Source organism: Tenebrio molitor, chromosome 7 (assembly GCF_963966145.1).
Source record: "Tenebrio molitor chromosome 7, icTenMoli1.1, whole genome shotgun sequence".
NCBI lineage: Eukaryota > Metazoa > Arthropoda > Insecta > Coleoptera > Tenebrionidae > Tenebrio > Tenebrio molitor.
The window spans coordinates 5,216,719-5,755,810 of record NC_091052.1 but is presented as its reverse complement, the minus strand read 5'-3'; the positions used below and the strand labels follow the sequence as shown (position 1 = coordinate 5,755,810).

At 35.4% G+C, this 539,092-nt stretch overlaps 38 protein-coding genes, 4 long non-coding RNA genes and 1 other non-coding gene across 77 annotated transcripts; 23 read left to right on the top strand and 20 right to left on the bottom strand.

The window, feature by feature from the left end:
- The first annotated feature begins 1,028 nt into the window (after nt 1-1,028).
- Nucleotides 1,029-95,366, top strand: LOC138135045 (protein stum-like). Of its 4 annotated transcripts, none has more exons than XM_069053681.1 (8): nt 1,029-1,453; nt 35,538-35,592; nt 83,338-84,334; nt 86,045-86,074; nt 86,140-86,270; nt 88,267-88,468; nt 89,527-89,586; nt 91,134-95,366. In XM_069053681.1, the coding sequence occupies exons 3-8, from the start codon at nt 83,338-83,340 to the stop codon at nt 91,559-91,561; spliced, it is 1,848 nt and encodes a 615-aa protein (XP_068909782.1). In that variant the 5' UTR covers nt 1,029-1,453; nt 35,538-35,592; the 3' UTR covers nt 91,562-95,366. The 4 variants fall into 4 exon arrangements, with proteins under 4 accessions (XP_068909782.1, XP_068909781.1, XP_068909783.1 ...); XM_069053680.1 differs by having other exon boundaries at nt 1,031-1,453; nt 83,335-84,334; XM_069053682.1 differs by having other exon boundaries at nt 1,037-1,453; nt 83,335-84,334; nt 88,282-88,468.
- Nucleotides 95,367-127,139: 31,773 nt separating this feature from the next.
- On the top strand, nt 127,140-128,116 carry LOC138135637 (homeobox protein Hox-B3-like). The gene has a single exon (XM_069054425.1). The coding sequence runs from the start codon at nt 127,391-127,393 to the stop codon at nt 128,111-128,113; it is 723 nt and encodes a 240-aa protein (XP_068910526.1). The 5' UTR covers nt 127,140-127,390; the 3' UTR covers nt 128,114-128,116.
- Nucleotides 128,117-144,071: 15,955 nt separating this feature from the next.
- gogo (golden goal) lies at nt 144,072-207,864 on the bottom strand. Of its 4 annotated transcripts, XM_069053343.1 has the most exons (13): nt 207,610-207,864; nt 168,611-168,822; nt 159,204-159,748; nt 159,006-159,149; nt 156,662-157,016; nt 153,028-153,158; nt 150,164-150,397; nt 149,652-149,904; nt 147,371-147,589; nt 147,142-147,316; nt 146,693-146,999; nt 144,847-145,378; nt 144,072-144,774 (listed from the first exon to the last, which is right to left on the bottom strand). In XM_069053343.1, the coding sequence occupies exons 2-13, from the start codon at nt 168,711-168,713 to the stop codon at nt 144,668-144,670; spliced, it is 3,105 nt and encodes a 1,034-aa protein (XP_068909444.1). In that variant the 5' UTR covers nt 168,714-168,822; nt 207,610-207,864; the 3' UTR covers nt 144,072-144,667. The 4 variants fall into 4 exon arrangements, with proteins under 4 accessions (XP_068909444.1, XP_068909441.1, XP_068909442.1 ...); XM_069053340.1 differs by having other exon boundaries at nt 144,072-145,378; XM_069053341.1 differs by having other exon boundaries at nt 144,072-145,378; nt 146,732-146,999.
- On the bottom strand, nt 150,832-152,792 carry LOC138135345 (cilia- and flagella-associated protein 157). Its single transcript, XM_069054048.1, has one exon. It carries the CDS (start codon nt 152,680-152,682, stop codon nt 150,868-150,870), a length of 1,815 nt encoding a protein of 604 aa, XP_068910149.1. The 5' UTR covers nt 152,683-152,792; the 3' UTR covers nt 150,832-150,867.
- LOC138134815 (uncharacterized) lies at nt 179,797-180,529 on the top strand. Its single transcript, XM_069053344.1, has one exon. The coding sequence runs from the start codon at nt 179,847-179,849 to the stop codon at nt 180,417-180,419; it is 573 nt and encodes a 190-aa protein (XP_068909445.1). The 5' UTR covers nt 179,797-179,846; the 3' UTR covers nt 180,420-180,529.
- Nucleotides 201,595-201,674, bottom strand: TRNAL-UAG (transfer RNA leucine (anticodon UAG)). Its single transcript has one exon. It is a non-coding gene; the product is annotated as a tRNA-Leu (tRNA).
- A 1,391-nt stretch (nt 207,865-209,255) lies between the features above and the next one.
- Ctr9 (RNA polymerase-associated protein Ctr9) lies at nt 209,256-213,865 on the top strand. The gene is made up of 10 exons (XM_069054522.1): nt 209,256-209,440; nt 209,487-209,585; nt 209,642-209,881; nt 209,934-210,156; nt 210,341-210,582; nt 210,631-210,858; nt 210,914-211,615; nt 211,666-211,995; nt 212,047-212,309; nt 212,365-213,865. The coding sequence occupies exons 1-10, from the start codon at nt 209,399-209,401 to the stop codon at nt 213,776-213,778; spliced, it is 3,783 nt and encodes a 1,260-aa protein (XP_068910623.1). The 5' UTR covers nt 209,256-209,398; the 3' UTR covers nt 213,779-213,865.
- LOC138135700 (solute carrier family 35 member F2-like) lies at nt 213,831-216,949 on the bottom strand. 3 transcript variants are annotated; one of them, XM_069054527.1, is made up of 7 exons: nt 216,810-216,949; nt 216,459-216,762; nt 216,247-216,400; nt 215,147-215,303; nt 214,894-215,098; nt 214,713-214,846; nt 213,831-214,664 (listed from the first exon to the last, which is right to left on the bottom strand). In XM_069054527.1, exons 1-7 carry the CDS (start codon nt 216,869-216,871, stop codon nt 214,481-214,483), a joined length of 1,200 nt encoding a protein of 399 aa, XP_068910628.1. In that variant the 5' UTR covers nt 216,872-216,949; the 3' UTR covers nt 213,831-214,480. The 3 variants fall into 3 exon arrangements, with proteins under 3 accessions (XP_068910628.1, XP_068910627.1, XP_068910629.1); XM_069054526.1 differs by having other exon boundaries at nt 214,894-215,303; XM_069054528.1 differs by lacking the exon at nt 216,247-216,400 and having other exon boundaries at nt 214,894-215,303; nt 216,578-216,762.
- Nucleotides 216,950-216,956: 7 nt separating this feature from the next.
- On the top strand, nt 216,957-218,575 carry Rab39 (RAS oncogene family member Rab39). Its single transcript, XM_069054530.1, has 2 exons — nt 216,957-217,212; nt 217,272-218,575. Exons 1-2 carry the CDS (start codon nt 217,105-217,107, stop codon nt 217,818-217,820), a joined length of 657 nt encoding a protein of 218 aa, XP_068910631.1. The 5' UTR covers nt 216,957-217,104; the 3' UTR covers nt 217,821-218,575.
- A 542-nt stretch (nt 218,576-219,117) lies between these two features.
- Nucleotides 219,118-228,248, bottom strand: Men (Malic enzyme). The gene is made up of 9 exons (XM_069054523.1): nt 227,985-228,248; nt 226,738-226,909; nt 221,880-222,038; nt 221,642-221,823; nt 221,243-221,592; nt 220,678-221,189; nt 220,450-220,620; nt 219,410-219,533; nt 219,118-219,347 (listed from the first exon to the last, which is right to left on the bottom strand). The coding sequence occupies exons 1-9, from the start codon at nt 228,122-228,124 to the stop codon at nt 219,232-219,234; spliced, it is 1,926 nt and encodes a 641-aa protein (XP_068910624.1). The 5' UTR covers nt 228,125-228,248; the 3' UTR covers nt 219,118-219,231.
- Nucleotides 228,249-228,327: 79 nt separating this feature from the next.
- LOC138135703 (uncharacterized) lies at nt 228,328-229,744 on the top strand. The gene is made up of 2 exons (XR_011161059.1): nt 228,328-228,431; nt 228,493-229,744. It is a non-coding gene; the product is annotated as an uncharacterized lncRNA (long non-coding RNA).
- A 241-nt stretch (nt 229,745-229,985) lies between these two features.
- Men-b (Malic enzyme b) lies at nt 229,986-238,350 on the bottom strand. Its single transcript, XM_069054525.1, has 6 exons — nt 238,191-238,350; nt 232,167-232,688; nt 231,796-231,976; nt 231,052-231,732; nt 230,699-230,993; nt 229,986-230,645 (listed from the first exon to the last, which is right to left on the bottom strand). Exons 1-6 carry the CDS (start codon nt 238,217-238,219, stop codon nt 230,485-230,487), a joined length of 1,869 nt encoding a protein of 622 aa, XP_068910626.1. The 5' UTR covers nt 238,220-238,350; the 3' UTR covers nt 229,986-230,484.
- A 1,307-nt stretch (nt 238,351-239,657) lies between these two features.
- Nucleotides 239,658-241,176, bottom strand: LOC138135701 (venom protease-like). Its single transcript, XM_069054529.1, has 6 exons — nt 240,977-241,176; nt 240,744-240,929; nt 240,611-240,696; nt 240,449-240,558; nt 239,972-240,392; nt 239,658-239,913 (listed from the first exon to the last, which is right to left on the bottom strand). The coding sequence occupies exons 1-6, from the start codon at nt 241,041-241,043 to the stop codon at nt 239,740-239,742; spliced, it is 1,044 nt and encodes a 347-aa protein (XP_068910630.1). The 5' UTR covers nt 241,044-241,176; the 3' UTR covers nt 239,658-239,739.
- Nucleotides 241,177-252,795: 11,619 nt separating this feature from the next.
- On the bottom strand, nt 252,796-254,624 carry LOC138135583 (ionotropic receptor 75a-like). The gene is made up of 3 exons (XM_069054345.1): nt 254,015-254,624; nt 253,689-253,963; nt 252,796-253,641 (listed from the first exon to the last, which is right to left on the bottom strand). The coding sequence occupies exons 1-3, from the start codon at nt 254,576-254,578 to the stop codon at nt 253,386-253,388; spliced, it is 1,095 nt and encodes a 364-aa protein (XP_068910446.1). The 5' UTR covers nt 254,579-254,624; the 3' UTR covers nt 252,796-253,385.
- Nucleotides 254,625-261,473: 6,849 nt separating this feature from the next.
- LOC138135680 (uncharacterized) lies at nt 261,474-265,415 on the top strand. The gene is made up of 3 exons (XR_011161055.1): nt 261,474-265,112; nt 265,170-265,259; nt 265,308-265,415. It is a non-coding gene; the product is annotated as an uncharacterized lncRNA (long non-coding RNA).
- Nucleotides 265,401-266,069, bottom strand: LOC138135679 (uncharacterized). The gene is made up of 3 exons (XR_011161054.1): nt 265,757-266,069; nt 265,615-265,704; nt 265,401-265,564 (listed from the first exon to the last, which is right to left on the bottom strand). It is a non-coding gene; the product is annotated as an uncharacterized lncRNA (long non-coding RNA).
- A 4,715-nt stretch (nt 266,070-270,784) lies between these two features.
- LOC138135677 (solute carrier family 22 member 3-like) lies at nt 270,785-273,222 on the top strand. Its single transcript, XM_069054484.1, has 8 exons — nt 270,785-271,165; nt 271,393-271,615; nt 271,675-271,781; nt 271,840-271,994; nt 272,048-272,162; nt 272,215-272,702; nt 272,753-272,934; nt 272,987-273,222. The coding sequence occupies exons 1-8, from the start codon at nt 271,008-271,010 to the stop codon at nt 273,146-273,148; spliced, it is 1,590 nt and encodes a 529-aa protein (XP_068910585.1). The 5' UTR covers nt 270,785-271,007; the 3' UTR covers nt 273,149-273,222.
- Nucleotides 273,223-274,092: 870 nt separating this feature from the next.
- On the top strand, nt 274,093-277,140 carry LOC138135678 (solute carrier family 22 member 1-like). Its single transcript, XM_069054485.1, has 8 exons — nt 274,093-275,068; nt 275,317-275,539; nt 275,595-275,701; nt 275,759-275,913; nt 275,972-276,086; nt 276,139-276,623; nt 276,674-276,855; nt 276,908-277,140. The coding sequence occupies exons 1-8, from the start codon at nt 274,911-274,913 to the stop codon at nt 277,067-277,069; spliced, it is 1,587 nt and encodes a 528-aa protein (XP_068910586.1). The 5' UTR covers nt 274,093-274,910; the 3' UTR covers nt 277,070-277,140.
- A 4,696-nt stretch (nt 277,141-281,836) lies between these two features.
- LOC138135671 (solute carrier family 22 member 3-like) lies at nt 281,837-295,415 on the top strand. 4 transcript variants are annotated; one of them, XR_011161052.1, is made up of 9 exons: nt 281,837-284,764; nt 286,839-287,064; nt 287,134-287,240; nt 287,295-287,449; nt 287,503-287,617; nt 287,748-288,235; nt 288,285-288,466; nt 288,517-291,097; nt 292,400-295,415. XR_011161052.1 is itself a non-coding variant. In XM_069054477.1 (8 exons), the coding sequence occupies exons 1-8, from the start codon at nt 284,607-284,609 to the stop codon at nt 288,679-288,681; spliced, it is 1,596 nt and encodes a 531-aa protein (XP_068910578.1). In that variant the 5' UTR covers nt 281,837-284,606; the 3' UTR covers nt 288,682-295,415. The 4 variants fall into 4 exon arrangements, 1 of the variants encoding a protein (XP_068910578.1); XR_011161053.1 differs by having other exon boundaries at nt 292,385-295,415; XR_011161051.1 differs by having other exon boundaries at nt 288,517-292,539; nt 292,606-295,415.
- On the bottom strand, nt 288,754-292,249 carry Cln7 (CLN7/MFS domain-containing 8). The gene is made up of 5 exons (XM_069054475.1): nt 292,106-292,249; nt 290,809-291,011; nt 290,514-290,757; nt 289,476-290,461; nt 288,754-289,425 (listed from the first exon to the last, which is right to left on the bottom strand). The coding sequence occupies exons 1-5, from the start codon at nt 292,122-292,124 to the stop codon at nt 289,159-289,161; spliced, it is 1,719 nt and encodes a 572-aa protein (XP_068910576.1). The 5' UTR covers nt 292,125-292,249; the 3' UTR covers nt 288,754-289,158.
- On the bottom strand, nt 293,061-294,179 carry LOC138135674 (uncharacterized MFS-type transporter C09D4.1-like). Of its 2 annotated transcripts, none has more exons than XM_069054480.1 (4): nt 293,907-294,179; nt 293,665-293,850; nt 293,433-293,613; nt 293,061-293,386 (listed from the first exon to the last, which is right to left on the bottom strand). In XM_069054480.1, the coding sequence occupies exons 1-4, from the start codon at nt 294,177-294,179 to the stop codon at nt 293,061-293,063; spliced, it is 966 nt and encodes a 321-aa protein (XP_068910581.1). The 2 variants fall into 2 exon arrangements, with proteins under 2 accessions (XP_068910581.1, XP_068910582.1); XM_069054481.1 differs by having other exon boundaries at nt 293,291-293,428; nt 293,493-293,613.
- On the bottom strand, nt 294,371-296,506 carry LOC138135673 (uncharacterized MFS-type transporter C09D4.1-like). Its single transcript, XM_069054479.1, has 6 exons — nt 295,881-296,506; nt 295,467-295,833; nt 295,192-295,415; nt 295,035-295,138; nt 294,869-294,979; nt 294,371-294,810 (listed from the first exon to the last, which is right to left on the bottom strand). Exons 1-6 carry the CDS (start codon nt 296,169-296,171, stop codon nt 294,507-294,509), a joined length of 1,401 nt encoding a protein of 466 aa, XP_068910580.1. The 5' UTR covers nt 296,172-296,506; the 3' UTR covers nt 294,371-294,506.
- Nucleotides 296,507-296,879: 373 nt separating this feature from the next.
- Adck1 (aarF domain containing kinase 1) lies at nt 296,880-299,031 on the top strand. Its single transcript, XM_069054478.1, has 4 exons — nt 296,880-297,663; nt 297,712-298,293; nt 298,352-298,530; nt 298,583-299,031. The coding sequence occupies exons 1-4, from the start codon at nt 297,229-297,231 to the stop codon at nt 298,935-298,937; spliced, it is 1,551 nt and encodes a 516-aa protein (XP_068910579.1). The 5' UTR covers nt 296,880-297,228; the 3' UTR covers nt 298,938-299,031.
- A 76-nt stretch (nt 299,032-299,107) lies between these two features.
- LOC138135675 (oligoribonuclease) lies at nt 299,108-300,308 on the bottom strand. 2 transcript variants are annotated; one of them, XM_069054483.1, is made up of 4 exons: nt 300,269-300,308; nt 299,779-299,861; nt 299,558-299,719; nt 299,108-299,507 (listed from the first exon to the last, which is right to left on the bottom strand). In XM_069054483.1, exons 1-4 carry the CDS (start codon nt 300,291-300,293, stop codon nt 299,160-299,162), a joined length of 618 nt encoding a protein of 205 aa, XP_068910584.1. In that variant the 5' UTR covers nt 300,294-300,308; the 3' UTR covers nt 299,108-299,159. The 2 variants fall into 2 exon arrangements, with proteins under 2 accessions (XP_068910584.1, XP_068910583.1); XM_069054482.1 differs by lacking the exon at nt 300,269-300,308 and adding an exon at nt 299,917-300,148.
- A 614-nt stretch (nt 300,309-300,922) lies between these two features.
- unc80 (unc80, NALCN channel complex subunit) lies at nt 300,923-347,736 on the top strand. 12 transcript variants are annotated; one of them, XM_069054467.1, is made up of 55 exons: nt 300,925-301,252; nt 301,309-301,357; nt 301,409-301,438; nt 301,493-301,659; nt 301,711-301,879; nt 301,929-302,145; nt 333,561-333,712; nt 333,760-333,909; nt 333,961-334,091; nt 334,152-334,367; nt 334,416-334,591; nt 334,640-334,851; nt 335,013-335,134; nt 335,981-336,010; nt 336,265-336,397; nt 336,451-336,648; nt 336,692-336,972; nt 337,023-337,261; nt 337,776-337,963; nt 338,020-338,168; nt 338,220-338,343; nt 338,396-338,558; nt 338,610-338,742; nt 338,793-338,908; nt 338,958-339,148; nt 339,195-339,546; nt 339,593-339,859; nt 339,908-339,993; nt 340,082-340,238; nt 340,289-340,503; nt 340,555-340,841; nt 340,894-341,301; nt 341,348-341,555; nt 341,610-341,796; nt 341,850-342,019; nt 342,070-342,451; nt 342,499-342,639; nt 342,692-342,885; nt 342,937-343,277; nt 343,329-343,524; nt 343,585-343,803; nt 343,860-344,005; nt 344,057-344,384; nt 344,436-344,639; nt 344,691-344,807; nt 344,857-344,991; nt 345,038-345,161; nt 345,207-345,425; nt 345,473-345,657; nt 345,709-345,865; nt 345,916-346,086; nt 346,132-346,242; nt 346,405-346,533; nt 346,607-346,758; nt 346,812-347,736. In XM_069054467.1, the coding sequence occupies exons 1-55, from the start codon at nt 301,152-301,154 to the stop codon at nt 347,370-347,372; spliced, it is 10,386 nt and encodes a 3,461-aa protein (XP_068910568.1). In that variant the 5' UTR covers nt 300,925-301,151; the 3' UTR covers nt 347,373-347,736. The 12 variants fall into 12 exon arrangements, with proteins under 12 accessions (XP_068910574.1, XP_068910568.1, XP_068910571.1 ...); XM_069054470.1 differs by having other exon boundaries at nt 334,134-334,367; nt 334,670-334,851; XM_069054468.1 differs by having other exon boundaries at nt 334,134-334,367; nt 334,640-334,827.
- On the top strand, nt 302,972-304,831 carry LOC138134942 (uncharacterized). The gene is made up of 2 exons (XM_069053547.1): nt 302,972-304,143; nt 304,766-304,831. The coding sequence occupies exons 1-2, from the start codon at nt 302,974-302,976 to the stop codon at nt 304,829-304,831; spliced, it is 1,236 nt and encodes a 411-aa protein (XP_068909648.1). The 5' UTR covers nt 302,972-302,973.
- Nucleotides 310,910-313,187, top strand: LOC138135669 (uncharacterized). Its single transcript, XM_069054474.1, has one exon. It carries the CDS (start codon nt 311,335-311,337, stop codon nt 313,174-313,176), a length of 1,842 nt encoding a protein of 613 aa, XP_068910575.1. The 5' UTR covers nt 310,910-311,334; the 3' UTR covers nt 313,177-313,187.
- LOC138134941 (ionotropic receptor 93a-like) lies at nt 315,009-316,587 on the top strand. The gene has a single exon (XM_069053546.1). It carries the CDS (start codon nt 315,409-315,411, stop codon nt 316,585-316,587), a length of 1,179 nt encoding a protein of 392 aa, XP_068909647.1. The 5' UTR covers nt 315,009-315,408.
- LOC138134385 (ionotropic receptor 93a-like) lies at nt 325,616-326,452 on the top strand. Its single transcript, XM_069052607.1, has one exon. It carries the CDS (start codon nt 325,616-325,618, stop codon nt 326,450-326,452), a length of 837 nt encoding a protein of 278 aa, XP_068908708.1.
- Nucleotides 347,486-348,719, bottom strand: LOC138135006 (carboxypeptidase Q-like; the record flags this gene model as incomplete). The annotated part of the gene is made up of 3 exons (XM_069053635.1): nt 347,486-347,974; nt 348,026-348,208; nt 348,256-348,719. Coding segments are annotated over 3 exons (879 nt in total), but the record flags the coding sequence as incomplete, so codon positions are not given.
- Nucleotides 348,720-349,409: 690 nt separating this feature from the next.
- On the bottom strand, nt 349,410-351,641 carry LOC138134969 (carboxypeptidase Q-like). Its single transcript, XM_069053580.1, has 6 exons — nt 351,484-351,641; nt 350,739-351,275; nt 350,538-350,688; nt 349,996-350,486; nt 349,767-349,949; nt 349,410-349,714 (listed from the first exon to the last, which is right to left on the bottom strand). Exons 2-6 carry the CDS (start codon nt 351,074-351,076, stop codon nt 349,444-349,446), a joined length of 1,434 nt encoding a protein of 477 aa, XP_068909681.1. The 5' UTR covers nt 351,077-351,275; nt 351,484-351,641; the 3' UTR covers nt 349,410-349,443.
- A 1,982-nt stretch (nt 351,642-353,623) lies between these two features.
- Eip74EF (Ecdysone-induced protein E74) lies at nt 353,624-488,991 on the bottom strand. 4 transcript variants are annotated; one of them, XM_069054587.1, is made up of 9 exons: nt 459,780-460,180; nt 459,646-459,699; nt 443,307-443,368; nt 442,192-442,437; nt 441,936-442,136; nt 440,488-440,719; nt 372,343-372,462; nt 368,438-368,662; nt 353,624-356,311 (listed from the first exon to the last, which is right to left on the bottom strand). In XM_069054587.1, exons 4-9 carry the CDS (start codon nt 442,279-442,281, stop codon nt 355,734-355,736), a joined length of 1,446 nt encoding a protein of 481 aa, XP_068910688.1. In that variant the 5' UTR covers nt 442,282-442,437; nt 443,307-443,368; nt 459,646-459,699; nt 459,780-460,180; the 3' UTR covers nt 353,624-355,733. The 4 variants fall into 4 exon arrangements, with proteins under 4 accessions (XP_068910688.1, XP_068910689.1, XP_068910687.1 ...); XM_069054588.1 differs by lacking the exons at nt 459,646-459,699; nt 459,780-460,180 and adding an exon at nt 488,775-488,991; XM_069054586.1 differs by having other exon boundaries at nt 459,646-460,180.
- Nucleotides 385,092-435,900, top strand: LOC138135738 (uncharacterized). Of its 3 annotated transcripts, XR_011161066.1 has the most exons (5): nt 385,092-385,408; nt 423,151-423,318; nt 423,378-423,495; nt 423,585-423,929; nt 435,715-435,900. It is a non-coding gene; the product is annotated as an uncharacterized lncRNA (long non-coding RNA). The 3 variants fall into 3 exon arrangements; XR_011161065.1 differs by having other exon boundaries at nt 423,378-423,929; XR_011161067.1 differs by having other exon boundaries at nt 423,142-423,318; nt 423,378-423,929.
- On the top strand, nt 445,726-469,099 carry Lsm11 (U6 snRNA-associated Sm-like protein LSm11). Of its 3 annotated transcripts, none has more exons than XM_069054590.1 (4): nt 445,726-446,052; nt 449,856-449,971; nt 460,499-460,639; nt 465,659-467,259. In XM_069054590.1, the coding sequence occupies exons 1-4, from the start codon at nt 445,782-445,784 to the stop codon at nt 465,845-465,847; spliced, it is 717 nt and encodes a 238-aa protein (XP_068910691.1). In that variant the 5' UTR covers nt 445,726-445,781; the 3' UTR covers nt 465,848-467,259. The 3 variants fall into 3 exon arrangements, with proteins under 3 accessions (XP_068910691.1, XP_068910693.1, XP_068910692.1); XM_069054592.1 differs by lacking the exon at nt 465,659-467,259 and adding an exon at nt 469,020-469,099 and having other exon boundaries at nt 445,738-446,052; XM_069054591.1 differs by lacking the exons at nt 460,499-460,639; nt 465,659-467,259 and adding exons at nt 453,341-453,479; nt 453,558-453,791 and having other exon boundaries at nt 445,759-446,052.
- Nucleotides 488,992-489,177: 186 nt separating the features above from the next.
- On the top strand, nt 489,178-496,329 carry LOC138135734 (organic cation transporter protein-like). Its single transcript, XM_069054585.1, has 8 exons — nt 489,178-494,015; nt 494,292-494,539; nt 494,588-494,777; nt 494,833-495,187; nt 495,240-495,464; nt 495,520-495,796; nt 495,847-496,115; nt 496,176-496,329. The coding sequence occupies exons 1-8, from the start codon at nt 494,003-494,005 to the stop codon at nt 496,255-496,257; spliced, it is 1,659 nt and encodes a 552-aa protein (XP_068910686.1). The 5' UTR covers nt 489,178-494,002; the 3' UTR covers nt 496,258-496,329.
- A 1,488-nt stretch (nt 496,330-497,817) lies between these two features.
- Nucleotides 497,818-499,511, top strand: Fdh (alcohol dehydrogenase class-3 Fdh). Its single transcript, XM_069053083.1, has 7 exons — nt 497,818-497,968; nt 498,016-498,259; nt 498,315-498,535; nt 498,626-498,842; nt 498,898-499,164; nt 499,215-499,359; nt 499,409-499,511. The coding sequence occupies exons 1-7, from the start codon at nt 497,951-497,953 to the stop codon at nt 499,443-499,445; spliced, it is 1,149 nt and encodes a 382-aa protein (XP_068909184.1). The 5' UTR covers nt 497,818-497,950; the 3' UTR covers nt 499,446-499,511.
- On the bottom strand, nt 499,278-502,508 carry LOC138134680 (uncharacterized). Its single transcript, XM_069053080.1, has 8 exons — nt 502,230-502,508; nt 501,762-502,174; nt 501,446-501,709; nt 500,517-501,395; nt 500,283-500,466; nt 500,064-500,206; nt 499,795-500,004; nt 499,278-499,743 (listed from the first exon to the last, which is right to left on the bottom strand). The coding sequence occupies exons 1-8, from the start codon at nt 502,321-502,323 to the stop codon at nt 499,501-499,503; spliced, it is 2,430 nt and encodes an 809-aa protein (XP_068909181.1). The 5' UTR covers nt 502,324-502,508; the 3' UTR covers nt 499,278-499,500.
- A 151-nt stretch (nt 502,509-502,659) lies between these two features.
- LOC138134683 (non-homologous end-joining factor 1-like) lies at nt 502,660-504,160 on the top strand. The gene is made up of 5 exons (XM_069053084.1): nt 502,660-502,892; nt 502,973-503,167; nt 503,216-503,354; nt 503,407-503,545; nt 503,595-504,160. The coding sequence occupies exons 1-5, from the start codon at nt 502,752-502,754 to the stop codon at nt 503,698-503,700; spliced, it is 720 nt and encodes a 239-aa protein (XP_068909185.1). The 5' UTR covers nt 502,660-502,751; the 3' UTR covers nt 503,701-504,160.
- On the bottom strand, nt 503,866-506,767 carry niki (nimA-like kinase). Its single transcript, XM_069053081.1, has 13 exons — nt 506,680-506,767; nt 506,475-506,631; nt 506,217-506,408; nt 506,030-506,168; nt 505,853-505,981; nt 505,613-505,803; nt 505,429-505,565; nt 505,256-505,373; nt 505,080-505,207; nt 504,894-505,029; nt 504,503-504,848; nt 504,199-504,452; nt 503,866-504,150 (listed from the first exon to the last, which is right to left on the bottom strand). The coding sequence occupies exons 1-13, from the start codon at nt 506,732-506,734 to the stop codon at nt 503,985-503,987; spliced, it is 2,148 nt and encodes a 715-aa protein (XP_068909182.1). The 5' UTR covers nt 506,735-506,767; the 3' UTR covers nt 503,866-503,984.
- A 105-nt stretch (nt 506,768-506,872) lies between these two features.
- LOC138134415 (ras-related protein Rab-13-like) lies at nt 506,873-509,205 on the bottom strand. Its single transcript, XM_069052674.1, has 5 exons — nt 508,819-509,205; nt 508,548-508,747; nt 508,409-508,495; nt 508,244-508,357; nt 506,873-508,196 (listed from the first exon to the last, which is right to left on the bottom strand). Exons 1-5 carry the CDS (start codon nt 508,940-508,942, stop codon nt 508,104-508,106), a joined length of 618 nt encoding a protein of 205 aa, XP_068908775.1. The 5' UTR covers nt 508,943-509,205; the 3' UTR covers nt 506,873-508,103.
- Nucleotides 509,206-509,719: 514 nt separating this feature from the next.
- Nucleotides 509,720-511,224, top strand: spn-F (Protein spindle-F). Of its 2 annotated transcripts, XM_069052673.1 has the most exons (3): nt 509,720-509,857; nt 509,938-510,728; nt 510,788-511,224. In XM_069052673.1, exons 2-3 carry the CDS (start codon nt 510,008-510,010, stop codon nt 511,060-511,062), a joined length of 996 nt encoding a protein of 331 aa, XP_068908774.1. In that variant the 5' UTR covers nt 509,720-509,857; nt 509,938-510,007; the 3' UTR covers nt 511,063-511,224. The 2 variants fall into 2 exon arrangements, with proteins under 2 accessions (XP_068908774.1, XP_068908772.1); XM_069052671.1 differs by having other exon boundaries at nt 509,772-510,728.
- Nucleotides 511,103-512,734, bottom strand: mRpL32 (mitochondrial ribosomal protein L32). The gene is made up of 3 exons (XM_069052675.1): nt 512,592-512,734; nt 512,267-512,512; nt 511,103-511,484 (listed from the first exon to the last, which is right to left on the bottom strand). Exons 1-3 carry the CDS (start codon nt 512,680-512,682, stop codon nt 511,222-511,224), a joined length of 600 nt encoding a protein of 199 aa, XP_068908776.1. The 5' UTR covers nt 512,683-512,734; the 3' UTR covers nt 511,103-511,221.
- A 13-nt stretch (nt 512,735-512,747) lies between these two features.
- qless (decaprenyl diphosphate synthase subunit 1 qless) lies at nt 512,748-537,236 on the top strand. 3 transcript variants are annotated; one of them, XM_069052668.1, is made up of 8 exons: nt 512,748-512,954; nt 525,159-525,368; nt 525,620-525,759; nt 528,811-528,952; nt 535,629-535,718; nt 535,771-535,902; nt 535,951-536,145; nt 536,199-537,236. In XM_069052668.1, the coding sequence occupies exons 1-8, from the start codon at nt 512,748-512,750 to the stop codon at nt 536,418-536,420; spliced, it is 1,338 nt and encodes a 445-aa protein (XP_068908769.1). In that variant the 3' UTR covers nt 536,421-537,236. The 3 variants fall into 3 exon arrangements, with proteins under 3 accessions (XP_068908769.1, XP_068908771.1, XP_068908770.1); XM_069052670.1 differs by lacking the exon at nt 512,748-512,954 and adding an exon at nt 520,317-520,442; XM_069052669.1 differs by lacking the exon at nt 512,748-512,954 and adding an exon at nt 523,747-524,283.
- The last annotated feature ends 1,856 nt before the right edge of the window (nt 537,237-539,092 follow it).

Below are 539,092 nucleotides of genomic sequence, written 5' to 3'. Positions count from 1 at the left end.
AAAACATATCCAGTTACAGTGTTATAAATAAAAATTTTCTTAATTGTATTGCCAACTTAAACAGTCCTTCTTGATCACCCGGTAGAATTGAAACATAACCAAATTAAGAGAAGAAATACTTATTTATTGAAATGTCAAACTTGTCAGTGTCTAAGGTGCAACGGAAAACAAAGAATGATCCTTAGCCAACTCTAAGTGAAAATTTTAATAGTCACCCGTTATAAAGGGTGTTTTTTTAAATTTGGCGTCGAAGTAGGCGTTGGAGAGTCGATTGAGATCGCACCACTCCTGTAAAAGCGTAAGATTGAAACAGCTGATCCGTGATCCGTAATCTGTATAGTGCGTTCACAATCGACACTTCAACGCCTACTTCGACGCCAAATTTAAAAAAACACCCGTTATATAATGTTGTTCAGATCGCTAATCTGGGCCACCAAAGACATTTCCTGATTTAGCAGATCGTACTATTTTGAAGCAGACCAACACCGAACAAGTTCACGTATCATTGTCGAATATTCCATTTGAATAATAAGATATTACAATCAATTGTATCATGTTTTAGGGAATAAATCAGTTTCATTTTTGCCAAACTATGAAAGTGTTTAATGTTTACACAAATGGTTTACTGCTCACTAAGGTAACTAATGTCCTGCACTTTCTCTGCGTTGACAAACTCAGAGTATCTTAATTAACACTTTCAAAAATAATGAACAATGAAACCTGAAAGTGACAAATTGAGTTGTGAAACGTCAAATTCATAAATCTAGAAGAGGCGGTAAATTTATACGTACGCCATAAATCACAGCTAACTGTAATATTTTTGCAAATACCGGATGAGCAACAATTACTGTTTGAGTTGGCAATAAAACTGGTGACTTTTATGTCATGTTCCAATGCGAAAACCATTTAATCAATAAAAGATTACAAAAAAACAAGGCATATAAATTTTAAATTTATGTCAACTGTCAATAATGAATGCCAATAAAATAAAACAAACGGAAATAGGTACAATTCACAGTTTTGCCAGTTTCAAGTAAAATTTTTTATTGCCAACTGAAACAAATATTGTTGGTTAGGTGGTAGTAGGTATTGTTAAATATTAAGGTCGGTTAAAATTGGTTAAAATTATCAATTTGTGAACGGTCGAAGGTGTTGCCTTCTCGAACGTTCGGTCCTAAGACACGGTCCTCGAAGTTGTCAGCGCAAGGTGACCGTCCGTCGCTTCGTCCTGGAGGACTGCGCGATTCTCTTTGAGGGCGTCGCGACGACGTCGACCAGGTGACGGTTTTGACGCTCAGTACAGCCCCGACGTCCTCCGGCAACGCACCGCACCGGCGTCGGATATTATGCGTCTCGTTTGTGAACAGACAGATACGTATTAAAACGTGCGCCGCTCCATGCATGCCTTTGTTTCGCATCTAGATCTATCGTCAAAATTCTCAATACGGACACGGTGAGTTTTGATGTACCATAGTTCGTCTCTGTTCCTATCGAATATCGATAGTTTCCCGATATGTCCGGACGCTTTGACGGATTATTGCCGGACATCGCAACGCGCATAACAATTATCCAATAGGCGAAGATCGATCCAGAACGCAAATATAAATAAAAGAAAACAATGTTGCTGCCGTTAACCCAAATCCACTTGTCGGCCCACATCCTCTCATAAATTATTTCTTTTTACACAAAACACCCGATCACGTCACGCATTGCCAAGTCGATTGTGGCGGCTCTTCAAACTTATTGACTTTTGACGTTTCATTTGATTAGGAAGGATACAGACGGTCACGACTCGCACAGTTTAATATTAATCGAGACGAAGTCGCTTCGCTATTGTTGCGATGATAAAAATATTCAATTTTCACCATTTCGGCCCTGTAAATATGTAATGTCGCGCTTTTCAAGTGGTATGAAGTTATGCACTGGGCCGCGCTCGGAGGAATAATAAAAACGAATATTTACCGAAGCGCGCCGTTCTCATATTTTTCAATTCCATAAGTCCCGAGCTTTTTTTAAATTTGTTCACATTCAACTTATTCAGAGTTAGGGGGTCCAATGAAATTGGAGGTGTCTGGTTTGGTGTTCTCGTAAGATATCGTTTTATGAAAATTCCGTATTTACCCGCGTCAAGGCGGGGTTGTATGTGGGGTGACAGGCGGAACCAGTTCACGTGTATGATTTAGACATAAATCATCTAATTTTAGCGGAATTAGCACCTTCGAAACTGGTTAAAATTGCAGTGCCAACCTCTGATATTTTTGTTCTGACCTTTTGCGCTGTCATTAATGATATTAAAAAATAAGCAGCAGATTTCTGTGCGGTGTATAATTGTCCCAAACAGGAAAAGTAAATATTAAAAACAATTTGTCAATTTTTTGTCACTTATTTACGTTTCATTTTTATTGTTGTTGATACGTGGATAAATAAAATTTTGATAAAGTGGTTTTATTGAAATAAGACAACCCAATTGAAACTTATTCATGTTTAAATGAAAGATATATCAAAATGTAAATACGTATAATATTTAATTTACTAGCCTTTTTTTTTCAGTAAATCAATTTAATCTAAAACTAGATTAATATTCTATTAAAGGTCATTGTAAAGTTAAATAAATTGCGTGAGTTGTTGCCAGTTGGTAGTACTCGTAATTCAGTGAGAATTTGATTCTTACGATTGTGTAAAAATTACAAATTATGATTTTTAACTGTTGGACCTGTACTTTTTTTCAAGGACGTTTCTATGTGTAACCATTCACATACTTTAATATGCAGCATAAATATGTAAGGAATTTTAACGTGGCAGAAAATTATTTTTTTTTTGAGGTTAATAAATTAATAATTTTCAGGTAATTTTTTAGTATGTTCAGAACATAGATGACCTTAACTGATTGTAAAACACATGTATTATAAAGGGAAAATTTATTTGCATGCATGTATCACTTGTCTTCTTATAACTAAAGAATTACTGATTTTTTTTTTTCTGGAATCTTCACGAATTTTCGTACTTAGCGGTGGCTTAAAAATGGCGCTTTACAGGATATGCTAAAGTAGAGTTATACAGAAAATACATTTAGATGCTTTAATTACGAACAGTTGCGTTTTGCACAAATATGTAGTATATTATTTAACGAGTTCGTATGTAAATTGGGCTGTTTATAGCATGAGTGAGACAGTTTCAAACGCGAGTGAAATGAGCGTTTTAAAGGCCCAGAGTACCATAAAGAACCCAATTTACACACGAACGGGTTAAATACGACGTCTACATTAAGAGTAGAAGTGAGTCTTTTTGTTCAGAGATTGAAGACCGAAGCGAAGTCGAGGTCGCAACTGGGCGAAGCATAACAAGACCTTTTAGTCTGCATGATATATACCTACTATGTATTTTATCTTCAAGCGGATTATAAAAAAAAAATAGCGGACATGAGCTCATTGATTTTCTTTTGCTACAGTTACAGTAAAATGACAATTTTCAAACTTACAATTTTCAAATTTTAAGGCACCAGTAATTCCTAGTTCTCTTGTTGCAATATTATTAGTACTTGAGGGTTCAATAATATTAGTAAAGTCTACTAAAGTCTAAAGTTAACTTTTTAACATTGAACGGCATCTTACTATTTTTGATTTTGACATCTGTCATCCGTGCACATGGGCGACTCGTGTTACACCACACTGCCACCGGTTAAATATTGGGTAACAATTTTCTTATTTCGCTTTTTTAGTGGCTTTTTTTAAAGGGATAAATTAATTATTACATATTTCATGTAATTATTGATAAATAAACCGTGAGAAATGCTTCAAATAACCTTACATTGACTCGGCAGAGCCGCCTGTGGGCATTTCAACTCCGGTTACAAAAAAAATGCCACTTCAGCGGTTTCTATAGAGATGCACAAAGATGCGATTTTCGATCGCTTGAAGAATACTATCCCTCCGCCATAAACATATTTTTTTCTTAACAATAATAAAATAAAAGAAGTTGATTTTCGATAAATGTTTACGCTGATATGAGAATAAAATGAATCGGTTGTGCGTAGAAAAACGGGTCTTTTCATCATACTTTTATATTTTATCAATATCAAATACCGTTAGATGATTTAATTAAAAATTTTGTAAAATAGTAAAAAGATGTAAGCAAACTCACATTCTGATCCCTGATCTGAAAACATTGCATCAATTCCTTTAAAGTAATATTTTCTTGCCTCGTGAGATGGATCTTTTTTGATTTGAATAGAAAAAAAAATTTTTTTAGCAAACTGTTATAAAGATATCCACTTACAATTTTCAGCATTAATTTTTACGTTGAAAATATACATTACGGGCGCAAGTAACAAGCTTAGCTTGTATCGAACGTTAAGGAATCCCTGAAAATGTGAAAATTAAGTTTGTTTTAATTAAAAAGTAAACCGAGTGAAAACGAAAGTGAAAGATAAATATTTTATAAATTAAAAGTTTATGATTCTAAACCGACACTTCCGGCATCAGGTGATGAATAATTCTCGCGAGCTGACTTTTTTTGCGAAATATCACCTCGTTACGAAAATGAGATGAAAGATATGTCAGAAATAACAGTGCTCGGTGAGTTTTATATTCGCAGCCTTATTAAAATTTTAATTAAAGTAGTTTCGAAAATTATTCTAATTAGATAGCCTAACGAGTAAGTGCACATTTTTCGTGCTTGTTATTAATATCCGTCACGTAAATGATACAGACAGTCAGATTTCCACATTTTTCTTAATAAAGTCGAGAAATTTGAAACGCTCTAAGATGGCGGATAGTCCCGTTCTCTCACATGATGCGTGTGTAAAATGTCGTTTCATTAATCTTATCCGCTATTTCTTCGGCACTCCAGATAATTTTCCGCAGAGTGAGGATCAATGTGGGTTTAGGAAAGTCCGTGTTTAAAGTGCGAGGTGAATTACAACTGATTAAAGCCCACAGATGGCTTTACTAGTGTTCATTAAGCCTGTCATTCGGTTTATATGGTGCAAGTAATTCTTCGATTAGTCGTCAAGCGAAGTTTAATCAGTTCTTGGCTTGTCATCGACGACAAGATAACAGGAATGTTACTTGAACCGAGAGCAATATTGACAGTTCCACACAATATCCTCGAGATTGAAGCACAATGTGTTTTGTTATGGTTGAGAAAAAAGCCATGTATCTATTACAAATTATCGAGTTGCAGGACTTCAAAAAAGAAAAATGTTCTGACGTTAAGAAAATTACTGAAACCGGAAGATTCGGGGGGAATGGTGGCATGCGTGTCTTTTTATTGGTCTTCCAGCTGAAGTTTCCTTTCACAGGACCTAAATTGGATTTTCCATCTGCTCTCGGTCTAAATTATTCCATAATTGGGGTAGAACCTCTCTTAACTCATTAACTGTTATTGAAGCGGACAATGAATTTCCAAGGATTCCCTAACATGTGTATAATTCCGACAGACAAGAAAAGTGGAGCAGTTCTGTTAACACCCAATCTCCACATCGATTTTCGTTGATTCGTAAATGTGTTGTACCTATTTATTAGGTGGGTGATTTTGGGAAAGTCCAAACGAAACTTTCTGGTTCTATTTGATTGAAAGACATGTCTTGAGTGGTCTTGACCTTTTGAGCATGCTTGTGTTTCATAATTAAACGTTTTGATCTCGTGTTACTGAAACCAAACCGGGCCTAATAAACTGTATTTGCACGAAATTGTGTCAGTTTAATCAAAGTTGTTTAAAGGAAAATTCGGTCTTTCACCTTGCAGACGTAGTAATTTCCGAAACCGTAAATAACGAATTTTTTGGTGGTAGGCAACCAGAAATACAACTGTGAATATATACGTGAGACGACGAGCCTGACCAAACTACATTTTACAAAGCATTCATTGTGTTTTGGTATTTAAAAATTAAATCACGAATCCAAGAAGGTATTCTATTAGTTTGAAAGGTATATCCGTCATTACATCTTTCGTTCATATAACGAAATTTATGATTATTTTATTAGACAACGTCAAGATGTAGGATGTATGTGTAATAATAAGCAATTTTTTCGTGTGTATTCTTCAGTACTATTAATAGAACCATTTTTAACCCACGCAACATATTATTAGGAATACAATGTGATCAATGAACGGATAAAGTTTATAAAAAAAATTGAGGATCTTGTTGTGGCATGTCCGTCAGTAAATTAATTTTTACTTTTCACTTGATTAATAGCTAATAATAATTCTTGTTCCTTTTCAACGTCTCAATTCATTCAGCAATAGTCAGGAATTTTATGTAGGAAGAGGCGAAAATCTTGATTATTTTTGTAGCCACAGTCGGTTTGGATTCATCAAAAGCGTGTACAATTTTATGCGCATTTTAATATCCCCCAATTCGTACAAAAGAAGGGAGAACTTCCAACTTAAGCTTTTTTAAATAATAACTTCGTTATTTATCGTCATAACAAACCGGAAGGTAAAACCTGCGTTGTAATTCACCAGCAAAAAGATTACATTTTAAGTCGTTTAATTTCAATATGCGGCACATATTACCACCTGGCGATAAATCAGAAACGGAATTATGTTTTAATGATTCCTTAAGTAAATAGAGCGAGCGTCGGCAAAACACACCGTTTTGTTATTGATTGAACCCAACCTTCCAGGTTTGGATCCATATCATTTATTTCCCTTCATTGACCGCTGGTATCCATTAAAGTTATTTATTGTATCTAACATTCATTAGATTTAATTGCACCAACGTGTTTCCTTTCCTTTTTATCACTTCTCCACCGCTCGAATGTAATTGTATGGTAAAGTGGTGTGAGATTTAAAATTCAAATAACACTCCGGGGTGTTCACACGTTTTCAATCGCTGCCGAAAATACATCATTTTAGGAAACAGTTTATAATTGGGCCTTTTGGAATTTATTTTATCAACGGATCAGAAAATGGATGTAATCATTCAGTGAAGATACTAAAGCAATTGATTGTGGGCCATTAGTTAAATTGCGCCATGGAAAGTGACTCCGAAATGGGTTTAAGAAAATATTGGGGCTAGCACGAACCTATCTAACGAATTACGTCTTTAACACCTTATCTAAGTTCACCTAATTTTTTGTGTGTTAGAGGGAATTCAAAGCGCTTTGATTGGGATATTTACGACAACCCCAGAAAGTTAAAAAAACCTGATACAGGGCTTGTGCAACGATATTTAGACATTCTTTACGTAGGTTTAAATTAATTCTGCAAGTCTGGATGACACCGTGTAAGATGAATCACTTTACATTGTGATATTGACTTGTTTTACAAATAATGGAAACGGAATAAATAAATCACTCCAATGGCGCAATATTTCTTGTTTCGTTCGATTTTCAAGCCCAACCCTAGCTAGACCTCCCTTTGCCAAAACAAAGTTGTTTAATGTGATCTAGTGCAATATCGAAGCAATTAAAACATCCCCTTTGCCTTTCACAAACACCGATTTCCACCCTAAAATAAGCAAAGTATTAATTTGTTTTCATTGTTATTTATGTTTCGACTGGAAGCGCTTGTTTTTCCGTGAAAACTGCACAAATGGAAAATCTGTGGCGGGGTTTTAAGATACGTCGTGGAAAAACTACAAATTGAATGGTAAAATTCCAACAAGCCGTCGAGAGTATAGCATTACCATATGAATGAATACAAGATTTTCTTGTTGTTTTTGATGTTGTAAACAATATTCCCTGAATAAAAATGAAAAACCCCAAGTTGATCTAATTAAGGGGTTCAACGGCGCGGAAATGCACTTGGATTTTTTGCGACGCTTGAGGCCAACACTTGTTCATATAAATGTAAATTCGAGCAACCTACACAGCTGCAACTCTTCAGTAAAAATATGATTGTGATTGCCACACGAATTTGGATTGTTGTTTGTTTACTGATAGTGTGATCTGTCATGCACAGCTTTACAATAATTATTTCTACAATATACAGGGTGTAATCAAAATATGCGGAAATATTTTAAACCGTAAACCAGCAAGACATTTGAAGACGATTTGCGATGGCGGAAATTGCGTATTTAAATATGTATTCAAATTGTACCTCATTCCGGCCTGTGGTCGACGGTAGTATAGACCAAACGAAAGTGATATGGTAAAAAAAGCCACAATGAAAACGATTACCACGCAAGAAATTTGACACTGACATTGAATTGTGTCGAAAATACGGACAAAACACTTTTACTTTTAGCGTAGTAAATGCTGAAGATATTGTCCTTGACGCCTGTGGCCTCGCACGGACCCTTGAAAAAACTTCAGGATCTTCCCGAATTTGGGCACTAGCCAGTTACTTCTGCTACCGAATTTACTGGCTATACTATGGATATATTTTTTCCTGGTAGGCGGTTGCGCGCTCCATTTATGAAATCTTGCAACGAATTGCGACCTCACTATTGGTTAGTCGAATAAAGTAACCAATAGGGAGTTCGCATTTCGTTGCAGGATTTCATAAATTGCGCGCGCAACTGCCTACCGGGAAAAAAATACTATAGCTGTTTTAAATGCCTCGATTAAAAAAATCACAAGCAATTAAATCCGGGGATCTTGGCGCATTTTCCCAGCAGTTGTTCACAAAACTGTCGCCGTAAATCATCTTCTGGTTACAAGGGTTGTACTTTTTGTACGTGGTACGGATGAAGGCCTTGTTCTTTTAAAGTGCGCCACACTACAACAATGACTGAGTCTGTTGGCAATGAAACAATTGAAAAGTACCGGTGTTTTTTGTCTCGTAATTGGCACTGACCGGATTTTTTAACTCGAGACGACATTAAAAACATTTTTGGTTATGCCACTTATGTTACCAACAGATTCAGTCATTCTTGACCACACCGTATATGGTGTGAAACTCCTACCTGGATTCGCTGGGAACGATCTCTGCTACGATCTTCCGTTCCTGGATGGAACCTTCCTGTTTCTCTCAACCGTTGCACCGTGGAAGTAAACAACCCTCTCTGGAAACTGTTTCCGATAGCACTTGAGCCGCACCATATCCGTTAATTCCGCGTTTGTAAAATTTGGCGTTTTAACCGATTTAATAACAAATACGCGATTATTAATACACTGCTACACTGCACCGTTTGCCGAACTGCAACTAATAACTGACTTACGCCAACCCAACCTCCGATAAGAAGATCATTTTTTGTCATACAAAAAGTGTATGAAGCGTGTAAAAAGCGACAGTTCGCCTTTTCTTTACTATTGCTTTTATGATTGCTATTATGAAACCAAGACAGTGACGCGTCCACAATTTATTGTCTAAATTGCCATGCCATTTGTTCACGCATCCTTACGTTTTTCAAAAAACGCATATTTTTCGATTGACGTGGGCGTCTTCAGTACTTACGTGTTTAAATATTTCCGCGTATTTTGATTGCAGTCTGTTCGGTTTCTGACCTATAATAAAGTGACCCAATATTGCGGGTAGTTACCAGAAATCCTGGTCCACGAGTTAATATGTACATCAATAATTAATTATTGTCACGCCTTTTATCTAATTTATGAGAAAATTTCGTTCAGAGTTTGATTAATCAATTATTCAAAAGCACAAGGTCTAGTGATGGCCATTGTGCTCATATTTGCTTCATTATTAAAGCAAATAAAAAAGAATGAACGCTGAACTAACATTGTTAGTGTCGGAACCGGAAATGCCAAACGTAATTAATTTTACATTTTCTCGAACAAGTTCAGGACATACGGTTACGTACTTTTTACATAACAACCTTTAATTTTTAAAGTTTTTGCGTGGGACGGGACAAAGCGTATGTGGCACGTGGATCAATGCTCGACTGAAAGTTGAAGGGCACTTTTTTTAGAAAAAAAAACATGATTTAGAGATTTTAGAAAATCCTGAAATGAGATTTTAATATTAATAATAACAGCCTGGGTGAGCATCTTGAGGCAATTTTGAATTGAATACCAAAGCATTGAAAGTAGATAATTTGGACCTGGATGTGAAACTACAACTCGGTCTCTGGTCCTCTATATCCGCTTAACTTCATCAAAAGTTGAAGAACAAATTTGATAGCAACAACAAATTAAGAAATGAAACTATTTAGGAGGGCAACTAAAATTAAGTCGAAATTTAAAATCCCAAAGTTAACTCCGTTCCATTTTAACAGTTAAATATTTATTGAAGCCGTTGTTGCATCACTTCGAGGCTCCCCGGACGTTCGCGGATCACAGATTAAGATTAGATTACAAAGAAAAAAAAACAAATTAAAAAAAAGAGTGTGTGCTTATGTACAGGACCGACCTGTACCGTTAGTTTAGGTACCTGACCAGGGAGGACCGCACCCCACCACCCTCTCTTAAAAAGCGAGACGCATCCAACAGATACGACAGATACATCAGATCAGTCAAACAAATTCAAACAGACATAACCATTTTTATACAATCATTTACTTATACTTTGTTAATGTTATTGTTTGGAAGTTATTAAATATTTAAAAATCAACAATTCTTTTCCTGCGGTACAACGCCGCAACATTTTGGTCCAATCGAGCCGGATCCGTGATCCAGTGTCAACAAATTGAAGAAAGTCGGATCCGTGATCCAGACAATCAAAAAAGTGCGATCCGTGATCAGCCAACGAGGAAGTCGAATCCGTGATTCATCTTCAGAAGCATCAACATTCAGCATCAACTTCAACAATAAACATTACATTACATTCAAGAATCCAAGCACCACTGTCGTCAATCATCAGCATCACAGAGCATCAAAACGTGAGTCTGTCAATTCCATCAAACCTTCCTACATTTTCCGTGCATGCTAAATTTGTATCACTACAACGGTGCATTTCTTCGCGTAATTTGTACCTAATCAATCAAATTCAAAATGACCATCGATCTCCCGGGTTGGAAAAGGAAACGAACCACTGTTAAATCAAAAATTACGAGAATTGAAAGTTTTGTCAAATCCTTTAAAGACGGTGACGATTTATGTCAATTAGAAAGTCGAATACCACATTTAGAAAACGCGTTTAAGGAATTTGAACAGTATCAGGATGAAATTGAACAGTTCGAGTTCGAGGAGGACGATAACACTCGGGAAGAAGTAGAGATTCAGTATCACAATACAGTAGCTAAAATTAAAAACTTGACCAGCAAAGTTAAATCTCCCAGTGCGTCTAATTCTCATAATAACAGCGGTGGTAACAATCAATCGTCACCAGAATTAGCCGTCAAATTACCAGCCCTAAATTTACCACAATTTTCTGGGTCTTACACTGAATGGTTGCCGTTTTATGACACGTTTAATTCATTAATTAATAACAATGCAAATTTAAATAACTGCCAGAAGTTTCACTATTTAAAATCGTGTTTAAAAGGGGAAGCTTCAGCGACAATTGAATCTCTCACAATTTCGACAGATAATTATAATGCAGCATACGAGTTATTAATAAAACGGTATAATAACATACGATTAATTGCGCAAGAGCACGTTCTAGCAATCATCAATAGTCCAGTTATTTCCAAAGCAAATCATGTATCGCTTAGAAAACTGTTAAATGACATCACAACTAACATAGAAGCATTAAGGGTACAAAAACAAGCGGTAGATCATTGGGATTGCCTAATTGTCCCTCTAATTTGCGAAAAATTAGACTACACTTCGAGAAAAGAATGGCAAACCAAATTAAACACAGACATTCCAAAATTAAAGGATTTACTTGAGTTTTTGGGAAAACGGTGCGAACTTTTAGAGTGTATGTCCAAAAACGACAAATCAAGTCAACACAATGAGAAACAAAAAACAAACTACAACAAGCAAACTAATCAGTCAAAACATCAAATTGTTCAAACAGTCATCAATAAATCATGCATACATTGCAAATCAGAGTCACATATGGTCTTTAAATGTCCAGAATTTCTCAACTTATCCACATCAGACAGAATCAAAACCATAAACAATTTAAAAGCATGCAGAAATTGCTTCAAATTAAATCACACTGCATCTGCTTGTAAGTCAGTCAATACCTGTCGAGAATGTCAACAAAAACACAACACTCTACTTCATCTTTCAGAATCCACGTCAGCTAACGACAATTTAACCTTATCAATTTCGAACAAAACAACTGTCTTGCTGGCCACAGCAATTGTTAAAATAGCAGATTCCGCCGGTAACTATCATAATTGTAGAGCAGTTTTAGACTGCGGGTCTCAAAGTAACATATTAACGAGCAATATGTGTAAAAAACTTTCGCTTAAAACCAATCATATCAATCTTCCTATATCAGGTGTAGGTGAAATAGAAACTCGCGTGAAATATTCAGCAAATGTTTCCATAAAGTCATGTTACAACTCGTTTGCGTTAAAAATGCACTGCCTAATATTACCAAAAATTACAGAACAATTTCCAAATCAAACATACTCGCGAGCCAATTTGAACATTCCCGATAACATTGATCTCGCAGATCCTTATTTTAATGAATGCGATAAAATCGATTTGTTAATTGGTGCAGAATTTTTCTGGAGGATAATAGGTTTTTCCCAAGCAATCGACATTCTCAACAAACAGATTTATTTACGACGCACCCTTTTAGGATGGGTCGTCACAGGCAAAATCATAAATGGTCAAAATAACAGCGGCAAACACTTTGTCGGCTTTACCTCCAATAAAAACCCAGACGTCGAACTTTCTAATCAATTGACAAAATTTTGGCAACTCGAAGAGCAAACCGACAATCAACCACCGTTATCAGCAGACGAATTTGCCTGCGAAAAACACTTCGCAGAAACGGTCAGGAGAGGTAGCGATGGTCGTTTTGTTGTTCGATTACCATTCAAGGGTGACGTGTTACTCATGGGACCATCAAATAAAATGGCCCTCAAGCGGTTTTATTCAGTTGAAAAACGGCTTCATCAAAATCCAACGTTAAAACGCGATTACACAACTTTCATGAATGAATATTTGCATTTAGAACACATGATGTTAGTTTCACCATATGTGCCAGAGGACAACAGTCATGCCAATCAATATTTTCTTCCGCATCATGCGGTAATTAAAGAATCAAGCTCCACCACAAGGGTCAGAGTAGTTTTTGACGGATCCGCCAAAACTACCACCGGAATCAGTCTTAATGATATGTTGATGGTTGGACCCACAGTCCAACAGGATCTGTTTTCAATTATTACCAGATTTCGAACTCATCAAGTTGCTTTTTCGTGCGATATTGTCAAGATGTATCGCCAGATCTGGGTTGATCCACGCGACACCGCATTTCAACGCATTTTGTGGCGTGATGATGTAAGGAAATCTGTCAACATTTATGAACTGAAAACTGTTACTTATGGAACGGCATCAGCGCCGTATCTAGCAACTAAGTGTCTGCAACAATTAGCCATAGACGAACAACACAATTTTCCGTTAGCCAGTCCAGTAATTCTAAAAGATTTTTACGTAGATGATTTGTTGACAGGAACTAACACAATTTCAAATTCAATCGAACTACGAAATCAGCTAATCGGCGCATTAAGTAAAGGAGGATTCCAACTACAAAAGTGGGCCTCGAATTATTCAGAAATTTTACCTGCTCATGAAACAGGTGCAAATTCTACAGTTAAGCTTGATCATAAACATGAAGTTAAAACCTTAGGATTAGTCTGGAACTGTAAAAACGATACTCTGAAATATACCGTAAATGCAAATTTCAAAGAATGTCCGACAAAAAGGTCCGTACTTTCAACCATTGCTCAAATTTATGACATCTTAGGATTACTTTCACCTGTCATTGTAAAAGCAAAAATTCTCATTCAAGAAATGTGGGCACTTAAGCTTGATTGGGATGATCCTCTCCCAATTCATATACGTGAAAAATGGATGAAGTTGTCAGATCAGCTGCACATGCTAAATACATTGCAAATACCCCGAAAAATAATATCAAATGCACAAAATCAAGTTGAATTGCATGGGTTTTGTGATTCTTCAATGGCCGCCTATGGTGCATGCATATACATAAGAACATGCGATGAAACAAACAATACATACAATACCGAACTTTTATGTTCTCGATCACGAGTGGCCCCGCTGAAAATCATAACTTTACCGCGGCTAGAACTGTGCGCGGCAGTACTCCTAGCGCGAATGGTTAACAAAATTTTGTCAACATTAAATCTAGAATTTAAATCAGTTTTTCTTTGGACCGATTCATCTATCGTTTTATCATGGCTTAACTCATCGCCAAATACTTGGAAAATATTCGTAGCAAATCGGGTAGCGGAAATTCAACGCCTAACTGAAGTCGACAATTGGCATCATATTGGTTCGAAAAACAATCCCGCAGACCTAGTTTCGAGAGGTGTGCTTCCAGAAAATTTAATCGACAATCACTTTTGGTTTCATGGCCCATCCTTTCTGTCAAATCACAAAACCGAGTGGCCGAACTCACTACCTGATGAAACGAAAACAAATGATTCAGAGAAACGTACCAACAACAAAGTTCTAGCGGTATCGGTTAAATTAGAACTTCCATTCCTAACAAAATACTCTTCTTTTGCAAAAACACAAAGAATTCTTGCATATTGCCTGAGATTTATACAAAATTGTTCATCCAAAAATGACTTAAAACAAACTGATAAAACACTAACCGTCGCTGAATTAAATAATGCTGCTAACATGATAATCAAACTTGTACAAAAACAAGAATTTGAATCAGAACTGAAAGAATTAACGAAAAACCAGCCAGTAAAAAGGTCCAGCAAACTGTTAAATCTAAATCCATTTTTAGACAATAACGGCATAATTCGTGTTGGTGGTCGATTAATTAATGCACACATAAATTATGACCAAAAATTCCCAATCGTTTTACCATCTAAACATCATATAACAAAATTAATAATTTTAGATCAACATGAAAAAGAACTACACGCAGGGCCATCAGCCACAATTACGGCAATTCGCGAAAAATATTGGCCATTATCAGCCAGGTCAGTTGTGCGAAACTTAATATACAAGTGCCATACCTGTTTTAAAGTAAACCCTCAAACAACAGATCAGTTAATGGGAAATTTACCTTCAATACGGGTAACACCGTCGATGCCATTTTCACACTGCGGCGTGGACTATGCAGGTCCCATTTTAATAAAAGAGGGTAACCGCAGAAGCAAAAAAACAATAAAATCTTATATTGCTCTTTTCAAATGTTTTGCAACAAAAGCCGTTCATATTGAGATAGTTACAGATGCCACATGTGAGGCATTTTTAGCTGCTTTAAAACGCTTCATGGCTAGACGAGGAAAGGTCTCCTCAATTCATTCAGATAACGCAACATATTTTACCGCAGCAAACCGGGAATTAACAAAATTATTTACATCAGCAAACTTTCAAAACGAAATCATCCAGTCTTTAAAGCAACAGAATATACAATGGCACTTTATACCTGCTCGTTCTCCACACCGCGGAGGTTTTTGGGAAGCCGGCATTAAGGCAATTAAATTTCATTTAAAAAGGGTTGTAGGCAATGCACTGTTTACATATGAAGAAATGCTAACAGTATTGGTACAAATCGAAGCGTGTATAAACTCCAGACCTATAACCCCATTATCCAGTGACCCAAACGACTTTTCCCCGTTAACCCCTGGACACTTCCTAATAGGACGCAGACTCACATCAAACAGTGAACCAGATTTAACATTAATTAAGGAAAATCTCCTCTCACGATGGCAAAGAGTTCAACAGGTGACTCAACATTTTTGGAAACGGTGGAGCAAGGAACATCTGAACACACTCCAACAACGAAACAAGTGGCGTCAACGATCACAAGAAGTTCTACAAGCAGGAACTCCCATCCTCCTAAAGGAAGAAAATCTTCATCCCCTGTGCTGGCGTATGGGTGTCATTCTCGAGGTACACCCTGGACCAGATGGACTGATACGAACAGCAACCATCAAAACATCCACAGGAATTGTGACGAGAGCCACGAACAGGATATGTCCCTTTCCGACCGAAGATTTTGAACAGGACCGTTCAAAGGGGGGCAGGAATGTACAGGACCGACCTGTACCGTTAGTTTAGGTACCTGACCAGGGAGGACCGCACCCCACCACCCTCTCTTAAAAAGCGAGACGCATCCAACAGATACGACAGATACATCAGATCAGTCAAACAAATTCAAACAGACATAACCATTTTTATACAATCATTTACTTATACTTTGTTAATGTTATTGTTTGGAAGTTATTAAATATTTAAAAATCAACAATTCTTTTCCTGCGGTACAACGCCGCAACAGCTTAAGACCGCACGACAGAAATGAAAATTTCTATGATGCTCGTTACTGATTTTAAGTAATTTATGTACCTATTCTATAAAAAATATATCATTATGGATGATAGTACTTGGAGGAATAAGGAGCAAGGCATAAATAATTAATATTATATAAATCCAATGCTGTTTTTAAATAAACATCAAAAATCTATATTTTTCAATAGAAACTGCAAATACGTCCGCGTTTAGAGGTACACTGTGGCATAATTTGTGAGGTTAGGTTTGGATGTTTAAGTTTTATTTTCTTGACGATGATATTGAGCACAACACAAGTTTTCATAGCAATACTCTGTATTATGATAATTTGTCCATTTTCCTATTCACATTTTGCTACACAAATTTTTCCAATAGATGAATTGTTGAAGCCATATAATTGAGAATTACGTATTAAATCCTACATTCATCTGTAAACTTACAATATTTGTCTTGTCTTTATCGTTTGTATTATATAAAACTATACAGGGTATTTCACGAGTGATAATGCGCCTGACGGAATAATAAATTCAATCCACAATACATTTTCAAAAAAAGCCGGACATTTTAATGACAGTAGCCAGCTTTTTTCGGAAACATAGTGTGGGTTGCATTTTAAATTACGTCAGGCTTGTTATCACTCGTTAAATATCCTCTATATATATACAGTTACTCATGTCCTTAAAACCGAGGAAACAGAATATGGAAAGGACAGATTTATTTATTTCCAAAGTGCAATCCTTCGTAGCGGTTATCACTTAATTTGGGACCCAACCTGAATTAATTTCGATCGTATTTTGGCAAAGGATAATCGATAAACTATCCATTTTACCCTGATTATTTCAAGGCAAATATTCCGGACCAAACCATAGTGGGGAATATTGTTCGAAGACAAATATGTACACAACACCCTCCCAGGTCGAACAATTATGCCTACACTTAATTCACGTAGTGATCTCGACAATCACGAATCACTCACTTTCCCGTCTCGCATATACACCATTCAAAGCAAGTTCGAATTAAATGGTGTAAGGGCTGTCACAACAAAGCCTCTCCAACTAAAAACCATCAATAGCCTGCCAACTATGTGGGAGCATTTATAGTTTTCGGTGTACATGTCATGTTAAAACGTCCCCCATTACTAAATTAATCGCATTGCGTGGCGATAACTTCCTCTCCTAAGAGGAGTATTCCCGACTGAAATTCCGCAAATTAAACGTCAACATATCAAATTTAAACTTGGGTTTTATTTAGGTAGTCCTAATAAACAGGAATTCGACTGGCTACCTTATGCAAATCGGTCGGTTCGGTCGGGACGCGATAGGAAATTAAATCGGGAGGACCGTACAAGTCGCTCCTGACCGGGACTTGTAAAAAAGGAGTTCCTCGATTAGGGCAGCAGGAATAAACAGGACAATGGGATTGTTGTTCTCCGGCGATAAAATCTTTGTGGTGTTAAATTCATGCGAACAGAGGCGATTGTGGCCTCCGACATTTATCATTCGCCTTAAATTAGCTGTCGCGTGGTAAGCGCTCTCTGATGGGAATCCCCCGGTGGAGCTTGTTTTTGTTAAAGCAATGGCTAATTTGGTGACTGATGTTTCGTCGAGGAATATCACCAATTTCACCAATAACATTGTTTGTTAATTTAGAAAAGGACCACGCGACGCTGTTACTGATAACGAAAAATCATTTCGTTCGTTGCTTGCTCGAAAGCATTGTTCGCTTTGTGTAAATATGTTATTTGTGATTTATTGGGGCGTCGAAGAAGTCGATTTATAATTCATCGATGTCAACGCGCCGGTCACGCAATTAAAAATTTCTTTATTTCAGAATAATAAAGTGATTAGGAGTACCTTATTGATTCCGCCAATCAATACAGACCTTCTCCTCAATCATTCTGTCACGTTTGATGGAAATTTTCAATTCAGCGTGCTTACCCCTTGTCAAATTTTATCTGAATGCTATTTTGTTTTTTTATATTTTGTTTTTTTTTTGGCTCTCAATACATATTATTAATTTGCCTCGACGTCTTAAGAAAATGTGCCGTTTCATTATTGCCAAGCAATGTTTAATTCGAAGTCCACTGCTGTTGTCGAGTGGTAAGAAATGGTCGTTCATGAATATCTAGATTACATCTGGTGAACTTTGTTCCAAGTTGCAAATTCCAAATGCGAAAGTTTATTTCTGCATACAACCCAAGGGAAATGTAGATTTGAGCGTAGATATATGAGGACAAAAATTGATTTTGAGATACAAATTTGCAAATGGGGCCATATAATTTAGCGAGTTCGGTGTGGCTTCCGCTTTGAAGGCGAGCGATAGTTCCACTTCAAATTTCACATAAAAATATCTCCCGTATCTAAAACACAGTACTGTTATTTATTTCAGCGAATATATTACCAGTCGCAGCGTTAAGCTTTTATGCTTTTAAGCAATTGCCTCTTCAACAATGTGTTAGTTGAGTTAACGTTTACTGCAAAATATAGCTCACTTATTGCTGCACACAACTTGGTTCATAATCGCCTTAAGTTTATTCCATTCTCGATATACGACTTACAGTTGAACAATAGTCTTGGCAGAATTTAAATTATAAGTGAGTACAATGAAATCTAAAGTGCAAGCAATCTCTTAATCTTTTAAGTAACACAGCTCAGTTTGAAAGTTGCAAGTTAACTGCGAAAAAAGAAAAGTAATAATTAACAATTAAATAAACTATGCAGGGGTATTCACGAGTAATAATGGGCCTAACAATGTCCCGACGCAACCAAATAAATAAATGAATGAAATCAATAAAAAAATCGCAATCAAGATATGCCCGATGTCTGGAAGTGAGGTATCGTTATTGCCTGCAAAATCATGCTTGTGTTAGTCTTAAAATTGTGAAGCATCATCTTCGATATTGTCTCCATTTGCTGCTGTTTGTCAGATTTGTTCAACACTTAACTTTCCGTTGAAAATAAACGACTGAAATCAATAAAAAATCGCGATGAAGATATTCCCGATGTCCGGAGAGCAAGTGAGGTCATCATTATTCCCTGCAAAATCGCGCTTGTGTTGGTGTTAAAAGTCTGAAGCATCATCTACGATCTCGTCTACATCTGCTAGTGGCATACGGATTTCGATTAATTCAAGGTGTGTCCCATAACATTAAACATTAATTATTGTGCCAATTGTAAAAAAGTTGAAAAATAAAGTTTAGATCTACGTTGCTATAGTTATTTAGTCATTCATAACGGCCGCTCCCGCTCATAACGGACACCCTTAACGGACTCCGGCCGTTATGAGGTTGTTTACATGGTGACAAACAGTCCGGAAGGCCACCTTTAACAACTAGATATTACAAAAACATATTTCTCAAACGAGTGGATACCAATTGATCTTTTTATTTTTTAATGAATCCAAGACTGCTTTTATTAAGACAATTTAGTTGTCGTTACGTGACTAAATCTAAATTGTATTTGTGTTTAAATAAAAATAACATAAAAAATTTACATTAATTTAGATGTCAACTTCATGTCAAATTAAAAAAAAAATAAAATAAAATTGACTATTTATGTTTTAAATAATAATATAAATGATACACGAAGGCGATGAAAATGTATAACTGGTTGCGTTTCAATGTTTGTAAGGCCCACTATTACTCGTGAATAACCCTGTATAATCATAATTAAGACAGTTATTAATCTTCATTATTGCCTCTCTTTTATTTTTTTATTAGATGTAACGATAAGTACTCCTGAACTTCTTCACCATTAGAAACAAATCTTGTAGGTTTTTTTATCATTTCCATCTTCTTTGCATTAATGGCCACTTCGTTCTGAATGTGTCATTTTTGAAAGCAACGTTACACTATTGCCACAAATCAGCGATAGGAAAGTATCCTTTTCAAGGCCATCTATGGTGGTTGTGCAGATATAGTCTATTTTTAAATCAAAGAACCACGACCTGTTGATTTAGGTTTGTAAAGATAAAATTTTACTAAATTTGGGGAATTTAATGATATCTATTGGCTATACCAGCCAACGTCTGTCATTTTTAATGTCCTTGAAAGTACGCAAATTCGCAGCTAAAATTTGAACGCGTTATTAAAAATGCCTCGGAAAGATAAGACATTTATTAAACTCTCAAATTAGTTGCTATTAGTTGTTATTAACTTTATTAACATGCTGCGCTACTAATATCTCTAATAACCTCAATTTTTATATGATGAGATTTTTCACCCTATGTCAAAAATGTACAATGTTGTCAGATTTATTTTGGGTGTAAATTGCGGTGTTGTGGTTCTTTGATTAAAAAATAAACTATACCTACTATACCTTTCCACAGATTAGTATTAAAACAAAAATATCTTTTAAAGTTTCTGTTTGTTCGAATAAGAATCTACTACCATTACTCAATTTAGGTGTTATAATTTCTATAAAAATGCCTTGTTTCTGAAATCAACGATTCAATTGAACTACGCGTAACAATACGGAGGAATGAACGATTTTATTCCACCGTTTTTGTGTTACATTTCGTAAGCAATCAATAAAAACCACCTTGAGAGAAGGAAGTAAACCCTCGTAATGAAATGAAAATCGAACTAAGTAAGGCGAGTCTTATGCCCTCAATTATTCAGAATCAAAACGTAATAAAAACATTGTGATCATTACTCATCGTTGATTTCTCTTACTTATTGTCTTATTTCAATAAGCGGCAATTTTGCTTTGCGAATGGGAATGGTAAAGAGATTGTTAGAGAAAGAATATAATAGGGCTTGTGATCTTCTTTGAAAGAAAGTGGAGATGAAAGAATGAGAAAATGGTGGAGCGGGACAAATGAGATATTGCAGAGAGATATTTAGGGAGATTAGTATAAGTGTCATTGTGACAAACACTAAATGTATAGACCGAGTGGAGAAGAGAAAAAATAGAAAAGAAAAATATGTGACATTCAAAAATGTAAAGCAAGAAGAAATCGAGTCGCGTTGTATTATCAGTAAATATGTAGATGGTGCGTCTCCGGATCCATCGAGGCAAGAAACAGATGCCGTCATCTTCTGTTTGTTGATTTTGCATTATTCAAAATTATTCCGTGTTCATTTTCAGGTGCGCCTATCTCCCCTCCGCCCTATCCTCCCCATCCGATGCATTTCACTTGAAGGAGGAATTCGATTAACCACCTCGGGCCGTTCACCGACTCGTCTGTACCTAAGTACGTGTCATTCCATCCCGTCCGTTGCTCAATTCCATCGCTTTGACCACGTCGTCGCTTTGCACAAGCTTAAGTAGTCCCAGCAATAGCCGTAACAAGCGGGGGAATTGCACCGGCCAATACTGATGAGGGCTTAATATTGCTTGCTTAAATGAATTAATTAAAGGTGGTCTCTAACGGTAATTTGCTGGATTGATAGCAGCTCTCGGTGGGATTTTGTATCACGCCGAATCCCAAAAACAATTAGTGAAACACTCCGCAGAATTGATCCCAACATGCGAATATAAATAAGCCTTCGGTGATGATTTTAATAAAACATCTCCGAGAGGACAGTTCCGATATTAAATTTTATGTCTGCGAATTTTTATTTGAGTTTTATTATGTATACGGGACTCTCCAAAAGGGCGTACACAGGAAGTGCATTACTATTTGAATATGAAATGACGCCCCCATTTGTCCGGTTTATAAATATTTTTATTTAAACAACTGAGTTTAATTAAATTGGACTGTCTATTGTTGACGAAAAATCGATACGGGAGCAAAGGTTCATAGATCTGACTGAAATTCCGTTAACACAATTAACCTTCAACATCTCGATAAACAGTTTATCATCACTACCGGTGGTGTCGGCTTCGTTTGGTGCGGCCTTCGAAGCACCTGTCAACTCCTGATTAACGCCATATTGTTTTAGAGAAAGGACGTCGCCGTCAGATTGACTAATTTCGTTTGAAACGCGAAATATCAACGCAACTTTAGAATATTATCTTCGGAAAATGTTAAGTCTCAGTAGAATCATGTTTTGACTCAGTAAACTAAAGCTTTGGGAATTCGTGCGTATGACAACGTCATCTTCTATTTTTAAATGTTTGCATTTGAGGTATAAAAATTGAGCTTTTGCTTACCGGAAAAATGTATCCCTAAATCGACATCATATTAATGCAGATTATTATTTATTACGTTCTATCAAATTACGTACTTTTTTCGATGATTATGATTTATTGTCAGACAATTTATTTTTGAAATAATATTTATATGTACCACATTCAATAAATAACATTATTATCACTTTTAAACCAGGATTTATTACTGAAGCTATTGGACTAAATATTGTAAAATCCATCATTCAAAGAGCGGCGAAAAATTAATAATTCTATCGAATTGATAAATTGGATTATTTCACGGTTAGATAAATATTAATAATACTAGAAATTAGAGAAATTTTACAACTGGCTACATTTCATGAATGTAATCAATTCCACGCGAATTGTTAAACACATGACATTAAATTCATCAATTATAACTTCGTTTTTAAATTTGCAGATGCACCGTATAACAAGGTTTCAGTAACATTTTAGTTAACATTGCGAAATCTACATTAAATTTTAAAACAGCAGTAAACTTTACGAGGTCCTAACGAAAATTTTATTATCTCGATTTTGGCGCTCATGAAATGTAGCAATGTTAATTTTGTATCGCATCTAAAATGAAGTTGTAATGGATAACACTTTGTTGCTTTTACATGCATTGTTTCTCGTTTTTACTCGCACTTACAACCCTTATCTCTTCTGTATTGCAGATGAACACAGTAAAATTGTTATCTCGCTCCCTCACGCTTATTTCATCGATCACAAAATAAAATATCTTCTCTTGTTAATTAACGCATTACTGGAAAACACTGAAGTACCAATTCATTTAAATAAGTTGCGAAAACAAAGTGCTGTGACGCATTTGCTTTTGAACTCAGATTCTTGTCTTTCTGACGTTGATCAACATTTGAGGGAAAGAACCTTTACTTAATGGAAAATTAATCCTTTCGGGACAAAAATAATTAGGTATGCAGGTGAAGATCCTTTGCACATTTAATGTAGTCATTTGGCCACAACCGGCTTCTGAGGGTTAAGTAATTAATGCTCCTTGAGAATGAATGTCTTCCTATGTGCACGACCATGACAAACTTCATGCTACGTTAAAATTTAGTTGGCAATGCTCAAAACAAACGATTTATATTTCCTCAGGCTAAACTTGAAAACATCAAAAAGTTTTTAACTACTTCTTGAATATTTATACAAATTTGTGCCACCTCAAATATTTCTACTAGCAATAGGTATTTCATATAGGTATCAGATTTGTGCTTGGGTGTGAGCTATATATTATCGGTCAGATTCTGTAACGATTATCCTAATTCCTGACACCTCAGAGTAACTTAGAACGAATGTGAAGCATGTTTGGAATAATTTACTGAAGGAAGGCAATCATGTTATTTCATTCAAAACATGCCTGGCTGAATGGGAGTTGTCATTTATAACTTCTCTGGATCAACTTTTATTAACTTACTATAAACAAGTCTTTGTATTATATATTTTTCTGATACACGAATAATAATGAGCCTAACAAATTTTGTGATGCAACCAACAATACATGTTCCCCATACAAATTCCAATGTAATGTTGGTTGCATCACAAATTTCTTTAGGCTCATTATTACTCGTGAATCACTCTGTATAGCAAAATTTCAAGACGATTAACAAATTCAATTATATTATTTTTACAAGTGCTTGGATTTTGTTGATACAGTGAATTGAGTTGTCGAGATTAGAATGTGAATAAGAAATGTAGGTGTTATTGAGTGGATTGAATTTTGCGCAAGCAATGTGGAATATAAAAAAGTCCAATATCCTTTATTAGACCATTTTATGATCCAGAGGATTCCAAAACAAGGTTTTAATTTTGACGAACGTTGAAGGCTCGTCAGATAAAACGACCATTTACGGAACTAGTCAAAAACGATTGAACATGACGCATGGTCGCGTTATTTATACGGATTAAAACAGGAGCGACCTATTTGTATATCATTAAGTTGTCGAACAATGTTTGGACACTCGCAAACACACTGCCGGCAAACATCAGAATAATTGCTCGGTGAAGCGTAATTAGATGACGTGGGGGATGGAACAAACAAAAACAAAACAACACCTACGAGATCATCAATATGAAAAGGGAACAATTTCGTGCAAACAGTCGAAAATGTTCGAGTCGACAATTTGCGTGCAACAGGAACTGGGCCGAAACAATAAAGCCGCGCAAAATTATTATTTCCTGCGTTTCAGAAATATCAGATCAAAGGAATCAACATTATATATGTATAGAGTTGAACCGGAGTGACGGATTTTAATGAAACGGAAAGCGTACGATTACGCGACGACGGGTGACGACATGGCATTAAAATTATAGGGATGCGGTGCAATAATGGTGGATGCGCCAGGACAGTCTAATTCCAAAGTTCAGTCTTATGGACCGTAAATTATTCACTAATAACGAGATATTATCTGCTACGGTCTAATCAAGTAAATGGTTGAAATTATTACATTGCCGAAAGAGAATGTGATATACTGAAACGAGAAAAAGAGCTTTCAAATTTAATCAGCTTTTTTGTGGTCGCTTTCTAAATCCTCGTTTATTGGAGCGCGGCAACTTTAGTAATTAATTAAAATTTGCAATTGCAGATCACGAAAATAAATTTTGACGTGTTCACGGTTTCTGGGAGAACTAATTTTTATTATTACTTTTTTGCAAGTAGAATAACAATTTATTAAAGCTCTCAGAGTATTGAATGTACGGTTCTACTCTCTAAGCGCTGTTATTACGAGTATGTTAATTCCGCTATTACTGTAAACCTTCAAAACATTCGAACACCTTTGTAAAATAACAGCCGGCCAAACCTCGCTGTAAACAACAGTACAGAGCTAGCTCACGCGTATCGCATTAGCAATATTAACAATTAGCTGTTTAATGTGTTCAAAATTACAACGCGAACATTTTTTTTATTTGTCCGTATAATACATATATTTGAAAGAAAAAAGGACCTAATGCAGCAATCATAAAACGTTAACATTTCTTGTTAAAAAATCTTAATTTAGAAATCATTATGAAGTTTTATAGGAGACTTGTAGCAAATATGTCATATTCTTACAGGTACACGTGTGTGTGCCAAATTTCCAAATAACCAATGTGGCTATATGCTTTTTATAAATAATTTTTTCCTCTTTAATAAACAAGCAAGAAAAATACTTTCAGGTCGATAAAAACACACTTTGCTTTTTGAGACAGATAAATACCGGGTATTTCACGAGTGATAATGAGCTCGACGAAATTAAAAATTCAACCCACAATACATTTTCAAAAAAGCCGGATATTTTAATTTCAGTAGTCAACTTTTTTCGGAAATGTATTGTGGGTTGCATTTCAGTTCCGTCGGGCTCATTATCACTCGTGAAATACCCTGTATTGATTATGTATTTGCTAGAGCGACAAAATTCGAGTATGTTTCAACTAGTGATAAAATAAATATAATCTATTCCATCTTTAAAAAAACGATAGGTTGCCATGCTTTAATTTTGTTAAATTGGCAGTACTGAGGAAAGCAGTAGTTATATTTCATTTCATTTTGGTTGTAAATCTTTTGTAACTAAATTTGAAGTGCTATGTTGCAAGATGATTCTAAAACAAAAAGTAAATAAAGTTGTCAATAAATGTCATTTTGACGTTTTTCCAATTTATTTTAAATTAGACAACATAAAGTAATAATTTAAAGGGTTTATTACAAGTGCATAATGCCAAAAGTTGTGTTTGTCAAGACAAAACGTGGTGTGTTGATGGGCTAGACACATTTTAAACGAGATAAGCCCGATCTAAGTAATGATGCGATTATTAACTGATTGATGGATATCTTCAATGTGAGAACAATGAATTTGTACTCGATGAAATCCTGAACTGTATAACTAATTTATAGGTGGGATCTGTTATATATTGCATAATTACAAAAAAGGGTCTGGAGGATACTAGAACTACAAAAAGAGGAAAATCAGAAAAGGGAACCATTTTTTAAAAGAGATCTGAACGAAATTATTCGTGGGCTAAACATTAGAAGATGATTCGGAATCTAATGATGAAGATAATTCTGAAGATGAAATAATGGAGGAGGTTAAAGTGTAGATGTCTTTTAAAAAAAGGGATTACATTTTGGAGAACTTATCCGTTTTCTGCTTGTTAAACTAAAGCAAGCGTTCTTGAAACTCATTCAACGACTAAAGCCGCCACCAGATGTTTATATTTTGATTTGTCTTTTTTTTTCAATTGCTATTTTTAATAAAAAATGCTAGGTTCTCTATTAATCTCTTGTAATACAGTTTCAATCGATTCGCAAAAAAGCGGAACCTAAGTATGGCAACACTGTGCCTTCAAAATTTTCAAAATTCCTAACCAAACTTTTATTCAGATATACAGGATGAAATCTGTCAGATTGTCATGGCCAAGCATCGTTTTTTTAAAGTTGGAATACATTATATTGTATAGTAATATTTCGTGTTTTTAAATTACGACATATCTCGTCGAATAACACTAAATTTTTTTTTCTGGGTACAAAAAATCTCTTGTCTAATTACAGTCCATTATTGTACACCCCAGTTAGATAATTGATGTGAACCAATAATATTTAAGCATTTTTTAAATGACAACCAATCAGTTTCTAATTAGTCGATAATCATGCCCCGTTCTTTCATAATTTCCCTTTCTTTTATTACGACATATCTCGTCGCATAACACTAACATTTTTTTCTGGGTACAAAAAAATCTCTTGTCTAATTACAGTCCATTATTGTACACCCCAGTTAGATAATTGATGTGAACCAATAATATTTAAGCATTTTTTAAATGACAACCAATCAGCTTCTAATTAGTCGATAATCGTGCCCCGTTCTCCCATAATTTTCTTTTCCTTTATTACGACATATCTCGTTGCATAACACTAAAACTTTTTTTCTGGGTACAAAAAATCTCTTGTCTAATTACAGTCCATTATTGTAAACCCCAGTTAGATAATTGATGTGAACCAATAATATTTACGCATTTTTTAAATGACAACCAATCAGCTTCTAATTAGTTGATAATCATGCCCCGTTCTCCCATAATTTTTCTTTCCTTTACATGAAACGATAAACATTGTAAAAATTGTTTGACCGTCAACTTTAGGTGTTTTAGAGAAATGTTTCCAATAATTTTTGACCCCTGTTGAGCACAACTATACTACCAAGTATGTATATGAAAAGTGCACGAAAACTCTTACATTAGAAGTTTACTTTTATGGAACTACTCTCGTTACCTTTGAAGACAACTTTGTCAGGTCTAGTAATCCTACTACAGGTTTTAAGTTACTTAAGACGTGATTTTAATTCCATTTCTACTGAAGAATCTCCTAGAAACTTTGCAAACTGTTTCATCAGACTCTACATTTTAACTTGTTTACAATTTAACAGTTGGACATAGATGTATTCAAATTAACGGCCGACTCATTTCTAACTTCGTGTTAATTACTTGAATTTCCATACTGCAGTTTTACAAAGCAGTCGTGCTATAGTGCACAACCAGTTCAGCGTATTTTAATAAATTTACTGAACCTCATTACCGTCTGAAAAATGCAGTGCAGTCGAGTCAAATTCCACGTTAGCTAAAATCATTTGTGACATACCAGACATGCATGGTATTAAGCCAATTTGAGCACGCTATATCAGATTCCTCATGAACTTCTTTATTGGCATTCCTGTAATTTAATTTACTATCAAACTTCTATATTGACGTCTCCTTTTTTGAGAGTCTGCTCGAAACCCCGTGGTGAGAAAAATTAGATTAAAGCAACTACCTGAAGCCAGCACTACATTCATTCAATTATATAGAATTGCTGTATCTGTTAATGTAGCTGAGGTCTAGACGGCCAATTTAATTAAGGTAAAGACCTGCATAATCGTAGGTATTCATTTGCTAATTACGGCTCTGTTATAGATGTAGCTCAAATCCAGATTACTACAGTGTGCAGGACTTTGCACGAAATTGCTCGATGGTAATCACAGATAATAACTTTGAGACTTTAATTGATTTCCTTCGCGCAAAAAATCCATAAATCACACCAGGCGAGACTGCCATAATTAAAACAAAACCTGAATTTATGCGAGTCGGTATTTTACTTTCTGCTTTTAATGACTCCTCCATCAATAACACAGTTTGAGTGTTAATGTTTTGACGTGTTGCGTTACGTTATTCCCTTTCGGAGGCAATAACGCACGGTCTGGTGGACTGACCAAATTGGCTCAAACTTGAGTCTCGCATGTATAAGTTTTATATTGATGGGGCAGTAATCGATAGGACAGGTGATGAGCACCTGCTGCTACCACCGCCTCGAATATTTCGCTGGAAATAGACGCGTCCACTCTTCGACCTACTTTATGCGACTTTGTTATCTGCACCCTTCGCTGCTTTATCGGAGAACTTTATGTCGGTCTTAAATTAAACCGACGCTTTAATCGACTTTGAGCCGCTAATAATAAGGCTGTCTTGTTTGGTGCGTGCACGGTGGAGAGGGCGTGGATCATATCTGATCTTGTACCGACATTTGAACACTCGAATGTGCTATTTCTTCCAAATTTGATGGCCCGATCCAAACTGATAAAAACGAAAGGCAAGCGACAACACGCTTCCATATTTACTCAAATTTACTACCAGTTGTTCTTCTTCTTCAACAGAAACAAGACAAACTGTCATTAGCAAAAAGGAAATTTGGAAACTCGATTTAAATTCAATAGAATTTCTCCCAATTCTTTCGCTTTTTACAACTGATTTATCTCCAAATCGGAGTTTACTTCCACTTCCTTGATGTAAATTCAACCTTATCAATATCAACTAAATTAGTTTTTTTTTTTTTTTTTGGTGGAGTACCTAAGCTTTTAATCTGGACCCAATTTATTAATTTAATCAATTTTGCCTATGTTTGTTTGTTTATTTACTTTTTAAATAAAATTACAGGTCAGGTACATTGAACCTTTCATTTTTCTTTATTGTAAATTATTCAGTCGTTGCAATCGTCGGTGTTAATAGTTATTCACTTATTTACTCTAGTACGGTAGGGATATTTTACAGCACGAAAACTCGGCTCCGCCTCGTGCTTGATTAGTTGGAGCGCTGTACCGTATGACATTTGTATTAGATTTTTCGGCCGACCAAATGTTTTATTTTGCACTTTTGTAGATTTTTATGAAATAACAAATGTCAAACTTTTTGGCATACAGAGCTGCCAACCCTATATTGTATTTTCCCTATTTGATTTTCTAGTTGTCTTTTGATAGAATATTGTCTATGCATTAGATACACAACGGTAGCAAATTGTACACGATCGAGCATTTCTAGAATTCCTGGAAACTATTGATGTGGAGGCTCTTATTGGCTTTGCTGTTTGCTAAATTATTTCGTGCTGAACATGTGTAAACCGGTTTCGGTAAAATTCTACACGTGTACGCTCCATAGACTTTGGGATAGAAATATACGTATTCAGTATTCACCAACTTGGAATGAGGAGTATTGAAGTGTAAAAAATTTAAATCAAGATGAAATTAATTGTATAAACTGTCTTTCAATGCGAATAAACTTGTGGGCTTCGAATAATTATTAAGAAAATATTAGAAATATAAAACTGCGGAATTAAGAAAGAGTGTGAATTGCTCTAACTCGAGAAAGTTGCCAAATGCAATTCTGTTGAAAAAGAAAAAAACACCAGAACAAAAGTTCTCAAAGTGTATTTACGAGTTTCGTTCTTTTTCAGGATTAGACTCTTTCGTCTCCCCTTAATTGATCCCTCATAATCCATTAACACTTAATTTCCGTTTAAGTATGCATTAAACTCGAGTTTTCGTAATACCACAATTATGTCGTTTATACCGTGCAGTCGTTTCCCCACATTACTTTTATAACTACCAAAGTTGAGACAGTAAAATGTAAATGCAAGTTGCCGCATCAGAGACGATTTAAGTGTCTGACGTGAGCACTTTAAAAGGACATGTTTCTACATGAAATAGGGGACAAGTTGTAAAATCAGTGTAGTTAATCTCGCGTCAAGCACACCTAACCACCGGAACATTCCCAACTGGAAGAAGGATTCGTTAGTGCCGTTGAGTTGTGTCGTTCCCAGACCATAATGTCGCCTTTCTTCGAACAAGTTTTAACATGAACTTCGATAGTTTATTAAGCTCGGGGCTCAATATCGCACCCAGGTCAATTCCGTATTCAGGTGGACACGTGAACTTCGTTGTGTAATTCCCAGTAGCTTAAAAAGCCATTTCAAAAAGATAAAAGGATTTGTGTGTGTCGAGATGTTTTCTTTGGTGTGGTCTAGCTAACACTAAGCTGACACTTTCATAATAATTAAAGATCTAAATAAATAAAATAGGAAAAAGAAGTTCTTGTACGATTATATAAAGCGTTATTTTAGTCTTTCAAACGAGGAAGTAAAAAAGTAATTTTAGTCTCTAGGAAGCAATAGCACAACCGACTAAGTTAATTTATTGATAATAGAATTATTACGTTGACCTAATGAAATGACACTCGTGAAAAACTGGCACTTTTCTACACTTGTTACACAATATGCTATTTTATACGACCACTATAGAAGCAGCAGAAGCAAATAAAATCACTCATATGATTGCGGCAATAGATTTTGTCTCGTGCCACAACTTCTTCACTCTCGTGAGAAATTCGCACTTTTCGTCACTAGTTGTACAATATTCTATATCTCTTGTTTCTCTTATTTTCAAAAATCTACAGTTATTATTTACTGATTATTTAGTTTGAATGAAGTTATTGGGAGCACGGTGAGAAGTGGAGCGATTTCGCTTTATCGACCTCTTTTACCATTTAGGCAAGAAATAGATTGATAATGGACGAAGTTTTGACGATAATCGGATAAGAGTCACGCGACGCGTTATTCTAAAATTGGACGACATCCTGAGCTGTAAGCGAACATTTCTATATCGTGTCGTAATTTAATTAAAACATTTACTTGGTACAAAATGTTCGAACAAAAAAATTCTTTCCATGCGAGTGAACTACAAGAGAAATTGTGTCATTTACCTCTGTCAGGAGCCACCGCAAATGTTCTTTTTGTGAGTTCTGAAAATTTTAGTAATGGTTATAGACCAAAAAGCTCTGTGACGGGCTTTAGGGCTGGATAACAAAAAACTTTATAACTATAATACCTGTGGCACAAAAGGTAACAAAAGACTCGTGGTCGCAGATATCCATATGCTTCTTCTTTTGTTGAATATTTAATCTGCGTATCTACTTCGCCGTGTGAATAGTATTGGCAAGTTCAGACCGGCCTTGCCAATTTTGTTTTATTGAAAAGGATCAAAGACAAAGCTCGCAATTATTTTTGAGTAATGTTCGTGTCTTTGCAAGAAACCTTTTCCACGAATAACAAAATAATGTCGAAACGAGACAGGAAAGGATTTAAGCGAGTCCTGGAGAATTTACCAGGACAACAAAAGCTTAATATTTCCATTTCCTTGGAGTTTACTGTACTAAACTTTAATTTGGCCCTAAACAATATTGAACTTTTGAACAACTTTCGATATTTTCCTTCGGACCATTCTGCATTGATTTTGTGTCACTATTGAAACGTTTCAGGTGTTTTGAAGTTTTTGCTAACGCACTTAATTATTCAGAGCGACGACGCTAAGTGAGTTTTTATAGCGGGATAAAAAAATATAGTTTTATTCCTCTTGAACGTCCTCGTTAAAGCAGAGAGGTGAAGAAAATTGTATCAGCAGCGATGTGTTTGTATAGAAAATGTATTTTGTCCAGACGACAGTATTCGATTGGTTGTATTGCACTTTGACGGGAAGTTGACATTTTCGATCTAGTTTTGTTTTTCTGTTTTCATGAAAGATTCGTGAGCTGTATCGAATGGCGTCGACCAACAGACATATCGCAGCCGCTTCCGTGATTTTATTTTAATTAACTAAACCAGACCGGAACATTTAAGCTTCACTTTCCGAACTTGCGGCTTAAACGTTTTTCTTTTAAACTGTGTGTTAGTTGCGACAATAACTTTGAGTTAGGGTCGTTTCAAAGTCTACAAAGAAACGAGCGTAAATAAAATGATAAAAACACAATTCCCACAAGGTGCATCTGTTGTCGATGGCCGTAAAATTTCGCGATGTCGCAATTTCCGGAGAACCTCAAAGGACTGGCCGGTAATCACTCAATTTTTCCACGAGAACTTGTCGGAGGTGACGAGACATGACGCTTTGTCTGACCCAAGATCGTCAATATAAAGTTCAGATAGATCAGATCAAAGGGAAAGCCGGACTAAAAATATTTCACCCCAGACGCTGTGTCCCGTTGGAAAAATCCAAGCTCGACTTTCGCATCCACCCTCCCAATTAACAGATCGAGATCGTGTTTGTGATGGAAAAGAAAGGAACAAATCTGGATCCCGCTGATCTAAAAAATAATTGTGACAAATCTGCGCTTAAAATATCATAGGCGTGTGTCATGTCTTCCGTAGGTAAGATAAAGCGATTTAGCGAGAGGTGGAGCAGCAAATGTAATAAAGCACAGCCGCCACGCATCGCAGAGCCCCCGAGCTTGTTATACGTGAGAGTTCTGTTGTTTTTCAGACGCGTTCTAATCTGTTTAGAGACACAGCTGCCACCAAAATGAGATATTCCACCAGGGCAAATACTCCCAGGATTCGAATTAATTCCGTTTGATTATGGACAAACTTTGTCTCGGTTTAAATGCAACGGCTAATCGCTTTTACAACCCTTTAGGCTCAGGGCATCTCTGTTATGATTTATCTGCACCACTGATAACATCATTTTGGTGTAATTTTCCTTTATTAATATCAATACAGGGGATTTCACGAGTGATAATGAGCCCGGCGGAGTAGAAAATGCAACCCACAATACATCAGGAGGAAAAGCCGGATATTTATCGCCTCCATGTCCAGATTTACGTTCCAATGTATTGTGGGTTGCCGGGCTCATTATCACTCGTGAAATACCCTGCCTATTATCAATAGAAATTTTGGGAAGTCGTAAAGTTAGTCTTAGTGGTTTAATAATCAAAGAAAAAATATCAGAGAAGAGCTTCAGTTAGTACTAAAGTGTGATAAATAAAATTCGTAGTTAAGTGTTCAGATGTTTGCTTTTATTTCCATTAATGTATAGTGTAGCTTCCTGAGCTGTCAAATGTGAAACATGAAGTGCAGGGCGAAAGAGTGGAAGTAGACGACCATCAATACGTATTTCAGAAACCGTTGACAGAGTTAGGGAAAAAATATAAAATGAATCGTATACTGCAATTCCATATTTATGTCAACAGACGAAGAGATGATCAAAGTGAAATTGTGCATCTGAAGGAATTGTCTAAAGATTTCGACTAAAGAGAGAGAATATCAGGGACTGCTTAAGAACAAATTCATTTGAACGCTCGTTAACACACTGATTTGCTTCCACGTTCTAAGGAACAGTAACATATATAAAAAAAAATAATGAAGAAAGCTAAACATCAGGCTGATAATAATCGTGTTTCTAAATAAATAATCATTCGACATTTTTGTCTTTAGCTAAGTTACCTTTAACTGAATCTAGAAAAAATATGTATACAAATTTTGAAGAGTAATTTCAATATTTGAAAAAGGGGACAAGGATATTCCAAACAACTATCGACCTATTTCTATTGTTTCTGTTTTGCATAGAATTCTTGAAACCTGTCACTTTGATACAAATAACATAAATATTTCATCAGTCACATATTGACTGCTTTTTTTATAACATGACAAAGTTGTTCGATTATTTGTCAGTTTAATTGCTTCAACACAAATTGTTAACCTAAAATATTATAATCAATTAATGTTTACCTGCTTATTATGATGTCCGGTAGGTTTTGATCTAGCACCCGCCTTATTTCTTATTTTGTTATTTATATTACTGGTAAAATCCTCATTATACGCTGTTGACATTTTACCTAACTTTGTTTTCCCCTAGGTTCAGTGTTGTAGCATATATTTTTAATATAAATTGTGGTGTTGTTGAATCTTTGATAATGAATAATGTGAATATACAATAACGTTATTATATTTGTCAAATTTCCAAGTTTTATATTTGGTATAAATATCGGATGTTAAAAAAATGTGATCAGGCAGGCCGTGGTTTTTTCTCTTTTATAAACATAGGCCGCCTTTGTAGTTGGAATGCTTTGACATTTCCTTCAGATTCATAATTTCATAACCTCACTTTGATTATCATCATCATGGAGACTAGAGGGAAGGAGTCCAAACTCCATAGGGAATTATGAACCAAATTTTTTAAAACAAATGTCGCTATATGCAAAGAAGACGTATCTAAAGTTGATGAATCAGCTGAAGCTCCCAACCAATGAAACTAAAGTCCTTAAGGCTACCATAGATGTTCAGTTTTGTCTTTACATCAATAGATCGGATTTATTTGTCCACAGATTTATCTGTTCGGATGTGTCGCGACATCGATATTTCATCTGATCAGACAAATATGACCGTATATGGGTACCCTTTAGCTCACAATTTTTCGTTTTACCCTCACTATTTTAGGTATTCTGTGATAGTCACGCTATTTTTATTCTTATGAATGATTATTTTCACTGAAACCAACATCACCAAATTATTTGTAAATATCTAAGTATCTCAATTTGTATTTTCGTGTTGTCTGAAATTTTGATCATTTTTTTATGGAAGGTATGATAATAAAGTTAAAGAAACTTGATTCTGTGGCCACAATTGAGTATATTTACTCTTTATTTTCATTAAACCAAGTTGAGATGAAAACCTCTACAAAGCAATATCAGAGCGGAGAATTCAAGGAGCTTAAAAATGAGTAAATACGATATAAAGCGTCCACTCTTGGTGCGTCGGTCGCAGAAAATAAACCAGTGCGATGGAAAAACACCAAGATTAGTGCTTCAAGTTTTCAGGTTACGCAATTCCCTTGTTAATCTTAATAGACTTGTCGAGCCACGAAATAAAATCATGTAAATCGAGATGCGCCCCGGAAAACCAATACACCCAAGATTTGGTAGTTTATTTTTGGTGGAAAGTCACTCAACAAAATTGCTTGTTTTGACTTGGTATTATTTACCTTGGAAGCAAGCTTCGCAATCTGCTCACAAATTTCTCAGATGGTACTAGTATATTAAACTAATTGGAGTCGTCGCGTTTATTTGCACACTAAATTCTCTTTTTGTTGTTTTAGGTTTGATTCCATCCGAACATGGCAGCGTAAGAATATTTTCGTCGATTCCTAAACGGTAAGGCAATCAAGTGATTTTTGTTTATTTAAAGGGCGCGTCCGGAAAATATTGCCGACGTAGGTTCCGGTTCATTGTTTTGTCGACGCACTTTCAGCGTTTTAAGCTTTACCACAACTGTTGCAAAGTTTTAATGATCACGGTTCATAACTGTAACTAGGTAGCCCTACGAAAGCGGATTCAACATAACTCGACTTGTTTTTTCATTTAATTACGGTTAATACCGAAATGTAAAAAAAATGGGGACTACAAACTCGTATAAAGCACATTTTCAAGCGAAAACTTTTCAAATAAATAGTAAATCACCTTATTACCCAATGAAAAGGTATAACACGATGAAAATTTGTTGTAAACGTGATTTTCTGACTCTTATATCGCTGATAAATTCGCATATATGTCAAACTACACCTTGGGGATCGTGGAAGTTGGCGCAGAAAATGTCTTCTTGTACGAAATCGCTGGAAGTTTTTAAAGTTGAAATATATTTCATTGTAAATCTTGGTGCGTAGACGATATACCGAAATACTTTTTTTCAATTCCGATATTTCAAAACTTTTTATTGATAAGAATGTTAAGGTTCAACTGTATTTTTGTGATTTTATCGACGAATTTCCAAAGCCGAGAAACTTCCACGAGATTACAGATTTTTTTGCTTGGTGTCTTGTTAAACTTTAATGCAACCACAAAAGCCGCAGAAAACGCAGATAGTAAAAGCAGATGTTAACTTCTTAACCGTCACTAAACCGTGCCCTTGAATACTAGAAATGAAACAACGGAGAATAGCTAATGCAGTCTACTACAAAACATGAATAAGTCAATTGGAGGAAATTTTACTAAGTATTTAAATTTGCGTCTAAGGATCATTAAAACGTTCATCAAATTTATCTTCATTAACCTAACATTACTTGTAGGAAACTTGATGCTACTAAAGCAATTTTATTTTACATTCTCTAAACGCGCTGTATAAAAACCGTGAAAATAAAATTTCCAGACTATAAGACGTCTGGCACGGGCCTTAATTTTTTTAATTTTAAACTCGCAATTATTTTTTCCTTTGGAAGCCAGAAAACTTTTAAATTTGCATAAAATTCCATAAAAACTGTTTGTTACTTGTGAAATGTAAATTGATACCGAGGCAAAATGAAACATATTTCGGCTCATGAATATGCTGTGGTACCTGCCGTAGTGGAAATTCCCCTGTTGATTGTTGGTTATTGCTCGAGGTGAAGGTCAAGATTAAAGGCAGATTTCCACTGTTGCACTTAGTTAAAATTCATGACGCCAGTCGCGGAAATAATTGCAAAAGCTGGTAAATTTCGATTGCGAAGACGAGAATCAGTTGGAAGCGTCTAGTCGCGGCATGTGTAATTGTGAGTAATCGAGTTTCGTAGCTCTAAAACTACGTGATTCTCTTACAGATGGTTCTCAATTCCGACCTAATCCGCCCCCTATATATATAAAACATATCTCACTGTCTTACAAGCTATTACATCTTCCAAATCTCAATTAAACAAGCGCTTCGACCTTGCACGATTGCCATCGGGAATTTCACAAGGGGTGACTTTTTCACCCTCACTTTAAAACAGTATCAGACCGGACGCATAATTTAACGGCATTATCTAACATAGTAATGAACTCCATTACGACATTATTATGCTAATTCCGCTCTGGCGAGGAAACTCAGGCACTGTCGCCAATCATAAAATATAAGAAAAACACGTTCTTTCTGGAACGCTGCGGAATTGTTGTTTTGACCTTAAGGACATTCTTTTTATGGTGAGGCGGTGAAAAGTTTTTATTGTCCCGACGCCGTGATTATGTTTACAGGGCGTCTACGTGTCTGTACATACGTAAAAAAATCCGATCGTCGATGGCAGCCATAGTGAAATGGGTTGTTTGCTTGTCGTTAAGATACTCCGGGAGACGCAGTTGCTGCACTGCACGAATATTTATCTAAAGCAATTAATCTAAACTAAACAGTTTCGGAACACCATCAAGAGCCGGCCAAAATCAAAATTCTCCGCTTTAGATACAGGTGTACTGAAATGAATTAACGATCAAAATTTATGTATTCTGAATCTATGTGAACGAACTAGTCTAGCGATGAGATTCTGGTAACTGATGTCTGGGAACAAAATGCTGATTTTACAGTTGGTGAAGGAATATACTCAAAATGAAAGAAATACCTATAAAAATGGTAGCTGCTAGTTTAGACAGAAAAATTGGACATAAAATCTAATAAGCAGTAAGAATTTTAAAGCGATCTGACATATTCAAGGAAAGACGACAATAACTGCCAGTGTGCAGAAAGTTCAAGGAAAATTTTTAAAAGAATAAGCAAAAGATGGAGATAAATTATATTAGAATAAAATTACTTTAATTAAGCAGAACAAAGAAATAATATCGGGTGTTCATTTAAATTTCCGGTCAAAGTTGACGTTGAAGAGTCGATTGTGAACGCACTACGGACTACGGATCAGGGAACTTTCGTTCAAGAAGGGTTTCGGTAATGATCAAGGGTCATAAAATTTCTCTTTGTAAATTATTAAGATTTACGAATTTTTTTTGCCTAAAAATTTTCTTCCTCACAAAGACTGTCTTCACAAAGACAAAAGGGGTGTTCCGGAGTTCAAAGCCGCCACATTTAACTGAAAACCAAATTAATTTACTGACGTGATCATCATTATTTAAAAATAAAGAACACAATGAAGATAAAACGTTTCAAATTTCTCTTATTATTAGATCTTCGTCGGCAGAGATCTTGTATCGCGCGATCAAATGAAATTCTGGCCTGAGTATGGAAAAATTAAACCGTTTAGAACAGTGTAAAGTTTAAATTTCCCGCCGTTTGACACGAATGACATTTATTTATGTTTAATCGGGACTTAATTGAACATGTTTCATGTTTGTTTTCAGCAAGAGCAAAGGGTGACCTTAGATATTTGCTTCGAGAATAGGAATCGTTAAGTTATTCTATTTTTAATGTAAAACATTGGAAAAAAAGAAAAAAAGAAAGATTTTTTTGGCTCTAAATTTTAGGTTAACTGTCAACATGCTCCAATTAATCTACGCTTTAAAAAAGCACAACAATTGACGCCTCCCCATCCCGGGATTTCATTTAAACGCGCGATAGAAGGTTTGAACAAAAGTGTCAGGCAACGAATTCGTTAGAGAAACATTAACAAAATGTGAAAAAAAGTTGAATGTAGCGGTGAGGTAGTTTATATCTGCTGTTTATTTAAATTTATCCTCGAAGTAGGCTTTGAAGAGTCGATTGTGAACGGACCACGGATCAGCTATTTAAATCTAACCTCATTTTTTGCGTTGTTTGTGTTTTTACTTTGCAGACTAACGAGTGGTGCGTTCACAATCGGCTCTTCAACGTCAATTGCAATTTTTTAGATAAACACTTAAAGCCAGTAAAGGCAGCACATGTTAATGGATTCTTTTAAAAAGTGTTCATGATAAAGATAGGTTATTTAAATTTTACATCAGTCGTTTTAGTGAGCAGCCCAAAAGTTTATTCGGATAAGTGACAATTCAGGATTGTAAAAGCTGGGGAGCCTTGGTTAAATTTTAAACGAGTCCATATTATATATGTAGGAAATGGATAGTGGGCGAGGAGAAGTTTATTATTGTTTGACGTTGTATTTTCGAGAGACATTACAATTTATCATTAAAAGTTGTTACAAATCTTGTTTGCTTAAACTATATCCCACAAATTTTGGGGGCTCGTGTGGGATAGAAACAAGATAAACAGAGAATTGTAGAAAGAAGAACGGTGATAAATTAGAGGAATTCTAATTATTTTACGGAAAAGTGAAAAACAAGTGACAGTTACGAGGAAATTAAAACAAAAAATGACATCATTGGGTGAAATTGCTTTTATCAGAGACAATATCAAAAATGCTCCTGTGAAGTCGATTAAAGCCCTTCATATGTTTATTTTCGAATCAGAAGGTGATCGAAAAAACAGATCAAGGCTGCGCGCATTCAAAGGATTTGATTTCGACGAAGATACTAAGGAATTTGAGACTAAACTTGAATACGTGGTTGAGACTTTGCAAGTAAGAGAGTTGATTTCTATTACTAATCTTCTCTGTCTCGACAATGATGGTGACGAAGACGAGCTATCAAGAAAAATTTGCTGCCACTTAATGAACCTTAGCATGTTGGAGAAAAATGAAGTAAATGACGACGATGAAGACGATAAAGATGACGAAGATGATAAAGACGATGAAGACGATGCAGAGCAATACGACGTGGTAACAGCTTCAAAGAAGAAAAATAGTAACAAAGAAAGAAGAGTCACAACCTCTAAGAAAAAAGAAGATAATACCAAAGACGACCAAGATGAAGAGAGAAATCAAAGAAGATTAAGAAGGGTAAATAACCTCAAAAGCAGCAGACCCAACGACGAAGAAGAAGATGACAATTATGCAAAATGCAATTCATGTTTTCCGTTAAGTTTTAGAGATGTGGAAGATTCAATTCGTCCTTTTAGTGGTAATGACGAGTATCCTGTCGAAAAATGGATTCAAGACTTTGAAGATACTTCCGTTTTGTTAAGATGGAGTCGATTACAGAAATTCATTTTCGGCAAGAAATAGAATACAACAGAGGAAAATAATGCATTACCAGAAGGTGAAGTTTCGAAGAAAATTTCAGATGAAGACAAAATTGAAGATACTGAAGAGAATCTAAATGATGCACTGAAAATTACAAGCTCTGAAGATGACGTTGGTGTGGAGAGCGAAGAAAATCAAAATTTGGACGAAACATTTGGGTCCGGTGAAGAAAAAAGAAACACGAATGAAGATATAGAAAGTTTAGGAAGAAAACTAGAAGCAGCTGTGGATAAAATAGCAAAAGAAATTAATTCCAATATACCTAAAAATGAAGATGATGTTAGTCAGGTCAACCTTGAAGATAAGGAAGTGGAGGAGGCTTGCGAAGAAGGAAGCACCGAAAAAGTTGAAGAAAATTTTGACAACTTGGGAAGAAGACTGGTTGAAGCTGTCGACAAAATGGCAAACGAGTTGAATTGCAAAAATGAAGAAAAAGATGTTTGTTCTGTTGATGTTTCTGAAGATAAGATTGAACATTCTGAAGGAGAAGTTGTTACTCTAATTGAAGAAAGATATGAACTGCGCAAAGAAGCGAAACAACAGATTAAGAAGATCCACGAGGAAAACATCAAGAATTACAATAGGAAACGTAAAATGGCAAGAGAATATAAACCTGGAGACCAAGTTGCCATCAAAAGAAAAAGAACCCAATTTAAGACTAATGCCAAAATACTGCCCAAATATTTAGGTCGGTATGAAGTAATCAAGAAAATTGGAAATGACCGCTATGATGTTAAGAAGATCGGCACACATGACGGTCCGAGAACAACCAAATCATGCGCTGAGATGATGAAGCCCTGGTGTCAAGAAGATCTTGACTCGTTCGAGGCGAACGAATTTCAGGATGGCCGAGTTGTAGGAAATGGATAGTGGGCGAGGAGAAGTTTATTATTGTTTGACGTTGTATTTTCGAGAGACATTACAATTTATCATTAAAAGTTGTTACAAATCTTGTTTGCTTAAACTATATCCCACATATATGATATAAATTCACATGGCGTAGGACAAGTCAATTTAGATATTTTAGCTCGGATATTCGGCACTTACATTTCTCTTTTCCCATCGCAACCCTGGAGGCGTCCCGCAGGATTTTCAGCCGTCAATTATTGAAATCCTGTGCGACAGTGATAATGCAATAACATGTTCACTATATTAGTGTTCATATGGCGAAAATGGCAGAACTCTTGATAACTCTAAATAGAATTCATCAATGTTGAGTGGTCTACGAGAGACGATTCCTGCACTTGTGTGCAGAAATAAACCGAAAGACCGGGAATGCTCAGATTGAAAGCTTTTATCTGTCGGTTCGGAAAAGCAAAGTTAATCTTAATAAAAAATAATCGAGCCAGGTTCCAATTTAGACTTGAAAATCCACCGAATCCGATCCACTGAATCTGCGTACCTCGGCAAATTAAAACGGATGACAAACACATCAAGATGAGCGATCACGGCTAAAAAACTTTCACAGTTTAATTTAATTAACTTGATATAAAACGATTCCGATTGGGTCGTCATCGATCGGAACGTGTTTATAAATTCTTAATTAAGCGATTACGGTTGGTGTTTATTTTTCAAATTAACGTTCCAGATGTAATTAGTGCTAAGGCAAACACCACATCCAATTCCGGCGGAACGACGCAACTTCGACGTTTTCACAAGCGAGATCCTTATCAAAGTTGTGGCGAGAAGCGATATCAAAAATGCGGTGAAGCATTACCCTTCTTAATGGCAGCTGATGATGACAAGACGTCAGCGACGTCGGAGGGCAGATAAGAGCTCCTTTAAGAGCTCGACCGCTTAGAAGCTCAACTGGGCTAATGCCGGGTTGATAGAGTGGAGTGATTAGAATTAATCAAAGAATCCGACGTTAGAGACGCGGTTTTCATTTTTCAACCCTCATCGGCTACTCAAAATCCGATAGGTTTTTGTTGAGCATGAAGCCGAAGAAAAACGATCGACCCTTGTTCGATACACTTGTGACAAATCACTTGCAGGTCTGGAGGGCATCAGCTTTTAATAAGGGATTTGCCGGAGGTTTAAACGTCCGACCCGAGGGAAAAGAGTTTAGGATAAGCGACAATTTCCAAACTTTTGAAATGGGATGCCGGAATTATTAAAGCTGATGTGTGGAACGGTTCGGATTTCGGAAATGGGGTGTTTCCCGGTAATGCTTATTTACCCCCTGTCTTTGCGCTAAATTAATACCTATGCCAATTTAGATAGACACGCTTATAATGTAATAATAACGTATGGCAATTGCTTTAACACTCTAGTGTGATGTAAAGCAACACATTATATAGAGACTAATTGTGATTGTTGAGTTTCAACAAGCTAAATTATTTGGTACGGTTCTGGAAAATCGATAGGTAACAATTTGCATGTCGCAGTCTGCTTCATCGTTATATGCAAGCTGCTGCATAACATTCTCTTGAATTACTCTGTTCTGGTAACAATTAAGTCCTCTCGACGGCGTTCACACAAAAACTTTTACATCCTACTTCTGGCTACTTACCAAGATTTTAGCGCAGTTCTAGAGGACGGAAGCAAATGGACCCTACAATAAATCGAACGATTTTATGAATATTGTAATTTTTATGTTGATATTTTATGTCTTAATAAAATTATTGTGGCAGTTATTTGTAATAGGACGATTCTGGCGTAACAGCCGCGTTAAATTCTTTACGGGTCCTTTTTTAACAGAGGGGTCGTAAAAATAATGATTGCGTTCACAAAATGGATTAAAAGCCCAGTTTCGATTCAAACCGTAATAATCCTATCAAAAATTCGTTATAAATTCCATCTTTTATAAACATCGTTGGCGGCGCGAATGAAATAGCTTTGATCGTCCTAATAAAGGACCCTCATCAAACGAATAATGAAGTTGTATCAAATATTCTTCATGTTTTTGAATCGTTGCATCACACGATACTGTCACTGGAAATGTGGTTTTAGGGTGGGTCGATTTGAAAATCGTCAATTTCAGATATTTCATTAACAGAATCGAGATTGTTTGATTTGTTTTTTCGCGTTTAAGACATGGCCAAACAGATTATTTCCGTTGATTATATTATGAGTTCTCTTTGATGATTTTACGCCGTGAAATCTTGAATAATGTCTTACCCCGATGAAATTCCGAAAACATTTTGCAATATTGCACTTAATTGTTTTAGTGGATTTCTCCGAAGATCAAAAGATATTTTTATCCCAAAACTATCTTTGTAAAAATAGCTAATTTGAACATGTGAAGAATAAATACAAAATATTTATGTGAATAGTCAATTATTTTTGTTGAACAAAAGGGTTTGAGCTTGAGAACCACTGGATTGTATCGGTGAACAATAATAAATTAGTAAATGGCATCTTATTGCGATAGTTGTTTCAACCTAGTTAAAGCAATCTTCTTCAGATTCGCTGTTTGCACGGTGTGAAAATAAGACTTTACATAAATACAAGTAGGAGTTAATATTGAATAATTAAAACAGTGTAAATAATACAAACAGAAAACTTTATGATTAATATTAAGACATGTAAATGGAGTGACTTCTAAAAAAACACACTTTTAATTAAACGTTTGAAGATGTACAGTAATGTACACATCGAAAAGAAAAAAAAAACTGTTTGAGTGTAAACTTTGTCTGTTATGCAAAATTATAATAATGTCTGATTTTGTACCTTAAAATTTTACTATTACCTTCATAAGTTTTAACGGGTAAACGTCGTTTAATACAATTACGAATATTACACAATTACATGACGCGACGATGTTCCTAGTTTAAATATATTTTTCAGCGCTGTAATAATGGGTTTATAAATAATGAAGGTTACAACTTAGAATTAAGAAGAGTTTAGAAAATGAAACTTTGTATAGTTGACGGTTTGTATAGTTGATTTCATACAATGTTCATCAAGTGAGCTGTGGATGTGTAAAAGCATCTTTAGTTTAGTTACATTACAAAAGGCACATAATGACAGATCCGTTATAGGTTATATGCAATAAATCTTTACTTGGTACAAATACAAAGACAAAAAGAGTCTTACGTACTTACTTTAATTTAAGCAGTAGAAAAAGTAACAGTGCTTTTGAAAACAGCAATGCTTAAAACGCACCAAAAAACTAACAAATTATAATCAAGGTACTCGCAGGGCAAGCAACTTTGAAAATCAAAGTTACTTTAATATTTGCTGGTGTGGGAGCCAAAAATATGATTTTTTTTGTTTTTTTGCGAATTTCTCTAAAATGGAAAAAATCAACGCTCAGAAGAAGCGCGTTGACAAGGGGCATCCAACGGCCAACGGTGCAGAATAATTCATTACCATATGTTGTTTAATAAGGGAGCTATGGCCGTTTAAATTATTTCCGAAGTGAAAATTTGGATAGAAGGTTCATGGTTTTTTCCAGGAGTTTTTTTTCGCGAATTCGAACCAAATTGCGGTTAGTTATTATCAATGTCCCGACGAAATAGTACCGGACAAGTCGACCAGTACAACTTTGCGTAATACCCCACTCACATACAGGGTGTCCCAGAACTCGCGGATCAAACTTACAGGGCGTTTTCCTTGGTGATAACTGAAAGCAATAGCGTTTAAAAAAAAGGGCAGGGTATAATCGATTTTTTGTAATGAATAATTAAAGTTGACCAATCAGAAGGACGCTGTTAATTTGAATTTCACGTAAATTTAACCAAAGGTTTGAATTGCCTAGCAACATAATTCTAGTAAGAATGGTATGGAATTTCAAGTAAATGTTTGGGCAACTGTAAAGATTTTGACAACGTCAAGTTATAATTTGATTCGAAATTGTCAAACTTCGTATTGTATTCAGCTGCAGAGTATGCCGAAATGCTCATACTTTATGGAGAGTGCGGGCGCAATGCACGTGAGGATGCAAGGGAATAAGCAAACGTTTTCCACGACGTTTGCCACATCCAAATTATAACGTATTTCTACGGTTGGTGTACCGTGCTCGAGACACTGGATCCTTGGTGCCTACCTGACAAGAAATTGGTGGTCCCCTGCGAGAAGTTAGAACGCCAGTGACTGAAGATGCTGTTCTTCAGTCCTTTGATGACGACGGTAGAAGAAGTATATTTGAAGAACTATATTTACCGCGAACCTATCAATATTTTAGAAGAACTAAATGACCAAATTTACGAAACACTGGCTACTGTTATTCCTAATATGCTTAGACTGGCAAGGGGAATATTTAATAAAACGAGTTCGCCTGTTCCTTCAGATGAACACTTGTTATAAATGATTCTTTTTATTTTGCATGTTTCTTATTTCATTTGTTGCATTCTACATCGTTTAATTATAAAATTTGATCTTAATTTTTTACTAATAATGATGCTAAAATAAATAGGTTAGTTCAACCCAGTTCTGTCTTCTTTCTTTCAGAACTGCCACTATGCTTGATCTGTTGTTCAAAACCTACGTGTAACTCCAGCTTTTTTTGCAATGTCAAGAATGTTCCTAAAAGTCTTTTCTTTCATTTCGACGATGACGAGTCCCGCTCGTGTAGCTGCGCTAATACGTTGCAGATGCAGAGTGTATGCACAGGAGTTAGGATACATTTCTTGTGATTTCGATTCACTTCACAGGCCCTGAATATTTCACATTTTCACATTATACTAAGATTTTTAAAGTAGTAATATTACTCACTTGACGCTACGTCGCCATTTTACCTTCCATCAACAAAGAACAAAGGTTCAATTCATCATATTCCTCCCGTCAATTTCCCATACCCCTCAAGGTTACAATTGCTCTGGAAATTTTCACTCATAACAAACCATATTTCATTCATTGCCGGAAGAACAAACTTCTTGCATTCCCTGATTTAGATTCTATACATTTGTTCACCTGCCTTTGGCGAAATTATCCCATTTTTGGTTATTTCAAAAGTAGCGGTCACTTTTGACGTCTGTTTCGACAAGTTGACCAGATAAATATTGAAAATAATTTTATTATTCATAGAATTATACGTTGCTTGGCAATTGAGGGAAGGTACTCAATTTTCTCATAAAGGGAAAATTAGGTCGAGCTCTATTGGTCAATTTGATTAATTCATAACTAAAAAGCTGTTGCACCCTGAACATTTTTCTAAACGTTTTTTACCTTTATTACCATCAAGGAATATACAGTTTCAATTTGATCCGCGAGTTCTGGGACACCTGTATAAACCCGATTCAGCTGGTCCGTTTTCAATAACAGGGAATTTTTTCGGCTCAGAAGAATCGCCTTAACAAGAGCAATCCAACGGCGCAAAATTCATTGCCATATGTGGCTTAATAAGGGAGCTATGGGTGTTTAAATGATTTTCCGAAGTGAAAATTAGATAGAAGGGGGAGTACATGATTTTCTTCCAAAAATTTTTTGTCGCCGATTCGAACCAAATTGCTGTCAGTTATTGAATAGGATGAGTTGAATTCAGGTGTAGTAAAAGTTCCGGCCATTGAACTCATTTTTTGCTGTGGGAGCCAAAAATATGGATTTTTTGTTTTTTTGCGAATTTCTCGAAAACGGAAAAATCCAGGTAAATTTTTTTCGGCTCAGAAGAAGCGCCTTGACAAGAGCAATCCAACGGTGCAAAATTCATGGCCATATGTGGCTTAACAAGGGAGCTATGGGCGTTTAAATGATTTTCCGAAGTGAAAATTAGATAGAAGGGGGGAGTACGTGGTTTTCTTCCAAAAATTTTTTGTCGCCGATTCGAACCAAATTGCTGTCAGTTATTGAATAGGATGAGTTGAATTCAGGTTTAGTAAAAGTTCCGGCCATTGAACTCATTTTTTGCTGTGGGAGCCAAAAATATGTATTTTTTGTTTTTTTTGCGAATTTCACCAAAACGGAAAAATCCCGGTAAATTTTTTTCGGTTCAGAAGAAGCGCCTTGACAAGAGCAATCCAACGGTGCAAAATTCATTGCCATATGTGGCTTAATAAGGGAGCTATGGGCGTTTAAATGATTTTCCGAAGGGAAAATTAAATAGAAGGGGGGAGTACATGGTTTTCTTCCAAAGATTTTTTGTCGCCGATTCGAACCAAATTGCTGTCAGTTATTGAATAGAATGAGTTGAATTCAGGTATAGTAAAAGTTCCGGCCATTGAACTCATTTTTTGCTGTGGGAGCCAAAAATATGGATTTTTTGGTTTTTTGCGAATTTCTTTAAAACGGAAAAATCCCGGTAAATTTTTTTCGGCTCAGAAGAAGCGCCTTGACAAGAGCAATCCAACGGTACAAAATTCATGGCCATATGTGGCTTAATAAGGGAGCTATGGGCGTTTAAATGATTTTCCGAAGTGAAAATTAGATAGAAGGGGGGAGTACGTGGTTTTCTTCCAAAAATTTTTTGTCGCCGATTCGAACCAAATTGCTGTCAGTTATTGAATAGAATGAGTTGAATTCAGGCATAGTAAAAGTTCCGACCATTGAACCCATTCTTTGCTGTGGGAGCCAAAAATATGGATTTTTTGTTTTTTTGCGAATTTCTTTAAAACGGAAAAATCCCGGTAAATTTTTTTCGGCTCAGAAGAAGCGCCTTGACAAGAGCAATCCAACGGTACAAAATTCATGGCCATATGTGGCTTAATAAGGGAGCTATGGGCGTTTAAATGATTTTCCGAAGTGAAAATTAGATAGAAGGGGGGAGTACGTGGTTTTCTTCAAAAAATTTTTTGTCGCCGATTCGAACCAAATTGCTGTCAGTTATTGAATAGGATGAGTTGAATTCAGGTTTAGTAAAAGTTCCGGCCATTGAACTCATTTTTTGCTGTGGGAGCCAAAAATATGTATTTTTTGTTTTTTTTCGAATTTCTCCAAAACGGAAAAATCCCGGTAAATTTTTTTCGGTTCAGAAGAAGCGCCTTGACAAGAGCAATCTAACGGTGCAAAATTCATTGCCATATGTGGCTTAATAAGGGAGCTATGGGCGTTTAAATGATTTTCCGAAGTGAAAATTAGATAGAAGGGGGGAGTACGTGGTTTTCTTCCAAAAATTTTTTGTCGCCGATTCGAACCAAATTGCTGTCAGTTATTGAATAGGATGAGTTGAATTCACATAGTAAAAGTTCCGACCATTGAACCCATTTTTTGCTGTGGGAGCCAAAAATATGGATTTTTTGTTTTTTTGCGAATTTCTTTAAAACGGAAAAATCCCGGTAAATTTTTTTCGGCTCAGAAGAAGCGCCTTGACAAGAGCAATCCAACGGTACAAAATTCATGGCCATATGTGGCTTAATAAGGGAGCTATGGGCGTTTAAATGATTTTCCGAAGTGAAAATTAGATAGAAGGGGGGAGTACGTGGTTTTCTTCCAAAAATTTTTTGTCGCCGATTCGAACCAAATTGCTGTCAGTTATTGAATAGGATGAGTTGAATTCAGGTATAGTAAAAGTTCCGGCCATTGAACTCATTTTTTGCTGTGGGAGCCAAAAATATGTATTTTTTGTTTTTTTTGCGAATTTCTCCAAAACGGAAAAATCCCGGTAAATTTTTTCGGTTCAGAAGAAGCGCCTTGACAAGAGCAATCCAACGGTGCAAAATTCATTGCCATATGTGGCTTAATAAGGGAGTTATGGGCGTTTAAATGATTTTCCGAAGGGAAAATTAAATAGAAGGGGGGAGTACATGGTTTTCTTCCAAAGATTTTTTGTCGCCGATTCGAACCAAATTGCTGTCAGTTATTGAATAGAATGAGTTGAATTCAGGTATAGTAAAAGTTCCGGCCATTGAACTCATTTTTTGCTGTGGGAGCCAAAAATATGGATTTTTTGGTTTTTTGCGAATTTTTTTAAAACGGAAAAATCCCGGTAAATTTTTTTCGGCTCAGAAGAAGCGCCTTGACAAGAGCAATCCAACGGTGCAAAATTCATGGCCATATGTGGCTTAACAAGGGAGCTATGGGCGTTTAAATGATTTTCCGAAGTGAAAATTAGATAGAAGGGGGGAGTACGTGGTTTTCTTCCAAAAATTTTTTGTCGCCGATTCGAACCAAATTGCTGTCAGTTATTGAATAGGATGAGTTGAATTCAGGTTTAGTAAAAGTTCCGGCCATTGAACTCATTTTTTGCTGTGGGAGCCAAAAATATGTATTTTTTGTTTTTTTTGCGAATTTCACCAAAACGGAAAAATCCCGGTAAATTTTTTTCGGTTCAGAAGAAGCGCCTTGACAAGAGCAATCCAACGGTGCAAAATTCATTGCCATATGTGGCTTAATAAGGGAGCTATGGGCGTTTAAATGATTTTCCGAAGGGAAAATTAAATAGAAGGGGGGAGTACATGGTTTTCTTCCAAAGATTTTTTGTCGCCGATTCGAACCAAATTGCTGTCAGTTATTGAATAGAATGAGTTGAATTCAGGTATAGTAAAAGTTCCGGCCATTGAACTCATTTTTTGCTGTGGGAGCCAAAAATATGGATTTTTTGGTTTTTTGCGAATTTCTTTAAAACGGAAAAATCCCGGTAAATTTTTTTCGGCTCAGAAGAAGCGCCTTGACAAGAGCAATCCAACGGTACAAAATTCATGGCCATATGTGGCTTAATAAGGGAGCTATGGGCGTTTAAATGATTTTCCGAAGTGAAAATTAGATAGAAGGGGGGAGTACGTGGTTTTCTTCCAAAAATTTTTTGTCGCCGATTCGAACCAAATTGCTGTCAGTTATTGAATAGAATGAGTTGAATTCAGGCATAGTAAAAGTTCCGACCATTGAACCCATTCTTTGCTGTGGGAGCCAAAAATATGGATTTTTTGTTTTTTTGCGAATTTCTTTAAAACGGAAAAATCCCGGTAAATTTTTTTCGGCTCAGAAGAAGCGCCTTGACAAGAGCAATCCAACGGTACAAAATTCATGGCCATATGTGGCTTAATAAGGGAGCTATGGGCGTTTAAATGATTTTCCGAAGTGAAAATTAGATAGAAGGGGGGAGTACGTGGTTTTCTTCCAAAAATTTTTTGTCGCCGATTCGAACCAAATTGCTGTCAGTTATTGAATAGGATGAGTTGAATTCACATAGTAAAAGTTCCGACCATTGAACCCATTTTTTGCTGTGGGAGCCAAAAATATGGATTTTTTGTTTTTTTGCGAATTTCTTTAAAACGGAAAAATCCCGGTAAATTTTTTTCGGCTCAGAAGAAGCGCCTTGACAAGAGCAATCCAACGGTACAAAATTCATGGCCATATGTGGCTTAATAAGGGAGCTATGGGCGTTTAAATTATTTTCCGAAGTGAAAATTAGATAGAAGGGGGGAGTACGTGGTTTTCTTCCAAAAATTTTTTGTCGCCGATTCGAACCAAATTGCTGTCAGTTATTGAATAGGATGAGTTGAATTCAGGTATAGTAAAAGTTCCGGCCATTGAACTCATTTTTTGCTGTGGGAGCCAAAAATATGTATTTTTTGTTTTTTTTGCGAATTTCTCCAAAACGGAAAAATCCCGGTAAATTTTTTCGGTTCAGAAGAAGCGCCTTGACAAGAGCAATCCAACGGTGCAAAATTCATTGCCATATGTGGCTTAATAAGGGAGTTATGGGCGTTTAAATGATTTTCCGAAGGGAAAATTAAATAGAAGGGGGGAGTACATGGTTTTCTTCCAAAGATTTTTTGTCGCCGATTCGAACCAAATTGCTGTCAGTTATTGAATAGAATGAGTTGAATTCAGGTATAGTAAAAGTTCCGGCCATTGAACTCATTTTTTGCTGTGGGAGCCAAAAATATGGATTTTTTGGTTTTTTGCGAATTTTTTTAAAACGGAAAAATCCCGGTAAATTTTTTTCGGCTCAGAAGAAGCGCCTTGACAAGAGCAATCCAACGGTACAAAATTCATGGCCATATGTGGCTTAATAAGGGAGCTATGGGCGTTTAAATGATTTTCCGAAGTCAAAATTAGATAGAAGGGGGGAGTACGTGGTTTTCTTCCAAAAATTTTTTGTCGCCGATTCGAACCAAATTGCTGTCAGTTATTGAATAGGATGAGTTGAATTCAGGTATAGTAAAAGTTCCGGCCATTGAACTCATTTTTTGCTGTGGGAGCCAAAAATATGTATTTTTTGTTTTTTTTGCGAATTTCTCCAAAACGGAAAAATCCCGGTAAATTTTTTTCGGTTCAGAAGAAGCGCCTTGACAAGAGCAATCCAACGGTGCAAAATTCATTGCCATATGTGGCTTAATAAGGGAGCTATGGGCGTTTAAATGATTTTCCGAAGGGAAAATTAAATAGAAGGGGGGAGTACATGGTTTTCTTCCAAAAATTTTTTGTCGCCGATTCGAACCAAATTGCTGTCAGTTATTGAATAGGATGAGCTGAATTCAGGCATTGTAAAAGTTCCGACCATTGAACCCATTTTTTGCTGTGGGAGCCAAAAATATGGATTTTTTGTTTTTTTGCGAATTTCTTTAAAACGGAAAAATCCCGGTAAATTTTTTTCGGCTCAGAAGAAGCGCCTTGACAAGAGCAATCCAACGGTACAAAATTCATGGCCATATGTGGCTTAATAAGGGAGCTATGGGCGTTTAAATGATTTTCCGAAGTGAAAATTAGATAGAAGGGGGGAGTACGTGGTTTTCTTCCAAAAATTTTTTGTCGCCGATTCGAACCAAAAAGCTGTCAGTTTTTGAATAGAATGAGTTGAATTCAGGTATAGTAAAAGTTCCGGCCATTGAACTCATTTTTTGCTGTGGGAGCCAAAAATTTGGATTTTTTGTTTTTTTGCGAATTTCTCGAAAACGGAAAAATCCCGGTAAATTTTTTTCGGCTCAGAAGAAGCGCCTTGACAAGAGCAATCCAACGGTACAAAATTCATGGCCATATGTGGCTTAATAAGGGAGCTATGGGCGTTTAAATGATTTTCCGAAGTGAAAATTAGATAGAAGGGGGGAGTACGTGGTTTTCTTCCAAAAATTTTTTGTCGCCGATTCGAACCAAATTGCTGTCAGTTATTAAATAGGATGAGTTGAATTCAGGTATAGTAAAAGTTCCGGCCATTGAACTCATTTTTTGCTGTGGGAGCCAAAAATATGGATTTTTTGGTTTTTTGCGAATTTCTTTAAAACGGAAAAATCCCGGTAAATTTTTTTCGGCTCAGAAGAAGCGCCTTGACAAGAGCAATCCAACGGTACAAAATTCATGGCCATATGTGGCTTAATAAGGGAGCTATGGGCGTTTAAATGATTTTCCGAAGTGAAAATTAGATAGAAGGGGGGAGTACGTGGTTTTCTTCCAAAAATTTTTTGTCGCCGATTCGAACCAAATTGCTGTCAGTTATTGAATAGAATGAGTTGAATTCAGGCATAGTAAAAGTTCCGACCATTGAACCCATTCTTTGCTGTGGGAGCCAAAAATATGGATTTTTTGTTTTTTTGCGAATTTCTTTAAAACGGAAAAATCCCGGTAAATTTTTTTCGGCTCAGAAGAAGCGCCTTGACAAGAGCAATCCAACGGTACAAAATTCATGGCCATATGTGGCTTAATAAGGGAGCTATGGGCGTTTAAATGATTTTCCGAAGTGAAAATTAGATAGAAGGGGGGAGTACGTGGTTTTCTTCCAAAAATTTTTTGTCGCCGATCCGAACCAAATTGCTGTCAGTTATTGAATAGGATGAGTTGAATTCAGGTATAGTAAAAGTTCCGACCATTGAACCCATTTTTTGCTGTGGGAGCCAAAAATATGTATTTTTTGTTTTTTTTCGAATTTCTCCAAAACGGAAAAATCCCGGTAAATTTTTTTCGGTTCAGAAGAAGCGCCTTGACAAGAGCAATCTAACGGTGCAAAATTCATTGCCATATGTGGCTTAATAAGGGAGCTATGGGCGTTTAAATGATTTTCCGAAGTGAAAATTAGATAGAAGGGGGGAGTACGTGGTTTTCTTCCAAAAATTTTTTGTCGCCGATTCGAACCAAATTGCTGTCAGTTATTGAATAGGATGAGTTGAATTCACATAGTAAAAGTTCCGACCATTGAACCCATTTTTTGCTGTGGGAGCCAAAAATATGGATTTTTTGTTTTTTTGCGAATTTCTTTAAAACGGAAAAATCCCGGTAAATTTTTTTCGGCTCAGAAGAAGCGCCTTGACAAGAGCAATCCAACGGTACAAAATTCATGGCCATATGTGGCTTAATAAGGGAGCTATGGGCGTTTAAATGATTTTCCGAAGTGAAAATTAGATAGAAGGGGGGAGTACGTGGTTTTCTTCCAAAAATTTTTTGTCGCCGATTCGAACCAAAAAGCTGTCAGTTTTTGAATAGAATGAGTTGAATTCAGGTATAGTAAAAGTTCCGGCCATTGAACTCATTTTTTGCTGTGGGAGCCAAAAATTTGGATTTTTTGTTTTTTTGCGAATTTCTCGAAAACGGAAAAATCCCGGTAAATTTTTTTCGGCTCAGAAGAAGCGCCTTGACAAGAGCAATCCAACGGTACAAAATTCATGGCCATATGTGGCTTAATAAGGGAGCTATGGGCGTTTAAATGATTTTCCGAAGTGAAAATTAGATAGAAGGGGGGAGTACGTGGTTTTCTTCCAAAAATTTTTTGTCGCCGATTCGAACCAAATTGCTGTCAGTTATTGAATAGAATGAGTTGAATTCAGGCATAGTAAAAGTTCCGACCATTGAACCCATTCTTTGCTGTGGGAGCCAAAAATATGGATTTTTTGTTTTTTTGCGAATTTCTTTAAAACGGAAAAATCCCGGTAAATTTTTTTCGGCTCAGAAGAAGCGCCTTGACAAGAGCAATCCAACGGTACAAAATTCATGGCCATATGTGGCTTAATAAGGGAGCTATGGGCGTTTAAATGATTTTCCGAAGTGAAAATTAGATAGAAGGGGGGAGTACGTGGTTTTCTTCCAAAAATTTTTTGTCGCCGATTCGAACCAAATTGCTGTCAGTTATTGAATAGGATGAGTTGAATTCAGGTATAGTAAAAGTTCCGACCATTGAACCCATTTTTTGCTGTGGGAGCCAAAAATATGTATTTTTTGTTTTTTTTCGAATTTCTCGAAAACGGAAAAATCCCGGTAAATTTTTTTCGGCTCAGAAGAAGCGCCTTGACAAGAGCAATCCAACGGTACAAAATTCATGGCCATATGTGGCTTAATAAGGGAGCTATGGGCGTTTAAATGATTTTCCGAAGTGAAAATTAGATAGAAGGGGGGAGTACGTGGTTTTCTTCCAAAAATTTTTTGTCGCCGATTCGAACCAAATTGCTGTCAGTTATTAAATAGGATGAGTTGAATTCAGGTATAGTAAAAGTTCCGGCCATTGAACTCATTTTTTGCTGTGGGAGCCAAAAATATGGATTTTTTGGTTTTTTGCGAATTTCTTTAAAACGGAAAAATCCCGGTAAATTTTTTTCGGCTCAGAAGAAGCGCCTTGACAAGAGCAATCCAACGGTACAAAATTCATGGCCATATGTGGCTTAATAAGGGAGCTATGGGCGTTTAAATGATTTTCCGAAGTGAAAATTAGATAGAAGGGGGGAGTACGTGGTTTTCTTCCAAAAATTTTTTGTCGCCGATTCGAACCAAATTGCTGTCAGTTATTGAATAGAATGAGTTGAATTCAGGCATAGTAAAAGTTCCGACCATTGAACCCATTCTTTGCTGTGGGAGCCAAAAATATGGATTTTTTGTTTTTTTGCGAATTTCTTTAAAACGGAAAAATCCCGGTAAATTTTTTTCGGCTCAGAAGAAGCGCCTTGACAAGAGCAATCCAACGGTACAAAATTCATGGCCATATGTGGCTTAATAAGGGAGCTATGGGCGTTTAAATGATTTTCCGAAGTGAAAATTAGATAGAAGGGGGGAGTACGTGGTTTTCTTCCAAAAATTTTTTGTCGCCGATTCGAACCAAATTGCTGTCAGTTATTGAATAGGATGAGTTGAATTCAGGTATAGTAAAAGTTCCGACCATTGAACCCATTTTTTGCTGTGGGAGCCAAAAATATGTATTTTTTGTTTTTTTTCGAATTTCTCCAAAACGGAAAAATCCCGGTAAATTTTTTTCGGTTCAGAAGAAGCGCCTTGACAAGAGCAATCTAACGGTGCAAAATTCATTGCCATATGTGGCTTAATAAGGGAGCTATGGGCGTTTAAATGATTTTCCGAAGTGAAAATTAGATAGAAGGGGGGAGTACGTGGTTTTCTTCCAAAAATTTTTTGTCGCCGATTCGAACCAAATTGCTGTCAGTTATTGAATAGGATGAGTTGAATTCACATAGTAAAAGTTCCGACCATTGAACCCATTTTTTGCTGTGGGAGCCAAAAATATGGATTTTTTGTTTTTTTGCGAATTTCTTTAAAACGGAAAAATCCCGGTAAATTTTTTTCGGCTCAGAAGAAGCGCCTTGACAAGAGCAATCCAACGGTACAAAATTCATGGCCATATGTGGCTTAATAAGGGAGCTATGGGCGTTTAAATGATTTTCCGAAGTGAAAATTAGATAGAAGGGGGGAGTACGTGGTTTTCTTCCAAAAATTTTTTGTCGCCGATTCGAACCAAATTGCTGTCAGTTATTGAATAGGATGAGTTGAATTCAGGTATAGTAAAAGTTCCGACCATTGAACCCATTTTTTGCTGTGGGAGCCAAAAATATGTATTTTTTGTTTTTTTTCGAATTTCTCCAAAACGGAAAAATCCCGGTAAATTTTTTTCGGTTCAGAAGAAGCGCCTTGACAAGAGCAATCTAACGGTGCAAAATTCATTGCCATATGTGGCTTAATAAGGGAGCTATGGGCGTTTAAATGATTTTCCGAAGGGAAAATTAAATAGAAGGGGGGAGTACATGGTTTTCTTCCAAAGATTTTTTGTCGCCGATTCGAACCAAATTGCTGTCAGTTATTGAATAGAATGAGTTGAATTCAGGTATAGTAAAAGTTCCGGCCATTGAACTCATTTTTTGCTGTGGGAGCCAAAAATATGGATTTTTTGTTTTTTTGCGAATTTCTTTAAAACGGAAAAATCCCGGTAAATTTTTTTCGGCTCAGAAGAAGCGCCTTGACAAGAGCAATCCAACGGTACAAAATTCATGGCCATATGTGGCTTAATAAGGGAGCTATGGGCGTTTAAATGATTTTCCGAAGTGAAAATTAGATAGAAGGGGGGAGTACGTGGTTTTCTTCCAAAAATTTTTTGTCGCCGATTCGAACCAAATTGCTGTCAGTTATTGAATAGGATGAGTTGAATTCAGGTATAGTAAAAGTTCCGGCCATTGAACTCATTTTTTGCTGTAGGAGCCAAAAATATGTATTTTTTGTTTTTTTTGCGAATTTCTCCAAAACGGAAAAATCCCGGTAAATTTTTTCGGTTCAGAAGAAGCGCCTTGACAAGAGCAATCCAACGGTGCAAAATTCATTGCCATATGTGGCTTAATAAGGGAGCTATGGGCGTTTAAATGATTTTCCGAAGGGAAAATTAAATAGAAGGGGGGAGTACATGGTTTTCTTCCAAAGATTTTTTGTCGCCGATTCGAACCAAATTGCTGTCAGTTATTGAATAGAATGAGTTGAATTCAGGTATAGTAAAAGTTCCGGCCATTGAACTCATTTTTTGCTGTGGGAGCCAAAAATATGGATTTTTTGGTTTTTTGCGAATTTCTTTAAAACGGAAAAATCCCGGTAAATTTTTTTCGGCTCAGAAGAAGCGCCTTGACAAGAGCAATCCAACGGTACAAAATTCATGGCCATATGTGGCTTAATAAGGGAGCTATGGGCGTTTAAATGATTTTCCGAAGTGAAAATTAGATAGAAGGGGGGAGTACGTGGTTTTCTTCCAAAAATTTTTTGTCGCCGATTCGAACCAAATTGCTGTCAGTTATTGAATAGGATGAGTTGAATTCAGGTATAGTAAAAGTTCCGGCCATTGAACTCATTTTTTGCTGTGGGAGCCAAAAATATGGATTTTTTGTTTTTTTGCGAATTTCTTTAAAACGGAAAAATCCCGGTAAATTTTTTTCGGTTCAGAAGAAGCGCCTTGACAAGAGCAATCCAACGGTACAAAATTCATGGCCATATGTGGCTTAATAAGGGAGCTATGGGCGTTTAAATGATTTTCCGTAGTGAAAATTAGATAGAAGGGGGGTGTACGTGGTTTTCTTCCAAAAATTTTTTGTCGCCGATTCGAACCAAATTGCTGTCAGTTATTGAATAGGATGAGTTGAATTCAAGTATAGTAAAAGTTCCGACCATTGAACTCATTTTTTGCTGTGGGAGCCAAAAATATGTATTTTTTGTTTTTTTGCGAATTTCACCAAAACGGAAAAATCCCGGTAAATTTTTTTTCGGTTCAGAAGAAGCGCCTTGACAAGAGCAATCCAACGGTGCAAAATTCATTGCCATATGTGGCTTAATAAGGGAGCTATGGGCGTTTAAATGATTTTCCGAAGTGAAAATTAGATAGAAGGGGGGTGTACGTGGTTTTCTTCCAAAAATTTTTTGTCGCCGATTCGAACCAAATTGCTGTCAGTTATTGAATAGGATGAGTTGAATTTAGGTTTAGTAAAAGTTCCGGCCATTGAACTCATTTTTTGCTGTGGGAGCCAAAAATATGTATTTTTTGTTTTTTTTGCGAATTTCACCAAAACGGAAAAATCCCGGTAAATTTTTTTTCGGTTCAGAAGAAGCGCCTTGACAAGAGCAATCCAACGGTGCAAAATTCATTGCCATATGTGGCTTAATAAGGGAGCTATGGGCGTTTAAATGATTTTCCGAAGGGAAAATTAAATAGAAGGGGGGAGTACATGGTTTTCTTCCAAAGATTTTTTGTCGCCGATTCGAACCAAATTGCTGTCAGTTATTGAATAGAATGAGTTGAATTCAGGTATAGTAAAAGTTCCGGCCATTGAACTCATTTTTTGCTGTGGGAGCCAAAAATATGGATTTTTTGGTTTTTTGCGAATTTCTTTAAAACGGAAAAATCCCGGTAAATTTTTTTCGGCTCAGAAGAAGCGCCTTGACAAGAGCAATCCAACGGTACAAAATTCATGGCCATATGTGGCTTAATAAGGGAGCTATGGGCGATTAAATGATTTTCCGAAGTGAAAATTAGATAGAAGGGGGGAGTACGTGGTTTTCTTCCAAAAATTTTTTGTCGCCGATTCGAACCAAATTGCTGTCAGTTATTGAATAGGATGAGTTGAATTCAGGTATAGTAAAAGTTCCGACCATTGAACCCATTTTTTGCTGTGGGAGCCAAAAATATGGATGTTTTGTTTTTTTGCGAATTTCTTTAAAACGGAAAAATCCCGGTAAATTTTTTTCGGCTCAGAAGAAGCGCCTTGACAAGAGCAATCCAACGGTACAAAATTCATGGCCATATGTGGCTTAATAAGGGAGCTATGGGCGTTTAAATGATTTTCCGAAGTGAAAATTAGATAGAAGGGGGGAGTACGTGGTTTTCTTCCAAAAATTTTTTGTCGCCGATTCGAACCAAATTGCTGTCAGTTATTGAATTGGATGAGTTGAATTCAGGTATAGTAAAAGTTCCGACCATTGAACCCATTTTTTGCTGTGGGAGCCAAAAATATGGATTTTTTGTTTTTTTGCGAATTTCTTTAAAACGGAAAAATCCCGGTAAATTTTTTTCGGCTCAGAAGAAGCGCCTTGACAAGAGCAATCCAACGGTACAAAATTCATGGCCATATGTGGCTTAATAAGGGAGCTATGGGCGTTTAAATGATTTTCCGAAGTGAAAATTAGATAGAAGGGGGGAGTACGTGGTTTTCTCCCAAAAATTTTTTGTCGCCGATTCGAACCAAATTGCTGTCAGTTATTGAATAGGATGAGTTGAATTCAGGTTTAGTAAAAGTTCCGGCCATTGAACTCATTTTTTGCTGTGGGAGCCAAAAATATGTATTTTTTGTTTTTTTTGCGAATTTCTCCAAAACGGAAAAATCCCGGTAAATTTTTTTCGGTTCAGAAGAAGCGCCTTGACAAGAGCAATCCAACGGTACAAAATTCATGGCCATATGTGGCTTAATAAGGGAGCTATGGGCGTTTAAATGATTTTCCGAAGTGAAAATTAGATAGAAGGGGGGTGTACGTGGTTTTCTTCCAAAAATTTTTTGTCGCCGATTCGAACCAAATTGCTGTCAGTTATTGAATAGGATGAGTTGAATTCAGGTATAGTAAAAATTCCGACCATTGAACCCATTTTTTGCTGTGGGAGCCAAAAATATGGATTTTTTGGTTTTTTGCGAATTTCTTTAAAACGGAAAAATCCCAGTAAATTTTTTTCGGCTCAGAAGAAGCGCCTTGACAAGAGCAATCCAACGGTACAAAATTCATGGCCATATGTGGCTTAATAAGGGAGCTATGGGCGTTTAAATGATTTTCCGAAGTGAAAATTAGATAGAAGGGGGGAGTACGTGGTTTTCTTCCAAAAATTTTTTGTCGCCGATTCGAACCAAATTGCTGTCAGTTATTGAATAGGATGAGTTGAATTTAGGTTTAGTAAAAGTTCCGGCCATTGAACTCATTTTTTGCTGTGGGAGCCAAAAATATGTATTTTTTGTTTTTTTTGCGAATTTCACCAAAACGGAAAAATCCCGGTAAATTTTTTTTCGGTTCAGAAGAAGCGCCTTGACAAGAGCAATCCAACGGTGCAAAATTCATTGCCATATGTGGCTTAATAAGGGAGCTATGGGCGTTTAAATGATTTTCCGAAGGGAAAATTAAATAGAAGGGGGGAGTACATGGTTTTCTTCCAAAGATTTTTTGTCGCCGATTCGAACCAAATTGCTGTCAGTTATTGAATAGAATGAGTTGAATTCAGGTATAGTAAAAGTTCCGGCCATTGAACTCATTTTTTGCTGTGGGAGCCAAAAATATGGATTTTTTGGTTTTTTGCGAATTTCTTTAAAACGGAAAAATCCCGGTAAATTTTTTTCGGCTCAGAAGAAGCGCCTTGACAAGAGCAATCCAACGGTACAAAATTCATGGCCATATGTGGCTTAATAAGGGAGCTATGGGCGATTAAATGATTTTCCGAAGTGAAAATTAGATAGAAGGGGGGAGTACGTGGTTTTCTTCCAAAAATTTTTTGTCGCCGATTCGAACCAAATTGCTGTCAGTTATTGAATAGGATGAGTTGAATTCAGGTATAGTAAAAGTTCCGACCATTGAACCCATTTTTTGCTGTGGGAGCCAAAAATATGGATGTTTTGTTTTTTTGCGAATTTCTTTAAAACGGAAAAATCCCGGTAAATTTTTTTCCGCTCAGAAGAAGCGCCTTGACAAGAGCAATCCAACGGGGCCAAATTCATTGCCATATGTGGCTTAATAAGGGAGCTATGGGCGTTTAAATGATTTTCCGAAGGGAAAATTAAATAGAAGGGGGGAGTACATGGTTTTCTTCCAAAGATTTTTTGTCGCCGATTCGAACCAAATTGCAGTCAGTTATTGAATAGAATGAGTTGAATTCAGGTATAGTAAAAGTTCCGGCCATTGAACTCATTTTTTGCTGTGGGAGCCAAAAATATGGATTTTTTGGTTTTTTGCGAATTTCTTTAAAACGGAAAAATCCCGGTAAATTTTTTTCGGCTCAGAAGAAGCGCCTTGACAAGAGCAATCCAACGGTACAAAATTCATGGCCATATGTGGCTTAATAAGGGAGCTATGGGCGATTAAATGATTTTCCGAAGTGAAAATTAGATAGAAGGGGGGAGTACGTGGTTTTCTTCCAAAAATTTTTTGTCGCCGATTCGAACCAAATTGCTGTCAGTTATTGAATAGGATGAGTTGAATTCAGGTATAGTAAAAGTTCCGACCATTGAACCCATTTTTTGCTGTGGGAGCCAAAAATATGGATGTTTTGTTTTTTTGCGAATTTCTTTAAAACGGAAAAATCCCGGTAAATTTTTTTCCGCTCAGAAGAAGCGCCTTGACAAGAGCAATCCAACGGGGCCAAATTCATTGCCATATGTGGCTTAATAAGGGAGCTATGGGCGTTTAAATGATTTTCCGAAGTGAAAATTAGATAGAAGGGGGGAGTACGTGGTTTTCTTCCAAAAATTTTTTGTCGCCGATTCGAAACAAATTGCTGTCAGTTATTGAATAGGATGAGTTGAATTCAGGTATAGTAAAAGTTCCGGCCATTGAACTCATTTTTTGCTGTGGGAGCCAAAAATTTGGATTTTTTGTTTTTTTGCGAATTTCTCGAAAACGGAAAAATCCAGGTAAATTTTTTTCGGCTCAGAAGAAGCGCCTTGACAAGAGCAATCCAACGGTGCAAAATTCATGGCCATATGTGGCTTAACAAGGGAGCTATGGGGGTTTAAATGATTTTCCGAAGTGAAAATTAGATAGAAGGGGGGAGTACGTGGTTTTCTTCCAAAAATTTTTTGTCGCCGATTCGAACCAAATTGCTGTCAGTTATTGAATAGGATGAGTTGAATTCAGGTATAGTAAAAGTTCCGGCCATTGAACTCATTTTTTGCTGTGGAAGCCAAAAATTTGGATTTTTTGTTTTTTTGCGAATTTCTCCAAAACGGAAAAATTCAGGTAAATTTTTTTCGGCTCAGAAGAAGCGCCTTGACAGGAGCAATCCAACGGTGCAAAATTCATTGCCATATGTGGCTTAATAAGGGAGCTATGGGCGTTTAAATGATTTTCCGAAGTGAAAATTAGATAGAAGGGGGGAGTACATGGTTTTCTTCCAAAAATTTTTTGTCGCCGATTCGAACCAAATTGCTGTCAGTTATTGAATAGAATAAGTTGAATTCAGGTATAGTAAAAGTTCCGGCCATTGAACCCATTTTTTGCTGTGGGAGCCAAAAATATGGATTTTTTGTTTTTTTGCGAATTTCTCTAAAGCGGAAAAATCCCGGCAAATTTTTTTCGGCTCAGAAGAAGCGCCTTGACAAGAGCAATCCAACGGTGCAAAATTCATGGCCATATGTGGCTTAATAAGCGAGCTATGGGCGTTTAAATGATTTTCCGAAGTGAAAATTAGATAGAAGGGGGGAGTACGTGGTTTTCTTCCAAAAATTTTTTTGTCGCCGATTCGAACCAAATTGCTGTCAGTTATTGAATAGGATGAGTTGAATTCAGGTATAGTAAAAGTTCCGGCCATTGAACTCATTTTTTGCCGTGGAAGCCAAAAACTTGGATTTTTTGTTTTTTTGCGAATTTCTCCAAAACGGAAAAATTCAGGTAAATTTTTTTCGGCTCAGAAGAAGCGCCTTGACAAGAGCAATCCAACGGTGCAAAATGCATTGCCATATGTGGCTTAATAAGGAAGCTATGGGCGTTTAAATGATTTTCCGAAGTGAAAATTGGTTTTCTTCCAAAAATTTTTTGTCGCCGATTCGAACCAAATTGCTGTCAGTTATTGAATAGGATGAGTTGAACTCAGATATAGTAAAAGTTTCCGCCATTGAACCCATTTTTTGCTGTGGGAGCCAAAAATATGGATTTTTTAGTTTTTTTGCGAATTTCTCGAAAACGGAAAAATCCAGGTAAATTTTTTTCGGCTCAGAAGAAGCGCCTTGACAAGAGCAATCCAACGGTACAAAATTCATGGCCATATGTGGCTTATTAAGGCAGCTATGGGCGTTTAAATGATTTTCCGAAGTGAAAATTAGATAGAAGGGGGGAGTACGTGGTTTTCTTCCAAAAATTTTTTGTCGCCGATTCCAACCAAATTGCGGTCAGTTATTGAATAGGATGAGTTGAATTCAGGTATAGTAAAAGTTCCGGCCATTGAACTCATTTTTTGCTGTGGGAGCCAAAAATATGGATTTTTTGGTTTTTTGCGAATTTCTTTAAAACGGAAAAATCCCGGTAAATTTTTTTCGGCTCAGAAGAAGCGCCTTGACAAGAGCAATCCAACGGTACAAAATTCATGGCCATATGTGGCTTAATAAGGGAGCTATAGGCGTTTAAATGATTTTCCGAAGTGAAAATTAGATAGAAGGGGGGAGTACGTGGTTTTCTTCCAAAAATTTTTTGTCGCCGATTCGAACCAAATTGCTGTCAGTTATTGAATAGGATGAGTTGAACTCAGATATAGTAAAAGTTTCCGCCATTGAACCCATTTTTTGCTGTGGGAGCCAAAAATATGGATTTTTTAGTTTTTTTGCGAATTTCTCGAAAACGGAAAAATCCAGGTAAATTTTTTTCGGCTCAGAAGAAGCGCCTTGACAAGAGCAATCCAACGGTAAAAAATTCATGGCCATATGTGGCTTAATAAGGGAGCTATGGGCGTTTAAATGATTTTCCGAAGTGAAAATTAGATAGAAGGGGGGAGTACGTGGTTTTCTTCCAAAAATTTTTTGTCGCCGATTCGAACCAAATTGCTGTCAGTTATTGAATAGGATGAGTTGAATTCAGGTATAGTAAAAGTTCCGGCCATTGAACTCATTTTTTGCTGTGGAAGCCAAAAATTTGGATTTTTTGTTTTTTTGCGAATTTCTCCAAAACGGAAAAATTCAGGTAAATTTTTTTCGGCTCAGAAGAAGCGCCTTGACAAGAGCAATCCAACGGTGCAAAATTCATTGCCATATGTGGCTTAATAAGGGAGCTATGGGCGTTTAAATGATTTTCCGAAGTGAAAATTAGATAGAAGGGGGGAGTACATGGTTTTCTTCCAAAAATTTTTTGTCGCCGATTCGAACCAAATTGCTGTCAGTTATTGAATAGAATAAGTTGAATTCAGGTATAGTAAAAGTTCCGGCCATTGAACCCATTTTTTGCTGTGGGAGCCAAAAATATGGATTTTTTGTTTTTTTGCGAATTTCTCTAAAGCGGAAAAATCCCGGCTAATTTTTTTCGGCTCAGAAGAAGCGCCTTGACAAGAGCAATCCAACGGTGCAAAATTCATTGCCATATGTGGCTTAATAAGGAAGCTATGGGCGTTTAAATGATTTTCCGAAGTGAAAATTAGATAGAAGGGGGGAGTACATGGTTTTCTTCCAAAAATTTTTTGTCGCCGATTCGAACCAAATTGCTGTCAGTTATTGAATAGGATGAGTTGAATTCAGGTATAGTAAAAGTTCCGGCCATTGAACTCATTTTTTGCTGTGGAAGCCAAAAATTTGGATTTTTTTTTTTTTGCGAATTTCTCCAAAACGGAAAAATTCAGGTAAATTTTTTTCGGCTCAGAAGAAGCGCCTTGACAAGAGCAATCCAACGGTGCAAAATTCATTGCCATATGTGGCTTAATAAGGGAGCTATGGGCGTTTAAATGATTTTCCGAAGTGAAAATTAGATAGAAGGGGGGAGTACATGGTTTTCTTCCAAAAATTTTTTGTCGCCGATTCGAACCAAATTGCTGTCAGTTATTGAATAGGATGAGTTGAATTCAGGTATAGTAAAAGTTCCGGCCATTGAACTCATTTTTTGCTGTGGGAGCCAAAAATTTGGATTTTTTGTTTTTTTGCGAATTTCTCCAAAACGGAAAAATTCAGGTAAATTTTTTTCGGCTCAGAAGAAGCGCCTTGACAAGAGCAATCCAACGGTGCAAAATTCATTGCCATATGTGGCTTAATAAGGGAGCTATGGGCGTTTAAATGATTTTCCGAAGTGAAAATTAGATAGAAGGGGGGAGTACGTGGTTTTCTTCCAAAAATTTTTTGTCGCCGATTCGAACCAAATTGCTGTCAGTTATTGAATAGAATAAGTTGAATTCAGGTATAGTAAAAGTTCCGGCCATTGAACCCATTTTTTGCTGTGGGAGCCAAAAATATGGATTTTTTGGTTTTTTGCGAATTTCTTTAAAACGGAAATATCCCGGTAAATTTTTTTCCGCTCAGAAGAAGCGCCTTGACAAGAGCAATCCAACGGTGCAAAATTCATTGCCATATGTGGCTTAATAAGGAAGCTATGGGCGTTTAAATGATTTTCCGAAGTGAAAATTAGATAGAAGGGGGGAGTACATGGTTTTCTTCCAAAAATTTTTTGTCGCCGATTCGAACCAAATTGCTGTCAGTTATTGAATAGGATGAGTTGAATTCAGGTATAGTAAAAGTTCCGGCCATTGAACCAATTTTTTGCTGTGGGAGCCAAAAATATGGATTTTTTGTTTTTTTGCGAATTTCTCTAAAGCGGAAATATCCCGGCAAATTTTTTTCGGCTCAGAAGAAGCGCCTTGACAAGAGCAATCCAACGGTGCAAAATTAATTGCCATATGTGGCTTAATAAGGGAGCTATGGGCGTTTAAATGATTTTCCGAAGTGAAAATTAGATAGAAGGGGGGAGTACATGGTTTTCTTCCAAAAATTTTTTGTCGCCAATTCGAACCAAATTGCTGTCAGTTATTGAATAGGATGAGTTGAATTCAGGTATAGTAAAAGTTCCGGCCATTGAACTCATTTTTTGCTGTGGGAGCCAAAAATATGGATTTTTTGTTTTTTTGCGAATTTCTCGAAAACGGAAAAATCCCGGTAAATTTTTTTCGGCTCAGAAGAAGCGCCTTGACAAGAGCAATCCAACGGTGCAAAATTCATTGCCATATGTGGCTTAATAAGGGAGCTATGGGCGTTTAAATGATTTTCCGAAGTGAAAATTAGATAGAAGGGGGGAGTACATGGTTTTCTTCCAAAAATTTTTTGTCGCCAATTCGAACCAAATTGCTGTCAGTTATTGAATAGGATGAGTTGAATTCAGGTATAGTAAAAGTTCCGGCCATTGAACTCATTTTTTGCTGTGGAAGCCAAAAATTTGGATTTTTTGTTTTTTTGCGAATTTCTCCAAAACGGAAAAATTCAGGTAAATTTTTTTCGGCTCAGAAGAAGCGCCTTGACAAGAGCAATCCAACGGTGCAAAATTCATTGCCATATGTGGCTTAATAAGGAAGCTATGGGCGTTTAAATGATTTTCCGAAGTGAAAATTAGATAGAAGGGGGGAAGTACATGGTTTTCTTCCAAAAATTTTTTGTCGCCGATTCGAACCAAATTGCTGTCAGTTATTGAATAGAATGAGTTGAATTCAGGTATAGTAAAAGTTCCGGCCATTGAACTCATTTTTTGCTGTGGGAGCCAAAAATATGGATTTTTTGGTTTTTTGCGAATTTCTTTAAAACGGAAATATCCCGGTAAATTTTTTTCGGCTCAGAAGAAGCGCCTTGACAAGAGCAATCCAACGGTGCAAAATTCATGGCAATATGTGGCTTAGTAAGGGAGCCATGGGCGTTTAAATGATTTTCCGAAGTGAAAATTAGATAGGAGGGGGGAGTACATGGTTTTCTTCCAAAATTTTTTTGTCGCCGATTCGAACCAAATTGCTGTCAGTTATTGAATAGAATGAGTTGAATTCAGGTATAGTAAAAGTTCCGGTCATTGAACCCATTTTTTGCTGTGGGAGCCAAAAATATGGATTTTTTGGTTTTTTGCGAATTTCTTTAAAACGGAAAAATCCCGGTAAATTTTTTTCCGCTCAGAAGAAGCGCCTTGACAAGAGCAATCCAACGGGGCCAAATTCATTGCCATATGTGGCTTAATAAGGGAGCTATGGGCGTTTAAATGATTTTCCGAAGTGAAAATTAGATAGAAGGGGGGAGTACATGGTTTTCTTCCAAACATTTTTTGTCGCCGATTCGAACCAAATTGCTGTCAGTTATTGAATAGGATGAGTTGAATTCAGGTATAGTAAAAGTTCCGGCCATTGAACTCATTTTTTGCTGTGGGAGCCAAAAATATGGATTTTTTGTTTTTTTGCGAATTACTCGAAAACGGAAAAATCCCGGTAAATTTTTTTCGGCTCAGAAGAAGCGCCTTGACAAGAGCAATCCAACGGTGCAAAATTCATTGCCATATGTGGCTTAATAAGGGAGCTATGGGCGTTTAAATGATTTTCCGAAGTGAAAATTAGATAGAAGGGGGGAGTACATGGTTTTCTTCCAAAAATTTTTTGTCGCCAATTCGAACCAAATTGCTGTCAGTTATTGAATAGGATGAGTTGAATTCAGGTATAGTAAAAGTTCCGGCCATTGAACTCATTTTTTGCTGTGGGAGCCAAAAATTTGGATTTTTTGTTTTTTTGCGAATTTCTCAAAAACGGAAAAATTCAGGTAAATTTTTTTCGGCTCAGAAGAAGCGCCTTGACAAGAGCAATCCAACGGTGCAAAATTCATTGCCATATGTGGCTTAATAAGGGAGCTATGGGCGTTTAAATGATTTTCCGAAGTGAAAATTAGATAGAAGGGGGGAGTACATGGTTTTCTTCCAAAAATTTTTTGTCGCCGATTCGAACCAAATTGCTGTCAGTTATTGAATAGGATAAGTTGAATTCAGGTATAGTAAAAGTTCCGGCCATTGAACCCATTTTTTGCAGTGGGAGCCAAAAATATGGAGTTTTTGTTTTTTTGCGAATTTCTCGAAAACGGAAAAATCCCGGTAAATTTTTTTCGGCTCAGAAGAAGCGCCTTGACAAGAGCAATCCAACGGTGCAAAATTCATTGCCATATGTGGCTTAATAAGGGAGCTATGGGCGTTTAAATGATTTTCCGAAGTGAAAATTAGATAGAAGGGGGGGAGTACATGGTTTTCTTCCAAAAATTTTTTGTCGCCAATTCGAACCAAATTGCTGTCAGTTATTGAATAGGATGAGTTGAATTCAGGTATAGTAAAAGTTCCGGCCATTGAACCAATTTTTTGCTGTGGGAGCCAAAAATATGTATTTTTTGTTTTTTTTGCCAATTTCTCCAAAACGGAAAAATCTAGGTACATTTTTTTCGGCTCAGAAGAAGCGCCTTGACAAGCGCAATCCAACGGTGCAAAATTCATTGCCATATGTGGCTTAATAAGGGAGCCATGGGCGTTTAAATGATTTTCCGAAGTGAAAATTAGATAGAAGGGGGGAGTACATGTTTTCTTCCAAAATTTTTTTGTCGCCGATTCGAACCAAATTACTGTCAGTAATTGAATAGAATGAGTTGAATTCAGGTATAGTAAAAGTTCCGGCCATTGAACCAATTTTTTGCTGTGGGAGCCAAAAATATGGATTTTTTGGTTTTTTGCGAATTTCTCTAAAGCGGAAAAATCCAGGTACATTTTTTTCGGCTCAGAAGAAGCGCCTTGACAAGCGCAATCCAACGGTGCAAAATTCATTGCCATATGTGGCTTAATAAGGGAGCTATGGGCGTTTAAATGATTTTCCGAAGTGAAAATTAGATAGAAGGGGGGAGTACATGGTTTTCTTCCAAAAATTTTTTGTCGCCGATTCGAACCAAATTGCTGTCAGTTATTGAATAGAATAAGTTGAATTCAGGTATAGTAAAAGTTCCGGCCATTGAACCCATTTTTTGCTGTGGGAGCCAAAAATATGGATTTTTTGTTTTTTTGCGAATTTCTCTAAAGCGGAAAAATCCCGGCAATTTTTTTTCGGCTCAGAAGAAGCGCCTTGACAAGAGCAATCCAACGGTGCAAAATTCATGGCCATATGTGGCTTAATAAGCGAGCTATGGGCGTTTAAATGATTTTCCGAAGTGAAAATTAGATAGAAGGGGGGAGTACATGGTTTTCTTCCAAAAATTTTTTGGCGCCGATTCGAACCAAATTGCTGTCAGTTATTGAATAGAATGAGTTGAATTCAGGTATAGTAAAAGTTCCGGCCATTGAACTCATTTTTTGCTGTGGGAGCCAAAAATATGGATTTTTTGGTTTTTTGCGAATTTCTTTAAAACGGAAAAATCCCGGTAAATTTTTTTCCGCTCAGAAGAAGCGCCTTGACAAGAACAATCCAACGGTGCAAAATTCATTGCCATATGTGGCTTAATAAGGAAGCTATGGGCGTTTAAATGATTTTCCGAAGTGAAAATTAGATAGAAGGGGGGAGTACATGGTTTTCTTTCAAAAATTTTTTGTCACCGATTCGAACCAAATTACTGTCAGTAATTGAATAGAATGAGTTGAATTCAGGTATAGTAAAAGTTCCGGCCATTGAACCAATTTTTTGCTGTGGGAGCCAAAAATAAGTATTTTTTGTTTTTTTTGCGAATTTCTCCAAAACGGAAAAATCCAGGTACATTTTTTTCGGCTCAGAAGAAGCGCCTTGACAAGCGCAATCCAACGGTGCAAAATTCATTGCCATATGTGGCTTAATAAGGGAGCTATGGGCGTTTAAATGATTTTCCGAAGTGAAAATTAGATAGAAGGGGGGAGTACATGTTTTCTTCCAAAAATTTTTTGTCGCCGATTCGAACCAAATTACTGTCAGTAATTGAATAGAATGAGTTGAATTCAGGTATAGTAAAAGTTCCGGCCATTGAACCAATTGTTTGCTGTGGGAGCCAAAAATATGGATTTTTTGTTTTTTTGCGAATTTCTCTAAAGCGGAAAAATCCCGGCAAATTTTTTTCGGCTCAGAAGAAGCGCCTTGACAAGAGCAATCCAACGGTGCAAAATTAATTGCCATATGTGGCTTAATAAGGGAGCTATGGGCGTTTAAATGATTTTCCGAAGTGAAAATTAGATAGAAGGGGGGAGTACATGGTTTTCTTCCAAAAATTTTTTGTCGCCGATTCGAACCAAATTGCTGTCAGTTATTGAATAGAATGAGTTGAATTCAGGTATAGTAAAAGTTCCGGCCATTGAACTCATTTTTTGCTGTGGGAGCCAAAAATATGGATTTTTTGTTTTTTTTGCGAATTTCTCCAAAACGGAAAAATCCAGGTACATTTTTTTCGGCTCAGAAGAAGCGCCTTGACAAGCGCAATCCAACGGTGCAAAATTCATTGCCATATGTGGCTTAATAAGGGAGCTATGGGCGTTTAAATGATTTTCCGAAGTGAAAATTAGATAGAAGGGGGGAGTACATGTTTTCTTCCAAAAATTTTTTGTCGCCGATTCGAACCAAATTACTGTCAGTAATTGAATAGAATGAGTTGAATTCAGGTATAGTAAAAGTTCCGGCCATTGAACTCATTTTTTGCTGTGGGAGCCAAAAATATGTATTTTTTGTTTTTTTGCGAATTTCTCCAAAACGGAAAAATCCCGGTAAATTTTTTTCGGCTCAGAAGAAGCGCCTTGACAAGAGCAATCCAACGGTGCAAAATTCATGGCAATATGTGGCTTAGTAAGGGAGCCATGGGCGTTTAAATGATTTTCCGAAGTGAAAATTAAATAGGAGGGGGGAGTACATGGTTTTCTTCCAAAATTTTTTTGTCGCCGATTCGAACCAAATTGCTGTCAGTTATTGAATAGAATGAGTTGAATTCAGGTATAGTAAAAGTTCCGGCCATTGAACCCATTTTTTGCTGTGGGAGCCAAAAATATGGATTTTTTGTTTTTTTGCGAATTTCTCGAAAACGGAAAAATCCCGGTAAATTTTTTTCGGCTCAGAAGAAGCGCCTTGACAAGAGCAATCCAACGGTGCAAAATTCATTGCCATATGTGGCTTAATAAGGGAGCTATGGGCGTTTAAATGATTTTCCGAAGTGAAAATTAGATAGAAGGGGGGAGTACATGGTTTTCTTCCAAAAATTTTTTGTCGCCAATTCGAACCAAATTGCTGTCAGTTATTGAATAGGATGAGTTGAATTCAGGTATAGTAAAAGTTCCGGCCATTGAACCAATTTTTTGCTGTGGGAGCCAAAAATATGTATTTTTTGTTTTTTTTGCCAATTTCTCCAAAACGGAAAAATCTAGGTACATTTTTTTCGGCTCAGAAGAAGCGCCTTGACAAGCGCAATCCAACGGTGCAAAATTCATTGCCATATGTGGCTTAATAAGGGAGCTATGGGCGTTTAAATGATTTTCCGAAGTGAAAATTAGATAGAAGGGGGGAGTACATGTTTTCTTCCAAAATTTTTTTGTCGCCGATTCGAACCAAATTACTGTCAGTAATTGAATAGAATGAGTTGAATTCAGGTATAGTAAAAGTTCCGGCCATTGAACCAATTTTTTGCTGTGGGAGCCAAAAATATGGATTTTTTGGTTTTTTGCGAATTTCTCTAAAGCGGAAAAATCCAGGTACATTTTTTTCGGCTCAGAAGAAGCGCCTTGACAAGCGCAATCCAACGGTGCAAAATTCATTGCCATATGTGGCTTAATAAGGGAGCTATGGGCGTTTAAATGATTTTCCGAAGTGAAAATTAGATAGAAGGGGGGAGTACATGGTTTTCTTCCAAAAATTTTTTGTCGCCGATTCGAACCAAATTGCTGTCAGTTATTGAATAGAATAAGTTGAATTCAGGTATAGTAAAAGTTCCGGCCATTGAACTCATTTTTTGCTGTGGGAGCCAAAAATATGGATTTTTTGGTTTTTTGCGAATTTCTTTAAAACGGAAAAATCCCGGTAAATTTTTTTCCGCTCAGAAGAAGCGCCTTGACAAGAACAATCCAACGGTGCAAAATTCATTGCCATATGTGGCTTAATAAGGAAGCTATGGGCGTTTAAATGATTTTCCGAAGTGAAAATTAGATAGAAGGGGGGAGTACATGTTTTCTTCCAAAAATTTTTTGTCGCCGATTCGAACCAAATTACTGTCAGTAATTGAATAGAATGAGTTGAATTCAGGTATAGTAAAAAGTTCCGGCCATTGAACCAATTTTTTGCTGTGGGAGCCAAAAATATGGATTTTTTGTTTTTTTGCGAATTTCTCTAAAGCGGAAATATCCCGGCAAATTTTTTTCGGCTCAGAAGAAGCGCCTTGACAAGAGCAATCCAACGGTGCAAAATTAATTGCCATATGTGGCTTAATAAGAAAGCTATGGGCGTTTAAATGATTTTCCGAAGTGAACATTAGATAGAAGGGGGGAGTACATGGTTTTCTTTCAAAATTTTTTTGTCGCCGATTCGAACCAAATTGCTGTCAGTTATTGAATAGAATGAGTTGAATTCAGGTATAGTAAAAGTTCCGGCCATTGAACTCATTTTTTGCTGTGGGAGCCAAAAATATGTATTTTTTGTTTTTTTGCGAATTTCTCCAAAACGGAAAAATCCCGGTAAATTTTTTTCGGCTCAGAAGAAGCGCCTTGACAAGAGCAATCCAACGGTGCAAAATTCATGGCAATATGTGGCTTAGTAAGGGAGCCATGGGCGTTTAAATGATTTTCCGAAGTGAAAATTAAATAGGAGGGGGGAGTACATGGTTTTCTTCCAAAATTTTTTTGTCGCCGATTCGAACCAAATTGCTGTCAGTTATTGAATAGAATGAGTTGAATTCAGGTATAGTAAAAGTTCCGCCATTGAACCCATTTTTTGCTGTGGGAGCCAAAAATATGGATTTTTTGTTTTTTTGCGAATTTCTCTAAAGCGGAAAAATCCCGGCAAAATTTTTTCGGCTCAGAAGAAACGCCTTGACAAGAGCAATCCAACGGTGTAAAATCCATGGCCATATGTGGCTTAATAAGGGAGCTATGGGCGTTTAAATGATTTTCCGAAGTGAAAATTAGATAGAAGGGGGGAGTACGTGGTTTTCTTCCAAAAATTTTTTGTCGCCGATTCGAACCAAATTGCTGTCAGTTATTGAATAGAATGTGTGAATTCAGGTATAGTAAAAGTTCCGGCCATTGAACTCATTTTTTGCTGTGGGAGCCAAAAATATGGATTTTTTGGTTTTTTGCGAATTTCTCTAAAGCGGAAAAATCCCGGCAAAATTTTTTCGGCTCAGAAGAAACGCCTTGACAAGAGCAATCCAACGGTGTAAAATCCATGGCCATATGTGGCTTAATAAGGGAGCTATGGGCGTTTAAATGATTTTCCGAAGTGAAAATTAGATACGTGGTTTTCTTCCAAAAATTTTTTGTCGCCGATTCGAACCAAATTGCTGTCAGTTATTGAATAGAATGAGTTGAATTCAGGTATAGTAAAAGTTCCGGCCATTGAACCCATTTTTTGCTGTGGGAGCCAAAAATATGGATTTTTTGGTTTTTTGCGAATTTCTCTAAAGCGGAAAAATCCCGGCAAAATTTTTTCGGCTCAGAAGAAACGCCTTGACAAGAGCAATCCAACGGTGTAAAATCCATGGCCATATGTGGCTTAATAAGGGAGCTATGGGCGTTTAAATGATTTTCCGAAGTGAAAATTAGATAGAAGGGGGGAGTACGTGGTTTTCTTCCAAAAATTTTTTGTCGCCGATTCGAACCAAATTGCTGTCAGTTATTGAATAGAATGTGTGAATTCAGGTATAGTAAAAGTTCCGGCCATTGAACTCATTTTTTGCTGTGGGAGCCAAAAATATGGATTTTTTGGTTTTTTGCGAATTTCTCTAAAACGGAAAAATCCCGGTAAATTTTTTTCGGCTCAGAAGAAACGCCTTGACAAGAGCAATCCAACGGTGTAAAATCCATGGCCATATGTGGCTTAATAAGGGAGCTATGGGCGTTTAAATGATTTTCCGAAGTGAAAATTAGATACGTGGTTTTCTTCCAAAAATTTTTTGTCGCCGATTCGAACCAAATTGCTGTCAGTTATTGAATAGAATGAGTTGAATTCAGGTATAGTAAAAGTTCCGGCCATTGAACCCATTTTTTGCTGTGGGAGCCAAAAATATGGATTTTTTGGTTTTTTGCGAATTTCTCTAAAACGGAAAAATCCAGGTAGATTTTTTTTCCGCTCAGAAGAAGCGCCTTGACAAGAGCAATCCAACGGTGCAAAATTCATTGCCATATGTGGCTTAGTAAGGGAGCTATGGGCGTTTAAATGATTTTCCGAAGTGAAAATTAGATAGAAGGGGGGAGTACGTGGTTTTCTTCCAAAAATTTTTTGTCGCCGATTTGAACCAAATTGCTGTCAGTTATTGAATAGGATGAGTTGAATTCAGGAATAGTAAAAGTTTCGGCCATTGAACTCATTTTTTGCTGTGGGAGCCAAAAATATGGATTTTTTGGTTTTTTGCGAATTTCTCTAAAACGGAAAAATCCCGGTAAATTTTTTTCGGCTCAGAAGAAGCGCCTTGACAAGGGCAATCCAACGATGCAAAATTCATTGACATATATGTGGGATATAGTTTAAGCAAACAAGATTTGTAACAACTTTTAATGATAAATTGTAATGTCTCTCCAAAATACAACGTCAAACATAATAAACTTCTCCTCGCCCACTATCCATTTCCTACAACTCGGCCATCCTGAAATTCGTTCGCCTCGAACGAGTCAAGATCTTCTTGACACCAGGGCTTCATCATCTCAGCGCATGATTTGGTTGTTCTCGGACCGTCATGTGTGCCGATCTTCTTAACATCATAGCGGTCATTTCCAATTTTCTTGATTACTTCATACCGACCTAAATATTTGGGCAGTATTTTGGCATTAGTCTTAAATTGGGTTCTTTTTCTTTTGATGGCAACTTGGTCTCCAGGTTTATATTCTCTTGCCATTTTACGTTTCCTATTGTAATTCTTGATGTTTTCCTCGTGGATCTTCTTAATCTGTTGTTTCGCTTCTTTGCGCAGTTCATATCTTTCTTCAATTAGAGTAACAACTTCTCCTTCAGAATGTTCAATCTTATCTTCAGAAACATCAACAGAACAAACATCTTTTTCTTCATTTTTGCAATTCAACTCGTTTGCCATTTTGTCGACAGCTTCAACCAGTCTTCTTCCCAAGTTGTCAAAATTTTCTTCAACTTTTTCGGTGCTTCCTTCTTCGCAAGCCTCCTCCACTTCCTTATCTTCAAGGTTGACCTGACTAACATCATCTTCATTTTTAGGTATATTGGAATTAATTTCTTTTGCTATTTTATCCACAGCTGCTTCTAGTTTTCTTCCTAAACTTTCTATATCTTCATTCGTGTTTCTTTTTTCTTCACCGGACCCAAATGTTTCGTCCAAATTTTGATTTTCTTCGCTCTCCACACCAACGTCATCTTCAGAGCTTGTAATTTTCAGTGCATCATTTAGATTCTCTTCAGTATCTTCAATTTTGTCTTCATCTGAAATTTTCTTCGAAACTTCACCTTCTGGTAATGCATTATTTTCCTCTGTTGTATTCTCATCTTCTGCTGCGATTCTCTTTTGTACTTTCTTTTCATCATTCAGTAAGTTTGTTTCTTTCATTTCGGTTACATTTTCAGTTACCATCACTCCTTCGGAATTCATGATTAACGTTACTTTATTCAAGATTGGTCTTCCAATTATGAGATTTATGTCATTTATGGAGATTGCTTCATCCGATACAATGTGAATTTCGGTCACAAGTTCGCAATTATCAATGTTTATTTTTGTCGAAAATTTTCCAAGTGTCTTTACCTTTCCATTTCCTAAACCAGTGAGTGTAAGTGGAGTTTCTTCAAAGCGTGGAGCACCTATTTTCAAAAAAGCACTTGCCTTAATTAAATTAACGTCACTTCCAGTATCGATTAGAGCTTCAAAATCTGTACCACAAAGTTTTACATTTTTGAAATTTCTTGAATTTACTCGATCTGTTACTTCTCTGTTGCAGATTTCATGATTTTCAGGTGGTTCTTCGTCTTGCAATGAATTTGACAAATACACTGTTGGGGATAATTTCTTTTCAATTTCGCTTTGTTTCTTCTGGTTATTATCTTCGTTACATTCTTTTGCACGATGTCCATAATTATTACATTTAAAGCACTTTGTTCCCTTCTCTTTGAACTTGCAATCTATTGATCTATGGCCTTTTAAACCACAATTGAAACAACGAATTTGCTTGCCTTCTTCTTTTTTATATTTCATATCTTGCTTCTTCATTACTTCTTCTTTAATCTCCGGTTCTTTCTTAGTTTTAAACATCTTCATTGAATTTTCTCTCAACGATTCGAAAATTTGAAGTTTTCTTTTAAACTCTTTTAAGTTATTAGCTCCGTAGAGAATAATTTTGTTACTCGTGTCGTCGGTGATGCCATCAATAGTATATTGGATAAGTGCATTATCTTCTACATTACCTCTTGAGGCCAGTTCTTTCATAATCAAAAAATATTCCTGAACAGTTTCTTTCTTCTGAATTTTTCTTGACGATAACATCTGATGTAAATGTGCGCTATTGAGTCGAGTTGAGAATTCAGACAACAAAGCTTCTCGCAGTTGACTCCAAGTAGAGATACCACATTCACTCTGTATATAAAGTTTAGCAAGACCTTTCAAAGATTTCTTGGCGAAAATGAATTTCTGTAATCGACTCCATCTTAACAAAACGGAAGTATCTTCAAAGTCTTGAATCCATTTTTCGACAGGATACTCGTCATTACCACTAAAAGGACGAATTGAATCTTCCACATCTCTAAAACTTAACGGAAAACATGAATTGCATTTTGCATAATCGTCATCTTCATCATCGTTGTGTCTGCTGCTTTCGAGGTTATTTACCCTTCTTAATCTTCTTTGATTTCTCTCTTCGTCTTGGTCATCTTTGGTATTATTTTCTTTTTTCTTAGAGGTTGTGACTCTTCTTTCTTTGTTACTATTTTTCTTCTTTGAAGCTGTTACCACGTCGTATTGCTCTGCATCGTCTTCATCGTCTTTATCATCTTCGTCATCTTTATCGTCTTCATCGTCGTCATTTACTTCATTTTTCTCCAACATGCTAAGGTTCATTAAGTGGCAGCAAATTTTTCTTGATAGCTCGTCTTCGTCACCATCATTGTCGAGACAGAGAAGATTAGTAATAGAAATCAACTCTCTTACTTGCAAAGTCTCAACCACGTATTCTAGTTTGGTCTCAAATTCTTTAGAATTTTCGTCGAAATCGAATCCTTTAAATGTGCGCAGCCTTGATCTGTTTTTTCGATCACCTTCTGATTCGAAAATAAACATATGAAGGGCTTTAATCGACTTCACAGGAGCATTTTTAATATTGTCTCTGATAAAAGCAATTTCACCCAATGATGTCATTTTTTGTTTTAATTTCCTCGTAACTGTCACTTGTTTTTCACTTTTCCGTAAAATAATTAGAATTCCTCTAATTTATCACCGTTCTTCTTTCTACAATTCTCTGTTTATCTTGTTTCTATCCCGGTTGAGCCCCCAAAATTTGTGGGATATAGTTTAAGCAAACAAGATTTGTAACAACTTTTAATGATAAATTGTAATGTCTCTCCAAAATACAACGTCAAACATAATAAACTTCTCCTCGCCCACTATCCATTTCCTACATATATTTTGTGAAAAATGGAATAAACCTTTCTCCGTATTGAATTGAAAATTTTCTTAGCTAGAATGATGAAGTTATTGCGGTTGCTGACGAATATTTTGTCGACATAGAATAAATCTCATTTAATGTAATTTAATTTTTCTTTTTTGGAGGTCATGTCATAAAGTTTCAAACAACCCTCGTATAAAAAAAAATCTATATTACAACAATAGGCGGAGTTTGAGAGTAAAATAAAAACTTTTTGTTTAAAACCTGTTGAAAATAATGTAACAAGAAAATAATCACGACAGTTATTTAGATAAAGCCTTAAACAACGTAATGTAACATTTGATTTATTAACTAAATTTTAACATATTTGTTATTTTAATTTTTAGCGGAGAAGTGAAAAACTGAATAAATTCCGTTTCAATTATTCGTTTTTTGAATATTTAATGAAACTTGCTGAACATTAAGCGCACCTGAAACTCCACCGAAACAACGCAATTTTGCGAACACTTTCTGATTTATCGACTTAATACCAAAAAAGTTTTTTTAATGAAAGTGTATAATTTGGCAGTTGTTAGGTGTAGGAAACAAAAGGAGCAAATTGGCCTCCAACTACTGAAACTTGAAATAACCGATAATTATCCATAACGAGCTGTGAGTAATAAAGGATGTGTTCGAAGCTTCTTTAGAAACATAATGAAATATTTCCAGAATACGAGTAACTTACGCAATAAAATTCTTAACAAGAAGATACAATGACAGCATGCTTTTGATCGAACGCCGGAGTTTATTTTACACCAGATCTAACATTCTCGGACAAATTGTGCAACTTGAGCGTGTTAGTTACAAAACTTGGGTTTCTTACTTCGCGGTAGCATCTCGCTTTTCAAAATGGCGTTGATGGCGTTAATCGATAGTAACTTCACATTTAAGTCGATACAAGCGCTTATTAAATCCACCCATCCCTTCTAGAAACACATCCTGAATAATTAATGAACCGCCTAAACCTCCAGATCTAGAACTAATAGCAACTCAGATTTTCAGTAATATCCAATCGAAAACTATTCGCAACACAATTCCCCTTTCGTCCGCAATCTAATTGATATTAGTTGTGTAAAACGTGTCTTCGCGCGTGTAACAGTAGACGTAATTCACTAAGTTGGTGCTTTCACGTGAGCTTAATGGATTATTTATCATTACAAGCTCCAATTTCGAGATCCAAATCAAGCTGGTACATGACCGGCGAGCTAAACTGGCACCACATGCATGTATAATTGGCCCGATTTACGGTTGCGTTGCTTGCCTTGGAACGCATTCATTTTGCACAAGTTCTGTCTTGATGGTAATTTATTTTTCGGTGATAGACGACTTCTTCCACCTTTGGAAATCTCCAGCTCGTCTCGGAAAATTGGCTCCTATTAAGCTCGCCTCTCGCACAACTTCAAAACCAGACGCGATTGTCACTCACTTCAAAAACTCCGGATTTGCATGCCCACGCCATTATATCCTTGTTAGCATTATGTAACTATCGCGTTCCGTCGAGTGAAAATGGCGATAAAGTAGTCTTGTAACAAAATAATGATGACTGTTGGAGGGAGACCGTAGTCTAGAAACGAACACAAAAATCGCTCCTGTCGAGGTAGGTTTGCTGAGGTATTGGAGTTTTAAGCTCTGGAGAGTTAATGGCCGCTCTAGCGGTTTGGACGTTGATGGAGGTGGACCGAGATGTACCAAATAAATCAAGCTTGCTGGTCATATTTATGCAAACGTAGAAGATTCGAATAAATATAATAACGCTCGAAGTTTTGTGGAACTTTCCAACAAACTATTACAAATATTCTTGAAAACATTTCCACTTTATAAACTTCGGGAGTAGTGGTACTCGGGAAATTTGCAGAAAATTGTTTTATGGCGCCATGTACGTTTTATCTTCTTGTGTAAAACACGAACTTGTCAAATAAAATAAAGTTGACCTAACTTTATTAATGTTGTATTTTGGGTAAACTGTAAGTCGAGTTTAATTAAGTGGAGCACATTTCAGGCAACGAGAAAATTACACTGGGTAATGTCAACAATATTTTATTATAATATTAGAAGTTTTTACAAGCAGTGTGGTCCATCATTTAATTAGATAAGTTACAAAGGAAAGTTTTTGAGATATTTGACTTTGAAATTTAACAAAATTAATTTTTATCAATGTGAAAAGTAGATCTGGCTCAATTTAATAGTAGACAATTATCAAAATGTCTCAATGTTGAAAAAAAAATCACATTAAAAAAGCACTTGTGTAATTAGTCTGCATTTTTTTAAGTATATTATCTTAAAGCCCCTGGTTGTTAGGCAACCAAGTAATCACATCAATGTATCTATAGTATTCTATAGTAGGTGGCAAATTTCATAGCCAAATACGACGTAACGAACATTTCTAGTAACTTTGTGCTTATCTAATGACTTTTCATTTTAGCAAACCGCGTTCCTTTTGTCCCAATTGTTCGTTCTTGAATCCGGGCTTTTTGCCTTTTTGATAGGCCCCTCCGCGGCCGTGAAAAGAAGCGCTTTCGTTCTACAAAGAACATGATCTTAACTCCTCTCATTAATTCGAAGATGCTCGCACTGTCATTACATGCTCGCTTGACCTCAACGCTATCCTAGAAATTGCTTTGAGAAAAATAAAAGGAAACGTTTTATTCCCAGTAGTCGACATCGAAACCTTCCAGGCGAAGTACACTCAACTGCGTTCGTCTAAAGTAGGCAGTCTTGGATACTGAAAAAGTGGTGGGTCGAATTCGAACAATACACCCTCGCGGCCGTAAGGGATTTGTCAAAGCTTTAAAAGGTAAAGCAAATTTTGCAGTTTGTTTAGGATATGTATGAAAACCCAATCTATACAGTCCGATTTGATTGTTTTAAAAGAAAAGACAGATTTCTTCAATAACACCACACTGGGTCCCAACTGGGACGCGCCATCTCGTAAGCGTAATTCGAACGATAACAATTCTAATCTCGGTTAAAAGTTGATATCTTGACCGGCGAAACTAAATTAAATTTAGTACAACTGGGATACCGCGTGGCTCTTTATGAGGGTATATCAAGCCATAAACTGGAACAACCTTGTAAGTTTGTCATGAAGAGCCGAGTCAAAGATATGACTTCTGCCAGGATGTCTGGTGGGGGCATTATTAATAACATTGCAGCAGGTGTGCTTGAAGTTCGGGAATTATTTCTTTGCTCTGGGCTCACGTTGCCCATCGATATTTCCTCTAATTAGTTACCGCGGTTGCGATTTACCTTCTGATTCCGAACTCGGTAAAGATTGCAGGGTCTTAGCACGCAACTTCTCCTGATTTATGGCAGACTCTGCACTTTAATTAAATGTCTGCTAAGGTCAACTAAATTGGAATACACTTATTGGATTTTCTGACGCAAACGGACGTCGGACTGAATAAATCCACATTATTGCCAACAAAAGGCAAGTTCTGTTTTGGAACGACCAAATGGAATTTACGCCAAAAACGTAACTCAATAATGCACAATGGCTCCTTGTAAATTGCGAATAAAACTTGTAGTTTAAGTATATCGATTTGCTTTTTGAAATTGCTCTCCGGAATTGATGACGAGCCGTTCTATTATTCCGTCGCAAGATTAGGACCCTAAATGTTGTCACAAGCGTGTTCACTCGAGATATTTCAAAATTTTAAAAGACACTAAATTAACTATTAAAGAAAGCACTTAGCTTAGTCATCTCCCTTTTCACGTTCGACACACTCAATTTAACTTATTTAGCTCCATATTGTCTGAATTTCAACCATTAACTTCTCTCGTCGAGATTCCCATTGGCGTTCGTATAAAAGAAATTGGCCATGAAATTGGCATATTTTCCCTGAACACGTCACTTGCCACCACCTCGCTTCCAAATCAAAGTATTTAAAAGGCCTCAATTTAGATAACATTTTAATTATCCACTTTAAAAGTCGACATTTAGCTCGTTTGCACGAATGACATTTTTAAGGTCTTCCGTTTAATTTCCTTAGGTGTTTTTCGGCGCAAATATTTTAACTAAATTCTGCTATAAATACGAACAATATCTTCATGAGGCTTATGGCTTCCTGAAACAAATTGCCATGGCGTGACCAACTTTCAAATCTGGGTTTCACGAGATTAAATTTCAAACATACAGTTTATATTCGTTTTTATTTCAGGGATATGTGGAGTTTATTGCGCGTTTAATATTGTTGGAAAAGGTAGATGTCTAGTTGCTCGTTTGAACATTTGCACGAGGGATGAATACATAATCGCTAGTAACAATAATATCCCAAGAAGAATTGGTCCATTTTATCAAATCCTTTTGCAACTTACAAACTTCAACCGTTATGAACCTACAAACTGACTTAAGTCGATTAGCAGAAATTTTCCAAGAGAGGAAAACTACGTCTAATTGTTTCTTTTAATACCAGAGGAATTTGCATCTAACGTACCTAATATGACAGTTCTTGGCGGGAGGCTTTGAAATTAGATACCTGAATTGCTTTAATTAAAGTCGACTTCTCAACTCGTAAACTTTGGGGAATTTGGACATTTAAAGGGGTCATTACATCAAAAGGCAAATAGATAATTTAATTTTCATAATAAAGTTATGTGTTGGAACTTTGAGTGCTTTCTAATGGATTTGTTATGATTTTTTTATGAAGTAAAGGACTACGAGGTAAAAACGACAATTACCTAACAACTAAATCAAACTCAGGTTTATAATTCAATTACTCACCTGTTAAACTATAAATGATTTCTGTTTTGCTCCATCTAAATTTGGAGGAACAGTCTTAATTAGATATTTGAGGTTGTTTTGAAGTATTCGCGTTCCGTGTAAATTTGATACTTGCTTCAAGAAAATATCTCGTATCACCTGTTTTGTGCGTAAAGTCGTTTTATCAACAACGTAATAAGGTCAAAGAGCAAATTCCATTGTAAAACACAGAAATAGCCATGTTCGATATTTGATGAAGGGTCCAATAAAACGAAACAGCGTCATCTCCTTGGATCCAATTTACCTTTTAAACTTGCATAAACTAACAAATCTTTACTTTACTTAAATAGTTGGAGTTGCGCTGAAAGAAATGTAATAACTTTAAAACTAGTTTCCCTTCATTAAATGAGTTCCTAAGAAATCGATCTATTTGATGGTTTCGTAATTGAGTTGGCATAAGAAAACCGACCGACTCCACCATATTAACAAGAAAATCAGCAGTCAGAAAGCTCGATAATTGGGTCTCGAATCTCGCAGGAGTCACACGATATTAGCTTGCAGAGACACCCACACTGCCGTCATTTTTCAAGCAGTAGAAGCATCATCTTTTCCTACAATAATTAATTAGTCCCTTCTCGAATGAATTTAATAAATAGCCTGTTTGCTGTCAAGGGATCAAGAATAAACAGCTCTTAATCACAGTAATCCCGCGAGCAAACTCCGTTTTCAAATAAAAAAAAATTTGATTTCCAAATGGAAACTTTCTCCTTACATTCATTTTAATTAGCGAACAATTTTTAAACTTAACTACATAATACTCAACCTGGTTTTAATTAATTTTATTGGTCAAAACATTAAAGACGAAGGAGTTGAATTTAAATACTTACATTAATAATTAAGAAATGCGAAAGAAGACGCGGTAAAAATCTATAGAAAAGTTATTAGAAAATATTAATAGCTCGCACCATTGCACAAACTTTATGAAAAATGTATGACTTTTTTTTTTGAAAATTCTTGTAAATGAGACAAAAACAAAAACTGGGTGATAAACAGTTACCACAATTTATGTTATAAACATGTTTATACACATAAGAAAAAGAAAAATATGGTGGACTATGGTCAATTTAATTTCTGTTAGTCCCAAGAGTTCTAGAAAATGCTTTCCAGTTTGTTTAGGAATAAAGTTAAAGTCTCAACAAAACACACGTTTAAATTACTTCCTGAGTGTATAAATAATAATACATAGGTACAAATAAAGCTGTATAGTAGTTTCTCTCAAATTGTTTTGTGTAGACGTAGATTTATTATTAGATAAAGACTTTTAGAATCGTCGTTTTAAGAGACCAAAAAAATTAGAAATGCTAGCAGAAGCACCTTTTGAAACTATGAATCAATTTTTGAGTTTAATTTCTTTTTCAGAAGATGCTGCATCGAAGCACTTCTTCACGCCGCCGCCGGGCGTCCCGCAGCGCGGCATCGTCCCCACAAACCCGGCCTTCTCGCTCGGCGGGGACGAGTCCCGGCCGCAGGGCTAGCATTGCCGTGTCCCCCGTGGACAGCGAAAGGGCCTCCAGAAATACGCTAGCTCCTGAAAAGAATCGCAGTCCCAGACACAGCATCATTCCTGATATATCCCTGGAGGCCCAACCGCTCGAACAAGACAGCCTCCGGAGTCCAAGACACAGCCTAGCACCGGAACTACTGAGTCCCAGAAACAGTCTGGTACCTGACGCAGCGGGTTTCAGAAGTCCCAGACATAGTTTAGTGCCAAATGACACTTACTCGCGAAGTCCTCGTAATAGTTTAGTGCCGGATTCGGCGTTAAGTCCACGAAATAGTTTAGTGCCGGATAGTTTCAATCGGAGTCCTAGAAACAGTCTAGTCCCTGAAGTTAGTAAGAGCGGTAGGAACAGTTTAGTACCGGACACGAGTCGCAGTCCTAGACATAGTTTGGTACCTGACAATAATGCCTACGGTTCCAGAGCCAATTTGGCACCGGAGTACAACAGAAGTCCGAGAAACAGTCTCATTCCGGAGACTGGGAGGACTCCTAGGGCTAGTCTGACGCCGTCTGAATCCACAATTTGGGCTAAAGACGAAGATACATTGCTAAACAGGAGTCCGAGGCACAGTATAGTACCGGACAGTAATCGCAGTCCTAGAGGAAGCATAGCTCCGGAAAGTTTTTGTGTGAGGACGAGTCCGAGAGGGAGCATAGCGGGGGACTACATGGGCGATCGGAGTCCCAGAGGTAGCATCGGACCGGAAAATAGCGGCGAGAATAGAAGTCCTAGAGGAAGCATAGCCAGGAGCACTCTGAATGCAGACGAGTGCGGACGCAGTCCCAGAGGAAGTCTAACGTTGACTTTTCAGGAGCCGCCTGCTAATGAACGACGCTCAAGTGCAGATAATCCTTCCGGTGAGTTGTCACTGACACAAGGAATTGTTAAAGAGGTGAAGGGATTTGTCTCGTGTTTTCTGTCAAGTGGCGACGCTTTGATGTAAAGGGGGGCGCGAAGACAATAGTTTTATTGGCTCTACATTGCCGGCTTAATGAATGACAAACACAACACTGAAGGGAAAATTGCATAGTAAGGGGACGATGTTATCGAACATGCTATACAAGTATACAACTTCAGGTTGTCGCTTTAAATTAATAACTTGGAACATAAAAGAAAGTGCAAACACGTTGTAAAACAGTTTAGATCAATAACTAATTAAATAGATAATGTCTGTTAACGGGAGTAAATAATGATTTCTTTCTAGATAAGTCTTCGATTACGCATAAAACTTGATAACTGATTAAAATGAAACCCGTCTGTATTACTGGTTGCATACTAAAACCGTTATTTGCCGGAAATAAAGTGGCCTAATGGAGCCCATAAAAATTCATGGTGTAATAATAAAAAACCGAATTAAACGAAACTATAACCTTGCATGGACATCATTTAGATCAAACTTTTTACGAGCACTTACTTTCAGAATACAAAGCTCACTTTATGTCACGTTAGACGTTCCGTCGCCATTATTACACGCAGAATGACGAGCTTTTTAAACTGTAAAGTAACAGCCGATCGTGCCGTAAAATATTAGAGCAAATCGCGACTCCTGTAATAAATAAAGGCTTCCCGTTTTATTAACATAAAAGACAAGAACGATATGGTTAGGATCTCGTAAAAACAAGACTTTTAGCCCTTTAGGAATCTCCCAGGAATAAGCACGCTTATATCGGTAAAGATGCGCCATTTCCACCCTTACCGTATAAAATTTATGGATCCCCGAGGATAGAACAAAATTGATAAAAGTATAGATTATGAAAACGGTGAACTTAGAGGTGGTAGACACTTACTTAGGTGACGTGAAAGCACATTTTTCTACTACGCCATCGTAAATTTTCCGAAGGAAATGAAAGGCATGGGGCTTATAAAGTTTCACCAAATGAAAAATGGCGCCATGGTTGGAGGATGTCGACGTTTTATTGTAGTTAAGGATTACAGTAAAGATCGTTTTGAAAAGAAATGTACGGATACAAAATTACAAATCACATAAAAAGGTTATAAGCATTTTACTATACATATCCACGTAAACGTGCGTGTGGTGTTCACCTATTGTATCTTTGTATTCAACCACCCAGACTGATTAATGTTGTGATAGCTTTAGTTTTGCATTGCGTGTAAAACTTTTTGCCTTGTTTAGTTCAAATAATTATTATAATAAAAAATAATTTGTGTAATATAAATATAACAGGCGTTCACCCTGCTTCTGTCGAATTGAATTTATTAAATTTATTAAGCATTATTGCAAGCAGTCACAAAATTCACCACAAAAAAGAAATAATATTTACTTTTCCCTGTATTCTTCATTCACTCTTGACCTTTAGTTATCCTCGTTGGTGCTGCGTGATCATCAATTGTGTCGTTCGTGGCAGTAAGACAGCAATTTGTCCCTAGACAGTAAACCTAACAAAATTAATTCCCTTGAAGGTATTTTTAAACGGCGAATTAAACAAAATGTCGCTCTATAATTAAGAGGTAAAAAAAAATAATGCTATTACTTCGCGTGACATTTCGAGTATCATTGATCCCGAATTCTTGTTTTTATGTGAACCAACAAACAATGAATAATGCAGATCGTCCTGAGAAACGTTCCAATAGAAATGGTAATGCATCCGACACCCAAATCCGCACCCATTAAAATCGCTATCAGTGTCGGTTTTATTTGCAGGAGTCAGGAGCGGAGGTCGCAGCACATCCCCTTACAGGTCTTCGTCGAGGGGCGCAGTCAATGTGGCGTACAGCGGCAATTCGGGATTCTCGGAGAGTGGATCCAGACGAGCCAGCAGCTCCGTCAGCCAGGTGAAGTATATACGAGCAATTCTGCGAGCTTGACTGCTTTCTTTCTACTATTTTCCATGAGTGCTGGCATAATGAGGCTTGCTTAAAAACTGTTGATAGTGCGGAATTCTAAAGCCAAGGAAATGATTTACTACGTTCTTCTCATTTATCAACAATTTGACAGTTTTAAATTTAAGTCTAAGATTATGTATTTCGATTGCAAAAAATAATTTATATAAGATGTGAAAAAAATTCCACCCTGTTGATTTGACAGTTCTTGGACCGTTTTTGCAACACCTGGCTCGTTTTCTAAGCTACGTTTAATGCAAAAATGCAATTTTTAATTTGGTTGCTGAGAGGTAGAAACCGAGATGGATAAAATCCATTTATCGACAGGAGCTTCCGAGTGTGAAGCTATAAATTATTCAGGACGAGTAACCGTGGGTGGAAACATTTAAAAATACGCACTGGGATGACATAAGGGTCTATTTTTGTCAGTAAATTTTATATGAAATGAAATTCTGTCTCCGCACACTTTACCAACACTGAACTTAGTCAAATGTGATGGGTACAAATGATTTTAGTTGCGACAGCAAACACTACAGAACTTTCTGTTCGTGGCTTGGGAAATTCGAATTACGTTCAAGTTTCAGATGTTACTTAAATATTTTAAAAGAAGAAGCATCGAGACATATTTTCTGTGGGAAGTAAAAACAATTTTCCAAACAATTTCACTCTTCGTACGTTTTTGCACAACTTATTGTGTAGGTTTTACAATCTCTTATTTGCATCTCGTGAGCTGTTGTTGTTAAGAAATATGTATCGTCGAATCGCTAAAAAATTACAAAACCAACAAAAGAAAAAATACACAGTAACATTAAATGTAGGCACGTAAATTAATTATAAAAAAATAAAAGTACTATTTTTAAAGGTTTGATATACAGGGTTATTCACGGGAGACTTCCGATGAAAATTTCGTTATATGCAACCCAAAATACAAGAAACCCCTAGAACTTGATATTATGTTTAATTCGAAATAAGTTAGTAATTCAAGAAGCTTGGCGAATAAGACTGATCATGACACTTTCCCTTTATTGAGGTTATGAGCAAAAGTTAATATAAATGTGAAAACTGACATGACAGATAATACTGACATGACAGACAATAAGGGTCAGCAATCGTTGATTTAAGTATTACTTTTTATCAATTTAGGAAATTAGAAACCATTGGAAATTGTAGTTTCGGTTGCATATAACGAAATTTTCATCGGAAGTCTCTCGTGAATAACCCTGTATACGAAATTATGTTTCGTCATCATTCCACAAAGTAACTTTTATTTGAGGATGTCTAAAAAATAGTAACATCTGAGCTGAACACTCCAATGTTTTGAAATGCTTTCCATTTTGACAGAATAAATTCCAAAAAATATACAGTCGCGGACAAAAAAAAGTAGGACAAGTCTTATTAAGAAATTTAGCCAAAATTGAGTTGAGTAAACCGGGGTTACTATAATAAATAAATCAATATGTTCATAGTAACCATAGAAAGGGCAAGCAAATTTACATTAGCGAAAAAACATTATCCTACTTTTTTTTGTCCGCGACTGTATGTTCATAAAAAGTAAACTATTTAAATTAATTGACACGAATTCTAATAAAATGAAAAAAGAATCTTGAAGTCAATTAGCTAATTAACCGAATTTTAATTACATTTTTTTAATCAAAGTTTCAAGTTGCAAGCGGAGTGCCTATAAAGCAGAATGTAAAAACTTTTTTTAATGAGGATACTGCACGCTGGGAAACGTACTGGGGGCGGCTCAACTACTTTGTGTGTTGCATCTGAAATCACTTGTATCGAAGGGATTAGCTCTGCCACAATAGTCATTAATCTCTCTCCTCTGAAACTTTCTCTTCTCTATCTGAAACCCTGTTGGCTGCTTCTGCTTTAACAGCTTTGGCTTATAGTGTTAGGTGAAGTGGAGGCGGCGGTATGACTTTGTCTAACCCCTGACTGACAGGTCGGCCTGCCGCAGGTGTCCGGGGACGAACAACGCCGCCTCTGTTCCGACCAAAAATACGGCGGCGTCGAACAGGGCATCGGTATTGGCATCTCCTTGACCACGTACGGCTCCGTCGCTTATCAGCTCAAAGACGCCAACTTGGAAGCGTCTGGAACATGCGACTTCGTCTGCAAAGCTCTGAGCATCGTCAATAAGACAGGTGGGTCGGTTAACATTTAGATTCTGTTTGGAACTCGTCGACACTCTGGTGCTAATTAAAAGAGTCGTATGCAAATAACTCCTCGGGAGGAATCTGCTCTTGCGGCGAAGTGTCTGCTTTGTCGTAGAGAAAAGGGACAGGATAGAAATATTTCAGTGGCGGACTGAGATTTTATGAAAGAATAGTTCGGATGCTTCTTGGGTCCTTTTATTGTTGACATCTGTGACAGGTTTGCTTTCAAATTAGAAATTGATATAAATTGCTTCCGGAAACTCAGGAAATTCTACTCTTGGTTGGACCCGCGCCAACTCGAGACACTTCAATAAATTACCTCATCAGTGCCGATTTTTGATGGAAAAAAATTCCTATAAGTCAATCTCGAGTTATCTGACCTTAAAATACATCTGTTTCCATGACGGTTCTTAAATTTTCACGCAATAGACACCCGTTACCTTATTCCATCGTGGAATTAACCCGACCATACGACATTCAATTATTATTAACCATCCAATTTCACTCAAGCGAACGACGAATTTTTCATATTTAATTAAATTGGCCAATTTGTAAATGAAATTAGGAACGTTATTTCTGAAATTAGTACATTTGAGAATGAAATTAATTGATTTAACGGTCCGGTTCAGCCAGTTCGAGAAGTGTTTGTCTTCAGTTGATTGCAGTTGGAAAAACTTGAAGCGCAAGAGATTGTTAATTTAGAAGTCTATTATTGAAGGTAAGAGCTTTCGCCCGAGTTAGTTTTACCATTAATATTAATAACCCTAATTCGACGCAATAACGGCACATTAACATGTACGGTGACCTTCATGAAATAATTACGTCGCCTGGCGTGCAAATTTTGCGAATTCTCGACACGTTTTGGATTATTCCTTAGTAGCTACGGCTCATTACACCGAGAAGACTAACAGTCGAGCAAAGGGGGTTTTGTACTCTTTTAACAATTTATTGGAACCCTTTCCAGGACACGCACGACATCCACTTAACTCCACTTATCCAAGTCAACTCCTCTGAATCGAAAAACTTCTAATTTTCCTCTTTTTCAGTGGTGGTTACGGTCGTTCTGGTCTGCTTATCCACTCTACCTCTGCTAATGCTCATCATGGGTAAGTATCGTGTATGCGTGCAGCATGCAACCCTCACATCTCTCGCGCATCAAGGGTAGTTTCCTCGTGCACAATTAAAAGATTTGAGTTTAAAAATGTGCATCACGCCTCTCAAACAGGAAAAACTTGGGTGGATGAAGCTGCGGCCGTTCGTAACAACTTTTAAATTGTTTGGAGAGATCCAGGTCTCGGGATAATACAGGGAGGGTCATCGGAAACCCACGAGTATAGCTCGAGTCGAAGGTTAAACGTCATAAATAATACATACGTTAGAAGATTTCCTTTTTCGTTTACATTTTAAATTTATTTGCCGCTACTCGACGAATTCCGATTCGATGGAAAATTAGTGTTTGGCAATGGAAGAAGATTTTTCACGAGTTGAGACTATTCAAACGTTGGCATAAATCTAGTTAGTTTATCTTTTTGAATCGCAGACGTGTCGAGTACAAGTTTTGTTGCTCTTGCATCGTTTCCTTCTTGCGGAAAGTATTATACACTTCAAGAGCCATGTTGATTTATGAAACACTGTTCGTCGAAGATTTAGAGAGATATCCAGCAAACGCAGAGGTAATTACTTGAATTTACTCGCTACTCACATGGAAAATTGAAATTGTCTGAATTTGCATTTTTGTATTTAAAATTGTGGTTGCTGAGTGAAACTTCAATTCGCACAATGAGAAAAAATTTTACACAGTTATTTTAGGGGAAAACATGAGCTACGTAATTTTTTGTCGACCAAAACAAAATTTATGTGCAACCCATTTTACTTTTTCTGTTGAACTATCATATGTTGAGGTTAACACTGAACCTTTTTACGTGTGAAAGTCGTTTTCCTATTTTTTTAATTAATTCTTTGTTCACTTTGTTGGAATACAATTTTAGGAGCTGCAAAAATGATAAATTATGAAAACAATATTGAATAACTTATTTTTTGAAAGAAGCATTATGTTGAATGCATAACTTGGGATAAGAAGGAGCACATCAATCATTTAATCTCTGTGTGCTGGGCATGTTGGTGGGTAATAACTTTATTTTATGAAAACTAGATCATTTCCACCTTTCGTGCGGAGTTCAATTTTATGTAAATTTCAGCAACATGTTTTATTTCTGGGGAAAGGTCCAATTTCATTTGAACTAAGTAGTTCCTGTGTTGTATATATAAGACGATAAATTAAGCAAACTCTAGGTGACATGTTTTATGAAATTTTATATTATCAGTTTCCTGTTGTTGAAAAATTATTTGATGAAAGCAAATTAGATGCAGACCGGAAAGAGAATTTCGTTGGGAATTCCATAATTCAGTCTCTGCTCTGGAACAAATGTTGCAAAGAGTAAATAAAATGTAAATATTATCGACGGCACTTCATTAAAACAACATGTCTGCCTTTAACCCCATTTTTCCGCGTTCGTTCGAGTCGAAGTACTTTTGTTGAAAATTCCGTGAAACGTAATGCCGTCGTAACTTGCACCCAGACACGTCTGCAATAAAAATGCACGCCTCGCCACCCCCGTCCGCTCCAGGCCATTAACTCGACGTCGCTTCGCAGGTATTCAATTCCTGAAAGACTGTCCCAGAGAGCCGAACATTCCCATCTACATGGTGGTGGGAGGAAGCGTGGGTTGCGTGAAAATGGGTTTGACCCTTTACAACCAGCTCCACACGCGTCGCATGGACGCCTCCACCGCCGCCAATTCCACATCCATCGGTTCTCGAGTCGCCTCGATCGCTCTCACCGTCATCCTCATAACCTGGTTCGGTTTGGGAAATTACTGGATCTTGAGGATCAAGTGGCCCGATTACGCGCCTACGCTCTTCGAACCCAACCATTGGTGCCACCGCACTCTCTACGTTTTCGCATTGGTCCATTTGTGCATCGTCTATTCGGTGATTGGTTGTGTCGTGGTCCTCATGGTGGTGCTCGCCGGCTGCCAAATGTTTGGATGCCCATGGCTGGGACCGGCGAGGTACAAATAGCACAACCCGCCGGATTACTTTGAACTGTGGGACGTGCCCAGGACTTATCATTGACTTGCTCAAAGTTGGCGTGAGTACAACTGTGAGGATTAGAGTTGTGCCGCTTCCATTCTATTGTAATCTCAATTTTAATAACCAATCTAGTTTCTTCGAGTCGCGGTTTTGCCGCGTTTGAAAGTCTGAAGGTGTGTTGTACAGACCGAATGGCATTCATCTCGACAGCACAAGGTAGGAAACGTGGCAAAAACCAAGACTGTTGACTGTTAGAATGCTTCAACGACTATATTCGAAACTGTCTTAGCAACTGTCATTTAGGAATTAAGTAAAGACGTCAATTAGCTTTACAAGTGTAGGTAATACTCCCCAATATGATATATTTTTAACTACTTTGTAACTACTATACCTATATGAATCTTATGAAACATGTGTTGGAGATATATTCGATGTAATTTGATTGAATGTTGTCGATGTTCGTCTAGCACGCGCTGCTCCAAGATCAAAAATTTTTGCTTCAGTTCCAACAAATTTGTGTTCATTTTCGTCATCCTGTTTAGCACTTTGAGATAATTTACTTTATCAAGTGAAACAACCGTGAAGTTGGTAACACGATTTACAAGCAAAACTCGGATTTAGTTTTGTCCCATGTTGATTATCTTTAGCAAATTTAAATTCGTAGCAGAAGTGCGAAGAATTATCTTAAATTGCTACGCTTTATTAAATAAACATTTCAGTCCAAACGAGCTGAAACTTGTACAGTTAGATAAGTAAAAACTTGGCTGCGTTTTCAGACACTCGTGCGATGTGCGTTTTTGCTCTATAATTAACACCAAATTAAAGAGTACACTTCACAAAGTATTTGCTTTGTTATTAATAAGCATAATTAATTGCCATTAATTAAAGTTTGCGTAGTTCGTTTTGTTTCGACGGCGTAATTAACGCTTAATTGGAATTATTATAGTTGCACATTGAACACTAAAATGGAGGACAGGGTAGGTAGTTTTGAATTAACAACAGGTTCTAATTTATAGCTGTAACGAACATTGCCGCTTATAGATTCAAAATATAATTACTGGACAATTTCTCTTAAAACTATAAACTGTCTTTTAATTTTCTTTTTAAGCCTAGGACTTTATTTATTAATACATTACGAAAACATAAATTAAGCTTGGTTGTGTTATGCTGCACTAGACAAATTCAGAACTATTGTGAACTGTGCTTTCAATAGCAGAAAACATATACTTCATCTTGAAAGATCTCATGCGGAGATTGGAGATCCTGTACTATAGTTAGAGCGGCGAACTAGTGGAGTAGTCACGAGGTGTTCACGTGATAGTTTCTAGCAAGGTCATGAAAAGCCTGATTTACACTGCCTCGCCAAATTTGAGTTTTGTGCGGGAAATTTAAATCTTATTACTTTAAGAATGGATGGAAATTTTTGCTGCGTGCATTGAGCTGCACCGAACTTCTTAACGCGCGCCCTTTAACCAATAGGAAAACATCTCCCGAATCACGTGAAGATCACGCCAATTTATTGCTCCACTGAGTCCCCGCGCCAACTATAGTTATTAAAAAATGAAATCTGTTTCACTTGAAAAGGAGTACTTTGTCAAATGTTATCACTTATCTTATTCCAGAGACAATATATTGCGCAACACTATCCAAAGACAAATAATTTCACCTTTGATTTTACTTTGTAACTGTTAATTTTTATTTTTTATTTTTTCCAGTCATTAGCAAACAAGTGAAAAATTTGTTACATTTATATAATCAGTTAAAAATAAAATGTGAAACGGATTATTTCGACACTGGTAAAAGAAGTTTTGATTATGCAGTGTTAACGCAGATGAATTCCAAAAAAAAATATATTTTAGGGAGAATGAGGTGCAAAATTGTTTAAAGTTTCAAGTATGAATAGAATTAGGAGTTTTTGATTAAAAATCTATTTGCCTGACAGACTGAATGGCTCTACATTTTTGCGGAAATTCAGTAATAAAAACTTGGCGAAAGTTTTAATAAAACTTTTATATTCTCTCACTTGGTACGAGAGTCTGAAGCAGCGGCTTCTTCGTAGATAAAAAATTCCTCCTCGCTCACGATGATTTCCTTATTAACACACAAATTTCGTATGACGCAAGGGTTCGCAACACGGGTTCATGTTTACGTTATGTTGACACCTCTACGGTCCAATGTCAGCTTTTTCCGCGTATGTGTACTTCTTCGGGAACAATTTAATAAGAATTCCTCACATGTTCGTTAAACTTTAACAAATACGCTTTCTTACATCGCTTGCTGCGCCTGTAACACACCTTTTCACGTATTTTTTATACGTCGTTTTTAAGGAATTGAATGAGGTAGGGGCCTTCGAAAAATGTGTAAATTTAATCGGACAGCAGCACATGTTTTTCTAAAATTGCGTCGCGAGATTGCAATCAACAGGGTTGGGTTGGGAACACCAAGAACATAACCGTAGACTCATTTCCGTTGTGCAGCTTTGCATTCTGTAAAAATAGGCAACTCTTTATAGCGCTACTTGTAACGTAATATTACTTGGATGTTGAGTGTGTATGCTGTGCAAGACTATTAAAATTTCATTTTGTATTTTACATAAAGCCGTCGTTGTAGACGACGGAATCGCGCGGTCCAGGCTTTAAAATAACGAGATGTAAACTAGAGATATTAAACGCAGTTTCCTTTACAACTGATGAAGATGGATTTCGAAAGTGATGTTATGCACCAAGCGCAATATTTGCTCTCGTCTCGTTTTATCTCGTGGCGTCTCCGGACATAACTGAAAAGTACAAAAATTCACGCTTGACTAGTTGTAAAGGAATTGTTCGGCTTCTGTACATAATTCTTTTATGTTAAAATCGATTATATTTTATTTTTGTGTCACTTAATGTAAAATATCATGTATAATTCTGGATATGTAGCTGTTAAGGGGCACGACACATCGAAAACAATTATGTATCTAATCTTGCATTAGAATTTTGACACTTCGGAAAGTTGCCAGATTGGTCCTGTTGCAATCACAATTGCGCATTCTGCTAACTAGAGAGCAACATCAAACAGGACTGATCCATTACTCCTCCTATCACACCTAATTTAAGTTTTATAACTTGTCGATCGAAGAGGAGGGATGATTAATAGACTTGTCCCAAAGGAGACTGTAATGATGCTTCACACAAACTTATCGCTGCTAATCGAATTTGGGGAGACGAACAGTTTTTTATTTTCAGCACAATTTGACAACATTATCTGCACTTCACTTTCATTTTGGTCACATCAAAATCATAATACTCATTATCTGCCGCAACGGCATTCAGGGATTTTTCCGTTCAGGTCACGTGGGACCAATTAACGCGCGTTGAAGAAGTATTGGGAGGTGACGGTTTTAGCAGTTTTGTTTGATGTGAGCTCGTACGTGGGGTACAAGGATTGATCTGACAAGTTTTCGATTGTACTTCTAGTCCGGTGCAAACATTGTTAACAAGTTCTGACCGGACTTTCGTATAAAATATACCATAGCGCAGTGCGTAATCTGTAATCTAGAGGATTTATATACTACGTTCATGAAGTGTATAGTTTGTAGCGTGTTAGGCATATATTATATAACAGTATATATTTTATAATGACTGTCACAACAATCAAAAACTGTTCCGTGTTTTCAATGTTTATTGTATATGTTGATGCTGTGATAATTGCCATACAAGTTCATAACACATCAAATGAAACTTTTTCATTTGCCTGAGATGAAAACATTTTATTTGTATGTTTTATTTATGAAAATAAAAATATATCGCTCTAATTCCTGTCGTTCGTACCCATTGACCCAATTAGACAAAAACGGCGAGTGAACGCTGCTCGTTAGAGGTGAGCTTTGAATAACCGTGCTGACGATGCAACGAGAAAAGCACGGCTTTTATATCCTCCTCTATGAAGTCATAAAAAGAAGTATGGAGGCGATTCCGGTAGGTGTATTTCCGTAGGTTTCAGTTTCGCTGGCGTTGCTTTTATGGAGGTTTTTGTTGCAACTCGAGCGGAATTACAGAGACGTAAGTATAGATAAACCATAAAAATATGTATCGATGAAGATAGTGCCCGGAATAAACGCCGCCCTTTCTAGGTCATTGCGGAAAGCAATGGTGTTATCGTTGGTAGTTTATCTTCATATAAACCCCAGGCCTTAGATAATAATTTGATATAAAGTAAAAAAAGAATGTCTGAAGATGTCCCTCGGATGGTAAAGATTGCAATCTCACCCAATAAGGATCGGATTGGCGGAGCCGTTATGTTCAGGAGTGGAGGAAAAATACCGTTCTCTGGAAGATCGGAGATATGTACAATTTTTAAATTAACCGCTCCGGATCCAAAATATATTGGAAGGATTTGCGCGATTAAAAGTTCTTACGGTATCGGTGGACTCTGTTAAGAACTTTAAAGAATATTTTATTTTATAATTATTTCACGATAATCAAAAGGGAGTATCGAAGATGCCATCTAAACTTTATTAATTAGAAAAGTTGACTTAAGAGTTTTTCACGCAAAAAGACTTTCTTTGTAATTTTCTTAATTATGGAAACTATAACACAAAGTTTTACAATACCTTTTATATGAAAGTACCTAAATCAACTTTCGAAACTTTAACGTGAGCTTAATATACTTACTCTACTTTAGTTTGTTGTCGTTGCACTTGGTAGAAGAGTAATGCAAATTGTTTATAAATGATAGAATGTAGTGAGGATATGAAAATGAATTTGAAAAGGAATAAGAAGGTGGTAAAGGTCTGATAACTTCGGTTTAGAAAAAGCGAAGTAATAAATGGGTCAACTGGGATTATTTGAAAGTTTTCCAAGAGAACCTCTATAAAACAATTAGACTCGCACACTAAAAAAAACATAATCGCAACTCGACACGTACTTAATCAGCCAAAGTTGGCCGTTTGTCAACAAACTTTGTGTTTAACTGAGCAGCAATAACAGTTTCTTTACTTTGCCCCTTTTCAGCAACAAATTCGGAACTCTCTTCCAGTTGAGAGGCTCCACATGAAAATTGCACAGCACGCTTTTCACGAATCATATCTAAATCTCTTCGTTTTTACGAGGAACCCTTCAATTTTGCCTAAAACAAGGATTCCCGTTTTCGCTTGTGGAAAGCCTCCAACCTTGGTCCATTAGAGCTTATTTACTTAGAGCAGCTTGCAAGTAAGTAATTGAAGTGCCACCAGCAGCGCTCTCCACTTCTTCAGATCCGCTTCTTGCACAATAAACCGTCCAGAACCCCGAGAACGTCAAAAGTGGTGCAAATAATGTGTGAAATAAGTCGGATATAAGCGGGCCCTCGACTTGGACCGAAAGGAAATCTTCCCACCGTGAAAATGGCTGTTGCTGTGTGCAAGGCGGAGTTTTTTAGAACGTCGTTCGCCCCTCTAAGCGAATTAGCTATGGTGCCGTTTCTTCCTGCCAGGGGGGTGGCAAACTTCCTCGATGTTCGTTACTCGATCGAAGATCTTTTTTCTGGTGTTGCGGTACGCCGAAAGCGACAATTTCCTTCGCGAAACTCCCCCGAGTTCCAATCGGAACCGAACTTATTTCGCTCGTTGTGTCGTCAACATTTCAAACAAAGACGGCCCGGATCAAAACTTTATTTTAATATAATTTGGGAACAGATGGTGGTGTCGCGTGGGATGCGTCATCTCATATCTTATCAAGTTTTTAATATTTGGAAGGTTCTCCGAGTTCATATTGGACTTCTTGGTACCGCTGAAAATTCTAAATACGTAATACTTTGACTCGTTCTTCTATTCTCTTTGCATACGAGACACAGTACTCTCCACTTAATTTCTTTCGATCTACAAATCACGACTGATCTTTGAAATAAATTACGTCTATTCTCCTAGAGCCGAGCAGCTCTGGTGGAATGTCGGAATCAGATTTTAAATTAGGTATTACTCGGGTCGTCTTTTTATTTATTTCATTCCACTTAAATAAATTCGCATTTATTTGCGTTTGAAATTGGAAGAGAGCGCAATACAATTTATAACCTCTCATGTGTACCTGTTTAAACCTGTAGTTTGCAAATGACGCAGATTCGTCAAGTGTTTCCGCCTCATTCGTTCTTCGATTTTTAAATGACAATAAACTCTTCATTGTTTACTTATCTCACGCACTGTACTGAAAGTTCCATCGCCGGAGGTGTTCGTATACGAAAATGGGGTAGTTTGTTTAGACGTTTGTTTTGTGGTGAGCCATCGCCTAATCCACCTAATCCCATCTATGGCACAATAGTGGACCAAAAATCCGGCACTGATATTGTATTCTGGTTTTATCCCGGAGACATTCTGCATCGATTCCACCCGGACCTTTATCTGGAGGTATCAAATATTGGATATATGGAAGACCCGCTCTAAGAAAAGGCTTTCACGAGATTGTTTTGTAATAAAAGAGTCTTGGAGGACACTTTCGTAAAATAATTATAGGGAGGCTGCTTTTACAGCGAAATGTGAGCGGAAAAGTTAAGGAAGAGCTCGCGAACAGCTGCCATTATTCAATAAGAATATTGCAATTTGTCGAAATGGCGCATCTTGAAGCTACCTAAAGTCACTTCCTTGATTATTCTGAGGCGTACGTGATGATACGTCAAATTAAATTCGGCTTATACAAATTACGCGGCTTTATAAATCCAGTGTTAATAATTTCCACCGCAATTTTCCCGAGACGATATATTTTAGAAATAAGTTTCACGGAGTAGCACTTTGTCCCCGAGCATCACGACAGGTCGACGGTTTTCCTTTTTAATTTCTTTATTTATGGAAGCATCCCCGGATTAAGTCAAGCTCGAATAAAGCTACAAAAGAAAGGCGACTACGCTGCTGGGGTCACAGCAGTTTTTTCAATGATTTAACCTCCCCCGCGATTTAACTCGAGCAGTTTAATAACTTAATGTTAAAAATGCTGACTCTCTTGACACTTTTTCGCAATGATTCACTAGCAAATTGGGCTAACCGAATTAGGGTTGATGACGAAGTATGCTGCTTTAAAAAATATCAAATTCTGTGGCACTAATTTTTCGGTGACTTCTTAAACTAAAAATCGATTTTATCTGCTGCAAAATAAACTCCTAAGTTTTTATGCTCTGTTTGTGGGATAATCCGGTTTAATTCTGGAATCGTAAGGTAATGTGAAGCGGTGTCGCTGCCACAACCGCCAACCCAATCCACTTTAAAAAACATAAAAGTATTTCAAATCGGAAGAAGTTTGTCTCATTCTTACGACTAAGCCAGTCATTTAAAAAACGACTGGATTTGCAGGATAAAAATTACTTGGGCGGCGGTTAACCTTTTCCAATGCATCTCGAGAAACGGTCTCATTTCGCTGCTGAAAAGAGCGACGACAACAAGCGCTTCTCGGATAATTAAAATTCATTCGCTCGAGTCAGGATTTCAAAAGGATAATGTTTTATTTTTTTCATTAAATTGTTTCGTAATTAATTTTCTGATGAAATGCCACTTTCAGCAGGTCACGTTTTATGTGTGTCGAGTGACAACGAAGTAAAAATCTCGCAAAATTAACGAAAAAAATCCTTAGCAAGCGAAGAATGCTATTAACACGTAATTGATAAACTTTATGAATTAAAGTGTTCTGATTGGTTGAATAACGTTCCAGTAAATTTCATTAATCTATACAATTGAGAAAATATCTAGAAGATTTTTCAATCGAATAAGTAAAATTCTTAAAGCAGATTGTTAATGATAAAGTGGCTTTAAGCATACTAAACAACAGCGACTTTAGTACTTGGTGAGCATTATCAGATTCTTAAAAAAGCTTAAAAGCTTTGTTTTAGTAGTTTCGTTTCAGTCTGCCCAACAAGCATCCATATTGCAGAAGTAAACTACGAGTAGAATTAACTTTTAGGAAACCACCTTAATATTGAAATACAATTTTACAGAGATTTTTAATACATAATTTAAAATTATTTAAATTTAATCTCTTTGGTTTGTTGTTTCTTCATAGACGTTTTTGCTTTTACATAAAAATTTATGAAAGATGCATGTCAAGGATCACCGGACTTTTCGTAAGAAGATTTGACTTCCCTCGATGCTCAGACTAACGAAAGAAGTGTACAATTTAAGTAAAAAAGAATCAACTTTGTTATGAAGGAGACTTCGCTACAAAATTGCTTTGTGTTTGCGAAACATCCCCCATTTCAACTTTCGTCGGTACTCCATGGATTGGTGAAAAAATGTAATTGAACCGTTTAAACAGAGTTTGTGGTATATATCCTATGTACATTTGGCAGTTTGAGACCAATAAATGTACAGACTGCAACATTGTCAAGGCAGTTCAAACAAACTAGTTGTAACCACTATAAAAGGCGAACACTCCATTAAGCGTTCGAAAACGGTACACATACGAGATAATAAAGCAATCCTTTGAAGAGCCAAGTAAATAAACGTGTGTATAGTGTCTCCCACAACATCTAACAATAAAGAAGGGCGAACATCGCCATGTAACCAGTTAGATAACCGATCTGAATGATGGCGGCTTTTTAAAGACAGAACGAATGCAGTTTAGCAAGGCAATAATAGTTGGCAAACATCAACCTTGATCGGGAATGACGTTGATGGGTGTACGTGCGGGGTTCATCCCTATTTCTATTCTGTCTGTTCTGGGGCTTCGCAAACACTAACAAATAAATTTCACCATCAGATAATTAGGTATAATAAGGGTGAACGGTTGAAACGTAACTCGCGACAGACTATAGGTAGATAAAAGTCGGCTAAATCAACGTCGAATTTGTCTGTTTACCTATTAAATCACCGTGGTATCGTTGCTGAGTATCGATCTGTGAAGCTCGTTCTGCTACATAATAACATGATTTGCATACAACAGATAATTGGTACTGATTTATGTAGAAAATTGATATTTAATCTAGCGTTGTTAATCATTTGAGTGCTATCTATACACGGAGCATTCCGGAATTTGTCGCTTCATATCTTGACTTAGAACTTCATTTTGAAGGAAAACATTGAATATAGCAGCATTATCAAATTCAACGCGGATATACAGAGTGTATCTGAAACACGTGTGTTAATTTTAACCAGTAGAAAAACTCGTTAATTGATGAAACTTTTCTCAACATTTTGCAAAATTCGCAAGTTTTCCAAGATTTTTTGCTCCCCAAATTTTACCAAACGAGTAGTTTTGTGTGTAACCGTGAGAATTTTAATTTTAATTATTTATTTTCTTCTATAACGATGTAAATTTTTTGACAAGGCTCCGTTTCTATCACTACAGAAAAATTTCGCCTTTACCCATAGGCGGGTATACACTTTGATGGCTAATTTATTCCAAATTTTAAATCAATTTGTAATGCTTTTTCGTAAAAAAATCAAATAGAAAAAACGTGTCATTTAACAAGCTTTGCTACATCTTAAAATTAACACGCGTATTTCAGATACACCCTGTACATCGGGTGTTCATTTAAATTTATCCTCAAAGTAGGCGTCGAAGTGTAATCATAATCAATAAATGTGTAGTACCTATAAATAAATGTTACTTTTCATTAGTGTGTTGTTTTTTTCGGATTATGGAAACGAAAATATGCAAATTTGTTCATTTTCTTATTAAATAATAGTAAATTTTACATTATCACTGTCATGGTCATATGACACTTCCTAGACTTAGGTACACAGTTAGTTAGTAACATTTATTATTTATGTTAGTTGTTATTTCAAGGTATTCGCAATTAATAAATTAAACGACAATTTAAAAAACATAACGTACATGTGTATGAAAAATTATTCTTGTTGAGGGTAGACAAAATGTTGATTCTCGACGGAAAGGAAGTGAATGAAAATATACCTCTACAAAGCTTTTACAAATGCTAGGATACAAACCACTTTAGTTTAGTTTTTGCCAATCCCATTACCATACTTTTGTCATGCTATTGAAACATTTTATACGTATCCTGCGAAAGCTCTCCAGAGTCACTTGAAAGCTTCATAAATTAAAAAACTCGAAAACATGTAGATAATGCATCGCACGTTCAAATGAAACCCTGGGCTGAGTAGGCGTTGGAAAAATTAAACCGTTTAGAACAGTGTAAAGTTTGAATTTCCCGCCGTTTGACACGAATGACATTTGTTTCAGTGAAAACGTAGGTATAGTTTTCCCATTTATAATTTGGTTTTACTACCAGCCCTGTTGTCAGGGAGTTAAATACCCCGACAATAGGCAACTACCGCCATAAATCCTAGGACTGTAAAAGAAGGTCCGTTGTCTGTTGTCTGACTAGGCTACAATATCTTCACGTCTATTGCCAAAACCACAACCCCAGCCCCTAATAATTACAATTGTACTGCCATAAAACCAAATTATAAATGGGAAAACTATATATTTTATTTGATTTTGCCATTCAACAGACATGGTATTTCTGTTATTGCCTAAATATTTTTTACTTAGCTACGTAGGTACTAGTTTGTTTATAAAAATTATATATTTTTTTAACACAACGTTATCTGCTTCAGCTTTTAAATAAATTAATTGAGAACAAAGTAATAAAATAATTACGTTTTCATGTATTTTACTTTCAAATCCTATTAGTCTTCCTTGAACAACAATGTTTTTGTTTTCCAAATCCACAAAATTATTAACTTTGTTATTTTAGGACAAAAAGAACGCATTCTCTTTGAACTAAAGGAATTAATTCGCATTTTCATAATTTATGTGCGTTTTATCGACTCAGATTGATGGTATTGAACACCATGACTTACGGTACGATTATGTTCTTCTGCAGTTATAGAAGACGATAAATTCACCCCTTTTTGAGATTTACTCCGACCCGTCGTTGGATAGTGGGTCACTTATCTCCGAATCCTTCTCCATGTACGTGGCAACGCCATCAAACAACCTTCTTACATTTCACCGTCCTTCATATTAGACACACAAAAAATCCCCTTGAACCTCGCAAGGGTCTCCCGAATTAAACAGGAACAAATACACCACCATATAAATTTATTTCCAAAGCAATTACAAAGAACTAGCTAAGACTTTCTGTAAACACATAAAACTAGATTCCACATAAGTTAACAATGTAACTCATATTTGCCCCCGAGCCGATATATTTATGACGTTTGCGGAGCGGCCGTTTCGCCCTTGCTCCTCTCATTGTGTTGCAGATCGGCCGTGAAATATTGGCAAACAAGGGCCCCAAGCCGCAGACCGTTTACTTATCAACGATGGAGGACGTCATAACGCGGAAATTACATACCTACCGGTGAAGGGCTTTTGTAGCCGCCGACGTCACCGCAAACCGATAATTTGTTAATTATATTGCGAAATGCCAGAGAATTTGATGCACTCACCGCAACCAAATGCAATGAGGGATAATAGTGCAAATGCGCATTATGCAGTTTCACGTCAAACTACGAACTTGCCGAAACTTGTTAATGTGCAGTTTATGCAGGATGTGGTGCAGTTTGGCCCGAAGGGCATCTCAAAAGCTCATTTCAATTTAATGTTGACGGAAACTGTATGTGACCAAATCGTGGGGCTCAATTATGTGCATTCTAGCTTGAAACTAACTTTCAAGTGAATGGAATATCAAGATTTGTAGATTATCTTTGCGGTTTGAGATCTAACACGGCAGGAAATAAAAGCTCAATCTTTATTTTGTGCAGATATAGAAGGCACGGTTGACGTCTTTATATCATCTGAATTTGTTGATTTAATTTTTAATGAATACAGATATACTCGTATATTTACATCCTTACAGAAAAATCATTATGCAAAGCCTTCAACAGATCACATTTGTTCTATTTTAAAAAAGGTAGCAATACGTTGCTTAAGATTTATAGAAACAGAAAGAGACAAAGACAACAATAAATAAACCAGAACATGGAATAAATTTAGTGACATGAGTTAAATTTAAGAAGAAAACCTCACGGAGTTCAAGGAAAGCTCATCTTGCACTCGAGCACCTCATAAAAGGCCGACGTATGGCAATTTTTAGCGAACACATCTTCAACCTTATTTTATGATAAAAATTTAAATTCTAAAATACATCGTATTTCCATATACAGAGTGATTCAGGTTAAATGACCCACTTGACCCCTCGTGGCAGGCAGTCCATAATACATTGAGCGATTATTCCTTGATTCAAAATTAAATTTTCAAAATATTATGAATCAAAAAATTTGTCGTTCAATCATTGTCAATATTGCCATTGATTGAAATGTCTTGTTGGATGTGCCACGATGTGCCATTTAAGCTGAATCACTCTGTATTAGGTAGTTTTGTACAGTTGGTTCCAAAAAAATGGGGGAATTGTCAGAATAAAATTGTTACATTTTCACAATTTTTTCATAGTGTGAAAACTTCTTACGAGAAATAGGTTAGAATTTCTTTTGCAAACAACTGTATGCTCTATGTTTTTGCTTAATTGTTTAATGATTATGAATTTCCTGATTGGAGAATTAAACGGTCGACCACCAGATTTGACATCCCTTCCTTTTATACTTACAATTTTATTAAAAAAAATATATAAATTACCAAACATTATGATTAATATTTTTTGAAGTATAATTTTTATAGTTTGAAGCATAATTGAATAATTTTCTTGTCATTAGTGTCTTGGTCTGTATGAGATATCTAATTGAATATGACTGACTTGTACTTGAAACGTGGTTTCTTAATTTGCTTCAACCGTCGGACAACACAAATATTAATTTTCCCCTACAAAATTGGAAAATTTGGGTTTACGATGATTTATTATGAAGTTTAACCGTTGCGAATATTATAAACTAGCACGTGTGTTAACAAATGGTTTATAAATTTTACAACGATATGATGATAAATTGTCCCCAAACATGTTTGAATATTTTTATATAAAAATGTTCCTATCATATTTTTGCTTCAAAAATTATTATATTATGAATTTTTTAGAGATATAATAATTTTCTTCTCGTATGTGTATAATTAGTAGTTTTTTTTGTTTTAACTTGAAAGTGGTCCTACCATTTACTTCCTTTTTGAATCTGTAGATAGATTTTTAGCTTCTGGAATGAGCAAAAATCGCAATTCGGTAAAAGAAGTCGAAAACAGAAAAATAACAGAAAAAATGTTACATTTTAAATGTAGACAGCATTTCTAATATAAAAAAAATATATATAGAATTGATTTTAATTGAACACGATTTTATCTACGACATGGTGCGGTAATTCACTTCACCCTTCGGCCAATACAGCTACGAAATTGGGAAATATTTGTATTTGCTAATTTATTATACATTGACATTGGAAACATTATGTAAATTAGTGCGCATTTTGACAAACATAAATAAACAAACCAAACATATTTGGTACGTTGGTAATAAAGCATTTAAATCATATTTAGAATTGCTGAAAATCCTCTTAGCCGGAATGAATATGAACATTTTTTTTTTACCGAAAACACAAAATGTCTAACAATATTTATTAATTTGAACTGAAAATATTGTTGAAAGTTTTTTTATTGTTTCTTTAAACGTAGATGTGTTTCGTGTTTTAATGTATTACATTTAAAAAAATACAACAATTGTTTTGGCATCCGTGATGTTATTTGAAAATATTTATTTTAATTTAAATTTAGCTGAGATTTAAATTTGTGTAAAGTGAAAACGTAGTATTCGCGTGACGGGCTTCGCTAGGACAATAGCAGGCTAAATGAGATTGTCCGCCAGGATAACAGGCCAATATTCATTAAACATCGGAAATGCGTTGCGAATCGTTGAAGGGCTGCATCGTGCTCACAAATAGCAGATAAAGCCTCCTCTAAAACATATTAAAACAGGTCGGGGGACAATGTTTTTAAGATTAAAATTCCGAACGCGTTAGTTATGCAAGTTGTCGCATGTAGGTATACAGGAGCGTATAGAATTGTCGCTAAAGGGGGTGAATTTTATATTAAACTTCGCCCTCCTAACCTGTTTCGGAGCAATGCGAAATACGAGCGTGATGCGTAATGCCCGGGCATGACGAAATAAGCCGTCACAGAGTTTTCAATTGAAAAAAAAATCGGAACGGAACACATCTGTCTGCAACTTCACGCCTCCACCTCATCAACTCGTAAAAGAAATATTTATTGGTTGTTATTAATTTCAAGGGGCACATGTTCGAGTTTAATCCTTTTTGCGCGAGGATTTCAAATGGAAACTTCGCCAAAAATGACTTGCCATTTGCATACATGAATGGGATAACCGATGCAGGATGACGAGCCAGTTTTTGCCCACACGAATGAAATAATTTCTTGATGATTAATTGATCGTCGTAATTTGCATAAAATCTTAAAATTGACGACCTTCTGATGCAGATTTGATGTGGATTGAAAAATTGATTTTTTTCATTTCGATTTCTTTGCCAGCGCAGCTAATATTCGGTATTGGACAAACATCATAATTCGATTATTAAACTGTTCCACATGGGTTGGTCCTATTTTCAATTCGGCTGCCTCGAGAGGGTTTCACTTTAAACACAATTATAAAATCACAATGCATTGTTCGATTGAATGAAGCCTTCAAATGCAGCTACCGCTCATTGTGTCGGACAAAACTTTATAATAAGAGAGAGTCAGTGGGTATTTTTTATTTTCACTGTGTGCTTTATTGTGGGTAATCGATATTGCTTGGCACGGGTGACATTCGTGATCAAGAAGTGGCAGGAACAATGCGATAAATAAAATTAAGAAACTTTGTGTTTCGACCTCAGAGACACGATATACATATGTATATGTACAGGGAAAATACAACCTATCGGGTATGTCAAAAAGTTTGACATTTGCTATTTCATAAAAATCTGCAAAACTCCAAAATAAAACATTTGGTTAGCTAATAAGTCTAATGCAATTGTCGTACGGTAGGTATTTTACAGTGCTCAAACTAATCAGGCCCTCGGCTTCGCCTCGAGCCTGAAACCTAGTTTTCTCGCTGTAAAATACCCCTACCGTACTCTAATGTAAATAACTATTCCACTACCTAAAATATAGTTAAAACTTTGAGCATTAAGATAATAATCTATATTGGACCAATTTAGGACAGAAAAAAGTTGTGTTATACTGAATTTAATTAAGAAAATATATAATTTATTCAATGGATTTCGCTTATAGATTATCATCCGAACAGTTGAATTTTTCATTTATATTCAAATTACCTACTGCGCTATAAAATCCATACTCCAGCCTATACTAATTAAAGAGTTGAAAGGAACGTGTATTGGAACAAAGTTGATTAAAAACTTATATCACTGAGAGATGTTTTAATTTTATTTTCAACTCTCTTAATTTGATGAGGTATCTTCTACTAGTAATTTCATTCTTTAAGTTGAATTAAGTTAGAATTAAGTGCTATTGCAGGTCACGATTGCAGGATATGTTGTTATATGTTCTCTAACATTTCCTTGTAGATTCGACAGAGTCTACACGGATATGCTTTTTATAGTTTTTTTTAATTTAAAGTAAAGGATGCAAAATGGTAAAGCTCATCCATTATAGACCTGAATTGTGAAAGCGCCATTAGCTTGGCATCAGTGATAAAGTTAGTAACCACCTCATATGCTTTTATTACTTTAAAAAAGTTTAAAAAGTTAATGTATGAGCAAACAAATTATTATTTAAGGTTTCATAAGCTCAATTTTACCTTTTGACACAAACGATATTTTTGTTACTAGATTATGTACAGTACAGTAGCAACATTTTGACTGACCTTGAATTTCACGACTCAGATCTATAATGAATGAGCTGTACGAAGATGTGAAAAAGATTTTAAGCTAAATTCATAATTGTAATATTTAGGAAATTGATTATCGATCACTGGCTCAAAATTGAATAAAATTCCCTGACTACCAGTCGCGTGCCCAAAGTACACATTTGAAAACAAATAAAGAAGAATTCGTTGATGCCGTTGGGCAAGCAGAACAAATCCCCCGAGAGATAATTTATGTAATTAATGATGTAATAAAGTGGTGTAATATTGGCAATATTGGGGTAGATTAATCTATTAGCAGAGGGTGGCGATAATAAAAGGGAAAGCATATGTAAAACCCGGGGGTATCAGACCCACAGAAAAATCAGTATTGGTGAGCTTGTCTCCCCGTCGATTACCAAAACGTCATAAAAAATCTAAATTCATCAATATTCATTAGATGAAAAACGTTAATTCTGCATGCAAATTGCAAATGACACTTTCAGCAAAGCGATGAATCTTATCCGAGACAATCCACTATTAAGAGTGATTGAAGCGGAACCAAGAATCCGTCTGAGACAAAATTCAAGACAACTATTCCCGGATTTTCTCCAGATATGCGTTCTGTTAATCTCTCCTTTAAGTCGGCGATGTTGTGATCGACGAATTAAAAGTAATTAAGTGCTCTCGAACGGGGACAGAATCCGAACGGTGGATTTGCGACTGATTACCCTTCTGTCAGACGTAATATCGAATTAGGTTGACTGAAATGACCTGGCCTCAATTACTCCGGAGTTATCTCAATCCTTTGGTGATGTGCCGCCGGAATATTTGCCTTGATGGTTATCTGTACGCTGTTTGATTCGATTCGGAGCATACACGGCATCGCATTCACAGCGCAGTATTGATTCAAGTTAGCTGATGCAGAAATTCGCTTTTGCTTGCCCTTTACACCAAATGAATCGGATGCATTGAAACTTCTTTCTACATTTGCACACAACGGGTCTTTTGTCGGGACGACAAAAAAATTTTTAATTTCCTAAATACTGAGCAACGGTACAATGGAAGACGCACAATTTTGACAAGAATCAACTTATTTTAACACGGTAACCATTTTCAAAATTAGTAAAGTAAAAAATATATTCATTATTAATCAGTGTGACCTGACAGTAAATTTATCTCATGTGCTTTTATTACTTAAAAAAGTTTAAAAACTTGATATAGTAATCCATTTCTACATTTAAGCAGACTTAATGAAAACGGTAATTTTCACGTACTCAAAAGCGGACGGAAAGTAACTCTTTTTTGGACGCACTCTTACGGACGCTGACCGTGGCGCCATCTGTCGGTCTGTTTAGTAAGTTAAAGATAAGACCGATAATTGTCCTGTCACCATAAATTATGTAAATAAGTATTATAATAAGCACAATTATAGATTGCATCAGAAAATTTAGCGTGAAACATATGCGTGTTAATTTTTGTTTTCTGGACATTGAATGAATTTGACGCCTCGAACCTTATTTCAAGATTTGTACACTTTTGCAGGAATATAAAAAAACCTGTTAATTTCGTGCTCTTTTCCCAGATATTGTCGGGAATGATGAAACGGAAATGAAGACAATTTAAGAGAACATGTGCTTCTTCTATAAATCATCGAGGAAAACAACGATGCCGAGAGGCAATTCGTGTTCGTGGCTGTTTCGCAATGATGTGTTACGGATCTGTACAAAAATGCGCTTGGAGATCGACGAGATGAGCTTTTGAATAAGAATGAGTTGTATTCTCGTTCAAATGATTTCGGTTTATTTAAAAGCTTAGATTCATATTTTTCTACTTCGCAATTAATTAACAAGTTTTGAAAACTCCCTTGCTTTTACTTTTCGTCGTTTGTTGGTTTATTCTTGAGAAGTGGGCGTAAAAGCAAACAATACACCATTAATAATAAACCCCAAAATGAACTTCAAACTTTAAAACAATAAAATTTTAAAATTTAAAAGTGTAAATAGCTATTTTTCTTAGATTGGTGGTATCGTGTCGTTCTTTCGAATATATAAATCTATTTCAATTTTCATTATTCAACTAGAGAAAATTAAAATAATTTAATAAATACTTACTAAGACTTACTAAAAATTACCAATCCTCAAATTCTTAATAAAAGAATTATTATAGTTCTTTTCAGGAGTCAAAAAATAAATACTTTTCACGTAGGTTTCCCGTAAAGGGTAAAAAATCTATTCTAAACTGGACATACTTATTGGTGTACGTTTTATACCACATGATATACCTACAAGGGTGTATTTTTAAAGTGTGCCACCTACGAGGTTGTGGGACAACGTAGAAGACTAAAAGCAATTGAAAAAATGTACTCCAAAAATTAAATGTCATTTTATTTTTTGACATAGAATTTTTTAAATATTTTTTCCGAGTTCTACATGAAGCCAGTAGCTCGTGGTTAAAATTTTTCCGTGCATTTCAATTACACCCTGTATAAAATTTTAAATTTGTAATGATAAACACACAAGGAAATTTCGCATACTCACCCGGTATATAAATATTAAGTTAACTTTTGGTTTAAAAGACCGATTTTAAATTAAAACATCTAATTATACATTTTTGTTTAAGTTTTTTAAAAAGAATCATTTATATGATTAATGAAAAACATTTGTAAAAGCGTTTTGGACTTGAAATGAAAAGAAAAAAATGATTTTAGCAAACACAGGCATTTTTTTTTAACCTGTTTGCTGAATCAATTAAACGCAATTAAAATCCACAATTTTCAACAACATCTCGTCACATTCATTTAACCCAATTACAAAATCTTGTTTCGAGGGGGATTAAAATTGTTGGCCGTACTTTCTGAGGTTTCAAATTTATCCTTCCACTCCGTCCTTCTGTCGGATGCAGTTTTATTCAAATCTAATTTGACTTTGTTTGAAAATCCGGAAACGTTTACATAACGCCGAGGACCAATTTAAATTTGGAATTCTTGAATTTTTCACTCAATATATTTGTGTATTCTTACCGCTCGCCTGAGGGGATTTATTAGAATTCCTCGGAATAATTCGTTTAGAATTACCATAAAATTGGCGACGTCTCTCAATTAACTGTCTCTTTTCCCATAAACAAACAAAAACCGTCCCCGTTCCCGTCCCCGTCGCCGCTCCCTCCCGTCAATTAAGTCCAAAACGGAAAAATCCTCACCCCATTAACTCGCCGTTATTAATCGTCATAATGTAATCTGCTGTTGATAGTTGAGGATAGAGGCCGAGACCTCTCGGGCCATTTAGGGAGTCGACGGGACGTTGCACTTGAACGTGTGGGAAACATCAAACATACGCAGCAGGAGCAGGAGTGGAGCATATGTCGGGCACGCGGCCTCTAACAAGGGCTGCGGGGGTTGTCGGACGCAGGGCCGCAGAGAGCATCCTCAACGCGTGTCGGGATACTCCTCTAATTGGGGAAATATTGGATTCCAACCAACATCTAATTTACAACGCGGAGGATGATTCAATTATGGCCACGAAAAAAGCGGACAGCTGACGGTTACAGCCAAGGAATTTTTTTAAATCAATACGGGATGAAATAGACTTAACTCTAAGTTTTTAATTTACTGCCGTCGGAAGATTAATGGACATTCAATCCAGTGGTGTTAAAGCGGTTAAATCTACGTATTGTGTGATTGAGAAAATTTGTAATCGAGTAAAATTTTAAGAGGGACAAAAACAATTAAAAACATTTTTTTTGTATACAGGGTGGTGCAAAAATGGCGCCCAATCTCTTGAGGGGTTAAACTATTTGAAGAGTTGAGTTCAATTTCGTTGTAAATTTTTTTTCCTTTGGCTAGTTTCCAAGTTATACACATTTTAAAATAAGCAAATTTGGCAACATCGGTTGGTATGCACAATCAACCAAACCAATTCTCCTTCGAGTTCAATGTTGCCACTGTTCTTTTAGCGTATTTTGGTAGGTCATGACTCTAAAAAGAAGGACTTCTGTGTTGTTTCACTACCCAAAGGGGTCTTGGAAAAAGTAAAATTGTAAAGTAATTTATAATTCAGCTGTAAAATTTGGTAATAAAGGAGATACATCTCTTTGAAATAATCATATTTAAGAGCAAGTTATACAAAATCTGTTGGTCCGATCAAATTTTTTATTGAGATTTACCTTACCAGACTTCTATTCTTTAAGACCCTTAGGAGATTGGGCGCCATTTTTGAGACACCCTGTATATGAATTTATCAACCAAATTGTTTTATCAAACAAAGAATATAACGGAGATAAACCTTCATAACTCATTTCGCGGTAATATATTTATGGTCTTTAAAAGAAATACTTATTGAAATATTCATCCATCAAAAATTATTAGTCAGTATAGCGTATACGTCTACTCTTTGTTGTTTTTAGTATCAAAGCTTTCGGTGTTTTGAAATTGCTTATCTTAATAATCTTCATTACTCGTTTTGTAGACAATTCCGCTTTACTTATTAAAGGATCCTTCTTCGAAACTCTGAAATAAAATTTGACGTTAATTTTGAACTAACAATGATTTCTCAAAGTCGTTAATTAAATTTCACGAAAACAAACCGTCAAATCAAAACATTCAAAATTTCAGCCCTCCCTGATAAATGCTTCGATCTTCGCATTGTTCCCACCAAAAAAAAACTTCGTCGAGCTGGCTAATTCACGTTCTTTTACTTTATTTTCCGCAGTAACACTTAAAACTATCACGAGATAAATTACAGGAGCGCAGAGTGTCGGAAACTCTTTTTTAAAACACGCAACCCGAAAAACATGAATTATGTCCTGCTGAAATGGTCTGGTGATTAAACAAAGTAGAACCTAATTTAATTCTGAATTTTTGCGGCACGTCCTGGTGATGTACGATACGTTTAATTGATGAAAAGGTGCTAAAGTGGCGCAATAAATTAAGTCGATTTTTTATGTCACGTTAAGCGATAAAAAATCTGTTGTTTGGGGATGGTAATGAGATGCGCACAGTGAACACAGCTGTGGACTAGGAAGGTTTGCCCTTTTCGAACGGGGGCTGACGAAATCATTAATGCTCCTTCTATGAATAACATTATATCCAAACGTATCGGCTACACATTATTGTTGTATGGCGGAATTCCCTCTTTTTTCCTTTACCGACCGGCCATTTGTTAACGTGTCCCGTAAGGTGTAATAATGTATGAGGGGCGGAACAGCACCAAGCGAGATCCAATTTGAAAGAACAATATTTAATGAAGAGATAAATTTCAAGAATTGAGCCGTCGTAATTGTCCCGATTTGCTTAAAAATTTAGCACCGGCTAAAAGAATTGACCCATTTTTAGTGTAAGAGTTAAGCAATTACCCACTGTTCCACTTGCCGGTGCGATAATGAAAAATTTGAAAGGCAAATGCTCCATCCGCAAATTCTCTAGTTTTACAACAAGAGAATTTTAAAATGCTCGACTGTGGAAAATTAATTTCTGGTCGTCGCTTCGCCCAGGAGTCGGAATCCTGAACGAGATACCGAAAATTATTAAATGCATTCATTTAAGGTTTAAGAGGATTAAGAACAATATTATTCTACACTGATCCTACTTCCAACGCAGTTTCTTTGATAAAACTTATGTCCGGAATATGTGAGATGTACGCGCAACAACCTGTTGACACATCTAAAAATTGATTTTGCATTTGCATCCAAATTCACCCGCTTCTTCCGATTGCACTTCGGTGTTCGTTTTAGGTTCATTTAATTAAATCCCGCCCTCGCGAATGTCGTTGAGATAAGCTCGGAACAAGAAATAACTCTGCTATTAATTAATAAGTCCGGTGTATTTCAGGTGAGCTTTCACAAAGCTCTATTCAGCAATTCCGATTCCGCTTTACCCAACGATTATATTTGCATAGAACTATGCAAATTAGCCTCCTAATGGCCACGTATGTCGAATTGCGTCTTCATAAATAAACGAGCTCTCGAGTCCTGTCTCGTGAAGAATAGGCTATTAGAGCTCCGTATCCTTTTTCACAATTACACTCTAATTGTTTTCAGCTGCGACGTAAATCATAGAGGAAAATGTCAAGTAAAAGGACGAGCTTAATTGCATCGAGCGAGCTCAAACAATGGCTTATTTTGTATTGTCTAATTTTGTTATCGTTTGGGTTTGTGCCAAGAGCGTTGTAAAAAATTCAATAATAGGGTATAGATAGTGTTGGAAGTCTCAAGCTTTATTATTGGGTTATGAATCCCGGAGGCAATGTAGCGGAAAATTTCGTCTCCAAAGGTGCACGTGAGGACCATTGGGCGGAGCGGTGTTGCCCATTCTCAAATATTCCTCATAAATAAAGTGCAATTTATCAACGGTTGTCAGTTTATTTTGATTCCTATAGAGGTGGACGCGGACCGAAACCTACCCCACCTCCACAACTCAAACCGAACAAGATATTCTGACTAACCACTGAGAAGGCAATGTTTAAGATAAGACATATTACTTATAAAAAAAATGAAAAAATTGGGTTAAAATATTGGAAAATTCTCTGAAGACTCCCCCCAGGGCAACATAACACGACAAAAAGCACCAACTTTTTCAGAGACGCTCAGACCGTCCTTAAGGCCAAATTCTCCAACTCTAGATGGACGCCTCGAGCTTCGCATTTGTCTCTTTATGACGTATCTCCCAAGCCGCCTACGTTTTCTTTAATATTTAACCTCTCCCATCTCTACGGGCGATGTATTAACAAGGTGTAGGTACTTCTCGTCAATAGAAACTTCTCTCCTTGGTTCCTTTGTTGCATTTTTCCACTTGAGTAAATGATTTTTTTGTGTTGTTGCACTTCATTCATACTAGCAAGCGTCGGCACGACAATGGCGGTCGAAAAAGCACAACAAATACGCAACGTATTATGAAATTTTCGATAATTTGGGTCGGTTTTTTTGAAAATTTCAAATGGACGCATTCCTGACAATTTCAAGCATCATTGGATTTGTTCACGTGTGAGCATTTACCGATTTCTGGATTAATTTGGGTGCCCGTTGGAGTGGAAGGATTCTGTGATTCCCTATTAATGAAACCGTTATTATGCGGCATGTGTCAACAACTCGTAATGGTGACGTTGATAAACCATGACAAATCACTTCGATCTTGACAGGCGAGTGCAATGGATTATGATGAAGCAGCCTTTTTAAAACCGCTGACTTTGGAATCGAACTACACTGCTTGCACAAATTCCAAAATCAAAGGAAACACCACCACAAAATTTAATTTTCAAAATTACAATAAAAACCATGATAATCCAAATGCTACAACTTAAAAAACTCACTCGCAACGTACTTGTTAAGTCAAAATATTTCCAGAGTTCGATTTTGTGTTCCTGTCAAGTTAATTTTGTAAAGTTTGATCGCAAAGTCCTGACAACGAAGATCCAATTCCGATTTGTTCTCTCGAAACTACTTCTGACTCCGATTCCTCTTTGTCCACCCTTCAGAATTCTTGTTGGCCAGTGTAGCTGACGATTTCAAGCTTATATGGAAATTTTCAACGCGGTCGTGTCATGGAGGACACACTCGACACACATCCCGATTCAATTATCAAGATGATCTGACGGATAAGCGGAAGAGCTGCTTTCGACTTAATCAAGTGTCATCAAAATGGTCTGACTGGGTGAAAAATTTCCCCAACGAGTTTTCCAACAACTTCGGAAATGTATTTTGTGCGAGCTTTTCTTAGGGTCGCAGTAACTTTATAAATGTATTTAAAGCGTTACAGGTAACTGATTCGGAGGACTGGGAAATGCGTGCTTTTCCCCATTAAATGAGCTAATTTAATTTCAGCTGAGTTCGACTTAATTAGATTTCGATGACCCTCGACCGGACTAAATTTAGCTAAGAAGAATAATTTGAATGGATCTATGCTAATGGTTTGGGAGAGAAGGGAATTTTGCATAACCAAACAAAGAACTGGAAGGTTCAATTCCGACTAGGATTATCTACTGCTGTACGACTAAATTTAATTTGAGTAGTGTAATACTTTGTGAGGAATGTCTCCCAACAAACGACACTGCAGTAACTGGATGTAACGCGAGGAATTGTCAAACGAGATGAGACTTCTCATTTTTGTTGCAGTCTAATTGAACATCATTTTCAGAATTAAAATTTCAGCTGTGCTGGTCCGCACCGCTCTCGGTAGGTAATCTATTTTATTTGCCAAACACGAATGACAAACTCTTGCCGAGAAATAACACGTAATTTATAATGAACATTTTTTGTGGAACTCGCACATAAAGGAAAAGTAAATACATCGTGAATATTTCAGTAAATGCAAGAAATGAAAAATAATACTTGGAAATATGTACAGTTTTTTCCGAGAGCAGACTTTTGTGACGGAAACTCCATCTTAATTCAGTATTCATTTTTCCAGGACTCGTAAAGGATGCGCTTAACATAAGGACCTTCGTAATCTAATGAATATTAGATGAGACCGAAGAGTTGAGGTCACAGTGAAATGCTAATGCAATTATGGGGATCTTGTCGAAAACGACGACACTAAACCTCGTCTCCGATGTTTCAGATGATATTTTTTAGCCAAATTTAAATTGTCGCTGCGGAAGTGATCGACAAAGCAGCCTCCGCACATCGCTGAGGTGTTCAAAGGTAAACCTTGGTGGAAAATGGAAATTCTGACGCACTTCAAAAATATGGTCTTCTGCATCCTTGCATCCTGCAAGGACTCCACTTGTCATCTCTCAGGTATTCAGTCTATTAATTATATGTCATACTCTTGAACAAACTCGTACTTTTGAAGTGAAAGCTTCTTTAGGCGTACCTCATACATTATTATTTCCGAATGTGAATAGTTTTCAACCGTCACACATCATGCGTCAGGCCGTCACGTCACACGCTCTGAGTTGAAAGGCTCATTCGAGTAAGTTCGGGGGAACCGAGTTCCAAATTTTCATTGTAAGTACATATTTTCAATGTGTTGCTAAATTTAGGCGACGTCAGTGCAGAGCTGCAGGAGTAGCCATATACAGGTTGTGATAAAGTAACGCACAAAATTCAGAAAACGTACAGTATTAATTTTTGAAAAAATGCAAAAACACGTCAAACATTTTTTAGAGTAAATTCTTGCTTTAAAGTATTGTTTAATTTATTTATTAATTATTATTAGAATCCAGTTTATTTCGTTTTTTTATTAATTTGCTTATTTTTTTAATGTAATTTAATTTAATCTAATCGGAATTGTAGCTTCCCATTTGGAAAAAATATTAATGACGTCATAACTTTGACAAATTTGACCCAATTTTTTTCTATTTTCGTTAAAAGACGCAGAATTTAAAAAACTGTTTGACGTCTTTTTGCATTTTTTTCAAAAATTAAAATTGTGCGTTTTATGAATTTTGTGCGTTACTTTATCATAAGCCTGTATAAAAACTATCAGGCCTTCAAATAAATATATATTTAGAGTAGGCTTTGGAGACGTTCTAATTCTTTTAACAGTGTAAAGTAATTTTTGTAGGTAACCAATTATTCTCCTGAGTTACATAGTATGCCTAGTAAGCTTTTTCCCAATTTCATATTGTCATATTCCGTGGAGAGAGAATAGGGAGAATGCACGACAAAAATTAAAAATATTTTCTAACCTAATTTTATTTCGTTAAAATGTCAGGCGTTTCTTGTGTCATTTTCTACGCTGGAAAAATGTTGCAAACAATTGAATTTCCATAGGTTGCTCTAAATATAAATTTATTTGAAGGCCGTTATAAAGACAGGACAAACATTGTAAATTCACAGATGGATGTATTACATATTTAGTAATAGTATATATGTATTACTTAAAATCAATTACGAATGTCATAGAAGTTTTTACTTCTGTCGTGCAGACTCTTTTTTTCCTTATAAGTATGAGAATAGAAACACATTTTTCCATTTTATCCTTGAATATTATATTTGTCCATTATATCCTGACATTTTATAATGCACGGCACCAGTTTTTTAAATTATTTTTTACCGTACCTTTCAATCCAGACAATCATGTTACATAATTAAGCAATGCCAACCGTTTCCTTCGTTTATTATTCATACTTCTCTATGGCTTCAAGATTTGCAACGAGTACATTATACCTGCTTGAGACACAAAAGATTGTTGACACTGGTTGATGAATTATAATAGATTATATCCAATTTGGGCTATCAAACAAATGATTACATGAATGAATGACTTCCCAATTGAAAACTAAACGACGTAATGAATGTTAGAGACCGGGAGACCCTTGTAACGGCTTTTGTTCGAGTATGTGACACTCAACACGGTGGTAATCGATGACTGACAGGTACTTAAACGACATTTTGGAGCAAGTGAGAATTTTTCTTTGGGCCCGGCTCGATCGCAATTTACATCCTGGTCAGGACAACAAAAGGTAAAGTCTGTGAGAAGTTAAACGATAAAGGATGAGAAGTTTCTGCACTACCAACACTTATTATAGGAGTGTGATGGTGTGAGTCTCCTAAAATAATTACTATTTCTCGCTGTAATTCGACATAACGTGTGTTCAAAAAGATGTGTGACCAAGTCGCCTGGTTCTTGCTTTTGTTTTCGTTAACGTATGACGTAGCTTTATTAGCTGTCAAAAATTTCGTGAAACAGAATAGGACGGATGCGATGCGAATTTCAAAATGTGGAAAGAGTCAAATGAACTCGAAATTTCAACTTCTCGTTTATCACGTATGATCAAAATGAGGTTATGTATGTGAAAGATTAGTCAAATAAAAAGTCGACCTACGTTTCGAAAAGAGACAGAAATACACTTCTTGCTTGACCATAGATTTATTTGAACACTCGTTACCATGATGTTTCATTGTAAAAGAATAAAAAAGCTTTTAAAAAGCACGTCAGTCCTTGTGGAGTAGCTGTTTTGTTTTAGAGTTTAACCTCTCTTGTTAATGAAATGTGGAAAACAAGTAATTCAGTTAAAAGGAGTTAATGTGGTTGCCGATGCAACCGACCCCCGCACCATAAAATAGCCTTTTTAAAGGTAAGTTTTATTGTATTATCGACCATAAACTAAGTGCTTGGGCTACTTTCTCGTTTGACCAGTTCAATAAAAAGAAAAGATAGAGATCGTTCAGAAGTGTCGTTTCACACGAATCGCGTGCCCCACTTGGCGACCAAATCCGTTATTTACAGAATTGAACCATTTTCTCATCAGATAATCCCGATTTAGCGGTATTAAAATTTAAAAATCCCGCTTTAAACTCGATCTACGCCGTTCTAACGGATTCACATTTCTTCTCTCACATTTCGGTGTAATTCGATCCTCTTGAACCGAAAAATTTTAATAACAACCGGAAATAAATTCTATCTTGTCATGTCCGGGACGGCATCGGGAAATGTTCTGAATAGTACATGACTTGCACGTGCATTGACATTATGTAAATCGTGTGCGAAATGCACATTTCATTCGAACCTAAATGCCGGGAGATATATCAGATAAAACGCTCTAATAGAACTGTCATCGTTTTGAGTGCATTCTCAAGTTGTTCTTTTGTGTCCGTTGGTCTCTTATTTTTCTCAATTAGTTTAGAGGCATGTCAGAACTCACCGCTCGATCGTATTAATGGGTTTCGGTGCAAATTTAACTGGTGAACCGTAAAGAGAATCGGCAGGTGTATCGCAAGCTTCCTCGTCCGGAAAATAAACCGAGTCACTTTAATTCGGCACATTTCTGAGACTCCGAACTCGTGAAAGCTTCGCTTCTGCATTATAAACGAATTTATTTGTACACGTGAAGCTTTCACCTGCAGGAGACACACTCATTAGCACTTTAATAACGACGGCTAGAAGCATCATCGTTCGATAAAATACTGCAATGTCTCAAGAATTCAAAGCTTCGTACTGCAGTTGAGATAATGGATGGGACATTGTTTGATTTTTATGCTTCGCAAGAGATTCCTGCCTGAAGGATTCAAAGCGCACGTAAGCTCTCCGTGCCCTAGTTTTACTCGGTCGGACACACTGACGAAGCTTCTTAAAATTCTTACGATTCACAAAGGGTATTGATTTAATCTTATTTTTAACAAAACATTATGTAATCTGATAGAACACACGACTAGGTTTTTTACAAAATTCCTCTAAAAAAATACAAAGCAAGATGAAAAAATCACGTTTCAATTTTTATTAAAAAGAAAACAAAAAATATAGGCAGTCCGTGTCTCCCAGCAATACAGACCTAGAAAAATAAAAGGACAATTTACATTTTATATTTTTCCTTTATCTATCCTGTAACCAAAAGCCAAAGAAATGAAATTTTAGAGTTTCAGAATGGTAGAACCATCTTACTAATTTGTAATTTTAAAAAAATGGAATATGGAAAAAAAGTAGGTATATCGTATGAACAAATTCGAACGTGGAAATAAAAGAAAATAAAAAAAAATGTCCTTTCAAAAGACTTGTCATCACTTGATAAAAATATCCATGATAATAAATAAATCCGGCCTAGATGCCGCGCCCCCTTAATAGCATTGGACTGCAATAACTACCACAAGAAATGTTTTTTTCGATAAAACTACATACATATTTGTTTTCTTACAATTAGAAATAAGTGTCTAAAAAGAGTAAAAACGAATTACAAAATGAAAAGATTTTTTTCTGTACAATTTAAAATTACCTAAATAAAAATTGACAAATAACTTATTCCGTGTTTTAATATTTGGAAATATCTGCACTTTGATATTTTTAACTCACCGGAATAAATTTTCAGGTTCCACCCTTTCAGTTTTCATGTCAGCTTAATAACATATTTTGCTTTGCCATTACCAGTACGCGTGCTTATAATCAATTCACTGAGACTATCTCTCAAAAAACCGCACTTTGGAAACGGGCTTTTTGGGCTCATAAACGCGAGTCTTCCTGCGCAATAAAAACGAAACGGCAATTCTCCTTGTTTACGACATCTGAAAACATGCTCCTGCGAGCTTTCATTAAGCTCGCACGAGTCCAATTCAGGTCAGTAGAGTTGAAACTCCTTAATTACCCTCCATACGGACACATACGCACGAGAAACGTTTAACACCCTCGTCTAACGTTTAACACACGCGCCGAGATTCTTATCTGTCGGTGCTATTCACGGAACGCAATAAATAAATCGTTTAAAAAATGAAAGCTCACGAGCTTTGACACGGAGACATGGTAATGTAATAATAATAATTGTCCGATGAAAGCTTCCGAAGGGTGTTGAATTTTGCGACAGTTGTAAACCGGAGCCGTGCCTCTGAAAAAGGATCAAGTTACTTAGGGGTCTCATCAATAGAAAGCACCTCTGGTTGTATGTCAATATTTAACTTTTGCTGTAATTATCTTGATATGGAGCCGTGATTATGGCTGCTCAGATAGAGATTAGATTACAAAGTTGCGTAATTATACGCCGCCATGGTAGGTACAGATTTCAGTTACAGTTTGATTCGGTATCGCGCTGAAAAAATTCGCACCGCATTTCACAACGTAAATCTTATTTTTCTCCAATAAAAATGTCAAAATTATTACATCGTGTTCTTGTTTCATGCTGTTAATGTCATCGTAAATTTTTAGATGGAGTCCAGAACGACCGTTTAGTTTTGATATCATGTTTGTTTATGTTACTTTAGGTAATTTTTATCTACAGTGAGTGAGTGAGTGAGTGAGTGGATTCTCACAGTTTGTGCGAATCTGGTGCACTCGGTGCATTTTCCGACAAATCGAGTTTCAGATGGTTTTTCATCGCCTTTCAGCTCAGAAGAGTTGACTTTAGTGTGGATTTTTTTCAAATACGTTTTTCCTTAAGACACGGCCAAAATCGTGCGCCTTTCAATATTAACAATCGATATTAAAAAGTAAAATGTCGTTCACCGACACGTTTTTTTGATTGATATTCAATTTCAAGGCGAGACTTGGTAGAGTTTTATAAATGGTTTCGCTGTTGGAACGAATTTATTTCATCAACGGCGGAATCAATTCTCGATATCAATGATTGGAAGAGAAAAAAAATAAAAGGAATTATTTTCTATAAAAATAACGTTTTATCAGTGGCGTGCAAAAGCGAAAAATATCGCCCGATTGTTATATTACAAACCACACAACACTTTAATAAAATTCTCTCTCGCGTGTATTGAAATAATAATATCGTTGACTAGAAATAACTTGAACTTTGTTCGTAACCAAAAAATGGATGAGCTTTGCTTTAACGACTCCATTTTTCACAATGTAACTGTAACCAAAAATAGAAATTAATGAAACGAGATACCATTCTTGACGATATGTGGCACAAAAAGGACCAAATTGTTTCCCGTCAATAAATTGTCTCGTATAGACGTAATGGTCTGTTAGTGGCAGATTAATTTATAACTTAATAATAGTAAAATTAAATTCGTACTAGCACGTGTAGAATGTTAAATAGAAACACAAGAGTTGTTGGTGCATTTAATTATTATCAAACGACTCCCTCTCTCTCGTAACATTTAATTAAAAATGCAGTTTTTCATTGTGATGTTTGACTAGCTCAAATTACTGATCATGAAAGGTTAAACTTTGATGTTGAATTTTGTTCGAAACAGCTCTAAAATTGTCAAATACTTGTTAACGTTTATGTTTTATCTGTTTTCCGGTGGTCACTTTCATTTTATTCATGTCGATACCTGTGTAACACAAGCCAAAGAAACATTTTTTTTTTTTGTGGTGTGGAGCAAGACTTTTAATTTAGTCGAATCCAAGTTGTTTTATTACATCTGTAATAAAATGGAAAACAAGTTAAGCCAACACAATGTAGAAGTTAATTTTCTTTTTGTTTTTCTTTTCTGCAAATAACCGTCATGAAGCAAACGAAGTCGGCTGCTGCGAAATTAACAACTTAATAGAGGACTGCGACATATACCGGGTGTATCTAAAATGCCTGTGTTAATTTTAACACGTAGCAGAGCTTGTTAAATGAAACGTTTATTCTATTAGATTTTTTTACGAAAAAGCGTTACAAATTGATTTAAAATTTGGAATAATTTATCCATCAAAATGTATACCCACTTATGGGTAAGGGCGAAAATTTTCTGTAGTGATAGATAGTTTTGTCAGAAAAGTTATATTGTTATAGAAAAAAATAAGTAACTAAAATCTAAATTCTTATGGTTACAAAAAATAGCTAGTCTATTTTTGGGGGAAAACTTTTACAAATTTTGCAAAATGTTTATAAATTGGCGAGTTTTTCCACTGGTTAAAATTAACACACGAATTTCAGATACACCCTGTATACTTTTGCCATTTCTAGTAAATTTATTTTATTTTAACATCCAAATCTACCCACTTCTTTGCAATATTTTAAGACAGTTGGTGTTTGGAACGTTCTCGCGTTTTCCACACCGCAAATTGCTTTTAAATTTCATAAATTTAAATTATTCACTGTACGCATAAATTGTGCAGCAATTTTAAAAAGTTACGAAACCGCTCCTGGAAGCGTTTTAATATTTTACAATTTCATTCCTAACACAATCCGAAACTATTAACATTAAAAGGAAATAACTGTACAAATGCGTGGCAAAATCAATGACTACAACTAAACATGAAACATAATAGATTCTCAATTTACGTTAAAATCAATTTCGTTCGACGCTGTACGTATTGCAATAGCCTTTCAAGTCACGACAACAATTTACACATGTTTTCATTAAACGAACCATTACATTCGTTTCCTATTTGATAAATTGTTATTTCAACAACTTGTCATATTGTTATTTACGTTTTCGGTTAGTTTTGATTGAGCCCGTATTTAGTTAAACTGTTTTCGTAAAATTTTCCATATTCGTGAAAAATAAATATGCGGGAATTTTCATAACGACGTTATCACCTCGACAATTTGCATAAAATTTTCATAATGGAAAGAACAATAAGAGCATGTCAACTCATAATTAGCCGGCAGAAAAATATAATTTTCCACTATTGCGTGAACAATTTTCACGGAATTTCCATTAATCTGTTTCGGTCTGTTGGTTTCGTATTTCACGTCCGTATTTTACTTTTTCTTAATCGAACAAAATGGAATTTTTCCTTTTATTGAGAACACTTAATTTATAAAGAACGTTTACGTGAAGGAAGAAGTAATATCTAATGCTACACGAATTTGACAATACAAATCGACTTTCCTTTCCTTTTGTCGATATTTGGCTTTATGTGACTTGAATATGTCAGAGAGGCACATCGACACTGTTTACTTCTCCGGTTGTTGCATTTTAAACGCAGATCTTGAACTGCATCGCTCTCTGTGAAAATACTTGTAATTCAATAAAACCAACCCGAAAGCGCTACAAAAATACTTCAGTATGAAAATCAATTCTTGTTACACTTTCGTTCTCGACAAAAGCTCCATCCCCTCGAAGAGCGGTGCAATTGTCGCCTGAAGTGGTTGTCTCAACTGGGATTCCTATTTATAGCTTGTGTCGTTTGACGTGCTTTTGACGGGGCTTCAAACCGCATGTTAGAAAATATGTTTTCTATTATCCGAAATGATGGCGAGCCTTTCACGCCTCGAACACGGTGTCTTTTTTATGTATATTTTTTGATAGACTGCACCTTCGGCTGTGTTTCCGACACGCTCTCCCAAATTTCACACGGAAATTTCATTCCGGAATAAATCGAACGCCGGCCTCACGTTCTTGGTGTCCAACCCAACTCCACTTTATTAGGTCAGGTGACACTATTTGTTTTGAGATTGTTTGTTGGATCGAGGTAGAAAACTAATTTCACTGCGTGGTCCACAGATAAAGTTTAATTTCAAATGTAATCGTAATTTGGGAAGTTCTGCACGAAATGGTAAATCATTTAAAACTTTTCTCTACAAAAATTATAAGTCTTATTAAAATAAATTGAAATGATAAAAAAATACAACAAAGAACCACAAACGAAGTTAAAAATATGTTGAGCAGCTTAAGATCAAAACTCCATCCTACAAAACTGATAAAAACTTGACTAATTAATAGAGGAACTAATGATAAGACCGTGGAAATGATTTCTACAATTACACATAAATCTTAAAATTAACTACAAAGTTTCACAATTTAACTGGAACTTTTAAAGAATAAAAATCAATAAGGCAATAACGAAGATAGAAATTTAAAAAATGCTAATTCCGAAGTACCATTTGCAGTTTTTGCTTCATATTTACTGACAAAAATTCGCCTGTCAATTTATTTATGTACGTTTAAAAAGCTTTCAAAGCATTTGATGTTTTGCAAATATGTACCGAATTTTTTAATCCGTTTGTACGGTCTACGTTAATGGGTAGGTCCTGACTGTTTTATTGTATTTTTTTTATTACTTAAACAAACTAAAGTAAATGGATAATTAAAGAATAAAGATGGAATCTAATGCACTTACGTTCCCTAATCTTGGACACTAATTGCGTGACTGTTGCAACAAGCATGCCATATGGATTTACCATTAACGTGATTAATTTCTAATCAATACTGTTTCACTGCTTTTCTTTCGTTTCGCCTGAAACCGACACCGTCGAGAAATCCGACCCCGCGACGATGTCTTGCGGTTAACCCCATGGAGGGCTGTTATGATCTCGACCTACCCGATCACAGCGTCCGTAATCTACTTCACACTATTGTCGTAGTAGTTGTAAACTGTTCATTGTAAAAGTGTGACAATGGCCGTTTTGAGTTAAGCATGTACGGTGTCCCGTGGATAATTGAATGGGGCGCTTCTCCAACCGGCGGCTCTGTCGCTTCGTCATATTTTACCACGATTTCATCCCTGTCACAAGTACTTTGCGAACTTGCCAACTGTCTATGCGTCGAACTTCCACAATATATTGTTACCACCACATCGTAATGGATTAAGCGAGTCAGCCGAGTTTTCATTAAACATCGTCATTAATGATTATCGACGAAGTGGCGGCGAAGATCAAAGCGAAAATCGCAAGAAAAGGGGTCGAAGACGAGTCCACCACTCGAAATGCTCCAATCTCAGAAACGATTCGAGAGAGTTTTGTGACGACGGAGTAGCGCAACCGATTCAGGAGTGAAGTGGAGGACCTCTTGAAAGCGGGAATACTACCATTGCAGTGCTGAAATTTTAATGAAAAAAGTGCAGCTCAGGTAGAGCTGAGAATTTTATAGAGATGAATTAAAAGTTTTAAGGCATCTCAGCGTTTATTTAACGAGGGAAGTTTTTAAAGTTTTCCGGATTTTGTCAGTATGAAGAGTTATAGCCTCGATGCAAGTGATCACTTTAAGTGGCAGTGTTCACCTGATGGCTTAGATTTAAGGTGGGTCACAGGGCAACATCGACGTTCATGACTTCGGTAATAAATCACCATGATTTAGGACTTGTGCCAAATCACAGCTGACCCAAGCTGGATCAGCAAAGTGTAAACAATTGAATTTCAAGCTAAAAAGTTGCCAGCAGCGAAGAACTTTGCCAGGTGGAGTCGATACAAACCTTTACCAACTTTGTACGCTGTGTCTTTGTAAACATACAGAAAATATTAAGCTATTGCAACATAAGACTAAAGTTAAGTCACAATTTACAAAACCATCTTAACCCAAGTGTTTTCCACCTTCATTTATTGTGAAACGGCTCAATACACGCAGCCGAAATTTCCATCCATTCTTAAAATAGTAAGGTTTGAATTTCCCACAAAAAACTCAAATTTTTCATGACGTCGCTACGAACTATCACGTGAACACCTTGTGATTACTCCACTGGTTCGCCGCGCCAACTATAGAACTTCATGAGTTGCCACTTTTCAGGTTCTTAACTCTACTCAACTGCGATCTTGAGAATAGCATTAGGTCTAAATATTTTGCTTTGTGTTGGAGATATCGAATCAAAGTTCAAAAAAAGTTATGCACATTCTAGTTTTGACCCCCTGTATTGAGTTTCAACGCAAAATCTTCAATTTGATTTTTCAGTAATTTTAAATAAACTTTTGCCTAGTTTATTTTTTAAATTCATAGTTTCAGAATTAGTTTGTTCCAAAATCTGTTTTAATGTTTCTTAAATAAAGTAGATTTTGAACAAGTTATTCTGACAACTTCTTTACTTTATTATATCGAGCCTTCAAATAAATATATATTTAGAGTAGGCGTAGGCGACATTCTAATTCTGTTAACAGTGTAAAGTAATTTTTGTAGGTATCCAATTACACAGTTACACAGCTTACATACATAGTAAGCTTTTTCCCAATTTCATATTGTCATATTCCGTGGAGGGGAATAGGGAGAATGCACTACAAAAATTAAAAACATTTTCTAACCTAACTTTATTTTGTTAAAATGTCAGACGTTTCTTGTATCATTTTCTACGCTGGAAAAATGTTGCAAATAATTGAATTTCCATAGGTTGCTCTAAATATAAATTTATTTGAAGGCCCGTTATAAATATAATATGGAGAATGAAAGAATGCAATCGACCTTATGGATGAAATTGTATCGAGCAGTTTAATATTTTGTTACAGGTTAAAAGGCAACTGTTTTAATATTTTTTCAAAATTAATTTTCCAAATTGATAGAAACACGAATATAATTGGAACTGTAATATTCAGTGTCAATTTAATTTCCGAGAAAACGAATTATATATTTTCCAAAAGCTTCAAGAAGACGATTTTTACTCATGTCAGTGGAAAGGTAATAATTCAACTGTTAAATTTAAAAATGCGCCGACTCACCTCGTAATAAGCGTGATATTAAATTTGGGAACTGCTAGGTGTAATAAAAACGCATTTCACTATATCATTCTAGAACCGTACTAAAGACGACTATCTGATGGCTCCTTAACAAGAGTCGCCCTTATCGTTTTGCAAACTTATTAATTTTGAACAAGATATCGCGTGTAATCCATCCCCGTCTGTTTGTCGAAACACCAATATTTGCCGAGTTCAGGGATTAGCTGGTATGTAATTTGTTTACCCTTACCTCACCGTCATACATTAGCCGAGCCAGGGGCAGAGTTGGGCCGTCTAAGGCGGAGCCCTTAACAATAGATCAACAACCCGCCAGGGTGAATTCGCCGTGTAATAATAGAGGGGGCATATAAAATCGAAAAACTCGCCAATTTAAAAACCAGTAGGGCTTGTACCACCCTTAGAGCCACATGTGCGAGTGCGTGCAAACATGAACATGTCGAGATCATTCCTGGTCGACTCCTTGATCGGCAACACCCCCAAAGACATCAACACGAGATATTTACCTCCGAACTTGTGCGAAACCAGACCGATGTTGCCTTATCCCCAAAACTACATCAGCAGTTATCTATTTTCGCTGAGTCTGGCCCAACAGCACCAATCCAACCAGATTTTCTCCCAACACAAGACACCCATCAGACCAGTGGCCTCGCATCCGAGAGTGTTGCCGGTGATGACACCGAAGAGAGAAGCGGTATCGCCGAAGAGACTGTCGCCAGTTGTGCCCGAGAATGCTTGTGTTTCCCCAAAAACGCCCCCAATGGAGAGTCGAGACTCTACACCGACTCCAGAAGAACGTCTGACACCTTCAGGCAAAGACACTTCCAGCAAAAGAATCAGAACTGCGTTTACCAGCACCCAGTTGTTGGAGTTGGAGAGGGAGTTTGCGTCTAATATGTATTTGTCGAGGCTGAGGAGGATCGAAATTGCGACTTGTCTGCGTCTTAGCGAGAAGCAAGTGAAGATTTGGTTCCAGAACAGGAGGGTCAAGTACAAGAAGGAGGACCTACCGGCTGCTACAGGGAAAGCTTTGTCTTCTAGCAAATGCTGCTGCTTGAGAACTTGTGCTTCCACCAGGAAAAATAAACTGGATAACAATACCTGTGATGAAGACATTGATGTCACAAACGTCGACGAAGAACATTGCCATTAAAAGACGCGGTAATTTTGGAAAGATATTTTTATAGAAATTTTCATATTGTATATTGTAAATAAGATTGGTAGTTTTGTATAATTTTATAAGAACCAAAGTTTTAATAAACTAATTTTTTACGAAAGATCTATTTCTTTTACGTTCGTCTCTCAACGAATAACATTTTCTCACACCGTTCAGTAGGCACTTGACTTTCATTCAGGAAGACTTTACGAGTTCGTTCAAAAGGACTCTTTGTGAAAGAAATCTTGTCTCGTAGTACCTGTACAATGCACAACACCCTCACATAATGGTGGCGAAGCCGACAATAAATCCACTAATACATTTTAAATGTCGCTTTTGTGATCTCGACCGACATACCTGGTCACATTCTAGTGTGGATATTATGAATGAACTTCTTTGCATAATGCCAACTTTTGTGCACAGGTGCTTAGAACTTTCCGACTGTGAGAAATTTCACGGTGGATGGTAATTCGTCAATGTGTGGAGACGTCAAATGCCACAGGATGCTGAAATTTAATCCCAATACAATTTCCCTACTCTGCTCTTTACTTTATGGAGTGTCGCTTATTTGTCAAACTAGAAAAGTTCAAAAAATACAAATTTTTCAACTGAACTGGAATATACCGCACGTCTCAAAAAAGGTTTTTGTCAAACATGACGGTCAAAGACAAAAAAATTGAGAACTTGTGACTACACTTGAATCATCCAAGTGTTAATTTCATTATGGGGAGCTGTCATAAAATGACGAATAAAGGTATGCACGTGTTTCAACAGTTTGGGGATGATTTGAGTTGGTTTTGGTTTGAGAACGATTTCCATTTGAATAAGAAACCATGATTTACGTTAGACCACATCAGTGTTACGTTGGTACTGTCCAATTGCAACGTAATTCGCAATGTATTGAAAGTTAGGTTATGTAGATGAATGACAGGATTTTGTACCTAAAGAAGCGCCACCCGTCTTGTTACGTTTGTTTTTCAGAAACGAAGATTAAAAGAGCTGATAATAACAATGAATATTGCTTACTTTTATGTGTCACTGAGAAACCGCATGAAAAATATATTTTACCAGAGAAATAGGTATGTTATATTTTATATAAAAAATACATTTTAATTAAATTAATTTGTTTTGTTCATATTGAATCATAATGTTTTCGATATCTGTTGAAATATGTGAATCTCGTCAAAAATGTTTTAATCAAAAATATCCGACTCCCTGCAACGTATGCTTAGCAACACCGCATTATATTCCATCTTCCTCTCATTCTCTCGCTTGACGTTAATCTTAATCAAATTTGACAGCATTCACGTGACACATAAAATAAGTCCTAAAAAGGATTTGACATACACACATTTCCTATAATCCGGGATTTTCGAACAATATGTCCCTTAATATATTCAGTTTAAAAGCAATTTTCTGCACATATTACCCCATTTCTATCGGATTATATGAGCACATTGTTTAGCCATTGTATCGACTGTGCCGTTTTTCATTTTTGTTACTATACATAGGTACATTAATACGTCGATATCCCGTTACAGTGGACATTAGATTGTCAGAGGGAGCAGACGGTTCCGAAATGAATATGACTGAAGGGGTGGCAACAACCCGGCAACAAAAACAAAGCAATTATTGTTTTTAGACAAACCAAAATCGGCCCACTCGTTCCGGTTACAGATCAAACGTAATTGACGAAAAAATCTGGCAAACAATGATGGTTTTGTTGATGGAATTAAGGGAATGTGGCCACGTGATTGACCGAAATAATCTAAGGGGTAAATGCGAGTTAAATTTGAACAAAATCAAGTGTGGGTGTTGAGTATTTTAATATGGCCAGAAATAGCATCGACTTTGCTTAATTTAGCGTAAAACAAAAGGGAAAATGATATTGTGTGGAAATTTTCCAGCGTGCGCCAATATTTTCTAAACGCATTGCATCCCATAAACCAATATTTGCATATCAGAGTGACTGAAGTTTTTCCTCGGGAATAAATATTTATTTGCGGATTTGCAAAAATCGCCCGGCAGGAGTCATGTGTGTTGATATCTTGTTAACATCATATGGTCGCCCTTTATTAGACGCTTATCCTCGTCAGATAAGCCCCTCCCATAAGTTATGATTAAAAGGCTTTGTCATGATTCGGCCAATGGGGCTCTCTTCAAAGGGGTGAACCCCTCGAAAGAAAAAAAAAGAACGAGACACATCGGCAATTATTCCTAAACACGTCCGTTATAATAACATCTGAAATGTTGCCGGTCAAATCAGCTCATATTTAATTGTGTTACCATTGTAGTTGATAGATCTTTATGAATAAATATGGATGAGAGGGTCTGTACAACACAATGGCAACGATCCAAACCGCAACCTTATGATATCGTTACGATTTAATCGTTGTATGAATATGAATTAAAGCCGAAAATACCACCACCGCCGGGAAAATCGCAGGTCGAAACACAGCCTAAGCCACTTTATCAAATGAGCCGCCATTCATCACAAGCTAAATTGTTACATACACGCCCACGATTTACGCCTGGTTTGTTTTATTTTGGCGTTATTTTTGGTTTAACGGGGTTTCCCTTGATTGGTGCCATCAAATCCGCCTTCTGGAAATGTTCACTTGATCGCATTAACTCTAATTACTTGTTCAAGGGTAAGAGGAGTCGAGCGAGGGATGATCAGTTTAGCAGAACATATGTCACGTTGAAAAAAAAGCGATAAAATGCCACATCGCAAATCGAACAAGCAAATTAGTAGAAGTATCAGTGGTCACGCGAAAAAAAAAAGAAGCATTAACATTTAAAATATTAACACATTTATAATTAAATGGGAGTATTATTTTATTTTCCAGAACCGAATATTAATTATGGACACATGTTATAGACACATTTCCATGAAAGTACTTTTTTAAATAAACAATTAGGTACCAAACAAATTTATTATTTGATAAATACAACATTTTCTTGCAAATATTTGTAAAAATGAGCGTAATGTGTTTGATTTGAGAAACTAGGACTGTATTTTAACAGTGAATCAAATACAAAATAAGGTAAATTGCTTATAAACCTCTATTTAGGTTTTATTTATTTTTAAGAGCAGCTAGGTTCCTTGGAATCCCACTGCAACCGAAAATATCAGGTCAAATAATTGACATTTATGCATTTATAATTAACACTTAAATAAATCATGTTGAACCTTCTGACCCTGTTATTAACAATCCCACGCGTTCGTTCGTTAATAAATCAACAGGCAAAAACGAGGCACTACCAATTGTACTAACATTTTAACAATTTAACAATTTAAAAAGTATAACCAGTTTAAATTAAATAACTTATGGGTTTAAAACAACACACGACTGAAATAGTATATTATGCAACAAGTTTTAAAAACGACACTTTAGACACGAGTTTTATGTTAGGCACGAGCGAAGCGTAGCGGAGCGAGTGTTTAATAAACGAGTGTCTAGAGAAGTTTATAAAACGTTGTGAGCAATGAACAATCGTATTTAAAGTGACGTTTTATACACTACACATAAATAAAATTTAAAATCAACAAAAAACATTACGTTTAGAAGTACAAAGTAACATCGGATATGCTGGATAATAAAAGTAATGAAGATGGCTAATCATTAAATTAACTTGTGTCCCAAAAGAATACCAATATACTGTCTCATCTTTAGAAACAGCTTGGGTATAAAAAAGTTTATGATCACATTTTCGTCCCTGGAAGTATTATATTTCTGAGTAATGCCGAAAATGAAAGTAGGTAAAAGAAATGCTCGACTTAATGCATAGTTATTTATATTTTATTTAATTAAAAAAAAATAGGTGTATTAAAATTGGTTCATCTAATTTGATTTGTTAATTTAGTATTTTATCAGTTACAGGGAGGAATTTTATTTTTGACATTTACAGGCGAATAAAAATACGTTACTAAGGCTTTAGTAATAAAAAACATTAAACAGAATCTTTATAGCTTATGTAATATGAAAATAATGAAGCATAAAACATTAATTAAGGACAACGACCATATAAAAAGGCTTACCTATTGAGTAATTAATTAGTGATAATAGACGCTGTCAAAATACGGCTACAGAAATATTTTCAATCAATATTTTTTACGCTTTATAAGCTGATTTATGTATTGAGATTATTACAATTCGTTTTCTATTACTCTTTGTAATGGAAAACATTTTTTCTCATTGTGTAGTTCTTCCCACTACATATTATTATTACTTTCAAAGCAACTATTGTACTGCTGGATGGTTCCACTATTCTCATTTTATTAGCCTTCTGCTTCTACCATGTCTTCTGGATTTTTCTTCCGATTGCCATACATACTTTTTAATGTGTTACATTTTATAGAATTCACCTCTTATAACTGGTAGCAAACATTTTATTTTATGTTCTTTGATATTTCTTAAAATTCTCTACCTTACTTAGTATATTCGTTTCTTTTACTTGATTCACTGTTTTCCTAACTGTCTTATAAGGACCTATTTAATTTTTTCGATACATATTCTTTTTCTTTATCGTTTTTATGGCTTCATGTTCTATTAAACTAGTCTTTCTGAAATTTTCTGTTGTTTGTAGTGATATTTTTGTCTTCATTACTTTCTATTTAAGTTTCATAAGTTTCATAAGTTTTTCAAAATTTAACCAATTCTAAATACTGAAACTTTGGCAAACTCTTGCGGATCGTAAACAATATCGCATACACGAACGTTTTGAAACTTGTTGTCAATGTGCTTCTAATAAATCAACCTGCTCCACTCATTTAGCACTCCGCTTTAGATGTTTTACACACACCCCATCACGTTTCATGAAAATGCGTCGCCTTTGTGCTTGTTTCAATCCAATCAAACCGACTCATTCAACAAAGTAGTGACTTAACCTTTGACAATTCAAACCCAACCCACAATCCATATGACCAGACCACACCGTTGTCATCTCATTTAATTAAACAAATTGCCAATTCACACCGTATGTTTCACACAGTGCCCTTTCTCTCCTCTCCGTGCACCAGACACATTACCCAATCCATTGATTGTGAATGATAAATAGCCCCGGCGAATCTCACAAGTCATGGACTCCTGCAGGGGTGTGAAGACTAATAATGCAGTAATTGTTCTCAACATTCGGAAGGCTTCGGGCACGTGCCATCCACTTCCTGTCTGACCGAATAACATCCGAAAAGTCCCCGAACACGAATGGAGGAGACGCAATTCCAATTCCGCAGGTCACGTGGCCGTGAAATCACCAACAGCGACCGGACGCGATAATTCAAAATACTGTTAAAAGTCCCTAATTGAGAATGGAATGTTTTGTCAATAAAGCTTTATTTATTGCGACGAGGACAGAGCCAGTATCGAAGGGCTTTTATTCGAAGCGAATTGAGTTAGACCAACACGAGGCTTTTAATTTCGTTATGTGGCTAATCTAATTTAGGGATTTTTTTGGGAGTGAGCGGTGGGAAAAGGGGTTACACCTTGTTAGTCAACAACTTTAATTTTTTTGCTTTTAAGAAATCTAATCAAAAATCAAAGAAAGCAAAGTTTCGTATAATAATTCTCTCTGCCATATTATAAATTTCACAAATCACTTACATAATACGATAACTTCAGCGAGCTTTTTAATATGTTCATTAAGTAGATTAGTCAAAGAATTTTTAATTATTCCAGGCAAAAACAAAATTGCCAACTTTACCTTGACTCTCTCGTATAATTTTTCTAAAGGAATCAGCCAAGAGTAATTAAGTACTAACACAAGTTTTTCATAATTTTAAGTTTGCACTTATTAATGCATTAATTATTTTAGCCATAAGAAAAGAAAATAATACAAATACAATATGTTGCCCCTCCCCAACGGCGTAGACGTAATGATCTTGGAAGAGAAATACTGAAAATGATCCATTCCGGAAAAAATTTCAATATAATGAATAAAATGATTTTAGCAAATTTGGCAATGACTTGTCGTTGATGGCAAAAAAATTCAAAAGAAACAGATTACTTAATTAGAGACACATAAATCATTATACAAAACAAATACGGAATACAAGAGTGACTGTCAAACAATGTTAATTAAAGAGGACAACACAATTAATCAACTTTGCTTACAGCTTTAAATTTTATCTATCTACGCCAGACAAAAACTTTTTGACATTGATATATGTAAAAATTACCCATATATTTGTTAGAAAAAATTGGAAGTGGTATTATTTTCCTTTATCACGTACCACGTTTAATTAACAAATGAAAAAGTAAGGACGTTAAATTAAAAAATAATTATTAGAAAGAAGCAACAAACTCAAGTCTAGTCTAAAACTTGTTTTGTAGTAATCGTTATTTGTTAGAGGTTTTTTTCAAGAGAATTTATTCAACTTTGAAATAAATAAATAAAATATGTACTAAAAATAGAATAAAAATGGCGAAAGAATAAAATATATGAAAAAACAATGTTAAACTTAAGAGAGTTTAGAGGAGCAGCAACGAAAGAAAATAACAAAAATATAATGAAATAGTACTATAAGAGGGACAAACAACTTGGAATAAATGTACAAATAGGTAATTAAAATATGATGTTGTTGTGCCTTTATTTGCTTCAAAAATATTGAAAAAACGTTGTTGTAAATGACCAGTGGTTTTTTGCAACTTGAGTTATTATTATTATTCATCATTAAAGTATTTTGAAAATTCGTAAATATATTTTTTCTACAACCGTCAAAAAAAACGCTACATTTATGCATCATTATCAAGTCGCAAAGTATGTCATTTTTTGATAGATCAAAAATAGTTGTCAAAAAGTTTCCTTGGATGTTTTAATATTTTTTTTTCTACTTTGCGTTCGATCTGATGCTATTACGATACTGTTTTGCGTATCGTAATAGGAAAAGGCCTGATATAATAATATGTAATACTAAAAATAGTGAAATTTAATTTTTTAATGTTGACGGAGACTGTGGTGTCCCGGCAGACCGCAGACGTGACCTTGGGTGGAATCCTTCAACTTTAACGGTTTTAAATTTTAAATTATTTTTTTTCATTGAAAAAGTGGCAAAGTAGAAAAAATACTGTATGACATCTCGTTTATAAGGCATTTTATCGCACTTACTCCTTTAGGGCACTCCTCGCTACGCTCGTCGTGCTCTAAACCCGTGCGTACAATAAAATGCTTCTTATAAGACTCGTATCATAATATACTATTTTCACCGTAAAAACAGTGAAAAAAAATATTAAAACACCCAAGGAAAATTTTACTTTTAGCGATTTTTGCGCTTCATTGACTCGACTTTAGCTGTAAGTTGAAACAACTTTGCTCTCGAGATTTAATTTTTTGCAAGGTTATATAATTAGAGTTTAATGTTTTGGTCATTCTTTAATTAACTTCTCGCGTAATTTTAATTAAAAAAGCCAGCACTGGACCATTCACGAAACTTTAACGTTTTATTATTTTAAATTTTGTGTAAACAAATTTACCGGAAACGTCCACATCCGCAAAAAAAGTACTTGCGACAGCAAATTTCTCTTGTGGCTGTCCCACCACCTCGTTTTATTTAATTTTATTGATTTTATTCATTCCGTCGAATTAAACGAAACATTAACCACCCGTGAATGAATTACCACAAAATACCCAAATCACCCCGTTTTGTGGAAACGGTCGTTCGACAAATAAATTTAATATATTAAATGAATTGCAATATTTCGCCCGTGTGGATATAAGAGGGGTGGCAGATGACACTCAGGATTGTTAGCTCTTCCTATTGTCATGGAAATGGCATTACGAATGAACAAATAAACGCATAGCTCAACCACTTGAACTACACGGACGGGATTTATGAATACCTCCCGAAAAAAGAAATCGGTAAGCACACACACATACACACGATAAATAATCGTAATAACGCGGGGGTGGCAGCTTATCCGCCGTGCCAAGCTTCCACTCAACACTCTCATCATCAATTATTCGTTATTGTTAGCTCAGTAATAATTGTTTACTAGACTAGACCGTATTATTATCAGAAGCGTAAACATCTAGTCCAACGGATAACAAGTTTAACCTCGTCGTAATTGCGGCAGGAATTACGTGTTAAAATAATGTAAGTGTTGATCCTAATAGGCCGGTAACAACCTTATCTCGGGTCCTGTGCGCCCTTTGTGGCGGTTAGGTGTGAACAAACTGGAAACACATGTAGTGTTATCTACCTTTGTGTGTTCATATTGTAAACATACTACTTAGTCATTATTTCACGGTTGGCAACATCCTCGTCACGCGCATAATTGCTCTAAACGGAATCATTTCCAATTCATTTTCTGGAGGGCTTTTGGGCTTTGAACATATGCGATGAAAGCACAGCGGGCCACCTTTCGTTTTATTGAATGGAAACATTTCTTCAGTCTATTCACCTTTTACTTTTATTTAAAACAAAAGCGCAAAAATAACAACCTCAAAACCACGATTTTAAGAAATAACAAGCTGCTCCCGTAATCTATACAACGGTTTTAACTTCCTGATGTACATTCGCAAAATAATTAACTAACTTAAAGATACTGATATTTTCGATGTCAATTTGTAAGAATTAATTCATTACAGAATCTCCAACACAAAAATATTTTGTTCGATACCTCCCTAGAAGGTGAGCCTGTATCAATAGTTACCAATGGGTGAAGATTTCTCTTTCGTTCACTTCACTTTCGCTCATCCTTTTTCGCTCACTGTCTTTCATTCGCTGGCTTTCATTCACTCAGCTGCGCTTCGTGGACGAACATGCAATTCGCGTGAACGAAAGCGTTGCTCTTTGCTCACTCTTACCGTAAATAACTACATATTTCTTCATTGTATCTCTTATTCTATTGACAACATTCATCTAATTAATACGTTCACATTCAAACTAAATATTGTTGCTGACTTTGGGGGAAATAATGTTTTAAAGAGAAACAAACTATATTTGAAAATTCCACTGATAAAGTGAAGTGATAAATTAAATAAAAACAAGAGATCACTCCACGATTAACATGCAAAAAAAATATAGGCTCATACAGGGTGTTTCTGAAATAGGTGCATTAATTTTAACTGGTAATAGAACTCGTCAAAAGGAACAACTTTTCTATCTACCATTTTGCCGAAAAACGATTTTAATTCCAAAAAAAAATTGGAGAGATTTTTCACTAAAATAACCCTACGCCACTAAATACTGCAATGGCTAATTGAGATCAGCGCTAATATGAAAAAAACGTGTTTTAACGCAGAAATCGAAATTCAAAGAAATCTACCCGTATAGCAAAAAATCCACTTCGTAAGAATCTGGTTGTTTCAGGTTTTTAGGTAGCTTAGTTTTGGAGATATGAACGGTTTTAGGAAAATCTTTCCGACTTTTTTAAGCCATTACGCAACGTTTTTCGCCAAAATGGCAGAGAGAAAAGTTGTTCCTTTTGATGAGTTCTATTACCAGTTAAAATTAATGCACCAATTTCAGAAACACCCTGTATGTACTTTGGAAAAGAAAAATCGGAAAAATCAATTTATTTAGAGAGAAATCTGTTAGGAAATCCACGAGAAAGATACGATGGACAGAATGGGAACGCTGAAGAAGTAAAACAGTAAAATTTATACGAGAATATAATTGCGTTTAGTGAAATTCCGTATAAATAACTAAACAATACTGGAAATGATAATAAATGTAGAATGTAAAATGAAAATAAAACAGTACAACAAAAGCTGGCACCTAGGTAAATTAATTTGGAAATTGTTGTGCAGGTCTGGGGCTTTAAACGAGCAAATTGCGGAATATGCGGTCAGAATTATAGAAATGAGCTAGATCCTAATTGGATCTGGCGTCAGCGATAAATTTGTTACATCGTTTTAGCAAACTAAAAAAGTAACTACTGTAAGTTTTATTGGTGTTTGAGCGTAAACACAAAGTGGAGAGGCCAGGGGGCGCTTCTAGTAAGCAAACCGAACTAAATCTGAATGCGGCAAGAGACTTGTACAGCATCTCTTTTGTGAAGTTTGTCGGTGGTAAATGTCGGGGTTGTCGGTGCTAACGAACCATCCGAATCCTTTGTTACATCTTACGTGAATCGCCTGCAAAAGTCAAGGAGCGTTACGTATTAGTTACACGTACTTGTATCAGAACCCACAATTAGCTCCACTACATTGCAATTTGTAGTATTGGAAAATGGGAACGCAAACAATAACCTTCCTGGTGGGCCGGTCCTTCCAGCATGTTTTATTGGTTCTTTTTTCAGATTCACCCCAAATTCGCCGGATTTTTTTCCGTAATTTTCTGGTAATTTCACGTGCGAATGGGTCGGATGCCAGGTGGAGGTCTGGATCACAATGTAAACGCGCGCGATGCCCTTTTATTAGTATATTGGATTTGTGAAAGATCGTCCCGAAACGTTTTTGTTATTGTTGCATTATAATTCTGACCATCGACTCGTACACTATTCGCTGCCTCTATTTAGTCGCCACAAAAAGCAAATTATAAGAGGTAATAAATCGTCGGGACATGGATCTGGTCGGCTGGATCTAATCCAACACGTGTAATTTTTATCACCGGGAGATTTATGGCCCAGTGTCCATCTGGGTTTTGCACATTTTTTTGCTTTATCACGACGTGCTGTTTTTTCATAAAAAACAATTAGCGACGAAGGAGAATTATTATTGATCGTAAAGAGATTACCTCTGCACAGGTTTCCTTCGTTTGTGGAAATATGGAACTGATGAAAATACAGATTCCACTGTGAAGCATCGCGTGTAAACATCCGATAAAATCAGCGAAAACATCATGAGACTTGAGGCTTCATAAAGCACCACAACAACCGGCTAAAGAAAAAATAAAAATTTCCGGAACCCACAAGCCAACCGAGGAATTCTGAGCCATAAAGCGATATTTACGATTTTTACAATATTTTCCGCAACATCTGCCTCGGTAAACATGTTCAATAAACATGAATCCGCGGCCCATTTGGCACAACATCTATACACAACAGTGAGTAAGGAACGGGATTAAGGCCCGAGTTCCTATAAAATTTTTACGGTAGATGAGCGAGAAGAGAATGGTTGAAATCAAAAAGAGAGGGTCATTTCTTCGGTTTTTTTTTTAAGAAAATCAACACTGAGTTGAATCGATCGCATAAATAATCGTTATGTGTTAAAACCAATAATAAATCGATAACCAGTAAAATATAAAATAAATAGGTTAAACTTGAGGGATTAGCGTCGTCGCAACTGACGGAGATTTCGTCTAAGGTCAGTGTTAGCTTACCCCTGTTGACACTTTATTTTTATAGGGCATAATCCAAAATTAATGGGAGTCATTTATATGTCTGCAATCTGGACAAATAACATCCCTTTTTTTACCTTCTCGATTTATGGTTTATTGACGCAAGGATTAAAGTTAGTTCAGCAGAGTTAAATTTTGTATTCCATTCGACAAAAAGAAATTTAGAAAGGTTGAAAATGAAATTCTGTTTTATGGATAGTAGCGCCACCTTTTCTCTTGAACATTAAATATACTCAGAGGTCTTTCTGAGGGTGAGTTGTTTGTTGGATCATTTCTAAACAGATGGCGCACAAGCAGCAAGAAGAACCTGAGGCGTATTTCGGATCTCATCCCTCCGCAATAAATCACATTTGAAATTTTGATGTGTACTCGTATTTTGAGGTGGGGCTACTGCCTTCTTTTTTTTTCGTAGAACGGCACATCGTATTTTTACAAGGGTAATGCAATGAAGGCCATTTTTTCCCACACTGTATAAATAAAATAAAGATTTGTATATCGTGTCGACCAAGAAAATCGTTAATTGAATTTGACTAACCACAACTAGACCAACATGTGAAATATTTAGGACAACAAAAAATATTGATTTTAGTATCACGAATTTGAAGCTTACTCTTTAACCGAAGAGGAAGTTATTTTAACAGTTTCCAAACATAACCAGTGAAAACCAGAAACGTATCTATTTATGGTGGCGAATTGGTGGCGAATATTGCTTAACGCTTAACCACTAAACTATTAGGGGTTGTTTTAAATCGCTACACCAATTAAGATATGTTAACGTTTAATTTTTGTGTTTATAAAATTAAAAATACAAACTTGTATCGAGTTAACGAATTAATTTGTAATCGAGTCATCCATGGATTTGAATCCGTATATCTTTTGCGATTGATATGTCGAGATCTAACCTGTATTAGAGATATTTTCATATTTCATGGCGGCAACAAAAGACTGAGAAATGTCACATATTTGTATTGTCAGTGTCAAATTTCTCAAAGACGTTCGTGATTTCGACAGAAATGCAGCAAATTGGCAATAAGAAAGTTATTCATCGTCGAACTAGAGAAATAATTTGTAATACGTTTGATTATATGAGAATAACTTTTCCTTTTGAAGCACTGACAAAAATTGGTTTCCTTAGAATTTGTTTTTTCAATCTACGGGGTGATCAATAAGGACTGTTTAAGTTGGTAACACTGAATCGTATTTTAAATCGTATAACAGGAGTAACTTCCGGTTGTTGGTGGCTTGTCGGTGTTAATGCTATACCTATTTCAGATATTTGTCAAATAAACCAACAAAACATATCCAGTTACAGTGTTATAAATAAAAATTTTCTTAATTGTATTGCCAACTTAAACAGTCCTTCTTGATCACCCGGTATTTAGCGAAAATTTAAATTTACCTAGACATTCCTTTTTACGGCGTTTATGAGAAATTTGACACTGACAATACGTTTTTGTGACATTTCTCAGTCTTTTGTTTCCGCCACCAAATATGAAAATACTTCTACAAGCTGTGTTTATTGGAACGCGGAGTTCAAGTAATAACATACGATTTCGGATTCATGGATAACTCGATTACAAATTAATTTGATTGCTCTTTGGTTATCACTGTAATATGATTATTGTTAATAAACGGACTTATTTTGTAAAGCTTCTTAATTTCTTTGAAGAAAACTGTATTAAAATAGCACTTACATTGATGGTATTGTATTTGTATCTAGTGTAAAAGATTACCTAAACCATGGTTTCAAATATTCGTAAAATTTTTGTTTTTTCAAAAGTAATTATCAAAATAAAAAATAATTCGGGGAATTTCTGTTTTTTTTTTTTACAAAAATTAACTTTACCAAAATATATATCTATACATATACAGGGTGAATCGGGAGGAACTGCCGAAACTCCACGAGTGTATTAACACGTGAAAATAATGTAAAATAAACTCATACGTTAAAAATTTTATCTAGGGTTCTACTTGTATCCAAATTTTCGCTTGTTTTCACATTGAGAACATTTTGTAATCAGAGTATGCCATGTTTAAGGCTAAAAAGCATTTGGCTGGTTGAAAAATGAAGTATACAAAGTACAAGTGAACACCTGGGAAGCACTAATTCGACGTATTAGAAATACTGCAGCCAAGAAAAGCATCAAGCAATTAGTAGAGCAACAAGCGCCCTTCGTGGGCGAAGTAGAAGGTGTTTAGAGGTCAACGGCGGTATTTTTTAACATTTAATAAAAGAACGTGCTTATTAAGACAATGTTAATGTTTGCAATTTTGTTTATTTTTTATTACGCTATAACTTGAAAACAAATGAAAATCGGATAAGAACATATGAGTTTATTTTACATTATTTTTACGTGTGAATACACTCATGAAGATTCGGCCGTTCCTACCGACTCACCTTGTATTTTTTTAAATAATTAAAATCTTCATAAGTATGGTTCATATTTTGTTCATTTTATTTTGAGAAATAAATGAAGTTAACAACATTAAATTAATACTTTGGAGTTGCTAATTACCAAACTATCCCCTTATTCTCAGTGACGTCAATATCGTTCATTATCGAGAAAATCTTATGAATTATTCTGTTTAAAGAAAGTAAATTATCCGATTCTTCTATTCATTTGTAAGTGAGTTTACTATGGAGGGCAAGGGTACTTGTCATTATCATTATCATTATCTGTGAAAACTTTGGTACCTAAATATTATTTACAGAATAATTAAGTTGATGGCGCTATAAGATTGCTGTGTTAAGCTGGAGTAACTCTTATCTAGTAAAAATGGACAAGACTAAAGTCAAAAGAAGTAGTATACCAAACTATAATAAAGTAACACACATGAATGGTATCTTAAAAAGCACTAGTTGAAATTACTTTGAATACACATTTTTTTTATCAATTCTAGTTGATCCACTAATAATGTTAAGAAAGTTATTTTTTGATTTAGGTTATCACACGTTAATGCAAATAGTTAATAAGTTGTGTCTGATTTTTCACACTACTATTTATATATGGCAAGTTATTTACTTTAAAGACAATGTCAACAGGAAGACAATTTTACAGTATTGCCCATTTGTGATGGGTATGCCGTATGTAAGTATTTCTCACAACGTTTACGATAAAATAATTAGTTTGTTTCATCAAGGTTTTAGCAAGTATGGCTTTCTCGACAATTTTTTACCACAAAAAAGTGGACAAACTGTTTGTCAGTCTTGTGACAAGGAATAACTGGTCAATTGACAGTACCGGTGAATCAACTAAACAAAAAATATTAAAAGATGCAAGAAATATTATGATAAGGCAGTATGCATATTTTTGTTATGCCACTGTTATTATGCTTATCTTCTTGCCAATCTTTGAAGACTGGAAAAGTATATGTTTATACGAACAAATGTTTGAAAGGTATTTTGGCACATGGAGTATCCTTCCAAAAGTAATATTTTATGCAACACTTCCTTATATCGGATACATCATGGTTATTCACTGTTATAATTTTTATTATGTAGTCTTTCAATTAAGAATACAATTTTTTCTTGTAAATCAACATTTGGAGAAGATTTCTGACGATTATAGCAACATTTCCACATCGAAATTAAAATGTGATTACATTTATCAACTCGAAATGAATAAACGATTAATATTTTGCATCAAGCAACATATTCGAATGAGAAGGTATGAAATCCAAATTAGCAGAAATGTTGTTAGAATATTTTTTTCAGCGTAATTAAAATACTTGGTAAAAAATTGTACGCCATCCAAATTACATACGTTTTCTTAGGAGGACTTAATTTAATCAGCATGTCATTTTTTTATATAAATGTAAATCCTTATCGTTGAAATTATGCTGAAAATTCTACTAAACTTGTTGTAGAGTATAGATATCAGTTATGTTACGACAATGCGTGCCGTGGCTCTTTTTTCTTGCAGTTTCTACGTAATGACATTATATTGTCATTCAGGACAAGGTCTTTACAATGAAGTATGATCCTGCATTACAGAAATTACCTCGTAAGAAACTTATTTATTTATAGACAAGTCGTACTTTTGACACCATCGTCAACTGTCCTTGGTACAATTGGAACACCAGAAATGGAAGAACCTTGTTAATTTTTATGGCAAACGCACTCAAACCTGTTGGAATTTCTTTCGAAGGAATTTTTAAGTTGGATTATGCACTGGGCCTGTCAGTAAGTTACACTAACACTAAAAACAAATTTATTGGTTTTGATTGCTCTTTTTCAATAGTTCATCAGAGGAATTTATACTTATACTGCTGTACTATGTAATTTTCAGAGATCAAATTAAATACACTTGCATTTTGTAGTTAAAGAAAATATAATGAAGACGTAAACTGACAGAAATGAATGAAGTGTTTCATGTAGTAAAAGTAGACATTTAAAATATGATTAATGTAAAATGTTTCACTTTTAGAATTTAATCAGAGTAAAGATAAGTAAACCGGTTTGGTATTTGATATAAAATGTGATTAATGTTGTCAGCTGTGTTGTTTAGAATTGCGAATGAACTTATGTAAGGTTCCTCACTTGATTGTTCAAATATTTTATGTAAAATGTCAATATAAGGTAACACCTACTAATAATTCTCTTTCCGTATTGCACTTATCAATTAAATAAGATTTTTTACACATTCAGAAAAATATGTAATTTCCTGAGATGGGTTATAATTATTATGTAATATAAATACGTAAATTTATTTTGCCTTAAATACATATACCAAATTTTTGTATTATATAAATCTAGCGCTCTTATAACATTTCATAACAAAAAACTATATACAAGGAACGTTAAATTACCTAATACAGAAATAAAAACAAAAGTTTACTTAAGCAAGCTACTATGTATAATTGTCCTAAGAAGGAGTGTTTGTTGTCGAACAGTAAAAAAGTACGTAAACTGATTCATCGACGTTTCGGAATGAACTCTCAGTTTAATTTTCAATCTTAATAAAAAAATTAAAAATCATTCTCGGTTTCTTGTCAACTTGTTTTTAGTTTAGTAGTTAAATTTGGTCACACTCCTCTGTAAAAAACAACAATCTAAAAGCTTACACTGTATTCACAAATATTAATCTTTTACAAACATGACTAGATTACAGACTAGTAGTAATTAATGCATCAACATCTTAATTCAACATTCAGTCTCATTCGAAATCTGCAATCCTGAGATAGCTTTTGATCATTTATGCTTTAAAATGCCCTTCGTTAACACCCTATAAACAACATTTTAACTTCTCATCGTAACTCTGAGGTCAGTCTTAACTGGAAGATAAAATATTTGAATCATGATATGATAATTCAATATTGCACTGATTCTCAGTCAAGTCCTTTTCGTCATCGTCGTCGTCGGCAAACTTGATTTCATCTAAAATATTGCTATCAACACTTGGCGACTTTTCCACTTTAGTCTCTTTCTCCATCTCATCGATTAACTTACTCGTAGAACTACACCTCTTGTTCCTTGGCAACTCGTGCAACTGTATCGTCACCACAGTTTTGTTAAGCAGAGGTTCTCTTTCCTTCGCTTCGCTTTCAACAAACGGGTGCACTTTCTTATTCTTCTTCAGAATAGGTGACGCTTTGGGCGTCGCGTCCGCGGTTTTGTCAACTTTAGGCAGCAACATCTCTTCTTCCGGGGACTCTTTGTTACTCCCCGGATCTATGTACACCTTCGGCTTGAGATCCTCCTCGGACGGAAGAATTTCACCGTCTTCGTCCAGCGGAGGTATCCACACTAAAAATGCAGGATCCATTCCCAGATACGAACCCGGAGCCGCACCTGCGTTCACGACGTTGTAATCGTAATAATCCAACTCTAGGTCCGTGTCAGGGCCCACGATCGAGAAGTCTGAACCTGCTGCGGGTCCGGCCAGTAATTTCTCTCTATTTCTTTTTTCCTTTGTTTCTTTGGCATTGGTGCTTCGGATTGTTGCTGTGCTGGTTAAACTGGATGCGGGCGAATAGAACCCCTGCAAGAATTTTGACAAGTTAGCCATTTTATCTTACGGAGGTGTTGCTGACATCATGGATAAAGTGCGTTCTAGAAGTGCTCTGGTGAAGAAACACAAACAGGAATTTATCTAAGATTATTCTTTTGAATTAAACTTGAGTACAAACACTTGCAACGTAAACATTATCAATATGTTCTTTCGCAAAATAACAGCGAGAGTTGAAAAAATTCTCAACGATAACGATGTGGTAAAGATAAGTTCGATTTTGTGATAGCATCTCAACAACAGTGATCCAAGAAGAAATACTTACGTCGTTTTATATTTTTGTTAAGTGTTCTATCATCATTTCTTAATAGAAATCTTTTTACTGACGATACAATACAGGGTATTTCACGAGTGATATGAGCCCGACGGAATTGAAAATGCAAAACACAATACACTTGGAAGCTTTACAGCTTTGCGTTCCAAATGTATTGTGGGTTGCATTTGTTATTCCGTGGGGCTCATTATCACTCGTGAAATACCCTGTATAAAGAAAGCTATACTACAAATAAATTAGTAACCGATCACGAGACCTTGTATAAAAAAGCTATACTACAAATAAATAAATAAATAAATAAATAAATAAATAACCGATCACGAGACTGACAAATTAAGAAATATTTTTAATTTAAAATTATGATAAAAAAACAAGAAAAACATAATAAAAAAAAACAACATCAAAAACCTGTAAATAAATCACTTATCTTGGGTAATATGCGATGGGGTAGATAATTTTTTAAGACCCTTGGAAAATTTGGAATAAAACGTTGCTCTTAACAGTTCACGAAATATTTTCAACAAATTCTCCACAATATCTAAATTGTTTCTCTAATTCGTCCCACAAGAATTCTTTTAGACTGGATTTTCTAATCGCTTTGTTTTCTTAATTATTGTGCATATTATGGATTGATCGCTAAAAAGCAAATTAGTGTAATTTCCATTTTTAAAATTAATCTTTCCCCCATGAAACCTTCAAGTATTGAAGGTTTAGAAGTCGTCGTGTATAATTTTGCCTGTCTAATAGAAATATTAATTCATTATTAGGACAGAAAACATAGAGGGAATAACGGGTACAACGGTCACTTTTAGTAACTGTTCCATTAATAACGGAAAGGGCCAAATCTAAACGTGTTAAATCGAGAGAGAATGGACAATACGTTCCGACTGCTTTGGATTCAGTGAGATATGTTCCAGAAGGGTGGAATACGTTTTGTGACGGGTGTAACAAGGGTGTAAGTTTGACTTAAGTAGTGCAGATCGTGCTCTGAAAATTTAATTTAGATACTTCACCGGATCACTTTTAGAACCAATTTCAGACGATGCTCTCACATGCGTCATAGTGGCAGTACTGACGTTACTTAGTCTTCTAGAGATTTTTGACGATGTACTTTTAATATCGTCTTTTTCGCTCGTTTTGTCCTTGTCGCTGGTCAGAGTGGACGATCGCCTCAACGTTCTCTGTTCGTAATTCTGCGGCGAACCCGGCAAACTACACGCTACCTCCTCCATTTCGCTCGCAGTTTGCGGTAATGCCGTTGTTAAAGTTTCTTGTTGTGTGAGAGTCGTCGTACTGCTCAAACTCAACGATTCTTCTTTACTGCAATTACGTGGTTCACGTGTTAGATCTTATTAAAAACGTAACTCCAAAACTCTAAGCAATAAAAATGGAAACGTGAGTCGCTCGACATTTATCGTCTGAAACTGCACTCGAGCGGAAGGAATTTTAAACTCGGACTTACGCCAACGTCACCTCGTGCTCCTCCTCTTCCTGTTCACAATCCATTGATTCCCTCAAACGGCTGTGCTTATTCCTCGGCTTCATGTGCGGTCTCAATCTAGTTAATGAAATTACTTCCGACAATAGTGTCGCGCTAGAAGAGGCCCTCGTCTTCAGCGATATGCTCGCGCAAGAAGCTGCAAATTTATTCGCCGTAAGCACGGTATTTGTCGGGATCGCGAAGCCAATACCTGTGGGATCAGCGAGGGAATCCTGATCCTCGGCCTGGGCGATGTGGTATTTCCTGTATCGAAATAAATATTGCGCTCCCAACAAAGCCGTGGCTATCAGAAGACCGCTGAGAAAAAGAGTCGCCGCGATGTGAACGGCTGTCAATTTCAACATCGCAGAAGGGATCACTCCGATACTCTGAGCGATCGGTACGCCAGACACGTTCGATTTTCTCGCCCCTGCAACATCGTCCGGATAATATAATTTATATGTAAATAATGGTTAACATCAACAGTGCAAATAACGTCAACGTCAAACGGAAGGAAGACCTCGTAAATGTACGAGACGCCAGATTAAGGTCACCATTTGCTCACAATCAGAAAAAAAATCCTGACCGTATAATTTTATATTGTCTCTTTGCAAGTCTCATATTTTACTATCTTTGCTATCTGCACAATTCTCACATATTATACCCCAAGTGCAAAATTTTTTATCGGAAATTTTTTTGCTAATGAACGAAAACATCCATAAATGAGGTCAGAAATAGTTATTTACGAACCAAGTGCAGGAAGACGAAGTTCCCGCATGAGCGCATTTTTTAAAGCACCAGCGACGAAGGAGCGAGTGCCTTTAATTAATGCGCGAATGAACGGAAGATGTCTTCACGCAAGTGGTTCGTACAATATTTTTTGTACGAAAATTAAATTAATTTTTTTTTGTTTTAATACATTAAACATAAACGAACATAAAACCAAGTAGGCAGTGATCTTTGGTTATTGGAAACAATTGCTTCACTTGATATTTCAATTTTTGCAATAATTTGTGAATTTTGTAGGAACAATTTTCAACGATTATAAATCTTTCCGTAATTTTTTAATGGAAGAAAACCCAGGGAAGTTGTATTTTATGAACTAAATTTTATTATTATCAAGACAGATTTTTTTTGAATGCTTCAAATGGCCAGTGTTTTTTGCAATTTTTACATTCGAGTCGAGCGGGAAGCACTCGTTTCGGAGCGAGCGTTGGATGTTGGAAGCGTTGCTTTCAAGGTTATGAGTACAAAATTATTAGCAAATAAGAGCACGAGAGAAAGTCGAGGGCTTTTATTTGATAATAATTGGTCTTCTGACTGAATAATTTATGGATGTTTCAGTTCATTAGCAAAAAAAATTCCAATATTAAAATTTTGCACGAGGGGTATACGGCTGATTATTTCCTGAATAGAATGAAACTAAACGCATTATTTCCAATCCTTTTTATTCAAAATAATTTATTAAAAGAAAAAAAATCAGGTACCGACATTTTTTATCAGATTATTGCACAGTGTGCATTTTAGAGAAATTTTATCGGGTTATTTTTTGTTTTCTCGTTTTGATTGGTCAATATTTGTCAAGCAATTGGTTGCTAAACACATGAAGAAAATAATCATATCAAAATTAGATTTAAAAAAACGTCAAAGGAGTGTTTTTTTTTTTAACGAAACCAACCCAAAAAGTGAGGGAATAGGCTGAGAGTGAAAGCGGGAAAGAGAGCGGCAAAGTTTGAGGACAAAATGGATGAAAGAGAAGAGTGCAGGATACTCACGGAATACTGGAGAGAAAAGAAAAAGAACAAGGAGAAGAAGGTAAGAGAGAATTACTACCAGAGGAACGGGTATGCCAGTGAAGAAGTGGAAAGTTTGAGCGTGAGCAAAAGGAAGATGGATGAATGTGGAGCTGAGTGAAAGGGATAGAGACTCGGACAAGCAAGAAAAAGGGAGAGAATCAAGGAGTCAAAGTACAACAAGGAGTATGAGAGGTGACAGAGGAAATTCCGGAGTACCTGGAGAGAGGGAATGCAAGAGAGAGAAAAATGATGGCGAGATTCAGATGTGAGAACGAAAAGAGAGAAAACAGGTATTGGATGGAAGGAGAGGAAAGAAGGTGTAGAATGTGCTATGAGGAGAGAGAGACAATCGAGCACATGTGGAATGGATGTGGCGAAATGAGAGAGAAGGAGGGAAAGGAGCTGGGAGAAATACTGAATGAAGAATAAGATGGAAGAAAGAGATATGGAAGAGGAGGAAAAGGAGAGAGGAGAGGGGTGGAGGATAGGAATTAAGGTTTTTTTTTCGGAATTTCTTGTTGTTATTTTATGTTTATTATACAGGGAGAGTTTTTTTCCTATTTTTCTTAAAATTAGTGTTCTCAAGAATTTTGTATGTTAAAAAAACACATCAAAAAGTTTTGGATACAGCAGCACATAAAAAAAATATTGATTCACTGTATAAGACAATTGTTTTTGATTGCTCCAGAGCCGTACTTATCTGGCTGGCATGGGCCAGGAAACCCCCGCCGCATATTTGTCCTCCCACGACGATCTTGTCAGAGAAAAACTCTAGCAATAAATTCGATCCTGTCGAATTGACGACGGACGGCGTCGTGTCGGCAGCCCCAGATAAATCAGCTAGTAAATTCGCCGATAGTGAACTGCCGTCTCTCACTTTCAGCCATTGAGTACCGCACGGTAAACGGAATTGCTCCACTTTGAACTGGATTATAAACTCCTCGTCGGCCTGCAAGAGCATTGCGCATTACTTAATTATTCACTGGATGTGTTTGGATGGTTTCACGCAACACTGTGCACATATTTCTTCGGTTGCACAACAAACATTTGCGCTTTCCAGTTACGGGTCCCGTGAGCTCGTCAAACACGACAATTCGATTTTGATACATCCTTAAATGGGACCGCTGTGACAGCCGCAAATTCGACGAGAAGTTATAAGGTCGGGGTCGCGCGCTCGTTTCGTTGTGTTAAATGGTTTTAAATAATACCTGAATGAGCCAGAACCTTCTCCCGGGACAGCTTTGCGAAGAAATCGCCAACAAGCGTTTGGGTTTTGCTTGTCCGAGATGGACGATACATCCGCATCTGCAGTATGGACCGACCTCGGCCTGGATCTCCGGCATTTCAGCGACGATATCACCAGCCGAGACACTATTACCATAAAAACATTCCCAGTTGTTACCCACGCTTTTTCCACATTTTTCAGTCTCCACGGATTTTCCCTATGAATAAATAATAATTACGCTTTCCTTTCAACTCGTAAATTTAATTATCTCGACCGACACTTACATTACATAAATTAAACAACGTGTAACGTCACGAAATAAAAAAAAAACTACTTTACTTGTAAATTATTTATTCGTAATTACTACCTGACATGTCACCTAGATACAAAGACAAACATAATTTTTCTTTTGTATTCCATTAACATTGCCTTGACAAAATCATGCTTCACTTCTAAATATTTATTATTAACCGCTAAATAAAATATTATGAGTGAGTAGTATTACTTGGGCACACAGTGTAAAAACTACAGGAAAAAAGTTGAATATTGATTTTTAATTATTAATAGTGATTATTTTATAAAAAAGAGGAAAAATCAGATGTGTGTACTCAGTGCGGAGTAATTTCCACTAAATGCAGAAAAACATCAACATCAATGCAAGAAATTTATTCAAAAAAGTCAAAAACGCTACTCTTTAGGTTCTTCTTCTGGCTCCGAAGAACTAACACGCGGTTGAGGCGCCGCACCATTTCCAGTACTTGCAGCGGTGTCTTCTGGCAAAGGTGATGTTTGTGCTGCAGTAGCGTCACTTTCCATTGTAATCGACTGACTTCGCCTAGCCGCCGATTTTTCTTGGATTAATTCGGCAGACATTCTTGCTTCGCTTTCTCTGCTTGCTCTGCGGGCAGCCGCACGAGTCGCTCTTCTTTGTTGTGCAGCTTCGTCGTCATCCTCAAACGACTCGGTGTCGTCGAAATCTAGAGAATCTTCCATGGTGTCCTCTTCTTCGTCGAAGAAGACATCACTTTCTTCCTCGACGTAGGTTCCCTCGCTGCCTCTAGATTCTTCCTCTGAACTGACGAACGACGTTTCAGTCTTCTGAATCACATCGTCTGACTTTCCGATCGCTAAGAATTCCTCGAAACTAGGCCCGGTCTGAGCTTCGATGTGTCGGATCGTCGGAATCGTAGAACGACGAGTTGCAGATTTCGGAACGAAACCGAGATCGCCCCTTTCGTAGGTGGCCGAGAGGGAGCCGATGGTTTCCAGCGATGGTTTCCTCGCCTTCTTCTTCTCGGCTTCGCTCAAAAGAATGAAGAGTTGGGTCAGGAGACTTTCGCGTTTCGACACTCTCAATGCTTCGTCTGAAATTTTCGATTGGACTTCCAACACTTCTTTAATCGAAAATACAGCTTGAGCTAGGATCATCGTTAGGCGATCGTTGTCGTCTTGAACGTTGTTCAGTTCTGTCTGAAGTGACGTCTCTTTACATTTCAGAGCGTGCACGTTCTGTTCCAAGATTCTAATTTGGTGATTCAGGCACAGTACTGACTGCTTGGTCTTTTGTAATTCCGACGACATTTCGTGCATTTCTTGCTCGATCGTTTGATATTTGCTCAACTTTTGTGTCATCTCTTCGTGTTCTTTGGTCAGCCTCTCGATTATTTTCAATTGAACTCTGACTTTAGCCAAGGCTTTTTTCTTTTCTGCCTCGTGCAATTCTGCTTCTTGTCTCAATATCCTGTCCCTCTCTTTCATTTCGGCATTCTCTGTGTGCAGTCTGTCATGAGTGATGAGCATAACATCCAACTCGTTGTTGATGGCAATATTTTCTCTTATAACCCTATGTGTAGTTGCCGCAATTCTAAGTTCAGTAGCATCCTGAAATTCCGCAGACAATTGTAACAATCTCGCTTCCATGTCCTTTTTAAGCTTGTCCTTTCCTATGATAAACTTCCTCTCGATTTCGTATAACTCATTCTTGTGTCTTTTTTCTTGTTCCTCCATTGCGTTTTCCTGGTCTTCAAACTTTTTCATGAGCTCATCACGCTGTATTCGGAACTCTTCCAGCGAATTTAATTTACCTTCCAGTAACTTAATCTCGCTTGTCAACTGTTCATGCATCTGCTTATACTCATTCTCTAAATCGGTAATTTTCTGCTCATAATTCTCGGTCTCCTCCTGTCTGGTCTCCTCCAGAGCTCGCAAACGTTCCTGCAATTCGGCGATTTCATCAGATCTCTCTTGTAAAATCCGTTTCAGGTATATTATGATGTCGTTGCGATCCTCGTCGAGCTTTGACAAGTCAGTTGTCAACTGTTCGTTCTTCTCCTCTAGTTCGGCGGTTAAACTTCGCAGTCGGGCCAATTTCCGGTTCAGATCGGTTATTGTCAGTTCGTAAAAGGTCCTGTCGACTTCAGTCAACGCATTCGGGTCGATTTTCGGCGCTTTCTTCTTCTTTTTCCCTTTCTTGCCCTTTTTACCTTTTGCACCTTTAGCCATCGTGCAAAAGCTTCACACGAATTCACCACTGATACCGGAACTGTCTGAATGTCGTTGCACTTCAAAACTCACAATTTGTTACGTCGTTATGGTAACTGTTATTGATTAGCAGTTTCTTAGAAAGTACGCCTTCCTGTGGTTAACATGCAATGGCATTGTGACGCTCCCAAAATGTAATGTAAGGGGTCGAAAATTAGTTATTTTTTTGGGGAGTGGTGAAGAAACAAGTTTTGAACTTGGTAAACATTTTCTTAATTGTTTACACAGAAAATCTTTCTCGTTCGACTTAACCCTGACTTCGTCTCTTAAGCGATAGCGTTAATTACTTTGCAATTTGTGTCTTACCTCGCAAAACTTGCCGCCGTAACGAGGAGGTGGAGAGTCGCAAAAACGATAACGACTTCTTGTACCCCCGATGCAAGTACTCGAACATGGCGTCCAAGGGCTCCAAGGACCCCAGCCACCGCTCTCGTTCTCTGAAAAACACATAATACGTGATATAAAGCGGCATTTCCACTCTAGAAAGCAAAAATGAAAACCTTGTCGCTCCCCTGTTATGCACCCTCTGAAGAAAACTTACATAAACTAATCAGCGTAGGCTTAACCCTCCCTTTTTAACAATGCAAATATCTAGCTGCCAGGCCGCGTGTCTGTATAATTAAGATATTTTTCAGGCGCCGTTTGGTTTATCGCAACAAAAAACATGTCTCTAATTGCGATAATCTCCAGATGCTTCCTGCTTCAAAAATTCAAAGAAAAAAAACAAAAAAAACCACACGTCTACAAATCATAATTTTGCTCAAAAAATCTGTAGCGCATGAAAGTCTTGTGTTGCTCACGTTACCAGTTTTCAGTAACACTGAAAACAAATCGATGGGTTTGATATCAAACGTCAAAATGTCACACCCTCTTTCCCCAGTAATTATTATTGTGATCTGCTTTGATCAAAGATGAAGAAACTAGAACAAACCCTAACATATTTCCACTTCAGTAATTTTTTTTATTCTATGAGTTGAAGAGTATACCCGTATCAGTTCCACAATTTCGGGTGATTCATTGTTATTATCATTGATACGAGTTTAAGGAAATAGAAACGACGCTTTGTACCTCAGAGACAAGAGCTAATGAGCCGTACTGCTGCGCTTTTCCATGAAAGATGAGAATTTTGTAGTTGCAACTTCTTATCTATAAAATGCAGGCGCGCTCATTCGCATATAAGGAAATATTCTTGGCGATATTGTTTTGGAAAGAGGCGCATCACCTGCTGACAAAATGAGAAAAAAAAACGAAGAAAACTCGATGGGAATTCTCTTAAGCGGATTCCGCAAAATCTCGTAATGCTAATCCCACCGAAGCCGTGAATAGAGATGAAGTCGTAAAATATTCGTATTTATTCGGGTTATTTGAGTAAATAACGGGGAATGTAATTGCGGAATTGTTTTCTGGGTGAAGTGAACGATAAAATGCTTGCCAGATCCCGGAACAATCTTTGGGGAGAATGCAAATTTCACACGAAAAACACGTGATAAGAAACTATTCAAAACAAGATGGTGGTGGTTTCAGCTCAACACCCACTCGGCGTAAAAAAAATGTGCAAAGATTAACACACAATAATTAATTTAGAAATTCCACCTTAAGAAAACAGTAAGGGAAAAGATGAGAATTAAAACTAAGGCATGCATGAAAACCGCCATCTGGACTTCCGCTCACCCAAACATTAAGTATCTCTCCAACTCAAAGCATTCCGATGGTTCCTCTTCTCTTTATTCAGCGGTTGATGCAAGAATTTTGTACAACATTTGGCGATTTCAGGAAAGTATTCAACCCGTTCTTCCCTAACGTTTGCAAATTATAATTTTATGAATATGGGCGGAAACATTAGGTTTCACTTAGCTTCTCGCCTCATTTTCATTTAACAAAATTAACCAACAGTGTAGAAATATTAAACGTTAGCAATTTGCTGGTTAGTTATCTCCATGTGCCGATGAATACTGCCCTTACTTAACTTAACTCACTTAACTGTTCGCCAAATTTGTTAACATTTATAGGTACTTAAAATTTTAATTAATTCTATCGCTTAAAACATTCTTGCTAGTGAGCAAATTTTATCCCCAGTCGATTTTTTACATACAGGGTATTTCACGAGTGATAATGAGCCGGCGGAATTGAATTGAAAATGCAACCCACAATACATTTCTAACGTTAACGTAGCTATTTTAAATATCGTATTGTTTTAAAATGAAATTATGAATCCATGATCCATGATGACTTTGCTTCCTATAATTTTATTTGTCACAACTGACATTTACGAAAAAGTTTAAGATACGTTTGGTGAAAAAAGGGTCATCTTGTATTTGTGAGGTTATCATTCTCTGTGTCGGTCAATTCCCGTTTTCACAACTCAAGATTTTAGAATAATGAAAAAAAAAAACGGTGCCAACCTTTTTATCTCTTCGAAACATTTTACTAGAGCATTTTCCATTTTAGCGTCAAATAAATTATGTAAGTTGTTTTCGAATCATGTTTATAAAATAATTATATTGCCAGAAATATTTTTATTTTGCCAACACAATTCAACAGGTGGTGGAAATTGAGAATTGAGACAGACTATATATTTTATGTTTTTTAAATCAAAAAACAAATATCCACGTTATCTTTGGAAATGTATTGTGGGTTGCATTTTCATGTCCCTCGGACTCATGATCGCCCGTGAAGTATCCTGTATAATAAAGAATTGAAAAGATTGTTTTAATTATAATTCTGATCATTCAATTTATTATCAAAATTTATTTATATTGGGTGATTCAAATGATTGCGGATAAGTATGGCAACTATGGAACTATGTACGAAAATTTATGTGGCAAGTGTGTGGGTAGGATAGAGTTGACATTTCTTTGACAATTAAGTATTAGTCGCGCAATTTTGAAAATTGTCAAATCAATGTGCTATGGTATAAAAAAAATCAAATGCACGCTTATGAAATGTCATATAAATGTCAACTCTACCCCACCTACACAGTTGCCACATACATTTTTCGTACATAGTTGCCATACTTATCCACAATCATTTTGAATCACCCAACATTTGTTCCTTCATGAAAAATAATATCGGGCGTTCAGTTAAATTTCTTTTCAAAGTTGGCGTTGAAGAGTCGATTGTGAACGCACCACTCGTCAGCCTGCAAACAACGCATAAAGTGAGGTTGGATTTAAACAGCTGATCCGTGATCTGCAAGGATCCCTACTCTTTGGTGACCTGTAATCCGTGGTGCGTTCACAATCGACTCTTCAACGCCAACTTGATGAGAAATTTAAATGAACACCCGATCCAATGATCAACGCTATGGAGAACAAATTTTGTAGAAACGTGCGTCGTGGCTTAATAAACTGTCACTTAACAAGTGACGTGGATTTCATTTAAAAAATGATTTTCACTGCAGAACATAAAATATTTATGACAGAAATCTGTTTTAAAATGATAACGAAAGAACGGTCGATACTTTTACGAATGGTGTTTTTCTTTAGTTTCAATCTTCGTATAATGTTTAAAGTGAATAAATCCAAATGAGCTTTACGGTAACACTGCTTTATTAAGTGAACTTTCCACAATAGGCTGGTTCTATGTACAAGTTCGCCCAGACATGCTTCGAGAAGTTGAGAACTTAGCCGATCTTGGTGCACTATTTTGTAATATACTACTCTGATGGGTTTTGTCTAAAATTTATTTGGTAGCGTGCGGCCATGAATTTGGAGAACTGTGTCTAACGTAACATAATTTCAAGTGGCAGTGACGTTTGGCTCGCACGGCAACAAGAACTTTCCCACCGACCCCCATATCCTCCGATATAATTTATTATTCTAACGTTATTAGACAACAAACAGGTGCAATTTGTCTTTAAAGACGGCCTACCCACCTAAATATTTTACCATTTTGGGGCCCTTTCAGATTTATTGGAAGGGCTCCTTTCGCCTCCACGTACCTGTGACAGGAAGGGTGGGCACGCAATCCATCCTGACGTCAGCGACAGCGTCGTTGATTGCCTGGCTCACATACACGAAGCAATATTCGACGTAGCGTTCGGTGAATAAATCACAATCAAAGTGCAAACTGTGCTGGCCTCTGATAACCCGCTTTTCGGCCACATATTCGAGAGAGGTCGGGGGCGCCAACGACGCCACGTTGGCCCTCAATCGGGCGAACAGACGGACTCGATCCCCCGTCGCCAGGATGCATGACGGATATTGAAAGAGGACAGTGATGCCCCCGCTGTGGACGTCGCAAGGAAATATGCTCCGAGCGTGCACGTTGAACACGAACTGCTCGCTCCAGTCGGCCTGCAAAAAAAATACACTCTCGAATCGATCATCCCCATGCAAATATTTTACTGGGGATAGATTAAACAACGAAAAACTGGTTGGAAATGAGCGATGGGCAGCTTCTTTTCAAATATGCGAGATCGAATTTTTTAGCTTGACCCTAAGCGTCTGCCAATGCTAAATTCCTATGACCGCATAGATTTTTTAAATACTTTTGGCAGCATTCTTTCAAAACGAGTGTCTAAAAGTTGGCAAGTCGGGTACTTCCTTTCCAAAAGAAATACTCTAAGATTTATAAAGTAATTTCTGCAGAGCTCGCACAGATATAATGAACAATTTTTTACAGATTTTGGTTTAACACGAGAATAGACTTCTTTGTCACGGTGCAAATGGAAAAGAATGGTGAGAACCTAATAAACAACACAAAGTGTCCGTTAAGCTTAGATTTATTTTCCTAATGTATCAGAGGACTAAAAAAATAAGTCGCATTGGCGATAAAAGAAGAAAAATGTCACTATTATAGAAAGGTTTATACAAATATAAAAAAAATAATTTGTAGATTAAAAGTGACAATTCTCCACGTGTTTCATTTTAAACATGAAATATATCGCGCGTTCAAATGAAATCGTGGGCTGAGTAGGCGTTGGAAAAATTAAACTGTTTAGAACAGTGTCAAGTTTGAATTTCCCGCCATTTGACACGAATGACATTTGTTTATGTTAAATCGGTATATAATTGAATATGTTTGTTTTCTGCAAAAGGTGCCCTTGGATATTTGCTTCGAGAATCATTCTATTTCTAATGTAAAACATTGCAAAGAAAGAAAAAAAGAAAGAATTTTTGGCTCTAAATTTTAAGTTAGCTGTCAACATGCTCCAATTAATCTACGCTTTAAAAAAGTGCAACAATTGACGCCTCCCCAGCCCACGATTTCATTTGAATGCGCGATATCTTCTCTGCAAGAGCACAAAAAATAACATACATATCTCAAACTGCATGAGTTGATTTTGAAAAGTGGTTTTTAGCAAGTTTGTCCTTTTAGTTCAAATTTCAAATGCAAATTTCTAGGAAAAAAATCTTTCTTGATTAATAAATATCAACTTTTGATTTAATTAAACATAAAAAAGTATACTTATAATTATAAATGTCAGTTCAACAGTTGAGTCGATACTTTAGAGTTAAATGAAAACGAGAATGACCCTTGAACAAGTTGCAAATAGCTTTCAGGACCCTTGCAATTGGATCGGAAACGATATAACCAAGAGAGCTTGAGATTTCTTATTGGATGCAATTAATTTGACGGATTATTACACAACAATACCGCGATTTGAACGGACTTGAATCCTCTATTGGGGCGTACAAACCGGAATTCTGCCAAAAATCATCCATTTTGATGTCACAAGTGATCAATCAATATGGCACTGACATTTACACAAACAAGTTACGCAAAGCTATTTTCATTTGACCTTATATTAATCTTTTGTTATCGTCGCATTTTTTCTTGAACGTTATAAAAATGTAAAATTGACGGGTCTCGGCACCTTCTCCCTGCTATCTAATTTTCTTTCACCCCGAGTTGACAAGAGTGAATTATCGACGTGGCCATAATGAATAACCTACTTAATGAAAATCTGATAACAAATTCAATTTACATTGTTTTGACTACACCCTGATGCAGGGGCTAATCGCTTAACATTACGGTATTTCTAAAGATGATTTATTTCCTTGTCCCATTTGAGTTTGTGTAAAAGCGCGCCGTTATACGGGTTGTTAGATCTATCCCATCAAAAAAGCTCCAAGCAAAACCTGTATAAATTTTCAACATAATTACCTTGACAAGACTTTAACGTTAGTTGTTCTAATTGCCTCGAGTTTACCGCAAGACAAAACTAAACTACACCCTTATCTTTACCTGTTGTTCTTGCATATTGTTTTTACGTGGAAAACAACTAATTACAACCTGGAAAACATTTAATCGATGTGTTTTGTAGAAAACGGTATAATTACCTTAACGTAGGCGGTGGCGTGGGGCAATAAATGTGTGGTGGCAGTTGGTCGTAGAAAAAGGGCGTAATAGCCGGCTAAACCGAAAAGCTCACATCTCAGGGTAAACACGCGTCGGCCTTGGAACCCCCGCACCTGATCCAGAACCTGTACATAACATTCCAATTATAAGAACAAACAAGTTCCAACCCTCCAACCCACCTGAACATTGGAATTATTCTGTCTGTTATCGTCGTTATCACAAAGTAAAGAATGGCCGCAATAATGTAACTCCAACCAAAACTCCGGTATCGCGCTTGCCGGACTTTCGGCCACCGGAGGACACACCACTTCCGGGAACTCCAAAATAGCCATCACGGGTCGCTCCGGGTAAGTCTGTATGTATTCCGGAGTCAAGGAGAGTTGCGGCATGGGCCATCGCACATCTAAACTCCTCGTAATCACCGAACTTTGATCATCTTCAGACGTGGTATTGCCGATTGGTTGCTTCTTGAGAAGAATGTAGTATTGGCCACCTTTGGAAAAGTAGCCACAAGGTATTTTAACTATTGTGGTGTTGAGGGATAGGGCGCGGGCTTCGGGGAGAACCGGAAAAGTGGTTAAAGGCTGGGCGATGTTGCCTTCGAGTCGAGATAATTGCAGCATTAGTGGTGGAAAAGATGATGAAGTAATTTGGATGTCGAGGTCTCCGCTCAAGGCGATGTGGGATAACGGCATCGATAATTCTATTCCTGGGATGCTTCCTCCTGCAACGAAAGCACAATGAGCTTTAAAGACTGATAAAGACGGCAAAATTGCATAAGCACTTATCGAATCCGATTTGCTCCTGCAGTAATTACAAACGCTGGAAACTTTTGCTGCGCAAATATTCGAACTTTCCACTGTTTGAGTATGTGAACAATAAGCTGCAAGTGTTGCATCTAGAATAGCGCTGAAATTAGTACAAACTGTGCAGTCGGATTCAAGATCCAACGAGAAATTAACTTGTTGTCAATCTTGATTTTTATAATTGAACCAGTTCGTCACTGTATTGCATTTTCCGCCGTTCAATCTCCCATCGCTCAAGAAGTGTCATTCAGTGCTAGAAATTACTTCTGGTGTATGAAGACGCACCAGGAAGCTCCTTACAAAGAACAGCATCAGCCGAGAACTCATCTCTTAGTAAGATTATGCGCTCAATTTCACCCGCCACCAGCAACGGGCTCTCGGTTAACTATTCATACTCGTATTTCAGCGGCAGCAAATTTAGGAGCAGTAAACGCTTTTTTAAATCTAAACTTAATAAATTACTGCTTCGGGAATAAATAGGCGAGCTTTGGCGATGTATTTAAATCAACACGGTTAACTCGGCGTCTTGAGCGAAAGAAAACAACCGCAAGCGAAGGAATTTTTTAATTCCTGCAGCAGAAAAGTTTGCAAATTGAAGTCAGAGTGAGTATTTGTCGTCCAATGACCTAGTTCGCCAGTTGTAAACAACAGTGCAAGAAATTGTCTCTGACTAAACTATATTTGCAATTCAAATTATTACGTGTCGACTTTCTGGCCTCGGATGTTTTTGACAGATCGCACGACGTGATCCATTAAAATAGTAAAGGTGAAAATATTGAATTTACAAATTTTTTCAGAACAGTCGTGCCTCTATGACATGATCAAAATGAGAGATTTGTCCGCCGCTGTTTGTACTAGATTAATATGCAATGTTCGTAGATATTTTGATTTTAATGTGGGATACCATAAAAACGTTCTTATAATGTAAATACTGGTTTGAATCAGTTGTAAAGGATACCCATTTAAAATTAAGGACCCTCTAAAACCGGCGCCTCCACCATAAACATCGAATAATTTTCATCCTAAATTGACTATACATTTGTTGTAAAAAATCAAGTAGATAATTAATGGCAAGTTTGAGGCGATTGCAAAAAGAAGTCTAAATGATTAATGGTTGTTAAAATGAAGATAATGGTCCAAGATAGAAAAAGAGAACGTTGCATTGCAAATAAATACTCGTCCTGAGCTGCACCGAGGGCAAGGAGTCATTTCGAAGCAGCTAATGGCGCTGTAAACTTTTTATTGCTTTTAGTTTGATTCGGCGTAATTTGGAAATTAAAACTCCCAGTTCGTTGTGAAATAAATCTGAAAATTGCTATTCTTTATTTTCGGTTCTGTAAAACTTCTTGTCCACTTTCGCCTAAACCCGTCGAAGGGTATAAACGAGTTCGATTCTACAAAAGGATGAGCTGAATAATGGAATGTCAAAAGTGCTACACGTCCTTGTTAAAAAGAGATTTAAACCTATCCGTTTTAACAAACTCCATTGAGTTCCAGCCAGAGTCATCGTTTGAAAATTTGCTAAGAAAAATAGGGCAACATCCGTTCTAAATGCGCCGTCACATTGGTGGCCTACATTAAGAAAAACGCCAAGCGATAAATCCTCGAAAGGAAAAACCATCGACAGTGTTCCATTCGTATTCACATCGACGGATATTTTTATGAGGTTGAAACGTGAGAGAGTACTTCCGTCAACTGTTATTAGCCGGTTTTTTATACATTTCTATACAATTTATATAAGAAAAGCCACGCTCTAGTGTAAATCCATTTAAAGGATTGACCCATTCTGTTTGGCTTCCATCCAGATTTCTATACTTTTACGCCGTTGAATGGAGAGGAGTATTGATGCTTGCGCTTTAATTCACGTGTAGGTTTTTCAACTGGAAATTTCTTTTGTGAGACTTTTATGGCACTTGGCACGCTCGATTGGCTTTATTGGCGGACCAGGAGCACGAAGTATTTTTTCATTTTTGTGGATTAACCGTAATTTAAATAATTTCCACGGAGCCGAAGTTACAGCAGTCCGGGATGCGCAAAATCAAAATAAATGACCCGCGACCTAGGAAACTTTGATGGAGTTTGCGGAAACTAGAAAACTATTTCCTTGAGAATCGTAAATATTTCAGAGCGGACACGTATTTCATGACTTCACTATAACATCTTAGACTGTTTTGCAGAATTCCTGAAAAATATCTAATTGTTTCAAACTATTTGAGGCGAACCTCAAAAATCACAGCCGTTAATCCGACTGTGACGCAATGTTTAAAAAAGATTACGAGGTTGTCAGGAGAATGGCATGCATCCATCACTCTCTTCTCTCTTTGTATCAGTGATCAATAAAACCAACGCTTGCTTCGGTTCAACACTTCCCACTTATGTACTTCAGACCTCGTAACAAGAAATAAAGAAACATTTTCTTGTAGATAACACAAAACGTAAAAAAAGCTGTTGGACGCCAACAAAAAAAAGCAATTTAGTTGATGGTAATGCAAAGACACTTTTTAATAAAAATAAATAGGATAGAATCGTGTATAATCAAGGAAAAGAGCGTCTCTCATTGTGCCGAGGCTAATAATAACAGCACCCTGTTCCGTCTAACAAACTTGGTCCTTCATCCGAACTTTATTAAAATACTCCTACCTAAACGTAACAAACCGTGATCCTTGGAAACGTACGAGAGCAACAGACGTCCCGAGCGAGCCAACCACCCCCCTTATCAAATGATTAGAAACGAAGTGGAGGTGAAAAGCATAAGACACAGAATGGAGCACGTAATGATTCGGGAAAGTGAGAGTGGAAGACGACGATACCATCGTATAACGGCGACGTGGCCAATGGACGGAAGTACCAATAGCCGTCCATGCGTTTCACAGGGGTAATTTCAGTGCTACATGTCTCGAGTCAGGGTTGCCCATTATTCAGTTTTCATTTGAGACGCGAATCGAATTTTCTGTTTTGTGCCTCAAGATGAAATCGGTTTAACGACAGAAATGGGCTTAAAATTCAAGAGATGTGCCTGCGATACCCATATAATATGACTACTTAGATGGTACAATGTCCCGGCGCCTCCACCATTATTGTAAAAGATTAAGTTTCCGTTGGCTTATCGTGCCGATCCATTAAACGTTGCGAACCGATATGAAAGTTTGTTTCGTCAATTAATAAAATTATTTGAGCAACAAAAACGATCATCCAATATTGACACAAGCGGAATATAATACAGCAAAAAGCTCAACCAATTAGCAAATATACAACAATTGCGGTATTGCTTTCCTCGTTAAAAATTCAAAAACTATTAACTCAATCAAATTAAATTACCCAATTAAACTGATTAAAATAAAAATTTCAATCAAACACCCCTATAATATTGACAAATTTGCAACCAATCAATCATTGGTGATTACTGACCACTGACTAGCTGAAAAAATCATGCGTGTTTTTAAAAAATTGCAGAAATATTATTTATTCCTCTGTGTTTGCAATAATCCCACCAAATCTGTTGGATCTGTTGCACATTATCAAATAATTATTTCGTATTGTGTTAGTAATTCGCAGTAGCAATTAAAACGTAAGATAGTATTGCGTGATTCAAAATGATTGTGGATAAGTATGGCAACTATGTACGAAAATGTATGTGGCAATTGTGTGGGTAGGATAGAGTTGACGTTTCTTTGACCGTTCATAGTCGCGCATTTTTGAAAATTGTCTAATTAATGTAAACAATAAAAACAATCAAATGCAAGCTTATGAAATGTCATACAAATGTCATACAAATGTCAACTCTACGCCATCCACACAGTTGCCACATACATTTTCGTACATAGTTGCCGTACTTATCCACAATCATTTTGAATCACCCAATACATACCTATAAGTCAAATGAAAACCAAAAGTCTCAAACATTTGCCCATTTCACACTGTCTAAATGATTATTATCATTCGTGATCCCTCGTGACCCCGTCTGAAACGGCCTCATAAATTACGGCGTCTGGTTTATATAACACTTTCTATATTGCAATACGCGAGAATTAGGGTCGAAATTAGAACCAACTATAAATTATCAATACAACATAATATGAATGGTTCGTGCAACCGACAAATGAAACTGTAATTTAGATATTTTTGACAATGTAGCAATTTTGTTAATAAAACTTTGCATAACAAGTTGCAATTTGCCGGTTACACGATAATAACTGTCTAAGTACCGCTGTTTAATTTATGGTACCGCTATCTAGCCTGTTAAAATATATTTTCCTAATAAAATTACGGCAGTGGGGATATTTATGAGGACTCTGTTATTTTTCCCTTCAACAATGCGATAACGAATCTCGCCTTTGCCAACTAAACGCTGGCCATTATTATAATTGTAAAGTTCACAAAGTGGTCATTGTTCAGAATCCGACAATTGTTACAATTTCAATTTTGCCCAAATTAGTTGCCATCAATTCTAGAATGTGAAACCAAACTCCGCGTCAGTGTTAACAACTTTGAAAGTTTGTAAACACACAGCACAAACAATATTAGCATAGGAATTCCGTTCGTCCCACGCCAACAATTAATTAAATAAATAAGTTGATCTTTTTGGTGCCCACCAAAAAAATCCACTCACCACTCGGGGAATTTAATTAAGGTATTAATAATTGCAGGGATCAGGGATGAAATCTAGCGATTCGGTTCGACTCCTGTTGAGACACGAGAGCTTTTACGAGTTTCTCCACATTGTCTTGCTGTTTACTCGTCAATGTTTTTCACTCGCTCCGGTTTTTCCGGCTCCCTAGGTGTGACTTCTTGTGGAAGTCCTGATCATAAAACTAATTTTTTGTGTGTTCTAATGGTTTCGTCTTGTGAAGGGAGAAAATTTTCTGCTGGAGTTATAAATTTTTTGTCGAGGGTGTTTCACGGAAAAACAATGCATATGGGGCGATCATTGATTTTTTATTTTTAGAAATCTCATTTTATGTTTGTACCAAAACGAAACTAAACTTCCTGCGTTCCTAATTTCTTGTCTTTCAAATTTGTTGCGAGCCGTTGAATTTCTGACCGGTTCAAAGCGGGAGCCTTCGAAACGTGCAAATCAAAGCCGATAGAACTAATTAAATAATAATTAAAATTTGCAACGGCCATTAGATTAAATTTCTTTGTAATTTTATTCCAAGCATCGGCAAAAATTAATTCAATAAAGTTGTACCTCATTTCTGAAACTCGTTAGAAATTATTATACCGCAGTTTCTGGCGCAATGATGTTGATGCTTGTTGAAGCTCATATCAAGCCCTATTCCTGTCTCATATGTTTGCGTTGTTTAGTAGAGGCCGTTAATTGTATTGAATCTAGCTCATAAACTGCACTTAAATGTTTCAGCCGCTCGACTAATCTCTCTTTACGAGATGAAACAGAATGAATTAGTAAATCAACAGTGAGCACCAGGTCTAGTAATACACCTGCACGTCACCATTAACTTAATCCATACACTCCTGCAGAATTAACGCCAGTTTCTTCGGACAAACTTGACGAACTGCGGCTGTTTGAATTAAACCGACCTTTGTTCAATTAGGGGCGCAAGTTATAGACTTTGCCAAGTCAGCAAACACGAATATTATTGTTGGAAAGGGGCAGGTATTGTAATCGGACAGACCTGCGGCTCTCTTATTCGCAAGGGTACAATTGGCACTTCATACTCTTGTATGTATACATCCCTCGAGCCGAGGGGACACAACTTTCTTTCCTCTTCTTTTTACGTAACCTGGCAGGCTTTTGTCTTTGCCTTTGGTCCCGATACAATACCACCGGGGCCTTGACAAGTCATTCAAAACAACAAAAGATAACACAATCAGTGCAGCAAAAGATTTTTTACCAATTTTCTTTTTTTTTTTTTGTTCAAGGGGTTGGGGATACAGCCGACTCAGTCTAATCGATATCGACACACCCCGACAAAAAATCATAAAAAAAACAATAATTGCTGACCTAAATAGCACGATTGATTAATGAAACGGACGCTTCCAAGGTTTTCAGAACGCCGAATAGAAAGAGAAACTAATTTGACGATTCGTTATTTCGACTGCCGACGTTAAAAGTAGTCTATTATGGGCCGGTTTCACCAACGCCAGTTAAAGTTAACTGTAGGTTAAAATATACGAAAACATTGTTGTAACAATAGGTAACTACGGTAACGAAGATTTTAACCTACAGTTATCTTTAACTGCCGTTGGTGAAACCGGGCCTTAGTGTGTTTTTTTGCCTAGTTTTCTTAGTCATTTTCCTATTTTCTATGCATTTTTTTTCAACAAAAACCACAGATTCAGTTGTTACGTCTAGCTTACATTTTTTAAGAAACCTTTAAAAACGGGGTAGTTTTCGTTACTTTTAGCATAAAAATCTGGCTCACATTTTTAAAAATAGGATAGTTTCCATAAAAAATCGATGTTTCAATAGATAAAATGGGCTTAAAAACAGGTCATTTTCACAATTTTTTGTGTTTTTGAAAAGACCTCAATGGGCTGTTTTTCAAAATCAACAAACTTCAACGACTAAAACTTGAAAATCGACTCATTTTTCTAAAAAAATTATGTTATGTCCGTAAAATATGACATTGCACTGCTGCATTGATAATGCTAAAGTGTCACTTCATTGTCATGGCATCTAACGAGCTGACCAGCGTCCGTGAAGTTATTATCTCCGCTGAGGAGCGTCCGTGAAGTTATTATCTCCGCTGAGGGCGTCCGTGAAGTTATTATCTCCGTTGATGAGCGGCTGTAAAGTAAACTAGCTAAATCATTTGAAATTCCTACCTGGCTTCTTAACATGTCTTAAATAATTTATTATGAAGGTTTGAAGAAAAAATAGTATATGTTATTCGGAGCAAAAATGGTTTTATGTGCTTTGGCTGGTTTGTCTGCCTCACTGCGTTCGGCAGCCAATCTTCATTTTTGCTCCTCATAACATAATATACTATTTTAGGAAAATCTGAGTTAGAAAAAAAGGGTTAAAAATCAGAGTAAACAGTCAAATTCTACGTTGTTTTTGATGTTTTAGTTGAAATACGGGTTTTTGTTAAAAAATAATGCATAGAAAATCGGAAAATGACTAAGAAAACTAGGCAAAAAATTCTGAGTTAAAAATATACCTACACATAATAAAAATACAATTGTCGCAAAAGTTGTTTTGTTGCACATATTTGTAAGTCACTGATGTAAAAACTGAAAATTCTCGGTGGAATTTGTTTGGAGCAAGTGGCGGTAACAGATCAATAAATATGATTTTTTGCCACCTTTTACGGCCTGGGAGTGGCATTAATTTTGCCATTTGAAAGAGTAACGAACGTATTTTTTGTTCTAGGAGGAAAGCGATATTTTTCCCTTTCCACTTCAGTTAAGAAATGAAAGTTTTTATAAGGCGTAAAAGTAATGTCAATTTTATGTTATCAGTGACCAAAAATACGTCGAGAACTTTCACATCTTGAAGCATCTCGAAAAAGGCTGCTAACGTAACGCAGGCTTTACGCCTACATTTCCATTTTAACTTCGGTTTAACAAACAAAAACAGATTAGGTCGAGTAGATCCATGTCTGTTTCAGAGTCCAAATTTCCATTTATTTGTCATCCGAAGCGAGAAGGCGGACTAGGAACTGCAGTAAACACACCATTTGGTTAGCCAAAGTGCTCGAAGCCATTGTATCATTATTTGTACATATTCCGGTGGAGATAACGTCGAGGAAGGTTCGACGAAACATGTTCAACTCCAGTGATATATTTACCAACCGGGCAATAAACCCACCTTTTTGCAGACGAATTGCACAACTTCATATGTGAGTTATCTTCGGCCCTATCTTCATGACAGTGGTGATAACCACATATTGTTTGACCCTTTGTTGTCACGCCATTGTGTCGTGAGCGTGTCTTTCGTTTTAGATTTCATCCCCCGCGTTACATTTATTACGTTGCTCTGATGAATTTTGTTTAGAATGTGGCCGTGTAAGATATTTACGTTTAGATTTTTTCCGCCTCCAACTCTCATATTTCAAATTTGATTGATGACGAGGTTCGAAATAAATATTTTTGTACATGGTGAAAAATGATTCGGATGGCTTTTATTACGCCGAGATTGCCCGTTTCTGCCAAATTACTACAAGTGCCGACGTTTGACAAAAAGAAAGAACAAATTGATACGTTAAGACGGAATTTGTCCGTGGAATTGTTGCGACGTGAAGCTGCATCGACTCTTTGATTGAGGTGCATCCTGTTACGTCGCATAATTTGTGGCATCATCATGAATTACATCGTGTTATCCCGGTTTAGATAACCATAAATAAAAGTACGGTATCAAATTAATGAAGCAAATTTATCAGCGCTGCCTGTACTTCATAAATTCACCCGGACGCACCAATAGGCGAGCTAAAAAACAGTAATTATTGACTTTTCTCTGCTAATTAAATGAACAAATAATCAGATAATCTTAATTAATTATGTCGCTTTAATTTACAAAAGGCTTGCGGTACCGCAAACTTTTCAAAGGCAAACTCTAATTTATTTTGCTCCCAGTTCGATTTTTTCGCATAAGCAATATTTAGCAGCTTCGTTATTTTCAAAACCGGTTTTATGTACATTTTGTTACGTTAGACATCATTTTCAATTGCGTTTGCTTTTAATTGTATTTCATGGCAGAATATCGTCGCTACTTTGGAAACTCCAAACTCCATTTATGAGCAGCTTTTAATATGAAACAGAATTCATTACTACCTTGAAATTTATTATAATATTTGTGTTCCACCTGAAAATTACCCTACCTGCATTTCCATGCGTCGGCAGGTAAAAGACCAACAGGAATAACGGAAAATTCATCAAAGCACGGCAACGCACGATTTTCTTCATATCCGTCTTCTGAATCATTCACCATTTTGAACAATTTTTTGGCACGTGCATCCATCCCCTACAAATTCATCACCGACTTCCGATCGCCATAACTTCACGATTAATCCTGTACGTGCACCCGCTAGCCCTGAAACAGAAAATAAATTAAACATTCTCGTAAATAACACCTGACCACCGTTGTTATCCTTCCGGAGGTGCGAAAACAAAACGGTAACGTTCAAGGTGACAGTAAAAGCGTCGTTTTTAATATTCCTCCACTTTGCATGCCTTCGCCTGTCTGAGGTGGAAAACACAGAAAGTGAATAAAATACCCGCCGACATGGTCATAAAAGGGACCTGTTGCAGTAAATTTCGTTTGTGGCCCGCATCAAGTTCGCGGGCTTTTTCCAGGTGAATTTCCTTTGTCCTAATGAATTTGACATGGAATCCGTAAATATTGATCTCGACATCAGAACACCGACCGACCAGACAGAACGGGCATTTAAACAGCCCCGACGCTGGTCGTTGGCTCCCTGCCGACACCCCAATCTCTATTACGCGGCCGGCAAATTGCAGGTTTTATGGCTTCATCTTGCACCCTCACCTTTATACTATATCTTTTACCTTGCGTCGAGATCGTGTTGCCATGCCATCTATCGTAAAACTTCTCTCACGTACACCTTTCCGGTTGCTACTTTTTCAGCCCTGAATTATACCTGCTAGACTCTCTACTTTTATTGTTTAATTAAAACAGTCGTCAAACGTTTTCCTGCTGTTCAGGAAGGAATTTCGAGCTTTTACGACTGTTCGAGCTCTGTTTTTTCGCGCGTTCTCTCCAACCAAAACCGAAGTCATTCCCGCTTTGCCAATCAATCAACCCACAAGATTTTTGTAGTCCACAACAATCCACATAATACCAACCCACTTTTTGCCGTAGTTTTACACCCACGGACATTTTTTCTTCTTAAATCCAAACCCATGACGGTAAATAAACAATGTTTCCCTTATTACATGTCGCGCTTTTAACAACGTTGGAACTGGTATTTTCAAACATTCATCCAATAAAAATGTTTTATTGGCAAAAAAACAAACAAATTCAAAATCGCTGAATTTATACGAAATCATCACAACGCGACATATGAATTCAAAAATTATCAATTAAATTTGATTTATTAAAGTGCAACTGTCACTTTACCGCATTTGGACATTATAATAATTAAATCGAACAATGGCAGCTTTTACAACAACCGCTTTTGTTATCTACGTATAATTTGAGCATCAGAATCATCCGCTAATGACCTGGAATCCAGTTCCAATTTGTTTTGATGTTTCGCATTCAGGGCGGCATGTAAAAGTACCTGGATTTTTATACAAAAGCTTCAATTATTTTTCCGGAACAAGAATACAAGAAAAATAACGAGACGTCATAAATGTGGAATTTTTGAAGTTTGATGGCATATCAATTACGTTGGAGGCTAAATTGTAACGAAGCTGTATTCAAATAATGTATGGAGGCTGTATGTGGATGAGAAAATTGGAAAAAGAGAAAACGCTTTTATCGTAATGATTTAGTGTATCGAGTGAAACACAGTAACAGTAAAAAGGTTCGTATATGGAATTAGATGTGGAGGATATACGACGTTCACGCAGCGAGAGTAAAATGAATTAAACGCAGTTTATGTGAAACTAATCCGGTTAAATTCAAGTAGGCGTTTTGATTAAATTAAGCTGAACTTCAAGACAACAAAACGAATTATAATTTGACGGTTCTAGCTTTGTACATAATTGAAACTTTCGGCATTCACACCAAAAATATGTGTTGCTGAAACAGAAGCAATATTTTCAAAGAAAAGCACTCAGGCCAGCAGTGATAAATGTATTCTGTAATTGTTTTAACTCGTTCTTGCGTCGAGCTTTACGTTGTTAATTTGTAAACTGCTAATAAAAAAGATGCTTGTCCGTGATTATTTTTTGCACGAATAATTGCATACAAATTTTAATTTAAAGACATCAATCCCATTACCCAAACCGAAACTCTCAATTCGGCCCGCCATAATTCGCCCGGAACAAAAACAATTATCGGCGGACTTTTATCTGCGTTCAATTAAATACCGCACCCCGAATTTATCAACAACCCCGAGCGTCCACCGATAATTCAATCAGTTTAGTGCAATTACAGCGGAATAGACAACGAAATCCACGACGGGGACGCTTTCAAATAAAATTCTTGTCTTTGAACATAACTTTCCGCGTTTCCCCGCCACTTGGCAAGGGAGCGAAACAAGTGTAGCACAATCGGAAGTGCAAGGACTGGGGAGAGAATTACGAAGCAAAGAGGGGTGAAACACCTTGGTCGATTACAGGTACCCTCGATAGAAATGGAAGAAAAAAGGGAATTCTATTATACGAATATGAGATTATTTTTGGGGAAATGGTGCACGAAATTGATTTAGTGACATACCGATGGGTTCCATTTTGAGTTATTGGCGGAGACTTTTGAAACACCATTAGAGCTGTTCCTCTCAAAACCTAACTCGATTTAAACTGGAACTGGATTATATTTGGAAGTGCTTAAATAACACACGGCAATTCACACCGAAATCGCTTCACAAAGAAATCATGCCGCGCGGATCCAGATACAATGTAATATTCCTTACATATGTATTTCCAAGTTCTTTTCTAGGTTGTACGTGAACAAAATGTGATATTAGAAAAATTTATAATTTTTCTGCTCGACAGGTCACGAACATGTTCCAGTTTCGGTATAATTGAGAAACTAGGGAATATGAGATGAGGTGCGGAATTGAGAGTCGTTACATTATGTTCTTACATCTGCTTTATTACGTTTACACGTGCGCGCTCTGTTATTTCACAAACTTCATCAGTTTTACGAAAATATTATCTTCAATTCAACAACAATGTCACTGCCAAGAAACTACACGTATTTGAACTTTCCATCATTAGTAAAAAATTCAACAAGGGCACAAGGTAAAGAGCAATTTAATACTCTCACCGAGGAGGGTTGTTTGATATTAATATTTGTACAGTTTCTCAACGTAACCTCAGAAACGATCTCCATAACACGGCAAATGTATGGCGTTCCTGTGCGTTTTATTGACACATCCAACTTCGTCTGAATTTTATCAAACCGCATTCATGAAATATGTCATAAGGCATGAAAAAATCTTAATAATCCTTTAAAAAGATACATGATTAAACAATTCCTACTGAAACTGAATATTGAAAAGAGCGTAGATGAAGCGGAAAGTTCTACCGGTAACAAAAGAAAAAAATCTTTAAGAATTTTAAATTTGACTGAAATTTCTTAAACACTTGAACCTCTTGTGACGTCAAAATTACAGTCTCTTGTTCGTTTACCCGTTTTTCTCTAATAAAAAATTTCATTTGAGATTTCTGTTACCTTTTATGCGCTTATTTTATATTTTTTCTATCGACCGAAAATTGTTCTGGCCGCTATAATGCCAAGGGACGAAAGGAACGAGTGAAATATTCATGAACCGCACAACCCGACTCTTCCATCCGACATCAAAATCCTTTATATCTAATGAATGTATTTTTTGTTTCAATGTCTTCTAATTCAATTCACCAGTACTTCGCTGAAAAAACAAACATCTTGGATGATTGTCCTAATTGATAAGAATTAAAAAAGATTTCATCACTGATGGGGGAATTTTGATTCACATTAATTTACAACAACAACTCTGTGTTTACCAAATTTATTTACCTCTGTAGTAACATCTTTTTAGCACGTTTTACGTTTTCAAAGCTTTATTATTAATTAACAACGACTTTGTTTAGTTTATTAGGTGCACTTCCGTTTAATTAACCTCTGTTTGAGGAAAACGTGGAGGTATTTTAATCAATTCAGTTATCGATCGAAATCTGAAATTCGGTTCAAATTTCAATAATCTCTGGATTAATTTTAAAGTTTCGGGGATGACGAGGATTCGTCGTTGGAAGTTTTTAATTTTGAAAGTTTCCCATTCATGTTGCCACTAACGACGTCTGTTAATTCTTGGTTAAACTTCATAGAATATGCATTTGAAAAACCGTTTCCTTTTAATATAATCCCCCTTATATAACAATTTCAATAGAAAAGACGATGGCAGTAATGCTCAGTATAGCGACGAATTTTAATGAGGATAAAACTGTAAGTAATTAGGAGTGGGCTAAATGAAACGTGGGGCTTTTTAACACCCATCCGTGCAAATTATGCCATCCTGAAAGCATATGACGTCGCTGTAAAGCCCCTCTAATTGCAAAAGCTCCTATTCTCAGCTACTTAACTAATTTGTTTACAAGCTAAAGAACACTTTATGTTGAAAATATACGGTTGCTAGTCGAAACGAATGAACTGAGAGCTTTACACAAACTCATCGCTTCTAATAAATCAAACGATGTTAAGCTCCAGGAAATAAACCATCGCAAGGCCGTCGAGCTTTCTTCGCCAAATCAGTTTTCAATTAAACCCTACCTGAAATAAGTGACATAATTTAATTTGTTGTGTGCTTCCATCGAGGGGCTTAATTCAGATAATGGACACTCTGACAAGGGTGGTCTCCAGACTTACTTGCAAATGCACTGCTGCGTTTACCGTCATCCTGGAAAGTGCCGACCCGCTTGGGAATTTCCGGTGAGGACTCCTCCAAGCATATAACTTCACGTAACAAAGAACACGAGTGGATTGCGCTATTCATGTCCTATCTCTTGTAAATATTTAAAAGACGTGCTAAACTGCATGGCTGTCCTTTATCGTCCGTATTCGCGCTGATTTCTTTGAATTGTCATCTTGTTAGATGATTTACGACGTCTCGAACACGTTCTAATATGTGCCTCTAAAAAAAGCAATAAAATATCCACGACGGATTTCAATTCGAGGGAAATAAATAAAGTTATACGGCGTTACGGGAAATGAGAATAGAGTATACATTATTTTTATTGCAGAAAAAAGGTAAAATATCGACCCTTTTATGTTTTACTTTTTTTATTGTTATAGCCAAGTGTGATATATAAAATAAGTTACTGGGACGTTTTAAATGTCACGAGAGCAAGTTGTGGTCCGACTGGACAATCCAAAATGTTCCGCAACCGATTTCATTTGTCTAAAGTGGAATCAGAAATACCCACTTATTAGAACAAACACTATTTTAGTGACCCGAACAGTGGAAATCTGTCAAAACAAACCAAAGGAGTGATTCAGCTACTTCTCGGGAAATTATCAATTCATGAAATATGATTTTTTTGCGACAAATTCTTTCTTCTGTGGTAGAGACCCAATATTAATAAAATTAGCATTTTCTCTGAACCTAACCTCGATTTCATAAACCAAACTAAAATTCCTCAGCGTGCTCAGTGTTTACATTTTCACCTATTTTGATCACGTTTCTGTTTACTAGTATGTACCCACTCGTATAATAAAATGTCTAAAACAATTCCCATCAAAATGGCATTTGGATCTATAAAGCGTGTCTCCCTGTTGTTTTCACTTTCAACTAATGGTTCTAACCTCAAAATTCTCAAGACGCAAACTTTGCATAAATTCAGGTAACGACGTCTTTTTACGAATATACACGTGACGTGACGTGAATTAATTTTTAGACATACGTTATTTCTCTAAAACTGATTGACCTTAGTACTTAATGATAAAATAAATACCTAGGCAAGACTACACTACACGATAATAGATATGGAGATGGCATTATTTGACGAAGCTTCCAGAATGATTCCCTAAAATAAAAAAAAACCTAAATCAGTAAAAAAAATGAATACTGATCTTGAAAGGTTATTATAAGCTTATACTATCCCACCTCCACCCGGCGGCACGGCAATTTTGCCGGAGTACATACACTATTACGGATAATACTATCAAGTAATAGTGCAGTGCTTATCAACATAATTACCGGCGTCTCGCCTCCGCATTTTGACTTTGTTGTGTATTATGTTCTGTGTCAATGTTAAGGAATTTCCTCACGATGTGACATGAGTATAATAATATACCTTTTTGAATTTCAACCACCAATGTGTTCTCTAAGTCAAAAATTTTTAAATTTTTAAAAAGAGATTGCGGTACTATTCCCGTTGCTGAAATTATAAATGGTAAAATCGAAATTTTTTCTAAACACCAAAGATTTCTCATAGCAACGGAGAGTTCTAAATATTTATTAATTTTTGTATTATATGTCTGTGTTATATTGTGTGAATTTGGAACAGCTATATCTAAAAGATATGCTTGCTTTTGTTGTTTATTTAAAATAATAATGTCTGGTCTGTTATGCTGAATGTGAATGTCAGTTAAAACTGTGCGATCAAAATATAATTTGTAATTGTCATTTTCTAAACAACTTTCTGGTTTATAAATGTAATGTGGTTGTGCATCCTTTAATAAATTGAATTTAACTGCTAAATTCATGTGTATAATTTTTGCGAATATATCATGACGTTTTTTATATTCGCTTTGAGCCAAAACGGTGCAAGAAGAAATGATGTGTTCAATGGTTTCCCCTTCAGTTCCGCAAATCCTACATTTATCAATGATCGATTGTAAACCGCATATGTGTTTTTTATAATTTCTTGTATTTATAGCACGATCTTGTGTTGCAAATATAAAACCCTCAGTCTCAGGATGAATATTTGATTTTTTAAGCCATGCATGAGAAGCTTGAATATTAATTTCTGGCTGTTCTAGCTCTTTAAAATATCTCCCATGTAAAGACTTTTGTTTTATATTTGCTATAGTGTCAGGTATATTTGGCTCAACAATCTCTGAAATTATATTATCACTTAAATTTAAAGGTGTGTAACCTTTATCCGCTGAAACCAAACCATTAAAAAAAGTGTTATCACGAGCTCTATTGAGAAAATAATTTTTTAGTGAAGCAATTTGATTGTGTTGTAGCTTATTATTATTATTTTAATATTAATGAGTATTTGCAAGACGACGCCATCATTGTGAATTGAGCGTACTTTCAAGCTTCTTAATTTGACTTTTTATATTGTGTCTTAATTATAATATTATCGCATCCCCGCATTTTAACTGACATCGTATATTTTTAATGACAGATTATGAAGAGGACATCTTTTACTGTATACGTCTCTACAAGTGATAAGTTACAAGGATAGTTTTTCAGATACTTATTTTATTCTAACGTTTAAAAATTGAACATATTTATCATTTTATCAATTAGATAGTATAGTTAGATATATTAGATATCAATTAAATTTGATTAAAATGAACAACAATGAGAAAACATTTACTTAATACCTAATTATGCATTTTGAAATTCTAACAAAAACCATTTTTTTTTCTTGTTTGTTATTATTAATACCATAATTAATGATATTCTGTCCTGTTTAGACCTTGACTCCTTTATTCATTTGTTTTCGTTCTTCCAATAAGGTTAACTTAACTTTTCTAATCGATAAAATTATTTAATGTGTTAAGCATCAAAGTCAAATATCTCACAAACTTTTCTTTGCAACTTATCACTTTTTACACAGGCATACTAAAAAAATATCCTCTTTCATTAAATTCATGGTGATTAAAAATACACGGTGTGATTTAAAATTTTGGAGTAAGGACTGGAAGCGGAATTATAACGTGACATCTATACTAAATTACGTCCCCGTATTTGCCAACTCACATTCTAAAATTTTAAATTTGTAATTTTAAAGACACCGGAAATGAATCCACGACGAACTTTTCATGAGGACTCCCGGTTTATGTGTTTTTTATTTTGACATGCTATGTAAATTTGCAATTCATAGCGAATGTATATTATTTTTATTAAATTTACAAAAATTATTGTTGTTTTGGCATGACAATGAAGCCTTATTTCTACTAAAATGCTACGCCACTGCAGCTGTTAAGTAAATTTCAGAAATTCATGCTATTCAAATTTGTTCTGCTCCAGCTGTTTGCATAGTTTTACACTTTCGACCTTTTTTAGATGCTCGTGATACAAAATCTTAATGTAAGATTTTTATTTGATCCAAATATCTTGTACATTATTTAGGATATTCTCTAGCTATTGAATGTATTGGAATAGAATAAAATCGCTACAAGCCAAACAATACATCAACTTTATTGTTCATCCCATCTAGACTCAATATACTCTGATATTGATAATCTCAATCTTATCATATTGAACATAAATCCCGAATGATGACTGAAATAAATGTCGTCGTGGTAAAAAATATATGCGATCCCTTTACCGCGGTTTCATAACTGCAGCCACTCGGTGATCAATAAAGTGACATTTTTAAATCAAACCGTGACATACTAGTAAAACCTGTTTTAATTAATGTTCATGTAAAATTTATTAGCGACCAAACACATCACATCACAAATTTTCAAATTGCAACTGTTGCAAGACGAATGTTTCTGGATCGTACGTATAAATTGGCTCCCTGATAGGCTCGACATTTTCATATTTAAGCTGTGCTGTATACTCCATGTTTTGCGGATCGTCCCTAGCCAAATAAACAACCCTTTGGAGTAGGCCTCCTGGATGATAAATATAATAAACAGCTTCCTCCCTCAGATCCTCCACCTCAGTAGCTCCAGTCAATTTATCTTGAGCCACATCATTTTCTCGATCTTTAATTTGCTCCGATGCACGTTCGGTGGTAGCTTCGGCAGTCTCAGTTGTTGACTCATCTCGCGACGCTGGGTCATACTCAGTCTGAGGCACTTGTTTATCTGAAACGCTCCCCTGATAATACACAGTGGCGTATTTTGAACTGAAAATGGGCTGCGGGGGCAGAGCCGCCACCCCTACAACGACTGCACAAATTATCGCGACAAATTTCATGTTTGTTTTCACACTGTCGCAATCCGCTGTATTTTTCAATTATATATACTAAAATAACTGACTTTATCATTGATAATTGTCAATATGTTTCGGTCGAGGAAAATATTACGGCATTGACCCATTGATTGGCCGTTTGCGCGTTGCATAATTTACCATTGTTTGGCTTTGTAAATTATACCGAAAAGGTGTAACACGCGTGAGACAAGGATCGAATACGCACTGTTAGAATAATAATTTTTAATCGAGTCGTTTATATGCAAGGCTTGTTCGATTGCTGTCTAGCCCTCTTATTTATTATTTTATAAAATGCAAAGCCCCTGATGTTGATGGAATTGTTTGATTTATAAGGAATGCTTGTCAATTTTACATATAATTAAAAACTAGTTCAACACCCTGAGTGCATGTCAGAATCGCTAATACATCAGCTACAAACTGTTGATGATAAAATAGTATTGCTGACAATATTTTATATTAATATTTAAGAAACAGATACTCCTGAGGTACTGTTTTTTTTTTTCATATTTCTTTCATGATTTCGAACTGAACAGATTTACAAAATAATAATTACTCAATTTAAAATTCAAAAGAGGTATTCGGGCAAACAAATAAACGCACCAATTCTTTCCTTCGCCAATAACAATTTGTTTGGATCGTTGGTTTTAACGTAAACTCTGGAAATCGTTAATGATGCTGAAAATCTAACATTGGGAAATTTCGCGTGAATGGTGAAAAATTGCGTAAATTTTTATTACCCTTATAAAATTAAATAACCTAACGTAATACGCAAGGATAATGTTTACCTAACGTTTTTTCACTCAATTCTAGACTTGTTTTTTCATGATATTGAAATTTGAGCGGAGATATTGATTCGTGGGTTAATGGAATTGAAGTCTTTGCTGTTTCATATACATGAACAACATAAATAAATAACAAATTACACTGTAGTCAGACATTTCAATGATGCACCTGGGTATCTGCTGGCTGAGGTGTCCCAGAGGAAATCAGGAATCCAACGAAGCAAAGGAAACAAATAAATTGGGCATTATTCACATTTAAAAAATTGTAGAATTTCATTAAATATCTAGTTGCCAAAATATACTTTACGGAGGACAAAAGCTAATTGATTTAATATACAAAACAAATAATACTGTCGTGCCAACATACCGTGCGATCGAAAATAAAAAAAATCGAAAGGGCCGTGATTAATACGCTTCAGTTGGCAACACGTAAAAATTTAATTCAAATGTCATTACAATAGTAACTGTCATAATTAATTATTGACTATTAAAATTTGCTATTACAAAATGTTCACTTTAGAGCAAAAAATTTTCATTGTGCAGTGTTACTTCACAAATGGAGAAAGACTTGAGAACGGCGAATGGTCTTATTCGACACCTCAAATAAACAAAAATTAAATTACCCTTTAAATCCGGCCCACAAGCTGTCCGCGCCGTCCTCAATGGTACAATTCCCGAATTAATGCAAGTAATTACTGATGCCTGCAATTTAACTGATGTCCCGACTTTGCAAAGGTCATTTGAAAACATGAAGCGAAGAGTAACATCATGTTTTAAATCTCATTGTTTCATTACACTAGGTGAGGAAATTCTTTTACAACTGACAGGTCACACATAATTCGCACCTTTACGAAAATCAAGATTTCAACGTTCTCAAAATCACTAACCTAACTTTTAAGACTGGCATCTGATAATTGAAATCTTAACGAATCGCCAACTGAAATTTTTGGTCACAACCAACTCTATTTTTTTTTTCTATCTCACGGTATTTACATATGTACAAAAACGCCGGCAGCTGTAATCCAAAAGATAAAAAAGCAGCTTTGTGAAAGTGATCCTTTCTAATAAATTAGTGAAGTAGTACCTTCAATAAGGACAAGTTAAAAGAATAAGAGAAATAAGATACAATATTTAAACCAAAAATAAAAAATATCAGACAAAACTTTTTTGAAACAACAAGGAAGTAATTGGAATAAGGAAAATAAACAATAGTAGAATAATAATAAGCTTGTTTAATTGTTTCGTTTGTTAATTGATTTCGTTATCGTGGATGCGTAATCTATATTAATTATTCTGCGTTCTAGTGAAAATGTTACACATGTATTGTCGTGGTATTTGTAATTCATGAGGCCGCTTCATCCTTTACGTGACATCTCGTTCTTATATTGAAGCGTTGCCAAGATATACCCCAACGAAATAATTTCAGGCCAATGTCATCTGAAACTTCGCAAATTATGAATAATCAATACCCATAACCGCCTATAAATACCTAGTAGGACAATACAGAAGTCAAGCAGTCTTCTTCACTTTCTAGAATCAACAACATGAAACTCCTTGTGGTAGTTCTGCTCGTCGGCACGGTCTGCGCCGATTACCGTTTCTACAACCCAAGATACCCTGTCGACAACCGAGAACAGGACGGTCCTTACCAACCCTCAGGATGGAGGCCCTCCGGTCCACCCTTCGCTTTGCCGGCGAGACAACAACTGCCCCGTCAGGAATACGGACCTCCGCCTCAAACTTACGGCACTCCATCACAAGAATATGGACCGCCAGAAGCTACGACAACCGAATCCCAAGAGTCTACTACGACGGAAGCGCCCACGACCACCACCGAAAATGTCCAAGAGGCCGAACAACTCAGTGATTCAAACCGAGAAAATGAAGTGAGGGAAAATGAGAAATTGACCGAGGAGAATTCTGCGGTCACTCAACAAGGAATTTATTATATCTATCATCCGAGTGGGTTATTGCAGAGGGTTATTTATATGACTAGGGATGATACCGGGAATATGGCCTACAGTGCTCAACTTAAGTACGAAAATGTTGAGCCCATTCGAGAACCGATTTACACCTACGACCCCAAGACTTTCGCTTTCAAGCAGCTGCAGATATAAGACAGATGTATTACGACAATAAAGTGGTTTTATTTATGGCATAATTTATTGTTGATTTATCTAATTTATTTGTTGAAAAATTAAAAATAAAAATGTTGTGAAGTAAAAATCTACAAAAAAATAAATAATACAGTTTTTCTACTCCTATTAGGTAATACTGTAATTATTAAAGTGTTTTTCATTGGATAACAGGATTCATTACCCACGGCCTGTTGAATAATATGTAATATCAAAACTCACTGCAAGTATCATAGCAAATAGTTTATGAAGTACAATCGCAAATTTTAATGCTACGGTATTGAGTATACAAAGTAATAATTTTAAAACGTCAATTTCAAACGTCAGTTTCAGTTTGTCTAATAATGAAATTTATTTATTAATTTCTATTCATAGTAAAAATATAGTATTCTATTCGCGGATAATGCCTATTACTCGCTCGGTCGAATTACGCCACTCGCCTGCGGCTCGTGAGACAAAATCATCCTCACGAGTAATAGCCATCATTATCTGCTCATTGAATAATACACTATTTCATTAAATGTCATGTCTATTTAAATTACATTTTCTATGAAAACCCCCTTTCTATTGTAAACAAACAGAGTAAATTTGCCAACAGAGTATAAACCCAATATCTTATTTTGTTCAATTAAAAAGTAGGCAAGGCAATTCCTTGGAAAGCACTATTTTTTATATTATCCATTTATTTTTGTTTAACTCACACGACACCCGCGCCGGAATTTGTGCATTCAGCGTTATACACACATTCAATTATTGACAGAATATTAACTTCCTTGACTTTTTTTTTTGAGCGGGGAAGAATTAGAACCGTTTTCGTATTTTCTACGTCGTAAGTAAGATTTCATGAATTTGCTAAAAACTCGTACCTATAAATATTTATTATCCCACTTCTTGGCAAACAAAGCATTTCTGCTTCAGATTTATTACCAATAAAATAAAGTTAATTTCTTATATTCTAATATTCCTGGAATTGATTATCCTTTTATAGCCGGGTCATTTTTGTCAAAATGCGATTTTTATCGCCCACCAAATTCCCTTACAGCCCACAAATCCAAAAACAATTTAAAACTCATCAAAGCGATTTTTATTGAATGCAAATGTGACGAACAAAATCATGGTTGTAATCTGGTTAAAACCAGCGTTTTAGGGTCGTACGTAAAAATAGGTGCCTTAATGGGTTCCACATCTTCGTACTTCACTTGAGCGGTGTAAGCCCTAGATTTTGCATCTTTCTTTGTTGAATACACAACTTTCTGGAGCTGACCAGTGGGATGGTAAATGTAGTAGACACCTCTTTCGCCCGCTTTGGTCAGTCTACCACTTGTCTCCGTCGTATTCACCAGCTCGGAATCAGATTCTGTGGTCGTTGGAATTTCGGTGGTGGTCCCTTCGCGCTCAGCCTCCGTGGTAGTTTCTTGCGGCGGCGGTCCATATTCTTGAGATGGAGGTCCGTATTCTTGCGGAGGTGGTCCGTAAACTGTATGAGGCACTTGTTGTCTCTGGAACCTCGTGTTAAACCTGGGTTTAACTGCAGAGACTGCAACGATGCAAACGAATGCAACTACTATGAACTTCATTTTGAGTTTGACTGCAGTTGGGGTAATTAGCGGCGCTTATATACCTATTGGATGGTTATGAAAATATGAAGAGTTTCTTCACTTGTACTCCTTAAATTGTAAAGACATACGAAACAGCAGCTATTAAGGTGTCCAACCGAAATTAATTGAAGGACATGCTGCGAGCTGAATTTTAATCATTGAGTTACTTGATTTCGCAGTAGTATTATTAATTTTGGGCGAATTTATGTGAGCATCCGTTTTATTTGTTCGGTGTTGGGGAGGTTTTTGGTAATTAAGTTAAGGCTGACAGGTTGTTAATCGTTAATTTTGCTTAGCACACAATTTTGTTATTACGGAGAATAATTTCGTATTTGCATGAAAATTGTGTTGCTCCTTTAAGTTGGAACGTTTGTCTCGGTAATATTCCTATTTGCATTCAAAATATACGCGTGCTCTATTGTTTTATGCAATATAGCTGAATTCCTCGATGGAAATCTAATTTAATATTGTCTGCCATTGAAATGTATTTAAGGCACGGTTCAAGAACAATTATGTATTATTGCAACCCGCTTGTACAATCTCGATTTAGATGGCAGAGGTACAGACAACATAACAACAACGAGGGAGATATTATCATTATTGTATTGAGTGGTGCTCGACAACCTCGCCTCAAATTCAGGATTATCACACGCAGGAGGTAATGTTACCATTATTTCTACATGATCCAAGAGGTATTAAATGAAGCAAAAATAACTAGAAAAAAATTAAGGAAAAAATAGCTATTTTTAACACAAGTGAGCAAAGTAGTGCATTTAATCACGAGTATGGAAGTTAGGCATTTGAGCCGATGGCGAGGATCTTTCATTACAACATATTTGGGACCCTCTATCTTTGCTCACTAGTGAGAAAATATTTTTTCCTCACTGGTGATTCAATTGCCATATTCGCTCACTATTTTCAGTGAGCAAAGACCACTGAAATTCAATAATCACGGAAAAAAGCTTTTTCATCTTTCAACACAATTTGGCAATGAATCAATTTTGATATAATCTGAAATGGCATAAAACGAAAAAGTAAAATATTTTCATCGACAGCTACGGCAGACGTGCCTTTGCACCCGACCCCGAAGATCTTGACGATTTGCCTGTAAACTTGGGGCAAACTCTTAACACCCCTAATACATCATTTCGCCGATATTCACATGCGAATTATTAATATGACCATAATTTACGACGTGTCATCATAAATCCAGAAGGAGTATTCGACGTGACACGATGAGGTTCTCGACACGCAGGTTAGCGGTTGCGGCGGTTTCAGACGTTACACAGACTCCCCGTGCTCGAGGGTGTTGCGCTAAAGCCCCAATTACATCCCCATTATTAATTATTGCCAGGATGTATGGAACGGTCCGATGGACCCTCTCGTCGAAAGTTGATGCAGACTAAGCTGCCTCATTAGTTCATTATGTGGGTGAAAACTTGCCACAGTCTCATGTTCCACTAGATAAACTCCAACGTTCCACCGTTAGCCCTCCAAACCTGATGTGCATCGGAAAATGTATTAATAAATTAACAACGCTGAGAGACTTTCACCCTCACCTGGAGCACTCTTGCAATTCGCCGGTGGACGATAATAAATTTGTTTAGGAGATTTGAGATGTATGCAAATGGGCTTTTAAGCCGGAGTGGGTTCTCTAATATGTAATGCCCACCTGTAAACGACTCTTTATGCAAATGCTTTTTAATAATCGTTAGGAGAAGAGGAGCACACCTTGTAGAATATTTAAGCAAACACGTATAAATTAAGGAACATAAATTACAGAAATCCCACATCTGACACGCTTAGTTATCTGATCGTGTTTAATTACATTTAATTAGAGATAATCTACTTAATGGAGTTAGTTTTTATTTAATTACTTGATAGTTGAACCGTATAGCACACCGATCGGTTACATTATGTAGGAGCTTAAAGCTCTGATGTAACTAATCCATCTACACTATGTATTTGTTGGAAATTAATTAATTCAGTAGCTATGTTTAATTGTATACATGGTTTTGCTAAACTTTAATAAGATTTGACACAAATAGTCATTAGATAAACACAGTTTATCTAATTAAATTAATTCAAATGTAATAAAACCAAAACGACACACTCATGTTGTAACACGTTTAATTTTCCAAATTTTATAACAATAAGGTTGTAGCTTTCTTTAAAAATTTCATCAATTTATTTTTAGTTACATATTCATTAAACTCCTTCCTTAAACTCCAACCACCAGAATTTATAAAGAGATTTGTAACTTTGCTTCAAAACAAGTCTCTAGAAGGCATTTAATATTCATAACAAATTGTATTTTTGTAAATGTGTACACTGAGCGTTTTATTATTTATCCAATTTAAGCAATTTCTTTTGAACTTAATTTAAATGAATAAGTTTCCGTGCAAGATTTAATTAAACGATTCTTTTACAATGTGTCGATTTAAAAAAGCTCAAAGGCATTTATTAAATACAAGAGTCATTCGAGGACCATTGAATCTTGTATAAAATTCTTTTCATCTAAATTCCATTTGTGGGTGTTTGGATTTTTTCCATTAAGCTCGTGCAAAACTGTAATTTCTGATTACGTCACATAAAAGAAAAATGTCATTTTGAGGGTTTTTTAATAATACAACACAATGAGAAATCTTGCTTACAATCGCTCTTTTATCAAACACCACTGTAACATCATTTTTCGAAAGCTTTCCAAATGTCGTCATCTAAATTTGAATATCCGCAAATTTGAACTAAATTATCAACAGAAATCAATTCGCTTGTCCCTTAATTGAAGACGGAAGGAATTGGCGAACCGTTTGCCCATGCAAATTGCACTTCTCTCTTCAACCGGCTCGATTTATTCCTCGTTTATTTGGGTGATAATTAATCAAACTACTTTCATCCCCAAATGGCACACTTGCAATTTTGAATGGACCACTTTTGCTGGGACCACCCCCGCAGTGCGTAAATTTATTCACAGCTGATAAACTGCGTGATATGTTTCGGTACGTAATTATTTTACTTAATTTAAGAGCAAGTTCTTGCCGTTATGGTCTGCCACGAAACCCGGGGTCGCAGTTGAGGGAGGTTGTTTAATTAAAGTTTTTGCTTTCAAAATGAAATTATATACGAATTAGACCGGCAACCCTTACAGTTTCGACGAAACAATTAAACATATATCTAGGACGGACTGCTGGTTTATACGTATAGGGGTAGGTAAAGGCGAGAGAAAAAATAAAGACCTGAAATTATATAAAATGGCACCACCATTTCAAAGCTTTTATACAGGCGACACGTCGATCTCATGACAGATGGGGTAGGAAAACATCTGCCTATTCACACAGAACTCTCACCCTGATCGTCCGATATCAGGAAATATTTCCAACAAGACGTATTTTTATGGTATTCTTTTGTACTAAAATTGTTTATTTGCAAATTTTGTCCAAATAGAAACATTTAGAAATGAATCGAGATTTGTCATCGTCTGACACGTTCGCCAAAGTGCTGATGGTAAATGATCACCCAATAAAAAAAATATTTCGCGTTTACAACTTACGGCAAGAATGACGAAAGAACAGTGGAACGTTTCCCCCAACTTCTTCCTCTTTCTCTCATTACGTACCTGAAAAAAAGCATTCAATTTACATTCTCTGGAAATGAGTTTTTTCTATGCACGTTTTCTGGGGCTAATGTTTAATGGGGCCACTTCTAAGCTGCTTTTAACAATATTTTTAATAAGATGGGTTTTACGACAGTAGTAGCTGGTTTACAAAAAATTTCCATACGTTTCTTAAATCAAGTGGATTTTTTAGAGTTTTTTTTGCGTATTATCTTTCCGACAATACACCCCCACGAACCATGAAAAGAAATTTATAAAGTAAACACGCAACGTCTAATCATAAACAGTACCCTTTAAAGTAAATAAAAAATCTGCAGAAGACATGCTAATAATTAAAAACAGCGCAAAATCTAGAGTCTGTAGGGAATTTGTTTGTTATTTTTGAAAGCCAAATTTTTTCTTACGAAAACATACACCTGACACAACTCTAATCTCCATTGGTAATGAGAACAAAAAGGTGTACAATAAGCAAAAACTCCTCAATATGAAAATTTGTTGACTTTTTCTCTGTGTTGAAAGTATTTTAACCAGTATTAATAAACGCGATTAAATGAAAATAGTAGAGAAAAACTCGGAGATTATTAATATTCCTAGCAGCAGTGAGGAAAATTAAGATTGCGTGTTATGCTTTCTGAAAGGTTCCTTAGAAATCTAGGGCATTATCTTTTGCCTCCGACACAAATGTTAGATGTTTCTCTGCCTAACGATGGCTAACAATAAATACATTGTTATCTCAAAAATAATTGCAACAATATGCAAATAATCGAGGAAAAGTAATTACCTGCTGTTGTAAAAGCAAAACATTTACACCTATCTAGGCGAATAGCTTAATTACACGAAAACGAGAAGGTAATAATGTGGATTAGAACGCATTTGCATATCGCTAAGGTCATCTAAAATATAATTGTATTCATGAAGGAAATGCATATTTTAAACACAATAAGGAAGGAAAATTTTTCGAACTACGACTCTTCCTACAGGAAAATAAAAAGACTAGTTTGACTTGTATCGATTTGACAAACATCTCTTTATAAATGCTAAAGAAAAGTTCAACTTGTGATATTCAAGCTAAATAGATCAAAAGCTCGAACGCTACAAAAGGGCGACAATTTTTAATACGCGAAGTGTCGGCACCACCAAAACATTACGTATTAACGAGTTCGTTAGTCGAGGGGGATGTTTCCTGACAGTGACGTAGGTAGAGAACCCCATCACTCAATTAGGATTCTTCCAAGGACATTGATCAATTTTTTAGCAGGAAAGGATCTAATCTCAGTATATATTTGAACACTAAATAGTCCGTTTAAGATAAAATCTTTAATGAAAAAACTGATTAGGCCATGGAAAGTCGCAACTTTACGACCACTAAAAAGCTAACGACAACACACAAGTAACTTTATGAAACCAATCGAAATCCGACCTTAATCGAGACCAAATAACCAAATAAATATTTATGGAATCCTATAAATCCCACCAAATACAATAAAATATAAAAGATGTATTTATAAAAAGGGTGGGTAGAGTGCGAGGTGGAAAACCAATTCTGAAAAGAGTTTCGCCGCAATAACTACAAAAGAACTAAATTTAGCGTGGCAACGCCTCACCTTTAGACATATTACTTGAGATGTAGACATCAAGTCGACCAAACTAACAGAACCTAGATCAACCGTTAGTGAAAATAAGTTTAAGCAGGATTGTTAAAAAAAATAATCATTTCACGTTAGTTCAAATCTCATGAGTAACATTTCTAGGTCAAGTTGGATAGAGTTTAAAAACTTTTTTTGTGTTAATCTCTCCTCCACCACACATTTTTCAAGCTGTGTGCGTTTTCCATCAGCATTATCGATTTGCCATAAAACGATATATTGCAATTTTTTATCGACTTTTTCAGCACAAGTCACCTCTTATCCTCTTATGTCTTGACAAACTGTTTTAAACTAGCTTTAAGACGATATTTCAGCGTTGAAAGAAAACACACCATCAAACTGTTGCCTTATCGTCCAATAAATCAAACATATACGAAAACATTTGTGAGCGAAATTACGATAAAGGTCATTAGAATTAATAATTAGTGAAGAGGGGTACTTTCGAACAATGGCAGTTAGAGGGTGGGTCAATACCTCGTCCATGGCGTGACTCTAGCGTGACCCAGGCTTATACACTCCCCTTCTTAGGGGGGAAGTAGCGCACGCCACCCTCGTGTTATCATTATTGTGATGTCTAGACTGTTTGTGTTTTGTGTTGTTTTGAAAAAAATCGGTAATTCTCGATCTCGAGGATGCAATTAGTTTCACTGACAGGATTATGCTGAGAGATTTCGATCTTTTACGCGAATTCATTTTGAATTTGAAAGCAAAAGTTCCGAGCTCTTGGTTATTAGGGATGCAAATTAATAATATCTGAAGCTGACAGTCGCTATTAGGATTAAACGAATAAAGAGCCTGACAAATTTTCCGGAAAATTGGACCATGTTTTCACGTTGACTAATCCTTCCTAATATTTTTAATTTCAGTTTTGACTCCACGAAAATAGCGCCCTGAAAAATGTAGTTAAAGAGTGTTTAATCTGAAACAAGGCTGTTTAATGTTGTTTCCCTCTCCACTCAAATTATTCCTTAATTCTTGCCTTTTTTGTCTTTCGGATTAAGTAATCCCAGTCGGCATTTACAATTCCGGCTTTCTTAATCACGAAAAATAAATAGAACAAAGGAAAAATCAATATTAATAAATTGGCTAACTTACAAAGTTAACTCAGTTCTCAGACTTATTATTGAGGTTGAACATTTTAAATTCAGTCGAGTTAAACAAACTTTCCACGCCGAAACTGCATCTCAACTAAAATTGAATTACTAAATTGCTTGTTTGTCATTTCCAAAAGAGCTTTCCTACTAATGTATCGATTTCCATATGCTCGACATTAATTTCGCCGATTGAGTAGTCTGCTAAGGTGACATTTATTAGAAAATTTGATACAATAGCTATTTGTAAAGAGCGATCAAATTAATTTGTATCAAATATTAAAATGACGTTTACGTCGTTAAAAGCAACGGCCGCGAAATTGAATTTCGCGGACTGTTTTAGGTACGCGAAATGCTCGTTTCGCGTACGGTTTCACAAAAAATTATTTCACACCGGAAAGTTGCTTTTTAGCGTAATATTTGTAACAGTATCATCAACATAAAGAGCTAGTAATAATGATGATGATGACAATAATAAACATCATTACGATTTGTCACCTTATTTCCCTTTTTTGTCGTTTAAGCAATTCCCTTCAAGTCGTCTTTTCTCTTACCACATCAAACATTAACAACTGTTGGGTGGGAGCGCAAAATTTGAAAGACATGTGCATTAGGTTGCCACAATTGATCCCGAACGACGGATTATATGTTTTGCATCTAAGTGCGTCGAATTGTGCGTAAACCACAACGCCGTAGGCGCACATCACCGCCTCGAAAGCGCAAATCTCTGCTCGAACGAGATCAGTCTTAATTAGCAATAAAACTGTTTGTCTGGAAGTAAGCGTGAATTCGCTTCCGTTCTATTGTAATGTATGGTATTGTGTGTTTATCACACAAATGCCGAGACGTGATGTGTAGGCTTTGGCCATAACGCTCCAGCATTAATCTTTATTTGGTCGGGGTTATGTGTTGTTTAGGCAGACAATAGAATGCAGCTTTCATCGAGGATAACTGTTCTGTAATAGCGCTGCCGTTACCTAACGACTGGAAAATCCACAGTCATATTTTTTTTATCTAACAATTTGACAATGTGTCGCCGACGCTATCTTCTTCCGGACATTTAACGACAAATTCCGTACCCCTGAGCCAAGACAGAGACATATGGGGTGCGAAAGCTTCGGTGCAGATTTATTTTAAACCGTTAAACCAAAGCTCTCATGCAAATCAACTTACACTACCAACTTAATAAATTTATCTTTCACGACTTTCAACCAATAGTTTAATTTAATTCCGAAGTGGTAAATACGACTCAAATAAAGCGGATGGTTCACGATATTTCAATCAAAGTATTGGTATTTCATTTTAAAGTTTTCAAACTTCGGTAATTTGAAGATGACGTTTTAAAATAGTGCGATCGTTTATCGTCGACCAACTTTTAATTAAAAAATCAATCATTTCATAATTTTACTTCTGAAAAAAAATCAAAAGAAACGTTTTCCCCGGAAACGAAATAATCATACAATACTACATTATAAGTTGCATTTAATATTATCCGCCTAAGATTTAGTATCCGCACAAATAGCTTCATTTAGGGTACTTCATTTCACTCATGCTCCGTCGCGTTGATTTCTCACAATTAAAATGAGCTAAATATCAGATGATGACTGAGTTTCACATAAACAAGAAGAGAAGTTATTTCAAAACAATCAAGTCTACACCTTCTCTTCCTCTAAAGGCTTAAAATTTCCTTTTAGGTGCTTAAACTGTTGCGTTCATCATCCCAACTTGACGCCAAGTTTATTAAAATGTCTTTGAGGCACAATTATTTTGTCTATTAGCAAGTAATGTGGTTTTGTTTTGAAAGTTTTCCCATCAACCCCGACGCTCCCCCAAAATTTCATTCATACAACGTTGCGAATTATTGTCCTCATAAATCTTCCCAACAAATATTTAATCAAACTAAGGGAACAAATCTGAATTGCAAAACCTAAAATAAATATTTAATTGGAGTATTTACACGAATAAATCTACGGTTCCATCATATGCATACGAAGTGGCGAGTTGTAAAAATACGCATCGATCGGGGAAATCTTGGTCGGGGGGTTAATACAGCAAGTCGGGGCGACATTTAATTAAGTCCCTTTTTGCGACAACCATCCCAAATACAGAACAAAGGCGTGTACCAAAAAACTTAAACGTCATCCACTTTATAAAAGACGTACCTCCACTATCTCCAGTCCTAAATAAATTTTAAAGTATACGACGGGGTCGGCCTTGTTATTAGATGCTACCTTTAAAAAGTTTGTCGAAAATCTGAAGTCACTTTTGTGAAAGATTCGCCAACTTTATTTAATCTGCCGAAATGCTTGTTGAGTAAGTACTCCAATTATTAAATAATCTTCAGAGAGACCCTGCTTCAAAGATAAGAGCTAATTTAATTGAATGGTATTTGTGCTGCTAAAATCCTTTGATAAATGAAGACTTTTTATCGCCATACTCATCTATCAAATGTTGTATTACGACAGATTTTAATTTAAATTAACACAATTCGCCGCCTACAGACGTATCGACAATGGGTTAGTCTTGAATAAAGGAAAAAGTTTGAAGAATTTCGAGAGAGCCGCCAAGCGATTAATTTTTTTACAACAAGTGATGAAAAGCAACGAACGTACAAATTCAGATCGATCTGCGATTGTTGTTTTATTTCTGAATCTAACAATCTAACAAAATCTTTAAATTAAGCTCATTAATGTCATCAATATCGAGTATCTCTTTTCTACCGTCGTAATTAAAGAAGTTGCAAATTTCACAAAGAACAAGACGATAACAGTTGTGCAGAATCAGCTTAATTAAATTTTCTCGTCTAGAAAACAAAAATTCTAAATACCACTTTATCGGGAAAAAGAAGTGTCTAAACGCGATGCTATTACACCTAAGATGTGGTCTTTATCATCCATGAGCAAAGATGCTTGCAATAAACGTTTACTGTTATTATGTCCACAATGATCACCGAAAAGTGACCTTTTTCGACATTATTGGAAGTGGAATAGCTTTATTTGTGCAGCAAATGGACGCAATAAATACCAAACTATGCCATTTACCTTTCAATTTTTCAATTGATGGAACATAAACTTCAGTTCCAACTTCATTTCATATAATTACTACAGAGATACATTTTGTTGACCGTTCATCAAAGCAAATTATTGATGAAATTACGATTCAATTTTTTTGTTGTGGTAATAATCACATCGTTAAGCGATAGCGACAGCCAACAAAGGCAGTTCAAAGAGCAATGTACAGTAACTCAAATAATTAATGACTTGTACACTTAACAGCGGATTAGCCAAAACAGAATTCGCATAAAAAGTGTAAGCATTAAGTTGTTAAATTACAAACGTGCGAACTTTGAACATTCGTTTCTGTATTACCTATTTAGTGATTCGAAGATTTAATTAGCATAATTCAAATGAATATACAGGTGGTTGACGAGTAGATAATAATCAGCCTAACAAAATTTGTAATGCAGCCAACATTACATTTACACCTATTAGGTATGTGGATGTAAAACATACAGGCTTATTCACCAAAGGGGTACTTCTGAATTTCTTTTTGCCGCAACCCATTATACACATTGCAACTATTCCTTGATATTATATTTTGAAAATAATTGTAACTGAATCCACGATGGCTCTTAGTTTTGTATCTTTGACATTAAAAAGCAAAAAATCCTTGTCAATTCGAAAAATGTATTTTAACAATAACGACGAAAAGACTGACATGTTCCTCATTTATGGAGAGTGTGGAGACACTTCGAACACCTTTTACATTAATTTAATTTGTTAATTTAATAGTTGAATTTTGACTAAATAGGTATAGGTTATCTGCCAATCTGACATTTCTAACAAATCTATCCAACTTAGTTTGATTTCTAATTTAAAAGAAATATTATATTTGATTTAGTAGTTAGTGCCATCAGTATTGTTGGTTACGGCAAAAAAATAATTAGAATAACCCTGTATATAGTTTAATTTTTTACAACGTAGTCGACATGCTCACATTTGTCAAATTTAATCAAAATAATTATGTGGAATGATTAATAAAAACACAAACTAAAAAACTGTTGGGGGGCATGTATTGTTGGTTGCATCACACATTTTGTTAGGCTCATTATTACTCGTGAATCATTGTATTTTGTATTGTATTTTCCTCGAAATCTACATTCTCTTGGCTCTCTAGGTGATCTTTCGAATAACAGTCGAAATTCAATGACCGTCTTTCGACATCGCTTCAGGAAATGTCCACGTAAACATCCTTCACTGTTTAACTTAAATGGACGGAACATAACTATTTGTGGTATTGTAAATATATTCTGCCCACTGGAATTAAGTTTACAGAGTGAAATCCATCTATCTCTGTTAAACTTCTGTGATCTTTCCAGCAATTAAATATAAAGTTTTGAGACAAATACACGCAGCATTAACCTCAGATAATTTACGTTTCAAACCTGAAAGATATTTTGTTGAACTACCATCTACGCGTTAAAATATTCTTGTTGATCGAGAAGTGTAAAATCTAAAACTTCCAGCTCCCGAACCTGGAGATGTCGATAAGAGTTTTCTAGATGAAAATTCTTCCGAGACATTTCCTCAAGAATAGAACTCTTATGGTGCGACACCACCTGTTCCGAATGGTTTTTTCTCTTGTCGATACCGTCACCGGCGCAGCCCTCTGTTTAATAATCCTTGATTATTCCATTACAGACGGATCTTGTAAGTTGATTCGCAGTTCCCTGTTGCCGGGGAAACGCGCCGTGAAGGGTTGAACGAAAATGGGCTGACGTCCACTTATTGGTTTGCATATGCAAAATTCTCAACAGTGTAGAGGTGAGCAGAGAGATACCATTCAGTTCGGTTATTCCCGGGATATCGTCCACAATACAATATCCAGACCTTGTAAATTTATAATATGGTGAATCCGAACAGTCGGACTCGGTAAATTGCCACTTTGCCAGATTTGTAGCGATCCAACTTAATCCGAACCGAGAGTGTATGGGCACCGAGTCGAGTTTTAACCACTCAAACAATTAACAGCAAATTTCAACAGTGACTTCACCAAAAGAATTACAAATTACTGATTTCTGGAGTGCTCGTCTCAGTCTACGCAGGTAACGCAGCGGAAGGTTGCTGTAATATTAACGTCGTATCATTTATTTTCTTCACGTACTGTGGTTTCGATCCCTTTAACACTTTTGAGGTAAAAGTGGTGTATTTGATTTCCTAAATCCGCTGTTCCGTAAGGTTCTTTAACGGTGGAAAAGAACGGCTGTGATGGAGTAGACTTCAATAAAACCAATTCACACAGGGTCTATCAGAGATTAAACTCTGATACAACAGAACACGCATTTTTACAGAAAAAATCACTAAGAAATATGGCGAGAAAGAAAATTGGCACACGTGTGGCCAACGAATAAATCTCAAAGTAAACGTGTTTTGTGGAAATGTCTGAATATTCGCAACTAATGTGCACTTTGGTTGTTACTTATTATCTAAATTAAGAACTCTTTAATTGTGATAAATTTGTTAGTACGGGGATAATAAAAGTCTTAAAATAAGACCTCTGAAAAATCTTCCCAAATAAATTATTGCCGAAATCGGGCTCCGGCTATAACTTATTTCATCACTCGAAAAGATGAACTTTCCGGAGAGAAGAAGAGAGGCAAACTTTGCACTCGCCTAAGTAATGCGAAGTTATAAAGATTTGGAAGACTTGTAAATGGTCAATTTGTTCGAGTTATCAAATTAAAATAGGCTCTCTTATCCACTAATTTAACTTTTTAAAGTGATTAAATATTTCGCTTTATTGCGTATTATTTTTGTGTTAAACTAATAACTTTTCACGATTGCAGTAACAATGGATTCGCGGATTATCTTTCAGCCAGCTCCGTTGTCGGCTAAAAGCAATTATCCCGACTCATTTTCATGTAATGTAAATTGTCGCTTATTTATTTTAATGGCTGACATTTTTTCAAAATTATGGTAATACATTCACGTTATACTTGTTTAATCTTCGCTATAATGATTTTAATTAGGTGTCTGTCTTAGTCTCTCTATGGCTGAAATACAAGATAACACGAGCATGAATTAATTTTCCAGAAAATTAGAAACTTTTATCATTTAGATTATGTAGCTTCGGTTTGAAAACACTCGCAGCAAAAGGAGTTTTGGAGTAATTTATGTATAGTCGGAACGTTATAGATGTGGACTGGGGACTTGTCGTTAAGTTTGCACTACCAGAAAAAGTAACTAGGCGCGCTTATAAGGTATTTGGAATTTATGACAGATCATCAGTTTTAAGCCACCTTGAGTTTTACAATTCACATCTAAAACCTTTTTACAATATTGCATTCGAAAATGTTTCAAGTTTTCAATTAGACATTTCATTTTTGAAGTACTTTCTTATAAGTCATGGACACAGTTTATTTATCATCATTTTTATTATAAAAGTCTACTTAATTTATTACATTTAAATCCGCAAAGCTCATACCATATTCGACGTGACATTACTAGATATAAATTTGGAATTGCAGCCATTTCATTAATGTTTCATTCATGGGATTGCATTGTCATCATGCATGCAAATATCCCGAAGTTCCGAAATTATTGTCGGTGTATAACACTAATTATTGGTTTACGTATGTACATATCAAAATGCCAATACCGAGGCTGAATTTCGATCATTCATCCATTTGGATTTCTTCACACCTGAAATAAAACAATTCCTCCTGGAGCAATTTAGAATATTAGATATGCAAGACCAAAGTTTAATATCTAGAGTATACATATGTTATCATTTATCAATTATCCAAATGGATTTTGTTTCAAAACAGCACGAATGCTTTCATCCCTCTTTCAATATCAAAAGCAAATATTGATTCGAAGTAACATCAACAACTCACAAAGTATGCGACTTTGTTCGTTTTTTTCTTTCAGTAAAATTAACTTCACCGATCTTGAGAATTTACATTTAAAGTACAAATGGGCCGTCTTTGGTAATTCAGACTACCCCATCCTCGTGACTCATTGATTACCTCTTAATCCAAAAACGTAATATTAATTCTTCGTTCAACGTGAGCTTAATTTGACGTAAACGTTTTCCAATTTTCTTTCGTTATTTTAAAAATCATTAATATCACATTCAAAATTTTATTGGATACACAGCTATTAGATACTGACAAATTCATCATAAATGTTGATGGTCCAATTTCAGCACACAGCATGAGTTTCGTATATCAAATTTCAGTAAAATCACAGACCGTCTCTCAAGTGTCATCAACTTGACTATCTCTTGGGAAGGAAGCGCCCCACGTCACTACGTCGAGCGTTTATGGTGGCAAGACTAATCTCCTATGTGAGGGAGGACGTTACAAGAACAATGAAACCTCCCTTTATTATTTTAGTACATTGACATGTACTGTTAATACCTTTACGCCAAAAAATTCCAGACAAAGTATGAACTCTTGACGGGCTTCTTTAATTTTCACCGTTCGCTTAACGATCTAAACACAACAACAAAAACTCTATAGAGACGGCTATAAGATTGGAAAAAAATATGAAGTGTGGAATCAACACGGAGGGTTGTTTGCTAGAAATTGATTGCTCTAGCTTGACTAAAAAGAGTGCTTCAGTTTAGTGGTCCTCCAGTCTGTGCAAATTAATTCATTCCAAATTGACGAAGCGCATACACTCAAACTGTAATCAACCATATAATATAAATACGTATATAAAATACGTATATAAAATACGTATGTTCCAAATTTTAACAGCAAATAATTTAAAATTAAAATAAGCAAAACATACACACACATTGATCATTTCTGTTTCATTTACTTTTAGGGACGGACATCGTCGTTCACGATTATCCCTTGTAACCGAAGTCGTTACATGAAATGAGCACATAATAGGAAAAAACAAGCTTACAAATAACGACATTACCTTTGAAGGAAAGAAACCTGACAAATTGATTGCAATAAAAAAAAGGTTCCGACACAGAAATAGAATAACAAGAACTGTTCGTTTGGTACAGTTGAAAAGCAACGCCGTTCAACTGAAATTAATTACAAGACCTAAGACACTGGAAGTTGGAACCGCACTTCGACGAATAAGATCAAGCGTGGTGAATATCAACACCGACGAATGAAGAGGAAAATTAACCTTCCTAAATTGTGTAAATTCGGACGACTACGAACAATGACGTGATGAATGATAAGATTAGGCGTGAATTTTGTGCTTGATCTTAATTATTGTATTTCTGGTTTGCGCCACAGAATTTTCGATCCCGGAATGCCCAACAGCACACTGGACTGGTTGAGACCTGGCAGATAGTATAGCTCACTTCGATCAAATGTTTACTCTTGTTAATTTTTAGCTTTGGATCGCTTCTGACTGTAATTAAAATTTTTAATAAACAAAAGGAATTCCGCCGCAAGTTTTCCTTCGCTTATTGACAGAGGCCGCGTTCTATGCATAGAGGCATGCCATCGGAATGGGGATTTGAAATATTCGATTTTGAGTGTTTTTCCAATAAATTACCGAATAGCATGTCTCTTCGTCTTTTAATCCAGATCACGCGGGTAAAACGTTCTATTTTTGAGTTTGCACCCCAACCTGCAACACACCCCTTATTATTAATACAAAAGTAATCGATGGTGGTCGCTTCGAAATCGATAACTTACATCGTGTTTACACTGAACTACTCGTCGAAGTGAATTTTGTCTACGAATTGAGAGAATGGCATTTTGCTACCCGTTTAATGGCACTTGACGTCGGATTATTGGTTTTTACGTGGGATCATTGTCGAATGGAATTTATTCAACCCAGCTGAATCATAATTAATGAAAACAGACTGGTTTTCGCTCTTGTTCGGGCCTCGTTTAACAGTTTGATAGTTTTTAAAATTAAAGCCCAAAATTGTTTCGGATTAGCCGTTTCAATTTTACCGGATTAATATTAAATGGATTACTATTTTATATAAAAGAATGAATTGTTGATCGTTCATACAGAAATAAATTCAATTATCCGTCCCAAAGGATTTTGTAAAATATAATTGTTGAAATATTAGATGAAAACATCGATATAGAATTTTTTCTGTACAGACTGACGTTGGGATATCGTCAGCATTGTATTATTTATTCGATACACTTTGACCAACATTTTCAATTTCACATTTTCTTCTTCGGCAGAAATAGTTTACGAGGGTATTGTATTTTCACATAACTGACATGTTTGTCGACACCATAACTAAAAGTAATATTTTCTCAATAAAGGTGGTGAACCGCCAATCGATATATTTTACAGTCAGGGCTACTAAGCTCCATCAAACTAAATGGAAGTCAATTAATTAGAGGAAAGTCTCCCCCGTTGTTGGTTTTCGTTGCAAAAGAAGAAAAATATTGTGCAAAATCATAGTTATTATGCATAATTAAAATACTAGAAAAATTATATTTTACATTATGCACAACAAGACAAACTAAAAAAATTTCTTAGTGTTCACAGTGACGCCCTTGTTAAATTTGTTTTAGGATTATCATTTCTGATTTTTTTATCTCGTCTCTTCAATTCACTTCTTGAGAAATAAAAATACAATGGTTAAAAAAAATAAAAATAAAGAAAACCCTTGTGAGATTGAGACATCTGTCGCCTTTGTTCGCTCGACCAATTCAGAAATCTTCCCAAATCTCCCGAGTGTCATTTTGTAAAAAGATTAAAATAATTGCGTTATTATGTAGCATTTCCCGACCCGAAACCGTCTTCGGTGTCTCTCCTTTATCGAAAACGGTGGTTATGGAATGCTCATCCCTATCCGCAAACTTCACCCAAGTTATTCAAATGGAGTTCCAGAAGGAATCCCTTGCAACACGACCCAAAAAACGAACCAAAATCGACCACTTGCGAAATTCTCTCAAACGGAATTTTTCCATCAAACGACATTAAATCGATATTAAATCAGAACGGCATAAAGAATTATAATTAAAACTGTAACAACAAGCTTTACGAAATTCAATTTGGTAGCAAGGACTACGACGTATCAAGTCGGAGAAATTAAAATCTGTTTAATTTAATGAAGCCAACGAACTTTCCTGGTAAATGAAATTTTTCACGCCAAAATGTGGTTTTCCCTTTTTGCTTTGGCCGTTCACGTGTGTAATAATAAATTTTAGAGTTTACAACGTCGCCCTAATCTCACGAGTGTTCTCTGCATGCCAAGTTCCACCCGGCTCAACACATACATCATAGGTGGTCTAAAAATGTGTCTAGATAAAAAATTACATTAGTAAGTCAAAAATAATCTAAGAACACGTTATGTTCCCTCTCTTAATTTTATTTACTTCGTACTACGTCTTCCTGTTCCTGTATTTGTATAAAACAATTGTCACTAAACAATGCATTTATAAAATTCAAACTTGACCCCATTTCCCACAAAATTTTCTCTTGATTCAATTTATGATCCTCAGGTTGATCCAATTCCGGTGGAGTAACTCCCGTGTTACTCAATTTTCTGTTCGATCGACCATGTGTACCGTATCGAGGATGACATTTTGCGGCGAAGAAGGCAATGACTTGTCAGTACCATCAAATAAAACACGCGAAAAGCGAATAACTTACACGCAACGATTCCTTCATTGTTGGGACAAAACGAGACCCGATTCTCGTTTAATTAAATTAATCCTGATTTATCGCGATAGTTCTAGGCCGTCCTTGGATATCTCGCGGGTGCGAGATTTGCATCGGCGCCGTCAAAAATTGGGCCTTGTACTTTGGCTGATGATAACAATGGATGACAAGCTAAATGGCCCATTCATTTTCGGGGACTACACCGTAAATTTATTTTACGGTGTTATGATGCCCTTCTCTCGTCTCGTTCTGGTATATGAACCAGCGATACCTTGTTTCCGGGGTTTTATTTCGTACGTTCCATCGGTCTGCTGAAAGAGCGACCGGCACAAAGATAAAGCTGCGTGTTTATTATTTAAAGGGAAATTTACCTGAATTACTGTATATTTAATTAAAGGACAAACAATTTTTTTCCGAGGGAGTTAATTACGGTCAAGAATAAAACGCTACTGCACGGCAAAAACGGTATACAAATAAAAGTGGGCGTTAAAACCACTTTGTCGTCATTTACACGCACAGAATTCTCTAATGTTATAAAAAAAATGTAATAAAAATAACATCAAAAATGAAAATATATGTAAAAACCTGGTAAATATGATTATATCGAATGAGTCTGGTTCGCCCCAGTTTCACTCTTTATATATTTTAACATAAAAATATGTAACTTGATACATTTGTTACATACATAAAATAAAAATATCCTACGTTGAAGAGATAAATTTCAGAAGAAGAGTGCTTTGGAATTTGTTTCATAGAAAACATGTATCGCGCGTTCAAATGAAATCCTGGGCTGGCAAGGCGTTGGAAACCGTCAATTGTTGTGCTTTTTTAAAGCGTAGATTAATTGGAGCATGCTGACAGCTAACCTAAAATTTAGAGCCAAAAAATTTTTCTTTTTTTTCTTTCTTTGCAATGTTTTACATCAAAAATAGAATAACGTAACGATTCCTATTCTCGAAGCAAATATCTAAGGACACCCTTTGCTGAAAACAATTCAATTATGTCTCGATTAAACATAAACAAATGTCATTCGTGTCAAACGGCGGGAAATTCAAACTTTACACTGTTCTAAACGGTTTAATTTTTCCAACGCCTACTCAACCCAGGATTTCATTTGAACGCCCGATATCAAACGACAGTACAAAGTACTCTTGATCTGAAATTAATTTGATCACATGGTATATTTTTTATACAGTGTGAGTGTATTAAAGAAAGTAATAGAATCCTTTAAATTTATATCGATTATTTCCGGCAAAAATCCTGGAACAGGTCAATTTGCATAGTCATCTTTCGCCATAAATTAATTCCAATTAACTAATCTATTCCACACAGCAATGACAGAGGAGCAATTTTATATTACGTTAGTGAAAGCATTTTTTTATCGATCCATTAAAGTAAACAAGAATATCGCTACATTTTAATATTATACATTATTTCCATTTCAAATAAATAAATAAATAAGCGGCATTCGAATTCTTTAGAAATATTACATTTAAGTAAACCAGTTTGCCAAATTTGATAATAATAAGTGATTTCAGCAAATTGGGTGAAATTTAGCTGAACAGATACTGTATGCAAATAAAAAATTTTGCGAGTGTTTGAGTTGTTAAAACAAAAAATTGCCTGGAGAAAAATAAGTTCCTCTGTAATTCGACGAGAAAATATTCTCACTCTGGTTTAAAAAACACAAAACCTTAGTTTTATTTTCATCACTTGTTAAAACAAATAGTAAACAGATGTACTCGTTTTTATCTCTCTCAAAAAGAAGGCACCTTTTGATCGATATCAAACTGACAAAAATGGCACATTTCTTGGCTACTTATTGTAGAGGGAACATTATTGATTTGGTAAACTTATCGGTGTTTGGATAGGTAACCGTCGGGAGAAACTGCGTTCCATTATAACTTCAAAAGCTCATAGCTTTATTACTTAATTTGAGTATTGTCTGTAGTCCGTACAACAAAATCAAATTTCTATTTCGTTTTTCAAATTAAAAAAAAACGTATTCAGCGGATATATTTACGAGAGAGCCCGAAAACAAGCACGCTTCCAATCACTTACCCAGATTAAAAATTAAAAGCGAAAAACAAGAACCTAATCCTAATTTCCGGATATTCATTTCTCGACGACTAATTTCCCGTGTTGATCGTTTTTCTAATGCCCTCGTACCGTTGTCGTCCTGGAAAATTTACCCTTGTAATAAATTTCCGCTACAGGATAACTCCTTTTGCCTCGTTATCGGATCGACCGTGTCCTGACCATGTAAGTTGATAACTTTGATAAGAATAAGGGCTGGACGAAGTTCTGCTGCTGCGGATTGTGGACCTACCGGGGGTGAGTCTACCCCATCGACTTTCGCCCCTCGCTGCTGACACACCGTCCTTGTACAGTTTCACATAAATTTCATTATAATATTGTGTGGGATGCGCACCGTACAAACTGCGTGATTTAGGTCTTAGACCATTTGATGTTTAATTTCATGTCCGAGTGCCCCGATTTTGAATACGAATGTTTACGTTCACATGATGCGGTTCAGTGGTTTGACAATATTGATTAATCGGAACTAAATATTAAAAAAGTTATGAAAAAAAAAGTGTCGTGACAGCGGTGGGATTCGAACCCACGCCCTTTCGGACTGGTGCCTAAAACCAGCGCCTTAGACCGCTCGGCCACGCTGCCTTAGAAATCCGCGCCACCAAGTTCGAACTTCAACCTAACTTTAACAAAATTATATGTATCTTGTGTAAAAAAATACATTAGTTTGTTTGTGGGGAAAAAATTACATTTTTCTATAACTCTACAATTATTTCAAACAAAAAATCAATGATTTTATAATGATTCAGGTGATATGAATTAATATCGGATGTTCAAAAAATTACATGTGTGGAGTCGGCTGTGGTCTGAAACACTCTTGTCGTTACTTAACCTACAGAACTTAAAATGAAACTTACGAACATGAATAAAACATTAACTTGATACTTGACATCAACTGCGTCTTAAACAGACTTACGTTCAAAAATGCGTATCCAACTCTAAACGTGCCAGTTCTTGAACAAACCTGATTATTTATATAAAGTGATTTATTTTTATTTCATCATAAGAGTTACTGTTAAATTTATAACAAGAATTGTAAAGTTGTAAGCGATTTTCTGGTGATACAGATTTTTAAATCTATTAAAAGTTAGAGAGTTATTAACGTACAGTTTAATCAAAGTTTTCGCTGTACAATTTTAGATTTGTTATCTAAGAACCTGAATACTGCTGCACTAACATAGGTAACAGTTTAAAAATATGAGAGCTGAAAAAATACCTGTAGTATACAAAATTTACCAGATACTTTTTCTATTCGAAAAAATTCAATTTCATTCCTGCACTTAACAATTTTGTTCACATACATTCATACAACCGTCGAGAATAGTGCAAATCTGCGATTTCACATGGAAATTTTGCTCGAGTTAGTTTTAATAAATGAACCGGAATTAGCGCAACGTTAAAAAATAAAAACCGGAAAAATCCTGCGCTTTTACCAATGGACCAATCATTACATACAGCTTGTTTAGCAAAAAAAAATGTGTCTGCCCCCGTTCCATTCTACGCAAAAACATCAGCATTGTGTAGTAGCCGATTAAAAATACAATCGTTTTGTTTAACAGCCGGAACCGAACGGCAATTGTTTGATTAGGAAACGAATTAAAACGGAAACTGCAGTCGAGGTTGAATAATGAAACTTGAAATGACTTCAGTGTTAACCTCAACGGTGCAATAACGTTAAAGTTGAGCAATTAGATCAAAATCAATTGTTACCGAAAGTAAGACTGAAATTCGAGTTTTCACCTGAATTTCGTACTTCTAAATTTATTTTATTCTCGTCACCATGGTTGCCGATGTAACCCTAATCACGTGGTCTAGGAAGTTGTCCGGCGCTGCAATTAACATTATTACTTGCAAAGCGGGTAATTTATCAAAGTGGATCGTGCTCGAAAGCTCATGACATAATATTAATCACGGAAAATAAAATATTAGGACAATGAGACGTTGGGTATCGGAAAGAGAATTTTAGTGAAACAAATATGTCTTCCACCGGTTACGATAAAAGTGAAGCCAAGCTGTCGGACCATATGATGGATTAACTTCATAATGGCTAATCTGTCCAACCTGGACAGGGTGATGTGGAAATTATGAAAGACGAGAAGATCAAGAACGATTCAAGTTTAGTCCGGAAGAAAGAAATTGACGCAGGACCTCGGTTTGTAACAAGATTCTTCGGGATTTTCGACTTTCAACGTTGGTCCTATTTACATAAGTGTTTCGGTGAGGAAATGCCGCCGGAAGGGAAAGTTTGGGAATGTTTTTATATTGTTAGACGATGTTTGAAAGTATTTCGAGTAGATACTTTGATCCACTTTAAAGAGATTTTACGTGTTTCTTGAAAATTGTTTCAAATATGGAATGTATTACTTTATTAGGCCAACGAGCCACCGCCACCGATGCAAAAACAACAAATTGAACTGCAAACTGCAACTAAGTATTAATGCAACTTATCAACTGAAAATAGAGAGACTCTCAAGACTTACAAGTCATAAATTATGTAATGCACCTTCAACACATCTTACTTTGTTTGTTAACTGCTAACTTCAAACAAAAATGTATCTTGCATATTTTAGATGCTACTACATATGTAGTTTTATTTAATTTGGCATATATTTGATTTTTCATTAAAATAAAACTCGCTCTTCTCGAATCAAACATTGTTTAATATTAAATCTACTTCTATAAAAAAAAATACAGAGGTTTCTGCAATTTTATAGAATAAATAACAAGAGAATTAAAGTTTAAAATCTTAGAAAATATCGAAATCAATTAATATCATCAGCATCATTTTTTCGTAATATAATTTTCATTTCAGCATTTTAATTAACGAGGTGTATAGACATCTATAAAATAGTTCTAGTTATCTGACTCAATGAAAGTGACCGTAAAATAATAGTTTTTGTAAAATCAACGCAAAACATTGTGTTTTTATAATAAAGTTTTTCGCTCTGCGGCCGAGGATAACCGGATTAAATTTTTAGTTAGTTTTATACCACTGCAAAAGGCAGGTGTTTACGTGTTGATTCTGTGATTTGAGCTAAAATTTTGTGAAAATGGAACGTTTATTTTCGAATATTGATAATGTATTGTGTTGTGTGTGAAACGTGCGGGAGTGCTCCTCGAGCCCAGAGAATTTCCGTGTGATTTCTTCTTGTGAACAGGTAGGAAGGAAATGCTGCCACAATTCGCAATAACAGAGGAATGCTGGAAAGAGTGGAAGAATCATTTCATTGGCGCCTTCATTATTGTATTGACAATAACGGCGGTAGCTTTGAACACTTCTTGTAACTTCTTAATACACTAATTTTAGGAGACATTTTGTCATTATCTTAGGTACGGGAGATTCATCAGGGTCAGTTTAAAATATTTATTATTAAAATGGTTTCTAATATCTACCGTATGATTCTCTTTTTTCTCCTCCACCTTTATCATTATAAGTCACGTCACAGCAACGGGCGCATTTGTTTTTTGTTCTTCGCTTATCAGCATCGGCGAAGCAAATATGTAATCCCCATAGGCGGGAATGTGTGCCAAATCTTTCAATAATTTTTATTGGATAACTTCAAGGTTTCGGAAAAAAGTATATTATGTATTATTGCTATTAACGAGTTCTACGTATTATCAGTTAAAATTAATGTACTTATTTCTGAGACACGATCAGTTTCAACAACATTTCAGAAAATTTTAATAATAAATGTTGTTACATGTATTTACTGACATAACACAACTGGGGACATATTTCCGATCAATATGTACACATGTAAATAAATTATTTATTGCATCAAGTAATAAAATGCAGTCTGTGTAACATGAACTGCTATAAATATGGACAATGAATTAAATATGAAATCGTATGGGATTAATAATTGCTAACTGCAAATAATTTTTATTGTTAATTAGATATATTAAAGTAAGGAACAAAATTCATAACAGCGTTATCTGATATTTTTAAGAAAATCGCTCGGATAGGTCGATTTTATTTCGAAAAATGCCATCATGTGACGTGCAATTTGTTTAAATAACGTCATTGGTTTTTGGGCAATGACGTGATCACCAATTTTTTTTAATAACCCCAACCTTTTTCTTCTCTTTCTCATAGACCTTCCTACTAACTAAACGATAAATTTAAAAAATTGTTAACTTACATAACAATTTTTTTGAGAAAATCACAAATTTTAATTCAAAAATATAGTTTAATTTTCACTGTAAAAATTTTAATTGAGCTCAAACAAGAACAAATAAAGATCTAAGGTTAACAATAAAATTTAACGCTAATGTTACCAATCATTTGACACAGGAGTATAAATAAACATTGCCCAATAGTGTCAGGGCTGATTTGTTCCATTTCAGCGCGAATTCTTTGCCGTAAATTATTTGGTCTAATAAAATAAACCCTCGATTTTAAATAACCCCATTGAAAAGCAATTTTACGTTTATATGTAATTAAGTTAAATTTTTGGAAGTGGGTATGTAAAATTTGTCATTTTCTCAAAAAAAATATTATGTAAGGTAACAATTTTTGTATTCATCGTTTATGTAGTAGGAAGGTCTATTAAAAAGAGAAGAAAAAAGTGGAAGTTGTCATTTAAAAATACCAATGATGACGTCATAAGTAAAATTTTTATGTTATAGGGTGGCTAATTAAAAAATAAAATTGACCTGTCCAAGCGTTTTGCTTGAAAACATTAAATAAAGCAATTATAAATTTTGTTCCTTACTTTGTCACAACACTGTAAATATTTATATGTTACATATTTCTAATATTTTTTTCTTTGTCATACAAAAAGTTTCCACGCTAAAATATTACATATAAAATTTATAATCATCTGTAATATAATCTCGTATTTGTTTTTTTTTTAATTATTGATATGTATTTTTAAATGTTGACATATTTTGTAAACATCGATCACTTTTTTTGATGTGCGTACTAATAACTGAAATTCATTCGTTTTAGATGTTTGTCGCTTTTACTTGTTAAATGAAAATGTTTAGTCTGCCGTTTTTCATAAATACTTAATTTTATTGTTGGAAAAATGTTCATTGATATTGATATTCAACAAACGATTGTACTAAATAATGCTTCTGTAACATGTATTTGCAGCACTACATTGAAGTACTCTAAATACATTGCTATGTTTACCTATACAACTTACGAACCCATCTACAGGATCATAATGTAAATTGTTTCCTTTCTGTTCATTGTTGTTTTTCCTTAACACGAGTCAAGAACACCTAGTTTATATTTTTAACGATTAAATATGTAATTAGTGCTGGACGAAGATATTTTGTAATTCAACGTAACTAGTTAGTAATTACCTATCTGGCAAATTTTGTTTTGATAGACTCGAAAATAATTAAATCCTCGATCGTGTTCTTCACCACGATGGTGAAAAAGTTTTGATACGTCCAAAGTTTTAATAGGTAGTTATAGCAATTTAAATATTCTCATTAGAAGTTTTAAATTGATTTGTTCAATAAAATTTCAGAGCTAAATTGCATACACTTAAGTGAATTTGCAACCCTGAACACCTATACAAAACTGATAACTTTGCTACACCTCATTAGCAATTCCTTCCAAAACGACACACTCCTGCCATCGACGTAAAATTTTTCGTTGGAGATTATCAGCGAATCTTTAAACTTCTAGAAGCAGAACAGCCATTTTTTTGTTAAAATAAACCCCAAACTTCGATGTTCAATTTTGTTTTGTAAATTTTTAAACAACTCAAAGTAGTCGCGATAATTTCTCGACTGTAAACCCGATTGCTTTCCGTAAAGTTGGAAGAAATAAGGCAACCTGGCTGAAAGTTGTTTATCATGTAGTAGCTCTAAATGATTCAAAAAGCTCATTACCTTTGATGGTGACAAAAGTAAACATAACGCAAAAACCGTATTAAAAAATAAAGATAAATTAAACATGTTAAAAAAACTGCATCAACGTCGTTTATTTTTAATTAAACCTGCCGTCAACGTATTCAGCTTAGTGTAATATGGTGCTTTGTTAATAATAATGATAACTCGGATCTGCTTTGAACCTTGTTGTGAACTTCAGCGTTTGAACACACAGAGTTGGCTTTTGGTCACATGAAATACTTTATTCATATTAATTCTCTTAAAAATCAACCGTAAATTTGTTTTATGCATGACAGTGTTGCAATAAAAATTCGAGCTGTAATCGTCATGTGTTTAAACCACAGTCAGATTTACGATTTGACACATAACGAAGATTTTCCCAATAAAACAAAAAAAAAACCTCTTGATATATGTAATTCAATATTTGAACAACTCCACAAATACAACACGATACTGAAAAATACAGGTGTTCAAGAAAATGGTAAACATACATTACAGGCACCAGACGACTAAAAAAGCGCAATATTGTTGTTTACTTTTAAAATATGTATTAAATCGGCAATAAACGTCTAGGATTGGTATTTATTTTTTGTGCATGGTGCATACGGCACCCGCGGACTTTTCTTGCAAGAATGATAAACTGAAATAATTAGCTTTAATTGCCGCTCACCTGAGCAATTACCCTCAACGAACAACATTTATATCGTAATTAGTCGCCCCCACTTGATCGAAAGTCAACGAAAAGCTCACTGCACTATATCGTGTGATCCCGTGATGGTCGCGTTTCGTCCAGTTCCATCAGACGAATTTTTAAGGACGCGTCTCGACGATGCGTCTACTAATTAAACGCCTTTTGATAACAGTGAATTGGAAGTTTAAAGAACGCGTGTTCGGCGCGAACTGTGCCGGCGACGCTGCAAGTGGGGACGCTCACCCTATAGCGCGACGCCGACGTTCTCCCCCTCTCGTATTATTCCCGCTTCATCGCATATACCGACGCATCTAACACAATATGTAAATAATAGGGAAAAAATCCAATTCGTAGAGCCATGAAATGATTTATCTGTTGGGCGTCTGGTCCTGTCCGTCCTATTCAATTCAGGAAAGGAATTAGCTAAGCTTTTTCAGATATGTATCCGGGGTAACCTCGATGAATCGTGATTTTTAATAAGCCCAGCATTAAGGATTTATTACAACGAAGCGCAATTGTGAGTACCGACACGCAAACCAAATTAAATGCAAGACTCGCCGTTTTATTACCGGGTAGTTAATAAAACTACGTGCATATTCAATGGAGCGACTAGAGAGAAATGAATTTTGAAAATTAAACGAACAAAAATTTCACTTCAAATGCAGTATAATCGTTTCAAAAGAAAAATAACAAAAGCAAATTATAAAACTTTTAAAATCCAATTTAGAGAGATCGCTTGATCTCTCTTGATTTATACTTTTTTACTGTGAAGTACTTCCTGAGCATAGACACACGACGCTGATAACACTCACCCTCCCCTTATCTATATCCAATTGAAACAATAAATTAAAAAATCCCATTAGGTTTGGCTCTCTAAACCTTTTATCTGAATACACAGCGAATTATATCGTAACAAGAACTTCACATTTACACAAACGCAACGAGTTTTTCTCATTCATATAAATCTATAGTACAATTTTCTAATATGTACTTCGGAGTGCTGGTTTCATTGTAGTGTACATTGGGACACTGAAAAAATTAAATGTTATGTTTAAAGATACCTAACAAGTATATTTAGAAGGTATATTAAAGCTTTGCTGTAAATTGAGTAATTTTTACAATTCAAATGAAGTGGACAAGTATTCTTAACTAACAATTTCCTATATGATCAGCATCTGTGAAAGTAATCAGAATCATTTAATTATGCTTTTAGATATTGTAATTCACAACTAGGGATAAGTTGATCCAACAGGAAAGTGTTATTAGATAGAATTAATTGCTTCTACTCCTTATTTATGCCTGATTATGCAGTGTTTACAGATTTTCAATCATAAAACACATTTATGTTTTCTAAATTTAAAACAGGTGATTTTTTTGACAGCACAAACAGAAAACTGCCTATCGATCGACTGTAATCGAGTAAGAAAATAAAGCCTTGAATAACAATCACAAAACAAATATATAAAGTAGTTTTTCTATAGTCGGACATATTGAGTAAAAGTATAACAAATTAAAAAAATATATTTATTAACAGATTTAAACACAAAATTATATTTTTTTATACATGCTAGTTGGCCATCATGTTGAGTGGGAAATAAAGCCATGTTGGCATTCCTGCTTGTTCCTCTTTGACATTTGACAGTTTTTGTGGTGTTTGCTGTTTACGTGCGGAGTGAAAATGTTATTTTTGGTGAACGTTAATTTTTAGAAACAAAATGTGATTACAAAACATTTTACATAACGCGAAGTGTTACAAACAACCTTTAAGATGACGACAACGATAGAAATTCCTCTCCGGGACACGGATGAGGTACAGGGATCCATATTTTTGTACAAAAGTAACGCACAATTTTTAGGTTATAGAGCTTGATTCAGATCAGTTACCTGATGGAGACGAAGTACTCGGTATATTACGCCAAGAAAACACCCAATTGTCTATTTGGGTTAATCTTGCGGTACGCATTGACAATCGTAAGCATTTTACAAAAAAATACTGTGTTTTGTTTAACAGCTGGAATACTACAAACAAGGCAAGATCGAGGATTTTATTAAAATCCTCGAGGCCTCGCGGACTGACGCCAATGTCGACTACCGCGACTATGAAAAAGATCAAATGCGAGCGCTTGATATGCTTGCAGCATATTATGTTCAAGAGGCAAATCGTGAAAAAAACAAAGATAAAAAACGCGAATTATTCACTAAAGCTACATTATTGTATACAACTGCTGATAAAATTATTATGTATGATCAAGTAAGTTCACACTAAACTTCAAGTGACCACTTTTACAACAATCTTATTGCAGAATCATCTTTTGGGTAGAGCCTACTTTTGCCTCTTGGAAGGTGACAAAATGGAACAGGCTGATGCTCAATTTAATTTTGTATTAAATCAGTCACCAAATAATATTCCATCATTGCTGGGAAAAGCGTGCATAGCATATAACAAAAAAGATTTTCGAGGTGCTCTAGCTTTTTATAAAAAAGCATTGAGGACAAATCCCAATTGTCCAGCAGCAGTTAGACTTGGTATAAAAAATCAATTAATTGCAGTTAATGCAACTATAGTCTATTTTTTCCTGGTAGACGGTAGCGCGCGCCATTTACAAATTCCTACAAAAAATGCGACCTTGCATTTTGTTGCAGGATTTTGTAAATGGAGCGCGCTACCGTCTACCAGGAAAAAATAAACTATAATCTCTTTTTCTCTTAGGGATGGGTCACTGTTTTATGAAATTAAGTAATCAAGAGAAGGCTAGACTGGCGTTTGAGAGAGCTCTTCAGTTAGACCCTCAGTGTGTGGGGGCTTTAGTTGGTTTAGCTATATTAAAGTTGAATCTTCAACAACCAGAATCTATTCGTAGTGGAGTACAAATGCTGTCTAAAGCTTACACAATTGATTCTTCTAATCCCATGGTTCTTAATCATTTAGCAAACCACTTCTTTTTTAAGAAAGTAAGTCTATATTTATGTTGTTTTCCTCATGTTCATTGAAATTTGAAGGATTATAGTAAAGTTCAACATCTGGCCCTTCACGCGTTTCATAATACAGAAAATGAAGCAATGAGAGCTGAAAGCTGTTACCAGTTGGCTCGCGCGTTTCATGTCCAAGGCGACTATGATCAAGCTTTTCAATATTACTACCAGGCCACACAGTTTGCACCTACCGCGTTTGTTTTGCCACATTTCGGTTTAGGACAAATGTACATCTACAGGGGTGACGCCGAAAATGTAATAATTTTTTGCGTACACAATATATTTATTCTTAATTTAATTTAAAATTTAGGCGGCGCAATGCTTTGAGAAAGTATTGAAAGCTCAATCAGGTAATTACGAAACTATGAAGATTCTGGGATCTTTGTACGCAAACTCGTCGTCTCAGTCAAAAAGAGATATCGCGAAGAATCACCTGAAAAAAGTCACTGAACAGTTTCCGGACGACATAGAAGCGTGGATTGAGCTGGCACAAATTTTGGAACAGTCAGATCTACAAGGATCTCTCAACGCGTACGGCACGGCCATCCAAATTTTGAATAAAGACGTGCAAGCAGATATTCCAACGGAAATTTTAAACAATGTGGGAGCTTTACATTATAGATTGAATAACTTGGAAGAAGCGAAAAAAAATCTTGAAGAAGCTCTAGTTAGGGCTAAATTTGAAGCTGAGCATGATCCTCAGTATTATAATTCTATTTCAGTCACAATAACCTACAATCTAGCTAGGTTAAATGAAGCTTTGTGCTTATTTGACAAGTCAGAGAAATTGTACAAAGACATTTTAAAAGAACATCCAAATTATGTTGATTGTTACTTAAGACTGGGTTGCATGGCTCGCGATAAAGGTCACATCTACGAGGCTTCTGATTGGTTTAAAGAAGCGTTGAGATTTAACACAGAACATCCAGATGCGTGGTCGCTTCTTGGTAATCTCCATTTGGCTAAAGCGGAATGGGGACCAGGTCAAAAGAAATATGAAAGAATTTTGAAGGTCTGTGGTTGTTGGTAAAAGATTTGAAAAGACTAGTTTGTATTTTGCAGAATCCAGCGACTTCTCAAGATTCTTACTCGTTAATAGCTTTGGGCAACGTCTGGTTGCAAACACTCCACCAGCCTACCAAAGACAAAGAAAGAGAGAAACGCCATCAAGAGCGAGCGTTGTCAATGTTCAAACAAGTTTTGAAGATCGATCCGAAAAATATTTGGGCCGCGAACGGAATTGGGGCTGTTCTAGCTCACAAAGGAGCCGTTAACGAAGCGCGTGATATTTTTGCCCAAGTTCGCGAAGCTACTGCGGACTTTTGCGACGTTTGGTTAAATATTGCTCACGTTTATGTGGAACAAAAGCAATTCGTGAGCGCCATACAGATGGTAAGAGCAAAAAATAATAATCGGAGAAGTAAAAATATATCTTTGTTGCAGTACGAAAACTGTTTGAGAAAGTTCTTCAAGTATAACAATGTGGAAGTATTGCAATATCTAGCCAGGGCTTACTATAAAGCCTCAAAGTTGAAGGAGGCAAAAATGGTATTGTTAAAAGCGCGTCGAGTTGCTCCGCATGATACGGTACTTTTGTACAATATCGCGTTGGTATTGCAAAGGTTGGCAACTTTCATCTTGAAGGATGAAAAGTCTACGTTGCAGACTGTCTTGCAAGCAGTACACGAACTGGGATTATCGTTAAAGTAAGTATTGCAATTTGTTGGGTTTTGTATTTTAGATTTGGTGTTTTTCCGGCAGATATTTTACATATCTCGCTGAATTCGGCGATAAAATGCGTTACGATGTTACACTGGCTGCTATGGAGGCTCGCCAATGCAAAGATTTGTTATCTCAAGCTCAATATCACGTGGCGAGAGCCAGGCGAGTTGATGAGGAAGAACGTCAACTCAGAAGAAAACAAGAGGACGAGAGAACTGCTTTCAAGATGCGGCAGCTCGAAGAACAAAAGAAAGTGGAAGAGGAGATGCGCTTGACCAAAGAGCAACTGCTTCAGAAGCGTCAGGAATACAAAGAGAAAACCAAAAATGCCCTCTTGTTTATGGAGATCCCAAGCGAGAAGGCCAGAGGAAAGGGTAGAGGACGTAAAGATCAATATCTCAGCGATTCGGGAAGTGACCGCGAAAATAACGAAGGCGGAGAAATGAGAGAGAAAAAAGACAGGGGACGGAAGAGACAAAGGAGCAGAGACAGAAAGAGAAAAGGAGGCAGCGGGAGGAAGAGGAGAGACAAAGGAGGCCACTCAGATTCGGACAGTGACAGACCTAAAAATAAACGCAGCAGGAAGAAGCTCAGAGAACCACGTTCTAGACACAAGGATGAAGGTCTCAGCGCCAAGCAGAAAAGTAGAATTGTCTCAAAAGCTACAATTTCCACGAGCGAAGATGATAGCGACGACGGCAAGCTTAAGATTGCCAGCGGTGACGAAAGGGAAGCGGGAGGTCGCAGCCGCAAAAGAAAGATTTCATCAGGGTCATCCAGATCCAGATCGAGATCCAAATCTGGCAGTAGATCTCGCTCTAGGTCGAGGTCCAAAAGCGGATCGCGATCTAGATCGGGGAGTGGTTCTCGATCGCGGTCCAGATCCAAAAGCGGTTCGAGGTCCAGGTCGCGATCGAAAAGCGGATCGCGTTCGAGATCACGCAGCAGTTCGAGATCGAAAAGCGGCTCCAGGTCACGATCGAGGAGCAGGTCCAAGTCAGGTTCCAGAAGTCGGAGTGCGTCGAGGTCCAAGAGCAGGTCGCGGTCCAAGAGCGGATCGAGGTCCAAAAGCAGATCCAGATCGAGGTCTAAGAGCAGATCTAAGAGTAAGTCGCGGTCGAGGTCTAAGAGCAAGTCGCGTTCGAGATCTAAAAGCAAGTCCCGATCGAGATCTAAGAGTAAGTCCCGATCGAGATCTAAGAGCAAGTCGAGGTCAAGATCTAAGAGCAAGTCGCGGTCGAGATCTAAGTCGGCATCGAGGTCCAAATCTAGAAGTCGATCGAAATCTGGATCGAGGTCGAGGTCGGGTTCAAGGTCGAGGAGCAGATCTGCAAGCGGCTCGAGAAAAAGCGCTTCCAGGAGCAGGAGTCGGTCTGGGTCGCCGGGAAAGTCCGGAAGTGAGAAAGGATCCAGAGCGTCTTCGCCAGCCAAAAGTGGAAATGAAAGTGACTAGGTTAAGGTTAGTTGCTATTAGATTTGATGTATTAATATTGAAATAACAATAGTGAACAAGTAAATAAAAACCTTTATTCAAATTCAAGTAGTGCCTACATTCACCGGTAATTGTTATTACATACTTCTAGTATACAAAGAAATGAGTTATATAAACATACAAAAGTACGCTGTTTTAAATTCGTATAGAAACAACTGTCGTGTTGTTATATTGGTAATGGTTGGTTTAATGAAGGGGTATCAAAAACTGTAATTACACATATTTTATGTAGTCGAAAAACTGTTTCTCAAACAAACGATTAATACTGTTTTGTTTTTGGTTTTTACATTATTTTTTTTATTAACTTACAAATCGGCAAATTCAATTCGGTATTACATAATTTTGAAATCATTTCACTTGTATTCTGCACATTTATGTATTCCCAACTCGGAATCAAACAAACGCACGCAAATATTTGACTTGAGATTAACACCTTACGTTGAGGATTAAATGCGCCTCTTTGGTAACATCCAACTGATACATTATTATTTAATGATTACGTTATGTTTATATTCACTGTTGTATCGAGAACGTTTGATAAGTTATCGGTGCGACCATTGGTGATCAAGGTTTACTGTGCTGTGGTAAACATGAAAATTGAGCCGTGGTTGTCTGTAATTGAAAGCAACCTGAAACGAAACCTTTCTGTGATCAATTATTCTCTCACGCGCTGGTCGTTTGGGTATTGAGAACATCATGACTGCCGTAAAACGAAGTGAATGTTGTGTTTGTACTGTGACTGAGGGGGAAAGTGTCGTTGCTGTTCAAAGTGCCAAAGGCCGATAGAATCTCAGTGGTACGTTCGGGGCTGTCGGTGATCATGTGTTCTCGCAAGTGACATTCAGATCTAGAATTTCGAAAGTTATGGCAAGTACCACTACCGCTGCTGACTCACCTATTGGTGGAGTTGTTGAGTTGTGCCACATGGTTAGAAGGCATACTTCTCGACGCTACTGGCGTCTGTTTGATAGCGTAGATGTAAACACCGGTCATTGATAGTGTATAGGATAGAAAATATAAGGCATGAAACTGCAAGAAAACAGTCATTAAACGGTATACAGGACAAATCGGCGCACCTTATAATTTAAACGTAAAATCCCTACAATTAATGTGTAAAAATTTCCCGAAAGTAGGGACAAATGTAAGGCTGTTGTTCCCATATTTATCAAAAAGATCGACGAAAAAGTGCAAAACATGAATTGACATGCCGAAAATGACGACAGTAGTGCACTCGAGCTCCGCCAGGTGGATGTTATCAACGTCTGCTTCTCCAAAATCACCCTGAAATGTCTAATGAGTTTTTGAACATCAACAAATTGGGAAACTAACATTTGCACGCCACTGAGAATGCTTCCGAACAAGCCCAACAGTCCCAAATACTCCACAATGTCAGTATTCTTCACGGACAGCTCTTGCAGTACTGTCACAATTGCAAAAAGAACGGCCCCACCCAAACATAACATGTCTCCGATTAACTGGTTTTGACCTAAAAGCAGCAAATTTTTACAACGCTGTTGATATGGCGATTCGTTCGTTATAGGTGCGGTGGGCATTGCTGTCACATTAGGTGTTCGCCCACTAATAGCTATGTTGGTAATGTGATGACAGTCTTCAGATTGTTCTGTAATGTGGTATTGTAATTATGTACAATATTTACACTCGTACTGACGTGTGATGGCACTACACAGATCTCTTAATTATTTTTTGCATATCGTAATGAAAGTGGCACTTTTTTACACAAAAAATCGTAGTGAAAGTAGTACTTTTTTGCATCATTTTATTCCATTTCCTTGGAGATGATTGCAGCATACCGATTTTTTTTGTAATTATTCATAAACCCTTTTAGACCAAATTTTTCAGACTTACATCGATATGCAAAAAAATAGTGTTTACAACACGTTATGAAAGTCTCTTTTTTTCACTTATTTGCTTGCTTAACTCGGGCTACGCCGTCGTTAATCAATTAATCAAACTGTAAATTCATGAAAAAAAGTATGCCTTTCATAACTAGTTGTAAATGATGGTCCTGAATTATGTATAGGGTCATTATAAATGATTGTACCATCGTAGGTGGCTGTGCGCTATGCTTTAGGTGCGCCGCTACGCCCACTAGTTGTTACAAACATTTATAATGACCCCGTATATACGGATTTACAAAAAAAAGCTTGGAACTTGTCTCGTTACAAAACCTTTTTGTTTTTTGTACCAAAACTTACAACTGACTTTTTTTTGTGCCTTTAAATTGTGCATCAGTTGTGATTATTGCACCTGATGTTAATGTTTATTCGTATCTGGTTTGTGGTAGGGTACAAACCCCATAAATTTACACCAGGTGATATTTAAATTTTTTATGAGCACATTATGGTGTAAATTGATGCGGCGTGCAGTTTACCGAGTGTAATGATAAATAAGCAAGGATTATGTTGTACCGTCGATCTTAGTGTCTTCGATGTTAGCCCAGACAAGGCACCCCACCCCCATGAGACACACAGATACAGCGATAATATGCACCATGCGGTAACGAACACCAAGCACCAGACAGCTCAAGGCCAATGCTACAGGGATGGCGACACAACCGAGCAGCTGAAAGCGACCCTTAATTAAATCAAAATTGTCTATGGTAATAAAGCAAGCCCCCAACCTGTATACTTGTTAGAGTAGTGAACTGGTGAGCAGTACTCATTAAGGTGTTAGCTTGCACATCTATTAAACAAAGCAAAAGATACCGCCAACCTCTAGCTTTGATAATAGAAATGAGACCTTTCTCTCCTCTACGAAAGGCGAGCCAACTCGTGTAAATAGCGCACAAGAACATGTAATGCGGAAAAGATTGGCCGGTCGGTAGCACCGAAGAAGATCCAGTGTTAATGTAATAGGCCAGAATGTTAATTGCGCACAGCAACAGGGACAAAAACTGGCCCAAAATTATATTTTGCCAGACGCACCTACAAAGGACTATTGTATAATCAAAATAACAACCGAGAAACGTTACCATTTGCCCAATTCGGATAAGTTATTGCCGATCTTATCACAAAAACCGGAAACGTCACCCATTTTTCCGTCCGTTCATTGGAAATTATTTGTTTTGGTGAGGAGAAGGGCGGGGCACCCCAAACAACCCCATATTTGCTATTAGGATTTTTTTAAATTGAGCGCGCAAGCGTCGTATTATTAATTTTTAGTGTAGAAATCTGCCGTACCGATACTACCTGTCACTTGTCAGATGTCACGCAAGTGTCAATAAATAAAAGTAAATAGTGCAATAACAATTTGTGGAATGTTTTAAAATGGTAGAGCCAATTTTCGACTATCAGTTTCGCCTGATTTTAATTGGTGACAGTACTGTGGGAAAAAGTTCGTTGCTGAAATATTTCACAGATGGCAAATTCGCCGAGGTGAGTTACCGAGTCCGTGTTATTGAAGTGCGTCCAAGTCAAAGGTTAAAAAATTTCAGTTGTCGGACCCTACGGTTGGTGTAGACTTTTTTGCCAGGCTCATAGAAGTTAAGGATGGTACACGGATAAAGTTGCAGTTGTGGGATACAGCTGGACAAGAGAGGTTTCGCTCAATCACCAAATCTTATTATAGGAATTCAGTCGGTGCTTTGTTAGTCTACGATATTTGTAATAGAGCTAGTTTTGAACATATTCCCGTGTGGATGTCTGAAGCTAGGCGGCACATTGAGCCGCACCGACCCGTTTTTGCTCTTGTAGGTTGTAAATTAGATCTTGTGAGCAACGGAGGGCAAAGAGAAGTTTCAAAAGAAGAAGCCAAAGCGTTTGCCGATCAACACGGTATTTTCAACGTAGAAACGTCTGCGAAAAACGGAATGAACGTTGAGGAGGCATTCAGATCTGTTACTCAAGAGGTTTATAATAGAATACAAACAGGAGAGTATAAAGTTGAAGATGGTTGGGATGGGATTAAAACAGGGTTTGCTAGACCCAATGGGCTAGATTTCAATTTAATTGAGGCAGAACCTGCCAAGTCATCTTGCTGCTAAAAATTAATTATGAATTATTATTAAATATGTACATAAATTATGTATAATTAGATACTAAAATTTATGACCTAAAACTATAGATTTCACTTTTATACAAAATATTTATTATTCCGGGTATACCAAGTTTTATGCCGAAATTAATGTTCAACTATACATAATTCATAGCGAGAGAAATTACGGTTATTAATTTTATCATGCTATGCTCTTGATACATAACTATATTGCATAGCCTTTCAATAAAATTTCCATCAAGCGTCCTTGTACAGTTTTTCATTGTTTAGTGTCAATTAAGTAGTTCTTTTAGAGCTTACTGATTTAATCAATAGGCTTGTCCGAGTGCTGTAACTTGTTAATGCCAAAATTAACAGAGTAAAATAATAATTGGACAGTTTCAGAAAGTCTTTACTTTCTCTTAAAGAGCGAACTGGAAACGGCAGAAATTAAAACACCAATAAGAAATTTTATAATTAATTGGGTATTTGTCATTTAAATCAAAATGAAAATTAGAACAAACCGCCCCAATTAAACACCCATTTGTTAATTTTTGCCAAATGTTTTTATACACTTTGTGATAATCACGATTCAACTGTTATGAAATACTTTAGGAATCTATCTAGTCTTGGAATGTTCAACTAATTTTTATAGAAGTTATGTCTTTTTTTTGTATAATGTATTTTACCATTAGCACTGCTAGAAAGATAATTATTGTAGTTACTATATGAAAGAACCTGAAGATTAAAGTGATTAATATATTACTGGAGATATTTTTCTTGAACGTAATAAACAGAGATCGGATTCAAATAGGCATTACATAGGAAACGGAGAATCAGTTCCTAATATATTGCATGAAAATACGCTAACCCAGTAGTCTAAGTACATACTAATCGCTCACAATTGATGTGGTTTTATAGAATAAATACAATCAACGCGCGGAATAATGCTAGTTAATCTGACTTGCGATGGTGTTTATTACTGAACAGGTCGACTATAGTTTTTGTTTGGTTTTTATTCAGCCTGAAACGGAACCAATGTCCGGTGGCGTCCCAACTTTTTTTCGAATTTATTTGAATAATATTTGATAAGGTTGTAAAGTAAAAAATAAATTCTCAAACAATATTCAAACCGTACGACTTTAGCACTCTTTCAAAAAACAGACAAAGCATTATTAAATCGTGAAATTAGATTGTGCCCCACGTCTTGCAAGTGTTGTGCCGCACGTTCATGAAATTCGACCTCCACTACTAGAATCGCCTAAATCTTTCCGATTTCCGAACACTATAGTAATAAAACACCGGGGTGAAAACAAATAATTTACATTTATTTTTAAAATAAATTTACAAAATAAACTGGTCAACTCTTCATTTCCTACCACCAGTTGAATTTCAAAATCACAAATAATTTTCACAATAATTTACTGTTTAGGGAATGAGTAAGTACTTGGGATAGCAGGGGGATATTCTGTGTTGTACATTTGGCCCCGAATAAAGCACTCCATATCGTCTGGTTTGGGACACACGCTCGCGGTCCCTGCAACAATGAAAAAGTTTTTCACATCCCTCCCCCAAAAAATTTGTACTTTTTCGTCGTACCTATTTTGTAAGCGTATTCGCAGAGTCGAGTCGCGATCGTCACAGAACAATCCTGAATTGTGGATAGAGGTGGATAAAGACTGCCCTTGGCCAAATCTTCGTCTTTCACAAGACCGGCGAGTGCCTGAAATAAAACGAAACGTCGACGAATGTACTCATGAAATTTTCCATGCGCTTTTGATTTTGACAAAACCTTGACGGAAACTTGAAATTGTAACAGCTGTTGGCAGTAAAGAGTTAAAAACATTACTAAACTATTCATTTCATCTTTATGTCCTTTCGATTCTACTGCGTTTTCAGCTAGAATTAGCACATTTAATTTTAGAAGTTATTGTGAAATTTAGAAATTGTGCAATACCTACAGTAGGTATATATTTACCTTTACCACCTAATTAAAACAAACCATCATTTTAATTATCCACATTATAATCACATTATCTATTATTAGCTTTGTGAAAACAAATTTTACCAATTCGCTGCAATTAACGAAATACAACATACCAAGCTTAAAGAAATTACTGCTCTATTTTCGTCTGTTTTTGTAAATCGCCAGGTAATAATTATTTCGTTTCATGAATTTTCATATTATAAATATTGTTAGGTAATTATTTTGTAGATTATCTGTTTTTTTTTCTAATTTGATCAAAAAAACTTACGATAGAAAATGTGTTGTTTACTTTTTTGATTGATATTTAAGAAAAATTTGTGATAAAGCAAACCTGTATAAATACTTACTAGACCCGCAAGTATTATTTACTTTCTGATACATTTGTGCGTTATCTTACACTTGAGTGTTTGTTTAAACCGATAGTGGGCCAATATCAGTCGAAATTTTATTTTTACGACCGGTGTCTTTGTTTTAAGTTAATGATCTAATCCAGGGACCAACCTATACGATTGTATCACGACTTCTTACATTTCGTTTTTATCTGCTCTTAATAATCTGAAAGCAGTTTATCTCGAAACAATCTCACATTGTTTTTATCTCCAACTGTCACTTGTAACGGACAATATCTATCAAACAATAATAAAATATTTACCTCCGCAGCAATCAAAAACGCATCCTCTCCAATCGTTCGCATGCCCACGCAGATCGCGGCCAATCCAATCCCGGGGAACATGTACGAGTTATTTCCCTGTCCTGGATGGAACGTCTTTCCTTTGTACGTGACAGGTTTGAATGGACTGCCGCTGGCGAAAATGCAAGTTCCCTAATTATCAAACTCAAGTCAGTAAGATTGCATCGAGTGTTGTCCCGCAGAACTTACATCAGTGTGTTCGTACGCTTGTTCGGCAGTACATTCGGCTTTTGCGGTGGGATTACTCAAAGCGAAGATGATCGGCGTCTTGTTATTCTTCGCCATCTCCTGCAAGATCTCGGGGGTGAAGGCACCCCCGATTGCAGCGGCCCCGATCAGAATGGTCGGCTTGACCGTCTGCACCACCTCAGCGAGAGTTTTGATGGGGGCGTGATCTTGGGCGTAGGGCGCTTTGTGCTCGCTGACTCCTCCTTCGGGTCGATTTTTGACGATCAAACCTTTCGAATCCACCATCCAGATCTTTTTGCGGGCCTCCTCTTCCGATGTGCCCTCGGCTTTCATGGCCATGGTGCACAGCCCAGCTATGCCGAGGGAGGCCTCGCCGGCTCCCTGAAAGACGATCGTGTTTTCCGAGAGGCGCGTTTTCGTGACCCGAAGGGAGGCCAAGAGTCCAGCAACCGCCACGCTGGCGGTGCCCTGAATGTCATCGTTGAAACAGCAGTAGTCGTCCCTGTATTTATCTGAATTTTGCAAGAATTAATGTGAGAGTGGCGGCACCAGCGGCGATTTTTACTTAACAAGCGGAAAGCGTTGGCATTTCCGAAGTCTTCGAATTGAATGAGGGTGTTCATGCCCCACCGCCGCACGACCGATGTCATGAACTCCTCCATGAAGTCGTCGAATTCTTGGCCCCTGACGCGCTTCTGTTTTAGGCCGATGTAGAGAGGGTCGTTCAGCATTTTTTCGGTGTTGGTTCCGACGTCCAGAGTGATGGGCAGACATTGGTGGGGCTTTATACCGGCCAGGGCCGTATACAGCGCCAATTTGCCCACGGGTATGCCCATACCGCACGCTCCCAAATCCCCCAAGCCCAGAATACGCTCACCATCCGTCACGACGATGACTCGGACGTCCATCTCCGGCCTGAAAACCCAATCAAAAATCCTTTCTCCGGAAGATCCACCCCACCTACCAATTTTTCAAGATTTCGTAAACGTGCCCCTTGTCGTGGATTGTAATGAACAACCCTCTAGGGCGGCGGTACACCAGACCGAATTTCTGACAGGCCAAACCCACAGTCGGGGTGTACACCAGAGGCATCAACTCTTGCACGTTGTCGCCGATCAGGCGATAGAACAATCTTTCGTTGCGATCCTGGACAAGTAATTATGGAAGTTAAAAGGGGACTTGGATCGATGAGTGAGACTTACAAGGAGGCTCATCAGGAAAATGTATTTGTTGAGGTCATCGTCGAGACGTTGGAGACACGCGCAACAATGCTCCACTTGCTCTTCTTGGGTTTTCACCCTGGCGGGGAGGAGGCCGTGGATGCCCAAAGCCTGACGCTCCTCCAAAGTGAAGGCCATTCCCTACGAATCAAAAATAACGACATTTTGTACGGCGCGTCTCAATTCAACTAATTAAAAATTTTGCGTCTATGAAAATCATCCGTATCCTTAAAACGACATTGAGGAATCACGCGAGAACACCGGGCGATACCTATCAGTTGTTAAGGTTGTTTTAAGGACGTTACCAAAATATGGAATATGTACCGAACGGAAACTTTTATCTTCGACCGACTGTTGCGTTATCTTGTGGAAGTTCAACTTCCCGATTCTCGCAAAAATGTTAGTATTTTGTAATCTTAATCGGCAGTAATTTTTATACCACGGCGGCTTCTCGTAAACACTGGCTTACATAATTAGATGATAAAAACATCAACAAGCAAATCGAATGACCTCTATTTAATCAATCGTGGAGTTACATCGGTCCAGACATCATCACAGACAGTGGTAAATTCCGAAGGAATGATTTTGCATATTTCAAGTTTTGCCAAACTGAGGTTAATGAATTCCCCTTTGGAACGTACACGTGGTGTGGAAAATTTACATTATGAGGTTCATGCTGCAATCAGGAACTATCTACTCTGTGAAATTCGTTGTGCAACAAGGAAGAAACAGCCAATGTTAGTTAGCATCACATAACTTGTTATGTAGGTACATTTACCTACTTACAACGCAGGAAGATCACTGTCGGCACAGATAACCTGTTGGGTCTTTAAATATTTTCCATACACTTTTGTAACAAGTGCTTATATTAATTCAGAACAGTAAAGTTGCAAAACTTCATTTTTTGTTCGACACTGTCAGAATTTGAGAATTTTCTCCTATGTGAACGGATTTTGATAAATGTGACAACTTGTCAAAACGAAACGTCAAGTTAATTTTAAAGATTTTACGCGATTTGGGGCTCGTCGAACAAAAAAAAACGTTGTATTCAACTCGTTCTAGTGTAAATTGGACTTTTTTTGGCACTGGTGGGCTTTTAAAACCCTCGTTTCACTCGCGTTTTAATCTGGCTCACTCATACCAAAAAAAGCCCAATTTACACACGAACTTGTTAAATAAATAACTATTCTCTCCCTTGTAGGTATAATTGTGAAGGTTTTTAGTATTACAGTTGGTTTCAAAAAAAAAACGGGAAATGAAATTTGACCTAATGTGAATTGGAAATTTAATTTGTCAATTTATGTCAATTTGTGTCTGTATAACAGTATTTGTACTGTATTTGCATAACTGACATTTCTGACACATAAGTGCAGTTTTTTAACCTAAATTCGAAAAGGCCGTTTCAAACTATAAAAATTTAATAAAATCTGACAGAACTTTTTCTGACAGTTTTTTTGAAGCCAACCGTATTCCAAATGTTACTTATGTACTATGGCGGACAATAAATTTAGGCCGGCAAATTTCTGACATTTCAAAAAAGTCAATGCAAGCGACCATTTATTGTCATTATGACTGATGTGTCAGTTTGTCAAACTGAAGGTTTTCAAGCTGTTTGGCGTTTCCCTCGCCCTTTTCGTAACTTACAGATCATGACGCACTACCATAACTGATTTGTACTAGCACTTCTCTCTGGAGCACGCTACTTTTCCCAATTTTAATTTTGATTATCGCTTCACGATGACAAGAATGACAAAAATCGAAAATGGGGTTAGTTGAACATAATGCCGGCTTCACATTTTGATGTCAAACCAATGACAGGCCGGCCTAAATTTATTGTCCGCCATAGTACTTCAATCTTATCAAAAAAATTAACTTTAGAAATGGCTGTTATTGCATTACAATACAACAATAAAAACCTTGGACCTTGGACGGAAATCGCGATCCTCCAGTTGCAAATCACGCGGGACTTTGGACCCTGTTTTTAAAAATTATTCAAATAATTGTTTTTCGTCGCTCCGATAGTAACAATATTGGATCCCACCGTTAAAAATCGAACAACTTTAAAAGCTGTTAACAACAGCGCGTGAAAGCTATCGAAGGTTGGTGAGTCAGCCCCGTGTAGGTCAATCCAATAAAAAAAAATCTTCTTACATCCCGGAAACCGAATCAAACACTCGAATCTATTCAACAGCAAATTGTTCTTTCGCAAACAGTAATTATGGTTAAAAGCGGCGTAAAACTTTCATTTTTATTATGTTTAACATTATTCGCATATTGTAATTATTGGAACTTTCACGTTGACATGGATAATCTGTTAATAAACGCAATCAAGATCAATGTTACATCAATTTGTGTAGCGTCGAGTGAAAGGTGTGAGAAAATAACTGGAGCAACATAATAGATTACCTAGCCCAAGTCTAAAAATAGGTCGTTTTCTTGGATTATCTAGTGCTGCTAGTGAGATTGCATTGAAACAAAAGCGCTAAATTTATTCAATTTTTTGCCATACTTTTGTGTGTATAATTTCGTTTTGTTTTTCTTATCCAACACACCTTTTAGTTAGTGATCGGATGATTCAGCTCAACAAAACTCTACTAAAACAAGTACGATTATGATGGTAATTATCGTTGTTATGTACAAGGCTACAGTTTTAAGACTAGTCTCATAAAAATGCACAAATTACAGATAAGATTTATTTTGTCTAACGTTGTTTGTTTTGTTTAAACAAATTTACCGGATTAACGTCAATTAAAAATAGATACAACCGGAAAAGTCCAGTATTTGTGCTAAATACAATCCACATTTCCAGTTTATTGTAAATTATGCCACTTAATGTTTTTTTTCATGATATTTCATTAGATAAAATATTTCTTAATACGTAATGGGAATCTACAAATCGTATGGAAGTATGTATTAAGTAGTCAAGTACTAGGTAATTCAGTATTTACATCATAATCGCGCTACACTGTAAACAATTTTTATCTGTTTACCGACAGCTTGAAAAATCGGATAAAAAGTAAGCCTAGTCAAGCTGATCACTTAGAAAAGCTTCAAACAATAATCTTTGTAGATTTTGTTTATACACAATATTTTCAAAGTTTTTAGCAAATGCAACAGAACGAGCCTTATCGACACCGTATGTACTTGTTAAAATTAATTAATTCAGATTCACTATCTACTGGTTATGTACATACAGGTGATTTTAGTGCTTAATAAAGTGGAAAATTCGGTGATTGATTACTACCTGTCGGAAAATTAACCAGGAAAATCTCAAAATGGTATTTGAACGAAACAAAGTCCATATTTTCAGATTGTTGCATATTTGTTAAAGAAAATCAACGACCTTCTAATGATAAAACATCATTTTGTTTATTTATTTTCGCGTTGTGTAAAGTTTTATCTCGAATTTTGTTCGATGCGACCTGACATGTTCTCGAACACATTGTCCAAATTCCATCGCACGAGTATCGAATCGGGAATTGGCAATAAATTCCCTTTTCCAAGTAGAAAGGCAAAAGCGGTCGAGATTATCGAAGGCAAAACCGCATCGAACCTTTTGAAACTCGGAATGTAATAAAAAATGTCACGTAATAGAAAAATTTATTTCATTGAAATCGCTTTAATGTCATGCGATGTCGTGGAAAAAAACTGTTAAATCATGTCGCAAATTGTGTCAAAAACATTAAAATCTAGGTATAGTTAATACACAGCATGATAAGAAAGTTGACGGTATCTGCAGAAATGTCAGGTAACACCTACACGGTCCTGATAAATATGATAATTAGAACATTTGAGCCATTAGTGCTAAAAACACGAACTGACCGTCATAATTAATTCTTGTTTTGATTTTGATGATGGTTTAAAAAATGTAATTTGACATTTGCGCACATTATTTTGTTTTTGAAACGAACTGTCAAATGAGGCGTAAAATACACGACGGATATTTAATTAATAATAACACCAGGAGTTTTACAACGAAGGTCATAACAATTTATTTATTGCATTATATTATCATCTATTTTTGTAGGCCATTACTTGCAATAAACTCGATAGGATATGAAATTTAATCACATAACACCTCTCCAAACAACGTCAAATGTCAAAAATTCCATTGACACGAACTAATTATTATACAGTTTGAACAATGGCGGTACTACAATAAGAAGTCGGTCAAAGTAATTTTTTAAATATTGTTGTTCATTGAACTGTACAAACCGCCACAAAATCAAGGATGGAAAAATTAGATTGGCATCAAATTATGCTGTTTAAATTCGGTTTCTATATCGCCGACCATTTAGATTCAAATATCATGCCGTAAAAAAAAATTAACGAGCGCAATTACAGACGATTCTGCTACCTGGAGTGGTTTTTTCGATGATTGTCTGCCAAAGCACAATAATAAACTATAATTTTCTTTGGCCACACCCAATTGTATAAACATTTTGCCAATTTTCTGAAGTTCTGAATTCTATCGAATTTGGTGGTGGTTCACCCTTACCTACGACGATCAAAATTCGATCGTCATGATGTGGGTTAAATCAATCGATCGATAAATAATTTGGTGTTGTGACGCTATTTAATTACCCGTCCGTCGATGTCGGCCAAGTTATCAGGAAATCTTAATTTACCCGGCGAAGGCGTCAAATGCCACCAGTCGACGTCGGAGGCGCTTTGCATGTTTTCGTCCGTTCGACCGCCACCACAAGAACTAACAGGCACGGAAGAACCCGCATCGAACGGGCTCATGTTTTGTCAATAAAAGCGTCGCGACGTCGTCAAGAGCCCGGGTGGAATTCCACCAGGTGACGAGGAGCAAGTTATCAACAAAACAATCTCATACCTTGGTCACGCCGGGGTGTCTGAGCCGGTCCAGGCCGCTGAGGGTGCTGGGGCTGACGCCGTCTCCGCTCCCCCATTGTCCTAAGCGGTCTCTTGCGTAAGAGGACATGTTGACTGAATGCACGTATCGGACGTCGTTCGCCTTGTGGTTGCCGGTGTCTAGGCGATGTCCGCTAAAATATGAAACGGTGTGTCAATGGAGGTGGACGCAAGCGCAGACAACGACGTCATCGTAGCCGTCATCATCAGCTGATGACGCCGGCGACGCCGTCGTTGCAGCAACACAGAGCGCTGACGGCCACGGCGGGGTGGTATGGCAAACAAGGAAACAAGTATGTTTTATTAAATTTATCATATTTAAATGATGTTTTCAGATAACATAAAACCTCCTAGAAGTTTTTCCAAAGTGTGATAATATTTTGCCACCTTTGCTTTCTTCGATTTCAAATGCCAAATTATAACATTATTCACATTTTTGAAACTCATCAAAAGTGCATTATTCTTTGCCTCAAGTACTTTCCTAAATTCTTCCACCTTTTTGAGGTGTAACCTCATTTTGTTCTTGAAATTTATTAATAAAATGACCCACAAATTTAAAAAAATCTTGATTTATCCCAAATCACTTTTGCAAGTAAATTAACCCAATTAATCGTGAAAGTTGAAGTAGTCCTCTATTACATTAGGTAATTAAAAATGTTAATGAGACATATCTCTATTATGACGTTATTATCAGTTTTTGGCTCGACCTGAACACCTGTTGGTCACCATAACTTCAACTGAATTAACTCCGGCTTAACAAATTAATTACAACTCATTGAACTTCGGATTTAAAGCAGAGAGTTGGTTGGAGTAGTTTTTTCGCAACAAAGCACAGGTTTTTCGATTAAACGGCGCAACTGGATTTTACTTACGTCGCATTGTCGATAATTTTGAAAATGTGTGGAATCATTGCAGAACAAAATACACCGTGATTTGGTGTTTGAAGTATTACCATTTTGTCTGTTGAGAACGAGGTAACAAAAACGATTTTTGTTGTCCTTTCAAATAATAGCGTCTAAAAAATTGACTTACCAAAGAAAAAACTTGATTCTGTGTAACTGTACTAGAATCAAAAATGTTTTTGATTAAATTATGTGTGACGTTTATGCAAAAAGTCATTAAAATTATAATTGCATCGATGACGTACGAATGCATTTGCGCATCGATCCGATTGTCGGAAGGAATTTACTAAATAAATGTTTTACTCACTTTTGTAATTCCGATTTTGCAACGACATTACTGAAATATTCAAACATTCTGCTGATGGTTCGCACAACCGCAACGTTCGAACTGTTGGCACTGCTCAATAGTTGCAAATTGTTGGTGTGAATTCTCCTTATATATATCATATTTGTTTTGTACTTTGCAACCTCAGTCTTATTCGCGATAGCAGAATCGAACCAGTTTGAGTTATCAAATAATTACATATAAAAAATTAAAAATGTAAACATCATTGCATGATTTGTAACTGTCTACATTAAATTGGACATTTTTTCCCACGTGTTACTATGGAATTTATTTTGTGAAAATATTTGGGTCACTTTGATGTTGTCCTTGCGGGAAGGTTATTTATTATTCATTGCTGCTTTTGCTGCATTTCTGTGAAAGTTCAGGCGCAACACGATAGGTACCCTTTTCTTGGCCGCAATAGCGATGGTAAACCATTCTTTTTTCAGTCATCTTGGCCTTAATACACCTATAATTATAATCCGTTTAGGTCATTTTTCTTATTTTAGTTGCACTTGTGCATTTCAAAAACGTGATGACAAATTAATGCCGAAGCGTGGTGCGTGATTCCCAGTTTCAGATTTAAGAAAATGTGCAGATAAGTGAAAGATCACTCAGCCTTGGCGTGACACAATCAGACAATTTGTTAAAATGAAATGACCCAAAAAGGAATTCAAATCACCATTTCCTTTGGGCGGATTTTTATTCCTTACAAAGGTAGGGAAAAGAAATTGTAGGTACCAAGTCGCCGGCCCTTGCTTAAACCTAAATCTCTTCAAATATTTTCAAAAGTGTTTCTTTTAAATAATTCTCCTGGTGTGATTATGTTTTGGTATAAAATACATTTGTTTTAATTTTAACAACATTTATTTTTGTCCTTTTGTTGTCCCGTACCATTAATCAAACAAATAAATCTATATTTTATATTGATAAAGGCGACATGGGAAAATTATCTTGGTTTCACCTGACGATACTTTCCGAACACACATCGATTGACCGACAGGTTTAAATTATTAACCAAATCATCCAGAATAAAACCGAAGCCAATCATATTGATTTGTAAACTATGAAGTATGAACAATAAATATTTTCGATGTATATTTTTATTTTTCAAATCCTTTTCTTTCTTTCGACTTACCTTTTCCTATTTCCTGTGTTATGATCCCCGCACAACATAGCCACACAAGCTGCGTTCCCCATCTTTCAGGTGTTGCACAAATATCGAAACTGAACAAACGTTAACTCTTCGGCGGGTGGATTTAGATATGTTTCAATGACATCGTACACAGGTAGCAAGTTTGTATTGTTCACTAACGCCACATCACTTCTGTAATTAAGTCAAGTATAAAGCAATTATCAGAGCAAATCTGATTAGTACAGAAAGAGTGAAGAAAACAACAGTGGGTAATTGCCAAATAATAGAATTGTGGTTTTCACCTGGAAACGTCGATTTAAGACGGCTTTGTGTACGCGAGGATGGCGCGGGTGAAACTGGTGTTTTTGTGGACCCATTAATAACTAATTTATGACAATAAAGTGTTTCTGCTCGTAAAAAAATTGTAGGCTTTGTTGATCGATGATCCTGTTCCGTAATCGGATTAGTTACCTTGGTACACATTGGAGGAACATGCATTTTTAACGTGCGGCCTCCTTTTACATATCCACTCTCCCTGTTTAATAGTAATTCGTGCTTTTTGCAGTACCTATCTGAAATTTAAGCACAAGTACACTAAAAAATCCACCCGAAGAGATTTAGATCATTTCATTTTTTCTAGAATGTCAAAACGTCATCGTTTTTTAGAAGCTGTCACTTTCAATGAAAAAAAAAACACTTTGTAGGTGTAGACCAGCCGTCTTACTTAAAACGTGTAGGTACGTAACTAATCCAGCAATGTCAGATACTCTTTCTTATTGATCCAAAATAAAATATTGTTCTTTTGATGTTGAAAATACAAACAAACTGGAAGGGTATTACACAACTAAAACAGTACAATAACATTTATTAATTCCGTTCTTATTACATTGTGATCTTAATCTAGAACTTCTACTTCATAATGACCAGAAAAAATACTGCTGTTTAAAACATATACTTAACAATATTGCTGAATACTTTTGCATACACAAAACGAAGGACTTAAATGATACATTGCTAAGAAAACTGGCGAGAACCAAAGCAAATAACAATACTCGATTCATACTTGAGGTAATGTAAATAAAATTAAGTACAAAACAATTTGGAAAGTTGGTCAGGTATGGCATATTTTGTATAAAAAGCCCTTTGAATACCGAACGATCAACGTTACAATTGATTTTATGTGTGCACCGTTGAAATTACATAAAAATCATAAACACACAAAAACACATCCAACAATAAATTAATAGTACAATCTATGAGATTAAAATATGTCCAATTTAAAAAATATGGCTGGAAAAAAGATACCTAAAGTACTTATCACTGCAATTAACTCAACACTTTACGCTCTTAAGCCATCAACTTTGTCGGTTCGATTGGTCTCGTTTTTATTTCCGGCGGATTAGGCCAAGACCATGTAACGGGTAACGCTGATTCGTAATTGTAATTATACTGGTGTTGCATTACGTATGCTCTCTTATCCTTTGGTTCAGGATAAACAGTCGCTATTCCTGCAACAAGAGGTTACATCTCACTTTGACTAGCACTGTTAGACCGTACTTACCATTTTCGTAGGAATAGGTCAGTATTTTCGTCGCGATGTCAATCGAGCACTCTCTAATACTACTGAGTGGTGGATACAAGCTGCCTTTTTTTATGTCCGCGTCTGTTACGTGATCGGCGACCGCTTGTGCCGCCAGCAAGAACAATTCTTCCTTGATGTGGTGAATCCTCGCCAATATAACTCCCAAGGCGACTCCTGGGAAGATGTAGGCGTTATTACCTTGTCCTGGATAGAAAGTGGTACCTTTGTACGAAACGGGAGGGAACGGAGACCCACTGGAGAAAATGACCCGCCCCTGCAATTTTTTATCGATCAGCTTTAAAACCTCTTTGCTAACAACGACCGTAACGTACATCGGTATTCGTATACGCCTCTTCCGCTGTACACTCTGCCCTATCTGTCGGATTACTGAGCGCAAATATGATTGGTTTCTCGTTGAAGGAAGCCATATTTTTCAAGATCTCGGGGGTGAAAGCGCCACGAGCGGCCGACGCGCCAATTAAAACTGACGGCCTGACTTCGTGGACAACCGACGCGAAGTCTTTGACTGGTTTGTGGTCTTTGGCGTAGTACGCTTTGTGTCCTTCTAATCTCCCTTCTGGTCGTCCTTTGGCTAATAACCCGTCGATGTCGACCATCCAGATCTTCTGTCTCGCGTCTTCCAACGACAATCCCTCTACTTGCATCGCTTTCACGCACAAGTCCGCGATACCGATGGCGGCTTCGCCCGCCCCCAAAAACAGGAACTTATTTTCGGAAATCTTCTTGCCGGTGAGCCTCGACGAGGCCAACAACCCCGAAACGGCCACGCCTGCGGTGCCTTGGATGTCGTCGTTGAAGGTGCAGTACACCCCGCGGTATTTGTCCAAGTAGCGGAAGGCGTTGTGGTTGCCGAAGTCTTCGAATTGGATCAGAACGTTCTGGCCGTAGCGCCGCACCGCAGCCTCCATGAACTCGTCGACGAACGAGTCGTACTCGGGTCCGGTCAGTCTAGGTTGCCTCAGACCTACATAAAGAGGATCTTCCAAAAGACTCTACAATTATAGCATCGCGGTTATTTATCATGTCTGCGGTGGATTAATAAGGCTGTTATATACTTGGTTGTTGGTTCCAACGTCTAAGACGATTGGGAGACATTGGTGTGGTTGGATACCAGCTAGGGCAGTGTATAGGGCTAGCTTCCCGACAGGAATGCCCATACCGCAAGCTCCCAAATCGCCCAAACCCAAAATACGCTCCCCATCAGTGACGACAATCGCCCTTACATCTGATTCTGGCCTAAAAAAAAACAAGTCGAGTCAAATAATTTTTCAACACTTGACAAAATACAAAATTAGACGGGAAATTTCCGGTGGTTTGTTTTCATTTGAATGTTTTAGCAGTGACGTTCTGTCAACAATTCGGACTTTGATCTCGCCAAAAATAAACACCTCCTCTTCCTCCACAAACAAAACGTCTTTTCTCTTACCAGTTTTTCAGTACGTCATAACAGTGTCCTCTATCGTTGATCGTGATGAAAAGTCCTCTGGGTCTGCGATAGATCAAGCCGAACCTTTGACAGGCCAGACCTACGGTCGGAGTGTAAACAATCGGCATCAACATCTCGATATTTTCGGACAACAATCGGAAGAATAGTTTCTCGTTGCGATCGTGCAACTCCGTCATGTAGAGATACTTATTCAAATTTTCTTGGTAGCGCATCACCGATATCCTGCACAGTTCCAGCTGCTCCTCTTGGGTCTTAAACCTGGCAGGTTGGAGACCGTGAATTCCCAAAGCTTGTCGTTCTTCGAGCGTGAAGGCCAACCCCTTGTTCAAGCGTGGGTCGCGGAGATGCTCGATACCCATCACCTGTGAGGGCGTGATGGTGTCCCCCGACGCCGCATGGTAGTCTCTCTTAGAATCGCCGTTTCGCAACCATTTTACCGCCTCTTGAACGGTCGCCTTCTGTCCCGACAGCACAGCTGCCGATCGTGACGACAAGTTGGTTCTGGAAGTGACATATCTAACATTTAGAGCGATCCTACTAATATGGATAAACATTGGTGCACGATACCGACAAGTGAAAGGTGCTTATTAATTTTCTTGTTGACACAAGGAAGTGCGAAAATATCAATACGTGAGACGACCTTGGCGGCAATTTCTTGTCAAATAAGATTACTTAAGCGAAGCTCTCAAAGCTGATTAAGTTTTGCAATGTAATCGCCGGAAATTGCCCCTTTTATCGACATGACTTATAAATTTAGAATTTTGCTTAAAACATTGCGAATGGTGTTTACAATAAACAAGTGCTGAAAGCAATTGTTGCATTCTCCTATCCCACCTCCACCCGGCGGCACGGCAATTTTGCCGGAGTACATACACTATTACGGATAATACTATCAAGTAATAGTGCAGTGCTTATCAACATAATTACCGGCGTCTCGCCTCCGCATTTTGACTTTTTTGTGTTTTATGTTCTGTGTCAATGTTAAGGAATTTCCTCACGATGTGACATGAGTATAATAATATACCTTTTTGAATTTCAACCACCAATGTGTTCTCTAAGTCCAAAATTTTTAAATTTTTAAAAAGAGATTGGGGTACTATTCCTGTTGCTGAAATTATAAATGGTAAAATCGAAATTTTTTCTAAACACCAAAGATTTCTCATAGCAACGGAGAGTTCTAAATATTTATTAATTTTTGTATTATATGTCTGTGTTATATTGTGTGAATTTGGAACAGCTATATCTAAAAGATATGCTTGCTTTTGTTGTTTATTTAAAATAATAATGTCTGGTCTGTTATGCTGAATGTGAATGTCAGTTAAAACTGTCCGATCAAAATATAATTTGTAATTGTCATTTTCTAAACAACTTTCTGGTTTATAAATGTAATGTGGTTGTGTATCCTTTAATAAATTGAATTTAACTGCTAAATTCATGTGTATAATTTTTGCGAATATATCATGACGTTTTTTATATTCGCTTTGAGCCAAAACGGTGCAAGAAGAAATGATATGTTCAATGGTTTCCCCTTCAGTTCCACAAATCCTACATTTATCAATGATCGATTGTAAACCGCATATGTGTTTTTTATAATTTCTTGTATTTATAACACGATCTTGTATTGCAAATATAAAACCCTCAGTCTCAGGATGAATATTTGATTTTTTAAGCCATGCATGAGAAGCTTGAATATTAATTTCTGGCTGTTCTAGCTCTTTAAAATATCTCCCATGTAAAGACTTTTGTTTTATATTTGCTATAGTGTCAGGTATATTTGGCTCAACAATATCTGAAATTATATTATCACTTAAATTTAAAGGTGTGTAGCCTTTATCCGCTGAAACCAAAGCATTAAAAAAAGTGTTATCACGAGCTCTATTAAGAAAATAATTTTTTAGTGAAGCAATTTGATTATGTTGTAGAATTTCTAGATTTGAAAAACCCCTGCCACCATTTTCGCGTGGTAAATTAAATCTTTCAATAGCAGATTTGGGGTGATGTTTACAAAATTTTGTAAAGAGAACTCTAGTTTGAATATTTATATTCTGTAAATTAGTTTTGGACCATTTTATAATACCAAAAGAATAGGTCAACAATGGAACAGCATATGTATTAACTGCTTTAATTAAATTATTACCGTTTAATTTTGATTTTAAAATAGATTTAATTCTTAAATAAAATTGTTTTTCTAAATTTTCTTTTATAATTGAATGTTGAATATGATTTGATTGATTAATACCTAAATATTTATAAAATTCTCCTTTATTTAAATTTTTAATGATTTCTCCTTCTTTAGTTATATATTCTAAATTTTCGTAATGACCGCGACATATTGATTGCGTTTTACACTTATCAATACCAAAACTCATGCTAATATCATTTGAGAAATTTTCAGTTATTGTTAATAAAGATAAAATGTGATTCTTTTTAGATGCATAAAGTTTTATGTCATCCATATAAAGAAGGTGATTTAATTTTGATAGTGTGGTATTATTATGTCTAATATTAAAACCGTATCCAGTGCTATTTAATAGATTTGTCAAAGGATTAATGGCTAGACAAAACCATAAAGGACTTAAAGAATCTCCTTGATAAATTCCCCGTTTAATTTGAATAGGCTCGGATTTTAATTTAGTATTGTTTATTGATAAATTTAAAGTAGTTCTCCAAAATGTCATTACATGTGATAAAAAGTTAATCAAATCCAAATTAATTTTATAAATTTTAAGAATTTTAATTAACCATGAATGTGGTACTGAATCATAGGCTTTTTTGTAGTCTATGAATGCGGTATAAATATTTCTATTATTTTTTCTAGCTTGTTCCATTATTACCGTATCTATTATAAGTTGTTCTTTGCAACCAAAACACTCCTTAACACAACCTTTTTGTTCTTCATTAAGTATATTTAATTTTTGACAATGGTCGTAAATTATTACTTTAATGCAAGATGTCATAATTTTATAAATTGTAGGCAGACATGTGATTGGCCTATATTTTGATGGATTTTTAGTATCGGAATCTTTTGGTTTCAGATATGTTATACCATGGGCCAAAAACTCTGGAAATGTGTTAGGTTCCCTAATAAATCCGTTAAAGTGATCAAGTAAGCATTTATGAATACAAGTAAATTTTTTTAACCAAAAGTTATGAATTTGGTCACCTCCATATATATGCATATCGATTATAATGTATTTGTGTGAATAATTAAATCTCTTATCTGAATATTTCTGAATTTTTAATATGGGCCAATAGCGAACAATGGATTTAAATTAAGGTAGTTATGTAAGCGTTCACGATAACGAATGGACTAACAGATTGGAAAATTGTCGGAAGCCACTCACGACCTCGGTAGTAACGTACTTTTTGTAACAATTTTTCTTGGACACTATTTTTTCTTGTTTAATCACATTTTAATTTCTAATCGTGGTGCGGGTTATGGAATGGTGTTTTGATTAGGTTTGCCAGATAAAAAAAAAATATGACGTCCCTATATGGATTCCGTAAATCCGTATCAGCTACAATTTGTTTGTTTATGGCGTTCATTATGGGTGTAAAAATATCAAGGTTTAACTCATATCGTTCCCCAAAAGCATGAATCTCGGAGCAAATAACATTTTATTAAATGATTCCGTTTCATTATAAGTGTAAAAGACAAACATGACGTCATGTTTTATAGAATTATCTCATCCTGCCCTCCCACACAAAAGAATTACGAAATAATTTTACAAAAATTAGAGAATCTGATAACAAAATGTATATCTGGTCATGATATAACATGTTCGCTTTCGTCTTTATAGATTAAAATGTGGCAAAAAGCCAACTACCGTTCAAACCAAAGTGCATTCATATTTTTAGATATATGTACATGCAACAATGGACCTACACCAATGACTGAAATCTTAAAATAATCAAATAATTACATAATTAACAAGAAATGAAATATTTTTAAAAACACGTATAACTGGTTGCCTAATATCTTTAAATTTTTAATACCAATGGAAGGATCTGATGTTTTTTATTGCAAATGTTATGTTATGTAGTTTATAATCCTCATCCAAATTGAATCTTCTTTTATGAAGCGCAACTTCACAACATAGTAGAAGTTCTAAAAGAACTCGTATTTTTACAATTTCATCTGCTTCAAAAACAACAATCAATACAAATTATAACACCTGTTCCAACTGTAATTTCAGGTTTTATTCCAGTAGAACTTGACATTTAATAATGTCAATTACCGCTATTATTATTTATATATTGGTTATTTCATTTTTCCTGAATCACGCTACAGATGTCAAGTCATTCTCCACATCTTGAAAATAAATTTAAAACAGGTCGAGAAATTTATGTAAAGCATCGATGAAAATTAGTCAGCAAATAAGTATGTTAATTTCAATCTGATAAATAACGATTGCTTTTCCTCGTTAGTCTTATACGCGAAAAATTTATCCACAGCGGCTTCGTGACTAATTGAAAATTTCCCACGATTATGTCATTCCTTACATTTTGTGATTAGATATCCTTAAATAAAAATTTGGCTTCATTTTGATATCTTTAAATGAAGTGGATTTAATTACGACCGTTTGTTGCATTAAGTGGCACCGAGTGATTGGATTGGCGGAAATGCATAAATTACATTCTATCTATAATTGTGCAAAAGTCATAAAATGATGGCAAATGCATGTTATTTTCACTCACGGTCGAATTACTTTAATTATTATTATTCTCACAATACAAAAAGCACCACCAAAGGATAATATCTAACACTCTGACACCAATTATGTACATCAATATTATTTTATTCTGACCACTTTAATTAACGGTCACTTGACCATTCAAAATGTAGATTAATTTTATCCTTCAGTAATTAACGTTGTTTTTCCTCCAAGGAACAAATCGAAACAATAAAATCTAACTCAGCATTGTTTTGGTTGAACTGTGTTAAATGCAAAAAGCTCAGAGTTTTTGACATGCACAAGGCAGCTAGTTAACATTTATTTAATTAAACTATACAGTAAAATAGCTAAATTAGCTAAATCCATCTAATCGCTTAACATATAAAATAATTGATGACAATCAAACATTTTGGACAAGAAAAATTTGAGCAAAATAACAATTAATAGATATTCATATTTTTTTTAGAAATAAATGAATTTAAATCGGTCTATCAGAGAATTGTGTGGAGTGGAGGTTATTGTGGCGATAGATTACGAAATGACGAGACCACGAATTTTAAAAATAATCGTAGGTATTGCCGCATTTTATAATGTGAACTTGGCAACCTTCTGGCTGTACAATTCCACAGAATTAATATTGAAAAAATGTCATTTGTGTGTAAAATTTGATTTTACAGAGAAACGCGAGAAAAGAGGAAAAAAAAAAGAAAGCAGCACAAACGGTTCGTCCACATTTTAGTTACCACAACAAACGCAAACATTAAACAGGATGACATAATGTCTGTAATTCAATATAACAATTTTCCTGCAGCCGCCAAGGTTGTCACCCGAGCATGGGCGAAATGTTAGCATTTCCTTAATAAAGTCCTCCACAAAACCGGTTTCAGGGGTTGAAGTTGGGATTCGGTCGGATTCTCGGTTTAAGCAAACCCAAATCGCAACATCAAAGACATTCACATCTACGCCAAGCAATAATAAAATTTAAATTTAGATTGGGTACGCCGCGCCATACGAAGGCCATCATGTGCGGTGTTAATGAAAAGAGTATGATCCTGCTAGGCGTTTCCAGGTTATCTCGACTACAAACTACAAATCTGGGGTATGGTAAAACAAACAAACAAATAAAAATGCAGCGGGAGCAAGACCGTTCGTGAAGAAGTCTCGAACCCGCTCCTTCCTATCGATCCGGTTGGCGCGTGCTACTGATTTTTGGTGGTGTTACGGGGTGGAATGCCATGGAGGCATGCGTCTGCAATTTGGTGACAGAGGGGCGTTACGAAACGCACTTTTTGACTAATTTCTACGTAAGGGAAAGCTCGTTACTCACATCAGGGACCGGGGAATTGGAGCGAACATTTTTAGCAACCCGTTAGTTTGTCACAGCTGATTCTTGTCGGATGTCGGCCTCCCGCAGCACACAGCACGCGACTGCGCGAAATTTATCGCACTTTTGTTGTATTTCTTATCTTTGAAGGTTCATGAGCAGACGCAGTGGGACCCCCACATATTTCAACTTTGACATTTATTTACTGCAGCGCTAGATGTTGTCATTGACGTATTTTGTGATCATTCAAAAAGCATATTTTCAATTATGAATTACACTTGCGATGAAAATTTATGAAAGCAGCTTTAAAACGATAAAAATCGACACTTAACGCATGCGCAAATTGATTCTGAATCTGAAGAAAATGTTGATTGAGGTTATGTTCCACTTTCAAAAAAATTGCAATAAAAAGTATTTCCGAGAAAATAATAACAATAATTTTATTCCCTTTTGTGTTAATACATAATACAATTTATGTTTACACACATATCAATTTATTAATTATAAATTTTATCATCTACAAATTCATTAAAAGAATAGGTATTCTACCTAGTAAATACTTTTGTACCTATAATACATTGAGTAGACGAGTGACGACTTGCAGTTGAGGAATTCCCTAAAAAAACATGCCATAAGTTAGTCATTAATAAATAATTTCGATGTTACGTTGATATTTTTAAAATGCAATAAAAACTTACCCTATTTTTTTTTTAATTATCTAACAAGGTTATGGTCGGACATAAATTCAAAATGTTTGACGGTAATGTCGGTTTGTGGTTTTGCAAAAATATAAATAAATATGATGAATGAAGAGAACTTGGTGCTTTATATTTTTTTATACCTACATAAATTTACGAGGCGTTCATAAACGTGGCAGTCTGTACTGAAAAATATCCATCTTTATTAGTAAAGAACAACTTTTTGAATACATTTTAATTTTACATTTATTTATTAGTAGATATGCAGCACATTATACACATCTGTAATATAGGAATAGAATGTATCTAAATCTTTATCCTATACAAAACCGATTTGATTTTCTATGTTTTGCGTAAACGACTAAACGGTAAAAATTCCTAGGTTCTTCTCTGCATCATTTAATAGTTCTAATGATGTGGTATAACAGGGATCTGATAATAACTTTTATTTATATAACAGTTTTCAGTAATTAAAAACCTGTTCTACAATCATTGTAGAACAACTTTTAATTATTGAAAAATGTTTTTCTTTGTAACACCAAATATAAGTGTTATGTAAATGTTTTTTTTTACATTTTATATTTTTATTACTTAGGTACCTAATTTTTATATTACATACATATATCCTATATTAGTTAACAATAATTATGTAATATTATCAACAATAAATATTTTCATTTTTATTTGGTTGTTTGAAACCATGTCTATCTAGTATCCTCTCCGCAATGAAATTAATTTTAATGAATAATAAATTTTTGAATGGCTACAGAAATAAAATTAAAACGTATATTTTTTTTATTTTTCGACTATATTTTATTTAAAGGTAATTATCAATCATTTAGTTTCAATTAAAATCAGTCCAAAGGCCACACAATGTCTTCTATCCAATCGATATACTGTGCCACTCTCGTGTAGACTCCCACACTGTTGGCGACACCACAAGCTTTACCAAAAGAAGTAATTCCCACTATAGTATAGTGTGAAATAGGTTTTGTGTCTTCAAATTGCAAAGGCCCTCCCGAATCACCCTGCAAATAGTATGACCTTACACAAGACAATAATTATTAACAAATGGTTTGCAATTACCGGACAGGTATCTTTTCCGTCGACATCACCCGCGCAAACCTGAAGATTATCCATTATTCCATACTGCAGCTTTCTAGGTGACACATTTGAGTAGCTTTTCGCACACTCTTCATGTGCAATTTCGTTTAAATCAACTTTCATCAGATGACTGCTGCTTTCTCCAAAATACTCTAGTTTACCCCATCCCGTTGCGATCAGTTGCTCTGACACGTTCCTACCACCGTAAAGACATGCAGGTTTCACGTAACTGTTGAATTCAACCCGTTGGTCCAATTTGAGTAAAGCTATGTCGTGGTAGTGTGACGACGATCGATAATCGGGATACACATAAGTTGATATTACGGAAAAGTTTTGGGGTTTGGCGTCATCAGTGGTACTGTTGATGTCCAAGTCGCCCAAGCGCACCCATCTGACCACACCACTGGGAAAAACCGAGGATTTTTTGGCATTTTTTGTATATTTGAAGAATGTACTTACTAATTTTGAGAGATTACACAATGAGCAGCGGTAATGACAAAATTCTCGCTTATCAAACTTCCCCCGCACAACCACTGGACATCATCCTTGTCTCCGTATCCAAGGAGAGCCTGCATAAATTCATTAGAAGAACGTCCAAAATTACAAATTTGTTCGTCTCACCATATGCGGGAACTCTTTGGCTAAGGATCGTTTCCCACCAAAAACAAACTTCCTGAATATGGGTTTTGGATGATAAATGGCGCATTCTGAAAAGTAAAAATGTTTCAAGTGTTAACTGCACAATGGTACTCACGTTTTTCGCTTTTTTCTCCGGGAACTGGTTTTACAGTGAATGGGCAACACACAATTGGCATGACACCTTTAAAACCGCAATGTTGTGGCCTTTGCTTCGATTTTAACAAGTCTATAGCGTAATTGCAATTATCCAACAGAACGCATTTCCCCTTTTCTCTCGTACTTTTTAAAATGCACTTGTCGCCTGTTAGAGTAACATAAAAAAAAAGTTTGCTTACACATGAATTTTACCTTCAAATTGACCAATAGCCGGAGCGAGAATAAATAAACAAATTATAACACAAAGTGTACCAGTCATCCTTCATGGGAAGCGGACGTGGTCGAGGTAAATAACGAATGATTCTGCGGATACGGAGTTAATTGACACTTCGATGTTTAAATAAGTGGAAACACTAGTTCCATCTCTATGAGAACTTTTTTTAAAACTTAATAACGTAATTTGTTAAAATTAAGTCTCAAATATTTGATTTGGTTGTTATTGCAGAAGCGTGGGGAAACCCTCCAACTTCATTAATCCACTTACATAATTCTGGATTTTCCTCAAGAGTCATTGAATTCTATTCTGACCACTCCTAAGTAGTATCTTTGCAAAACGACATATTCCGCAATAAACTTTTGGTATCTAATCTAGAATAGTAAGAATCATATGATGACACACTCAACAAAAAAGGAGCGCCATTTTTGCAGATATCTATTTATTACACTGTTTTTTTTTGGATTTCCTCTTTTGTCCAATAAGGTGCGGTCAAATAAAAAAAAATCGAGTTACCTGGATTGTGCTATTCTGATGCTTTGATTGGTTCAAACCACCATTTTCGCATACTCTGATTTTTTTTATTCGATCGCACGGTAGTATTTCACTATTTCTCAAAACTATTTCTTATTTGCGTCACTTTGACATATGAAATAGTTTTGAGAAATAGTGAAATACAGTTGACAAAAGAAGAAAATCAAAATAAAAATACTGTAAGCATAAGAACTTATCATTTTCCAATAATTTTTGCGCCTGAGAGGCTTGGACAAGCTTAGACTCTATACATGAAATATTTTCAAAAAAAGTGATAAAACAATATTTTCAGAACCTGTTTCATCAATTTATGTATTTAGTTATGTGACACATAGGTCGTCATAAGAATGAAGAAAAAATGTGTTAATGTTCTATGTATTTTATTTTATTCAACTATTAGTGAAAACTCATTTCAAGATGAAGGGAATTTATAGGTACGGTCGATGGACAAATAAAACTGGGACACTTAAAATTTAATCTATGTAAATCCGACTATTGAATTGTCAATATATTTGTCAGTGTGTATACAATATGTCATACGAAAGTTAACCTATTTGTGATAAAGCCGTAATTAAACGATGGAGATTTGTAAATTTTGAATTTATGTGATTATCATTTTTGTCCCAGTTTTATTTGTCCATCGACTGTACATAAAAGAAACAAAAATTGATTAAAAAAACAGTTAAAACATAGATGGCGTCCTCAAAGCTTTCCAATCTAGTGACTTTATTTCCAAAGTTGTTCATAACTTCTGGACGAAGAAGCTTTGATCTAATTATGTACCTACCGATCATTTTCAACGGACTTGCGTGGTAATTTAACTTGCGTACTTATTAACTTACAAAATGATTCTTTGATTTTGAGGACGTGACAATATGTAGAATATAATCAAACTATCCAAATTGTTAGAATCAGTTTATTCAGGCAAAGTTTTTGGGTTTCTATTTTCTAACAGTGTAGCAGTGTGTACCTAATACTAGAGCTGTTCTATGGTTAAGTAATAAAGTAATGCATTGAAGACATAAAATGGCCGTCAGAAAATTTTGATCCAAAGAATCCTTAGCCACAATTCAAGCCCGCAGTTATTTTTGTAACAGATACTATGTCCAGATTATAATACGTTACATCGAGTATCAATAAAACTTATTCGTTGGCTTCATGTAAAATGAGCAGAAATTGAAGAGCTTTTGCAAAAAACTAAAAATTAATAATCAACAAGGTACCTGAACTAAACCTGAATTTCAAGATGGACGTTTACCTGTCCAATCAGACTGACGTTAATTTCAAACATTTTAGCTCCAGTAACATTAATTTCCTGATGCAACAGTTGCAGGAAAAATATGTTAATCTAAAATTCAACTGTCGATAATTAATATTTATTTGTGTTAAACATTTATACCTCTCGTCTTACAAATTTATCCTTAACGAGCGATAACTTGACAGTGGTTTCTTTAATTTTTTTTGCCTGAAACCAACAGAAAAGTTATTGTTAGTTGCTGCTTATGTATAAAAAGTTCACCGCTAAAAGAGTTTTTTGAATTTGTATAATGACCAAAAAAATCTTTATTATTATTACAGTTATCCACGTCAAAGCTGGTGCACCGAAGAAACTGAATTTAATCTCATAGTAAATATGGAAAACTGCCATTATGAATGTGACACAAAAAGGTACCACTATCTGAAACGAGATCGCGTCGTTCAAATCCAAAACTAAATCGTAAATGTCGCTGTAGAGACTTCGCATTTTTGATATTAGCTCAACTGTAGTGACTTCACTTTTCATCTTTTTGTTCATGTGGCCACACATATTTTCTACAATCATAAAAAGGGTGCAAGATTTAGCGGTCATGGCGACTTGCATCATGTGTAATCCTGTGAAGTACACGAAAATAAAGAATATTTGGAGGTAGTTAAGTCCAAACATCCAGTAGTTTATAATAGTGTGTAGATTGAAAAGAATGTAACAAAATGATTCTAATACTATTATACACGCTGAATAATTTCTTAATTTCTCATAGTCCAGATGAATATCGTTCTCACGTAATCTTTTATCGAGAAAATAATATTTTTGTAATAATTGCAAAAACTTATTGTTGCGAAGAGAATCCCATATGTAGTTTACTAAAGTCAAAGACCCTCCATTCATCATAAATATTAAAATGTACAATAGTCCCACAGATTTCTCAGGTGCCATTTGATAAGAGATTCTCATATTGTCAACTCCGTAGCATATGTATATTACTTGATATGCGTAAATAATCAAGTTAATTTTATCGAAATATCGAATTGTTTCGTGGGTTTTCAGTTTGTCTATCCAAAATTGGATCATTGCGTTCATTCTCAAAAAAATCAGCAAAGGCAAGAGAGCAACAATAATATTTTTGTTTTGTATACACATGTCGTGGCCGAAAATTCCTCTTCGACATGAATGAGGATCAAGTAATGTCACATTGTTTTCTGTTTGTGAGCACTCACGGTTGGAAAATTATAGCAATTCCTGTGATGATCAAAAATTAAGTAGTTGTGCTTTTACAGCGTAACGCATCTAATGAAATGTATGTTGTCGAATGTATTTAAAGTAAACAAAACGGATATCGGATTTCAACTACATTTTTCATTTCAGGACTCGTTCAACTGACAGTAACATTAAAAATTGACCGTTCTTACGATAATTGAACTAATTAGTTATTATTGTATTCTATCAAAAATCATTGTATAGTTGTATTCAGAAATGGTATTCATAAATACAAAATATATATATTTTTTAATATAAATACTTTGATACTCTCTACTTTGTAAAATTGACACTTTTGATCTTTGCCCACAATTTTTTTAATGCTTGAAAGTTAGTGCAATTACATCTACGAGTACATGCTTTAGCTGGGTATTGCTGCGTGTTATATAAAAATTCTCATTGGAAGTTTTTAATATTTAACACTTTGACAGATTTTCCCCCAAAACACAACTCAATTTTGTAAAATTTACGCTAGGGAGTGAACGGATAGTAATGATACCTGGTATACGAATAGATAATATATCCTCTGGGTAATTACCTTTAGTAGCTATTGTAATTTACCTATAATTTATTACAAATATCTTGTAAACAAGTTCACTATACCTATTCATTAATAAACATTGATCCACATAAATAAGTTGGGATTTAAGGGATAATAGTATACTTCGTCCAGCGAGAGATTAGGGGATTTTAAATTGTTTTAAATTAACCCAACGCTACAAAATGCACTAGAAAACATTAATTAGAATATAATTTCAGTGCAAAAATATTACTACTTGAAGGGTACATGTCAAATTTTACGTGCGCTAGGCACTACTTTCTCTAAGTAGTAGAACCAATCTCTGGCTGGACAAACTATATCTATATTATGATATTTGCCGTGATTTTTGAAATTATTATTCAACCTTTTAATAATTACAATAGGAGTAGAAAAAACATCATTTGTGTTGTATCATCCAACTATCCCATAAAAGTTTGTATTCATTTTCAAAATATAAGTATGTACATTATAATTGATAATATTTGTTGAAATTAGAGAAAATAAAAATACAAAGAACGATTTAAATTATTATATTGAAGATTAAATTGTAGTTCATGAAAAATATACAACGATTTTTTGTCACATTCAGCGGAACAACTTCCTTCCGCATTACGTCAAATTTTATTAGGTGAAATTATGATTCTTTCATCGTATGGTACCAAAATATTGTTTTGTGTTATGCTGCTTCTTCAAGCTGATGACCTTTGGAAAGTACACATTAATTTAATAATTCAGTGATAATGCGCCATCAACAGTAAAATCACGAGTGTATTTCCAAAAGAAAGACTTAGACACAATAAGCAACATCTAGTCTGGAATTACCAAATAGTAATGTATAAAGAAACTTTATGACCGGTGTCGAGGTTACCGAATTGTTTGATATGTATTCTGTTTTTACAATGGCAGGGTTTTTATTTTTGTAAATTGAACTTTCTAAGAATTTTTTAGCATCTTGAAGTCGTTTCGTTGTGCTTCATCAGTTCATCACAATGATGTTGCTTTAAACGTTGAGTTTAGTTTGTTAAGTAAAGGACTAATGTGAATTATCTTTTTTAAATTTATAATTGTAATTCATCATACCGTAGTTATTTCAAGTTTATGCAACCAGTTAAACACACATGAATCGCTTTTGTCAATTATTATTGAAAATTCTTTGATATTATATCGTGTGTTCCACAAAAAACTCACTCGCAGCAAGCCATGACAAAAGTGAAGTATGTCTTAGTACCAGATGTGAAATGAACTACTAAAATAAATAGGTTATCTGTCACAACTCACAATATGATGAAAATTTGTAAGTAACAAATGAACTACTTCCAATGATCCTAAAATCGACATGACCAGTCTATCTATCTCTATAGCCATGGCTTACTGCGAGTGAGTTTTTATTGGAACACACGATATAATAATGTTAGTATTCGTTACCATAAATTTGGCTAGGTTGGAACACAGGGTTGGACGCTATGTGATTTCTGGTGACCAATAAAAGATATCGTAACCATGTCAAAACAGTTGCAAATGGCTCATTTCTCGCTAACCGATAGATGTTTTTTCGTTTCACAATCAGTTTTGGTTTCTGGCGGCATATTTAGTTGGACTCGCGCAAAGAATTTCTCAAATTGATACGCATTCAAAATAACTTTTGGAAATTCTAGTCACATAAAACATGAAAAACGTAATTTTCCTAAAAGTTCGAATCCTAGGGAGTAATTTTTTGTTGACATTACTGTATTAAAAACAGGACGTCTTCTACAGCGTGATCAACAATGACTTAGTGTGTTGGAAATGAAGCAATGGAAAAATATTGGTGTTTTTTTGTCTCGTAATTGGCACTCAGCGGATGTTTTAACTTGACACGACATAAAAAAAAACTAGGTTATGTCGGTTATGTTTATGATATTACAAAAATGGACCTTTGGAATTTGCCTATCAAAACTGTCAAAGCTGACAACAGGAAATGTGTTTAGATTACAGTATAACCAAAATCATTCAAATTTTCATTGTTACTAAGAGATGCAGTCACGCCTTATAAGATTATACATTGTTGGATTATTTATGTTCGAAAGTATGAAATATAGCGTATAATGACGGCTATTATTCAAGAGGATGAAAATTCCAACACGAGCCGTAGGCGAGTATCCATTTAGTCTGTTTCATTTTGTATTATAGATTTAATAAATCTACTTTGTATCGCTTTTTATTGCTACATAGTTTTTATACTTATTAATAATTACTTTATTTATTATTTTATATCAACAGACTTATTAGATGATTATATTTGATTAATTAAGTATTGTTTGTTATGTCTGTTTTGTTACAGCGACAATGTAGTATTCGATGAAATTTATTAGAGCTAAATAAGTAAACTAATTAAGGAAATTTAGAACGCTGCATTTGAATATGTAATATTGGTGGAGGCGCCGGGAACGGCGGTGTCATTATTTTTGTTATTTATAAAATATTTTTAAATGTAAAAACTAACAGTTCGTCAAATCCTAAAACATGTGCATATCAGTGTAAGCTGTGCCTTACAACCTCGTTTCGGGAACCATTAACCATGCAGTCATGACTTTTGTAGAACAGCCCATAATTCTTGCTTTAAGAAAAACTATTAGTTTATCAAACTACTTAGGAATTCATTCACTAGAATATGGAATACATTTGAGAAGAAAAAGATACAATATTTGTAAAAAATTGTATAAACTGAAAATTTTTTGGTTATTATGTCTTGTAATTGTCAATTTTTTTGTGGCGGGACATAATGTATCATTATATACTGATCGTATATTTTTCATACATTTATCGGCGTATGTGTATTTTTATATGGAATTTTTTCAATTATGTTTATCTCTAATTTTTCTTATTAAGCATGAAAAACAAAGTGTGGAGATTTTTAACCAGCTGATTGACATTTCAAAAGATTTTACCAAGCATTCAATACATTTCAAGGATACATTTTATGGAGTATTATTTGGAATTATCATTTTTGTAGACTTGATTTCTAATTTCATACTTGAAATTAAATTTCACTACAGAAACCGACATAATATTTACCATTTCCTTTTATTTGTAAACGCAAATTATTTACATCTTCTAAGATCAGTAATTCTATTTCTTTTTTCTTTAACATATCTAATAATTACTAAATATTTTTTCGCAATTAATGATGCACTTGTATCATTCGGTGAAAAAACATGCGGCAAGTTTTTACACATTCATCAGGAATTGGTTAAAGTGTCAAAAACTGCAAATGACATTTTTTCACTATACTTACTATTTTGTTTTGGGTTATATTTTGCGGAGACACTTGCATTAGTCGTTACAACGATTCAAGTAAAAGATTTTAATGTTCTCGTAATCTTCCGATATGTTTGTATCATTTTAAAATTAACCCTAATGATCGTTGGTATCAGCAACAAATGTATGAAACAAGTATGAAGGTATAACGCATATCTCTAAATAATAGTCAATTCTTCCAAATTGTAGGCTAACAAAACTGGACAGAAAATTTTCGCGCTGTCTGTGAAAACGAGAAATGTTTTTGTCAAAAGAAAGGTATGTAACAGTGCGCTATTTTTTTTTTGGGGAAAAGTATATTAAATAATTTCTTATCGTTAGTTGCATACATATGGGTTGCAATTGATGCATGATAAGTTGGAGCTAAAAACAGCAGGATTTTTCATTCTGGATTCAACTTTATTCTTTTCGGTAAACTGAAGACGGATAGCTTATTCCTTTTTTAATTATATTTTCAGTTGGTCTCAGCCTCTACTACGTATTGTGTTATAACATTGCAATTTATATACTATGAGCAGGAGCGCGGTAATTCGTTTGTTAAGTTATGGAATTATTGACCACTATACAAAAATATAAATCCAAGAGCTTTTATTTGACTGGCAATAAGATCAATATTTCGGAATGTTTTGATATTGATATAAACGTGTAAAAAGCCCTGGACGATTATAGATGAGGAGTCGCCACCATCTTGGAAAACGTGTAAGCTTTTTTTTTTCTTCAAAGAAAATAGTATTCATTTTTTATAACTTTTTATAACTAATAGTTTCACAGTAAACAAGAGGTGAAGATTATGTAGGTTGATTGCATTAAAGGAAAAAAAAATACATATTTTTTAAGATGGCGAATTCCTCACCTTCAATCCTCCAGAATCTTTTACACGTTCAACAGGAATGTCCAATGAATATGTCTGCAAATTTGAAAACTTTCGGAATTAGTTTTTTTTTTTATAAATCAATTGTAACTGTTAATCGATATTAAAAATAAATTGTGTGTAAATTATTACTGTAATTGGTACGTGTGTTAAGTACATTACGTGGGAATATAAACACTTATTTTGTATTAATGTACTTAGGCATTAATATTTGTATTGATCTAACTGATCGCTATTATTAACATTAGCATTAAAATCATTCCTCGTTGTTATAACTGTGTTTTATTTAACCTTATGTTATTACATTATTTCAAAATGAAAAGTAGGATTTTGTGTTATCCGCTATGGATAAAAGTCTTTTCTATAATCATAATCTTCTCATTCACAAATTTTTCTTCCATATTTTCTAAAAATAAATACATGTCTATATCAGAACACACTCGTATTTGCTATATTGTAAATGTTTACAGAATGATAAATGATATTTAATTAGATAATATTTTCATACTAAATAGGTATTTATTAATCTACTTATCAATTCGATTAAACAGACATACGCAGTCATTGAAGAAATTGAATATTATTCGTTGAAGTGCAAACACATTGGTCAAAATAGTCATTTGGATCGGTACGCGTTATTGCAAACATTTTAGTCCTAGGTGTCATACCAGAATGACATACATTTTAAAAAAAGTCATTGCAGTTTTTAATTATGTGGGAACACTGTGTATACGTTTTAATAACAACAAAAATCAGTTCGAACTTTGCGCAAAGTGGAGTTTTGCCAAGTTTAATTTTTGTTTAACAGTATTAATTATCAATTTTATCGTCAGTTTTTATTATTATATTCACAGATTTTCAAACAAAGTTTTTATTATAAATGTAGGAGCTTTCGTTTTTTTGCTTATGAATTTGTTGTCTGTGACTGTTATAATAACGCATAACAAGAAATACGAGAAATTAACGTTAATAGCATTAAACAGATTGATTAAATTTCAAGAAAATTCATATTTTCAGAACCAAAATTCGTTACTGGATTATGTTTTAATTTGTGTATTTTTCGTTGATTGTTTGTATAGTTTGTCAACTTGTCTAAATTTTACCATTGCAAGAAAAACTGAAAACGAGATTTTTGTTCCTTATGTAGGTCCTTTTGTTTTAAGCTTATTTTATATCCACTTTCATTTGGTGAAAATTATTAGCGAAGGACGATACGTAGTAACGTTTTTATTGATTTCAAAATGTTACACCCATCTAAATGTCAGTTTGAATAATCACTTTAGAACAAAAATTAAATTGACAAAAAACCATCAGGAGTTGTATGAGTTGTCAAGAACAGCGCATCGAACATTTTCAGTAATAATTCTTTTCACTATTGGGTCGTATTTTGTTAGCATTGTCGTACGATTGTTTATATTTTATTACGCTTGCACTCAGGATATACGTCTTCTGAATGAATATGAAATTGTAGGATTGTTCATATTTGTGATCAAACTGGTTTGCATTATTGTAGTATCGGACCATCACAATTTTAAGGTAATTTGTATGTAATAGTATACTAAACAAATTAAATACAATTTGTATCTTGAAATTACATAAGTTGAAATTATCTCTACAAAATTATTTGTTGAAAGATACAAAATGAGTTGAATATCTATTACTTTATTGATAGTGAAAAGAAAATAATTAATAAGTTTCACTTTAAGGCAACCGAGTTTAAAAGGATTATCTGCAAACTGCTTTGTAGCACCAGAGATCCCATAATTCGAAAAGAGGTAATAATTTGTTGTTTTCAAGATTTTTTTATAATATGGTTTAAATTTGTAGTTGAACTCTTGTAGTCTGCAATTATTTCATCAAACATTTGAACTTGATGCTGCTGGTTTTTTTGTAATCGACTCAAGACTTATGTTTACGGTAAATTTAATATTTAATGAATGTGAATGAAGGTTTAATAAAAATACATTTTTCTATTTTGCACCTATAACACAGTCAGTACGACACTCAAACGGGTTTCGAAAAGGAGGTCTTTTCGATACGCGTTTCAGGAACATTTACTTAAATTTTTAATGTTGGCAGTGACTCACAGTGGGTTGTTGCTACGTGGTCACTGCACTTCACGACACTTTAAATTCAAAACTTACAATTGTTCGTCTAGTTACCAACGTTACCAACCCTTCTATTTGCCAAATATAATTTTCCTAGCATTATGTTTTCAACTTTTTTTAAATTTTAGGGGCAAAATAGAAAAAATATTGTATTATACTCGTTTTATAAGCCATTTTGTCGCACTTGTTTTCTTTATAGCACTCGTCGCTGCGCTCCTCGTGCTCTAAAAAATGCGTGCGACAAAATGGTGTCTTATAAAACTCGTATAATAAATTACTATTTCAGATAATTTCTGCTTCGACTACCTACGTTGTTATCATACTACAATTTTTATACTACGACCAACAGTATACAAGGGACATAGAATTGTGGAATTAAAACGTTTTATGGAATTAATATATCGATCATTGTTGTCTCTATTTTCTATATAAAGCGATGCCCTATCTTATTTACTAAAGTGAAATTATAACTAATACAAAAATCACCAGTTTATATCTAATTATCAAATTTCAATCAATTTTTACTTTTTGTAATTCAAACATATTAACGTTATTGTATACTTTAACAGATTTATAAAATGGTCATCTTCAATACAGTGTTTCATTTTATTCTTCAGCTGTGAAAAAGGAAGAATCTTCTGAATGACTTCCTTCGTAACGCCAAAATTGCAGCAGTATGACGGTGTAAGCGCTATATGCTGATATTATCTAAAAGGAATAAACTTTATTACACCTTCCAAAAAATCACTTAGTTACCGAAAAAATTAAGCCGTAATCTACCCTGAAGAAACCTGCTGCTGTAATACTAATTTCTTCATGAAGTGTCTCTAACCCATAAGCTTTTAACTGAAATACATTATTTTTATTTGTAAATCTCAGTTTTACTCTGTTGAATCACCTCTTTTATTTTTGGGTTGCTGATACTTTTGTAGATATACCGTTTAAGTCTGCTGGCCTAAAAATATGATTTTTAATGCGCCCAGAACAGAGTTATTATAATGCAACCTTATAAACACAATCACCTATAGTTTTAATGATCATAACTAATTTATAAAGACTGATTAACCATGTACACCCCATATAGTAGATAGCAAATTCGAGTCGATGAACGATAAAGAAAAAAATGACTAAGAGAAAAACTAAAGTATTTATGAAGTAAAAAGCAATTAAAAAGAAAATTATTAACGAAAAATTTATTGTGAGCGATTTTGATATTTCGTACAGCTCATGCTGCCTTCTCATAATTTTTGTATAATGTGTCATTTCCGAATTTTTTACACAGCTTTCAGCTAGATTATCAAGGTATTTGGAAATTATTATGAACATAAATAAAAATGTTCCTTCTGTTAAATTCCTTAAAACACTTAACAAAATATGATTTCCATACACGATGATTGAAATTAATGCCTCAATAGAAAATATAACATTTGTATTAAAAATTAAACTGTGAGTCATTAAAAAGAAATGATAACAACTGTCAATGATTAAAATGAAAATTAAAATATATTCTTTGAACATTCTCCCAAAAGTAAAATTTGCCAATGTAAACTGTAGTTTATTTAACTTATTAATTATAATCACAGTTAGCTTCTCGTATTTTTTGTTCCAAATAATAACCATCAATATCAGCATGAAGTGTAAAGCGACGAACAAGAAGATACCAACATTTATAATAAAAGATGGCGTCCTAATAAAGTAGCCATAATATGTTAATAGCGCATTAATTAGTATCAGCAGAGGTCCAACGACAAAATTAAATATATGATGTGTTTTGTATGTTTCAAACTCCTGTGTTACTTTGTTATATTTGAGCGAAAATAAACAGAAGTAATGTGATAGGAGAACTATCTTACGCAATAAATAATTTGAATTTTTAAGTTCCATTTTTGCCTACAGAAAATTCAACTAATAATGATAACGTGAATTAATTCCATGTTTATTTCCATTATTGTCAATTAGGATATTATGTTTACATAAGAACAACAATTTGAAATATTAATTTTTTTTATTCCCAAAATGTTGTGTAATTAGTTGGAGCGCTGTAAAATACATACCGTACATTTGATACAAAGCAACTTGGCCTATAGTTTCTGTTGCAAAGAAAAAAACATTGGGGTGCGGGAAAAATGAGAACACATTTTTTCCAAAATGCGGGAAAAACGTTTTCTCACATTTGGAGGATAACCAGGATATACCTATTTTAAGGCTATGAGTTATGAATTCAAAAAAAGTAATTTTTGAATTCCTTATATTATGAAAGCGTTCTGTATCTTATGAATTATTCGTGTTGCTAAATACTGTGGATCAATAAAAAATTAATAAACATTGTTTTGTGAACCATGTTATTTTTCATCACATTAATACATATCTGACTAGAACTAGAAATGTTAATTGTAATACGGTCAAATAAAAAAAAATCAGAGTAGGTGAAAATGGTGGTTTGAAGCATCAGAATAACACAACTCGATTTTTTTTTAATTGATCGCACGTTACTTATTTAATCATCTTGGTTTGGATTAATTCATTTTAGTTTAGTTGCTACCAAAATTTGGGAGAAAAAAACCCGTAAATTTTGACGATACTTAAATAAAAATATTTCAACCAGCAACAACCAAACTGACATTAAAACCCCAGCGCAAAATATGGTGATAGGAAAATAGGCATCAATAATTCCAACACTTGTGAAACTTCCACCTTTACCAGTACATTGTGGTCTTTTATAATAAATTCTGTTCATCTGGCGGTGGCGAATTCCCGATTCGTAAATTTTTCTAAAACTAAGAATCACATAGTTTTGATATAATTACCATATTTTGTGACGTACCCAACCTTGACCACATCTTTGTAAGGTGAACCTTTCTTTACCGAAATACTTGGGTGCAATGTATTCAAGTAATCCACTTCGATCAAACCGCATTTTTCATGTTCTTGAAAAGTATCCATCACCACTTTATAACCGGAAGTAGTTTCACAATGAAACGCAAAAAATTCGTCTCGCATTTTTTCCATTCCCGTTTCGATCTTCATAAAGTTAGATTTCTGACCTTTGGGTGCAATTTTGTTTTCGTAGATTGCTTTTCTTATAGGCTCTTGCTGGATCTAAAATTTCAAAATTATATGCAACATAAATCAAAAAGAAATAATTGTTACTTGGAAATAATATTTGCTGTAAACTATATCTTCAACACCCAAACTAATCTTGGAATCAAGAAGATCCTTGATAGTTCTAATATTGTCAGAAGTTGATTGTAAAAGGACCACAATATATGCAGAATAGGCATTGTACAAGAACATTAAGACTAAAAGTACAGTGAATACAGCGATGCGCCCCGAAGTGCTCTTGGGTTCAGTGTAGGAACCTTGTTGAGTGAGAGCACCCACCTGTACCATGATCACCTCGAGGAATTTTGGTTTGATACTTGCAATATTATTTTCGTCTTTAAATGCGTGCTTGTATTTATTTTCGCAAACGACAATTGCGTATAAGATTAAAATTGTGAATGCAATGATGAAGTAGCAACTGTACCAAACGTTCACTTCAAAAGGTAAAGTGAAAACATTATTAACATATGACAAGGGCGGTGCTTTCAAAATAAATTTCATGTCACTGGGAGTAGTTACAGCTACGTAATCGATCAAGTCCAACCGATTAAGAGTATAGAAGGCAACAGTACCAGCAATTTCTGCGGTGCCATTTTGTATATCTCCAAACATTCCACCGTCGTAATATGTTTCATTGTCCCCCTTATATCCCCATGATTTCCTTTGTATGAAATTTTTAGTACAGTTTAACATTTCTAGAAGGTGATAAACAAGAATGTAGCTTAGTTTACTGACACTATCGATGTGATTGTACCTGTAATTATACGATTGACATGAAAATGTAGAAAATTATCGATTTTCCTTTTACCGGTAGTCAGTAACGTCTAAAGGATAGGATGGTTTGGTCAAAACGTACGAAACCGTGAGATTTGACCCCATCATATTAGATCTGTTCGTGGCTACAGCAAATGGGTTGTAGTACTGGAAATCATTGTCAGTAGAAAATGTAGCCAAATCGTTGAAGACTAAATTATCATCATAAAGTGTGTATTTATACAACAGCCTTATCCAAAACAAGTTCTTCGTAATTTTTGTAGCCACAGCAAAATTGCTATCTAGTAGTAGTTGTGTATTTGGAAATGCGAGTATCTTGCTGTTCATATCTAGAACGAACCAGTTATATGGTGATCTGACCAGTTGCAAATTATTCGCCTGAAATTCTGTATTTGTTGTAAAATTAAAATTATTGTAAAGTTACTGAGATACTTGAACGAGAAAGATGTCAAAATCGGCACAATGTGAATCAGCGATTATCAATAAATTTTGCAAATGCTTTGTTTGGATGATTTTTGAAAAAGTTGTCACCACATTTGCGGAAATTTTATTTTTTGAAAACTCTTTAAGTATTCTATGTATTTCGTCTAAAACAATCTCCATTTATTTTTAGATCTGTTAACACATCTATACTTACGTTTGTTCCAGCATGTGTAAAGAGTTACTTGGGTGGAAGAAGTTTGTTTTTCCACGTAACTAGTTATTAGTTTTACTTCAGACCGGAGGTAATTGCAGTTTGTTGCAGAGACAATGTAAAGTAGGACAAGTTGTAGGAACATGTTAAATTTTATGGATTGTAGGTACAAAGGAGCCTTCTTATATGTATACTCATGAAAATTTTACGAAGATTTACAATGTCAAATAACTAGTTAGAGTAACTTTTAGAAAATTATATGTTTGGGGTTGGGAGTACAACGGGTTTAATATTTCAGTTAAAGGAGTTGATTATATGGTGAGTTTTATAGGAAAAACGTACATGTAGGTGGATTATAAATGAATTGTTTTTTTGTGAGATAAAATATTTTAATAGAAAATCAATAGTTGCTCAGGTGTATAAATAATATCTAATTCATTGTAATGTAATGCACAAATTATGTTCCATATCCAGACGATGTTGTAAATATATGTTTACCACATAATGTAAATTAACATTTAGTCAATTGGTTTATGGCTTTGTTTTTATTTTGAGCGACATTACACCTAAACATGATTAACGTAGACGGTTCACTTTCCGCTTTACAAAGTCTTATCAGTTTTTCGAAATATTTAGGAGGTTTATCTCTATCATACGACGTACTTTTAAGGACTAAGAAATGGACTGTCTGCAGAATTCTCAAAAATATAAAAGTGTTGTGGTTTCTGTTTGTACTTATTTTTAATATTTACGTTACCAACCTCCTCGCGAATGAGTTTAAAAAACGTACCTTTATTGTATATGTGGGAGCTTACATATACTTGGATATCCAATTGATCTTATTATGCTGCGTTATAATTTGCGATCAAATATACGAGGAACTCACGAAAGATATCTTGAATAAGTTGATTGAATTACGACGCCTACTTCGGAATGACATGTCAACAACGAAAAAAATTGCAATTTTCTCTACAATTATCGTAAATTTTTCTTTGCAAATTTTGGAACATGCAGATTATTATGTGATGGATATGGAAGTTCATTTGTGGCATGCTTTGCTTTTATTTGGTAATTCCTTTTACACTGCTTTGGTTCAGAGTTTAACGGAATGTCGATATTTATTGATGTACTTGGTAATAGCGGGGTATTTTCAAAAATTAAATCAGGATTTTCTGTTGCTTTGTGGGAAAAGTAACGAACGTAAAAGAATCGTCAAAATGCACCAGGAATTGTGCGCTTTATCTCGAGAAACAAATAAAACATTTTCATTGATGTTACTATTTGTTATGGGTTATCACGTTGCCGATATTGTGATTCAAATTGTGGAAGTCTATAACACCATCTTTTTGTTAAAAGAAGAATTGGATGTTTTGGATACTTTCAGTATTTCAATTGAGTTTTTAGCCGCTATTGCAAAATTGTTTTGTATGATTTATGTATCTAATGACTGCATGTCTCAGGTTAACCAATTTAATATTTAAATAACAGACTTAATTCTATCCTTGGATTTTTAGGCAAATGAATTTAAAACAGATATTTGTAAAGTACTATCCAAAACCAAAACTCAAAAAAGTAGAAAAGATGTGAGTTTTTGCTTTTGTTTTTTTTGTTGTTAATAAAAATGCTTGTAGATGTACGCTTATGGATTGCAAATGTTTCACGAAGAATTAGAAATAAAAGCAGCAGGTTTTTTCATTATCGATTTTGCCTTGATTTTTGCTGTAAGTATAAAGTATTTTTGGTAAGCTTTTAATATAAACGTTTATTGAAGATCATATCGGCAGCCAGCACCTACGTTGTTATAATACTTCAATTTTTATATTATGAAAGTCAGTATAATGAGGATATAGAACTATGGAATGACTAAATCACATAAGAAAAATTTAGTTTTGACATTAATTAATGAGCGGCACACAAATGTGACACGCGACACACCTCCTAAACTAAGCATCGCATGCATAAACTGTCCACACTCAAAATGTTTTTCTTGAAGTATGTAATAGTTATTTATGGTATAAGTGGGTTATTTAAGATATTACCCACGAGAGGTATTTGTAACCTACGAGGGCTTGCCCGAGTAGGTTATTACCTCGAGTGGGTAGTACTTAATAACCCACGTATGCCATACAACGTTTTATCCAATATTCCACAATTTTTAGATAATGACATTATTGATGAAATTCTGCTCCCGATGGGTTATGAACGTTAATAACCCACGGTGCTAATGGCAACGTGGGTTATGTATGTTATAACCCACGGTGCAAATGGCAACGTGGGTTAAAACAACAGACTAGTTATAGCCCAGTTTACTCAATTAAAACTAACTAGTAAAACACGATATTACTATTGAATGTTGGATAAAAATATTATTCGTGTTCGTTTCTTGAGATATATATAACCGGGAAAGTGGTATATAACTAATTATGTAAACTTTCCCGGTTAAATACCTAACTTGATATTTGTCAAAGATAACCTCAAAATTTACAATAAATTAATGACTTTGCCCAAACGAACACGAAAAATGTTTTTGGCCTCCTCAACTCTAAATGAGATGTGTACACATTTTGAACAACTATGGTATCTTGATTTTTACGCACTAATCAAACTATCTGTCATTTTACCGCACGGAGTGTGTAAAATACCACGAAAATTTTAAGCTTTCAGGGACCTCCAAAAAAATTGTTAGCTCATCATAAATATCAATAAAAAATACATTTCAATCATGAATTTTTTATTACCTGTGTGACATATTAACGTTGGAATTGATAATAACGAAAATTACTACTAACAATTACACAATTACTTAATGTAACTATTGTTATGTTATGTTTCTAATCCAGTAATAAAATTTACCATTAGTTAAAATGGCGGTAACAAATATGAACTTGTTTTCTGTCCTAAAAATAATAATGTTGTCATCAAACCTGAGGATGTCATTTGTAAATTTTGATCACAAGAAAAATCAGTTTCAAATTAGCAATAAATATAAACACGTTAGAATGTTATGGAGTTTAATAGTAATTTCTACACATATCTATTTCACATACATCACATTAAAAACTCATTCTGATCGTGTTTTTATTATAAAAGCGACATTATTTGTGTATGTTGTTTTGGATTTGCTTCACACATTATCCATATTCATTTACGATATAATTCATCAACCAGTAACCATAAATATTGTGAACAAATTAATGGTACTTCAGTTCCAATTACATAAAATCTGTAGAACTAATTTTAATTTGAGTGCAAAAGAACTATTAACAGTGGTCTTTATAATTTATATTTTTGCAATGGCTATAATTCACAACATGTGGTATTTTATATCTAACAAGAGTGTATCGTCCAGATGGGTTAATGTATTTTACTTCGTTGTTTATATAAATTTGGTTACTTTTAAAGTGACTGCATTGGCAAGATTCAATATAATCCATTCCGTCAGTTCGCAGTATTTGAATGCGCTGAATAAAAGTTTCTTGAGTTGTCCACGAATAAAACGACAGAAGATTATAGTTATACATCAAAATTTATGCCACTGGTTAAAAGATATAAACAAGACGTTTTCGTTATTATTGTTGTCTTCTCTGGCGTTTGCTTTTTATAATTTAGTGTTCGGAATTATACTAATCTATTGCAGATTGGTATTTGAAAAGAAAGGTTTACAGATGAACCAATTTAGCGAATTTTCGATCAATGTCGTTAGAATAATATTAATTACTGTCGTCTCCGATACTTGTGTGACACAGGTGAGAAATTCTCCAGGGAGGTAAACACAAACATTTAAAGTTGTTTTTAGGCAAATAAAATGAAGAATATCGTTTGTAAGGTTCTAATGACCACCAAGGAGAAAGCAGCAAGAAAGGAGGTACGATCCTGTATTGTAGACGTCTTTATTAAAAACATAAAACATTTTTTTTAGTTAGTTGCATTTGCGCTGCAATTACTCCACAACAACGTACAAATTACAGCTGGAGGGTTTTTTGTAATCGATTTTCGTTTATTGTTTGCGGTATAAATCTAACGAACAGTTGATGATATTCTAAGTATTTTTTTTAGATCGTTTCGTCTTGTTGCACATATGTTGTGATTACGTTGCAGTTTTTGTATTATGAACGCGAACACACAAAGTATATACAATTGTGGAATTAATTAATTAATTAATTATGTAGCTAAACATATTAAATATTGGTTGATCTTAGTTTAGTTAGTGAATAAATTTGATGTTGATGATTTGATTTGATGATAATGATACAACAGGCAATGATTTACAGAAATGAGATTTGACAGTTGCCAGCGTCTTGGTGTAGTGTAGTGCGGGACCTTATCGTCGAAAGGTGGCAAACAATTTTTTCCGATCCAAGCACCGTACAATACCACAATTATTTTGGAACACTTTGTACATAGAACCATCATTAATAATATTGAATGATCTGATAAATTGTTAATCACATAATCAATAGTCGTTACACACTAGGCAACCAATATCTTTAAACTACGCCAGTGTCACTTATTAATTGGCACTTGTAGTTTCTTTCGGATATGATGACACGCGCAGACCAAAGTATTACTGCTTTGAAAAAAAGTATTTTGTTATCAAATTTGACCACATATACTGTTAAGTTTAATTCAAAATTAAACAAATTTGTATTAGGTGGTCAGTACGTCAAAATATTTTCAGCTATAAGAATTTTCGTTATCACAATTTGGGTCATCTTTTTTGCTTATCTGCTAGTTGAAAAACCCATTAAGAAGACGTTTATTATAAAAGTGACAAATATATTTTACTTAGCTGTGGATCATTTTTTTGCTATTTCTGTTCTGATTGCTGATAAGAAATATGAAAAGACGACAGTAAATATAACAAACAAATTAATACAGCTGCAAAAGGAATTGAGTGGACATTTTGGAATTATATTTCCAAAACGTTATACCTCAACTTTTTTTTGTTATACAACTATGATCTCTTTTTTATTAACGATTCTGTGTACTGTGGACTATATTATCAAGGAAGTTCAGTTCTTCAGTTGGCTCGATTTTATCTTATATTTTAGTATTTTATTCACACACTTTATGAAAACTATGTCTTTTGCAAGATTCAATGCCTTGTTTTTAACAATAGGCAACTATTTTGAACACTTAAACGAACACTTCGTCATTTCTTCAAGAAGTCGGCGCAAGAGAATTATACAAATACATAAAGAATTGAATGATCTTTCAAAGGATGCTAATGACATTTTCTCATTTACATTATTGTTTTCAATTGCATTTTTCTTTTTGGCCATAGTTTCTAAAGTTATACAAATTTATTGTTTGATAGTACTTCATCTTAACTCTATAAAAAACCGAGAACTAGTTGATTTCATACTTAATATATATCGGTTAACGTTTCTCATTTATATTAGTAATCGATGCATGTATCAGGTGAAAGAAAGAAGTCATATAAAGACAATATAATTTTATTTTTACTTCTAGGCAAACTCGATGAAGAATACTATTTGTAAGGTTTTACTTAATACCAGAAATAAGGAAAATCGACAAGAGGTAATATTTTTTTAAACTTAATTCAATTCTATTAAACGCATTAAGAACGATATTAACATTAATAATAACAAATAAGATACAAGTAATGAAATAAAAATACAATCCTTGCAGTTACATGCCTACGGTTTGCAAATGTTTCATGAAAATCTACAAATAACCGCAGGAGGATTCTTCGTGGTGGATTCCACTCTCCTGTTTTCAGTAATTTAAATTCGTTTCAAAATAATTTTTTATTTATCAAATAATTTCAGATGATATCATCTTCTAGCACTTACGTTGTTATAATATTACAATTTCTTTATTTCGAGAGGCAATACAATAAAAACATAGAATTATGGTGATAAAAAATGTGTCTTGTAAAACATAAATAAATAAAGTTTTTACTTTATTACAATTTCTCAAAAAATATTACATAGTTCCCTATTAACCAAAATGCTAATTTAATTTAATTATTAGTAATTACATACTTACACTAATGAACGTAATATCATTAATTCATTAGTGGAATCTAATGCAAATAACATACAGTGGACTTGATACATACAAAGAATTATTACTTAATTGCTGTATTCAATATAGTACACTATCTATCTTTACACATTTATGAGTCTTTACAATTAATTGCCTCAGCAACTGAATTTCAGTAATCATAATAATTGATTAAAGACTATTGATCTTTTAACGGATAATTTGTGTACTTAACAATTTGTCATATGAACTCTCTCATATTAAAAGATAGAAAAAACTTTTTGCGAAACATTAATAGCGTCCCGGTTGAAAACGATTGGAGTCTCGACATAATTGTCTCAGATTATTCTATAAAATCCTCCATTATGAACTCCTTCGGTGATTTTGGGACTCTCTCTTTGATGAAATCACGGAAGTTGGAACGCGTCTGGCTCTTCAGCTATAACTCATCAAAAGATTAACATATGTCGGGCGGCCATATAATGTTAGGCAAATTGAAGTATCCAAATACAAGCAAGTTAGCAAACTATCAAAACCCTCCCATGTTCATTGAAATTATTCCAAAGATTTCATACGAATTTGCAAAAAAAAAATGCTGGTAGCTTTTCTGGGATGGTTATATCGGGCTTTCAAATGAAATTCTGGGCTGAGAAAGAATTGGAAATCATCAATTGTTTTGCTTTTTTAGAATGTAAATTGACAGTTGTAATTAGTGCATGTTAACAGCTAACCTAAAATTTATAAACAAAAAATCTTTTTCTTTCTTTGTAGTGTTTTATATTAAAAGTAGAATAACTAATTATAACTATTCTATAAGCTAAAAACAAGCATGTTCAATTACGTACCCATTAAACATAAACAAATGTCATTCGTGTCAAACGGCGGGAAATTCAAATTTTACAATGTTCCACTTTTCCAAGCCCTCGATTTTCATTTGGACGCATGATACTATTTGAATATAATGCTATTTGGTATACCAAAGGTATTAAATTAATTAATAATGGCTGTCATTAAACAAATAAACAATACATTTCTCACTAATTAATGCCATTTGTATATTCTTTCTAGTTTGATAACCAAATTGAAATTAAATCAATCAACTTTCCTACGGGGCCTTTTATGTATAATTAATTGATTGTCAATTGATCTTAATTCACTTATAACTATAAATAACTAATAAAATTACATTATTACTTGTTAGACACCATTGTCATGAATAGCGAACAAGATAATTCTCTTTCCTTACTGAGAAAATCCATTTTATTTTCAAATTTCACCACGTACGCTGTCAAATATGATTCGGAAACCAAAAAATTTAAAACTTGGAAGAAGTTTAAATATTTTAAAGTTGCTAGCTTATTAGTTTCCATTGTCATATGTTTAATTCATTTTTACGTAACTTTACTGATATTTTCAAATCGCATTTTTTCTGTAAAAATGGGTACCTTTTTCTACTTGTTATTAGAATTTTTGAATGTTATCACAATAATAATTTTTGAGAGAAAATATGAAACAACCACATTAGATATGATAAATCGATTAACTGAAATGAACCACAACTCGTGTAAGAATTTCACAATTGGTTTCCATATAGTAGATTTTTTTGTTATTTTACAATTTATCATCCATGTGTCGACCATTACAGTGTTAAATTATGATTTATTATTCATGAAAAATTATTTCCACAATTGGTATCGTGTAATACATTTCATTAACAGCGTATATTTGGACATTCTCCAGAGTTTGAATTTAATGAGATATAACTTAACGTTTCTCTTTCTTACAAAATATTTTAAACAATTAAACGAAACTTTTGTTAAATCTTCATCTCTGATACGCTTAAAGGTTATAAAGACTCACAAGGAACTGTGCTACATTTCAAAAATGTTAAATACTACATTTTCCGTAATACTACTTTTTTCGATTGCTTTTTATTTTCATAATTTGGTTATTCGGATTTTTCAAATATATTACACGGCAGTCTTCAATTTAGAAAATTTGAATGCCAGTGAATTAATACGATTGTATCTGTACATAACAAACATAACTTTAATAATATATATTTCGAGCCAGTGCACCTCTCAAGTAATGACTAATGAGAATACATTTTTAATAAACCGCAATTCAATTTTATTTGTAGGCCAATTACATGAAACATCTAATCTGTAAGGTACTTCCTGCTACTAAATGTAGTGCGAAGAGAAGAGAGGTAAGTGCTAATATAATTAATATAATTTTCTGTTAAAAGAAAAGTTAGAAAACAAATTTATCTCATTTTTTTGTATTATACATTAATTGTTTTACTTTTAGCTAAATGTTTACGGAATTTATGTATTTCACGAGGAACTTCAAATTACGGCTGCAGGATTTTTTTCTGTTGATTTCAGATTGTTTTTTTCGGTAAGCGTGATTATTCAGAAAAATTACATTTTTAACATTATTACATATTTAGATAATATCTTCCTGTAGCACATATGTTGTCATAATGTTACAGTTGGTGTATTTTGAACAAGAATACATCAAATACATAAAACTTTGGAATTAGGAGCAATTGATATTGTCTTATTACTCTCTATGATTACCCATTCTAACTATGTCACTAAAATAATGAAAAGGTCAGGTTATTACATTTTTTTTTATAAATTCTTTATGATAATACATATACGTTAATAAAATACCAAATGTTACCAAGCGATGAACAACGAAGAACAATTATGGGGCACACATCGTTAATACAAATATTGAAAATCATTACTTTTCTTATGAAAATCTTAGGCTTTTTTCCGTACAAAATAACCAGTAACTACAATATAATTTACAGTTGGTCTAAAAATATTTTAAGCATTTTCTTGTTGTTGGTGATTTTTTTATCTGTATTTTTCAGCCTTTTTGTAGTAAAAGAAAGCAACACCGTTGATCTCACCCCATTTATGATTATTAACGTAGTTTACTTGAGTGCTCTTATGGTAACTGCTATACTTACTATTCTTAACAATAAATTTCATACAACAATTTTTTTAAAATTACTGAACCAAATGATTACAGTGGACAATAAAGTTACGAAATACAAATTAATCGTGAATTACAGGAAGATATATACGCGTTTCTTGATATCTATGAACCTAGAACTCTTTTTCACTTTGATATATTCAATTTTATATTCGCAGACAAAATTTTATTCCCTAAATCTGACAGCCTTCGAAAAATTGATTTCCATACTTCATTTGATATTTTTTAATTTAACAACAATGAGCACTTCAACGTTGTACTTTTTTGTTCATGCCTTCATCAAAGGTGTGCTGGCGACGATAAACGAAAAATTAAGGTCATGTGAAACCAACTATTTAATAAAAACTGTTAGAGAATTATCAAAAATAAGAGAAAATTTATGGGAGATATCCAAATTAAGTAACACGGTTTTGGGGCTCCCTCTTTTATTGTTAATCACATTGTTCTTCATCATGTTTACTATGAACACATTTTTTGTTGTTGTAAATATGATCGAAGGAAACTTTGATTTGTACGTAATTATATCGGCCATGTGGACAATTTTTTGTGCCATTAAATTCATTTCCTTAGCCTTAAGGGCATCTGACTGTAAACGTGAGGCAGGTAGGTCTGAAGTTCAAAATGCATTTAAATTTATATTTTAATTTACAGGATTTTCAGCTAAAAGTGACTCTCAATGAACTGATTTATCGCGAAAAAAACGCCGAATTTAGAAAAGAAGTAATTTTTGCAACTTCACAGACTACCTATTGTTATAATAATTATATTTTGTTCCAGGTCAACGTCTTCACTTTAAAAATGCTTCACTATGGAATAAAAACTGAAGTGTTAGGTTTTTTTGAGATTGACAGTCGACTACTTTTTTCAGTAAGTGTGTCCAAATTTTTTGTTTATAGGTTTATACATCTTTTACAGATTGCTTCATCCGTGGCTAGCTATATTATTATTTTAGTACAATTTAATGAAAATAGGAATAAAATGTTAACCTAGAAAACCAAAAAAAAAAAAAAATAAAAAAAATTAGGTTTTAATTAAAATCATATTAAGTACATATTATGATATCAATTGAAAATAAAAAATGCAATATCATAAACTGAACCTGTTATTTATTTTAAATAATTTTCATGGATTTGTACCAGCAGAATAAGATGTGTGACAACGGAAGACAAAATCTAAAATAATCACTCAGTTAAATATTTTATTTTAGTTTATTTTAACTTACCGCGAAAAGCAATTTGTAATCGATAGTAAAAAGTCCACAAACACCAATTTCTACTTTTTCGTGGCATATTTGCAAACTCACCGAATTGATCTTTAAGTACTTATTATTATTAGTTAATTTTTGTACATATTTTTTTCGTTACCTGTTTCCTGATGGCATTATCTTTGATTTTTCGCATGTTGACGAACAGTGCTTTATTAATGTTATTTGCCTGTAATTTTTACAAATCAAACAAATGTTACACTATATTAAGTATTTTACATATTTAGAGCATTGCGTAGAAACAATAATGAAGGTAAGGCATTTAAATATGCAGAACGATATCCACAAACATGATACGATAACATACCAGTTAGCTTTCCGTTCAAAAATATACGCCGCAACGTAAAATGTATGTAAGGTAAACATAACAAAATAAAATACAATTATGAATAAGAGTTGCGGTGATAATATCCGATTCGCTAATTTAATTACATCGCACAATCGTTTGTGAATTTTCGCAGTATTTCTAACAAGTTGTAGATAATTGTCAAAGGGCAGATCACGTTTTAATTTTAAATCTATTGCGGTAAACATGGATCTCGTCGCCAAAAACGTAGTATATAAACTGCTGCTGACAGATAGATTGATTAAATTTTTATAGCAAAAATACATCCATAGAAGTGCTGCCACAAATATATATCCGTCAAATTTAAATTTCGTTGTAAAAATTCTTCCCGTAACAATACCCATAGAATACGAACTAATTATCAATATTTCAAATACCAACATAGGTAAATAAATCTTGTATAATTTTTTATAATTTGGAAATATTTTTAAATCAAATAAAACCTCATTAATTTCAATTAGATCATTTAAAAGTTTTGTGGATGACGACTTAAAAGCTTCGTTAACAATTATGACAACGACACTTAATACATCCACGTAAATAATCAAAAATCCATGAGAGAGCCAGAAAAGGTCAATTCTTCTCATCGGTTCCGTCTTTTCATTTACATAACTTAAAGTCACCAGATATAAAATTGTTAGTATTACTCGGAGAAAAAAAATTAAAATGTTTCTAATTCTGCTGTAGACTATTCTTTTGTGCGGATTCAGTGTGAAAGGATACAATCCGAGTACTTTCATGAAATTGAAATTTATTTGTAAAAACTTTAAAAAGTCCGTATGAGAAGTCATTATTATTGTCGGTGTGACTTATCAAAAGCGACCAGACGCTAATGAAATTACACGTAGTGTTAGTGAAATGGCTGTATTTAGACAACATTTTGTATAATTGGCAATCGCTAATCAATTTATTACAAACCAATACATTAGTGCTACGAAATTTTATAATGTTACAACGGACGACAGTTTAGCGCAACAATTGCACTAAAATAGCCATGTAAGTTGTTACTGCCCCGGCGATCTGAAAATAAAATTGATTTTTTTTAACTTATCCAAACATACTTACTGAAATTATTAATCCATAATCAATTGTAAAAAGTCCTCCGGCTTCAATTTTTACCCTTTCGTGACATATTTGTAAACATAATGTACTAAACTGAAATTAGTATTACTAAACAAATAAACGATTGTAATAATTTGATCAAATACTTCTTTCCTAAATCCCATATCCTTAATTTTGCAAATCAGACGCATGGATGATGTACTCAGCTCATTTCCCTGGAAAATTTTAGACATTACAATAATACAAGTATTGTTTTTATGTATTTCTCACTTTCTTCATGCACTTCGAAGCCACGTGGGCAAAACAGATAAACTTTATCGCACAAAAAATTAACCAAAAGCTTGATATTGCCACATACAAGTCCACATTTTGTTTAACTATGCACAAAATGACGTAGTATGTATTTATTGTAAACATTATAAAATACATCGTAAAAATTCCTACCAATTCCACGGACAATATTTTATTTGCTAAACGAACCATCGAGGATAAATTTTCATGCAATTTGGATATTCTCCTGACAACGTTGCAGAGTTTCCGGCGTTTAGAAAAAGACCGCTCTTGCAGATATAACTGCAAGCAGGTAAACATCTCTGTGATTGTTGGAAAAATTGAGAAGAATTTAATGGTGGTCGTCATGCTTATCAAACTCAGATAAAAGAACTGAACCACCGAGATTTGATACTGATAAGGATTTAATTTTTTTCGGTAATAGAATTTCGTTTGAGTAAACAAGCCTGAATATACTAAGGTCAGAAGTAATTCAGGAATGATGGTAAGAAGGTAGTCTTTGCGAAGTTTTTCATAATCGATTCGAATGTTGTATCGCAAAAATCTCCTATTAGTTTCCAATAAGCTGTTCCACAATTTCAAACTGTTCACTCTATGATTTCTGTTGTTGACGACTGTCACAACGACAACAAGTACGAGCACTGATAAATAAACAGAAACACCTGGTTTATAGACACCGTAGTTACTTATTGTGTCAGGGTGTTTATTCATTACTTTGGTGATGTAACCCAATGATACACAGGTAGCGATATGTACGCAGATAAAAAAATATAACAAAAATCTGCTCGAAATTAATTTTTCTTGTTGTGTATATCTAAATGGAAACAAGCACAACATTTTCATTAGCAAGAAATTAGCTTTGAGCACGTCCATTAAGTCAACATTTGACATCTTTGCTTTCTTTTCGAATCGTTGACAATCATATAAATTAGTACACAATTTAGATGTTTTCAATATATTTTTACTTGACTATTGTATTTGTCCTTGACCAATTTTTAATGGTAGATAACAATAATTATTGTAAGTGCACATCATATTAACGTAGAGGTAAACAATTTCAAAGGGTGCGCTAGGTACATTTCCAACTCTTAGCACTAGTGTGTTTATAGCACAAATACTGATTAACTCTCAAGGTGTGATGCTGTTCACTCTGTTTTGCACTTCACATTTCAAATAAGTCCTTTCTTTCCAATATAGTAAAAATGAAGTACCAAACATGCACCAAAGTGGTGGAAATCTATTTTAAATACTTTTCGTGAATCTGGATTAGTAGTACAATGTAGGTGGCAACAGCAGAAATAACCTAAAATAAAAATAAATATTTTTAACAATAATTATAACGATTTATTTTTTCCTACCGAAAATATTAAAGTTGGCTCTATATTAAAAAATCCACAGACGCTAATTTTTACTTGCTCGTGGCATATTTGCAAGGTCAAAGAATTAATCTAAAAATCAATTTTTGTTTGTGTAAATTTTTTACTATTCTCTTTAATACCTCTTTCTTAACTTCTTTATTTTTGATTTTATGTAATGCATCAATTAAGTACTGATTTATGTTGTTGACCTACGTAAAAACGTATAATTATTTAGTAAAATCATCGAACGAAACCTCTCACTTGGTTTGTACATTTTGAGCCAAGAATAATAAAGGTCAGAAATCTTCTGATACTTATGCCCACCCAAAATCCGGATAATATCACATGAGAGTCGACCTTTCTTTCAGAAATACGTGTCACAACGTAAAATGCATTAAGTGAAAACATGACAAAATAAAAAAAAATCAAAAAGAGCAGTTGCATCGATAATATCTTATTTACTAGTCGTATTATCTCGCATAATTTTTGATGCACCATGGCGGTTTCTCGGACGACTTTTAGATAATTTTTCCAAGATGGATTTTCGTTGACTTTTAATTTTGACGTTAATTCTCTGAGCATGAGTATGATTAAACAAAGTGATGTAACAAAACAATTGGTGACGGAAAAAGTAATGGTATTAACTATAATATATGTGAATGGCATTATTGTTAGAACACTAAAAGGAAAATGAAAGTTAAGAGATCTTGCAATTACAAATATGATCGAATATGAGAGTATGATACCCAAATCAATGATCAATCTAATAACATAACATTTGTATATTTTTTTGTAATTCGGTTGAATTTTAAGCTTGCTCAGAATTTCATTAATAGAAATTAGATCATTCCAGAGTTTTAAGGATGATGAAACTTGAATCTTGTTAATAATTACAACAATAATGGCCATCAAAAAGGTGTGAAAAATTAAAAATGTGTGTGCTACCCAAAATAAATCAAAATGCACCAACTCATGTACTTTTGTCTTTCCAAAAGAGATGCATATAAAACCTAACACGAAAAATAACAATCTCAAAAGTAGATTTATGTTATCTTGCCTTCTACTGTACACAAGTCTATAATCAGACGTCATTTTAAATGGATATAACGTTAGTAGCCTCATGAAATTGAAATTGATTTTTATTATTTTCAAGAAATATATACTTGCACACATATTAAGTAATTTTTCTAAAGCATAGATGTTATGTATTTTCGTTGTAAAAATAAACTTCTGTTTTGTGTGTAGGTGCATGAGTTATGGATGATATTTTTTAATCAACTAACGTATTGAATTAACGGAATAGTAATAAGTAGGCGATAACATCATTCATGTTCATTTTGACGTGTAATTTTATTCTTATTTTGTCACGGTCGCGATTAAATTTTAGATTTTCTTTAGAAAACGATTGATATCAACTTAGTCTTCATTGTTTGACTAGAATCGCATTCCTATCGAAATATGAATAATTCCTAGACGACACTATCGACGTCAATCGTTCATATTAATACTTACTTACTTTCTCCATCATGATATTAATCACGAACCAATCAAGATACAATAAAAATTTAACTGTTTTTGCGCGTGGGTGTAAACTTACATCTACCGACTTTGTGTTTTACGTTGCTTGTGGTTCAACAGTTTATCAGTTATTCTGCTGCATAAACATTTAGTTCGTTTACTATACATAATAAGTACATAACTTAATAACGATTCAATATTAAATTACAGTAAAATATGTAATGCAAAATCACAGAGAATACAGTGTAAAGAAGATTTTTTGGATCTTAATGTTAAAAGATAATTTTGTAAGGTAATACATATGTACATTATTTTGTACTATTATTTATGTTATTTATTATTTTATTCCAAGTTGTTACCGAATATAACTGGTTGTTTTGTTGGAATTAAGTATTTGATTTTTTATCGTTATAAATATTTTTTAATTCAGCTGTCAAATGGTTACATTTCTGGAACAAACAAAAGCCAAAAGTTGTAGTTCAAAATATTGTAATAAGTTTAATGTTTATTGTTAATTTAGTTACGAACTGATAATTCATTCATGTCGAGATTCTGACGATTTCAAATAATAGATACTTACCCACTTTTTCAATGACGATATTTATCGTTTATCGCTGTAAAGAATAAATAAATAGCGGTCGCTTGTTGCTCGCTCTCAGTCTATGTTTCGGTTTTGTCGTGTAATAGCATATTGGAAAAATTGCAATGCAGTCATAAGATTTATACGTAATAAAATCGAATTTATATCGGCCTATTAGAACAAATAATACCGCAAAATGACGGTCATAAACAATTCTTTGGATTCAGTTTTGGCCCAGGTGGGTGACTTTGGGAAATACCAGATTTTCATATTTAGTTTTGTCTGTCTCGGTGTAGTTTTTCATTCTGCAGTACATGTGGCTTATGTTTTCACAGCTATGAATTTGGAATACCGGTAAGTCGAATTTTTTAAAAAAAGTGCGAATTATTAACACGTTTCGGTGTCATCAAAGGCTTTGCAATTAAAAATTAACCTTGACTTACAATATCTTGGGACTCTCAACATTGAAAATCGAATTCTAGTGATCATGTAGTCTTATCTTTAGATTTATACATTATTCTTAGATAGGTATCTACATGCAGATTAGTAACACAATAAATACACTGTTGTAAATATATCAGGTGCGAAATACCCGAATGCGATGTTGCTTACCCTTCGTTTGAACCTCCATGGTTACCGAACGCAGTACCTTTCTCTGAACATGTGCCTTCGAAATGCACAAGGTTTGTGCCCAACAATACCATCAGCGCTTCCAGTAATTGCACTAAAGCAGATTTTACCTCATACGAGGAACAGTGTGATTCGTTTGTATACAAGACAAGCGAAGATAGTATTTTAAAGGAGGTAAATAAAATATTGCCCCAAGTCAGGAAACCCTTAGTTTTGTGTACCTATATTTTTAGTACGATCTTCAATGTGATGATAATTTGTGGAAGCTAACCCTCGTCGGTACCATTAACAATGTGGGACAGTTCTTTGGATTGTTTATTTCAGGAATTATATCTGACAGGTACGAAACTTAAAATTACCGGATGCCCTTATCAAACATAAACAAATTCAAATTTAAGGTTTGGGCGAAAAGTTGTTTTTATTTTGGGGATGTCTATTTGCGGGCTGTTCGGACTGATTCGTTCGTTTGCTCCTTCCTACGAGTGGTTTTTAGTTTTTGAATTTTTGGATGCCGCTTTTGGAGCTGGCAGCTACATTTGTGGATTTGTCATGGGTATGTTTGTTAGTAAAAAAATTACAATTAATGTTCTACGATCGTAATGACAGGAGTCGAATTGGTTGGCCCAAAAAGGAGAGTTTTAACTGGTACCATAATTAGCTCTTGCTACGCCATAGGCGAAGTATTTGCAGCAGGTTCCGCCTGGATAGTCCAAGCTTGGAAGTAATATCTCTCGTAATCACTGCTTTTGACCGTTTTAAATACGTTATTTTAGGCCAACCATTTATATTTTATACACTCCTCCTCTTTTTCTGCTTTCCTATTTCTGGATAATCCCAGAATCGGTGAGGTGGAATTTAAGCAAAGGAAGAATAGAGCAAGCAAAGAACACTCTCAGACGAGTTGCAGAGGTAAATGGGAAACCTATATCAGAAACTTCATTAGATAAACTAGCGATGGCTGACGAAGCAGAATCTAAAGATTCATTCTTCCAAGTGTTCAAATCTAAGACTTTGTTTCTACGACTAATCAACTGCTTCTTCTGCTGGATCACTTGTGCATTCCTCTTCTATGGTTTAACACTAAATTCGGTAGCTTTAGCCGGAAATACCTACCTAGATTTTATATTAACATCACTGGTAGAAATTCCAGCTTATTTTATCTGCAATTACGTTGTCGATAAATTTGGGAGGAAATGGTCCTTAAGTTGTTCGTTCTTTTTGACAGGATTATCCTGTTTAGTGTTTTTATTCCTCCCTAACGGTGAGCCAGTCCGACCGTAATCACACTTAAGTAACTTTAATTTGTTGTAGATTCTGAAGGTGCTAGCCTTACAGTATATTTGATAGGGAAATTTGGAGCTACAGCAGCATTTACTGTGACGTATGTCATAACTAGCGAATTATTTCCGACACGTTTACGTCACTCTATGATGGGGGCATGTTCAACGTTTGGAAGAATAGGGTCTATGGTGGCGCCCCAAACACCTTTGCTGGTGTGTTATTAAAAAAACTTACTTAAACAAAAATTAGAATAAGTTGTTTTAGGCTCAAATTTGGAACCCTCTACCAATCACGATGTTCACAACAATGGCAATCATTGCGGGACTTTTGAGTCTATTATTCCCGGAGACGTTAGGAATAAAACTACCTGACACTATTGAGGAAGCTGTCAGTATAGGAAAAGATAAAAATAAAGAGGAGCAATAACTCATCTGTGATACATTCTGTACATATTGTAGAAAACAGTATTTAAATTAAATAATATATTTTATACTAATTAACTGGTAGTTTTTATTTATATTCGCAATTCCATACATTGCACGATAATTATTATGTAAGTCGATGACGCGACGCAGCGAATATCTAAAAAATAAGAGGTCCATGCGACAGTGACAACTTTGAAACTCACCGAAAAAATGAGGGTGAAATCTACTGGAAAAATCCTCCAGCTTCAACTTGCACTTCTTCATCTAGAAGATTCCATTTCTTTGTTGATGTATTCAACTCCTATTTTTAATTATTATTGTTTATTATACAGGTGTCCTCGAAATGCATGTGAGAAAAAAAATCGGTAGTTGGTGACGATGTGTAGGTAGAAGTTAAATACAATTTTTTTCTAGTAAAAGTCTTTTTGTTTTTGAGATATAATGCATTGAAAATTATCACATATATCCCAAGTGGAAAATTTTTTATCGGAAATTTTTTTGCTAATTACATATTAGCAAATAAGAGCACGAGACGAACTCGAGGGCTTTTATTTGATAATAATTGGTCTTCTGACCGAATAATTTATGGATGTTTGAGTTCATTAGCAAAAAAATTTCCAATATTAAAATTTTGCACGAGGGGTATACGGCTGACAATTCAACTCGCATTCTCTCGACCAATCAGATTTACGAAATTGATCAGTACAGACCAATCACGTTTGTTTTAAAAAAATTGCCGCGGAAATTTTCACTAGTGAAAATTAACACCAAAAATTTCCAACAAAATGTTTCCACTAGGATATTTTATTTTCTATTTTATTGAATTTTTCAATCTTCGCTCGGTGAATTGTCACGCCGAATACAAACTCGTGGGTACGAAATTGCCGGAAATTTTCTCCTCAGACCACTCGTATTTGTTTCTTAAGACAATTTTCACTTGTTCGCTTCGGTCACTCGTGAAAATTGTCGCCGAAACAAATACTCGTATCTGAGATCGAAAATTTCCGGCAATTTCGTACCCACTCGTTGTATTACTATTGATTATTTCCTGAATAGAATGAAACCAAACGCATTACATATTTCCAATCCCTTTTATTCAAAATAATTAAAAAAAAAAATCCGGTACCGACATTTTTTATCAGATTATTACACATGTGCATTTTAGAGAAATTTTATCGGGTTATTTTTTGTTTTCTCGTTTTGATTGGTCAATATTTGTCACGCAATTGGTTGCTAAACTCATGAAGGAAACAATCCTTGAAATTTCCAGTAGCTTTTTTCTTTTTTCTCAATTACTCCATTTCAGTAGCATACTTATGTTGTTTATTATTTTATTCCAAGATGTAACAGAATTATAACAGGTTGTTTTGTTGAAATTGAGCATTTGATTTTTTATCGCCATAAATATTTTAATTCAGCAGTCAAATGATAAAATTTCCGAAACAGGTCTTTCGCACAATTTAAACAAAAGCTAAATGTGTAGTTCAAAATATTGTATCAGTTTAATGTTTGTATTAATTTAATTACGAACTGATCATTCATTCATGTCAAGATTTTGACGATTTCAAATAACAGATACTGACAATGTTTATCGTTTATCGCTGTCAAGAATAAATAAATCACGGTGGCTTGTTGCTCGCTCTCAGTCTATGTTTCGGTTTTGTCGTGTTATAGCATTTTGGAAAATTTGCGATGCAGTCATAAGTATTATACGTAATAAAATCCAATTTATATCGGTATATCAGAACAAATTATAACTCAAAATGACGATCATAGACAATTCTTTGGATTCAATTTTGGCCCAGGTGGGCGACTTTGGGAAATACCAGATTTTCATATTTAGTTTTGTCTGTCTCGGTGTAGTTTTTCATTCAGCATTACATGTGGCTTATGTTTTCACAGCTATGAATTTGGATTACCGGTAAGTCGTATTTTTCAAAAAAAGTGCGAATTATTAACACAACAATTTTGATGTCATCAAAGGCTTTGCAATTAAAGATTAACCTTGACTTAAAATATCTTGGAACTGTCAACACTGAAAATCAAATTCTAATGATTACCTAGTCTTATCTTTAGAATTGAACATTGTTCTCAGATGCGTATCTACTCATACATGCATAGCACAATTAGGATTCTAACACAATAAATAAATGTTTGTAAATATATTAGGTGCGAAATACCCGAATGCGATGTTGCTTACCCCCGGTTTGATCCTCCATGGTTACATAACGCAGTACCTTTCTCTGAAGATATACCTTCGAAATGCACAAGGTTTGTGCCCAACAATACCATCAGCGCTTCCAGTAATTGCACTAAAGCACATTTTACCCCGTACACGGAACAGTGTGATTCGTTTGTATACAAGACAAGTGAAGATAGTATTTTAAGGGAGGTAAATAAAATACTGCTCCAAATCAAGAAACCGTTAGTTTTGTGTACATTTTTAGTACGATCTTCAATGTGACGATAATTTGTGGAAGCTAACCTTGGTCGGTACTATTAACAATGTGGGACAGTTCTTTGGATTGTTGATTTCAGGAATTATATCTGACAGGTACGAAATTTAAAATCACCGGATGCCTTAACAAAGATAAGCAAATTCAAATTTAAGGTTTGGTCGAAAAGTTGTTTTTATTTTGGGGATGTCTATTTGCGGACTGTTCGGATTAATTCGTTCGTTTGCTCCTTCCTACGAGTGGTTTTTAGTTTTTGAATTTTTGGATGCCGCTTTCGGATCTGGCAGCTATATTTGTGGATTTGTCATGGGTATGTTTTCCACTTATCGGAAAAAAATACAATTAATGTTCTAAGATCGTAATGACAGGCGTCGAATTGGTTGGCCCAAAAAGGAGAGTTCTAACTGGTACCTTAATTAGCTGTTGCTACGCCATAGGCGAAGTATTTGCAGCAGGTTCCGCCTGGATAGTCCAAGCTTGGAAGTAATATCTCTCGTAATCACTGTTTTTGACTGTTTCAAATACGATATTTTAGGCCAACCATTTATATTTTATACACTCCTCCTATTCTTCTGCTTTCCTATTTCTGGATAATCCCAGAATCGGTGAGGTGGAATTTAAGTAAAGGAAGAATAGATCAAGCAAAGAACACTCTCAGACGACTTGCAGAGGTAAATGGGAAAACTATATCAGAAACTTCATTAGATAATCTAGCGATGGCTGACAATGAATCTAAAGATTCATTCTTCCAAGTGTTCAAATCTACGACTTTGTTTCTACGACTAATCAACTGCTTTTTCTGCTGGATCACTTGTACATTCCTCTTTTATGGTTTAACACTAAATTCGGTAGCTTTAGCCGGAAATACCTACCTAGACTTTATATTAACATCACTGGTAGAAATTCCAGCTTCTTTTGTCTGCAATTACGTTGTCGATAAATTTGGAAGAAAATGGTCCTTAAGTTGTTCGTTCTTTTTGACAGGATTATCCTGTTTAGTGTTTTTATTCCTCCCTATCGGTGAGCCAGTCCTACCGTTATCACACTTAAGTAACTTAAATTTGCTGTAGATTCTGAAGGTGGTAGGCTTGCAGTATATTTGATAGGGAAATTCGGTGCTACAGCAGCATTTTCTGTGACGTATATCATAACTAGCGAATTATTTCCGACACGTTTACGTCACTCTATGATGGGAGCATGTTCAACTTTTGGAAGAATAGGGTCTATGGTGGCGCCCCAAACACCTTTGCTGGTGTGTCATTACAAAAACTTACTTAAACAAAAATTAGAATAAGCTGTTTTAGGCCCAAATTTGGAACCCTCTACCAATCACGATGTTCACAGCAATGGCAATCATTGCGGGACTTTTGACTCTACTATTCCCAGAGACGTTAGGAATAAAACTACCTGACACTATTGAGGAAGCTGTTAGTATAGGAAAAGATAAAAATAAAGAGGAGCAATAACTAATCTGTGATATATTCTGTACATATTGTAGAAAACAGTATTTAAATGAAATATATTTTATACTAATTAACTGGTAGTTTTAATTTATATTCGCGATTCCATACATTGCACGATTATTATAATATAAGTCGAAGACGCAGCGAAGATCTAAAAAATAAGAAGTCTACGCCACAGTGACAACTTTCAAACTCACCGAAAATATGATGGTGAAGTCTACTGGAAAAAATCCTCCAGCTTCAACTTGCACTTTTTCATGATGTAACTGCAGCATAAACGCGTGCACCTACAATTTTTTCTTAATGTTAAATGTATTTACCTATTCATGATCAACACCTCTTTCCACAATTGTCGATTTTTAGTATTCGACACAATATTAAATGCTACCTCCTTTACGATATTTGCCTAAAGATCAATTAGTTTAATCTTTAAAACAACTATTACTTTTTGTTACCTGTTGTGCACATTTATTACAAGAATATACACAAAAGATTAATTTTATACAATTGACAGATGTATAATAAAAACTTGTCAGTTGTATGTTCGTTCCAAAATCGGCATAGAAGAAAAACACATTGATAAATATTATTTTGAAATAAGTTCCGATTAAGAAAAGTAGTTGCAGAGAAAATATTTCATTTAATTGTCTGACTACGTCGCAAAGTTCTTGATGCATTCGTAAAATATTTCGCACATCTTCAATCATACCAGTTTTAGATGCTTGTGCAAACCTTTGATGAGCTTCTTCAAAGAAATGAATAATCAAATGAACCATGACGGAATGAAAAATTTCAACGAAACTTTTCAAAATGTAATTGTAGTTGAAAGTTAAATAAATTACGACCAACCAAATGTCGAATGTACCATTTTGGACCCACGAGTACCCAAAACGGGGCAAGATAAACACAAAATTATAAAATACCATATCAGCCACAAATATTACGATCGCTTTCTTCAGAAACTGTGCGATTTTTACAACGGAATGGTTTTCAAAATCATTTACAAAATTACAAAGTTTCTTAAAAATTCTCACAATTTGCTTCTGTTTAACTTTGAATGTTGTCAAAATAAATATTGTATTCATGTGTGGTGTGAGGAAATATATCACGTCAACTAAACTTAATATGAACGTTTCTTTTTTTTCTTCAGAACCGAATAACTTTTCTCGATTGAGAAACATTATGGCGGCCAGAGTTATTAAAATAATATTTGAAATTATGTTATATATTCTGGAACACTTGTAAGAATTATTATCCAGGCAAACGTTAATGGAGGATATTCCTAAAATCTTCATTAGTTTTGAAAAAAAATTAAACATTTTTACTAGATGTCTAGAAGATTCCATTTCTTTATTTTTGTATTCAACTCCTATTTTTAGTTATTATTGTATTTACCACATAATGCAAACTATTATTAGGGAAAATTGTGTTCGCTCATTGTCATTAGACGCAGATAGCAGATATAAATGTATTTCTTTTCATTTACTTTTCGTCCTGTTTTTCACTTTGTAAATTATGGTTTTCTATGCAATACGCCGTGACAGTATCCAGTCAAGAACAATGATGCCGACGACTGTCAAATATTGACGAACACGTGTGCCTTTAAGCTTATTAAAGACAAACTATTATGATAATTGCACCCTTAATATTATTAGAGGAACTTATTCAGTCAATAACAGTAATCATTAAACATGAACGACCTAGCAAGACCTCGCTTATTTTTTAAAAAATTTATAAACCTATTTAAATATGCTGGTTTGTCGTATGTCTTTTTTGATCACAAAAACAAATTGTTCAGATACTCAACAACATACACTTTTTGGTCTAGTATTTGTTTGACGGTTGTATTTTTCACGATGTTTTACAATTTAAATTATTTTTATTACTACATCCTGCAAGTTCCTCGCATTAGCAGATTTACTCTGATGATAATCTACAGTGCATACCTTTACGTACCGATTGTGACCCTTGTTGTTAACATAATAATATTAAAATTTAAACAGAACGATATTGTAAAAGTACTCAATACTTTGACTAAATTTAGAGAGCATTTCAAACCTGCTGTGCGCATCAGAGAAAATCGTTTCGTAAAGAACCTCGTGAAAGCCTTGTTGTTAGAAGTCATCAGTTACAATTTATTTTTCTTTATTCCGTGCTTCATTTATCCTGCCGTGGTGTCCGGAATGTTGCATTTTCAGCACATTTTGTACGCAATATTTAACAATTATTGCCACATGGTCACAATTCTTATAGAAATTTCTCATTTTGTACTACTGATCGGAGCTTCGAATTTTTTTTCCTATGTTGATTTCTTGTTCAGAAAAGCATCCATCAATAAAAATATACTTAAAATGCGAAACAACTTAATTTTGCACCAAGAATTATACGACATCACTAAACAAATAAATAACACTTTCTCTTTACCATTGTTGTTCATGACTGGAAACTATTTCATACAGTTTTACCTACATGTTTTTGGTATATATTCTGAATTTGTTTATAATAAGGTTACGGAAACTGGACTAGTAGGATTGTATAGGTTTATCACTATTGCGTTAAAATTGTGCTTTTATGTTTACGTTGCTAATAGAACTATGAGACAGGTAAATATTTTGCAACAGGTGTACCTACAATAGAAATTGGGTGTTTATTTTTAGGCAAACAAAATCAAAAGGACTGCTATTGACATTGTTATTAGTTCGAGAAATAAACAAATCAGAAAGGAAGTAAGTTAGAAATATTTAAAAAAAACGCTTTTAAATAAATATACTCTGAAATTTATTTTCAGACAAACGCTCTTGCTCTGCAACTGTGTCACGAAGAAGTGCAGATTGTGGCGGGAGGCTTCTTTGTAATTGATTATCCTCTTCTTTTTGAGGTACCACTGAATTATTTTTTTTTGTGGAATTAAAATGAGTTTTTATTTTTATAGATGGTGGCTGCATGTACCACATACACCGTAATAACAATTCAATTTATTCAAATAAAAATGTAATGTGAAGCATGTCTTGCACTTTTTTATCAGTTTAGTATGACCGTATTTGCATAAATGCATAAATATTTGAACGAGCAAGTCTATTTAAAGCACATATTTTCGAAGTTTGGTAATGGCATTGTGTGTCCACCTACATTAATTATCGACATGTATCAAATTTTTTAACATCTTAATATTCTGTTTACAAATGTATTTGCGTCTCATTAGATGTTATACAAATACGTACATGTAGTATTTTTTCAATGCTTATTTAATTACATTATATTGAAATTATTGCGCTTCAACTGCGAAAGGTTATATCCCTTTTGTCTACCAATGAAACTCTCACAAAAATGATTTATCAACCGATTTATAATATTTGTGCAGGATCCTGTTTAAATCTTTTGTGAAGCAATAGAATCGTCAATTATATTACATAGTTCGAATTGATAAACTCCTAAACTAGGAAGTAACCTGATTTCATTTGGAAATGTTTACAGACTTTAAAGCTGGTTCTGAGTATAATTCCGTTTGTGTTTTTCAAAATTATATTCACCGTTATGTAATTATTTTTTTGTTCAGTTTGGGTTATCAAAGTAATAGTCAAAATAAAATCATAAATTGATAAGGTCGTAAGAAGAAGATGTAATGTTTTCTTCATTATTCAGAAATAACAGTGAAATATAAATTATTTCTTTCCTTATCTGGCAAGGCAATAAAATTGTAAAAAAACATGATTACTTATTTTATTTCATATTACTGAAAATCTCGTAAAATTTAAGTACCCACAAAAACATTTAACAAATAACTTACAATTAGCTTTTGTGGCACGATAATATATAAAAATTATTTATTAGGTATGCATGTATGTACTTGCAAAAACTTTCCAGGACTAGACTATTTTCATTTCAACATTTGCCACTATCATTTTACATGTTTACTTTATATCCTCCACGTTCACACTAACGATTAATTGCTAAGTAAATGAAACTGTCTGAGTACCTGGAATTGTGGAAATTTTAGTTTTTTGTAATTCGAACAGTTGACATTTCAACAGCATAATGCAACTGTAGAACCATCAACTTTAATACGTTGACCGTGCTAATTTTAGCCACTTTACTCGTTTTTGAATTGAAAAGTATTAGAGCTGCTACAGCGGTAACACCAAAGGAAAAGCAATCAATTTATATACTTTTTATTATGCAGGACGACACCGGTAACCGACACTGACTACGCACGTTCTTCCTTTTAGGTCGCAACGAGGGTCAATTGAGGATCATGGGGAATACAAAAGTCCTCATTTTTTGAACACTCATCCTAGGACCCTGATGAGGTTGTACGTTTGGTTTGTTTGTGTTGCTCGAGAGTTCGAGACTGTTTATAATGTTCTTGCGGAGTGGCCCAAGGGGGACACGAAGATTATTGTCCTTACATTACCGAATTGTTACACAGCGCTCGGACATGATCCATGCAAAAGAAATGTTTACAGTTAATGGCAGACACGTGTTTATTAACCACACTTAATTACTTCATTGTAAAGCATAATCATGATTCGTGATCGTGAGTGTTAACTCTTATTAAGTTTAGTACAGATTAATGATTAATTCACTGTCTTAACTTAGGTACAGATTAATTCGCTGTCTGGCATCCTTGTGACGCAGCTGATGCCAGACTGCGAATTATTCTGTACTTAAGTTAATAAAAGTTAACACTAATGATTTTGTCATACAATGAAGTAATTAAGTGTGGTTAATAAACACGTCTCTGCCATTAACTGTAAACATTTCTTTTGTCCGAGCGCTATGTAACACACGACATAAAAATAACAACAATTCACATAAATCTCTCTACAATTGGACATTGTGTCTTACATTGTTGAAATGATTTTCTGCCACGACCGGACCCGAAAGAGTTATTTAAAAATTATTTCATTGTTACTAAGCGTAGACAGGAAGACTACCGCACCATAAAATTGTATACAATTTGCTGATTAATTTATACAGTTTCTTCATTAAGCGGTGGAGGGGCGCATTTTTGGATCTACATAATTGCAGTTTTTGACTTTTCTAATTCATATTTTTAAAAGAGAATAAACAATGATGTGGTCTTGTTAATGAATACCAGTCATTACTGGAACAAGGCTAGCAGGAAGGTAAATATCATCTCGATTTGCTTGAGCAATTATCGAGATGTCACTAACCATGAGGAATTTGTCAAATAGGAAAACAGAAAATAAACGTTTGCCTGAAAAAAATTGGTGTTTTATTTACAAGTTACTGACCTGGATTACATCAAGGATTATTTTTTTGTCTTTGGTATCCATCAACTTGCCACACGTGTACGAAGGATCTCATTAAAGGCTGGCATTGAATTTCATATAAGATGCTCTAATTCGTTAACGGTGAAGATTGTATTTTTCCGGTCCAATTATCCAGCAGTTTCACACTTATAAATCGCTGTTATGCAACAGGGAATTGATTAATCGTGCTTGTTTCTTGATTTGAAAATTCCCTTGTTATCACAGAAAAAAATTATTATTAATGACGTTTTGAGAAAACAACTGTAGTAATCACGTTGAATCCTACACGGAAATAAATGCTTGGTGCGTTTATGTATTAGTTTTAGTTTACAACACAGGTTATGTTTAAACTCAAGAATTACTGATGGTTACTGTACAACTCTTCAAGAGTTAGTAACCATCAAACTGATTTATTCCGTTTATTTACAGTTTAAAAAGGAATTCCGAAAAATTGCTCATAGCAAAATAATTCTTCCGATTAAAGTTAAAATTATCACTTTAGAATAAAGTACAATTAGAGTAGAAGGCAAAAAACAGATTAAGAAGATGTCGATATAATTAATTTATGTATTTATGTAATTATCTCACAAGGATCATTGACCTTTGCCTTATCCGGAACCAAACCCTGAAACTTTAAACGTGACATATATTTTTTTATTTTACAAAATCACTTTAGTAACTAGGTCATTTTGTGAGTACTTAGAGATTTCATAAAAAAAGACCGATGATAACTGACGATTTACATTTACTTGTGGAATTTTTTTATCTTCAAATCTGAAGCACATATTAAACCAACTCTTCATAAATTACAGCTATTCTCAAGATAAATATTTTTCACGGCAAAATTAAATCATAAATTCTAATGATTTTTTTTCAAACACAAAAAATACATGAATGGTCTGGATTCTAATCATTTTTTGAAAAAAGAACTCAGCTCTTGGAATTTTTGTGTGGGCGTACGTCCTCTATGTCACTTAATTATTCCATTTTATTTCATAATATATAATTGCATATTTATATCATATAGGGATAGTTCGTTACGGTAAACAAAAGTTCATGCCGTGTTAGATTTTATAACTTTTTTTAAATAATATCACATGATAACATGCAAACGTTGATAATTAATAATTGTTCCGTGATTATTTTTATTCAGCATTCCGCAAACAGCACTTGGGAAAATTTTGAGGGTCTCGTAGATTTTATGTATAACAGTTTTTCACTCCTTAAAATCATGATGATAACGTGTACAGTGTACACTTCTGTGCAATAAAATTAAGCAGAAGTCTTATGATTATTTTTCACAACATTTTAGTTGTATAATATATTATAAAGCATTTTTGAATTATTGTTTAAATGACGCGGCATTTTGACACTGCTAAAAAAATTGACTGATATACATAAACATTTTTGTTGCTAGGAATTTTGTCATGTCCCGTTTAAACTATAAAATATTTAATGTGCTTAATTTTATTGCACAGAAGTGTACATCGGGAGTGACAAATGTTTTCTTTCATATATTCATAGCAGTACATACGAGTACTTAGCTTTTTTCCAATATTTCTGTCATTGTCTAGAGACGTCATTGTGCATACGCTTTATCGCCTCCTCATGGTCACTGTTATCTATAAGACATAAAAGAAAATTAATTCCTGTTGAAATTACGAAAAATCAACCTATTTCGATGCCATTTGATACTTATTTTAAAATAAAAATCTTCTTACAACTAATACGTGCTCAAAAATTAATATGTGATGTGAAGCAAATATTTATGTAGTTAACAATGACAATTTTTTTCAAAAAAATACCAGTCAAATGGAAACAAAACAAAGTTTGTTGTTTGTTTTCGATCGTGTTTCAGTTTGATAAAATTAATTGCTGTTTCACGAAACTACTTCAAAAACAACGTAACTGTAACGATGCACCCATGCACTGGGGAATCTTCATAAAAGCATCAATATTAATTAATTATATTCAATTTATTCAACAATGAAACTTTAAATTCATTTATAATTTGATAATCACTGCAAGTTGATTTTTTTATTGCAGTCAGTGATAAAGGCGCTTATTAGTCCCGAAAGAATAAATAGAGGTCGCATACAGTGTCGCTTCAGTTTATATTGCGGGAGAGTCGCGACCAGACAATTTAAATTTTGCACAAAAATATTGGTAATGTGAACATTACTACCCCACCAGAAATTATACGACTTCCCACAACATAACGTTGCTGTTTCTCGCGATCATTAATCAAGAACAACCAGCAGGACAAGATGACCACTGTAGACACTTCGCTGGACTCAGTTTTAATCCAAATAGGCGATTTTGGAAAATATCAGTCTTTCATGTTTGGTTTAGTTTGTTTCGGTGTAATTTTACATTCTGGGGTACATGTAGCGTTTGTGTTTACAGCAATGGACCTTGACTACAGGTAAGTAAGAATTTTAGATTTTTTAGTGGAAACACAAACAATGATGGTACTTGAAAGATTTTTATCTAAATCATAATTATTCAAATGCGGTATCAGCACAAAATCATTTATCAAATTTGGCAAAATAGCGATTACTTCTGATTGAGATAAAATAATCTTCTCTAGACCAGGATGACATTTTATACGACGATATCATAATCAAGGGCAAGGTTAAAACGTACTGTCTGGTTGAATCAAGCGCCCTTTTAATTTACACAAGGAATAATTACATAATACAGCCTAAGGGAGTAGGTTTCGGCTCAGGTTTCGATTCCGACCCAAGGCGAAATTAAAAAAAAAGGCTATATTGTATCTCGTGATTCGGAAGTCACGTTAAGCCATTGGTCCCTATCTATTGAGTTGGTCATCATGCCCCTCATAGATTTGTAAACCTGTGTAGACTGTGAAACAAATTTTTACAGCGTAACAGACCAGACATTATTATTTTAAATAAACAACAAAAGCAAGCATATCTTTTAGATATAGCTGTTCCAAATTCACACAATATAACACAGACATATAACACAAAAATTAATAAATATTTAGAACTCTTCGTTGCTATGAGAAATCTTTGGTGTTTAGAAAATATTTCGATTTTACCACTTATAATTTCAGCAACGGGAATACCTAGTAGTACCGCAATCTCTTTTTAAAAATTTAAAAATTTTGGACTTAGAGAACACATTGGTACATAGTTGAAATTCAAAAAGGTATATTATTATACTCATGTCATATCGTGAGGAAATTCCTTAACATTGACACAGAACATAAAACACAAAAAAGTCAAAATGTGGAGGCGAGACGCCGGTAATTATGTTGATAAGCACTGCACTATTACTTGATAGTATTATCCGTAATAGTGTATGTACTCCGGCAAAATTTCCGTGCCGCCGGGTGGTGAAGTATTAAGTCCAATATACAGGGTGTATCTGAAATACACATGTTAATTTTAATCTGTGGAAGAATTCGGCAATTTATGAAACTTTTTGTAAAATTTTTACTAAACGACTCGTTTTGTGTAATTAACAAGTCTCTATTTTTTCTGTAACCACGAAAATTTAAATTTTAAAATTTTAATTACTTAATTTTTTCTATAACGATGTAACTTTTTTGACAACGCTACGTTTCTATATCAACAGAAAATGTTCGCCCTTGCCCATGGTATATATTTTGATGGTTAATTTATTCCAAAATTTAAATCAATTTGTGACGCTTTTTCGTAAAAAAATCAAATAGAAAAAACGTTTCATTTAACAAGCCATGCTAGATGTTAAAATTAACACACGAATTTTAGATACCCTGTATAATAAAAAAATACAGCCATTAAAAGAGTTAATCCATACCGATGCTCACGTAATTAAAATACTATCAGGCTTAGCGAGTGCCAGTCATTCATTAATGAATATTTTATTTTTTATTAATTTAAATTGTTCGTAACTGATTCACCACTCAACGGTACAAGTTACAAAAATTACATAACTTTGACGACTTCCTTTCCACGTAAAAGTACAAAAACATCGTTTTTTGTTCGACATTGTCAGAATTTGAGAATTTTCTCCTGTGTGAAAGAAAAATGTCACAACTTGTCAAAACGAAACGTCAAGCTAATTTTAAAGATTTTAAGCGATTTGGAGCCTTCAAGGGGCTCGTCTAACAAAAAAAAACCTTGTATTCAACTCGTTAAATAAACTACTATTACATTATGTGTTTAAATACAATGGTGAAATATCTATATTATAAGAAATATGTTATTTTCCGTTGTAAATCTAACCCTTGACCTGTTGAGCGGCCAGTTTTAACCGATAACAAATTTGTTTCTTTATTAATTACCTTCTGTGGCTATTTTTAATTCAAAACCTTTAAATATAACGTTTATCAGTTTATACGAACGTTTTTATACAAGTATTTTTTTTTCTTTCGCATTGTAAACGTGAAAACATTTTTGACTTGTTAATTTTATGGTTTAAAAATAACAAATGATAAGCTGCCTGTCCGTCTGTGAAAATAAGTTTGCTATTTACATTTACTGTTTTAGGTGCGAGATACCCGACTGTGATGCAATAAATCCACAATTTGAACCTCCTTGGTTAGACAACGCTATTCCTTTTTCAAAAAACAGACCTTCTAAATGTACGAGATTTGTCTTCAATAACGTTACTGACAGTTTCAACAATTGTAGCAAGGCAACAGATTTTACCACCACAGTAGAAACCTGTCATTCTTTTGTTTATAGAACGCAAGAAAAAAGTATTTTACAAGAGGTAACTATCAGCATATTTAAATTTATTCTTACTATTTTTTGGACTGTTTTCACAAAATTTGATTTCTAGTATGATCTTCAATGTGAAGACAACTTGTGGAAACTAACTCTAGTTGGTACAATCAACAACGTAGGGCAATTTTTTGGATTATTTATTTCAGGAATAATATCCGATAAGTAAACAATTCAAACAAAAATCTTTCCGTTGAATTAATTTATTTAAAATCTCAGGTTCGGCCGAAAAGTTGTCTTTATACTAGGTCTGATTTTCTGTGGAGTTTGCGGATTACTCCGAACTCTTGCACCTACCTACCTTTGGTTCTTGATACTAGAATTTCTTGATGCAGCTTTCGGAGCTGGAAGCTACGTCTGTGGATTTATCATGGGTAAACATTTATCTCACAGACAAAATTAATTGTAACGATTCAATTTAAAACAGGTGTGGAGCTAGTAGGACCAAAACGAAGGGTCCTGACTGGTACGTTGGTCAGTTCTTGTTACGCTCTTGGTGAAGTGTTCGCGGCCGGTTCCGCATGGTTCTTCAAAGATTGGAGGTAATCTCTATAATTCTGCGTTTTATGCTGTACAGCGTTTCTGGTATTTTGACGAGTCCTAAGTGCGCTACACTTTTTATCTGTGTTGTGTAGTGAACTTACGAACCCATTTGTAATTTTTTTTTTCCAGGCCGGTTATTTATATCTTGTACGGTCCGCCCATGCTTCTCTTCTTCTATTTCTGGGTTATCCCCGAATCGATCAGATGGAATCTGAGTAAGGGTAAAATGGAAGAAGTTAAGAAAACTCTGAGGCGAGTGGCAGAGGTAAACGGTAAAACTATATCCGAAAATTCATTGGAAAAACTCACCATAGTAGATGAAACCCATTCAAAGAATTCCTTCTTTGAAGTGTTTAAATCGACGACGTTAGTGCTGCGACTAATCAATTGCATTTTCTGTTGGATTACTTGTGCATTCCTATTCTACGGCCTAACACTAAACTCAGTATCTCTAGCCGGGAACGCCTATTTAGATTTTATTTTCACGTCTTTGATAGAGGTTCCGGCCTACTTCATGTGCATTTATGTCGTCGACAAACTTGGAAGAAAGTGGTCCTTGAGTGGCTCGTTCTTCCTCACAGCTTGTTCCTGTTTTGTGTTTTTATTCATTCCGCAAGGTAAGCTTTTAAATAACGTTACATTTGTGTTAGTTCTTGTCGATTGCAGATTCTCCAACTGGCAGCCTTGCCATATATTTAATTGGAAAATTTGGATCCACGGTGTCTTTTACGGTCACATATGTCATAACGAGTGAACTTTTCCCGACACCATTACGCCACTCCATGATGGGTGCGTGCTCAACTTTTGGAAGAATAGGGTCCATGGTTGCACCACAGGCTCCGCTACTGGTACTTCGTAATTCTAACATCTTGAACTTAATTATAATCCGTCGTTTTAGGCTCAAATTTGGGATCCTCTACCCATGATAATGTTTATATTAATGGCAACTACAGCGGGGCTCTTGACCCTTCTCTTTCCAGAAACTCTGAATATAAAATTGCCCGATACCATTGAAGAAGCTGTACATATAGGGAAGAGTAGAGGGAACGTTCCTAAAGATTAGGGAATCATCTGTGATGTATTTTGTAAATACTAGTAAAGAAATATTAGTATCGAATATTATTTAAGAAGTAGGTGCTATATGGCATTGTATTTATTGATTCATAAAAGATTCATATTTTGTAAAAATATATAAGTAAACACTAAACAGTATTATAAAAATCTAAGTAAGTACGAGTACTACTAAAAATATCACTTACACGTTGCACACTTCCGATTTTATATAACGTAAAATAAAATTGTACGATTGTGTTTCAGTCTTGAGATCCATCAACAAAAACGTTTGGTTTTTTGTTCTGTTGTTCTGCGGCAACACGATAAAATCTGATTTTTGGCAAGTACATTGCGACTACAATTATTTTAAAATTTCAATACCCTATACGTCTAATCCCAATTCAACATTACAACCCAGAATGTAAGTACATGTGAGAATTAAATGTAAAGCATCTTATGTGACTTAAAATGGCAAATTTCGAACAATTCAGTCTTCGTCTACTCTTTCATTTAATGGAACACTGACCATATTGTGAATTTCTTTCAGCTCTTGGCCTTCCGGTACGCATTCGATTTCACCAGGAATCAAAACACTGTTAAAATAGAGTAGCCAAAAGAGACAAGAAATCATCATCACAGTAGTTAATCCGAACGTCCAAATTGTACCAAACTCTTCGTAAATGTATGTGACAAAAACTGGACCCATTACCCTCGACAGGCACCCAGAACCGGTCATTAATCCCATCCACACGCCCTAAAACACAGTCACTTTACATGACATTCTTAAGAACACAAAGGAATTACTTGTGGCCGAGGTCCGAGTAATTTCGAGAAAATTGTCTGAATTAGCGTGACACCAATTGGATATCCAAATGCTGTCAGAAAGTAGCCAATGATGAACTGAGTTAGAGTCATCGCTGGCGTGTAAGAGCACCACTCTTGACTTGACGGACATCCAACAAGTTCTTCCCCGCAGTCAAAGGTTAAATTTCTGATGGTCGCTTCACGCGAAAAGTCACCCTTCTCAGACCAGATCGTTTCATTTAGACTAGTTATTACACCCAAATCGTAGCTTCCAACAGTTCTGTTGAACAACATCCTGTCACAGATGAGGGTCATATTGAGTTTTACGTCCGAATCGAACATCTGCGGCGGATCGTTGTTAAAAGGGATGTATATGGCCCGACCTAACACCATGAAGAAAAACCCACCCCAAATCATAACTTTCACCTCGGAAAATTTCTTGCATAGGGGAGAAATCGACGCGAACGTGATTATTGCCAAAACAGCACCAACAGACATCAAAATTCCCATATATTTGAGCGAGGCGGCTTTAGACCAAGCGAATTGATCCATGGTGAGCGGCGTTCCAAGGGTCTCCAATAACATGAAGTTGAAAACAATGACGAAAAACGCGACGATCAAAGTCCAAGTTGCGAAATAGTTTGGTCTGTGTTGTTTCCAAGTGTCTCGTTCGTTGTCTTTACCTTGTTTTAACATGGCCTCTCTGCCGGCTATTTTGTATTCTTTGAACACGTGCGGAAGAAAGAGGTACATATTGAACAGAGACAAAATAACGTTGATCCAACCGGAAGCGGTGTACATATTCAGTCTCAATTTTTGTGGAATTAGCCAAAAACCGTCGCTTCCTAAGGGAACAACGGCGGCTTGGATGGCGGGGCCTACTATAAAACCTAATACTTGAGCTAAAGATATCATGGAAACGGCTGACGTTCGCTCAGAGACCCGGGTTGCGGCGGAGAGATATGATCGACAAGCTGCTATATTAGCTGCAACCAAAAATGCACAGTTGGAAACAAGAACCACATAAATACGTTCTACCTGAACTAACTCCCACCAGAAATCTCGTCCACAGCATCCAGTGCTTTCTGTAGTCATCAAACAACTCCAAAGACGAGTAGATAGCACTAGATAATGTGAAAAGAGCCAAAGATACCAAAAGAGGCAAGCGGATTGAACCCAGTCGATTGCTCCACCAACCCACCAAGGGTGAGAAGAGCATTTGACCGAAAGGGTTCGCAGCAACGATGTAACCCATGAATTCTTTGCCAGCAGTTGGATCCAACTAGAAACGTTTTGTGTTATTTTGAAGGGGGCGTGTTACAACACAACTTACTTTATCTAAATAGGGCCACACCCCCGTTACTATAATACTAAATCCCAAAGAAATCAAAAACATTGTGAAGTAAATTATGTAGATTGATCGCCATCGCTCTTTGTACTCTTGTTCGGTCTCAAGGTCGTCCCGGAAGTTTGTGTTTTGCGATTTGAACTTCTGACGAATCAGTTTTGCTGTCCTCTCAAACCAGGATGATTCATCTAGAACAAAGGCGGTCAGTGTTTGTCACTTGAATGATAGGAACATCATTTCCTTCTTTGTAAGCTGCGGAGAGTAAAGAACAATGGTGAGTGAAGAAAAATGACTTTATTTTAAATTTTAAAAAACAGATTAAATCCTAAAGAAAAATTAAGCAATGAAAACCAATAAGGGAAAGTGAATACAATGTATAGTACGTTCATTATGGATAAAGTAAACAAGGAAACAAATTATATAGTTACTAAACCGGTTGCAGATTCCTTGATCCTCGTCCTTGTTAGTAATTTTTATTTGCTTACATAAAACGTAAATGTGTGCTTTTAACGTTATAAAATATAAAATCTCTTTAAATTTATGGCAGATTAATTTTACGTAGGTACTTGAAGTACGTAATCAAAGATAAAATTACTCCACTGTCTATAGTCAAGGTTGTGTGCGAAATAAAGCACACACATGTCTAATTATTTATTATTAATCGGTAGGTACATAACATTTTGTGCAGGTGATCCTGTTAAATTCTTTAACAATTTCGTTTTTTTGTTTATACCTATACCCTAAGGTATAATAAAAACTGTGAAGTAAGCTTGGCAAAATAAAGCGTGACAAAAGAAAGAAGTATTTAGTACATTTTGTATTAGACACCTCCGCAATTGTACCTAAATTTACAACAATTAGAAGTGCCAAAGGTTAATAAAATCGAAAATGAATGATTCACAGATTGCAGCCAATAAGAATATATTAATTAACCAGCGAAATGAGTGAGACAGCCTTCCAATATAAAGCCCCTATTTTATTGGTCAGCATTGTGCGTGCTCATCTTCGCTTAACATCACACAATTCAAATTATTAATCGACAGGAAATTCAAATTAGAGAGGAAAGTCACAGCACATTATCACCGTCTGTGAGATTATTCAATTGAAATGAATTCTGTTTATACAAACACATATATTTAAAAATGAAATCAGTTAATGACCTCATTTTTAATACAAATCAAAAACCATAACAATAGAATACTTTGTATCAATAATTTGTCGTACGCAACATTGTGATTACGCAATTGCTCTTAAACAAATCACAGTAAAAACTAGTATCTACCTATTTTTCGTTCATCCATGGTTCACCTAATACTGAGAGATTTTTTTCAAACAAAACCACTTTAAAATTTAAAACTAAGAAGTCAAACAATTGGATAACAAAGTAAAAAAGAAAGTCATCCCAAACTTAATGCCAGCTCACGTTTCACATTGTTTCAAAAACTCAACACAAAGGTACGCAACTTAAATTTATCACGCAGCGCAACGAAAGGCGCGTTTGTTGATGTTCACAACCACATGTACAAAACACAAAGGATGGCAACTACCATATGATGTGCAGTTTGTTTGCCAACAGTATCGGACACATTTAGAATGGATTGCGCCATCTAGAGTGAAGAACACTTGGCTCCGCCTTTCCGCATGCTTTTATCTGTGAGATTTCGAGGGGGGACATATGTACCTGGAGTGTTCAATAAATAACTGTACAGAATCAAGGTAGCATTTTATTTATTTCATGTTTAAAAGCATTCTGTCGCTTCATTGTATTTGAAATCATCGCAGTGAATATACTACCGACAGTAAGAAAGAAAACCATGCTTGCCAAAGCCCAAAAACAACCAACCTTTGCGAAAAGCCAACCCAAGAGTAATGTGAAAACAACACCCCCAGTCTGAGTCATGGAGATTAAAATTCCGGAACTGGTGCTTTCTGGTTCTGGAGAGGTTAGTTCGATGGCTAATTCTAGGCCAACGGGCATATAAGCGTTTATAAATAATCTGAAAATGTAGAGAATAAACGACATCTATCAGCACAAAAAACATGTTTCATTACCCAACTAGTGCTCCAGATATGTAGGTAAAAGTTTTAGAGCCAGATTCTAAAGAATACATAAACGCTATAACTGATACAAGCGACGAGATGTACATGGCCAAAGAAATTTCTCTGGAAAATAATGTATTGAGGTAAAAATATCGAGTTGAGTCAGTTGAGTGGTTGGTTACTTATATTTGTGTGTCTTATCTAAAATATAACCGAAAGCGATCGCCCCTATCATACCCAAAATTACCATCAATAACCCAATGCGTCCAGCGTCTTCTTCTGATTTCTGTCGAATCAAAAATTAAAGAACGAAAGTACCACTTTGCACTTACCGGAAAGTAAAATAACATGAACTGGTTGAGCAGAGTAGATATTGATACGAAAACAGCGATATTAATACCGTATGCGACCGCATGGAAGTTGAAACTCCTGTTGTGAAACAGTTTCTTCAAAGAGTTTAAAAAGTCATGTTTCTCGTCTCCATTATTTGCAAATGGTTTTAAAGGAGGACGTGCTGGAAAGTCTTCTCGGCCATATTAAATTGATACGTATAAGACATAGGTACCTACATGCCAAAATTGCCACGGTTACAATTAAAGTGAAGAGCGCCAGTCCCTTAACTAACCAACCTAAGTCCCGTCCGATCAGTTCAATTTGGTCGTGATTTTTGATCACCATCGGTGGTAAAATAAATCCAATTGCTTGACCTAACTGAGTTCCAAAAACTCCCAAAGCGCATGCTAAAGATACCTCGAACAATCACAGTACAGGATTAGGGTAAATTAAAACATGACATTATACTTCTTTTGGACCGAACCATACGGCAGCGATGCGAGGTGGAAGGGCTAATATGAAGACCTGCATTGAAGATAGAATTGTTTGGCCTAAATATGTCACCCACATTTTGTCAGGACTCAGTGAAAATAATTTTACGGTAGTACCCAAAGCCGTACCTATGACACCAATTATTGCAGTTTTACGCAAGTCCTACAAGAAACATGAAATTTTATTTATAGATTGGTGTTACGGAAATTGATAATTACTATTATCTCCATTAAGTAGGATACTGGAATTACCATGGGCATATACAACGCCATGTAAATTATTGACGTCCAGTCAACTGCTACAGCGCTAACATTGTAAAATTTCATTACTACGTTGGTGATTATAGAGTATTCGAACCATTGAAACGCATTAATGGCGGCGTACAATATGTACAGACAAAGAATTAGCCATCTTCTTTTGTATAATTTCGTTTGCTGAAGCTTCACTTGAGTTGAGAGAAAAGTTTTGTTAAATTCGCCACTAGAATTCATTGCACTGTGTTACGATTATATTTCAACACTAACGCGGCGTAAATTAAACAGACTTAGACAATTTACAATTGTCTTATTTATTTAAACGGTCCTGACAGGATTTTCATTGTTCGACGGTGAAGAACTTGTGGTGCGTGTTACAATAATCCAATCATAATTCTTACTTGTGTGTTTACTAAAAATAGTCATGCTATTTATTCAACTCTGTTTTATTAAGACTTTATAAAAGTGGTAAATTACGAAAAATCACATTACTTTAAAACGTAATATTGTGGTGAAATACACTTTACAGTAAATTTTTACAATTAAAAACGAAGCCTAAAATTATTATCGCTCTATAACTTTTAATGGTACATCCTCATTCAACCGTTGTTTGAAAGCTTCCTGTCTCTTCAATTTGTTTGGTACAAAACATGTGATTACGGTGCCAATTGCGAGCAACAACGCTTGAGTTCCCAGTGACCAAAAGGGTCCGATCAGATCGGTTAAATAACTCATCAATAGCGCAAAAATAACTCCTAAAACCTGAGACGGCGCCATCAGCAATCCTGTGGTAGTACCTTCTGAAGAGGGATAAGTTAACTCCATAGCCATCTCGAAACCGACCGGCATATAAGCATTCGTAAACAATCTAAAAATTTGTTCGGTTTGGTAAAGAATGAGTAAAACATACCAGAACAAGTACAAACCCAACGGTTCCGATGGAAATGTAGACTAGAATTTTTGATTTCATTTCAAGAGCGAACATAAACGCCACGACACTAACTGACGACATCAGATATGTAAAGAATGTAGTTTCCCTAGACAATTATTGTGGAAAAAAAATTGTTTTGATGATAAATTAATCAGATTTACTTGAACTTGTGAGTCTTGTCGAGAATAATTCCAAATGTTATGGACCCCACCATTCCGATAACTATCATAACTAAACCTGCTCTGCCGATGAACTCTTCTGCATTCTGAAAAGAAAACAGCATAAAAAGACTGAAAACACTTTGTAAATTAAATTTACTGGCGAATCGCTGAAATACTGCAAAACAATTGGATTCAGCAGCGTACCGATAGCAGAAAACACACCAATATTGATACCGTAAGCGATTACGTGGATTACAAATGGAATGTTTGTGCATAAATCCATGATGGAAACGAAGAATGACTTTGTGGAAAACTTTTCGGTCCTGCTTCTTTCTTGCACTTGGGTAATACTTGGCGGTTTAGGAGGTTGTAAAGGAAAATCTGTAAAAAATAAATTAAAACAATCACAAGTACGAGTTTTCAATTACTTACAAAAAATTACCGCCAAACCTCCTGGAATCATCACAGCCGTGAGTATCCAGCAAAGAACTTTGAGATCACTTCCAATTTCTTCAACACTTTCGTGGTTTTGTACAATAATAGGCGACAATACAAAACCAAGAGCACATCCGAGCTGAGTTCCAAATACTCCCAAAGAACAAGCAGTTGAAACTTCGTTGGGTTTGAACCAAACGGCGGCGATTCTCGGTGGCAGACATAAAATCAAAAGTTGAGATGCGGCGACGATTCCTTGCCCCAAGAGAACCAGCCAAAAAGAGTCACGTCCAGTTGAAAACACTTTAATGGCAGTTCCGAGAGTTGTTCCTAATCCACCAATCAAACCAGCAACTCGTAATCCCTAAATGGAGAAATGTTAAATCGTTGTATCTAAATATTTGTACTCACCTTTTTGTCCAATACGTAAGAAGCTGGAATTACTAGAGGGGCGTAAAGGGCCATGTAGATAATCGACGTCCATTCCACCGTCACTGCGCTTACATTGTAATATTTCATTACGATGTTGTTGATAATCGAATACTCCACCCATTGATAGGAATTCACCGCCGCATAAACTATAAATATTGTTAAAACGATCCATCGACTCTTGTAGGCTCTGATTTCTGGTTCCACTTGCTCCAATTGTTTGCGTTCGAGTAGGTTTAAATTGGTTTCATCCTTGGGTTGAGCTTCCATCATTTATTTAATAACGTCGTTGCAAATACAATGTGTCTTGTGGTTTGTTACGTTAGAATTTAGTTAGCCACATTTATGGGGATCCTTTAAGCTTATAATCTTAACACAACAAGAAAGGCACTTATAGCGAAGGTACACGTTGTACACTATTGTCTTTAAACTTAATTAAATACCGGTCGGTTTCGAGATGGCTGTGGAGTTAACTTATCCCTCTATTAAAAATTGCTCTGTCGAATAAAATGAATGATTTTTAAGTGACTAACAGCGTGATACTTGAATGTTTTGTCTTAAATGTTTGCTTTAATTGTAGAAGCATTTAAATGTTTAAATCTCTCGTGTAAACGACTTTCATTATGTCTAACTTTGTTTTCCTAGTCCCAGAGACAATTAAATTTCATTATGAATTAGGTACATAAAATTATGGCTACATTTACACGTGTTTTCGGCAAGAACAAAGAAGAATGATATTTCATTTTTGATATAGTGCACTCAGATAAATGAGCAAACAACAGCGATATTCTTTTATTTACTTCTTTTGTTGTGATAATTCAACATTTTTCGATATGAAACATTTTTGATTAAATTTGTTTTACGATAGGTATTTACGCTCTTAGAAATCGTAAAACACTTCTAAGAGTGTAAAGAAGATTGAACAACCAGTTTTAAAAGGTTTTTTGCATAACTTTAGTATATATCCGTCATTTTATAGGTTAGTGATATGGAATTTCTTGTCGGACCTCCATTGTAGTTTACTTCTGTGAAACTATTGGCTGTTTGACAATTTTGACACGTAAATAAACATAGTGACGTTGGCACCATGTGAAAGCTAAATGTCGAAGTAGAACAAATAGGAAGGAGATGAAAGTGCGTAATTAAACACTTTTCAAATGAATCACCAAATTATCATATTATTCGGAATGAAAAAATAATGCACTCAAGTAACGGTACACGCGTTCCAAAACCAAATTTTAATACATGATTTTGCATTCAAAACAAGTCACATAATCCAAGTTATAAGTGACGCTATTGCTGGTTGAATTGTGTGTTTAATGTTAAAATTATGTCGAGTTTGAGATTGGGTCGGTTTTTAAAATATGCGGTGATCGGAGGTGCCACCTTGGGCACAGCTGCAAGTCTTCACGGTAACCAATATAACCTAAATTCCATCGGAATTGTGAGATTGAGCAGAGCCGCAGTGACAGTGTTTCAAATTGGAGTCATCTACAAAAAAGATTTGTATGGAAAAGGATTGGATAAAGCCTCAGATGAATATAAAAAATTAAAATCGTTATGTCACAAGAGAAGTGCAGAGAAGTTATTGAAATTGTGCTGCACTAACAAGGGAGTGTACATTAAGGTAGGCCAGCATTTAGCTGCCTTGGATTATCTCTTACCATCAGAGTATGTACAAACAATGAGAATTTTACATTGTCACGCCCCAACAAACCCCATTGATGATGTTTACAAAGTCATCAGGGAGGATTTAAAAAGAGAAGTGAGGTTTTTTTATTTTTAGGGGTTGTAAATAATGTAGATGTTTTAGCCATTTGAAATTTTTCAAACTATTGACCCTGAGCCTTTAGGAACAGCATCTTTGGCTCAGGTTCACAAAGCAACACTTCCAGATGGCTCAGCAGTTGCTGTCAAGGTCCAGCATCCCTATGTCCAAGGCAATGCTAGAATTGACATGAAGACAATGGAATATTTAGTAAAAATAATGGGTTGGGTCTTCCCTGAATTTAAATTCCAGTGGTTAGTGGATGAAACAAAGAAAAATATCCCACAAGAGCTCAACTTTGAACAAGAAGGACATAATGCTGAAAAAATCGCGAAAATGTTTGAACATATTGAATGGCTTCATGTACCTAAAGTAAGATGGGACTTGACAACTTCACGTGTTCTAACCATGGATTTCATAAATGGGGGGCAAGTGAATGACTTGGAATATATCAAAGAACATAAAATTAATCCATTTGAAGTTTCTGATAAGTTAGGGAGACTTTATTCTCAAATGATTTTTATCAATGGGTTTGTACACAGTGACCCTCATCCAGGTAATATTTTTGTAAGGAAGTCTGAAAGAGGAGATTGTGATATAATACTTCTTGACCATGGATTGTATGCTGTGAGTCTCATTCATAAAATAAAAAAACGTCATGCTTTTTTTAATAATTTTTATTCAGAATTTGAGTGATGAGTTTAGGGTAGAGTATGCAAATTTGTGGCTGAGCATCCTGAACAGAGACCGCAAAGCGATGAGATTACATAGCGCCAATTTAGGCATAAAGGGAGATATGTATGGATTATTTGCGTGTATGGTAACAGGACGAACGTGGGACACTATATTGAAGGGAATTGATAAGTAAGTCTACTATAATTTCATTATTTTCACACTTATTTTTCTAAATTTTTAGGCAAAAACCAACAAAAAGCGAAAAAGATCTATTTCAAAGAGAGTTTCCCAATATTTTGCCCCAAATATCTGGTATTTTGGATAGAGTTAATAGACAGATGTTACTGATTTTAAAAACTAATGATTTAATGAGAGGCATTGAATACACCTTGAAAACCAGCGCCAGGATGGGAGCGTTTCGCGTTATGTCACAGTGTTGCGTCAAATCAGTTTATAATGAAAAACTTGTTAAAGAAAATTCAAAAGTAGGGAAGTTCAAGGTAGCTGTAGCTCAGTTTTGGGCGCTTTTCAAAATAAGATTGTATTATACTGTCTTAAGCCTAAAACAACTATCTTTACAAATTCTGAACTCATGACAGTTAACTTTTAACAATTTGATATACATGTTAATCTATTTTGAATAAATTTTAAATGTTATTTATGAGAAAAAATAAAATTTATTTATGTGCAGCTAAATTGTATTTTTTTCCATGTTTTTTCCCATGTAGATTTACATTTTCAGTGATTTATTAAATAAAACAAGGTGTTGCTGCTTACATCATTTTAAAGCAAATTTACAGCTGAACTAAAAAAAGTCACTATGCCATCTTGAAAAATGAATTTTGATAAAATTTGAGTTCTTCTATGCTTTCCTGAATATCCTGAAGAGCTCTGTGTGTGAATCCTTTTTTAGGAATACTTTTGTACACCTCTGGATTCCATCTCCTACATAACTCTTTTATTGTAGACACATCAATTATTCTATAATGCAAATATTCATGTACTTTTGGCATATATTTTCTTATGAACATTCTGTCCATATAAACACTATTTCCAGCAAGGGGACTTGATTTTTCTGTAACAAACTTGCACAAGAATTTCATTACCTTCTCCTCAGCTTCTGACACAGAAACATTAGAATTTAAACATTCTTGGGTTAAACCACTCTAAAACAACAATCTGTAATTAACTTATTTAGTAAAAAAATAATTAATACTTTGCCATGTGTGTCCTTGCACCATTCACTCATGTTATCCAAGACATTTTGGGGTTGATGAATAATAATATCAGGGCCTTCTGCAATTATATTTAAATTTTGATCAGTAATTATGCAAGCTACTTCCATAATAGTATCTGTTTCTATATTTAGACCAGTCATCTGAAAAATTAAATTTAAAGTCAACAGCTTATGATGATTACCTAAGTTTAGATCATTACCTCTAAATCCATCCAGACCATGCGATTTACCTCTAAATCCAAGTTTTTCCTCTTTTCATGTGAACAGTAGCCATTAACGTTCACTGAAATAATTAGGGATGTTAAAACCTTCATAATGAGTTTTTTGTAGTCACATACCATGGGAAGAATGTGAATTTTTTATATAAGTTATTGTATTGTTAACCATGCTTCTTAACATATTGAGGTTATGTTTTTTACAACACTATCGGTGGCATTGGCAGTGTCTTAATTTTTTCTTACTTTATAATGAAAAAATCCACAGTAGATTTGGTTTTTATTTCAATTAAAACGTGTTACCAAAAATTAGGGTACCAACAAACACAACCAAACCCGCCAATACTAAAGTTGGTGAAGGAATCGACCACCACCACTAATCACTCCAATGTCGCCACTTTCGACATCGTCTCGGCCAAAAATTATTTGAAAAAACACGAAACGAGTTTGGAGTAAAAGAAATAAGAAAACAAACCTGAAGTATTGAGAATATGAGACATTTAAATTAGACTGCTAAAACCGTTATTAGCAGTCTCTTAACAGCAAAACAAGGATCAATACACTTTAAATGAGAAACACAGAAGAGAAACAAATAAGTTACAACACTACAAGAGATTGTAACTTTCAAATTGGGCAGGGGTCAGTAACCCATATAATCTAATCGTTTGAAAAACGGATTCTATCAAATTTACAATTACTTTGAATTATTTTACATTTTTCTTCTCCAGTCTATTAGGTACGTCCACGTCGTGGAGGAGTTCAGCCCAAATAAATATTAATGATTAACTTGTTGAATGATGATTGTCTTGATAATTGTTAAGAAGTCGTACATTATAGGCAAATAAACGTTTTATTATTAAGTTTACAGTATTTTTCCAAAACACAATAAAACCTATTTTTATCTCGCAACATGTGTTTCATTTATTATAACCCATGTCTCTACACCTACTCTTTTCATCAAAGGTAGATTTGTATTACCTTGATTTGGGCGTATAAATTCCCAATTGGGAACGTAATAAATCACATTTTGCAACCAGAATTATAATGAATGCCTAATTTAAAATTTTACTTATCGAAATGCGAGTAATACGTTGCATTCATGGTTGAGATATTTATTGTTAATTATTACAACGGAATTTCCTAAAATCCTGCACCCTCCGAGCTGAGCTCCTCTGAAAACAAATCAATATTTGCCACCCTAGACGTATCAAAATGTGAGCGCGCTCGTAACGCAAAAAACATGCCTCGTACATCTCCCACAGTTGTTCGTAAGATGTAGTCGAGATGGATTCACATTTCGGACAAAGTTTTTGTTTAAATAATAACATCCTCGTTTAAATGATGTTAAATTTCTTGAAATGAGAATGCCGGACTCCGACAGAAGGTCATCAGGAGAAAACGGCTTAAACGAAGATGCTTTGCCGGTTCCGATTCAAGTATTTTTGTGGAGGCAGATCAGGTATAATAGTAATTGAAAGGAATTTATCATAAATTCATAACTGTGTCGTCTTTTAGTCCTTTTGTAAAACCGAAACTAGGAAAATTACACGAGGCATCATGCATGGTATTTTTATTTGATTTATTGTTTCAATTTGTTTATCACTGTTCTTTGCAGTTTTGTCAACATTCGATGACAGGCCACCATGTAAGTATGCGGAAAGTGTATTTTTTTTGCAAACCTAATCAACAATTTTATTAGGAGCTTAAAGAAGCATGTAAAATGTTTGAGAGAGTTTTGGTGCAGAACATACAGTCTGGTTTGAAGTCTGATTTGTCGGAAGCCATCCGATCTATACCTCGATGGAGACTGATTCAAGCATCTTTACCCCATGTTATGCATTCCGCAGCTTCTTTGCTTTTCAATAGGTACAAAACCTACTTCTAACTCTATTTGTTATATTAATTTCGCTTCATTAGGATGAAAGACGGAAACATTCAAAGTTTAGGGGCAGTCGAAACCAAACTGATGTACACTCTGCATTGGATTATTTTGGACGCTGCAGAGGAGTGCGCCGACAATGATTTTGAAAAAGGTCTGTTCCACACGTCGCCTTTCTACTACCTCTTTTCCATCCCTACTTTGACGGTAAGTGGTAAAAAAGGTTGAAAAATTGGCATTGTACATCTTTCCTTAGCTTTTTATTTATTTGTTCGCGCCAATTTGCAACAACTTGAAAGAATCAGATTTTCAAAATTTCCGATTGGAAAATGGTCTCAAAATATGGCAAGGGATGTGGGAATTCAGACAGCCAGAAGCTTCATGCTTTTCATCGCATTGTAAGCCGAAGCCGAAACATCTTTTTGGGAAGAACTCTAAACAGAAAACTCAGTTTGGAGACGTTTTTCTCGGCCGTAAGTAAATACCCTTTTTTTGCTTAGCTTGTCAATTTAACATGTAATAAATAATATTACAATAGTAATAACATTGACGTGTTTGTATTTACATATTTTGGATACAATTAGTATCAAGTTATTTTTTCGGAAACCGAATAGTTTTAAATATTTAATAATTTCGTAACTAGAAGAGATTAATATTTGTAAATAACTATATAATTATCAGAACCTTTCTGTTTTTTTCTATTTTTACAAATATTTATCCTATACAACCAATAATTCCCGAAGTATAATTACAGACTACCTACATGTAGTCAAGTTACTGCACGAAAAATCAATCGTATGGTTTTTAAAGCAATAATAGAAGTAACTCTTGAAAACTGATATTTAGTATTTGTACAATAAATGGTAAAATGGTGATGTGTATAAAGTAGTATGTACGTAAAAATGGTGTTGCTACTAATTTCGATTAAATTCGCAGAGAACTACAAATCAGATAATGAATTTTTGTTATCAGATATAATTAGAAATGTATTTTTGACAGAAAAATGCATCTATTACATTTCCAACAACGAAAACATTGATGTAACAATATCAGGAGCTTTGTTGAATGCGAATATTGAAATTATCAACATTTGTCATCAATCTATGTTGTATGAAGTCGAACGTAGCCAACCACATCATTGTTCTGGGTATTTAATAACCACTGAAAAGATAAATGAAATCGGACATTTTCTCACAGAAGATTTAAGTAATCATGGAAACATTTTACCTCACGAACGAATTCTCATATTTTACAGCTACAAAGATATTTTGGTTGATAATTTATTTATTACAATTTCAAGAATGTATGCAGTTGACATTATTACTGTTAAACTTGACATTAGCATGATGAATCTATCACTGCCACTAAGTATTATGAGCACTGTATCAGTTAAGTCAGTTTACAAAGATGAGTTGTTGTTGAGTTACGCCAATGGAACCTTAGACACCAAAAATTTGGAACAACCCACGTGGGTCCCCGAGATAGACACATTCGTTGTTGCCACATTCAATTGTACTCCATTTTTCTATGTCGACGAAGAAAATCGCATCAATGGCGGTATTGAATATCAGATAGTCCACGAAATTATCAACCATTGGCGTCATGATTACCAAATCGTAAACTCCACTGCAAATTATCTTAAATGGGGGGCAGCTATTAAATCCGTCCTCAACAAAACAGCCGACATAGCCACGTGTTCTCAATGGCATGCAAAGTTGAATTTCAGCGAAATAGATTCGACATATCCTCTAAGACAAATTTGCGTAACTTTTCTAGTACCGAAAGCTCGATTGCTTCCTCATTTTACATTTATTTTTCAACCATTCACAACGACTCTGTGGATCTCCATAGTGATAGTGTATATTTTTGTGACTATTTCAATTAGAGAAATCACGCAGATAATAAGCAGACTACTAGGGGAAGATTATTTTGGGAATGTTTTGAAAGCTGATAAGACTGTTATATTCTTCTATTTGTTCCGTTTGTGGACACTTGGCAGTTTGAAATCGATGCCACGCCCTGCCCATTTTACTTTAGTGTTGATTTTTGGATTTTGGCTTTTCGTCTGTTTAATATATTCCACATACTACGCGGCTGGAATAACAAGCTCATTAACCAATCCTAGATTTTCGGGCGCAGTAAAAACGTTACAAGATATGGCCGATTATAAAATTAAATGGTTAGAAGATGTGTATTTAAAAAAAATGTTTGAAAGTTCACACATTGAGCGTTTCAGACAATTGGCGGATCTTACAGCACCGGTGAAACGTAGAGATGTCGCCGTAATCACGAAAAAACTGTCTAATTTGTATTTAACTGATACAGAATATTTAGATGAATACGATTTGAAACACTTGACGGTCTTGAAAGAATGTTTTGCGCAGTTTTATGTCGTTTTTCCAATAAGAAGGCGATCGCCATATAAAAAAATTATTGACAAATATTATGCGAGATTCCAGGAACAAGGACTTGTTCAATTTTGGTTAACAAATATAACATACTTTGATCATTCTCAGAAGTTTTTCGAGTCGTTATATTCTCTATATTTCATTGAAAGTGATCAATATTGTATTGATTTGGAGCGGTTGACGGGAGCTTTTTATCTACTCATGTGTGGACATATAAGTGCCTTTTTGATTTTTCTGTGTGAATATTTTAAATTATTGTCATTCAATAAAATTGCCTGGAAGAAACTGCAAGAGTCGTAAATAAAATGTTCTATTAATTTTGAATAATTCTTATTGTACATAATTTGTTTTTGAAAGAATATTATGTTTTAAGATATTGATAGAGTGTAATTCAAATTATTTAAACTTGTTACGTGTTTGAAAAATGTTCTATGAAAGACTGTGGACGTTAATGCAGGTAAACACAATAAAAGATCAAAGAAAAAGCAGTTTTATTATCTACATCAATAACCCAAAGCATGGGTTGCACTCTCAAGGGGGTTGCGGTGGAGTCTCGAGGGGTTGTAAGTATTGTGAAGAAATTGTATTAAACAAAAATGAAAATTTTACACAAGACAGGAACACAAAAAACAGAGAAGAATAATTTTAGTCGCTGTGACGATAATCATTAATTTTTCAAATTTAGGTTGTTTTTCACACATACAAAGACATAGTTTCCAACTCCTGTCGATTTTCGTTCTATTTCCAATAGAACTAGTTATTTGTACAACAAGTTATGAAAGTCATACTTTTTTTCATGAATTTGCAAGCAAATAAGTGAAAAAAAGACAACTATTTATGAAAAATTACAAAAAAAAAATAAGTATGCTTTGACAATCATCTCCAAGGAGATGGAATAAAATGATGCAAAAAAGTACTGCTTTAACTACGATTTTTCTTGTAAAAAAGTGCTACTTTCACTACGATATGCAAAAAAATAAGTTAGGTCACTTATTTAAGTACGTACAATGTCGGAAACAGTACCAAAGAACCTCACAATCAACTACAATTGAGGTTGAGTGATAAATGAAACTACCCAATAATATCCAGCAATGTTAAAATTTAAAAGAATAAATCGTAACAGAGATGGAAAGTACCAGTGAGGTTGAAGTTTTAATGTCGTAGTATAATTATCTTGTTTACGACATTGAGCTGACTATTATTTTATTCAAATAAAATATTAACAGGTCAAACCACGGAAGAGTATTTTTTAGCTCAGTCTACTTGTTTATTTATTTAATAATAATTCCATTATTCAAAAGAAAAAACAACAAAAAAATAGAGTTTAGTTCGGGCTACTCCACTCAACCTGCAATGATTTGATTACAATTTGATTACTATTTTGGTCCTTTATCTATGCATCAATCACTCTGTTGAAACAACAAGTCCATGCTTGTCTACATTTTTCAAAATATTTTATTAAGTAAACAATACTAACAGTAAAATGTACAAAAAGATAGTGGTCGCCATAATTTTAATTATCCTCATTGAATATAATTTAGGGGATTTGAACGGAAGCGATTTTATCTGCAAATTAATTAAATTCAGTTTTGAAAAACCATTTTGTCTTTATTACATACATGATTCTACAAGCAACGCTACTATCTTAAACGAAGTGTTGATTAAACAAGAATTACAAGTGGTTTCAGTAAATGTGGCCAACATTCGACAATTGAGATACACGAATATTACTTGTGACGGATACATTTTCGAATCTAATGATGTCAATACCACCACAAATATGTTTTCCAACAGAACAATTAATCTGTATTTCCAACCACATAAGAGAATCTTATTCTTCACAGAAATTTGGAGATACTTTGATATTTCAACAATACACTCAGCTACAGCTTGGCAAGATCTGGATTTAGTTATCGTTGAAGTTGAAAAAAGTGAAAGAAATGTAGATAGAAAGCAGACATTACTCCATGAAGAGAATCAGATAAATGTCGTCTTGGTGGGACTTGAAAAAATTATTAGGCAAAACGATACTTTCAGTGCGGAGTATTTAACGAAGGAAAAGTGGAGGCCTGAAAAAGTTTTGAAAAAATATGGCTTCAATTTTTCAGTTATTTATTTTGACTGCCCACCCTATTTTTTGTCACACAAGAACTACTCAGTTTATGAAGGCGTAGAAATGGAAATGGTTAAAGTGATGACAAGAAATTGGCCGGTAAATTATAAGTTTGTAGAAGCAGAGACCAACACAAATAATGTCTTTTTGAACTCATTTACTAACATAATTAATAACAAAGGTGACCTTGCAACGTGTTCACATTTTCGTCAAAGAACTCACCCAGAAATGGAGAGGTCTTACCCTTATTCCCGGTTATGTTTAACTTTTCTCGTTCCAAAACCCGTTCTACTATCAGACATCACCTTCGTTGTTCAACCGTTAAAATTGAGTTTATGGATAGCATATTTTGCAACTTTGATCATCGTTTCATTGTTACTAAAACCTATGGAGACATTAAGCTCCCGCGACGACACTAAAACCTTAACAACATATTTGTGTGAAGATGTTTTTCAGTCAATTATTTCTGTTTTGAGAGTTGGTTCGTCTGGTTCTATGATCAGAATACCGGAGTCACACCAAGTGGCGGCAAGAGTGCTTTCAATAGTGCTACTAGTTTTCTGTATGCTAGTGTCAACTTATTACTCCGCTGGATTAACCATCTCTTTAAGATTTCCTCTCTACTCATATTCTATAGATACATTGGAAGACTTTGTTGAACACGACGTCAAATGGCAAACAACACAAAATTTTTCATTTCTAAAGTATTACTGGGAAAATGTTCAAACTCGTATTATCGTCGAAATGTCAAAACGTTTCGTGTTGGCAAGTGATACGCCGGAAGCAATGAAACGGTTAAACGAGAAAAAATACGCATTACTGGTGGGAAAGCTTGACGGAACGGATGCAGATTTCTTGATGTTTGCTGACAAATTAGACGATTATGGTAGAAAGCACATGACGACCATGTCGGATGGGGGCATGGGATGTTTCTATGCTTCGTTCCCTTTAAGGATAAATTCTCCATTTCTGGATAGTATTGATAAATTCATCTTTCATATTCTTGAACTTGGATTCGTAAATTACTGGTATAAAGAATTTGTTAGAAAACCGAAGTATAAGTACATGAAGGTCTTTTTCCAAAAGCCTTTGCCAGAAAACTTTCGAACAATAAATTTAAGCAAAATGCAAGGAAGTATATATTTTTTATTGCTAGGACATTTCTTTGCAATTCTCATTTTCTTTTTTGAATGTTTATTACAAAGAAAGTAATCACTAACAATATTATACCTACATACTTTTAAAGAAGTTTATAAACATAATTTGTTTTTGTCGTTTGAGTGATGTAGTTACGGATTAATAAAGGAAACTTGCTTATATTTTATGTTGAAATATGAATAATAGCTTTGACAGTTTATTTATACATAAATGGTATGAAAGTCAATTATTTTCTTCAAGAATAAACATATTACTGTATGTCAGTTTTAATAAACTGTCATGTTTTTTCTATTCTTAACCTCTACCTTAAATAATACGAAATCCATTTATTATACCTAATCATCATTTACTTGAAAAACAAAGATTTTACAAAAAAATTTAATCGTGATTTCTATAAATATGTAATTGCTTTTATTAAAGGATATGTTTTAATATAAGGTTATACATTAGTAAGAAATAATTTTAATTGTGTCTTTGGATAATTCTAGTTCCATCATTGATTTTTCCGTAAAAAATATGACAAGTAAAAGTTAAGGGACTATTTTTTGAACAGCCATTTAATCGAACTTATCTCATTAATAAACAAGAGTTTTCTAATGTTACAATGAAAAATGTTCATGTGATTGATGCTTGGTAATTAAAGTATTGTAATTTATTTCTACAAAGGGTAGGGACAATTTTTTTAAAGGTTATTTTAAAAACGTGAAAATTGTAAATATTAATTTCTGTGCCAAAACTGTCCTTGTTACACCCTAGATTAATTATAGATAAGTTTTATTCTGGTTTATCGTTATTTTCAAACACATTTATACATTACAGTTTTCACTTTTTGACAGATTCAATTTTTTTATGGATTGATATTATTATTTGGCATAATAAAAATTCAGTTTTTTGGGGTATGTATGTATAGTGATTAAATTTGTATTCAAAGTGTTAATGTCGTTGTGGTATAATTATCTTGTTTACGACATTGAGCTTGACTATTATTTTACTCGAATAAAATATTAACAAGTAACGTCACAGGAGAGTATTTTATTGCTCAGTCTACTCGTTTATTTATTTACACTTTGATTACTATTTTGTACTTATTTTATATCATCTATGCATTCTGTTGAAATAACGAGTCAATGCTTGTCTACATTTTTCATTCTTGGCTTAAATAGTACTAACAATAAAATGTACAAAGAGACAATGGTCGCTCTTTTTTTTATTTTTCTGATTCAAGATAATTTAGGGGATATGAATGGAAGCGATTTTATCTGCAAATTAATAAGAATCAGTTTTGAAAAACCATTTTGTCTTTATTACATACATGATACTACAAGCAACGTTACTATTTTAAACGAAGTGTTAATTAAACAAGAATTACAAGTCGTTTCATTAAATGTGGCCAACATTCGACAATTGCGATACGCGAATATTACTTGTGATGGATACATTTTCGAGTCTAACGATGTCAATGCTACCAGAAATATGTTTTCGAATAGAACAATTAATCTGTATTTCCAACCACATAAGAGAATCTTGTTCTTCACAGAAATTTGGAGATACTTTGATATTCCATCAATACACGCAGCTACAGCTTGGCAAGACCTGGATTTAGTTATTATTGAATTTGAAAAAACTGTAAAAGATGGAGGTAAAAAACAGGCATTAGTACATGAAGAGAATCAGATAAATGTCGTCTTGGTGGGACCTGAAAAAGTTATTAGACAAAACGATACTTTCAGTGCGGAGTATTTAACGAAGGAAAAGTGGAGACCTGGAAGAGTTTTGGAAAAATATGGCTTCAATTTTTCAGTTATTTATTTTGATTGCCCACCCTATTTTTTGTCACACAAAAACAACTCCGTTTATGAAGGCGTAGAAATGGAAATGGTTAAAGTGATGACAAGAAATTGGCCCATAAACTACAAATTTATTGAAGTAGAGTCTATCACATACAATTCCTTCTTGAACTCCTTTACTAACATCATTAAGAACAAAGGTGACCTTGCGACGTGTTCACATTTTCGTCAAAGAACTCACCCAGAAATGGAGAGGTCTTACCCCTATGCCCGGATGTGCTTAACTTTTCTCGTTCCGAGACCCGTTCTACTATCAGACATCACCTTCCTTGTTCAACCGCTACAACTGAGTTTATGGATAGCATATTTTGCAACTTTGATCATCGTTTCATTGTTCCTAAAACCTATGGAGACATTAACCTCCCGCGACGACACTAAAACCTTAACAACATATTTGTGTGAAGATGTTTTTCAGTCAATTATTTCTGTTTTGAGAGTCGGTTCGTCCGGCTCTATGATCAGAATACCGGAATCACACCAAGTGGCCGCAAGAGTGCTTTCGATTGTGCTACTAGTTTTCTGCATGCTAGTGTCAACTTATTACTCAGCTGGATTAACCATCTCTTTGAGGTTTCCTCGCTACTCGTATTCCATAGATACATTGGAAGACTTCGTTAAATATGACGTCAAATGGCAGTCAACACAAAATTTTTCGTTTTTAAATTATTACTGGGAAAATACTCAAACTCATATTATCGTCGAAATGGCAAAACGTTTCGTGTTCGCAGGCGATACCCCGGATGCTATGAAACGGTTAAATGAAATGAAGTACGCATTACTCGTAGGAAAGTTCGAGGGAACGGATACAGATTTTCTTGCGTTTGCTGATAAAGTAGACGATTATGGTAGGAAGCACCTGACGACCATGTCGGATGGAGACATGGGATGTTTCGATATCTCGTTCCCTTTAAGGATAAATTCTCCATTCCTGGATAGTATTGATAAATCCATTCTTCATATTCGGGAATTTGGCTTCATAAATTACTGGTATAAAGATTTTATTAGAAAACCGAAATATAAGTTCATGAAGTTCTTTTTCCAAAAGCCGTTACCAGAAGACTTTCGAATAATAAATTTAAGCAGGATGCAAGGAAGTCTGTATTTTTTATTGCTCGGGCATTTATTTGCAATTGTCATATTTTTTTTAGAATGTTTATTACAAAGAAACTAAGTACCTACTAAGAATATTATACGCATAGAAGTAAATTTTATTGTTTTTCATTTAAATGAGGTTATAGCAACCCATTAGTGCCCAAATTATTTTTACTCAATTTTAGCTTAAAATTTTCATAACATTATGTTTGGGAGGATAAACTGTAGTTGAGCAAAAATTAATTTTAGATCAGTAGCTTTTTTTAGAGAATAGTGTCCTCATATGAGGACGCTGGGAACATATGAGATCAATTGTAATAAAACTGAAAGTAACTGAACAATGTAAACTTGGCAGATACATAAATGTATTGTTAAACGAAAAGAAACAATATAATATAAATAGAAACAACATAATATAAAATAAAAAATAAAAAAACTAAGTCATTTTTATGGTCTAACGTAAAACAAGGGAAAACATTCCACGCATAATTTGGCACTGCACGTTCTGCAAAATGTCCTGGGTTTTCCTTTGCAACCAACAAACAGACATTATCGATGTTTTTCCCTCTTTTGAATGAGATAATTTTTCCATCAAATTCTGGCTGCTGGTGGTAATACATCAGATCTTGATGTCGACGGCAAGCTGAGCGGTCTTCCACGAATACGGGGCATCTATCGTCATTGATCCACTATCCACTTTAAATTTGTATTTAAAGTGTTAATGTCGTTGTGGTATAATTGTTTTGTTTACGACATTGAGCTTAACTACTATTTTATTCGAATCAAATACAGGGTTATTATAAATAATTCTAACATCGTAGTTGGCTAGCGGCGCACCTAAATAAAGCGCACAGCCACCTACGATGTTACAAACATTTGTAAGAATAGTATTAAAGGTAACGTCACGAGACAGTATTTTATTGTTCAGTCTACTCGTTTATTTATTTACACTTTGATTACTATTTTGTAATCTGTGCATTCTGTTGAACAAATCAATATTTGGCTACATCTTAGAATATTCAGTTAAATAATACAAAAAATAAAATGCACAACGTGATAATGTTCGCTTTATTTTTAATTATTCTGATTCAGGATAATTTAGGAGATATGAATGGGAACGATTTTATCTGCAAATTAATAAAAATCAGTTTTGGAAAACCATTTTGTCTTTATTACATACATGATTCTACAAGCAACGTTACTATTTTAAACAAAGTGTTAATTAAACAAGAATTACAAGTCGTTTCATTAAATGTGGCCAACATTCGACAATTGCGATACGCGAATATTACTTGTGATGGATACATTTTCGAATCTAATGATGTCAATACCACCAAAAATATGTTTTCGAACAGAACAATTAATCTCTATTTCCAACCACATAAGAGAATCTTATTCTTCACAGAAATTTGGAGATACTTTGACATTTCAACAATACACGCAGCTACAGCTTGGCAAGACCTGGATTTAGTTATCGTTGAAGTTGAAAAAAATGAAAGAAATGGAGACAGAAAGCAGACACTACTCCATAAAGAGAGTCAGATAAATGTCGTCTTGGTGGGACTTGAAAAAGTTATTAGACAAAACGATACTTTCAGTGCGGAGTATTTAACGAAGGAAAAGTGGAAGCCTGAAAAAGTTTTGAAAAAATATGGCTTCAATTTTTCAGTGATTTATTTTGATTGCCCACCCTATTTTTTGTCACACAAGAACTACTCAGTTTATGAAGGCGTAGAAATGGAAATGGTTAAAGTGATGACAAGGAATTGGCCGATAAATTACAAATTTGTAGAAGTAGAGGCTACCACAAACAATTTCTTCTTGAACTCATTTACTAATATAATTAATAATAAAGGTGACCTTGCGACGTGTTCACATATTCGTCAAAGAACTCACCCAGAAATGGAGAGGTCTTACCCTTATGCCCGGACTTGCATAACTTTTCTCGTTCCGAGACCAGTTCTGCTATCAGACATCACCTTCCTTGTTCAGCCGTTACAATTGAGTTTATGGATAGCATATTTTGCAATTTTGATCATCGTTTCTTTATTCCTAAAACTTATGGAAACACAAGGCTTCCGCGATGACACTAAAACCTTAACAAACTACTTGTGTGAAGATGTCTTTCAGTCAATTATTTCTGTTTTGAGAGTCGGTTCGTCGGGCTCTATGATCAGAACACCGAAATCAGATCAAGTAGCCGCAAGAGTGCTTTCGATAGTGCTACTAGTTTTCTGCATGCTACTGTCAACTTATTACTCAGCTGGATTGACCATCTCTTTAAGGTTTCCTCGCTACTCGTATTCTATAAATACATTGGAAGACTTCGTTAAATACGACGTCAAATGGCAATCAACACAAAATTTTTCGTTTTTAAATTATTACTGGGAAAATACTCAAACTCGTATTATCGTCGAAATGGCAAAACGTTTCGTGTTCGCAGGCGATACGCCGGAAGCTATGAAACGGTTAAATGAAATGAAGTACGCGTTACTGGTAGGAAAGCTTGACGGAACGGATGCAGATTATCTTGGGTTTGCTGATAAAGTAGACGATTATGGTAGAAAGCACCTGACGACCATGTCGGATGGAAACATGGGATGTTTCGATGTCTCGTTCCCTTTAAGGATAAATTCTCCATTCCTGGATAGTATTGATAAATCCATTCTTCATATTCGGGAATTTGGCTTCATACATTACTGGTATAAAGAATTTGTTAGTAAACCGAAGTATAGGTTCATGAAGCTCTTTTTCCAAAAGCCGTTACCACAAGACTTTCGAATAATAAATTTAAGCAGGATGCAAGGAAGTCTGTATTTTTTATTACTCGGGCATTTGTTTGCAACTTTCATATTTTTTTTAGAGTGTTTATTACATAGAAAGTAATTAGCATAGAAGTAAATTTTATTATTCTCCATTTAAATGAGGTTATAACTTAAGATTAATAAAGGAAAATTGTTAATATTTTATGTTGAAAAGTTATGATATAGGTATGTCATAAATTATTTACACATTACTGTAGACTCAAGTTTTTTCACTTTATAACATTCACCTTTAATATGTAGCATCGATCCAAATCAATTTTACTTCACAAATAATTGATTTCTGTAAGTAATTATTTTTAGTGAAGAATTTTTTTGAATATAAAAATATACATGTATAAGGATTATCGATTTCTATGTAAAAAATAAAAAAATATTATAGGAAGTAAAAATAAAGTGGAAATTTTTTAAATTGATTTTTATTTTGTTCATTTGAAAACACAATTTTAAAAAAAGAAACATCTAGTACATTTGGTCAGATAAATACCCATTTTTAAGTGTAACTAACAATTATTGTTTGTAACTAACAATTATTGTTAGTTATGGTGAAAAATATTTCCTTTTTTACATAATTATATTTACCATCATTTTATAGGCGGTTTTATGACCTAGATAGTTATTGTTGTAGGAAAGGTATTAATGTTTGGTGGAAAATATTATTTACTTGAGTCTGACATTGATATTGTATGTATTTATTATTTTATGTAACAACCACTGAATAATAAACAAGAGTTTTTGATGTTACAATGAAAACATTTCATTTGATTGACGTAGGATTCGAAGGTGCATTTTGTTTTATATCATTACTTTGATTTACTTTGATTAAAATATGTATATTTTTCATAAATCTTTAATTGCATATTGTGTTAATAAAATGATCCATAATTGTCATTTAAAATAATGAAACATATCTGAAATAGTCGGAGAGATCTTACACCGGATACACTGTACTATTAAACAAGACTTGAGTTTTGTATTATCTCCCTGATGATGGCACTTTTACTGTCGAAACGCGCGTCAACTTTAGTTTGGTAATAAGGGAATTGGTAAAGTGTTACAATAACTTTAAATTTTGGCTGTCATATATGTATCTTGATTTTTACAAAATTGAAACATTTCGAAGACTTTTAATAAGAAATATTTGAAAGAAGAAAAATTGTCGTTATTAGAAACATTCTTATTGATATCTGCTATGCGTGACTGTTTTATTTTCTACCTAACTACGAGTATGTAATTGTGGAAATAATATCGTTTTGGGTGTTACTTTAAAAATCACGTAAATATTAATCGTTTTGCCAAAAACTGCCTTTCAATAAATTTTGTCTGTTTGCTTCTAAATAAAAATGCGTTACGTAATGAAATCAGTGCGGTAATGAACTGCATTACGCAACTCAAATGACTATAAATGAATGTGGTTATAAGGTCTTATCCAAGCAGCTGTAGATAAACATAGTAACATAGTGTATACAAGCTAAAGTCAAAAAATTAAAGCAAATAGGGACATATTTATGAATAAGCAAGCACTTAATTTTAGTAACCAATTTTTAACTTGATTTATCGGAATAACTCTCATTAACGATATATCTACGAGTACCTTGCTCAATCTGACTGAAAGGTAATCGTTAGAATCGTATTTATAGTGGCACAATGTTTTCCAATACAGTTGGAAACTCAGTCATATATGGAAATGTTGTATAAAATCCTCCTTACTATTATATTTTTAACTAACGTAACTCTTCAGTTTACTGGTAAAATAGACGAGAACGTGAAATATATCCAGGAATTAATACAAATTTATTTTGAAAACGCCAACTGTTTATATTTTATCCAGGATAACTTAACTTATTCCAATTCAGTTGGAAAAGCGACGACAAATGTACAAATTGTTTCAGTTCACATTACCAAGATCAAATTTCTAAGACGTGTACCTTTTACTTGTGGAGGTTATCTTGTTTTATCTAGTAACAAAACAGCGATTACCAGACTGTTCTCAATCGATCGAATCAACACCTATTTTAAACCACACAATCGTGTCGTCTTATTTACAGAAAACACAACACTTCTCAACAAGAAGGAAATCGAATCTGCTACGGAACTGCATAATTTAGGCTTAATAATTGTAGAAAACGTTAACAGTCAAAGATCGAGTAACAAGCTCATTGATTCTGGCGAAGTCTTGCAAATTTCGTGGATCGCTAATACAACGTTTGTGAAACAGTTTTGGTTCCCAGACAAAGTTTTGTCAAAACTGAATCGAACATTTTGTATTGCTCTGTTTCACTGTCCGCCGTTCGTAATGGCCGACAAAGGAGATGAATCGTACGATGGCATAGAAATAAAAATGTTGGAGGAGATTTTGAAGGATTGGCCCAAACGTTTTTGGCATTTCCACAAGAAGAAGGATACACCGGGGGAATTATTCGCGTTGACTCTTCGTACCGTCCTCCACAATAAATGCGATGTTGCTATATGTTCCCAATGGATGCAAGTGGCTTACAGATTCCAAATTGAAAAATCTGCGGGGTACACGTTTACGTGTAGGAATTTACTAGTTCACAGATCGCAACTCTTATCTGACTTTGGATTTCTTCTGCAACCGTTGGAGCCAAACTTATGGCTAATTTATCTGATAACATTTATATTTTCGTCGATTATGATGTACACCATATCAAATATTCTAGACAAAGCCAGAACTTTGAAGATTCCACGCACAAATATTATCATAATTTTAACGCACACGCTTCGAATTTATTTTTTGGGACCCATCGGTCAAATACCTTACATGCGTGAGCGTTCCATGAGGCTGATGTTACTGTCTCTTTTCTTGTTTTGCGTCTTAATCTCAACTTATTACTCAGCTGGACTGACGCTGTGTCTGCGATTTCCACGATTTTCCAAAAATATAAACAGCCTCAACGATGTCATCGAAAATAACATCAAGTGGATAGACTCCAATAAGTGGTTTAGAAATTGGATGAAAAATACCAGCAATGAGTTATTTGAAAGACTCGCACTGCAATTTGAACTTGTTACAAGCATATCACAAAGAAACGAGAAACTAAGACAAGAAAATTACGCCATGGTTGTAGATACACTTCCGGACCAGTACGAACAATTTTTCATGTTTGCTGAAACTTTGGATAATCATGGGAGAGAACACCTAAAAATTCTACAAGAAGACATTGGTTGTTTTAACGTTCTTTTTCCCTTAAGAGTGAACTCACCTTATGTCGAAATTTTCAATAAAGTCTTAGTTAGACTGGTGGAGCACGGGTTTATCGATCATTGGCACTCGACCTTTATCAATAAATCGGAATATAGATTTATGAAAGTTTTTTTTCAGCGGTACTCGCACCAAGTACCGCAGAACATAAATTTGCAAAAGCTTCAAGGCGCGTTTTATTCTTTATTTCTTGGTCATTCTTTTGCATTTATAGTTTTTTGCGTGGAATGTTATATCAAAAAACAACGGTAATTTTATATTTGTCTTGACATTATTGGTTATTACTTTTATGTTTTATGTACTACACACATTGTTTTAGAAAGGTATTGACCAGTATAATTAAATATAAAATATATCAAACTATATCTACTAGCAATGTTTTCCATATCTATAATAAAATATAATTATCGGTTATGTTATACCTACACCAAATATAAATTTTAAATCCATAAATGTGTGTATCAAATTTAGTTTAACAATGAAACTGCGGTGGTTTATTACAGCCGTTCAGTGTTTTATTTATTTAACAATAAGAAATGTGACAGCGTACAACACAAACTTTGTATCTAATAAACACAAGTTTTACAAAGAATACAAAGTGTCTCTGTTTAATAACAGACAGTTTTAATGGTTTAGACTTGGGTGAAGTATTTGAGAATATTCAGATAGTATCCATACACATTCACAATGTCAAACACATCAAAAAAGTGTGGTCGATGTGCGACGGCTATATTGTTCTTTCTGACGATATTATCATAAAAGAATTATTTACTATCAAAACAATAAACAAATATTTTAAAGCACATAAGAGCGTTGTGTGGTTTGTCAAAGAACCACACCAATTGGACAGCGTCGAATTGGAAGCTTCAACAACTTTGCAAAATCTGGATCTAACTGTTTTAACATCTTTTGTCCACAAAGTTGAAAATAATCTTTTACCAAAACACAAATTTGTTAGTCTCGAAATCCACAATAAAAGTGGTTTCAAAAAAGACAAGTGGTCACCTCGAAGAAATTTGCTAAAATATGGGGAGAAATTTCGTGCTGCGTTATTTGACTGCTCTCCGTACGTATCTTTTAACAGAAGAGACAAAAGCTATGATGGCTTAGAAATAAAAATGTTAAACGAAATTTTAAAGGGATGGCCTTTAGATTTTGTATATTTCCATAAAGATAAAAATTTTACGGATGATTTGTTTGCAAAAGCATTGCAGCAAGTAGTTGACAACAAGTGTGACATAGCATTGTGTGCCCAATGGTTCGAAAATGCAAATAAACATCATGTTGAAAAATCAGTTGAATACATGTTGTCCTGTAGAAACTTTCTGGTGGCGAGACCTGAACTGTTACCCAATTATTCTTTCATTTTCCAGCCTTTCTACATTGACCTGTGGATGTTGTATTTTCTCACATTAATATTTTGCACGATTATGATTCACCTGATGTCGAGTATATTTGGCAAGATCAGCGGAATAGAAGAAAATATTTTTAAAATCAAAATTGTTGGTGAAATAATCATATATCTGTTGCGAATATTTTCCTTAGGGAGTGTTAATCGGTTGCCACACTCACAACATACGTCTATGAGATTCTTTCTAATAATTTTGTTTTTATTTTGTATACTGGTCTCGGTGTATTATTCTGCAGGATTAACTATCTCCTTAAGGTTTCCCCGATTTTCCACAAATCTGAATACTGTTCAAGATGTCATTGACAACGGTATCAAATGGTTTGATGGCGGTGGAATGGAGTGGACCAAACTGTGGATGGAGAGTTCTGAAAATTCCAAATTTAACAGACTTGCGAGTTTATTCGAATCAGTTTCGAGTATAACAGAAGTACACCGAAAATTAAGAGGAAAAGATCATGATGGATTATTGGTAGAGACATGTGCGGGGAATGATTTAAGTTTCATTATGTTTTCTGAAATACTAGATGAACACGGTAGGAAACACATGAAAATTATTCCAGAGGATATTGCTTGCTTTTATGCTATTTTTCCCCTCAAGCCGAACTCACCTTACGTTAATTTATTCAATAGAGCTATACATAATTTTATAGAATATGGTTTTATAAAACACTGGTTAACTGAATTTGCAAATAAACCGGAGTATCGATACATGAAAAATTTTTTTCAACGATATTCACAGGAAATACGTCAAGATATCAATTTGAAAAATGTACAAGGTGGGTTTCATTTTCTAATGTTTGGGTATTTATTGGCCTGTTTAATTTTTTGTATGGAGAAAGTAGTCAAGAAATATACTGGTGTACCCCAGAATGTTTAGTATCCGATCATATTAAATTAAATGGTAGTTTACGCAACAAGTGCATAAAGCAGTACTTTTTATCACGAATGGAAAGTTTGACTGCACGAGCCTTTGGTGAGTGAAAAAAGACGCTTCATGCATGAGCTCCATACAATATTTTTTCTACGATTGTGCGCAATTAAAAAAACAAGTATTTTTTTAACGCTTTTTTATTTTTTACTATTACCATAAACAGATGTTTTACACATTAAAAATAGTGAAACATACTATAGTTTCTTTAACAATCGTAGGAAAATGTAATTTATTGCAACAATTTACATTATTATTTGAATTTTTTTACTTACATAGTATTTTGTGTACTCGTTATTGTAACTAAATAAATGTTTTTAAGTTTTTTTTTTAAGTTGTTTATTGTCTATTGTATTCTCGTTTATTTTAACACAACTATCAAAACAAATTTCATATTCAACTAACAACAAAACTAAATTTCTACTTTGCTTGTTCTGATTGATTGTAATGATTTGTAGTCACTAAAATATTAACCATTTATGTTATTTGTACTGTAAAAAAATACACGAATAAACTGTAACAACAAATTGTTTTCCACTCTGTTCTTTTAAGCAAGATGAAATGTATCACACTGGTCTCATTTATTATTTCACATATATTTATAATTAATGGTAATATTAATTCGGTAGTTCAGTTAATTAAACTAAGCTTCCCCAAATTTAAGTGTGTCTGTTTGATAACCGATTGTGATTTAAATTATTCAAATCTGATCATTGACTCATTATTTGAACATTTTCAAATAGTAATTGTGCACATTGACAACACAAGATATCTAAAAGATTCACCGTGGAAATGCGCCGGATACATTATCTTGTCAAACACAGCTAATCACATAAACCACATCTTCACCAGTAGCAGAATTAATCAATTTTTTGAACCACATAAACGTGTGCTACTAGTTACCAAAGAATCGACGAGTTTAAAGAAAACAGAAATAGAACTAGCGACGGCGTTACACGACTTAGATTTAATTATTATTCAAAATACAAAAATGGAGTCAGCGATTTTGTGGAAAGAAGACGAAGAGTTATTTTTCAATACTACAATACCGTATGACGTGATGTCTTCAAGAAAACCAAAGTGGCATCCTGAGTTGCTATTATCTAAATATAATAGATCAATTTGCGTTGCTCTCTTCAATTGTAAACCATTTGCTTTTTTCGACGAAGCAACGCAAAGCTACGATGGTGTTGAAATCAAAATGTTGAATGCGATTTTGCAGAACTGGCCAATACGTTACAATTTTATCGTTAACAAAAATAGCAAACATTTATTTGTGGAGGTGTTCACTCAAGTTAATGAAAATAAGTGCGACGTTGGTATTTGCGCGCAATGGCAACAAGCTCTGCATGGATTTGACATTGGTAAAACCATAGAATACACGCGGACTTGTCAGAGGTTGATAGTTCCAAGACCACAACTTTTACCAAATAGCACTTTTATTTTCCATTCTTTACACACAGATTTTTGGATACTTTATTTTGTAACTCTCATAATTTCTTCCTTTGTAATACATATTACATCAAAAATTTTCAAAACACTGAAGTCTGGATTTGAAGACGATATTTTGTTACCGTTTATTCACATGTTGCGGATATTTTCTTTGGGAGCGCTCACTCGAATACCCTACTCAACTCAGATATCCGTTAGGTTTTTAATGATTAATTTATTTATTTTTTGCATTTTGGCATCAACGATTTATTCCACCGGCTTGACGATTCTTTTGAGATTTCCACGTTTTTCCAGAAATATAAACAACATACAGGATGTTATAGAGAATAACTTGAGATGGTTAGATTACAGTGATTGGATGAAAAATTGGATGCTGAATACAGGCAACGAAAAACTAGAAAAACTGGCCTATTTGTTTGATCGCCATACGACTATTTCACAAGATAACAAAAAACTAAGACAAAAGAGTCATGGTGCGATGGTTCAAATAACACCAGGTTACTACGTTATGTTTTCGGAAACTTTAGACGAGTACGGCAGAAGTAATCTAAAAGTAATTAACGAAAATATCGCTTGTTTTTATACTGTATTTACAATGAAACGAAATTCTGCATTTGTGAATATTTTTAACAAAGCTATTTTTATGCTTATTGAAAGTGGACTCGTTGATTACTGGTTTGGGACGTTTGTTCGTAAACGTGAAAATCGATATATGGAAACATTTTTCCAGCAGTATTCTCAAGAGGTCCATCAAAATATTGATTTGGAAAAGCTACAAGGAGCTTTTTACTTTCTATGTCTTGGGCTTATAACTGCAACTCTTGCTTTTTTTGTTGAATACATACATTTTTATAATAAATTACACCACAAATAAGCTAACGAAAACATGTTACTATGTATTATTTTACCTTTATGTTGTTCTCCTTTGACCTCAAGGATATTTTATTATTAATGAATATGAATATATGCGTCTGCGCGAAAAATTCTGATGCATTTATTTTTAGTGTCTTTAATGGAACAAATTTGAAATTTTAGGATGTTTTCCCATAGGTAGGTAGTTAAGAACTATTTAAAAAAAAATTACTAATTTTGATCAAAAACAAGACATTTGAACCATTGTTTTTTTAAGTAAAACTGAGATTTTTTTAAAACATGTTAAATGTGTTAGGTATTGTCAATATATTCATAAAATATTGTTTTGCTTACTTTTTGAATTAAAAAATAAAATTTATCTTGATTTACTCTTTATACGGTTGATTATTAGTATTTAGTAATTCAAGGTACCATTATTGATGTTATCAAATTATCCATACTAATAAAACAAACCTATTAAGTTTTTTAGATCGTTGCAAATATGTTGTTATTGAAATAATGTGTTTATTTTTCCTGACTGAAAGGTCTTGTAGGTTAGTTATTATCTGTCGTCACTTGTTCGAAATGAACTTCAGATATTTTCTACGTATAGTAGTTATAATTATAGTACAAGCAGAAAACACGAAAAATGAATTGATGATTGAGAATTTAAGTTTAGTTCACAATCTCATTAGAAGAATCTTTAGTAGCAAACAATGTTTGTATATGATAAGTTCAGCAGATTTAACTCATTATGCAGCAGCATTACTTAATGTACAACTTGTCTCGGTAGACTTAAACAACATCAAAAGTCTCAATCGAATCACTTTTATGTGTGAAGGTTATATTATCTTCTCTAACGATTCTGACGATATGAATAGTTTATTCACAGTAAAATTAATAAACACTTACTTCAAACCCCATAAAAATATTCTACTATTTACCGAATCTCCAAAAGATATCAACACCCAAGGAATTTATCGAGCAACTGAGTTACACGATTTAAATTTGATAATAGTAGATATGCAACGTAACATTGAATTAGGAGTAGGTAAAAGAAGAATTTTTACCCCAGAAGAGGGAACACACATATCGACCTCAATCCGACAGCTACACAGCGACCAATCAAAGTGGTCACCTGATAAGGTTTTAACTAAATTTAACCAAAAATTTTCTGTTGCTCTCTTCAATTGTCCTCCATTTGCAATTTTCAATGAAACGACCAATACTTACGAAGGCTTAGAAATAAAAATGTTAAACGAAATATTGAAGAATTGGCCGAAGAATTATGTCTTTCTGACGGCAGAAAAAGATTCTGGAAAATTTTTGTACACTACCGCTTTAGACCGAGTTTTACAAGATAATTATGATCTAGCAATTTGCTCGCCGTGGCAACAAGTCGTTTATAATTATTATAATGTTGCTAAATCTATTGAATATGCGATGATTTGCAAACAGTTTCTCGTCCCAAGACCAAAATTATTACCAAATTATAGCTTCATTTTTCAGTCTTTGCAGTCGAACGTATGGTTGGTGTATTTTTTGACTTTAATAGGATGTTCAGCTGTGACACACATTACAGGAATTGTACTGAACAAATTTTCTTCTTCATATAGTCAGAGGCAGACTCTGGAAGCGACAGTAATCCAACTAATAAGAGTATTTAGTCTGGGGTCATTTTACCAAATGCCGCATCAAAATAAATCTTCCGTGAAATTAATTTTAACATCGATGTGTGTCTTCTGTTTATTGATGTCTACTTATTATTCTGCTGGATTAACAACCTCTTTACGTTTTCCCCGTTATTCTAAAAAAATTGATTCTCTTCAAGACATTGTTGAAAACAACATAAAATGGTTAGACGGTAGCGAATGGATGAAGAATTGGATGAAAAACACCACAAACGAATTGCTTCATAAATTAGCTGATCAGTTTGAAACTTATCACACATTGTCAGAAAGGAACAGGAAAATGATGGACGGAAATTATGCCATATTCGTGCAAACTCTATCAGGAATTACAAAAAATTATTATGTCATGTTCACGGAATCTCTGAACGAGTATGAAAGAAAAAAATTCAAGATAGTCACTGAAAATGTTGGATGTTTCTATGCGGTTTTTCCACTGAAGGAGAACTCACCCTATGTAAATATTTTCAATAGAGCTATTCAAAACTTTATTGAATTCGGATTCATGAATTATTGGTTTCAAGATTTTACCAATAAACCTAAGTATCGGTTTATGAGAAACTTTTTCCAACGGTATCCGGCAGAAGTACATCAAATTATCGATTTTGAAAAATTACAAGGTGTCTTTTTTTTGATAGTCATAGGACACACAATATCAGTACTGGTTTTTATTTTTGAATGTGTGATAAGTCGATATTAAGTAATTAGATATTAGTCGGTATCATGATCGAAATAAATGTACAAAACTTTGTGGGCTGTTTGAGAGTCCCAAGACCCTTCAATTATCAAAATATTTTCGAACTTTTCACACCAAACAACAAAAAAATAAGTGTAACTTATTTGATTTTGTTAAATCCTAGCGACAATTAAATGACATCCGATGTCAAAATTAACTGTGATGGATTACTTTTTTAAATTTTTAATCACCTTTAATTTAATACAGGAACCTTTTCTAAAATTTAGAACTTTTAACTTAATGTTATTGTAATTTGTTGATATCTTTAGCAAAATCATTTTTCATTGATCGAAAGTGGACACATTGATTACTGTTTTTGATTTCTGTGGAAAAATTAATTCGAAGCAATAATATCGATATGGAAAAGTTACAGGATTCTTTTTATTTTCTTGATTTCCGGTTTAGTTGCAGTTTTCGTATTCACCACAAATCATTAAACAATAACATTTAATTGGCCACCATTTATTTCATCATTGAATTTTTCTTGAACAACTTCAATAATATTAACTTGTAAATAGTTATTACCTGTTTGACAAACATGTCCATTATAATAATTTATTTTCATTGTTTCAACGGTTAGTTAAGCAATCTGATACTAAAAATAAACAAACAAATTATATTGATAATAAGGAATAAATGTTATTTACATCCCCTCCACTTAATTATAAACAATGCTCTAAAATTAGTTTGAGATGACTTTTTTTGAAATCATGATTTATATTTTTTTGTGAGTTCCTTTCTGAGTGAATCGATAAATACGAGTAGTTCTGTGCATTCTATATACATATTTAAAGTTATTTTATAGATTGCGATTTATTGCCTAGATGATAAATTTAGTTACACATTAAATACAGGCTATTTCAAGAATTATAATCAGCTCGATGGAATTGCAAATGCAACCCACAATACATTTGCACGCAAACCTGGATGGCCCTCGATAGCAAAGTTTGCCGTGCTAATGCATTCTGAGTTTCATTTTCAATTTCACTCGTGAAATACCCTGTATATCAAGATACCTATTACTGATACTACGAAAATATTTACAGATACACTTACCCTGGCCAGTTATATAACAACCATTAAGTTTCATTTATTTCATTGCAAATATGTTGTTATTGTAATAATCTGTTTATTCTTGTGACTGACTCATAATTTATTCATTCGCCCGTATCGCTCGTTAGAAAATGAATTTTAGGTATTTTCTAAAAAGTTTATTAATAATAATTTTACAAACCGAAAACGCAGGAAGTAAAATGGTTATTGACAATATGAATTTAGTTCATAGCCTCATTAGAAGAAGCTTTAGTGGTAAACAGTGCTTGTATCTAATAATCGGTGCAAATTTAACTCACAGTGACCACACATCAACGTTATTTAACCTACAAATCGTCTCAGTAAATTTGAATGATATCAAAAATCTCAATAGTCTCAGTTTTGTGTGTGAAGGTTACATAATCTTCTCCAACAGAATGGACGATATAAATAGTTTATTTACGTTGGAGTTAATAAATAATTACTTCAAACCTCACAAGAACATTCTACTATTTACCAAATCTTCAAAAAATATCAACATTCAGGAGGTTTATGCAGCAACTGAGTTACACGATTTAAATTTGGTCATCGTCGAAGATATGAAGCTTAACACCGCGATGGGAGTAGGTAAAAGAGCAATTTTTGTGCCAGAAGAAGCAAAACAGATACCGACATCAGTCCATCAACTGTACAGTTTGAACGTTTCTAGAAATTCTGTATTTTTGAAAAAACCGAAGTGGTCACCTCCCAACGTTTTGGCTAAATTTAATCAAACATTTTCCGTTGCTTTTTTCGATTGTCCCCCATTTGCCGTTTTTAATGAAACATCTCACATCTACGACGGTGTAGAAATCAAGATGTTGAACGAAATTCTGAAGGATTGGCCAACATATTACGATTTTTTGAAACCAAGAAAGAACTCTGGGGAGTATTTATACGGTAACATTTTGAGACGAGTTCGTCAAGATAATTATGATTTAGGAATTTGCACGCCGTGGCAACAAACCGTTTACAAATACAACATTGCTAAATCTGTTGAATATACAGTAATGTGCAAAAACTTCCTCGTTCCAAGACCGAAATTATTGTCAAATTATAGCTTCATTTTCCAATCGTTGCTATTAAATATATGGTTTCTATACTTTTTGACTCTAACATGTTGTTCACTTATTACCTACATCATGTCAGTTTTGTTGAACAGATTATCTTCTACGGACTCGAGCAAATATACTTTAGAAAGGATAATACTTTATCTGATAAGAGTATTTAGTTTGGGATCAATTTACCGCATACCGCATCAAAATATATCTTCCGTCAGGTTGCTTTTAACATCGATATGCATATTCTGTTTATTGATTTCGATATATTACTCAGCTGGATTAACAATTTCTCTTCGATTTCCTCGTTTTTCTAAAAAAATTGATGCTCTTCAAGACATCGTCGAAAATAATATAAAGTGGTTAGAACCCAACGATTGGATGAAGCATTGGATGAAGAACACTACCAGCGACATTCTTCATAAATTAGCCGATCAATTTGAAGCCTACCACAGTATACCAGAAAGAAACAAAAAGATGAGGAATGGAAATTACGCCTTATTTGTGGAAACTTTACCAGGACTTACCAAAAATTATTATGTTATGCTTACGGAATCTCTGGACGAGTATGGAAGAAAAGAATTAAAAATAGTTGCTGAAAATGTTGGATGCTTTTATACAGTGTTTCCGTTAAAGGAAAACTCACCTTATCTAGATATTTTCAACAGAGCTATTCACAATTTTATAGAATTCGGATTCATGAACTATTGGTTTCAAGATTTTGTCAATAAACCAAAATATCGGTTTATGAAGAACTTTTTCCAACGGTATTCTACAGAAGTACACCAAGTTATTGATTTGGAGAAATTGCAAGGTGCATTCTTCCTTCTAATCATCGGACTAGCACTATCAGCTCTGGTCTTTATTTGTGAATGCATAACCAGTCAATATTTAGCTGCTAGATCTCGATCAAAATCTTAAAAAAATAATTAAAACAATTACTTAGATAAGGAGCGGCCATGACTTGGATATTGTCAAATTTTTCGTATCTTTGCTAACTCAGTTAATAAACGTCAAACAACTGTCACTATGAATCAAATCTTAATGCAAAAATAACGGAGAATGGACATACAGTGTTATTGCCTGTTTGGCCGAGATTCGACAAAAATTTCCAAATTTAAATTGAAGCAGGTATATGCAACCAAAAATACTTCCGTGCATCCAGAGCATCTGAAAGTCTGGATTCGGACATGCGTCAAAAATTTCAAAGGCTTCTTTGATCTAAATAATTGTTGATCGCACGGTATATTACTTAATAATTAAATTATAATTATATGTGGTGTTTTGCTAATTATACTGTATTGGATAAGGATTATTATCACAAATTTCTGAGTGAAAAGGAACCTTTTAAGCGCATCCATCAAACACACTCATTTTTAAACATTGTATGTATTCTGTCGCCAAAAACATTTAAAATCAAAACTATAAATATAATCTGTTTATTTTTAAACAATATTTATCAATAAACGAAAATCTTAATGAAATAAATGTTGTGCTTTGTTTCACTCTATTTGTAAATATTCGGAGTCAATTTCTGTTGGATTGTGCTGGTATCTATTCATTCTAAAATAATAAAAATAAAATGTGAAAAGAAAATACGCACAGAAGGTTGCCTTAAAAAGTTACGTGTATCAGAAAAATAAAACTTCTTGCATAGCTAGAGATGATTTTTATTAATAACCACTTCATACGCCATGAAATTTGACCTTAAGGAAATTTTTACATTCCAAAAAAAGCCAAAACAAAAATGTCTTACTGTTATTATTATCAGTTATTAGTGTGTAATAATTGTCTTTTTCTAAGTACATAGATTCACTTAAATAAATGAACGATGGATATCTCTGTGATCTAGTAGTAAATATTATTCCAGCAAACACATTCATAAAGAGTACCTTAATTGAAGACAGTTTTACAATGAAAGGTGAAATTGTTCTAATTATAATAATTTTTTCGCATGTTGTTAGTGCAGTAAGTAATTTGAGTAACCACAGAATTATTGGCGAATTGTTTCGAATTAGCTTTCCAAAGACTCAATGCATCTATTTTATTTGCGACGAATCATCACCGTTTTATTTATTAACAGCAATGACAACATCTACCATGCAGTTTATTTCTGTATCTATCAGCAATATTAACATTTTGAAAACTTCACCTTCTAATTGTCAGGGTTATATTCTAGTTCCAGACAATATGAAAACAGTGGAAAATCTGTTTTCTCTAGATTCTGTTAATATTTTTTTTCAACCACACGTGAAAGTTTGGTTGTTTCTATCTCAAATAGAATTTTTCAGTCAAATAAAGGCGAGCACAGAATTACATAATTTAGATGTTGTAATCATCAGTGAAAACAGAAACGATTCTTTAAGGCATTCGCACTCTTTGATTCCAGAGGAGAATCCAATTGACATTGTACCTCTGTTTTATGGAATAAAAATTAACAAAGATGTCTCTATTGAAAGAAAATATTTGAAAAGGAGGACCTGGTCTCCACAGTTAATATTATCCAAATACAACCAAACTTTTTCTGTTATTTCATTCGATTGTCCGCCGTTTGTTATGTTCGACGAAAAAACAAAATTATATGATGGCGTCGAAATACTAATGTTGAACGAAATTTTGAAAAATTGGCCAACAAATTTCACCTTTATAAGGAACGAGAACAATTCAAATCGAGTATATTATAATGACACTTTAAAACAAGTGGTTGACAATAAACAGGATATCGCATTGTGCAGCCAGTGGTTGCCAATTGTTTACCGAAAGAACATTGAAAGATCTGTGGATTTTTCCATAGTGTGTAGAAAACTATTAGTTGCAAGATCGGAATTGCTGCCAAACTTTTACTTCATTTTCCAAACATTTCATAATGACTTATGGCTATTATGTTTTGCGACGTTAACGATCTGTGCATTCGCAATGCACCTAATTTCAAAGGTTTTGAACAAATTAATTAAGGTAAAGAGAGGAGATGTCGCATCAACTGCTTTACATGTACTTAGATTGATATCTATGGGACCCATATACCGCAATCCCCACTTAAACAGAATCAGCATGAAACTATTTCTCACTGTTTATTTCACATTTTGCATCTGGGTCACCACCTATTATTCAGCTGGATTAACGAATTCTTTACGTTTTCCAAGATTTCGTGAAGGTATCAATACGCTTCAAGACATCATAGACCATAACATAAAATGGTTGGACGCTGGCGAATGGATGAAGAACTGGATGTTGAACACGACAAATCAAAAGTTACGTAAATTATCGAATCTGGGGGAATTATGCACAAGTGTGATTCACAGAAATGAGAAATTAAGGAAAAGAAATTATGGGGTTTTCGTCCAAACTTCTGCAGGTACTGGAAAAAATTATCTCATGTTTTCTGAGTCTCTGGACGAGTTTGGGAAAACTAATCTTAAAATAATCAACGAAGATGTTGTTTGTTTTTATGTTGTGTTTCCGTTGAAGAAGCATTCTCCTTATGTGGACATTTTTAATAAAGCTATCTTCAATTTTATTGAATTTGGATTTCTTAAACATTGGACCCAGAAGATTATTAATAAACCGCAGAATAGATTTATGAAATCTTTTTATCACAAATATATCCTCGAAATTCATCAAGAAATCGATTTGGAAAAACTTCAAGGCGCGTTTTATTTTTTGATCTTTGGTTATTTAACGTCACTGATTGCTTTTTGTATTGAACAAGTTATAAATAAAATAATTTGAATGGTGTAATATGTTGTTTGGTTTTCGGGACAGCCCACATTTGGGCAAATATAAAATAATAATTGTCACATACCTAGCAATTGTACATACGATAACGATCAATTTGTTTTGTTAATAATCTAGAACCCCACAAATATTCTAAAACTGCGTATTAGAAGAAAGAAAATCAATACCGTGACATTCATTCGAAAATCTGTTCACAAAATGCAATTTAAATACACTTGTCTAGCATTTTTGTATCTAACTTTTCAAACTAACTGTTCTACCAATGACGAGATCACGTTCATCAGAAGTTTAATTAAACTGAGCTTTGAAAGCGCAAATTGTTTGTATTTGATAAAAGATCATCTTCATCATTCAGACCTCGTTTCTGCAGTTCTACAAAATTTACAACTCGTGTCGACACATATTGAAAACGTGAAACTTTTGAAAACGTTTATCTGTGACGGTTACATCGTGTTATCCAACAACAAACAGACAATAACTGAGTTATTTTCAACGAAGACAATAAATATTGCGTTCCGACCCCATAAACGTGTTTTGTTGTTTACTGAAGACTGGAAGGATCTTGACAAGGAGCTTTTGAGTTGCGCCACTGAACTGCACGATCTGGACTTGTTGATAGTTCAAATGGATCAGAACAAAACAAGAAAGAAAATGCTTTCGGGATCATTAAAACCAAGCGAAGTAATTAACATTGTGTCAGTTTATCACAACAAAATCATAAATCGCGGCTTCCATGTCGAACAACAGTACTTAACTAGACAACGGTGGCGACCGGAAGTAGTATTGTCTAAATTTAATCGAACATTTTCCGCCGTTCTCTTCAAGTGTCCACCTTTCGTCGATTTCAACGAAAAGAAACAGTCTTACAGCGGTGTTGACATAGAAATATTGATGGCGGTATTGAAAGGTTGGCCCAAAGAGTTTATTTCTTTGTCTACAGACAGTTCTGAACATTTGTATGGTGAAGCTCTCCAGAAAGTAATCGATAATGAGAACGACGTCGCGGTATGTTCCCAATGGCAACAAATGGCTTACGGTTTTGACATTGACAAATCTGTAGAATATACAAAAACTTGCAGGACCTTGTTGATCCGAAGACCAGAACTTTTACCAAACTACAGTTTCATCTTCCAATCTCTTCAGTTGGATTTGTGGCTACTAAGTTTCCTGATTCTGATCATTTCCTCTTTAGTTATGTTGGTAATGTCATACATCGCCAACAAATTTATCACTATTGAAAACTTCTTAAAAAATGACTTCACTTTAGCTGTGACTTACTCTTTGAGGATTTTTTCCTTGGGACCCATCAGCCGAGTACCACCACCGCAACAGTTTTCGCTGAGATTACTGATAATAATCATTTCAATATTTTGCATGCTCGTCACAATCTACTACTCCGCTGGATTAACAATGTCGTTGAGATTTCCCAGATTTTCCAAAAACATAAACACTCTCCAAGACGTCGTGGACAGTAACATCATATGGTTAGATCCCGATGACTACCTCAAGGGGTGGATGGCAAATACTACATCGAAGTTGTTACAAAAATTATCAACACAGTTTGAACTTCGCACAACTATATCCGACTGTAACAAGAAGCTAAGAGATAGCAAATATGCCTTGATGGTTCAGGTGCCACCAAACAATGACGAGAACTACGTGATGTTTGCCGACACTTTGGACTGTCACGGCAGGACCCATTTGAAGCTTCTTTCGCAGAGAATAGCTTGCTTCTATTGCCTCTTCCCGATGAAGGTTAACTCTCCTTATTTGATTATTTTTAATAGAGCTATTAGCTCTTTTGTGGAATACGGATTTATTGACCAGTGGTACACGAATTTCGTTAACAGAAAAAGATTTAGGTACATGACAAAATTTTTCCAGCGGTATTCGAGTGAGGTTTTTCAGAATATAGATTTGTACAAACTTCAAGGCACCTTTCATATTTTGATTTTGGGGCATCTACTCGCGGGAATTATTTTTTGCATTGAATGTGCTATTAGCAAATGGCAAACAAGAAATTGTTGACATTTCTACTAATAGCATTTTTTCTGTTTTTCTTCTAGTGTCTAGGAAACACGCAGTCTACTTAAAAAGCACTTTTAAGTGCTTCAGTAATTTATCATATCTTGCAGTGGCAACACATTATAAAAATGGTTTGTCACGTTGGTCTGTGTGTACTTTGTACAAAACATTATTATGTATTTTAATACAAGCATGACGATAATATCAGGTACTTATCCCGTAAAAAAATAAAATATGTACATTAATATTTTTTCTCAGTTAATTTTGCCTTGATTCCAAACAAACACTAATAATACCAATTACTAGAATGTTGACTAGTTCGTTCTGTTCCAACGATTTCGTTCTAAAAATGAATTTTAAGTTCATTTTGGTAACATCCATTTATTTAGTTTCACAAATTTGCTACAATTTCCACAACAACAGAATTGACTTCATTCGCAAATTAATAAAATCTAGTTTCATCAATGCAAGTTGTCTTTACTTCATCGAGGAGGATTTAAACTACTCAAATTTAATTTCACAAGCCTTAATGGGTTTGCAACTAATATCTGTGCTATATAACAACCTTGACATTTTGAAAAATGTCTCATGTGATGGTTACATTTTAGTTAGCAGCAACGAAAGATCTGTCAAAGAGTTATTTTCGCCCAAGACAATAAACACGGTTTTTAAACCACACAGCCGTGTGCTGTGGTTTACAGAACAATTACGGTACCCAGAAGGAACAGAGTTAAGTGAAGCTACAGAATTGCATAACGTAGATTTAATAATAATCGAAGAAAATCAAATTAACCCCACTTTGGTAGAAGAAGAGACATTTTTTAGAGTGACGTCTGTGTACCATCGCGCAACGATCAACAAAGGTTACTTCATCAAGAGAAAATATCTGAAGAAACGACCCTGGTTGCCAGAAGTAATTTTGCCCAAATTTAACCAAAGCCTTTCAGTTGTGTTGTTCGAGTGTCCTCCGTATGTCATCTGGAGTAGAAGAAGAAAAATTTATGACGGCATAGACATAAAAATTTTAAATGAGGTCACAAAGAACTGGCCTGTTCGTTACATTTTTTTAACTCAGAGCAAAGATTCTGCAGAATTTTTATACACAAAAGCTCTAATGAGAGTTGTTGACAATAAGAATGATCTCGCGGTATGTTCACAGTGGCAAATTTCTTCGTACAAGCACGATATTGCAAAAACTGTTCAATATACAACAACTTGTAGAAGATTCTTGGTTCCAAGATCAGAACTATTGCCAAACTACACTTTCGTTTTTCACCCGTTGCAGCTGAATTTGTGGATAGTCTACTGTCTTCTTTTGCTACTCTTGCCTTTTGTAATGGTGAAGACGTCGAATATTTTTGATGGATTTCGCGTTGGTAAAAGCTATTTGAAAAGAGATTTCTCTCTTGCTGTTACCTACACAGTACGAGTATTTTCCTCGGGGGCGGTGAACCGCGTACCCCTCTCACATCAATTCAGTTTACGATTGTTAATAATAGCCTTATCCATATTTTGTATGTTATTTTCCACATATTACTCCGCTGGACTTACAATTTCCCTAAGGTTTCCACGATTTTCCAAAGAAATAGTTACTCTCAAAGACGTTGCAGAGAGCGATTTGAAATGGTTAGAGAGTAATGACCACTTAAAAAATTTCGTGGGAAGTGATTTGGGAGCACGTTTTGAACGTCGCAGAGGCATAAAAGAGGGAAATGAGAAGTTGAGAAGTCACAAATACATGGTTACTGTACAAGTACAACCTGGAAATGATGAAAATTACGTCATGTTTTCCGAAACTCTGGACGAATATGGAAAAAGCAATCTGAAAGTCATGTCCGAGGATATTGCATGTTTCTACTGTCTTTTCCCACTTAAAGTTAATTCACCTTACTTAAATATTTTTAACGACGCTGTAAATAAATTCAACGAATATGGATTTGTTAATCACTGGTACAAGCACTCTCTTAATAAAAAAAAGTTTGCTTTTATGAGGAAGTTTTTTCAACGCTACTCCAGTGAAGTTTTTCAAAATATAGATTTTCAGAAATTTCGAGGTATTTTCTACATTTTGTTACTAGGAAACGCTTTGGCGGGAATTGTTTTTTGTCTCGAATGTCTTATCAATAAATGGCAAAAAAATACCTGATAATGTGGATAAGGAAGATAAATGTAATTTCTGTATTTTTGACAATAAACTGTTTACCATAATCGCTTTTATTAGTAACTGTTCTACTCGTTACTTCATCCCAAAAACAAATTCTTCTTACAGGAAAGCAGTCGGAGGATCTACTGGGACGCGAAAGTCCTCCCAGTCAGGGTATAAGCGCTTCAAGTTCTGAACAACAACATTTATTTTCAAGTGGACCTTCTACTACCACCGTCACAGTTACCGCCACAATTACAAAAATTACCGATGATGAGGTAGTCGTTTTGCACGGTGAAACTCCACTCTTACTATTAATTTGTAGAACAACTGGGTGTCATCCCCCAAGGATACAGTTTTCCCCGAAACGATTCCTGAAGAAAGCTCCAGCACGGAAGAGGAACATGTGGTCATCTTCCGCTTACCATCTCTTCATGAATCGGATGGATTTCTTCGCGATCCATCCATTTACACCGTAAACTACCACAATATTAGTTGACACCAAAAAAACAATCAAAACTTTCAGGCCGAGACTAGTTTGTTTCAATTGGCCATGAGGAAAAGTAGTACTGGAAAGAATAATGTCAAAGCAGAGCAGATTCCCGCAGCGTCAGTTCCAGATTCGAAACCAAGCAAGCCTTCCATACAGAAAATCGGGTACAAGTATTTTTAAGAATATTATGAAAACATTCGATGTAGGTTCATAAAAACTTCTAGTTCTTCGACTGATAAGGATTCTGTGGATAGCAGTAAGCACCCATCAACGGAGGGACCTGCCCCAGATATGGACGGTTCACGAAAAACTTTAACTGGAGCCCCACCAGTTGACATCACTGCGGCTACATTCCTAGACGTTGCGGTTTTGAGGTGCTTGTTTATAACTCACTGGCAAGAAGAAGGTATCTACTGGGCTCTCCACTATTTGTACAACAGGTAAAGAGAGTGTAAGGGAATTCGTCATTTTATTTGGGGATCTGTAAGGTTGAGAGACATCAGTGAAGAAACAGCAGCACAGCTACAGCCCCGTCGAAGGAGTAACTCTTTGCCAATACCGAAAATTGAGGTGTCTCTCTACCAAAGCACGGAACTAAAGAAGCAAGAGAACAACAAGGACTTTATAGAGGTTCCGGAGGTGAAAGACGTTTCGCTTTTAGCTGGTACAAACCTATCGTGTTTATTTTAAAAACTGAGAACACTTTTTCTAGAATCTCCATACACCAATAAAAAACCGTTAGATGAACCAGTTCATCTCAGACGGGCCAGTGAAAAAATCAAGAAGAGAATGAAAATTGCAGACCTCAAGGCGTTCGTCGAAACAAAATTGTTGTCCAAATCGGACAAAGCGTTAGAAAAAATCGGACAGGACGAACCGAAACCATTAGGGGAACATGCGGTGGGTTCAAGGCGAATGCTTAGTGTATGTATCTTCTTCTCTGTGTTCTTACTATCGCCTTGTTCTTTATCCTTCGTTGCTTGCAGCACAGATGTGTAAGTTTTTGAAAAATACGATCGCTAGTCTTTGCTTTTTATTTAAATGAAGTCGAGTCGTGTCCAACTAAGTGCTTTAAATTTGTACAGGATTACCATCGCAGTTTGGACACCGGTGATGAACATTTGTCACGACCCAACTCTGCAATGTCAAAGATGTTCGAACCCACCGCTAGTAACTTGGTCAAAGGGAAAAGTATGCCGAGTTTAAGGTCAGTGAGCACTACAACTTATATCACTGATTTAAGATTAAGCAAAATGTTTCACTTCTTGTCACAGGCGAACCTTTGCCACTTTTAGACCCTCCACACAAAAATATGAGGGGGTATTGATAAATAGTTAGGCTTGGTCATTTCTAAAAGTCAAAAGCAAATGAAATGGCTTTATGACTAAGTAGATGGAGATGATTACTGTCCTTTGTTAAGAAAACCAAAATTATGGAAACACATCGTGGAAAACTTTCTGAAGTTGTTTTGGCAAGACAATGCACCTGCTCGCTGTACAAAAATTCAATGAAATCGATTTTAAAATCACCGATCATCCAGCATTTTCTCCACACGTGACCCCTTTCAGTCATTTCCTATTTTCAAACCTCAAAAAAAAAAATTTGAAATGGTGAAGATCTACGTCAAAAGAGATACTCTTAGTTTGCAAACCAAGAAAACATATTTTTCCCAAAGGATTAGAGTTACTTTATGAAGATTATGTTAAGTGTATGGAGTTGATGGGTGATTGTGTTTCCTTTTTCCTTTTATACTAATCTAGAAACTTACCAATACCCCCTCGTAGACCCGTCTTGATGTATCTCGTAGTTCTATCGAACTAAACCAGAGTTATCTAATTTTTGTGAACTGTCCAGTTTTGGTTTCCATCGACTTGGGCGGCCAAAACTTCAGTTCTTAACATGGTTGTGTTGTAAAGTTGTTGTTTCTTACTTTCTATTTTCGCATTACAGTAAAACTTCGATTATTAACGATTCCAGTGCACTGTAAATAATCGAAGTTCTGTGGTATTCTTGTCTGTCCTGAATGTCTTATGATGTGTTCTGTCTCTCTTAGCTGTTTAATAGATGAATTAACCTCTGGGGGGTGAGTAGTGCACCTAACGTTTCCTAATCTGACATTTATATAACAATACTGATTAGAAGATCAATATTGTTAAATAGCCGCCACCAGTGCTTTTTTTAGAATAGCTCCTAGCTACGCTATTCACACATTCACTGCTTTAACCACCGACACCGACTGATTACGTAGATAATCACGCTGATTTATTCACACGCTTTGACAGCTTCTTTCGTTTTATGATGTTTCGGATAAACTCCAGTTTCTTTATTTTGGTGTAGATATATGGGAGAAATCCACTGGGACCGTCGAAGGCCCAGCCGTTTCGAGCGACCGACACAACCCATGGCTAATCCCATCATAACTGTAACAGAACATACCCCGACACCATCTCCTGATTATCTAAAAAGACAGGTTCGATTCTTTTACCCCACACTCAAATAGAGTGTTTATAAATCTGATCAAAGGGCTCCATGGACAGTCAGTTGGACGCTGCGAGTTTATCCGGGAGTAAATTGGGGAACTGGAATGAAAGAAAAGCGAGTCTGACTCGTTCCCAAACCGATTCTAATATTACTTATGCCGGGGAAGATATTCCAGAAGCTCCAGGTTCTGCGTGTTACATCACCAAAGAAGGCGACATCGACTTTCAAGTTGTGCTTAAAGTAAGTATTCGGATAAGAGAGGAGTTTGGTAATGACAAAATAGGCTGTCCATGCGACTGCGCTTCGAGACAACACCGTTTGTACTCTTCGAGTGTTGGAAGTTATTCTGAATCTGGTGGAACTTTTGATTGATGTCGGAGTTTTGAAACAAGGCCCAAGGAACGAAACTACAACCACCAGCGCTTCTGTCTCTGGACAAACTACAAGTCCGGGCAAAACACAAAAAGTTCCGACTAGTACCACGTACGCGTCTTTAGGTGGAGAACTTGAGAAAACAGCAAAACCCATGACATCCCACAAATTAATTATGCATATTATAATAAGGTAATGAAGATTCTTGGAGAGAGGAGGTATGGTGATTATATTCCTTGTAGAGTTCTTAAGCACTTGGGATGTCCACATGGATGTGCCGACGGACAAAGAGGACCTGCGGCTGAATTTTTGAGAACCCAGTGCCAAAATATCTTGGCCAAGTTGAATCGAGTTAGCGCAAACCAGTTCAAAAATTTCTTGCGAGATTACGTAAAATTTCAACCTCTGTCGGACGTTTTGGATCTCTTCCACGCATACGTCGGTTACTGTATTGACCCAAGTTCTTTGCTTTCGCCGTTGAGTAAGTTAATACATGTGACACACTGATTGTAAATGTGACAAATCTACTCATACCCTGAAGTCTGATCGTGACTCCAAAAACACTTCTTTTTTCTTACCACACGATTTACTCTACTTCTTTCGAACTACCACACAGTCGCAACAAATTACAAACGCCCTTGTCCAAACTGACGATGGACTAACTTTCACTTAACTTCACTCACCTTGTAAAACTAGTGTATGTGCTATGCTGTGCTCCATAGAGAACTGGTCTCGTTTTCCCAACTTTTCGCTTCCGATTTTTGGACGTTATTGCTAGAGTAGAATAGAGAAAGAGCTTTGAAAAATGATAACACCAGTTTGTACACTCATTGCCCGTGAGCAACGACACCACTAAATTGTTGAATTTTAGCCACAGCTTCACATTTGGGATGCGGTAAATACAGGTCTGGTTGAGTTTTGGGCTGTAAAATGTGTGTGCAAGGCTTGGATCACTATTTCAAAGCTGTCAATTTTGAGCGTAACATTTCATACAGACCAGAAGCGGGGCTCTAGCAGGTCACCTGACACGGTATCGCAAGGTGGTTATGCCACGAACTTTGACACAGGCGTAGGTGGCGGCGGAATACGAGGAGTTGAGGGCCAGATTATGTCTCATGTTTTCAAACCGTTGGTTACTAGATTTGTCGATTCGGCCAAAGAAATTAAGACACCAGACAATTTGGTAATATTTTTTACATCCCCGCTGGACGATCACCTCTACCTCTACCATACTTTCAGGGGTTGTACTGCGAAGTGCGCCAGCTAATGACGTACGTGAAAGAGGGACACGGTAGCGTTTTCCGAAGAGTTGCTCTGAGTGCTCTTATAGATACTGCCGATAGACCTAGCAAGAAGGAGGTTAATGTTCAAACGACGAGAGTCATAAGGTGCTAGGCAACTGCTTTCAAAAGAATTATTTATAAAAATTATTGCTGTAGACATATGCACCATTCGGAAATAGATGACCAAGGGGATGTCCCTACGGACACATCGTACACTATTGACGAAAGAGGAGTCAGAAAACTGTTGTTCAAGAAGCGAAGTACTTCATCAACTTGCGCCGTAAGAAATCTTACCGCAATTAAATCGATTGAGACAAGTGTTCTGATTTTAGAGTTTGCTCGAGACTGAAGCAGAAGAATTGTCCAAAATTAGTCAAAGTCCTTTGGGCAACCTACGAAAGCGACATATTTTAACCCCTCGTCAAAGTGAAAGGGCTTTAGGTATTGTAGAACCGCCAACCAAGATTAAATCTAAATCGAAACTAGGTGGCATCGGTAAAATATGTCGGGACTGTTACGAGACCATTCTTTATTTTTGAATTTCAGTAAATTGGTTTAAGAAAAGCGACCAAACATCCGTCGATGACAATGAAAACCAAGAGAACGGAGATTCGGGAACGGATACTTCCAGTTTTATTCGACAAACTTCCAAATATTACCCAAACAAATCTGGAAAAAGGTTGGTTTCAAATGAACCTAAATGTTGTCCGTGGTAAAAGTTTGTTGCAGTAATGTCGGTCAAACTCTGCAAAAAGCCAAAAGAAGAGTTGAAGATCGTTTCAACAAGTTCGTTCTGAAGAAAGGGAAAAAGAAAGATGGGAGTACAGAGGAAACATCAGGTGGATGTAAGTAGATGCAGTCACGACGAAGGAACTCTACTCGTTGTTTTCTTAGATCTCAGTCGTCGCAATTCTGTCGAGTTGGGAGAATCATCCAGAGAATCCGAATTTGTCGTTTTCAAAGAACGAAAACTGGTCGCAACGGCTCCAGTTTACCAAGGAGCGTTAAGACTGTCATTTCTGCTGGAAACGTGTCCTCCTGGATCCGTTCCAGATGCTCACCTTCTCGCGTCAATACTAGATTTGGTAACTATCATCCTTCAAGTCTTTTAACCTTACTGATTATTTCTAGCCCCATTCCACTGTCGTCGCACGAGCTACCCTACTTCTTGAATGCTCGTACTTCGTGCATTGCTGCAACAAAGGACAATGGCCTTCATGGATGAAACTTAATTTCCCCATGTTTCGCCCTTCCGGTCCCCTCCCACCTCGAGGACCCAACACTGGCATTAGAAGATCGCACATCATGCAAAGAGCCGCCGGAAAAATGTTTTATCAATGGGCGGAAGTTTTGGGACAGAGACTTGAGGAAATTATCAATGAAGATAAGCATCTGGAGCCTCACATAGCTGCAATGGTGTTGGACGAACAGAAACAAAAAGAATTGTTGATGCAAGATGAGGAAGAAGATTTTTTGGATGAAGGTTGGTTTAAATTTGTGACCAATCATTTTTTGAAATTCATTTTTAGCGAGTATAAACACTTATGGATCGAGTTGTTCGATGGCTCTTCGCCTGATCGCTTGTATCTTGCTGCACGAAATCACATCGTTCCTTCGGGAGACTTACCAGACGCTACCAAAGTCTTCGCGGATGACGGGAAAGGAGCGTCCGCCCCCGTGGGAGCGTTTATACAGTCGAGAAGCTAACAGAAGATGGAGCATGGCTTTGTCTTCGATGGGACACTCGCAGACTTCTGCCCAAAGTCTCCAATCCATCGCGGGCGACAGAGACTCAGGTAATAATTTAGATGTTGCATCCATTGTCAATTAAATGTTTCAATTAGGACAAGCTGAGCGAAAAATCAGTTTTGTCTTGCACGAACCCGATAACGAATCAGAGGGAAGCAGCAACACCACCGTCACTATGCAGGTAATTATTTCATTTTTACAACACCAAACACGCATACAAGCGCACATAGACACCCCCAGAAGAAATATAGTTACTAAAATGTCAATAGGCAATGATGCAGGGTGAAGAAACCAAACGAATTGGACAACCTCCACGTCCTTACTTGTTGCGTCGAGGCACGGCAGCTCCTTCTGGTGGATCCTTCAAACGACGAAGTTTGAAGTTGAGACGCGGTACTAAAGAAGGCAAGGAGATGGAAATTGAATGTAAGGAATCTAACACAGAATGAACAAAATTTAAAACGGGTTAGTCGCAGGGCGAATTCCCGAAACCGTGAAGAGAACTGATTCCATACAGTCTAAAAGAAAAGTTAGTTCTTTGTCTGACAGGAGCGACACGTCTGAACCTGGAATGGCAGGTGAGGCGAGTGGTGAAGAATCTCCAGGTGTACTGAGCGATGACCAACCTCCCGAGAGTCCAAGCGACAGCAACGATACAGATGATACGACTAAAAACATGCCTTGGATGAAAGTAATCGTTATCCGTTAGTAAGAAAGAGATGTTTTCATGTGTTTCTGTTAGGTAATGGTCCAAGTCTCCAATTCTTTTTATTACTTCTGTACCCACCAAAATTTCTGCCATCCTTTTTGCTACAGAAGGATAATGAGAAGTTGCAGTCGTCTTGTAAAAGCAGTTCGAAAAGTCTACGGTGAGGAGTTTGGGGTCTTAGATGACAAACTGAATATGGATTTTGGTGGCAAAAAGAAGGGTAACAAGAAGGACAAAAGTCAGAATCGGAAAGTATCAGACCAGACTAGTTCTCAAGTGTCTCCAATAAGACGAAAGGATAGTGTAGGCAAAAAGGAGAAGTGAGGATTTACCCAAAATTGGAGTGGTAACTGGTAAACGTACGTGTTTTAGAATCGAGAAGAATCTGGATGGGTCCCAGTTAAGCAAGTTGGCGTCCAAAGAGTCGTCTAGAGACATTGCCGATTCCGATACGGGACACGATCCTTCGAAGAGTACCAACGACAGTAAACCGCTAGAACCACCACCAATTTTAAAATACATCAAAACACAGGTGAAGGACGCTTTTCACAGTCCTTTGGCAGTACTGTTGAAAGGTGCCGTAATTTTGTCTGAAGAACATTTCATCGAAATAATTCCCGTTGCTTGGGAACTCCTTCTGGAAACTAATCAAGAAGTGACAGCGTCTGCTGCTTCAATATTTATTTTGGCGGCGGTGAAAGCACCACAACCAGTGTCCGACATTATGCAACACGGTCTTTCTCATCCAGAAGCAGCAGTTCGCATCAATGCCATCCTGAGGTCACTACGACTCCAGGAGATGTTCACGTCTTAACAAAGTGTATAGATTTCAGGTATTGTGGAAGATGCGATACCAAGTGTGGCCCCGAATGGAAGAAAGCGCTCACATCTTGTTCAAAGTGCCACCTCCTGGCATCGAGTTTACTTTACCGTCACCGAAAATTGGAATTGAATCTCTGGACGTGGTCGATTCCCCTTGGGAACTCCTAGTGAAGACGAAAGTTGAAGAAGTGACCATCAATCAAGAACGACATGTACTTATTTATTTTCTGTGGATATTTCTAAAAAGTAATGATAACTGTTTGCAGAGATCTTTGGTGACTGCCACGAAGACTCGTAAGAAGCAACAAACGGAACTGATCAAAATGGCTCTTCAAGCTCAGGATGACAAGAAAAGGGAGGAGAGAGAGAATTTTTTGATAACTACAATTCCCATTACTATTCAAGCGGCGCACGAGCCAAGTCTTTATCACACCAGCGAAGAACACGATGAAGGTTTGGATTGATTCTTGATTTTGACGATTAGTTTAGCGTTTTCGTATTATTAGCCGACGACGAGCAAGTTGAAGGTCAGACCAGAAACACGGGACACCATCTTCACTCAGCTCACTCTCTTTTTCCATCTTGTTTGTGTTCGGCAGTCGTTCAGATTATTACTCTGTTAGACGACGCTGCTGTCTCGGCAGATGGAAATGCCGTCTACGAAGTTGCTTATCAAGTAATTCCCCACCTCCAGCACCACAACAAAATACACCACACTTGTTTTAGGTGATATGGTGTTGCTTGGTGGAGGACAGCGCTTTATTTTTGAGATACATCCTTGAGCGCTTAACACGAGAGAAACAAGAGCAAATGTTCAAAATCTTAAGACACGTAATCAGATTTATTCCGAAACTACCCCAACAAGCAGCTTTTGCTTTGTACAACTACATCATCGGATACGTCATGTTCTACGTAAGAAGTCCACACGAAGACGGTCAAATGTTAATCGGAGCCGCTTTGTCTCTGCTCTGGATGGTCGTTCACAGCGTTCACGGCATCATGTTTAAGGATTTGAAACAAATCTTGCGGAAGGAACAATGCGACGCGTCAATTTTACTCACCGCGAATGTTCCTTCAGCCAAGAAGATCATAGTTCACGGTCCTCAAGGTACCATTAAAACTTGAACAATTTCAATGTACGTTGCATTCTTTCAGATCCCGATGCCGCTGGTATACCTTCACAGTTCCCGGTGCAAGAGGACACTCAGTTTTGCCAAATCCTCAGAGAAGCTTTGGACTTCTTCGGGATTGAAGACAACCGTCAAAAGGAATTTTTCTTGGTCGATTACAAAACACGTACTCGCTTTTTATCGATTTTGTTATTGTATAACTTTTTGTTGGATTTCAGATCAAATCCGTAATCCTGCTTCTTACGTACGTGACTACTATTTCTTTAAAAGGTCACAGTATCCTCAACTCGAATTGGTCCATATGAAACCTGAAGACGCGTTTAACGCTCTACAAAAGCAGGAACTTCTTCACAAGTTTGTGGAAATCGGCAAGGTTCTGCTGACTTGGGCGATTTTGAAAAACGTGGACATGGTCAGTTGAAAATTGAAATAAACACGTGACAGGAGCAATCGTTGATTTTAGGTGGTGCAAAGAGTTGTTTTTCTTCACGAAGAACTCATGAAACTGCCTTCTTTTCCGCGGAAAGCTCTCGAGTCAGACTTAGATCTGTACAAAGGTGGTGCATTAGGAAAAGAACTTCTTGGTTTGGACGTTCTGCACAAATTTATGTGGGTACGCCTGATCGCAAGAATGTTTGAAGCGATGGCCGGAAATTTTGCCTACTCTGGTGACATTCACTTGTTCTTGAATGTATTGAACGGTGCTGTAATGTTGCATTCCGAAGACGCGTGCATTTTGAGATACGTGATGGCAACCTACATCAACGCCGCTTTCCATTTCAAAAACATTTTTTCCACCAACGGGTGAGAATTTTTCAATAAATCTATCCCCAACAGACATTGTTATCCTTACAGCTACTTACTTATCATGCCCACTCTACTTAAAATTTACTCAAATCATCAAACCAACAAGTTGGTCACCACGACGATTGAATACGCGGTTAAACAATTTTATTTAATGAACAGAAAACCTTTTATTCTACAAATGTTTGGTTCAGTGTCGGCCATGCTTGACACAGACGAAGAAGGCACTTTTGGTGATGCTCACAAAGTAATTTATAATTCGTTTTAATTTGAAAGCAGCAGAATCAATGGTTTTTGGTATTTCTAGATTCAATCTAGCTGCCTCTTTAATCTCCTGTTGAGTTTAGAAACTCCATCTCCTGATCCTTTAAACATTGCTGAATTAGTTAAAGAAGATAAACCACTCAAAGCTATCGATTTCTGTTATCATGATGAAAACGAAATGGTCACGATTTTGGACTGCATATCACTCTGTGTTATGGTAGTTTCGTACTCATCTGAAAGTGTCAGAGGTTACCAGATGCTGGTAATATACCTAATCATAACCCCCAAAAGCATTAAATGTATTTTGCTCCTTTTAAGATCATTTTGGAAGCTATTTTACCTTGTTACGTTCAACATATTCAGTTACCTTCGTATAATAAAGAAGGCAAAACCGAGAAAGAAATCATCAATCACCTTGCAGTATCTATCAAAACATTGGTAAACAATTGTGAGGCTCTGACCAAGTAAGATAGTTATTTTATGTGTGACTAGTTGTAATAAAAATTCCCACAAAGGAGTTACAATGGACCTTATCGGTCGAGCCCCGAGCACAAAGGTTCCAGTCAAAGAAACTACAGCAGAGGTCCTTACTCTCCTGGATTTGATTTTGAAGACGAGTCTCACTCAAAGTTTATGAGCGAGCACTCTAGGGCCAAAAGCATGTACGAACACGACGTGGAAGATTCGGAAGTTCTCAGAGCTGATTACAGAAGACCCCGAGATGTACTTTTGTCTTTAGTAGGCGAATTTATGTGCAGAGCTACTGCAAGGCTCATAGAATTGAACAAGAAAAATAACCAAGAGGGTAAATTGATCGAGTTGTTGGATATCCGATCGCATATTGTTAGTGATCCTGTAAATTAATTTATGGAAAGTGAAAATAATAATTTTTAGCGCTTGGCCGACATCGCTCACAGTTTACTAAAAGTGTCGCCTTACGACCCCGAGTCTATGGGATGCAGAGGTCTTCAACATTACATGAGTTATATTTTACCGTCGACTGAATGGGCAAATGATGCGATGAGACCTGCTCTGGTGACAATATTGCGAAGACTCGATAAAGTTTTCCAAAAAATATCCAAAAAACCATCGATTCGGGTAAGTAACAAAATTGTTAAAGTTCAAGCAGGGTAGTATAAGGAATTGTAGAGAAATACAGATTGGGACGCAGCTGCTGGTCTTCTTAAGGGAATATACGACACCATGGTAAAGTACCCCTACATAATGCATTGGCAACATATAAAAGCACTAATCAACACGTGTCAGGTATAATATTATGGCCGCACAAAAACTGGTTTTATGTGTTTTTTTGTAGTTTTTAATTGTCACCGAATGTTATTCGACAGAAGGAGTCTCCTCAGCGACGGCCGCTTTGATGAGCCAAGCTCCGCCCCCACATTTCTGTTCAATGGTGGTGCGTTTGATAGCGCTTCAGATTCAAAATACCAACGTAAGTACCGTAAGTATTCGTTACAACAAAAATAAAATTTATCTAGGACAACTGCACATTGGAGCAAGTATGTGGAGGCAGTTCCACGTTTTCTACGCAAGACAAGACAGAGAGTATGATAATGAATCTCATTATGCCTTTGTGTTTGAGAGTTGGTAGCGGTCGAAAAGGTAAAAGTGACAAAAGTAATTTTAATACTAAAAATTAATGAGCAGTTTCAGATGTTTCGGCTATGAAACAAAATGATATTAGTTTTGCTATGACCTTAGTTCTGCACGCCATGAGTCCTCCTAACACGAAGTCGATGGCGTCGTCAGGACCAAATTTAAAAGTGGCGGCGGAAATTCGAACCGGCAGTTTAACTTTCACTGGCACCAGAGACACGAAGACTTCGTCGAAAATTAATACTTCGTTGTATCAAGTGTCATTTCTAGGTACACACACTTTTAGGGTTGTCCACGTTCTAACAAATCAATTTCAGCTTTGAAAATCATGACGATATGTTTTGAAGGCGAGTTGATAACGGTGTGGACTCGAATCGCGCGAACCATGAGAGAACTGGGAAAAAGAAACGAAGCAGCCAGCTTCTTGTGGGACTTTTTAGATTTTGTTGTTACGCATCGTACCCCACTATACATTTTGATGCAACCCTTTATCTTTCAGAAGGTTTTGGTTTGCTTATCTTTTTACACAATTTCTAGAGACTCCTGTTTTCAGTTGGCACAACCGCCGATATCAGATTTCGAACGCAACATACACGCAAAAATCCGAGATAAAATGAGGGGGATAGGGTTACCCTTTCCCAAGAGTCGAGGAGCTCTGCTCATGGAGCTTGCCCATCAAATGAAGGAACTGAAAGAAGAACTCGAAGATGGTATGTTTACACAGCAAGTCGTAAACAACAGTTTCTAAATGTTGTTCCAGCTTCGGATAACACCGATCCAAAGAAACCGGAAGCAGCGCAACCTACTGTACAGATGACCACTGAAACCAATCACGGACGTCATCAGCGCCATTCGCTGATTGGTTTATTCACAGGTGACCACGGAACTAAAGGATCGGCTGAGCATCCGCATACGACGCTTCCAACAAAAGGTATTTTTTGGTTGGAATAGATCTATGTACGAAGCGTTCGTTCAGTTCCAGAATCTTCCACTAGCACCAGTCACGTGTCAACACCGAATCAGGCCGCAAGCGATGGACAAGACGGCACCGCCAATGGTAGTTCCACCCCTTGCAATGCAGTTACTGGTCAGTTTGAATTACTGACGTTCGTTGCATTTCACATTAGATAACCTCAGTGGTTTATCGCATGTACTTCAGGTGGTTTTTAAAATTCGGCGAAACCTCTTTGCTGCTCCGCCATTCTCTCTCTTTCTCTTCTGAGTTTGCGTTCGATGTTGCATGTTTCAGATCGGTCATCCCAAAGGTCATCTGTGAGTGACGACCATGGCGTACAGATGCCTAAACCCGAATCCTTAATGTCTCACAAGGCCCATAAACTTCGCTTTGTTTCTTCTGTAGAGTTTAGACACTCCTCAGGTAATACCCCACTTCTGATCTGATCGCAGTTGAATAAATTATCGAATATATACACATACAAAATCCGCTTCAGGAGAAACTTCAACTACACCCTTGAGTCCCGGAAGCCCAGCGGATGACAGTTCCGGCGAAACCCACCCTGCTAAATCTCGTTTGCAACGAATAAAACCGCAAAGCAGGAAAACTTTCCGTATTCGGAAAAGCCGGAAGAACAGCCGAGTGGAAGTAGATTGGTCTTTTTTTGCTAAAATTCTAGCGACTACTTATTTTGGTTTTAGCTGTCGCATAGCAAAGAGTCTGAAGAACCTCCACAATTTGGGTCTCCACAAGTACCTTTAACCCCACCAGTGACCACTCAAACTCAAGTAACTCCACCTACAGAGTTGCCCCCAGTAACAGTGAACAACAATCAGCAACAACAACAACAGCAGCAGCAACAACAACAACAACAACAACCGCAACAGCAAATCTCCGATCAACACCGATTAAGAATTTCAATGCGAGGTAAACCCACCGAGAGTTCGTGGGATGAAGACAGCGCCATCTCTCAAACGTCTAGCACTTCTGGGTACAGAGAGTCGTATCCGGTTATGCATTTAAGAGATAATCTGGAAAATAGCCCCAAGGCCTTTCCACCTTTGGCTTCACCCGACATTCACGACTTACCATCTACGAGCAGTGCTACCACTACAAATCTGCAATGCGACAACAGCTCTCCAGATTGTTCTTTGAACGAAAATGGAGAAAGGACCGCCCTTTTGAGTCACACTGAGAGGTCCTCCTCCCAACATTCTCTGCTCATGGTGTTTGAACATCAAGACGAAACCACACTCATATAATTGTATCGATGGTATATTGTTAACCAAAATCTCTAGAATATTTTAGAAAATGCTATCGTCAGTATTATTGTTGTGATAATTGTGTAATACAGGGTGAACATATGTGTCAAAAGTAAACAAATAGAAATTGTTATTATTATAATAAGAAATTTTTTGCAGGTGCCAAATCAGATTTAAGCTAATCAAAACAGTATTTTGGAAGTTATTAATTGACAAGACTTGATGACAAGAAACTTATAAGGCTGAATGTGACGTCACCAGTATCACCCTGTGCTTTGTTAGAAAATGTTATACAAATTATATTGTTGTCTAGTTAAATCTGTCATTACTCTATTAGACACTAAAATATATTATTATCTATGCAGACTGTCTAATCTTTTGGAAAATCAATAGACAAATCGGCTAAGACATACGCAACTGAGGTCCAGACCGCTGTACACTTATCAAGCGTATCTGAATCTTCTATGTCCATTGTGTCTTCAGGAGAGTGATGGTACCAGAAGTACTCGTCGTTTGCATTATTCAACGATGCCGTAGGAAATCCAGGCCAAAGACCTATTTCAACAAGATTTGCTTGCGTTGCGTTAATAGGCATCAATAACCTGAAAACCCAGTATGAAAACACACGTGTGTAATATATTTTCCCCACCAACTTCATCACTTCTTCCAAGATACATCCACCGTTTGTGCCAGCTTCATAATCAATACCTAATGGTGTAAAAGTACCAACGTCCGTGTCCATGATAAAATTAAAATTTTCAGATTCATTGGCGTGTGTTTCCTGGTAGGCACTTAGACCTACACCTCCGGCTTCTTCAGCGGTCCAATATATAGCTCTTATCAACAAATTAAAAACGAACCGCGTAAATTACAAGTACTGTACCTAACAGTTCTCTTCGGTCTTATTCCCAAACTTCTCAATAAAGCAACAGCTGCCCACGATATAAACACACCACCTCCGTCATCCATAGCTCCTTCTCCAACATCTACCGAATCCAAGTGAGCTGAAACGATCACCACTTTCTCCGGATTTGTAGTACCTTGCAATTCGGCTACACCGTTCCTCGAAATTGCGTTGGGTAACATTTTTGCTTCCATTTTTAAAAGAATTTTAATCTTTTCGCCCCTTTCTTGCATCCTGTACAGCATGTTGGCATCGTTAGAGGCGATACAAGCGGCTGGTATCTGAGTTACGTTGTCATCGTATCTCAGAATTCCTGTGTGTGGGTTGACAGGTGAAAAAGGACTGACACTCCTGATTAGAGTGGCCACAGCGCCGACTTTGGCAGCTTCGACAGCTCCAAAGCCTCGATATCTTCCTGTTACGCCATAACTCTCGAATTCTTGTGCCTAACAAAATCACGAATGAACTGTGAACTAAAGTCATTAACGCAACCTGTACCAGCGATGCTTTTTCTGCAAGGTCATCGAAAGATGTAACTACCAGAGCCTCGGCTAAAATTCCTTCTGGTGGAGTACCAACGCTGTAGATTAGTCCCAGCATGGGAAGAGTTTTGTTTCGAGGTTCCAATAAAGTCGCTGATTCGGTACCTCTACAACCAAGAATTCATCAGGAGAAAAAAATAATGACGGTGGTACCTCTCCCAAACTGGCACTTCTACTTCTTCCCCGTGTACATTTTCAAGGTCATTGGATATTGAAAGGTCTAACATGTAGTCGATCGCGTTTTCCAAATTGTCAGATCCCACTTTTCGTGGCCCGAATTTATCGATAAAAGTTGCCAATTCGTTGTACGTTACTCCTTTAAAACTTCCGCTAGTGGCGGCATTAATAATGGTTTCCACAGCCACAGCGTACGAAGCAATTTCATCTTTTAACTCAAGTGGTAAGTTGCACTCACTCTTAACCAACACCACCACAAAAGAAAGTGTTATAATAATTGTTTGATACAACATGGCTAACGCACACAATTGAAATTTTCCGCGGTACAAGTGTTGTCTGAATGTTATCTCCCCCTCTGATCGCATACTCGAAGCTTGATTAATAGACACGATTGGAATAAAAAAACAAATGAAGTGTCACTTGATTATCTTTATTTAAATCATCATTATCAATTCTTTAATTTGGTAGAGTCTCTCGGAAAATCTACACTTAAATCTGCTATAACGTAGGCTACGGAAGCCCAAAGAGCAGAATTTTTGTCCAAAGCACTGGGATTTTCTGCCTCTAAGGTGTCGGCAGGAGTGTGGTGATACCAAAAGTATTTATCGTTTTGGGTGTCGAGTGAAGCTCCAGGAATTCCATCTGAGGTCCATATTTCGATATCTGAACCCACTGACGGTGACTGTCTGGTTTGTGTAGCGTTAATAGGCGCTAAGAGTCTGTAAAACGCAGCTTAAATTTTTTTTTCTCAGCTTTCAAGATTAATCTTACTGCATAATTTCATTGATGATGCAGCCGCCCGCGGCCCCTGCAGCATATTCTAAACCTACTGGGTTAAATGTTCCAATGTCCGACTCCATAACAAAAAGAAAATTATCAGTCTCATTGGCATGATCTTTCGCGTAACCGTACGCTCCGACATAACCAAATTCCTCGGCGGTCCAAAATATTCCTCTAATAGAAATGACGTGAAAGTGAAATTTTAGATCGAACTGAATACCTTATCGTGCGTTTGGCTTTCAATCCGAGACTCTTGAGCAGCGCCAGCGCCCCCCACGAGATGAAAACGCCGCCCCCATCGTCCATCGCACCTTCGCCCACATCCCAGCTGTCTAGATGTCCTGAAACGATCACAACTTTTTCAGGTTGTTCGGTCCCTGTAAGTTCGACGACTGTGTTCCTGGATGTTACGTCAGGCAAAATCTGGGCCCCCATCTGGAGAAGAATCTTGATGGTGTAGCCTTCGTCCTGAAGTCTTTGCAACAAGTGAGCATCTTCTATAGTGATACAAGCTGTGGGTATTTGAGTGACATTTTCTCCGTAAGTCTGCATTCCTGTGTGGGGTGTGTTAAGAGAGAAAGGGGTGATGGATCGGATTAAGCTCGCAACCCCCCCGACTTTGGCAGCTTCTGTCGCTCCCTTACTCCTGTAGGGAACAGTGGTCCCGTAACTGACAAAGTCTTGATTGTAGACTATGATCTTACCCTTAGCCTGCAAAATCCCCTTTTAGATGGCGAAACTATATACAAATTATTTTACTACCGATGCGGCTTTTTCCTTCAAATCATTAAACGACTTGACCACCAACACTTCCGCGAGAATGCCTTCCGGGGGGGTCCCAACGCTGTTACCTAAACCCAAAATGTACATACTCTTGTTGCGAGGTTCCACCAACGTCGCAGACTCCGACCCTCTGCCAATATAAATCTTTTCTCTTGGCCTTGACAATTATGAACTGCTTACCTCACCCAGTGGGGCACTTTCACTTCTTCGCCGTGCACGTTGTCCAGTCCATAAGCAACAGATTTGTTGATCATGTAGTCGATGGCATTTTCTAAATTTTGTGAACCTGATATTCTGTTGCCGAATTTGTCGACGAACAGGGCTAATTCGTTGTAGGTGATCCCCTTGAAGGTCCCATTTACGGCGGTGTTAATAATTTTCTGGACGACTGGGGCGTACGATGCAATTTCTTTTTTGAGTGCATCCGACAAATCACAGTCTTCGACCTTATTGTCGACCGTGTCGCACATCACCCCTAGTGCTAGCACCAGAGCGATAACACTTCGACGCAGCAGCATGGCGTATCAAGTACAAAATGCGTGGAAGCGGCTGTGATTCTATTGATAAAGGTAATTTATTTCAACCTCTGACATCGTGATCATTGAATACTTAAGATTAGTTAATTTCTAACTGATGTAGATTGGATGTGCGTATCCATTACACGGATTTCCTTATCTCAAAGAAAACTTTCCCTTTTGCTTATAAGAAGTAAACGACCTGAAGAACAGTTGTATTTAAATTTAACGCAACGATTAAGAGATTGAAACAGATAGTGCTACATTTTTCAAAAAGCAGCAAACATTTGTGAACAATAATATCGAATATGTCTTTGCGACAGTCCATTGTTGAATTTATCTAATGTAAATATTATAACGTAACAAACAATAACCTAGTATTTATGTTTAATTATGTCAATTATACTTACTTTCCAACTATCCAATTAATGAGTAATTTAATATCACTTGTGTTTATTTATCGAATAAATAGCAATCACAACACGTTTCAGTTACTGAGTGAAGATTTTTTTAAACGAATTTCTAACAGTAGCACAACGGAAGAAGATAAATGTTGATTGCATCACTCTACAGAACTATTCATTTGATATGACTATGGCCTGACCTTGACCGTTCTGGCAAATAATTATTATGTGGTACAGAATAATAAAATAAAGAAAAGTGAGAACACGAAGAAGAAAAATTCTGACACTGAGGACATGTGGCCGAGACATTTTGATTGTTCATAAAACATCTCTTCGAATGTTAAATATGATCGAGAAAATTTCTAGTTGTTTGTAATCTAGGTAATTAGGAGATGGCAATTTTACTGTCGGTCACAGACATAAAAGTATGGGTGAGTGAAGTTTTACCGCCCGCACGATTAACCCTATTAAAAAATTAGTAAAAATTACGAAACTTTAGGGTTAGATTCCCTTGATATAAGACTTCAAATGTGTGTAATCAATTTTCCCTTATCACTTAATTCAGAGTCATACAATTAAAAAAATCGATTTTGAGTAAAAAAAAATTTTTTTTCGTACACGCTCATAATTCACAATTAATTCAAAGAACACATTTATGAAATTCGCATCAAAAGATAATTATTCGTTTTTAAATTAATCCAATTTTATCATTAAGAGGGAAAAATTACCAAGACTTACAGGTGCAGTATCATAAATAAATATCTCATTGTTGGGAAACATCTGTTGACCACTTTTCTAATAATTCTTAAGTCCCTACAAGGTACCATAAACAACCTACGTCAACTTTTGTGTAACTGACCGCCCAATTTAATAATAAATCATAGCTAAAATTTGCACTTTAATATCAAATCCCATTTATTTCAAAAACCGGTGATGTTTTCATGATTTCAATGACACCAAATTTTTCTTAAATGTTTGAAAGGACTCTCACTGAAACAATTATGTAAATTAATGTAGCGGTTATTGAATTAAAACAAAATCTTTACCTGTTTCATTAAAAATTTGGAAAGAAATTTTTACAGACTGTTCTACAGTAATACACAATCATTCCTGAATTTTTTGAGAATTTTAAATTGATTGGAAGTTGGTGTTTTCGCTCGGGCGGTAAAAATTCACTCACCCGCTATTTGATAAATATTAGAAACGTTCTAGTTTAAAATTGTACCCAACAGATAAGATAAAAATTAGGTCTTTTTATTATAAACCATTAATAAGTGAAAACATGTCATTATGTTCGATACGTGTATAAATATGCAATTGTTGAACGCAGATTAGATTTGAGTAAAATTAATTAAAAATCGAATCACAAGAGCCACTTTATGCTTTTACTAAATACAGTAAAAATCAGTTTATTAATTTGATTATATATTTTTTTAATCTCATTTCATAATCTCTAACATCTGTGTATAAGTAAAAATACTCGAGTTATCAAAAAAAACATGGAACGACTGCTGTAGGAGATAACATTGTTAGATTGTTGGTGGACTCTCGAAGATATTATAAAAGACATGATAATCGATTGGAGGTTTGTGTTTACAATAAATGTTTAAAATGCAAGTAATGACTTAAAATGAAGTCACCATGAATAGTTCGTCCGGCGCATCCACCAAAAATGATCGATGAAAATAGGCCATCCAATGATATTTGCAATTTTTCCCACAAAGACCAATCAAAATCAAATGTAACTAAAAACTCTTAAATGTCACTCGAACGCGATTAAACGTAATGAATGCAATTCAATACGTAACCTACGACTGGTTAACTTTCACCCAAACGTCAGTCGGTTTAAAGGATTAATAAAATCGTGTGCCATTTTATATATTTAAATTATGCACGACCATAAACGACACCGTTTGCTTGAAAACATGTCTATAGTGTCGAGTAATCCTTCGAAATACTGCATCGGGAGAAATTTTTTTTAGAATACTTTGTAGATCATGCAAATTTCATCGCTACCGCTCGCTCTGCGGTCTAGTTTTATTTTCGTAAGATTTAGACGTAATAACTTCCGAGAAAATTGTTCTCAAAAAGTTTATCACGTTATGAAATCGTTAACAAAAATGATTGGCGAGTGAAAAACAACGTGTAAACACAAATAAATTTTATTCATGTCATATTTTTGTAAAGACAAAATATTACAATAAACTATATAATAAAAGTACCTTGTCTTATGCTAAATAAAACTATACAATATTGTATTTAAAATCAATAAAATTCATTAGATACTTAGGTAGGTAATTTGTAATATAATAAAAATTATACAATATAATATATACAACTTGCGTCAACATTATTCTATATTTGACAATATCACCAATGTTTTCATTTTTTTTTATTTAGATGTAATTTAAATATTTACTGTTTTTAAACATTAATAATTGTTTTACAACAAATGTTAGTTTACTGCAAATCTTTTACTGACAATGAGTATAAACAATATGCATGTGTATACGTAAGATGGCCGCAGTCGCGCCGCAGGAAAAAAGGGAACCAACAGCAACAAACAAAATGTTTAAGACCATTGAACATGTATAACAAACATGTTACAAATATATCTATATGCTAAGGTGATCAAGCATGCATTTTCGACAATTATCACATGTTTTGGACGTACAAATCGAATATTTTTTTTCTATTTTGTTTGTTGTGCGTACATCTAGTTAATAATTCTACACATATGTATAATTATTTCACTGAGATTGAGACCTGGGTTAGTTTAATAATAATATAATAATAATAATTTGTAATTTCGTCCTGATTTGCGCACTGAGTTGGGTAGATTTCAAGACACATTTGACCTTAGGTACAACGTTAACAACATTTACTACAATAAAAATTTCGAAAATTTTACAAAGGGAACTAAATATACAATCACAGAACGTTACAACGAAAATTTACAACGTAATATTGTGAGTTCTTGAAATTATTTAAATAAATACTATACAGAATGTACACTTAGAAATTAAAATTCTTAGGGATTACAGATTAGAAACGAAATCCAATAATAATAAGTACAAAAAACGGTATTATTTACAATTTTATTCTGCATTTTCAAGTTGTTTTTCTTGCGTGTACATCTGAGATCAAAGCTTGTAGTAGTAACGCAAACATATATTCTGTTGCCGAACACTCTGCAATGTTGAATTCAAGAGAGCTTAAATTATTGACAATTCAACGCGTCGGTACGTCTACTAGAATTTTTGTCAATCTTCAGGCACCACACAGTCTCATCGCCTTGTAAGAGCACCTCTAACCTTCTTATACTAAACTAGGTAACAAAATTTTATAAAACTTCTCCAAAATACTTTGTCCTCTCTTATCACATTTCATATTAAATCTTCGTACCATTCTTAAGTAATATACAAGTCAATATAAGATTTTCTAAATATCTCTTATTTGTTTCTTACTTTATAAAAAATCTACTATAACAATTACTATCACTATTTCATACAAGCAACAACATTCATACGGTTCATTTTTTTTCTCATAAAATTTTTATTTACACTATATTCGGTTTTAAAATTTTCAATAATCAATCGTGTTGAAAACTGTCAACAACAAAATAACAAATTCATTACTGTACAATTTAATAAAAGCACCTCGTGGTTTTCCAATTACAAACGCTGCTATTGCGGTACCGTCGAAATCGTATCGGTTTCAAACCTGTTACGTACGTACGTACGTTGTGTTGGGTCCATTTGGCGGGACAAAAACAAAACAGTAAGGCTTAAACTAGACAGACGGGTATGAAATAGTGTAAAGTATAAAAAATTACAATCTCTTGCTGGTTTAATTATTACAAATAACCACAACCTGGATAACATAATTCACATCACAACCTTCCTAGCAGTCCAGTAAAGGTGACAAGACACTTATTCTTGATTGACGTATCAGGTAAAGTCCATTATCGAAAGAATTACGAAGATATGACAGTGATTCGTGTTACACTTTACATTGAGATCTCGTTAACGAAATGTTGGTACATGTGCAAAGTGCAAAAATTCGTTGTATAAATCCAGAACAACTCTTACAATATTGTCTTTAAAAACTGTTTTCTCTCCGAGTCATTATTTACACCAATAAAAATTCTGAGTTACTAGGTATAATTTCTAATAAATAAATTCATTTCGTGTTTTAAGTATGTTGTACTCTCGAGACAGTGAAAAATCACTGGAAGTAGTCTAACGTTAAGGCAATCACGCGCCCGTACAATCGATTTCGATTATATCCTTCGGGACCTCCACGAATTGGTAAACCAGCCTCTGACCGTCCACCTTCGCCAGGATGCCCCTCTGGTAGTAATACCTCAGGGCGCGTCCCATCGTCTCGTAATTCATGTCGGGCTTGTTCTTGTGCATCCCCCACAGCCTCGACACCGCCTTCGAATCCACCAACTTGAACACTCCCTTTTCCCTGTTCGTCCATTTGATATATCTCGGGCAGTACTCCCTGTCTTGGAGGAGTTTGAGCAAGAATTCCCACAAATAAGTCGTCGAACCCTCCCTGCTTTTCCTTTTCACCGAACCGGGCTCGCCTATCTTCTGCTTCTTCACCTTCTTCAGTTTCCTCGGGGAGAAACCTAACATGTAAGGGTCGTCGTACACGCTCGAGGTCGCCGCTTGGATCACCGACGTGGGGATGGCGTGCCTCATCGGCGGCGACGGAGGCGAGGGCGTCGTAAAGGGGGAGGCTGTGCTATTATGGTGGTGCATGTGGTGGCTCTGTTGTACGTGTTGGTGTTGCTGCAATAGGTAGCTGTTGTATGAATCCGGTACTGAAACAATAGCAAACAATTAATTCAACACTCTCAGCCACCAGAGATTATTTTATAGTTCTACGCTGTGCACGATCAATTCGGGGCAAGAACTGGGGTAACAAAACAGACCTTGGAAACTTGTCACCTGTTTAAAAACCGTTTTAACCTATTTTTATTAATAGAAACGTTTAGACCTAATGCCAAATGCCACGTCGAAAGACGATTTACGAAACGAGCAAGATTCATAAAGACAAAATCCAATCTGATTTAATGGTGAGTGTGGGAAAAATCATTCATTGAAGGGTTCCTCGAGACCTGTAAAAGATTGGAACCGGCTGTGATGATTCTTTGTGTTTAAAATGTAGGTCAGCGAGGGCGTTTTTAAATATAGGGTTGTAAATGGAGCCACAGGTATACAATAACAGTAAGGGTGCCGAGATGAGAGGTAGAGTTTCCAACCCCGGAAACCAATTATGCTTTCAAAAAAAATCATTACAAACAGGTAGCCGAAAGACGTCGTGTCTTCCTAGATTTAAGTGGAGGACTGTGCCTGTCACTTTGCGGTTTGTTTACAAAACCCAATGATTATAGTAATTTCCTAAACTAAAATTAATTGTTGGCTGGTTTTGTGCATATACAGAAACGGACCCGTCTTGAAAAGCTTACGCAATATTTGTTTTATTATATAGTTTTCGAGGTAAACAGAATCCACCTTATCATTTTTTACACGTAGTGATTGCAAAATTAAATGTTTTTTTTTCGATTTTTATCAGATAACCCATATCGAATCGAATACAGGAATTGCAGTGGCACCATTTTTATCGAAAGTTTTAAAATTTCTAATTACATTTACACTCGAGCAGTTGACATAAATGTTAATTCGATGATAAGAAAAATCGCGATTCTTATCGATACGCTAAATAAGTTTCAGGATCGTATCGCAAACAAGGCTTTGGTAAAAATTTCCGAAATAAATAAAAAATATTTTTTGTTGACAGAGGTTCACGTACATAACGTACACGCAAGGTGACCAATAAAGTGTTTGTTTTGACAGAATTTTCAAATGAACTTGTTCGATAATTCCACTACAGGAAGAAGGCTTTATTTGTTATGCAGATTAATGTAGGAATAGAAAGTTATCAGCTAGATAACAGATAGCGTTCTGGCAGTGATACAGGTATCAGCTGTTGACTTTCTTTTTTTACATTAATAAAACCACCTTTAAGCTTTATCAAAAATAAAGGCAAATTTATTTAGCGTAAAATACAACAATCTTCGAAGCTAACCTTCGGCAAATTTGAATTAACAAGGGTCGGAAGAATTCTAAAATTTAAATAACAGTACCCACTCTAGAGACGTAATGTCAATTCAGTTTGAACATCGATTTTCTGCCGCTTCCTTTGATGGACTACCCTTACCCCTGTCGAATTTATCCCTCGAATTATCAACCAAACAGAATTTTATTTTGCGCCGGTATCGAAAATAACAGACTAAAGTGACACAAACTATCGAAAAATGTTGTAAATACTTTCTTTGGCAGCAAATTTTCTTGGTCGGGACATAACGCGCCAGTGCAAATAATTATGCAAGCACAAACAACTTTTAAATGCGAAAACAACAAAGACAAAAATAATACCGAGCAAAAATATCGGGTCGGTGACTTGCCACACTTCACAGCGATTATATCAATACAAATAGAGCGATTTGCGATGGTCATTTATTTAATAAAATATCCATCACACCACTGAAGGGTCAAGTAAACAAATAAATCTTTTTCATCACGCATACATTTCAAAAATGAACTGGCCGACAATCGATATTGCGCGAATAAAAAATATAGGATGATCCCACGATTAATGGTTAAATAGGGTAGGTCCAGCTCGCTGTATTTTGAAAATAGCTTTTAATGCACCCATAAAAAAACTATTTTCTTGGCAAGTGGCGGTTGTTAATTTTAGCATTTCTCGTTTTATTGTGAGTAGTTTTTTCTCTGATTAAAATTTTGTGTTGGCAACGGAGCGACGGATTTTTCCACGACGTTAAATCAAGCGGTGAGGCGTGGTGGACGTGTGAAAATTTCTCAAAAAAAGACACAATGTACAACTTCCTCGGAGTCCCCATTCGAACCCCACTGGCACGCTGTGTGTGCCGCCACAGTCCACCGGAGCCATAAAATTGTATCAATCCTCTCGGGAACCCATCGCGGGACTAATTTAAGATCCTGGTCGCGGAAAACCGATTCGAAAGGAAACCAAGGGCGACATCACTGCAGAGCACTTGGTGGGCCAGACGAAATTCGTAAACAATCATAAAAAGCGTAATGGCGTAATTCTTGTGTAGTGGTGGTGTGTGTACGAGTGGTTCCGTCTGGGTGGGCGGGACGGGGAACAGTCGGCCCCAGAGAACGTTGACCAGGAAACGACGTGCTAACCTTCAACCGGCAGTGTCCTTGTATCGCGAAAATAGACGCACCGCAACTGCAGCCAAATGCAACTGCACTCACCGATTGGAAGACGATTCGCGAAGTACCCCGGGCGGTTCCGTCCGCGCCGAAAAACCAATTAGACCGTCTACGGTCGATTGCCGATAAGAAAATGTGAAACTAATTGGGTCTAGCGGACGATAGGAAAAAGTCATTAGTCTAGTTATTGTGATCCTGCGACCCTCGAGGTTAGCCAACAACAACATTATCAATCCGGTATCGATTATGAATCGTGAGGATGTTTAAACTAGAACTTCAACTTGACTTAATAGAGGAAATTGTTAAGCAGGAAATGTCATTTTAGGTTATCAAATCTCAAGAGAATAATTGACAAATAACTTGGCTTCCTTTCCGCCATTGTTTTCACATTTCGGCCGCCGTTCGCCGACAATGTGCGCGCGGTATCTCCTCCGACCGAGATCTGCCCCTTTCTGCCCAAGAAAGGATCGCGGTCCCCCCGGACCGAAAAACACGACCGACGCTCCCATTACCCGACTTATCAAATCCCTTCAAGACTCGCCCCCTCTCGAGATTCCGACTGGCTTCTGCGAAAAACAAACGATGACATCTTCGGAAGAACAAAAGTGGCAAATTAGAGGGCGGCAGACGGACAGCCCACGTGTATTACCTGGCTCAGCGCGACAATGTCACGGGGACAACGATCCCTGGTACCGTGAGGGTACCTCTGCTTAAACAAACAGCCGAGTGCAAAAAACCGCATCGTAAAATTATACCGAAAACTCGTAAAACGACCATAATTAACCCGCGCGAGGGTAAACATTTAATAAGCGACTCGAGCAATTCGATTATTCTGATTGCCCGCCAATGTAGCTCATCGAGCTAAAAAATTACCTTCTTTTCAAGCGATTTCTGCTATTTTCTACCATACAGCAGACCTTGTTTACGCGGTGAAAACTAACTTTCATTTAGAGAGTTATTAAAGGCAATCATTTTACTATTATTGCACGTATGTGTGAGTATCGATATTGTTTCCGATGTGAAACTTGTCAATTTGAGATCGAGACTGGTTTACTTCAACAGAATCAACTTGAGGAGATTAGCACGAGGGGTGACTTGTTATCTCCTTCCCTTGTTTTAAAGATGGGCCAACGAAACGAAGTCTGGATACAGCAAGAACGCCCTAGTTAACCCAGTGATACACTTTTCTAATTGAATCGCGTCTTATCACGCGATAAGAAAAACAGATTATTTACTTTTTTTATCTTATTGAAAGATTTTACAATTCCACAACTGATATCGCAATGGGTCACTTCCTCGAGATGACCGAATTTTTAAAATCTTCAGAATTTCCCATATGTTCACATTATTATGTATTATTATTTTTTTTTATACTTAGAAATCGATAGGATGAGTAAATATAATTTTTATCAAAGTCTGCGGTAGCGAAATTTATCGACATGAACTACATAGTCATATCATCACTTCCGGATACACCAAAAAAGATATTGACTGTCATTATCTAAATAGTGAGATTAAACTTTGAACGGCATTCTAAGAAATTTTTGCAATCTGTAACCCGGATCGAATGACGACAATTCTGAATGTGTTTATCTGATTTAATAGAAAAGCTGGATCGAAAGATTCAAGATGTCGAAGATGGGTAACGAAGTTTTTGAAGTACATATGTACATACATTTTTAGTGTGAGTATCGTTAGATGATTAAAAACGTAACGAACGGACCGGGTAATTCTATGGACAAAAAAACGCGTTGCAGAATAAAAATTCATTTTCAAGAGAATTTTCAATTGAATCCAGAACGTTTTAAAAAATGATCAGCTCTCGACAATAACAAATTGCATGAACTTCCTATTATTGTGTTCAAAATTAATTACAACAGCGGAATTGTATAGTATTGGCAGTTCAGTTGCAATTATTCCTGTTCCTGGAAGATACCCTACAGTAGCATTTGACGAGATTCGTGTCTTTCCATATTTTCGCTTCCTTCACCCTTCTGTGGAAAAAAACATCGCCAACAACGTCACAGCATGTTTAATCGATCGAGACGAAGAAGCGAATTATCATTGGTCCGCGTTAGCAATAACAATTTAACAATTCATCTTCATTGGCATTTCGACAGACGGCAGACTAAACTGCCAAAAAAAAACCTGCTGAACTCCGGGTCTTGTCTACGCCTTATTTCTCGCGGCAGCGCCTATTTATAAAATATGCAGATCCTTCCACGAGAGCATTGCAAAAAATGTGCACGTGTTGTGTACTCGACAAAAAAAGAAAAAAAAAATCAAAGAAAGACGAAAAACCCGCCGCAACCGGAACCGCTCGGCACAAGCCGACGACCGGATCCGCCGGAGCGATTTTTTCCGAAGCATCCGAACCGTCCTGGATGATTCCGTTGGTCTTCCGAACGGGCGAGAGTCCCGTCGGACCTTGAGTCGGGCGGTCACCCCGTCGACTCTCCCCCGCCCCCCCAGACTGCGCCCCGGCCCCGTTGCACTTGCAATGATATAATTATAGCCGGTGCACATGCGCCCCGGGCGCACGTAGCCGTGGCCTTCACCACTGAAGTGAGCTGCACTTGCCATACCTAGCGCTGTCTTGTTCTTCTGATTCTTCGTTTTGTTTTCGTAACTCGCCGACCGGAAATCGTTGATTGCATTGCGCGGCGCGCAATCATTTTCCGCTCCCCCCGCCCCGGCCTCGTTCTTATTATTGAAAAGCGAAATTAAAATGTCATTGATTCGCTCCTTTATTAATCGCACGTCATTAGGGCCGGGGGGAGGGGAGTTTTACGGCAACCCGTTTCGTGATTCCGCCGGGCGAGATGTGGACGCGTTCTTTTTCTTCGTGTGGACGCGCCATCATCGCTCTTTTTCTTCGCGTGGACGCTGCGGCGTTGGGAGGAAGGTGCGACCGCTTATTTACTGCCAATATCAAAACATACTTTTGTAATTAAGATTGTGTCGCCGTAAACAGTCAAGTAATGAGGATGTTAGATATGAGAATTAATTACGCCGATGAGGAATAAATTTTCTACGACTGCGAAAATTACGTTCCCGAGGCTACGTCTTCCCGCCGTTACGGACAGCTTTTACGGCTCACTCCCCACACAAATATCCGCTAATCTTCGCGTTTATTGTGGCATTATATTACTTATTTACTCCCCTATGTCAACGCCGTCTAGCCGACCGATCTCTTCTTGGACTTTATTTCCATACCTTCGCTATCTAGCAACGCCATCCTGAAAATAAAAATCCACGAGTCTCTCTATCACGATTAAAAAATACAAACAAGCCTTCCAAAACAGTTCTTAATCTGGAGTCGTTCGAGTGTGATGTCGTCATCGGGGATGATACCTTATTTTTTCCAAAGCAACAAGGATAACCAGAGGTTATCTATCTCTATTGAAAGCTTGATAGGTGTTCGAGACCCCAATCGAAGAGGCGCCACCACCATGTGACACTGATTGTCAACATGCATTTCAAATTTTAAAAAAATGATTTCAATGTAAGAAAGTACATATAAGAGTTTTCTTCAACAATTCTGTAAAGAGAATATGTATGTACTTGTACAATAAATTGCACATAATTATGTTTGCATAGTGAATATTCCAGAACATACACGATTATCAACTTTCAAGGCGTGACTTGATTTTTTTTTCGCTTTTATGATTTCCCTTTGCCTACTACATTCCTTAGATTTGATGCACTTTCATACCAAACGCAACAAAATACAAAGTGTCTCTAAAAGAACGTATTGTATGTATTATCTATTCATTTTGATTGTGACCACTCCTTAGTAACTTTTCAGTTGCTAGGTTATTTATAGGGAATTTTAGATAACACTAAATCCAGTCGCAGTTGGCAACTCTCGGAGGCGCCATTTTGACAGAAACGTCACGCTCACAGAAGACAGAATGGAGCACGACTTGCGCAAACGTTTTTCGACGTACACTGTGCGCATATCTATAAAATTGAGTTTTGGTACAAAATTTTAGAATTCAAAAAGAAAATGCCACGTCGTCTTCTCAAAGTTGGGACCAAACGGTTAATATTGACTTGTTTCGAGACATTTATTGAAGCCAACGGGAAAACAACTCACAAAGACGAACATCACCAATAAAGTTAACTCTATTTGTGCTTTTTTGTTGTACATTTTGGCTAGTAAGTGTTGTAGTTTGATACCTTCTGCCTTTTCATCCCCTGTAAATCATTTTTTTGAACTTTCTGTCTGATTAGTTTTTATCTGAAAATACTTATTTGTATTAATCAATGCTAATTGATTAGTAATCCCCAGGCATTTTTCGCGTTTGTCTTACTGCCAAATGACCATTTCCTTCGTTCTTCATTAATATCGAGAATTGCATGAGGTGATTTCGAAGTTTTTACGTTAAATAATCTGTACCTGGATATAACCTCACTTTTCAACAGACGTGATCACAGAATCAGACAGACGTTTTTAGTTTCTCCTACTTCAAAGATTGATTTCCGTTATTAATATTGATAAATACATTTACTATATATATTTACATAGCTTTACTACCGTGGTCAAGTTTTGACAATTCTGACGTTTTCACATCATGTTACACCACACAAATATTTAGTGTAAAACGTATGCAGCACACAGCTAAACAGCGCCTACTATGTTTTTCGTTGTGGTCACAATCAAAGTGAATAGATATTATATCAAGAGTCCTGTGGAATTCAAATATGTATGTATGTTTGATTTTTGCCGCTCTATAGTATATGGTGGTACCAAATAGAACAAAAGTGGTTATGTAAGGCCATTAATGACTTTTTTAATAAAGACTGTTGTAAGATGAAAAGTAATTAGAATAAAGAAAAACTAAAGAAAACCACAAGCAAAACTACTATGACGTCGAACTCACAACTGACGCCAAGATTTAATAATTTGACATTTGATTGTTGACATCTGATTTGACGGCTAAACGGCTCGATGTAGTTCGACACAATAAAATATAGAAGCGTACAATTTCACAGGACTCTTGATATACCTACGTACTTATCGTTAAAATTTCCAAACCGGCAATCATTTTTTAATTTGACTTTTAGTAACCGTTCAAGGTTGAGCCATCGTTTTTTATCACATTCGAAATGCAATAATATTAAGTAAAATAATAACAAAAAAGTTTTCAAAAACAATCGCCAGTTATCCTAAGGGGGCATATGTTATAATTTAAGTCACACCGATAAAAAAAGTGACATTTTTTTTGTTTTTCTTTTTTGTGCGATTATACTGTTAATGACATTGTGATAAACATATCCACAAAACAAAAATAAATTATTTATCCTATTATTGGCATCCTGCAGTAAAATTCCGCCAGTCAAAATACTCGTACACCACGCTAATATTATTTTTGAAAGAAACATTATTAAGTTTATTACGGATTTCCTTCCAGACTTACATTACGCGATAAAAATAGCTAAAACCTTTCCTGTGACGCCACTGCTCTGTCGTTTGAAAGGAAACGGGTTGGTATTGGCCATATGGCGAAGTCGTCAACCAATCAACTCCTAACCAACTTGCGAGAGCTTGCAATTCAATAAATTTAGGCGACGTGCAGGTTTACCGGATGAAAATGCATCTGTCGGGGGGGTACAGGGTGGGCGACCCCCATTACCCAAGAGGAAAAGAAACATTTTCCCGTCAGAACGGGATGGGTCCGCAGGAGCAAATGCAAGCTCCGAGCGCAACAAGAGCAATGAAGTAACAAAGGAAATGCAAATTGGCATCGCGCCTGATTTCTCTTCGAATGCGCCTGTCTATGAAACGAAATGGGATGGTCGACGAGCGCTATCGAAAAGAAACAAGTGAAACGGAAGCGCCTGAAGTAGCGACGAGTAGCGAGAGTGTATTGCAGCGCAACTGCATAGCGGGTGACCTTCAGCTTGCGGAAAGTCGCAAGCAGAGTCGATGAACTAGTGACCGAGGACTTCACAGGCGGACGTTTCGCGAACTAGACGCTTACGCCGACTCCCCCAGCTGAAGTTTCCGCAGCGACACGCGACGTTCTAGCTCTATCACTTTCTTCTTCGATCGACGAAATCTAGAGCGCGACTGGACTGGAAAGAAGCGATTTTTTCCGATTCGGGAAATGGCGCGGCGACGTGATTGAAAAACTGCTGCGACTGAAAAACAACGGCCACCTGAACGGCTGGCGTCAGCTCTGGGGAAGTTTTCCCTGTTGTTTTCAACTTTCGAGGCCAGTTTTGACGGATTGGCAAGGAAAAAGTCGGAAACCGGTGCCAACCCGACGGGTTTACACCACAAATAGTCATAGTCATCACTGACCTATCCTAGCTGAGGCGTGATGATGCATCTAGCTATGCTAGACACGGTCTGAGTCTAGTCGTTCGTTCCACTCTAGGCCACTGGTTTACTGTTACATTGACTGTTGCGAATGATTTACATATTTACACACAACCAACCATTTCTGTGCCGTTTTTGGGACCAGACGCTAGACGAAGACAAAGGTGCACAAGATATGTATATATTCGTACACATTTTTATATAATGCCAGGCCTTGTGACAAATCATGTGCATTGCAGAAAGCCGTGTTATCAGGCAAATCCTCTGATACTCGGAATTATTTTTAGCGTGAAAAAAATTTTCCAGGTCTTTAACTTGATAATAAAGATTTTTCTCTTCGGCAAAATATTTACTAAAGTAATCTGTCAAACAATGTTTACCGAACTCTTTTTATTGTGTCTCCAAGACTCCGATATATTTACCTTCACCTTTTATGTATGTATGAAAATTTGTCCTGACCTGCATAACTTATAAACAGTTTTTTTCATCGGACTTGCTACCACTACGTCGTAACTAAATTTCAAGTGCAGATCGACATCTGTCCATCATTCTAAGCCGCATAATAATGGAAGAGATATCTTGGACAAATCTGTCACGGCAACGTTGAGATTTTGGTAACATTTCGGGATGATATCTAGTATGAAATGGCATAATTTTAATCGAGGTGACCGAGATCAGTATTGAAAATATTTTAATAACTCAATCCTGAAAGGGTTATCTGTAACGAGTTGCAATAACATTTTACAACTTTAAATAACATTCACCGTTGCCACGCTCATAAAATTATGTATGCTGCCATTTCCGTCATTGTCTATTTATTGCCGAATTAAACTTAAACAAACAAAGGTATGTTTGTTCAAAACCACGATAATATAAGATAAATAAAAAGTATAAAATAATACGAGTGCGTCGCAAATTGTGGAAGACAATTTTGTCCGACTCGAAGATTTATCACGAAATTATTATTTAACAACACGTCCAGGACACACTAAACGGTAAAATAAGAAAGGTCACGAATAACGGATGTCTGTCTTTTGGCGATGACCTTTTATCAAATTAAGTTTAATTCGGCAGAATTTTTTTGGAGTGTGTTTCCTAACGTTGTTTGACAAAATGACTGGCCAAGCTCCAGGAATTGTTTCGATATCATGAGACCGGCACAAAAATTATTGGTCAATAACACGGAATGTTTAATTATAAATAGCCGATTACAGTGAAAAACACGACGTCCACTCCATTCATTATTGCGAATTCGAATATAAAAAGAAAATGTTTAATTCAGGAAGCACCGTCTGAAACGTGGAACCAATAAATACCATTATCGAAAAATATAGAATTGCTCCACAGTGTTCGTCTAATTTATAGACGCGTTGTTGACATCTCGGGATGGTAAAATTTGTGTGTCCATTCGTTTCGGTTATTCAAATTTGAGATTATCGAACACAGGATGTGGCCACACTATTTGCAAACTATCTGAATATTAACTTGGCGTTCAATTATTGTAATTTAATTCTGTCTGAGACGCTACACGAAATAAATTTGACTGTCGCTTTATTTTTTAAACAACTGCTAACCTAGGTCAATTCTAGGGGACTGCGTCAACTCTATTTAGAGCTAGGACTGCATAAAAAATGTGGGCGAATCAGTCTGGGATCAACGATTGTTGGCGCCTCTCAGAAATATTTTTATTTGTCCATGAAAATTTTGAAAACTTGATCAAAAGACTACGTAGAAGAATGTTTTCCGGAAACTTTGATTAGCAGTTACGGGGCAAAGCAAACGGCTCCGCTGATTGGATTGATAAACCGGAATAATCATCGAGAAGGCATACTCGAAGGTGTTTTTGTCACGTGAAAAATGTGTAATGTCAGAAGGTCACATTCTATCGATTCTTTGGTCTCGTACAACGACATTGGCGCATGGAAACTGAAAGTGGCAAAACAAACAGCTTCTATTTTAGTGGATCCTCATGACATTGTGCGAGGTCATGGTTTACGTAACTTAATAATAAAAGTGTCACGAAACACTTTTGATATATATTTTTTTATCTGTAGTGCCGTACGGTGCGATTATGGCCCCTAAAGTCGCCAAGGTTACAATAAAAAAAAATCGTCTGTTTTTTTATCTTCGCACCGAAAATAAGCCCCAAATGCACTTTATCAGCGCCGAGCTCCAAAAACCAACCAAGGTTATCCAAACTAAAAGTTTGCACGTCGTAAACGGAACAGAAATTATCCGATTGTGACCGAAACCCGATGATAATAACGCGAGGGCAAAGATCAAATTTCGGTCCTCCGCCCTTCCCCTCGGAGATAACAACTGCGGAAAAAAAAATCATATCATTTTTAATAATTAGCTTTTTAATTGCGACGATATGTAATTTTGGACGTGGCAATTAGCGAATCTCTCTGTTTTATTGTATTCTAAATTTATAAATCTGATGACCGTGCCCGAAACAGCAACTTGATAAATCATTGCAATTATAATGGACGATTACAAAGGCAGGTAGGTGTTGTAATTGGTGGAAAAGTGGCCATTTCCTGGTGCTAAAGGACCGACAAACGGTGTTATTAGCAGAAGCGCTACCAAGATGTAATTGTTTTAAAAATAAAGGTTACTTTAAGTACTGTGTGGTATTTTTTGCACACGGCGAATTTTTGTAGCCGGATAATTATACAACTTGTAAAAAAATCTCGATGCGTGCCTCTTCACGTTCGATATCGAGAGTCGTCCTTATCGGCGGCCAAGTGAAACTTGGAATCTCGAGATGTAGCGCTATTCTTCCGCGTCACAAAAAAGAAATAATTAGTGCGATTGTGATAATTGTATATTTTTCAAACGTAATTAAAATAATCAATCGTCTTGAGAGTGTATTTATTATCTGTCCAGGAAATGCTCGAAAGAATTTTGTTTTTCGAGGATCTCAAGAACAGAGCCAAATCGTGTAAATAAAAGAAAAACATTTTTATTTTTCTGACCTGCCCTAAATTGTAAATTGTTAGGATTGCCAAGTTAGAAAAGTGGGAGGCAAATAGTCTGGTGTATTTTTAACATTTAGGTGCCTAGATTTAAAAATAAATAAAAAATCAACAAATATCAACCGGCGAGGAAGAAAAACATCTTGTGTAAAATGACTGCTTGCCAAATAATTTTTGATCGCGGCACATCTTTCGGCAAAAAGAAACCGCTCAGATCAAAACATCCATTTTATCAGGACGACTTCGCACTGTGGCACCAGCAACACTCGTGATTAGTGATTACGTTTGTGCGTACACTACCGCCTCCGCCAAAACCTTTATCTTATCTGTACAAGACGGCGGAAGACACTCATCCAAGAAGCATTTCTGGTACTCACTTGATGTGAAAGGTTGGTAGAACTGCTGCGACATGTGACCGGGCGCCCTCTGACCATGATGGGCGGGTGACGTCCACGACAGGGGGTGCCTTGAGAAAAGGTTTCCTACGGAGGAGTGTATCGAGGGCTGCAACCTGGCTTTCAGCTCGTCTGTCGATGTGTGACCGCTCGACGAGCTATCCACGTCCGAAACTCCGGAATCTGCTGGACTCGGCGGTAACGAACCTGGAATTTGTCCCCGACAATTTGAACGGTTTGAAGGGAAAATTTCGAGATTAAATGGAAAAATGCGAGGATGATTGATCTTACGATCCCAGGAAACTGAGATGTAAGAAATTTACAAGGTTTTTCCGTTATCTAGGTTCTGGATACCTGATACGAATCGCAAGCTATCATTCTGCTTACTGAAATGATAAGCCACAAAAGCTGGACTGGGTTCAGTTTTCTTACCCTACTTTCAAATTTGACAAAATGACAGTGACACGTGATGCTCAGAAAATGAAAGCGATATTGGAGTGGTGTCGGCGTAAACAAGGCTTTCGATCACAGGTTGCACAAAACCATCTAACAAAGCTGTCATTGTTGTTGTCAAGACTCTTAGTAACAAATATTTGTAATGATTCGCAACCAGTTTTCCTTTAAAAACGCTTTCACCCTAGTTATGTACTGATAACGATTCTGCGATTCTAGCTCCCGTTTGCAAAATGGAATCACCCTCCCCGTAGGCCTTTTTGATATTCCTTTGATTCTTTAATTTCATTTGAATCTTGAATCTTGAATTTCATCAGAATTTGTCTGCGTCACCACCCCAAATGATTAATGTCGCGATCTTTATCGTCATCATAATTAATTTTTTCAAGTTTCAACAACGATAAAAAATTATTATTAGGCGTATATTTATATAAAAAATCAAGTCGATATCTTTTAATTTTCCAAGATAAAAATTGCGATACACGACATGAATCATCTCGTTATCTAGTTCTAGTACAATACAGATGATACAGACATACTCGTATTCCTTTATAACGTTTAATCGCCTGTAGCCTACGTATTTTATAAAATATAAATACTGAAATTTAAACAAATTGATTTGATTTTAAATCCAATTGCAAACTGGGAGCGAGACTGTTGTAATCAACCTTGTTTAGCTTAAAAAAAATGTTATCAATTTCAATCAGTGTCCACGTTGATCCAGCTTAAAATTATCAAAATGAAGCTAGACTTACGTTATCATGTGATTCCAAAATATATAAATAAATTAAGCAATTTCTTGATCACGATAATGAATGATGAAGGTTATTTGTTGAAAAATTTTGTTAGTCAAAATGACAATGGGTAACCTGTTCAAGATCACCTGTTGGTTCGACTGAATTTTTTCATCCCAGCTGGTAAATTTGGCGAGAAGCGACCTTAATGCGGTATCCTCGATATTGTTCCATCATCCGTGATAAGGATGTGGACCAAGGATATGAATGCCAAGAACGGCACATGATCGGTTGAGCCCGTTGAAAAAATCGTTGGAATCGCAATGGGTAGGAAGGCCAATGCGTGCACGGCTCCAAAATAAATCAAAACATTCCTGGTGGTGAATGCTTATGCAAATTGCGGACAATCGGAGTGACACCGTCCGATTAAAAGAAGTGACCATCAGAATGAAACCCCAAGTTCTCACGTAGTATCCTTTGAAAAACAGCAAATCGCAATCAAAGTATCCAACGGTCATCGTAGGTAACGACATAATCGGGAATCTCACAGCGGACCAACGTAACGTTCGCCGGGCAAATCCTCCGGAAAGAAGGGTAAGAAACGGACGAGCGACTGCAGTTGGTCCCAACAGTGACCCCGTCTTGTATAATAGATATGATTAATGGGCAGCGAGGTCAGCAGGTCACGCCGGACATTAAGGGATGGACCGGACATCGGTTCGCGGAATTAAAACAGGTTCGCGACGACAAAAGAACGGGTTGCACATGCCAGGGGTGTGTTGTTTATTTACTGCCGGTCGAGGGGTGCAAGGCATGCGTGACTAATAGCCCAAGAGGGAGCTATGCGGATATTCATCTAGTTTCCTCCGTGGAAAAAAAATTCACATCAAATGCGAAAATATTCAAAAATTCTCCTCTCACAAATCAGAAAATAAATCGCAAACCGGAAAGTACTAAACGATCGTCGATCACCCTTCCACTTTCTTGTTTTCTTGATTTAGCGAAACAAAATTAAAAACTTTGAAGGGTTTAGAAAACTTCCCCGCTGCAAATGTTTATGAAACTGCTCCTAACGTGATTTATAAATTAGGTTTTTTTTTTGTTCGATTCGTTCCCTTCGGATATGACATTAACGAATGACCATCATCAGTACAAATTGTCCCTATGCGGGCCCAGCGTCTTGGGAGTTGCCCTGTGACCCTAGGATCTCACGAGGGATTAGAGAAGTCGGCATGTAAATGGTTTATCACATTAGGAAAGGTGTCGGGACACAGGTAAAGAGGCAACAAGATCTGCGCCTTCCAACAATGTAATTACAAAGTCTTTGACAAAAGATGCAGCACCTGATAAGCATTCGAGGATAATGGAAATGGACCACTCCAATCAAAACAATGTAAATGATACCGCATGGTCCATGACCCGGCCGAATAAAAGTCGCCTAAAAAAGATAAGGGTAAAGAGCTTAAAGGATCACATAAATACAGAACAAAAGTGCTGAAAAGGATGAAGTGTTCGGTTCCCGATAAGAAGTGAAAGATTTGAAGACTTCCCGATCTTCCACCGAGAACGTTACGAATAACCGTGGATTTTATCCGCGATAAACAAAAATAAAAGCAGGAATAACAGAAGGGGAGAGCGGAAAAAATCAAATTAGGGAGTAATAGGGAGAAGATATCAGATTACGTTTTAGTCGGCCACTTAACTGACCACCTAACGGCATTCACCTAGCATTTTCCCACAGCAGAGGATTACGTGTCGAGTTTAAACTTTATCTATTTAAGGGTTGAAAAATTGTGTAGAACCGGACATCGCTCCTCGACTGACCAGTCGAAAGTCCGACAAACAAGTCGGCACAAGAGTGGTCACTAATTCCGCTCAGAACTAGTTTTCCGGTATACGTTTGATGTAATTTTTCCCGATGGTCTTTGTTGGGCGATTTTTGGAGACGTTCCAGTCAAAGGGGTCGTTCTATTGAAGGGATGCCGATTTTTATTGAATTATTCCATTCGAAAACGTTTAACCGACTCGACACAAAGGGCAGGAAAAAGGACAACGAAACGTTGGCCGTTGTGATTTTTGACGGAATCTCGTCCGACGCCAGTCTAAGATCAATATTCTTATCCTTTTCATCCTGTTTTGCTTCGCTTAAACAAACATCTTTTAACTAGTGTACCTACTTTCCCAAAGTCAAAGCCCTGTCACCCTTTACAATGATTTATTATTCTAACACTTTCACCGATCTGAAATTCGAAACAGCACAACCGGGACCTTCACACCGCGTGTTCCGTATCCAAAAATATTTAGTACAAATATTCTAATTTTTACTACGAACGGTTCGAGTGGTCCATAAAAGGGTGTATCTGGGTAAAATCATGCACCGGCAGCTGCTAATGTCGACTCATTGTTTGCTCGAAAGGCTGTTTACAAAAATATAGGATTGCAAAGCACACAGTTCCTCTGACAGATTGCACAGGATTATGCAGTTTTCGTGTTTTTGGAAATAAGGATTTTAACACGTGCGCAAGGGTTATTCAATACGGTTTCATTCATTTTGGTCAGCACCATGCATCTGCACAAGCTGTATACATACAAATGCCACCATCGCAGGATAGGGGTAGAACCTCACGAAAACAAATTTTGTTGTACATGATGGACAAAAAATGAGGTGATGATGACTATTGGCAATCAGAAATCACGTACCAGTGGTTGTCGTGGGATATACTGACTTTCTTCTGCCATAATCACACAGAGAGGGGTGCTGGAGATCTGTACGCTGTCTTGAAAGTAGCTGGTGTAGATAGTTGTTTTGCTCCTTATCAACTGAAAAGAAAGGCAACAATGAGTTTTGGCGTAAAACAAATTTCTTACAAAATGTTTAATAATTTACGTCGGATCATATCGAAAAGAGATCATCTAAAAATAAATTGACAAACGTATGCGCTGGCACTACGCCCAGTTAAATGGGAGATTTTGTCTCGTGTTTTTATGCTGTCAATTAATTCGTTTTGTTGCTTAATGAAAAGTGTTAAAGTATGTACACGCTGCTGAAAAATGATTCGAATGGAGAAGTTTCCAAATCATTCTCATACTTACGTTATCCAGGTTAATGTCTGCATTGTATTTATGAATACCATTTAAGCCCCCTTTGTTTTCAACAATTTTGGTGTTGCATCACACATTTTGAGGGAATAACACTCGACTTAATTAGCACGTTTTATGCGTGCCGTCTTTACATCAAAAAATCTGTCTCTCTATTAAGAAAAAAGTGTGACCCTTGATAAACCTAACGAAACCATAAAATGTTGCAATATCGTTAAACCTTAACGATAATTTATTTTTTATCGGCGGAGGGTAATTCACAATAATTGTAACTGTTTCCAAGTTGGACTTATTTCAATAAGAACAAAGAAGAACTTCAGTATTTCTTCCTATTTACCACCACGCTAATATCAGTATTTCTGCATAAACATAACAAAATGTTTAAATTTAAGTTACTAAAATATGTATTACCGAATGCTGATAACAATCTAAAAATATCCGCTGTTATTAATATTCCTATCAGTTATCGAGAACAATGTGTATAAACATCTAGATCGCATCTTCACAGATGGTTTTTTGTTTTAACATAAAATCGTCAAAGGGTGTCGCAAACACAAACGAAAAAATATACCATTAATGAAGAAGTAAAAAAGAGCAGCCTCAAATCTTCACAAAATTACAAAACAGTGGAAATTCTCATGTTTCTTTGTATACAACGTGTCTCAGAAATAAGTACATACATTAATTTTAACCAGTAACAGTTCTCGTCAAGAACAACAAAATTTTTATGTATTATTTTTTCGAAATCTAATTTTCATTTCAGTATTTTTCCCCCCCATAAATTAACGAGCTGTCTATTTACTTGCATTTTCTACGGGGTGATCAAATAGGACTGTTTAAGTTGGTGACACTGAATTGTATTTTAAATCGTATAACAGGAGTAACTTTCGGTTGTTGATGGCTTGTCGTTAATGCTATACCTACATCAGATATTTGTCAAATAAACCAACAAAACATACCCGGTTGCAGTGTTATAAATAACCAAAATATAAAATTTTCTTAATTGTACTGCCAACTTAAACAGTCCTTTTTGATCACCCGGTAGTTATTTGACCCAAAGACAGTGACCGTGAAACAATACTTTTTGTAAAATCAATGCAAAACATTGTGTTTTTAGAATACACTTTTTCCGCTCTGCGGCCGAGGTGTAGTTTTTAGTTAGTTTTGTCCGACTCCACAAGGCAGGTGTTTACGTGTTGATTCTGTGATTTAAGCTAAAATTTTGTGAAAATGGCGAGTTTATTTTCGAGTAGTGAATACATAGATATTGTGTTGGGGTATGGTGAAGCGTCGGGAGTGCTCTTCGAGTCTAGAGAATTTCCTACTTCTTGTGGGGGTACATGAAGAACTTGCTATATTCGATCCCAATTGACAATTGAAGTTTTAAGAAAACGGGTGGAAAATGCTGCGACAACAATTCGCAATAACAGAGGAATGCTGGAAAGAATGGAAGAATCATTTCGTCGGCGCCTGCATTATTGTATTGACAATAACGCGGTCACTTTGAACACTTCTTGTAATGGTTAGTGATTATTGATTACTCCAATTACTTCATGAGAATTTTTACGGATTAATACCCCTACTTCGACGCCAAATTAAAAAAAACACCCGTTATATTATTGCTATTCTATTACCAGTTAAAATTGATGTACTTATTTCTGAGACACGTTGTATATTTTCTCGTTCTACTTTTGTTCCTCTACTTAATTTCAAATACATTGCGAGTAGTCGAGTACCTATCTAATATTTTACTTGTATCGGGTGTTCATTTAAATGTCTCCTCAAAGTTGAAGAGTCGATTGTGGATGCACCACGGATCAGATGTTTAAATCTAACCTCACTTTTTGCGTTTTGTGTTTTTACTCTGCAGACTGACCAGTGATACATTCACAATCGATTCTTCAACGCCAATTTTGAAAAGAAATTTAAATGAACATCCGATATAAGTAATTGGAAAGTACAACTAATTTGTCAGCAAAAAGAGTTGGCTCCAAACAAAAGGCAGTTCGGTATTTGTTATTATTTTACACACAAGAAATGGAACAAAATATTTTACATTATACCAGTTTATTTTCTATTTTCTTTTTTCTTCATTTAAAACATTTTTGTTGTTTTTCTTTTGAATAATTTTTACACGTATATCCTCAGTAGCATATTCTTTGCGTAATAAAAAAATAAGAATTAAATATCAAATCGATAAGTTTATTAGTTTATATAAAATATAAAAGGAGAGTGTGTTGAACAGCTACGACTTTTTATGAAATGGAAATTGCACTTTTAATTATGATACATTTCTCTTTCTTTGAAAACTAAACATACGAGTTTATAATTCCAAGTATTTCAGAATCAACTTTTTGTACTATGTATATTTTCGATTATTAATTCAAAATGCATCGGAAGCCGATCCCAATTTCCTTAATCGGCGGCACAAAGTTTCGTTTTCGTGCAAAAACCAATCTAATTGGGTAATTAATTAGCTCTAATGCGCAGGAGTTTCAGAAAAAAACTTGATTGGCCCACATAATACGTAGAATTCAGGAAATGAGCATCTTTATAAAAACATTTTTTTATGGGAATCTCTAAATACAATTAAATTAACGACGGCCAGAGCCGTGTTAGAAAACTGAAAAGAACGCCCAGGCAATGGGACCGGAAGGGAAAGTTCCCTTGACCCAAATGAGAATTACTTATAGGAGTTAACGGACGATCTTCGTCTTCAATTTCGTCATATTTCCAACGTCTCACTCAATAATATATATCACAAATTATTTCATCGAGGAGCAATAAATTGCCGTACCCTGAAAACGTCTCCAATTACAAAACCGCATTAATCACCGAAGAATGTGGGAAAAATGCTCGTCCAGTCAAAAATACGATTACGACCAGAAAGACCAATCGAACGAATCGACTGCCCTTTCGGTAAAGGCGATCGCACACCGGCAGAAATTGGCGCGCGTTAGACACAATCGTGCAGGTTCAACAGTATGACCACCAACTGGGCCAAGTCAATAATGCATTATCAATAGTGGTCGTACATACAGATATGTGCAATTATGTAATACACGTACATGCGTACCGGTATTTATTTTTCTAGAGTTGCCGGCCTTAACCCAGTTCGCAACTTACTTTAAGCAAGTCGGAGTTACGTAATAGCCGGTTCAGAAATACCAACTTCCTTTAAAAGGACTCGTTTTTTCAGCCTCATTACAAAATTATCGATCGATCGACGTTCGACACCCTTTCGGGATCCCGTCCAGAATATGACATTGAGACAGGAATTTTTAAGAGCGGTTATACAATAACAAACTCCCGTAATAAAACGTCGCTTGACATGTGTTTTTATGTAGTGAGAGCGAAACCATCGCCGGTACGTGTCCTACATACCTCGTTTCAACACTTTTAACCGGCTGGACGCCACTGGTCCATCTGTCAGGTCACGTGACGTAACCCCGACGCATCCCCGAAAACTGGGCCTTAATCGCGCAACGACCGAACAACAGATTTAAAATCAGCGCTATTTTATGTTTTCGGTGACTAACAAAGCGGAAAAGAATAATTATTTCCTTTATTTCATCAACTTCCCCTACACAAAGTTGATATTATCTCCGAAAGGTTAACTACAGGAACTAGAGATAAATTAAATATGAATACAATACGCGCAACGTCGTCTGCCGTGAGATTAGCGAACAGTGAGGTTCGTCGTTTTGGGGGAAGGCGCTTCCAAAAAATCTAGCTCGTCTTTTCGTGTTTCCGTATAAAAAGACAAAAATAAATTCATTCATGAAACTGAGCCGTGCTAACTGGGTCAGAAAAGATTCGCTTTCGGATAAAAAAATTTATACAAGTTTAGTTTACGCTTTCCGCCGACGGATGACTTTTATTAAAAAAACCACTTGACTTTTCTATTTAAGCCTAGCGTAACGCGATAACCGTAATCTAATTATAATGGGTGTGATTCTTTTACAAACAGTTGGGACAAACACCCGAATAAAAAATTCGCCATTGTATAATAATTTGGCAATGACACAGAAATAATAATGATACGTGTTCAGACGTCAGCAAACTTTCACCAACATTATCCGCATAATATCGTCAAACAAATGTAGGTACCCATTATTACGATCGGCGGTAAATTTGGTGGAGTTGCAAAATATCTGGTGGTACAGTTTTCGATGGGTTCGGCCGGGTATTTTGATTTAAATGACAATACAAATATGCATATGGAAAGTCGAAAGTCGAAGAGACAATCCCATTCGGACGATTATCTAACCGCACGAAAATCCAGACGAAATCATTTCGTTTTCTCGCAAAGTCTGCACCTATAAAATTTTCATAAAGCGTTCATTGTTTCCGTTCCGCGGCAGATTTTACGGGTTTCTGCGTATTTTCCAAGAGCACGGGTCGATATGGCTAGACGAGCGCCCTTTCGCGGTGGGTCAACGCCATACAGGTCATATGCACTCGCTCTATTTGCATGTCTGCAAAACTAGTCGATACGATTTTTTTTAATTTCACCGCTCGCAGGAAAGTGACAGAAAAAGTGGAATTCGCTGGTAAAAAGTTGTCGGTTTGGTGGCGTCGATGTTGCTTCCTTTTCCTGCTGATTGGTCGTAACGCGATTAATCAAATTTATCAATCACATGTAGCCGACGCGTTTCGAGAATCAAAATATCGCATGATTTATCGTCGAGTCTGTAACTTTCTTAGCAATGACATTGAGAACGGATTTTTTTTCAATGGATTTTTTTTTACTCCCGTATCAGTAAATATTTTGCTAAATTTACAATACACAACAAAAAAATCGTCAATATTTTAAAGTCACTGGCCAATTTATATAAACCAATGCTAAGGCTAACACCAGAAATAAGAATTTATCTCTAATCATGTTTATAATTCGACCAAATCAAATGTTTTCCACTTTTTTTCTGCAACCTCTTTCGCAAGATCTGTATTTGTTTTTCGAAAATCGCCGATAACACTCGGTATCACATCTGCTCAATTACGTAATTGTTAATAGTTTTTCTTCCAGAATTGGCTATTTGTTGATCTCGGTTTACGATTGAGAGTCATTGACTTGATTTTTTCACTACCATTTACGTAAATTCCAATAATCTAATTCTTTTTTTTTTCCTTCACAATGACATGATTTTACGTAAGAAGTGGAAATTTCGTGCGCGTATGGCTTAAGGAAGATTATATTATTGTTCCAACTTCAAAGTCCACCTTTACTTAAGCTTAAGCTTCCGCGCCACTTACCGCAAAATAAATAACGGATGTTAACGCAGTCAAGGCTTTTTTTAATAATAATTGAAGATACTTTCTGGAATTCGGGACGTAAATAAATCCGAAATCTGGCAACAAATCAAACAACAAAATTTCGACTTCTTTTTCCGCCGTATTCATCAAGATTACGTACGAAAACAAACCCACTTAATTATTGCTAAATATAATACATATATATTTTGAATGGCGGTATTATTTTTTAGTTGGCAACTCATCGACGCGTTACTCAATTTTGATCAAGAGGCTCGTAAAATCTGTTTTTCCTGTTGCTATTTCTGGGGCGATAAATTGGCATGATTTTGGGGCTATTTTTTATTGCACCGATTTAATAAACAGCGGAGGTGGTGGCGAATTATCGCGTTGCTCAATTTGGGTCAAACAAGTGGTTTATTTTTCGGTCAGACTGAATTACTGCAATTTAAAAATATCAGTGCACATGCATCATGCACTCGGCAAAATCTTGTGACTGACCTCATTATCTCGACAACAAGTCTGGACCCCGATCGTTTTATCGATGTGGAACTAATCTAACTAGGTTTCCAGGATGGTCCGAAAATCGAACTAGACCTGGTGAAACCGGTGCAAAAAGAAATTAACAAGGAAGGTCGATCGATTACGTAATTTAAAAAAAATCCGACGACAATTCGCCGAAGAAAACAATAAGAACCGGATTATATAATCCTCCTACGAAACGAGTGGATCTGGTCGTACTTAAGATGGATTTGGGTCAGACCATGTGAAATACTTGTGATTTTCTGTTACCTCGACGACCTCCATTAAGACGTTGCGATGTTGCCAAAACTGCTTCCAGTGAAAGTGACAAGCATCAAGGTTGCATCCATCATGATTTCCGTCTGACGAATACGATCAATTGTTTCATTATATCATTTAGCACCTATTTCCGGTCTTTGTGGATAACAACAGCGCCGGCAAATTGCGAATAATACGCGGAAACTAATTGCTGCCAACTATTTCAGGAAAACTACGCAATCTACGCGTGTTTGTATTTTTAATGCTTCCGTCAAGAGTAAGGCGGCGAGGTTTTTGGCAGCGGATTGATTATATGTACAGGGTGATTCCGCTCGACCGATGGAAAACACCGTAGCAATTACTCAACATCATCATTGTGTACAATCAAATGCTGACGTTCTGTTTGTGGTACAGTGTACACAACATGGTGACGCGTACTTTTGGGCGTCCATTAATCATTTTTAAAAATGGATGAAACGTTCAGAATTAAAACCAACAGACGCTTCAGCCTAAAATCTTTGCATATCAAAAACGTGATTTTAATTTTTGTAGAAATTTTATAGTGGTTCGTGAACCACTCTGTATATGCGGCGAGCGTACTCGTGAGGAATCGACACGCCGCTACGGTCGGTAGTACTACGCCATTCTAAAAGAGCGACCATCACATCAAACAGAAACTAATAAACTTCAGAGCCTCCTGGGAGGCGTTTTATTTTTAGAAATACAAACATTCATAATTGAAGTATTTTGAGTTGTCCTCCAAGTGTCCTGTCGGAAAACTCGCGCGAGGCTGTGAATCCGCTCGAGCCGGCTAATTCCGGTAACCCTCCCGGAAAAGGGTACCACCGAAACGAACCGGTGCGCCAACTCCGGCATTTCCTAGTAGAGCTAGGCGGCGTGACTAGTCAAACGCGAAAGATAAACACTTTTAATGAAACATGTGATAACAAACAACTTAATGTCATCCTCAATACGGAAATGCCAACGGTGGCGAATAAGCGGCTCGGCGTAATTTTATTGAGCCGAGCGAAGAGGACGACGAGAGGGACGAACGAGACGGAAATAGCGAAACGTAGGAGCAAAAGCCACTCTCACTTTCGTATGGAGTTGGCGGTGGATTCTGGTGACGTCATCGCCTAGTTAGACGCATTGATCGTGTGTGACGTAACGTCGTCCATCACGTGATGGATTCTGAATTTTCACAGGGAATCGCTTCCGGTATCGGCGTTTTCCGCGACGAGAACGGAACTCGTCGGCAGTTTTCGGCAGACGTGTGGGCGAATTCCGGAAGTGACAGGGACGCGGCGACGATGCCGACCCTTCACGTTTCCCGGAATCGGAATAAATTATTCAACGGTACTTAATCAAAGGCGGCGTCTTCCGCTGCATGCGTAAGCAGGGATGCGACTAGGCGAGAATGTGCATGGCTACCACAACGGCAGATCGACGACGTTGTGACCCATCGGACAATCGCGATTTTATCAAAACGTACGTATCGACGGGGCAAGATGGCTGACGTGGCTTACGCGCGAGTCGGGGGGCGCCCGACCCTGATCAGTAAATACGACCCTTGCACAATTTACACGAGCCACGGCAAATTCGGACAAATTGGCGACAATCGATTCTCCGAATGTCGCACGAGAGTTATAGCACGTCTCCGAATCAATCGCCCAAAAAGTGATATTTATTGCGGACGGCGATTTTGTGACAGTTTGTCTGATCACAAAAAATATTAATGATCAATTCTCGACAACGAAACCGCTCGACGTCCCTGTCGTCGACAATGATCATTAAATTTTGAAACGTTCTCATCTGTGACATTGAAGATACGTGTCAAAAATTTGTGTCACGTGTTTCGTGTGTTTTAATATTCGAGTCACAAAATTTTAATGGCACTGTGAAGCCGGAGATGATGTGTTTAGTTCTGCGAGAGCTTCGTCCAACGAAAAAAAATTCACGAAAAAGATTTGACTTGTCGGAAGTTAAGGGAAGATGAAATTAGTGAAACGTTTTAAGGTCTCCCCTGCTCAAATCGTTGCTACAATAAACAAGGCGACTTGTGATTTATAAATCGGAAGCAGCAATTTCGTCCAAATTATCCCTTGTTATCGGCCCCACCCTGCAATAATTGTCGGAGGCACTTTCCTGATGATTATTTACACACCATAATTTGTTTCCCGTCGTTCCGTCGCACCACCATCCTGATTCGAAACGATTCGTGGCGTTCATTTTTGTGTTCGAACACCCATCCTGAAGGGTGGAAAAAACTGAAGCTTTATGATCAGTAAAATGAGATCTCCACCTAAATTTACTACGACAACAGTTAACATTTCTGTTATCTGGGGTGGCATTCAACTTTGACAAAGTCCCGTTATTTGGTAGACTGTTATTTACCCTGGCTTTATAGACACTTAAAGGGATGATTGTAAAACCAGCTACTGATCATAAAATTCGTAATAAAATTTTAGAACGTCTGCGTATTTATAGACGAAAAAAAATAACAGATGTTTGCGTTTAAATTTCGTGGTGATTGATGACGGGTGATGCATCGAAATTTGTAGAAATTCAATTTCCTCTTTCGAGTAACGAGTTTATTAACCAGCCCCTTGTGCAACACTCTATTTCTGAACGATGCCAATTACCATTTCGGTTTACGGTGAAAAATGGGAAAGTCGAACCATAATGGTGCGCAACCACGACTTCCGCGATCGCCCAAGCTTCGCGCTTTTGGTATGGAAATCGCGTACATTCTGCGATGATTCATCAAGTGTGAATTTTTCACGGGAACGATTCAGGAAGACGACAATATTCCAAGGGCAGCACCGATAATTTGGGTTCGTTTCGTTCTTCCCAGGGTGTTTAAAACGATAAAAACAAAACAAAGACGGTTTGTCACGCTAGATAAATCCCGAACATCAAAAAAGCCTCTGCCACAGGTAGTCATTATAACACGTTAGTATTCAAGTGGGGGAGTGTTGTTAGAATATCCGGAAATGTCTTTCTAGATTCCAACGGCTCTAAAAAACCGACGGCTCGAACAACCGACAAATGGAGAAGCGGACGATTTGGGCCGCTGGATTTCTGACCTTGTCTAATAACAAACTACCAACAGGAAAGTGTTCGAACAATGCTTCAATAACCGAGTCATAAAAACTAATTCGTTTCATCACGCCTCTGATGCGGCCTCTGTGAAATGACAACAAATAAAGACCAAGTCAGAAAAATTTGACTGCAGCAGCAGTGTCGCGTCGCGTTTGTTGTTAACTCGATCGCCTTCGTTCGGTTAAACAATAAATTAGCGAATTAACTGTGTCGGCGTCCTTACGACTCGACACAAATTTCAATGTCAAACAATTCGAGAGGCCCTCGTACATGCCCAAGTCATAAATAAATCAAAACAAGGAAGCTCCTCCGCTATCGATTGCCAGATAAAACGGCCTTGACCCAGAGGGTGGTCGGAACAGCGGGAATTGAAATTTTATTAATGTTCGCCGTGAACGCGCGCCCCGCGACCCCAGGCCTCCAATTACTGTTTTGGATGGAGTGTCTTGGTCACAAAACAATCACCTCGTCGAATTTTCTTCTCGGTGACTTTTTGTGCGGCCTTAAACGTCGAAAGTTCGTCACCGTTTGAATTGGTATTCGTTAGTTTTTATTTAGTGGGTTGAAGCGTTCATTATCGCATGCCTCGTTTATAAGGTCAACACCGGAAATCCTAATTACGTGTCGGGAGTGTTTAAATAATTTGTCGTAAGAGGTGTCCCTTCGAAAATCGACTAAACATCAACAAACGAGGCCCTCGTTCCCGTGAATTATCGCGGCCCGATGCGACCGGCTTCGAGGAAAAGAAAGCGATTAATAATGTTGGAATTCCAGCCTAAAAGGGTTAAAACTTTTTTGTGGGTCAAGCTCCAACGTTTTTACCTGTCCTTACCCACCACACCCACCGATGAATATTCAAAAAATTTAAATGGGGACCGATGATTCGTGCGCGTCAGGGTAAAATCAGACGCGGACGGGGTTCTTCGAACTGTTAATGTTCCAAGAGGAAATAACAATTACGATCAAACAGAAATAAATTATCAAGAACCTTGAACCTTCCAGTTACGTGGAAACGATTTTCTATAATTCGATTTTTTTCAAGAGAGGGCGGAATCCAGTCAGTAACCTTATATCCTTTTAACATTTTGCAAGAGAACCGTTCTGCGAAAAAAACCGTAATAAAGCGGGCCGCTTTGAAAATTAAGATCGTGGAGGGTGGCAGGTATAAAGGATGCACTACCTGATTTCGGGGTGTCAGAAAAAATAACGGTTCACCAGAAAATGGGTCAAATCTAATGCGGTGGTCGCTATCGCATGCGTTTACAGAAGAAATGAGAAATTTCACTGACGATTGTAGCGTAGAAAATGTTGGGAATCTAAAGAAAGTTCCGTGCAATTTAATGGTTTCACATTTTGCGCGACCGAGCTGCGGTTTCCATAAAATCCATCCGACTATTGCTAAAATCGGCTATTGAGGTTAAGGACGACCTCGCAAAACTTAAAGTAAACAATTATTATCTTGCGCATCTGTTATCATATTTTTATTGCTACACCAAGACGGAGCCTATTTTACCGGATAATTACTCGGAATTACAGCGAGACGCTGAATGTTATGTAAGTTGTCGTTAACGCACACCCCGTATTATTTGTGACTATGATCGGTCGGGGCATATTTTGTGACTTACGAGCAACAACACAGCTGTAACAACACTGTGAAAAATGGATGAGCACAGACGAGGGTTTGCAACAATGCAACTCCATAAAAGTTTAATGGCTACAAACGCGGGATACCAGGAACAAGTGACTACAGAAGAATCTGCATAGGCCGATACACCTGCCAACGATGATATTAATCATCCAAAGGAAATCGCTGGTAATAAAGACTTTGCCAGCTAACCTTTAACAAGCGGATGTGGCTTGTGTCAACTTATGGAGATGGTTGTCCCTGGAAAGGTCAGACACCCGCGCAATCCGATGGGTTCAACATTTGCCATTATAGTACCAGTGGAACATGCACCTGATACAAATCTAATCGAAGGTCGAAATTGGTGACCGACCACTCTGAATTTGCATTGATTAACAAAAAAAAATTAGAAACAGCCTTCGCAACTATTTTAAAAAACAATGCCATGTCAACAACCCCATCGTCGAGAGCTGCTCCTACCATATCACGACTATTGAAATGACAAAACGAATAAATTAATTGATCATTAGCAATTGAAAATAAATGGAAGCCGTGCGAAATTGGGCAAACTTGTCTATGCGGAATGTTAATTTTGCAATTTGTTTAATTTATCTATGAATTCGCATTATTGCCGGCGCTAATACAGACATTACGATGGAATTAAAACAACATTAGGTGTAATTGGTACGTTTAAGCCGCCATTATGATTATGCGGCACGGACGGCGGCGCATAATTTCCGAAAATTTTGAAACCCGGCGTTTCGAAATAATCGAAAATTGCGTTGGTCGTGTCGGTTGGGTTTAAAAAATTTGACGAGCACAAACATTCGTTTGCAAAATTTTGGTACGAGTGTGTCGGTTAGATCTGAGGGCCCGGATTTTTTGGAAAACCGGTGACACCGGACCGGCGTGAAAAATGCGCCAGCGACAAATTGGACCCGTTCGCGTAAAAATCGTTTTGGCTCGACTTACATCTTTTGATCAGACTCTTTTTGTACGGTTTGCAATCGGCCCCTTCCTGTATGATTTTCTCTTCCGTATCGTCGCTCTCAGTCCCGGAATCGCGCGCTCCCGGACTAAGCCGTCCGCAGTTGATCCTGAGATCTAAGGGTGACTCCTCGATGCACATGAAATCGTCACATTCGTCCTTGATCCTGGGGGAGGATCCGGGACTCTTGAGTAATGGAGAGTCGGGAATGGTCGTGGGCATTTTGCAGGGTGGCTTGATCAGGATCATCTGAGTTTTCAGTTTATAATAGCGTACATAGTAAGGTCTCGCACTTGCACAATGTAAACACTTGTGACACTCGCGTGAGTCTTGTTGCACAGAGGGGGTACTAAACGCGACTTGCTCGCCTGGCCGTGCAGTGCAGACTAGTAGGGTTCGAATGTCCTACTGACTCAGATACGGCGGTCGTGGCGTCGTCGGGAGCCTTCGTCGAAGTGCCTGCCTCTTTACTTTCGTTTGGACACGGCGTGAATGCGCACGAGTTGGGTTAGGTTAGGCATCCTAGATCGGCAGTGGTCGTATTAGATGATAGCGTTTGCTAACGTCGTCTAATGTTGGATTGTTGTAAACAAACTTCCGTGTGGGCGGGTCCATTATCGCTATCGAACCGCAAGTCCGATTACCAAACGCCAACCTCGCTCCGGAGATGGGTCGCCGGACTCGTTTTTATGCGATCGATAACAGGACCTCTCTTTCGGTACGATCCTCGGATATCGACTATTTTCACACTTGATTTTCCTGACGCGAAAATTATTTTTCACGACGCGACGCGAAAAACCCGGAAAATACGCGAAGGGCATGACTCGATCGCCAAAACCGGACGTTGCGCTGTGTAAAACGCGATTTATTTTTAGATTATGCTCTGGCTGATGTTACCACCCGGCATTACAAAAATTGCAGTAAGTACGTTAAGTCACTTTTACTTTTACGTCCGAGCTTTACGAAATTTCCTGAAGCGGAAATGGACATTTATTTGTTTTTTCTGCTCCATTACCCTAAAAAATTACGTGATGGATTAAACACCAAAACCTTGTTTGCAAGGGATGTTTCCTTTTTCATAAAAATAACAAAAATTGCTCCCGTGACTTTTCTTATGACAATCTTAAAATACACATTCAATTTTACGTAAATTTTAATTACGAACAGGGAACGTTTAAACCTGATCTATTCGGATCTTATCATCCCCTTTTCTCTGTCACTCCTAGAACATCATGTTCATCATCATCATCAGAACCGAGTTAATTTTTTCCGAAATGTGTAACTTGTACTAGCACTAATCTAGTTGTATTTATAGTCATAATCATGCTATTAAGTTTTTTTCGAGGTAGTTAATTTGCTCATGAGAAGCTATTCGGTTTGTTTTGTCAGATATACATCTCAAAGATCATTATAGAGTCGTTTTACAGAGTGCTCATCTGTGCCGACATTTTCGGCATGTATTTTAATTATCTTTTATTCTCACTTTCCTAAAATCTCTTCCTCTGCAGAGGAACAACAAATTCAAATTGATCACGCAATGCAATGCCATTTTCGTTTCCATAATTTTTAAAGTAATTATGATCACGGCGACTTCTAACTACACCTGTGGATGCGTATAATTGCCATTAAATTATAAGGAAGGCTTTAACTTTCATTAGTTAATTATCCATATTGTTATATGTATTTCGGTTTCACCTAGACATTTATGTTTTATTTACAATACTACAAATACAAAACCAGTGGCTTTCAACTTCGTTTGGATATTTATCGAATATCCTTCTTCAGAGTAGCAACAAAACTTTTTACAATATACAAGGTAAAGAAAATAATCACAAAATCAACAACAACAGTGGCTTCTTAATTACGCTCGGTTTGTGTGTTATTTATTGAATAAAAATTTGTGTTGCCATGTTTGAAAATTTTATTACAGAATAAGTTGAGGTGTAATCAGATCGTGGATCATTTGTACACAAAATTCCGAGAATAAAGTCGATGTTTTATCCGTTTGTTTAGACATTATACATCAACAAAATTTTTAAAACGGATTAAATCGAATCGAAGATGCCCTTTCAACTGTGAATGGCTGGTTGGATAGCAACAGCTTTTTTAGAAGCGTGAAATGCGTTCTTTTGTGTTCGATCTTCTTTCGTTTCTTGTTTACCTTTCAATTTTATTACGGGTGTCATCTTGGCAATTTATTTAATTAGGCAGCAAAGTCTGGCATCACTTCCAATAATAATTTCACAAACACCGATTAAAAGGTCTTCGAGATGAACTGTTATGTAATTTGTTGATGGCAATTCCTGATACTAGGAATTCATGATCCTACTTCCTTAAGGCGTTAATTAAAAGTGTTAATTATGAAATTGGTCGGAAGGTATAGGTAATTCGGCTGTACAGTAAATTAAAATTAGCAATAGTGAAACTTCAAAGACGAATTGTATCGATACGGACAAACTGATGGTCATTCGGTAATGAACGGCCATTGTGTTTATTTTTTCTGACCTTTTTGAGTAACACCCCAAGTTTGTACAAACAAATTTTAATTCGTGTTGGTGAAACATGTAGATGCAAGAATAATAATTTATTCCGACCTGTGCATTTCGTCAAGGTTGCAACGCAGCTAAATTAAAGAAATCATTAACGGAAAATATTCGTTACGGAGTTTAAAATAAGAAAAAAATGAAACAATTAATTTTAAGAGAATTTTAAGATGATAGACGATAATAATACAAATAAATATAATGTTGAATAGACAACAAGAACTTGTAAAAAAATCTTGGTGCAGTGAATTATGATGAATGATACATAGTTATTATGTAGAAATCATGATGTCAGAATTTAATTGAAATTGGTAAAAACTCGATAAACACGATAATTAGAACTGCAAAAAAGAGGTGTTTTAATGAAAAACTGTTATCACGTCCAATTAATAAACAATTTTACAATTATTGTATTGGCTTCTATTAAATTGTTCCAAAACTCTACGAGAAACTGTTACCCCAACTTTGTTTAATTTTTACAACCTAAATGTTCACCTGATTGGAGATAAGAATCAATATTTTGTTTAATTTAAAAACTATCGCAAGGTAAACATAAGTTAAGAACCAACTATATGTCGAAAGAAAATGCAAATACCAAGGAAAACATTCCTCTCACAGAAAATTGAAATTTTTGCACAGTTCCTTACATTTATTTCCAGGTTAGTAAATTAATATTCTTTCCGTTATCGGGTGAGTGACGATATCAAAAAAATTGAGAACACCCGTAAACGAAAATTGGTATGGCTTAAGTAAATACGCATATAGAAAAATCATTGGCAATATTTTTCGTGGTTTTAAAAGAATTATCTTTTATTTGTGTGATTGTGATACAACAATGAAATACAACCTATAATTCACATCATATCTTCAGATAATAAAAATTATTTAAATCTTGACCCGCATTGACCCTGGGTTGAGATTTTAAATATCAAATTTTGGTTTTGTCGTTTTGCGATATAAACCCTGAACTTGTAACATAACACAATTCCAGTAGTATCTTGTATGTATTTTAACTGTAATAAAAAAGATGACTTTGGCACTAGATAGATAATCTTCGGCAGTTACAGTTGAGCACTCAGCAACTTTGATATAATATGTATGTATATGGAACTGTATTAACTATGTACAGCTCTTACGTACTGAGGTAATTCTGACTTACGTTTTGGTCATAGACCGCAAACTTTTGTCATAAACCAAATATGTATGCCTACCACTTTCAGGATTTTCCTGCAGTAAGCTTCCTGTGAGCTACTGAAATTTTTCAGTCACCACAGCATTTCAAAATAGTGTCTATAATTAGACATGCTCACATAACAACAAAATCCTGTCTCTGTGCATGGTAAATAGGCCTACGTCAATGTTATCGTATCAGAAGTGGGACATTACTCCACATTAAAAAAATAATAAAAAATAAAAAATGCGGTGTTGTGCTTTGAAAACATTAAATTTTAAATGTCCTCATTAATACATAGATATTACTTTTGAAACGACCTTTTGTGCCCAACAATTTATGAACGATAGCCCCTTTCGGACTGACAAATTTTGATGTAGCGTCTCAGGTACGTATGTATGTACTTCAATTGTTAATTTTGTCAATGAAATTCGTGTAAACAACGATCATGTGTTTTTGTTGTTATTTGTGCGCAAATGAGCATGTTTCGTGTCTCACGTACGAACAAAATGAGCAGTCAGCTTACCCAAAATATCGTGAAGAAATCTAAATCCGAAGTTATTTTCGTAGATGTGGATGTCACGTTAACCCACATCCTTCTTCATTATTTTTATATTACCGTACGGAAAATATCGAAATTATTAATAAGTCCTGGTGTGACGTTGGTGCAGAAAACAAGTGTGCTGTTTATTTCGAAATTAAAGTAAGATATGAGGTTAAATCAACATCTAGTTTTCCTCGTCGACGTGACACATTTTCAATTATTTATTTATCAATCAATAGTCCAGAAGACAACAACATTATCGACGTAATGAGTGTTCAATAAACTACTAATCTTGTAACCAAATGCAATAAATTATGTAAGGTCTGAAAGCATCGGTTTCCCATATTTACACTCTTTATCGAATCGTTGTGAAAATAGTGGAACGAACTGGCCTTAACAAACTATCAAAATATTATGGCCCATTTGAACTGGAAAAACGAAGTCACGGCCTTGCTTTCAAGGCACTATCGCAGACGTCAAGGAAATGCCTAATTTACATAAAACTTAAAAGTCAGTACTTCCATTGTCAGTATGTGTATGACCTAAAATACTGTGAATCTCAACGAAAACAAATTAATTTTTTCCTGTTTACGATTTTGTAAACAATATTTGAGCGTCGAAAACGAGCCGCGTTCGAAACCAGGAAGTAAATTAATAATTCAACGAATAGTCTGATTTAATGTTTGTAAACTAGAAACTAGAATTAGAGTCAAGTTCACTACTCGGCACTCACGCCGTTCTGCTTGCCGGTTTCACGTTTCGGTTTCTTTTTCTGTAAATAGAGCGGGGTACTATTATTTGTACCTACGTAGGTATCATTTCATTTCTCTTCGCAACATGAAATGCATAAAACCAGGCTCCACCACTCGGAGAAAGTTATCATTAACCAATTTAAATTTATACGACTCCTATCCCGTTTGCGGCTGTAAATTATAATTGCAATAAAGTGGTGTTTATCCGTTGTGTCATAACAAAACCGAAGTTTCTGAAGAGAACATTAACAGGTGTTGTTGTTACAAAGCGACGGTAATAGGGATTGACTTTTGCTTTTGTTGTCGGAACAGGTACAGGAAAGATGTCGTCGGTCACACGTAACAACTTCCATTTTGAGAAAAACAAACAGTTCTATTTTTATTTGTAACTGATTAATTGTAAATAACGCAACAACGACGATTAATGGAAGTCTTGGGATAGGACAACAGGTCAGTTGTTTAAAACATCTGATTTCCGCACCCACTAAGACATCTATGATTTGCAAAATTTACAATCATTATGTTTTTGTGAAGCAATAGATACTAAAAATTAAATCACAAACAAAACAATCTCTTACAAGTCGATATCTATACATGTAATACCAGCTATGTATTTTAATGTATTTAATAGAAAAAAAAAAATACAGCTTTTAATGTCACTATACAGATGTCTTAAACTCATATTCATTTAACGACACACTGTGATAAGGAAAATGTGTAATCTATTACGGAAAATCTTAAAATCGCAAAAGGTTAACGCTTCTTTCTTTCTTTATGTAACTAAGAATCAACAGAGATTTTTTGTTACTTACACATTAATTGTTACCTACTTAAGTTTAATTAAGTTGAATAAACATCATGACATCTTACGCAGCATCAAGAATCATTAGGAATAATTTTTGAAGGTGTACTTTCGCTAAACTCCATTTTTTTCTGTTACTTCTAATATTGCGTAAATCTGATGTTATCAACAAATTTATTTTTGTAGAATATGGTACTCAATTCCGGAATTTCAGATTGTATCAACAGTAGATTTGTTAATTCTTACGAAACATAGTAATAGTTTAAAAATGTCTTATTAAAGTCGTCTTTGCATTTATAACGTATATCTTAATGTGCTTTTTAAATATTCCCAATTCAAGTAACGACGTAGAGTCCGGTTACTTTTTTTTTACTTTGAGACACCAATAAATTTGAGCAGAAATCAAATCCTAAACGGACAGGGTTCATTTCCTAATTTTAGGGGTGGCCGCTCTCCAGTGGCGCAAGTATAGTGAATTTTTTTTAATAAACAATTGTCAGTGTCAAAATGAAGTAAAAAACCATACTCTACCACCCTAAAATTTGGACATATGGACCAGCTGTATAACAATTTGACATCAAATCATGGTTAAGGTTATGTTCACTTCACTTCCCGTACCTTTCTTCCGTGAATTCATTTTCAAAACTTTAATGAGAAATCAGGAGAAACCTTTTCGAATTTGAAATAAACTCTCGCTCGTTAGGGCGCAGGCTCAGTTAGATAAAGAAATGTTGACACTCAATGTGACCAATCGTATTATCATGAAAATCACAGTTTGGCTCATACCAACAAGACAACGTTTTGACAATAATGAAATCTATATTAATAACATAATTACATAAACATTTTTGTTTTATAATACAAAAATTTCCGATAATATTGCGGAATCTGGAAAAGTGCCCCGAATGCTTGCAGCGTTTCCACGTTGAATGGCAAGGGAAATCCTCTCGAAAAGGAATTTCTTTGATTTTGAATCGCCTGATTAAAAAAATTCAACTATACCCTGGTGTACGTTTTATAAAATACACCGGTACAGGGTCCATAATGTGTGTGTCTTCCTAGCCAAGCGTAAATTTTTTTCGATAATTAGAAACCGCGTAATCGCAAAAATGGTAAGTGTTGGACCACCCTGTATGATATACATACAAGGGTGTATTTTTAAAATGTGCCGAAATTTTAACTACGAGGTTGTGGAACAATGTAGAAGACTAAAACCAATTTTTAAAAAAATTGTAGCTCAAAAATTAAATGTTGTTTTATTTTTTGACATATAATTTTTTAAATATTTTTTCCGAGTTCTACATGAAGCCTAGTAGCTCGTGGTTAAAATTTTGCCGCGCACTTCAGGGACAGCCTGTATTATGGATGACGTATACGGGTATAGCTACGTATTTTCACTTTACCGATAAATAAGGTATTGTATATTTTTGGTAAATACTCGAATACCTGGTATGTACGATTTGCGCAATAATTGTAAGTGATAACCGGAATTGAATAGCTTCGACAAACTATCTTGTAAATGCATGTATCTCTGATTGTTTTTATTATTTTTTTTTCATATCTACAAAAGGTTCAAGGCTTCCACGTGTAAAACAATTAGCAAATGATAACTACACCAACGCGCGGCATGCACCTTTCATAGTTCTCTTGAAAAGCTTCCCGTCAGTCATGATTCTAGAAACCTCCCAATGCAGATAACTCCTGAACTGAAGGTTTTTTTTTCTGTTGTCAATCAGAAGTGAGTCATTTTACGGTTAACACCTTTATTATTGGTTTTAAAATGTACCACGGTTTGCCATTTAATTGCATCGGGATATTCCCAAATTGTTTTCGGTGCATTAATCTTATCTGACTAATCTTGATGATGTATTTATTTATTTTGTAGTACATGTAATATTGTCTACGCAACTGCGGCACGTGTAGATTTTTTAATTACGAAGGACAATTGCCATATCTAAATTAGTAAGTAGGTATTATATGCTCCTATCTGATACAAACGTTCACATTTATACATTTTCACCGGTAATGTTCATCTAATGATAACAAAAAATACATTGTTTTACGTCGTAATTGTGCAAAAAATTGTAGAATAGATCCAGATGGTGTGTAACGACTTATACACTTCCTAATCTGAATGTTGCACTCTTGTAAACAAACTATAAATAGTTTTGCACATAATGGGTTATCTTTCAGTACACGTGTAATTTTTGCGGCTTTGCACTGTTTTCAAACCATAAAGCGGATTTAACGTTGGATTTCTTGCGTAAATTTCTTGCCAATTTTACTTTCGCTATTTCCTATCGCTTTTAAAAACAGAAGAATAATTACCGGTTATAGTTTAAAAATTATTATTTTATAATGAATAGTTTAGCATTATTTAATAAACAGCGTGCTTCACGACAACATTATTCAAGTTTTTTTCGCTGGCCTTAACCTGAATCCGAAAGCATTTCAATGAAAATTAAAATTGTGAGTTTTGTTACGAACAAGGAAATGGTCGTTTTATATTAATGTAATCACCGCTGTACCTCTTACTTGTTTTCGTTTTTTTTTTAGTAAAATACGATGAAGGAAGGTCAGGTGAAAACTGTGACGTAACTAAACCGGAGATTCGCCTTTGGATGTTGCCAGAATGTACAAAATGAATATATTGGATAAATGTGTGTGTTTATTATTTATAGAGTTTGTTACCAAGACACGTGTTCTCTAAGCTCATGTGCTTGTATTTATTTAAGAAAAAAGTAACACGTGCTGAGCCCCCCTGCTTTGAATATCAAATATCTCGCAACATCTACAATTTTGTCATTTGATTTTTGACACACAAAATTTAAATTGTTGTAGAAAAGGAAGTTGTAATATTTCACAAGAAACCCACAGCAAAGCTCTGAATTGGATACAAAAGGGAGTCGTAATAATAAGTAATAACAACTACTAAGAACTAACAAGACTTTTCCAATTTGTATCTAAATCTAAAAGGCCTCGAATTAAATACCAATACATTTTTTCACATTACATTTTCGTTATACATATCTACATATTGCGAATAATAATGCGGTTATCGTAATTATTAAACTTTTTACATACATTTATACATATTATAACAACAAAAAATGTTTTATAACATGTTTGGATAATACGAAAACTGGTATCGCGAAAACAAAGATTATTTACTTTTAATTTAGTTATCAATAGATAGATTAACAGTTTAAGTCAGTCTGAATATTTTAAAACAATTCTATTTACACTTAATTCCATTTGGTTTGTTATTTCAAATCCTAAGAGTTGAAATGTCCACAGGCGGCTCGACCGAGTCTAATGTAAGGTCATTTGAAGCATTTCTCACGATTTATTTATCAATAATTACACGTACTATAATAATTCAATTATCCCTATTAAAAAAAAAGACTATGAAAAAGGGAAATAACGAAATTATTAACCAATATTTAACCATTGCCATTGCCACTGTGGTGTAACACGAGTCGCCCATGTCCATGGATGACAGATGTCAAAATCAGAAATAATAAGATAGACGTTCAACGTTAAAAAGTAATCTTTAGACTTTACTAATATTATTGAACCTTCAAGTAGATACTAATAGTTAATAATATTGCAACAAGAGAACTAAGAATTGCTGGTGCCTTAAAATTTGAAAATTGTTATTTTACTGTAACTGCAGCAAAAGAAAATAAATGAGTTCATGAAAAGGTCTTTTTATGCTTCGCCCAGTTGGCGACCTCGACTCCGTCTCGATCTACAATCTCTGGGCTTATTACAAAAAGACTCAGTTATACTCTTAATGATATAATCAACTGTTTTATGTATATTTTATATTATTTTGTACCTATGTACTGATATGTATGTGTATATGTATCTACTTACTAAACTTTAAAAAAATTAATACACCGTACACATTATGTAGCACAAATAATTAATAATAATTATATGTACTACTATTATTTGTATTTTATATTTCAATGAGCTAAATGAATTACGTATTCTAGCAGTGACTTTTTTAATACTATTTATAGGAATGCTTAAAACTGGCCTAAACCCTAAAGCACCATAATACCGAAATAAAAACCCTGACTCGTATTTCAGTAAATAAATTAGCATATTAGAATGATGAATTAAATGTTAATTAATTCAGCGTTTTTGGGGGTTAGTGTATTATTAAAGATTTCCGTTTTCATGAAATGATTTAACCAGATTTTTTATTATTTAGAGTTAAACAATTTTTTATTATACCTCAATCATAATCAGCCCTTTAAAGCACTAAAGCTTTAAAGTTGCTCAGGTAACAACAAATTCACCTATATTTTGCACAATGATAAATATGTACGTCGTGCTTTTAAACTCGTCGCGCGTGCTTTAAAGGCTTCCTTATAAACTCGTATCATAATATACTATTGTTTAACAATGTGCAAATGTTATATTTATTAAATTTTCGGCATTAAACAAACCACATTTATAGTTTTATCTATTGGAAAGGCACAATTTTAGTATAAAAGTATATAAATATGTATCGTTAGAGTATTTTTTTAAACCAAAGTTGTAATTGTATTTGTTTGAGGTGAAAATAAGGAAAAAACTGTATCAAGAGTAGTTAACGATCAGTTAACCCAATTCCAGCAAATACCGTGGATAAACGACTAACATATCATTTGTCATTTTTTATTCTAGTTTTACTTTCAAAGTAGTGAAGTTGGATAAATAATTCAGATTTTTCGAACCAAACAGTGTTCCTATATTTATATGTAGTTGAGAATCACAAACTAAAATATTATTGAAGAATGATTGGTGTTTGCGAAAAAAATTCAATGGAAAAATTATACCCTGTAGCTACCGGCCACTCACGAGTTTTTAATCAAAAAACGGGAGAATAAAAATTTGCACTGCACCTTTTACTTTCCACAGCGTAAAACAATGGTTAGGCAGCATTTTATTGCGGAGGCTATTTTTAAAGGCGCAGCAAAATAATAAAAGTTGACATGTAAAAATGAAAGCATTTGTGCGACAGCTGTTATGTTTGAAGTGAGCCACAAGTGAAGAGGCAAACTTCGATTTACAAAGTATCAGGAATCAATGTGACCAAGCGTTTATTCATATTTTAATAAAATATAAATAGTCGACCCTTCTCTCCATTCTGCCAATACCGCGACAAATTTCAAACACGAATCGTCATTCTCGCCGCCACCGGAGACGAAAAGGAAAAGTAAACGTTGTGGCATTAAGCAAATTTCGAATACTTCAGCTTAAATAAACGTAATTTGTTTATGCTGTTCGAAATAACCTGTCGCCATTATAACCAGAAGGTGAAAAACAACGACTCCCGTCTTATTTACTATTTGGCTGGTGTTATTTTTCGCGATTTGCGGGCCGGGTGTTCGGCGAGGGGTTTCAGAGGAGAGAGGATGAAGCGGGAAGTGCAAGTGCAGCGAACGCATTCAAGGCTAAACTGCATACCACCGATCCACACAGCATTCCTGCTAAATGAAAGCTACGCTCCTGCCGAGCTTTTAACCTAAAAACCTACTTGTCTCACTTTCTGTCTTTTCACGACTCGACTTTCCGATGACATAACCGTATTTTCGTGTCCGTCATTCGTCCAACCTGTGGAGCTTTCGATTACACCAATCGTAAGCTCCCCGCAGGAATACATTTTCCGCGTTTATCCCACACCAAACCGATTGCTTGGGGATTAAACATTGACGGGAACTTTTTTTTTTGATAGCGCAGACGGTGTGGCATGGAAGAATCTGGTAAATATTTACAAATCTCATCTTGCAACACGTCACCAGTCTGCATGTACAGCGATAACACCGTATTTTTTGCCGTTGTGGCCAATTTTTTTGCAAAATCGAAGAGTCGCTCCGCAAATACGAAATTATTTTTCTTGGAGTTCCGATTGGCGAGCTCGGAGGACGTTTTAAAATATCATTTCGCGGCTTGAACGTAACGTGTGGGCTTGCTGGTTTGTTTGTAAGTCAACGCATCTCAACGAAAGTAAAAATTATCCTTGGACGTTGCTGTTATTTCAGCTGAAACTTAGTGGAATGATTTGGTCTCAGTGTCTGCGAACTCGCGCTCGCTATCCGCTTCAAGTCACGGCCCGGAAAGCGATTTTGATTCAGGCAGACAGACACAATTGCATTTACATGCATTATGCACGCATACATTTGCAATATAAACGAAATTCGTAGGTAAACCAGTTTTAAATGAGAACTTCAAAGTGCGAACGTTCGATTCCGAACGATTTAGCACCGACCAAACAGACTAATTTTAGGTTATCTAAATTTAGGCCCCGACCATTTCCCAAAAAATTCATCGCGGTGGCTTTTCCATAAATGCAATTGGCGAAAACAAATTAAAATTCGTTTTTCAGCGGGCGTACTTCGCTTCTTTTCGCTCCCCATTATTTCTACAAGAAAAAAATATACTTATTTTTTTTGCCGAATTGAATTAAAAAACCAACTGGCATAAAGCAACCGAGATTGATCCAAAAGTAATTTGACTGTAACAAAGCGACAAACAAATTACATTTTTCTGCGACGCGTATCACAATTTGAGAAGGTTTCGTGCAAATTTTTGTATTAGAATTTCATTCGGTGGATTTTTCGATAGGTAAATGATTAAGCCGCCAAGAGCAGCCACAAGGAATACAGTCCAGAAATGTTTGTTTTTATAAATCGACTTAAAAAAAGATGAGCAGTTACAGAAGAGGCTTTTTTGAGGAAAAATATGCATGTTAAGTCTGGCAGCTTCATTGGAAAATTATTAATTTGACGTAAGAAATTGCCAGGAGTTACGTAACTCGCTTTTATTATTATTATTTTTTTTATATTGCAGGGTATCATATGAGCGATTTATGTTAAATTTTGTTTATCTGCGAGACTATTAATAAAATGTTGTGTGTATACTGTGGATTGTGTGAAGAATTGATTTACACGATGACGGAAATTAGTGTGCAAAAATCAGAGGTGTAAATATAACCTCCAGTGTTTGCCAATAGACATTTCAACTATTTTTGCTATAAACATACAAGCAGAAATAACAGCGGTGAATCTTTTCGGAAAAACAATAATTTTTCGTGCCTTCTCTCTACATTTTTTTTAGTTTGTAAATTACGTGTGTAACACAAATCCCATTCGTATAAAAGCAAATGACGCTATCTAAAGCTCTGCAAATGTCTACATTAAGTAATCGGTAGATTATGAGCTAGATCCACGTTTCTTTATCAACGCGATTTGAAATTCTTTATCACGGTTCCTGGACAATTTTTCATCTCGAGTCTGATAGCTGAATACTAAATTTAATACATTCCGATGATGTCACAAGAGATATTTCTGGAGTTCCTGCGTGTATTTCGAAGTAAATTTTATTTCAATTTCAATTTTGTATAGCCGACCGTCTGGATGGGAAGTGTTGGTTTATTAACAAACATTCCGAATTGCGAATGTGAGGAGTCACTTTTACTGCGGTATAAAATTTACGAACAAGGTTAGAGGCTTCCGTCAGCAGAATTCGCAATTAGCGGGCCATTTTGTCGAGGGAAAAAATGGCCCTTCGGGACGTTTAACGTTGCCATTTTGCGAAGACGGCAGCGCCAAGTGGTCACGATAATTTTAAATATGTTAATGCTTGCACCCCGCTTGGAAAAATCTCTTTTCGACGCAAGGAGTGAGCGGTTGCGTAGTAGTCGGAGTCATAAAAGGAAAGAGGGATGGTCTAGATTTATGTGGTAGTGTGTTCGGTCCGAGTCCTATTTTAGATTTAGACGTCGGTTCCTGAAAAGGTCGGTCTGCCTCCGTGGCGAGACCTCACCATCTAAGGCGATCTCCGCTCCGCAAGAACCGAACAATTGCCCACACTTATGGCATGTTTCCGCTATAAAGCAGGCAGCTATCCGCAGTGCAGAAGAGCGCGCGTTTCAAGGCCATAGGTCCTGGTTGACGTTGACCCCGGCCATCCTCCGATCCGCGGGGAGATATATCTAAGTAACGGAAGACGGAGTCGCGTCTGCAACAGGACGACGTGTTTGGCATCTACGAGCAGATGGATTGTCATCGTTAGGACGGTTCTCCTTCCATCATGGACCGCAATTTACCGTTGCTTTGGGCGCTCGACTTCTTCGACAGGTGATTAGGCTGTCCCAGCACGTAAAAGCTCGACTCTATGACTGGGACGTCTACGCCGCTTTTTCAGTGGTCCTCATGAATTTCTGATTGACAGCACGGGCATTATCATGAATTTTTCATCGTTTGCTCAGCCGATGGCCGCGATTGATGTCTAACCGTTGCAATAATTCGTTTTTATTTTTGAACCCTAACGAGAACGGAAGACGGATTTTCGGGTATTTTTGGACGCTTTCGGCTTTTATTGAGGCGGTATTTTTGGAATCCGCCGGCGATCTCACGCGGTGAAACGAATTTCAATCGGAAGCAAATATCACCAGAAGAACGTGGTGCTGCAGTCGCTTCCGTCAATACATATAGACAAAAGCTCCGCTTTTTATACGTATTTTTTTAATTTGCTCAAGATAATATTTTATCTGAATTGCATACAAACAGTATGTTCAGATACTTCATAAATAATTACCACAAAAATAGCATTTCGATAGTTCTCTAGTTATCTAGATAAATGTGTAAAATATGACGAATTTGTAGTAATAGGTATTGTTAAACTAAAAATTTTAAGCTGGCTGATATGATAAATATTTTTAAAAATCAAATGTAAAAACAATTCGCGATTTATCTAAATTTTTCTCTGTCATATAATTGTAATAAAAAAGTACATTTCGTAATTGAAAGCAGATATGTATTACTGCGTACAATTTATATTGTTCTCGAGGCATTATAAATATATTGACAAATTGACAATATTGACAAATATTTTTTAACTATCGTGGGAGAAGAGGTAATAAAAAACACTTTGTTCGAAACCTCCCTAAAAAGTGAGTCTGCATCCATAGTTACTAGTGGGTGAAGGTTTCTCTTTCGTTCACTGTCTTTCACTTACTCGTAAATTTTTCCAATTCTTTCTGATAACATAATTTTGATTTTTAGGCAACTCTGGGCTCTTCCAGGACATCATCAGGAACATATAACTGTTCATCATCCGCAACGTGCACACAACCACTTTGTTGACGTTACAGAACTTTGTTTATTTTGTGCTCTTATACATTTTCGAAAAAAATCACTGCCAGGATATTTATTTTATTAAATTGCAGCATTATGTATTGCATAAATGACAAAAATCACGAATGAGAGAAAGTGAGGTTAGGACGTTATTTGTTGACCTTTCTTGTAAACATGTGTACAGCTGTGGTTCAGGGTACAACAAAATGCTTACGCAGAACCTGAGAAAAAAAAGTTGTAAAACATTTTTATCAGTTAAAATGAATTGTATTGAAATTTTCAAAATTTTACAAGTTTCATTTCCAAGGCCGAGTCGATTACATTTTTTTTTGACCATACCATGATTTCTATATTTCAAACTCATTTTTCAAAATAAATTTTAATATGAAAAATGTTAATATAATTTGCCAGAAAGACCTAGGTGGTCGGTATTATCCTAGATATAAAATGTGTGCAAAACTTTGTGTACATATTTCCAAGACAGCTGATCTGATTCCAACTAAAATCAATAAACCTGGAGACCCCACAAAGACGAATATTTTTTACATAGCAACATTCAAATCTGCTAATTTTTCAAAAGTTATTAACGAAAAAAAAAATCCACAGAGACACAAGCGATATCCGCACTGCCGTCATGCGGAAAATCATTTCAAGATAGTACAATCAGAATTTGAGTTTATCTCGAAGATGATTTTTTGACCACTATACTTCCGCTTCCGGAACATGGAGGTAAAGTTTGACCTTGAAATTCTTCATCAAACTATGTAACAGATTAGTTTCTGTCTCGCATGTCCTTATTTAGTAAATGATTTATTGGCAACAATTGAGGTATTATCTTAATATTGGTAGGTATTATTGGTAATAATGCATATTTGATCCCGAGCTAAAATTAGACAATCGAGGCTAAAATTTGGACCACGTCTTATGCGAAAGCTCTCTGGAAGTTTCTGGCAACCGATTTCAGTTTGACAGATTTATCAATTGATGCAAACAGATGAAAGAAGAACTATTCAGAGTTATAAAAATGTTAAAATTTTGAACTAGTTCGATTCCAGACGGTCATTTTATCGTGTTCGCTCGCTGAAATTTACAAAATTCTATTCTTTCCTGAAAGCTGACGCAAAGCTCCAACTCCGCTGCAATCCAGCTAATGTCGTTATTGATGCAAACATGCAAATATTGTTCGATTTCCATGCGATGTGCCTCGCCACGAAATCGCCCCAAATGACGTAATCGTCGTTATTCCATCGAATTTAATTACAGTTAATGATTTAAAATCGTCGGGGTGAAAGTTCACGAGGAAAAAAAACACACAAACGATTGCAAGAATCTGCAATCTCACTTCCCCTCATGCCATTTAAATTTCAAATTTGTAACACCAACAAGAAACCGACTTTTAAAACGTGACTTTGGGGAATTATTTCAACTTATTATGTAGTTGTCGTTTCGGACGTGTGACTCCTACTAAATAACCTATTTGACGTGACATTTACCTCGGTGAATTTTATTCTTATTGGTATTTTGCGAAACAAATTCGTCGTGTTTTTGCAGTACAACCGACGGTCTCGTCGCGGGGGGTTCAAATATTTATTTGTGGAACGCAGGGAGTAGCCCGACCACAAAGCATGGAACGATAAACATCGGAATCGAGCGGTCGATTCAGACTTCCGTCTTTGATAATGGCCGTTCGCTGCGGAACTTCCGCTAGACTCATGTCTAGTTTACATTTTGTTTACACCATGCTGACGCATCGATTAGTCGTTCGCCCAAAATGGCATCATCGGAATTAACTCCTCCACGCAACGCATTTTTCTTCTTCCTCAACCCTACGTCTATACTCCCCTTCGCGCTCTAGCGAAAATTGACCCCCAATGAACACTATTACATAAAAATGGAAACCATACATTCTTGTACTGGTTTGCTACCGAGAAAAGTACTACTTGTTGAATTTTGATTAATAATTTGCAAAGAACCTCAAAGATAGCTCATTAATTTATAATTTATGGCTGCATGGTAATGAAATAGGATTACACAGATAAGTGTTATTAGAATGACTTTATCATTTATGGCTCGATCTAATAAATGGGCCAAGACCTAAATCACCGTCTGCACCGCGAAGTAAACTTCGAATGGTCCTAATTAGAACTTCCGGAGATAATCCAACAAGAATATTACGAAAGATGAGGCATAAATGAATAAAATTTGAGTTTGTAATGTTGCTTCTAACTGTTGCACAGACATTTTATTGGTGTAAAATCGCCATCGGTCTCGGTGCGTCCAATATAAACCGCTGAGACAGACTGACGGAAGTGAATAATTACACCGAGAGAATTATTTTCCGGTATGTGATTTCTTCTGCTTAAACCGTCGTTTTACAACCATAGTGAAGACAATGACAGACAAACGTACCTTGCTTTAATATTAATATTCTTCGAGACCATTTCCCATAACAAAGAAAGGATCTCACGACAAGGGGGGAAGTAAATTTTGTTTAATATAAAAAAAATTGCACCAAGAAAAAGGGTTTGATGATTTTTGATGCGAAAAACAACACCTCTCTAAAAGTATGTCGATATTAATGATGTTCTGTTTTTGATTCATTTATTCAAGGCTTAATAATGTTGGTATTGTCACAAGACCATGACCACCACAAAATATTTTGGCTAGACGTATATTTATGTAGGAAAGGAACCGATTTAATTTGCATTATGCATTTTACATGTAGTGCAGCGAAGTTAAAGAACTTTCCGCCAAGGTGGTCGACCACGGTCAAAAGGAGAATTTTAGCATTTGGAATAATATCAGACTTTGCCAGACTCCATCTGTTGTTATTTCATTTTTTATAACCGACTGGAAGGATCTAAAACTCCAGAAAATTTATGTATAAATCTAATAATTATAATACTGTGTAAACAAAAGTGAATTTGTTTTCTTTTTGTTTTTCACAAATTATCCGCCAAAAAACTTACGTCTCATTTACATATTTTTTGTGATTATAATTCGGTTGAATTCAAGTCGGTACTTGATGTAATTGTTAATTAATTACACTAGTTTTAGAGTTGAACCACAAACACGAAGTTTCGAATGAATGACACGTAAAGCTATTAAATGGAAATCAATTTCTGTGAAGATGCACTTGTGGTTTTTTTAATCTTTTTTATCTGCAGTGGACTAGTCTGCGATAAACAATTTTTCGTCTGGTTATTTGTGGAATTTCAGTAATTCCGCATTGGAGGTAGCTTCGCTCGTCCGACTATAAACAGGCAAATTTTCAATGCTGCAGCCACCCCAAAGCAAATTAGCCACGGCCAAACCGCACACTTCTTGCAAACCGCACGAATTCGTTTAATTAAATTCAGCAAGTACGCCACTAATTGCAGCCATGTACTTGATCTATTTTTCAGTTGAATGCGGTTTTCATGGTTCGTTGCATCCTAGCTGTGTTTATCATCTGTCCAGATCCGGACGAAAAAACGGCATGCAGGTCAAGTTGGATGACCTTCGCTTCTGTGCAATTAATATAGTTGTCTAGAGCTATTTTCAGATTTTTTCGTCATGTTGAGGGGGCACAGGTGAACGGATGTACGTGTCCATCCATCGTCGGGTATTTTTACGAAATAGGTCAGCGGGGATGTCTCGATTGCCTGCGTTTCCGGGGAGTTTTACGGGTTGCCTACTGCCAGCTCGAAATGGGTCAAGAGGATCGATTGTTCGGGGCTTTTTTTGCGAAATTTTGCATGGAGATAAAAAAAACGAAATCGTGGGGTGGTTAGCTGAATCGTAATTAGTGGGACTGCAGCGAAAAATTCGTTAAATAATTGTTGAACGATTGTAAACAGATCAGGCGATTAATTACATTAAGTAAACACTATACCGGGACAAGAGAATAATAACAGCAAACAATGATTAATAAAGTAAATTACTAAGTGTTTTATTACTGACGTCGTTGTAATGATTATTGGCACGTATTTAATTTTGTAAAATATTTTCCGCGCCAAACTATAAAATCGCTCGTAAAAACCAGATTCCGAGTTAGATTGTGGGGAAAAAAATAACAGTATTCCTAGACAACACTTTCCTTGTTCAACTTTCTGCACGGCTCAGTCTATTTGCTGTGACGCACTGAATGAAAAATTCACGAATGTGGAAATTTTAATACCACGTTAATAACACTGCTTCGTTGTTGACGCCGATTAATTATCATAGAAGGATGCGCAAGAAATAAATTTGCATAAACTTAACACATTCAATCACTTTGGTTATTGGAAGTCTGCAAAAAGTTGCATTAAATTGGCTGCCTTAACGGAAATGATACGGCATCTGGTTGCTGTTGTCGACTATTTTGTATTTTAATATTTTAAACTGGTTAGAAAAATCTGGATGATCCGTTTGAATTTTTTTGTCGATAAGTTTTACAGATAAGACACTTGTTATTGATGACATTACATTATATCCAATTATAAAAAAGAACTTAACAATTTTTAAGAAAATATTGCACATTTCCTAAACAAATATGTTTACGGAAACTTAAACAAGTTCCTATCTACTAAACGCTTAACCCAATTTTTCCTAACGTTTTGCAACAAGTTTTGCGATACCACTGTGTAATGTTATAAGTGTGTATGACGGGAAATAAGTAATATTGATGGCAAACATTTGTAAATATACCCTAGTCGGGTTAAATAAAAAACTGTATCTCATTTTACATGTTATGATGTTTCCTTTGGATTTCTTGAACATTTTTATCATAATAAATTATAGCGAAATTGATTTTTAACAAAATCCTGACGATTCTCTAATAAAATGGCTAAAAATAAAATATCTAACTTCAGTCAATCCTTACCAATTAATTGGCATTTTACGGTGTAACTTTTGGAGATTATTAATTTTTTTGAAACTTGATATAATAACAAAAAAATTTGTTTAATATTTTTTAGCACACTGTGCATATATCGGGAGTTCATTTAAATTTCTCCTCAAAGTTGGGGTTGAAGAGTCTGCACACTAAAAACACAAACAACGCAAAAAGTGAGGTTAAATGTAAACAGCTATTCCGTGATCTGATCTGTAATTCGTGGTGCTTTCACAATTGACTCTTCAACGCCTACTTTGAGGATAAAATTAAATGAACACCCGATATTTAAAGTCGTTACTATCATCCGAATCCCTGAACAATATGTATTTTAAAGTGAATTTCCCTCACAGTCGGATTTGGAAAATACATAATATAATCAATCGATAAAACTTTAAAGCTTGGAAACTTTAATCCGGAATCCGCACCCAGGGAATGGTTTTAGCAAAACTGATGACACTTTCAACATAAAATGATGTAAGATTTCATATTTCCTTTTTTTATACCTAATGAATTGTTTTAAACGGTGAAATAAAAATAACCAAAGGAAGTATCGAACAGTAGGAAGGAAATAATGAAATAAACACAAGTGCTATTAAGATAACAGTAAGTAATGCTACGCCATCTTTTAAACAAAATTAACTGTAAAATTGTGAGGATCATTGCAAATGAGTATATTTTATAATAATGCTCGTGTTCGATTATATCTACTAATGGTAGGTTTTAATTAAAAAAATTTCTACTTCGCTTACTTCTTGAAAAATTGTCTCAAATCAAAAATTTGTGTCTATGGGGAAGTTATTTTTTTAACTCAAAATAAGGAGCCCTTGGTCACCGCAAATGTGGCCGATACTCCTGTGTGTCACCTTCCGAAGTCCATAAACCTTTTCTTTCCGACACTCCATAAAACATCCACTCGTAAAATTTGTGAGGGCGATCCATATTATGAAGAATGATTTTATTGCTACATAAAAACTGTCATAAATGCACAAATTTGAGAAGTGTGTAAAGGCCACAATTTCTATTTATCTCTCGCCCGGAGCCTTCCCTTTTGTCCTGCGGGATGTCGTGTGGCAACACATAATTTACTCGTGTTGAACAACGACGCAGTTCCCTAATGAGCGTAGGTATCGAAGCGAACGGGAGTTCAGACGCGCCGCCCCCGAGAGGGGTCGCAATTACCGAGTTTTTGCGGCGGCGGCACTAAAGGCGGCGGCGATTGTCAAATCTATGCGTGGGTAGGGCACTTTCGATGGACGCGACGTGTCGGTTACCCAGGGAACGTACCAACGTGCGTAGCTGGCGTCGTGACGCGACAGACGCACTCAAGGCGTTCTTCAGTACCCCGGGTCAGGGTTGTCTGCTATCGGAAAACCTAGTTGGCTATAAGACATTTCGTAATTTATAATGGGATAAGGTGGTGTTTTTTGTGGGGCGGCGGGCCCCTAATTCATCGGTACGTCGGGAGACTTATATTGTTAAATTGTGATGTATGAGGAATTGATGAGGAGAAATTGGTCGAAAATGAAAGTTTAAAAATTTATGCGGCCTCCCTGTAATGAGATTAGTGACTTTAAAATTCCGCTGGAAAAGTTTATGACACGAGACTGGAAAAAAATCGGAAAAAATCACGCCCGTTACTCGTAAATGCTGACATAAACTGGAATACACGAGAGAATATTTAGCGCATCATTTGCAAAACTGATTGTAGAAAGTCAGAGAAGATATTCAATAAGCAACCCAAACCTAAATAGCAAACTTCCCGGAAATAATATCTAGGTTTTCAAATTTAAAGTACTATTATTAATTTTTTTCTGTTGCTTAAACAGCTTTCCATTTCCGTCCGGCTGAAAGCGAACTCAAGTGTTAATACAGTGATTCAACTTACGTGTTTTGCAGGAAACGACGGATCAAGAACACTCACCTGAAATAAAAAATAATTTAGATATAAAAAATTCACACAAATCTAATTAAAACAAGCCACTCAAAGATAATCGAAGCTTGACAAAAATTAATTTATCTTAAACTTTTGTACATCCCCAAATTTGCTCTTTATTTTTATAATTTGAATGATTTAAAATATTTCTGAGGGAGAATAAATTTGGAAAATAATTCCTAAAATGATACTTTCTACGTAACAACTTTGTTGTAAAAAAGCAAAAATCAAACTTGAACTTCGAATAATTTATTCTTTTTTTTTATAAAGTAGGTCAAGGTAGAATCTGTATCTTTTAAGAATCATGTACAATTTTAACAGAAAACAACCATAAAACATTAATTTTTAAAATTTTTCCTAAAATGAACAAATAAAAAAATTAAGAGAAATTTATTATCATCGCAAATAATAATTTGTAATTGTATTAATTCAGAAAAGATTAAAATATTTCACATTTAACAGTGAACTTATTCTTGTCTGTCACCTGCACTTAGTCATTAAAGAAATGAAAAACATGACAGAAACGAGGTAAGTTGAGCACCCGTGGAAACCAGCCATTTGTTAAGCCCAAATATCGGTTAGATTGAAGCAATTTTGACTGCCTAATCTCGGGTAATTTCGGCAATTTATTGGTAATGCTAGATTATCATTCGTCATTTTAATGGGTCTTTCGTGGAAGCGTTTACTTAAAATAAAATTAATGATGAAAAGGTCTTCTATGTAGTCGAGAAAATGTCTGCTGTTATTCTTAAAAAAAAGAAATGAAATCAACAAAAACGCACCACCAGAACAATAGATAACTACTTCTTTAGGTATCACATTTCGCTTAATTTTGTCTGGAACGCCACCTTTTTCTTTTGAAAATTATTGGTGATAAGAAATGCCGAAGAAGCTTTTCTATGACAGCAGAAGTGCAAAAATAATTTCATTCAATTTTCAACAGAAATCAAATTTATCGCAACTTACATTAATTTTATAACTGAGTAACAGGCATTATTAGATTAGATTTATTATTCTGTATAATATTATCTACCAATTTCCTGGTATTATGTATTTGATTCTTGGCCGACAAAATCTGACACGGCATGAATATAAATCAATATTAACAGCTTGGCCACGTAATCAAATTGAACCATCAAACAGACATAAAACGAGAATTTCAGTGGAAAATCGAAAATGTACTTAACAAACGGTGTCACGTTTCGTGTATATTTTACCGCCTTTTGTTGGCGATCCAAAATGGAAAAAATGGTATTTTCAGAGTAATTTAACTGCATCAAGGTGAGTGCTGTATCGACCCAAATAATAGCAAAAATTTGTAACAAAACAGGAATGATTATTATTGAACAGGTAGGTATGAAATAGATGTGTAGTACGTCATTCTGGTGTGCCTTGACATGCTTATTTTCTTCGTTTGACAGTTTTAGCGCCGACACTCATTTAATTTTATTACGAACAAACCAAATAAAGACTTCGCAAACACTGGATTACAATAATACAAGTGACACACTTACATTTGAATACGAGAGATAAATTCAACTTTTCAAAGTGCCTGCTTCCAAGAGGCACAGCTATTTCAAAATATCATTTGGGAGATGCGGGAGAGACAATGGTAGTGCCAAGTCAACAGATCTTAATTAAATTATTAACGAGGTAAGTCTGAACCTGAAATAACTGCTTACTGCGTGAGATTTGCCTTTATACAATTCAGATCATCTCATGAATATTTTAAATTCTTTAAGTATAAATAATACGTATCCATGTACTTTTTTAACAGAGTTTTTATAGACAGAGTTACTTCAACTTTAGGTAGATCGATTTTCAAGACGCAAGAAGCCGCGGACTTACGAGTTATCCTTTTCCATAATTTAACGAAGCAAATATTTGCAAATCTGAAACATCATCGAAAATTAATGATGTTTGATGTACTGTTGCCAGTCTAAATATTGTGCGAAATTCGTGAACAGTTGATCCGGCTGAAAATCTGGAGCTTTCAGACGTCCTTGAAAGTCCCCGGCGAATTTGGCTCGTAAGTGCCGCCTCTGCTATAAATTAATTTCACCGAAAACTGACAGATTTTCCTTTATTCAGTGTCGTGCTACAGTTTTACAATTTAATTTAATTATTTCGTTATGAACAACTCCGGACTTTTCATTACACCAGGTAGCGGTAAAAACTTTTCAGTGAAAATGATGTTTGTCTTACGTGCAAAAAAGCGTTGACTTTTTTTACAGAATAAATGTACACCATATCTAGATCCAACTTTGAAGCAGGAAATTGGGTAGGTTATGTTATCACTTTTGCTAAAATTGCTGATCGACGACAAACTTTAAGCTCAAAAAAAAAAATAATGAAAATCGTTGAGTTACTGTCGCCGTCCTGGGCAAGGACTAAGATCGTTTTCACTTTATGTGAAACGTTGTCGACCGCTTTCAGTTTTGTAATGAAAAGGGCGCATGCGCGGTCCTACCTCAACCCTCAGACGCTTGTCGCCGGGACGCCTAACTGTCGCTTTCCTTTTCCGGTACCCCCACCAATTCGGCGCGTTTCTGAAAGCTTGTTACCAACCCCCACCACTGTCTTCAGTGCGCTTTTCATTTCTGCTGCGGACACTTCTTACAGGATGAGTTTATTGAACGTTGACAGGAGACTCCCAATTTATAGCTTTGCTACTAATAATAGCCCTCGTAAAGATGCCACAGAAAAAAATTCCGATAAATCAGAGACAAAAACTGCAAGATGTAGCAAATGACAAAATTTTGTATTTTGTAACTTTATTGGGGGCGTTGTAAGATGTGAAATGTTACAATTCAAGTTGGATTGGTTGCTGAATACAGTTTTGTCCGCCTTTTACGCCTGGTAAAAGATTTTAATTATTTAGTCTTTTGTAGCTTAAATGAAATTTATGAACAACAGTTGACGGTTTTAATTAATAGAATCATCCAGCAGCTCGTCGACAATCTCTTTAAGTATCTTTTAATTATTACTTAAAATTCGCAGGATAATAATTACAGTCAATAAAATCCTTTGATGTGTAAGATCGCTCTCCGCGTTCGTTCAATTTATTTAATTTCATATTTTGGCCATATTTTTTCGCATTTCAGTTTCGCTTTTAATTATACAAGCTATGAGCACTCACTGATTAAACATAATTAACTGAAGACTCCAGAAGATTTTAAGGAGTTGTAAAAAATTTGAGACTTTCTTATTGCTTCATAAATATTAATATCCTAAAAAGAGTCATTTGCTAAATTGGAAGAAAATTAGTCGTCGCTGACGCAGTTATACAATACATTTTCGGAACAAAACTGGCAAAAGTTCGAGCTGTGATTGTGTCTAGTCTAGATGTCAAAGTTAATTAAATAGTTCATCAAGGTATCTCATAATCATGGCTGAATTATTATGAAACAATGAGAATCGAAGTGGGAGAGAGAATTAGAAAATAGCTGGAGCTCCTAGCAGAATCACCTATCAGTTCCAATTTTGCTTGAAGCACTCAGGAAACTACGTAAAACAAATATTTGTCTTTGATACCTCCAATTTCAAACCGGATTACGTTACACCACCTCTTTTTCTCACACGGTTAATTTCACTAATTTTGTTTAACGTGTAGGTAGGTGGGTGGCCATTCTGCAATCAGTTGCCACGGTAAAATGCTTGTTTTTTGCGATTAATTGTGCGCAGACGGCAAATAAATCCGGGCCGTCGCAAACAGCGACCTCCGAGAACAAACAGATCCGAATTTACCCTTGCAAAAACACGATTTGGCCCTGTCCGCTTTGTGAGTCTAGACTTTTGTGCGACTTACAGCGCGAAAATGCTAATCCATTTCCATTTAAATCGGTTAAAAAGCGAAATAATTGTTTCCTTGAACTTCGCTGATAATTCAGCTTGGAGCTTTCCGGGCGCCAGACGCTTTCATCGATTTTCGCCGAGCTTTCACTCTCATTCTACCAACTTTCCATCTCGTCCGATCCCCCACCCACTTGTTATTTATGTCCAACCGCCAATCACAAATCAGTTCTGTTATTTATGAGTGGTCCCAGCGGGCACACCGTCTCGTTGCCGCAGCAACACTGCTTTTGAAAACTTCCGCCAAAGCACATCATCAAACAATGGACGGCTAAAAAAATTCATCCCCTAAAAGAGGACGGTTCACCTCCGGCTTTGCCGGGAGGTGTTAATAACTTTTTCAGTCCGGTTAATTAACAAAAAATGTACCCGACTTCATTTAATTAGGACGGGTTTATTAATAAAAATAATTAGTATCCGGGGTTGCAGAGTTCTAAAATTACACTTAAGCTAAACGCCGGTTACGACTTTGTGTTCGCCGGGACTTTATGCCGGAGCACTTGTAGTCAAAGTTGAACTATTATAGCGCCTTCCTTCGTGCTTGACGTAATTAATTACATCCCTTTTAACTAATGAAGTAACACGAGCCGTGCTTAGTTGAAAAGTGTTACCCCGAGGGTCAATTTCATGGCACCGTCGACAATGAGTGGCAAGAGTTGTTTGCAGAGTAGACACAGAGCCTAGCACTCCAACTTACGTTTAACGTGCTAAAGGAGCTTAATAATTGGGACTGACTTGCTTTAAGAGTCAAGTTTGTGAAATTGTGAAAGACTGGACAGATATTACAGTGAAAGTGAGACCTGTTCTTGTCAGGGTAACGATGATGTAGGTCGTCTGGAACACGGCTTCTGTATCTGGGGGCGTCTTTGGGATATCTACGCTATTCACGAAATGTTTCTGTCAGAACACGTATTTGTTTTTATAAAATAATAATCGTGGAATTTTTTCTTTCTTGGACATGGAATAGGACATGAACATTTTTAGGACAGAAAAAAGTTCTATGGCACTACAAGGTAAATATATAAAATTAGAACTGAAACGTGGTAACAGGAGACATTTTCCTGCTGTTACTGCTGTACCGCCGCAGCTACTTGAAATTTTAACCAACTTTGGGATTCTTGAATCCTGGTTCTCTTCCACGTTGCTTTTAACCCGAAATTCTATTAAATCTACTCTTTGACGCAATCCCCTAATTAATAATTGTTAACAGTAAATAAATAAATTGGTCTTTTCTTAAAATTTGCTCATTCTTCTTCAGTATCCTGGCATTTTCCTGAATATGCACCACCTTCATTTCTTATCTTTTCTTTCCTCTACACGTGGTTAATCCTTCTTGCACCATCCGTTTGTTTTTGTTTTCTTTTATTTCTTCATGTTAACCTGCTGCCTTACCGACTAGCTATGCAGAAAATAGAAATTACGAAGGGTGATCGACCATTATGAAAACAGAAACAGACGCGGAAGCGCACTGAACTGATTCAAAGCAAATAGGAAGCAAAACAATTATTATTAGAACCTTTTGATCTTCCGTAAAACAAACAAGATATACAACAAAAAATTTTGCACGATTTAATTGTCGTTCTCTCCAACCTCGAACGTTCAATTTAAAAAATATAGCATGGTGTAAAACATAAAAATTACAATTAAACTGCTATAGGCGATTAGACCACGTGCGCAAAAAATTGTAAATAGCTGCATGATTTAATTTCAGTAATTCTGCCCATTACAAAAAAAGAAGCGAATAAGTTTCTTAATCAGTATAAGTGTGCCTATAACGGGTACTAGGAAGGAAAAAATACATTGAAAATAAAGAGAATGGGCATTTTGAAAATGAACTATCGATTTTTTTTGTTTTCTTTAATTTTTCGCAGGTCAAAGAATTAGAAACAACAAAGAAAATTTTAATTTCATTTAGATATAGATTTATGCAATTATAACCTGCCAGAAAGAGATGAATTCGTTAACCAAAGTAATTAGAGTCATGATTAAATTTAATAAGGGTGTCGTGATACGGCCCATAGTTTCTATAAAAAAAAATTCTTTAAGAAAAAGGTTTGACACAAAAATGATGTTTTTCAAATTTCTAGAGTGGAATACCTACTCCTTTGATGCTTTTGGACTGGATGCGATAGATATGCAAAGAGTGTTCGGAAAAATCGTATGGACTTTGCTCTACATTTAGATTTTCAATTAAATTCCAACGGATGTATTTACGTAGAAGATATTTCCTTTTATTAATTATTAATTTCATGCGTAGGTACTAGAATCATGTTGGAGAAAGTCAAATGGAAGACTTGAGCTCCTTCATTTTCTCAATTAACGAAACAGTATGAAGCCAAAGAAGACCGTGTTGGCACAAGAATTTATTGTTTTTGATGTTTGCACTCACGCCAGTAGCAAAATCAGTGATGAATGTGTGACGCAATATAAATCAGCAAGAGAGATAACAATAATTTCCGACCCTTTGTTGTTGGAATTACGCCACCCAGCCAGACGAACATCGCTTTACGGCACCACCATATTACCCGTTATTCATTTGCAACGATTTGCGAAATTACCATGTCACATTACATGTTCCGAATAATGAGACCGATAAATTATATTTATTATCTGTCATTCATGAGTACCAAAACCACGCATTTCTTATGTGGAGTTTCGTAATTAGTCGAAATCTAGAACTCCTTCCCGAGAATATGACTTCGTTTCCGCTACAATTTTAAAAAGTAAATTTTTAATTCAACGCAGAAACAGAATTTGAAATTCAACGCGGGGAACACACAAATTATCATAATTTTACGTTGGAAGGTCGCTGAACAAATTGCCAAAGAGATTGATGATCGTCGCATTTTTCAAATTCCACACCAAAAATTCAAATATTTTAATGATCGATGGTACACCGTAAAAACAAAAAATCCAATTGCCCTCTCGCCCACTGATTGACGTTTCAATATGTTCAATACATATTTATTCCTGCATGTTTTTTTTTTACAGATATAGACAAGTTTTTAATTTCAATAATTAATCCATTAGAATGTATTACTATTTTTTAAATTTCGATTTATGTATACCCCTGAATTGTTAATCATCACAAAAAAAATGTGATGATTTGTTTTCAGCCGAACGTATAATTTAATTTACTTTTTCATTTTCACAACAGTTATTTTTCAGGTACTGAAAAAACGTAATAACCGGCGAGTTGGCTTTTACGTGGAAGATCTTTGCTTTCAAATTGGTGTTATTTAGAAAGGGAATTCGTGAAACCTCAAATCCCTGACGACAAATTTTGTACTTTTTAAATATAACATGAATTTTAGATCAAGGACGTTGTCAGTCATTCTCGAAGACGAATGACTTTTATTGCACACGCTCGACAAAATATACACGAATGTAAGATATTAAAAATCGGAAATGTAGTCTGGTTCGTATGAAACGGTATTAGATGCTTATGTAAGCGTTTATTAATTCTTATATTAAAGGGGTGCAAATTTAAATAATAAAAAAATTCTCTTTTATTTCCCATCCCAGACGCTGTGTTGAAATTTTCAACTTAGTTAATTATGCCGTAACAGAAGTAACAGAGTCAATGTTGCTAAAAACTTATTAAAGTAGCAAAGGTACAAAATTAAATACTTAAAGACGGAAGGATATATTTATTTTTCACTCATCACTGACGAAGAATTTTTTCCTTTTCTAGTTTTCTGCACTCTTATTGTCGGGAAGCAAAAAAACGCCCTAAAATTCCAGCAAATTGAAAAATAAAGTCAGAAACTTTGAAGCTCCGAGAGTCCCAAACCAATTAACGGTGACAGGATAAACACCTGTAAGAATGCGGCTGTAAAAACCAAGAGATGGCAATTTCCTGGGTGGCTAATGTTTATTATATAGCTACGAGTCGTGTACACAAAATTGTCTGGGGTGTATTTAGAGATTCGAGAATATTGGCGTACAGCCAGCGAAAGTAAACAAAGAATACATTGGGTGAGGCCCGAGGACGTGGAAAGCGAAAGGAAAATCGATAGAGCCGGTTGTCAAAGTTCACAATAAACACCGCATAAACATGATTAAAACGTACTGCTTTACGGTTGCCGTCTAGTTCCAGGGTGTTACGTCAATATTTTCAATGATCCAGCAGGTTTGAATTGTTTAGCGAACTACCCAAATCTTAATTAAACCAAAAATGTTCTGGGTGAGACAAGACTTCTGTTTGCTTGAAGGTTAATAAACTGTCTGCTGCAACAAGGCTGTCACTGTTTAGCTGAAACGTCGGGAAACTTCCTGATGTGATTTACATGCATATCTTATCAGAACGATAACAGGTTTAAAGTTTGTAACTTCAGACAAGTTATTCAGACATTTCTGCTCATTTCAGCTAGCAGATGACGTGCTCGAATCGAGACACTAACTGGATTAACTTTGTTAAAAGCTTCTTCCGTAACTACCGAAAACGTGTTCAAAATTAGCATCCCTCTCATTTGTACTTTTGTTGCAGTTCAACGCTGAAAATTTCAAAAATAGGGTTGAGGATTAAATGAAACATAACGACATGTTACAAAAATTAAGTACACATTTTTGATATGATATTCTTCGTTTATTACAAAATAATGGGGCTGCTCTTGTCATAATGATGACAAGAACTTGCCGTTTACAAAATTACGAATAAGGATATTTTCCAGACATTTGCATTATTAATTTAAAGTGTAAAGTTGTTTCTTATTCATATAAAAAGTCACCATTGCTATTTAACTATCATATAGATAACTTAATTTTAAAACGCGAAAATACTATTAAAGATCTTGGTATATACTTTGACGAACGACTTAATTTTAACTATCATATAGACATTGCAGTAAATAAAGCATTAAGTATGTTGGGTTTCATAATTAGAAACTCGAGGGACTTCACCAACATTGAAATTTTTCAACTATTATTCAAAACTTATGTCATTCCCTGCTTGGAATATGCCTGTTTAGTTTGGAACCCCTTTTACCAATGTCACGTAACTTCTATCGAAGCTGTTCAAAGAAAATTTTTAATCTACTTGCATTTTAAAGTATTTGGTGTATTTCCTCTGGTGGGAACTCATAATCATATTCTTCGCGAGCAATTTAACTTTTTGTCATTAGCTAATAGGAGAAAAATTATTATATTATTATTCCTTCATAAATTGATCCATTATAGAATTGATTGTGCTGATCTACTTCAGAGATTATGTTTTTGTATTCCTCGAGTTAATAATAGAAACGTTCTGCCTTTGTATGCGGCTATGCCTAGATCTAACACCCTACTTCGTGCACCTATTCAATCTATGTCAAGTCTGTATAATGCAGTTTGTAAAGATTTTGACATCTATTACGTTTCTGGGTGTTATTTTCGAAAATCTCTTACGATCTATTTTGTAAATAAAAGTTAGGATGAATATCATTTAGCATTAATTTAGTTTCATGTATTATTATTACTAATGTCATTTTTTTGTCATTTTTGCTCTGTAATTGGTTCTTCCAGAACTGTTGGGCAAATAAACATTATTATTATTATTATTATTATTATTATTATTATTATTATTATTATTATTATTAAAGTATGTAGTTTCTTAAAACATATTCAGACTTGTGAAAAAACAACTTGATCAGATAATGTCTACATGAAAAAGTTTTTCAATTTTTCAACGGTGTGTTCGAGACAAATTTCTTCGGTAAAACGTGATGCCTGGTTCGGGTAGAAAAAAGTTTTTCTCATTATAAATCTTGTTGACAACTTGTCTAACAGCATATAAAATTCTGAAAGGTGTTTGTCTCTTCAAGTTTTCCGTCTCGAAAATCAATGGAACGATAAAAATACATATTTAATAACTCATTTCATTAAATAAAATCGAAAATTACATAATCTTTTCGAAGATTTTTAATATTAAGCGTTTATTTATTTCGTTCACTGACAGTGGACAATGTCAAAACTTTTTCTTATTTATATAACATGTTTTGACGCAATTTTTTTTCACAAGTTCTCAGTTTTCTTTTGTAGGTGACCTTTAGAGAAAATACAAACAAATAAATCTATTTGTTAGACTTAAATAGAATTAAATAAATTAACGAAAAACAAAAAAACACTTTATTTATAGCCTCCTTATAAAAAGTTTCGCTACTTCCTTTATATCTATTTACTAAAAGGACGAAAAGTTTTATTGAAATTGTCTATTATCTACGCTGAAGGTTTATTTACGTTTCAGCAAATTCGATATTCGTAAGAGCATTTCATGAAAACCCTTTAAATTCATTAACAATGACAGATTAAATCTTAATCGATAATAATGCGTTTCAGTCTGTGTTTGTTCTGTAAAAAAAAGGCAAATACTAATTGGAACAGCGCTTGCTTTTTCCAGATAATAAATTTATAGCGTTGATATTAAATGTGTATTTTGCAGTATGTACACACAGATCTCAACATTTTCGGTGTATTTACATAATACTTGATAAAAAGTTTATTTATTTACCATTATCTTCTAAAATCAAAAGACACACACAAGTAAAATGTACTAAACTATAATATTTTGTTCGATTAAGTTCTTGTATTAATTCCCTCCCTATTAATTCGGCGACGAAATTTGATTTGAAGTCCATCCCATCCCTCCATTTAGGGTAATAACTCTAATTACCGAATTTGTCCTGAATTGAAATTTTGCGACGCCGTCAAAGCCCTTTCAACTCTACAAAACCCAAGAATGATCTTATTTCGCTTCCGACGAAGGCGCAAACTTCTCCGCTGTTGAAAAATGTTAACGACCTCAATCCACACCTACAAATGAGTCTAGACGTCTGCATATTTAAGGATCCCTATTAATTGTAATAGGTAATTCCAGACGTCTATCGCATACGAAGCGGTAACCATTAACATCGCAAATGCGCGATCAATCCTTTCAGCGGAATATCTAAACACGGTGGAAAATTGGAGTGCCTAGGAATACATTCCTCAATGGTAACTGTACTAACGAACAACGATGTCGAGCTACCCCTTTGCGACAACAGCCAACGACAAAATCACGTAGCGACAAGCGTCGCGACGTTAGAAAGTGGTGGGAGGGGGTGCTGTCTACGACCTCGACCTTGGCCGCATCCCGAACCTACCCCAACACACCCTGCACCGGCTGCCAGCATTGCCTATCCCATCCACCCCGAAGCCGTCTCGGGTGAAAATCCAGACCAATACATTTCGACTGACAATGGAACTGTTTCCAATATTGTAAAGACGACGCAGACAGCAGAGGAGACAAAAAAGAACAGATTGACAAATGCGTCATTAATATCTTAATCAAGACCTTGACTTCCACGCCAACGATTATTTCAAATTTGTTACTAGTTAGTTAGTTAATTGACATGATAATTTGACATCTTCATAACATATTCTATCTCGGATTCACTGATTGCAGACAGAGCTTGAATTGAAAAGTATAAGATGACGTGGTACTTAACTGGAAAAAAAAAGGAAAGGTGCTCCAATTTTTCCAATGGAGCGTCTATTTTCGTGAGCAAATCGCAGGAAGATTAGCGAGAATTTGATGATTGCATGGGTAAAATTCATTAACTGTCTATTTAAGTGACAGGATGGTCGATATAAACTATTCGTGTTTAAAGCCAATGAGCCTACATAGAAGAATGACTTGCTGCCGGGTTCAACGAACAAACTGATAATTCCTGGAAGATAATGAGTTTTCTGCGAAAAAGCTCGGTTTATTGTTAAATGATATACGACTATTGTATGATTAAACTTCTGCAAATGATTTATTCATGGCATTGATCTTTACACCCCTCTCTGGCGAATTTTGGTGGCAGGGCGATAAGTTAAATTAGGGAACGCCCAGTGAGTTTAAATTGCCCCGATTTAACCTAAACTTTAATGAAAAACAAACATTCACCCAGACAGCTCACAAACCGCTTTTTCCTAGCCGTGCCACTAATTAACGGATTAACAAATTAGGACGCTGCATTGCCGACAGTTCCAGCTCGTAATCGGTCGTTTAACATATTTAAATTTTCAAAGGTTTTTTTAATTTGCACGTTTGTCGCTTAAAAAAATAAAACCGTTCCTCTCTGGAATTCAGGGGATGTTTCAAAGTTTATCGAATAGTTTCTTGTATCCAAGAAAAAATGTTCTCTCATCCATTCTTGTTTGTTCTCTTAAAATGAAAGCAAAGTCAAACCCTAAGTGCCTTTTTTTTCGCGGTCTTCATTTTTTGTTATTACACAAACTCCCTTTGAATTTACAGACTTCCAACACTTGTTTATGTTTATTATTTCAAATAACCAAAAGTTTATACAACGACTTTGGGATTATTTTTCCGCTACTGTACCACAATTATGTAGCGACGAAAGCTCTTCCACCCTCTTATCCACAATTTACCTAACACAAGTTTTGGGTAAACGTAATTTGCTCTTCGTCGGCTAGATCCCCTACGGCTTAGTAAGCTAAATTCACTTTTTCCTCTAGCACATCGAAATTAAATCACGAAGACCCGGACCTTGTTTTAAATACCGTTCGTTCTATTTGGTACCGGAGCGCTCCTGAATCTAATCGGGGATAAATTCGCCCCGGGATAGCGTCTGAGTCCGGGCAGACGCCCGGATAACGGTCACAAAAAACATCGCTTTATGATACCTAGACAAGTGTACTTGTACGCTAAAAACCATTTACGGTCAAATATGTACAATTTTTGCACGAAAGAAAGTTGGAAGAATATTGAAAAAGGGCAACGAAATGTTTTTCTTGGTTAAAACAAAATAAAATATTGGGATAATTTAAAATTGAAAATTGTGTGCTACGTTCTCCTATCGAAGAGGCCCTCGGATAACTGATAGCTGTGAATACAAAAACGTAAAGGAAAAAATTTAATAAAAGAGAATGGGAAGAATTCAAGTTACGTTTTAACATGTTTAAGGAAAATTTAATCAAATATTTTTTCACGTTATTTTTTACATTTAAATACTACTACAAAACCGATACATATTTATCTGCCTTCATTTTCTGTACCTTAAAAATTATTATTAATATTTTACTAGCTTTTAAAAAACACAAATGAAAGTTTTTTAATTATGTATTATGTACAACTTTAGATAATTCACATGATCACGTCCCGTTCTTATTCTTAACTTTTTATTTATAAAAAGAAGTTGTACCATTAAAATTTGATGGGTTCATTGTAACAGGATTTAAAGGACACATCATTGCACTTAGAGATAAGTGTAATTTTTATTGAGTGCTATTTAAGCTTTTCAGCAGTTTGATAAAATTACTTTAAGGACTTAACATTCTTAATAACTGCAAAATGTATAACATTAAAAAAATAATAGATTTATTGAATTCTCGTTTAAAATTACATATTTACGAACCACCAGTTACGATTTCTGTTCTTCATCGAAAATAATAATCAAAATTTAAATTAAATATGTCAGAAAGTTTCACGTTGAAATAGAATTTTCATAATTTACTTCATGAATTTAGAGTAAAAATTGACTGATTAAAGACACCCGTAGAACATTTACGAAGACATTTAAGTTAAATACGAAAAGAATATAAATGTGAAGGGATTTTCTTAAATTTCTTTGGCTCCTGAAGAGTGAAAGCTTTAACCTAAAGCACGTTGAATTTGGAATATGTACAACTTGTAACGCATTTTTTTCTGTGGAAACTTCGTACTTCTAGGTAGCAACTTAAATTCGATCCTTTCATCTCTTATTTATTTCTTAAAGTTTTAAGACATCTCTTAAACCCTTAAAACGACCTAAATATTTGACTTGCTGTTTCGTCATTTAATTTTTTGTCCCATTTTTGAAGAAAATTTTTACAAATTTAAGCTCCCTTTGATCCAAATTCTGTTTCTTTTCTCAAAGACGTTTGAGAGGCTGTAAGTTTTTGTCGGTTCATAATCGGACTAGCGTTTTTGCTCCGAAATATCTCATTTGATGTCAAACAATCTCCTCAAGTTCTCTCGCTACTTCCAGATTATATCGGTACCTGTACGCTTAAAGACATATCTTTTGAGTAGATCCAGCAGGTTAAAGCGCCCAGCGGGAACGAACCCGTCCCTTCTCTTCGACGCCAGTCCAGGTCCGGACTGGCGACCGCAAGCATCGCGACGGCGAGCGTCGACATGGGGGCAAGGGCGCGTTCAGTCTGCTGGTAATCAATCAAGCCAAACAGGTGGGTCAGTGTTCGGCGCTGGTTCGGCCTTGACGGCTCGGGATATCAGCTAGGGCGCGTAACCAAGCAACGACGACCTATACCCGGCCCACGACGCGCTCGATAAGGAAGGTCACCCTGCCATCATCCCTGCTCTTGAACACGTACTCATCGCATCGTTGATATGCGGTCGACTGATCCTCGGCCCGTGGAAATGACGGCATTTGTTGTTGGTGTCGTGCAATTTGTTTCCCGCCACCGGAGCGGAGGGTCGCGTCCCCGACAGGGAGCCGCGGGAATCCCCTACCTGATGCTTTCGCCATTTCGCAAGCTACGCGACCGAGAGATGTCGGAGAGGTCCCCGACAATTTATCGCACCTACCAAGTAACAGTAAACAGGACGAAATGTTTATTGAAAAACAATAATAATTAAGGAATATAAACATATTTGTTTATTCGTTCCGGGACCGTAAATATGTCGTCAACATTCAGTTTACCCCTTTCACTTAAGACAATTTTTGTTCCTTGACAATAAATGTTGTTTCCTAAGTGTACGCCTACGTCTATTATTTACAAACTTACGCTTGTGTGACCGTGACCGTGATATTTTGAAATTTACCATTATCTATTTTGTGTATTTTCGTTCCCATAGTGTGAAAAACACACCTAAATTAAAATTAACATTTCTTTATGTTACATATTTAATTCATTCTATCCAATTAGGCGGCTATAATTACTTAGAACTAGTCGACCTATGTTATGGAACATGCGATCCGCATGTCTTTGATTGAAAAATATGTATTTGACAAGTTGTCAGTTGGATGAAGTTCTTTAAAGCAAACTTGAACATAAAAAGACCATTTTGCACTTCCAAATTTCACGCTATTTCGTTACATTTTTCAAAGAAAAAGGATAAATAAAATATAACTTGGAGCTGACAACTTGTCAAATATTTTTCAATTAAAGACGTGCGGAAAAATTTTCAGAGGCTGCTGCGATCAGGTTCTTTGTTGGTCTCTCTTTATGTAAATATCAGAATGTTAATTAAAGTCCTGGTCACAAAAGGAAAAGTCTGTGGGGAATAATAGCACTTTTTTATAATTCTGTAAACAAGAAAAGTTTAAAATAATAGTAATTGGCTTTATTGAGGCGAAGTCCACATGGGCTAATAGTACAAAACAAGCAATAATTATTATTCTTAAAAATAATCAGACATTTCGTAATCAAAGAAGAAATGTCAATTTTAAAACAAAAACAAAAGTGAGGAAAAAAATAAACACGAAAGGACAAAAATCCATCTGAAAATCAAATCTAAATCGGTGTATTACTTTCATCAGCTAGAGTATCTCTAGAAATAAACTAGACGAATTTTTTTGTATTGTATTGTATCTGGTCTTGATTTAAATTTATCTTCAAAGTTGGGGTTGAACACTTGATTGTGAACGCACCACGAATCATAGATCACGGATCAGCTGTTTAAATCTAACCTCACTTTTGCGTTGTTTATGTCAATTATTGTAAATTGTTTCCACGGTTATTGCAAAAAAGCTTTTTGGCGTTAATTAAGATTATTACTGTTACAAACCAGACACAAAAGCACAAAAGAATTAGAATCTATTACATAGTGTAATTAGTCCTAGCAGGCATATTATTTAGCACAAAATGTCATGTGTGAAACCTACGGGAAAATAATAAGCTCGCAGCAACAGCAAAAGCTTTAAAGCCCTTCTTAAATATAAACAGTACATCGTTACAAATGGATGAAAAGTTCGCAGGCAGCAGTTTTTATAAATACATAATATTTTGGTTATTTGAAAATTTTGGTATAAAAATAAATATGTATACATATTTTTGTCTGATATTGATATTTTACCATGTGGAAAATTCCGAATTTTGTTTAAAACAAGTAAGAATTGGTAGCGAATTTAAATTACTTTACTTTCTTTACCAGTCCTTGATATCTATTTATTATAAAGTATTGTTTACTCTAGATCTAAAATAAATGAGTTCAAAATGTTAGAAGTAGCTTATTTTGTGAGGAAAAGCTAATAAGCTAGGTTTATAATTTGAACTTGATATCGTTTGTCGTGACGGTGAAGAAGATTATTAATTTCAGCAGGAAATTGAAATATTTCAAGGATGATATTACAAGGATCAACAATGATGTAGTAAATATTACAAAAAATTACATTGTTTGACGACAAGATATGAGACAGTGTACTTTCTAGAAGTAGGAAATATTTTTAGAGCAATAACATGACATTTGCAATTAGAAAATCGTATGCTTAAGAACTGGTTCTTTAATATTAATTATGCACAAATATTTGCTTATTATTTTAAAGATGTGTAATATCTGCTTCTAACAAACACTAACTTTAAAATTAAAATTACAGAAAAAGATGTGCTTTATCCGTATTGTTGCGGTTTTACCCTTAACAGAATCAGGGGTTTTAAGCAACTAAACATAATTATCAGATTTCATGAACAAAGTAATTAACCAAAAGTACGAATGTTACTGAAAAGCGATTTTTAAAAAAATAATTTAAACATTACACAAGCCAAATTAGCGCGCTTCTGTATGCTGAGGATTTTTATTGTTCAATTTGTATTAATTATATTGTTGTAAATACGCAATTTTACTTGGATAAATGTTTTCATTACAAATAATAAACGGAAAAGGTCAGTCTTGTATGATTTTTGAAGACTACATGGTCGGATTTATTATATAATGTGTAATGTTGGCTGAATTTGGAATTTAACTTAATTGTGTTAAACGGGAAACATTTCGCTCTGCTTTGAAATTTATGTCATTGATGATGACCTAAAACATTTTGAATACATTCAGAATAATGAATGTGAAAGCACCCTTTCTGCTGATATATTTATGTAATTCTATTCAGATTTTTCAGCGTTATCTTGCAACGCAAGCTCTGCACGATCTTGATCAAGAAAATTTCAGAGGTTAAGTAAATTACAGAAGTTCACCTACAAAAAGTTTCGCAAACATCTCCCGTGGTAATCTAATTCACCTTCAACACCTGTTGACTACGTTTCATTTAAGGAGCCTCCTGTACAGGGTGAGTGATATTCAGCAATTTAATATAAAAAGATCATTTTTGCTTTTGATTGAATTCAGGAGTAATTTTACACAGTAATACAGCTGCAACAAAAACGTTTCAATGATGAGCCTTTGTGTTTTTCAAGTTTTCACTCGGCTGGACTAGACTCGTTTCTTCACATTGAACAAGTTTCACGTACGCCTTTCAGTAATTTAATATCAAAGAAAATATGTTTCAAGTTTTCTTTTTGCGTTCGACCGGTGTATGAAAAATTCCATTTTCAGGACAAAAGGGTTCCATTTGGGATTTCGAAGGAGCACACATAACGGAAATAGATGCGAAGAAACAAAAAAAAAATACTCCTGTGAGAAAACAATAAATGTGAAAGTGTACATAAACAGAAAACATGGAAAAATCTATTTGCTCCAATTTGTTTGTGTGTATGGCTTTCAAATTACGACTCTATTATGTATTTTTCTCACAAATCCACTGACGAGAGTTTCGCAAGGGTGAAGAGTTTTCAAATGCAAATTGTTCGCTTCGGAAGTTCGGAAATGTTGCGACAAGATCAAGTGACATTCAGAATGACCCACATGCAGTCGGAATGATCGGACAACACCCAAATTATCGTAATGCTATCTTATTATCCATAAATTACTGTAATCTGTGCCATTGCTAAGTGCTCCAAGTGTTGCTCGGTACCGATTGGGGGAATACGAATTACTTGGACGTTAGTCACATCGCACCGTTTGTCCAGTCCACGGGGTATAAAGTTATAAAATAACAATAAAACGAAAGGGAAATTAATTGCACTTTTGTAATCTTAAAAACGTGAAATTCTGGTTCAGAGAAGCGAAAGTAATAAAAATGTCGTTAAACTATTGCAGTATCAAAACAGTGAGTTCTTTGAATTTGAGTATTGTCATTTGTTTAGGCCTCAACAGGTATAATGTAGATTGAGTCAACTGATATAAAAAAAGCAAATACAATTACGTATAATTAAAGGAAAAAATTGTCGACGGATTGAAAACAAATTGTCATAATATTGATTCTAACGAGTCGACGTAATTGACCAATTACCCACGGTCTGTTTGCAGGTGTTTAACCGTAACATTTGACAAATATTCATTTGGAGAATTCACAGTTGGAATTTACTGGCATTTTGACAGGTTCACACGGTAGCGTTCTGTTTCAGCGCACCAGAACCGAAGAGTCCCGCCTCTTCGAAACACGACACTATACCTCGAAGAAAAACTAAGAAAAAAGACTAGAGGACACCAACACAGTCACAGTCGTGACCGACCCCAAATTTTGCAAATTATTTCATCATGGGTTGCACTTTAGGGACGACCACTTGAAACCAGCATCTGTGGGATGACACCCGTCAAAGATTGCGTTGTAAAAATTCAAACAATTTTAATGGCACTCTCTAGTTCTTAATTTCGATATAACGGCGTGTAAAAGACACCTGTTGCGAAAATATTTGTGCATCTAGACGAAGTTCTCAAAACAAACCACCACGTGATTGGGACATTCCTGAAATGTTTCCTTCTTTACGACTTTTTTTTTGGCTGGGGGACTTTTTATATGTCGAAATAGTGGATGCTTCATTTTTAAAATTGCCACACGAATTCCTTTTCTCACAATTGGCATATAATAAAGCACGAAATTATACCCGAAGGCGAAAATTACACAGTCTAGTGGCCACAGTTGTCAAGGATAGCGGTATGAAGAAAATAACACTTTGCCGTTTCCTATTAGCGCATTTAGACTGAAAAGCATTAATGCTTGGCAAAAAAATTAAGCAACGGTGACTTTTTGACAATCCGAAGCTTGAGCGAATCGACATTACGTAACGGCGTAACGTAAGCCGATATGTCCTGTGGAAACATTTGAATGTAAAGTGCGTATATCCGGTAAAAGTGGAACAGAGTTAGATGATTGCAGTAAGGTAAACAGCGCAGTAGTACAGGGTCGGTAATGCATCATTCCGATCGTGGGGCACCCTTGTGACTTATCCATAAATAAATAAATAAATAAATAAATACTACCATGTGCAGCACGGTTCAATCGCTATTATACGTTGATTTATTGACGCCTGTTATGTCAACGTCTGTACATATGTCACGTGTGACGAATTCGACAGTCCTGGGCGGCGACCGTAACGTGAATATTGATAAATTCTTCCAGTTTTGGAATTTTTGAACGTGTGAAATGTTAAAAGTGTTTCGATGTTGACCGAGCAGCCATCAAACAGGTTAACCATCGCGATTGCATGTTGCATCAATCTAATTGTCGAGGCATCGTTTTCCGAGGTTAACAAATATACATACACATACGCGAACGCTGTAAGACGGTGGTTACATAACGTTGCGGATTTCGGTGGCGACCGGCTTTCACTTTGACCTGGTGCGTGGGGCCCTCAAGTAACGCGACCTAATTGTTATGTATGTGATTTATTAGGAATTGCTGGAAAATAAATAGGGACGGGTCATAGTCGACCTTTCTCAAATAATAAAAAAGTTTTTTTTTTGCCAACATAAATGTGTTTTCCTGCTAGGGCAGTTTAATTTTACAACTGACAAAGCTTCTGACAACACGAATTTACGAGTATGTATAAGCTATATGTATTTGTTAAAATTATTTTCCAAAATTATTTATAATCTTCTGGATGAAAATAGCTATTTATGTAATAAGTACTTACATAATACAGGTCTTTGTGGACGAGCCCTATAGTTTATGGCAGAGCGAGCTTGCGAGCGAAGCTAATAAATAGGGCAAGTTCACAAAGCCTAATTATGTACGAATTACATACAAAGCTTTATGTTCGATTGTGAAGTTAAGTTTCTTTTAGATACAAAATTAATAGATTCTAAAAATTACGATAATTTCGAAGTGTTCTGTTTTTGTTTCTGTGGTTACGAAATTATTTATTACTATTTATTTGAAAACGAACAGTGTTTGTGAGTTTGTGTTTGAAATACGAACTGAAATCGTCTTTATTTCTAGTTGTAATAATGAGCAAAGTAAGTGAAATTGCGGCAAAAGCTAAAGAATCTTGACTGCAAAGTTTTCTATTAATTCTATTCATTCCTGATTTAAATAAAATTAGGAAAATTTTGACGTTTATTTTGAAGTAATGCCCAAAATTGACAAGCGGCCGTTTTACTATCTTTATGGACTAGTCCATAAACAGATATCATAAATCATGAATTATAATACAATCGAACATTAAAAAAATTACACACAACGCGACTTGACTACTCCTATAAAATCAAAAATATAATAAATACACATCGCAGTCAAAATCAATACAGGTATGGATCAATTCTTATCTTGTAAAACTTGAAAATCTTCAAAACCACAGATATAGTCAGGGTTCAAAAAATCAAGCAGGCCGTGGTTTCTCGCTCTTTTACAAACGTCGTAGGTCGTTTTAGTCGGTATGCTTTGACATACATAACCTCAATTTGATCATCATATTATTATAAACTAAATTATTATTTTAAAATAAAAACCATCATGTGTTGTATAATGAAAAATATAACTTAATTGTGTACCAAAAAATTATGTATTTTGGAAAACCATTGTGAAAGAATGTCAGCTTAATGACGAAGAAGAATTGTCGCAGATTTGTCGTTTCGTTGTACCTATTAGGTACCAGCAATTTTCAGTGGTAAGATTCCGTAATTTTCTTTTGCACATTGGAATAATTTTTCATCTAAGATCTACATACATATTTACTTTTCACATCTGACGTGAAATAATTAAATATTCTCAAATTTTTCTCCAGTGTAAATGAAATAATAATAATAAATTGATAATGAGATTTTGATTAGCAACTTTTATTTTCATTTGTTCCTAAAGTTGTTCAATTTAATTTATGTTCTGTCATGTATGCTTTTTTAGGTTATTCCTTTTTTTGTATTAATATTTAGCAACGTCATTTTTTTTTTACTCCCACATTTCTTGAAGCATTTTTTATACCTCTACATTTTTTCTCTTTTTCCCAACAAAATAGTCTTTCTACCAGTCACCTTATGTTATTCGTCATTTTCGCGTTACGTCTTTCATGTCGTTTCAACCCTATCATTCTTTATTTGCCTAAAACATCTCAAATTCCACTTGTTATTACAATTACTCCACTTTCACCCCTTTTGCCTTATTAAACCCTTCCCACTCGTTGTCGCACATGTTTTTCTGCTACTCTTTCTTTTAAACAATATCATCGCACATTTCATCTATTACCCTATACGTTTTTTCAACATTCAACCTTTAACACCTAGTTGAAAGCAAATTTTCCATTGCAACAGGAGTTTGCCGGTTACATTTCCATCTGTTTATCGCTCAAATTGTATGCAAATCGCAAAGGATTCGACCGTAAAAACGTAACGTAATAATAAAACATTTCGTTAAATGTCAGCAGCCCGCTATACTTCCGTCGCGAGCCGGTCCTTGACCGCTTAATCTCAATTGCAAATGTGCCGCTGGAGTGTATAAACTCGCTGCTGTGTACGATCCCCGTGCCCCACAATCCTTCCGCACCGAACAAATCCTGGCTGCGAGCTACAGCGAAGTGAATTCGTTTTTCCTTTCGTCGGCCGCGACCACCAGATAACATTAGCAACGTCTGTTCTGGCGGCTTGCGTCAGAGGCGCTCTCCAGCGTCTAATTTATCAATTTCGTTAATTATTAAGTTGCAAAAATACGACCGCGGGATATGCGAAAGTTTTTTCGTGGATGGTGGCGGCTCACGAGTTTCTTAGACAAAGTTCATTGAGAAAAACGATCGTCTGACACGACGAGAATTATTGCTGTTCGAACTATACCGCCGTCCAGACAGGACGGTCTTGTAATTCGAAAAAATCGGCTGTGGTATCTTGTTTCGTTAAATAAACGAAAGAAAAAAGATTTCTTCGACGAGTTGGACACGACGAGGATAAACGCTTCGGGCTTCGTTTTTATGTAACTAGGAGGGGTCAATTCTGTTACACCACTAATTGTGCCATACATAAACCATGTGATTCAAAAAATTATGATCAAATATTAATGTAATTGTTACGATAGTTGTCACGAACGAAGATCAAAAATGGTTTCGCTCCGAGAACGGTTCCTACATGAATGAGTCACCGTAGCAACATTTGACTGAGCCCCCGCGGTCCAATAGCAGTGTAATTCACAAATTCGAAATTAAGATATGTGAATCATTGTCTGTGGTCTGTGTAATAATCTAAAGGGGCGCCACGTTTTCGATGCTTTTGTTTTTCATAACCGCTCTTGGTCATACATTTTTGGAAACATAGGGTATAAAAGCTTTGTTTTAATAAGCAGTAGGAGTTTTCCCAAATAAAATAAGTCGGAACAGGAAGTGTTCAAGTTAAAAAGTGTAAAATGTTTTTATCCAACATTCAATAGTAATATCGTGTTTTACTAGTTAGTTTTAATTGAGTAAACTGGGCTATAACTAGTCTGTTGTTTTAACCCACGTTGCCATTTGCACCGTGGGTTATAACATACATAACCCACGTTGCCATTAGCACCGTGGGTTATTAACGTTCATAACCCATCGGGAGCAGAATTTCATCAATAATGTCATTATCTAAAAATTGTGGAATATTGGATAAAACGTTGTATGGCATACGTGGGTTATTAAGTACTACCCACTCGAGGTAATAACCTACTCGGGCAAGCCCTCGTAGGTTACAAATACCTCTCGTGGGTAATATCTTAAATAACCCACTTATACCATAAATAACTATTATTAAAAAATGGCATTGATTTGAAACAAAAAAAAAAAACAAGAAAAAGAAGTCTTAACAAAGTTTTTAAGTTTTAAGTTTTTAGAAGTTCATTCAAATTAACTATGGCTCCTAATGAGGCCTAGATTAGTAAAGAAACGCACACAGTATACGGTGAATGCCGAGGAAATTCCCAACAGACCAGAAACTCTAAAGAAAGACAACCCACACGGAGTCCGCCTATGTACCAAAATGTTCATTTTGATAATCTAATATAGAAGAAATTATTAAATTATCATTAGAAAGGATTTAACTCATTTCTCAAAGTAACTTTATAAAAATATCTTGTTTTAAAATTATCTGCTAATGACTGAGCACATCAGTCTTTTATAGGTATATTCTCGTACATATTCACAATTTACTGAACATTGTTTATAGAAGTAAGGATTTTTCCAAATTTTTTTGCGAAAAATATAGGTATTTAAATAAATGGCACAAGTAACTGGTGTTCAAATAATTTGTATAGTCAAATGTCTTGGTGCTGTTTCGTCAGCTGTCAAGCCATAGATGTCAAAAGTCATTTATTTATTCAGCAAAAAGGCAACGGCGTGAATTATTTATTTTGGTAAAAATAGTTCTTTTTAGATCTAAACGACAGTTTTCCTGGTTTTCTTAATAAGACAAGATGATTTTCATTTTGAATGAATGGTTTAATTTACATTTAAATTACGTATTTGTAAGAAATATTAAATAGAGAAAAAAATCACGGCTTGCTTGACAACTAAAAGCATTGGAGTAGAATTTTTGGAATCAAAATAAAATACAGGCAATAACTGAAATAAATGCAATTTTTAATCGTACGAAACATTTCATGTTCTTTATGAATTTTTTTTGACAGCAAAATTAATTAATTTTTACCTGTTATCTATTTCATACAGGACGACAAAATAAATTGCTGAAACAGTTTAGTTCATTTATCATTTTTCCATTTCCGCTGTGTGTTTATCGCATTTAACTGAAACTGCACGAATCAAAGATTTTTTTACGTCGTTTGTAATAAAATCAATGACAGCGGCAAAAAGACTGATTTCAGCTTTTGATTGATCTAATTTTAATGATTTTTTTTTTGCGTTATTGAAACCCGAAAGCTTTCAAGGGAATCTAATTTACCTTAGTGATTTACCGCCAATTCTAAAATTTAGAGAGGCGGTGTTGATTTTCAAGATTGGAAGATGGGATTTTGTTTAAGTTTAACGTCGTGTGATGAGAACCTAACGGAGACACCATTTTAGTAACAAATTTATTTATGAAATGTTTCCCTCGATTATTCAAACAGATTACTAAAATTTTTTTTTCTTCTAATTTATTAAGAGCGGGGTCGGTTGATTTAGTGGCTTGACTTTAATAATTAAAAAGGGTCTTGCTTATGCAAAATTTAATTGCCTAAATGCTGCTTTATATGTAAAGCGACCACTCACTATTATTGATACATTGAGACAAGTTGCTATACTATGAATTTTACGCTTGCACTATGCTTTTTCAAAAAAAAAAATCCCAAACAAATAAACATGTGATATATCAGTTTAACGATGTACCTACTTACAATGTGCAAAGGTGATTCAAAATTTTTTGTACTTTTCCACAAATCTAAAGATAAGGTAGATTGGATCGATTTCTGCTTTTAACTGCATTTTTTTTTTGTGTTGGAGTCCAAGTTAGAATTTTGTTGAATTGCTTTCGTTGGACTAAATTCGCAGCGAAAACCACTTGAGGGTGCAATTATTTGCGGAGGCCCTTTCGCATGCTGCCACTTATCAATATTATAAACGAATCCCATTTCCCCCTCAGTGATGTATTATTCATTTAATCGTCATTTATTTGAGTCACGGCCACGCTAAAATTTTCAAGATGAATAAATTTCGTCATTTTTGTTTATACGATTTCCTCTGCAAACATGCAAAGTAGGTGCAAGCGGTTTTTGGGGCAGTTTTCGAATATTACTTCGCCTAATCAAGGACGAGTGTATTTTTCTCTCTAAATTTTCACAAACATTCATATTCAAATTTTTATTTTGTACAATCGCCATTACCATATCGTGGCGATTTATATTTTCGTCACCTTGACTCAAATCTTGTGCCTTAAATAAACGCATGAATATCCTGGAAGTAGCAGTGCCATTACTCACATACCCAAAATGAAAGCGTTTTTTTTTCTGCGGCGAACTATAATCACGGTTTTATGGCGCTTTGTTATGTCTGGATTTACCACCGCAGACTTTTCTTTCATAACTTCACACGACTTTCTTGCGTATTGTTTGGGTGTTTTATCTTTGTATTTCAGAGTAGCGCCCCGCGTCGCTATCGTTTTTCAGCCAAACCGTATGTCATAGGCATTTTTGTGACCCAATTGGAGACTTACTGCAACTCACTTCGCCAAGCCCAGCTCGGAATTTTTTTTCTGCGAATGCCGCCTGTCTTGCAGATTTTATGTCTCGTTTTGAGCAAAAGCCGCACGGAAATCTATCCTTTTATTTCTTTTCGAAACGGATGATTTTATCGGACTTTCCCAACATTTCTGTGACATTTTGTCGGCAAGCAGAAGTGGCCCAATATTGAACAAGCCATCGCTGACTTGTTGTTGCTCAATCAGGTGTTAACCTCGTCCCAAATAAAAGTCACTGTTTTTGATTTTATACACAGCACACGTCCCGTAAGGTTTGAATACCCAATTAATTGAGAATTAAATGGAATCACCGATTTGGTAATACCCATTATTGTGTACAATTAAACTCACGCGGTTATACCATACGCGCCTAAAATGCGAGATCTTCCGAGCTGATTGCAAGATGCTGTGCTGATGATGGCACATTGTTTACATAACGTTACAACATTCGCTGCTACCATATCGGATTATTTTGGCGGCTTGATGATCGATCATTAAATAATGTCAATGTATATATATTTTCTAACGAAAAATCCAACTCGAAAACATTTAAATTATGATTTCCGTCTTTACTTTTAAAAGTGTTTATGGAAATTAATCTGTGCGATTTTCAGCGGAAATATTTTACATAACAAATCAAGTTTAACAGATTACAAGAGATTTTCCAATTAATTCTATTAAAATATACTGTAATCAAAACATTAATGTAAATATACCCGTCCGTTTGACTGAAATTTATAAACATATAATGTAATGAATATGAAATAATAATAAACATTTTCTAAAAAAAAAAAAAATAGTCAAAAGTTGCGAGTTGTACATTATACAGGGTATTTCACGAGTGATAATGAGCCCGACGGAATTGAAAATGCAACCCACAATACATTTCCAAAATTAATGTGGATATTTGTTTTTTGATTTAAAAAACATGAAATATAGTTAGCTGTGCAGTGTGCAGTACCGTAAATTTTGACATAAACGTCATTCGCATGGTTAAATGAAACTGTGAAAAAACGAATAGTTTTTGTGAAAATGTTTACTGTCGGCATAAACGTGCAACGGCAGAAGCATTTTTAATACATTCGCCATCATAATTCAGAGACATGTCTGTTTTCTCATCATTCAAATACATTTTAATCGTCGTATTTTAATTTTTTCGGAAATGTCATTGTGACCAATAAACTTATTGGAAGCAAAGCCACCATGGATTCATAATTTCATTTTAAAAGAATACGATATTTAAAATAGTTCACTTCGGAAATGTATTGTGGGTTGCATTTTCAATTCCGCCGGACTCATTCGTGAAATGCTCCATATATTTAAGAAAAATAAATTAATAAGTCGTTCATTGTTTTTGTTCAAAGGAATATTCTTTGTAGGCAAATTCGGGAATTTGATTTAGTCATTTGAGTTTGATAATTTTGTCGAAGATCAACAAATAAGGAAAACATCAAGTTATCTCGTTAGATGTACTTACCACTTTTATCAGATAGGGTAAAGACGTGCGGGCTTACCTGAAAAAGAAATAAAAATTTACAAATTTGTGTCAAAACAACTTGTCATTATTTAATAAATAAACACTTGGAAAGGACTGTATATACTTTTATTTTTACACAATATTTGTTAAGGTCAGTGGCTCCCATCGGCGACTAACCGGCAAAACAAAATGTTGACCAAGCAATCACCATTTATATTTTAATTTTACGGTGTAATACACCTTTATTGCAGATGCAAAAACCATATTTTTCCTCCATCTTTTTTATGTCGAAAGAAATACAACATTCATATATGTAGACACATGGTGCAAAGACACCATCGCACCCGATTCTAGTATTTATATTTCCTCCCGATGCATCGGTTTGTAAACATTTCCTTTCGGAAACATAAAAATGCCTTTAAAAAAAGAGAACAAGCAACACTGTGGGCACGTTTACACCCCAACGTGACTTTTGCACTGAAGGGATGTTTAAACACATTTAAGAGGGAAACAGTTAAACGGCGGCGTTTTGCAAAGACACCACATGTTCATCCCGACTACTTTAACTAATGGGGTGCTAATGTGCTTTTTTGTGAGCATCGAGGAAAGTGTTAAAGCGTGTTCTGGACCGTTGTTTTTTCCCGGATATCCATGTCTTCGCATTGGATTATTTAATTCGTACGTGTTATCAAATATTGATAAATCCGACGGTCCAGAAGTCACGATCGCGGTTTCACCGATTTAAATCCACACCCACAATATTTTTTTAACTCCACAAAAATAACAACGAAGATATTTAAAAAGATAGCGAGCTGACAACAGGACGCGGCTGTGAGGATGTTGTGTTGTGTTTTTCATGGGATCATCATTTGTAACATTGACAGTTGGCTTGCGTGTTTTCTTTATTAAAGTTCTTCATGTCTAGTTTTTGTGCGGCTCGGTTCGTGTCTTTAGGCATTTGCTTATAACAACAATTATATTCTTGTACAAACAGAGTCTCCTAATAATGGTAAATGTTAATTTTTTTGTAACGAGGAAAAGCCAAATGCAAAAAATAGCTGGAAGGAAGCGAATAGGGTCATTACAAGTTTTGTCGGAGGGTCAAGTCAAAAGTTACTGAAATAATTACGATTTCTAAAATAAAGGGGTTAAATCAAGGGCTGGAGGAGCTCAGTACTGTTTGAGCACGTCACACCTGTCAACTCTGGTAACAAAACTGAATGATCGATAGTTATTAATATTTATGGCAAAAGTTCTTGCTTTATGCAAAACAAAAATTCAATACCACTCTAGAATATTTCATGTAAATTTGGAAGATTACAAATTTTTTTTACCTATCGCTCATTATAAATTTACAGGATCGACATATTCCTGAAAGCAGCTTCAACGTCCGACAAGGATCCACTGTTTGTTTAAGTTTGAACCAACGATTCGTGTTCAATAAGTTCACCGTAATTCTGGAATAATTTGTATTTCATATTTAGAGTACAGGTTTATAAAAGCAGAGAATTTTCAGGAATACTTTTTATGTTCGTTTAATACCAAATATCAAATTGAAAACTCTCTAATTTTTGGGGAGACTAAAACTGTTGAAACTTGGGGCTCTAAATGGGAGCCTCATCCATGACGTGTCGATAAGTTCAATTAAATCTTAGCACACCATCCGTGGACGTGAAATACGTCAATTCTAACCCACTAAACCACCTGTTCACATTTTGAAATCAAAATGAGGTCAAAATAGTACGAAAAAAAAACGAAAACAAAGTGGTGCACTTGATGTTTGTAAGATTCTCGGAACTTCTCCTTCTATTGAGCCCCCCTTCTAACCAAGCTCTGATTTTGCTTCTGCCACGGTCAACAAGGATTTCCCTTTCTCAGTTTCCTTATGCAGAGAAGTGAAACTGACGCAATGCTTTTGATCGAAGATAGCCATGACCTGCTTCGACAATAATAATTCTTTTAATGTGTCGGACACTCGGATATTGTTTGTTTAAGATAAATGGTGCTAATTTAGGTTTCGTCTGGTCGCTCCAGACTTTTAGCAACCGCGCCGACAACTGGTCTGAGGACTAATAAAGCAAATTGTGCTGCTAAAAAATGTGGGAGTTTGCTTCATAAAATTCCTTAATTTTAAAACATGTGTATAAAGAACTATCAGCATATTAAATCTGGATTGACTTGATTTGGGACCAATTTTCAAAATCTTCTTTGGGGTGGTATCAAATTTTATTCTGAACCAGAAATAGTCATAAAAATATTTTATCTGCATTCATAAATTGGGACAGATTAGTAGTGTTCAGTTTCCTAGACAATAATTTACGACAATGTAAAATTGCGCCGTTAAAAATTAAGGAGCGCACCCCTCGAGTTATCTCTCTATAAACCCCTGACACGGAGTCTCCTCCTTAAATCCGTCCCGTGACATTTTATATCTTGTCCTTAAATATAAATTATGTCCTTTTTACTAATCCACTATAAAAGTGCATGTTTAGGAGGTCGCCCCTGTTTAATGAGGGATATAATAGATAGCATTATGGCCCTCTAACTAGGAACATGTGTGAGTCTCACCCTCACATGTGACAGGGCTGCAACACTTGTGGCCTGAAGAGACCCTCAGCGTGGAAGTCTTGTTTTATGTTCAGTTTAAATTTAAAGGGGATTTTGGTTCGATAAGGTGGCCCGAGTTTATGACTGCCGTTACGATATGTTTTTATAAAATAGGGAAAAGGTTATAAATTTATGACGTTTATTTCGTAGGAAATGATCGTGAGTTAGGTTCAGCAGGATCTACTCGGCTGGAACTGTCTGCATTTCCTACGTTATGTGAACGACTAATTTTATGGCGATGTTCCGGCATGATTGACGGCCGAAAGATGTCACATGAAAATCACAAATCCTCTACATATTACTTACCTAAATATATTTAAACGATTGTGAAATTAATTGAGTGTGTTTATTTAAATCATTTTACAGTATTTAGTACAAGGTTCAGATTCCTGACGTAGCAACTAACCTTTTAAACGCTGCGATGGTGTAAGTACCTGTACATTTATTTTAACACATTTTAGCATATTTCGGTGCATTGCCTTTTACATAACCGGACAAATCAATATTCAGACTGTTCCGAAACGTGAAATTTCTTTCTAGAGAAGAAGCCACTTCTTCGTGGTAGTTTTACTTCTAAAAACGACCACCTGAGATGATTCATGTATAATTTTCATACTTTATTGACTACCTAACGCACTTTAATTCCGTTAAACAATTTACAATGCACGTTTTCAGGTCAAGGTCAAAACAACTACCTTCCTCACGTGTTTTAAATAAAAAATGTGCTTTTAATGGTAATTTATGATGTTTACAGTCAATAAGAATAGGAGTGCCTCAAGGCTCACCATCGCGTCCAGCGCCTTGATGTACCGGCTAGAGCTGATGCCATCTTAAGTTTTTATATTAAAAATGATAATTGTAACTGTTAATTACATTCATGACAGGAAAAAACGTTTTAATTTTTTAGACTAAATAGTATTCGCAAACTGTAAGATTTACTGATTCGTACATAGTTTTTGCACTGATATTATTATTTTTCCTTCCCGTTATTCTTTCTTATTATTTTACGACTGTATCAGATTCGAACAGTTGTTTTTCTTCTTGTAGCATTAAAGATCTGGATCAGTCTGCAATACCTACTATCATCAAGTTGTTTAGTACAGATTAACACCAAGTGATGTTGAAGCACATTTAGTGGGTTGGCATCTCTGAGCGGTTGGTAAGCCTTGTCACTGTCAACCTGTCATGTCTTGATTCATTTTTTCGGTAAGGGGCTTTGGAAGTTTAGAATTATAAATTAACTAACATTTCAGGTCTTACGTGTATAATTGTGTGCTGCACTTTTTATGGTATTGTGCTCAGTAGTAAATACCATTTTAAAAAATAAAGGGTGATAATGACAACCTTGTTTTATGTAACTTTTGATTTCGATTAAAATGTGCTGCAAACTTAAAAAATAAAGCACAAACATTTATAATCACTTTGTGTAATTATGACAAGATGATTATTTTCTCGTGCCCAGCAACTATTTCAACAGTGCGGTACAAGTTTGGAATGATCTCCAAAGGGTAAAATGTGAAACTAGATGAGGGAACCTAAACTATACCTACACAAGCCTGAAGCAATGCTAACGTAGTGATTAACACAGAACTTTGTCTAAATGGAGACGAATAATTTGCAAATTACAATTTTTCTTTCATGATGGCCCTCAATGTCGAATGACGATAATTGTAATATTGCATAAATGTTGTTCGGGTCGATGGGTAAAATATTTTTGTTAATAATGGCCAATATAATTATACCACAGTAAAACAATATAAACAATAACAAATTCTTACTGAGAGTTAAACAAATTTAAAAGCAGCTGAGAGTTATTTTTAATATTGTAGACCTGCGTGTCTAATGTTAACAACGTAGGCAACACATTTAACTACCGTGCGATTGGACGTATGACGGTAAATATATGGAATGCATCGAAGTATTTCTGGTTGCATACACGGTCGCGATCAATAAATTTTGGAAACTAGTGTCATCGTGCTGTCATACATTCAAAACGACTCCCTGAAAGGCCCCACAGACTGCGTTTTTGTTTGACGAACAAGTCTGTGTGTCTGGAAAACCGTCGTTTTTGCTCGCGAACAAAAATTAGGAAAATTATCAGGTTTACCCTGATTATCTCCGTCGAACTTGTTCGACAGACTTGTCAATTCGAGCAAATCCGAAGTGTGTGCGGTAAACGGTTTTAAAAAACGAGCCGACCCCTCGGACTCGACCCGGAGCCGACCCGGAGCCGGTCCCCGGAGTCGACCGATTTCTTTTCTTGTCTTTCATATTTAACCAATAGCAGATGCATAAATAGGTATAATGGTAGCCAATGTCTCTATGAACTCATCTACATCAGCTAAAGCCAAAAGGGCCAATGTCTTTTTGTCCGATATGCGATTGCAATGTTAGCTTCAAGCCACAGGTTTATATATAGTACCTAATATAGAGAAACATCAAAGCAACACTGACACTGACAAATATGTATATTGACAATTCAATAGTCTGATACACGTAGATTAAATTTTAAGTGTCCCAGTTTTATTTGTCCATCGACCGTACTTGTTTCAATTTAAATTTGGAAATTTTTGCCAAAACTCGGTAAAACAGGCAATAGCGCTGTCTGTCCATTGTCCGTTATTGAAAACACCATTACGAAAGTAAGATTCAATGATGAGTCGTCTTTTTTGTTCTGAGGTAAAAACCACAGACCATCAACAGAATTAAGACTTTCAAAACCCGTATAAAACATGGGAGACACTGACAACACTAGCGCTGCTCTAGCGTTAGGCCAAACTAAATTACCGAATTTACTCCTTAATCCGATCGGGAATTTCCGTTTAAAAAGAAGGTTGATTTGAATATTAATTAATAATGTCATCAGTAATTTTGAATTTTCTAATTTCTGTCAAGGTTTAGTCAATAAATTTTATAAATTGTTCTACCAGTACCTTGAGATAATTTTTCGTTATCTTTTTATTTGGTAACTTATCTTTTTCTTTTTGAAAAAGTACGAAATATGGTTTTTCAGATCGCAATTTTTATTTTATTTATTTGGATATGGGAAAAATTAAACATAAATGCTTTGTAAACAACAAGATCGGCGATAAAAAATAAACATTTTAAATATCCAAAATTAGAATAACAAAGGAAACTATGGATAGAAGCTTTAGGTAAATGTTGCACCACCCTTCAAAACAGATAAAGCCTTTATTTGCGAGAAACATTTTAGCAACAATTTCTTTGCTCAAAAAACAAAACTCCATAAATACGCCCTGCCGTCGATTTTTCTTCGTGAAGACAAACAAACTTCAATAAATAATGTCTGACCAGCTGAACAAATTGAAAATTCTACGATTACTGAAAATCCCACTGTAGAGAATCTAATCCTTCCTGTTATGCCCAAGGCCCAAAATAGACACCCAACAAAATCTTCTAGTGTGTTGCAAGTACATACTTGAATGCAAGAAAGTTAGTAGTCGTACTTCAAAAGGTAGAAACATTTATTATATGGACCGATATCAGCGAAAAACAATTTCAAAATTGAAAAATCTTTTGCACGGTTCTAAAATTATCTCCAGAAATTTTAGAAGTTAACGCAAAATCAAATTATTGAACTAAATCCACCCTTCAATTCAGTTTCACACGCCTTAAACTAGCCCACTCATGCCCAAAAAATCCCAATTTACACACAAACTCGTTTAATGAACTACTAATTTGTTGTATATGTTAGAATTTGTATTAAAATGTTTAATACTTATTTAGTCGTTTCTATTTTTTTTAAATAAGTATCAATTTAAATCAAATTGAAAAAAAAAATAGGCAACTAGGTATACAGAAAGTCAGATTATGCAACTTGTTATACATTAGTTTGGCCTAACGCTCGGGCAGCGCCACTTGAGCGCGTCTCCGAAAATGCAATCCCACTTGACAGTCTTACTATAGTTTAATTGTCTGTGGTAAAAACCATTGTTGCGTTAAAATTTGATTTACAGCGACAATTGTTTGACGTTTATTAACTGAGTTAGCAGAAATACGAAAAATCTGACATTGTCAATGGCATAGCCGTCTTATTTAAGTAATTGTTGATGGCAACGTATTAACCATTATTATTATTGTGAGTTGTTGCGAGTAAATGTTTTGCCTTTTTTGAAAATGAATCACGTAGCTGCTTTCTAATCATAAAGCAAAATAGCTATTATGATTCTTGATTTACTACTATTTATCCAACATTCAATAGTAATATCGTGTTTTACTAGTTAGTTTTAATTGAGTAAACTGGGCTATAACTAGTCTGTTGTTTTAACCCACGTTGCCATTTGCACCGTGGGTTATAACATACATAACCCACGTTGCCATTAGCACCGTGGGTTATTAACGTTCATAACCCATCGGGAGCAGAATTTCATCAATAATGTCATTATCTAAAAATTTTGGAATATTGGATAAAACGTTGTATGGCATACGTGGGTTATTAAGTACTACCCACTCGAGGTAATAACCTACTCGGGCAAGCCCTCGTAGGTTACAAATACCTCTCGTGGGTAATATCTTAAATAACCCACTTATACCATAAATAACTATTACGCCATAGTGCAGTAATATTAATAAATTTAAACTTAGCCACATTAGATACATTATTGCCATAGTTACAAAGAAAATTAAATGAAAAAGTTTTGACGTTTTATGTAAATGTATGTCATTGTTTATCGTCTTACGATAGTTTTTCTAAGTCGAATAATAAATTCTGGTAATGGAATTTCCAGAACAAAAAATTGAAATAAAATCTTGGATTCTGACCTTAACTTGGAGATATCGATCCACTGCGTTAACAAATTTTTAACATTGTCCTGGAAAGCGATTTACAAAATTACCTAGACAATTTACTTTTTCATTCGCATCGACAAAAACCTCAATTTGAATAAAAACCTGGAGCTTTACCTTTTTCAATTTTCGGTGTTAGTGGCGCCAGCTGTGGTCGATTGCTATTACTATTTTGTTGTACGTTTTGTTCGCTAGGTGTCGCCAGTTTCTCGGCAAGAATTGGATTCGCTGCGGCAATAGTAAACTTTAACGAGCGCATTTCCAACATCACTTGCGCGCTCTTATGGTGAGTAGCAGAATTACCCAACGCTTCATCGGGACAGTTCGGGATGTTGTTGTTTTCTTCTTGCTGAAAAACGAAAATGAACGTTACATGAGCGATCTAGTGGCGATTTGCTGCACTTATGCGCAGTTGACCCTAAATACATTTTACCTCCTTATCACAGTTTCGTAGACTACTGTAACTTAACTAATATTTAATTCTAGCTACTGAAACGTTTGCTTTATTTTAAGGATGTTACTAATAAGATATAATAAAAAAAATGTCACTAAAGTTACCTAGTAAAAAAGAAACTCAGCATTTTATTAGCGACCTGTCATTTGCCCTTCACAAAGTAGGATTTCCCAAAAACTAAATTCAAATGCACTCCGTCATTCATTTTTTATTTTTTTTTATGCCTACGTGTCCTGTCCTTTAAAATACTGAATGACAGCAAAGATAAATCAAAAGAAATTGACTTCATTGACACAAGTTTTACTCTGTATACTGTTTTATAAATTATTTTATTTGTGTAATTCTTCTTTTATACAATTGACGGGAACAGTTTTTGTGATTTTTCCAGTAGTTTCTGTTAATTTATTTATAAAATTTTTACCAAGGTGAATCTTTGTCTAGTGAAATTTTTGATTCAGCAATCAGAATTACGAAAACACTAGTTTGTTAATGTTTTTAATTAGAAGTCTCGATTTTGGGGGTGAAAGTAAGACTTGCCACATTCGATACAGGTTTCAAAAATTATTCGACTTCAAAATATACATATGCTATAAGAAAGAGACATTTTTCTTTTTCTATCGCCTTGCACGTACTCATAACAGTGCTCTCCTTGATTATATAAAAAAGTTTGATTTAAAGTCGTATAACTACATATACAAAAGAAAATGTGTCTTGCTTGAAAACGCGTCTTTCATAAAGAGGTAAAGAATTATGTGGCATATATTTTTTTTACCATAAGTTCCACTTACATTTTCTGTAAGTTCTTTACTTTGGTAATTGTAACTGGTAACACAAGTACAAACATTTATCTGTTTACTTACATAAAAATAGATATTCTTTTTAATTTTAATAGTCGTAGCCGTTATTTTCCTTATTGCTTAGTCTAGAAGATACTAAAGTTGTGCTGATACATTTTTTTGTTAGTTATACAACCAATTATACATAACTAACAGAAATACGACTAAAATTCGTATACTTTATAATAATTACCTACTTATTTTGTCGAATGTCGATGCATACTACTCTGTATTCTAGCAACAAGAATTATAAAAATAGAAGACTGTTAATTTACCTTGATATAGGGAGTTGAATTAAATTCATTTAGAAGTGTATCTATTTCTATGGAAGTCGTGTCGGACAAATGCTTAAATATATCCTCATTGTCGGCGATATTCGCTTCTGGAAGTGGAGGAACGAGGGAACTTAAATCAGATTGTGACAATTCTCCCAAACCCATTCCTGCTGTTGGTTGTGCCACAGGAGTGGAAGCATCCTACGGATTTACAAAATTAATTATTGCAGCAATTCTCCTGTTTTGTTGTACTTGCTTGGAGGCAAGAAGATATGTCGACCATTTTACCATCATGATCAGAACTCCAGAGAAGATCGTTGTCGATAAAGGGCATCGCCAGCGACATAGGCGACTGGGCCCCCAGGACGTGAGTCCCCGCCACGATGTGGCTGGAGGACTCTTACACCCCCTCGATTTTAGTTGTACGCTTTTTGATTCCCTGCACGTTCAAGAAAACACCAACCACTACCCTACTTGTAAATGATATCGTATCAGAAGTGATCTGCAAAGATAAACAAATTTTAAATTCATGATTACACATCTGCACACGTTAATAGATTATGTTATGTCATTTTCAAATAGTTCTAACTATTAAAAGCTATGGCCTAACCACGTTATCAACACTTTTGTTTAATTTTTCAGATTAATGGCATATTCATAAGCAATTTCACGATCAGTGACACAAATTGGAATATCATTAAATAAATATAAAAAATAATTAATTTCCATAAGCTATTTTGCTTCTGTTTTTGGGTTAAAGCAATAAAATAATGTGAATGTTTGATAGTGAAATTAGAGATACTATTTCACAAATTCTCATTGATTAATTTCATGTAAGAGAAAAACAAATAAAATATATTGTCAAACAATTAAACGGTACTCTGAAAATAATTTTATCAACGAAGTTCCAATTGCTAAAACTCAAAGCGATATGATATGTTAAAAGTAAAACGAAAACATTTTTTCATAATTCTTGGAGGTCATCGACCTAAACTAAGCTCGCATTTTTCATTTTAAGATTGTCGAAATGCAGATATAGAAAAAGACATAATTTCAAAAAATAATCTTGTTACAGTAGATAACTTTGTTTTTTCTTGTAATTATTAATTGAATTTTACTCTCTCAATCTTAGATAATATCAAATATTTAAATTTGAAAAAAATAGCTACTTTCGACATGACCATCTTCTTTTTTAATAAACTTTCAAATCCGATGAACTATGCGAATGGGAATAAAAAAAAGATGTCTGTTCATTCAAATTTATTTTGTTTAAAGATTATCAGTTAAATAATCTGGACAAACAATCGTGATGTAATGAACAAATGATTAGCTATACTGTTAATCTAGAGATAAGAGTGCGAAAGAAATTACCTGGATATGTCGCGATGGATGTCGAACCGTCTCCAACACATGAACGCGGAATTCCTTTAAATCTGAAATAGAAAAATTTCATTAAATGCAATATCTTCTTTCCCGAGATAATGATAAGCTATCTATTTTGTCCACCCTATTTGTTTCCCTATCCCTACTTATTTTTAATAAGCGTAAATAATAAATAAATACCGTTAACCGACAGTTTCTAACACATGCTAATATGAAAACTAATTGACTCATTATCATAAGCCCTACGTGCATCCACTATTAACTATTTACTTCCAACTAGCTGGAGCCAACAAACTCTTAATAATTACGTCGAAATTTACATTTCTAAACATCAGCAAATAATAAATCAAAAGTAAAAAAAATCAATTTACATTATAAGTTATTCAATTAATTTAATTTCCGGAAGGAATTAATTATCATCGAGATATGTATTAAAAATTCTTGTGTTTATTCCCGATCGAAACGAATGTATTAGGTATTGGTAAATCGTGGCTGCTAAACTTTCACCAAGAGAAATGAACTTCTAATTAATGAAACAGTGAAAGTGACGTAAATCTTTTATTATGAAAATTTGAATAATTACTGCTTTCTTTTGTCTGTAAACAAAACTTCACGATTCATGAATTTATTCTGAAATGTACGGACAATATTAATTTATTAAGTTCTTTGAAGTGTCCTTTTTTTCTTACAGTTGGCAAGTTTACGCAACATTTCAAAGTTTTAATTGCTTTTAAAAGTTACTTAGCTGCTCATAAAAATAACTAATCATAATTAGATTTAGCCAAACTTACTTAACAGTCGACGCCATTTAGAGAAAGTAAATCGTAATTCACTGTGAAGATGAAAATTGCATGAATTTCTTTTTGTGAAAGTAAATTGATGTAAATTCTCGCGTAATGCTTACATCCACTTTTGTTTTATTTGCTGTTTAGTTACGCAATGTTTACACAGTTTTACAACGACTCAAACAGTTACAAACGGCTTTGTTTGTAAAAACATTTAACTATGATTTCTTGAGACTGCCTTTTTATATTTCAGTTTGGTTTATGTTTTCACTCCGTCTGGAGTTCCTTCTTTAACACAAATTAATTTAACTTACACATTTTTGCCGTGTTCATTGATAATAAATAAACTGACTATGCACATACTTGGAACGGGTGTTAATAATGTTGATATATCAAAATGCATTTTGTCAGTTTTTCAATTATGATTAAAAACTAAACATTATCTTTTATCAAATACTACTTTTCAAAGCAAATAAACCATTCATTAAATTTTTAAGACCTCTCTGTTTATATGTATTTACTTTGCCTTTTATTTTTTAACGTTAGATACACGTGTACGTTGCAGTTTCAAAATACAAATCCAGTTTTATCGGTTGGAGAAGCAACCTAATAGAAAATAATACCATTCCTTAGTTTTTAATTAATTATTAACATTTTTTTTTAACCGGAAATATAATACGAGTTAGTTAGTTTCAAAACATTTATGTATACAAAAAATTAATTGAAAATGATTTATTTTAATTTTAGCTCCAGAAAAAGCAATTTTTAAGAAAAAGGGGAACTTTAAATATATCAAACAAAATACCGTGTATCATAATTCGAAATTTCGACAAAAAACTCCGCAAGTTCAATGTACGATTATTATCATATTCTAGGAATGTACAGTTATCAGACCTTAAACTTCATATGTCGCTTAGCTTTATAAACATGATTAGATATCTCAAAAATTAGGTACATATATAAATACATGTGTTACGATTTTTCTAAGAATTGCTCGTGTTACGCGACATATTTGAAGGGGTTTAAACAATCGTGATATTATACAGGAAGCCAAGAAATAGCTGAAAAATTGTTTTGAACAATATTGACATGTAAATATTTTTTCTGATAGTATTTGCAACTATAATTCAAACAGGAACAAATAATGTATTTTGAATTTTAGAGGCAATTGCAGTTATTTAGTTATCAGTCATGAACTTTCACTGTAATGTTGTTTGTTGTTTTAAGGAAAATTTATTTTGGAAACTGTATGAATAACTGCTGTTAACATCACTGACCTAGATATAAGGAAATTTGGACGACTCAACTTTTTGCGTAATTTTATTACTACAAATTTATTTTGTCATTGAACATTTACAAAACGATTATTTTTGTGTGAATCAGTTCCTAATATGCAAGATTAAAAGGATTTTAAATAAAATAAAGAAAAAAAGCTTTTTTTTATTCAATTAAATTTTATTTTAATAATTTAAAATGTAATAAATTAAACGAATAAATTAAATAAGTAATTCGTTTTAGTATTAAAGAACAATAACAATAGTTTTATTTATATATTTTATGAATTTAAGGACTGTTTACAACGTAGGGTAATGTGAGCATAAGGCTAAGTGAGACTGGTAGTCGTTTTATTGATTTACAGTTTCCTAACTTATCGTCTCTGTCAGTTAGTTGTTTGAAAATGGCTTCCGATGAAACGTCAAATGTTAGTGATGTTGAAAAAGTCGCCGAAAATAAAGATTACAACCCCAAATTGGACTTTTTTAGTGAACAGTTCGATCCTTTGTTAGCTTTAAGAACTCCTAATATCGTTGTACCTGTTATAAATGCTAAAACTTACGACAACATTTACAAATACAAATCTATGGTTGAGGGTAAACCTGAGCAAAAAAAGAAACCGGCACGACCCCCGGAGGAAGCTCCTATTGAAAGACGTTGGCTACCCCATCAATGTAAGTGTTAGATATCGATTTCTTATTAAATGAACACCGGTGAAAAAATAATTTCAAAAAGTTAGGTTATGTGTTATGTTTTGTTTACTTTTTTTTATCGATTTCTGTTGCACAAGCGGATTGCAACCGCATTTTATTGTTTGTTATTTAGTTTCCAGTCTTGCGACTTTATTAATCACGAGGTCGCCGACGAAGCTATAACAACGAACCTTCGAGGTTATCTTATCCGTAGCAGTAATTTTAGAAATAAATTATTCATCCACATCAGCTGGTTTCGCAAAATTTTAAATTCAAATTTTTAACGTTCACGATACGTTCTACAACTGTGCAAAAATTAAAATTCCAAATAATGCAGTCTAACGAGAATTTTTATTTTGATATTTATATTCTCACGATAAACACGAAATCTATTTCTATTAGAGAAATAAGGCGGAAGTTAATACGTTAACCAAACCAGAGTTGGGGACACCATGTGGAAGCGTTAATCCAACTGTAAAAGCGCCCTTTTTCTATTACAATCCCCCAAGACCGGCGTTAGGATCAATAAACTCGAAAAAAATAGAAGTGAAAGCACTGCGCTGTTTGTTTGGTTATAAATGCCTGTTATAACATGATCTAAGTAGGGTAATATAACGAACAAGCCACCACTAGAAACGTGTTGACAGTAATTTTTTGTTAGTATAACAAATTTACTGTAAATTCTTTTTCAAACATTTTTGTTTCTTCCGGTCTCGCTTTCTCCCTTTTGTTTTACAAATTTTGCACGGTGCGTATTTGGGCATATTTATAGTCAACAGTTAGGTATAACTGAGGCACAGAAAATATGATGAGCTATTGGAAGTCATTGACAGCTTCTTTATATTTAGACTTTTGTTCCAGAGTAATCCCTTAGTTTATGTAGAGAGCAACGTCCTATGTCTGACAGACTTGGCACTCGCAAGCTATTTATTATTGTTTCTTACGTAATTAAACTATTTTTAATTGCATTCCTAAAAGCTGTAAAATTGAATGAATTTTCAAACATCGAAGCCCATCAACTGGAACGTGACTACAATACGTATTTGTATTGATTTTTTAAGCAAAAAATCAAATACCAATTTGAAAGATGTCCCCAAACAAAGTTAATTAATTCGGTAGTTGTCTTAACTACCTTATTTGATAACACTCAAGCGTAGTTTTAAAATTGTTAACATGTTTAATATTACTAATTTAAATCTTGTACATCGCATCAATTAAAGGCCCACACGTTAATTATTCTGTCTCCTACGGGTACACGTTATTGTATTTTAATTCATGACGAAATGACGCAGCCAAAACTGTTGCTCCACTTGGTGCGATTTTTACTCTGAATTTGGTCACCTGCAAAGCGTTTTCAATACTTTTAGCAATCCTCATGTCAGCATTTAATACAGAAAATTACATAATTTGAGGTCGTAACGTCCGTGTGTGGTAAGACTTGATGTAACATTGACCTTCCTGGTTGGTCGGTCATGGCGGGTTACTCAGTGCAGAAGTGCTGGTGTTCAGCACCCGTGAAATTGTCTACAAGCACTAACGGGTTATGGTTATATTCTCTTCAATTCATGTGTTTTCTGCGTTTATGCGAGTTTACAGGCCGTTCGTTCCAAAAATAATATAATAACATCTTTATCAGATTTTCTCTAGACTCCAGTAGTTGATCCTTCATATCTTTTGGTGTGCTAACCTGTGTTGTAAAGACTATCCGCCTTCCTTGGATGTGAAAGTTCCATCGAGAGAGTTTTTCAATTCCAAAAACGTCTTTCGTTTTTTGGCAGATGCAATCAATCAATGAGCAGGGAAATTTCGATTTGAACTACTTAGAACTGACTGGAATGCCGTTATCGAAAGTCATGAAACAAGTACTGTTTACATCTGAAAATTACGTTAACTACTACTGTTACGTAACTCTCTTCCGATCATCAGCTTTCTCTATCGTTTAATTTTACAAGTTGCTACCGGGAAGGTATCTGTTTTTTATGCTTCGAACGTGTAGTGATAGTGGTGTCGATAGTAGTCAGCTAATGGCCGTAATGTATCACGTGCTAGGTGCTATCACATTTGTACTACAACACCCTCTGATGGAACGATTACTTTCAACGGACAACCGTAACGTACGCTTCCATGCGTCGAATTCTAAAAAGCTTCCTTTACTCTCGCCGACCAGCGCGAGTCCTGATTTCGCTTTAAAAACTGTTGGACGACGAGTTCACCGTTGATCACATAGTAGAACCGATGACAAGTTCATAATGGTCAATAAATAATCGTCTGGCGCGATGTTCACGAAGAAAGTTGCTGAGTAATTAAACTGGCAAAGTCACATGCTGTGTGACGTAACGAGAAAGGAGCGATTGGCCGCGTCGGTCCACAGAACTCCAGGAAAAAGTACCGACGTGATTGATGACTTCATCGAGTAGCGCTCTGCGGCGACTCCGCGCTCTACACCAGGCTCTGGCATCGCACGCCGCGTACGCGAACTTACAACGGGTTCATTCACCTCGGACGGCCAATGTTGCTGTTTTATGTTTGTTGGGTGTTGTGCAGAGCGATGGTCTTAAGTAACTATGTTATGCCATCGTCAATTGATGGTCTTTTTTATTTTGGCGACTCCTTTTAAATTGGAGCGCTATTTTCAGAGGAATTACAAAGGCAAAATAATTCGAGGAAGACCGAGGTCTGACTTCGTATGTTCATTCATGCCCAGCGTTCGTGGCATACTTCAAGATAGAATTTGATGTTCATTTTAATGATCTGCTAGAAGGATCAGAACAAGTACAGAACAGGTGTAAGTCGCGCAATTCAAAATTAAAATTGTATATTTCGAATTGAACGTAGGACTGATTGGATAAACTCTATCATTATTAAGCAAACATAAATTGAGATAAACAAAATCAAGAATAAAATTAAACATTTAGAAAGGTAGAATTTAGATCGAATAGACACAGTGGAAATAAAAAGCACATGAGTTAGGATACATTGAAAAAAAAAATGTAGTTGAAGTGAATGAGACCGGACAAGAAAATACAGACGTAATATGTATAATAACAAAAAACTGAATAAAAATACTAGCTGAACTGAGTGTAGTTTTACTAGATTCAGAAACACATACTTTCCAAACAAGATTAGCATTTTTGTGCTCCGAAACTGCAAAAAACTAGAAAATTCCTGTTTCCACAATCATATCTTTGACAAGTCCTGTTTTTGTGTTTGTACGAATATTATATGTATGTATTAACGTAAAAGAGAGGTGTGTACGTTTTATATATCCCAAAATAAAAATCTGGTTGCTTAATAAATGGCTCATGGTCAACAACTTTTTTTTTATTATGAAAATTTAATCACAGATCATGAGTCCAGATGGAGTAGTTTTGTTTTCTAATTTTAATCTTTCTGTCACTTGTCTTGAAATAAAAAATATACTTAAAAGGAGTCGATTAGATCACATTCAGAAACAAGGATTATGATCAATTCAAATGTAAGAATTGCATTGCAGATGTGTGGGTACTCCTCAAAAATGTACACATATTTTTAAACCTTAGTGGGCCGTATCACGACACCGTTATTAAAGTTGCCGATAACTAAAGTCGTGATTAAAGTAAACATAAAACGATATAGATTTATGCAATTATAACCTGCCAGAAAGAGATGAATTCGTCACCAAGGTAATTAGAGACATGATTAAATTTAATAAGGGTGTCGTGATACGGCCCATTGTTTTTAAAATCATACAATTTATCAACTGCGCTAATTCAATTAATTTTTATTTTTGATTGATTTGATTACAGTGCCCATCCCAAGCAAGAAGAAACGTATTGACAAAAATGTATTTACGAGAATGGAACGTGTGGTAGGACCGTTAGAGTTCCTCAAGAAATGTAGGGAGAAACGGTGTAGAATCAAGGTAATTGTTGTAGATTATGTTTTTAATGATTTGATAAAATAACTTTGACATTTATTATACATACAGCATTTCTATAATGGATCATTGTTGCAATAATTATTGCTTCATTATTAATTTATACGTAATAAGCAATTAATAATTTCAGGAGCGTTTTCTCCTTTATTTATACATTCATACATACATTTTTTTACTCGGCATTAAACACAATCAATAAAATAATGTGTATTATGACAATACAATCAAAGTATAATATAGATTTAAAATATAATCTACCATTTAATAAAAAGCGTTAACCAATTTCTGTTTTATTTTATTAAACATGTTGGGTGTGATTAAATTTTAAATAGAACGTTTTGTTTCCCCATAGTAAATTTCACATAATTGAATTATTCATTTTCAATCCGTAGTACAAATTACGCTGTGTGTGCTAAAAACCATTATTAATGGTGAATGTTGTTCCGAATAGTTTAAATGTTTACGGAAATAAAGTTTTTATTCGAATAGGTAATGACATCAACTTGCAACTTATCTAAAAAAATTCAGTGTACAAAATTAACATTAAATGAGTGAATCCAATTTATTATTTGTAATTTAAAGTAAAACCGCAGTCGTCCCAGCCATTTAATTAGAAAGGATAACATAACACGGAATAAATTACAATGAACAAGTTATGTTGAATCGAATTTGGCCATGGCGTTGACCATGGTAGTCAAACGGCCAGTAGTGCGACATTCCACCATTACGAATACGATCTCGTCATCGGTTTACCTGGTCCACTATCTCGTTTACTTGCAAGAAAATCTACTAACCTTCTGCCATGGTTTTCCTTGTTGAGCAATAGTAATGATATACAAGAGGCCATCTATGATTTTTATTGGCAGTTGTTGCCATTGACGTGGCTCTATTTGGTCATGGCAGTAATAATGCACACTTCACTTGCTACCGGTGCTGCGACACGACGTAAAGGCACCGAAATACTCTTTCCTTTTTTTTTTTTGTTTAAATTGATTAACAAGGTCAAACCATGATTCGACGCGTCAAAATATCTGCTCAGATAACAATAGGGAGTGTTTTTTTGCGACAAACCTCGTACACGATCCTTGACGTTCCGATGTAATTTCGTGTGGTTTGGAAAGGTTTTGTTCCAGCCGATTCCTCAGGGTGCAACAATCGAATCGGAGCTTCATTCGACATTGTCATAATATTTATAATACAAATTTGACGAAAATTTCTCCGACCGTACGATACGCTTCGGCAGTTTCTGCAAGTATTTTGACGTTTGCTTTAGACTGCATTTTCCACTGTTTAATTTTATAACCGCGTCGTGTTAAAAATATTGGACACTCCTAAATTGATTCAATACTAGATTTGACTGGTACAGTTAGCACGTGGATGGTATGATAGATAAGAAATAAAACTTTGTAAGTACGCATTTAGACTGGTTTACAAAAAATACACCATTTCAAGTGAGAATGATACAAATAGATCTGAAATTTCTGATGTCTACCATTATAGAAATTGTTATAATATTTTGCTTTGGCCATTGATACAACTCACTACGTCGTACGTTAGTTACATTTTCATTTTAATTTTTTTACTATGAATTGACCAAATGACACTATCATAAAACCGAAGTTATTTATATCACGGTCACTTTTTTGGGCATGTCTTAAATTAATTTTAACAATAACTGGAGCTTGTTTACGTTGAACCATACAATTTTGTTTGATTTATTGCTGACTCATGTATACACAGAAAATAAAAATTAGCACGTAAATGCGGGCATTATTATGATATCTCTCGGTGGATGGGTCGTGTTGAAAACAATTACCATATATATTGCGGAATTCAATTTTATATTAACATTGCCGGTATGACCTCATACAATCGGCATCGAATCTGGGCCAAGTTTACACTTTCTTTAATATTCACCTAAATGCCTACCAAATTTTGCAATCGCTATTGACATTGGCACTACATTCGTAGGTTGGAATTGTAATTTTACTCAATCAGATCGCGTAGCCGCCATTAATTAAAGTGAAATGAATTATATAATATTGTGCACAGACTACGTTATTACGTTGGTGGATAATCTCAGTTACATTATTTATGGATCTCTTTGGGCAACACTGCGAGCTTGGAATCCACTTTTGCCCATAATTACTCCAATTCTCTCTTCGAGTGCGGTTGAAAGAAGAAGAAAGAGTTCAGAGCCCGCTAAAATGGCACAGTTGATGGATCCATTTTGATCTGTTCACTCCTTATCCGGTAGATATGGCGTGATCTAAAGAAACATGTTAAACAACTTCCTTCACAATGGTTATCAATCATTTTCCAACTCTGTAGTGGTGCAGTTTGTTAAAGGTGACATTAATGCTTTGAGCTGCGTTCTCGCATATTTCCGTCTCGATGGGGAGCGAGATGTAAATTCGCAATCCATGGAACTCCAGCATCCTTGTTATGGCACACCTGATGACCGCGGTGTTGGTTAGGCGTGGTAACCTTGCAGTTCGGCCTCGTAGGGACCTCGTACCAAGGTCCGCGAAAGTAGCGGCTTGCGATCGCTTTTGTACCTTCAATGCAGGTATTAGACCATAATTTTCTGACCAAGGAAAAAAATCTTCTCATTCTTAATTGAACGCAATTCTGTTTTTGTCCCATTTCTTATTTCTCATTATAAAGTTGGAATTTGTTCAGGGATAGAAAGATTAATGTCTAATTCTAATTTGCATTCCCTTTGTGCCGCATTTGCGAACGTGTACTCCTTAAAATCTTCAGACTCGGTACGGCCTAAGTGTAATCCAGTTTGCAATTTACGATAATTTCACGCCTTTGTGTACGGAATTATTTGGAAGGAAGACTACAGTGATTCCGTCATCTAAATTGAAAATTCCACTCAAAATACGCTAATTCTAAAGTTCAATACTCTGCCAGTGAGAATTTTTCTCTAACGTAGCGTAAAACATAACTTTCCTTCTCAGTTATGCCGTATTATTATCTATTAAATCATAACGAAGAGCGAGGAAAAACAATAACAGTTATGATTGAATAATTATACAGTTTCTTTTGCGCGGCAGATGTTACAACTTTACGGTGCCGCTTTTGTTTTGTAAACGATAAACGGATACTTTCTCTACTATACAGAAAGTGAATGTGTAATCAATTTTCTAATATCCAAGCAAAAAGTTGTTTTCGTTTAACGATACATTTGTTATGTTGCCGGTTAATTCACTTTCGCTTAATTGTACGCTGTAAAAGTTTTGTAACATGAGAGATTCCACGTAACATACGATGCGCGAATGTGTATTTTAATTATTGTTTTTTTTTTCTAATTTTATTTTAGCGATACTGAATTAGATTATTGTGTAGGTTTGGACACGGCACAGTCACGACATACGTGGATACTGCATTGCATATTTGGTGGCTTTTGACAAGCATTGGAATCTAGCCCTAGAAGACGTGGAAGAAGTTTGGACGAGACCAAAAAGGCGGAAAATACCTGCATTAGGTGAGTAAACAATTAGAAGACCAAGACAGATATAACCATCCAAAGAAATGTTTATAATTTTTCAATAAAAATTTTCAGATGGTGCCAGGTTTGATTTAAAATTTAGGCCGAAGGTCTTACCACCGCCCATTAAAATAGTAGAAACAACAAATAAGACAGAGACTTGCTCGAGGCACGTCGGTCAGCTCTTGCTTCGAGGAGAACATGTAGCTTTTATAGTTATACTTCCAGATGTAAAAAAATAGATAATTTAATAGAAATATTTGTTATTGCTGAAATATTTATTTAAAAAATATAAATGGTGAAATTGAACGATTGTGTTTTTTTTCCTTTTATTATATGGTGCGATTAAAAAAAGGCTATGCAAAAAATAACTCGACAGTTTTTCTTGCAACTTGGTAAACGTCGTCGTAAAAATGGTAGACTGTTTCGGCGGGAAAATATTCTTGAAATTCTTGGTAACAGAAAAAATTAAATTTAAGAAAAAAATATTGCGAACTTTGGTCCATAGTCGACTTTGACTATGTGTTTTTATCTTGTGTTGCTTTTTCCTTCAGTTTTACTGCACCTTGGATTCATACGCTAAAATTTAAATTCAATGTTAACGATTAAATTTAAATAAAAGTTGAAGGGCACGTGAAAGATAATTTCTTGTTTTATTTTGGCTTTAAACAAAGAACATTTGAAAATATTTCATCATTATCGTAGTGGATAAAACATCTTTCCTTGACTGTCATTTCTATTGAAGGAATATTTTTCAAACTTCAATACAGTATGTGAAAATAAATGTGTTGCCAATTGCATTGACCTTGTATCGAAGTTTCACTTTTGTAGGATTCATTTAGATTTGATAACGTACCTATCTTATTTATTATAATTACCGTTAAAATGGATTTAAACAGTTTTTCAATTAGACAGTCTACTTTTATCTAATATTTGCTCTTCAAGAATTCTAACTGTACATTTGTAAAACAAATACAACCTATCTATGTAGTTGATATTTGCAGATATACAGGCATTTTTTTTTTTAATTTCAATCACTTTTACAATAATTTGTAATTTTAAAAGGTCTTCGTATAACGAAATTATACAGCAAAAGAGGTCATTTACCAAAGGATCAAATAAGATTTAAAATACAAGTTTCGAATACGCGAAACATAAACATGACTTAGTGAATTGCGACTAGTCGCTATTACTCACTTAGTAAAGACAACAGTAAAAACGTTAAAATTAACATTTTTTTATTTATATTTTTTTCCGCAAATTTTCAAAACCGAGTTAAAATCAAATATCATTTGAACCATCATTCATTATTCATTGATAATGAAGCACGAAAAAAAAATTACTCGATTAAAATACTCCAATGAAAAACAGTAAAAAGTGAAAACTGTTAGTACTTATTAAAACAGCCATTGTTCTTTTTTCAAAAAAACTTTAAAGTTTTTATCGCACAAAAACATGTTCATACTCACTCTTTCGTTTCAATTGATGATTATCCCATGAGCTAAGTGTCAAATTAGGGGTTAGAAAAATGTAGAAACAAATACATATTCAATTAAAAAAAGATCAATATGTAATAGTTATTAATGCAACGAGTTTCTGTGTAAATTGGGCTTTTCTAATTACCCGAGGGACAAGATTAAAACACGAGCGTAGCGAGGGTTTTAAGGTCTCGAGGGCAATTAGAAAAGCCCAATTTACCCAGAAACGAGTTGCATACAAAATTTTATTCTTTGAAACGACCTCCCTGAAGCTTCCAAATCTTTTACAAATGGTTTCGCATTTGCTTTTGACAGTTTTGACAAATTTTTCAAGACCTGTCAGAAATGTAACGTTGAATGTGTTGTCTAGAGCAACGGTTCGTTATCTGCTCATTTTGCTTTAGGGTAGTTAAGAGGCAGTTTACAAAGGAGAAAAATGAGAATTTATGACAGATGAAAACAATAAAAAATGTATTTTAAAGAGTGGTGATTAAATTTATTACATGGACTTCCACAACACCCGGTATATAAATGTGTGTATGTGTGTGTGTGTGTATGTGTACATATGACTACAATAAGATTATCAAAATAGCAACTGATACATGTTAAATTTGTTTAAAAGGGAGTTATTATATTTAAATCCTTTGTATTTATAACTCACTTAATTTTTTGACGCTTAAATGAAAACTCAGCACTGTCATTGTTCTTCTTTTCAGATTTAATTCTTACAAAATCACTAATTTGTTCGGTCAGGCTTGAAATATTTCACCAAAATTATTGAAAACATTGTGAAATTATGTGCACAATTATGCTGAATATAAATACTTAATTGATATTTTTATGATACATTGTGAAAGTAACAGTCACCAAATGAAGAATAGTTTTTGTAAAACAAAACATGTATTGCCCTAATTATAATTACACAATGTACAACAAATTGCATCATCCCCACTTAGCAACGTTGCAGAAACTGCACTTTATATTAAATGAATATGTACCACTCACTTCCACTAAAATATTTCTTAATTTTATGAAATAATAACATAAGAACGAGAAGTTGAAAAAATAAATTAATTAAAAAATAAATAAAAAATAAATAAATGAAATTATTAATGTATAGGTGTCGCAATTTATTGTGGTGCTAAAATAACACAATCATTTTCGAAGTTATTATTACGGCCTTGCACCGCGCCAGTATTAAGAAAATGAGGCTTGATTTGCTATATTCATGGTTAATGGTGTTAAACCTTTAAATGTTAAAATGGCAGAAAGTTATCAAAACAACGAAGTTAATTAAAGCACCATTCCAAATATAGTTCAGATGTAACTAAATAACTATTATTACTTAAGATCATCCATTATTTTATTGATAATGGATACTTACGACAGGTGCCGCCTTTAAATATTAGATATATTCGAACAATAATCAAATTCCTCACGACACGATTCTAAAATAACGGTTAAATCCAACTCTTCACATTTATAATATTCGTAAAAGATACACAGTGGCAATCACGAGGCCAATCACAAGTTACATTTGTTAAAAAATGTTAATGACGCAAGGTACTGACGTCTGAATGTACCAGCAGAAAAGAAAACTTATTGGTGGAATATTAAATTGGATATCGATAAAGCAGCAAAACAAAAAAAAAATTCGCGTGATTTCTATATCGAATGCTCTGCTATTTTTTAAGCTGTGAGGTCAACGCTTGAAAATAAAAAACAATTGCCTCGTTAGATTTATATTTTGGAATGGAAGATATGATTAAATAATAAACGAATCTGTGTAGCGACAAATGCTCTTTTAATTTGAAGCATTAACCTCTAACCTTAAAAAAATAAAATTTACAATAATAAAATAAATTGCAAGTTTATTAACGTGGCAGGCTTTATAGGAACCAAGGGCAACTTTACATAAAAAATATGTCGTCAAGTTTAGAGGTTAAATGGTTTCGAGCGTTTTAATTAGTGTTTCGTTTTTTTTTCTGTTGTAGGATGTTTATTTCGGTCGTATTTTAAACAATAGCATTTCGCCGGTTCAATGATCTGAAGATAATTAGCCATTTATTGTTGTAAACGAGAGATTAATCTATCTCCGAATAAAATCCCACATTTGTGAACCGGCGAATTCTCTACGTCATTAATAAAAAATATAGTACCTACATTCAGCGCTACGGTACTTCGTGGATAAAATTCAACGGCGGCAGGTTAACGGTACAAGTTGAAACCGAACTGCAGTCTGAAACGTTGTAGGCAACAGACACATGGAAACGTTTCAAGGCGAAGAAAGCGAACATACAATACAACCGAAAATACAACATAATTGAAATACAGCAGACTTAGATTATTGCCAAGTTATAATCACTATTTATGTGTGTACAACTAGTTCGGTAGCATTGGATTTTTAAGTACTTCGCCATGCCCGCAGCTCGCAAACCGCCTTGAAATAGTGACGCATCTAACCCGGAGTTAATGGACGTCAAGGTCCAAAGCCGAGAATATACAAGATCACAAACCCGTCGGCTGCATTATGGTTCACATTCATTAATAATGCGTTGCACCGCTTTTGGCGGCTGAAATGCGGAAATGCACAATGTTCGGCCACGAAAATGGACACTTTTCATAATTAGAACATAATAAATGTCGTTGCGGTACTTGGCTGAGCCTGTGCAAGTTATTGAGGAGCAGATGGATTCGTGGCTGCCAATACCGATGTGGGTTGTGATCTGTTTAACAAAATCTATTTCAATGCTGCCCATGATGACTATTTTCCAAAAGAATCTGTCTGTAAATTGACAGATGTCTAGATTTTGACTCCGGGATATTTTGTAGTTTGTTCATGGAGCACTCGACGCTCAGATTCTCCAACAGACTTTGACAGACCTTAAGTTCGATCCTGTCTGTCAAATACAGACATCCATACATATGTATGATGTATTGATACATTTAAATTTAATTACATGGAGTAATTGTCAACTGACAGATGATTGTTTCTGTGTAAAATAATCACGGAATGAAGAAAACTTTTCAAGTCAGTATCACTTTTTGAAAATTTTATATAAAATACTAAATTATTGCAGATACTGGTTTCAATGAGAATAAAATGCATTCACGTTGTTTTGGGAGGTCATGGAAATTTTGGCAGTAAAGCTGTCTGTGGAATAGGTCATATTTTTCTAAGTTTGAGGTTATAAATAGCGTCAATGTCTATTGCATAGTTGTCAGTTTTACTAGTTTCCAATAGAAGAATACTCAGACATCGCGGGAAATTCAGCAACATGTTATGTTCATTTTGATACAGTTAGGGACACGGAATTTCGGGCATCATTTTTCTGTCACTTCAAAAAATATAAATCACTCTTTATTGTCAACGTGACATTCAAACGTCAAATTTTGAAATTTATTTTCTGTTCACGTCAATCGCATGTCAATCTTTGAGGTTAATAATGTAAATCCTATTTTACATTTTTTTACGGTATATTGACAGTGATGCCCGAAATTCCGTGTCTCTAACTGTACGTCCGCATGTAGGCACTTTAGTGACGGAAATCAAACAGTGTGTCCAACGTTAAAAAAATACATAAATCATGGCCATCCATTACGCCAAAACGATGTAAACGGCGTTTAAGTTACATTAGGTTTTAGTATTAATTTTTACAAAACAGGATTAAAAAAATCTATGACATTGAATTAAAAATATACTTAATTAAAAGGAGAGCATGATGCACCCAGGAACGTTTAAAAATTCGATCAAATATGAGGAAACAATTTTAACTGATGCTTGAATATGAGCCTTTTGAAGGAAAAAAATGTTAAGGCCACCAGTTGCACAATATATTTTTCCCGATGAATCTAGATTATTTTGATGAATCGAAATAATTGTATAATCACGTTTAAAGAAGAATCTATTGATAACCTTTTAACTACTAAATTTAACTACTAATTATCTGTCCACCCACAAGGAGCATCGTGATAACTCGAAAATTTAAAATGAAATCGTTTTGTAAAAAATATACGCAGTACGAAGAATGTCTGAATAAATCAAATTTTCACGTTTTCGTGGGTTAATTAGCTCGCGCAACATTTTAACTTTCTCGAAAATATAATTTAAATAGTCTGTTTTAATTAAACGTTTGGTATCTGTTAGCGAAACGTAAAAATACCCATCCGACCATAAAATACCAGAATAAAAGAGTGGGAAATTTTCGGCAATTTCTCAACTTTCGCTTGTGCGTGACTTAGAGAAAGTGTTCGAAATAAAAAATGTATTCTTGTCTGCTACTCGAAACTTGCTTAAAAAAATTAATAAGCATGGGATAAAGTTTAGTGAATAATTATTTCTGTTTTTCAACGGCAGTCACTCGATTCTTCGATCGATTTTACGCCAGCTTTGCCATTTTTTAAATCTAAGAATCTAACAATAATCTAGGAACGGCGAGATCTATTCTCGGATGGTCGATGTCTATTTTAGTAGTAGGTTCGAAATAATTTCCGCCGATTTAAATTTGATTGATTTCGTACGAGACAAAGGTGGACCACGTCCCGAAAAACCACGAAACGTCTTAAATATATTTTTTCAAACGGTGAGTTCACTAACCACTAGTCATCGACATTGTTACAAAATTAGTAAATTTTTTGCACATGTCCGGAATTTTTGGCGAGTCGTTTTCGTTCTCTGCCCTCACCTAAGATCCATGTAATGAAATAGTATCCACAATGTAATCCGAAATGGGAAGACACTGAAAAAAAAGCACTGCACTGAACACTACCACAAAATTGTCTGTCAAGGCACAAAACAAAGTATCCAACAGTTCCTTACAATAAAAATAATTCCAGGCACAATTAGGTCAAACCATCTAATTTTAATGTAAAGAATCCCACAGTGGCACTAGTCTTCGGGTGTCAGATCCGACAGTCAGCGGTCCGGGTCTGGTCAGGTCACCAGCACAAAGTCGTTGCACCAAACTGCATCCGAAAAATTCACATCCCAGATCGATCCACGTCGAAAACTGATCCAAAAGCACAATACAAACGCGTGCATAGATAGATAAAAGCGAACACGAAAGTACACGGTCGGATTGTAGGATCCGCAACTCGATAATACAATTTACCGATTTGTTTGTTTGGGTTAACGGTGAATTTCGAGTTTGGAACTGGCGCTCACCGTCAGAGAGCGTGCGCAAGACAAAGTCGAACGCGCGGTCGCAAGCTAAACACTAAGTACCCGCGATATTCGCATTGCTTAGCTAAGTCAATCTAAGCAATCCGGGACCGGCGAGCAATGGCGAATCGGACCGAATGCAAGGTTGTATGCAGGCGAAACTCTTTGTTTAGAGGTTGTTGATGTTGTTAACATTTCTAATTTGACCATCGACCAGTTACTGAGGTAAAGACCTTACGCTGCTCAGGGTTCCGTTTTGCCGGTTCTATATCGCAAATTTCGAGTTTTTTTTTATACAGTAATATCGTACACTTACCCTTGGCCACTGGTACGTTTCACCTTCGTCAAAAAATTAACATCTCGATTTTTTTCCACAGGAAATGTTATCAAATGTGCAATCAAGTGGTTCGGTAAATTGCAAACTGCGGCGGTTCCTCGACGAAGAACTGCATCACCGAAGGGGAGCCGAAGTTTTATCAGTTCAACTACTCTTATCTTTCGTCAATATGATTATTACGGTAATTCATCCATTATTGTTCACTAAAATAGATACAGATTCGATTGGTCGAGACTAAAGTGTAATTAAAAAGTAACGCAACAAATTTCTAATTGTATCAAAGTTTATCGGGAAATTATCTTACAAAATTCCGAAGAGAATCTTAGACGCGACCCCAAAATATGTTTTAATTATTCTCATTGTGGTAACTGCCGAAGTGATGAACTGTTTAGTGTTTTAATTGTATTTTTCGTGTTCGTTTCTTGGGATATATAACCGGGAAAGTGGTATATAACTAAATATATAAACTTTCCCGGTTATATTCCTAACTTGACATCTGTCAAAGATAACCTCAAAATTTACAATAAATTAATGTTTTTAAGACTTTACCTAAACGAACACGAAAAATGTTATTCAATATTCGTGCGCTGTCATTTTTCAGGTATTCGGCCTGTTTTGCAGCACTTGGCTGACGCCTCGTGCTTCAAATTTCGGCCTCATACCTGAAAAGTGATCTGACAGCGTTACTCATATGAAAATAACTATACATACTTACATATTGCTACTTTCTACGAGTAGTCAATATTTTATTGTTATCTTCAACAGTTATCCTGTATTTTTAAATGTTTCAACAAGTTGTACAACATTTAACAATACTAAACAATTAAGGTCAATTTTTCCTCAACTCAATTTTTTTTCTTTGTAAACTGCAAATATGTATTATTTTTTGGATTTCTTTTTACATTCGCTCTTGGAGATAAGACGAAGGTAAAGATAAATGAATCGTGCGAAGGATTCTGTCAGAAAGAGATGTAACAATACGCTTTGTAAAGGTGGAACAGTTGTCGAAATGCAGCGTTCTTTTCTATGGCATTTCTTTGTTCAGATTCACATTTTAGACAAGAAACAATAATGTGCATGTCATTTATAAAAACTGAATTGGGGGAGGTGCATTCATGATAGTCGTATGTCGACACCTTTCACTCATAAAGAAACGAACTGTTTTTTATTATGATTATCTTTCAATGGATCAGAATGAAGTGAAAAAAAAACCCAGATCATTGTGTGATATTTTATGGTTCTCATGGCACTGACGTATAACGTGAAACTCATCATCAGGCGAAAATGTATGAAAACATCTAATCTACTAATATCTCGTATGCAAGCATCTTGTTTGTTACATATTTATTTGAAATATCCATGGCCGGTCAGATTCCTTGATCTATAATTAAATAAACATTCAAGTTTCATTTTATGTTTTATCTCTGTGTTCTTCTCAGTTGATTTGTTATTTTCGAATAAGACGAAATAACATCATGGTGTACAGTGAACACAATCACCAAAAATACTTCTTCGTTTAACTATTTCACGAAAACGTAAAATAAAAACGTGACCTTTACATTTACTAAAATAACAACTTCCTTGCAATTTAACCCTGAACAAGTGATTTACAATTAAATAATTTTGAAAGCGGCTCATAAGCACTATTTACTACATCTCGACGATTAAAAAAACAATAAATCACAAAGTGATGTCATGTATTTGCAAGTGTTTTTTAATTAAACACAATTGAGTTAAATTTTGCAGTTATCTTATCTTGTACGAAAACTAAATCCATGGGGGAAACCCAGAGCAAAGGTCTTTCAAATTTAAACTGTTCCGGTGCAACTGTCTTCGAATTCAAAAATGGATAAGTGACTTAAGACAGTGTAGTTTTGAGATAACAAAAAACGTTTGATTTTTAGATGTTCAACGTTGTTAAAACAGCAACGAAATTCTGGAAAAGTGACGTAAATAATACATATTATGTAAAATTATCCATCTTATAAGAATTTTTAAACATTGTAATTTGTGTGACGACAGTTAATCGACGTTAAAACATTATGATTAAGCAATACCAAATCAACGAAAGTAAAACGCGAATTTATAAATTATTTGTAATAATTTGCGATAATAGATAACAAACATGCAAGTACTGAATGGAGTGTTTATTGGTTGATTTATATATTTTTCCCGTTGGGAAAGGTCAGGAAGTACAATAAAATGCAATATTTTACCTTCAGCAATTAATTCCTGTTCGAGTGGATTTTATAATTTTAAAACGTAAATCATTTTTCGGACAAATTTATTTTTAATTGTTACTACACAGCAGGTAAATTGAAGGTTTTTTTGAACCGTGATAAATGCGTCATTGTTAGACTGCAGGATAATCTTGATTTTGAAGATTGAACTAAAATGTGCAACAACAGCAGCTGCAAAGTGTATAAGAAATGAGTTGCATGTTTCCATCATGTAATAAATAATGAAATTACGAAGAGAAAGTTCGATCGCTTCGTTCACCAGTTTCACACTCGGAGTTCCTTGAAGTTAGGGTCAACTAAAAATACAAATATAATTTGGATTACTTTATAATTGAATCAGACTTTGATTTTGTGTTGTATAATAGAATATTTGTATAAAAATCAAAGCACCAGGCAGTTCTGGATATACCATATATATTTTTGATATTATGAGAATTAGATTAATATGGATAAACGTATAAAAATTGTGACAGATGTTTTCTTTAATAATGTTATATTCCTACAATTAATTTTGTTGCATTTTATCTTCCTGCAAAAAATGCACCTGATATGCATTAATATCTATAGATAAACGTGTTTACATTAGCTGAACTTGGTTTGCCGATTAGATGGAATCATTTTTATTGACGTTATATCACTTATCTCGCCGATAGTTTACTGTAACTAAGGTTAGTACTGCACTTTTTTATAGACAAAGATTAGTAAACCTGATACAATATATTTTATATCTAGGGATTTTCTACATAAAATCATTTTTAAAATGTTTATATTTCACCACCGTATCGAAGTTTGGACTTTAAAATGTAAAAAATACGGAAGGGTCAAATCCTTAAACTCGGATATTAAAAAGTTTAGATAGTTTTATCAAAAAATACCTCTTTCAATACCAAATAATAGTAAAACAACTACATTGATTTGAAAGCAATATCTCTAAGGTCATCTTTAAGGTTATTCCATAAATATTTAATACGAAGTTTTCAGGCATAAATAATAAAAGATTGGATTTCGATTCCATCCAATATCTGTAGTCAGATGCGACGCGGGGAAATGATCCGGAGAAAGTTTTCTGTGTAAAAAATCGACTCTCAACAAAATCCAATTCAAATTCATTTTGAATTTGGTTTTAACATAGAAGTACCAGTAGAAAGTGTTATCTTTACCATTTTCGAAGTTTGTTTGTTCGATAATCAAATACGTTCAACTCGTTCAATAAAAATTATAATCTCTTAAGTGGTTGTGATAGTTATATTTTTGTCTATGAGAGATAAGCTTTAAGCAAGGATTAAAAACAAAACGTGTGGAAATTACGTTATAGAATAAATTTCTTCATACATAATTTTATTTATAGTTATTTTAGCTGGTGCGATGTAAAAAATTCATCAGCGATCATTTTTATTTGGTGTATTTGTTCGTGTACTGTCACTTCATTTTAAGACCGTAATCTCCAAATAAATCCAATCGAATAATTACTCTGATACCATCAGTGCACGAAAACGCGTTTTATTTTGTTGTGTTGTGTAGTTTAATCCCTTGAAAAGCAACCACAAATTTAGACGTCAAAATTATACTTATTAGACATAAATAAATAAAGTAGTAGTTAATTCTTACGAAGGTCGTACACCTTTCGTCAAATTTATTTTCCTGTTAGAGTGTATTGGGTGATTTCAAATTGTTGTCACAACTCGATAATAAAACATGTTGAATAAAACGACCTGCGGCTAGAAACGTAAAAAACCTGTTGAATGTGTGAAGCATGCATTTGCAGCAGGACCAAAGCTTGCAGGAAATACATCTATCGTCATCAAACAAGCCAGCTTTCACGTCATCTCTAAAAGTTTTAACTCGATTAATGCGATAGTCACGACTTAATAAAATTGTAAATGATTACAAAGCTCGATTGTTTATGAATCATGTTTTCTTTTTCTTCAACAAAAAGTATCATATAAATGATTAATCTGGAGTAAAAAAAATGTGGACAACATTTAAATTTAATAGCACATTTCCTGAATTTTCTATCGACTAAATTTGAATGGAGTGTAAATTTAAACTAACTGTCGCCATATTATTAACACCGACAATTGCAAGGATAATGCATCTACACTGTATGCAAGCTTCGATGAGTCACAAGTACTATTAGACATAAGTAAAGTCAGTCAGTTCACCAGTGTGGGTGAATATTAATGTTTTCCGTTAATATTATGTGTACAGCAAAAATAAAATTAAAGTGACAATAAAATATTGCCCTTGCTTTAAACACAATAACATTTGCGGGTATGATTTACCGACTGCTTGTAATTACTATTAAAAGGCAACATTACTATGGTGAATTGCTGGCTAAAGATATAAAAGACGACTCCGCACGTTCATGGAGGTTTGTTTATGTCACCGGATTTTTTCATTCCTATGTGGCATTGATTTTGTGCAGTTAACAGTTAATTAACCATTGAAAATGTCAAGTACTTCCAAAATCTATTAAATGCCGCCGTTTCCGGTACCGAACTGGATTCGGTATGTCTTGTGGTGGACCAAACAAGCCATCGAGAAACCGGAGTGTACATTTTTCCTCTGAAAAAACTTTGACGTAGTTGCACATTTATCTTTCATATCGCTAAACACGTTGTCTCGTTTAGGAACCCTCCTTTTATATCTAAGTATCCCCGAGAATTATGGTGCGGAAACAAAATGTTAGCGTCATGATCGTAATCCTAAATTTTCAAGTGTTTAAAACAGAGAAACTGTGACAAGATAACTATAAAGAATTGTACAAAAACATTGTAATAGTATGTTAAAAAAAACTGCAGAAAATACGTTCTCACGACATCAACTAAAATGGAAATTGAAATTACGGTAGTACGATTTAACTTTGGTACTTTTTCAGTTCGTTTAATTAAATTAGTTTGGTAAAATTTTTGTGAATGCGTTATTTCCAAAAGAATTTGAAGTATTTCTTTTGAAATTAGATTTTAGATAAGCAGATCGAAAGCTCGTCCGAAGTAGATAAACTGGAAAAAATTACGCAAACATCGAAGACATGTGCAGTGATCGATCGCAGTAATATTAAAATTCCTGGTTTTCCTGATTCCCAATTGATCGTTATAATATTTCAGCTGCGTTTTCCCACAAACTCGTCGAAGTGGAAAGTGTTGTAACGAAGCAGATTAAGAAATTATAGGACGATTTTAATTTCCCAGTGGTCGAATTAATTTAGCTGGTGCAAAGTGATTGGTCGATGGCAAAGACATGCCTCTCGATACACCTATTAGCATGTACCCCCAGGCCTACCAAAAACTTTTTAAAACATGACCATGACAATTTATCATCGAACGAGTAGATTCTGAACGACCTCCGTCAGTCAGTGGAGCTAAGGCCGAGCAATTCCGTGCTGGTGACCGCCAAATCAGGGACACTCATTATGATTCTCACTATCCTTTGATCATACGAATCATTGCTTCGCCTTTTATTTGAAATGCACTCACGTCACATGTGATGGACGCACTCCAAACATCAGACAAACCGGCGTTTTCCTGTTGCCTGACCACGATTCCAGCTGATAGCAAGAGGGTTGCGATTCGTACCACCAACAAATCGCAAACACTTGGAATAAGACCTAAAGCAGAAAGATCACGATCTGTGTGCAGATTAAATGTTAAGATGTTATCCGAGATGACAGACCGGAAAGACTAGAGAAAACGCTGCAGTTAATAAATCTTTTTTGCGAAATACTGGATTGTAATGTACAAAGGCGCCGCCAGTTCGCAGGAGATATGCGTCTTCCAGATCAGCAGAAGGCTATGTAAGAGAGCGATTACCGGGGTGTGGAAAATTAACTCCAACAGTAATTACGTCACAAACAATCAACAATATTAACAACATCACGAGCGACAAAAATCGACGAAGACACGAAGCCTTGTAAACTTGTGCAGATCCAAATGAAGCTAAAATGACAGTTGTATGACATTTCAAAATTGGCACTAACGTGACTTGCAGTCCTGAAGGTCCTGCACCAGAATCGGCAACTTTTCTGCTTGACTAACCATATTTTGCGCATCAACTGAGCCGCCCACCCTTCTGTATTTATGGCACTGCAACCTTTCAAAAACTTGCTGTTGTTATTCATTATTCTACTAGTATTCAAATTTATCAACTTGCATGGATCCTAATTAGCCATTCGTTTTTCCGAAGAGCTCAATTAAAAATTTTTTATGGCCCTTGGAAAAAAATTACCTGTCACTGTTGTTCACATATTTTGGCAATTTTTTGTCAAGACAACCTACACACCTGAAATTGTGTTGTAATGACTGTGTAGTATGCTGAAAACTTGGATGACCGCGAGGTGAAGAACCTGTGTGGTCGCATTGGCACCACTGCATACGCCGTGAAATGGGTCAACGGTAATAATTTAGCCGTGTTCGCCTGTTCATCGGCAATTTGGCATCTTCTTGAGAAGACAAGACAATTTTAGAGAAGATAATAATCAATACAGAAATAGAATATTTTTAACCAGTACAATAATGACGTATAAGAAATTGCGTAAAATATATCTGTTTTTAATGAAAACTGTAATTTTACGTACTCACAAGAGGACGAAAAGTAACTCTTTTTTGGACGCTGACCGTGACACCATCTGTTGGTATATTTAGTGAGTTAGCAACGAAACCGACAAAAATAAGTCATTGTATTGCAAATAGTAAATTTCTAGTTTTGTTGGCAAGCTGATACTATAACAAATACTATAAAAAATTGTCAATAGGTATGTAAAATTAATAAATGTATCTATTTGAAAAAGGTAAATACAAAATAAATTTGTAATTTTTCCAATGATGTCTTTTGCTTTATAGTTCGTGCGGTCGCCTAAAAAAATTAATGTTTAGCCAAAAAGTGCCTTTTGTCCTCGCTTGTTTTCAAGCCTCGGCTGCGCCTCGGCCAGAAACCCCAGACTCGAGCACTTTTTGGCCTTGGTACACAAATAACTATTGTTGCAACAAAAAATATTCGTTTCAATTTTTTTTTAGAAAGAACACAGCATCATTAAGGAATGCCCACAGAGTGAGAAAGTTTCAAGATCAAGAGCATAATTATATTATACTATTGGTAACTTGTTGAAAAGCCTTAAAAAGCAGTCATTTGTGATGATTAGCTTATTTTGGTCTTAAAGGCCGTCTCACGTATTTGGCCCTGTAATAAGTCTAAGCGCCTACTAAAACGAAAAGCTTAATAAAACGTGTTTTAGTGTCTGCGGTAATAAATTTAAAATATTATCCGATGTCCAGTTCAAAGGAGGAAATATATTTTACGACTTACTGGTTAGAAGCAAATACTTTGTATAAATAAACAAATAAACACAATATAAATAAAGAGACTTTAACAAATTTTATTGACAAAAGAGCAACGACATTTTTCATCGTAAAATTGAAACGCGGTAATTGATTAAATACGCTAGTGGTGCGTTTAATTAATTACTTAATCGCAAAATGGCGAATTAAAAATTAAATAATATTGAATGGACAGAGCGATCTAATTAGTTAAGCCTGTACCCGATTAATTGTTTTGCACGTCACGAGTCTATTCACCCCTGGAGAAAGTAACTTAGCTGCATCACGTGACCGCTTTTACTTTCTATGGATAATTTCGTGTTATTCAATGCGCTGTTCATTAGAAATTACAACTTTTATTACTAAATTCACAAAGTTACGTGTGCAAGGAGCATTTAATTGTTAATAACAGTGGAGTGTTATGAGAAAGCTTGTAATACAATTTTTTATTCAACAGCGAACATTGTGCATCAACACATAACAATAAGCGTATCCATTCTGCAGAATAATGATTTAATGGGCTGGGAATGATTTGCAGCAAAAGCTACAAAAGTGAAAAAAATAATAAGAGCTGCTACATATTTATAATTTACTCATTGTAGTTATCAATCTCTTATTTGTATTATAAACAAATACGCGAAAACGCCTTTTTAATAACTAAATCAATTACTAATTCCTGGTCAAGTCCCGATTTTGTCTTAGCTATTTACATTAGAGTACGGTAGGGGTATTCTACAGCGCGAGGCGAAGCCGCCGAGTGCCTGATTTGTTTGAGCACTCCCCCAGAAATTTACACCATCCGTAGGTAAATCGCAGCTACCTAAATTGAAAGGTAAAGGTGTGTTTTACAGTTAGGGAAGCCGAAAAACATTTTTTTTAATACTGTCATTTAATATTGTCTAATTTTTAACTTGCATATTTTTGATTAATTGTTGGTAAGAAGTTTGTCATGTCCCATTATCATTATTTATTTGTATTTCTTGTAGCATAAAAAAGTATTTTGTTACAGAACTCGTTTAAGCCGCCTTCGCTTGAAAAAATTTGAACCATCTGAGCACACGCTGAGAGTAACTTGATGTGTATTATTGTAGAGATGTCACATTTAAATGAACATCATTTTTAAAAGCTACAGAATTGCAGATAAGTTTTGCTTATTAATCACGATGAATTCAATAGTTTTTCATTTTTAACTAAGTACAAAAATGCTTTTACAGTGGTTTCATGATTTGGGCTTACTTCTGGCGAAATAGTGTAATAAACCTTACCTTACAAGATTTATATGACTTATTCAGTTATATTCCGGCTTTTCGTATCTGACAAATACTAATTGGATTCCAATAAAATTATGGATATCATTACTTTTTTGCAAGTACGTACAGTTAGTTAAAAAAACATTCAGGAAATGCAGCAGGAAACAATTTCCATACTTACGTAACCAGCATGCTCACAGATCAACTAAAATTTCAGCAAGCCGTATATTTTCCTCTCAGATCAAATTTTCTATTCTTTATCGAGCTTTATGGAGATTCAGGCTCGTGTCTACCAAATATCTCAAGAAAGCACGTCCAATAAATCGTGACATCTTAGATGTTATTTGTAACCCTTCCCGAAGAATTTCTTTCGGGATACGTCAGCAGTAGCTGTAACTTTCTTCGATGGTGGACTGATTTGATACGCGAACGTCGAACTTATCGCCGTGATGGAACGATTCCTTCTTGAGATTAAATAAGGAATCAGAAAAAGTCATCTGAAGTAAACTGTCCTCGAGATTTATTAAAGCTCTGCAGCATCCAGCTAGAGGTGATAGCATCATGAATTATTTCATTATTTGTTTTAAATTAACAGAGTTAATGAAGCAAGAAGTTATTATGATAAAGTAAATAATGACTTGATAAAATAATTATTAATTAAACTTTCACGTCGTGTGCTTTATTTATTTGCTTCACACCCACTGAACACGATAGGTTTACACCTTGACAATGGTATCATTTCTCTATACAAGTTATTGTAAATTGAATACAATATATCAAATTGTGAAGATCAATCGCAGGAGCGGTCAGATAAACAAACAATTTTTAAGGCGAAATTGAACCTTTAAATTTGGAAGTTTATTTTGAGAAAAAAATCATCTTGCATTTAATAACACTGCGAAAAAATAACAGTCCACGTTGAAACTGCGATGTGATAATAATAGCCCAAAGTACAACGAACTTAAAGTTCCAGTTCTGCTTTAGGAGCTTTCGATAGATCGGCTTTAGCCCGTGCCGAGGGTTGCTAAGCGGCGGAAGGTCATTGGACCTCCCGGACCTTTCTCAACAGCCGTTCATGCTCTAATGGACGTGAATTCTAGAGGCAGGAAAATCTTCAAGTTTGCTGAAATTCGGTATTTTCATTTCTGCAGTTTCAGATCGAATTAGAAGTTGTAGATCTCAGTGCTTGGTGATTTCTTGATCGGTCCGACCACCGAAAGCTCAGGATCGCAAATTTCAGGAAGTAACGATTCGCAACAAAAGCTTACATAATCTGCCAAAGTATGCAAATTGGAGACGAAACAGCTCATCAATACAGATGTAAGACAAGAGAAAATAAATATCAAAGCGAAAACAGTTTATTTAAAACTGAAAACGGTTAGCTCAGCCTGAAACAATAACAGATCGGCCAGTGAACTCGACTGAATTCTAAAGCTCTGAAATTAAATAGTCTAGACCTGTGTAAGTCGTGTAGGTACATCCTGCATCTCACATTTGACGACTTGACCTACATCCAAAATCAGATTCTGCCACAAGTGTTGCGTCATTTCCATAGTACGCGCACACGTTTCACATGAAATACACGCAAGCGGGGGCGGTTGATCCCGACTGAAATAAAATTATTCGAAGCGAGGTGGGGTTAGGTGATCTCCGGTTTTAGCCAACTCCTTTGCTCTTGGCAAAATCAACGGGAGGTGATATTCCAACGAAAAAAGGCGTCGCTCTTGTGGCCATGACGTCTTTCATATTATCTATTATGAGGAACAAAAGAAAGGACTATTTATAGCTTTATAGCCTCATTCTATTTCAAGATGTATCTTGCAAGATGAGTCAGCAAATCCACCTTTCCTAGGTGTAACTTTTCTGAAATTGTATCGCAACTCTCAAACAACAAACTGTTCCTTCAAGCTATGCGTTCTTGGTAAGAGCTCGCAGGACGTCGTTTGATATCTGGTGGTCCGCTGGACCACCAATGCTGAAGCCACATTGTCCAGAAATATTCGGTGCAGTTTGTTCTCGTCGTTACTTCTAACGGGTCTAGGAGTCTATTTACGTGGTAAGTTTATCACAGGAATAAAAATAGAACCCCCACGGAACGGACTCAATAAACATTTATCACCATGTGCATCTGGTCTTTGCTCGATTTGCAACAATAAATAATCGATGTCGTATCTGGTGTATAATCGCATCATAGAGAGGAGCTATTGTGTCTGATTTACGAGGTCCCCAGAGTGCGATGGCGAGGGCGGTGGTCTTGATTTTTCCTCAATGTAAGTATGGGTTAGAGAGCTGGAGTAACAACGTAAGAAGGCTTGGCCAGGTTTGTGGGTTGACGGGGTGGATCGATGGCGATGCCACGGAGTCATTGAACTTGACGCGTGTAACGCCCACGCAACTTTATAGAAAACCGCAGATACTAAACGACTATACGTATATAAAACGGGGTAACTGTATATATGTTGGTTACGTTTGGAACCACCACTTCAAAGTGTTCGCCGCGAACCCTCTTTCATCCGGACGTAAATCACCCTAATGAAATCGTAAAAAAAACTTATTACCAGGGCTTTCACAGTGGCTGCCTATTTATCAACTTCGAAATGCACACACTTGGGTCTAGATTTGAATGTTCTAATTTAAAAAAATATTGATTGAAATTGACAAGGACTTAACCCAGTTTTTCGCAGTCTCTCTTATCCTTGGACCATTAAACTTATTTTTCAAAAAGTCAAAATAAATAAAACATGTTGCTGAATTTCCCGCGATGTCTGAGTTCTATTGCAAACTAGTGAAGCTGACAACAATGCACTAGACATTGACGCTATTTATAACCTCAAACTTAGAGAAACATAACCTAATTCAACAGACAGCTTTACTACCAAATTAAATGCAAAATTTCCACGGCCTCCCATTATGCCAAAACAACGTGAATGCATTTTACGCTACATACAATGTACAGGGTGAGCGAAACTCGATGTCTCAGCTCTATTAAAAGAAAAGGAAAGACGATAGAAAAAAATCTGAAAAGAGGTTCTTAAATGGGATTGAGTAAGGTCCATTCTAAATCAAATTTGCAAATTTTTCCATATTTGGAAACTGAAGTAATGACGTCATCGAATTTTTTTTCTCAGAAACATACCTATATTTTGGCATGTTTAAAACGAGCTAATTTTTCTGAACAATTTTTGTAAAGAAAAAAATTTGCTATTTTGTTTAAATCGTGACGATTGCGAATTTTTGATATTTACAAATTTGCTTATAATTTTTTAACGGAAAAAGAGCAAATTTTTTTCTTTAGAAAATTTGTTTAGAAAAATTAGCTCTTTTTAAATACGCCAAAATATACGTGTTTCTGGGAAAAAAAATCGATGAATAGAGCTGAGATATCGAGTTTCGCTCACTCTGTATTTTAATTTCTCTGAAGTTTTTATTTTACCATTATCGATAAATATTTCAGCAAGTAAATAAGATGATATTCAATACATAATTCTACGGAACTGCTACTTTACATCACCTAGTCAACTATCTTAGGTGATAAATGAAAAATATAGCCGTTGATACTGCAGTAACACGGAAAAAACTTGAAAGATAAAATTTATCATGTTTAAATACTCTAGGTAGGTACATGCATATGTTTTTACACAAACACGTCTCTAACTTTTTTTTTGTTCGTAATACATATTTGCATTTTATTGGAGCATATTTTCGTATGTAAAATATTTATTTGTATATCAAGGCGGCGAGATCGTTCTTTAACGTACCGAGAGAAAAATTGTCATCGAGGCCGCTTACGGCCGAGGCAGATCTCGAGGATGTAAAGGATTTCGCCGCCAAGGTGTACCATTTTTTGTGCAAGCGAAAATTTGTAAATAAATATGAATAAACAATACCTAAATACGAAAATATAAAATTCGTACTTCCGCCATGCTATCTTGTTCAGAAATGGTTAATTCCATGAAAGTAACAAAAAAATATTTTAGCAAGTGAAGACATTTAATAGTGAAAGAATTAACAAAAAAAAATTGAATCAGACAAAAGAACACAAAGAACAAATATTGAATCATACTTTTAGATTATATCAGCTTACGAATTTAATTGATTATCATATTCCATTCACTTGGTTTGTTTACAAAGGAACAGATTCGTAGCCTCTCCTACAAATGTCAAAAATGAATCAGTCTGATTTATTCGCGCCTATTATTTCATTAATGTTATTGATAATAATAATGATCGAGTATCGAGAGACAAAGAGTTTTATTAATAGAAATGATTTGCATTACAATTTTTTTCCAGTAGTTTATGTTATCATTATTTGGACTACCTGTTCTGAAAAGTAGATACCCCAAATAAATCTGTGGCCACGTACATTTTCATTTATATCAGGACTTTGGCAAAAAGTTCATTACACGGCTTATCCAATATTTAAAAATTCCCTACGTAATTTGTTTAGGCGTATTGAGTCGTTAACCTTTTTTTCCCGAAGTCTGTTTATAATAAAACGTTTCAGAGGTGGAAAACTAAAAATAACGCAAAAATGTAACAGGTGAGAGGTGAGACGAGGATGTAATTTTGGCAACAGTAAAAAAATGTTGTGATTTTGGGTCGTTGCCCTATTTATTTTTAATCTGCTAGAGGTGTATTTTGTGGCAGTTTGATGAAACTTTCCGTGAACGCATCACGCAATATACAAAACAAACAATGAAAAGGATTATTTATGCATAAAAATTCGAGGCGGACTCGGGGAAATTCAAACCATTGATTTCACTTTTGTAATTGGTCAAGTCATAACGGTCTGCAGCGAGGTGCTCGGCCATTTTTCACATTTTTAACGTTTATGCGAAAGTATTGAAAATCGTGAGCAAAATTGGAGCTCGTGCTCTTGGACGATCAGTTAAACACAGACTTGCAGGCACTGAATGGGCTTAGCAGGAATTAGAAAGTTGACGCATACAGATAGATCGCACGAACTACGAGAACTTTGAGAAAGTAACAGGGTTAATCTGGAGCTTAAATGATTTAATGGGTGAACTGCACAAGAATCGAGAAAAACTGTGAAGCACAGTTTACTTCTGATCTTCTGGTACCTGGGACAAAATATTTTTTTAAATGGTAAAATCAACACTAATGAGGTCTTTAAAATAATAATTACAAAAGAGGAAATATAAATCGTACGTACATGGCAGTGTGGTATAAAAGTCATGAATTTTTAATAAGATTTACATTTGCACGAAGCATTCAAAATTAATGAAGTAATAAGGTAATTTAAACTAAAATCAATATGCAAGGTTTATGACCCCAGTCGCCAAATAATCTACCATAAGCACTTTGAGCTTTTCAGCAACAAAGTTGACACGTCAATTAAGTCCATCCATTTTCCATGATTTTCTACTCCAGCAAGCAGGAGTTTGAAATAATTGATGATATTTGAACGGAAGTTTCAAATTGTTTAAAGAACCGAAATAAAATTTTAGTTTATTTCAGATTCCATTGCGTTTGTTTTCATAATATCTATATAAACTCAGTTGAACTGGAGCCTTTTTTCTACATAATTATAACTCCACGGTTGATATTTCACAACACAAAAAGTTTCCTTAAACACACACAATTTAAGTTAAAATTTGCAATTCCTCAGTATATTTGGCTGGAAACCCAAGTTCATCGAACTAATATCAATTTTTGATTAGCAGAAGTCATTCAACTTTCCTAAAATACTTTATCATCGTACTAATTTTGTTGTCGAAATGGTCGTAGAAAATATTTTCCGCTACGATTCGGTACTGAAATTGCTAAGTAGTGAGGACAAGAACGATAAGTGTGCATTTTTGAAAAAAAATATAGAAAGTCATTTCTACTGACATTTACATTTAGTTGACAGGATTATGATAATGAGCATATAAATATATACACGTGCTTCCAGTTTTTTGCCGTGTCTACCGTAATAATTACGATTGGTCTGGAATTTTAAAGAATATTTTTTGCAAATCTAGAAAGGTGACAAAATAAAAACGACGACGCACCGTTATGACTGTTGGAAATTTATGGACGATGACGGTTTGTTTTAGCCAAAGTGCCACATCAATTTTGTTAAAAATTCACAACGCACACATCAAAAATGACCCTGAAAGCACCATTTGCAGGAAATAGTACTGCGTGTACCTGATCCGCGTAAATATAACGCGACAAGTTATGATATCTTCTAAATAGCAAGTATTATCCTTGTAAAATTCCTTATTAAATGTTAAATGTGGCCAGAAACAGCACGTTTGTCCTTAGAAATGTATTTATAAAATAACATCCTACCACATACTTATTCATATTCATCAAGGATAACGAGACGTACCCGTACCAGCGGATTCAATTATTGAGAATAAACTGGTCATACAATAACGATAAGCCTATAGGGATCCAGCGATCGATTCATTAAAAACGGCTTTATTTCAATTATCGATTGTTACACCTCATTGTTTATGCAAGTGTGTTCCTTATGCGCATTTTCTTTGTGTAAGCTGGAACAATAATACTTTTGAAATTAATTCACTCTATTGAAATAATTAACTCACAACCGAAAATATAAACATAATCGCATCTCGGCACGTGTTTATCAACGGCCTAAATTAATCCCGTTTTACTGACGAAACATGCAGATTAGCTCCTCCGCAAAAAAATTACATTGTAATCTTCACCTGGTTATCTGTTTTATTGTTGGCCGATACCGAGCCCGGACAAAGTCTAAAAAGTTCTTCAGAAAACAAACTTTATCAGAAATAGGCCACAAATGATCTACTTCCAACGGATCGTGCAGTTTAAAATCAGCAGGAAATAATCCTGCTGCGTCGTTGTCTCCATTAAAAATACAGCGCTAAAGGTCGGGAACGGTTCGAGGGTACCCAACAGCAAATTCCGCAAGGATAGGGCATCCAAAGGTTTCTCGGTTGGATTTTGGGCAATTTCGACGTCAACATTGACCCGCAATGGTTCGTATTAGTGTGTCGGAAAGTAGGTGACCCACATTCGAAGTGTTTCATTGTCAAGTACTGCGATCGAATTCAGCTGGCCATGGCCATAGCCTGCTGGATTCAGAGACGACGGCTAACATTGACTCACCCAAATTTGCAACCTTATACAACGTCGCGAAAAATGTTGTTTTTGTTGAGCCGTATAATTGAAGATTTTTCTTTCTACAGTTCACTAGTTTTCGGTATTAAAAACGTTTCACTTGAATGTACTTCAAAACCATGGGAACTTTTGCTTTTCGATTCGTGATACTTTCGATTAATGGACAAAGCGTTAATCCGTGATTTTTTGAAGCCGATTCGGTTTTTGTACGATGAAATTACTTCTTTTGTCACAAATTTTGAACGCGTTTTGTTAAAAGGGAAATGCTCGACCCAACGACAAACTTTCCCCAAGTTTCTTCGTTCGTATCTGCGTATGGCTGTGTTATCTCAGTGCAAAAAGGGCTCAGATTCAGCAAAAACGTTCTCAACTGATCCTTAGAGAACTCACACGCAACAAAAACGAGTTTTGGGAAAATAGATCACAATCTCAACCAGGAAGTTTGTTCAAGGAAAACGGACTAGTGGTGCAATTTCTGAACCGATATTAAATTGACAACCTTACCTTCAGCTAAAATATAAAAATTTCAATTTTCAAATGCCACGACGTTCATATTTGTGACTGAACCATAATTATCGTTAACGCTGAACGTGGTTAAAAAAACTTTCAAAATATACCTAAAACTGGTCGATCCATACCCACTTCACAAGACTGGATTTCGACAATCAGCTCACCTGAAACAACAATGATTGTGGTGAAATAAAGCAGAATTTACTCACACTGAAAGACTTTCTTTTAATTACTTGGTAAAAATTTTAAATAAACCTTCACTCGACAAAATAAAAGTTTGGAATGGATTATTCCAAACTTTTATTTCGGACAAAAAGCATATTGATCAAGTAGATGCCTTCAGATATGAAACAACTTTCATTTTTGTCAATCATTTTTAGATTACAACAATCATTTATAAGGTAATGTGTTTTCAATAATTGCGCTGTTGAAATGACTAATCATATTAAAGTATTAATTTAGTGATTAAGCACCTGCGATACATGCTAAATTACTGAGCATTTAGTTCCAAATCTCTCCATTCAAAGTTGTCTAAAAACTTTTCCTTCTTTTTCTTTATTTATTTAAATTTAACTGAATGAATGATTTAGGAGATTAAAAAGTAGCCAGACACTAAATTAAATCTTACAAAATACTTGCGTACAAAGGAATTTTTACAATATGATTATTTATTATTATAAGCAGTCCTACTTAGGCGTAGAAAGTGAAGAAAGTATAAGGTATGGTAAAGTGTTATTAGACTTTCGCTTTCGCCGATAAACAGAAAAATCTGCCACTTCGTATTGCTTAACAGTTTTCTTGCGCTTAATTGTGGCTCTATTATAGCAGGATTTATTGGTGTTAAAATATAAATTAATATATTAAATAAGACAATTATAAAATTGTGTTGTCAATGGACTTTCTAACAGTGGGCAGACCGATATAAACAAAGATATGAAAAACATAATAATTTGTAGCCATTATATTATGGAGTTAATAAAAAAGTCCTTGGACGATAATTATTATCTTTCAGTCGTCTATTGTATGGCAGGTTATTCACGACCATATCCCTAAGGGTACTCCACGTATTCTTATTTTGCTATGAAATTCATTCGAGACGATCTCTCTTCCTCTTCGTCAAATACACCACCAGATCAAGAATTTCGGTGGCAAAAAAATACTATGTATGTCGTTTTGTAAACACATCCGAATGATGCTAATATTGCTAATTATATTTAACTTATGACAGAGTAACCTTAATCCAACAATGTTGGCCTCGCTGCATATGCTAGGACTCTACAAAAGTTGAACAGTGTATTTCCTTGTAATAAAAATGTAAATTATGAAAAAGGAGCTCCCAAAATATGCAAACATTTTCCCTTGAATCCTACCACGTAGGCGCTGGACTGATAATAATTAACTATAAACCCATTAAGTATGTATTATTAAAGGTACTAAACATTATTTGAATAAAAACTGTGGGTGATTTCCTTGGAATTTTTAATTAAATCCGGAATACATTAACGGGCAACAAAGACCAACCACACTGCAGGACACCTTAAATTCAAACAACACTTCGTATTTTACGTTAAATTTTAGTGGAATTTTCAAGATTTAAGACCTTAAATGTAAATTACCTATGTCAGTAGCGTTTGTTAAATTAAGGGATTTCTAGAAAATTACTAAAATTTAAAATAATAACTGCGTAGTCCGGAATTGCTGCTGCACTGCTATTTACTGGAAGAAGCGAAAGTGCTTTTTAACGAAGAAAGTTCCAAACTTTCATTAAACTGGTGGTCACCGTAAGTTCCTAAAAATTACCTTAGAGGTCTCTCGTCGACCTAGTTCGCATCAGCATATTTCACTACCATTCTTTCTAGACCGTTATAAAATTCAATGACTTGCCAAATTGTACCCACCATGACTGGAACTTTTTTTAATTGTCACTATTGAAAATACACATTTTCTTATTTGGACCGCTGTATAAACTGTGAAGTTCCAAAACAGAACCCCCACGGACAGAATACAATCCAAGCTTTAATCCTGTAAAATACGAGTTCAACAACATTAGCGAATCGCGAAAGATTAAAATAAAATGAGTATAACGAAAAGCTTCTTTAAGGTTTTGGCTGCGAGATTAGGTGACATTTATTATGGTCGAATAGAATATAAACATAAAAACCTTCGCGCTTTATTAAAAATGTAAATAAATAAAAATAACTCAGCGTACAAAAGAGTGTGAGTCTTCGAACTCATTTTGGCAACTGTGATCCACAGTCCTAGTGAATTAAATGGGACGATCATTTTTTTCAAAATTCAACACTGTGGAAATACTCGTTCAGTAATCGATTTCTTTTCTACTGTTATTACGTAGGTAGCTTGTCGGATCGGAAATGTGATGTCAATGGTGTCGAACGAGTGAATGCACTTCCGAGTCGGTAGAACAGAATGCAAGTGAAAGTTTCCGCATGTTGTGGAAATCTCACTACAAACTTTCTGCAACGTCGAAGCAGCGGCGTCGGTCGTTGAACTTGGTCGCAATCCTGTGAAGCTTACGCCGGCCACACTTAAATCAGATTAGGTTTTCGTTTTAGATTCTTCGTACTGAAAGATTTTTTCAGGCAATTTTATCCTACACCATCGCCAAAACGTGATTCAGCTGAATTTGCGCGGGAGGAATTTAAATTTAAAGCGTGTAAGTTATCCGTCGCGGCTTTCAACATGCACAAACGTCATTATTACCCACTATAAAATACACCAAAAGCAATTCATGAATTCTATGCAACATGACAGCTCACCTCCACTTGTAGCTAACTTCGCACCGGTCACTTCTCTTGTTGTCATTTTTTCCGACATTATCGATTAATAATAATGATAATTTCGATTGCAAAATTATTTTCTCATCGAGATTTCAAAGGGAAAGTGAGCAGTCGCCCCCACAACAGTTCAAATGGCAATTACCGCAGATATGTGGTAGAAAATGCCTACACGCAAATGTGGTGCATACCCGGGTGGTTGATTATCTATTGCTCTAACAAGCGTTAGCTTTGAGGTAGGTAACTATTAAGATTGCAATTCATCTGCAAAGTTAAAACTGTTTTGAAAACTTAATGATAATAATTTCTAATGTAACCATCGGCCTCTGGCAGCGAAACGGATAAATGTTAGCGCTCGGTAGTTACCTTTTTGTTACTTTCACTCGGTTCTTCACCCTAAGACGTACACTTCTATTTATAAGTGTTCATAAAATGCTTGCGATATTCGATCTACTTTCATTCAGTTATATTATGTTATCTCATTTAAAATATTGTTGATTTGTATTTTTCTAGACTATTAGTAATCGTTACAGTAATGACGCATCCGTTTACTTGTGCAAATGATGAAACAGAAAAATTAATTCTGATTTTTAAATCTCCATTAAACTCAATTAAAATGTACAGTTATTCTTCAAACAAGTGTCAAAGGAGCCAGATGTTTACCAATTAAATGTTTCACATGTACGTCGTTATCTACAACGTGATTAAGAATGACTGAATCTGTTGGTAACAATGAAAATTTGCATGATTTTGGTACCACTGTAATCTAAATGCATTTCCGGTTGTCAGCTTTGACAGAGTTGACAGGCGAATTTGACGTTTACCATCAAAGGGTCATTTTTGTAACAGCATAATCATAACCGACATAACCTAATTTTTTTTAAATGTCCTGTCAAGTTAAAACATCCGGTCAGTGCCAATTACGAAACAAAAAAATACCAATATTTTTCAATTGTTTCATTGCCAACAGACTCAGTCATTGTTGATCACGCTGTATTTTAATAGTATACGTTTGTTTTTCATTGTTTTTAGTTTGACACTATTTTATGACAATAAATTCGTGAAAAAAAAATTAAAGCAAATTTTTTTAATACTAAGTATGTACTCTAAAAATGTAGTATTCAGAAAATCTGTACTATTTACTGCATTATTAGAAGATATCTCATTTATGCGGAAACTACAAATTTTATTTATTTTAACGGAACACTTTGAAGGTTTAGCTTAAAGGTTTTAATTTAGTAAATTTAATATTTATCTATTTATAGATTTTTTTATTTCAATCGATGATCAATATATTTTTTATTTGAAACTAATCGGTCTAGGACTTTAACCACTTCCCTGATTTACCCAAGTATGTTTCTACCGGAAAATATATCTATTGGTCGGTGAACAACTAAAAATAAAAATATTGATTGCAACGCGATTAAAATAATTATTTCGTTAAACGAATCTATTTTCCCAGGATAAATTTAAAAATTGAAAAAAAGCACCTCAAATAAACGTGATAAGTACATTTTAATAAAAAAATTGATAAATTTGTATATGTTTAAAGCTGGACAAACTGTAAATTTTAGATAAATTTAAACATTGACATAATCACAATAACGCTTATTTTTAATTAACCATCAAATTTAACAACAGTGGTGCAATCGTTCTTTGTAAATTTAGAAAAGAAACAGTGCGGTGGGAAGAGATATAAGCAGATTCTTCAAAAAGAAAGAAATTAACGTGGGTTGGTAGATAAATTTATAAACAAATCTATTTTTTACCACTGCGTTTGATGACCCCATTCTACAGTTTATTATAAATATTTACGACAATAACTATTAATTTAAAAATGCTAAATAATATTTACAAATTACACAAAATCGTCTATTAAAATTTTACAAAAATTACACGTTATTGTCGTAAAAATTCCTTGTGAAATATACGTCGTGCCTTTATGAAATTTTCCAAACCAAAGCAACATCTGCCGTGATGGTTATTAGATTTAGAGAGAAAATCCAGTTTTTGTAACCTGTACTAAAAGCTATAATCTTCGACGGCAGAACCTCATTAGACATTTTTTAAATCTCGGTTGGAAGCCGACAGATCGAATCTGATTGCACTCGTTGCAACATGTCAATTCATTTGCATTCCCCAACCGTCAATTTGAGACAGTGTATACCTGCTCATTTTACCACATTAGCGATGCCCGATTGAAAGGAAATTTGTGCCACCAGAAACAAGATTACAAAACGGACGAGACCTGAATTTTGCCTCGCAAAAAAATTCGATTCGCCTGTGGCGCCGCAACCAGCAAAACACTACCTGATGCTCGCATGGGTGGAGAACACACCGTAACCGTAACGAAAATAATGTTGAGGCCGTGACCGATAAGGGGTGGCGGTATCAGTGACGACAGTAGGTCGGCCAGTGACGTTGAGAGGTCAACGTCTCCCTAGTTTACGCCACACCGCACCAGCTTCGATCCGTTGGAGAAAGAGCATTGCCAATACAGGGGGGCTCATCAGAGCGTTCGCTGAATCAAAAATGAAACATTCACCATTAATTAAGTTTATTGACATGACCGTACGCGGAAAGTGGTAGATAAGACGGAAAGGGTTCTACAGAAAAAAAAATCTCAACTCCCTACGGCTCTTATTTAAATTACCAAAATGCCGCAGGTAATAAGCAATAAAAATATTTTTTCATATGTTTGATAAGGTAAACAACGATCATCCCTTTAAGTTGATTTAATAACTGTTATTCAATCATTATGTAATTAAAGTGAACGAGAGGCCGTTATTTTAATAAATTAATGACACGGAAAATGATGCCCGGCAGAGATTTTAGACATTTTTAGAAGGTGCAATTAACTTCATATTAGGTAGTAAAGCTACTAAGGACAAAAAATTCAAATGCTCCTTATCGAGGAAATAATTTATGTATGGCAAATTTAAATTTAATGTGATAGTTTGGTAACCTTAAATGTTTTCACTGCACATTCATCACTTGGAGGTCTTCTTGGGGTCAAACTAAAATATAAGGTCAGTATTAAGGTTACCGGTGAGAACTTTTTGTATCCGTGAGTACACAGTCATAAACTAAACCCTAAAATGTTTAATGGTTTAATGGATTTTACCTTTATAAAAAGATCTTAACTGTGTTATAAACAATTACCCCAAAATCAACAACATTTAATTATCCCCGTCTCGTAATTAAATTTATCAAAACAGGTGTTGAATAATAATCTGAAATGAAAAGGGGAAGTAGGGAGACGTTGAAGAGAAATTATAAATAGGCTACTTTGACACAAAGTAGAAACCTGAAACACCAGCAAAAAGTAAGAGAAACTACAACGTTTTTTGAAAGAATGTCCTTAGTGGAAAAGTAATTTCGTATAGAGAGGAAAACAAGAATTTGCAATTTTTATACCGCAAAGTTCTGAACGATTTTCATACGGCGGAAGAGAAATAAGGAGATAATAAAATCCGACACGAAATTAAAGTACTAATTGCAGTATCTCGTACTGCAGTAATTAATAATAAATAATCGACCATGGAATTTCGCAAAATCAACACGTAGCCAAGACCTTCTCCCGTAGCTGTTTTCGCATAAATCAACGCTGTACCAGTGGAGGTGAACAAGTATACAAATAAATTACATTTAGTGTTATTTACAGAGAAAAAGTGCACATTACTTCCCCAAAAAATGCAAAGTAACTAAAGTGTTTGTAATTGATAATAATTTAAAGGCAATAAATGTCAACATAATGAATTTTATTACGGTACTTTGAAAAAGCAGAAAAAATTCTATCGCAGGAGCTGGTCGGATATAATTTACAGGCCACTGGGTATTGTTCCTTTTATCGCTTAACAGCGACCAGTTCCGGTCGTTTAAAAGTCACAAAATCTGCACGCCGACTTTAAAAGAGGATTTTAAAGGTAACGAAACATATTAAGGTTCGAAAATGATACCTTTCCGAGCGATGGCACTGATTAGACTACATAAAACGCCTCTTTACAAATGAATCATCATTTTACATCGATTAACTCATTGCATGGGCACTAATTGCACAAGAGAAGAATGGCAAAAAAGAAAAACGAATAAAAATCGAGAAGAATAGGTAATTATGGAGCGATCTTTTAATAATCTTCTTAATTAATCTTCAAAAACTCTTTCAACTGGATAATTTATTACAGCATGCGAGACAAACACAATTATGTGATTGCCAAACTTTCATGGATAGTATGTTGATTTTCAATGACCTGGTCCTGGAAACAATATCTAAGAGACCAAGACAATTACAAAAACATTGGTAATATATCTTCATTCAGTTGAAATTAATCACATTCGATAGAGTTGTTAATCTTTATGTAATACTATTGCATCCGCTAGTGTCGCATTTAACTATGGTTATGCGGTTTGATTTTTTTATGTTGTTGGAAGCTCCAGGGTAGTCATTATCCATTCTTCGCACCCAAGATTTTCTCAGGTGTTAAAACGTATAGCTTCGCGATGACTTCTGGCGACATAATGGACAGATAAATAGCATCGAGGATTAATCCATTCCTATCAGGAAATCTGCTGAAAAATGCTTTCCGTTCAATTCGAGTCCCCCAAGCAGGTATCGATTGTGCAATGTCTTCTGAATTGTTGAAGTTGACATGGGAATGCAGTTGAAACGCAGAAAAATACCCCTCTTGACAGATTCGAAACGCCTCGTCCATTTGCACACAGAATCTCCACGAGATACCTTTTTTCCCGAAAGTTACTATTGATAGACAAGACGTGGGTATGGTTTTTTTCGTGCAATTCCATCAAGCTGTCATCAACGGCGGACGGACGGTAGACCTGCAGGACGACCTACCGGAGCGTGGTTGTCGGTAGCGCAAGAAACGGAATAAGAAGTGAGTCTGGATGGCGACGAGGTCGAGGGAATCCTGCAAAGCTGTGTCCGGTCATTGGCCGCATTGGCGTGCATTGTGCAGGCCGTGCGGGGCCGCCATCACCTGCACAATTACTCATTATATTCAGAGGCATCGCCGTAAGCTCGCCTGCCTACCTGCTGCATGTGCAGCTCTTCGATAGAAGGATCTCACAGACCGCGGTGATCTCATCTAGCCGCGCCCAACATATCTGGGTGCATCGGGGGACGGGCCAGAATGCATCCGTTGCAAAAGTAGCAGGAGTCCAGGACTGGGAGCAGCTGAGCTGCACCTTGACCACAAGATGCGACAAAAATTATCAACCACGATAAAGACTAGTGACGCCAGCATCAAACAAAATTACAATGATTTCTATTCGAAGCATCACACAACCCAAAGATTTCTCGGACTCCATCAATCGTTTTTCATCAATGAAAGAAACATCATTCTCTAATACTAACACAGTTCTTAACGGTTTTATTTCATTGGGAACTAGTTTTTTATTTCCAATTTTTCTTACTATCCATTTTTTTTGTGTCTGGGTATCAAGTCAAGTGAAAGGAAAATTTTCTTCATTTACAAATTCTTTACACATATTTCTGCTTATCTAAAGCGATAAATCACTTTCTTTTTTAATTATGCGGCATAATATCACATTTTACTCTATGTGATATATTACTCCTATCATTTTGTCGCTGTATCTAATGTCAAAAATAATTACTACGACGAGTTTTAAAACGTAGATCTTATACGATGAAAAAATATTATCTTTAAAAATAATGTGAAGAAACTTTTTTTGAAAAAACATTCAACTATGCGGAATTAAATATTATAAATGCATATTTAAACATTAAATTAATCTGTTGTGAAGGAGATTTCATCTTTTTAACTCATGATAAATTAATTAATCCGTTTATGATCTGATCATGTTGATTTAATCGATTATTAAATATAATAATCCAAGATGACAACAAGATACTCGAGAATTAAATAAGTATGTGTATGCAAAAGAAGTTGGATATAACGACAATCACAAATACTCTATACAGTTTTAACAAGACTAATTATAGTAACAACTGTTAATTTGAAGCAATTAATTAAATAATTTATACCCTATTTGAAAATTACATATTTTTGTAAGATATCACTCAAGTTATTAGACGCAAGTTAGTAGTTAACTTTAATTACTATGCACAAGAGATATTACTTTATGTGACCGCTGCATTCCAGAAAAGTAATTGCAGATTGCAATGGAATCCAGAAATACCATTTTTTTTCGTTGTGGACGAAACATTTTTAAAGAGAAATTCACTTTGCTATTAAAAAAATATAATATTGATTCAACAACCAGCAACCGATTCATATGAAAAGATCGTATAGTAAAAACGTTTTAGATGTGGATTGTCAAACTCAAAGTCGCTTCAAACTTATGATTGAGCATACGTTAGTGAGAAATCTGTCATAAATTCCACGTACGTTATAAGCGCACCTAGTTACTTTTCCTGGTAGTGCCAACTTAACAACAAGTCCCCAATCTACATTTATAAAGTTTCGGCTATAGATGTTTATTATAAAAATTAAAAATTAGCAAATTTAGTTTACCCTGCGGTGTGTTCACAACAACACCCACCTGCAATGAGTAAACTGTTAGGATGTGCAATGTTAATTATCAATGCATTTTGCTACTATCTATTGGGGTTTACAACGTCATAAAAAGAACCGCCAATAATAAATTGAAAATAAAAGTGGTCGTTAAAACGGAGTAATGATAATAATAATTATTAGATGGAAACATTATACATAACCAAAGGTGAATCCCTGCTAGCCAACCAAAGGCATGCGAAAATTTATCGATAGGTAGTTTCAAGCGAAGCTGTACTGGAATTAGTGTCGGTGGAAATTAAGTATCGTTACCAGAGGTACTAAAACCTGTTGTTTCCTATGCTTCAGGTCTCGATTTAATTAACCTAATACTCGATAATGGTGGCCATCACATTGTAAGGATTGGCATTTTGCTGTATTGCGTGTTCTGAAGCCTTTATGCTAAAACGAACATGGTACATGATCCAGAGTGACGGCTACAAAAAAGGGTATTACAAGTATGATTACTAGCCATAAAATTAAATCGTTGTTAAGTACGGGAGCGAGAATAGTTGGCAATAAAGCACATGAAATTTGATTTTTTTTTTGTGTAACAATCACGAACCCCAGCATAGCTGAACATTTTAATTTTCAACATCTTGCACAACAGAAGTGACCAACAGAAAGTGAATTAAAATTATAAAACAGTTAATCATACGTTTAAAATAAACAAGTTTTTACGCATGTTTAAGGATTAAACTTTATTATCTGTGTTCGATTGAAGAAAGAGGTATCGACATGCTTAACTGGATCGCATTTTCGCCAAGAAGCAGCCTAGCCCACCTCGTTGCATAACAGTGATTAACGCGAGCGCATTGGTGATCCGCCATGCTTCATCTGCACCTAACACATTCACACAGGTGGTTCGTGAAACCCACCGGTGTATCTTGAACCATACAAGCAGATAACTTCACGGCTAATTACACAAAGATAAAATTATAGAGTACGCGCGTGAGACGGTTTCTTTGAGAGGTGTGTGTGCACATATCGTTCCTAGCGAATGCCGCATGGGTATTGGAAGTTTTGGATAAAAATGCTAAGAACTTCACCAACAGAAAAACTTAATTGGATTATATCTACATACGCACGACCGACCGAACAATAATTCCATTGCCGGCCCGACATGATCTTAGGTCATCTGTCGGAAGTTTAATTAAGATACTTAATTAAACAGAATTCAATTAATTTAGCAGTGACTCACCTATGGACTTTACTTGATAGATGGTACAATACAGGTAAGGCGTATATCAATTATTTCATCAGGACTCCACTGTCGGACTAGATTTATTTCACCAAGCGATGCCAACATTAATCTGCTACTTCAAGCTAGATCAAAAAATCTAATATAAAGCTTGTTCAGACAATCGGCGTCAGTTGTGTCATTGGCAACATTAGATTATTGAAATACATTGTTCCATTAACTAGAAAACCACAGACAAGGCGTGGTTTTGTGTTGGTTTCCTCTCTTTTTTTAAAGGGAGATTCAATTGAGACAAAAAAAAATTCGCAAGATGTTCCAACGTCAGAAAAAACAAACTAGCAACCTGTCCGCTCTTTCTAGGGAAAATAAATCAAACGCACCACTGACTGCCTCTCAGAAAGGTTCAAACTTGCTTTGAAATGGGAAAACTCGAGAAAACAATATTAAATTGCACGCGTTACAGTGTGTTTCTTGCAGTTAAGTCTTGTATTAGAAGTTGATAAAAAGTAATTGCATCGTTTCGGACTGGTCATCGTAAATATTATAAGGATTAATGTCCATGTTGTGAGAAAACAAACACACCTTAATCTTGTCTTTTTTAAAGAGTTTTAACACAGAGCCTTTAAGCATCTTATGCTTCCGAAAAACTAGAAAAATGCTCTAAAAGCAACTGGATGGCAAACGACTATACAGCGTTATTCACGAGTAATAATGGGCCTTACAAAAATTGAAACGCAACCAGTTATACATTGTCATGAACTTCGTTGATCATTTATAAAATTGTCTTAATAAAAGCTGTCTTGGATTCATTAAAAAATAAAAATATCAAATGGTATTTACTCATTTCAGAAATATGTTTTTTTTTATAAACTAAAAAAATACAGACAATTTTGTTTTATCAATTTTTATTTATTTGTGTGTTATAAAGATTAGTATCACAGTGTACACACCTAAAGTAATTCTTTTGTGATTCATTCTGTATATATTTGAGTCCCGCAAAAAGTCTTCTTCAACACACCCAGAGAAGGAAGTTGTTTTTGTTTGTTAAATGGACCTTTCAACATTTTGTGTTCATTAACTCGAACCAAATTTGACACATGCCGGAATCAACAGTTCCATATTCTAACAAACATATTCTAACAAATGTCATCCGGTCGACCAACCGCAGAAGTCATTTAGAGATTTTTGATGTGTAAAATAAGTTTGATGATTTAGGAAAGGCGAATAAATCGGTGACGTTTGTAGTGAAAACAGCTTGAAATATGAGCGTATATTTTTTGTAATTTGTTTCGTTAAGAAAAACATGTTTTCGAGTGACATTTAATTGAGTGTTCGGGAACCTACCTAAAGGACTGCAGGAATCAAATGTATCGGACCATATCGTGGAAAGTTCAACAACACAAAACAGATACAAACAACATTGAAAATCCACCACGTCGAAAAAGCTCACCGTCACAATGTCACGTGTCGTTATTCAAAACCGAAAGCTCGTAAATATATCGAACCACATAGAGTTAAAATCGATAAAGCGTTATTAAACTTCTATGCAGTTGAGGAAGGTTAGTGTGAGACGCGCAATCCGGGCAAAGCACTCAGATCCACGTGCTTCTATAGACGAAAGAGCACTGGCCTTAAGCGTGGTAAACCAAACACGGCGCAACATCATCGCGACGCACTTACATGCCGCTTCTGATAACAACAACGTAAGGTATCTTCCAATTTTTGTTGTCCCTGTATTTAAAGGACTTTGGGGAGGAAGACGTAAACAAGTGGAGGAGTGTTTACGACACTCCGAGCAACAGAAATCGAGCCGAACACGACGACTACCAGAAGGAAAACAGCCGAACCAACCCTTTGTGGACACCCAAATTAATTTGAAATGAATGGGTTTCATTCATCCCGACCGGGGCGGAGTGTGCGTTTTACATGAAAAAGGGTAGCAGAGTCGACCACGAACCGCAATAATGGAAAGGACATCTTAAAAAAACAAAAACCCAATTATTTTGATGTTTTATAATGTACAGCTCTTTACATTGTAGAGTCGACGTGTGTAATGTGGACCATCTGAAATGGTTAGTTGTATCGAAACTATAAAAGAACAGATAAATCAACACGTAGGTCGTATAACCGCCGTATTTACGATTTTCCGAAGACGTCACATAAACTTTAATAGGACGCCCATCATGATTTTTATCCATTGCGGAGCTATTATTTTGCATACGGTCGCTCAACATTCCTTGTTAATGATAATCTCGTGATAACATTATTAAAATTGATTACAATAAAAGTCTTTTATAAAGATCTATTGCTGATTTATGACAATTTAAGACATTAATGTTTACATGTGGCATCGTTATTTCCAGACTATAGCCCCCGTCCCATCATCGAAAAGGACATCTCGCGACCCATTGACAAACGAATAATTCATGAATTTGGCCCGTTTTCCGCTCAGCAAAACGGGGACAATCGCATCGTGATGTAACATTTTTAACATATCAGATTAATAATCCAAAAATAGCACCAAAGTTCTATTCGTAGGATGGCGGCGCGGCGTTATAAAGCAAAGTGTGCACCGTTGGCAATATACCATGATCGAAGTTTGTTTCAGAACAGCTGAGCATTGCGGACTTCAACCTTATGGGGTGAATGACTTTGAGTTTGTTCTCTCTTATATAAGCTCTTTCGCAGATTTTGTTGCGAATGCGTATCAAAAAAGAATCTGAGAGGAATTATCTTGTTTATTTTTACGAGGCGCGGTAATTCTTAATGATACTTCCGAGAGTTTTTATTGATTTATTTTTGTATGAAGTTGTGTGTACGTGTCATAAATGTGAAAGGGAGGAAAATAGAGTGCGGATTTTCAAATTAATACATTCCTTGCAAATTGTGAAAACTGGAATTGTTTTCAAATTATTTTTGAACACAAATTATAAATTCATATCGGGTGTACTTCAAACAAAATAGGGTATTATAAAATCAGAGACATGTATCAAAAACAACAGGTATTTAAAAATCACTATAAAAGTAGTTTAAATTATATACATGCATATCGAGGTTCATAACTGACATTCTTATGGACTAAATAGTGGTTTTTGGAATACCTATTAATAAAAAAATGAAGGAAACGGATGCGCAGAACTGATCAAGGAAATTAAATAATATGTATATACTAAATGTGGCTCAAATAAGCACAAAGATATTTCTTTAAATATTTATTTGCAAACAGAAAGTACGCTGTGTTGAGACTAAAGAGTATTATTTTGTATTCGACCTTTTCGTATTATCTATTCTAGAGAATGACGAGAATAATCTTAGAAACTCAAGATCAAACATCTTGTCAATTCAGAAACGAATTTGACTTTACTAATGAAATACAAAAATTCCAAGCCCATTATTTATTTATAAAATCAACAATCGTTACTAATTATGTTCGTTTATCAATGAGATTTTATAAAAACAAGTTAACGGGAATCGATTGTACTGGCTTCATTTTATTGTATAGCAGGAATGACAGTGTAAATTTCGGCAGTGAAAAATAGAATACATGTGGGAGGAAATTCTTAAATATGTTTTTAAGAAAAAAACATAGAATTCAACATGTACCTACATGACAAAAATGGCATATTTAACGATTATTAAATTCTTCTTCAACTTCTAATAAATCAACACAGTTATGGGTGCGTCGTGCTTTATCATTTTGTAGTTGATCATGTCGAAAATATATTTAGTTGTTGCTGTTATCTTGTCATAAAAAAAAATGTAGACGGGTTTCATTTACTAAGAGTAAAAATTTTCGCACGTGAATGGATGGAACTAAGAGAAAAATAATTTTTATCCAACACCTGTTTATTATGAAGTCATAATAATGTCGATTTTGAATATATTATGAGGTCTATAAAACACTAGTGGACTTATGAACCCATAACTGTTTTTATAATTAAGCAACATCTTTTTTCATTTCATTTTTTCTTTCCATTTCGATCAATATTTCGAGTGCGAAGCAGTTTTTTTGCAAAATTTTTCTCAAATAAGTAATGAATTTGTTGTAAGCAAACAAACAATTTGTCATAGCAACCACATGGCAACCAGTTCATAGGCTACCACTTTTTAACTCTATAAAATTTTTGGGTTTTGATGATGTTTAAAGAATTGTTACAGAAGAAGGTGTTGGATAAAACTATGTATTACACTACTGCCTTAACAGTAAATAACTCACTCAAGAAAAATTAGCCCATTCGAGCAAGCTCTCGTGGCTAAACATTTTTTTCGTGACTTGTTTGCCTTATAAGACACTTTCATAATAAATAGCTATTATTTATAATTAGTTGTAATTTGTTCCGTAGCGAAAGTATGTAATACATATATTATTTTTTAGCTCACTCAGTTTTTGCTACCAACTCTTCCGAAGAACTTTTAAGTTAGCCTCTCCCCTTAGGTAATAAAATTGTGTCAAAACAATACTTCTTTTCAACAATTAATAAAACGAAAATTAATTTGTGAACAGTTTATATCAGGCTTTTGATCTCTTTTTATATAAAGAAACTTGTATTTAAATTTGAAACGAACGGCTCCTATTTCAATCAAGAAATATTTCTGGTGTCTTTGAAACAATCGTATGTAACTATTTGAACCGAAAACCTGCTATAGGTTGTCACTAAATTCTACGTAGAGAGAGTAGTACCTTGGGCCCGCAAAATTTGAAATATATCCTTCAAGCAGTAACATTTTTGCCTTGAAATTATGCTCTAATTAATGTATTCTAGTGCATTTTGTAGTGTTGGCCTACAAAGTCTACAATTTAAAATCTCCCATTCTCTCGCTGGACGAAGTTTAGTTATTTTACTGGTACTTGTTCTCAAAGTGATTACTTTGAATTGATTTATATGCAACCCAAAATACACGTACACAAAATACTTCACTGCATCGCAATAACGGGACTATGCATTTACTATGTACTCGTACCTGAATATAATAATTTTCACAAAGAATTACTTGGAATCATTGTTTCATGGTGTAATTTGGGTTACATATTCATGACATTGTTATTCATGTTACACCATATAGCAAAAAAAAGAAGAAATGCGTAGGGAACTGATGTGGAAGAAACCGATTTCTATTTATTACACAGATACTTTAAACAGTTAAAAAAAATCAGAATTCAGTTTAACAACCAGAATTTATTTGAAAAAAAGATTTGATCGTACAAGGAGAGGTCGCCAGATGTGCGACGGCTTTTTGAACAAAAAAAATTCAGGATGCTTGCCCCGACTGCACATATCACCACCCTGAAAGGAAACTCCCAAACGTTCGTAAGTTTACGAGAAAAAAATTGCAAATTTTGACACCTTTCACGCGCTGGTGGGCCAGCCTGAACGCTCTACGCTCCGCGTTCGAATCTTCTTGCCGGAGTTTTTTTTTTTATTACTGAAAGACATAAAACGAATTACTGTAACTTTCTTTATAGTTTTTTTGTTTTTAAATCAAATTAGGTTTTAAAATTTTTATTTTTAATGCCTTTAACCAACCGACTCACCATTTTTTTTTTCATAAATTTACGAGCGCTGGGGAGTTTCCTTTCAGGGTGGTTATATGGGTAGTTAAGGCGACTACCCTGATTTTTTTTGTTCAAAAAGCCGTCGCACATCCTGGCAACTCTCCTAGTTAGATATAAATATTTAGGTGTATAATATTAATTTAATTTAAAATTTAAAAAGTACATCCAATGTTCTGATTGTCTTCAAACATAATCTGTAATTATTTAATAATTGTTTTACTTATTTTTTCAAATTGCACAACAAAATGGCGTGGGCAATACCTATTAGCCCAAGTACAGTTAGAATGTCTGTGGTTTTGCTTTAATGCAAGTACACTGCTATGCTCTATATGTTATTTGTGGCATAAATAACGATCAAATGTTCTAAAGATATATTCGTGTTTTAAGAACATGACTTAGCCGAATATTTCAGTTTTCAATTTCCATTTATTTTTCCAACTTGTTTTACATGTGTAAATTTTCAAAAGGAATGACAAAAACCCCCGCAAAAATTTGTACATATTTTAAACTGCATAAAATATGTACGCAAATCAAATTGACGTTCCATCTTTCAAAAAAACGAGGGCATGGTGAGATGCGCTCAGGTGAAAGTGTATTGAAGAAGTAAAGGTCAACAAATCGAGCACGTTTCAAGATCTTTCAAGCAGTATTGATCGATTTTACATGTATTACATAAAACTTTTCATCGCGAATTATCACACGGAAGAAATGATTAATTCAGATTAACGTCATTAATTTTAATTTGGTTATATTGTGACCATCCGCTATAAAAATCAAAATAAATTATTATTACGGTTGTTAGTTAATTGTAATTAACCTACACATACATAACCGTGAAAAATTTTAACATAAATTAAATTCAAATCCATTTAATAAAGATAATTTATGACATGTAGATTCAAATATTGCCAGACTTTCACTTCAACATAGAATTTCTCTTCTGCGTTTAAATTAAAACAGTTGATTTCCGAGTTCCTCTATCGCATGTGGTTTACGTTTTTCTACAATATTTATTAATATGCCTCAATTAGGTAAGTACTAATTAATTATCTTTCTAATCTATTTTATACCTTGTCATCCTTTCTTCAATCACGTAACTTGAAGTACCTGCGGCAAATCATTTTACAATTCACATGAAGTATCTATTATCAGACTCTTATTTCTTTCCACTTTCAAGTGAAGGTGTTTATTTTACGTCATCTATTAATATTTTAAATAAACATATGCATACCTATATTATGACTTTTAATTTTTATTGTAAAAAGTAAAAATGAATTTTGAAATCTAATTATTCTTTTTTATTCCAGAAAGCTATAATGAGTATCAAGAGAAACCGGAAGAAGATATAATACAATCCACCATTGGCAATTTTGGTCGATGGCAATTCAAAATTTCTACTTTAATGGCTTTACTGAAATTCCCCATCGCCTGGTTTCAAATGAGTATTGTATTTTTAGCACCACCAACACAGTTTTGGTGCAAATCTGAACTCTCGATCAATTCAACAAATGGTTGGTTAAAAATGATACAAAACAATCATTCACTACTGAGACACGTAAGTTACTCATTTAGTTTAGACAAATACCACATTGTATTGTTTTAGGAAGGTTTAAACACTGGATTTTGTCAAAGTCTCAACAGTGAAAATGACACGGTTAAATTTTGTGCAAACGGTTATCAATATAATACAACCATTTTTCACACAAGTATTATAACAGAATGGGATTTGGTTTGTGACAACAAGAGATTAGTTGACGTTTCACAAATTACTTTGATGCTTGGCGTTCTAATAGGTGGGAATCACACAACATTATTTGGTCTTGATTTTATTCACATGTAATTTTGCAGGAAATATATTTTTTGGTATATTTGCGGATCGACAGGGTCGAAAAAAAACTTTGCTAATCTGCATTGTGCTCCAATCTCTTTTCGGAATAGCAGCATCACGAATCCCATGGTATTGGGGATTTATAGGAATGCGATTTCTCTTGGCTGTTGCCAATGGAGGAACAATTGTGACCTCATTTGTCATGTGCATGGAAGTTGTTGGAGGAACATGGCGAAGTATTGTACCAATTCTGTACCAAATTCCGTACGGATTTGGAAACTCGATTATGGCTGGATTGGCTTATTTGTATAGAGAGTGGAGAGATTTACACTTAGCTTTGTCATTGTTGTCTTCCTTTTACATTGTTTACTTGTGGTACGTCTTTATTGTTGGCAAATTATATCGTTCAAGTTTGTAAATTGTTTAGGTTTGTTCCCGAATCGCCTCGATGGTTATTGGCAACAGGAAATAAAAAAGAAGCAATAGATATTCTTCAAAATGCGGCGAAATGTAATGGAATGGACACAGAGAAAGTACAAGTTGTGGTCAACGGGTTGGCTCCCGATTTAAAAAACGAAAACAAGGCAACACTTTCTGCGTTATTTGCCACAAGGGAGCTGGCGAGAAGAAATGTATTATTGTACATCAATTGGTACAGTTCATTAAACCGTCACAGACGAGCTTGCTGTTATATAAAATCCTTTCAGGCTAATTGCTGGAGTAACGTTCTACGCTTTTTCTCAGTACGTGGGAAAAGTAGGTAGCAATCTTTACTTTACAGCAGCGATTAGTGGTTTTGTGGCTTTTCCTGGGACTCTTCTTTGCGTCTGCATCATACGACGCTTTGGAAGACGTTTGACCATAGCTTCAGCCCACATTTTAACCGCCATCTGTTTCTTTGGCATCCTCGCAGTTCCAGCAGGGGTTTACAACCAGGACTGGCCGAGAGTGGTGTTAGCAGGAGTGGGCATTGTCGGATTATCGGTAATGATCGCCATTTTGTATTGATTGAGTTTGAATTAATCTAATTTTAGATTTCGATGCCGGCTTTGTACTTATTTACTGGGGAATTATTTCCAACAACAGTACGAAACGCGGGAGTTGGAACGTCTGTGATGTTTTCAAGAATGGGTTCGATGATTGCTCCCATGGTTATTACCATGCAAGATATTTCGCCATCTTTACCACTTATCGTACTAGGAGTTGCCGCACTTGTCGAGACAGCTCTTATTTTGTTTTTACCAGAAACTAAAGGAATGCCACTTCCAGAAACGATTCAAGATTTAGAGTTTAAAAACGATAAGTAAGCGACACACTGTTTAAGTATTTTAATCCAGGAAATGTAACAACACTTGATTTACAGGATTGACGAGAGAAAAGAGGCAAACAGATGCTACATCTCACTACCTACTATTTTAAAGGATACATCTTTAGAAATTAGATAATGACGATATGTCACTTGAGCATGTAATATGTTTGTATTTTTTGATAAAATAATTAGTAAATCTGTATTTATTTTTTGTTATTTATTTTTACTTGAACTCAAAAGATAAATTGTGAAATATTTATTTAAAATAAAACTTAAATTTAGTTTAAATACTTCAATATTTAGTTCTTAAATATCATTTTAAGGGTTGATTTATTGATTTTGGTGGAGGCGCCGGGAAAACACCCAAAAGGATAATGATTAATGTCCTTTGAAATTTTCAAATAAATAATTCTAGAGACGAATAAAGGAAAACATTTAACACGGGAATTTCTAATTTCTAACTCATGCTCTGGGATTCTAAAATTTTTGCTTTCAAGAATTTTATCTGAATTAAGGAGTTTTTCTCAAAGTTCTTCTAAGACGTTTACATTAATCTGTACAAAAAATACATTTTACATGTGTAGATATATTTCTTATGCCACTTTTATGTAAATAAAATTAATATACCTATGCAGGTAAAATAGTATGCAGGGTGTTACGGAAGTCCACGTAATAAATTTAATCACCAATAGAACTCTATAAAATAAACATTTTTTACATATTGATCTTTTTTTAATCAAATATTTCTTTTACATTTTCCTAACCCCTAATTTGGCACTTTGCTTATAGAATAATCATCAACTGAAACGAAAGAGTGAGTGAAAATGTTTTTGTGCCATAAAAACTTCACAGTTTTTTTGAAGAAAGAACGATCACTGTTCTAATACTAACAGTTTTTATTGTTTTTCATTCCAGTATTTTAATCGAGTATTTTTTTTTTCGTGCTTCGTTATCAATGGATGTGTGAACACATGAGCATGTATGAATTTTAGGGTTAAAATTATATCTAATTTTAACACTGTTTTGAAGAATTTGCGAAAAAAATGATAAAAATAATTTTATTTTTATTTTAACGAGTCCTATTGGTGCTTAAATTTATTACGTGGACTTCCATAACACCCGATATAATGTCAGATTTGAAAAGTTTATAATCAACTAATGGGCACTATGGTGTATAATTAATGTAAAGTGGACATGTCTTATCCGTCTTTAATGCAATAAACACTCAAATTTTTAACAAATTTTATCAGTTTTAAAATAAGCGAATTCAAAAAACCATTTTAAAATTTTGCTACCAACTGTCGTAACTGCATTATTGCCAACTTAATATGTATTTTTACTTCTAAATTTATAACTCTACACCAGATTAACTGATTAAAATCGAAGAACTCAAACAGTCACTACACTTTACGCTTTTATTATTACACTTTTGTGTGTAAATGTCATTGCACATTTATTTTCATAACAAATCTTTGATAGTTATTTTTTATTTGCATAATACATAATAAAAAATTATTTTGTTTAGTAAATATATTTGCTGTAATAATATACACGTTTATTTCGTTTTTTATCCGTATAGAATCCACAAACAAAAGTTTTATCCTCTTACGTTTAATTTAAATTTACCGCCAAAGTTCAAGTGCTTCACAAAACAATTGTCTTCTCTCTTTAAATAAGGCAAAGTTATATCTTCCATCCTTCTTTGCTTTATAACCGTGTTTTATAATTTTTTATCAACTAATCAAGGTTAGAGGTTATCCTTCGCCGGCAATTATCGTCATCGTCTCTCAATTTAATTCAACTACAACGTTGAGGAAAAAATCGCCATCATGGCTACAGCAAACAAGGTAATCTATTTTTAATCATTTTTCTGTGTATCTATCTTGTATTTTAGGCTATCACTTGCAAAGCAATAGTTGCTTGGGGCCCCAAAGAAGACCTCAAAATCGAGACAATTGAAGTAGCCCCACCCAAGGCGCATGAAGTTAGAATAAAAATTCTTTTTAGCGCTGTTTGTCATACAGATGCTTACACTCTAGGAGGCCAAGATCCAGAAGGATTGTTCCCAGTGATACTGGGGCATGAAGGGGGTGGCATTGTGGAAAGTGCAGGAGAAGGTGTCACAAATGTACAAGCAGGTATTTTGTGTTGCCAACACATTGTGTACCTTAATGTCATTATTATTATTAAAAGGTGATCATGTCATCCCCTTATACATTCCTCAGTGTGGAGAATGTAAATTTTGCAAGTCACCTAAAACTAATTTGTGTCAAAAAATCAGAGTTACCCAAGGACATGGGGTAATGCCAGATGGTACATCACGATTCACATGCAATGGTAAATCTATATACCATTTTATGGGATGCTCTACATTTAGTGAATATACTGTTGTTGCTGATATTTCTGTTGCCAAGGTAAGTAGTGATAACAGATTGCAATAGTCAAAACCATTGCAAATAGTGCTTTTAAAGATAAATTCCAACCATTTTTTTTTTGTGTTAAAGGTGAATGCTGCAGCACCTCTGGATAAAGTATGCCTCTTGGGATGTGGTGTCCCTACTGGCTATGGTGCAGCTTTGAACACTGCAAAAGTGGAGAAAGGGAGCACTTGTGCTGTGTGGGGTCTAGGAGCTGTAGGTTTGGCAGTTGGTATTGGGTGCAAAGTTGCAGGAGCATCCAGGATCATTGGTGTAGATGTCAATCCAGACAAATTTGAAATTGGTGCTAAGCACACTATTTTTCATATAATAATTACTTATCAAGTTTTAATCTGTAGCAAAAGAATTTGGTTTTAATGAGTTTGTCAATCCTAAAGATTATGAGAAACCAATTCAAGAGGTCTTAATTGAAAAAACTGATGGTGGTCTAGATTACACTTTTGAATGTGTGGGAAATGTACACACAATGAGAGCAGCTTTAGAGTCATGTCATAAAGGGTGGGGGGTGTCTACAATTGTGGGAGTTGCAGGTGCAGGACAAGAAATTAGCACAAGACCTTTTCAATTGGTGACTGGAAGAGTTTGGAAGGGAACTGCTTTTGGAGGTAACATTATAAGATTAATTAGCTTTCAGAAAAAAAAAATCTCTTTTAAGGGTGGAAAAGTCGCGATAGCGTCCCAAAACTGGTTGAAGAATACTGTAAAGATAAGAAAGTCATGTGTTTGGATAAATTTATTACTCACAATTTGAAGATGGACCAGATTAATGAAGCATTCCACCTTATGCACAAAGGGGAAAGGTAAATATTGATAATGTACATAAAGTGGTTCTTATTCATTAAATTTTAGCATTCGCACTGTTGTCTCCATTGCTCAAGCCAATTAATAATAACATGAATTTGTGAAAATATTTGTTATATTTTTTTCAATATCAATAAAAATTAACTCAGTATTTTTTGTGCCAACATTTTACAGATGCGAGATTCATTAATAGAAGATACAAGACAAACAAATTTTTTATCTGTTCTTAAAGACACTAGGGAGGCTTCTGTTAAAACGCTCGCTAAAGACAATCCCTCTTCACTTTTTATTTTACCAGCGGGAATTTCTCTCAACAGACGACACATGTGTCTGGTAATACAAACGTCTTCTTGTAAACTGTGTACATTAGGTTGTAGAGTTTCCTAAAAAATGTCACTCAACGAATTCTGTTTTTTCTTTTTTAGAAAAACTACCTTAATTGTTACGCCGAGATTCTGAAGACAATATTTCAAAGCATTGAGCATACGTGCGACTTCGTCTGTTTTTGTGTCTTGGCTTTTTATCAATTCACACAACAAAATTATTACATCACACAGTAATTCCATGGTTTTTTCTGTACCGCACGAGTACTGCAACGCAGACGAAATGATCACCCACTCTGGAGTTACACACAACGGCAAAATCTATAAATATATTTTACAGAGAATAATGGAATTTCATGTAAATGAAATGTAAATTATACTTTTATCATGTAAGCAACAGTTTCCGCATGATTTTCAAAATTAACTGGAAAGAAATGTGTCAACGCGTTAGATTTCTTACCCCCTTCACTTAACTGCTTTACGTAAAACAACACAAAAATATCTTCTGTATTTACTGTTCTATCTGAAAAAACAATTAATTGCATTTTTTATGATTATGCAAAACAAAAAATATATCTCGTAAGAGTACAGCGTTATACCTGAACAAGAAAATGTGCTGGAAAGGCGACAATACTTCAACACAAAATCTGCAGATCTCTTGACAAGTTCTTGTTTCAATCCATCAAAATTAGTAAAATCACAACGACAATTCTTCATTAAATCAAACAGAAAATGAAACAGATAATCAGTCGATTCTTTTAGATCAATATTTTCTTTCATATCCTGCAATACAATGTACTAATTTTAATTACACTAGTTGGTGTTAAAATTACCATCAAAATTTGTAATCCTTGTTTCAAAAGTTCATAGTTTTGCCCCTCATATGCTTTTAGAAGCATGGGCAGAAGCACATTTAGGATCATGCTTTCGGCAGAATATACATGATTTTTTGTTAGTTCGTTAAACAATTCGGAGTAATTTTTACAGTTATCTTCATTAGGTACATTGATATCAATTTCTCTTTTTAACACTTTCAACCCAATTTCATCTATTGTTATTATTTTAGCGAGATGAGGCCAGATACTCTCCAAATTGTAAGTATAAAACGTATTTTTTAAACACTCGGCAAAAATATATGAAAGTGTTTTTTCAAAATTTTGCAGAACCAATAAGTACAGGTCTTTACAAAATTCTGTTGTATTCTTTTTATCTTTTATTTTGTTGAAAAGCAGGACCAGCTGCAACTGTATATCTTCATTCAAATTGTTGTAAATTCCATCTTGATAGAAATGGCGCACTGTGGCTAAAATTAAATCCTCGGTGTCTAATGTTGAAGCGCATCTAATAACTAGTTTCATAGCACGAGGGTCTTTAATGAGCGTGCTCATACTGAGCAGGCGCGAAACGTCTCCTATAGTGCAAAGATGAGCCCACCTGTCCACACACTTAATACTCTCTTTGCAGTTCAAAACTTGTGTATTAAGTAATGCTGTAAACCACTGCTTTTGGGTGTCATCTGCTTTATTCACCATCATTATCATAGTTGAAACGTCAGCCTTATGTATGAGTTCATTAACACTTAGAGGCTTTTTTGCTATGGTGCCTAACATACTAATTAATTCCTTTGCAAGAGAGTGTTTGTGGAACTTTTCGATAAACATGTAACTCTTTTCAGCAATTTGTATTTGAAGTACTTGATTATTATGCTCAACCTGGTAATAAAAAAATTGTATATCTGAGAAAATTAGATAATGACTCCTACCTCAGCCCAAGAACAAAAAACATCTATTGTAACAGCTGCCACTACAGAACAACATGTTTTTAACAATTTATCTAATAGTCTAGCTAAAAGACCATTTCTTTCATTACACATCAATAATAAATCTAATAAATTGAGCAGAGTATGACCCATGCATTCATAAACTGAGTCAATTTTAGTATTTTGAATTTGTTCCCCATGTAACCCTGTTAGATTTAATAACATTTGAGATGCAACATCTGTTAGTTTATCAGCACCATCAATTTCCTAAAGCTTTTAGTCAATAATTTTATTTAATAGGATAAAAATTAATACCTACCTTTTCTGTTGAAACTGATATTTTTTCTACAATCAACTTCAAACATTCATAAGCATTTTTAAGATGAATTCTTGGTTTACATTTTTTTATACATGGAATCATCTCAACTAAAAATTCTTCAGTAGTCTCCAAGTCAAACCTGTGTAAGGCTCTACAATATTGGTAATTTAAATCAAGACCAATAATTATATTTGCTAGAACACAAGTTGAAAGTTGGGGCATTATATTAATCAAGTGCTCAAATCCTGGTTCATCCAAGGGTTTCTTCAGATCTGTATTAAATATCAAAAACATGCAAATGTCGATCAGTTGAGTGTCAAATATGGTGTTAATCTTATTGTCTTTGATGTAATTTTTTGATGACAGTAATTTCTTCATGTCTGTTATTATGTTCAAAATTGTAACTTCATTGCCTACAATTATTGTGTAATGAAATCTAAATGTTATGTGTTACCTTAGGCTGACTACCTCCTTTATATCTAATTTTTGCAAGAGGGCCTGCCGTTTTTTCTATATTAAGAAATATTCCTTGAATACTTATAAAATCTTCCGTGACATTCATGTTTTCACTTAAATGTTATACAGTTTAAGTAAATGCTATTATATTGTAAAAAAACACCAGCAAGAACATGCATAAAATACAAGCCACAAAACTTCTTTACTTTGAAAGTAGTTCAAATATCCGTTGTTATTTAACTACTCCGACTAGTAGTTTAATTTAATGGAAAGTAATTGAAATTCGATAAAACAATTTAAAATTATCCATTTTGGCTTTGTCGCCAGTTTTAGTTAAATATTTTATTGCATCCGTAAATTTTTATTCTATTTTGCAAACGCAGTATTAAATGATGGTTTTATTATTTATTAGAGAAATTATTCGAATGCGCAAAGACCTACTGAAGATCACAACTGTCAATACTGTCATGGCATAATAGACATAACCTCAAATTACCAAATTCATAAAAAAATAATAACCTCAAAATACGAATAATGTGGAAATCTTTTCAACATAATGACGACCTTTACATGATTAAATTGGTAACAAACCAAAATTTGGATTTTTATGTGACAGATTTGCAAAATATATGGATACAGAACATTTCAAAAGAAACTTTGTTGAGTCAATTTCAGGTAAACCCCCCAACACTTCTTACATTTTTATATACCCACCAGAGAGTTGTTCTGTGATACCTACATTGAATGTATTGTAGGAATTCAATCCGTTATTTGAGATCAAAGTTGATGAAGCAGTGTCTCAAGTTGCTCAGTTGATAAATGATATTTCTAGTCTTGAACATGTTGAAGTAGTTAAAACTGAGGATGAGTTGCAGTTAATTCTGAGATCTTCAAAAGCTGAGTTTAAAATAGAGTTCAATTTTCATTTTCACAAGTCAACATCTGAAGTAGTAAGTATTTTGATTTTATGGTGAGAAAATGTATTAAAGAAAGTACAGTTTTTAAAGGAAGTCACTGTGCCTTTAATTCAAACTGTTAAACATTTGGAGGAGCGCCAAAATATGCTTTACAATCTAGTTCAGAAAAAAGACAGGGAGTTGGAAGAATATAAGCTAGAGAAAGGCCTAATTTCTCGAGGTACAGTAAACACAGGTTTTTGTTTGATGTGTACTATATTTTTTTAATCTAGATGATTTAATAACTGAAAAATTTGATGAATCTCAGGCTGGAAATGTGGATAATAAGTCAATGATGAATGTGTTTGGACAATCAATATTTTGGGATAATTTTGTCAAACGATATGGGAACATAGAAACCAAAATTGAAGAGTCAGTAAATTAATTTGTTCAAAACAATAAATAATTTCTAACATTTTAGTGTGAAAATGGATCCCTGGAACCACATAAAACGAAAAAGAAAGGTCTATTCTGCTAAAACCAGCTTGAAAAAGGGTAAAGGTATCAAGTATAATGAAAACAAGTAGCAAGATAATTTATTACTTTTTAAAATCTGTATATGGTGTTTTAAATTTAGCACTTTAATGATTAAACAATTATAACGATTTTTTGATTTTACAATAACATTTTAGCTACACCACTTTTGTCAATGATTTTTATATTTAGAGTAGATGCGATTGTTTTATTTATACATATAATGTGGTGTTACATCATGTTGGGTAAATTTGTTAAAGTTGTGGGTGCAACTGTTGTACCGTCCACTCCTGACATCTACATAATTGATTACATAAGAAACAGACAAAAATAATTATCAATCACTCACAGAATCTCTGTTATGTACGTCATTATCTGTATATTGCTGAATAGGTGGAGGAACAGTTGTATTTGTTAACAGAAATAAATGATTGGATTTTACTTTTATGTCTACCACATAAATAATATTTCCCGCTTGAATGTTACCTTTGGACGAATAAAACCTGCAAAATGCGTTGCGTTTTTGTCAACCTTTACTTCAAGAAACTCACGCTAGTATTGACTGCGGAATTTTTACGCACTCTGGAACGGATTCTTTCACGCTCTCGTCCGAACCGAAATCCGTAATCGCAACAGTATCGTCATGGACGTTTCTCGTCAGAGGCAACACCGAATTACTGTTTTTCATATTTTTGTGCGTGTTAGTTACGCTATTACTCTTGAATGTTTTAGAAGACGCTCCCCAAAACCACAACACATTTTTGTTATCGACAGCCACGGTGAAATTTAACCCGCACGCGATCATCTGAAGCATGAATTTTTCATTGCACGTTTTGCAGAAATTAAACAACAAACCGTAATTTTATTTCTTAATTTAATAACTTGTGGATTGGTGTAATTAGTGAAATTTCCTTTTCCAAACTGACCTTCCTGGTTTCTCCCCAACGCGATTATCGTACCGCTTTCAGTCAGCATCATCGTATGATTTGATCCAACCGAGACGAATTTTATTCTCTCTTTGAACAAAACGGGAGTGAATAATGTTACTTTATCTTGCTCCGGGACTCCGAGTTTGCGATAATTATTACAACCGCTGACCAACACTTGTCCGTTCACTGTCAACAAAACACTCTCGTTCTCGCCACAAAAAATGTTTTTTATTTTTGTCAGGTTTAACAGTTTGATGGCTAAAGGTGTACACCTGTACATATAATTTTAATTGTGATATAACAGTCACATTTCTTACCTGTATTGCGTGTGTCCTTGTCCCAGTTGACCGTTTTTCGACGAACCCCAAGTGAATACTTTTCCATTAGATGATAAAGCAACCGCGTGCTCGTCGCCGCAGCATATTTGAGAAATCGTTTCATGCCTTAGCGCATCTAGAGTGGTGTTGTTATATTAATAAAAAATTTGCAATTCACATTTCAACCTATTATCTTAGGATTTGGGAGGGAATCCCAATTTCCGTGACCCAAGCAACCCTGTTGTCCATCGCCACAACTAAATAAAACACCCTCTTCGCTGAGAAATATACTAAACCCCTTTCCAGCCGCACAACTACAAATATAAACTTATTGTAATCTCCTCTGATGTTTTGTAAAGTACTTTTTAATTGTCTCCCCTTGTAAAAGTGTGACACACGAAGCATACGCTCTACTGCGGGATCCATCAGTCAAAGCCAGTTGCCCAAATTTATTTTCACCCCAAGTATAAACAATATGATCTATAAAAGTGGCGTTTATCTCTTCAAAATATTTGCGCGAGTGATACCTATTTACCTGATGTGATCACAATTTGATGACTGGAACCTACTGAGAAATCTACGATTATTTTGTGAGGCAGTTCTTGCGGAACTATTTTCTGATCCTCTCCAAAATCGTAAATTTTGTATAAAATCGATCGCTCTCGTGGTATTCTCAAATTCGAATTATTTATCTACTCTCTCGAATTCTATTAACTCACCTGAGATTCGTAGAACTGATGGACGCAGCCAAATCGATACTTTCAGCCTGAAGTTTTTTAACAATTTTTGGGATTGATGTGTCGTGAATGTATTTAGCGGACGGTCTTAAAGCTGGCTTTTTTTGAAGAATGGAGTGTACCAGTTGTGACAAATCGTCCGAATACATTTTAGGAATGTCACTATACTCGCACTAAAATAAAAACTTTCGTTTGTCCACCCGTTATGTACAGCAGACTTACGGAGGTGATTTTCTGCACTAGTACAGGTAGAGTCATCGCTTCAAAAGGTTTTTTCAAACATGTTAGCTCATATAAAATGCAACCCATTGCCCAAATATCTGACTTCTCGTTGTAGTCGTAACCCTCGCACTGTAAAAGTTGTTATTTTAAACAAAAAGACGAATGATTACATATTACCATTTCTGGGCTCAAATAGTAGGGAGTACCGACAACAGTTTTGGCTTGCGATCTCGTGTTTAACATTTTTGATATACCAAAGTCTCCAGCTTGTACGACACCGTTCATGTTCAAAAATATATTCGCAGATTTCAAATCTCTAAAATTAAAATCCCAACGTTCCAACCAACGAGAAATTATGACTCACCTGTGCAGTATCTTATTTGCGTGCATGTAGCTAATGGCTGCGCTTATTTGTGAAATAATATTCAACATACTCTTTTCCGTAAACGTTTCGTTTTTATTTTTCTTGGCATTTATCAACTGAGCCAGATTGCCGCCATCTGCATATTCCATTATGATCAGTAATGATCCTTCCCTTTGGAAACTTCCCAGATATCTGTAATAGTGGAGCGTTCAATTTTGGTGGAGGCGCCGGTTATTATCAATTATCTTGCTTGCCTACCTAATAATATTGGAATGATTTAATGTTGACAGAATTTCTACCTCGTTCAGGGCGGCTTTCTTTTCCGTGTTGTCCATGTCCATGAGAAAAACCTCTTTCATAACCACTTGTTTCCCGTCATTTATACGTCGATACAAAATCGCTGTTCCGAATGCTCCTAACAAAACGAAATCGTAGACGATTTGACAAAACTGATAGATTATACCTTGTCCAACTGTCTTGAGCTTTTCATAATCTTCGTAAAACTTGTTGCTGTTCATTTTTCCGTGATTGGAGTGTTACGAATCGGTAATTTATGTGTACAATAATACGAACCATGGAAACATAATTATAGGTTTTCGATGAGTCTCACGAATAATTAATGAGAGAAACGGGTAGAGAGTTGGAATGAGACGACGTTTTACTTTTTACATATATTCTCATACATTAACTTGCTCTTGCTATACATTCATTTGTATCACAATATTTTTAAAATGCTAATTGCGCAATTCAATATGGTCCCAGCAAGCAATATCAAACAAATCTCATAAATTCGATGTGCCTAACTCATAATGCACCGATAGAATTTTGTGAATATTGTATAGATTTGTATTTAAAGCACTTTGGAGTTCAACTATAAGAAACACGCCTCGTACTTAAAACATGTCCAGCGGTATGCACGTCGAGGATTAGAAGCTACTAATTACAATTTTACCGTGATTACTCCTACACATGCAGGTCACAGTCTAATTTCCACATGAATTCAATAGCCACTAACTTCGCAGCTATGCATATCACCGTGTAAATTGTATAACCATTATATAATAACAACTAATTAGATTTTAGCTTTGCTATAAACGTTAAGCAATATCAGTCTTACTAAAGAAGAAACATTTATTTGAGTATCTTCATTCGTTTTACATTTAGTAAAGTAATACGTAAAAAGTCAAGCTGAAAGACTTACATTTAACCTACTGATAATTTTCTCGAGAGTATTTTCATCTAGTCTTATGTAAAACGTTCGAATATACCCAGTGATACATCTGCGTGTGATATTTTGTGCGTTCTCACTAGTACAAACCGTTTAGTATATCGTAACAATGCTTTTATCAAGATTGTTTTTTTTTGGTGGAGACGTAACCGAACTGAAAAACGGGTTATTGCTATGTAATGGGTACAGGAAATAAATACGTACTGTAAACTGCTAACGATGCTGACGATCTTGGTAAAATTTAAGGAAGAAATAAATTGCGCATACGGAGAGGATTTTACTACCCATACTGATGCTATCAAATAAATATTTTATCATTATGAGGAATTCTGCTCTCTTGGAGAGAACATTTTCACTTTGTTTGCCAATTTTAACATTCAACACTTAAAACCTACCTATGATACAACCGGTGGAAAGGAACCGACACGCCTCTACAGTTTTCCCTACAGTTATAATTTCTACAATACTTACAAATGTCCACGATAAGCGATACCAATTTTAACATATAATTATATTTTATACATTTTTAACATTTTTGAGCGTGTATGTGTTTACGTATAGGTACATCTTGTTAAAGCTTTGCTTACAGTTTACACCACATACTTATTTGATAGCTCAATAAAAAAACTATTGACAATAATATGATTGCAGTCTTTAATTTAACATGCCGAACATGCACGAATTTGAAGCTCTGTTTTGGGTTTCAGAAGATCTGGTTTTTCTTCTTTGATTGGTTCATGCAGGGCATATCCCTGAAAAACGACGTTAACTCGCGTGACCACGCTAAGAGATGACTCACTTTTTGTTCCCGTTTCTCACGAATTTTTCTCGCTAAAGTCATGAAAGAGGCTTCAATGTTGACGTTGTCCTTGCAGGACACCTCAAAGTGGGTCAGATCAAAATGTTCCGCAATCTGTGAGCATTGATTGATTTTAATCGTTCGCTGTTGACCCTACATATTTACCTTATGTCCACTGTCTGAGTCAACAATTCTGTCTGCCGACTCACATTTGTTCCCAGCCAAAACTGTGATTACGTGTGGGGATGCGTTCTGCAATTTCAATAACGTTATCGGCGGAAATTTAAAATGCATAGAACAAGACCTCCTCTATGTTCTGAAGCCAATATGTAATATGATTGAACGATTCTAAGTTAGTGACGTCATATAAAAGTAAAATTCCCATTGCTCCTCTATAATAGGCTGTCGTCAGAGTCCGAAATCTTTCCTGACCGGCTGTGTCCCAGATTTGCAATTTAATCGGGACCCCGTCAAGATTAACAATTTTTTGCTTAAAATCTATCCCTGAAATATTTGTAATTTATTATTTACAATGTTCCGTATTGTGCGAAAATAATAACTGATTTAAATCTCACCTATTGTAGATATGTAAGTATCGTAATATCTTTCATCACAGAAACGATGCACTATGCATGTTTTACCAACATTAGAATCACCTAAAACTAAGATTTTATATGTAGCCGCGAAATCTAGCGCCATTTTTTATTATCGATTTCATATTGTTGTATCTACACCTGATGCGCAACAATTGATTTTTAATCAAAGTGAACGCAAGCGCACATCTAGACTTCTACATCTGTACGGTTTAATCAATCTAGATTGCCTACCCCAACACTTTAAATTTGGGGATTCTACACAATCGGTGCGTGCCAACAATAATCACAAAATCTGCAATTTTTAATTTTTTCTTGTGGTACTCGTGCAATAGCACAATACTTGCAACATTTTTATTTGGCTCGATAATATAATGTTAATGTATCTGTTATGTTTTTACGCACGCATTACAATGCCCAAAGATAGACGTTAGACGATAATGTGTTTGACTTTCATAACTGGCTGACATCATTTTGAAATATGTACATAATTAATAATTATGATTAAAATATATTGTGCTGAAAAATTATGGTGAAGTTGAGTTTTTTTTTCCTGGGAGATGATTCAAAAGCAGCTACAATTAGCAGATTTATATTTTTGAATTCAAATATTCAACCTAATTTTACGGTATTTTATACCAATCAAAAATAGAAGCGTTTTAAATACCTACCTACTTAATTTTATCTGTAGATTAAATAAAGTACGATTAATTTCTGTATCACCAATTGTTACTAATACAATACCAGGAATCTATGCTATCCTTAATGATAATAATTAATATTTTTTAGACAGAAATAAGTAATCAGTCTAACAGAATTCCACTTATTCGTTAATTCTGGTCGAATAGAATTGTATTTCTTTAAATAGCTGTAAACTTTAAATTTAGCGGTACTTCTCACGTGACAATTTCAACCAATGACATGATAACTGTCAAGCGCAGTGACGTTATCTCCACAACACAACAGATCGTTTCGGTTTAATTGTTGTGTTTTCATTTTTTGTAAATTGTGGTGTTGGAAGGTACAGAACACGTGCAACGGGATTTCCCCGATTTTCAAAATTATTTCAAAAGAAATAATTATTGTGTGATTTATTTCCAGGGGAAATCTGCGATAATTACAGTCATTTTGTTGTGAAATTTGGTTATGTTATTCTGAACATTTTGTAAATATGGAAGAACCCGTTGGGGCGCAATACGCCGTCCAGGTAGCTTTACAGACGTTGAAAGACCGCTGCAGGAACCTTCAGCAAATGGTACGACAACTTGAAGAGGAGAATCAACATTTAAAAGGACAACTCTGTAAGAATGAGCAAAACAGTGTTTCACTATCAGAATTTGATAATCTGAAAGCACAAGTAGTGGAATTGACTGAAAATAAACAGCAGTTATTAAATAAAATTAAGCTGGTCACAAATGAAAACCAAGAACTGTGGACTAGGTTAAGTAGGTTGCATCATGTTAACCATAATTTGGGTAACCAGCTTAGCAAAATTAATGACTCATTAGTGCAATACACAGCAAAAAGTAAAGAGACTCACACACCATTGATTAGGTCAAAGACATTCACACAGGATGAGCCTCACACAAGAGTGCTTCAGAAAAACATTGAAGAAAATGGAAAAATTGTTGCAGAGTTGGAGGAAATTTCACTGAAAATAATTAACAGTTTTGCTCAAGAAAAGAGTGAGTTAGAATCATTGTACTCTGATATTCGTGATTGGGGTGACAATGTCATATCAGAATCTTGTGGATTTTATTATGAAGACTATGATAACAATATTGTGGAAAACTTCAATTCCATCTTAGAAGAATTGAAGACCACAAAGGAGACTGTAGTTAATCAAAAAGTTGCTCTTAAATTAGTCCTAGATAAATTGCACAACTTACAAGGTAAATTTCTTGCATCTTAAAGTTATATATTTTTTTTTGTCAATGGTATTTGTTTTTAGAGATTAAAAGGAAAAAGATCTGTGATAGTAAATTATCCAAGAAAAATGAAATGGTAGATAAAAGCACATCCACAATTACACATGAAAATACAGAATCTTCCCAAAAATCCATACCTGATCAAATTCTTCCAGAATCAAGTGTTCAGTACTTGCCAGAAGGAACAGAGATGATTTGTCCTATATGTAGCAAGAACTTTAGTGACAGTATAAATTTTGATGTATTTGAGGAACATGTAGAGAAACATTTTACTGGGGAAGCATTTGAAATATTGTGATAGGAATCATACTTTAGGTTTTAAGTGATAAATCATGAAATTATTTTTGTAGTATTATATTCATTATTTTCAAATTAAGAAGTACATTTAGATTTGTCCATGAACTGTAATAAGTATTTGAACAGACTGTTGACTTATTAATTAAACAAATGTTAAAAACTAGCCCAAATCTGATGGTTTTACGTCACTAGTAGTTGCTGGTTGTTGTGTCGTTGGTTGCAGAAGATTTTTGCTAAACCATGGCGGTCTTGGCTTCTGCATTTCAACAATACGTTTTCCTTCCCAAAATTCATCAGGTTTACCATCTTTCTCGCCCTGGTACAGTACAACCACTTCTTTTTCCACAGGAGAGAGTTGTAGCTCATTTTGAATTGTTTCTTGCATTTCTTTGGTTTCATCAATTACTTTTTTATAACATGTTGCTATAAACAAAATCAAAATTGTTTGTAAATCTTTTAGTTTTACTAACCTAGGCCTATACAACACTTGAACGGACCTCAAATAATGAATTGAGTTTCTAGAATGTTGTGTATATTATTTACTCTTATTTTGTACATAATTTAAAACGTGAAAGCGTTTCTTTCATTTGTTCTAATTGAAATACATATAAAAAATAACTGGATTGTGTTCTAAATAAATAACGTTCACGGTCTATTCATTTCTTTTAAGTACTATAATGGGTGTTTTTTTCAATTTTGCGTTGAAGAGCGGATTACAAGTCTATCAGCTGTTTAAATCTAATATCACTTTTTGCGTGTTTTTAATAATTATGCAATTTGAAAAATCAGTAACACCAGTGGATGGTCAGCTGTTTAAATCTAACCTTACTTTTTGCGTCGTTTGTGTTTTTAATTTGCAATTTGAAAAATCTGTGTTTTTAGGACGAGTGGTTCATTCACAATCGACTATTCATCGCCAAAAAAATACTTTACTGACCCCTTGTAGTTATGCAACTCCCGTGACAGGAAGTCAATCTTGGCTGCATAACCTATTATCTAACCTAACTTTTTCTGAAAATGTATTTTTTATTCAGAAAAATTAAGGAAAAGAGGATTAAAAATTGTCTAAACTATTAATTTTAAATAATATAACAACCATTAAACTCGATTTGGCCACTTATTATCCTGATGACAATTTTATTTATGGCAATACTTCAAATAGAAGTCTTGCAATTTTGTAAATTATCTCTCAATTGAAAACTTACGACATAAAACTCCCGCTAAGTGGTCGTCCCCACAGACGTTGCACGTTCTGATATTCGACGCGGGTTTGAGAATTTTGAGAACGTACTTTGGGTCGCCAAACTTCCGTTTGAGCCTTCGTTCAATGGTACGTCTCGCGGTCGGTACGCCCCAGAGGAAACCATCACCGACGATATCTTTGAGGGAGAAAGCGGGTTTCGGTGTCGAGACAGCCCCCTCAAGTTGAACCCCGGCCAAGCAGACCCCATCTGTCAAAAAGTGAGGTTAGGTTGAGTAGAAGTGCGTGCAATACAGCACGACGGTGGTGTTATGTAACGCGCGAATTACCTGGAGGAAATCTTCTGCCCAAGACGGAGGCGATGGCCAATTCGAGGCGTTGTATTGCGACATTAATACGGATTAAAAGTGAACCGGCCATGGTCTAAGAACAACGTTTTCCGATCAGCTGTAGTGGGACAAACTGGCCGACGGTGGAAAGGTGCGATGCCGAGTCTCTTTGCGATAGGGGACTACCGCCTCACAACAGTCTTGACTATGGCTTCTATAGGGTCTGGTAGACTCTGTGCTCGGGTGCAAGAAAAACTGTGTCAGTGGGGACAGTCTACTCAATTCAGGAGGGAAGCGTCCTCATGTGTGCGTACAAAATTCGGATTGCAAACATCCCTTAGGAAAGTGCCTCAGGAGCGCCAGGTCAGATATTTCAAATTTTCTAATTAGAAATCACCCCTACATGTCAACACTACAAATCTTTTATCGCGTATTGATCATCGTGAAAATCGTTAACTGTAGATTTTCCATGAGTTAAGTAAACACCAACTTCCGAAGATTTACTCCCCAGAAATATGGAAATGAACTTTTACTTTTTACGTCGCTATCTAAAGTGTGGTTCTCCATTCGAAAGTTCACTGCTAACGGCAGTCTGTTTATTGTGTTAAATCGTCTGCAATAAAATGTAGACGACGTCCTAGATTTGGAGGGTCCCAGCTCTGAAACGGAATCTTTTCAGATTCTGCTCATTTCGCGCTTTACTAAGAAACAATACGCAAGCGCTTTACCCGAAAGATTCAAATCTTTTGCTGTTTTTGTTGAAATTTTTTGAAAAACTACGAAAAGATGTTTATTTGAAAAAAGTAGGCTACCAAGCGGATCTATGCTTGTGTTCGTGAAAAATTCTATGCGAGTATAATTCGTACAACTTTCTCAATTCCTATCTTTGTAATAACTTTCTTTTAACTCACTTGTATGCATTCGTTCGCCACTTACAACACAGGGTGTTTTTAAATATAAATCACCTGTTTTACATTTTATTAACCAAATTTGTCATCAAAATTAATTTAAAAATGTCTCTACGATAATAAAACATGTAGATGGATTTCAATAAATTAACATTCGAGCCAGGAGCTGGTTTTTCTTATCCTTGCAGTTTTGTATTATTCCCTTTCATATGCGGACCCAGTTGTCCATAACAAATGGTATAATTGTTACATAGTACCTTTTTGGTTCATTTATTGCTAATTTGCGTTTTTGACTGACTTACCCAGAATACATATTTAAATTAATTTTTATTTATATCTAAATAATTATTTTTATTCATTCTATTAAACTGTCGGATGTGCTTTAACGTTAATTTTACCTCGTCAGTTTTGTTTTTATTTCAAAAAGTTTTGCTTGATTATCTTATCTTCTAATCTAGAAGCAAAGAGTAAGAGTAAGAGTGCTAGAAGTATGCTCGAGCTCGACATTCAAAATCTATCAATCAGGAAACTGTATTCTAGATATGTTGCATTGTCTCTCTCTAGATAAATAATTGTGAATAGATAACAACCGTATGTGTGTAATTATTTATTGCAAATTTGATTTTTTGTGTAGATAAGAGATGTATATCATGTGCAAACATCAAGGCTTTTAATTAGGAGAATAGGTATTATTTGTTAATTACAATTAGTGAAAAGTAGGACTGTATTTAGCCGTATAATTTTCGAATTTCGCTTGTCTTTGATGTAGTGGTAAATTGTAATTTATTAGAAACGACTAAGTGGGAGTGAAACGTGGAAAATTAATTTAATAATACACAAGTTTTATTAATAAAGATTTTTTTAAAGTTCGTGAGTAACACGTACGTTTCAAAATAATGAATAGAAATATCGGTTGTTATTATCGCTGTTAGGGTACCGTAACTGTAACATTTTTTTTAAATAAAAAATCTATTGTGTGAAATTAAATATCGATGGATATAAAGCCAGAAATTTACAGTTTAAAAAAAATTAACGTTCGGTATTTTTGACCGATTTATGTTATTGAATAGAAATCAATACAACAAATAAATTTAAAAATTCATGCTATTTTTTAGCGTGCGTTCAATTTCATTTGAGTTAAGGGGATATTCTATCTAGGAGCACAATTTTATTAATGTTTTGATATAACATACACATTTTTAAAACAAATAAAATTGCAATCAGTTTTGTTATAGGCCACTAGGCCAAAAAATCTAAATGATCCAGAGTTAATTCATACCGGTTCATGTGTTTACACATCCATTGATAACGAAGCACGAAAAAAGAATTACTCGATTAAAATACTCGAATGAAAAACAGTAAAAAATGTTCTTTTTTCAAAAAACTGTAAAGTTTTTACAGCACAAAAACATTTTCACTCTCTCTTTCGATTCAATTGATAATTATCCCATGAGCGAAGGTTCAAATTAGGGGTTAGAAAAAAAAATGTAAAAAAAACATTTCATTAAAAAAAAGATCAATATGTAAAAATAGTATGTTATACATCAAGGTGAAGAAGTTCATGATTATAGCCAGAGCGCCAAGATTAGAGCCCGAGGCGTGCCGAGGGTTCTAAGGCGCGAAGGCTATAAGGGACTTCTTCACCGTGGTTTATATACAATTTTTTTCACTACTAGATACGTTAAAACCCTTTCTGATAATAATTAATAATAATATTAATAAAGAAGCGAGGCTTAAAATTGTCTTCTCTAGCGTGGTTTATATACTATTTTTTTCACTACTAGATCCGTTAAAACCCTTTCTAATAATAATTATTAATTAAATTTGTTTGTCCGATGCGACGATCCGAGTTCTCATTTTTCAACGGTTGCTATGAAAATTGAAAATCGTCTGTCTACGTTAACCAATAAAATCAAAGAAAATCTTTCGTTGCTAGGTGACGGCTGTTTATTATTGACCTTGGTTGATAATGAAAATTATTATTAACCAAGGGAGAGAAATTCTACTTGTGGGGTCGGTTCGAGAGTCAATAATGACGCCTTCTGAGACTAGTAGTGAAAAAAATTTATTACGTGGAGTTCCATAACATCCTGGATATGTGCCCTCCTCGTGATAAACATACATTTTTGCCAACCTTTTTTAAGTTTGTTTATGAACTTATTTTAAATAGATAATGAACAAATGCAATTAATTTATTTATTTTCCATGTGCGTGTAAACTTGGGTCAAGTTCACTGAACGAAAATATTTATAAATGATAACACGTAACGTTAAGAATTTTTTTAAATTACTAATCGTAAGATATTTTTTAAAATGGATGAAATATTATCAAATTAGAAATGTCCTCGCAGAATTCACGTAGATGAAGCATTAAACTTTCAGCGAATTACATCATTCTGACAAAATGAAAAAATATCACGGTTCATTGATCATTAAAATGGAATTTGGTGAAGGGTTTAGAGAAATAAAACAGAGTAAAGTTGGTGCCATTCATCTGTTTGGTAAAAATTTGGGATTTAGGATTTGTAACAATTTCATTCTTGAAATGTTATGACTGTACCATTAGCCTAAGTAAAGTAATAGATAAATCGGACAATTTGTGTCTGAATTGTTAACATTTAGGGCACCGTATTTGATGGTAAGAATCTGGATCAAAAAATGTGAAAATTGCTTGTTTTTAGAACAAATTTCGTAATATCCATCTAGGTAGATGACTATCAGAACTGTAATTAATTTCTGTAATACATAGTTTCATTGAATAAAAGAAAAAAGCTATCTGGGTGTTAAGACTCTTCAGTCGGCAGTCTCGTTTCCTTCGTCTTGGTGTATTTTTTTGATCTCACACTTTTCACATTGATTATAATTTCGATGGACGAAAACGATGAGGATCGGCGGCAATCGAGGAATGCCGTCTTCTTGGGCCAATGCCTCCAAGTAGAAGTGAGAGTGGCCTTGCTCCCGCCGAAGTGGGTCAGCTGTTGCTTTCTTCAGCCGCTGACCGACGTGGAGAGCTCATCACGGATCAGGCGGCGAGTCGCCATACCACCATTATCGATGTCAAAATTCATTTTAATTTGAAATTACAGTCAGGCAATATCGGGGAAAGTTATTTACCTTGAGGTGACACCGCTGCTGCGTCCACCGTGATCTGCGTCGCGTCTTCAGTCTGGGCCTCGTGAAATATGGTTCTGTTCTGTTTAGCTAGACCGGACTAATTAAAAATTCCAAGACACTATGGAATCTAGACTGCTTTCTTCGATTCCTTTCTTTTTAACGGCGACGCATAAATCGGATATGGCATCGATTTCGCAGCGGTCCGGACGGAAGGAAGTGCGAGGTGTTTGGTGGTCGATGGTCAATGTCGTGGGACTTCCTCCCCAGCCTACCATTGTGTTAGAAAACAATTACGGGTAGTGATTCATTAAAATTTATTTCGTCGAAGTGATTAATAATATCTTGCATGTTCATGATAAGCGATGGGATCGAGAGAAAGTATAGGCGCGCCCGACACCTGTTTTATCTGTACCCACACGTGGGGCCCGTCGGACTGTCTGCCAGACATTCGGAACCAAGAATTGGACATTTGACCACGAAAATACCAAATTTGAAGATCACAAATTTTTTACTCAAGTAGCAAAAACTTTTGTCAATTTTCATCCAACATTTCAATAATCTTATCGAGAACTGAATAGAATTAAACGTCAACTTTCACTTTAGAAGACACTTTTGGTCAGGTCTCTAACACTTAAGTGAATCATTTTAATTTGTTGCAACTGCTTCGTCTTTGGGACAGACAGAAGAATTTCACAATTATTTTCAGGTGTCCAGTCTCGACAACAGAAACTCGTTCAACATTTATAAATGTCATCTCGAGTATGTTCCTGTAACTAAGAATGACAGCCGTTGATGAAAGAAATGTTTTATCTCTACTCTCTTGGTGGTACTTCTAGATCCGTCTATTCTCTTTTAACTTGAAGTAGAGTTCTCACAGAGAAAGCTAGACAACTAACAGTCTCGCTTGTACGGTTTTTTAGCTTGTGCTCCTATAATCATAATTCAGAGAAAGATTTTGACTTCACATGCATTTCAGGGAAATCGCATCATTGTTACCTTTTGATTTTTTATTTTACAATATTAGGAGGTTATGGCGTTTAAGAAGCCTTCACCTTACGGTGAGATAATTTTTTCCGGGTTCTTTGCAAACTATTATTTTATATTGTTACTTATTAAGGACACCTTTTAATTTGAAAGTAACTGCTGACGGCATCACTTTTATTTTCTTTGTAAAATTTAGCCATTGTAGAACCGCACCGCGTTCAAGGAAATAATTTATTTGGCATAGGAAGTTTTAAAATTCTGAGCGGAGTATATGTGGTTGCCTACATCGAAAATGTAGTAAAAATGTGGTTAGGTAGAGTTGTTATTACAGAAAAGCTTGAATATTCAAATGATCGCTCAATCAATGTTGGTAACGATATATTCGAATTGTAACCGCAATGTTCGTTCGAGAAACTCTTTTACAAATCAAGAGTGTGGTAATAAAATTTAACTGTTTATAGGATTGCAGCAATTAGTATTTTCGCTGGATTATTGGGCTGTGTGTCTTTTTCATAATATTTAGTAATTATTTACTACTTAATTAGTCATAGTAATCTGCGTTGTTGTGCAAGCTTTATAAAAAATAAATCGTGTTTTATACGATCTTGCTGAGTCATTTCAATTTTAATTTAAAATAGTAAAATGTAAAATTTCATCAATTATAAAACGGCAGGCAATCGCTCGAAAGTTAAAACAATTCGTAGTGAATTTGCTTTTGTTATGTAATTGCAATGTTATAAAATATGAACGAAACAAATATGTCAAAATCGTGATCAACAACTTTATAGTGCTTTATTATTTAAACTTGTGTATTTTTATTACGTGAAAGCGCACATGATCGTGTACTTGCAAAATTCTTTTTCCAGTCGAGATGAATATGGCACAGGTGCAGCACTAACAAGCTTTCATCTTATCTGCAACAAGGTTACCAAAATTTCTTGCATACAATTTACAAATAAAATAGATGTTTTCCCATTGAGTCAGCGCATTGTTCTTCGTTTTCGGTGGCTAATTAGTCGAATTTTCCCTTCCCCCAACAAACAATTAACACATCTGTTCCTGGCTGAGAGTGCCAATCTGTTGTCATTGTCCATTAAATGATTTTAATGAGCGATCGCCATCGTTAATGGTGTGCACTTTACGTTGGTTCTGTTGCTTAATTATTATGTCGGATGGATTTATTCGATACAACGATTTCGCCACATGCAAAATCATGTTCTGTGGTCTTTGCGCATAAAATCGAGTCGCATCGGCGTTGCGCTTTACGCTTTCGACTACAGCGTAAATGCATAAATTGACCGTCACGGTTACCATCTTCGATGAACGTTTCTCTCGGATCTCTTTGTTGGGACTTTTAAACTTGGGTCGGGTTGTGGCACGCGAACGTTTGCGCAAGAATCTGCGGTTTTTTAAGCGAACAAATACCGTACGGATGTCTTCACGCATTACCATCGGACTTTTGCTATCCAAACACGCAGGCTTGTGTAAAGCTATTTCTGTGTCAAGTTGACTTACATAATGTACAATGCCAAAAGTGATAATTTGATTGGAAAAGAGTTGCCTCACCTATCTCCGCGCTAACACCTAGCTGGCTTGTTTTCTTTTGTTTGCCCATTAGGTTAACTCAAATCTAATTAAGACGTTTGTTTATGTTGTACACTGAAAGCTTTAATGTCCTTCTTCGAAACTCTTCAAAAGAAGAGGTAATTTTTTTTAAAGAAATTCGGCAAGAAAGGAGGAACAATTAAAGCTACGTTTTGATTAATTTTAAATGGATGCACAGTCGTAAATGTTCTGGATTTTGTTTGGAGTTTCTGGGATTGTTTATGTTGTTTTGAAGATACGGAACAAGTAACATGTTGTTTAGCAAAGTAGCAGCAGTTATGATGAGTCATATAACACTCTATAACAAGGAGAATTCCAATTAGGCAAGAAATTTACATTTCACTTCAGTTCTAACAATCTAGACCTCCAAAAGCATACATTTCCATTAGAGTGTTTACACATTATGTGTAGAAAACACGGAGAAGGTAATAATAATCACAGCAAATTCAATTTCAAATGGGACTAACAATAAGATGTATAGTGAGAATTTTTTCGAAATTAGATGCTTCACAAATAATGATTCAACAACTGGAACATCATTCAGTCATATTGATGGTAACAATCTGTTATATGTGAAATAATTCTCTATATTTCTTCTTCTCAAAATTAGAAAAGATAATTTGACTTCTAAAAATAGATAGAACCGGTCGCATGTTTCGGCTCATAATAATCCGCTTATCAGATCATTGTGTTTGATTCTTGAGCTTTATGGTAGGTCAGGGTCGGCTAAATTTGGCAACATACTCATTGTGTGGTGCAAGTAACATTGTGAAAACACAAACGCTTGGATGTAAAGGATGCATTCGGAGTTAACTAACTGTGTTATAATTACTTAATTTGTAAATAGCATCTTGTAAATTTTTTGTGCAAGCTGTAAACCATGTCAGTGTCAACGTATTTCTGCGTAGTCAAAAAAATTTGTTAACACGTGAACTTACAAATCAGTCTTCTTACATAATAGGAATTATGAAACGTCATTGTTAAAGTCGGTACTTGTATCATTGCCACAAGGAAGTCTGAAGGTTTCACCAAACGTTATCCTTCCCGTCATTAATACAAATAAATCGATTGTTTCTCCTTGCCTTCGTCCTGTTTGCGGTAGCTCTTAGCACGACTCGAAGTCGAGATTTGTTGTTATTGGAGAGACGTTTGTTGACTTTGACATCATTTTGAAAAGCATTTTGGAAATTGTTACGGTGACCTTTGGTGTGGCGGAAGCGGATACGTCGTGCAAGTGAAAAGTAAGTTTGTTTGCCGAAATACGTCAGTGCATTAGAGGTTACAACAATTACAATCAAATGTCAGATATTGCATGCGAGGAAGTTTAATCTAGATTGACAAAGGCGTCGATGGAACGCTGCGGGAGTTGGGTCCATTGTCGGCGACTGTTGGATTATTTACAAGCTTCTAGTGCAGCGTCTCTTGCAACTAATAAAATTATGCAAATAGATACTATTTGTCAAGTAGTCGTGTCAGTATGTTATGCAAATCGTTGAAAATTTCTGAAGGTGGATCTGTTTTCAATTGCTGAACGTTCGACTTCGGCAAAAAAAATTATAATTTTATCGCAGGTAAAATAACAAGATCTAATTTTTTTTATCGGATACATTTTTCAATTCTACGAAAACTTTTTGTTTTGACAATTTTACGAGTTGAATTTGGGCATTTTAATTCTGGTTAACCTTTGAATAAAAATGCCCAAATATCAACGAACAAAATTGTTTAAAATTGGGAAATGTATCAGATATAAAAAATTAGGTCGTGTTATTTTTGGCAAGGTTAATTCCAGAATACAAACGTTAGGTAATTATTTATTTATAATGCAGTTATTAAAAACACAATAATTAAAAACAATTTGAGGATCTGACAGGAGTAGCAATGCTATTTTAATCACTTTTGACAGATGACAGAGTAGCAAGACATTTTAATCGCGATAAACATTTTTGATTGGATAGAAGCAAGCGTTCTGATTGGTTGAACACGCACGTTTGATGTACGTGGGAATTAATCGGTATGATAGGATTGTCAAAATTGCGTTTTGAAAATTAATCGTAAGCAGTTGCGTGCGTGGCTGTTAAATTGGTTTTGCACTATTTACCGAAGAAATTTTTACAATAACAATTACTCCAACTAACGCATAGGTTGGTTCTATACTCAGGCTAACCTACTTTTTCTCTGGACTTGTCGTTACCTTTCATACGAAATATTTATTCAAATACTAAAATTTGTAAGTGAACGACCTTCATTATTGGGAAATTTTGATCGTACATGTTGACACTCCGACGAACAGTTTTCACAACTGGAGGTCCGACTAGCGTGGTGATAAGATTACGATTCTTTTTTTGTTTTGATAATGACACGATGTTCAAGAACACGTTATACATACCTATACATAGTAATATTTTTATTAAAAGTGATCTAAGTATTGCGTAAATATTAAGTAAGCTTTAGCAGCAATGCTTCAATAAATTGTTATTTCATCTTTTTAGTTACCGACTGATTTTTTAAAAATTGCTTTCAAGATTTTCAATCACTTTTAATGACGTTTTTATCAAGCCGAATTAAATGATTAATAAAATGTTAGTTAGTCTAGTAATTCAAAAATGCATTAGCATACAGGGTGTTTCTGAAATACGTGTGTTAATTTTAACCAGTGGAAGAACGCGCCAAATCATGGAACTTTTCTCTATAACATTTTTAGGAAAAAGCAATACAAATTGATTTAAAATTTGGAATAAATTAACCATCAAAGTGTATACCCGCCTATGGGTAAGGGCGAACATTTTCTGTTGTGATAGAAACAGAGCTTTGTTAAAAAGTTCCATTGTTATAGAAAAAATAAATATGTAATCAAAATTTAGATTCTCATTGTCACAAAAAATAGAAACTAGTTAATCACACAAAACAACTCGTTTGGTAAAAATTGTGGGACAAAAAATCTTGGAATACTTTTACGAATTTTACAAAATGTTATAGAGAAAAGTTTCATAAATTGGCGAGTTCTTTCACTGGTTAAAATTAACACACGTATTTCAGAAACACCCTGTATAATAAAAAAAATGCCATTGACATTGACCATTGCTTTTAACAAGTGAGTCACCAGTCTTATGTGATTGATAATAACCAACAACGAAAAATTATACCTTTATGATGTGGATGAGGAAGAAAATAAAATGTTGGGCGTAATAGAAAAAATGTTTGTTTCAAATAGAATAAAAAAAATAATGAAAAACAAATATAAAAATCTTACAACATGATCAAAAGCAAGAGATAAGAGGGGGCACTTAATAAACTGTCACTTGTCAATTTTGACATGTACGTGAATTTTATTTTAAAAGACGGTTTTCACTTGAGAACACAAATTAATTATAATATAGTTCTATTTTCGAAATAGAAATTAAGAAAATGGTGACAGGATTTACCATCCGCAATATTCTTTGTTGGAATTTCGGCACTTCTCTTCTTCACCGCTGTTAGTATGATTGAAGCTACGCCACACGTTTCCCCTGAGTTTTCTTTTCCATATTTCTTTCTTTTTGTTGATCATATTGTACATGTTTTAAGAAATTTCTGGTGAAGAGCGACTGTGAAAAACAAAACCATTGGAAATGTGTGGCGCAACTTTCCATTATTGACACAATCACAGTCTAAGGTTCACACAACCTAACTTTGATGCGAATTATAGTGCTATAGGACAGTACCTACGGGACGGCGGCACCGTCAAATGGTAGTAACGATGACTCATTCGTATAGGAACCCTTCTCAAACCAAAACCATTTTTGATATTGCTAAAACTGTTGAAACACATGTTTGTTCTGTTTAGTACTTTATAACAGTTCGCTCATGATGCTAATAATGACATTTACAGTTGCATAATTCAAGTTAAGTCATAAATTTTGAAATCTTTTGTTTTTGACAGCCGCGCTGATGCCATGATAATTTCTGCCTATCATTAAAGAAAATTCTTTTCTCTTTGTGGAAACAATCCATAGATATAGTATTTTATGAATAAGATACTGCAATAAAAAAAGATATCTGATGATGAGATGTGTTTTATTTGTCTTTATTTTGCGACAGTTTAACTTTCGTAATGAATCAACGGTCACTCACTCGACTTACATCATTTGCAACATTTAATTTTTAAATGAATTTGTACTTGTAGTAATTGTGGCCACGTTGAAACGTTCAATCTGAAATAATTAGCACATTTAATTATGGACAATCAACGAAAGGCAACGTTTTAGATCTGCCTCCAGTTCATTGAAAGTTGTAATTTGTGAGTGGTTAACAATTTAATTTGATTAGTAGATGCAAAATTATGCTGTTGAACCTATATACATTTGATTGAAATATTTCCAAATCGACTACAGCACCGATTCCGGATGTGATTGTTGGTTCAGACGCGGAACCAATATTTGTCCGTCCTTAAGTGTGTCCTCCCGACAAAAGAAGTCCAAATATGCATCAACGCTTAAAATTTGTTTGTTTACTCGTGATGCATGTGTAAATCGGTGATCAGACCCGATCGGTTCTTATAGAGAGCTAGTTAAACTCTGTTCACTTTCACATTCCGTTGTATCGACCAAATGTGGGTTAGAAGTCTTCGACAACAGGTGACGAGATATTTCTAAATGAAAATTCGCAATAGTGGAAAATGAGATGATTTCGAACAGGCCCCACAAAGGTGCCACGAAATGGAGCGATCGATTTGGCAAGATCGATGCCGTGAAGAAATCCGATTTGAATTTTGCAACGAAATATTTTTGCATAGGGAATTATTTTTATCTGAAGAGCTGTCTTTAAACTGAGTTTGGTAATAATGATTGTGTTGTGTGATTAATGGAATAGTTTGTGGTGTATAACAGGACCGAGGTCGGGCGGCGAGAACTTGTCCGTTGCAAAATCTTTAATTTTAGTTGATACGTGAAATATTGCAATATTTTCGTGTTGTGAAACAGTCGCCGCGGCTCAAATGACTTGGGGGTAATTGTCGCCGTTTTTCCCTCAAAAATTGAAATGACCGTCACGTGGAGCTTCTGGATTTTTCGCCAATGAAAAAACCCATCCGATGAATAATGGAAGGTAAGCCACTACCATGCGGCTTGCTTGCATAATGAGATGAGTCTCACTTTGTTATGACACCGTGTTGACAATAAGAATTTTTGACTGGCACATGGAAGCTCACTGACATAATTTTTGCGCCGATTAACTCTCGAATGCGAACACGGAGTCACTTAGTTCGGGCAGATAGTTTCAATGCACTAGATAATTTCTTTGACAATACCCGTTACGAAATCGGGGGGACCTTCTTCGCCACTCTCACTTATTGTTTTGTCATCTCGTAGTAAAATTTGGAAATATTTGGGCACCTCTCACGGTTCCTATCATTAAGCTATCACGCCGCAGAGCTGGGCCATCATGAATATTTAAAATGTAAGAGGTTTGGTCTTCCTCCCGTATAAATTATGATAATGAAAGGATGGTGCGCATGCAATAATTTCGTAACGCTCACAAAAGGTTAATGTTGCTTTTGATGTTACCTCAATCCACCTCTGAGGTGGACCTGCATTATGTGTCGCTCTGCGACCGCAGACATTGACTTGTATGAAACGTCCATCAATCACCTCCACGGTTAATGGTTTTGGTAATGGATATATCAGCGAAAGCTCACACAAAGCTCGAATTACTGTCATGTAGCGGTCGAACGAAATTCATTTTGTTGCGCCACAACAAAAGAAATTTCCAGAAATATAATTTCTTTAATTATTGTTCCAATCCTGGACTTCAAATTTTTGTCGGGTGAATGAACCTCTAATTGGCAGTTACGCTTTCTTCTTATTCCACTAGATATCTAGGACATTTTTTGTTCGCATCTTCAATTAGAACATTGTTGTGCGGTGTTAATTAGATTTTCCTGCGAATTATTCTTATCGGAAGGTTTAATTGATCTGTTTCAGAATCAGAAACAGTCACAAAGTTTGGCGGCGACCGCGGCGAGTACAGTTTCACAATGTTGGCACCCTTGCAGCAGACCGGAAGTGGCTGCTACGGCCCGGAGTTTCAGTACCATGAGAACTCAGCAGCCGGGCTCCCTTCCAGAGTACCAAGTAGATCCCTATCACCTCTTAGAAGACGACCTTAAGGATGTTTATGTTTATATAAGAGATGTAAGTCAACACAATTATTAAATTGTAAATCGTTTGTACATTGTTGCAAAACTACCAATAAAATTACATCCTTCTCGTTGCGATTCGAAGGATGTTTCTCATTAGTGTTGAAAGAGAAATATTTTCTGCTCTTCCGAATTGTGTATAGTTATCGATTCAAGGTGCATGCACATTTCGACTAATTGTCGAATGGATGCTTGTCGTTGGTGTCCTATTTCCTAACCCACCGTTGAAGTCTCTCTTAATTTCAGGCTTTGCGGAGAGGTACTTATCAAGATGACCTCTACGAGATAGCCACGTACTACTTCGACGGACACGGGAAAGCTATTAGACCTATGGTGGCCATCCTCATGGCTAGGGCGATAAACTATCACATATATAAAGAGAAGAGGTGAGTGCATTCTTCGGCGGTTCACACGCCGGAATCTGATGCCTCCTATGGCGCAATTTCCTTCTCAAAATGCATCTGCTCCATGTGTGGCCCACATTTTTTGGGTTTTTTCTTTTTGGTTGGGCAATACGAAAGTTACCCGCTGCTTATTTCTAAATGTTTCGGCATTGAGAATCGGTAGAACTGGGTGATTAGTGCAGTTAAGCAACATCTAATAATAATGTGGAGAAGGCGATCCGAAACCGACCGGCTTCTCTTTGTTATGGGTCAAACAAGGGCAACGTACTCCAGGATCCAATCCGTGGTACCAGGTGACCTTGCACCTATCCCTCCTCGTCTCCCGTTCAAGGTTGTTGTTTCATTCATCATCGTTGCACGCGCTTTTCCGCCCACGTTCACGGTACCAACCGTAATAAGTATAAAATGTTACTTCTGAACCAGGGTATTTGGCGCCTTAAAAACAGGGCTGAAACCTAAAACTTTAGCTGTTTTTTCGAAGGTAAACAATCAAAGAAGACCTAAAATTCTTCAAAAATCACTAATTTTTATGCACCCCAAAAATACCCAAATATCTATAGACCACCAGAAATTGGACACACGAAAAAAACGTTGAAAATCATCCAAAATCAAGCATAATTAGTTAATTACCTTAAAAGCATCCAAAAAAACATTACAAATTCGCTTGTTTTTATGTACCCTAAAATGGATTTTTTTCTGTTGTAATATGTAATATGTACTTAATAATTTTTAGCTGACTTTTTAGTTTGCATTGAATACTAGACATGATATCACAACCTAATTGTTACGATTTTACATCGTCTAAAATAGTTATTTGTGTATCAAGGCCAAAAAGTGCATCTTTTTTGTCCGAGTCTGGGGTTTCTAGTCGAGGCGAAGCCTCCGCGGGCCAAAAACGCTTACTTTACGCTCTTAATACATAAGTAACTATTTCGCAGACAAAACCGTCCCAAATATTTACTTACAAATATTCTCAAACTGTTCAACAGCACCACTTTCGTTATCTATGCCATAGGCTAAATTTTGAGAAAGACCAAAAGGGGAAAGGGATTTTTGTGAATATAAAATATGTTTGAGCCAAAATTACTAGCTGTAATTCTTTTGGCTCTTTCTTCGTACCATTTTGGATTCGTATTCTGATCACGGGTTTTATCTTCAATTAATGAAATATTTACTTGCTTGAAACTACTTAAAAATTTAATTTTTTCTGATTCGAATTCGTTTTCTGACATGTCCAGTATATCCACTTAAGAATTTTTAAAATATAATAATATAGAATATGAAGAAATAGATTATAAACATGAAAAAGCTAAATTATACAGGCTGTCTTGTGCTATTTATGACCCAAATGAAAAAAAATATACAGGAAACGAAATGGCTCTAAAAACACTACAAACCTGAGTGAGTATATAATTTTCATACCATCTACCCCTTTATGGGCAATGGGCAACTTTTATTTTTCAAATGGAACCTATATTTTTTTTTATCGATTCTGTTAGAGTTTTTTTTCTGAATGTTAGCTTAAAAACTATACACTTTGATAATAAAATTTCCGAGAAAAAAATTCAAATAAATAAAACTTGCAACATTAAACGTGCGTAAAATTGACATTTAACTCATTTAAGTGAATAAGGGTAAATCTAATTTTGCAAACACGTTGCTTGCACGAAACAAGACAAGGTCAAAATGTCAAGGTCAACCATAGATTAATACACTATTGGGGTTTATAGATGGCGTACTCCTCTGTACTCATCCTGTACTTCATTTTGAAACAATCTAGTGACTTTAGAAACAACAAAACACTAGCGCCTCTGTAGGTTGGCCGCAAAAATTATCTACAATTTTACATCGAATGCGTCCATTTGACAAAAAACCGACCTGACGGATTTGAGATTTTAAAGACAGCTAATGATCTGATTGGTCAAATTATCCAATTATACGTAAAAACCTTGGAGCTTGCAAGAATTTCATAATTATAAGTGAAACACAAATGAAGCACAATTTGTTACGTATAATTTTTTAATTATAATTTAATTGTGCACACCGTCGTTTACAACTATGGACCAAACTTTGTTAATTATAATTCGTAATTATAATTTATAATTATAAGTGATTGGAAACAAGGGGTAAATCGTTTTGGGTAACAATCTGGAAGCGCAGTTGATGAAGGTATACGACACAACACTCCTGCAAATACTATCAAGTGCAAGAAAATGATATGGAATCAGTTCTTAGAATTTTGTGCCAAGCGATCTTACGAGTTGAACGAGTCAACTTCCGACGAACAACTTGCAACCATTTTAAATTTTAATTTTAATCTTTATGTTAATAAGTAGATAGTTAAATAAATTTTTCTTTGATGTTTAAACAACTTTATTCATGCAATAATCTTACCGAATTGCTTTCGTGCTTCTGAAATAATCGGTTGTACAGTTGGTTGCAAAAAAATCGGGAAACGAAAATTTTCCTAATGTAAATTTGATTTTGTCCATTTGTCAATTAATTGTTTCCTTGACAATACCTATCAAATAATTTTTAAAAATGTCATTGAATTTTGACTTTAATTCTAACCTATCTCTCGTAAGAAGGTTTCACACTATGGAAAAATTGTAAAAATGTGTCAATTTTATTTTGACAGTTCCCGTTTTTTTTTGCAACCAACTGTAATACTCAAATTGATTACAACGCAATACTGGTGTCATTTTTTGACAAATTAAAACGTCAAAAAATGACACTCGTAGTTACTAATCAACTTTCGTATTACAAATCGATAATTTCGAAGCACTCATGTAAATACAAGTGATAATATTCTTCTGCGGATTCTTGTCTTATTGCCTTATTATTTGTCGGACCCTCAGGGATCCATGGACTAGAGTTTTGGAACCACTGGAAAACGTTGGAACTATCAACGATACCAAAGTCATTCTAAATTTTGTTTTCTTTGGCCTTTTAGATTATTTTCACTATTTGTTCGTCTTTCTGCTCCTGCTAGATTATAAAAATGTACTTTATTTAGAATTCGTTTGGTTCCAGTGGTCTTTTGTCGTCGCAAAGGGAAGTAGCGATGATTTCCGAAATGATCCACACAGCCTCCCTCGTCCACGACGACGTCATCGACCAGTCAGATTTCCGCCGCGGTAAACCCAGCGTTAACGTGATGTGGAACCACAAAAAGGTAAAACAATCCCCGCCCAATGCCAAGGTAGTACCGATCGTTATGCAAGTCGTACTTGCGGTTTAATTAGTAGTCACCATTGTCGACCATTGGCGGACCGTTTGACGCAAATCGCTAATTTTTTCAAGATGTTATCGCGACACCGGCCAGACACGAAACAATACGAAATTAACACAATTACAGAATTAATTTTCGCCGGATAGAAATCAAAGCCTCATTAAGTTGCATACGATGCATCTGGATGATTTCGCTGTCGGCCGATGCAGTCACACGTCGACTACGATTTTAATTAAATTTAAATGTTCTTTGTTGGGCAATAGAGCCGTTAGTGGGTCGAACACAATTTAAAAAGAACATGCAATTCACTTCTATAATTGAAACGAAATGTATAATTTATGGCTGCTAATTAGTGCTGTCGCGGTGATGGCGAGTTTTAACACCAGGACTAGACTAGACTAGTTAAGCCGCTGAATATGCAAAAGACATTAAACAAACTGATTAGCAAATATATCTCTTCTTTCACGGTTCAAGATATCAACATTCATCAACTTTAACTTCAGTCTTTTCTTTAATTCAGAAAGACGGTACCGTCACTTTGAGGTGTTTTGGAAAATTACACTCTCCATTACGTAACGATTTGTGAAATGATTGAGCGCTTTTTATTAAATTGTTTTGTTTGCGCGACCAACAAGTGGTCGAGAAATCTCCACTTGGATTTGATGTTTAATTAACTCTCCTAATAATAAGTACTTGTGGTTATCTTCCTGTACTGCGGAAACGATCTTACGTAATTTTTGTTAAATGTTTTTTTTTTATTTTGATTAAACGAAATTATGCACATCCGATTAAAAAACTCGGTACCATCACATATTCAATTATTCATTCTTTCGCTTTCTACGGCCAGCACAGTTTCCCAACGAACTTGAATGCCTACACGTTTTTGCTTTTACACACTTGCATTTGTGGATGAACACTTCGATTAGTTATGCGTGTTGAACTGAATATGCACACCCAATTTAGTTACAATTAATTTGGTCACATGATCGACCGAACCAAAAAGAAAAAACAATCTGTGCCGTTGAGCCGTTCAGTTCGTACTTTTTGTTTTTATTTCTAAAAAGTCCGCTCTTGTGCAATTAATTACTAACCTACGGACACGATTGTTGCGAAAAAACAAAAAACAGCCTCGTCCTTGTGTTAGTGCCAACTCCTTAATTACGAGAGGTGCGATTCAGGACGATTAGTTTTGTGCAATTTAATATCGTCGATGGTTCGATTCGATTCTTGAGTTACCAGATCGAATCGAGAACTTGAGCACTTTCGGAAGTAACTGACCTACTACCCACTGGTCTGGTCTGAATGTTGCGTTCACGTAATGTGGAGCAGACTGGCACAAGTGTTGCTAAAATTCAGAAATTTCACGGATCCTAACGTGAACAACATTGCGGATAATTGTTTAATGGTTGCTGTAAATTTAATAACTTTCGCAGTCGCGTGTACTAACCCAGATTTATAAACTTTGGTGGATGTTAGTCATCGTGGTTTGGACATCGCAGCGAGAAACTTGAGGACCTTTTCTTATAAATAATTACAAGTTTTCTCTCGGGAAGTCTTGCTTACTTTATTTATTGTCAGTAGAATTTACCTGTTGCGTAAACAATACGTAATTGATCTTTCAAAAACAATAAGGAATAACGAACCCAACTGTAATTTCCTGCACTGGTGTGAAGATCCCCGCGAATCGATCACAATGTTGTGGTTGTTTTTGATTTTCTTCCGTTTTATTAAAGTAGTAACAGTCAATCATCATGATATTATTCAACAGATAAAGTTTACTTTCACCGTTTTTCATCTGTTTTGCGAGTGTTACAACTTTGAAATAATTTACATCGTAATAATATTGACAATTGCTCAATGATTAGCATCTATTATTTTGTGGATTTCTGTTAAACAAACATCGATCGTCTTAAAATTTATATCGGATGTTCATTTAAATTTATCTTCAAAGTTGGCGTTGAAGAATCGATTGTGAACGCTCCACGAATTACAGATCACGGATCAGCTGTTTTAATATAACCTCACTTTTTGCGTTGCTTGTGTTTTTAGTTTTTACCATTACTCTGCAGATGGACGAGTGGTACTATTACGATCATAAAATTTTGGACATAAAACTTCTGTCACATTAAAAAAATTACTCTAAATCATGCTTTATTGAATCTGTCACATGAAAGATGAAATTGTTGTCAATTTGACACCGGTTTAAAATATAATTTTTTTAATATGCGAGTACATTTGGGTGTTTGTTTTATATTTTTTATTAATTAAAACCTCGTTCTATTCCATTTGTCTGATTTTTACAACTTTTTGAATATTTTCTCGGTAAATCTGACATTCACATTTTCAAAATTGACACAGTCAAAATTGAGGTTATTAATACATAAGGGTCGTTTTAGAATGTATGACAGCACGATGACATTAGTGTCCAAAATTTTTTGATCGCAATAGTACGGTTGGTGGACAAAAAAAACTGGGACAAAAATGACAACTATTCAAATCGAAATTTGGCAAATTTGCACCGTTTAATTCAGGCTTGCGAACAAATAGGTTAACTATGATATGATGACATAAGACAAAAATGCCACGTGTGACACTTACAAACATCAAATCGAATTTTAGATTTCATCCGTTTTCAATTCCTTTTTAAATCCACACAATTTATAAAAGGTAAAGGTAAGTTGAATACTTATATATTGCATATTTGTTGTTGTTAACGAACAAAAAACCTAAACCTAATAATGTACTTCGTCATTGCACCATTATTATCAATGACCATCTGTAATCGGCGTGGCATTGATGATACCAACTCCCTGGTATATTCGGGTGATATCTCGTGCCAAGTATCAACAATTTTTTGTTGCAGTTGTTCAACAGTATTAGGACGAAAGTGATTTTTATACATAATTGAGGTCATACGGCCCCAAATATTTTCTATCGGATTTAAGTCGGGTGACTTGGAAGGCCACGGTACAGTACGCACCCCTTGCTTATTCAAGAATGCTCTATGGACACGACAGTTATCGTCTTGAAATATAAAATTTCGTTCACCAAACACATGTGTGACTGAGGGAAGCATTATCTCCCTCAGAATTCTAACATGGACCGGTGCTCTTAGCCTCTCCTCCACAATTGCACAAACTCCTGGGCCTCTAATGCTGATACATTGACTGCAAATCGTCCACTTCGATTGGTGGCGTGACCGTATTCTTCATTATGGTTTGTCCCTGCAAGTCTATATACGCCGAGTCGTCCACTGTTAGAAGACTGGAATGTCTTTTTATCAGAAAAGACTACCGCATCCCATATATTTTGATGAATATATTCTTGAGCAAACATAACTCTTTGTTGTTTATTCTGTGCTGTTAAAAAGATTTTATTTGCTTCACATCTATTATTTAATTCAGATTTCTTTATTCTGCTTCTTGTTGTTTTTAAATAAGCAGGAAAATTCGTCTCCTGTCGAGCGCTGATGGCGGTTTGAAATGGATGTAAACGAAGAAGGTTTATCATCTTCATTATCTGTGGTAACTTTTGGACGGCCAGACCCTGGTCTTCTTGAAGTTTTTGTTTGGCGAGCAAAACAGTGTTTTTGCTAATGTTTAGCTCGTAAGCAATTGCGCGTATGGTAATACCCTCCTCCCCAAGGTGTTGTGTAATTACGTGTTTTTGTAATTCTGTTAGATTTGGCATTATATCTGACAAGATAACTGTCAACAGTGACCGTAAAAGTCAGTTTCATTTTGACTTTATTTTGACAATTAAGAGCTTGATACAAACGTAAGAAATTTTGCGTGTCCCAGTTTTTTTTGTCCACCAACCGTACTATGGCGGCCAAAAAATTTTAGCCGTCACTATCTTGACATTCCCATAAATTGTAAATTACCTTTAAAAACCGTAACCCCACTTTTGATTCTTGTCATTTTGACAATCAATTTAAACTGTTTAAAGCTCAGATATTCCAAAAATCCGACATGATAACATAAATAACCTTAGGTAAACGTTCTGTGTAGTAGAAATGACAAAATAATTTCGAGTTTTGAAATTTACCACCCAAAAAATAACATTCATAATCAAGACGGTAATCATGATGACAATAAAGCATGGATTACAATTTGATTTTTTGAAATGACAAACAATGACGGCTAAAAATTTTTGGCCGGCATAGTACGTTCACAAACGACTCTTCAACGCCAACTTTGACGATTAATTTAAATGAACACCCGACAGATGCATTTATAATTGAGTCGTTCACTCTCAAAAATCACAAACTTCCCATGCAAATCAAATTATCTACAATTTGCAATACAAAAATACAGTTCCGAATTTAAGTATAGTGAGTGTAGCTTTCTCAATCGGTGCTCTCTGACACGAACGTCGTAAATCATTTCCTCTTGATTGTCAAGTATTTTCAAGCCAATCTTCTTCTTTGCGAAACTCAACGTTTACCATTGGAGTCAAGGACATTTGCCAACTTAATTAAAGTTACCTATGAAAAGCAAAAGTCGGTGTCTTAGCTAAATTTTTATTTGAAATATCATTACTGTCATTTAGTATTTCATTAAGCACTAAACGGTGTTTTACAATTTTCACAGGATGGTTTTTACTGTAGATCAATAAAAATGTATGCTCGAAACCTACGTTGTTACAATTTCCCAACAAAGGGTGTTTTCGTAAAAATCGAACGAATTAAGTTGCGGCTTGAGTTTTGTTTTTATAGGTACCTTTGACACCTTCTTTTTTTAATCATCCGAATGGGAATGGTGTGTGTAACGATTTAAGAGTTGATGGTATTTCCGGTTTCACTGTTTCGCTATGAAATTGAAAGTCATGTCGATTGGTCGACATTTAAATACTTTAATCCAGCTATTTAACTTTCGTCATGAAATTGATATTTACTGGGGCCACTTTGTTGAAATATCCATATTCTTATTCTTGCACAATTTTGCACGCTCATTTAGTGAATTGAATTCGATTGATTAATAAAAATGTGTCAGTTCTTTCGGACAAAATGAGCTGCCGCAGTAGATACAACAGTGAATTTTTGAATCATCGATTTTGTGCTTCGTTTCGACTTCTCGATTAATGACAGAACAAGTACAAGTTTTCCAGTATTCGGTAATGCAATTAGTAGTCGTGTTCATATTTGCTTTGCCAGGTGTTATCTAACAGTTTATTGAAGGAAGTAAACACAGCCTCTGCAAAATTCGGTTGATAACCGACGGCACGGCAAGGGCAAGGCGTTTCGACAGGAAAAGTCCAAACCAGGATATGATCGGATAGCTCGCCGTAATTAATCTGTGGTGATGTGATTACGTATCACTCTTGCGTAATAATAGCTTTTATTTCCAGTGAAAGTGGTGTACGTACTCCAAACGGGTAGATTTTCCAACGGAACCAGTTTTTCAGCGCTCGTCCACAAAACTGTGAGAATTTGGCAATGTCGTCGTCCGTTTCGAAAGATAAACACCAACTTTTTCTCATTAACATCGTATGACCTTTCAGTTTTATTTAGCACGTGTTTCAGACACAAAACACAATTTGAAGCTATTGACACCGTTTGGGCGAGTAATTATCGTGCTCTTTTCAGTATCATTTGCCTAACGTGTACGCACTGCAATTACCGGTAGGCCTGCATGTGCATTTGGAGCGACGAAATACAATTTTGGAAGAGGCTAGGCTTTTATGCGCTCCTAACGGAGGCGAAGATATTTTCAGGCGATTCGAAAGTGGTCTCTCGCTAGATCCGGTTTGAGTTCCGATCGGTTCGATTCGAATTCGGTGTGGAAATTCGAGTCCCTGCTGTAAAATTCTCAGCCTCAGTCATCGTAATTTGTCCGACGACAATTGATACAAGTGAAATTGTATTTCGAAAGAATTTAGAGATGTTCTGTTGCGCGAGATTTGATAAGGAATTTCGTGTGATCCACGCTGTCAGAATGCAGCGATTATGAATGAAGCTTTGCGAGAAAATGGTTTCACCAGGGTCCAGACACTGACCTCTGTGGAATTTCGCCCAATTAAAGAACAGAGAAAGTTGAGGAATGAGTAGGATATGAAATTACGTTAGAGTCAAAAATGACACGAAAGCTGTGAATTTGAACATTTTTAATTGTTGTCAACAGCACTAATGTTCGGTGTTTGTGTTTTATGGTCTCGTTCAGATGAAAAATTCAAGGTTATTACCATTTGTCGAGAGAGTACGAATCTTTTTGTAGAACTTTCTTTTGTGTAATAAATTTCGCGACACAAATCGATCTCGGATCGATTGTTTGTATTAATTAAATCGGGACACGAGAGACGTGATAAAACATAATTCGTTTTGAAAAATGGAGTTGTCGAGAATTCTACGATTGTCACATTTGCAGTACTTTCAAAATAACAAAGAAATGTATTTGTTGGTGTGAATTTTCTTTGATAAATTGCAGCTGTGTGCGTACCAATAACAAGAATGCGGCTTGTAAAAAATGAATGCGTCTTGGTGAAGAGAAAGTAATGCAGTTGTGAAAAGTGGAATTTTGCCTTAAATCACAAAGAGTCGGAGCCGGTTTAAATGTCAAAATGCAAAATTCACAATACTTGCAACAATTGGAGTTTAACAGTGAACCTTGTTTTTGCGCAGGTAACTATGGCCGGAGACTTCATTCTTGCGATGGCCTCCATCATGATAGCCAGGTTAAAAAACAACGACGTCACTCTGGTACTTAGTCAAGTAAGTAGAAATTGGTAAGTTTGTCGGCGAGAAAAACACTGTGTTGTCCCAGGTTGTGACCGATTTAGTCCAGGGAGAGTTCATGCAGCTCGGCTCTAAAGAAACAGAAAACGAAAGATTTGCTCATTACCTGACGAAAACGTACAGGAAAACCGCTTCTCTCATAGCCAATTCAGTGAAATCTGTGAGTACTCGGCGCGCTGGGGTTTCCGACGTCTAAGATTTTTTTAAGGTGACCATGTTAGCGGGCGCCGACGAGCAGCTGTCCGACATTTCTTACCAGTACGGCAGAAATCTGGGTTTGGCCTTTCAGCTGGTGGACGATCTGCTCGATTTCGTGTCCAGTTCGGCCGCGATGGGGAAGCCTACGGCGGCCGATCTGAAACTGGGATTGGCCACTGCTCCGGTTCTTTTCGCTTGCGAAAAAGTACGTCGGATTTTGTAGTTGTGGGGGTGGCGTTCATAATTTGGAAATTTCAGTATCCGGAACTGAATCCGATGATCATGAGGCGGTTCCAAGAGCCAGGCGACGTGGAGAGAGCGTTCGACTTGGTGCACAAGTCCCGAGGACTCGAGCAGACGCAGTATTTGGCCAAGCAGCACTGTCAAGAGGCCGTGCGGCTGGCCAATCTTCTAGTGGAGAGTCCGTACCAAAAAGGGCTGATCGTCGCGGCCGATTACGTGCTGAACCGCATGAAATAACATCAGACAGCAACAGTAGTGAATAGATGTTCTAGTAATGATTTTTATGTAGTTAGGTGACACTAATTGTACGACATCTAATCAATTCTGTATATTTTTGTACTTTCCAAGATGACGCGACTCCATATTTATACGGCATTGTAGGACCAGTGTTCTTGTACGCTAGAAACTTTGATATTATGTTAAATGTTCTTTGTACTAGTTAGGTGTTAGTTGTTTGCGTGCGTGCGTGAGCGATTTGTAAAGTAAGTGTATGAACCAAATATCGAATGCAGATGGAAGTCATTATTGTTATTATTATAAATATCCAGTCATGCCTAGAATAAGAGTTTTGACGATGGTATAACGCTTACATTTACTGCCAGGATTTAGTTATATTTATTCAGCTTATCTACGCGTGAACTATTTATTTTGATTACGTTAATAAAATGATAAACGAATCAAGTGTTGTTTGTACATTGTTGTCAACATAAAATCGGCGATAACCGATGTCAATGGACAGTAGGTGGGCTCAATAAATTTGAATATGTTACATGTATATAGTTATAAAAGTATTAAACATATTTATGATAGATCTTAATATATTTTAAAGAATGCAATAACTGTTTATATTTTTTTTTGTTGAAGAATCTGTATATAGATTTTTTTAACAGACGTTATTTTTGTTTCAATTAATTTTTTTTCGCAATGTTTGCACGAATGATGTATATAGATAATTTTGTTACAAGTACTATGTAAAATATGATATCTAATATGTATATTTTGATTTATTTACATGTAAAAATTATTAATAAAGTGAACAACTGGTGGGTTTGATATGACTTTTTGTTGGGATTGCTATTTATGGTAACATAACAGAAACAAAAAATAAATACTTTTTTGTAATGTAGCTTCTGTTTATTAATCACCATCAAACCGAAAGAGATGAAAAAACACAAAGTTTGCAATTTGCAATTAACTACACAAAATACCTAATGAAGCAACTTAAAAAAACAAAGTTAGCTGCCGTCTGTCAAAAAATATAATTTAAAAAAAAAATAGCATGTCGGGCTAGTGTTTCTAAAAGGATTTTTTTTGTTCGACACTGTCAGAATTTGAGAATTTTCTCCTATGTGAACGGATTTTGATAAATGTCACAACTTGTCAAAACGAAACGTCAAGCTAATTTTAAAGGTTTTAAGCGATTTGGAGCCTTTAAGGGGCTCGTCGAACAAAAAAACGTTGTATTCAACTTGTTCGTGTGTAAATTAGGCCTTTTTTGGCACTCGTGGGCCTTTAAAACGCTCATTTCACTCGCGTTTTAAAATGGCCCATTGGGTGAAACGAGCGCTTTAAAGGCCCACGAGTGCCAAAAAAGGCCCAATTTACACACAAACTCGTCAAATAAACTATTATTGTTTAACGTATGTACTTATCAGCAAAGTTATAGCACCAAAGATTTTTCATAATACACCCGGTACATATGTCGTTCCTGTCGCCAATTATGATCGAGAATGCATACAAAAATTATTATAATTTTTGCAGTTTGTCCGAATTTTCTTTGCAATTTTTCCCGATTGTTTTTTCCTGAAAAACTTTTCCAAGACCATAACGAACAAAACAAAAAAAGAATTTCGCATATCCATCGTTCGAATCCCGAGTTATGGTCTTGAATTCATACAAAAATCTCATAGAAAAAAGCACTTTCAGTTTTTCCTGAATTTTCCAATTTTCCTGGCAACTTTTCCAATTTTTCTTTTCCTAAAAACCTCGTTCGGACTATTACGAACATTAAAAAAAAAACAAATTCGTCCAATCGTTATCAAGTTATTCGCTTACCAACAAACATTTAAATTTTATTTATATAATTTTTTTTTATTAGAGTAAGACTATGAGTATTGTTGGTTGCATACAACTATGAGAGTTCATACTTTTTTTCTATTTTGGGATTTTAAGGCTATTCTTAAAGCACTTTTTTAACCTGTTTTAACTAAAAAACAATGTTTTAAGAGAGTTTATTAAAGCATTGTTTTCAGTAAAATTTCACCAACAAAAATTGGTATTCATGATACAGATATGGTCGATAAAATATGTAGATTTGAACATTCGAACATCAAACTTTTGAGCGATTTTAACGAGTAGCCTTTGAAACTTGCTGCCAACATATACAAACTAAATTTACCAAACTGGATCACAGCAATTTTTTTTAACTTTTTTTTCACGTTTTTTTTCATTAATTCTCTGAAAAATTGGTGTATAAAACACACGTTCATACGCACGTCTTTAACGCACTCGTCCATTGAAAAACTCGGTCGTTACACTCTCTTTTAGACTTGTACGTTAAGACAATGCCTTATATTACAACACTTGTTTTTTAATACAGCATGAGTCAATTAAAATAGGTCAGTTGTATAAAACAGAAACTAAAGAATACATAATTTGGAAATTTTTGGTAATAAATTTAATGTGTGGTACTCTCTCATTTTATGCAAGTTTTTTTAAGATTCTGTGATAACTGATAACCCTGTTAGGAAGTAAAACAAGACGACAAAAAAAAATGTGCGCATTTTTTGTACCTTTTTACATTCAGTTGAAGAAAGATTTTTTCTTAACAATGTTAGTGCATTTGTTTTGTTGAAAATTAAACAGATATGCTCAAATCTCAAAACAATCCCTAATTCTCAAGAATTTTT

Coding starts and splice junctions, on each gene's coding strand:
- LOC138135045 (XM_069053681.1), top strand. CDS start 83,338: ATGCTGCATCGAAGCACTTCTTCACGCCGCCGCCGGGCGTCCCGCAGC. Junction 84,335..86,044: donor AAGTGCAGATAATCCTTCCG/GTGAGTTGTCAC, acceptor TGAATAATGCAG/ATCGTCCTGAGAAACGTTCC. Junction 89,587..91,133: donor TCTGCTAATGCTCATCATGG/GTAAGTATCGTG, acceptor GTCGCTTCGCAG/GTATTCAATTCCTGAAAGAC.
- LOC138135637 (XM_069054425.1), top strand. CDS start 127,391: ATGAACATGTCGAGATCATTCCTGGTCGACTCCTTGATCGGCAACACC.
- LOC138135345 (XM_069054048.1), bottom strand. CDS start 152,682: ATGGCTAAAGGTGCAAAAGGTAAAAAGGGCAAGAAAGGGAAAAAGAAG.
- gogo (XM_069053340.1), bottom strand. CDS start 168,713: ATGATTCAGAAGACGGATATGAAGAAAATCGTGCGTTGCCGTGCTTTG. Junction 157,017..159,005: donor ACGCCACCGCCTACGTTAAG/GTAATTATACCG, acceptor TTTTTTTTGCAG/GCCGACTGGAGCGAGCAGTT. Junction 153,159..156,661: donor GCCCACCCTTCCTGTCACAG/GTACGTGGAGGC, acceptor TGTGTTTTTCAG/AGAACGAGAGCGGTGGCTGG.
- LOC138134815 (XM_069053344.1), top strand. CDS start 179,847: ATGAAACTCCTTGTGGTAGTTCTGCTCGTCGGCACGGTCTGCGCCGAT.
- Ctr9 (XM_069054522.1), top strand. CDS start 209,399: ATGACGACAACGATAGAAATTCCTCTCCGGGACACGGATGAG. Junction 209,441..209,486: donor CTCTCCGGGACACGGATGAG/GTACAGGGATCC, acceptor CACAATTTTTAG/GTTATAGAGCTTGATTCAGA. Junction 210,157..210,340: donor TCCAGCAGCAGTTAGACTTG/GTATAAAAAATC, acceptor TTTTTCTCTTAG/GGATGGGTCACTGTTTTATG.
- LOC138135700 (XM_069054526.1), bottom strand. CDS start 216,871: ATGGGTGACGTTTCCGGTTTTTGTGATAAGATCGGCAATAACTTATCC. Junction 216,763..216,809: donor TTATCCGAATTGGGCAAATG/GTAACGTTTCTC, acceptor AGTCCTTTGTAG/GTGCGTCTGGCAAAATATAA. Junction 214,665..214,712: donor CTCAACAACTCCACCAATAG/GTGAGTCAGCAG, acceptor TCGAAATTCTAG/ATCTGAATGTCACTTGCGAG.
- Rab39 (XM_069054530.1), top strand. CDS start 217,105: ATGGTAGAGCCAATTTTCGACTATCAGTTTCGCCTGATTTTAATTGGT. Junction 217,213..217,271: donor CAGATGGCAAATTCGCCGAG/GTGAGTTACCGA, acceptor AAAAAATTTCAG/TTGTCGGACCCTACGGTTGG.
- Men (XM_069054523.1), bottom strand. CDS start 228,124: ATGATATATATAAGGAGAATTCACACCAACAATTTGCAACTATTGAGC. Junction 222,039..226,737: donor GACACCCCGGCGTGACCAAG/GTATGAGATTGT, acceptor TTTGATTCGTAG/GGAATGGCCTTCACTTTGGA. Junction 220,621..220,677: donor AAGCGTACGAACACACTGAT/GTAAGTTCTGCG, acceptor TTTGATAATTAG/GGAACTTGCATTTTCGCCAG.
- Men-b (XM_069054525.1), bottom strand. CDS start 238,219: ATGTTCGCTCCAATTCCCCGGTCCCTGAT. Junction 231,977..232,166: donor TATGACGTACTGAAAAACTG/GTAAGAGAAAAG, acceptor GTTTTTTTTTAG/GCCAGAATCAGATGTAAGGG. Junction 230,994..231,051: donor AGGCGTATACGAATACCGAT/GTACGTTACGGT, acceptor AAAAAATTGCAG/GGGCGGGTCATTTTCTCCAG.
- LOC138135701 (XM_069054529.1), bottom strand. CDS start 241,043: ATGACTGGTACACTTTGTGTTATAATTTGTTTATTTATTCTCGCTCCG. Junction 240,930..240,976: donor GGCTATTGGTCAATTTGAAG/GTAAAATTCATG, acceptor TTACTCTAACAG/GCGACAAGTGCATTTTAAAA. Junction 240,559..240,610: donor CCAAAGAGTTCCCGCATATG/GTGAGACGAACA, acceptor GAATTTATGCAG/GCTCTCCTTGGATACGGAGA.
- LOC138135583 (XM_069054345.1), bottom strand. CDS start 254,578: ATGTTTGGAGATATACAAAATGGCACCGCAGAAATTGCTGGTACTGTT. Junction 253,964..254,014: donor ACAGCAAATATTATTTCCAA/GTAACAATTATT, acceptor TTGAAATTTTAG/ATCCAGCAAGAGCCTATAAG. Junction 253,642..253,688: donor AAAGATGTGGTCAAGGTTGG/GTACGTCACAAA, acceptor TGTGATTCTTAG/TTTTAGAAAAATTTACGAAT.
- LOC138135677 (XM_069054484.1), top strand. CDS start 271,008: ATGACGGTCATAAACAATTCTTTGGATTCAGTTTTGGCCCAGGTGGGT. Junction 271,616..271,674: donor AAGATAGTATTTTAAAGGAG/GTAAATAAAATA, acceptor CTATATTTTTAG/TACGATCTTCAATGTGATGA. Junction 272,163..272,214: donor TGGATAGTCCAAGCTTGGAA/GTAATATCTCTC, acceptor ACGTTATTTTAG/GCCAACCATTTATATTTTAT.
- LOC138135678 (XM_069054485.1), top strand. CDS start 274,911: ATGACGATCATAGACAATTCTTTGGATTCAATTTTGGCCCAGGTGGGC. Junction 275,914..275,971: donor TATTTGTGGATTTGTCATGG/GTATGTTTTCCA, acceptor TCGTAATGACAG/GCGTCGAATTGGTTGGCCCA. Junction 276,087..276,138: donor TGGATAGTCCAAGCTTGGAA/GTAATATCTCTC, acceptor ACGATATTTTAG/GCCAACCATTTATATTTTAT.
- LOC138135671 (XM_069054477.1), top strand. CDS start 284,607: ATGACCACTGTAGACACTTCGCTGGACTCAGTTTTAATCCAAATAGGC. Junction 287,618..287,747: donor TGGTTCTTCAAAGATTGGAG/GTAATCTCTATA, acceptor TTTTTTTTCCAG/GCCGGTTATTTATATCTTGT. Junction 288,236..288,284: donor GTTTTTATTCATTCCGCAAG/GTAAGCTTTTAA, acceptor TGTCGATTGCAG/ATTCTCCAACTGGCAGCCTT.
- Cln7 (XM_069054475.1), bottom strand. Junction 290,758..290,808: donor TGTGGCCCTATTTAGATAAA/GTAAGTTGTGTT, acceptor AAACGTTTCTAG/TTGGATCCAACTGCTGGCAA. Junction 290,462..290,513: donor TCTGGTGGGAGTTAGTTCAG/GTAGAACGTATT, acceptor TTTTGGTTGCAG/CTAATATAGCAGCTTGTCGA.
- LOC138135674 (XM_069054480.1), bottom strand. CDS start 294,179: ATGAATTCTAGTGGCGAATTTAACAAAACTTTTCTCTCAACTCAAGTG. Junction 293,851..293,906: donor CCTACTTAATGGAGATAATA/GTAATTATCAAT, acceptor TGTTTCTTGTAG/GACTTGCGTAAAACTGCAAT. Junction 293,387..293,432: donor AACCGTGGCAATTTTGGCAT/GTAGGTACCTAT, acceptor ATGGCCGAGAAG/ACTTTCCAGCACGTCCTCCT.
- LOC138135673 (XM_069054479.1), bottom strand. CDS start 296,171: ATGATGGAAGCTCAACCCAAGGATGAAACCAATTTAAACCTACTCGAA. Junction 295,139..295,191: donor AGTATTTCAGCGATTCGCCA/GTAAATTTAATT, acceptor TTTTCTTTTCAG/AATGCAGAAGAGTTCATCGG. Junction 294,811..294,868: donor ATTTCCATCGGAACCGTTGG/GTTTGTACTTGT, acceptor ACAAATTTTTAG/ATTGTTTACGAATGCTTATA.
- Adck1 (XM_069054478.1), top strand. CDS start 297,229: ATGTCGAGTTTGAGATTGGGTCGGTTTTTAAAATATGCGGTGATCGGA. Junction 297,664..297,711: donor GGGAGGATTTAAAAAGAGAA/GTGAGGTTTTTT, acceptor TAGATGTTTTAG/CCATTTGAAATTTTTCAAAC. Junction 298,531..298,582: donor ATATTGAAGGGAATTGATAA/GTAAGTCTACTA, acceptor CTAAATTTTTAG/GCAAAAACCAACAAAAAGCG.
- LOC138135675 (XM_069054482.1), bottom strand. CDS start 299,977: ATGTTAAGAAGCATGGTTAACAATACAATAACTTATATAAAAAATTCA. Junction 299,862..299,916: donor AAATTCACATTCTTCCCATG/GTATGTGACTAC, acceptor TAATTATTTCAG/TGAACGTTAATGGCTACTGT. Junction 299,720..299,778: donor TGGTCTGGATGGATTTAGAG/GTAATGATCTAA, acceptor TTAATTTTTCAG/ATGACTGGTCTAAATATAGA.
- unc80 (XM_069054462.1), top strand. CDS start 301,152: ATGAGAATGCCGGACTCCGACAGAAGGTCATCAGGAGAAAACGGCTTA. Junction 301,253..301,308: donor TTTTTGTGGAGGCAGATCAG/GTATAATAGTAA, acceptor GTCGTCTTTTAG/TCCTTTTGTAAAACCGAAAC. Junction 301,880..301,928: donor TTTCCATCCCTACTTTGACG/GTAAGTGGTAAA, acceptor ATCTTTCCTTAG/CTTTTTATTTATTTGTTCGC.
- LOC138134942 (XM_069053547.1), top strand. CDS start 302,974: ATGTATGCAGTTGACATTATTACTGTTAAACTTGACATTAGCATGATG. Junction 304,144..304,765: donor GATTCCAGGAACAAGGACTT/GTTCAATTTTGG, acceptor TTTCAAATTTAG/GTTGTTTTTCACACATACAA.
- LOC138135669 (XM_069054474.1), top strand. CDS start 311,335: ATGCACAACGTGATAATGTTCGCTTTATTTTTAATTATTCTGATTCAG.
- LOC138134941 (XM_069053546.1), top strand. CDS start 315,409: ATGGCCGACAAAGGAGATGAATCGTACGATGGCATAGAAATAAAAATG.
- LOC138134385 (XM_069052607.1), top strand. CDS start 325,616: ATGTCAGTTTTGTTGAACAGATTATCTTCTACGGACTCGAGCAAATAT.
- LOC138134969 (XM_069053580.1), bottom strand. CDS start 351,076: ATGCTGCTGCGTCGAAGTGTTATCGCTCTGGTGCTAGCACTAGGGGTG. Junction 350,487..350,537: donor TGAAGGAAAAAGCCGCATCG/GTAGTAAAATAA, acceptor GGGATTTTGCAG/GCTAAGGGTAAGATCATAGT. Junction 349,715..349,766: donor ATCATCAATGAAATTATGCA/GTAAGATTAATC, acceptor TGCGTTTTACAG/ACTCTTAGCGCCTATTAACG.
- Eip74EF (XM_069054588.1), bottom strand. CDS start 442,281: ATGTCGCTGGCGATGCCCTTTATCGACAACGATCTTCTCTGGAGTTCT. Junction 440,720..441,935: donor ATTCAACTCCCTATATCAAG/GTAAATTAACAG, acceptor TTCGTTTTTCAG/CAAGAAGAAAACAACAACAT. Junction 372,463..440,487: donor AACACCGAAAATTGAAAAAG/GTAAAGCTCCAG, acceptor CTTTCTTTTCAG/TTGATAAGGAGCAAAACAAC.
- Lsm11 (XM_069054590.1), top strand. CDS start 445,782: ATGGCTTCCGATGAAACGTCAAATGTTAGTGATGTTGAAAAAGTCGCC. Junction 449,972..460,498: donor AGAAACGGTGTAGAATCAAG/GTAATTGTTGTA, acceptor TTTTTTCCACAG/GAAATGTTATCAAATGTGCA. Junction 460,640..465,658: donor TCGTCAATATGATTATTACG/GTAATTCATCCA, acceptor TTTTGAAATTAG/ATTTTAGATAAGCAGATCGA.
- LOC138135734 (XM_069054585.1), top strand. Junction 494,778..494,832: donor GATGCTTGGCGTTCTAATAG/GTGGGAATCACA, acceptor GTAATTTTGCAG/GAAATATATTTTTTGGTATA. Junction 495,188..495,239: donor TTTTACATTGTTTACTTGTG/GTACGTCTTTAT, acceptor TAAATTGTTTAG/GTTTGTTCCCGAATCGCCTC.
- Fdh (XM_069053083.1), top strand. Junction 498,260..498,314: donor TGTCACAAATGTACAAGCAG/GTATTTTGTGTT, acceptor TATTATTAAAAG/GTGATCATGTCATCCCCTTA. Junction 498,843..498,897: donor TCCAGACAAATTTGAAATTG/GTGCTAAGCACA, acceptor TTTAATCTGTAG/CAAAAGAATTTGGTTTTAAT.
- LOC138134680 (XM_069053080.1), bottom strand. CDS start 502,323: ATGAATGTCACGGAAGATTTTATAAGTATTCAAGGAATATTTCTTAAT. Junction 502,175..502,229: donor AAAAATTAGATATAAAGGAG/GTAGTCAGCCTA, acceptor CAATAATTGTAG/GCAATGAAGTTACAATTTTG. Junction 499,744..499,794: donor ATCTCGGCGTAACAATTAAG/GTAGTTTTTCTA, acceptor GACATTTTTTAG/GAAACTCTACAACCTAATGT.
- LOC138134683 (XM_069053084.1), top strand. CDS start 502,752: ATGTGGAAATCTTTTCAACATAATGACGACCTTTACATGATTAAATTG. Junction 502,893..502,972: donor CTTTGTTGAGTCAATTTCAG/GTAAACCCCCCA, acceptor AATGTATTGTAG/GAATTCAATCCGTTATTTGA. Junction 503,168..503,215: donor ACAAGTCAACATCTGAAGTA/GTAAGTATTTTG, acceptor AAGAAAGTACAG/TTTTTAAAGGAAGTCACTGT.
- niki (XM_069053081.1), bottom strand. CDS start 506,734: ATGAACAGCAACAAGTTTTACGAAGATTATGAAAAGCTCAAGACAGTT. Junction 505,566..505,612: donor ATCAGTTCTACGAATCTCAG/GTGAGTTAATAG, acceptor TTCGAATTTGAG/AATACCACGAGAGCGATCGA. Junction 504,151..504,198: donor ATTCCGCAGTCAATACTAGC/GTGAGTTTCTTG, acceptor CGCATTTTGCAG/GTTTTATTCGTCCAAAGGTA.
- LOC138134415 (XM_069052674.1), bottom strand. CDS start 508,942: ATGGCGCTAGATTTCGCGGCTACATATAAAATCTTAGTTTTAGGTGAT. Junction 508,496..508,547: donor GGCTTCAGAACATAGAGGAG/GTCTTGTTCTAT, acceptor TTGAAATTGCAG/AACGCATCCCCACACGTAAT. Junction 508,358..508,408: donor ACTCAGACAGTGGACATAAG/GTAAATATGTAG, acceptor CAATGCTCACAG/ATTGCGGAACATTTTGATCT.
- spn-F (XM_069052673.1), top strand. CDS start 510,008: ATGGAAGAACCCGTTGGGGCGCAATACGCCGTCCAGGTAGCTTTACAG. Junction 510,729..510,787: donor TAAATTGCACAACTTACAAG/GTAAATTTCTTG, acceptor ATTTGTTTTTAG/AGATTAAAAGGAAAAAGATC.
- mRpL32 (XM_069052675.1), bottom strand. CDS start 512,682: ATGGCCGGTTCACTTTTAATCCGTATTAATGTCGCAATACAACGCCTC. Junction 512,513..512,591: donor GGGCAGAAGATTTCCTCCAG/GTAATTCGCGCG, acceptor ACTTTTTGACAG/ATGGGGTCTGCTTGGCCGGG. Junction 511,485..512,266: donor CTTAGCGGGAGTTTTATGTC/GTAAGTTTTCAA, acceptor TTTTGTTTATAG/CAACATGTTATAAAAAAGTA.
- qless (XM_069052668.1), top strand. CDS start 512,748: ATGCCGAGTCTCTTTGCGATAGGGGACTACCGCCTCACAACAGTCTTG. Junction 525,369..525,619: donor TTTATGTTTATATAAGAGAT/GTAAGTCAACAC, acceptor TCTTAATTTCAG/GCTTTGCGGAGAGGTACTTA. Junction 536,146..536,198: donor TTCTTTTCGCTTGCGAAAAA/GTACGTCGGATT, acceptor TGGAAATTTCAG/TATCCGGAACTGAATCCGAT.